Source organism: Dendropsophus ebraccatus, chromosome 15 (assembly GCF_027789765.1).
Source record: "Dendropsophus ebraccatus isolate aDenEbr1 chromosome 15, aDenEbr1.pat, whole genome shotgun sequence".
NCBI lineage: Eukaryota > Metazoa > Chordata > Amphibia > Anura > Hylidae > Dendropsophus > Dendropsophus ebraccatus.
The window spans coordinates 36,256,119-36,832,834 of NC_091468.1; the positions used below are offsets into that span (position 1 = coordinate 36,256,119).

A 576,716-nucleotide genomic window follows, 5' to 3' on the forward strand; every position below is an offset into this window, starting at 1 on the left:
CACAACCTGAAATACTTTTATCTATGAAATAATATAGGAGTCTAGCGGTCCCCTCCAAAACATATTTTATTACAATGCTCTTGGTACTTGTATTCTGCTACTTGACTAAGGTCCGGTTTGGAACCACAGGGTTCATTATGGAATTACATACTGTATATAACAATTGCCTGGTCTATCGATGTGCTATTTAACCCTTTAAAGACCGGCCAATTTGGATTTTTGCATTTCTGTTTTTCTCCTCCTTGCGCTTAAAAGGCCATAGCAGTTGCATTTTTTTTTAGCCCTTATTTTTTGTGCCACTAATTGTACAACAGGCTAAATTTTTTCATAAAATACACTGCATACCCAGGAAAAAAATAAATGCGTGGTAAAATTAAAAAAAAACATTTTTTTTTTTTTTTTTTGGGGGGGGGGGGGGGGGGGGGGGGGGGGGGGGTTACGCCATTCACCCTGGGGTTAAACTGACTTGTTATATATGTTCCACAAGTTGTTACGATTACAACTATATGTAACATGTATAACTTTTATTTTATGTGATGACTTGTAAAAAATTCAAACTAGGGATGGTCCGAACCCTCTGAGGTTCGGGTTCGTATGAACCCAAACGCTCAGCATCAGATTCGCGCTGTCTGCCCGCTCCGTGGAGGGGGTGGATACAGCGGGAGGACCGCCTGGAAAACTGGGATACATCCTATGGCTATGGCTGTATCCCAGTTTTCCAGGCGGTCCTTCCGCTGGATCCGCCCGCTGCACGGAGCGGGCAGACAGCGAGAATCATTACCTGACAGTTCGGGTTCGTACGAACCCCACCTGAACTTGGTTCGGACCATCCCTAATTCAAACCATTGTTAACAAAAATATGTTCCTTAAAATCACTCTATTCCCATACTTATAACACTTTTATCCTTTGGTCTATGGGGCTGTGTGAGGTGTCATTTTTTGCGCTATCATCCGTATTTTTTATCGGTACCTTGATTGCACATATGCGACTTTTTGATTGCTTTTTATTACAATTTTTCTGGATTTAATGCGACCAAAAATGCACAATTTTGCACTTTTGGATTTTTTTACGCTTGCGCCATTTACCGTGTGAGATCAGGAATGTGATAAATTAATAGTTTGGGCGATTACGCACGCGGCGATAGCAAACATGTTTATTTATAACCTGGGAAAAGGGGGGTGATTCAAACTTTTATTAGGGGAGGGGGCTTTTTATTAATAACACTTTATTTTTTTTTTACACTTTTACTAGAAGCCCCCCTGGGGGACTTCTAGTATAAGTACACTGATCTCTTATAGAGATCTATGCTGTATAACTATAGCTATACAGCATAGATCAATCAGATAGGCACTGGATTGCTTTCGGCTGCTGCAGCCGAAAGCAATCGAGTGCCGATCCGGGATCAGCGCCATTACGATGCTGACCCCGGCTGGTGAGAGATGTGTGGATCACTTCTCCGAGACAACGTCCCGGGGGGGCAATCCACCCCATTAGACACCAGGGTTCGGGCTGCATAAAGGATTCAGATGCAGCTGTCAACTTTGACAGCTGCATCTGATTTCTTAATTAGCGGGCAATTAATTGAACATATGAATGAGTTTCATGATGGGGATGCTAAACATCTTAAATTCCTAGGGTTGCAATGGGTCTTTCACATGGAAGGCATCGATATAAATAAAATTTTACTGTAAAAAGAAGCCAAAATTATTCTAAAAACTAACGCACAAAGTGAATGTGGGCTTAACGAACGAATTGATTTAAGTATGTTTTTGTAAAATATTAATTTTTTTTCTCTTTCTTTCTCACTGTTGAATTCTTGAAAACTTCATTGTAACTTGTTTTTAAATGTATTGTTTTATTTTTTCACTATTTTGTTACACCCCTTGCACCTGCGCCGGTAAGCTTCTTATGGACGCAGGTGAGGGAGTGGAGTAGTGTCTGATGATGCGCGCGTGAAACGGCAGTTACACTTTTCTTGTGATTGTTTGGCGTCCCCGCCGACTGCTACACACTCTGCCTGCTTTTATGCTTTGGATCTAATAAAGAAGATTTTTTTATGGTCAGTGCCTTCTACGTCTTCTTTTTTCCTTGGTTTCAGAATGCAATGCTTTACCTCAGCAGTTCATTACAGTCCCCCACCCTGCACATTCCACGTCGAAATCTTTTGCAGAAAATCTAGGCTGTGTTCACACATTGCAGTTTCATTGTGTTACTAAATTATGATTTCATTGTGGTCCCACCCACACAGCACACTGTTTCTACTGATAACGCTGATATTGGAATAAACTTTTTGAATTTATTTTTCTTTTTTTTCATCTCCATGCACGTATTATGATCAAGCATTATGCCTGTTTTTTTCTCCAGGTGGGATTGGCAGTGCCGGCTCTAATCCTCTCTGCCATTTACCATCATTTAATTGAGTTACTGCATCATTTCTGTGAATACACTGCAGTACTGCAATAAAACTCCAGCATGTGTGAACACAGCTTTAATTTCACTGCAGACTTCTGCACAATCAGCTAAATCAGTTGCAACACCTGCTTTTGGCTGGTCAGAGATGGTGAATCACTCAGGGGATTGGGGGATCCAGCCAAGCCTCCTGTAACATAACGTCCTGCAGGGAGTGAATGGGAGGGCGTGCGCGTGTCTGCTTCCTCCTCGCTTCGCTCAAAGAAGTGACATGTCAAATTTTTTGGCGTAGAGCCATTTGCTGTTTTTGCTCAGTGTGAACCGGGCCTTAGGTAGAAGAGCAGTGGGAGCAGGAGACAATGTGAATTGGCACAGAGGCCATTTTTCTTCACTTCCTGGATTTCTATCAGCTACCAGTGTGGCAGAACTTAACAAATATGGTAATACATTATATAGACACATCTATATAACTTTTAATAGAAAAACTGTTTTCCCTATGTTGAGTTCCCCTTTAATTTTTCTTTAAAATATGCTGTGATACTAGGAAAAAAAATTATGACCCAGGCTCCATGCTAGTAGTGTATATATATGCAATCAATGCAATTGAGGTGGGGACATCAAAATTGCGAACAAACACAAACACGTTTTCATGTGTCCAACTAGGGCTGGGCGATATGGCCAAAAACTAAAATTTTTATTTATTTATTTTAAGCAGGGTGTAGTAGTAGAGACATAGTGGATAAGGGGTGTAGAAGCATAGAAGATGAGGGGTATAGTAGTAGATAAGGGGGGTAGCAGTAGTGGGCGTAGTAGTAGCAGTTTTGGGAGTAGTATCAGGAGTGGGGGTAGTAGTAGCAGCAGTATGGGGGGTAGTAGTAGCAGCAATGGTAGTGCAAGCAGTTGAGCAGTATTGGGAGACGTATTGGGGTAGTAGTAGAGCAGGACTGGGGGGGGGAGTAGTAGAGTAGTATTGGGGAGTAGTATTGGGGGAAGTAGTGGAGTAGTCCTGCAGTACTGACTAGCACCACACAGTACAGTATGGAGGCTGTAATACATGAAAACATGACAGGTCTTCCAGAAAGATAGCCCCACCGGACGCACACAGTGACAGGCACACTACTCACTCTATGAAGCGGGCACCAGTTCCATGTCTCCGGTGCTCTAAGGAGCCGCTCCCTGTCTTGTGGGTCCTTGCAAGCATCTTGGCAGGTGGCGGCTGCAGTGCTCCGGGTGCGGGCGGCGGTTCCAGTGCTCTGGGCGCAGGCAGCGTTGCAGCCCTATGTCCAACTAACACCATTTATTAGCTGCTGTATGTCTTGCAGAAAGTGGTGTATTCTTTCCAGCTGAGAGCAGAAGAGGTTCTCTATGGGGATTTGCTACTGCTACAGACAGAGGTGGCAGCAGAGAGCACTGAGTCAGACTTGAAAAAATACACTACTTCTTCCAGGAAATACAGCAGATGAAAAGTACTGGATGATTGATTTGTTAATAGACGTAAATTACAAATCTATATAACTTTCTGACACTTAGTTGATTTGGAAAGAATTTATTTTTATTTTTTGCTGCTGCTGCTGCTGTAACCCTTTAACTGCAAAGCATGACCATCGCAGCGCGACCAAATATAGTCACATGACCTCTGTGCAGCCCTAGTCAGGGCCGCATTACCAGCTGCTGCTGCCCTAGGCACTAAACTTGAAGACGCCCCATCTTTGGGAGCGTGAGGGACAGTGGTTTCGCCACATGCCTTTCTTTACATGGAGAAACATTGTACGATTTGCGTTTTTCCCGACTTCCTGAATTACTGACTAGAGCCGTCTGCATATTGTCTGAAGGAAATCTCACCACAGGATTGGTAAGTAATAGTTCCAGATCTGAACAATTCCACCATACATCCCCCCTCCCCCCTTGAAAAGACACCAGATTTACTGGCAAGTCTGAATGGAAGGTGGGAGACTAAAAAAAAAGTTGTTTCCTTCCCCCTGCTCCCTGGTGCTGCCCCCATGCAAAGTGCTGCCCTAGGCACCGAACCACGGGTGCCTAATGGTAAATACGGCCCTGGCCCTAGTGTAAGGCGGGGTACATCGGAGGCTCAGTTGGAGTCTTGAAATTACCAAACAAAAAACGCAGCGTGCAGGGTTTGTTTGTCTGGCAAAAATGGCACAAACCATCCTGGGAATCCGGTGTACCCCAATGGAGTCAGTGAGCTCTGTCAGAAGACATTGGAGGCCACCACATCAGGACTCCATTCACTTTCTTAGCTGTGTGACCTGTGATAGAGCCAAATCTCAGCAGGTTAGGGATATGCAGCAACTTTCAATCTATTCCTGGTCTTGGTGGACTGATAGAAATACTATGTGTGAACACAGCCTAAGGGTACAAACACACACAACGTATACGCAGCAGATACGCAGCAGATTTGATGCTGTGTTCAGTTATATAGATCTAATCTGCTGCGTATCGCAGCAGTAAATACGCAGAGTATACGGTGTGTGTGTGTGTTTGTATAAGGGCAGGGGCGGAACTACCGCCGTAGCAGCCGTAGCGGCTGCTACGGGGCCCCGCCGCATCGGGGGCCCATTGCGGAGGCCCCCGGAGCTCACATAGCCTGCAGCACCGGGCGGCCGAGCAGGCCTCCTGGGTGCTGCAGCTGTTTGAGGTGTCCCGGGCAGCACAGGTGACGGGCTCCGCCAAGGCAAGTACTTCCGGGGCAGGGAGCATCTCTAACAAGCGCTCCTGTGCCGTGCCGGAAGTACAGGCTGGGGGCGGACGCTGAGCTCACTGATAACTGTGCGAGATTGCCGTCCCGGCAGCACAGTTATCAGTGAGCTCAGCGTCCGCCCCCAGCCTGTACTTCCGGCACGGCACAGGAGCGCTTGTTAGAGATGCTCCCTGCCCCGGAAGTACTTGCCTTGGCGGACACTGAGCCACGCTGATCAAGTCACCTGTGCCCGGGAGAAGACAGCCGATGGTGGAATTAGGTGAGTTGTGTTGTTTTTTTTTTTTTATCTGCTTTGCAAAGGGGGATATTCAGAGGTCATCTATGGGGGATATACAGGGGGTCATCTATGGGGGATATTCAGGGGGTCATCTATGGGGGATATACAGGGGGTCATCTATGGTGGATATTCAGGGGGGCATCTATGGGGGATATTCAGGGGGGCATCTATGGGGGATATACAGGGGGGGATCTATGGGGGATAATACAGAGGAACCATCTAGGGAGGATATACAAGGGGGACATCTTTTGGGGATAATACAGGGGGCATCTATGGGGATATACAGGGGCCATCTATGGGGGATAATACATGGGGGGGAGCATCTATGGGGGATAATACAGGGGGGGAGCATCTATGGGGATAATACAGGGGGGGGAGCATCTATGGGGATATACAGGGGGCCATCTATGGGGATATACAGGGGGCCATCTATGGGAGATATACGGGGGGCATCTATGGGGGATATACAAGGGGCCATCTATGGGGGATATACAGGGGGAGCATTTATGGGGGATATACAGGGGGGCCATGGTCCAAGGGGGATGGACAACACACAGGGGTAATTTATAAGGGGTAAACACAGGTGGTATCAGTAAGGGGGAATACACATAGGGGCATATACTATAAGGGAGTCACATAGTGCCAGGGCTATCCACTAAATGAGGGTGTAAAGGGGCCAATACAGATGTGCAGTGTGTATAGAGATGAGGATGGTGCCAGAGTGAGGAGCCTAATACGTTTCTCTGGCAGATTCTGTGGATTCGTAGCTCGGAGAAGTTCTCATAATGGCCCAGGACAGATGGAGAAGAAGATGAAAAGGAAACAACTCCGATCAGAGAAGACGTCCCCTGTGAGTCACTTAAAGGAGAAGTCCGGCCAAAATTAATTTTTGATATGTTGTTACTTATGAAAAGTTATACAAATTTCTAATGTACATTAATTATGGGAAATGCACATATAGAGCTATTTCCCTTAATTTAGTAGATCAGGAAGTGTTAGAAATATCTCTGAAGAAGTGACGTCACGACCCAGGGTGTAATTCCTATGGAGTGTCCAGCAGGGGGCGCTCTCTATATAGAAGTCTATGGGACTTTATTGTTTCTATGGGTTTCTATGTAATGTAATGTAGTGTACAGTGCTTTATTGAATGAATACATCTATGGAATACTTTGGGGAGCAAGTGTCCTTGCTCCCCAAAGTATTGCATAAATGTATTCATTCAATACATTCAATACACAGTAAGCCCGCCGATCCGCCGCATTTCCGCCGAATTTCCGCCGATCCGCCACACGCTGATCCGCCGCATTCCCGCCGATCCGGACCATATACATTGAACTACAGCTCCCATCATCTGCTTCTAGTATGAACAGGTGATGGGAGCTGTAGTTGGGTAAGGGATATGACATGCCGCCGGGCGCAGGGGGGAGCCGCTCAGTACACAGGAGCTCCCCCCTCCTCCTCCTCCTTCCGGGATAACTTCCGCCTATACGAATGCTGACTCCCTGCCTGGCCGCCGCTCCCCGCTCTCCCCCCCATACATACCGGCTCCCGATGCATCCTGGTGTCCGCGCTGATGCCGGGAGCCGGTATATGTGAGCGGAGAGCGGCGGCCAGGCAGGGAGTCAGCATTGGTATAGGCGGAAGTTATCACGGAAGGAGGAGGGGGGAGCGCTCCTGTGTACTGAGCGGCTCCCCCCTGCGCCCGGCGGCATGTCATATCCATTACCCAGCTACAGCTCCCATCACCTGTTCATACTAGAAGCAGATGATGGGAGCAGTAGTTCAATGTATATGGTCCGGATCGGCGGGAATGCGGCGGATCAGCGTGTGGCGGATCGGCGGGAATGCGGCGGAAATGCGGCGGATCGGTGGGCTTACTGTGTATTGAATGTATTGAATGAATACATTTATGCAATACTTTGGGGAGCAAGGACACTTGCTCCCCAAAGTATTCCATAGATGTATTCATTCAATAAAGCACTGTACACTACATTACATTACATTACATTACATAGAAACCCATAGAAACAATAAAGTCCCATAGACTTCTATATAGAGAGCGCCCCCTGCTGGACACTCCATAGGAATTACACCCTGGGTCGTGACGTCACTTCTTCAGAGATATTTCTAACACTTCCTGATCTACTAAATTAAGGGAAATAGCAGTATATGTGCATTTCCCATAATTAATGTACATTAGAAATTTGTATAACTTTTCATAAGTAACAACATATCAAAAATTAATTTTGGCCGGACTTCTCCTTTAATATAACTGTACTATAATTTATATGGTGTACAGAACCTGTGTAGAGCTGAGTGGGCTGATGGCATAGTGGTCGATTAAGTGGGGGGGGGGGGGGGGCCCCAATCAAAAGTTTGCTATGGGGCCCAGCTATTTCTAGTTACGCCCCTGTATAAGGGTACAAACACACACAGCAGATTTGATACTGTGTTCAGTTATTTAGATCTAATCTGCTGCGTGTGTTTGTACCCTTAGTGTGGTCACCTCATGACCAGTGACAGTCACCAAAGGGGGAGATTTATCAAACATGGTGTAAAGTGAAACTGGCTCAGTTGCCCCTAGCAACCAATCCAGTTTTACTTTACACCATGTTTGATAAATTTCCCCCCGAGTCCATATTTAGTTGCTTCTCAGTCACTGGTCCTCTGCCCTGAGGCTGTATATTGTTTCAACAAAATGGAAATATACTAAATGCCAAGCAAAGTATGTTGGTCACATGACTTAGATGCGACTTGTGGCCGCGCAGTCCTAGCGACATTTTGGTTTCCATGCGACTAAACATAACGTTAGTTACATATCCAACTAGTAGAGCGCCCCCTGCCGGGTACAGAGCGCGGGTGGTGCCTCGCACATACAGGCCAGGTATCTGGTTATAGTCTCAATCTTACATATGATATTATCCCCCATTACTGCCCCAGACTCCCCCACTGGTGTACACACGCGCCGTACACTATGTATCAGCACACTACACACTGCACGCAGCAGGACGATAGAGTAGGCGGAAGTGGTGGATAGAGCGGAGCGCAGTAGTTCCGGGTCAGGGGTCGCCCATGCTTCCATGTGGAGTGCAGCGCTGTGACACCCGGAGCACACACTGATCGTATAGAGGTAAATGGCTGTATACGGGGTGTACGGGGGATACGGGTTAACTCCTTGTGCTCCGGGCTGGCAGGAGTCTGCTGATGGAGACATTGTATGATGTGCTGGATAATTAACACTGTATCAGATGTAACTATCCTGAAGTAGCAGATCCTGCAGCTGTAGTGACCTCAGAGTCCTGGGGATCTATAACCTCTTCTAAATCGGGATCCAGTGACAGCACATCATAACTTCTTAATAGTCTGTAATAAGGTGGAGATCAAACTTAGATACCAGTGTGCCCCTGGATCACAAGTCACATATGTCCCTGAGGAGTCCGCCATGTGCCCCCCCCAGGAGTCCGCCACGTGCCCCCCCCCCAGGAGTCCGCCGCGTGCCCCCCCCAGGAGTCCGCCACGTGCCCCCCCCCCAGGAGTCCGCCGCGTGCCCCCCCCCCTCAGGAGTCCGCCGCGTGCCCCCCCCCTCAGGAGTCCGCCGCGTGCCCCCCCCCCTCAGGAGTCCGCCGCGTGCCCCCCCCCCTCAGGAGTCCGCAGCGTGCCCTCCCCTCAGGAGTCCGCAGCGTGCCCCCCCCCCCAGGGGTCCGCAGCGTGCCCCCCCCGTCAGGAGTCCACCGCGTGCCCCCCCTTAGGAGTCCGCCGCGTGCCCCCCCCCCCAGGGGTCCGCAGCGTTCCCCCTGCCCGTCAGGAGCCCGCCGCGTGCCCCCCCCTCAGGAGTCCGCTGCGTGACCCCCCCCCCCTCAGGAGTCCGCAGCGTGCCCCCCCCCCCAGGGGTCCGCAGCGTGCCCCCCCCCCGTCAGGAGTCAGCCGCGTGCCCCCCCTCAGGAGTCCGCTGCGTGACCCCCCCCCCCCCCCTCAGGAGTCCGCCGCTAATGAATCTTTCTGTTCAGCTTATAAACTACACTATTACATCTATGTCTTTGTTTTTCTATTCTTGCAGCAGACACAGCGAGCAGCAGACATGACGTCTTTAGCCCATCAGCTGAAGCGGCTGGCACTGCCACAAACTGACCCCAGCCTGCTCACCCGGCACCATGTTGCTTCGCTTCTCTTCGATCCTGCGGAAGCTGCAAATATTGACAGGGATACATTTTACGCTTTGGGTAAGTAACAGGATAACAGACGTTTGACTAAGTGAAGTTCTGGCTTAGGGTCCTATTAGGAGAAGAGATTTTTAATGATTAATAACTAAGAATAAACAATCGCAAATGAGATTGTTTATCGTTAACCTGAAATCGTTCACCATATTACACAGATCGATAGTCGTTAGTTACGATTGTTATTATGATCATTTACTCCTTCTGATCCCAGCAAAACAATGAACAATGTGCGATTACACTATACGGAACTTGAGGGAACGAATGTGGAATTACAGCGAACGATTATGCGGCACTATCAGCAGGTTCTTCCCATAGCCACTGCTTTCACCCCTCTCGGCCCCCGCATTGTTTCTAAAACCACTAAATGCTCTTATGCAAATTACCTGCATAGGAGCATTTAGGGTGTTGCTCAGGGCCAGAGAGCATCGCCGTGCTCCTCCCACCCCGCCCAATATGCATATTCATAACTGCATAGTGGGCTGTATACACGGCGGCTGTGCAGGGAAGCAGGCCCGGGCACCGGACTGGAAGCCGGACCTTCCGCCCCCCCGGGGCACCCCTCCACCCGCAGATGGAGCACTACAGGACCCCTTCACCTGCTCCAGGCACCGCCACGTCCTCCTCCACTGCTGCCATCAGCCGCTTCTTGTGGGATCTCGGGGCGTCAGTCCCCTCCTGGCTTGTCTGGGTTCTGGGGCCCACCCCCACTGCGGCTTCTGACAGTCGCTGCTTCCGGAGTTGTCGTTCCCTCCTTGTTTCCAGCCATGTATTCTGCCAGGGGGCGGGGCCGGGGGCTGATCTTCTGTTCGGGCTTACAACTCTGGGAGCAGCGACTGTCAGAAGCCCCAGTAGGGGCGGGCCCTAAGTGCACAGAACCCGGAGAAGTCAGAGGGCACGGCGAGCACATGACTGACGCCCCGAGGTCCCACAAGCAGTGGCTGATGGCAGCAGTGGAGGAGGAGGCGACGGCGCCCAGAGGGGGGTTCTGTGCATCTGCGGGGGAGGGGTGCCCCAGGGGCGGGAGGTCCGGCTTCCAATCCGGTGCGCGGTCCTGCTTCCCCGTGCAGCCATCCTGTATACAGCCCACTATGCAGTTATGAATATGCATAGTGGGCAGGGGCGGGCTGGGCTGGGCCGGGCGCAGCAATGCTCTCTGGCCCTGAGCAACGCCCTAAATGCTCTTATGCTAGTAATTTGGGGTGAAAGTAGTGGCTATGTATTACATACACAGCTACTACGGCATATCAGCAGGTTCTCTGGAAAGAACCTGCTGATAGTGCCGCTTTAACAATGATTTTCAGGTTCAGACCTAAATCAACGATCAACAACACACGAACAATTTTTCAATTGTTGCCAGCAATTACACAGAACGATTATCGTTTAAATTTGAACGATATAACGATTTTTTGCACAATTATCGTCCCGTGTAATAGGGCCCTTAGACTCTGTAACTGTTATTCCAGAGAGATAGTTCCTCTAAATTCTGTTCCTCATGGCTTCCTCATCTGTCAGAAATAGAACTGTTCAGTGAATCAGTGACTGGAGGAGCATCCCGCCTAGTCACTGACTGGCTTAGCGGCGAGTCCATCAGCCGGGTTATGACATGTACACCCCGGAGATCCCGGAGCCCAGCGGGGGTCCAAAGGCCGGTACTGCCACTCACCGCAGGCATGGGGAGAGGTAAGTTTTCAGATTCCCCCTGCCAGCTGCCAAAATCCCTAGACTTTTCCTTTTAATAATTGGGAACATTGTCATCATCGGGACTGTGGGAAATTCTAACTGTAGATAGATGTTGGTTTAACAGCTATCTCTCCTGATCTCCCTGTACACTTGCACACTTGGCTTGGATGAATGTGCCTGTGTTCTCAGTGGGGAGAGGGGAGAAAGGGGCTGCTAGACAGCTCTTGTTGTGGCTTATCTACCAGAGAACAAAAGGTTCTGGTATGCTAAAATCTAACATGCCTGACTGTTCTCTCCTACAACACCTGCTACACTTGCGTGGAAAACACCTTTAAGTAAAGCTGGTTGTATATATTATATTAAAGCCAGCTGAGCACTGTGTGTCTCCCAACTATGGGGACACAGCACTGAGACACCGACTGACAAAAACTTTTCACATGTCTGTGTCCAATTTTTTTTTAATTTAGGGGAACCCTACAAATTATTATTCTATTTAATTAAATTATTTAGGATGCACTGGACTTGAGGAGCTCATGGGGATTGATGCTTCCTTTGCCGTTTTTGAGGAGACGCTGTTCAGTGAGACATCTAAAAGCATGGAGCGCAGTGTGCAAAGCAAAGCCGTGAACCAACAGCTGGATGAGAATATATCCTTGTTTCTTACACATCTGTCCCCTTACTTCATGCTCAAGCCAGCTCAGAAGTGTATGGAGTGGCTTATTCACAGGTACCGTAACCAATATCAGGAGATTAAAGGGGAAGTAATAGCCAGTTAGACTTATCTGACCTGCTGTTATATTCCTATGAGCATGGAGTGCTGAGGATGAGGGTAGTTTTATTTTCTTGTTCCTCGGCACCATGCTCGATAAATTTGTAGTTTATTCCTCATGCAAATAGGATTGTTTGGCGCATTGGTGGCAGGGCTACCACCTTCAGTGCACCGAGATACCAAAATTTAGTGTAAATTTGCCAAAAACATTGCAGAGGATCAGAGTAAGGAAACTACCTTCATCCTCTCCGCCCCGTGTGCCATAGGGATATAATAGCAGGTTATAGAAGTGTCTAATGTGCTGTTAATTTCCCTTTAGGGCAGGTATATCCCCCCTAAACATCCACAGGATGTGCCATAATGTCTGTACACATACCATCTCTGGGAGATTAGGCTCTTATGTTGTATATTCCATTGAATCTCAAGATATTTAAACGCAGAAAATGCTCTTTACTTGAGTCTAGTAGCAAATAGATCTCCTTACCTGCCTGCAGTAACAGATTCTTTAGGTTTGTCAATCCGCCCCAGTATACAATAATATACTATGAATTTGCTGTTCCCTTATATTTTATGTTTAGTAATATGATGTTTGTATTATGTAGGTTTCATATTCATCTCTACAATCAAGACAGTCTGATAGGCTGCGTCCTGCCATATCATGAAACTAAAATATTCGTCCGGGTTATTCAGCTCCTAAAGATTGATGACCCTACTCACAAGTGGAACTGGCTGCATCCAATACAGGTATCTATTATATTGGTGGTACTTTCTGTTTGAGCAGATTTTTAAAGGCTCGTCCTAACCTACATGTTCCCATTCTTACCGTATGTTCACACTGAGTAAATCAGGCGGAATTCTGTGGCAGAACTCTCCACCACTCAATCACGCCTGCCTCAGTGTGCCATAGCCTGTCAAGGGGAGAGCTGGTGAGCGGTGGAGAGTTCTGCCACGGAATTCCGCCTGATTTACTCAGTGTGAACAATACCCTATGTCTGGACAGAAGCTTACAGTAGTACGTAGCTATTTTGTTCACCATGTCAGTCAGCTTGTATGCCTATTTGTTCGTTTTCTCGTCACACTTCTCTTTATGTCTGTCAGTCTTGTTTTAGTTAAATCTTCGGTCTTAATTTTTTTATTAAAAGTGATATAATTTTTTGTCCGCTGTTTGCTGTATTGACGGTGCATAGTGTGACTGAGCTGTTAAGGAACATTTTCAAGAACAAGAAGGGGATGTTCCCAACTAGATTATTGAGATTGGCAGTGCCCTCTGTGTATATAAAGGAGCGGACTGTCTGTTCTCCATGAGAGCGCCATTAATCTCAGCTGTAAAATCTGTATTCTGTGCTAAGAGTATATAAGAAAGAGAAGTCAGGGCTGGGGGTGACTGATGAAATAATGGCTGGCATGTGACCTGCAGAGAAACTCTTGGCAGACATTTCTCTTTAGTGTAAATTCAAATAGATTTGGTGACCTCTTGACTTAAAGGCATCACTGTCACATAAAGGGGTACCCTGGCGATTTTTTTTCTCTTTCAAATCAACTGGTGTCAGTAACTTACATTTTTCAAATGTCTTGGACAAATTATATGAAGTGTTTATCTATATAATATGTATAGTAAATGTATTGCTGCTATGTCGTAATGTATTTGTTATTTTATACAGACACCGGGGGTCCCTCTTGCCAGAAGCACCTTAATCGTACATTGTTACAAGGATATGGACTTTATGGAGTTTATTTGCGGTTTGGTCACAAAATCTGTGAAGGTTTGTTTTTTATGTACATTATATAGTTATATAAATATATTTATGTAGATAGATAAAGGTGTCATTTAATTCCTACTTGAATGGGTAATATTTCTGTGGTTTTCTTTTATTAGGCCTTTTCAGAGGACTCGGAAAGCAAGGCCAAGCTGAGGGTCTTAATATCGTTTTACGTCTCCACCATAGTGGCTGCTTTGGAGGCTGCTGACAGGATCACTGAGACATTTGTTGCTAAGCTCCTTCCCTATGTACAGAAGGTACGATCAGTCTGTGTCATAGTCTTCTATAGTACTGTACCTGGAGGCCTTAGGCTTCTAGAGGGGCAAAGCTCTAATTTAAATTACTTAATTCTATCCAGACTGAAGAGCTTTACCAGACTCTGTGCAGCTATGCATTGCCTGGCTGCATAATTATCTGAACTGTTGATATGTATTACCACATTTCTTCACACATCTTCTGTATCAGTTGTGTACAGGAGCAGGTGTCTTTCTCCAGTTATTACAGCTGCTTTAGGTTAGAAGCTTTGCTATGTTTTGGGACAATGGAAAGTTTAGTGACTACAGACTACAGATCTCATAATGTTATTTACTGAGGCTTTACTAGTCAATTCATGGATATGCCATGGCCTCACCAGACCACAAATAAGGCTGGGCTGGACCAAGTACAACCAGGAAGGTATTATCCCCAGCATTGTCAACTAGATATCACTTTACAGGATGCATAATATAACCTAGAACCATGATCGCAAACCTATGACACGCATGTCAGCACTGATACGAGTAGCCATAGTCTGTGACAGAAAAGTATGTGGCCACATGCAAGCTCTAGAATAGCCCTGCAGCCTTACAGTGCGGCCTGACCCCACCACGTATTCCCTGCCCCACATACTGCCCGGACGCAGCTACTGTGAGGTCACCCGGCACAGTAGCTGTGTGCGGCCAGCCGCAGTGGCGCTGCACTCCCAATATGCTTCCCCAGCAGTGTCAACTACCCACAACAGCAGTGCAGCACATAATACCTCCCATCCCTCCCCCTCTGGAAGTGGAATTCTTCCCCAAATCGCCCTTCTTTGCTGGCAGCAACACTTTCTCCATCTATCAAGATACCTCTACTCATTTTAAGTCTGCAACGTCCGCCGTAATAGATGTACCCACTGGGTGCACCTCCTGTGCCCTCCTGGTCATGTGACACTATGAAATGAATGGATAAGTGTGTAATGCAGTAGCTACAGCGACATTAGGAAATTCAGTGTACCCCTATGAGCTCTTTCTATCTCGCTGTAGGGAGACTGTGTATAATCCAATACTATTGCTGGAGATGGGACATTGCTCCTGGGATTTATTATTACTGCCAGATTTAGAGTTGGGAGATATTTTTTCCCCTAACATGAAGTATTTGGCTACTATTCAGTAGGGTTATTGCCTGATCATCATAGGAGAATTATAGGTTGGGCTCATTTTGCAGTGCACATAACAGGTGTAAAACATGTAAGAACATCCTCAGCATTCATGTTATTTTATGTTTACCTACACAGTATTGATGATTTTTGTTTATTGATGCATTACTTACTTTAGGGGTTGAAGTCTTCTCTGGTGGATTACAAAGCTGCCACATACATGATAGTCTGCCAGCTTGCTGTAAAAACAGTCATGGAAGCGAGATTGGTGAAAGCCCTGGCATTACAGCTCAGCCGCAACCTGCTGAAAACCCCATCTCTCATCCGGGAAGGAGTGGGAGCCGTAATAATCCTTCTACAGAGTCAGCAATCAAAAGATGTGGGAAGGAAGTGAGTACCTCAAAGTACACAGGCTATATGCAGCTTTATCTAGATCTACCAAACTACTTTACTATAGTGACTAATGATATAAGGATCATCCATATTGGGTCTATTATGAGTAAGCGAGGCATGTTTTTCATTGTTCTCTTTATATTGACTTCCATTTTACTCTCTTCTTTTTCTCCAGACCATTTTTACATCTCTGTAAAGTCCCTGAATTAGGCATCATACTTCAAAAAATCTCAAGCACCCACGACATAAGCGCGCTGTTAGAATACTTCCTCACCAATCTCGTCCGTGCCATTGTCCCCTCACCTTCAGGTATGTATATTGTAGGAGTTACTCAGTCCACACCAGACGAGGACCCGTGACTCACAAGGTTCCTGGATGCTTATTTATTTAGTTGGTTTTCAGTGAAGCATGAATGAATAGATACAGAGAGTGCATGTTTCGGCTAATAAACCTTCATCTGCTCCTCCTATGTATCTATTGCATTCAAGCTTCACTGAATGAATAAAAAGCATCCACAAACGGTGAGTGCCGGGTCTGTCTATACTCCTATTTGGACTTCTCTACCTCGTGCACCACAGCTCCACAGAGTACCAACGCTTTCCTATACACATCAGACAAATGGCTGTTCCCAATTTAAAATTATAATATTAATTTCAGTAAATGAATAATATTGAGTGCATTATCTTAACTCCTTCCCGCACGAGGACGTAACTCGGCTATTAGCGGGCACGGTCCGATCGCCGTGCCCGCTAATTAAGTCTTCAGATGCAGCTGTCAAAGTTGACAACTGCATCTGAATACTTACTGCAGCCTCATCCCTGGTGTCTAGTGGGGAGATCGCCCCCGTGACGTTGTCACGGAGGAGCGATCTCCGCGTCTACCGATAGAAAGAACAAATCATGGCGCAAAAACATGACACCTCACACAGCCCCATAGACCAAAGGATAAAAGCGCTATAAACATGGGAATAGAGCGATTTTAAGGAACATATATTTGTTAACACTCTTTTGAATTTTTTACAAGCCATCGCATAAAATAAGTTATACATGTTACATATCATTGTAATCGTAACAACTTGAGGAACATATATAACATATCAGTTTTTCAATAGGACACACGGCGTAAAAACGAAGCCCCTCCAAAGAAAAAAAATTGCATTGTTTTTTTTTACAATTTCACCGCGCATATAATTTGTTCCTGGTTTCGCAGCATATTTTATGCAAAAATCCAGCCCGTCATTGTAAATTACAATTAGTGACGCAAAAAATAAGGGCTCATGTGGGTCTGTAGGTGTAAAAATGCAACTGCTTTGGCCTTTTAAGCACAAGGAGGAAAAAACGAAAAAGCAAAAACGAAAATTAGCCTGGTCCTTAAGGGGTTAAGATGTAGCCATGCCTGGTTACTTATTTGATAGATGTGTATAATAGGTGGTTATCTTAAAGTAAACCTGTCACCTGGAAATTGAGTGCCAAAGTGCAGACAATGTTTGGGAACGTGCACACTATGGAACCAAGACAGATTACCTGCCGTGGATTCCGCAGCTTGCCCCTGCGGAATCTGTCTGACTGTAGAATGGAGTCTATGGCACAGGCGGAGATGCGCACGGGGGCGAGCTGCGGAATCCACGGCCGGTTATCCACCCTGATCCCGTAGTGTGCACATTCCCTTACATCGCTCTTGGGGAAAGGATACACATATTACCTTTAGTTTAGCTGTCTGTGACTGCAGTGTGGTAACAAAAATGCTGTTTTAGGCTGCAGGGAAGTGTCAAAGAGGAATGGCCCAGGCTTTCAAAACTCTCAACGGTCACAGACAGCTAAATGAAAGGTGACATGTGTATCCTTTCCCTAAGAACTATGTAGCCTTGTCAGTACTTTAATAGTGCATTTCCAGATAACAGGTTCACTTTAAGGCCAAAACAAAGCAGAAGTGATAAAAGGAGCATTTGGGAGTATATTAAACTTTGTATCATTGTTTCACAATCAATTATTTATACAAAACCCCACCAAGTCTGATTCTTTTTTTAGAAGATGCACCAGCACATATACTGGTAGGTTTTCATACTTGCTGATCAGTGCCACCAAGCTTATTTCTGAGGTGCCATTTGTCTGCAGATCCGCTGCCCTGTTCTGTAGTTATGGCCGTTTTTGTGAGATGCAGATGATCATGTTTAGAGCATAGTGCCCTCAGTGCACAGAATGCTCCTTCCATTGCTGACGCACCTCACGTGAATGGAATGAAGTGCAACATCAGTGGGAGGAGAAGTTAGTGCACTGGGGTGCTAGGCCCGCCTCCAGTGCAGCAAACATGTTATATCTACATATAACGAAAACTGGCCGTAACTACAGAGCGGGGCATTGGATGTCCATACAAACGGCACTGCTGAAATCATTGTGGTGGTGCTGATCGGTGAGTATGGAAAACTTCTATCAGTATATGGTACTTTCGTTTAAAAAGCAGTCTGTAGAAAGATAAAAAACTTCACTATTTATGCAGATCTGGATAGTTTTACTATTTAGAAATTGGGTAAACTTGGTCCAACAACTCATTGTCTGTATACCAATCCTTTCATTGCTAATCTGGAAGAAGTTCTTTATGGCAGTGCACAGAGGGGAGATTGTTTGTTTTACTTTTTTCCAGTCTTTGCCGATGTTTGCTTACATTTAGATGCTTGTATATTTTCATCATTTTATAGCCACTTTTTCTTATGTTTGCTTTTTTTTTCTGTAGAAAACAGTGAAGATGATTTAAGTCCTGGCACGTGTAAAAGTAATCTGGAAGCAATTCTTCTCAACATACCACTGCAGAAAGACTTGGATAAGTTATTAGCTCGGTAATGAGGCCTTTTTTCTTTGGTGTTATTTTAAAACATAAGCATGTTAACCGTTTCACTGCCAAATTTCACACCTGTGATACAAATAAAATCTAAGCTATAAAATAAAAAAGTGTCCATATTATAGCCCTAGGGCACACTGAAAATGCCAATGTTCACCTTACAATGAGCGCCTTCATGCAGCTTTGCAGTAAAACATACTAAATTAGTGTGTAAACTTGAGTGTAGCGTAGACAGTCTTTGTTGTGCATCAGAATGATTTTAAGTAGAGATGAGCGAACCTCGAGCATGCTCGAGTCCATCCAAACCCGATCGTTCGGCATTTGATTAGCGGGGGCTGCTAAAGTTGGATAAAGCTCTAAGGTTGTCTGTAAAACATGGATACAGCCAATGACTATATCCATGTTTTCCACATAGCCTTAGAGCTTTATCCAACTTCAGCAGCCACTGCTAATCAAATGCCGAACGATCGGGTTCGGATTGACTCGAGCATGCTCGAGGTTCGCTCATCTCTGATGCATTGTTTGGTGCACAGTGCCGCACCATGGGGAAAGAAGTTCCAATAGTGTCTAAAATGCATAATTGTGGAAAAATCCTGTGCACCAATTTTTGCACAGAATTCTGGGCCAATGTTTTATAAGAATGCATAAAAAAATAACATTTACGCGGCACAAAAACATGTTTGATATCCCTTCTCAAAGTTTAAGGTGTGCAAAGTTTGTGTGTAATCTGAATCGGTGTGACTGAAAACCCATGCATGCCAGATAAAAGGAGTAAGAACATGATATGCACAAGATAGTCTTCTAACCACAGCAGGAGTTTAAAACCATGATATATTTAAAGCCTAGGTGTCATTAAAAAAAACAACAACAACACATGTCAAAAGTTTTGATCGGTCAGGATCTGAGTGTGCAGGCCGTGACCGATCTGAAGTCCCTGTGCCGCATGTTCTTTCCTGACTTTGTGTTGTTTGACCTGAATGGCCCCATATTGTAAGTCTAAGGACAGATACTCTTTAATACATCTTACTGAAAATGTAAAAGAGGTTGTCCCCTTTGGGCAAGCTATCCTTCATAGAAGAAGATAGCATGGTTGCTGCTGTTTAAGGTACTCCGTATTTGTATTATGTTAGCCCCTGTTTTTTTAGTTATTTTTTTTCCCACCAAACACTCAGCCTACACTCAGCAAGGCCCCTGTTATATTGATCAATGGGCATCCCTATCAGAAGGATTGCACTACTGTTGAACTAAAAAAAGCTTCCCTCTTGTCCCTCTGATTTCTCTGCAGCGCTCTTCTGGAGGAATTCCTCGCTTACGGAGAAGAACATGAAGCCGATGCTGATAAGATGTCAGAACTGAGCCAGTGTTTTCTCCCATTCATTCGGCTGTTGGAAAACAAGTATGTAGGCCTAGTTGTGTGTTTCAGATTGCACTAGTGTTATTGGTATAACACAATATCATTGGTCACATCTATTCTATTACTACAGAGTCATCTTTTTTTGGATTTATTACATATTTAATACGTCTTGTCTGTGCCTGTAGGTATCCAGAAGCTTTGGATTTTGTGCTGGAAAGACAATTGAAGGATGTTAAAGATCAAAAGAAACAAGACTTGTTTCATCAGTTCATTGCTCTCTCTACCAGTGGAGGAAAACATGAGGTATGACCATAGGATTAGATGTGGCTGTCATTGCAATCCTATGTGGCAGTCCACCCATGATGTTTGTAGAATCCACCTGATTATTAGAGAGATTTTAGGAGCCCACAGTAATTTCCACACTTTTGCAGTTATTGGCAGACTGTGATACATCGCTGCTGCTTAGCCTGAATCACCCTCAGGCCGCGGTACGACTCCTCGCTTTACTGCATCTGAAGGACATCATTGAGGAGTCCAAGGTGAGTTGTGGCTTTTTCTCTTTTTGTGTCTGTGACATCGTAACTAATGACACAACTTCTACAAACAGAAATGGACTGCAGCAAAGAAAAGAGTTTTTGCATATGGGATATTGGTCACATATGCTATTGAAAGAGCATGAGTTGAAAAGTTAGTGATCATTAAAGTCCACTGGACCATATACAATTTTGAAGGAATTTTCCAGTTCCAGTGATTTTTATTTATTTTTGTTTTTGTTTTTATTTATTTTTATCTTGTTCATCGTATTAGAGTAGTCCTCTAATATACTCTGTACTCTTGGTTTTTAATATCTCTGCTTACTTATATTTAATTGGAATTTTCATTGTTTAAAAATCTATCCCAGAGTTGCCGAATTTTCTGCAATTTATGAATTTTTTTCATTTATTTGATTAGCGTTGTTTGTATAACTCCTTTTCTCGTGCGTCTTTATTGGGGGACACAGATACCATGGGGTATAGGCTGCTGCCACTAGGAGGCGCTGACACTAAGAGAAACAAAGGAAGTGACTCCTCCTGAGCAGGATATACCCGCCCACAGGCACTGAGGTAAACCAGTTTAGCTTAGTGTCAGTATGAGGCAGACACAGGTCTGGGTTCTCCAGACCAGTTTCTTCCTTTATGTTTAGTTAGTTAGATTTTCTTTTTCCTTCTAGGTCCTATGGATTCTTGGGCACGGTGGGTTATCTAAAACTCACCCTGATCCCCCCACTATGCAACCAGGGAACAGACCATAAATGTAAATGGGCTGTGACCCCTCGGTCGCCTCCGGCCGGTAACGTGACACCAGGGCCCCAGATCAGTCTGACTATCTGGTCGCCTTTCTGCGGACTCTGTATCCGCACAGCCCCTTCCCGCCTCGCCCCCCAAAGCTTGGCGCGTAAGGTGAGGCACCCACCGGCTGAAGACGACTGGGTGAGTATGGGCTCCTAGGTGAGTATATTCCCCCTGCCCTCCCTCCCAGGCCGCCATTTTATTCTCACCCGGGGTCTCCCCTCAGTAGCAGGCCAGCCCTCTCCACCATTTTATTTTTATTAGTGTCTCTCTGTGTGCCATGGGTTGCACTGTGAGGGATGTCCCTCCCCTGACTGGGTGCTGCGCAGGCCGCAGCTTCCCGCACTTTTCCCTTCATGTGGCTCTAGAGACCATACTAAAGGATGCTCTGCCCCTTTTCCCTAAGCCCCGCCCCTTACCGGGTGCCGCGACATCCTGCCCCTTTTTTCCTCTATGGTGGCTCTCCAGAGTACTCACTGGGCTGACTCCGCCCCCTCCCGGTATGCCCCGCCCCCTTTTGGGCGCTGAGCGGCCCGCTTCATTCCTTTTTTATTATGTTTGGCTCTCACTGGAGCCTGCGCTGGGGAGGCCCCGCCTCCTCCGGTAGGCCCCGCCCCTTGCGGGTGCCGCGCCGGAGAATTGCGCCCTTTTTACAAGCTGTGGAGCCTGCACTGAAATGCTCCGCCCCCTCCCGGTAGGCCCCGCCCCTTTTCGGGAACCAGGCGGACCGCAACATCACACCTTAGCCTTACTTGTGGCTCTATGTGGAGCCTTCACTGTATGATGCCCCGCCCCCTCCCGGTAGGCCCCGCCCCTTTTCGGGTGCCGCACGGACCGCGGCATCCCCCCTTATGGCTCTCTCTGGAGCCTGCACTGAGGGATGCTGCTCTCCCCCTGCCACGTGTGTGTGTGTGTGTGTGTGTGTGGTCTCCTGATGGAGCTACCACACACACTGCTCTCTTATTCCCAGAAGCTTGGGACAATTGATGCATCTCTCCTGCCACCTACTGGTGGAAGTGATAATTACACCATTACATACAGGAAAATGGCTTGCATCAGGTTTTATTATGTCCTAGGTTCCTTGCACTGTTCCAGCAACCCTTAGGCAGCAGATCCAGCATTTTTGGTGCTGGTTGACCCCTCCTGTGTCAGATTTTATATATATACAATTACATTAATACATATATACAACCACATGCACACAGACACATTCCCCTTGACGCCTTAGACCTCTATGCGCCATGAAACATTTTCCAGTCTCTCCTGTCATGGTTGTATTTGCCTTTTTTCTGTTCTACCTCAGAGTAAGTCCCTGCCGCCTGTGGTCGCCTACTTGGCTGGGCGTCTGCTTTTTTCCCCACATCTAGCCTACTAGTTCTGTTGGACTCAATGTTACATCAGGTCGCTGGCTTCCAGGAAGGTCACAACCCACTCTGCAGTGCAGCACGTTGCTCCAGGGACTAGACCCGCTTTCCTTTGCCGCGGACCTGTCAGGGTTTTCTCTCATGCATTCAGCATCATCCCTTGCTCTCTTCCTAGTTGATGGTTGTGTTGGTGCTATTCTGTACCTTCTCACCAAGCTCCTTGTCTAGCGTTTATCTTTCCCACCCCATGGACTGCTTTTGGACGTCCCATGGTATCTGTGTCCCCCAATAAAGACGCACGAGAAAAGAGGATTTTTTACTCACCGTAAAATCTCTTTCTCGTAGTCTTCATTGGGGGACACAGCACCCACCCATTTTCTTTTGGGTTTTTCCTCGGTATGGTAGTTTTCTCCGTTTTGGTGTTATTCCTACTTTACCTGTTCTTGACTTCTCCTACTGCTCTGGCACAAACTGGTTTACCTCAGTGCCTGTGGGCGGGTATATCCTGCTCAGGAGGAGTCACTTCCTTTGTTTCTCTTAGTGTCAGCGCCTCCTAGTGGCAGCAGCCTATACCCATGGTATCTGTGTCCCCCAATGAAGACTACGAGAAAGAGATTTTACGGTGAGTAAAAAATCCTCTTTTAATGTGTCATTGTACTTTTAAGCCTGTATTTATGTACTTGATCTAAGCATAGTCTCTTTCTTATCTTACACTACCAGGCTGGGTTTGATGAGTCTTTTATTAAAGAAGCGATCTTAGCTCGTCTCTTGGATGACAACATTGAGGTGGTTTTGTCTGCCCTGCAGTCATTTAAGGTCGGTTGTTTTTAATATGTCTTTCTCATATATCTACTCATATATCTAGATTTCCATAGCAATAACCAATATCTCTTTCCCTAAACCAATGGATCTTATTTTTTACAGATTCCTTTTTTTGTCTTTTCCTTTCAATATGTACATTTCTTATATTTCTAACATCATTGCTCCAGAGAGCATAATAATATATAATAATAATTTAAGTTCAGCCTTGAGTGTTTTAACCCCTTCGTGACCAGTGGTCATTGATGCATGGATGTCCAGGTCACATTGAAGCAGTGTGTTCCTCCTCGCCTTCTAAAATCCATAACACTTTTTTTTTTGGGGGGGGGGAGGCTGGTGGGGGCTTAGTTTTTTGCACTATGATCTCTAGTTTTTATTGGTATCATATTGGTGTAAAAGAAACTTTTTTTTTTATTTACGCTGTTCACCGTGCAGGAACAATATTATTATATTTTACCGGACCAGACAATTCTACGCGGTACAATATCAAATATGTTTATCGGGGTCCTGATCAAACATTAAAAGGAACCTCACCTCTTACTGACTCTAAATGCCACGATCGCTATAGATTCCAGCGTGTAAGGGGTTGATGACAGACAGCTGTGTGATTGCTGCTGCCTGTCATTATGCTCGGCTCCTGGCACAGTAATGCGGATGGGGCTGCTCACACTGATGCAGCCCCACACACATTAAAACCCATTGACAGCAGAAACGTGTATATATAATCCTACTGCACCGAGCATACATAGCCGCATGACACATTAAAAATTTTGGTCACGCAGAGTGTGGGTCTTCAGACCCCAACCAATCACTAGAACAAGCTGGCGGAAGCATGCAGTTGAGCATTTCTCTTTCCTTTCCTCTTTTCGTGTGTACAAGATTTCATAGTTTTTATAGTTTTCTTATTGACGTGTGCATTGTGGTCATTCTAACAATCTTGTTATTTTCAGCTCTACCTCAGCCACTTTACTACAGAGGAAATGGTGTCTGTTTTACTCTCCCTGTTTGATCGAGCAGATCTATCACAGGCTGAATGGTAAGCAGTTTTATTCACTGCACGCCTCCCATCCCTGGGCTACTTCTGTCTTTTAGTTTTAAAGGGGTTGTCCAGCGAAAATCTTTTTTTTTTTTTTTTTTTCAAATCAGAAAGTTATATAGATTTGTAATTTACTTCTATTAAGAAAATCTCAAGTCTTATTGTGAATAGCTGCTGTATGTCCTGCAGGAAATGTTTTATTTTCAGTCTGACACAGTGGTCTCTGCTGACATCTCTGGCCGAGACAGGATATCAGTTTCGGTTTTCTATGAATCCCCATAGAAAACCTCTCCTGCTCTGAACAGTTCCTGTCAGAGATGTCAGCAGAGAGCCATGTGTCAGACTGAAAATAAAACAACATTTCCTGCAGGACATACAGCAGCTAATAAGTATGAGAAGACCTGAGATTTTGTAATAGAAGTAAATTACAAATCTATATAACTTTTTGACACCAGTTAATTTGAAAGAAAAATATTTTTGCTGGACAACCCCTTTAAAAGGATTATCCAGTGCTACAAAAACATGGCCACTTTCTTCCAGAGAAAACACGACTCTTTTCTCCAGTTCAGGTGCGGTTTGCAATTGAGCTCCATTCACTTCAATGGAACTGAGCAGCAAAACCCTACCCAAGCTGGAGACAAGAATGGGGCTTTCTCTGGAAGTATGTGGCCATGTTTTTGTAACGCTGCATAACCCCTTTAATATGTCTATAATATGTGTTACACCTATATATAATATGTTTTTCTCTCCATGGAATAATGCAAATGGGCTGTAAATTGCAATAACCACATTTCAGGCTCTAGGAGGCCTGAAATATCCCTGTCATTTTTAAAATATTTGACATATCCTAGAGTGATAACCAATAAAGTAAGGCTCCAACAGCACCTGGGGATGATGTTTGTGCAGCCCTTGCTAAATGATTATTAAGCCAAGTAAGTCGGTAAGTAAGTCGGTAAGCGAGTGCTGATCTCGCAGATCGGCACTTGCTTACAGGAGGCATCGGGCCATCTTATACAACCCTTAATCCAAGTCTGCCTCTCAGTTTGGACAGATGGTTGCACGCTGGAGAGTCCACAATCCCTGTGTTGAGACAGGAATAACTTTAAGGCCTGGTTCACACTACGTATATTTCAGTCAGTATTGTGGTCCTCATATTGCAACCAAAACCAGGAGTGGATTAAAAACACAGAAAGGATCTGTTCACACAATGTTGAAATTGAGTGGATGGCCGCCATATAACAGTAAATAACAGCCATTATTTCAACATAACAGCCGTTGTTTTAAAATAACAGCAAATATTTGCCATTAAATGGCGGCCATCCACTCAATTTCAACATTGTGTGAACAGAGCCTTTCTGTGTATTTAATCCACTCCTGGTTTTGGTTGCAATATGAGGACCACAATACTGACTGAAATATACGTAGTGTGAACCCAGCCTTAAAATGGTAGACTTCTAAAGGATATATCGTATACTCAGAAATGGTGCTGGGCGGTATACCGCAAAAATACCGATACCGTCACTGGCGTCGGTTAACCGACCTCAACTCGGCCAGGCCAGGTATCTGCGGTATTTCCCCCACCCACCCGGCGGCCGCATGCTCTGGTGCAGGGAGAGAGGGGTGCCGGGTGGAAAGGTGGGGGTTGGACAGCTGATCCTCCGATTCACCTCCCGATCCTAGCCAGGAAGAACATATACTGGTGCAGGGCAAGGGATGGAAGATCTTGCTGCTGGGGCTGAAGAGGAAGGCTGGAGATAGGACAGGCTGCATACAGACGGCAGCGTTCCCTCCAGTGTGTGCTCAGCGCTGCTGCTGCCGGGCGGCTCACTTCTCCTAGCTTCTCTGGAAGCTGCACAGTGAGCCCTGACCTCCCCCTCCTCTGCTGCACATACAGTTGGGGTCAGACATGGGTCGGCACATCCTGGCTTCACTGGCCACCACACTCTGTCCCGCACAGGAGTCCCGTTATGTTTAGTCAGTGCTGGAAGCAGCCATGTGTGACGCTCTGCCCAAGACACAGATATGTGCTACAGCACTGAGTAACAGTGGCAGAGGATTCCTGTGCGGAAGAGAGTGCGATGCCCGATGGAGGAAGGATGTGCTGACCTATACCTGACCCCTGCAGCCACTGAGTGACTGGGGGTAGATATTAGAAAGAGATAGATGTCTGTCTATCTATCTATCTATCTATCTATCATCCAACTATCTATCTTTCTATTACCTATTATCTATCTTTCTTGTGCCTGTCATTGGGGGACACAGCACCAGTGGGTATAGGCTACTGCCACTAGGAGGCGACACTAGACAGAAGAAGAAGCGACGCCTATCTGCATGTTCCCATCGCAGCCAGTCATCAACGTTTCCTACGTTTCGCCGTCGGTTCTGGACATTACCAGTTCGTTGCCCTGCCCTTCGGGCTCGCCACAGCGCCTCAGGTCTTTACCAAGATCCTTGCACCTTTGATGGCTCTGCTTCGGTCAAAGTGGGTGGCTGTCCTGCCATACCTGGACGACCTCTTGGTAAAGGGCCGCTCCAAGCAGGACACTTTGTCCAGCCTCCAGATCACACTCGATCTCTTGTCCAATTTCGGTTGGGTGATCAATTACCAAAAATCTTCCCTACTTCCCTCCCGCTCTATGGAGTTTCTCGGGATGCTATTCAACACCGAGACGGCCTGCGTCCTCCTTTCTCCCAACAAAGTTGCCTCCCTGCGCTCGGGAGTCTCTCTGCTCCGCTCGGGCGCCCCCTGTTCGATTCGCCTTTGCATGCGAGTCCTGGGCAAGATGGTCTCCTCTTTCGAGGCGATCCCCTTCGCGCCCTCTGCAGCAAGCGATTCTGTCTCAGTGGGACAGGTCCCCTCTGTCTCTCCACAAGAAGATCCTCCTGTCCCCTGCTGTTCGCAGGGAGCTTCTTTGGTGGTTGACGTCTCCGGTGGTCCTCCTCGGCCGCTTGTTCCTCCCCCTCAATTGGCTGGTCGTCTCTACGGACGGATGCCAGCCTGTCCGGGTGGGGGGCTGTCTTCGGGAGCCACACAGCTCAGGGCTCTTGGTCGCCGATGGAGGCTCGGCTTCACATCAATATCCTGGAACTCCGGGCCATCTTTCTCGCCCTGTCTCAGTGGACCGATCTCCTGAGGGGTTACCCGGTCCGTGTTCAGATTGACAACGTCACCGCCGTTGCTTATCTGAACCGTCAAGGTGGCACCAGGAGCCGCTCTGTCATGACCGAGGCCGCTCGCATTCTCAATTGGGCAGAGCGGTTTGTTCCAGCCCTCTCGGCAGTCCACATTCCCGGGGTGGACAATTGGGCGGCGGACTACCTCAGCTGCGAAAGACTGGATCAGGGCGAATGGGCTCTACATCCCGAGGTGTTTCTTCAAATCTGCCGGCGGTGGGGATTCCCAGATGTGGATCTCTTCGCCCCCAGGCTGAACCACAAACTCCCCATCTATGTGACTCGAGCCCGGGATCCTTGCGCGTTTCGCTATCGACGCCTTGGTGACCCCATGGGTGCAGTTCTCCCTGGTTTACGCCTTTCCTCCTCTGCCCATTCTCCCACGAGTCCTGAAGCGCATCAAGGCACTCGGCGTTCCCGCCATTCTTGTCGCTCCAGACTGGCCGCGCCGGTCCTGGTACGCCAACGTAGTGCACCTCCTGGCCGACGCCCCCTGGTGCCTTCCCCTGCGGGCCGACCTCCTTCACAAGGGCCAATATTCCACCCCAATTTACCTCAGCTGAGTTTAACGGCGTGGCTGTTGAAGCCGCGGTATTGAGGTTTTGTGGGTTCTCAGAACCAGTCATCCAAACCATGCTTAAGGCCCGTAAGCCTCAGTCAGCTCGGATCTACCATCGCGTGTGGAAGGCCTTCTTTTCTTGGTGCGAACAGAATAATTTTCACCCCTTGGTTTGTTCCACGCCCAAGATTCTTTCCTTTTTACATTCCGGGCTGGATAAAGGCCTCAGTCATTCCACCTTGCGTTCGCAGATTTCCGCCCTGTCTGTTCTTTTTCAGCGGGCTCTCGCTTTCCGCCCCCAGGTGAAGACCTTTCTTCAGGGGGTGGTCCATTTGGCCCCTCCTTTTCGTCAGCCTTTAGAGCCCTGGGACCTTAATTTAGTCCTCGAGGTTCTACAAGGTCCTCCCTTTGAGCCTCTTCGGGAGGTGTCTCTTTGTTTACTTTCTTGGAAAGTCGCCTTCCTGGTGGCGATTACCTCCATCCGTAGGGTGTCTGAACTGGCAGCGCTTTCTTGTTCACAAGGACAAGGTGGTGCTTCGTCCTCTTCCTTCCTTCCTGCCGAAGGTCGTGTCTGTATTCCACCTTAATGAGGACATCATTCTCCCCTCTTTTTGCCTTGCGCCCTCCCATCCTAGGGAACGGTCCCTGCATTGTTTGGACCTTGTCCGGGCCTTACGGATCTACTTGTCCGTCACTGCTTCCTTCCGCCGCTCGGATTCTTTGTTCGTGGTTCCGTCGGGTCCGCGCAAGGGGCTGGCGGCTTCCAAGACCACCATTGGCCGTTGGATCAGGGCAGCCATCGCAGAGGCCTACCGCGTTCGTGGCAGGGCTCCTCCTTTTCGGGTCACCGCTCATTCTACTCGGGCTGTGGGGGCCTCATGGGCGGTTCGCCATCAGGCCTCAGTGTCCCAGGTCTGCAAGGCCGCCACTTGGTCTTCAGTTCACACTTTTTCAAAGTTTTATCAGGTCCATATCCTGGCTTCCTCTGACGCCAGTCTGGGCCGCAAGGTTCTGCAGGCCGCCGTGCGTTAGGCAGGCCGCATGAGGATTGTAATCTCCTTTCTCCACCCTCTGGGACTGCTTTTGTACGTCCCACTGGTGCTGTGTCCCCCAACGACAGGCACAAGAAAAGAGGATTTTTTTGTACTCACCGTAAAATCCCTTTCTTGTGGCTTCATTGGGGGACATAGCTCCCACCCTGTTTGAGGTTGTGCTCCCGGGGCTTGTTCTGTTCTTGGGGTTTTCGTTCCCGGGACCAGCCTGTTTTTTTGCCTGTTTTTGTTACTACTTTCTACTGCTTGTGACTAAACTGAGTTAGCCTGGTGCCTGTAGGAGGGGTATAGCCTGCCAGGCGGAGTCACTTCTTCTTCTGTCTAGTGTCGCCTCCTAGTGGCAGTAGCCTATACCCACTGGTGCTGTGTCCCCCAATGAAGCCACAAGAAAGGGATTTTACGGTGAGTACAAAAAATCCTCTTATTATCTCTTATCTATCTATCATCTATCTCCTATCTATCTATCTATCTATCTAGAACACTAATCGAACTGTGGGTGCCAGCAGTCGAATGCCAGACCTTAAACCAAATCGGCTTTAAAAATACTCTGCAGCACTCTGATGGTAATACAAACATGGATTTATTCTATATAACAATATGCAGCAAACTTCACAGGTAATATACAATGTTTCGGCGTCTCCTACGCCATTTTCAAGTGGCACTTTAAAATGGCGTAGGAGACGCCAAAATGCTGTGTATTACTTGTGAAGTTTGCTGCATATTGTTATATGGAATAAATTCACTTTTGTATTACCATTGGAAAATGGGGTTTTTCAAAAGGGGTGTGGCTATTAAAAGGGGCGTGTCATAATTATCGTTCAATTTATCGTTACCGCGGCTACATGTTTGATAAACCGTGTTATTGATTTAGGCCATTATCGCCCAGCCCTACTCAGAAATTCTGGCTTTATTTATATCATCTTTACCGGGCAATGTAATAAATGCCTAAATTTCTGATTATACTACGCATTATGTAGGAGTCTACCATTTTTTTATGTACTAGAGTCATGTCAAAAGTTTTGGTTGGTCGGGGTCTAAGGGCCCTATTCCACCGGACGATTATCGTTCAGATTATCGTTTAATCGTTCAAATCTAAACGATAATCGTTCGGTTGAAATGCAGTTAACGATTAACGACCGAACGAGAAATCGTTGATCGCTTTGTAAGACCTGAACCTATTTTTATCGTTGCTCGTTCGCAAAACGTTCACAAATCGTTCGCATTGAATAAGACGTTGTCCGGTCGTTCGCAATAGATACGAACACAATAGCGAAGAAATACCGAAGAAAAACGATCGCAATTATGATCATAAGTAACGATTATCGTTCCATGGAAATGAGTGAACGTTTTCAGGTCTTTCGCAATAGCGGTCGTTTGAGTTAATCGTTAACTATTATGCAAACGATAATCGTCTGGTGAAATAGGGCCCTAAGTGTTCAGACCCTTATTGATTGTAAGTAAGGGGCTGGGAGAAGTGTGCAACTGAGTGCTTCAACCTCCGGATTGGTGCAGTCTCAGCCTTTCTTTAGGAGATGGTCTAGATAGACTTACAGTGGACACATAGACATTTAAATTACTTATGTTGTGGCTTAAAGGAGAAGTTCGGCCAAGACATGTAATATGTGTATTATTGTCCAAGAAAAATTATACAAATTCTTAATATACACTAATTATGGGAAATGCACGGATAGTGCTTTATTCCTGCATTTAATACAGCTTGAAGTCTTCTATTCCTAGCAAAAAAATGGTGACGTGACGACCCACTGTCTAATATACAGAGGTGCGGGCAGAGGTGACAGTAATACCTTTTAACAATTTTCTCTTACAGGTTCAAAGCCATTGAAGAATCTACAGAACTGATAGTCCAAGAAAATTCCATCAAAGAGCACCCTGAGCTTTGTAACAGGATAACAATGGCTGTGATACCACACATGGTTTTTACAAACAACCAGGCTGACTCTGCTGAGAGCTCTGTAGCGGTGTTTCTGGGTAGAAGTGGGGTTTGTCACCTGCATCCATTGCTAAAAGGCTGGCCAAAAGGTATTCCATGCAGAATCTGACGGTGTCATGCAACTATACAATACTTATGCATCTCCCAACCTTTGACTCTCCAGCTGTTGGAAATGTACAACTCCTATTAGAGGGGTTATCCAGTGCTACAAAAACATGGCCACTTTCTTCAACCACCACTATAACCTCCAGTTCAGAGTTACAAAACCCCATCCAAACTAGAGACCAGTGGTGCTGCCTCTGGAAGAAAGTGACCATGTTTTTGTAGCGCTGGATAACCCCTTTAAGCCTTTGGCTGCCAGAGCATGATGAGAGTTGTGGATTTGCAATAGCTGAAAGGCATAGCTTTGGGAACACTTTGTTGTTACATAATAAATTGTAACGTTTGTAGACGATGGAGTTTAGTAAAGGTGATGCATCCTGTATGTTTAATGGCTACTTTCTTCCAGAGACAGCCCCACTATTGTTTCCAGCTTGGCGGATTTTGCTGCTCAGTTCCATTGAAGTGAATGTAGCTTAATTGCAAACAGCACCTGAACTGGAGACAAGAGTTGTGTTGTCTCTGAAAGAAAATGGCCATGTTTTTGTAGCACTGGATAACCCCTTTAAGTCTGACCTTTTATTAACACAGCTTTTTTTTTCTCTGTTATTTACAGCACTTAATATGAGCTTAGAGAAGGCTCAGCCTGGAAACTGTGCCATGGTGGTAAATTCCAACTTCTCTCAGCTGTTATCAACAAACATGGCTGCCATGGACTCCACTGAAGTGTCACACATGGTGTGTAACAAGTTCTTCTTTGCTGTTTCTTTGTTGGGGGCTTTTTGTTGCTTGGGATGGTTCCTTAAAAACTTCCCAGGACCTAGGCTGGGTTCACACTGCTTTTTTTTTTTTTCAATCCGTTTTATGCAAAAAAAAAAAAAAAAAGATACATTTAATTTGTGTGCATCTGTTTTGAGATGACTTTCCATTGATTTCAGTTATGATAAAAACGGATCAAAAGACTGATCAAAATGCATCTGTTTTTTATAAGGTACACAAAAACGTGGTCGACAATGTTTGTTTGTGTATGCTAAAAAAAAATTTTTCTTTGATACTTTTTTTTTTTTTATAATGAAAGTCAATGGAAAACGGATCAAAATGTTTTCTCAGCCGCTTTTTGCATAAACCGCATAAAAAAAAAATGGACTGCAAAAACGCAGTGAACCCAGCAATTCTTTGCAACTAATAAGGAAGCATTATTATACAAATATCTATGAGTTGCTCCTAAACAAGCTGTTATTGGAGGGCCCCCATATAAATTGTTTCTTTATGACAATTTTAGCAAAATGCAGCTGAGTGTGCAGACATCATGTTATAGAGCGGGGGCAACTGAGCATTTATTTGTGTACAACGCTTATTAAGTAGTCATGTGGGCAATTCTGCTCACTGGCAGCCTTCTGTGTTTAAGTGTGTATATAGAGAGTGTCAAATACTGTGTAGGACTGCCCACTTGACTTTTTGTCTCTGCTCCGCATGCTCCAAATACCTCTGTCTAGGGTCCCCCCTTCTTTTTTTTTTTTTAATACAGATTCAGTTTTCAAAACAATTAATGTGTTGTTTTTTTTCCAGGTTGAAGCATTGCTACAACTAGCAGACAAGGACACCAACTTGATGAGACAGAAGGTGTCTTTCCATGTTCTCAGCCATGCTCTGGTGGCAGGATGTGCTAGCTTCCAGGACCCAGAGCTGCAGGTCTCCATGAGGATCTTTCAGCTGCTTGATAAAAAACTAAGGAATCTGCTGACACTAGTACAGGTAAGTTACCTGCTAATGTTTGATGGACATCTTATAGAAAACATGTTCTTTCGTTTTGCCAAAACCATGAGTCATTGGACCCATCCCCAGTGGCTTCTTCCTGCCATACTGGCCTTGGCTGTAGCTATTCCCTTGTACCCAAACGGGTAGAGATCTATGAATTAAGGCCAAAGAGGTGGTAAACCACCAGGGACCACCCCAATGACTTTTTGGTACAGGCAGAATGATGTGCCGTAAGTTACTGGAAATGACCGTATCACTTTAGGGAGTAGTAATAAAATTAGTTGAATCTATTGAGGTATGGTTGGCAGCCCTGTGACACTGACATGTTATATGATATGTCGATGAATGTGTTGCCACAGGATACAGGAGATAAGTGGCTGCTGGATAAATCAAGTGGGGAGCAGCTTCATAGGATTGTGCTGGCTGAGTATATTACAAAGCTGAATTCTGGAGAAAGTGCCGACATGGAGGAGACTGTTTTGCTTTCGCTTAGATTAAAGAACTTCCTGAACAACCTAAAGTGTCCAGAATCTTTCCCTAAAGGTGAGTGAGACCTACATTTTTTCTAAAGATGAGCCCAGCGTGAGCATGTCCGCTTGGCATTTGAATACCGGTGGCTGAAGTAGCTGGGTGCAGCCCTAGGGAGTCAGGTAAAACATGGATGCAGCCATAGGCCAGAGGCGACATTCAAATACCGAATGATCGGATGCCAGCACGCTCCAGCTGCGCACATCTCTAAATATTTCTAGTCTTAAATGTGAAATTCTCTGAAGACTGTTCTTAGAAATTATTTTTTTTACTTTGGCATCACTATTATTTGTGTGAAAATTTTGTATGAGCATATCGCTTTCTAGGTAATTCACAAAACCATCATTACTAAATATATCTTACTGCTTAGGCTATATTTATATCTAAGCTTGCAGTGCAGGACTCTTCATAAAACAAATGCCAATGGTGACTATTGGACTCCAGTCATGTATCATAGGGTCTGTCAGGTTCTGTCATGGTGGGTGTCTTTTTCTACTGAAAAATGCTCTGTATGCTGTGCTATTTTTTACATCAAATGTGATGGAATCTGAAAGCGAGCCTCTGCAGCAGTTGTGAACCCAATCTGTGGTATTATGTCTGATTGTAGCTGCAGAATTTCAGCAGACAGACAAAATATTTAGATTTATGGTTGTGTGATGAAGAAGCAGAGGACTTGGGAGAAGGTGTGTAGAAGAAGAATCATTAAAACCTAATAAATTTTAAAATGAACCAGCACTTTATTCTAAGCCTCTTGTGTGTTCTATAGCAAGTTACCACCAGGCACTAACATTTGAAGGTAGATACGTATATTGTCTGTCCTGTCTGTCTCTGTCTATCTATCTATCTCCTATCTATCTATCTATCTATCTATCTATCTATCTATCTATCGTTCTATCTCCTATATATCTATCTGTCTATCTATCTCCTGTCTGTGTGTCTTTCTGTCTATCTATCTTTCTCCTATCTGTGTGTCTGTCTATCTATCTATCTATCTAGTATTGCACAGGCCAATTGAACTCTGTGATTTTTCTTTTCTCTAGATGCAACCTGGTGGAATCCTGAAACAATGGACGCCCTGAGTAAAAACTACCTTCAGCTTCTTATTGGGCTGTTCGATGTGATTGTCATGGGTGCCAGTGACGGATCGCACATTGCCAACTTCCGAGCTCTCATGGGTTTCCTATTTTCCGTATGTTCATTGTTACAATACTCCTCTTCTGTGTTTCACTTAATAGCTTGTCACATAGCTCAACTACATTTTATTTGTACATATCTGTAGGAAAATGCCATTTGGATCAGTAACGGGAGACTTGGCGTGCTAGGATTCACTAAGGATGATAGCTTGTTGTGTTCACCTCCAGCACTCTTTGCCTTGCTGGCTTCTTTCTGGAGGCAGTCAGCCCTAAATATCTTTTTGACTTTACAGTAAATCCTTTACACATTAATGGGCTTTATTGTGCTCCTAAGTCTTAGAGGGTATTGATTCACAATAGAAATCCAGTCTCCCTGAACAGAATACCATTTAGGTTTTATTCTGAGATTAATAAAACTATGAAGTTGTTGGTGGCTTTTTTGCTCATTCAGACTTAGGGAATGTGCACACTATGGAATCCCGACGGAACACTGTCACGGATTCCGCAGCTCACACCCACTCGTGGACTCTTGCAACTGCGTGCATCTTCGCTGCCCCCATAGGCTTCATTCAATGGTTTGCCAGATTCCGCCATCCACCCAAAGAATGAGCGAGTTAAGAATTGGCAAATTGGCAAAAAAAAAAAAAATGTAAAAAAAAAATAAAAAAGACTTTACCACAGCACTTCTAGCCAGGGAAATAGAGCAGAGACTGGCTGGTGAAAGCCAAGTCCTATATATCAATCAAGTGAGGGAGAGGTGGTGAGAGCAGAGACATATATACTGCAGCTCAAGTGTAGTCTCTTTACTTCTCTTTTCTTTCCTCGTTTTAGGGCTGTTTAAAGGGTCCGAGTAAATTGTTCAATTTCCTTTGTCTTCTTTGGACATATTCCTACAACGTCTCGAGTCCTTTGGGCTGCACAGTGAATGCAGTGTTGCAGACACAAGCTTTGTATATTGGCCAAGCCTTACTACTGTCAAAGGCAAAAAAGTTTGAATCAATTTCAACCCCAGGTAAGGTACATTTTAATCTTCATCTTCTATTCTTACCTTGGTCATGGGGTATCCTCTATCCTGGAAAAACGAAACTCTAATCCATCATTTGTAAATTTATGATTTTGTTATAGAGAATCCATAAGAACATGTCACGCTTAATAATCCATATAAGTTGTTTGAAATATCCAACGTGGTTTGGACCTTGTTGGCTTGCCTCTGAAACGTATTGGACTTTTCTTGTAGTATATCACATGTTCTTATGGATCTTCAATAAAGCCATGTTTAATGTGCTGGATTGTTATTCCGTTTCTTCAGGATTGTTGTTGCCACACACAGCTAAGCTTCCAACCTTTCCATAGTGCATGGTATAAAAGGGAATTTTCTCACAGTCAAAAGGTGGCATACCTCTACCTATATGTGTTACCATCCCACTTATGATCAGTGGTCAGGAGTGATCCCTAGAGGCAATAAGGTTTTCAATAAGGGGTAGGGAACCTTGGCTCTCCAGCTGTTGCAAAACTACAACTCCCATTATGCCTGGACAGCTAAAGCTTTGGCTGTCCAGGCATGATGGGAAATGTAGTTTTGCAACAGCTGGAGAGCCAAGGTTTCCCACCCCTGTTTTAGATGATGCACATTAAACTAATGGGCTGGTCTTGTTGGGTCCCCTTGGTAGCGTCTCTCCACTTAAGTTGTTGTGAAGAGCGCCTAGAACAACAAAAACCCCTTTATCGTTTCAGGATGGCTTAATGGCATGTATTAGATTTGCTGTATGCTGCTGCTGTTCACCTTATGACTTGTCTGTTTCATGCTTCTGTCCCACAGTGGCTGTGTCCTTGCTCATCAACCTTGGTAATCCTATAAGAGAGGTGCGTAGAGGAGCCATTGCCTGCCTAAGTGCCCTTAATGTGATGAAGGAATCCAAGCTTTACCCAGTCATACAGGGAGTGATGGAAAGAACTGAGGAAATAGTTGCTGATTCTAACTTTGTGGTTCAGGTATTTCCCAGGATTACTAGACACTACAGGGGGAGTACAGTGTAGCGTCTATGATAATTATAGTTGCTGTTCTGTCTGCAGGCATTAGCCGGTGTGTTCGAAGAGATGCAAACATCAGGCTCTGCCAAAGCCTCTAAGAAGCTCAGTGCATTGAAGGAACTTGTGAGCCTCCTACAGAACCCCAGCTGTCCGTCATATGTCGCTAAAGCTTTGCTGAGGGTCCTCCATGGTGTTAATGGCGAGGTATGTATGCATAATGTCAGTCATTGTTCACATGGGATTAGCTCAGAGAACCAGGGGTCTTATTGAAGTTCTTTATTTTACAACATTTTGCTTCACTCATAGGATGTAAATTTATTTTCCTGGATCTTTCTGGGTTGAGCATAATATACACTGCTCCAAAAAACACTTAAATAACACATCCTAGATCTAACTAAATTAAATATTCTCATTGAATACTTTGTTCTGGACAAAGTTGAATGTGCTGACAACAAAATCACACAAAAATCATCAATGGAAATCAAATTTATCAACCAATGGAGGCCTGGATTTGGAGTCACACACAAAATTAAAGTGGAAAAACACACTACTGGCTTTTTTCCTGGTAGCGCCTCTGGACACTACTCTGACAGACACAGCAAACCTCCTTGCCACAGGTTGCGTTGATGTGCCATCCTGGATGAGCCGCACTACCTCAGCCGCTTGTGTGGGTTGTAGAGTCCGTCTCATGCTACCACGAGTGTGAAAGCACCACCAAGATTCAAAAGTCACCAAAACATCAGCCAGAAAGCATAGGTACTGAGAAGTGGTCTGTGGTCCCCACCCAGTCCTTTTATTGAGTGTGTCTTGCTAATTGCCAATAATTTCCACCTGTGTCTATTCTATTTGCGAGAAAAACAAGGGAGGGGCGCCTCCTGATGCAATACTGATAAACAGGTCTCCTACCAGGGTGCAGACGTGACACACTCACCTGAGAGAGTTGTGCAATGGATAGGCACAACTCTATAGTAGGCATACAAAAGATAGCACCACAGGATACCATCAAACATGGGAGATAGGCAAGCAGAGGTGAGATCCACAATGGATCGCCGGGCCAAACAAAAACTGAGGGATTTTTGTTTTGTCCGGCAATCTATTGTGGATCTCACCTCTGCTGTTTCATTTGCAAAACAGCATGGGAAATAAATTGTCAATCAGTGTTGTTTCCTAATAATGTCAGAAAAAGTACAACCAGAACATTTGCACTGAAGCTTACTATGTCTGATCTTTTACTATTATTAATTGTATCAAAAACTGCGTATTGGAGAATCATCCTTTGACTTTCATTCTGCCGTGCAGGACATTCTGAATGAGTTATTTTCAGTCTTGGAAAGATTATTGAAGAAGGTGACTCAATCTACCGGTGATGTTCTACCAGATGAGGCCGTACTGCTTCACCTCATCCTGGGCAAGTTCAATGAGCATTCTGCCGGACTCTTATCTAAGGACCCTCAGTTTCTAGACATATTTATACAAGCTCTTAAGACTCCCCAAGTGGTCTTGAATGGGATGCCGTCCTTCCAGATTACTGCGATTGGACAAGTATGTTTTCTATTTACTCTGGTAGTTTCAGTTTTTTCTTTTTTTTTCCGTTGTTGTTTTTTTCTGTAAAATGTATAATGGAAGTTGTTTGTATATGATTGCTTAGGTTAAAACAGGAAACTTTCTATTAAATTATCTATTCCTTAAGGTGAGATAAGTGGTGTTGGAGTTTAGGCTAGAGATGAGCAAACTGCTTATCTAAATGAAGGGAAGCGCTTCTTTTGATCAGCGATCCACTCATCAAACCACCTCCCTGTCAGCGCTGCTTCGCTGTGTGCCGCTCCACCCCAGGTGCTGGGGAAAAGCTGGAGTTTCCCAGGATTGAATCCAACTTTTCCCACTATCCTGGGAGCAGTGGCATGGAGTGGAGCAGCGCTGAAAGGCCGGCAGCTTGATGCTTGGAGCGCTGATGAAACAAAGCCCTTTACTTTGTTTATATGAGCAATTCGCTCATCTCTAGTTTTTTCCATAAAAAATACAGTAAAAAAAAACCATCCATTCCATTTTGGATCCAATCCATCCAAATAAAATGTGGAATTCATAGTATGCGTTAGTTTTTTACTATCATGACCATTATGTTTGCAGTCAGTAGTATCTGTATATAACATGTTATGCTCAGATTGTTACTATATTTTTCTTTTTCTGTTAGATTACGAAGGCTTTCTTTTCTGCCCTTGATGGGACTGTCCAGCAGAAGCTGCTTGGTGCCCTCTTTGACTTGCTGGCAGAAAGTAAGAGTTCTGCATGTGTTCAGGCTGTCGGGAGTGCCTTTAAATCGGTAAGTCAGTGGTTGTAGTGATTGTGTGTGTATATAATGAGTACCCCTTCATATACTATGTTCCCTTCATATACCAGTTCTGTAACCTGTTATGTACAGTAGCTTTCCATGCAGGCTCATGTGTCCATCTTTCCTACAGATCTCTGTAAATGCTGTGCATATCAGTGCAGAACTTGAACCTCCTGGAAAAGACAAAGCGGTGACCTCTGTGCGACAAACCCGAAGGAATAAAATGCAGATTCAAAGGTACTATAAACATCTTATAGGAAAAATCCAGCAGAACTCAGTTTTTGATATGTGCTGACCCCTTGTTTGCCGTGAGTTCAACTTTAATAGTCCCCCAGTCATTAGCCCATTCAGATATATGGGTAGCCATGGAATACTTGGGGGGGGTGCCATGTCTGCCAGAGCAGAAGCTACTATTTCCTGTTTGAAAGGGAGACTTTAATCAATGTGTCTCTGTCATTGTAAAACTGGGGGTGCCCATGAACCCCTTTATTCTCCCAGCTGACTTACATGAGTAAAAGAATCCCTAGTCATTAGCCCATTCAGATAAATTGGTAGCCATGGTCAAGTTGTCATGGTAGTCATGGTCATGCGTCAAGTTGTCATCCCAGGCATACTTTGTGTGCAATTCCTATGGGTTAAATGACACGCATGCGTAGAAACTGTAGTTCAGATACAGCATGTAAGGAAGAAATTAATACTGTACATGCAAGGGAAGATTCAAAGTAAGAGGTTATGCTGACTGGATGGTTGATAGAGCAAAAAAGAAGCTGGACATGAGGAATAGAGAAGAACTTTTAAGTGACAAACTCAGAAAATAAAATAATAAAATAAAAAAAACGACGCTTGTTTTACAATATCGTCCCCAATTTAATAAAATAAAGTCTATTATAAATCAGAATTTATACATTTTGGGGCTGGGTTCACACAACGTATATTTCAGTCAGTATTGTGGTCCTCATATTGCAACCAAAACCAGGAGTGGATTAAAAACACAGAAATGCTCTGTTCACACAATGTTGAAATTGAGTGGATGGCCGCCATATAACAGTAAATAACGGCCATTATTTCAATACAACAGCCGTTGTTTTAAAATACCAGCAAATATTTGCCATTAAATGGCGGCCATCCACTCAATTTCAACATTGTGTGAACAGAGCCTTTCTGTGTTTTCAATCCACTCCTGGTTTTGGTTGCAATATGAGGACCACAATACTGACTGAAATATACGTAGTGTGAACCCAGCCTGAAGGAGGACTATATATTGGTCAAAATTTTAGCAAAGGTTATCAACATAGTGTCGTTTAATTTATAATATCTATCATTAATGTAGTATATAAGTGAGTATGGATAGGGTTATTGTCTATGTCCTCAGTGAGCTAGTGAACAGTTGCAGCTAATTTATATTTAGTCTTCACTTGCACTTCGGCCCATTATAACAATATCCACTTCTCTCGGTGATGCGGACAGACTTGATTCTGATAGAGGCGTGTCATGAGGGGAGGGGGTATCATTACACATCATGCACATGAAGAAATGGACTGCAACACTGGGATCGCCACACCAGCGCCAACCAGATAGTGAACAAAAATTTATTTCAGTAGGGCTGGGTTCACACTACGTTTTTGCAATCAGTTTTTTGCAAAAAAACAGATGAAAAACAAAAGCAGTTGTGTGCATCCATTTTGATCCTTTTTTCCATTGACTTCCACTATAAAAAAAAACTGGTTTTTTTTTAACGTACACAAAAAAACTTCATTTTTGTGATCGATTTATTTTTTTTTTTTTTAAAGAAAGTCAATGGAAAAACTGATGCACTTAATTGCATCCGTTTTTTTTTTCATCCGTTTAAAAAACAAAACAAAACGGATTGCAAAAGCGGGGTGTAAACCCTGCCTAAGCGAATTGTTTCATTCACTTTTAATTTTTGTACTAATATGGTGGTATAAGGTCAGTTTCTTATGATTCTTTGTATCACGTGCTGGTTCAGGAAACAGCAGACTGATGCGGTAGAAGAAGGAAGTGTGAACTGGTCCAGAACTACACTGATCCTAGAACTGCTTCAACACAAGAAAAAGCTGAAGGAACCACAACACTTGGTGCCTACTCTGTTCTATCTGTTGTCAAGGTATGGAGATGGCATTTGAAAGGAGTATTCATCTGTCTTAGTAGAAATTGCATATGGAAATACTGTAGATGAATTTACAGTCTGAGTTTAAGGATTTATTTCTGTAGTAGCTAGACAGATTTGCCAGTATGAGAGAAGTAGTGATAGTTAGAGACGGGTTCGGGTTTGAGTCCATCCGAACCAGAACGTTCGGTATTTGATTAGCGGTGGCTGCTGAACTTGGATAAAGCTCTAAGGTTGTCTGGAAAACATGGATACAGCCAATGACTATATCCATGATTTCCACATAACCTTAGGGCTTTATCCAAGTTCAGCAGCCACCGCTAATCAAATGCCAAAAGTTCGGGTTTGGATGGACTCGAGCATGCTCCAGGTTCGCTCATCTCTAGTGATATGAGATATTTGGGAACATTAAAAGGATCATCACCTTACTTTTGTAAAAGAAAACTAGGAAAAGACTAGGTAGACTTCCCTGCCGTCTTAGCAGCAGTAGTAGTAGTAGTTTACTTTGGAGGAGTAGACAGCTGATGGCTAGGGAGTATATTAGTGTAGGCTCACTGGAGATGGGCGTCTGGTTTTGATTGACACTTAAGATTATTCTTCCTGACATTTCTATTTCAATTCTAGATGTCTTGAGCCCTCAGACCTAGAGCATGGAAACATGGAGTACACTAAGCAGCTCATCCTTAGCTGTCTTCTCAACACCTGTCAGAAAGTTTTACTTGATAATAAGCAGAATGCTAAAGGTAAGAGAACAGATTGTTCGGATTATGTTTAAAAGGGTTCTCTGGACCTAGTTGTCCTGTCCTTGCTATAGGTCTGTGGTATTAGATCATTAGGGGTCTGACTTCTGGCCTCCCTGTCGATCAGTTATTTGATGGAGTTGCAAGGCTCATGCAAGTGCTGCACCCTCCTTAGGGTCCATTTACACAGAAAGATTATCTGACAGATTATCTGCCAAAGATTAGAAGCCAGGAATGGATTTGAAATGAGGAGAAATCTCAGGCTTTCCTTTATGACCTGTTCCCTGTTTATAGTCTGTTTCTGGCTTTGGCTTCAAATCTTTGGCAGATAATCTGTCAGATAATCTTTTTGTGTAAATGGACCCTTAGTGTATACAAGCGCCATGTTGTTAGTTGTGGTGGTGCAAGGTACTGCAACATTGCTTCTGAGCATGTACTATACATTTTGTGCCTGTGCTCGGCAGTCTCTTAAAATTACAGTAGGTGCTCAATAATGCACTAAAGGTTGTTACTGTGGACTGAATGGGCAGTGTTTAAAGTGTCACTGTCGTATTTTATTTTATTTTTTTGCAGAAATCAATAGTCCAGGTGATTTTAAGAAACTTTGTAATTGGGTTTATTAGGCAAATATGCCATTATCTGCATTCAAAAAGCCTTTTCCCAGGTCCCCCCCTCCTCTATCTCATTCACTGCTCATTATCAGGGAATTGTGTCCTGTTGCATTAGACGTGCCCCTGACTGTTCTATGGAGAGGGGAGGGGGGAGGAGGGAGATTAGTCGGCAGCAGAGATTCAAAGGTCAGAGAGGTCAGTGCTGAGTTAAGAGAAGATAGCCCAGTGATGTAGCTGTAAATTAACTCTTTGTTGTCCTGATTTGGTGCCTCATTTCCCTCCACCCCTCCCCTCTCCATAGAGAACAATGAAGACAGGTGGGGGGGAGGGCTTCATACTGCTTTCTCATGATAAAAATGCTTTTTTCGGCTAATAAACCCAATTACGAAGTTTCTTAAAATCGCCTGTACTATTAATTTCTGCAAAAAAAATAAAATAATTAAACGGTAGTGACACTTTAAGTATACGGCAGTGTATGCCAGCCAACATGTACCCTCCATGTAGTTGCCTATTACTCCTGACAGAGCCAGGAGAAGTGTGCGCTTAGCACTTTCTCTCCCAACCCATATCTTGCACAACCCAGAACACGCACAAGTGAGAAAAAGCAGCATCTGTTTGTGGGCATCTTCTACCTCATTCTAGTGATGGGTGAAGGTCTGAATACCTGGACAATCAATATTTTTCACGTTCCTCTATGAAGTGACAGGAATGCTTTATTGTATTGTTACAGAATTTAATTTTAAATTATTTTCTAGAAATTCTGGATGAAGAAAAATTCAATGTGGAGCTCATTGTGCAGTGTGTCCGGACTTCTGAGATGCCACAGACTCATCATCATGCTCTTCTTCTCCTGGGAACCGCTGCTGGAATCTTCCCTGTAAGGACTCATAGCTGTAATATTGCTGATCTGTAGATCTGGAAGACATTGGCCTTTGACTTTCTGTGGGTTTGAGATCATTCGGTTTGAGGTCATTCAGCAATGATTATCTGGGAACACGATATTTTTATTAAGGGGCTTTCTGTCTTGCAAGAACACTGTTTTTATTGTCTTCATTCCTTGTCTTCTCAAACTAACCTTTTTTCTGGTATTGATAAATTTGTTTCCAGGATAAAGTACTTCACAACATCATGCCGATCTTCACTTTCATGGGAGCCAGTGTTATGCGACTGGATGACAGCTATAGTTTCCAAGTCATCAGTAAGACCGTACAGACCGTGATTCCAGCACTAATAGAGGTATAGTATAATAATAATGGATAAGGATACAACTTGAAAATCTCTTGCAAATGCAGTGCACCAAGTTATGTAGATCCATTGGTTACTCGATTGATAATAAGAACAAAAGAACATAGACAGGCACTCTGTAAATATCAAAAAAATGCAACTGAGGGAGTGCCTAGCAATACCCCATGAAAATCCACATACATAATACTCAGCTAAATGAAAGTTAAAAATAAAAAGAGCAAGAACTGTTGAAGTCAAAAACTGTGTTTTAAAAATCTGTTTAGTGTGGTATGCAGCAAGGTGGATTCTCTTTTTATACTTTTCTCATCTTCTCATTTTCTGTTTTCTCTCGGATACAGACAGGAGAACAAACCTCCAAGGAGACTAAAGAAAGTGTGGAGCAGGTGGTCAGGAAGATCATTCATGTGTTTGTGGATGCCTTGCCCCATGTCCCAGAACACAGACGACTGCCCATCTTATCCCAGCTCCTGGACACTGTGGGAGCAGAGAGATTCCTCTGGGTGCTCTTAGTTCTTCTCTTCCAACAACACGTGACTAAGACTGTGACTGCGGCTAGCAATGGGGAAAAGGTGAGACCAGGCACTTTTGTAGGGGAGTGTACAGGAGATTTGCTTACATGTTAAAAATTTTGATTGGTTGGGGTCTGGGTGGTTGAAACTACCACTGATCGCCAGTGGGGTTTTCCAATTTTCATTCTCAGTGGAGCTGCTGGAAAGAGTCGAGTGCTGTACTTGTCTCTCCCCAGTGGCTTAATGGAGAATGAATAGAGCTGCAGGTCATGAGCCAACCCGTGTCTCCATTAAAAGCAAAAGAGGCAGGATTCTGAACTAAAGATTTTCTTTGGGGGAGGGGGGGCACAGATGTCAGAACTGGATCCCCCCCCCCCCCCCACACACACACACACACTCACACAACTCTCATGCTTGTCCCCTATCCTGTGGATTTCTTTTTCCAATGTTAAACACACAGTGAAAGACCAAGGAATGGTTAATCATTTCATCAGCTGATCGCCTAATATTTAATATTGGTTGGCTGCACATCACCCTGTTTAAACAGGATTTATGTGGCTGACAAGGGATAAAAGTGAAGGACTACACACGTGATGCATTCATCATTTATGCATCTAGGGTTGTTCGATCATTGAGCCATGAAAAAGCTTAAAGGGGTTGTCCACGGAGTAGAAGACAGCTGAAGCCTTCTGCTCCTAAGCCCTCAGTTCCTGTGATTCCATGTCTTGGGAGTAAACTTTCCAATACGTGGAGGAGCGGGTATATATTATGATTAGAGATGAGCGAACCTGGAGCATGCTCGAGTCGATCTGAACCCGAACTTTCAGCATTTGATTAGCGGTGGCTGCTGAACTTGGATAAAGCACTCAGGCTATGTGGAAAACATGGATATAGTCATTGGCTGTATCCATGTTTTCCAGACAACCTTAGAGCTTTATCCAAGTTCAGCAGCCCCAGCTAATCAAATGCCGAACATTCGCTCATCTCTAATTATGATCATTGTGTGGAGGGGGGGGGGCCGTGAAACCACACCAACATACAATGTCCAGTAGTAGCATCATGTGGTGTTACATGCCCATGGTGATCACAATATGCACCCATCCCCTTCTTGTCTCGGAAGGCTTACTTAAGACAACCCCTTAAATAAAAAAAAAAACGCTAATCTGCTAGATTGTATTGGGCATGGGTCTGCCAGTCTTAAAGGCACCTACTCTTCCAGAAATTAGTAGTAGTTGAAATGACCTATATAAACCAAGCGAATTGTATAAATGTATACTCTTTAAATTGTGTAATATACATCCATCTCTTTTCACCGTTACTAGATATATACTTATTCTCCCCAGGATGCGGTGTTGGAGCGGGACACAGAGTTTTGGGTGTCAGTGTGCTGTGAATTCAGTGTCCAGAATCAGCTGGAGAGTTTAATCAGTATTCTAAAATTCCTCGCCAATCTTCCAGAAAACAAAGAAGACGGTGAGTGTGAGCGCCATGTCCGCAGTCTGGTGAGTTAGATTTCACACAGATTTGAATCATAATGTGATCCTGTTTCTTCTCAGATGATCACGAACAGAAGAAAACCAAGGTGCGGAAGCAAAAAGTCCACAAGGAAGACACAGAACTTTTCAACGTGGAAACCCATTCTGCTAAGCAGCTGCGTCATTTAAAGTTTTTAGCCGTGTCTTTAATGGCAAACCTCTTGGCTTCTCACACTTTTGTCGGCAAGGTATTTATTCATACTAGTAGCTTGTTTTCTTTTACTTGGGCGCGTCTTCAGTATTGTAGAACATTGACTATATTTTGTATTTTTCAGGTGGTTGAATGCGAAGCTGCCGAGGAATTACAAGAACTGGAACAAAGGTATGCTATGTAACGAATAATGGTATAAGTAGTGTTGAGCGGAGAGGCTAAACTGTTCTACTTCGGCAACGTTATCCAAACCTGAAGGTTCTTGTAATTGGTGGGGGCCCCCACAGATCAGCTATCTTCTGGATAGGAAATAATGTTGGGTCTTGGAATAACACCTTTAAGCCTCTTAACAAACAGTATAATTGAAATGAAGGACCAAAAGAAACTAAAACCATTACAATGACAGCATCCCTTATAGCTAGTGTTCAGCGGAGAGGCTGAACTGTTTGGGTTTTTGAATTTTACCCTAACGCTCAGCATTTGACTCCCCGCAGCTGCAGAGGTTAGATGCTTATAAATCTTCATTAATCTGGTTGACTAGAAGAAAAAAAAGATCTGTTTGTGGTTTCATGAATAGCATAACATGATACATTTCTTTACTTGTGTTATTGCAGGATACTGGAGGAGGTTCTCTGCTATATAAAAATAGTGGCAGGTTCTGTTGAAGCAAATGCAGATAAACAAACAGCAAAGTTTTGGCGGGCTCTTCTCAACAAGTCCTATGAACTGCTGGACAAGGTACGTTCTAATAACAAGTTCTCATGCATAATTGGAGATGTTTAGATATTAGCTAACCATCTAGATAGGTGAGGAAAGGGGGTTTAAATTGGCAATATGACTTAGGGTAGCTTCACACTTACAGAATTCGTGGTGGATTTCACGGTGCGAAATCCGCTGCGAATCCTGGTACTGTGATTTTCAGTGGTGGTACATACCCGCAGCGGAATTTTCATACCAGCCAGCCCCTTTAACTCCCCACTGCCCGCAGCATACATTACCTGTTAGGCACAGCAGCTGCATCTGAAGCTCCCGGCTCCGGTCAGTCCTGCTCAGCCAATCAGTGTACAGCCCTGCCGCAGTCACTGATTGGCTGAGCGGGACCGATGGGAGACGGGAGCCTCAGATGCAGCAATAGAGACATTCCCTATTGTAAGCCTATGGAAATAGCTTCTTGCAGCAAGCAGGGGAGTAAAACACTCAGCTGAGAGCTTCTTCTGGCTTTATCTAATGATGGCTGTGGTTCTGAACACCCAGACCCTGATGGATCATAACTTCTGACTGTCTAAATTTTTATAAATTGACTGGGACTTTTTAAACTATACTTGTCAGAAAAAGAAAAAAAAAAGTTTGACATGTCAGAAAATATAGACTTAAGAATGGCTAGCACATCCAGTACCACTATTAACACTGTGCAGGTGAGCGCTGCCTTGGCTTCTATACAGACACAAAAACAGATAAGTGCAACAGTATGCTGCAAATACCAAGACATATGGCTAAATCTAGATATTTAGAATTGCAACACAGCTATAGAAGAAATAGTAAAAAAATGAGGTTCCTGGCATACCATTTGATCAAATAGTTTGTACCATCCCACCACATTAAGGTGACCTCAGACACAGGATGGAACCTACACTGTATGTGATGGGATGCCACACATTATTTGATCAAATGGTATGCCAGGAACCTCATTTTTATATTTTTTCTATAGCCGCTCTGTGTCAGTGTGAAGAGATGTGCCCCATATACTCACATAATGTGGCCATCTCATCATGTGACACAGAGCCGGGAGAGGACTGTGCTGAGTACAGACTTCTCCCAATCAGTCACAATCTTAAATTGCTGGGCCGGTTCTGGGGTCTTCCTGATCAGTGTGATTTACCTATTTTTGTGTTGAAGGTTAATGGTTTGTTGCCTACTGAGACCTTTATCCCTGTGATCCGCGGACTCATGTCCAATCATCTGCCATCTGTGAGACGTAAAGCAATGGATCTCCTTAACAACAAGTTACAGCATCGAACACAGTGGAAAGAAGAACAGGTAATACATGAAATAAAATCCAGCCATTTATTTCTCCTAACTTGAAACAACCTCCCTCCAACTGGGCTTCAGTAGGGCGCAGGTCCAAGGAGTGCATGAAGGAATGATTAAAAGTTAATATGATATTTATTTGAAACATTCATGGCGACAAAACGCGTTTCCAAACCGCTCCGGTTTCTTTCTCAAGTGTCAAGGGATGACACTTGAGAAAGAAACCGGAGCAGTTTGGAAATGCGTTGTCACCATAAATGTTTCAAATAAATATCATATTAACTTTTAATCATTCCTTCGTGCACTCCTTGGACCTGCGCCCTACTGAACCCCAGTTGGAGGGAGGTTGTTTCGAGTTACATTATCATCCATTTTATGGTGAAGCTAGGGAACGGCTGCCGTCCTACTATTTGCCTTTGCTGAGTGTTGTGCCTCCCTTTGCACAACCTCATCAGGTGAGAGCTTCTATATTTCTACTCTTACCTGTGTGTTTCATCTGCTTTGTGCTATGGAGCGCTGTTACAATTTCTTTTGCTATTTATTCCTCCTAGACTACCCAGACATGGATCCCTAGCACTTTCAATAATTGCCATTTTAGTTTAGTTACTATTATTCGGGAGTTTCATAAGCAATAATGTTATAATATTCTTAGTGCATTTAGTACTGGTACTAAATATTCTCAGTGCATGTACATGTGTAATGTTTTATGTTGGCAAAATTTTTTAAAGTAACATCTTTTACCCCTTTTTAATAGATCGTGTTACTTTTGGGACTTGTTGAGGACTTACTTTCTGTTGCACAAAAGAAAGGAAACTTAGAAGGAGACGAACAAGCCATCAACAGGCAGACGGCTCTCTACAGCTTAAAACTGCTCTGCAAGTGTTTTGGTGCGCATAGACAGCAAGTATTTGTTCCTGTTCTCAATGCAGTAGTGGATCTTATATCTGCGGAGCAGCCAGAAGAGAAGAATGTGGTAGGCAGTGCTTTACTGTGCATTGCTGAGATTACCGGCACCATCAGGGCCCTCACCATTCCACAGCTGCCCAGGTACGCTGCTAGTACAAGTATCTCATCTGTTCCAGTAGGACATGTGATGTGATTTATGTGATTTGTATTAGGACCTCTGTAATGCTTGGGCAATACAGGATCCTAATATTCTTTAGCTTTTTTTTTTTTTTTTATCTCAGACATTCAGCATTGGTACATAAGGCAGAAGATTGTGGGCAGAAAAAGACCACTTGGTCCATCTAGTCTGCCCTTATTTCCTTTCTTATAATATTATTTCCTTCTTTATGATCTTATATATGTTAATTGTGTATATAGGTTTAAATTATGTTATTGTAGATTTATCAACCACATCTGCTGTTTGTTTGTTCCAAGCATCTACTACTCTTCCAGTAAAGTAATATTTTCTCACGTTGCTTCTGATCTTTCCCCCAACTAACCTCTCACTGTCCTCTTGTTCTTCAGTTCAGTTTAAAAAAAAAAAAAAAAAAACACTTCCCTCCTAAACTTTATTTAGTCCTTTAACATATTTAAAGGTTTCGCTCATGTCCACCCTGTCACCATAAAAATGCTACCTAAGCTATCACCATTATGTTATAGAGCAGAAGGAGCTGAGCGGATTGATTATATATCGTTATAGGAAAAGATTCATTATAACTTGTAATTTATTGATTGAAGTCTCTAATGTTCCATTCTAAAGAGTCCAGTCCATTGAGTGACACCGCCCACCGGACTCCTTAACACAGAAGGATTTGGGATATCAATCAACGTTACAAGTTATACTGAATCTTTTCTCACAAAGTTCTATATGAATCTGCTCATCTCTACCTGCTCCATAACATGATGGTGATAGATTAGATAGCATTGTCTTGGTGACAGGTTCCCTTTAATGTACAGGTTATCAATGGAGACATTTTTATGTATGTATGTGCCCTAATAATGTTTATTACCTGCCCTTATTTCCAGACTGATGCCCGCTCTTATCAGTACCTTAAAACATCGGAAGGAGCTGCTTACTAGTGAGATTCACCTGCTGAGCACAGTCACTGCCTTCCAGAAAGTGGTGGAAACTCTCCCACATTTCCTGAGTCCCTACCTACAAGACTCATTGCTTCAGGTCAGTGCATTTTTGTTTTGCTTATAAATAAGACACCAAAACCGGCCTCTACATGTTCATATATCTTTTGAGTCCCCATGACCATTATGGTTCAGGGTTCCAGCGTGTCTTTCGGTTGCAGCATGTTGTACTTTTTGTTATTTTTGTGGATTTTTCCCTACGGACTTACACTGGGAAAGTCTCCACAATAACCATTACCACAGTACCGTGACATGGTTTCCTCCAGAAATAAATCTAGGAACATTTGCTAGAACTGCAAAGCTAGATGTGGTAGCAATGGGGGGGAGGGGGTTAATTTGATTACAGCTAATAAAGGCAGTCAATTTTTAAACACAGGCAAGTGCACGCCTAACCAGACTGGGATCAAGGTCCGGAATAATCCTAAAAGCAAGCAGATGGAGACAGCACTTGAATAGTGAAAAAAAATAATCTGTGCATAGGTGTGAATAAAGCCACTTATTTTTTCACTTTTCAAGGGCTGTCTCCATCTGCTTGCTTTTTAGTTAATTTTTAGTCTTATCATATACACTACTTAGACCCATATAGCTATATGGCAAATACATTAATTTAGCAAATGTGTCTCCTTCTCCTGATATGCTGCTCTTTCCCTTCCATTGTTGACAGCTCATTGTCTAGGTTACCGACCACCTCTCTGCTCTAAAAGCAATGGTCGTCTCAGTGTATATATGCATACTAATTACATATGTGTATATATTGTACAGTATATGTACTGATTGCCAGCTGCTGCAGGCTTTGGGACCATATGTAATCCCGGCTTGTGAAGGGCGCAGGTGTCCAAGGTACCACAGATAGCGGTAGTTATTGCATTGAAGGAATATTTATTAAAAAACGACGCGTTTCGGCCGCCAAATATAAGGTGGCCTTTCTCAAGTTTACACAGAGTGATGATAAACATGGGTTTAAGTAGTATACAGACCGGTTAAGTGAATAATCACTTCCGGGTTCATTACATGTATAGGGGGAGTGCCCTAAGTGTGGGCAAGTCCATTGGTCTATCGGAAAATAGATACAAATCACATTACCAATACTGTATATAGAAAGGGGATCTATAACTTACATTTCCCCGAGAGTCCGGAGGACAGCGTCTGCGTCCGGCTGGGTCACGTGAGCGGCCGAGCGTCATGACGTCAATGCGGACGTGCGCAGCGGCATCATGTGATTCCGGAGTTCCGGAGACGTGGCCTGCGGAACCTACGTAGAGAGGATTCAGAATAGTAAAATAACGTAAAAGGCGTATATGCCGAAATATAAGCGTTGCTGGTATACAGGTGTGAGAGATACAGAGAATATTAAAAATAACATAGATACAAACCAGATATCTAACAAATAGATAATCTATTACAAGACCAATATCAGAATATATATATGTAGACAATGTAATAATGGTTAAAATGACTATATTCTCATCGCCATCTAGTGGTAAAAAACCAATAGGCAGAATAGCTATTCTGCCTATTGTTTTTTTACCACTAGATGGCGATGAGAATATAGTCATTTTAACCATTATTACATTGTCTACATATATATATTCTGATATTGGTCTTGTAATAGATTATCTATTTGTTAGATATCTGGTTTGTATCTATGTTATTTTTAATATTCTCTGTATCTCTCACACCTGTATACCAGCAACGCTTATATTTCGGCATATACGCCTTTTACGTTATTTTACTATTCTGAATCCTCTCTACGTAGGTTCCGCAGGCCACGTCTCCGGAACTCCGGAATCACATGATGCCGCTGCGCACGTCCGCATTGACGTCATGACGCTCGGCCGCTCACGTGACCCAGCCGGACGCAGACGCTGTCCTCCGGACTCTCGGGGAAATGTAAGTTATAGATCCCCTTTCTATATACAGTATTGGTAATGTGATTTGTATCTATTTTCCGATAGACCAATGGACTTGCCCACACTTAGGGCACTCCCCCTATACATGTAATGAACCCGGAAGTGATTATTCACTTGACCGGTCTGTATACTACTTAAACCCATGTTTATCATCACTCTGTGTAAACTTGAGAAAGGCCACCTTATATTTGGCGGCCGAAACGCGTCGTTTTTTAATAAATATTCCTTCAATGCAATAACTACCGCTATCTGTGGTACCTTGGACACCTGCGCCCTTCACAAGCCGGGATTACATATGGTCCCAAAGCCTGCAGCAGCTGGCAATCTGTACTATCTATCGTACGACTCCCTTGAACGTACCCCGGCAGGAGCTGCGGTGTCCTACTCCTTATGCCTGCTATAGAGTTGTGCCTATAATCCAGCACAACTCCCCTAGGTGAGTGCAACACCCCCCCTTTTCCGTGCCTGACACTTTTCTACCATTATTTATTGCACCAGGAGGCGCCCCCGTTTCTTCTCCTTCTTTTCTCCCTACAGTATATGTACGCTATATCATTATACATCTACATTGTACCTATATATACACCTGCCAGAGGGGGCGGGTCTGTAACCTAGACAACGAGCTGTCAACAATGGGAGGAGCAGCATATTAGGGGACGAGGCAAGTTTGCTAAATAAATGTATTTGCAAAAATATTTAACATGACAAACCCTAAAAGCTTAGCTTTGTTAGTTGGGATGAAAATACCCCTTTAAGTATCATGCATTTGGCCAGATGTATAGCAGAGATTTGCAGTGTATCCTTTCCCACATTGTTGTTTGATTAAAGGTTTCCATCCCACATGTCCCTGCCAAGAAAAGAACTGTCAAAGTGTCTCCTTTGGAGGGAAAGATGGCGTGGGGGGATATAGGACCTTGTGCCTAAGTTATAACCCCTCTTACCCATCAGGGAGGATGTCTGCCCTCTGTCACAATTAGGAGCAAGCTGAGACATGTATTTACTAGAGATGAGCAAGCCTCGAGCTCGGTTTTGTTCGTCCAGATCAGAGTGTGCAGCATTTGATTACCGGTGGCTGAAGAACTTGGATACAGCCCTAGGGAGTCAGGAAAACATGGATACAGCCCATGGCCTATGGCTGTGTCCCTGTTTTCAAAGTAGCCTTAGGGCCACATCCAACTCCATCAGCCACCAGTATTCAAATGCCAAACGCTCATGTCTGGATGATTGTGACTGTGACCTTGAGGTTCGCTCATCTCTAGTTCTCACCCCCTGCACCTAATCTGTATGTTTACATGTGTTTACGGGCATCTGGATCAGAGTTTTTGGTCTCTACAGTTCTGGTGACATGATAGGGTCACGTCCATGAACCCTGCACTTATTGAATTTGTATGGAAGGAGTCTTGGAATATGTTACTTTTAGCCACAAACATGAATGTTTTGCAAAACATTTGTTAAAAAATTGCATGAAGGTGCCTATTATTGTCAAGCTCAGGGTAACCCTTCCACAGTGGGCCAGGTCTATAGTGGAGTATAATAGGATGTGTATGTGTGTGTGCATGTATGTATATATGTATGTGTATATAATATATAAAACTTTTCATATATATATGAACATTGTGCTGGCAGCAGTAGTGTTAAGTAAACATACAAGCACTATACAGATGCCTGTTGACTCATGGCCTTGTGGCGCTCCTGATGAGTGATTTTTGTGGTTACCTAGGTTACACGTCTGGATAAGATTGCTCTCAAAGTCGGACCCACGTCTCCGCTCTCAGTCAGGGTGACAGCTCTGAAAACAACTTTGGCAACAAAACTAGCAGCCAGAGTCCTTCTTCCGGCTGTCACCCAATGCTATTGTCATCTTCTGGAGAGCCAGCAGGTAAGTGTGACATTTTATTTCCCCTCGCCATATGATTAGCCATACTTAACCTGACTACCCGTCTATAAGAGGCAGGCGATAAGTTCTAGCAGGGTACGGACATAATTGGAATGTATTCTCTGCTCCCGCTGCCCTAAGGTAGAAAATGTTCTATATCCATCATTATGTATTCTTCGCTGTTTAGCACTTTTACTGATCTTTTATTGAAGGGCTTAGGCTGCCCTACATAAAGCCATTCACAATCAGGAAAGGAACTGTTTTACTGCCGACCGTGTATGAATATGCCGCCGGCTTTAGTGGGACTCCATCAATACTAACAGGAAACCACATGATTTATGGCTTTATTATTACCGCAAGTATTCTTTTGCAGAAAAAAAACTCTTACCTCCTGCAGACAAGTGTGGATAGTGATTACTCTTCAACTCTATGCAGTCAAATCTGTTCTTAACTTGTTGAAATAAATGACCTCTGTCTGTTCGGTACAAGCCATGTCCTATTTATTATACAGGATATAGCCACATAAATAGTGCATGTGAAGTTCAATGAATTTGGACACATTTTACGTTATGTATTTTGTGCCGATCATGAATTATAGGGATGAGCAAGGCTTCCAAATTTTTAAAGAGGATTTGCTCGCATTGGCCAACAGATTCAATTCAGGTTACATTGCAGCAGCAATTTTGTACAGAAGCAGGGACTGAACTTCCAATACAGATCTGTACACACTCCTGCCTTAAAGGGATATTTCTGCAATGAGCTAGATTGGTAGGGGTTCAACCACTGGGACCCTCACTGTTCCCTAGAAAGTCCTGTGTCTGTCATAGTGGTGTTGGAGCATGCAAGTGGCTGCCCCATTCAAGCACTAAGGGACTGACGGAATGGTCTTCTTGACTCTCTTCTTCCTGTTGACTTTTAATATAGAGGCAGTATTCATACTTGTGTGGAGGGGGGCAGGGGACCCCCACAATCTAGCAGTAGATAGGTGATACCTTTGTATTACTGGATAGAGCACTTTTAAAGCAGCTCAAAGTTGTTTGCTAAACTTCACAAATATCTCATGCACCAGTCTCTTATCCCAGTGTGCAACACTATCTCTATACAGTTCTTTTTTAAAATGTGTACAGATGTGAAAAATGTAGCTTAATGGTGTGCATTTTATATTTAGCAAAAGTGCCTTGGATCTCTAATGGACATACTAAGGGAACACATCGCTACAATGGAGAAACAGCAGCTGTCATCTCATCAGTCTGAACTGACCACATTCTTCCTGAAAGCCCTGGATTATAGAGCAGAACATACAGAGGTGAGCAGAATATGGGGAGAGCCTGGAGACATATATTGTGTGTGTGTATATATTGTGTATGTGTATGTGTATATGTATAGAGAGATAGATTAATATATAATATTTCTACTAAAAACTCATATTTTTAGTAGAAATAATATATTTGTGTTTGTGTAATTATCTTGAGTCATGGAAGTGACTTGGGTTATTTCATGTTAGCTGATCCGTGCTAGAGCAGATTGTTGTGGGCAATGTAGCCATAAACTTTATCTCTTTTACAGAGTGACCTAAAAGAAGTGGGTGACATGGAAGGACATATCATTAACTGTTTCATCATCATGATCATGAAGCTTTCAGAAGCCACTTTTAGACCACTTTTCTTTAAGGTATGACGAATTTAATATATAAAATGTATTTGCTTCCTACTGTATATGTATAGTGGCTGTATATGATTTAGGGAGACTGATGGGGTTCAGGTACTGCCATTGGCTATGGTGTTGTCTTTACAGCAGAATGTGTTGGTGTGGTACAGACTCTATAAAATATCTTTTATTTTTTGAATTACTCATGTTCCCTACTTTTTGACTGTTCACAGCTCTTTGACTGGTCCAAAACAGAAGGCGCCTCCAAGGAGCGACTCATCACCTTCTGCCGCTTGGCTGATTTCATCGCTGACAAACTCAAAGGGCTTTTTACCCTGTTTGCCGGCCACCTTGTTAAGCCTTTTGCCGAGATATTGAATCAGACCAATGCAATGAAGACTGGTATGTTACATTCTGCCTGCTTCTGTTCTTGTCACAAGTCAACTAGAATGTGTAAGTTTTAGGTTTGTATTTATCAGCGCTCATCCTCATAACCTATTGTGCTTTCCCGCAGATGAAGCATTTTTTGACTCTGAGGACAATAACGATAAAAGTTGCCTCCTCTTGGAGTATATACTCAACTGTCTGCACAAAATCTTCTTATACGACACCCAGCACTTTGTCAGCAAGGAGAGAGCGGAGGCATTGATGATGCCTTTGGTAGATCAGGTAATTTCTAACATAAAGTAGACGTCACCCTCTTCTTATAAAGCCTTCTCTTGCGAGCGATGGTTTTGCTCTTTACACTGGCAGAAGATAAATGAGTGCCAAAATATAGGATTTCTGCTTGATAAATTGAATAATTCTCTTTTATTAGATTGAAAATTTACTTGGAGGAGATGAAAAGTATCAGATGAGAGTGAGCCAGAGCCTGGTTCCTTGCATTGCTCAGTTCTCTGTTGCTATGGCGGATGACTCCCTGTGGAAACCACTCAACTACCAGATACTTCTGAAGATGCGGCACTCCTCTTCTAAGGTGAGGAAAAAAAGCTAAGATACCCGGAATTTCAAGGTTACGCTGACATTATACGTTTTCATTCAGGATTTGCATCAGGAAAACTCCTGACACATATACTGAACATATCCATAGGCCCTGCATTCACTGATGGAGGCCAGAGAGAGTCTTTGAGTGACGTAGGTCATTGTGTGGGTTTTACAAAGCTCCTGCTGTTTGGTACCAGTTCTCAGGGTGGATATACATGTGCCTCTTCTGCTGCGGAAAATCTGCTGTGGATTTGTCCAGCCATTATCCTTAATGGATTCACAGAAAATCTGCAAATGTGCATGGGGATTTGAAGTGTATGTGGACCCATTGAAGTCAGTGGATAGCAAAGTCCTCCTGCAGATTTCCTGCAGCATTATATCCTTCATGGATGTACCATAATATCATATAATTCCCACTGGCCCCTAGAAGAGCAGGTGATTAGGGCTTGTTCTCATCTATTTTGACAGTCGGGTTGTGGGTTATGTCAGAAAACTGGTTGACTAGAATGTGTACGACAGTGTACTTGTGGCAGATCCATTGAATCCCTTGAACTGAGTGTAATCTAAAAGAAATCTGGTGCATTCCTAGGGATATCCCTCCCCTCCCTCTGAAAAGCATTATACCTAGCCATACCTAGCAATCCTTATGTTACGTTTGCTCCATAGCAATCAATGTATCTGAAGCAGGTATGCTGCCGTATACATCAGAGTATTGTTTGATGTATATCACAGAAATAATATTGGAACAGATGTGGATACATCTTTCGGCTTTGTTCCCACTGTTTATGTAGAGTATGTTTATCATACACACCTGGAAAACTCTTTTAAAATATTCTGAATATATCCTAGAGCCATTTAGCTTGGTGGATAACAAAAGCTCTTTTCTTTTCTCTCCCCCATGCCCCTGCCCCCTTTATTTTTCTATACAGTTGATAAATCCGGTATCCATGTATCTTACATACCAATCTATGCATAATAAATTACCACTGTATGGTATACTGTGGCATTTCTCAAAACTGTATATGAAACATACGCGGGGAGACCTTCTTGTTGTATGCAGCTGAATACTGTCTGGATAGAGCCTTTAAGTGTCCCTGTCATTAAACAATATTTTTTTTATTTTTGAGATCTGAGTGTTCGGACCCCCATTGTTTATTAGAACGACACGGATGAAACGTGTGGCTGTGTGTGTGTGTTACTCCCTGGCTCACTAAGATCTCTGTGCAGTTGAAGGAGACAAGCTCCATTATAAGTTTACAGCGCCATTTCCTGCAACTGGATGGAGATCATAGGGAGCCGAGGAAAGAAGCAAACATCCAGAACCCAACTCATCAAAACTTTTAACATGTTTCTGTTACTTATGAAATTATATGAAATGACAGGGACACTTTAAGCATAAAGTCCGCTGTTACTGTACAGCCAGGTACACAGTAAGGGTGCCTTCACACCTACCGACTCGCAGCGTTAATAACGCTGCAAGTCGGCTAGGTCCTGGCAGATCACTGTCACTACATACACGCAGCGGTCTGAACGACCGCTGCGTGTATGTAAATCTGCCGGCTGCTTAACCCCTTCTGATGCCCGCCGGCCGCCTCCCGCTCAGCTCTGTATACATTACCTCCTTGCTCCACGGGGTCCCGGTGTCCTGCTCTCGCGCCCGGCCAATCAGTGTTTTGCCCTGCCGCAGCCACTGATTGGCCGGGCCGGAGAGCAGAACGCCGGGACCCCGTGGAGTGAGGAGGTAATGTATATAGAGCTGAGCGGGAGGCGCCCGGCCGGCATCAGAAGAGGTTAAGCAGCCGGCAGATTTACATACACGCAGCGGTCGTTCAGACCGCTGCGTGTATGTACTGACAGTGATCTGCCAGGACCTAGCCGACTTGCAGCGTTATTAACGCTGCGAGTCGGTAGGTGTGAAGGCACCCTAAAGCTGGGTTCACAGTGCAAAAAAAAAACTGATGCATTTGTGTGCATCTTATCTGTTACTAGGTTCGCTTTGCTGCGCTGCTTGTCCTGGTCGATCTGGTGGAAAAACTGAGGGAAAACTACATGGTCCTGCTGCCAGAGTCCATCCCATTTCTGGCAGAACTCATGGAAGGTATGTTCTCCACTATTGTGAAATCACACACACTCACTCCGTCCTCCCTTGTGTATTGAGCTCTTTTTAACAAGAGGTGTTGCAGTAATAGATATACTTCCACGTGTTTGGTTGCACAGATCTCATTCACATACTTGATAAACCATTAATGTGCTCTATCTTCTTGTATCTAGATGAATGTGAAGAGGTGGAGCAGCAGTGTCAGAAGACAATCAAGCAGCTGGAGAATATTCTGGGCGAATCACTACAGAGCTATTTCTAAGATGTCGGGAGTTGCAGGACCACAAAGAAGATCAACTAAACTGTTGTTAAAATAGCGACCCTGTTTTTACTGTGCGCTAACCATGTCGCAAGCACAATGAGATCTGCCCATCCAAAACTTGTGTGATCTCAGATATTGAAATAAGAGTTTTCTTCCAGCAGTTTTTACCACCGTGATCCACTGATCAAGGCATTTTAGATGATCAGTCATTGCACTGATTTTAAGGTTTGCTTATATATTATATAGCATCTAGCCCATCTATATATGTGCCAATGTAGTTACAGTATGTTTCTATCATGCATTTTGTATACAGACATTTTGTAAAGTAATGTGCCCAGATATCTGAGATTAAACATATATATTACATCCCTCTTAGAGCTGTGGTTTTGTCTCTTATAGTGAATTTTGCTTCTCCCACCTCTTCCTCTAGTGTATTCCCACTGTAAACATTAGCGTTAACCACATAGGAACGCAGCCAGTGTCATTATACTACTGGGAATATCTTGGTTATGGAGTTATGGAACAGCGGGACATCCCGCTCCTACCCTGAACGAGCATTGATGCTGCTTTCACCCGTGGCCTTCGAATGACCTTTATTAAAATCTACAGCTATATGCTTATTCTCATGCCACCATAATGCATTGAGTCCAGTTGGTGCACAGGTAGCCATATTACCTCCTTCTATAGGTGGAGGTATTGTGTTATGTATAATATCCTCCTCTGTTATACAGTGTAACTGACATCAGGTCCTGCAGTTGATGCTTGAGGTACCAGGGACATGACGGGTTCACTTTTATAAAAATAAATAAATAAATAATTGGATATTCAAATTGTCATCAGGAAGAGAACAGAAAGACATGACCAACATGCTTCAGCTCGCAACAGTGTCGTCATCACCTTCATCAGGGGGACCCATTAATTCAGGTTACTAAGAAAAAGACATTCACATTGTCATCAGGAAGAGGAAGAATACTTGGCTAACACGTTTCAGGTCACAACTCGGTGCTGGTCTTTTATATTGGCACCATCTTTAGATACATATGACTTTTTAATTGTTTTCCTTTTTTTGGAAGCAAATAAAAAAAATACAGCAAGTCTGGTCTAGATATATATATATATATATATATATATATATATATATATATATATATATATAATTTTTATTTTATTTTTTATTTTTATATAGCATTCACTACGAATAAATGAGATGATAAAATAGGTCAGGTCATTGCGGATGTGACAATACCAAACGTGTGTGTTTTTATTTTTTATGTTTTCATATATAAAATATTTTGTAAGGAGAAACTGTGTTGTTGTATTTTGTTTGGTGGGAGAGAGGGTGGGGGATTTTTTTTCAGATTCAATATATTGAAAATAACAGTTTCCAAAACTTACATTTTTACTATTTATTAGTCCCCTCATTAGGGCCCCTAATGCTATAGAAAATAATCTGCACCCCGGTAATTGCATCACCCTGCTGCTGATGGGGTATCAAGAGTCCAGAAACCTTTTAAAGGCTTCAACAAAGTCCCGTTCCTGGAGCACGTCCCGCCGCGGAGAAATCCCCGTCCGAAGCCATGCGCCCACTCACCAGACAGCTCCAGTCATTCTCTATGGACGTTGGACTCATCTCTGGGGAGCGCGCGCAGCTTCAGATGGGGATATCTCAGCCACGGGATGTGCTCTGGGAGCGGGACTTCGTGGAAGCCGTAAGTATATGGGTCTGCACCGGAGGTTCGGCCGGGCTCTGCCCCGGCACGGGGGGGGGGGGGGGGGGGGACAGGTTCTCTTTAAATGCCACAGTCACAATTTACAAAAAAGAAGAGCCTCATTTAAGAGTCTCAAAACACAGGACTAGCCAGATATCTTCTCCGGGAAAGACCCAGCCAAGGGGGTGGCTCCTGTAGGGAAACCACCATAGTAAGTGGCCCTATATTTCTTAAATGAGGCTCCACTGGCTATTCTTTTTTGCATATTCATGTTTTCCAGGGAGCAATGCATCTAGGATTTCACTGCATTGAGCACTTCAACTAGCATCTGGCAGTGTTATCTTTGGCTGGTCTCCCTAAGATCAGTGATCTGTTTCTCTTATGACAATCACAGTTTGACCACAGCATCCAAGGGGTTAAACTCGAACTGTCCGAGTAAGAGCAGGGGCCCTGCTGTAATGCAACCTCCAAGTTTCTATGATGATCTGCACAGGAGATCAGTACCAGGCTACTTCTGCCACAATAACATATTGTGGGGTTAGACCTCTGTAAAATTTTCTTAATTATGGATAATAACATTAAATTACTATGGAGTTACTTATAGTTATTGACAACTAGCTGGTCCACTGATGATTTGCATGTGTACAATGTAAATGTGATACTCAGTTGTATACTTTGCTTCTAAGCAGGGGGTTGCACATCAGGAAGGACAGGATCCATTCCCGTACGGTAGTATACAGCACATGAACACATTTGTAACTTTTTTCACCTCCTGTTCAAATGAAGTGTAACAAACTGCATGGTCTGAACCTGGCCCCCTCATTCAGCATGTGGTTAGTAATTCCCCAGATCACCAGAAGAGGACACTGTTGTTGTTCAAATACTCATTTCCCTTTAAGCCTATTAACAATTACCAGATCTAAAAGAAAATAAAGATTTGTAATTTTATGCATATTTTTCAGAAAGCAATGTTTTGTTAAGGTATCGTGGGACATATAAATGTATGCTGATTTTCCATCTTCCATTACATAATGTCATAACTCCACATATTTAAAGGATTGTCAAACTTAATTAGCTGGCACATTTTATTTGATCTTCTCATGCTGGGTCAGGGGTTCTCGTGACGGTTTTATTCCAATCTGCCCTCTGAAATTGAATCGTTCTTGCAGTCCTTGAAGTTTTACTTGAGGTTATGTGTTTTTTTGGTACATAAATGGTCTTTTTATTGTAATTCCTAAGGGCCCTATTCCACCGGACGATTATCGTTCAGATTATCGTTAAATCGTTCGAATCTAAACGATAATCGTTCGGTTGAAATGCAGTAACGATTAACGACCAAACGAGAAATCGTTGATCGCTTTATAAGACCTGGACCTATTTTTATCGTTGCTCGTTCGCAAAACGTTCGCAAATCGTTCGCATTGAATAAGACATCGTTCGGTCGTTCGCAATAGATACGAACGCAATAGCGAAGAAATACGGAAGAAGAAACGATCGCAATTACGATCATAAGTAACGATTATCGTTCCATGGAAATGAGTGAACGTTTTCAGGTCTTTCGCAATAGCGGTCGTTTGAGATCGTTAATCGTTAACGATTATGCTAACGATAATCGTCCGGTGGAATAGGGCCCTAAGGGTCCATTTACACAGAAAGATTCTCTGACAGATTATCTGCCAAACATTTGAAGCCAAAGCCAGGAATGGATTTAAAAAAAGAGGAGAAATCTCAGGCTTTCCTTTATGACCTGATCTCTGTTTATAGTCTTTCTGGCTTTGGCTTCAAATCTTTGGCAGATAATCTGCCAGATAATCTTTCTGTGTAAATGGACTCTAACTGTATGCGAACGGCTTATTTCCATTGCTACACAGTGGCTTGATCATTGATTCAGTCATGGTCAGGGCCACCTCTACACAGATCTTTTGGAGTTGTAGATTGAGTTTCCATCTCTTCCGTCTCCATGGTAACAGACTACAAACAAACCAGCGGTTTAAAGGGAAATTATCAGCAGGTTTGAAGAATCTAACCTGCTGATACCTCCCTATAGCACAGAGGAGAGGGTGCTGAGGATAAAGGTAAGTTTGGCACCGTTATCATGATATTAGCAGTTTATTCCCTATTCTAATGAGGTGTTTCAGTGCACTTGTGGCGGGACTACCGCCCTCAGTACACCAATGTGGCCTGTCCCACTCATGAATATCAGCAGAGTGGGACGACTGGATTGTGCGATTGCCAGGGTGGATCGGTAGTCCCACCCCCAGTGCACCAAACCGCCTGATTAGCCTAAGGAATAAAGTGCAAATATCACAATAATGGCGCCGAGGATGAAGTTAAGAAACTTACCTTCATCCATAGCGACCCATCCACTATAGGGCCATATGAGCAGGTTAGCGTCTTCTAATATTCTTCTTATAAGCTTCTTATATCGTGCTGATAAAGCTCTCCTACACAGCTACCCTACCATATCAGTGGTATCGTCAGAATCATTTGTATATCCAGGAAAAATGTGTTTTATCCAGGCGAGCAAGGCCGAGAGAGAGGCGGCAACTAGTCATCTGGGTGGAGACCCGTAAGCAACTAGTCAAGGCTCTCTCTCTGTCAGCGCACTTTGTGGGAGATGATTGACAAGCAGAGAGGCCACTAACAGGTCTCTGCCTGTCAATCATCCCCACGGAGCACAGCGACGACCGTGCTTATTGGTTCCCTTTAAGGCTTTTTCACCCATCTCCTATCTATCTGCAAGAAGTAGGTTACAGCTAGAAACAAGTATGACTGCTCTAACAGACTGCAAATGTTTCTTTTGTGTGGAAGCCAGAGAAAATGGTTATTTGCCAAGTTGCTTTATGTTCCTTTTTGGGTACATTGGAAACATTTGGAGGTAAAGGTCGACTTATTTTAAAGTCATAAAATAAGAGCAGTGCTTTGCTGCTGTTAGATCTTTTGCTGTGACTTTTTTTTTTTATAGCCGCTTCTCCCTTCCTCCAGTCTATCAGTCTGTCTCCCGCTACTGCCCACCCATGCAGCTCTGCACCCCTGCACAGTAGCTGACAGTAGACATGGTACAGTGACAATCCAGCTAAAAAGCAGAAGGCCTTGTCTGATGGTATGTCAGCTCGGGGACACCTGCTGCGGCTGTCAGGAAGCATGTCACAGGTATGAGAGCAGAGATTTGGAGGACCTGTGGCCTCCCCTAAATTGTTTGTCTTAGTAAATACAGGTATTCCCTATGAAGTAACATCTTTTGCTTATAGCTCTGTGTTGTGCCGTCCCTTTGTGATTCTTACAAGAAGTATATAGTGAATTGTAGCGGTGGCGTCCTGTTACTGGTTCTGGCTGTGCTGCTTTTTGACTTGTGCTCGTCCTGGGTTCGCTGGCATCCTCTCTTCTTCTAGCCTCTGCTGCTTGCTTCCGGCCCCCACTGCAATGCCACCTCTGTCTTCTAGGGTACAAGCGTGGCCAGTGTATCTCCACCTATTTCTGCCTCCACCAATCCTGTTGCACCTGTATTTATTTTAAGTCACCCTACCTGCTCCTCCTTACCTGAGCATTGTTGGATCATCATGTTCCTAACAAAGATGTGTTTCTGTGATTGCAATTTCTGTGCCTGATCCTGGAGTTATGCTTGTTGGTCTGACCTCTGCCTGTACTGTTTGCCTCTCCCATTGCCTGTTCAAACTGTCTGACCTGCATTTGAAGCTACCTGCCCTGATCCTCAGCCTGATTGACTCCGCTGATGTCTCATCCCTTCATCCCTGGTATCATGCTGAGTTTCTCGTTGACAACCCGACTTGCTGACTACACCTGCAGTAACTAGACATGCATGCAATCATTAGTCCATCATAAACCAGGATTGCGCCTATACATAACCATTTATACCAAATAACCATCTAAAGCATATTATGACAATAAAACCACTAGTTTATTAATTCATTTAAAATAAACATACAAGGTGCCTCAGATTCCAAATATACAAGGCGCCAGGTCAGGCAATAAAAAGTGTCAATAGCACTGTAAACATATAGTGCATGTAATCAAAAAAACATGATACCCACACCTGGACCATGCCCGTCGAGTGACTTTGTGTCCTATTGGACTTGCTTTAGCCAAGGAAAACAGTGGTTGTCTTGGGGTCTCAGAGTTGGAGTTTATGAGTCTCAGAAAGACTCATACGGGCAGTGATGGATTAAGATAAACTTGTTTTCCATCAAGCACAACGTGTTTTTAGGGTTATTACTTTCTTCATCAGGTTCATGTACTTGTGTAAGGTTTATATGAGTTATGTTTTTGTGGATCAGTAAAGTAGTTTTGCCCTACTATGTTTTATTAGCAAGCGTCAGCAGGACACTAACCTTTTATACTGTTCTGATATTAAATGGAATGAGCCCATTGCATACAACTTTTGTTGCATTTTGGCCCCAGTGTCCAGATAATGGGAACGGTGCTGTTTGCTTATACTGAAAATGTCTAGGGCAAGGTATGCATACACATCAGAATTCCTATAATAAAATAACATTGTAAATTATAATGTATTTATTTCTGAGTAATAACAAATGGAATTTTCCAAAGAAGCTGAGATGATGCATAAGTACTTTATGGTCTACATACACATTCCTTAACCATGGACAAGTTGAATATAAACAAATCGCTTGGCCTTGAGTTTCAAGATCTGTTTTTAGAGACTGATATTGCAATATATAGCGCAGACTTTAAGCACATTAATTTTATACAAGCTTTTTTATACAATTTTTGTACAAGCTTAAGGGTACAAACCCACTTGACGTATTTGCTGCGTGAATCAGTCTTAAAAATAAGCAGGCAAAACACAGGTTGGCTTTATACAATTGTTCTGCGTTAAAATACGCAATTGCGTATTTTTGAAGCGTGAAGCTACATGCGTTTTTCGCACAGGTTGTTAACAACTGATGCTTTGCTAACAACAAGCTTCACGCTTCAAAAATACGCAATTGCATATTTTAACACAGAACAATTGTATAAAGCCAACCTGTGTTTTGCCTGCTTATTTTTAAGACTGATTCACGCAGCAAATACGTCAAGTGGGTTTGTACCCTTAAGATACATTTTATACTGAATACTGGCTGCTGTGCCTTGCTCTTTAACTGCATTGCTGCAGTTTTTTTTTTGTAAACTACTCATAGATTGGGGGGGGGGGGGGGGTGCTACCTACAAGATGGGGGGGGCTGCAATAACAATAAGATGGGGGGGGCTGCCTACTGGGGGATTACCTACAGAGAAGGTGCCTATATGAGGGTTGGCTACCTACAGGGGGTATGTCTACATTAGAGGGCTACTGGGAGAAGCATCTTTCTAGGAAACTACAGGGGGGTTACCTACATTACGGATATTATTTACTTGGCTGGTGCAACTACTGGGAAGATACTTACATGGGGGCTACCTACAGGACTATTACCTACAAGGTTATATTCTTTACTGGTGGAAAGCTAACTATCAAAGGGATACTACTTATTAAGTTGAGGTTGCTACATGGGCAAAACTATTAACTAGGGGCCTACCTGCACCGAGATGCTTAACTACTATATGGAGTTACAGAGGCGACCTAACTACTATATGGGAGTACTGAGGGGTCCTATCTACTATATGGGGCACAGTCTGTACTATTTGGTGATCCATCAGAGTCTTAATTCTATAATGGGTCACAGAGGGGACCTAATAAATGCAGAAGGAAGGAACCTCAAATTCTGCAAAAAAGAGCTGTGACTCGGGTCGGATGGAAGAGAAAAAGAAAAGTGAATCAGAGAGGAGGCCACGTGTAGTCACCAGATCTAAGTCACTGTCATCATTTCTATGGTTTGCAGAGAATGTGTAGCACTGGTATCAACTAATGGTCAATGTATAGAGGGATCTTGTCTGTGTATAGGATTTCAAGAGGTTTCAAATACTAGCCTATTGCTACTGCCAATGACCGATTGATGCCTTATTACATGCCAACAATTTGCAAACGATCAACAATAAAAATAGGTTCCAAATTTTATCAAACGACCAACGATTTCTTGTTGGTCGTTTTATCGTCGTCTGCTATTAGACTAAATGATTATCATTCAAATCTGAACGATCTAACGATTTTTGGAACTATAGTCGTCCAGTGTACTACCACCCTTAGTGTTCCTGCTAAGTCAGTCTCCAGCCTGTGGTCAGATATGCTAGCTGAGCTTTACAGAGAGGAACCTGAAGACTAGAGCGCAACTCTACATGCCTGAGTCAGATCATTTGAATACTGGTGGCTGAAGAAGTTTCATGCAGCCCCCTAGGGAGTCCTGGAAAACTTACAGCCATATGCTGTTTCCATGTTTTCTTTGACTCTCTAGGGCTGCATCCAACTTCTTCAGCCACCAGTATTCAAACGCCGACCGATCGGACTTGAGCCTACTGAAGACCTATGATCTCAGGTGCTTTTTGATTAGATTTCAGCAGCATTCAGGGGAGACTGGGTATTGGTGCCATAACAAGATTGCTATAATCCATCTATATTATGGCCATCTGAAAGTGGCCTAAGGAAGAACATGGGCTTTAGGCAAGTGTGTTGGTATATTGAGACTTTTTAATAGAAAGCCACTGAAAGCTGAAGACCTTCTAAATAAGTGCCATGAGTACAGACAGGCTAAGGACATATTTGAGCACTTTTTGTTGTTTTTGACTTGCATTGATGATTTTAAGCCAGATCAGAATTGGATTGTGGAACATTTTACATAGATATAATTAATGCCAAGTTGGCTTCTTCATGCATTAGCATTGATCACGTTTTCCCCTAAACTGGAAATCGTATTACATTTAACACATACTTCATAGAGCTCTGGAGATGACATTTTATATTACTTGGCTAGTGTAGCTTTTATTCACTTTTCCCAAAACCGTTTAATATGTCCCTGAAAAGCTGAGACTGACCAAGATAACTGCATAGTAATGACTAAACAACCGCCTAAAATTCATTCTGGAGACGAACCGTTATTTCATTCAAAGTCATTCCACATTCCATAAGAAGCAATCAGACCTATGTAATCTATACATGCATTATTGCTATGTGTAAATACTGACATATAGCTTGTATAAACCCAATATGGAGGTAAATGGTTACAGACGTATAATTAACTCAACACATTTTTTTTTGTAGGCTTTGGCAGCAGATAACACAATTCTGCTGGGAAATAAAGGATTAAGAGCTATTTATGAATCTTGGAACACCCTATGTTGGCTAACATGGCAGGAGTCGGAGTCATTCACGGTGGTTTATTTAATGTCGTGCAAAGGACCCTTTTTGTAATTTTGACAAAGAAGCAATAATTTTATGTGATGAGACGGGAACTTATTCCTGGTCTCCATCTCGACACACAGGAAGAGCCAGCCATTTCTGGCAGGGCCTGGTAACAGTACTAACCGGTTAGATCTTAGTGCTTGTATCCCTAGCTGTATCATTATGTAGTGCAGTATGTTTTTCCCTGATGGTAGAGCCCAATAGGCTCAAATACACGGCAGATGTAGGAGAAAATGAGCTCCTCCCTACGTCTAACCCCTTAGGGCCCTATTCCACGGGACGATTATCATTCAGATTATCGTTAAGTTGTTCGAATCTAATCGTTGATCGTTTAATAAGACCTGGACCTATTTTTATCTTTGCTCGTTTGCAAATCGCCAAGCCCCCTCTCTCCACAGGACAATCCACTATCATGTTCCCTCTCAAAGCATCTGCTTTGTCTATGTAATGCATGGATGCGCTGGGGCCACCAGAGTAGTTCCTTTTTCTGGATAGGGATCCCACTCAGGTATCTACATTACTTTCCCTTTTAAGGCTGGGTTCACACTACGTATATTTCAGTCAGTATTGTGGTCCTCATATAGCAACCAAAACCAGGAGTGGATTAAAAACACAGAAAGGATCTGTTCACACAATGGTGACATTGAGTGGATGGCCGCCATATAACAGTAAATAACTTCCATTATTTCAATACAAGAGCCGTTGTTTTAAAATAACAGCAAATATTTGCCATTAAATGGCGGCCATCCACTCAATTTCAACATTGTGTGAACAGATCCTTTCTGTGTTTTTAATCCACTCCTGGTTTTGGTTGCAATATTAGCACCACAATACTGACTGAAATATACGTAGTGTGAACCTAGCCTAAAAGGGATATCCGGAGAGCAAGAAATGTCCTACTTTTTCTCCTTTCCGGCGCTCTACTTTCTCTGTCTTCCTGTCCATGCTGATACTTTTGCACAGATGAGAGCGGAACGGGAGCATGTTGCGGTCAGTAAGCAATAGCTGCCCAACATCTGCCCAACAACGGCTATTGCTTACTGATGTTGCGTCTAAAGAAGTATCCGCACAGACGGGAAGATTAAGGGCAGGAAAGCAGAGAATGTTGGACCTTCCATATTCCATTTAGGAAATATGGAAAGGGATTATGGTGGATATCGAGCCTTAAGAAAAAAAATCAATATTATATTGGCTGGGGTACTATTCCTTTTACTTTTGAAGATTAGATGCTTGAAGATGCCATGGCACTTGTGCATTGTATGATTGCTACTAATAGTAGTGGTTTACAATTACAAATCGGTTTGTAGCCAGCTGATTGGAAGGGGTGCTGGTAATAGTACCCCCACCAATCTAATATTGATGGCCTACCCTGAGGAAGAGATGTTCCCTGAGGAAGAGATAGCCATGAAAGAAATACCTTGATCACCAGACATAGTTCTGCAGCTAAAGGTCTCTTTAAATACGTCACCTGACACTGAACAAGAACATGGAGGAAAGGCAGATTGCCAGGTAGCCAGATAAGACTGACGACTAGAGCTGCGTACAAGAGCAAAGATCTGGCCTTGGAATTGGATGCAGGGAGTAACGGTTATTCACATTTTTACCTTGCACATGGCTTAAAGATTTCTCCACTTACTGGTTTCCTCTGTGGATTGGTCATTTTCGCCAGAAGCACTAGGGCTGGCATCATGGCTGCTGGCCTGTCCTCTGCTGTTCTGCACTGAGTTCTGCTGTTCTGTGCTTAGCTCATCCACGTCAACTCTGCCAGCTCCACAGAGTTGGGAGTTCTCAGTGCCATGGATTACTGCAACAGGAAAGCCTGTGTGCTTGCTCCAGCCAGGTAGTTATTCATCAGCCTACTGATAACATCGGTCGGGAACCTAGAAAACCAGCTGTCAACACATCAGACACATGAGGTGGCCTAGGAGGGAACTAGAGCTAAAGAGGTAATAAGAACCATTGCAGTTTCTTAACTTTTAATTACCTAATGTTTTAGATTTAATTATGGAGATGGGACTACTTTAAGATTCATTTTTGGTTGTCCAACTTGCTTGTAAAGCTTGGCGACCCTGTCAATACTACTTTGGCCGCTGCAGTACAAAATTAGTTTTAGGTTTTATGAATGTTTTAAGAATGTTTCTTACAGTGGGCATGGCGGAATGGCAGGGTTCCACCAAAAGTTCTATTTCTGTGACAAGTAGGAGTGCCGCCATGCAATACAATTTCTAGTTTCAGCTAGACTATACCCCACAGTGTAAAGAGATGAATCAGTGGGGAACTACTTGCTACCAAGCTAACATGAAGTGTGTATTATCTCAGAAAAAAAGTGAAGCTTGGTTAAAGTACCAAAATCTACGACGGACTGAAATTATTTTTGTTGCATAGACATCATTATGACCTATTACAGCATCGGTAAGAAGAGTACATGTGGTCCATATATAAGACGCCTAAACAATTTACCGTACATCTTCACATTTATACTCAGAATAAAGCAATTCCAGCCATTCTCCGGAATCCCTGTGGATGTTTCTATTATTCTCAATGTAATGATGTACAACAGGAACACAGTAAAGAAAAAGCTAAAAACCTGGATACACAATCATAACCATCATGAGAAGGTCTACAGATGGAAAAGTAAATTTCAATGGGAATCGACACACTCTAGTTATTTACATTCAGCAAACAGGCATTTAGAGCTTTATTGACTGAAATCAAACAGACCATTAGCTATACAGAGATGAAAAGACAGGTGGTTGGAACACAAAAAGAAGTAATCTAGTGGCTGCCAGGGCGGTAGGTTGATTTCAAGCACTGTAAAAAAAAATCTATTAAATTGACTGTTTCTACTTTATATTGTCCTCAAAGCTTGACATGTGTGATAATAGCTAGTACAGAAGCTTCATATAGTAGCACTGAGCACATACAGGACTGAATTAGGACTGGCATAGAAAATGATGATGGAAAGAAACATGATAAAAGTGATAGAAATGACTCGGTATGGCTTAGTTGAAAGTGAAGAATATAGAACCAGCATCTCAAGTGAACATCCATGCTTATGTAAACATAGCAATTCCAGTTTTACTAATGTTCTCAGTTGTTAGTGATAATTACTGCAATCTCCATTTATAGCTTAGTATCATCTGAAAAAATGAGGCAATACCAATGTGTGATATTTTACATAACATCAATGATTTCACATTGGAATTGTCTTATGGGAAATATCAGTTTTGCAGTGTGTTCCAGTAAAACAAAAGGGATTTTTATTGTGCCATGGCCAAATCACATTTCTACAAATCACCTCATTTATCATAAATGATTTCTTACCTCCAGAAAAATAATGCATTTTACCTCCAGACACGAGAGTGATTGACAGGGTGGGGAGCCAATGTAACAGTGCTGCATTTACCTATACGCGCTCTTGATTAGGAGAACATACAGTTAAATGGCCAGGTACATCCCTGGGTGCTGACGTCACCCAGAGTAAGGGGAAATTAATGGAAGGAGTATATAGCCAATATGTGCAGGTGCTGGTGCAATGATCACTGAGTCCCAGTAGAATAAATAGAATGGCTTTACTGAGCGTCTCTTGCAATACAGAATACGCTGGTACTAGATAACTTCTTAGGTACAGACTTGTGTTCACTGGATCTGTGCTGGGAGATACTTTAAGTGCTGAATTGGAGTAGCAGTGATCGAACAGCAGGAATTTTTAGGTTCATTCAAACTCGAACCATTGGATTTGAATAAAAAGCCGATGGTTCGAGTTCAAACAAACCTTAAAATTCCCGCAGTTCGATCATCTCTAGAGAAGAGGAGAGGTGTTTGTCATTAGAGCCCCAACCCAGAGTAGTAATGTGCTCTGCCGGAACTTAAGAAAGAGATACTTGAGAGAACAATACTTGAGAGAATACTTGTGCCCGTGTTTCAATAACCACCTTCTGCCCTGCAGTGTCGGGGTAACTGTCCTACCAGGGTGACACAAGCCCCAGTTTTGGTTACCTGAGAGTAGCTAAGTGTCCGAATTTATCCAGTGTCACCTGCGCTGCAAGATAGAGTATGTAGACCTTTGTTACGGTTGCTTTGCTCTATCCAGGTCAGTTCCTCTGTACCAGGACACTGCTCTGCACTTTTCAGAGAGGTTCACGGCGTGGGCTCGGGTGATCTCTGACTCTTCCTCCAGTAGGGGTCTAACACTGCATAGTGTGTGTAGTTATAATCTTGAAAGCAAAAGTCTCTGAACTCTCCATACACATGTGTCTCTGACTACTGACGCAGCTGGTCTGTCCCGGACAGGGATCCTGGCAGAGTGAGACCCTGGCTAAGTACAGCAGGGATGCCTCTTCTGTGTCTGTCCTACTCCTCAGAGAATCAGAGGGAAACTGACGCTACACTTCCTCTCCCCAGGTGACTACTTCCTACAGGGTATGTAAGAGTCCCTGTGAGTGGTGGAGAAGAGAGTGTGCAAAAGAAAGAAGTATAAGGATAGGTAGAGAAGAAAGAAGTATCTCCACTGGTCCACAGAATCACAAGATACAAAGAAACAGTAACCCTATAGTGACTACAGCTGTGCAATACATATATACAAGTTTACACATAAAACACTGACATCTGGTGGTGAAACTCATAAACATCTTTATGACCACCTTGCTTTTTAGTATAAGGTTTTTGCGACAGGTGTCAAACAAGGAACACCCATGGTGGGACACCACATATGAACTTTCATTTTACACTTTTAAAGCAAGGACTACATGGATATCACTGCTGATCTCTGTGCAGCCCTTGCTACATGATAATCAAGCTGTGTAATAGGCTCAGTAATAGGTTAGCAGATTGGCACTCGTTTACTATAGTGATCGGGCCATGTAATACTGCCCTAACTGTCTCTTGTGTAAATATTATTGTTCCTGCTACAGTGCCGCCTCATGAATGTAACCCCCCCCTTTATTGATCGTAACCAGCAGTTCACTTCTGATCCTGCGGCTGTTTCCTTTTGGTTCACATAGCAAATCCATTGCATAAATAACCCTGTTTTCTCCCACATGCCTTCTATATTAATGTACTGTACATGGTTCCTCAGCAAAGTTCCAGTCTGTTTAGTCCAATGTCACAGTGTAGCAGGGAGGAGGACGGCTTGTGAGTCAGTGCTGTCCTGTGCTAGGCCAGAGAAGTAAAGGAAAGGAAGTTCAGGTGTGAGTAGTGCTGGTAAACAGGTCAGCTCTGGTCCTGCTGCCCCAAAATGAAAATAATGAAAAATAGTTGTGCACCATGGAGGAGACTCTCTTAATTTCAGTAACAGCAGTATGGGTCCAAAATCACTGTGTCACCACTCTAAAACAGTGACATAGCAACCATAAAGGATGACTATGCCACTGCTATGGGGTCAGTCCACTAACTGTCAGTCTTTGCCAGTCTCTCTGGTAACTGGAGGAAGCAGTCTCTCTGGTAACTGGAGACCCCCCTCCATACTCACCTGACCCAGAGCACCGGGCCAGGTGAGTATTTTTTTTTTTTTTGGGGGGGGGGGGGGGGGGGTACACGATTAATGAGGCCCCATGTTTTTTTTTTACCATTGGGGACCCCAATAATCCTAGCTATACCCATGCTCTGAAGGGTTAATATGACAAAACCAGGCAGGTTTTTAAATCATTTTTTTAAAGTATTGGCGCACTTCAACCTACATAAGCACTCGATGTGGGTGATACTGTATGCAGTATGTTTCTAGGAAATAGATATATGGCGCAGTAAGTATTACCTGTGCATGATATGTAGTAATTGGCTTCTGTAAAGCACCGTTGGATTGATGCATTACTGTGGTTAATGTCCTCAATACATATTTATTATAGAGCACCATTAATTCCAGGGAACTGCACAGACTGTATGATAAAAGGTTAGAATGCATAACATATCACGAAAATACGTTCAATAAACCTGTATGAAATAGATGACAGGCTGGCATAGAACATTCTAAAAATCTGCCCACAAGGGTTTACAATCTAGTATACAGTATATTTATATTAAAGGGGTGTTGTTAAAAAAAAATAAAATAAATAAATATACATATATATATATATATATATATATATATATATATATATAAAACAATGTTATATAAGAGAAAGAGAGAGAGTAGCAGCAGTAGGGGTGACACAGACCCTATGCTGCCACCATAGCTGTGTCAGAAAATACAGGGCTGCCAAAGCCCTGTTCCTGGCACATGCAGCGGTACCAATACCTGACCTTCCCTGATGTCTATTCTAATGTACTGTATATTAAAATTATAATAAGCATTATGTTTGAAAAGCTGTCTGTTTCAGTAGCACTGCAAACATGACACCATGAAGCAGAGAGAGTAACTATAAATGACCGTCTGCAACGCTTCTGACACAGCTTCCCCAAGTGTAATGTGTATTCTAATACTAATATGCAGTAATATGTATACAGTTCCCTGTAGTTCCTAACACAACCATTGGTGGCAGCAGAGAGGCTGTGTCTCTCTTGACTGTGGCTTCTCTTTAAAGTGATATTGTCACCCCCTTTCCATATAAGGAAATCTCAGCACCATTTTTAAGCTTATATTCTGGACATTTCTTATGTTACCGTCTAAAGGATTTTTTGGTGGTCTCGCCCCTCACAAATCTGAGTCTGAGTAGGGCTTCATGGCATGGCGTGATCAATATTTCTGCCTGCATTGGCGTCATAGACCCTTCCCCTCAGTGACGTCATTGCCCCCTAGGCCCTTCCCCCACTGTAGTATCATAGGAATGGGCTGACCTACAGGCACAGGCCCTATCCCTCTGTGACTGCCAGCCAAGCAGGGGTGAGGCCTATGCCTCTAGGTTGGCCTATTCTGATGACATCATGGAGGGGGCGGGGTTGAGGCACAGATGACTGTGAAGCCCCGTCCACACAGCACTGTCCACCAACAATATAAATTTTTTAGAAACCACCAAGAAATCCTTTATACGGTAAGATATGAAATGTCCAGAATCTAAGCTTACGAATGGTGGAGAACTCATTAAATGGAAAGGTGGTGATTTAAATTAATTAAAATTAAACTACAAAGTTATATAACTTTGGCAAAGAAATGTAACAAAACAGAATACCTGTTTAAAGTGATATTGTCACCCCTTTCCATAAAAAAAAAAAATTCTCACCCTTTTCAAGCTTATATTCCAGACAGCTCATATCTTAGCATATGAAGGATTTCTTAGAGATCTCTCCTCTCAGAAATGCACTCCTTTATTGGTGCATGGGCTCCTCCTTCTGTGACGTCATCAGAATTGGCCCCCTCTGAGTCACCTGTAACAGAGGAGCAGGGCCTATGCCTCTAGGTTGGCCTATTCCTATGACGTTGCCGTGAGGGCGAGGCCTATGGCGCCAGCAAAAATATGGGGAATGACGGACGTGAAGCCTTAATCTTAAGGCTAAGTTTACACAACGTACAAATTAATTTTAAACAATGGCCATTGCAACCGTTATTTAATTAAGTGGACGATCGCATTAAAGTCTATGAAATCTATGTGGCCGCACAGACATGTCAGATTTGTGTGGCCGCTATTCATTGAATAGCGGCCACACAAAACAGTGCAAAACCGTGTGAAGACACTGTAAAGTGCGGCTCCAGCTGGACTTTACATTGTCTTTTATGGTTAATTGGAGTGCAGGCACACGCGAATGCGCCCGCATTCCAATTAAAAAGAAATGAAGTTCATCTGGCTGGTACTGCAGTACAGTCCGGAATGAACTTCACAGACAGACCTGTCACAGAACAGCCACTGTCATACACTGTGTGAACTTGACCTTAGAATGGTGCTGAGAACTTCTTATAGGGAAAGGGGCTGACAAGGTCACTTTAATATACAATTATGGACCCTACTTAAACAAAGCCAAATGTGAAAATTCTATATCTTATTCTTTTCTTAGAAACTTGGGAGCTCTGTCCCCATGAATCTATAAAACAAGGTGGCCGACGCTGATATAGGGGCATAGTCACTTTTATGAGGGCTAGTGCTCGTGTGTGTATCGTCTATATATCTTCTACTTATCTCTCTTTGACATTAGATCAGAATTAGAGAAATAAGTTTCATATTTTGCAAACTGGAAATCAATCAAAATGAAATGTTACTTTTCTGAATGTTTTACAGTGCAAGTTTTCTGCTACGGATATTGAAAATATTAGAAGGAAAAGAGCATTTCATGTGTCAGTTGACATGGTAACTAGTGCAGTCAGATTTCACAGCTTCTTATTTGCATGTCTGACATTAATTGATGATTTGCAGGCTTTTAATAATCAGTTATTTGACAGCCCCATCAACCGAATAAAAACAGAAAATGTGCTGCTCTGTTAACCCTTTATAGTAATAGACAGCAGCAAGGACATGAGACTGTTATTCATAGAAGGGGATCAACTATTATTATTATAATAAAAGATTAGACTATACATAACTTTAGCTGCCAATGTTTCATTACTAGAGATGAGCGAACCTGGAGCATGCTCGAGTCCATCCGAACTCAATCGTTCGGCATTTGATTAGCGGTGGGTGCTGAAGTTGGATAAAGCCCTAAGGCTATGTGGAAAAATGCATAGTCATTGGCTGTATCCATGTTTTCCAGACAACTTTAGAGCTTTATCCAAGTTCAGCAGCCACTGCTAATCAAATGCAGATCGTTCGGTTTCGCATCGACTCGAACCTGAACCCGGTTCGCTCATCTCTATTCATTACATAAATAACTAACCCTTTTCCTTTCTGGATTACGAATACTCTTAGTATATATACCCTGCCTTGATCTAAACACATTTCAGTCTGCAACCTCTGATACACCGACGTCCTCTGTTTGTATCCCCCCCTCCCGTTCGTATATAACTCAACCATCTCCAAGTTTTTGCCCGAGCCTCCTCCATACTCTGGAGCTCTCTACCCGACACATCCGGCTCTCATCTACCACCAAGACCGTCAAAAGTAACCTGCTGAAAACCCATCTCTTTAAACTAGGCTATACCCTATATTAATTCTGCATGACACTTTGACTAGCTTCCCCCCTTACCTACTGTCTCCCTCCCCTTACATTGCAGATTGTAAGCCCTTGCGGGCAGGGTCCTCTATCCCTATGTACCAGTTTGACATTTACCTTATTCATGTAACATGCTTTGATTTTGTAATGTTCTGTTTGTTATCCCCCTAACGCTTGTATAGCGCTCTGAATTCAAGTGCGCTTCAAAAATAAATAATAATAATAATACTTCATCTCAGGCCGCAAAATGCTGATCTGGTTTAGGGGCATGGTACAATATACAAAATTACATAGCAGTAAATAAATATTATTTATATGGTATTTAATATTAACAAACAATGCCATAAAATGACATACCAGTTTTTTACATTTAAAGAATGGATAATGGTTTTCTACATGTCCGTTCAAGTCCGATTGTTCAGCCTATGGCTATATCCATGTTTTCCAGAACTTCCTAGGTTTGCACCCAACTTCTTTATCCACCAGTATTCTAATACTGAACAATCAGACTCAAGCATGCTCGAGTTGCGCTCATATCTAACCATTAGGTATCATTAGAATTTACATAATACATTATATATATATATATATACATAGACTTTGTAGAAAAATGACTGGAATACTGGGCTATGAAATGATGCAATGATGGTATTTTTGTGGGTAATGTGCCATGTAGTGAATAGGTCCTGAATTAGAACTGTAACAATTTGGCCCTAGGGGCATAAACATTCTCTGGCATCCACAAAAATATCAAAAACCTTAAAAGGCTCACTTTTCAGTCATACTAGCCCATACGCATCTGCATTAATATTCCACCGCACCTGCCCACTTCAGTCCTTTTTTAACTAGTAAACCCAATTGCAACCGCTCATGAGTCAATGTGGGATTCTTTCTCCTCAAATTCCTCCACCCCACACAATATTTTAATTTTCCACATATTCAAACTATACGGCACATATGTGAAACTTTTTTGCACTCATATATAAAATCAAGGGACTAACATGGCTGTTAGGGATGCAAAAAAAATAAAAATAATAATAATAATAATAATAATAATAACAGGCATTCAGACTACAAGAAGGTAGTGAGGAATCATTGAACAATTATAGGCAGAAGAATAAATTGTGTAAAGAAAAAAAACAAACAAAAGAAGCAAAAATTGCAACACAATGAAGGATTGCCACAGAAAGCGAAAAGAATCCCAAAATGTTCTTCACTTATATAAATAATAAGAGACATAAATATGATCCGTGAAGGATGAGGCTATACGCCACACTTCCTTCCCGAATGGAACCAGCTTAGGGCAAATCCAAAACGTATGTAGGAGGGTGTCTTCTCCACCACAGTTCCTCCAGCACAATTGTGAAACTTCTGGAAAAATTTGATGGAGTCGGGTTGTACCCCGCTTCCTAGAGACGAGAGAAGATAGAGGAGGCATGTGTGCAGGAAAACACCTTCTCTACCTGTGCCACAGAGGCAATTATGTTAAGATCCTCCTCCCAAACGGCAAGGAAAGGAGGGGGTGATTGCTCCGGTGGAGAGCCCAACATGGTGTAAAGTAAAGAAAGGGAGTGGCGGAGAGGGCCAGAACCAAGACAGAGAAATTCTCCCATAAATCTCACCTGCCTAACACAACAAGAAGTGAGGCAATGTCTTAAAAATATTAAATGAAGAATTGAAGTACTGAGTTAGACAGATCCTTACTCCTAATTTTTGCAGATTCTATAATGACAGGGATTGTTTCACATGACTGGCGCATAGCTAATGTGGTACCAATATTCAAGAAGAATGATCCTGAGAACTATAGGCCTGTAAATCTAACATGTATAGTGGGTAAATTATTTGAGGGGTTTGTAAGAGATGCTATACTGGAGTATCTTAATGAATCAGTTTCTATGAGTAGGTCGGTTATAGACTGGACCAGAGGGAGGCTGTGGACGTTGTGTATCTGGACTTTTCAAAGGATTTTGATACTGTGCCGCATGAAAGGTTGGCCCATACAATGAGGAGGCTGTGACTAGGAGAAAACATATGCAAATGAGTAAGTAACTGGCTGAGTGATAGAAAACAGTGTGTGGTCATTGATGGAACATATTCTGATTGGGTAACAGTTACTAGTGGGATACCGCAAGGGTCAGTATTGGGTCCACTTTTTTTTTTATATATTTATTAATTACCTTGTAGAGGGGCTACAGAGCAGAATCCCAACATTTGCAGATAATACTAAACTGGGTAAAGTAATCACCACAGAGGATGACAACATCATATTACAGAGGGATTTGGAGAAGCAGGAGGATTGGGCAAATAAATGGCAAATGATGTTTAATGTGGATAAATGTAAGGTTATGCATTTGGCATGTAGAGATAACAAGTACAGTTATGTGCTAAATAAAAAAACACTGGGTAAAATTGCTTCTAAAAAGGACCTGGCGGTATTGGTGGACAGTAAACTCAACTTTAGTGATCAGTGCCAGGCAGCAGCTGCCAATGCTAATAAAATAATGGGATGCATCAAAAGAGGTATAGATGCTAAAGATGAGAACATAGTTTTGCCTCTTTATGAATCACTGGTCAGACCACACATGGAATACTGTGTACAGTTTTGGGCACCGGTATATAAGAAGGACACAGCTGTACTGGAGCGGGGGCATGGAGGACGACCAAGGCCATGAAGGGAATGGGTGGGTTACAGTACCAGGACAGGTTATCACGCTTGGGGTTATTTAGTTTAGAAAAAAGACGTCTTAGGGGCGATCTGATCACAATGTACAAATATATGAATGGACAGTACAGAGATCTTTCTTGTGATATTTTTCACCTAGGTCTGTAACCATGACAAGGGGGCATCCGCTACGTCTAGAAAAAAAAGAAAGTTTCACCACCAGCACAGACGCAGATTTTTAACTGTAAGAGTAGTGAGACTATGGAACGCTCTGATTTTGTCCTGGCTGATTCATTAAATAAGTTAAATAAATCTCTAAATGTATTAGGATTCAGGATTACAAGCTTTTAACTTGCTGGTACAAAACTCGGGATCAACTACGTCGCATGGGACTGTTGTATTGGCATGGACCAATAAATGATTTAAGATGTTATACTAGTTACTTTGTAACACTTATGTGTTTTATATATTTCTAAAGCAAAGCATGTCAATATTATGATTTTTTGTGACTATGTATTGAAAAATTAAACAAAGAAATGACAAATAAAGAAATTCACGCAGTGGGACACTTACATAATCAATTCCATAGGACTGATGATAGAGCACCTAGGTATCATATATTATCTGGGCTAAATGATGAAATCTAACATATTCAGACCTTGGATATTTCTCACATTATATTGTATAAAAATTCATTGACATTTTGGCAAGTTCTGAGGTTCTCTGTGAGATGTTCTTTAGGTTCTTTAATATATGAGTTCTGGGATTGTTTGGTATCTGGATTTAATCTCCAATCGACCACCAGGAAGAAAAGGGTCTGAGGATTTTGGATGCCTTTCATGGTTTTTTATTTCTTTCAAACGCCTTGATATGATCATAGGTTTTCCCAAGAAATGATCGTCGATAAGGACCAGTCCTTGATGTAAGAGGATTTCATGGACATTTATCATGACCTTTCTATTGTGAAGCATCTGGTTATCGTTCCCTCTCATCCATAACATTGTCAGCAAGATGAACCTGAGCCTAAGGATATTGGATCTCTTTTACATACTGTGATTTGATATGAACTCCGGGATCTGGTTGTAATATAGATATGGCTGAAATATAATATAAGCTTTATGAGCTCAAAGTCAGCTAAGAATGTTCTTGTTGGTGTGTGATGCGAAAAAAAAAATTGTATGTTTATACATAGGCTTTTAATAAATTTTAGCACTAGAACTTAAAGATTAATATGAAGGTAGGACTGAACGTGGCAAATGTTTTCCACTGGAAATGTTGCCACATATCCATGTTACATGACAATTCTGTTGTGGATTTTACCCTATTCATCACATTGTTTGTAGCTTGTAGCAATAACTAGAGATGATCGAACAGCGGAAAATGTTAGGTTCTATAGAACTCGAACCTCATTTGTTTCCTGATGCTTTCCCGGTCCGTGGGGAAGGAGGAGACAGCCCGAATACCGCCTGGAATTCCGGGATTCAGCCTAGGTAATAGGCCGTATCCTGGAATTTCAGGCGGTACCCATGCTGTCTCCTCCTTCCCCACGGACCGGGAAGGCATCGGAAATCAAATGCGGAAGGTTCGACAAGGTTCCAGTTCTATAGAACGCAATCTGTTGGCGCTATACAAATATTATTAATTATTAAAATATCATTATTATCATTATTATTATTATAGAACCTAAAATTTTCCGCTGTTCGATCATCTCTAGCAATAACTAGAGGGTTCTCTATGTCTGGAGGGAAGAAGGTTTCACCATCATCTCAGATAGGGATACTTTGCTGTAAAGAGCGGTAAAACAATGGAACTCTATTACATGATGCTGTGATGGTTGACTCATTAAACAAGTTTAAGAGGTTCCTGAATGTCTTTCTTTAAAAGTATTATAATAATTAATGTAATTTTTTTCATGGCTCCCATAGAGAATTAATTGAGCAGTGAAGAACATGTGTGGTCTATTCTCACAGTAGACTGGGGTACCCATTCTCAAGACATCTTAAAGGGGTTATCCAGTGCTACAAAAACATGGCCACTTTCCCCCTACTGTTGTCTCCAGTTTGGGTGGGGTTTTGAAACTCAATTCCATTGAAGTAAATGGAGCTTAATTGCAAACAACACCTGAACTGGAGACAACAGTAGGGGGAAAAGTGGCCATGTTTTTGTAGCGCTGGATAACCCCTTTAAGATCACCTCACGTCAGTCAAATGTGTATTTGTCTAGTCGATTTGAATGGGGCTAACTGCACCCAAATCGACCACGTGTAATCTACAGTGCATCAGAAATCCAAGATGCTTTTTCTCCAATGGAAAAATTGGTTGTGTGGTCAAGCTCAATATCTTCATTTTGAAAAGATCCCAAATGTGGGAGGTTATCTACATTTCTAGGTTCTCTACAGTTAAGGCTGGGTTCACACTACATTTTTGCAATCCGTTTTTTCCATATGTTTTTGCAAAAAAAACGGATAGAAAAACAAATGCATTTGCGTGCATCCATTTGCATCTGTTTTTCCATTGACTTATTTTTTTTAAATGTACACAAATGTGGTCGACTACATTTTTGTTAACGTCCTGATCCTTTTCTTTATAATGGAAATCAATGGAAAAGCAGATCAAAACGGATGCACACAAATGTATCCGTTTTTCTATTTGTTTTTTTGCCAACACGTAAAAAAAAAAAAAAAAAAAACGGGTTGCAAAACTTAGTGTTAACCCAGCCTAATACACAACTATAGAAAGACCTAGAGGGAGATTTATCAAACCGGTGTAAAGTAGAATTGTCTTAGTTGACCCTAGTATAGGTAAGAGATAAAAATAAAAACGCAGGGGTATAAATTACCAGCGCTGCCAAAATTATCCAAAGATAGCCGGATGTAGTAAGACAATAGGTTTATTCTTAAAAGCACAACTATGACGCGTTTCGGAGACTATTAGGTCTCCTTTCTCAAAAATAAAGTGCATTTTTATCTCTTACCTATACTTGTCCTCACGGGCCCCTCCACTTGGGAGTAACACGTTTTTGGGTATCATCAGCTTCAGCAGCCATTATCCTAGCCACCACATACCTCGGACCTTTCACAGGACCCCCAGTACCCCCACGGACAGTGAGGGGTGATACGCACAAAGCCCAAGGGGCAACAAGGTTAGCAACCTTCTATCTCTCAATCATCCTATATATTTGTCAGTATTACACGAGGCGCCGGGCCTTTTTTCCTTTTCTTTTATTCCATTAGTTGCCCCTAGCAACCAATCAGATTCCACCTTTCCTTTTTCAAAGAATCTGTAAGGAATGAAAAGTGGAATCTGATTGGTTGCTATAGGCAACTGAGACACTTCTACTTTACACCGGTTTGATAAATCTCACCCTAGGACTTTTTGCACTGTTTACCAATGTATTTTTTTATTTTGAGCTTTTCCTTTTAGAGCCCAATAGCTTTGAACTTTGAGATTATTCAGAATTTTTCTAAATTTTGATGCAGGTTGGTTAACAATAGCCCCAAATATGTGTATTATTTTGCTGTAGGTCAGAGACACCTGCATAGTATACGCCTGTGCCTCCTCTACACTGGAACATTGATGTGTAAGACTTTGAAATCGTCATTTTTATTTCTTCTCTCTACTGATAAAAAAAAAAAGAAAACTGCAACAGCGGCACCAAACTCAAGCTGTGAACGTATCTCTGACTCCTTGTTCTGTCCCCCTTGTATTCACACTGCTAGTTTATTGATTAGCCAAAGGCATCTTCCCTGTCCCGATGGTATCTGTCCAATGACCTTCAACCTTTTTTTCACGCAAGCACTAAGTCAAGGTTTCTTTCTTTGTCTTTTCCCTCTATAAATGTGCATTGTTGCATGGCGTAGTAAGTATAGACTGTAGAAATTTGAGTTTTTACTTTAGTTATAGGTCTTTGGAGGTTATGTGTTTTCTATAGCCGATATATGCAGGCATAGGCCATGCAATGAGTTCTGGTTAAAAAAGGTATGCTAAGTAGCTCTCCTCCGCCTAGTGCCTCCTATTGGAGATAGCTTCCTTTTACAGGGGTATTCCGCTCCAACTAACTTTTCATATGTTGCTGCCCTTGGGGAGAACATAACAGCCTACTCTTACCTTTCCGCGATCCCCTGGTGTCCTCCTACACCATCTTCGCTTCCTGGCAGAATAATCCCGTCTCCACTTCGGAGATGGTCTCAGCCAATCACTTGCCGCTGCACTGTCCATTCTCAGTCAGTGATTGGCTGAGTGGGCTGTCACTGCTAGATGAGTTTGTCTCCAAACTAGAGGTGGGATAGTTCAACTGAGGACCTGAAGAAGACTTGGAAGGACACAGGAGAATTGCAAAAAGGTAAGAATTGGCTGTTTATTATGTTCTCCCAAAGGGCAACAACATATTGAAAGTTCACTTTAGCGGAATAACCCTTTAAGTCAATATTCAACCCATTAATGGGGTGTTTTGAACTAAATACATTTATTCCCTATACTCAGGATAGGACATAAGTTTTAGATCACAGGTGGTCTGACTGCTGCCCTCCCCTACGATCTTTAGAATAGCACCATAACTCATTTGTTTTGAACTAGGGCCAGGAGTTGGTAGGTATGCTTTCACTCCATTCATTGCTGTACACCAGAGTTTTCAGCAACTCTATAAACAGTGGCCCAAGTGTATTCTTTGTAGATTTGTTTCTGTTAATATTCCGGTACATAGACATTTTGTTAAAAGTTATTTCATCAGCAGGTTAGACTAATTGAACCTGCTGTTAGCCCCCCTATTGAGCACGGGGAGCTGAGGTAAGTCTATTATCGTCCTCCTCAGCGCCATTCCCGTGCTGTTAGTAGTTGAATTTGTCTGACCTGCTGTTAGTTTCCCTTTTAAGCGTAACTGTCATTTCAGGGTCATTTTTTTGAAAACATTAAATATCAGCAGTTTAAGTGATTTTAAGAAACTTTGTAATAGGTTTTATGTACTAAAAGAGTTTTCTTCTGGACTGAAAAAGCAATCTCCCAGCCTCCCCCCTCACTGCAGAAGCAGCAGGATTTCTGTCTCCATTATGTGGCTATGGAGAGGGGAGGGGCTGTTAGGAGTGACTGAGCACGGAGCAGTCCTGCACAGCACAACACCCTGCAATCTTCTCTCAGTAAGTTCATAGATAAGAACTGACCTTTCTGACCCCAGAATCCTGTGGTTTAGGTGCCCAGAGAGTCTACAAACAGCTGACCTTCATGTCACCTCTTCCTGCTCCCTCATCTCCCCCAACCCCTCCCCCTTCCATAAGGATAGAATGGGAGAGCAGAGCCCGTCTTCATTGGCTTCTCTGTAATGAAGACGTGTTTGCCTGATAATGCACAGATAAGAAGTCAGGGGGGGAGGCTGGGAGATTGCTTCTTGAGTACAGAAGGAGGCTTTTTTGGCTGATAAAACCTATTACAGAGTTTCTTAAAATCGCTTAGACTACTGATTTCTGCAATAAAAAAAAATATGACAGTTACGCTTTAAGTGTACTAAATATAGACCACAGACAGAATATGGTCTCCCTATACACTAAAGAACAATAACATTTCTAGGACCTCATTTTTTTAAAACCCTTAGGGGGTCTCTTTGTTGCAGAAATAGGACAGCATACCTACCATTCTGAAATACTTTTGAAATGTCCTGTAACTTATAACTTATTATGGCATTTTATATTGCATCTTGCATACTGGGGTATCTGGGGCCCACCAGAGGAAATGATCCTGTGAACCAGTGAGAAAAGATATGTCAGGCAGTGTTAGTGCATGTTCTGAAGCTGGGGGCCCACTGGAGGATCCTCTGGTCCTCTGGTGGGCCAGTCCGAGACTGGTAGAAATTCTGTATTTGTGCACTGATTGGCTGATGGTGACCGACGGGAGCTGGGAGCCTCACATGCAGCCGTGGCGCCACACAGGTAATGTATGCTGTGGGCTCCGGGCTGTGGGTGGCGGGGGGTTAAAGGGGCCGGGTTACATACTGCGGGTATGTAATACCATTGAACTTCACACTACCACGATTCGCAGCTGATTTCACTGCAAACTTGCAGCGTGAAATCTGCTGCAGATCCAGTATGTGTGAAGGCACCTTTAAAGGGGTTTTCCAGACTGAAATGATTTGTGACCTATTCACAGGATAGACCATTTGTTGTTGATCACCAATACCCAGCACACAGTGCACCCCCCTCCCTGCACACAGTGATGTTGGCCAGAAGTCCTCCAATCTCTCAATGATATCCTGAGGGTAGGTCATCAATCATTCCAACCCAGAAAACCCTTTTAACCCATCATATGAGACACAGGTAGGAAAGATAATGTATAGGTATGTAAAGGGCCCTTTCCTAATGTCACAGCTGTGTGTTACCTTTATTAGAGCAGTCACTTGTACGGTTCCAGCTTTCAGAAATAAATATCCCCATAATATCCTGCGCTGAAGACAAAACTTGGCTACGTCAGCCTTCTAGAGTATTGACTGCTTAAGGTTGGACTTCTAACCTTGAATTCCTGTTTCTTAATCCTGTTTCTGAATTTCCCTCACACTTTACATTGCCTGAATGCCGAGTATTTAATGACTGTGTATAGTAGATGGTTCTTTCTAATGGACATTGCTCACTACACTATTTTATAGTGCAATGTTGGCAACAAAATGCTGGCGTTCTGCCTCTCTCGAATAGATTTCACGGTAGCGGCTTTCATAGTTTTAATTTGTCAGAATATATTAAATATTGCCTCCGGCAAACTCTGCAGTACATGGGAGCATGCTGAAGCCACTTTTCCTGAAATTTATTTGAACAAAATTAATTAACAAGGTCTGTGTGCAGAAAGTACAGGAGGATGAAGAGAAAGGACGATGTGAGGACAAGGAAATTCTAGAGATGTCTACTGCTGTAAATGTGAGGATTGTATTATAGGCTAATACAGTGTTATCTAACAGCGGCTGGGGAGCCACATGTACCGGACCCAAGGGTCGTATATTGGCAGACGTAAATACTACTGTACCCTAGTGCCAACAGTAATGTCGTAATAATACTGATTAGAGCTAGATACTGAAATGTGGTCTCTTTTTAATCAGTTTGTATTTTTGATTATAATTTTTTCCTCATAACAGTAGGGGGCAGCCATATTGCCTCAACTTCTGCTCTAACAGCATTTAGAGATATGCTACCTATGTATCTGAAACAACAGATCAGAAGGAACTCATTGACCTCTATGAGTTTTATGCATGCTCTGTGACCTGTGCAGAAATAATTGTGCAGGTATTGGGGATAAGAGTGTGTTCTGACCATGTTCTATTGTAAATGGCTTGATCCCTTTATGACACTATAACCGTGTCTCCTTTCAGTGTAACCCTGTCTGTGATGATAAAGAGGAGACTGCTGAGAAGTTTTTCTTGTACAACAAAAATGGGTATCAGCTTAGTATTATGTTTAGTGGCCAGAACGAAAACTGCAATATTTAAAAATATAGATAGTAACATGGGAAATAAAATTAAAAAACAAATCACCATTCTTTAAAAAGACAATAACAAGTGAACAATAGACCTTTTTCTGATAACACATTTCCTTTAAAGGGGTAAAAAAAACAACTTTTCAAATCAACTGGTGTCAGATGGTTATACAGATCAGGAAATAAGTCTTTCAGTTCTTATCAGCTGCTTTATGTCCTGCAGGAAATGGTGTATTCTTTCCAGTCTGACACAGTTGCCACCTCTGTCCGCGACAGGAACTATACAGAGCAGGAAAGGTTTTCTATGGGGATTTGCTACTGCTCTGGACAGTTCCTGTCACGGACAGAGGTGGCAGCAGAGAGCACTGTGTCAGACTGGAAAGAAAACAAATCTGTATAACTTATGGGCATCAGTTGATATGGAAAAAGTATCTTTTTACTAGAGTATCCCTTTAAGACTCTGTTCACTTGTTTAGGGCTTTATCTTCAGTGTATGCTTAATTATATTATCTGAATGTGTACACAATAGCTAACAAAAAGGTGTCAATTTTTGCATATGTTTTTTTTTCAGTATAACAGAATAGTAAATCTAGTGGCTAAAACTGTGGAACTTTGATTGAAACACAAAGAAAAAACAGCAAACTTCCATGGCTGCGTGTACATGAGGTGACTGGTATATCTTCATGGATTCCACCGGCTTGTAATGCTCCTAACCTGTTAGCTTATTGTGCCTTATAATCTTCTATTTGTGTGATGCCTTTGTACTCTTTTCTTACCATGTTTTTGTGCACAATAAATAAAAGATAGGAACTTCACCTTTACTGTTGAGTTTCAAAATTTGTAACCTTTTTTGCAAAAGCTATGCTTACTAATTTATCAGTCTATTCATAATACACCCTCCCCGTCTGCCCTTCCTGTTAAAACTTCCATTATTTATCCTTTATTTTTTATGCCAGCCCGTTATGGGTTAAATAACTTTGTAACATGTATTTTCTGTATGTTATAAATTATTACTAAAGAGATGTGTCCGGACCTTGCCTAAGATGGAGCTCTGCTTCACACCATCTAACCACAGTGACTAGTCAGCAATTCCAGACCACTCCTTTAGATTATCTTTCTAGCAAGGCCATGCAGCACTTTAACCCAATATTAACCAATAGGGAAAGACGGAAACCATACCTAATCATCTCTTTGAAGAACATATAATGCTAGGTTCACATTTGTGTAGGAGCTCCATTTAGTCGACCCCCCCCCCACACACACACGCACACCCACACTCCAACACAAATGTGGGCCAAGCTTCTGTGTGTTCCAACAAAATTGATCTTAAGGGCCCTATTACACTGGACGATTATCGTGTGAAAAATCATTATATCGTTCGAATTTAAATGATAATTGTTCTGTGTAATTGCAGGCAACGATCGAAAAATCGTTCGTATGTCGTTGATCGTTGATTTAGATCTGAACCTAAAATTATCGTTAATCGTTCGCTGTAATTCAACGTCCGTTCGCTCAAGTTCCGCATTTTTTCACTAATCGTTCAGTGTAATAGCACATTGCCCATTGTTTTCCTGGGATCAGAAGGAATACACGATCGCAATAAAGATTGTATCTAATGCTGCGTTTACACGTAACGATTATTGGCCCGATCGTACGATTAGCGATGTCGGATTTATGATTTTTTTTAGAACGATCAGCGTTTAGATGGTACGATATATCGTACGAAAATTCGCACTGCGATCGTTTTGCGATTGTTTAAGCCTATCTCACACATTGGTTAAATCGGCGAACGACTGTTCACACGGAACGATTTGCGAATTTTTTGCGTACGATGAACGACGATTTGATGACCTGATGAAAGATCAAAATGTACGATTTATCGTGCGTCGTTCGATCGTTCGCTGCGTTTACACGTACGATTATCGTTCGCATTCGACCGTTATCGCGCAAATTTGCACGATAATCGTTACGTGTAAACGCAGCATAACGGTTGTCGTTCTGTGTAATATGGTGAGCGATTTCAGGTTAACGATAAACAATCTCGTTTGCAATAGTTTATCGTTAGTCGTTAATCGTTAAAAATCGCTCTGTGTAGTAGGACCCTAACCAAATTAGGCATCATCAACCTCATATACTAATGCTGGGTTTACATGGAGCCATAATTCGCCCGATCGTACTATTAACGATTTCGAAGTAACAAATTTTTTTTATAACGATCAGCGTTTAGACGGAACGATATATTTTACGGAAAAATCATTTTGCGATTGTTTTGCGATCGCTTAAGCCTATCTCGCACATAGGTTAAATCGGTGAACGACTGTTTACACAGAACGATCTGCAAATTTTTGGCGAACGACCAACGACGATTTGAGAATATGTTCAAAGATCAAAATGAACGAATACTCGCTTGTCGCTCGATCGTTCGCCGCGTTTACACGTACGATTATCGTTCGAATTTGATCGTTATCGTGCAAATTTGCACGATAAACGTTCTGTGTAAACCCAGCATAAGAAACTAAGGTGAGACACTCAATTCATACAGATGTCTACCCGCTCCAGAGAAGCCTGAAGAGTTTAGCTGGTAAATCACAAATCACCTGTTATTCTAACATTAATCCAGATATTGTAGACTCTGTAACTACATGCTGTTTCCTTGGTTTCTTTTCTTTCTTTTGTTGTTGTACTGTATGTATTCCCCGAATTACAAGTCTTGGTGCCTTCCATATCCTGAGATCACTAAAAATCAAAGATTCTTTCTATTGTTTCGATGGATGGAACTCTTCACGGTGTCCAGGAACTTCATGCCGAAAGCTTCTCTTCTATATCTTCTAATATACATAATTTACGTATTTATTCACCTCTCATGCACAAAATGAAGTTGCTGGAATGCTCACTGCTATCAGGGATTCTGAAATGTTAGAACTGTTGGTAGATATACTGGGAATGTTTCTTACTCTTGTATTTAATCTAAAGAAACTCCTAGCTACACAACTTGGAATGCCCCCAATTCCTTACAGTCTAATTTGTTAAAGGGGAACTATCAGCAGGTTAGACGAATCTAACCAGCAGATAGCCCCCTATTGTGAAGGAGGCGGCGAGGATGAAGCTATGTCTCTTACCTTCATCCTCTGCGACATTCCCATACATTCAGTCATTTACTCAATGGTCCGGGAATATCGTTAGGAGGACTGTGGCACCATTAGGAGCATTGACCTGCCTCCATAGAACCGATCCGGCCCACTCCATTTATTATCATTAGTGGCAGATCGGCGCTATGGGGATGGGGCAGTGCTCCTCATGGCACCTCAGTGCTTCTGGCGGTCTTACCAGACCATGGAGCAAACGAGTAAGTGCACAGGAACGTCACAGAGGATGAAGGTAAGAAATGTACCTGCATCTCCGGCGCTCAGATACACCCCACTCATCTGATTGACAGGCTGAGGGAGCAGTGGCCTCAACCCATGCCTGATTGATCATGATTTACACCTTATAGGAGGCGTAAATCTTAGCAGAAATCTACATCTGCTCCGGAGCAGGTGGAGGTACAGAGGTCCTGCCGGATTAAGTTCGCCTCTTAGTAAATCCAGGGGGGTTCATGGCGGTGGGGCTTTATTTACATGTATGGGTACACCAGTAAAGCGGTCTTGACTTTAGTGTACAGTGTTTTTATACTACCCCATCTAGGCATTCAGTAGTAGTAGTACAGCAGCTATTAAAATGCCCACCATTTATTGGTAATGTGAGGACTCTTATTCTGTCCCAATCTATACAGCAAAGCTAACAAATGAACAGTAAAAAAATTAACCTGGAATTATGAAAAAAAGCATAGCTTGCAATGCTATACTGTTTGTGCAAGTCCCATCAACATCTATAGGATTTATGTACCAAACATTTATGGCACATCCTGTGGCTACACCATACATGTCAATTTTAGAATACCCCTTTAAATGTTCAATCCTCATACCACAGTACACAAAAACATATAGATAATGCCCAAGTGAAAACAACACTATATACAACAATGTCATTAAATACAGTAAAAAGTCTCTCTTTTCTTATTTTTTTTTTAGATTAATTCGTATATATATGTTATTTTTTTTCTCCCTCTCATATTATACTTTTTCTATCTCTTATTTTTCCCTATACCCAGTGGTGGAAGCTGAATTAATATAAAAGAGAGGAATGATCTATGAACGTAATATCTCAGAATGTAATAGAAAGCTGTGGGTTACCGGCAAAAAAGAGTGATTTTTCTAATCATGAAGCAATCATGGCTAATAGGAGGAAACCTGGTTATGATTTATTTTCTTGTGTTAAACATGAATCAGTGTTTTCGTTGCTGCGCTAATTGCTTTGCTCCTAGTTATTTTGGTTGGATATAAAACGGATATTTGCTGTTCAGACAATCCAAACATATCATATGCTGACAAATAACACATTGCAATAATAACCCTCATTTGAGAGCATGATACATTAAAATGTACTTCTAGTTATCTGCTCAAACGTTGTGTAGAGATCCGCCGCAGGCTGTACAATTGGAGGACTACACATTTTCTTTATAACAAAAATGCATATGTTACAGTATTTTACAGCTTTTTTTTTGCTTTCAGGCTGACTAACCCTTCCAAAGAAGTAAGTGGAAAATCTATAATGTAAGCTGCTACGAGCAGAGCGTAGCTACCATAGAGGCAGGGAAGGCAGTTGCTATGGGGCCCCTGGGGGGAGGGGGCCTGATGCACAGGGAAGAGCCTCCTGTGTCCTTTTGCTTAACCCCTTATGTATTGCTGTGTGTAAGTGACCCAGGGCTGCAACACAAAAAACTGTTAATAAGCTAAAGACAATTAGCTCTTTGACTCACTGCTCTGATAACCCCTGACCTCTGCAGGAGCTCAGAGAACATAGGTCAGAGGTTATCAGTGCAGGAGTAGTGAAGGAGAGAGCTAATTGTCTTTAGCTTATTAACCCTATATTTGTGTTGTAACTAGAGATGAGTGAACCTCGATCCGAACCCGAACTTTCGGCATTTAATTAGCGGTGGCTGCTGAACTTGGATAAAGCCCTAAGGCTATGTGAAAAACATGGATATAGTCATTGGCTGTATCCATGTTTTCCAGACAACCTTAGAGCTTTATCCAAGTTCAGCAGCCACTGCTAATCACATGCCAAACGTTCGGGTTCGGATCGATTTGAACCCGGTTCGCTCATCTATAGTTGTAGCATGTAAGAGAACACTGAGTCACTTACACACTGCAGTACATGAGGGGTTAAGCAAAAGGTAGTCTGCTCCTGCACCTAGTATGTAACCATGAGGCTCCTAATAGGCTGTTATAGTTAAATACAGTGGATAGACAGAACAAGCAGACATTGGCTTTCTCCTCTATACATTGTATAGTGTGTAGGGGAGGGGGGCCCCATGAATCCTAGCTACGCCCCTGGCTATGAGGATGTTTCTACTTTGATGTAGATGGCCGCACTCCTTGTGTGCAGAAAAGCACATCATTGGCAAATATAGAAAGACTAGAATTGGGAGTAAAAAAGATCACATACCTGTACTTGCATACTTAATTTTGATCTGTAAGCTCTCCTGATAGGGATACATCTAAGTTTTAGTAAACATCTATTCATGTGTCATTCCACAGTAGTTCCTTTTGGAAATGAGTTACATAATGCATGCCTCCTCCCATCCCTACACCTCCCTGCCTTGACAGATTGCCAGGTCTTGTATTCCAGGAATGAGCACTGTAGGTCAAACAGTCAAGGTAGGGAAGAGTGGGCAAGGGAGGAGACATGCATGCTGCTGCTTAGCACTGCTTCCTTGAAACAAGCTCTGAGTATGATATATAGCAGAATGTCAAACTCTGGCCAGCGGAGTAATTATATTTTGCTCTTGAAGAAAATACTAAATGTATACTAGAGCTGGCCCTCCGGTAAACACTATTTTAGAAACAGCTGAATGTGCCACTTTTTGGGCTTCAGTATAAGGGACCGTTCACGCTAAGGAATCGGCGCCAAAATTCTGTGTTAAATCCTGCCTTCTATCTTTTTAAACGGGAGGGCTCGCGTGCCTCTGCTCTACGCATGTCAACTATTTGAGCGCAGAGGCGCAGAGAGACACGGAGAGGGGAGGCGCACAAGCCCTCCCATTCAAACAGATAGAAGGCAGGATTCGGCGCCAAGGGGACTTTCCCAATGGAATTTTGGCGCCGATTCCGTAGTGTGAACGGTCCCCAAGGTGTATGGGCACCTTTATACTACAAATCCCACAATGCTCTGCTGGTGTGTTAGATGTGCACATCAGGTGTATACAGAGGTGCATTACAGTATTAAGTGACTCTTAAATCCTTTTTTGCTGCTGTCGAATGCAGGACCCATGACAGGGCATGAGCTATGGCATCCTGTTTTCCATGTTTGCCCAAATTCAAAAAAACACTTTTAAAGTTTTTCTGTTACTTAAAAGAAAACAAAAAACGGTTAACAAATTGTTTTGAATAGTTGAGATTTGGGTGCTGAGACGTCCACTGATGGCTAAAACAAGTGGGGAGAAGTGCTCATCTATGTGCTTCTCTCCCTGTCTCAGACCTTACTTCAGAAAACAGAATCTATAGGAAGTCCGTTGAGCACGTCTTATGGAGAAAGTAGAGAGACAGAGAGAGAAGCACTGAAGCTAAATGTTTCTAACAACCAATCATAACTTTTGACTTGTATAGATAAAAGATCCAAGACTTTCCAGGCACTTCACACTTCTTCCACTAGCATACTTGCTTCAAAGTATACACAAAGTCATTTTTTGGTCTGAAACATTGAGCTTACTATCTTTATTATCCTATATCTGTATGGTAGGAGCACCATTTTTCAGATATGATGTTCTAAATCTCCATCACAGACAACAATGGCCATACTGCATGCTGTTTTATTATGGAGTTCAATCTAAAAAATACATATGCTACAGAGCTCCCTCTAGTGATGGCTGCAGACCTTTTAGATAAAGTTCTTTTCTAATGTTTTTTGACTTCTTGATGAATGTTGCATATATATATATATATATATATATATATATATATATATATATATATACTAACCGGCCACTTTATTAGGTACACCTGTCCAACTGCACGTTACCACTTAATTTCTAATCAGCCAATCACATGGCGGCAATTCAGTGCATTTAGGCATGTAGACATGGTCAAGACAATCTCCTGCAGTTCAAACCGAGCATCAGTATGGGGAAGAAAGGTGATTTGAGTGCCTTTGAACGTGGCATGGTTGTTGGTGCCAGAAGGGCTGGTCTGAGTATTTCAGAAACTGCTGATCTACTGGGATTTTCACGCACAACCATCTCTAGGGTTTACAGAGAATGGTCAGAAAAAGAAAAAACATCCAGTGAGCGGCAGTTCTGTGGGTGGAAATGCCTTGTTGATGCCAGAGGTCAGAGGAGAATGGGCAGACTGGTCCGAGCTGATAGAAAGGCAACAGTGACTCAAATAGCCAACCGTTACAACCAAGGTAGGCAGAAGAGCATCTCTGAACGCACAGTACGACGAACTTTGAGGCAGATGGGCTACAGCAGCAGAAGACCACACCGGGTGCCACTCCTTTCAGCTAAGAACAGGAAACTGAGGCTACAATTTGCACAAGCTCATCGAAATTGGAGAGTAGAAGATTGGAAAAACGTTGCCTGGTCTGATGAGTCTCGATTTCTGTTTGAACATGACAATGAGTTCACTGTACTCCAATGGCCTCCACAGTCACCAGATCTCAATCCAATAGAGCATCTTTGGGATGTGGTGGAACGGGAGATTCGCATCATGGATGTGCAGCCAACAAATCTGCGGCAACTGTGTGATGCCATCATGTCAATATGGACCAAAATCTCTGAGGAACGCTTCCAGCACCTTGTTGAATCTATGCCATGAAGAATTGAGGCAGTTCTGAAGGCAAAAGAGGGTCCAACCCGTTACTAGCATGGTGTACCTAATAAAGTGGCCGGTAAGTGTATATATATATGAATTGTATATGCCTTAGAAATCTACATATTTTAAATATTCAGCTCCTAACATAAAACTAACAATGCAAGATGTTTGCTATAGGTGTCTAAAATGTTCTTTGAAACACCACTAGCAATATAATAACTTTCTAACTTTCCTGTGTTGTTCCGGGTAATTATACATGTGATTTGCCAGTGCACACAGAACAGTAATTTCAAGCTTTCCACATTTTGCCTAATAAGATGGTTGCTATTGACAGTAGACAATTTCAGGCTAAAGCATTCTTGTGTTTCCTTCGTTTCTAAGGCGGTCAATACTAATTATTGTGTTTATGTGGCTCAGGCGGCTTTAAGTAGTCTTAGCTCTCAGTTCTTGAAGCAGGATCGATACTCTGTATTCAAAGTCCACCACAGAAGGAGTGTTTCATCTCATGGTTATTGCGAGAGAACTTTAAACATGTCTAACAAAGGAGTCTTTTAGGAAAGTAAAAGCAGCAAGTAAACCACAATTGCTTGACATGTAACTCAAGAGTAAGGAGAAAACTAGAAGAAGGGGCATTGGGTTGTCATGATTTCCTATCCTCAATATTTACCTAAATGAAAAACACCCAAAAAAATGGTGGACACTTCACTATGTCACTCTGCCAGGGATAAAGGTCTACTTATTAGTTAAAGGAAATCTGTCACCAAGACAATGCTATCTAATCTGTTCCCATCATGTTACATAGCAGGAAGAGCTGAACAGATTGATATATATCTTTATGGGAAAAGATTGTGTAAAACTTAAGTCCAGTGGGCGGTGTCACTCAGTGGACTGGACTCCTTAGAATGGAAACATCATTGATTTGTCATACTGAATCTTTTCCCATAAATATATATCAATCTGCTCAGCTCCTCCTGCTCCATAACAAGATGCCTAAACAAGATGCTTAAAGTGAATGTGTACGCACAATCTACCTTTCCCAAACCGCTTTTACTGTTAGATAGCTGCTTTTAATCGAATATCTGTACTGGGGTCTGTTGGGAAGCTGATGGAGTTATTGTCCTGAAAAACAACTTATAAAGTAACAGCACTGTGTCAAACTGGCGTGACCTAGAGGACTCGTGCCCAGGCCTGTGTGGTGTCCCACCCTAGTATGTTACAACCCTTGCAAAAGTCTATACTTCAAGTAACTGTGGAAGTGAAGTAGTATCTAAGTTTTACCACAAAATGTCATTATTGTATGTAACTGTACTTTTCTTCTCTACCTATCTCTGAGTTCTATGCTTTCTTCTCCACCACTCACAGGGGATATTACACCAACTGTAGGAAGTTGTCACATGGGGAGAGGAAGTATGCACCCACATTAGTCAGTAGTCTTAGTCTGGTTGTTGAGCAGAGAAGACGCAAAACAAGTTGGTCCCTGCTGTGGTCCCCACTCCAAAACTAGTCTCAGTCAGGTTTCTGATAAGAACAGACGCACATGGGAGATGCAGATACCGGTTTCTTGAAAGCAACACTTCCACACACTATGCAGTGTTAAGCTACTCAAGGGAGAGGACAAGTCAGAGAAACCCCAACCCACACTGAGAACACGTCTAAAAGTGCAGGACAGTATCTTGATAACAAGAGGAACTGATCCGGATAGAGCAAAGTTGCTAGAAACCTACGTACTCTATTTCACAGCACAGGTGTCACAAGGGAACCTTGGCCACTCTGCTCAACTCAGGTAACAAGGTCTGGGGCTTGTGCCACCCTCATAGGAGGGGTCACCCGACACTGGTGGGCAAAAGGTGGTATAGTGACAAAGGTTGAAACACGGGCACAAGTAAATGTCTACTTTCAAGTCTTCAGTATTCTACTTCTTCTTCTAAAGTTCCGGCAGAGCACACTTCTACCCTGGGTTGGGACTCTCAAGACACACTCCTCTCTACTACTCTAAACCTGCAGTACAAACTCCTCTCCACTTTTCTTGAATCTCAGCACAAACTCCTCTCAACTTTTCTCAGCTCTACTACGCTACAGGTCCTCAGTACAGCTCCAGTTTTATCAAGTCTACAGTCTGCTATCAGCAATTGTACAAAGTGTTTCTCTAGTAAAGAAGATTTATTTATGCTAACGGGACTCAGTGATTATTACTCAAGCACCTACACAGTAGATACCACATCCTTGGGTAATCTCCCCTTTTTGTGGGTGGCGGTAGCGATAGTCCAGGTGGGTCACAACTCCACTCTGGACCACCATGAAGTACCCAAGGGCCCCCATCACAGCCCAGCAGGTAGCTCAACACTCTAAAATAAAAGCAGGTGTGCCTCCATACCTGTGTGCCCACCTGGCACTGGTGCCATGACAGTATAACATCTGGCTGAGCTATATCTCGACCAACCACCACAGTAGTGGCGTCACACAGTATCATCTGGCAAATGACTGGTCGAGCCTCACAGGAGTGCACCACACCTGCTCCACCTCTCTGTTCCTTCTCCTTGCCCTCCTCCGCATTAGCAATGCCCCCGGGATTCCTCTTCCTTGTCCTGTCAGTTCTGCAGCTCGCTACAGCACATGTGCAGGACTTGAAGAGGAGAAATCCCTCCCGGGGGCATTCTTTATGATGAGAAGGGCAGAGAGGAGGAGCTCAAAGGCTGCACAAGCCTAGGGCATGACTACTCTAGGCCACGCTATTATGAAATGCTGCTACTAGTTTAAAAGTTTTTTTTTAGGCCAATAACCATCGAACGGACCCCAGGATGGATCTTGGATTAAAAGCAGCTATTGGACGTTACAAGCTCTTTGGAGGGGGCAGATTAGCTTTAAGTACCATTTTCATGGTCAAGGGTTTCCTTTCACTGGTTCCCTATGAAACTGGGCCAAGGAAATTAGACAGTGAAGACTGTGCTATAGTGATTTATATGGTGACAATGTCCCTCTGTACAGTACATCAAATATGTTCAAGTGCAAATGATTTTTTTTAAGTTTTGCTCTCAAAGCAACCAGAAAGACTAAAAAAGCAAATGAAAAAGTTAATGAAACATAGTTACATTAATGCACACCAATGGGATGTTGGGGTTGTCTCTGTCATTTCATGTCCATAGTTCCTGGCTCAACACATGAGCACGTTCAGATTGCTGAGGTAGACTATTTTTGTTTCCACATCTCAAGAAGGAAGATGTTGGCCTTCATGGATGATGATATAGTACTTTTGTTGACTGTTAGGTAGAATAAGGCCATGTTCACACAACTTAAATTAAGTATAATAATAATTGTTTATTTGTATAGCGTACACAGATTCCGCAGGGCTTCACCTATCTGTATGTTTTTTTTGGGGGGGAGGGGTGGGAGGAAACCCACGGAAACACGGAGAGAACATACAAACTCTTTGCAGATGTTGCCCTTGGTGAGATTTAAACCCAGGAATCCAGTGCTGCAAGGCTACAGTGCTAACCACTGAGCCACCATCATGACTGTGATGACCCAGCCCCTCCATGACGCCATCGGCAAATAGGTCCGGCCCCCTCGATGACCTAGAGGGGCTAGGGCCTAGACTTTTAGGCCAGCCTGTTCAAATGGTCGTGAGGGGAGCAGAGTCTATGATGTCATGGAGGGGCAGGGCCAATGGTGGCGCTGTGGGCGGGGCTAAGTGGCACTGTTGCCGTAAAAGCCCCGCACACTTAGCACAATCTGCAGTTGATAAAAGATCACTTTTTACTTGAACAAGCACCATGACGTATGATATAAAATAAAGTATTAAAACAGCTAAATTTACCTTTTACACCTGTGTAGAGAAGTCAGAATGCAAAAAGGGGGTGACAGTGTCACTTTAAAGTGTAACAAAGTGTAAAAAAAAAAAAAAAAATGACAGTTACACTTTAAGTATTAATCACGGCCGTTGTTAATACTTAAGGTGTAACTGTCATATTTTTTTCCCAGAAATCAGTATTATAAGCGATTTTAAGAAACTCTGTATTAGGTTTTATTAGGAAAAAAGCCTCCTTCTGTACTCAAAAAGCAATTTCCCAGCCTCCTCCCCTCACTTCTTATCTGTGCATTATCATGCAAATCCGTTTTCATTACAGAGAAGCAAGTGCAGATGGGTTCTGCTGTGTCCATTATATCCTATGGAGAGGGGAGAGGCCGAGGGAGATTCAGGGGTCAGAAAGGTCAGTGCTTATCTAGGAACTTGCTGACAGAAGATTGCAGGGTGTTTTGCTGTGCAGTCACTTCTCAGCCCCTCCCTTCTCCATAGAGCATAATGGACACAGAAATTCTGCTTCTTCTGAAGTGAGGGGGGAGATCGGAAAACTGCTTTTTAGTACAGAAGGAAACTATTTTGCTAAATAAAACCTGTTGAAATGACTGTTAAACTTTAAGGCTATGTTCCCACACAGTAAGAGATCGGCCGTTCCGCGACCCCGGCCGGGTCACAGAACGGCCGGTCTCTTATAACCTTAAAAAAATATTAAAGGGCCTATTGTCCACCTTTTGCCTCTTCATTTACTTACAGATCACAACCAATTGCTAGAATGAACCGGCTTCTTAAGGCTTTGTGCACACACTGTAAGAGACCAGCCGTTCTGTGACCCAGCCGGGTCAAGGAACAGCCAGTCTCTGAAAAGATTATCCTGGCCGGTACTGCAGTACCGGCTGGATGATCTTTTGGGTCGCACGGTTCTGATGCCGCCAGAGCCGCTCGCTCCATAGTGTGCACTGACAGGGTTTCCTGTGGCCGACATGCATACACACTCAGCTGAAAGATGAAGTACCTTAAAGTCAATCTGGGCAGCACGGTGGTTCAGTGGTTAGCACTGTAGCCTTGCAGCGCTAGGTTCAAATCCCACCAAGGGCAACATCTGCAAAGAGTTTATATGTTCTCTCAGTGTTTGCGTGGGTTTCCTCCAGGTAGTCTGGTTTCCTCCCACACCCAAAAACATACAGATAGGTGAAGCACTGTGGAATCTGTGTGCGCTATACAAATAAATAAATAAAAAAATCTGTCAGCTGCAATTCACATTCCAAACTGCTGACACTGTTAGACAGAGCAAGAAAACACATGGTACCTTTCACATATCTATCTGTGCTTCCATAATATAAATGGTTTCATTGTGCAGTGTATCAAAGAGGCTTTTACAAGCTCCTAAAATGAATATATATACTTACATGATTAATAGTTAGCTGAGAGTCCCAGACAGGGTACCTGCTCTGCTCTCCGGCTTGCTTCGGGGGTTCCTGGCTGGAACTTGGCTGAGCAGGATGTCCAGACGCTGGGAGTCCCCGAAGCATGCCAAGCGCAGAGCAGGTAATGTATTCTCCAGTCAGTGTAGGGTTAAGGGGGCTGTCACTTACATATTCGGAGCAGGATGTTAATCCCGCTGCGAGTATGTAATCTCATTGAAAATGACAGGCAAGGGATCAGCAGCAGATTTCGATGAAAATTTGCAGATGGATCTGGTGTGTGTGAATCTGGCCTTAAAGAGAACCTGCAACCAACCCACAAAAATGGGATGTTACTTCCATAAAATAGCTGAGGGTGCCCTGATTACACACATTCTCACAGTTCCTTGATATTCCCTCCCATTACTATGTTCCTTATATATTTGGATTCATAGTTTGCCTGACAATTCAGTTAATAGTCAGATGGTTGTAAACTTCATTTTAATAATAGGATTGAATATCAGGTGCTGTGCGTGATTATATAGTCAGGAAATGTGAATGTTTTATATTGAGGGGCTTGTATGCCTTATACCCCCTGACTGTATATTGACGCCCATCACCTAACATACATTCCCATTATTAGAATTAACTTCACCACAGTCCCCCACCCCCAACCCTGACTATTATCTGAATTACTATTCAAACTATGAACCCACATATCTCAGTAATTGGGCACCCTTAACTTTTGATTTTTCTTTTTTTGGTATCAACATCTCATTTTTGGGGTTTGGCTACATGTCCTCTTTAACACTGAGCTTAATCCCATAGTCCATATTATCTTATAAGAGAAAGATACAGCTCCATAGTGGGATGTCAGCAGATCTCTGACAAAGCAAATCCTCATTGATTCACTCATTTCCAATTAACTGCAATCCAGCTAAAAAAATATAATTAAACTTTAATCAACACAACCATATGGCCGTGTTCACTTGTGGGACAACAAGCAATGTATATAGTACAGGGCATAGTCATGTTATCTGCTGAAGGAAATAGCGGCTGTGCAATATATGTAAGATTTACACATCCCCCCATGAAAAGGAAGAACATAGGTCAGACCATTAAGACAGACAAGTAAAAACACAACAAAATGTTTATGTACTGAGGCAACAAATAGCAGCAGGGGTTTGAAGGCTATAGGCTCATGTGCACGAATTTTTTTATTGCTCTTTTATTTACTAAGGGTACGTTCACACGTACCGGATCCGCAGCGGATTTCTCGTTGCGTATTCATAGCGAGATCCGCTGCAGATCCCTGCCCATTAAACTCTATGGGCAGACAAACTCGCAGCAGGATGCACAACGCGCTGTGAGTTTGTCAGCAGCCCGCCCTGTTGACCCCCGGCGGCTGGAGCCTATATTTCACCTGGTTTCACCTGAAGCTTGCTTCGGGGGTTCCCGACACGTCCCGCTCGGCCAATTAGTGCACTGCCCTGCCGCAGTGCACTGATTGGCTGAGTGGGACGTGAAGACACCGGGAGTCCCGAAGCAAGCCGGAGCCGGGGACCAGGTGATGTATAGGCTCCTGTGGCCGGGGTGTTAATGGGGCAGGCTGCTGACAAACTCGCAGCGGGTTTGCTGCGAGTTTGTATGCCCATAGAGCAGTGGGTCTCGCTGCGAATTGGAAATCCGTTGTAGATCCGGTACGTGTGAAAGTAACCTAAATACAAAATGAATAATATTTATATTTAATATACTTTTCATTAAAAAGGTCCTACCAGAGAGGTGATAATCAGAAAGCGATAATTCCATTGTTTCTCTTAGTGTTCAAGATAACAGCTTGGAGGATGAAGATGTTTACACATCAGCTTAGATTGTGCAGAGGGGGAAGAGATCCCTTGGAGGACAACTTATGCAGGCTGGAGAGAGAGGTAAGCACTCAAAGGGTAGTTTGCAGAGGAAAATCATACATTTGTGTTCAAGTATAGTCTGAAAATAGAGCTTAGACAACAAACTGAAGTGGGTAAAAAAGGCAAAAGTAAGCAAATTTTTTTTATGTGTCCACAAGTACTAAAGGGCCTTTTACACAGGCTGATTATCAGCAAGAAACGTTGCTAGAAATGCTCCTATGGCCAATAATCGGCCCCTGTAGAAGTGACAGAATCAGCTGAGGAGCGGGAAAATGCAGATCCTCAGTAGAGATGAGCGAACTTTTCAAAAGTTCGTTCCGACTGGACTTCCGGTTTTTTTTAAAAGTTCGGTTTGACTGAATTTCGTATTTCTTCGGATTTCATAGTTTAAAGCATCTACTATATGATACGGGGGTAGTGTATTTGGTTGAATTTAGGGCTCTACATGTCAGTAACATCAAAGTTTCAGCTCCCTGGGAAAGCAGGGTATCAGTAATACAGGGATCGACATTACCAGGGTTAGCAATCCTCTGCAATAATGCCGATCCCTGTATTGGTTAATATATTTAATTAATAAAACACATTTTCGTTCTAATAAAGTTACTTTCGTTGTTCAATAACTTAATTAAAACGAATCCATACTTGTGTAATTAAATATACTGTTAAAATAAATATATATATATATATATATATATATATATATATAAATAAATGTATATATATATATATATATATTTATTTACAGTATATTTAATTGCAGAAGTATAGATTTGTTTCATTTAAATTATTGAACAACGAAAGTGACTTTATTAGAACGAAAATGTGTTTTATTAATTAAATATTAACTATTACAGGAAGCTCTATTAAAGCCGGTAATTCATATTCCCGGTAATAGAGCTCACTGTAATAATTAATACTTTACTTTAATTAAAACATCAAATGTTTCTTCTAATTATGCTATCACAATAGCATTATTAGAAGAAACATTTTGAGTCATATGTGCGCTCAGCTGATTGGCTGAGCACACATATAAAGAGCCGGTCCGCAGCACAGTGACTTCATTGTGCCGCGGACCAGCGAAGAGAGAAGATAGAAGAGACAACATCAAGACATCAGAGGGTGAGTATAAAGCTCTCCCCACCCCCTCCCCTGCACTACACCCATCCCAGCAAGGAAGGGGGGTCACTTAACCCCTTCTTTGCTGGTATGGGTGCAGTCTGACATCAGTCTGGCCCCCAAGGGGTTAAGGGGGATGCAGTGCACCTTGGGGGCCAGACTGTAAGCAGCGATCTGTAAAGATGCTGCATACTGTAAGGTGCCCAACACCGCTCACAATGATGGGTGTTGTGCTCCTGTTTGTGTGTTTTTTGTGTGTTTCTCCCTTTTTGTTTTTCAGATATCGGTATCCTGTGGATTACGTTAGATTCGATGGACTACATCGATGACCAGTGGTTGTTTGGATTTTTTTAAAATAAAATTATCAATGAGGGGTGTGGGGGTGTTTTTATTTGAATACCCTGCTTATAATCAGAAGAAACATTTGATGTTTTAATTAAAGTATTAATTATTACAGTGAGCTCTATTACCGGGAATATGAATTACCGGCTTTAATAGAGCTTAATGTAATAGTTAATATTTAATTAACAAAACACATTTTTGTTCTAATAAAGTCACTTTCGTTGTTCAATAATTTAAATAAAACAAATCTATACTTTGTATAAATATATATATACATTTATTTATATATACTATATATTTATTTTAACAGTATATTTAATTGCACAAGTATGGAATTGTTTTAATTAAATTATGTGTTTTATTAATTAAATATATTAACCAATACAGGGATCGGCATTATTGCAGAGGATCGCTAACCCCGGTAATGCCGATCCCTGTATTACTGCTGTTTCCTGTCCATTTCTGTGGTGTTTCCATCATTTTCTGTGGTTGACAGGTTTTCTAGCACAGAAAGCAAAATAAAAATAAAAAAATTCGGAAGCGGACTTAAAAATCCGAATCCGATTGGACTCGGACTTCTGGAAAAATCCGAACCGGATCCCATACCGGCCGAACCGGTTCGCTCATCTCTAATCCTCAGCTACACACAACATCCTTTGTACAGGGACAAAATTTATTGCTATCAGCCAAACATCTTCCTATGTAAACTGGAGATGTGCAGCCGATAGCAAAGGGAAACTGACAGCATGGGTATGAATATATCTGTGCTATGATTTTCCACATCACAGAAGCAGTGCATACTTACCTTCTGCGCTGCTAAGTGATTTAGATCCTACTCTCTGGCTCTCTCGAACCGCCCTGCTTTCTGACCACCGCTGTATTTTCAGGCTGCTACATCTTTCTCCAGAATGATTGACAGCCAGAAGAAGCAGGACCTGAAGATAAAGCGTTGTCCGGAGAGCAGGACAGGAGAGACGGAGAGCTGGATGTTGGATCACACAGCATTGCTCATGGTAAGTATGCACTGCTTGTGTAATCTGGAAACAAAGATCATTCATGGCCCATCTACTCGATTAATTCTGCCATCTCTGCGCTGCAAACGAGTGCTGATCTTGCAGATCTGCCCGTGGCCGAGAAATCTTGTAGTGTAAAAGGCCCCTTGCAAGGTAAACACTGTTCATACTTCTAGATACTCTTACCTCTACACTCAGCACCGCTACCGTAGGATTGTATCCACCTTTAAGTTTTTTAGAGACTCCTATCTAGTGAGGAAATTCTTGGACTGGTGCCGGTACGCTGCTTTCTACTCTACGTGTATAAAGTATTGTCTTCTACACTCGGCACACAGAATGCACTACCGCCCTGACTTTGATGGATTTTGGAATGGGGCGGCACATTATTTAAAGTAATGTTAGGTAGACAGAGTGCACCGGCACCACCTCTCACGTTGTGCTGTATCTTGGGAGGCTCACGCTCCGGACCATCCTTATGACAATAAAGTCGCCGTATATCGTGCTTCAAGGATCTGAGCAAAGGTGGTATCTGCAAAAATAGTAAGTAGGAAAAAAATCCAGCACTCACCATTTGGAGTCATGGGCTTGAACTTTATTCGTCTAAACAATCTGCAGGGAGGGGATGGTGTAGGGTGCAGGACGCATCTTTTCTAGCTATGGCCGTTACAGGGCTCCACCCCTTCTTCCAGCTAGGAGACATTATTTAAAGGACTGAACTTATTTATGTGTATGCTTGAAAAGGGCTATATAGCATTTTAGAGGCAAAACGTGTTGCTACTTTTAATAAACATTTTATTATTTGATATCCCATTGTGTCCCAGTGTATTCCGGTTGGGGGGTCTCTGACAAACTACGGTGGAAACACTCTCCCAAGCTGGCTTGTGAGCACAACCAAACTAGGTGAATAAAAATATACATTCCCTGTTCGATTGTCTTGGAATAGTGTATATGCTTATAAAATTCTACATCAAAAGGCTCTTCTCTTAATAAAATTCTTTGAAAACCAAAAGGCTCTTCTTCTTTTCCTTCCTTGAGTACAGACCATAGTAGGAATACATTGTTGGCAGATCTCAAATATAATTGTACAGTATATACTGTATCTCAAGAAAGAGTTGATAGAACAAAACGAAGTAGCCGAGGAAGAGATTAGTGAAGGTACAATACATGTGTCAGGTGTCCCTACATTAGCAATAATGGCTTATTACTTCCATTCCTGTCCGTGCAAAATTATTATATATAAACCCTCTACGTCTATTGACATTTGCAAAATTCCTATTGCTATTGAAAATCTCCAAAAACTTATCACCGTCCTTCAGGTAAGAGGGTATGTCCTTTAAAAAAGGGCCCAGTAACCAGTCCACATACCTTGACTAAGGGTAAATTCACACGGGCGTCTCGCACAAGAAATCCGCAGCTAATCCGCAATACAGGTATTAATAATAATAAGAATAATATGTGTATTGCGGATTAGCTGCGGATTTCTTGTGCAAGACTCCCGGCGGATCCGCCCGTGTGAATTTACCCTAAGGATAAATTACCCCACACAATAGATTGACCAGGTTGTGACTAGCGATTTGTGTGCCTTTTATACACAGTACCAACCTTTTGTTCTGAATGGTTTGGGGCTAAATAGTTATTTTAACATATTTCACAGCACTTTGCAATTCTGGTAGTACAGTACATACAAAGACAAAATCAGATACATACTGATAAGAAAACTTTATTTTCCAATCAGTATCAGTGAGTGTCACAAATTTTTCAACCATCTGTGGCCAAGAAGGATTTTTTTTTAAAGTTGATCAGGGAACACTATACATCTAGTACAAATGTACTTCCAGATCGCAACTTATTACCTCAGTAGCAATTAAAATGGGTACCAGCATACTGCACATTGTGTTAGTCTGTGATTTGTACTACCTGTTGTGAAGCAAAAAAGAGGATAGGAAAAGTGCCCTAGATCAGTGCTTCTCAAAAATTTTCTACTGGAGCCTCACCCAACAGACCAAGGCAATGCCTGGGCCTCACCAGACTGACCAAGAGGGTGCCTGGGCCTCACCAGACTGACCAAGAGGGTGCCTGGGCCTCACCAGACTGACCAAGAGGGTGCCTGGGCCTCATTATCTGTGGAAAAATTCCATTTAAAAGCTGAAAATAATGCTAGGTTTATCATTCACTCATCTCCCAAGCTCTATATACTAATACATTATTTAAAAAATAAATTAATATTGTTGCTAAAATGTAGATTTTTGCAAAAAGCAAAAGGACTGTGCAGTTCAGTTACTTTGTGAAAACTGGCTCATGAGCTGGGCCTCACCAACAACTGGTGGGCGCCTCACCGGTGGGGCCCACCTCACAGTTTGAGAAGCACTGCTGTAGACTACTCTTATATGTGTAAATGGACTTTCTGGGGCATTTGCTGCCAGGCACTGTACAGTCCTCTGCCTCATCTCATTGGAGCTAGATTGGGCCTCTCTACATCTCCACCTACTGTAGTCTGAGCTGCGATGCTATCCATATACTGACACAATGCCCTCTCTCTTACCATGTGGTGTCTGTCTCATGATCTACTACCTTCCTGTCCTGCAGAAAACTCTCAACACAGGGCTACGCATTCTGAGTAGCAGGGAAATCATCATCTCACTCTTGGCTTCCATGACACTCTCTGGCCTCCCCAGTAGACAACTAATTCTTATATTGTGGCCACACAGCTTTTTTGTGTCACTCCTTGAAGATACTTCTATCTAAGCTTTCACCATCATGTTATACAGTTGAAGGAGCTGAGCAGATTGATATATATCTTTATGGGTAAACATTTAGTATAACGTGTAATTTATTGATTTAAATAACTGATGTTTCCATGCTAAAGAGTCCAGTCTATTAAGTGACCCCGCCCACTGGACTCAGCAATCTTAATCAACAAGTTATACTGAATCTTTTCCCATAGAGATTATATATAGTCAGCTCTTCCGGCTCTATATCATGATATTAATAGATTAGATTTCTTTTTCTTGGTGACAGGTTCCCTTTAAGTGTTGTTTGGACAACACTACTCCCTCCCCACACCAGGGCTGTCTTTACGGCATTATAGGCCCCCTGAGCAGAGCTGTAATCTGTCCCCCTACTACTGCTCTGGACAGTTCCTGACATGGACAGAGGTGGCAGCAGAGAGCACTGTGTCAGACTAGAAAGAATACACTACTTCCTGCAGGACATACAGCAGCTGATAAGTACTGGAAGACTTAAGATAGAAGTAAATTACAAATCTATATAACTTTCAGGCAGTAGATTTTAAAGAAAAACATTTCCGCATGAGTTTCCCTTCAAATACTCTGAAGAGTTGGACATCAGAAAATAAAAGGTATTTTTACCATTTTATCATGAACCTGAGAACCCAGTTACAGTGAGTATGTACTTTCCCTTTACTGTATATTGATCAGATGATGTTGTGCCTACATTTTGCCAAGTAATGTTCTTTATCGCAGACTTTTTAGCTAGAGATAATAAAAGCTAAGGAGTTCTAATAACGCTGCATTATCATGTGCTGCATGCTTGTAATCGAACAGATGTGCTACTGGCGAGCGCTTCGGCATGTGTAAGTTATTTTTAGAGGACTTTAGTAAAATAATCAGAGTTTAATACGTTTTCCTGTTGGTAATCAGAATATAAAGTACGGCAGCTAAATTCCATCTCTCAGGGAATAGTGCCAGTACACTAATGTCCCCAAGACACACAGAGTGCTGCTTCACTCATTATTGCTATGTAAAAATCCATTTGGCCGGTCAAGCCTAAACTTCTGTCCTTTTGCCAAGGAAAAGTGTTAAAATGAAAAACTGCCAAAAGTTGTGCTGGATCTCCTTCATTAAAACCGATTGCACTTTTCTAAAGACTTTTCAAGAGGACTCACCTCCGTAATAAAACCGTCCTCATCGGAGGAGTAAGGATTACTAAAAACAGCATGGATTTTTGTCCGTCCAGATGAAAACATTATGGCTGATTTCATTCTTGGATGTCGCTCCGGAACATATGTCTTACAGAAGAAATCAACAAATGAGCAGTATTCTGCAGCTTCTCTTGCCTTTAGCGTATATTGTGCGATGAGGTGTAATAAAACGGGACATAAAGCGATAATCAATATGATTAATCAAATGAACGGCCACTTAAGCACTAAAATATCATTAGACTTAATCTGTTCTGCATGATACCTGATAATACCATCTATACGTTTAATTGGAAATTATAAGAACATTACATATTATTTAAATCAGGGTTTTATTAAAGTACTTAAAGGGTTTTTTTTCTGTGCAAAACAGACTGATGAGCTATATCAGGGATAGATGATCAGTAACCGTGCGGACACCCCTTGCTGATCAGCTGGTCAGTGACTGCACTACACAACGGGAGCAGCTGGCCTTGTTCAATTTGTAGTAGTGACCAGTAATTATAGCTTAGCAGCCATTAACGTGAATGGCAGCTGACCTGCAGTAACCAGGTCTGGCCAGTACACAAGTGAACCGAGCCAAGTGCTTCCAGAGAATGGGGGTGCTGGGTGTTGGCATCCCCCAAATCCTGTGGATAGCTTAGCAGTCTATTTTTCCCTCTTTAAATTACTGTAGTTTTTACACTGGTCATAGAGCAGTCCCAATAGTCCCTTTTTTTTTATCCTGCAGCCAATGAGTGTGAAATGCGGGTTGGGGTGCGGGGGGAGGGGGTTACCACACTGGGCTCCTGTGTGAACCAGCACCTTAGGTAACACTATACCACGTTTGGATGTCAATGATGAACAATGCACAAGACTCCCTGTCTATGGTGTCTCCCTCTAATCTTATACTAAAGGGGTTTTCCGGTCATAACATATTGATGGCCAATCCAAGGCCCCAGCACATACAATGTAAATGGAGCCTTAAGTCGACGCACTGGATTACTGCACTTCAGTTCCCAAAGAAAAGAATGGGGGCTGAGGTGCAGTGACTCTTTATGGCCACTAAGCAGAGAATAAAGTTGTCTGCTTTTCTCTATATACTTGAGCTCTGACAACCCACAGACCTGATACTTATGTTTTTTCCTGAGAAAAGGCCTTTGTTGTGACTGGAAACCCCCTTTAAGAGTAAACAAGTATGAATAATACCATCAATGCCCCCATTATCAGTCAGATTGCCCACCTTATTTAACTATGCCCCTCCCCTTTATAACCCATCTTGTTACAATGTGCCTATAGCCCCATATCAAGTAACTTTTAAGGGCAAAACCCATTAATGTGGACAATATAAGCTCATTTAGATTTATTGATATAATTGAATGCACTGAGTAATTTTGATGTGACCTGTGTCCCTTTTACCCTGTGTTAGGTGTGAACATAGTATGTGAAATGCAGTCTCATGTGTAATCTCATGTGCAGGAAGAAATATTGCACAATCCTATTTCATTTCATTGCGTCAAACTGCAGGTTCTCAATGAATTTCAACGACTGTAACAGTTATTATGGCACGCTATTACTCCCATGGAAAACCGTTAAGTAATTAGTTAAACTGGATCAATAATTACCATAGACTGTCAAGAATAAAGGAATGGTGTCTACAAGACATGACTACTGAAAGAACATGTATCCTATAAAGCTAACATAAACTATTACCCATAAGGTCAGTGTTATTTCCCACTGCTAATAGAATTTGCTAATCTATGGTGCAGTGGTATAGAAATATGGGTGGCAATCCATAGGTGAAATTGTGTATGGAGGCTAGCAAGTCCTTGTGACCCATAGTGTTAGGCTGAGTTCACACTACATTTTTGCAATCCAGTTTTTTTTCCCCATCCATTTCATTTTTGCAAACAAAAAAAAGTGGCTGAAAAACCGATGGAAAAAGGGATGCATTTGATCCATTTTACCATTGACTTCCATTATAAAAAAAAAAGATCAGTTTTTTTATCGGACACAGAACGCAGTCGACCTCATTTTTGTGTCCATTAAAAAAAGGATCCATTTTGATCCTTTTTTTTAAATAATGTAAGTCAATGGAAAAACGGTTAAAAACGGATGCACACAAATGCATCACTTCATTTTAGGTAAAAAAAAAAGGATGCAAAAAACGGATAGAAAAAACATAGTGTGAACCCAGCCTTATGCTGACCTAAAGTGTAGGAGGCAGTTTAAGGGGGTGAAAATACAGGTAACCCACACATCCCATCCCCCCTTACTAATGGTATCTGCCTGTGATATATCTGTTTCCATTATCTTTCCCTACTAGTAGTTTTTCTGTATAAACCTATGTATAGAATTATGCCTGCAATATTTTCTGCTGACACTAGATGCCTCTGTAGTACCATAGATGCAAGAAGGATATATAAGGTGCTGAAATCAGGAAGTGAGGCTGAAGCCACATGTCAGGCACAGGTACCCTGAGCTAAAGAGAGAAAAGAGGCATGGAGTGGCTCACAAAGAAGAGACCTGACAAAGTGGGAGCCACATTAGAGTCTGCTTTACTTTAAAGCCTGTGAACTTTCCTAGTGCATTGAGTAAGAGCTGATAAACCACTGTTTTGGTCATGAAACATTCCCCTGTTTGAGTGAAGGACATGGGCATCCAGGTTGTCATCCCGCATGAGTAAGAGATTGCAACAACTGGAGTAGAGGATCCGCTGGATCACTACTAGTGATGTTGTTAACTGCACCAGGAGTGGAGTCTAAGGGGCCATTGGTCTTCACTAGAGCCCACCGCAAGGGAGGATGGGTTTGCTGTGGCAGGTGAGCCCCAGATCGCTATGCCTAGTTTTGTTTGCTTGCGGTGCCAGGCGAGGTGCAGCAGGAGGCAACGTAGGCAGGTCAGCACCAGGGCACAGAGTTACACGGGCAGGAAATGCAGACAGGATACACAGCAAGATACACTTTAGTAGGTCGGGGTAGAGACTAAAACTACAGTACTAAGAAATGCACACAGAGGCTCCAACAAGGGATCCATGACATATATACATATATACACACTGCAGATTGCAGCCAGTTCAGGGCACACTGCCCCTTTAAATCAGTTTGAGACGGCTCCTGCGCCCTAGGAGGTGGAGATGCGCTGGTGAGAAGAAGTCAAACAAGGAACAGGGCTAGTAAAGTGCCCCAAGAAGGGACCGAACCGTGAACTGCACTGAGCCGCGGCATCCACTGTACAGGGAACGCGGAGGAAGCAGGTGCGGTGGCGGCCCTGGGTTATGGGTTGCTGCCGCAGGTGTGACAGAGATGTAGATCTGTCCTGGATAAAAAAAAATAGGCCTGCTAGCTATGTAGGTGGTGGAAGTCGGGGGGCACAAGTTGCCCCTATAATGTTCCCCTGGTGATGCTTCTTAGTTATTTTAATGTAGTAGGGAAGGCATCACAAAAGTGAATTTTGGAGATTACTCAGTACTATGAACAATAAAGGTTCTACACATAGACTCCATAAATAACAATTCCCTGTTCTTTAGCTAGTTACGTAAGCGTAACAAATACGAAATATTGAATTTAATAGAAAGGAAACTATACCCTGTAGACCATGCATCATATAAACACTGCCGATGCTTAATAAAAAGGATTAATTAACTAGTGGATTTGTATTCAGAAGCAGAGATTAAAGCCATTGTTTATTATGCTTTTTTTGTCAACTGATATAAGACATATATAATGCAAAGTATAGACCGAGCTAATAGTTACAAACTAGGTCAATTAAGTTTGACAGTGCTGCCTTCCCAGACTTTCTCTTACACTAAATTAGGATACATTAATCAAAACCTAGGCACGGACTAAATTGCAGGGGACCCATTAATCAACCAATGTTTCTTGTACCAGAGCGGGGACATCGCTGGATTGAAAACATCACTCTTTGCCATGACGGTATGATAGGCCCAAATGATGAGGTGAGCAAAGATAAGAGAATTCATTCAATGGAGTTTCTAAGAGTAGAAAAGCAGATCATTAATCAGAAGATTTGGACTTGCCACAAAACAATGCTGTGTTTTCCAATTGATCTTGATGGTGGCTTTCCTGCTTGTCATTCAGAAGATCTTTATATAAGTGAGAGATATTAACAGTCTTGTCTACACAGTATTTTTAATAACTGAAATTTTATGAAATATTTGTGCATAAATGAAATGTATTGTCAGGGGGCAAAATGAGTTTTTCATATCATTGAATATATATTTAAAATCTTGCAGTTTTCGCCATGACTAATACTGACATGACAGTAGGTAGGGAAACCTGAGAAGGTGCAGGGAGGGACACACACAGTGGGCCTTAATCTGGTCAGACCAACTGACTCTGCCTACGACTCTGCCTCAACAGTCCTAAGCGTCTGTGGACAACCATAGAGACAGTCCCTACCTACCCTTCATGATTACACGAAACAAGGACAGGACAAACTTACACATAAGGGGTAGTCAACAGGCCGGGGTCAAACCAAATGGGCAGCAAGGTACAAAAACAGGATCCAAGAGAATAGTCAGTTAACAGAGACAAGGTCAGGGAAAGCCAGGTAATAATACGGGAAAAATATGGTGATGCTTGCATGCTAGAAAACTAGTCTAATAGCCAGTGTGAATTTCAGGGCATTGATAAACTTTATAGGAGATCAGGGATGTGATTGGACCACACGCACACACACACACACATAGAAAAATTAACAGCAAGGAAGAATGGAAGAACCAGATGTCAGTCACCTAAGCAAAACAGAGGTTAAGGCCCTGTTCACACTGAGCAAAAATGATGGAATCGCGCCATGCTTGGGGACCTGCAGTGAAGGAATGGGAAGGTGCGCACGCATCTCTTTAAGCGGAAAGCCGCGGGAGCAGACACACGCGCGCCCTCCCATTTACTCACTGCAGGACCCTGAGCACGGCACATTTTTGCTCAGTGTGAACTGGGCCTAACAGTTAAGTCACCAGAGAGAACTTAGCAAGGAAGGAATGGGTGTGGCAGATAAATCAATCAGCAGAGCAGAAGAAGTAGAACTGTGTTCAGACAGTGTTTAGAGAAGTGAAAATAAAATTACAACTAAGAGCACAGTCTTGGCTGTATATCATGAGCCGCGGACTGTGCTGTGGTCTGAACGGACATGGGCGAAAGAAATACGATGACACTTTCTGCCTCTATTAACAGTATTCAACATATCATCAGAGGGCAGGATCACAATAAAAGGTTGGAGGAAGATGACATAGAATCAGTTGTTGGACTTATACTTGACCTATTCTGTACCTGCTCTTTTGGGGGCCTATAGAGAATTATGACACAAACTTGCTGACATGGGGTTTGGGTGTGGGTGGTGGTGGGGGGGTCATTTCCTTGTTTCTATGTTTATACATATGTAAAATAAATAATATTTTTTTGACCGAAAGAAAGATCCAAATAGATCCAAAAATTTCAGTGGCATAATCCCGTAGGCTCATGTTTTGCCCCACCTCTAAGATATATTGATGACAGCTTACATTGCACCTGTCATGACATATAAAAAGTAAAACCCCCAGCAAAGATATATTTCATGCTTGACTTATGTATGCTTTTGGTCTTGAGTATAATTTTGCCACCATGACCATTTAGTGCCCCCATTGTGCTGCTTATACTTCTGCATTTCACTCTGAGACGGTGGGCAAGACTTTTTATAAACAACATTTGCTTTAGATCAGTTAGGTCACTCAACTGCAGCAGTATACAGGGGCGTGTTCAAGGGTGTGTATGTCTGCTGGCCAATCAGCATTCATCTTCACTGGGCCAATCTGTGCAATCCAGAAAGACAACTGACATCACTTCCTGCATTTGGTCTCTATTTTGCTGTTACTAAAAACCATATGGCCTTAGTGATGGAGCCTCGACTGCAGTTTTCCAGTGAGACACCTAGTGGCCGATTTTATAGCATTGTATTTCATATAGAAAACAGGTCAAAAATAAATAAAGGAAGTAAATTGCAATGTAGTATATTACCTCCCCTGCTGATTTAAAATGATTTATTGGTGTTGAAAGTCCCCCTTTAACTATAAAATAACACAATAGGAATAAATACAACACTGAATTTGTCCCAGTAATCCCAGTGGGAGACACAGCGATGTAGAGCTGATTCAGCTCAGCACCGCCGTATCCCATCCTCGCCCCCCCAGTGCCCCAACCCCCTTCCAGCAAACCAGGAAGTGAGAGGGGATGCAGGGGTGCCAAGCTTCAGCACCTGAGAATACCCCTTTAAGAGCGGTATAAGATACTGGTGTTATTAAATTCCCATCTTGGTCTATTTAGGCCTAATGTTATGCTGTGATATATCTGTGTATGCCTTTTGCAGGCTATCTGACATATACTCGCAGCACAGTAAACAAGGCCTTAATCGATAGATGTTCTGTCCTTGGCTGTTTACTGTCTATGGCCCGGCCCCATGTCATTTTGTAATTCGTTATTCTAGAGATTAAGCGCAAGTCTTCACAGGTGGCTGAGGAAACGTCTGACAGAATCTATATAATTTCACAGGAACACTATGTAACAAGTTCTTACAATAACCCTAGACTGGCAATTTACCAATCAGCAATCATGCACGAAAAGTAATTCAGTAAACATGAGCTATCTTGGAGCTGTAATGTTGTACTTCATAATCTGTCAGGGGCCTCATCCAGAAAGTAAATTGTCATTTTGGGATAACATATGTCATTCTAATTAGACGGTTAATGTCTCGAATTTAAAAGTTGTCCTCTTCAGAACTTCAGAAGTCATTATAACCAGCCTTAGAACAGATGTGACAAATAAGATAGTCAAGAAATAGTCGAAAAAAGGGGGGGTTACCTAGAAAAGAGCCATGGAGTTTGACTTATGTAGACCTTAAGAACTGGGTGTATGAAATTTTTACAATGGAGGGCGGGTGCTATCAAATGAAAAGAAGACTGGAACGAGGCAGGTAAGTATCCTTTCTTATTTATTTTAAAAGCACCCCATCTCCATTGCTGGTTTGGTGCACTGGGGGCATTTCCATGCTCCTAGTGTCTTCCTTTCTTCTCCCCTGTCTTCCTGTCTTAACAGCAATTGTTCTCAGGCTAACTATTTAGTTTAGATTATTCTTAGTTATTTCATATCTGTTAATTAGAACCTTTACATACAGATGGCTTCATTTTTCTCAGGAACTGAATCTGTGGTGTGATTGGAAAGGTTATGTCATCTAATTTGTTTACACAAATTCAATTAAATCAACAATATAGGCTTATTAACCCCTAAGTGACTGCCCATATGTGTTTCATGGCGGTCACTAAGGAGTCAGGCTAGGTTACTAGAGTAAAAGAAAACAAAGACAGCGCTCCATATGCAGGGCCAGATGCAATAGGATGGATAGAATTCCAGTAACGGAGTAAAACTGGGTCACCTCTCACCTGGCTAAGTTGTGCAAGATCGAGGCACAACTCTTCATGCGTATACTCGAGAAGGGAACCAGTGTGCAGCCTTCCTGCAAACCCATGCCATGGCCGTAACAAGATGCAGTCCTCCTCTCCAAATTCCAGCAGGAAGAGGAAGAGGAGAGGAGGACTGCATCAGGTTAGGCTACTGACTTTTATGGTGACAGCATGATAGCTAACCTCCCACACTCACTGTCGGGACAAGAGAAACCTCTGATCATGGCAGTTTAATGGTTTTGGAGTAGATATAAGCCAGCCGGGTTCAGGTTCGAGTCCATCCGAACCCGAACGATCAGCATTTGATTAGCGGGGGCTGCTGAAGTTGGATAAAGCTCTAAGGTTGTCTGGAAAACATGGATACAGCTATATCCATGTTTTCCACATAGCCTTAGGGCTTTATTCAAGGTCAGCAGCCACCGCTAATCAAATGACGATCGTTTGGGTTCGGATGGATATCCGAACCCGAACCCGGTTCGCTCATCTCTATTTTGAAGACGTTAACACTGGAGATCACTCTGATGCTGGTTATTTAACTGTTTAGATGCTGTGATCAATAGCAATCATGACATATAAGCAGATGTGTCTAGGTGGAGTAGTGGCCCACCTAGACACACCTACCTAGTGGCCCACCTTCCTGACCTACCCTTCAGGAAAAATCCTAAACGGCGTCTGTGCCCAATACAACCTTATGGCTATGTTCTCACAACGTCTTTTATTCGTGAAAAAATCATGATCATTAAAAATGTCCGTCTTTATCAAAAGATGGACGTTTTTCATTTAAAAAAAGACATTGTGGGAACATAGCCAAGATATCCTGACTGGGATTCCTTAAAAGAAATCTGGGCAGGTTTTTCTGAAGAGTGAAGGGGTCTAAGCAATTGAAAAAATTGCCCTAAGGCTATGTTCACAGAATGTCTTTTTAAAAGAAATAATGGCCGGTGATTTTATAATAATCAACATTATTTAATAATAATCATAATAATCATGAACATTATTGCTGTTTTTATTAAAGGGGTTGGTCACTTTATAGCAAAATAGTTCAGTGTACAGTATTAGTATTTAGTACTCTCTGCACTTACTGAAAGCAGCTTCCCGTGTACCTAATGGAGCTAAAATCAGACTCCCCTCCTTCAGCCTGTGCTGTCCTGCTCTGTGGTGAGTCTGTCCATAAGATGGCCGACATGGGGGAACAATTGACCATGCCCTGCCCCCAAGTGTCCAACACTAAGCCTGTATATGCCTATGGTGGACACTGGAGGCTGGGCATGGTCACTTGCTCCTTCATGTCAGTCATCTTGTGGACAGGATCCCCACAGAGCAGGAGAACACAGCCTGGAGGAGGAGAGTCTGAGCTATATGAGGTAAATAGGGAGCTGCTGTCAGTATATACAGTGAGTACACTTATTAATACTGTACAATGGACTATTTTACTATAAAGTGGCCAACCCATTTAAAAAGATGGCTGTCCTGTAAACATAGCCTAAAACAGCAGTCAACCTGCTTCCCAAGAGTAAACCCAACAAACCATTTAAACTAATTTCTAAAACTAGAAAAGAAGCTTACCCAATAGAAGTTTGCTTTTCCTAATAGACCCTGATGAAATAAAGTATAGAAATAGATTGACAAGAACGTTCTAGAATATTTTGCACTGTTGACAAGGCAATAGTTAAGCAGATTGCCATGTATGAAGCTCACGAGAGGCTGTGATGGCAAATAAGATTAAATGTAAGTGACTGTTTTGAAATATACAGAGACCAGAGAGTATATCTACATGCATATAAGAGTGCAAGTGTAAGAAGTTTGGATGAATAATATTACCCAGGGGAACTAGCAATGCAATGCAAAGTAGTTCCTAAACTCAGCACAAATAAAATCTTCCACTTTCTGCATTCTTAATACCTACTAACCAGTTTAGGAGGCTGAGAATATGTAAAGTGTGTTCAGCATTCTTTAATATGGTAAAAAAAAATAATGTCGTAGAAATTGTGGATGATGTCAGAGATCAAATCCTCTGGGGTGGCTCAGTTACAGAATTTAAAGAAATATGCATTCTATCTGTCTATCTACAGCCCCTTGCAAAAATTATGTTCTATCTTCATGAGTAACAGGTGGGGAAAAAACAACTGTAATTTGGCAGTGGTAGATAATGAGCATGTTCATAATTTGGATAATAATAAGTTGCGCCCATTATTCTATTCTGTTGCCCAATTTTCCATTGACTTCAACGAACTGTATAATTATATTATAAATAAAGTCATATTTAAATTTTTTCACAATCAAAAAAATCATTCAAGAACCCCCCCACCTTCAAAAAAATTGTCTCGAAAAGGATCCAAACATAGTACCAATGTAAATTACGACTCACCTTACAAAAACAAGCCCCAATATAGGGCCTTAGATTTAGATCCCCTGTACCACCGCTAGCGATGGTGTAAGCCGCACCAGGGAATGGAGTCTAAGGGGCCGCTGGTCTTCAACAGTGCCCGCCACAAGGCGGGATGGACTTGCTGCGACAAGCGACCCCCAGGTCACTACTCCTGGCTAGGCTAGCAAACGTCGGTGGGCAGGGTGCAGCTGGAGACACATGGGCAGGCAGGTACACAGCAGGACTCACGTCTGGAACCGGAGGCAGCAGGACTCATGGTTGGAACCGCAGATAGCAGGAATACAGCAGGACTAGCAGCTGTAGCTGTGGAGGCAGGAAACGCGGGCAGGAACAACAGTCGGGAACATGGAGAGCTGGGACCACAGGCTAAGGGAAGCATGCAGAGGCTCCAACAGGGAATGTTAGGACAGGTGCAGCTTTATAGGGAGGTGATTAGGTACACAACCAATCAGGGATGCACTGTCCCTTTAAATCATAGAGAACTGGTGCGCGCGCCCTAGAAGGCGGGGATGCACGCGCTGGGCAGAGCAGGAACAGACTGGAGAGTGGTGGGGTAAGGGACCTAGACCCCTGCACATGAGCTCTTGCCCACCGTGAGCAGGGTACAGGGGGAAGCGGAGCAGTGGCAGCGGCGGCGACACAAAAATCAATTGAACAAGGGAGTCAGTAGCTAGCTGAATTTTTTTCTGTTATATATTGATAAATCTTGATATATATTCTGTTATATATTGATAAATAATGCATCACCATACACCATTTATAAACATGTCAGCCAATCACAAAATTTAGTAGGCGGAGATATCAATCAAGTTTCTTAGTTATATCCATAACCATAGTTCTATGTAATATAATGTCCTTATAATGTCCTGAATATGGATATGGACTGATAGCACACGTTTCTAAAAAGACTGGAATCCGAGGAACTCCTACCTGCATTATCTATTGTGCGGCATTGGAAGTAATGAAATAGACTGCTCCATTTTTGCATTATGTGACCTCTGCATCTAATGGGCCCTTGGATGGTGGGGCTGCTACATGGTGAGTGGACGGGTTACGGATATGAACGATACATATAGCCATGGAGTCGGCAAGTGCAGCAGCGGATTATAACAGGTCCGTTTTGGGCGGTAGCCCGGGGCCCTGAGCTCCTGGGGCCCATGGCCATCCAAAAAGACTTATACTTTTAGTGGTGTAATGTCTCCTGGTTACAGTTCTGCCATGATTTGCAAAAACAGTCGCTGTTTTGTTTTGTTTTACAGCAAATTTGCACAATTCAGGGCATCATGACATTATCTATCCTGTATTATGGACTAGTGCCAGTGCTGCCATAGTTACAGTGGGTTGGGGGGGCCCAGGCTTGGTGAACAGTCCCGGGGCCTATAGTAAAGTTAATCCGCCCCTGGGCAAGTGCCTTGTGTGGGGCGCAACATTGATTGAATACATTATAACACCATGTGATACGGAACGTAACTATGACTACAGAAGACGCGGGTCCGCTAGAAGCTCTAGGAGCAGAGCTGATTTGCCCACGTCAACCACGGGTAATCAACCTATCAGATTGAAAGCTTGAGCAACCATGACAAAGACTGTACCAATGAGAATCTGGATGGTGCGCAGCCGCAATCTTTTGTTTACAAGCGGGGACAGGAGTGCAGTGCGACTCACTGGATGAGTGGGGTCCCTGGAAGCAGTCCAAAATTGTTTGTCACTGGAAGGTGGTATGAATACCCATTAATCTTGGGATAAGGACATTATATTACATAGAGCTATGGTTATGGATATAACTAAGAAATGTTGAATTTAATTGATATCTCCGCCTACTAATTTTTGTGATTGGCTGACATGTATGTACTTAAATATTATGTTTGCACAACATTGTTATATACTTGAGAAAGGCTTGGCATGATGTAGAAGGGACGAAACGTCGTATTTTTTCTGTGTATGCAAATGGCATAATAAAGTAATACATTTTTTGCTATTTTTCGATGGAGCACTGGGTGTGAGCCAGACCATTGTGTTTAGAGCAAAGTAGTGGTCGGTAACCTAGACAATGAACAGAAAACAATGGGAGGGAAAGAGCAGCAGGGGAAGATACGTTTGCTAAATGATTCTGCAAAAGTATTTATCTTGACGACTCCTACAAGTATAACTATGTTGGTTGAGATGGAAATACCCTTTTAAGGATTTGTGTATTTGCTACAAAGCTAGAAAAAGCTGGGTGAAGGTCCTCTTAGTTTGGTCAATGCATAATTTTTCCAGGGGTTGTCAGATTCTAATGTAAATGGAGGGAGATTTTTATTTTTTTTGTCATTTATTCATTTACTTACAGATGTAGCAAACAAAATGTGATAATGTAGCATCCTATCAGTCCACTCTACATGTGAGGAGGCCAAGCATGGAGGCATTTGATGAATTAGTTCAGTAGCAGTACAAAGCATATCTACTAGCTAATTAACTCTAAGTAATAAATTACATTACCCAAAGCAATCTATAGAAAGATATATAGACGGTACATTTCCAATAATCCAGCACATAAATCTCCCAAAGAAGAATGGTAGATTGACATTGTGTGAAATAGGAGCAGAAAATATACATGCATCTCAGGGAAGAAACACTTCTGAGAGTACGGATGTTTTACATATATACTTTGGCGGTTTGTTTTATATAAAGTTTATTTTCATGGGTACCCGAAGCATATTTCATGTGAGCTAGGGGTGCTTTGATTTTACTTTGATTTGAATGGAAGGATTGGAGCTTATTACACACAAAGGATGGACATTGTGCTTCTTTTTTAACATGTAGAATGCACCATATAGCGCATATTGAAATCAGTGAGATGTTGGCTGGAATTCTTTCTGCAGAATGTGTACGCTGTACTCCCTTAAAATTAGATTAATTTGAATACAGATAAAAATTCTATACTTTGCAGACAGAGACGCGTTTGGACTCTTCATGCACATTTTTATTTTTTTTAATTTTTTTTACCCTTTCCTTTCCAGAGTGCACAGCAGAGGGGACACTGTACAGTGAAGATTTTCAGCATACACCAAATCCACAGTGTGTGAAATTGGCCTTAAGAAGTGTTAACAAAGACCAGCAAATTCCGAGCAGTATAACCCACAAGCAAAGGGACCCCCCCCACACCCGTGGAGCCCTGAATACTTACCCTTTCCTGGAAGTCCGGACCCGGTCTCGGGGTGGAGATATCGCCAGAAAGGAGTCCGACGCCCATAGAAAATGACGGCTCCAGTCATTCTCTATGGGCATCGGACTCATCTCAGGTAATTAGCATACAGCGGGCGCTCACCTTCCGACAGCGATATCTCCATCCTGGGATTGGGTCCAGGAGCGGGACTTCCAGGGAAGAGAAAGTATCCAGAGCTCCACAGGGGGGTCGGGCGGGCCCTGCCCCGGCACACCGCATGACAGGTTTCCTTTAATAAGCTAGGAATAAGCTAAGGTGTATAATGGAGCTTTGCAAAATAATTTTTTATTTACCTTGGGACTAAAGGGGTTAACCAGGGGGTTAAGCACAGCTACTTTCATGCAAAAACAACACCACCCATGTCCCTAGATTGTTTGTGGTATTGTAATTTAGCTCTCATCACTTCAATGAAACTAATCTGCAAGATTACAACCAAATTGAAGACAAAATGATTATAATCTAGTATCTTTTTACATCCCATAAGTTTTCAGGTTATAACATGTTTTCTTATCTTTGTACTGTACCTTACTCTTTCTTGTTTGGTTTATTCTATCAAGGAGACTTTCATATGTAGCACTGATTTATGGCAGTTTTGTTTCTGAACATTATTTGCAGTGTCACAAATGCTTTAGTGCAGTGTCCCGCTACAAAGCTTTGACTGTCCAGGCATAGTGGGAATTGTAGTTTTGCAACAGCCATAAAGGGCTGCAGGTTGGACACCACTGGTTTGACACCTCAGAATAGCCTTGAAGTACTTACAACAGGGAGGAGTTGGTATAATTAGCTCTCTATATATTCCCATATTTTTCTCATGATCTCAAGTCTCAAGTTTAAAGTCTTTGAGCAGACTTGCTATTCTCATGCCTTGAGTTAAGTTGACAAGGCCTAACAGGATTGTGTATAACCTCAAATACATCCTATGTACCAGCTTTTTCCTGACCTAAGGGATACTCTTCATTTGGTCTCTTCTGAAGGGGTAACAATGTTGAGGGCTCCTTTGTGGACCTTAGACAGACCAACTTCCGCTGCCAGAGGAGAACCGGTGGTATTCGTGGTTACCTCAGTGATCCATTTATCCTGGATTTATCCATTGACGCCACACGAGTTAATTCCTTGTTACCAGCTTCCATCACAGGTACCACTTTTTGGAACTGGTAAAGCTGAGGGACTCCATTCTGTGGATGATATCTTTATTTTTGAGTAAAGTTATCCATTATGAAGCAGCTCTTTGAGTCCAGGGATTTGTTTTCCATTTGCACATATACTACCAAGGGAGCTCCAATTTCCACCAACTATTATATTGTTAACCAGGAACTGCGCCATAGGACTAAAGACAAGCATCTACAGTACAGCCCCAACCAGACGTCAGAGAGAAATTGCGTGAAGAAGGCATTACCATGTTCTCATCCCATCTCTACTCTCTCTAGTCTTTGTCAGTGGTCTGCAGTATTATAATACGATGAAGTGTACCAAGTATATGGTACATGCGCACACTGTAATGAACATACTGATTTTCAAATCGTAATGTATTGATGAATCTTAATACAAATCTTTACTCTGGATTGTGATATGGATTCACCAAATTTGCCACATTTATGACAGTATGAGCCATAAAGTTGTCCAATTTTTTGACCATCTAGTCTTTTATTTTTTTCACTAGTTCAATCCAATCCAAAACCAAGAATCCCTAATAATATACTGAGTGATTATTTCCAAAAACATAATAGGCAATATATAATAAAAATACAAGAATGTTGCTGCCATTTGACTGATAAAAGGAACAGCAGTTATAATAGACAATGTTGACTTTTTTGGGGTCCACTTAACTTCATCAGAGCCTGGGAAGCCCACCTTAGAATCCACTTGAGCATTATGCGAGATCTGTCTGAAGATTGAAGCAAAACTAAGCACACTAGAGAGGTACGCAAATCGAGCAAGTCCAATCGTTCGGCATTTTAATGTCGGTGGCTGAAAAAGTTGGACGTTGAAGAAGTTTTAAAACTATGGGTACAGTCATGGGCTATGTTCACACATAGTATTTCCATCAGTTTTTTGGTCAGTCTTTTTTCAACCAAAACCTGGACAAGGCAAAATTATATTGGAAAGATTTGTCCAGTTTCTGTGTTTTCGACCCACTTCTGGTTTTGGTTGAAAAAAGACTAACCAAAAGGCTGACGGAAATACTATGTGTGAACATAACCTCAAGCTGTATCCATGTTTTTCTTAACTTATTAGGGCTGCATCCAACTTCTTCAGTATCTCCGTTATTCAAATGTCGAATGAGCGGTTAGAGTATGCTCAGCTCTAGTTTTATGTTCCAAAAAAAAATAATTTTTATCTTGCTTGTTCTTATTTGTTCCCATATAGATATGTAAAGTTACTCAAAAGTCACTCTTGGGTTGACACTCCCAATTGTGCCTAGGTAATGTATTCTGCACACCATTGTGTTTAAGGACTGTATCCCATGACTCATAAATAAATGTGCCAAGGCATTTTAGCAAGGCCATGTATGCACCCTAGTGGAGGTAGAGGATATGTAGGGTCAGCCCCGCCTGGCCAAGGGGATACCTGTACCAGGGAGTCCCTTAGAGCTATAGGCAGGGATTCAATAGGGCATAGCTTCTACTATCCAGCTAGTCCTATTGTTTGCTACAGTCACGGCTGTAGGATTTTTTGGATGTCTATTCACTTTATGAGAATTTGTACGTTTTATATTTAACTACTTGTCAACCACGATTGTCATTTCATGACTCCCCAGTTCTTCTACAGGAACTAGGCTGAGAGATGGCCCTACATACAGAACTATGACAGTCCACAGTACGGGACTAAAATACATACAAAATGCATGAGGCTTTATAACGCAGAAACAATATGCAACAGCTATTGTTGGAGTGACCAAACCTACCCATTCTTCCATGAGGCATATAGGCAACCATACAACATAGTTTAAAGCAAAGTCATGAGCCGGTATTGTCATGTAAGTCAGCACCTATAGGGGGTGTTAACCTGCTATGTATTTTACGGCTTGGCTGCTTTTTAAGCTCATTTCTATCTGTCATATGTGACTGCACTTTAGTTACAGCACTTAAAGGGAGTTTCCAGTAGTCTGTGACACACCCCTCTGTCTCCTCATTGGTCCAGGCTGCTGCTCTCTCCCTCCAACCTGCAGCTCGGCCTCTTTGTTTCGGCTGCTGTGTATAAACACCAGGACCTGCAGAAACCCTATTTCCGCCATAGCAGGGGCAAAATAAAATTAAAGTGCAGACTACTAAATAAGAAAAAAAAGAATATCAAATACCTACCACATACATATACCGAGGTCTGTGTACGGGGGTGAATAGAGGGTTGCTTGTACTCCCTCTGTAAGATTATTACTTGACAATGGCTTTTATTAGTTTCTAGCTATTATGTCTTAAGCGCAGGTTACTAAATAAGGATTGATACTGCAAACAAAATAAATACAGAGTGCACCAATGGGTGAATACTGTTGGTGAAGTGTAGAGTCTGATCACTGATGCCGTTGTGCTTCTCCATGCACAACACACTTAGCCTTATGAATCCAAATGTTTAAACCAGTATATAGCTCCCTCAGTGGTAGCCAAGATGGCTAAATAGCTTGCATCAAGCTCTAAATGTTATGAAGGTCGTAACTCAGGGAGACGTTGTCACCAATCAGGTTCAGATCTTTATACCAGTCAATGGCCCTAATTTACTATTACCAATCTGATTATAAATTTAAATTATACATTTTGTGACTGCTCCACAATTTGCACCCAAAATTTTGACATCCTGCCCCAGATTTATGGCAGGTTGACAAGAAGCCAGAGATAGCCAACAGCTTGCATGGTAATCTCAAAAAAAGGGACTCCTCAACCTATTTATCACATATTTTCACCCAAAAAGAGAAGAGCTGGTGGAAATATTCACATTGATATAATATCCTAAAAGTGTTCTCCTTATCATTTTAGGAATTTTAAACAGTTCTCCTTTATTTGCACAAGTCTCCAGGAAACCTGTAGAATTTTACAGTAATGATATTAATATATAGTAGTCATCCCCTCCCCCTTTCTTATTCTTGCTCTTGAAATGTTTGCATAGTGTTTTTTTTGTTTGTTTTTTTGGGGATTCCAGATTATCACTAAATTCTTATTGTGCCCAAATTATCCGTGCACCAGAATTGCGCCCCAGATTGGTTAATCAGTTGGGAAAAATGGTTTAAAAAAATACACTAATATTAAATTAGAACCAGTGTATTTTCAATCTGGTTTGGCTTCCTTATCAGGCCAGTCGTAAAGGGGAACTATTAACAGGTTAGACAAATCTAACCTACTGATAGCTCCCTAGTGGGCACGGGACAATGAGGATGAAGGTATGTCTCTTACCTTCATCCTTGGCACTGTTCCCTTGCTGTTAGCTGTGATATTCTCTGTCTGGTAAGGCATTAGGAGCACTGGGGGTGTCCAAGAACAGATCCACATGCGGGGGTAAGGGCAACGGCCCCGCCAACCAGCCCCTTCTAATGATTATTAATGGAGAAGGGCAGCCAGGGGTGGACTGTATTTGTGCTCAGGTGCAGTAGCCCCGCCCCCAGTGCTCCTAACGCCATACCAGGCACAGGAATTCGGAATAATAATAAATTTATTTGTATAAAGATATTATTAAAGGTAAAAGACATACCTTCATCCTCAGCGCCCCATGCCCACTAGTGAGCTATTAGCAGGTTGGATTTGTTTAACCTTATAGTTCCCCTTCAACCCTTATCTTGCCCTGAGGAAGCAGCCAAATAGCTTTGAATTGCATTATTTCGAGTCTGGAATCACAGGGTCACTGAGTTTTAAAAAAAAATTGCCCTGGGGACATGTCAAAAGTTTTGATCAGTCAAGGTCTGAGTGTTAAGGTCCGACCTTAACCTACCGCTAGAATGAGCTTGGCTCTTTTCCTATTATGTTTTCCTATGGTTTTATCTATGGCTGTATCCATGTTTTCAAGGCAGCCTTAGGGCTGTATCCAACTTTGTCAGCCACTGGTAATAAAAAGCTGCACGCCCGGGCTCAAGCCAACCTAAGCAAGCTTGACGTTGACTCATCTCTAATTATCTGTATAGTAACACTAATAGCTATATAACGATACAACTGGAATCCATTTGCTTGTAGAAATGAAGAAGGTGGAACCAAGAAAAGTAGGTTATTAATATTACAGACTGACAAAAACCATAGAAGAGATACATACAAAGAGACAAAATGAATGAAGAATTTACAAACATTTATATTTCAGTGTTAGGAAAGGTGTCAAGTGACGGACAATGATTTTTACACAACGGACCATTCCAAGCAAAGGGAGGGTAACAGATTACAGTGATACAAGGTAAAAAGGTTTGCCACAATATACACGAATGATAGACAGCTCTTTTGATATAGACAAAAACAGCAGTAGGTACACATAGACCATGAGGACATATCAGTAATTGCTTTCCATATTAACATTATTGTCATTATAAATCGTAGATTGCAAATCACAACATACGTCAGGCAGCATGCAGGAAAAAAATGATTTATTTTTCACTTTTTTTTTTGCACCCATAACAGACTTGGCAACAGATTTCAATCACTTATGGGTAGCAGTCCAAGAAGGTATATAGTCCATATGTTAAGTGTTAAGTTTATTAAAGGGTCTTCTTCCAATAAAATAATAACAAAATGCACAGTGATTAATAAGTTCAATTCATCTGATGCACAAGTATTCTTTATCATATCGCACACAAGCACTGTGCTATTAGGAAGCCTAGCACCTGCTTGTGTATAGGGGGTTATGGTCCCATGGTTACTATAGGCATTCATAATCCATAACTTTCCAATTCCAGACCAAAGTAAAGGAAATCCATTGATAATACATTCTTTATAGGTAAAAAAATACCATATCATGCAAAGGCATTCACCCCCCTCTTGCTGGTTTCTGTAAAAGTTACAACCCATTATAATAGGCTGGAGTAACAATCTTTTATTTTTTTTAAGTAAAAAAAAAAAACTTTTAACATCAAATACTGTTCACTCCAATTGTCTAGTTCAAACATGTAGAATACATTGAGCAGAGTGATTTTGGCAGTACAGTCTGTATATAGAACAGCTAGAAGAAGCTTTATTCACACACGTTTGGAAAGAGAAATGACATACATACTATTTCAACAAGCAGATACCATTACATTTACATTTTTTTTTTCCAGACATCCTGTAAACATTACAAACCAAAATCTCTTTGAAAACAGTAAAGACCATCGTCAATTTATAAATTGGGACACTTGCTGTTAAATCCAATATTGAGAGGAAAAAATGGTTGGGTTCCTGGCTAAGAATTGACAAAGATGGAAGAGTCCAATAGCGAATTCATGAAGATGTCGCTAGAACAGGTGTTACATCTCATGGCTGCAGAGTAATGACAACAGAATTTGCAGAAAATCAAATTGATTGGAATTTAGATTGTGAATACATTTCAAATGGATTCTTATTCGTTTCTCATGTAAACTGGGAAGACTGCTTAAAGCAAATGTACTACCAGACACGTTGCTTTGGGTTTTTTAAATTAACAAACTGGCATTGATGCGGGATGCCAGTGGCACGGTCCTTTTTTTGAACCGCTGGTCAGTTCCCACGCCCGGCAGCGGTCTATTACCAAGCACTGCCCCACCTCGAAACACTGGGGGCAGGCCCACTAGCCCCCAGTGTGATGATCTCCCCTACCCTCTGTGACATGACTCCATTGATTCTAATGGAACCATGTCACAGAGAGGAGGGGGTCTCGTCACACTTGGGGCCGGTGGGCCTGTCCTCAGGCCTTTAGTACAGCACGTAGTTTGGGAATAAACCAGCGCCCTGTGTGGGAATCGGAAGGCGGTTCAAAATAAGGACCGAGCCACTGGCATCCCCGCGCCGGCGCAGGTCTGGTAATATAAAAAACCCAAAGCGATGTACTATACCTGGTGGTCCATTTGCTTTAAAGCTACAGCATTAAACTAAGGTTTTGCCTGCAAGAGAGCATCATATAACATTTACTGTACCCTAAAGCCCTACTGCCATTAAGAGCTGTCTATGGACTGTAGTAGTCTGCCTTGGCCTGGCACTCTTTCTTCAATTGGCTCTTAACAAATTTAAAAAGTGATTTCTGCTACTCAGTTGATGCCAAGCTTTGTGCTTGTGAAATGGCAGAGGGTACTAGCCATAGACAACTACTTTAAAGCTAGGAAGAGCTGCAGGACAGGTAAATAATACATAGTTTATGGGTATAAAATAAACCCTGCATACATAGGATAGTACTACTGGGAGCAGGTATTGCCTTCCACTTCTGTCTTAATGTCTTTTAAGAATTATAACTTTTGAGATGGAGGAAAGGTACTCTACCTTGATCATTGCATTGCATGTCCACATGCAGCGGCCAATGGTGGCACAACATTACAAATCTTGTGACAATATCATGCAGAAATTGACCACTGCGAGTAACTGTGGTTTTATCTGCATGTGATTATTGTGATAGAGTATCTGCCCCCAAAGGCACAAGTAGGGCACTGGGGAGTGAGGATAGGTAATACCTTGCCAGTGCCAGGATGGCCTCTTTAATTATCTGTGAAAGACCAGTAACAGATAAGGGGAGGGGGGGTTCATTTAGATGCCAGTCTTAACAGGATTCCTACTCCTGTATGTCTTTTTTTTCTGAACTACGCCACGTTCAGGAATGGCCATTGTTTTCCGCACATTTTCTCTAGCTCTAATTTCTCTAGGGCATTAAAAATCTGTGATATTTGGTTCCTTTCAAGCAACAGAACCAAAAATATACACCGAAGATGGAAACCCTCTTTACACTATTGGTCCTTGCCTACTGGACCATCCTACTCTGGCAACCCACCTACAACTTTGGCATTCCTAGACTTAAAGGGGTTATCCAGTGCTACAAAAACATGGCCATTTTCTTTCAGAGACAACACAACTCTTGTCAGTTCAGGTGCAGTTTGCAATCAAGCTCCATTCACTTCAATGGAACTGAGGAAGAAAGTGGCCATGTTTTTGTAGCGCTGGATAACCCCTTTAAATAGGACGTTGAAGTCAATGCTAAACTCCCCTACCAAACTTTTTTCTAAATTTAGGAATATCTATTTAGGATATCTATTGATATTGTAGTGCATATAGCCAGTGATATATCGGCCCTATGGAATTATAAAGGGAGTGCATCATATTCTTAATTTTAATTGTAAATCCCATACCAAATAATTCTTATGCATGTGTGCTAGCCTCCTTTTATAAAGCTCATATACATTGCAAACATACCCATATAAAATTATACAAATGTTTTTAGACTAATTTCTCTAATATATCAATGAGCTTGTATCATTTCTGTGTATTCTTCTCCGTTACAAAACACAGTTTACGTCCCAAGCTGATTTTAGCTGATGGCATTTATGTAGGCGGATGAGAGCGCTGTCAAAATACTACTTTTAATTTAATCAATAAATTCCCCTTTGCCTTCATCTTTGATCGCTGATAACTTTGAACATACTGTAGCTCATAGGGCACAATCAACTGATTGCTCAAATGGCAAGTGTTCCACTCAAATCACTGTAATGAAGGCATTCAACTGCTGCCAAAATAATGCCAGCTGAGATGACTGAAATCAACACTACAGCCTATTACCCATTATGACATAGATCTGTGTGGATGTTATTTAAAACATAGCCGTGACTGCTCACCGAGGCTTGGACCCCGCTCGTTCCTGCTGATATAATAAAGATAAGATTATGGCTTTTGTTTTATTGTACAGATACAGAAAGTAAGACATGAAGCAAAATTACAGCACATGTGATAAGTCTATGTCATAGCGTACTATATACATATATCAAAATAAAATATCTTAACCTGGGAATCATCATTGTACACATTGTAGCCATAGAAAGCAAGAGGTTGTATATTGTCATTTATCCCTGAAAATGAGTATAGAAGTCTTCTGGTCACATACTGGGTGGTTTCTCATGGATTGGGGATGAGAGAGCACATATACTGATGGTTTACTAAACATGGTGAGATGCACTTGGTATAACTGAGTTACACCCATACAAGCACAAAGAAATATTTTTTTAAGATAATCATGATAAGTCAACACATTATAGCAGCCATTCAAAAGGAAAAAAGAAAGGAAAAAAAAAAAAAACAAAGAAAAAGAAAATCAAAAATTCCAATGCCTAGTTATTTCAATGAGCTTTTGTGTTATCATGCATCAAATATAGACAGATGACCTGAAATGCCCCATTGGTTGTGTACTTGGCAGAAGATAACATTTTCAGCTAAAGTAGGAACTCACAAGGGGCTTGTGCATACGCTGCACATGTTATCAGAGAAACGTCATATAGGACCTGAGTTAGACTGGAGTAAAGCTGAATATACCAATTAGACAGCTGTCAGACAAACACTGGTTCGGGTGACAGCTATCTCTCCTGATCTTTCTGTATTTATGCAAGCATGTGTGTGCTCTCATGTCTGTCCTCTGCTGGCAGCTTATCTTCTCATGGACAAAAGGATCCAGCATGTTAAAATTCAACTGACCGATCCTTTTTTTCGTCCACATCTGCCATTGGTAAAAAGTCAGAAGACCTGAATAAATATTAGATGGTCGACTAGTCCTTCTGAAATCGATGGCTTTAGACTTTAAGGAGCCCAGGCTTGCAAACCCCATACAGTGCTAGGGCCAGTCACTTTTTATTTAGATCTATTATATTACAATAAATTTAAGCTAATTTTCCCCCATTGAGATGGCGACCCAAGGCACATACCTTTTCAGAAACAATGTGGATATGAGTGATGGGTTTAAAACTCCACCCTGAAAACCTTTACAATATGTGTTGGATTTACATACATCTCCTAAGACTTGGTAGTGGAAACTTATTAATAAACACAATAATGTCTGGAGTAGAGGAAAGGTGGTACATTGCCACTATACATTTATGACTAGTCTTGAGTGAACTTGAGGAAACTGTCCAGGTTCAGCAAGTTTTACGGACCCAAACGCTCAGCCTTTGATTCACGTCCTCTGGAGAAGTTGGACCCAGGGAGTCCTGGAAAATATGGATACAGATTATGGCTGTATCCCTGTTTTCCTGGATGCCATAGGGTGGCATCCAACTTCTTCAAATGCTGGGACTCATATGCCGAGTGTTCGGATTCAGAAAAGTTGCCAAATCTGGACAGTTTCCTCAAGTTCACTCAACACTATGACCACATTGTTACGGGCTATAAAGTGACATTGGAACTGACTAATGGTCTACCACTCCTACCGCCAATAGTCCTAGTGGTCTTAATGGGAACTACCAGTTCATTATGTCTCCTCCACACAAACCTCCCCTATTGTGCATGTTTTTGCTCAAGTTAAAGGGACTTGCAGTTGGCCAAGTAACACCTATAATATGTGTACAGTCAGTATTACACTATATTTTATTGCAGTAGACGTTTATAACCAGTTTTCTCATTATTTTGTATGTATAGGTATGAGTTCAAATTTTTGAAGCAGTAAATGTCACATGACATCCACTCCATGGTAAATGACTAAGCACAGGACCATGATGTGTTCCTTGTACAGCCATCCTCTGCAGTGCACATCACAAAGGCACACCATGGAGCTAACAGATGGAAGTAACGCTGAAGCCCATACTCATTTTAATCTCCTCCTAAGGGATTAACTAAGAACTCCTGTAACAACATTTAATTACATCTCTGTGTCTCTTTGATTGATAGCCTGGCATGGGTTACTGGAACACGACAAAAATTTTAAGAAAGGGCAAAGAATTATCAAAGCTAAAAGAGTTTGATGCTGCAGTAAAGATTCACAAGGTGAATGCACGGCAGCTTTCATCTAGTAGAAGAGACCAGCTTCATCACTTACACTGACAGGTAAGAGTGTAATGATCACATAGCTTCCTGGAGATCCTCTATAGTCTAACCGGGCCACCTGTAGAATGATTAAAGCAAGGCAAGAAAAATGTATGCATAGATTGTCTCAGTCTCATATCTATCTATCTATCTATCTATCTATCTATCTATCTATCTATCTATCTACCTATCTTTCTTTAGTAAAATAAATAATGTCCCATCTACAATTAAATATTCTATGTATTTTACATTGATAACTAATTGAGCAGGTTTTCCAAACTTAAACATGTACAGAAAATCCAGAAGAAATGCTGCACATGTAGGACAAGTTCCCATCTATCACATTTGCCAACAGTCCCGATTTTGGTGGGACAATTTCAGAAACCAACCCCAAAGGACAAGCTTATTCCTAGGGATCAATGTTCACATTGTTGATTATCTCAATTTTGGTAAATATGATGTCTGGGAAGCCCACCGATCAAGAGACTTTGCTACTTGGTGTAGTGTTACCTCAATATGTCCCATCAAGTAGAACGTTGGTCAGTGGAACATTTTCTAGTCATTCGAGGGGCGTCCACCTGTTATATCCCATAGGAAAAAGTCTTCCATAGTAAAACTTTTCAATCTCTTTCTTGGCAATAAATACATGGCTCCGGCACAGAGCAGTGTTCTAGCCATCTGGAAGCAGCTTAACATCTAATCTACCAGATTTCCATTGTATAGTCCAGTAAAGGTAGGTTTGCTAAAAACTATAATCTCTTTATAACATTGCCACCACCACCACTTACGGAAATCTGTGAGGTCAGAGCTTCTATGGAGTAAACATCCTTAATGAATGCAATAGTTCCTATTATGAAACTTTTTTAAAGGGAATCTCAGGGCTACGGACGTGGGCAGATAGGGAGATAAAACAAATGGTACCTGTCTCTTAACTGATGGTTATTTGCAAAGCTTTAAACCTATGATTTCCTTTAAAGCTCAAGAACTGGGCAGGCAATGCTGATCTGCAGCATGTGTGTATCCTCCCTCCCCACCCATGATTGATGTACATGGATTCACCTATACATGGGGTGGGAAGGAGAGGAGGCCTGAATTCTGCAGCTCAATCTGTGCTCCATGATTTTATAACTGTGCAAAGCCATCAGTTAGGAGGCAAGTATTAAGGTATCTACCCATGTCTGCCACTTTGAGCATGAAATGGAGCTGGCAGATTCCTTGTAAGTAGGAAAGTTATTAAAAAAAGGCGAGCAACACTGTTAGGCCATTCCAGGAAACCCATTTTTTTACCATTTCTATACATTCTATATTATACATTCATTTCTAGTTCTGTAAATTCTACATTCACTGACATATAAAGCTTAATGATTTCCAGAAAAATTTAATGTTATTTTTAAAGTATTCTAAAATTCATACTTGCTAAAATATATTTTAATCGACATGGTCTTTTGTGGCTCTCTCGAAAGATGTCACCACCGCCGGCCGTCCGCTCTAGTCAAAGCCTTACAGAACGGGGTGTAAGGACGTGACTGGAGAGGCAGGATGGAGGTGGTAGTGGCATTGAGGAGTCAAGGGTGTACAAGTAAATAGACTTGTAAATAGAAAAGTAAATCTGAAGGTTATGTGTTAATTAACATATAGCTTTATCTTAACACAATACCCTGATTTTCTGAAGGTTTTTTATGTGGGACTACAGAGGTTAACTTTTTGTTAGTTAAGTTCTCCTAACAAATCTAGGTTTCTATGGCCAGCTTTATTATAAGAATAAAATAGTAATTGTGTACAGGTAAACATTTAGGATAGCCAACATTTTCATTTCAAATCTCTCACTTTACACAGACCAAGTTTGTTTGGAATATATATATATATATATATATATATATATATATATATATATTTTTTTTTTTTTTTTACTGTTTATTTAATAAGTCAAGTTGAATTTTTCCAAAGAAATGGAGCTAACAGATTCCTTATAAGTAGAGAAGTTTTTAGAAAGGTGAACAACATTGTAAGGCCATTCCAGGAAACCCATTTAATACCATTTCTATACACTCTATACTGTACATTTATTTCTAGTTCTGTAAATTATAGATTCACTAACATATAAAGCTTAATGATTTCCAAAGAAATCGAATGATATTTGTAAAGTATTTGAAAACTGACGCTTGCTAAATTATATTTTAATTATGATGTCACCGCCTCTAGCCGAGCGCTTACACAGAGTACACAGGGTGTAAGGACATGACTGGAGTGGCAGGCCGGAGATGGTGATGATCTCTATTTTACATAATGCTACCATTGCCCCATCTGTCAAACTGGCCACCAAAGATCAACCTGTTTAACAGCTTCCACTATTTTAAATGAATCCAATGTAAGCTGTTTGCAGCTTCCATCTGACTCCACCTCTCGAACATTACAGGTGTGACTAAAGCTGCATGTAAAAACAGGCCAACACTTAAGAGACACTAAACTCCCAACTAACAAAGAGTTATCCTTAAGAACTCAGGAGAGGAAAAACTACAAGTGGAAGAAACCTCTAGGAGTCCATGGCTGAAGATGTGCCTTTCTCTTGGGCTTCAAGACTATTGACAAAAGGTAACTCATCATAATATTTTCAGAAAGTACATGTAACATATGTACTATAGAGAAAGTACAGATACTGTAAGTAAAGGATGTAATAATACATAAATCAGCTGAAACAGGGTAAGCAGTTAAATAAAATATCAAATAAACAACAGCATCGTAAAAATGTAATTGCAGCTGGGGAGAAATGTTTCTGCTATTATTTCTGGTAAGAGGAGACAGGAAATTGCTTCTCTTCATAAATTCCACCCTCCCGACAGTAAAACACCTTTTACACACACAGACTTCTGCTTCTAAAAGTGGAATACCCAGCCTAAACCTAGACCGTAACTGCTACAGGAGTTTTAGGGTCCCCTTTCCATTTATACGCCTTCACTTTGTACTCAGGGAGTTTATTCCATGGTAATACAACTTTTTTCCAGAGTTAACCAGAATATTTCTTCAATTTTGTACTAAAAATGGTAAAATAGTCCTTTGTTTGTCAAACATATCAAAATCATAAAAGCTTCCATCATGGATAAAAGACTGCCAAAAATTTACTGTTTCTCATTCCATGTATATTTGAGTAATTCATCTACTTTGCTTGACTTTCTTGGCTCATAAGGTACCCATCTACACTGAATATTAACAGTTTTTCCAAAGTACTGTACTGTTTATTGTTAAAAAGTCTTGACATTTCTTGAAAAGGATTACTGCAGGCAAAATTGATTAAATTATCTCCAGACTTCAGTTTTGGAAGTGATTGTAGGCTTTACTACCCACTTGTAATTGATTTTCTCTATTTAAATTCTTTAATTGCAAATTGTTTCCAGTTGTTACAAAAGTTTTTTCTTTTCATTTGGAAATAAGTATATAAGATTTACTGAAAATGAGAACATGAATACGAACAAAAAGAAGGCTGTCTTATCATGTAAATCCTTTAAATAAAAAATGAAATCTAAACTACTTAAAGGGAAACTGACAACATATATATTCATATATAAGTGGTGACAGTTAGGAGTTACATATTTAGTAAGAAGTCTTTTAGTAGCTAAGGATCAGACTTCTGTCAATCTTCGAGGGGGGGGGGGGCATAGTGATGGAACAGTGGTTCCAGTGGAAAGAGGGTTGGACGCCAGCAGTGTCACAGACATATGAAAGTACTAACAGAGTGCTTGCTAAACAAGTAACTCATAACTGTCAGCACTTATATATGAATATATGTTTTGTCCGTTTCCCTTCTAAGTTTGTGAAGAGTTGCCTGGAAATTTTGGTATTTTTGTGCTAAGCATAGCCTAAAATTGATGCAGTCATGTGATCTATTGAAGCAGTCGTAGATCAATATTTGGCAGGTTCTGCAAAACCAATGGGATTGCATGGGGGTTCAAGTGTGGCAGATATAGAATAGAATTTAACTTTTTACTAAGGATTCAAAACTAACTTGTATCAAATGTATTTGTGTTCCAGTTTTTCTTTAAAATTAATACATTTTAAATTTAGTATAGAGAAGTGTCGTATGCTGAGTCTTCTTAGGGCCACAGTCACACAACGTCTTTTTTTGGCTGTTTGACTGTGATTTTTTGGGCGGCTGCCATTTCATGCCCAAATAACGGCACTTATTTGTGGAATACGGGCAGTTGTTTTGAAATGACAGACTTTATTTGGGTGTAAAATGACGGACGTCCAAAAAACACGGCAATCAAACGGCCAAGATCTTATTGTTGACATCACCAACACTTAACTACGTAGCTAGTGTGTAATTCAATCTTATGTCCAACTTAGTTCTCGCTTTAACATAGTACTGGAGCGTCTCACAGAGAATATGTAGAAAAGATCTGTTTCTTATTTTTGGTTAGCGCTTAGGACAGCTACAGTATTATCTTCTGAAGCTCAAAAAAGATAAAGACTGCCTTCATCCGCTGTATCATGTGCACTTACTGACTATTAATGTCAGAAACGGCTTTAAAGCCTTAAACTTGATTACCTGGGCCACGAAGACTGGCGGGAGAATATAAAAGGATTTTATTCCTCTTTTAATTTTTAAGAGTATACAGTAGGCTAATGTTAGCAGGTAGTGACCAGGTTATGATGTTGGGTGTAGATGGTATAGGGAGTCAGGGCTGTATTAACCCTAATCAGCATTATGGATAATATGGACCTGGGGGGACGTGCCTAGTGCCATGGCAATGGATATAGCAATTGGCCTGGCCGGTCTGCTATATTATATAAACAAACCCATCTAATGGGTGAGATTGATACAACTGCTGGCATAGCATACCTCACAGCAGTGTCAGACTGGGGTGCTGAAGGCCAGTGGAAATTATTCTGGGGCCCACGCCACAGTTACCATGAAAATGTTATCTGATGACTTTTAGGTCTTACCCATGTAAATTGATGCTCTTATCATCATTGATCGAATGGGCACAGTGGCACTGACCATGCAATCATCATGATGTAACAGTAAGTCATGGTGCGCCTACTAAGACCTTTAAAGTACCGTTATGTCAAGATGTCCTATAGGATTAAACGCTTAGTGTTGCCGACAGTTTAATTTTTGTTCCACCTTCTTTAGCCATGCATTATTTTTTATTTTCTTGCTGACAGAGCCATATGGAGGCTTACTTTTTGCAGGACCAGTTGTACTTTTCTATGGCATTTTTCATTTCCCCATATAATGTATTGTGGTACCCATTATGAAAAAGCTGTAAGTAGAGCATGTCTGACATCACAGTGAGATCAGGAGGGAGGGATCAGGTAGGGGAAATATAAGGACTTACCACTTTCGTATGTAATAGTGTGCTACAACGTCTATGTAAAAAATGTTTATTAGTACAATGAGTGCACAGACAGATATTTTTCTATATACTTTTTTTTGTAGCACATTACTAGATAGGAAAAGCAGCCATACTTTTATCTTATAGCTGTATTTTCAGATTTTGCTTTTATTTTACTGTGTTTGAATCCTGAATTACTTCCTCCATGTTAGACCTTAGAAACATCAGAAAGCACTTGCACTATAATGTATTCACTTACAATGGCAAGTACAGCATCCCCCCCAAAAAAAAAAAATAATATTTTTTTATATATGTATAGAATTTTTTTTATTGCAAATTATTGTTATTATTATTATTAATATTATTATTATTTAAAGTGTACCTATCATTGAGTTTAAAACGTACACGTGCAGATACAGCTAACGCCATAATTTTGGGTTGCTGTAGAAACGTCCCACACTCTAGTGATTTCCTTGTGTGGAATTTTCCAAATTTGGGACATTTACAAATGTTTCAATGATAAGTTCCATGCATGAGCCCTATTAAAGGAGAAGTCAAGCGGGGGGTGGGGGATTAAAAAACCTGTCCCTGTGCCCACAGGCTCCCACACCCGCCGAGTGTCCTCTTCTCACATCCGCTACGACCCGGATGGAATGTCACAAGTGGGTGGGATTTACCCCGTTCAGCCAATCAGTGACTGCAGCAATGTCTGGCCTCAGTCACTGACTGGCTGAGCGGGGCATCCCTCAACCAGGTCGTGACGTAGCCGGAGGGAAGCTAAGAAGACAGCCATCTGGGGTCCAGGAGTGGTATGTGGCGCGTGATTATAACTTCTTTTTTACGTTCCCCCAGCCTGGATTTTTTGGCCCGCCACCCGACTTCCCCTTTAAGGAGAATGGGTTGTGTGCATGGAACTTACAAATGCTTAGGACAGTTCCACGGCAACTTGAACTTTCAGCAACAGTTGTGTCTTGACGAGGAACTTTCAAACTCTGCACAATGACATGTATGCTTTAGGATTACTATCCTTTTACCCTCCTAATGGGAAAACTAGTGTGGAAGTGTCATTTACATTATGAGGAAATGTTCACGTTTTTTTTTTTTCCAGTCATATTTTTGGACGGCTGTCATTCTGAGATTAAAATATGTGTACGTTTTGATAATTATGGCAACTAATAAAGAGCATGATCATTTATTAATAATTAATTATCGAAATACAGCAATATTCTCTCCTCAAAATGACAGCCATTCAAAAAAAAAAAAAAATACCATGAAGCTAATTTCATTTAAGTGGTAAAATGCCTAAAGCTACAAACCTTGCAAAACGCATGCAATGTGAAATGTGAAAAATGTTTCTCACAACAATTTCTTTTTTTTGTTTTGTTTTTATTTTTATAAGCATGAAAGCAAAAAAATAAAATAAAAGTGCCAATTGACAAAGAAAATAGATAATACAATATATGTACAGTATCATATGTCATCGATAAACCTCAGAGTTTCCATTTATATTGTGATGATGTCATTTGAACGTGAACCACAAACAATTATCACAGTATACGTGCTTAATCTTACATTGGTGCACAAAACACACTATAAAGTTTCAAAACAAAAATAAAAGCTTTAATCCCTTTCATTTAATCCGTATAACAAAAAAAAACATGAAACGCCATTTACTGAGATATATTTTATATTTTTTTTTCTTCTTTTTATTCCAGAACCTAAGCAAGGCAAAAAAAAAATTCCCGCAGTCCCCAAATGCAACTTTTTATTTTTTTATTTTTCTTTTTTGTTGGTAAAATGAGCATGCAGTGAGTAGTGTTGTGAAGATATGAATGCGATATTTGCCAGGACAAAAAGTTAATGAATCAAAACAAATAGAAGAAAAACAACAGACAAAGTGCAGAATTTGGTGTTTATGTTGTAATAACTAAAATGTAAAAAAGTTTTTTTATAATTTAGATTTTTTTTTTTTACATTTTTTTAAATTTAAATTAAAATTAGCACAACAAATTAGCCACATTGCTACCAATATGTTTGAAGATGAATTTTCTACTTTTATGGAAGGTTTTTGTTTTCATATTATTTTATTCCAGCTAAAGGAAGGACTAGATTCCAAGCTGAGATCTTAAAATCCTTGGCATTGTACAAGCAGCTTTTAACTGGTATGAATTTCGGCCATCTGGATTTTTTCTCTATTGCATATATGCTGGCATAAACATACTTATGTGTCAGAAGAAATGGTGCTGTTTAATGGCCAATGTATTCATTTAGGAAATGTTCACATTCTTTGGGTGTAATATAATGTCCTCAAATATAGGAATATCTAAAATATGAGAGGAAAAAAATCCCAAAAACTACTAACAGCATGGATACTGGTGCCCAAAACACATGAAGTCTCTTATGCCCATACACTTTCAATAGCTGTCGGTTCAACAATCCCAATCCCTGCATACACGTAAATGTCCAGCTGCTTTGGTAGACACCTGTATCTTTTTAAAAATTAAAATTCAACATCATTTGTCAGAAAATGAGGAGGCCTCCATATGTATTAGAAAATCCCGGTCCCACAAGTGTGTGTGACTTGACCAATGTGTATATTTACACATTATATTAAAGGAGCACTCCAGAGGAAAAAAAAATTAAACCAACTGGTGTCAGAAAGTTATAAAGATTTGTAAAATTACTTCTATTAAAAAAATTCTCAATCATTCCAGCACTTATCAGCTGCTATATATCTTGCATGAAGTTTTGTTTCCTTTCCAGTTTGACACAGCGCTCTCTGCTGCCACCTCCTTCTATGTCAGGAACTGTCCAGAACAGCAGCAAATCTCCATTGAAAACCTCTCCTGCTCTGGACAGTTCCTGTTATGGACAGAGGTGGAAGCAGAGAGCATTGTGTCATATTGGAAGAATACACGACTTCCTGCAGTGGTGTATTTTATAATTTATTCGATGTATTTCTAAAAATATTTTTTTTATTGCTTACAACTGGTGCAGCTATTGCTCTGTCACATAGTATCTTTCTATACTAACTGACATTCTGAATATACTACAACAAATTAAAAAAATGTTTGCCTATAAAGAATCTTGATTGTTTGAATCCATTCCATACCACAAACAATGCATTTTGTCTGTTGAATTCTTTTTGTTTCTCTAAGTATGATGAAATTTTTAATGATATGTCTAGTTTTGAGATATTTCTTTTTTCTTCTTCTTATTTCATTCAGTGTAAAAACTACAAATGATGTGGTATACCAAAGATATCATGTTGTCTTTTTAATGGGCCTCAACACAGACAAGAACTGTGTGTCTACAGGAACCAATCAGAATTTATTTTTTTTATTTTCGTCAAAGCCGTTATGACAATAGGAGCAGCAAGAAGATTGGTTGCTATGGTCAGCACCTTCTTGTTCTGTCGGCACGAATGATCATGAATGAGGCTCTATAGCAGGGGCGTCGAACTCATGGCCCTCCAGCTGTTGCAAAACTACAATTCTCATCATGCTTTAGCCTTGGCTGTCCAGGCATGATGGGAACTGTACTTTTCCAACAACTAAGGGCGGCGACTTTGACACCTGTTCTCTGTAGTATATCTGTTGAGTTTCCAGGCAGTTATTTGCAGCTGAATTAAAAAAAAAATCAAAAGTTTGATTAAAATTTTTTTGGGGTTATATTGACCTGATAGGCCTTATTATTACTATATGGGTGTAAAACTTGTGCGTAACAAAGCTGCCACAGGTAGAATTCCATTTTTTGCAAGGGAAATTAAAATTGACACAAGTACCATTTGATGTAGAAGTCTTGCTAGAGGGTATATAAGCTGTAGTCACATAAAGCTGTGTTTAGACATAGCATCCAAGCTTTTCACTTTTCATGTAATGTAACTTTGTGGTCTGCTGCAAGAAGGTGGCAGAAGCTACTTCTACAAAGCAACTAACTCATTTTCAATCATACAATGGCCTTAGTTCCAATTTTTACAACGTATGATAGCCCGTTCTTACTTAAAAACACATTCAACTTTAAAGCTTACTGCCAATCCACAGGGCAAGTGATTGACTGGGTGCTCCATCTGGTTGGCGTGGGTATCCTATTTGTTAAATGCCTGTAAACCAGTACATCACAGTGATGGATATGTAGAACCAATTTTTTCTTCTTCTTATTTTGGGTTCACCTTTTGTGTGTGTGTGTGTGTGTGTGTGGGGGGGGGGGGGGCTTTATAACCAATTTTTGGTTATGACTGTGAAGCTAAACTATGGAGGACAGGGCCATGTAAAGCATCTACTAATGATACCAAAGCCTTGTCTGTAACATTATGAAGAGCTCCAGACTGGTGCAAATATTCACCCATACATCATATAAGGTAAGCATGGCATGTGACGTACCTACATAGTCACCGGCGCAATCCAAGATCTAATAAACAGTGGGTACTAATCTGGGGTTGTTATAGTGCACAGTGTTCAATAGATTTCATAATATAAATATGGAAAAACCTTGGACTACCTCCAATACTGAGCTAGTTATTTGATAACCTAGTTTTTGGCAACAAAATCATTCTTCTGCCACACTAAAACTAACAAAAACTGGACTTAGTGTTGTATAACCTGCACAATATCAGACGTTACTGATCTGACACAGAGAACCACCTATTTCTATTAAGAAAATTGAGACCAAAGCCTATGTATGATGGCTACTTAGGGCTTCAAACCCTTTATTTCCCTTTATAAATTCTATTTTTAAAAAATCCAGTTTTAACTACAAGGCAATGGCACTGCTTTTTGGAAAACAGAACAAAAAATTGTGGAAAATGTGATACGCTAATAAAAAGGTGACATGTTTGTATATTACCCACTAGTTGCAATCCATAGCCTCTATTTACTGTAAAATATATATAAATTCTATTAAATACTTCCTTAAATAATTCTTTAATTACCTAGGCACATTTTTGGTATTTAAATATCTGCACGAGGCCCATATTAAACCCTTCAATGGGCAATGCAAATAGAGAGGCTTACACATCCTTCATCTCTGTTATGCTGCCATACTGTACAGAACCATGCTGAATTTACAGAGGTTGCCTAGATTACCCAATACACAAAACAACCCCCAAACTTTACAAAAGAAAAATAAGTAACAAAAAAAAAAAAAAAAAAAAAAAAAACGAAAACGCAAGGGAAAAAAAAAAACGAAAAACATCCATGTCTTTCACATTCAGTCAACATCGGTTAATGGGGCTAAGTTATAGCATACACAAATACTTTTCATTCATGCAGAATGGTACGCGGAGAACAAAGACATTCCAAGACATGACTATGGTTATGGATGGAGAGGTGTCCAGAAGACTCTTGCATGGATGGCTCTGGATGTGGTCTAGGCAATGGCAGACATATTGCCTAGACCACTATGGGGCTTCTAGTAGGGTCATTTTTATGTAGGAAAAAGACAAATCGGAAAGACTCATTGTAGTTTGGGAGGGAGGAACACATGCTAGTTACAATGCAACAGTTAGTTGGAGAGGAGAAGGCTACTAGTTTTGGTTGTTTTCATTTACCCATTTCTTGTTCACGTACATCTAATATCGTATGGCCAAGTCAAATGCCCTTGAGTTACACTGTAGAGTAATACGTTTCGAGCCCTGAATGTCTTGTCGGCAAACTACTTCTCCATTTGCCTCTTGGTTTAGTTCGCTTTTGACATTTGGATATTCATATATTAGGAAGGTTTTCTTTTCCAGACTCTCACCCCTCTCACTCCCCAATTACATCAACAAAAAAAATAGTTACTAGTAATTCCGGCATCTTTACATTATAACAAAAAGGCCCAAGTAGCATTCAGATTAGTCATTTCAAAAATAAAAGTAGTCAAACATTTATAGTACACTGTTTTAGGTACAGTTGCAAAGATGTCCCTGCATCAATGCCTAGTTCAACATGATGCCCCCGGGTAAGAACCCTTAAATTCTTGCTCCTACCCATTAAAAGGAATGCTTCTACAGTCGCATTCCATCAGCAGGTAAGTGGAAATGGCAATGTCTCTTTTTTTTCCTCTGTTCATTCTACATATATTTATATATATTTATATATTTACTATGTTGGAGTGTTTCTTTAGAAGCCCTGTATGTGGCAGTAGGCTTCCAGAGATGAGAAGAAAATGTACAAGAGCCACAGGAGAGAAAAGAGGGCCGTTGTACAAAGCTTGGCAGTCCGGGGCCCACCCAGCTCACCGCCAATTTCAGGCCGTCGTCTGTATAGCAGGACACCAACGTTTATGAATGCAAAGATGGTGAAAAGAGTGACAGAGAATGCCAGCGTGCCAGGTTGGACTCTAAACACTTCTCCGCGGGCTGTATGGTAAATGGCAGCAATGGACCATGCTACGCCAATTCCCAGGAACACATTCACAGCGTTGCTACCGGTGACATTACCTATGGAGGCATCAGCATATTGATCCTGAATAGCTGCCACTTTGCTTGCAAAAGTATCTGTGGAGACAGAAGGGAAGATACTTGTTACCCAACATAGGACAATTTCTTTTATAAAGAAACTAACAGCAGTTGTGATCGTAAGCAGGTTTGCACTATACTTTTTTTTTCTTTCGTTTTCTATGTTGAAATCAACATTAGAAATATGGCCACTAGGTGTCTCCCTACTCTGCACATGTGTAGAGCTACTGTACGTCCCCATTCAGTAGCAGAGTATACAGGGGGCGCTCGCATTGTATGGTCAGCTCTCCTGTCTCAGATGTCTTTCCTTACATGAGTGAACAAAAGACTGGGGCGTCCTGTGTTTATTCTTTTTTTTTTTTTTTTTACAAAGAAAAGACCAAATATCAGCAAGAAGGGAGCTTGGACCACAGTTTGGCCATATGCAAAAGTAGAAACAAGATTGCGCTACACCAGCCTGCTTCTCCTGTCCAAGTTCTCAATGAAAAAGTATGCAATGCAGCAGTAAAGGAGTCAGCAAAATGTCCCTTTTATTAAAAATCATTTGGACATGAGAACAGCATGACAACACAACGTTTACATGTTTTGGTTGGTGCTTTAATCACAAGACAGTGATGAAGCCAAATTTTTCCCCCAGCAACATTGGCAACATCGGGCAGCTATTGATTAACATCCCCCCCAATCTGCAAAAATTATCAGAAGAATGGTCAGAGGGAGGAAGTGGAGCACCGGAAAGCAGAAGAGGTAGGACCTTTACTGCTCTCCGAATGACCCCTTTAATAGTGTGAATATAATCTATAAATAACAGTAAATATTGATAAATGATCAATAAATAAAAGTGTTTTTTTTATTGTGAAATGGATTGCTATGGAATGAGTTCAGTTTGTCAAATAAACAACATGGTAAACACCTGACAGATCATGAAGCCAATGCATTAAATCCATCCACAGTCATAACTACTATTTGAAAAGAGCAAAAACAATCCAATGTATAATGCTGGGATTATAGCGCTGGGATTGTGTAAATGAGAGTTTTTATGCCGCTTATGACACAATATAATAGACTTTCCTACAGGTTCATCTTGGTGCTGGCTGAATCTGTACAATTTGTGGTGTTTACTGCATAGACAGAACATTGCTTTCCAGGGCATAACCAGACTGAGATTTGTATATTCTTTAGGATGGGCTCATCTGCTGTTTCGCTTGATTTAATCTACTTGCCGGCCACTGCATTTTCCAGTTATTTGCTCTAAATTGCATCCAATGTGGAATAAATGCCTATGATAAAAACAGTCATTTTTACAAATTTTGCTCTTTTGTTACCCATCCAGGCTAGAGGAGAATGAACCTTTTATGTTCCCTTTGCATTTTCCTTGACTCATCAATGCTTTCTGTCGTTTCTGTTGAAATGCAATTTACATGAAGGCTTTTCTTTATTCTTCACTGAATAATCAGTTTTTAATATTCAACATATAACAATCTATTCAGCTCAATGAAGCAGTTTAAAAGACATTTCTCACTTTATTTTTAACTAATTAAAAGTAGGTATGGAAAAAAATGTGTGTTTTGTTTTTTTTTTGTTTTTTTTTCTAGTTGTATCTTTTTTATTCTGTTCCTTACATGATGATGGGGCAGCCATTTTGCCGGAGCTGCAGCAATTAGGTGTAAGATTTTCTTCGCAGAAGACACTATAGACTTTATGTGGTGTCTCACTATTATCTTGAACACGAGAGGAATTAGCCTGGATAGGACAAAGTTACTGTAAAGAAGGTCTACGTATGCTATCTCGCAGTGCAGGTAATTGGGACACCCCCGAACACTTAGCTACGCCCACATAATACCCTTGTAATACCCTGACAGGACGGGTAGCTGGACACTGTAGGGCACAAGGTGGTCAGACACAGTCTAAACACAACTACAAGTAAACTTCTCACTATAAAGTATAAAGTACTTCAAGTTCCGGCAGAGTACACAGCTACATTGGGTTGGGCCTCTTTAGACAAACTCCACTTCTTTACTCTACTCTTTAAGCACCGTTACAACTATCTCTCTTCTACTCTACTTTTGAAGCACCACCTAAAGCACAATGAGTTTAAGCACTAAAGTCTGTGTCAAAGATTTATCTAATCTGCAAAAGTGTGTTGTATTACTGAAGCAATTGACAGAAAAACTGTTCTATTTTTACAACACCGGGACTCTGTCATACTTTGTACGCAACAACACCCATACACACAACACACGTTGGGTTAATTTGATTCTTTTTGTGGGTGGCGGTACTGATAGTCTGGTTAGGTCAGTTGCCACTCAAGATACCCTGACAAGAGCCCAAGGGACCCACTACAACCCGACAGGTCACCGACCATCTTGGGGACACAAACCGGCCATCTACAGAACAGGTACCAATATCGCACCTGGGAGCTGGACTAGCACTGGCGTCACGACAACTAACATCCCTAGCCGTACACCACAGAATTGGCGTCACAGTTAGCTTAACTACTGGCCGAGTACCCCATTTACAAGACCTAATCAATCATACAGACAACCCAAAAGAAAGTCCTGCCTAAACAACATACAGTGCAACAAATCCATATAGAAAAACGAAAAAAATTGCACAATTATTTAGAAGTATAACAAAGTCCTTTATTTACATGTACAAAAAATTAATAAAAACTAAGGAATTTCATGGGAAAAGACACAGATAACACAAGGCCAGAGGGGGAGAAAGATCTCAGTGTGGTAAATCAATATAAAATTTGAAATTATAAGTGCTGCAATATTATGTATACCAATTGCAACACTACCATCTAGTGGTCACTGAAATTATAGCAATGACAAGTGTTTAAAGGGACAGTGTCACATTTTTGAAACATTTTTATTAAAAGGTAATAAGAAAAACTAAGTGTGTTGTATGTTTTATTATTTTTTTTACATAAGGCTTGGGTGTTTTTTAATCAAATTAATGTATACACAGGGGACTGCCATGTTTATAGTGTCTGTGTGTGACGTCATTTCACGACACACACACAGGCACTATACGGCACCTCCAGAACATTGAAGTGAACCGACGGAGTCCGTCTGGTTCACTTACACTGGAGGCTCCGTCACTGTGTACTGCGCATGTGTATAGACATGCGCAGTACACAGCTGAAGTAAATGGGACGGGGTGACGGCGCCATTTTTATGAAGCCCCTGGTTAGTAAGAAGCAGAAGAGGGGAGGAGAGAGACCGCACAGTGAGTGGGCAGGAAAACTCTGTGCAGCTCTCTCCTCTCCCCAGACACACACACACAGTGCCGGACAGGGCGCCCCCCCACTCACCATTCAGCAGACCGTCGCCGCAGGCCAGCCTGGGGAGGGCTTGGTAAGATGGTTCCCCCCAGTACAATTACGGGGCCGGGGTGAGCTTCCGGGATAGAGAGGCTGCAATACACCGGCCCGGAAGCTCACAGCTGCAGCCGCCCGGTGCCGGGACTTCTCTTCTGCTCGGCTGCGGTCATGTGACATTGCGGCACCGCCGAACAGTAATGTCACATGACCGCAGCCGAGCAGAAGAGAAGTCCCGGCACCGGGCGGCTGCAGCTGTGAGCTTCCGGGCCGGTGTATTGCAGCCTCTCTATCCCGGAAGCTCACCCCGGCCCCGTAATTGTACTGGGGGGAACCATCTTACCAAGCCCACCCCAGGCTGGCCTGCGGGGACGGTCTGCTGAATGGTGAGTGGCGGGGGGGCAGCCTGTCACCTGTCACCCCAGCCTGTCACCCAGCCTCTCCTCCATCACCTCAGCCTCTCCCCCATCACCCCTGTCACCTCAGCCTCTCCCCCATCATCCCTGTCACCTCAGCCTCTCCCCTATCACCCCTGTCACCCCAGCCTCTCCCCCATCACCCCTGTCACCTCAGCCTCTCCCCCATCACCCCTGTCACCTCAGCCTCTCCCCCATCACCCCTGTCACCTCAGCCTCTCCCCCATCACCCCTGTCACCTCAGCCTCTCCCCCATCACCCCTGTCACCTCAGCCTCTCCCCCATCATCCCTGTCACCTCAGCCTCTCCCCCATCACCCCTGTCACCCCAGCCTCTCCCCCATCACCCCTGTCACCTCAGCCTCTCCCCCATCACCACTGTCACCTCAGCCTCTCCCCCATCACCCCTGTCACCTCAGCCTCTCCCCCATCACCCCTGTCACCTCAGCCTCTCCCCATCATCCCTGTCACCTCAGTCCCCTTTATTGTCACCCAGTGTCACCCCTCATCTATACCTGTACTACTACACCTCTTATCCACTATACCTACACTACTACACCCCCTATCCACTATACCTCCACTACTACACCCCTTATCCACTATACCTCCACTACTACACCCCTTATCCACTATACCTCCACTACTACACCCCTTATCCACTATACCTCCACTGCTACACCCCCTATCCACTATACCTCCACTACTACACCCCTTATCCACTATACCTCCACTACTACACCCCTTATCCACTATACCTCCACTACTACACCCCTTATCCATTATACCTCCACTACTACACCCCTTATCCACTATACCTCCACTACTACACCCCTTATCCACTATACCTCCACTACTACACCCCTTATCCACTATACCTCCACTACTACACCCCTTATCCACTATACCTCCACTACTACACCCCTTATCCACTATACCTCCACTACTACACCCCTTATCCACTATACCTCCACTAATACACCCCCTATCCACTATACCTCCACTAATACACCCCTTATCCACTATACCTCCACTACTACACCCCTTATCCACTATACCTCCACTACTACACCCCTTATCCACTATATCTCCACTACTACACCCCCTATCCACTATACCTCCACTACTACACCCCTTATCCACTATACCTCCACTACTACACCCCTTATCCGCTATACCTCCACTACTATACCCCTTATCCACTATACCTCCACTACTACACCCTACATAGATGGAGGCACAAACATGATTTCCTATACTATATGGGGCCTCTGTTACACTGGAAAGCAATACAGTTGTTGTCTAAAATATTAAAATAGTATCTGATGCTGCAGGGAGAAAATGTTCTGTTTATTTAGCAAAAAAGGGAAAAAAATCGAGATTTAAATCGAGAATCGTCCAAAATTGTTAAAAAATCGAGATTTTATTTTTTGCCCATATCGCCCAGCCCTATATATATATATATATATATATATATATATATACACACACACACATACACACACACACACACACACACACACGAGTACAGACTATTGTTCTCTGGTGTCCGCAGTATTACACAAGTAGAGGAGATAGATAGATATAGATAGATAGATAGACAGATATAGATAGATAGAGATCTATCTATCTCCTCTACTTGTGTAATACTGCGGACACCAGAAAATAATAGTCTGTGTGTGTATATATATATATATATATATATATATATATATAATATTTATAGGAGAGTACAGGCTATTGTTATCTGGTGTCAGCAATGTCCCATATTACACAGGCAGAGGAGGTATATTTATATCTCCTCTGCCTGTGTGATGTGTTTGACACTGCGGACACCAGAGAACAATAGCCAGTACTCTCCTGTGTGTGTATGTGTGTGTATATATCTATATTTACACCTCCTCTACCTATGTAATCTGTGACACTGCAGACACCAGAGAACAATAGCCCAGCCCCACTGCTACAGCCTACAACTACTACCCCCAGCCTCCTAGCCCCACTGCTACAGCCTACAACTACTACCCCCAGCCTCCTAGCCCCACTGCTACAGCCTACAACTACTACCCTCAGCCTCCCAGCCCCATTGCTACAGCCTACAACTACTACCCCCAGCCTCCTAGCCCCACTGCTACAGCCTACAACTACTACCCTCAGCCTCCCAGCCCCACTGCTACAGCCTACAACTACTACCCTCAGCCTCCCAGCCCCACTGCTACAGCCTACAACTACTACCCCCAGCCTCCCAGCCCCACTGCTACAGCCTACAACTACTACCCCCAGCCTCCTAGCCCTACTGCTGCAGCCTACAACTACTTCTCCCAGTCCCACTGCTACAGCCTACAACACTACTACACCCAGCCTCCCACCAGGCTATCACTACTACACACAGCCTACCACTACTACAACCAGACTGTGGACACCAGAGAGCAACAATAGCCTGTATTCTCATATATATATATATATATATATATAGTATATATACCTTCTACCTGTGTAATGTATATACACTGCTGACACCAGAGAGCAATAGCCTGTGCTCTCCTGTATATATATACTACCTGTGTAATGTGTGACACCAGAGAACAATAGCCTGTATTATATACCTACTCTAAATATAATTATGATAGTGCTGTGTCCTGGATTGGGGGGGGGCTAAAAGCGAATTCCGCACAGGGCGCCATCAACTCTAAGGCCGGTCTGAGGACCATGCGGCAGCGGCGGCTCTTGTACATATGACTTGGCTATTGCTGAAGCGCTTTCCATGGCCCATACACCAAGAGGACAGAGATGAGACCTGAGTGTAACAACAATACTATGTGCATGTTGGGGATGGGCGCTGAGAAGTGTGAGCAGGTGACCTGTATGTGGTTCTGCAGCAGGTTAAGGTGTATTAGGAGGTTCTGCAGCAGCTGAGGTTTATTTAGAAAGGCTAGGGACACACTTGTATCTGTACTGCTGTGCAGACAACAACAAAATGGCGCTGCCCAGCAGTACACATAATAGCACCTTTCCCCTCTTTGTTTCCCTGTGAAAAGAGGAGGGAGGTGATGATGTCACTGCAGTTGAGCAGAGACTGCCTCTTTTTTTCAGCAGCTGGCTTTCAGGCTGCTTTTACCAGCATTTTCCTGCTGGAGCTCCCCCTGGTGGCCATCACTGGGAAATATGAAAAATTAGATCGTAAATTTTTCATATTTCCTTACATGTAAAAAAAATGAAAAACACATATAAATTAACAAAAAAAATAACAAATTCAGTTTTAACACTTTCAAATTTTTTTTTTTACTTTGCGACACATTCCCTTTAACCTGCAATGCAGTGACAGCATGGATGTAGTGTAATATGATATAGTATAATGGAGGAGAGACTGTTTGTAACCCCTCAGCGGCCAGCCAGGTAATGAATAGAGCACCACAAGTAAGGCCCTACAGATTCCAATTCCTATGCGACCACACAAGTGAAAAACAAACCAACACTGAGATCTTACCCCCGTCCGGCCCACCAGCCCGACGCACGTTTCGCTCACTTCATCAGGAGCTAATGGACATGATAACAGCCATACATATATATATACACACAAAAACCTCCAATGGAGGTTTTTGTGTGTATATATACATGCAATAAGATTTCCTCAGGGCTTTTCACTTAGCTTCCCCAGACTCATGAAAAGCAGCTCATTACAATCTAAGCAGGGATGTATCATGGGATTTGCTATTCAGGAACAGAATGATAATCCCTGTGGGACTTGCCATGACAGTTGCCACCCAGTTTCCCAAATAATATCTGTATAACAATACATCAGCTGAACAGAAACTTTAAGGGGGTTGTCTGATTTACAGCCCTCTCGGGTAATCTGTAAACAAAATACAGTATATGGCTATGTTCACACTGTAAAAAAAAAAAGAGAGAAAAGGCATACGCTGCCCAATACACATACATTTATCAAGACAGGCGTACAAGTATGTTAGTCTTAAATAAAGCCCTACCCCCTTTTCTCGTCTGGATTTGCTAAGAGGCGCAAACCTCTTAGTACAGCTGGCCGACCTTGCGCCTGGCGAAGGCGTACACCTAAATAAATCAGGTGCAGTAGGAGGCCATGCCTTGTCGTACCTTGTTGTGCCTTATGGGACGGCAGAGGATATGGCAGGTGTACGTCATTAAAAAGGGGCGACCCGACCTTTTTTCATGGCATACATCAAGGGCGCATAATAATAACCCCCTCCTTAAATTTTTTTTTGCAGTGTTAAGCACTCTGGTTTACTCTGCACAATATGTTCAGAGTACTGTCCTGATTACATGTCCGGGCACCCTACACCCAATCACTAGCATAAGGCCAGTGACTGGCTACAGTGTGTTAGGACGCATTATGATTGCTGTCAACGAGTCAACAATGAGGACTGGAGCAGTGTTGCCGTACTCAGCAAGGATAAAAAAAGGTGAGCATACCATATTTTTCTATTTTTAAAAGAAGAGCCAGTGGAGCCTCATTTAAGAGTCTCGAAACACAGGACTAGCCAGATATCCCTCTGGGAAGGACAAGACTCTTAAATGAGGCTCCAGGGGCTCTTCTTTTACATATTCATGTTTCTCAGGGAGCAATGCACCTAGGATTTTACTGCATTGAGCGCTTTAACCGGTAGCCGTCAGTGTTATCGTTTGACTGGTCTCCCTGAGATCAGCATTCGGTTTCTCTTATATATTCTATTATTTGACCATAGTAGCAGGCTGTAATTTTTTTTTAAATAACTGAGTCAACCTCCAACAAGTGGACGGTAGCCTATAACTAGCATCCAACATATATTTGCTAGTGATTCCAGTGGAGATTTCTCTTATTGCACATTCCTGATATAATCACACTGGCCCTGTTATTTATTCTGTTCATTGTTTTACTGCATCTACATCTTTTAATACAGAAAAGAATCAAAGCTTCAGGATTTTTCTTTGATGGCACCGAGGCTTTGAGAAAGTAATGCACTTTTTTCAGAGTGACAAGGTGCAGACATTGTATGCTTTAAACATTTACATGGCATCAAGGGTTCCTTTATAAAAGAATGGAAGCTGAAATTTAGATGTGCCAATGTAAAACTGTAATGCATTCCTCTACAATACAGTCAGTAACTCTGATGCCAACATCATTGAACTTTCATGATAAAAAAAAAAGTTGCTTCTAGTAAGTTTTTAAATGGGCTAAATTTATAGTAGGTAGTAGGTAAGAAGAGTTTGATGCTCGCTTTGGGTGCACGCACACTACGGAATCCACGCTGATAACATCTTGCGGATTCCGCCACTCGCCCTTGCGTGCTCCAGCTTGACTCTCCGCCCATGCCATATACTCCATTTTATGCTCAGGCAGATTCTGCTGTCGGCCGAAAGAATTGACACATGCGTTCACACTATGGAATCCCTGAGGAGAACATCCAATGGATTCTGCTGTGTGCCCCCGTGGGCTCCTGCTTGTCCCGCTTGGATGTGAACATGTCCATTCTTCAGCGTAGAGAGAGAAGGCATGCAAGCTTCCCATAGACAGTCATTATGACACAGAGGCTGGTGGGAATGCCGCCAGTTTTGCTCTGTGTGCACTTAGCCTAAACTGTTGAGCCCTGATCTAAACAAAGACCTGCTTTCTACCCCCAAACACTCTTAACCAACACAATCCTAGGAAGAGGACGAAAGAAGAAAAAAAAAGCCCTATAAACACTTAAACGTAATCAGACTTAACTCTTCTTCCCCCAAACCTTAGTATACTTTCTAACTGACTTGCCTGATGCTTTTCCTACAAGTATTTCTTCATAGTTTTTGACCTTATTAGAAAGAGATCGCCACTCCTCTAATGGTGGGGCAACAGACCCCATCCAATACCTGGAAATTACCATCTTAACTAGTGCACAAAACCTGTTTAACCCTTTAAATTTCGATTTTTGCACTTCCGTTTTTTTCCTCCTTGTGCTTAAAAGGCCATAGCAGTTGCATTCTTTCACCTAGAACCCCACAGTAGCCCTTATTTTTTCCCCACTAATTGTACTTTGCAATGACAAGCTGAATTTTTTCATAAAGTACACTGCAAAACCAGAAAAAAAATGAAATTGAAAAAAAAAAAACACATTACGGCGCTGACCCCGGCCGGTGAGAGATGTGTGGATCGCTCCTCCAGGACTACGTCCCGGGGGGGGGGGGGATCCTTAATTGAGCGTATCTTAATATTTGATTATCCATTACCCCACAATTACGATCATTGCTGCATACACACGGAAAGATTATCACTTTAATTCGAACGATATAACAATTTTTTGCACAATAATCTTTCTGTGTAATAGGGCCCTTAGTGTGTTGGAGTCACACTCATCTATAAGCTTGACCACTGTGTAAGGACTGAATAATACTACCATTTCTATGATCCTACCCAACTTTTCCCCACCCAGTGTGCCCCAAGTAATAAACCCACTTTGGTTGGTAGATTAAGATGTGCCCCTAGTATGTAAGTAGGTCTCCCAGTAAGTGGATAGATGCCCTTTTTATGTAGATAATAACCCAGTATGTAGATAGGCTTCTAAACATGTGGTTAAGTGTCCTACGTGTAGGTAGATGGGCCTCCTGGTATGTAGATAGGTGTCCTCGTAGGTTGATAGGTTTCTCAGTAAGAGGATGGGTGTAAGCTGTATGTACATAGATCCCTCAGTGGGTTAACAGGTGTCCCCAGAACATAGATAATTCTCCCACTATGTAGTAACGTGCATTATGGTCTCATTGTATCTCTGTACCCATGGAGACCCAAACTTACAGATTAAGGCCATGTTCCCACCGCGTAAGTCTCGTAATAATCACGGCCGTTGTAACAACGGCCGTGATTACTACAGTACTTACGTAGTGCTGCCTTCTAACAAATCCCGGCCGGAGTGTAAGACCATGTTCCCACCGCGTAAGTCTCGTAATAATCACGGCCGTTGTAACAACGGCCGTGATTACTACGGTACTTACGTAGTGCTGCCTTCTAACAAATCCCAGCCGGAGTGTATACACATAGTATACACTCCAGCCAGGAACCTTAGCGGTGCCGCAAGAAACTGACCTGTCAGTGCACACAATGGAGCGTGCGGCTCCAGGCGCACGCTCCATTGCGAGCGGCGGGGAATTCGGGTGCGGCCGCTGGCCCGCATCCGAATTCAGTGGCAGTAAAGATCATCCGTCCAGTACTGCAGTACCTGCCAGGATGATCCCTTCTGACGCCGTTCTGTGACTTGGCTGGGTCACAGAACAGACAGTCTCTTACTACGTGTGAACACAGCCTAACGGTGGATCTTGCTGCTGATTCTGAAGTGGTCTGTCATAACATGTACACTTTAATTTTTGGCTAACTAAATCTTTAGACTACTTATGACTATTTATAGGAGGGTCTTTTAAACACAGTATTGTAATGACGTGTATAATGATGCATATTGAATACATATGTACTGTAGCTAACATCTTCTTGGTTTGGCTTTTATAGCTGCTTTCCGGCTCAAGTCATATAGCATATAATACAGGTTAATGACACTAACCAAACAACTAAAACCTTTCATCTTTAATGTGCAGTCAAGCACAAAGTAAGACAAAGTAAGGCAGATACTGGGCAGCACTAAGTACACTAGCACATCATGGTAAAGCCAGATCACAGCAAGTAGCTGAAAGCCACTGGCACACACTTCTCAAGTTTAGTAACAAAATAGAAATATACAGAGAAGTTACCTAATCTTACACTTCAACCAATCTCTGTAAGGGGCCAAAACTGCTCCAGGTAAAATAAAAACTTAGGCAATCAAAAAGTATAACAATGTGATAAAAAGGAAAGTCAGAATATTTAAATAGTATATATATATATATATATATATATATATATACACACACACACTTTATCAACCAGTATTTTATTATTGCTCCATTGCATTGAAAATGAAGCATAGCTACTGTTTTGATTCTACAGATCCTATATGGTCTAATGTCTCTATGGCAACAGACTACAAAGAAACACTGAGTAGTCTGACATTGTAGCCATAGTTTTTTTGATTGCCTTACTTTTCTGAACTACCAAATGAGTGTTAGCAAAAACAAGGGACAGATGGAAGGGGGTGTGACTTCAGGATGAGACTACACATTTGTTATCTGTTACCATAGTTACATATATTATAGATCTGCACAGTAGAAGGAAAAGAAACAGCAAGTCTGCTTACTAAATCCTGTTATCACTGCTCTAATAGGCCACAAAGAAAGGTGTTGACAACCCCTCTAAGGCTATGATCAGGCATTAACTGCATGGTTTTTGACACTCTCATTGACTTGAATGGGAGATGGGGACCAGGAGTGATATGTGACTTTATTCTTTGTGGACCTTCAGAAGAGGATCCCAGTGGTGACCATGAAAAGATATCTGCAGTGCAGTGTTGAACACAAGCAAAGTTTTTGCTTGGGGGCATATATTATAAAAATATTTTTCTAACCCTGTACGGAGACTCAAGGGCCTATTACACAGAGAGATTATCTGCCGGATCAGGCTAAATGAGGAAAATATTGCTCTGTGTAATAAAAACAATGATCAGCCGAGGAGTGAGAAATTGTTGTCATCGGCTGACTTTCCACAAGTTTCAAAATCATCACCTTCTGGCTGTGCATCACCTATAAACCTGAATAAAGGGGTATTCTGGTGTCAGTAGAAAATAATAAAGAAGTTATGCTTACCTCTCCACGCTCCCTTCTGTCCTCCTGTCATCTCTCCGGGTCCCCCTGAATGCAGCCACCACCAACACTTTAAAACTGTCTCTACAATGACAGCCCAATTAGCCAATCACTGAACGAGTCAAGACTGTCACTGCAGAGACAAGTTTGAAAGTGTCGTTGTCAGCGATCAGCAGGGGACCCAAAGACAAGGCAGGAGGACACCAGGGACCCACGGAGAGGTAAGCATAGCTTCTTTATTATTTTCTATATACTGATGCTGAGGACCTCTTAAACGAAGGACTGCACAGACATTGCTAACGATGTCCGCGCAGCTCTGGTCTCGCAATTATGGAGCTGGGTAATGCCCCTAAATATTGGGCTGTGTAATACAGCCTTTAGAAGCCAGATGGCAGTATTCCTAGTAAGAAGTAAACATTATAGATTCATGTTTTAATCCATTTTGTATCAGACCATACAATGTAATTTCTGATGTTTAAGCAGGCGATTCATTTAAGCCAAAATCTAACACATATGTATTGGATTATACTCATTTAATAAGTTGAATAAACATAACTGTTTACACACTAATCCCAAGCCTTACATACTGGAGTTTTAACTGTGAGCCAGACTGCACAGACTTGCAGACAGTAGACTCTAGACCTAACCTTGTAAATTTTAACTTCAGATGTCAAAGTCATTTGACCAAAGTTGGCCCAATTTCCCGGTGCATAACAAACATATGCATGGTGGTTCCTGAAGTACAGTAATATATACCATCTCCGAGATAATTAACTCTTTGGGGATCCAACTGGCTTTAGTGCTAGCAGACTCTGAGTTTTGGCTTTGAAATGTCATTAAAGTTGTTTCTCGTGCATTGCTACTTCTTAACAGACTTTCGAGCTTCAAGCATACAATATAAAGATGTCTCATAGATATTGGTATTTCCTGACTGCCTCGAAAGTTGGACTGCCAACGTATTAAGTCACACCGGCGGCTGCCACGTTTGAATACAAACCACCCAATTTGTTATTTCCAGTAAAAAAATTTTTTACTGTCATATGAAATGAGTTATAATCTGTGGAAAATGACTTTCCGAACCTTTATTTAGGGGGTTGTGCGGAGCCAATAAACAGTTGAAAACGTCTAAGTCTACATTAATTTTATCACGATGGAGAAATCATTGTTTATTATTGAGAGAAGGGTATAGACTTATAGAATTGGGAGTTTTCTTATAGTCTACCTAGTTGACAATCCTCTTTCTTTAGATGCTTCAGAATTTTTGGAGTGCACAAGATTGGGTATGATCTAGAAGTGTTATGGAGCCAAACAATGAAAACAATTCAGTAACATGCCAGAAAGTTACAGTAATAGACTTAAATCCCATAGGAAAGTTTATAATGGCTGCAGTCAGGAGTTGCTCTTGGCCCTGGAGATCCATTGATGGCTCATTAACTTTACTATCTGGCATGCAGTACTTCACTTTCCCTATAGTGGCGCTGCAAGGAAAATGAGCAATTACACAGCAGCTCCCGGCTATAGGATTCCACAATTTAGACCGGTTTTTCAAAGCCTCTTTTGGTTTGCTGCCCTTTATTACCAACCCGATAAACTAACATTCAGTATTTTCCCTTGTTTCCCTTTGGGTTTGTTTGTATCTTCTTTTATCCTGCAGCTTCATGTAAAGTTTTTCTTTTTTGTTTGTTTCCAACATTTGGCAAAGAAACAATTTAACAGGTTGAAAAAGTCTTGTACAGCAGACTTTTTCTGAAGCTATCCGTATATGCAGAAACATAACTTTTATAGTAGAGGAGCCTTTAGGCCCCCATGTGTGACTTCACCATCTGCACCCCCTATAGTAAGGGCCCAATTACACAGGGTGATTATCTGTCTGAGTAATAGGCACAACAATCAACCCATCTATGAGTTCTTGTTTCCCAACTGATTCCAGCACAGACTTGTCAAAAAATCCTTGTTCGTCTGCTGCAAATCATATAAAAGGGGATTTGTAGGCAAAAAAATGAAGCCAAAAGGCTTTGATTATTTATGCGTCTATACTTATGCACTTATGGTGGTGAAACAACATAATAAGCTCCCAAAGGCTATGTTCACACAGCTTAGCTAAGTTTGGACTTTAATAGTGATCATTATAAATCTTTGAAAAAAATAGCGTGTGAACATAGCCTTAAAGGGAAACTATCAGCAGATTGGAAAAATCTAACCTGCTGATATGTTCCTACTGTGCATGGGGCGCTGAGGATGAAGGTACGCTAAGCAGTTTATTCCCTGGGCTAATTAGGCATTTGGTTGCACTCGGGGTGGAACTACCACACCCAGTGCAGCGATCCGCCCCTGGTCCATTCTAATGAATAACAGCAGAGTGGGCCGGCTGGGGTGGACCCGTAGTCCCATACCAGGGCACCAAAATGCCTAATTAGCATAAGGGTCAAACTCCTAATAGCACAGAAACAGCACAGAAGATAAAAGTTAAGAAACTTACATTCAACCCTGTGCACAGTGGAGACATATCAGCAGGTAAGATACTTCTAACCTACTGATACTTTCCCTTTAATGTGCTCCGTTCTTGCTGAGTCTGGGTCAGCCAGTCTAAAAGGGCCCTTACTCCTGATTACATAAATTAGTAGTCACTCCTTGGGAAGACAGGTAGTTAACCTGAGCTACTACTGCAAAGTTTACACATAGGCTTTAAGAAATCTTCCATAACTGCACAAATAAATTGACATGCAAATAGTATTTGGAGAGGGAGAAATTGACGGTATTTTAGTTAGAATATCTAATATTAGAGAAGAGCTCTAGCAATGTTGTGATCATCGACTTCCTTATTTGCATGTAGATGACACTGAGCCCAGTGATGCAAGAAATGCAGAATGTAAGTCATCAAAAAGCAAAACTGTATTAGCAATTTCCCTGTTTCAGGTTTCTACCTAAAAAGAATATACTTACAATACAAGAGAAAAGCAATTTACATAAGGCATAGGCCTAATCTTGCATGGAAAAAGCAATGCTAATTCTGAAATATAAGACCTTACCCCTGTAAGACAGTATAATGGGGAGGGGGGAGATAAAGATGGCATTGCTAAGAAACATGAGTGTGAGCCTGAGGACAGAATGACAGAAAAGATGGGATGTTCTCTACCTGTCTTAATGATAAAGTATGTTATAATACAAGAAGACGTGAAAGCATCCATCCATATGACCTTCAGACGACTTTGTCTCTGCATGAGGTAGTTTAAAACAACCAATATAAAGTAAAAACAAAGTGCGGAGAAGGTGCAGAGTAAAATCTTTTGTAGCGGCTTAAAGCTAATGTAATTTTAATATTCAAATACCTTTCATCATAGGCCCAGTGTATCTGATAAGTAACTGGGATAAGTTCCACAAGCTGGCTATATATATGTCACACATATGGTATAGGCTTAACATAATCCAGTAACACTTTAAATTGGAGATTCCCTAAACATCTTACACTAAGCTGTATGTTCCTAAATCCTGTGAAAACTGTGATTAACTGAATATCCTATAATAAAAAACAGCAAGGCAATGTCCAAACAGTCATGAACATAACAAATTGATAATATACAACTGTATTTTCCTTATGGCAGCCAGCAGAATTGTGAATACAGCTCTGGAGTATAACACAGGATCAGTAACATAATACCGCTCAATAACCAATTGGGTGTTACAAGTTAAGAGCATGTCGATACACTGTCTGACACTATGCCCCCAACTGGTAACACCCAACTAGTTGTACGTTTCTAGTAAGAATAACAGAGGAACGACACATCATAAACCTTTAGGAAAAGATGTTCTTATTGTTGTTATTTCACTGGGAATACATGCATCTACTAACACTGAAAGGTCAGGAGAGACCACAGGCACTCTTTAAATAGAATATATATGGGCTGTGACTGATATGCCCACCCGCTCCTGTCACAATGCCTCCTTTTGAATATTCATTTGTCCCTCTGCAAAAAAAAAGTGTTATTAAAGGAGCGGGTGGACGTAATGGTGCCCCCAGGGGTAAGATATTGCCCCAAGTGTACGGCCTTGTTAGAACATTAAAAGGGTTATGCAGGCTTACAAAAAGCAAGGCCACTTTCTTGCAAAAACAGCGCTACCCCTGTCCCCTGGTTGTGTATGGTATTGCAAGTGAGCTCCATTTACATTAGTAGAATTCAGCTGCAAAACCAGAACAGGACAGGAAGAAAGCATCTATGTTTTTCTAAGTGTTGACAGCTCCTTTAAATACTGAAAAATGGTGCGAAAATCAGTGAGAAACATTAAAAGTAGCCTCATCCTCTGTAACAAGCGCCTACGTCTGATACTGTAACATACAGCCTATATTTTAGCAGGTTAGTATGGTCTAAGATTGACGTTATCATTTACTTTTTTGTCTGGTTCAGAGAAGTCAAAGCCAGGGGCAGATTAACATTACCATAAGCCCAGGGCTATTCACCAAGTTTGGCCCCTCCACCACACTGTAAGTATTGCAGCACTAGTGTGGTGTTCATAGTACAGGATAGATAATGTCTCATTTACCATGTACCTTTAGGGTATAAACCCACACACCGTATATGCAGCGTATTTACTACTGCGATACGCAGCAAATACGCAACAAATACGCAGCAAATACGCAGCAGATTAGATCTAAATAACTGAACACAGCATCAAATCTTCACCATCACATCTGCTGCGTATTTGCTGCGTATTTGCTGCGTTTTTGCTGCGTATACGGTGTGTGGGTTTATACCCTTAAAGTTTTATGAAAAATGAATATCAGGCAGCAAGGTGCTCACTTTTTATTTTCTAAATTACTTTAATTTTGAATTTGGTGCCGCTCCCAGCTGTCTGTACCTGTGACTCAGGAGGCCGAGCTTCCTGATCAATTTCCAGATTGAGCCCCAGTGTTATGTTTTTCTATGGCGCAAAGCTCGAAACGGGTGTCAGTAACGGGTTTAAGTATAAAATAATGTCCTAACCCGCACTCCAGACTGGTGGCCCTGTATCCTCCTGCCCCCACCCCAGACTGGTCACTCTGTACCCCTCTCTTCACTAATTGTCTTCCTTTTTCCTTTTCCACATACCTGCAACTTTAGTATTTATTCTCCATAGTGCAGACTGTGCAGGACCTGTGGTGACATCTTAGTCACATGTTACAGTCCTTCAGTATGTTCTCTAATGTTACTGAATTGTCTCCTGGCTGCAATTTTGGCCTGATTTGTGCAAAAATGCAATTATCATGGCAGAACTGTAGCCAGGATACAATATACCACTGAAAGTATAAGTCTGTTTGGGTGGCCATGGCCCCCCCCCAGGAGCTCAAGGCCCCGGGCTACCGCTTATAACTTACCTATTATAATCCGCTACTGGTCAAGGCAACCATTCACTAGACAATGGGTATCATGTACAACTCTTATTTTTTTTTAAAAAGTTGCCTAAAACACAACTCTTCCAATATAGTACATTGGCCTTCACAACTGATTTGCCCAGGATGCTCTTGGTGCCTTTCCATACCTGATCTTGGATCAGGTGGGAGAACAATGTGATAGGGACAGAATAAAGAACCAGTCAAAAAAGGACTGGAAATATAGAAAGATACTTCAGTTTGAATCACATAGACCATAGGTTTTTAAATAAGTCTATCAGTAAACATTAAGCATATGGCCATGGGTTACCTCTCTGCCAGGAATATATTCTGTCTAGAAAAAAAAAAAAAATTATACAAAGACTATGTCACACCATGTAAGAAAAGTTCACATGGACAGACCTTGCCGACTAGAAATATTCCAGCATATGTATCATATTGACATTACCAGCACAGGTGGCTCCCTTCACATACGCAGATAATAAAGTCCTAGGGGTCACATTATATATATTTTATAGACATACCAGGCCAGCATTTCTATTCATTATTGCAATCCTTTCATGACATGACCAAATGTGGGATGAGAACCTATGAACTGATGAAGCTATAGCCGTTGTTTGGCAACTGAAAAATTGCTTCAAGAGGAAGTCTATTAAGATGTTTATAACGTTAAATCAGTGCTGTGAATAATTTATTGGATGGGGAAAATTCAATCTCCTGCCGAACACGGAGCTGATGATAAAAACAGATACATGTTTTATGTGCTTGGACTCTTTATTATTTTTCCAACAAACCGATTTAAAAAGAAAAAAAAATATCAAAATTCTAGAAGGGGATTTGACATTTATTATGAATATTGAATATTGCTAACGCAGGTCTTTTTTCTTAGGCCGTTCATCGCCTCCTAATATTAATGTATATTTAAACACTACGATCCTTTCTCAGCATCGCTTTCTCAACCTGCGCCACCGGGGATTAGTGAAATCGCCTTCCTTACCGACTGATGGACAATACAGATCTTAGTAATATTAGTATATTATATTGTTTTAAAGAAATATTTTCTTAGCCAAGTACACAGTGTGCAAATATATAAGCTGGAAAATTTCCAATTTCTCAGTGATTAGTACTTGAATAAGGAAATACATAAACTGAACCAGTGATCTGTCAGTATATAAACATATAAGCTGCCACTGTAAAAGGAATACTCAGGCAAAAATCTTTTTCATTAAAATAACTGCTTTCAGAAAGTTACTTAAATTTGTAATTTACTTCTATTTAAAAATCTCCAGACTTCCCATACTTATCAGCTGCTCTATGTCCTGCAGGAAGTGGTGTTTTCTTTCCAGTCTGACAAAGGCTGAGGTGGCAGCAGAGAGCACTGTGTCAGACTGGAGAGAATACACCGCTTCCTTCAGTACATACAGCAGCTGATAAGTATGGGAAGGCCTGAGATTTTTTTAATTGAAGCAAATTACAAATCTATATAACTTTCTGAGACCAGTTCATTTGAAAGAAAAAGATTTTCACCAAAGTACCCCTTTAATTGTATGTGTCAAGGCATAATGAACCTACGTAGACAATAGACTTGATTGTAAAAGCTAAATCTACAGTTGTGTCGGTGGAGTAATCATTTGATAAAGTTATGGGACCATTTAAATGCCCTGGCAATGGCCTTCAATCTTGTCTGCAAAATGCCACTTACAGCAGCCTGAGGTGGAGACATTAAGTTAGATTGATTATTTAAAGCTGTTGCACATTTTTTTTTAAAGAAATCAACAAGGTTGTGATCGCAAGCAGTTTTGCAATATACTCTATTTTTTTTTTAGTTTTTTTATAACATTTAACCCCTTCTCAACCTAAGGTCAGTAATGCACAGATGTCCAGGTCACAATGAAGCAGCACATTCCTCCTCGCCTTCTAAGAGCCATATCGGTTTTATTTTTCCACCTACAGGGCTGGTTGAAGTGTAATTTTTTTGCGCCATGATCTCTAATTTGTATTGGTATTATATTGGTGTAAAAGAATTTTTTTTGTTTGTTTTTTTCCCTCTTTTCGTTTACGCTGTTCACCATGAGGGAACAATATTGTTATATTTTAATAAATCAGTCAATTCTGCATGCTACGATGTATAATATGTTTATTTATTTTACATATTTTTATAACAGCGGTAAGGAAATCTCCTCCGCTTGTCAGGGAAAGTGATCGGGACTCCTGCAGTCAGTAACAGGTACTGTCACTATCACTGACTTCATTAAATGCTGCGATTGCTATAGATCGCAGTGTTTAAGGGGACAATCACAGGCAGCTGTGCGACCGCAGCTGCCTGTCAATTTCTCCGGGTCCGCAGACACTGATGTGGGCAGGATCGCTCACATTGGAGCGGCCCCACACACATTATAAGCCCCTTCAATGCAGAAACGTACATATATGTTCCTACTGCAAGAAGCATGTGCAGTAGGGACGTATATATACTGATTGTGGATGTGAAGGGGTTAAAGGGGACCAACCATGATTATTTAGGGTTCCAAGTTACAATAATGATGTTATTAAATATGCTGCAGTATCTCATATAAACTGCTCATTTGTTGTTGCCTCCGTCTCCCTGCTGTATGCAAATTGATGTGAACTAGTCATGTGGGCGGCGTCTCTCTCTTAAGAAGTCACTGTTCCTGGATTGTAATCACTCCCCTCCTTGCTGTGATTCCACCTATGAATGATGTAGCCGGCTCCTGGTCTGTGAATCATGTCCAGAGAGGTGGGATTACAGCATGGAGAGAAGTGATTACAGCCATGGAGCCATGACTACAGCCCGCTTGTTGATTTCTTTAAAAACATTTCTAAGAATTTCTAAAAATTCTAATAGTGCAAATAGTGTAAAGTGGTGCATGTAAAAGATCTCTTGCACATAAAAAGATCACGGCATTGCACATGCAGACCCTATGGATCCATATGCAGAGCCTCACCCTGTACCACTATATGGGACCATTGTAAGATGTGATGAAACATGTGAAAGATGTGATTTAAAGGACAACTCTGGCCAAAATTATTTTTTAATATTATATTACTTACGGAAAGTTAGACAAATTTCTAATGTACATTAATTATGGGAAATGCACATATAGGGCTATTTCCCTTATTTAGTAGATCAGGGAGACTTCAGATTCTCTGAAATTCTGTGACGTCAACCCTATCCCATGGCTGACTCCCCGCACGCCCGATCACACATACCGGCTCATTTCTGGTGTCCCAGGCCGACACGTGTGGGAGAGGGGAAGCACGGGAGCTGGTATGTGTGATCGGACGGGTGGGAAGTCAGCCATGGGATAGGGTTGAAGTTTGGCCGGATCCAGGAAGAAGGAGGAGGAGGGGGGAGCGGAGGGGCATGATGGCTGCACTGTGATGAGCGGCTCCCCCCTGCGCGGCATCAGCAGCATCAGCCATGTAATAGCGATAACCAAGCTACTACCTCCCATCACCTGCTCATGCTATGAGCAGTTGATGAGAGTAGTAGTCCAGAGCGGCGGCGGGCAGTTGGGCGGGCGGTGGTGGGGAGCGGCGGTTCGGCGGGCTTACCATGGAGATCGGCGATGGTACTCCTCCCCCATTATCTGCTCATACTATGAGCTAATGATAGGGGAGTAGTACAGTAGTGTGTATGTATGGCAGTAGCACCGAGCAGGGAGAGAGGGGGGAGGTAGATGCACTTCTCTCCCTCCCTGCTCGGTGCCCTCCAAATATACTGACTGATTACATTTGTGGAATACTTTGGGGAGCAAGGACACTTGCTCCCCAAAGTATTCCATAAATGTATTCAATAAAAAACATACTGTATATTACATTCACATACACATCCATTGTAATTCCAATGGAGTGTCCAGCAGCGGCGCACTATTTATAGAAGTCAATGGTACTCATTGACTTCTATATATAGCACGCCCCCTGCTGGACACTCCATTGTAATTACACCCCCGATTCTTGACGTCACAGAATTTCAGAGAATCTGACGTCTCCCTGATCTACTAAATTAAGGGAAATAGCCTAATTAAGGGAAATTTGTCTAACTTTCCATAAGTAATAACATATTAAAAAATAGTTTTGGCCGGACTTCTCCTTTAAAGAGGCACTTTAATTTAAAAAAAACAAAAAAAAACTTTCGACATGTCAGAGAGACATATTAAAGGTTTTGATCAGTCCGGGTCTAAGTGTTCAGACCCTGACCAATCATGACAACAAGCCGGGAGAAGTCACGCTCAGCACAGTCCTCTCTCTGTGTCACGCTGCACCGTGGTCCTCTACTCATTCATTCTATTGATTGGTCAGGCATGTCATGTCTCTCTGACATGTCAAAAGTTTTCTTTTTTATAGTGACAGGTGCAGTTTAAAAAAATAGACATACTGTAAACAGAGCATGGTATATACAGCAGTCTATTGGCTCCTTACTGCAAATCCATACGATATCACTGGTCACGTGGTTGTATACCTTACTAAAGTCATTCCTTAGTTTAAATAAACCAAACTGGGGAAGATAGGCAACGCAGCTCTCCTCTAGAAGGAAAAGAGTTTACTGTTTGGAGGTTACATCCCTGCAAGTCAATGCTCAGTCCTTTAAAGAGTCTTCAAACATTTCTGGGAATTATTCTTCTTATTAGTCAACTCTTCCTTCTGGAGGTGACTTTGTTAATAATCTCCAGTCATGTCTCATGTCTTCTTAAAAGGCCAATAATTATCTTACAGGGATGTAACTTTCATTAGGTCGCTCCAAAGAGTAAGCTCTCTTTCTTCTGTAGGAGGGCTACTTTACATTTGTTTTTTCATATATCAAAGGTAACCTTCTACTGTACTTGACTGATTTACTGCCATGTATTTCGCAAATTGTTATTGATTGCTTATTACATTATGCAAACGTATAACTTTATTTATTCTTCATTTACCATTTCGAACATGGTATTTTTATATTTCTTTTTTTATTATACTGTTTAACTGTAATTGCTCACAACTGCCTTTGAGGGTGAATAAGAGACAATTACAGCCCTACCTATATCACTAACCTTATAATATTTAGTTTAAGGCCGTGCTTTATAAGAAAAATAGGAGCTATGACAAAACTCAAAATATTTACCCAACAGATTTTTTTAGGATTTTATTTTTTAAAATACCTAGAAACACTCACCTGGTACCGATGTTCCAAGGGCCACAAAAACGACTGCAGTAACAGAATCCTTTAAGCCGATAGTACAACCAAAATGTGAAGCTAAATCTCCAATAAATGCTGTGAGGAGACCAATCATTGTAATGGACACAATAAAACAGGCCCAACCATTCCAGTACTCCGTTGGCGGCACAAAAGCAAAAAGAACTTTCCAGAAGACGGTCAAAAAATGCATCACATAGTCGAAGCAAGATGGCAGTTTTTCCTCTCCACATTCATCATCGTCATCATCCTCTCCTATGAAGGAAATGCAAACAGGTTATTTATGTTACTAGATATTAAAAGGTAAGATATCATTGTGTTTTTGAACAATTCAATGCCATTTGAAGTAATGTTACTCTATTTACTCAGGTTCTAACAGTGATGGTGGAAGAGTGTTCAATTGAATGGGGTAACATTGCAGCTTCGCTACTAAAGTATTGTTTATGCAGGATTGGAGCACATTTAAAAATTAATGGGTATCTGTCATGATATTCACTTACTTGATCTGTCGCTGGAACAAACTTACTTTACTGTCATTGGAAGATCAGGTAATTATGGATATGATCACGCTAGGATGGTTCTGCGCATAAGCCCCATTCTAATTCAATAGGGCTCTTATACGGAACTGCCCTGGAGTGGTGGTATTCATAGTTAACCAGACTTTCGACAGCAGAAGCAACCGCACACTGATACAGTCAGGAAACATCAAGAGAAATAGTCTTTAAAGAGGATGTACCATCAGGTACATCCTCTTTAATCTGACCCAGGGATAAAACGGCGCTGTCACGGGGAAGCTGGTGCTGCGGTCAGTTTTTTGAACCGTGGCCCGGTTCCCGTGTACGGCGCCGTTCTATGCACGGGTACCAGGCTGGGGCCGAAGCACAGGAGGCCGCTGGCCCGGCCCCGGTGGGAGGGAATTCCCTCCTCTCTATGACGCGGCAGAGGTGAATTTGTTGATCTTTTTTACACAGAGAGATATCTGTCTGATTCAGCAGATAATCGCTCTGTGTAACTGGGCCTTAGAGGGGTTATTCAGCATTAGAAAAACATGGCAACTTTCTTCTAGAGACAGCATGACTCTTGTCTCCAGTTTGGGTGGGGTTCTGTAACTAGAGCTTAATTGCAAACCACACTTGACCTGGAGACAAGAGTTGTTCTCTCTCTAAGTGGCAATTTTTTTTTAACCCTTTAAGGAGCCTTTTACAGATCAAATTGGGGTATTCTTATTTAAAAAAGATCTGTCATGGACAATCTTTTATCATTATGAACATTTGACTTTTCAAGGCATCTATGTAAAGGATAAGAAAAAATTATTTTTGTAGTACTGACTTAGATAGACCAAGCGTGGGTTTTCATATTAGTTTCAAATACACAATGCGTTTAGTGGAAACCTTGCATTTATCAGGAAAATAAATATACCTATATATGTAATGGAAGGAAACATTATACTTGGGCTGTATCTCTACTGATAGATTTGTCAGTAAGCTGATGTAGGGTCCCTATTCTTCACTATATGGGTCATTTTGTATAAAGCCTATACATACCCTTTACTTTTGAGATTCAAGCACCATAATAGTGCACATTGTGGTATAGTGTAGAATAATAAGACATGAAACCTTTGACATGATTCCTGCTGTCAGACAACATCTCTTTCTGACCACTCGCTGAATGAAACATTTATACAACGCTATTATTCCTACTGTTGCTGTGACAGGCCTAAAAAATCATAACAATTTAAACAAAAATTCCTTTCGCTAGATCATACAATACACTATTGACTCATAAATCTCCCCAACAGCAATCCCTTTAGGGAGTGATTAATTTGGCTTGTGTTGGATTGAATGGGAGGATGTATAGGGGCTTTTGGGATAAGCTGTCATAATCAGGATTGAGAGGCAGCTGGCAACATCTGCACTGAGAGCAACAATTAAGTTAATCACAAAAAAAAAAGAAATATCGTAAAATGAAAAATTGCTGGGAGCTGAGCCCGAGTGACCTCGAAGAGTCCCTGCAGACCCAAGGATACTGACTGCAATGTGCCATCTCCGAATGCACCAGGACAGGACTCTGTGGCATTTGCCTTTGATGACTATAATGTAATTCGAATCTTTAATTGAAAGAATCCACGGGAGACAAAACAGAACATCTGACACTAATAGCGGCATCAGTTGTTGTCCTTCAGAGGAGCCTTCTCAAGTTCAGATTCATATTTAAGTCAAAGAGCAGTTATTCTTAAATGTCGAGCGTTTAAGAGAGTGTAGCTTGGTGGTTCCTAGAGAACGCGGATCATATCGCAGGAATCATCTGTTATAATAATAACAACAATCTTCATTTTGTACAGTCATTGACTTTGGAGTCAATAGTACTTATGACAAGGCAATACATCTCTAGCACATAAAACAATCACTTTCATATTCTACCTATACTCCACTATTGTCAGAGCAACTGGGCTTACAAGTTCCATGATAAAATGGAGGTATATGAAGAACTGAAACGCTAAAAGAAATTCACTCGAATTTGGCATTTCTAACACAAAAACACTAGTAGTCGCCATAGTTTTGAATAATACAAGAGCTGCGGAATCTCTTGGCGCTATACAAATAAATATATTATTATTATTATACACAGTTTACACAGTCGGTGTAAAAAAATCATAGGGGGAGATTTATCAATTTATTTATCAAGATTCCACCTTTCATTTTGCAAAGAGTCTGTGAGGAATGAAAAGTGGAATCTGATTGGTTGCTAGGGGCAACTGAGCCAGTTTCACTTTACACCATGTTCGACAAATCTCCCTCATAGTGTTTAGATGCTTAACTAGTACCAGCCATTAAAAAGAATGTTTGATGTGTCCTCAGACATCTCAAAAGTTATTGCTCACAGTGGATCTCACTGCTGGGACCCGGTTTGGTCATGAGATACAGCATATAGCCTCTGAGATCCACTTCCCGTCTGTATCTCCTGATTGACTAATTCCGACAATGGAGGTCTATGAGGCTACATTGTCGGAATTAGTAAGGCGGTGGGGATTGTATGGCGCTGCTGCCGCCCTCTTTCATCCAAGCTATATCTTCTGATTGCAGCGGGTCTCAGCAGTATAATCCTAGGGAGTGGCTATCAATTGTCCAAACCCCCCTCCCCCCCCCCCCCCCCCCCCCGCACAACCCCTTAAAGAACTCCATATGTATTTTTATGGCCAGGAAAGTAGTTCAGTGGGTAGTCAGGCCTCCATCTTCCTGGGCATAGATTTAATTTGATGCCTAAACCCTATATTTATATACCCTAGTATAGGCAGAACAGCTAGGTAGCACACTGGACACATGCCTTGTCAGCCCCTCTAGCTACTCCCTAAGGTAAATCTTTAAAACCATGCATATCTGGAAAAAGAGACTTTGTTACTGGCCATAGATGTTTTTTATACTGTATTTCCACTACGTTCCGAGGCAGTCGCATTAAAACAACCCTTGCTCTTGATACCTGATTACATGTTTGTCATTTAAACCTAATACATTTTTCAAACCTCTTATATTATAGCTATGGTGAGTCATTAGTATGTACTAAAATGCATAACACATCACACCACACAAATAAGGGACATGAAAGGCAATTCTAATACCCAGGCATAACCATCCTGTGGGCATGTTGGTGACAGAATACATGTACAGTACAGGCTTTATACAAATAACTATGATGGCATACACCACAACCTATAACCTATATAACCTAAAATACTAAACCTCATATCATTATGTGGCGGGCACTTTTATTTGCTGCACCATACTGTAGACATGCCTTGGTCACTGAAGCGGCAGTTTTAATATTACATGATAAACAACAAGTCCTTACGGATTCAAAGGTCTTGTTTGACATACTATTGTTCCTGGCACAAGCCAGCAGGCCACAGATGCAAAGAGAAGCATTTCCTTTGGTACATGGTCTCTGGTGCACTGAGTAAGCTGCTCAGAGCATGGAGTGTGATTTGTAAAAGTAGTGTGCCAAGGAGAAAACGGAAATAATAATAATATTACTAATGAGATGTCTATATACATTTGTATTCCCTTATACTGTGTGCAGGGATGGGATCACAAGGTGAGACAGACAGAAGTTCGTGCAAGCATTGCTTTTTTATCTGAACAAAGCTCTAGGACATGGATGCACTTATGTATACAGATTCATTATAGTGACATTTTCCTGGCCGGAGTTGGATAATATGAGGGTACAAGCCGTAAAACCCCAGACCAGTTAGGGTCCTAGGATCGCTCGTTTACCCCATAATGGACCCATATGAAAGATGCAGTGATTGAATATTTTGTGCGGCCCTATAAATTATCATTATCAGCCACACATAGCTCTCTCTCTGCCACCTATAAAAATGCAATTTAATGGCTGCAAGAACGATCCAGCTATTGTTCATATTTCCAGGACACAAGATTCATAGGGCCTTGTAAAGGCTCTGCCAACAAGCACCAATCTCACTGATCAGCGTTTGTTTGTTGAGTACCATCAGGACATGTTAAAGGGCACTCAGCATATAATTCTCATAGATCAGTTATGTTAAACCCGTGCCCCTTCAGCTGTTGCGAAACTATAATTCCCATGATGCCTGGGTGGCTACAGCTTTGGCCTCAGGTTTGATATCTGTGTAATAGATGTTGTACATGTCAATCTTCCTCAATAGCACTACAAACATATTGTACATGTATATTAAGCTAGAGATTCTGACAACATGTATTTGACGTACAAAATGTGACAGCGTTGCACCTCCTATGGATATGTTGAGAAAGTCCCGGCACTCACCAAGTAGATTTACTTATTTATTTAGTGCAATATGCATCAGTGTACAGCAAGTACTCATTTTGGACAGACATGGCCTTCATTAGCTTATCTGGATAAAACACATACTTGCTGTATACTCCCCCATAGAGAGAGTATCGAGCCTCTGTGGGGAGGGGGGGAGGGGGCTGTTAGCGGCCTGCTTCTATTGATGCCTAACAAGGGTGAAATATCACAGACAAAACAGTGATTCATACCATGTTGTTCTATGAGTTGCTTAAGTTCTTATGTATTATCCTTTCTTACAATGTCTACTATGCAACGTTATCGTGTCACCACTTTTTTGCAACTAGTGTACATGATATTGTCTGGCTTATATTTCTGTACAAAATGCTTTGTTGAGATTTTTACTACTACCGCAATTTTTTCCCTTTTGAACTCCCTATTTATTCAATTAAATCTTGAATTAAAAAAAAAGATGCAATCAGCCAATGGGCATTTGCTGCTTCGTCAGCTGATCACTGGTCCTATTACACAATGAAATATTAGCCTGTTCATCCAATAACCATCCCATGTATTGGGGCCCCTTAGGGTGAGCTCACTGACATAGGGGTCACTGATATAAATGCATTGAAATATATGCCATTTGAACCTCAATTTTCCAGAAAAATGTCCAGACATTCGAGTTGGAATAAACATTGTTTATAGCTTGAGCTCATTAGGATCAGCATCAGCACGAATAACTCTGTCTCTGAGCTCCAAAGCATAACAAGATCTGGATGGAATTACAATGGACATTATCTTAATAAAAAAAAAAAAGTCAATTGTTTGACCCCATTCTAAGTTTTTCTATGGGACCCTAAGATTTCTGTATACTGCTCTTGTCTTTGTAACCGATTATGAAAAAAACAAAACAAAACTGAAGAATACAGTAAAGTTTAGCCACAGTAATAAATAAATGAAGCCAAAATCCTAGTTAGTATGCCAAGAACTCAATCATATGTGTGGACTGATTTACAACTAGAAATGTGCACACTGAATAATAGCTATGTGTAATTTCATTAATCTTCCATATAATGATGGATGGGAGGGACAAATAGTCCCAACTGGCCATGGATTCAACGAGCTTGTGAAAAAGTTCATTTCATGTCCTTAAAACACATGAATTCCTAATATGTTTCATATTCTTGGTAAATAAAGAAATAAATCATGGCAACAGTAATTCTGTACATTTTAACATTCCATGACACACTCCCTGGAGAGGAATATCACAAATTCGACCGGCAAGGTCTCCGGAGACTCCTATGACTGGTTTCATAACTAAAACATTGGCTAATTGCCATAATTCTCCTTCTAACGACCATAGTAAAAAAGGAACATAATTCTTCTCCTAATGGCGGGTGGCATCATGTAAGCAGAAGTTAGAACACACCGCATGTACTTACCAGCACTAACAGTGATTGCCTCAATGAATTGCTCCCTCCAGCTGTTCGTTCCAACCACCAGGGCAAGATTTGTCTTCTTAATAAGTTTGTCCACGGTGCTCTGCAGAGACAGAAAGGGAGTCAGGGCCTCATTAAAATCACATTTCATTTACTACATACCATGCAAAATTGTTGGCCATTTGGCAGTGTACAGCACCTGTTGAGACTTTGGAATAATCACAAAAATATATTTTAGGTTATAAACACACAGGGCGGATTTGCAGCGGATTTCTTGCTGCGAATTTACAGCAAAATGCGGATCCATTGCCTGTAGTTTCTATGAGAAGACATACCGCAGCGGGATTGACATCTGGCTGCGAGTATGTAAGGAGACCACCCGGTAACCCCACGCTGGCCGGGGCATGCATTACCGGGTCTACGTTTCGGCTTGCTTCTGGGGCTCCCGGTGTCTGGACGTCCTGCTCAGCCAAACAGTGGGCTGCAGCGGGGCAGTGCACTGATTGGCTGGGCGGGACGTCCAGCCGGGAACCCCCGAAGCACCAAGCAGGTACAGTATGCTCCGGCCGGGGGGTGGGGGGGGGTGGGTGGTGTTAACGGGGCGGTCTCCTTACATACTCCCAGCGGGATGTAAATCCTGCTGAGAGTATGTCTTCTCATAGAACTACAGGCAATGTGTTTGTACCCTAAAAGAAGTATTTGCAAGTAGGCATAGTGTTATCATGTTCAATAAAATCATTTACTCTTCTTAATACACTGGGGTTGCAAAATCAGTGAAGGACAGAAATAGGAATCGCTGAACTCACAGTAAGGCTAAGTTCACACACCGTATGGACAAAGGCCATTGTTTGCCACTCAAAAACAACGGCGGTCATTGGATCAGTCCCTGGAGGCTTATCCCGACCCCACCAGCCTTGATTGATAGACTACTTCTAGTTTGGGTATAGAGAGAGCTCTATCAACCAAGGCTGGCAGGGTCAGCACTGGACACTGCCCCAATGATTCGGGGTTCAGGCAACGTGAAGTAAAAAGCAATTCTTCCATAACAAATACCAAATGATCTTACAGGGTTTTTCAAATGAACATACCATATGGGGTTTAGATGGGGACAAAAATAGTCACCAACGCACCCAGGTTACCTACATTTGTCATTTGATGCTGTTTGGATCCAGCAGATACAGCAGTTGTCCACACACAACATTTTTCATCTGTCTAGTGTTAGGGCTCGTTCCCACTGAGGAAAGGTAGCGGAATTCCGAAATGCCGTTAGCCTCCCGCTCATAATGGGAGTCTATGGGAGGCGCGCGCTCCTGCCCTGTCCGCGCTATGAGCGGGAGGCTAACGGCATTCCGCGGCGGACAATTCCGTCGCGGAATTCCGCTACCTTTCCTCAGTGGGAACGAGCCCTTACACAAACACTATATACCATACTTTCTCAGTATCAGTGGGGATCCTGGAGTCGGGCCCCCCGAAGAGAAGGAATATCCTAGTGACATGCAATTATTTCAAACTAGCAGTACCATTCATGTTTTACTATACTTTGATTTTACTTTTACAACTTGAACCGATCTCTTGAAGCCTTTTATCTTTCGAGCGGTGGTAGTCACGTGGCCAGGTAATTAAAATGAATATAGATTGTAAAAGGCTTCCAGAATACAAGCCACGCAAAACTGTGAATTATTTATACACGTTCATGAAAGATTTAAAAGCTAAACTAGTTTACGCAAAGACATGTCAATGACACAGGCTGGGCAATTGCTCACTTTTAATATATAATCAATACTTTTGGGCAATAAAGGATTTATTCGGTCATGTTTAGTAATAAAATGACATTAGACTGGAGAACTATGTATACCTAGTAAAGAGCATATAGAGATAAAAAAAAGAGGGACTATGACTATGGTGAAGGAATTGAATTTCAACTTGAGAGCCTAAGAAACACAATATACATGTAAGGTCCCAGCACAGTCAATAGGGTTAGCTAGTTCTAGTTCAGCTAAAAAGAAAGCAAATTACCCAGTGTTTAACCTTGATAACTCTATACTCCATACAAAAGTACAGAAAACCATGCGGAATTGATACATAAAGTATATTGGGAAATTGCAGACCTTTTCAATATAGAAAGAACCAAATTTGCTTAAGCCAGAAAACCCCCTATAATACTGAGCGTTCTCTAGTGGATATGACAGAAGTGGATAGATAATTTATTGCTTATAACATCCAGAAAGTATTTTTACTATTAACAATTAGAGTACGGCCCCCACATACTGTGTTGGCTGCATTTTTGCACTGTGGAGGACAGAAATGACATTGCAAATGGGATTTGAAGAAAAAAAATCTCTTTTACACAAAACAGCTGAAGACCACAGATTTTCTCATGGTTTTGATATGGTAATAAAAAGAAATGGCACCACAAATATGTTCTTTACTGCATTTCAATTTCTAAGAATTGAATGTGTTTGAAGTGACCAGGAACAATCTACAGGCTAAGAACACCTAAAAAACTCAATACCACATTTAGATGACAATACACCAGTGATTGGGAATAGTGTTGGGCAGATCTGACAAAATGTTTGGGTTCAGCAACGTTATGTGAATCTGAACTCTTGGCATTTGATTACCAGCGTCCTAATGCTGGCAGGAAAACATAGATACAACCTATGGCAGTGTCCATGTTTTTCGGGTCTCCTAAGGTTCTAAGGACCCTATAACTCGGAGTGATACTCCCCGTGTAATAGAGACAACAATCAGCTGGTGAAACGATCATCGGCTGATTGTGTCTTTAGGACTAAACTTAAAATCATTGGCTGCCGCGGCTGCAGCTTTAGAGTGGCCTGTGTGAGCTGACAGGCCACTTAGCCAATCACTGGCCATGGCGGTCCTGGGAATGTGGATAGGTAACGTATGGGCAAGGGCTGCACAGACATTGCTAGCGATGTCTGTGCAGTCCTTGCTAAATGATTAGCGGGCCATCTGTGCCCATCTAGCATCAGCCTGTGTAATAGTACCCTAATAGTAGTTAATACCAGTTGGGAACCTTTGGTCCTGCAGCTGTTGCAAAATGACAATTTCCATCATGCCCGGACAGTCAAAGCTAAAGCTGTCCAGGCATGATGGAGACTGTAGTTTTGCATGTCTACAGGACACACAAAACAGTCCACTATCATTTGGTGATTGTCATCAACCTAATATTTATGAGCAACACCATAATGTTAATTACAAAGTGACACCCTTCTCCACATGAGGCTGACTTCATCCGCTCCTGGAAACAGAATGTATCACTAGATTTGCTTTTACTGATATGGAAATGTGTTCTTTTTTTCTAATCTGTTCTAAATTGCAAAGTTTCAGGATTTTTTTTATCTGTTTCTCTTATGGCTCTACTAGGCATTGCTCCCACCTAGCCAATATCCTGCTCCCCGCTGATGAGGGGTAACACTGCGAAACAGCTGTATGTGGATGGATATCTAGCCTTGGTTTTTCCCTTGTCATTACATTGACTTATAGGGCCACTTAATATGGTGATTTTGGTGGTTTCCTTACAGGAGCCACCCCTGGCTGGGTCCTTCCCGAAGGGATATCTGGCTAGTCGTTTGGTGCTTCACAGGCTCTTCTTTTACATGTTCATGTTTCCCAGGCAGCAATGCACCTAGGATATCACTGCATTGAGCACTTTCACTAGCAGCCGGCAGTGTTATCATTTAGCTGGTCCCCCTGAGATCAGCAATCTGTTTCTCTTGAGGATTATTTTATAATACAGATAGTCAAATGGAAACTTAAAAATATTTTTGAGAATTTTTGATTATGCTTTTTCTAACATAAAAACTTGATTAAAACAATAGGTCATTTTCTGATGACACATTCCCTTTAAGGCCGTCTATTCTGCCATTACTGTTCAAGCTCTCCGCTCCCCTAATAATCTTGTAGGTTTCTCTTGGTACTAAACATTTTAGCACAGGGTATCTACAAATAGTTTGCAGTACAATGCCGCTGTGAAAATCAGAAAAGAGAAGGACAGACTCTCAGTTGTAAATGATTTATAAATAATAGATGGAATTAACCCAGAACGCTGCACACAAGTTGGAAACCATTATTTGGACAGAAAAAAAAAAATCAGCAATCATTCTACCAATTTGCCAAAGTGAATGCTTTTACTAAGGCACTGAGCAAATAACCCCCATGAGATAATACATTCTAGGCAATTGCTTAGCTGCATTAACATGAATATTGGATCAACCTATAACCTGGAATCCTCCCTTGTGTGTAGGCCTGAAACTCACTGTAATAGACATGACACTTCATCGGCTGCTGCCCACAGAGTGTAATGGAGAAAAGAAAGCTTGGTCTGTGAAACCATTAGATGACATTTTGATACAAATGAGTGTTCCCAAATCAGACGATCTTAGTAAATTCCCCCATTTTGTGCGTGTTTGCAATGGGGAAACTAGATTGTGAGCCCTAATTGAGAACAATACCTGATTATCTCATATATTTATATATATATATATATATATATATATATATATATATATATATATATATATATTAAAATTGGATGACCGTACAAACATTTTTATATTGCTCTTTACTGGGGTTAAAAAAAAAAAAGTCAGAGAATTATTTTTGAAATTAATAAAAAGGTAGTAACTAGATGGCCATGCCTTCCTTTATTGGGACCTTTGTAATGTAGGTGTAGGTGCAGGGTCGTCTTACCCATTGGGCATGGTAGGCGGCTGCCCGGGGGCCCTTCCGTCCTAGGGGGCCCCTGCCCGCTGTAACATACCCGTATTTTTGGCATTATAAGACGCACTTTTTTTCTTCCCAAAGTGGGAGGAAAAACTAAGTGCGTCCTATAAAGCGAAGACGGCTCCCAAGCAGTGCCGAGCACTGCAAGGAAACCGTCCCGCCCGCCCCCTCTATTGCCGCTCACTATGCATATGCATAGTGAGCGGCCCTGAGCGACCCCCTCCGCCCGCCCATCCCGCCCCTTCTATCGCTGCTCAGCTGGGCCGATCAGAAGCCCAGGAAAGCGCAATGAGCAGCACTTTCCTGGGCTTCTGATCGGCTCAGCTAAGCGGCGATAGAAGGGGCGGGCTGAGCGGGCAGTCTCGGAACTCACCCGTCCACCGGCCCCAGCAGCAGATGTCTCCCTGCAGCGCGCACTCCCGTCATCCTCCGGGCACAGGCAGTGGGGTACAGAGACGCTGCCTGTGTCCCGGATGTGTCGTGCAGCCTCTATCATTTATGATAGAGGCTGCAGGACACTTCCGGCACAGGCCGTCTTTCTGTACCCCACTGCCTGTGCCCGGAGGATGACGGGAGTGCGCGCTGCCGGGAGACATCTGCTGCTGGGGCCGGCGGATGGGTGAGTAACTGGTTTGTTGTTTTTCTGTTCGGCAGGGGGGATTGGCTACTATGGGGGGCACTGACTACTATGGGGGCACTGGCTACTATGGGGGGGCACTGGCTACTATGGGGGGCACTGGCTACTATGGGGGGCACTAGGTACTATGGGGGCAATGGCTACTATGAGGGGCACTGGCTACTATGGGGGGCACTGGCTACTATTGGGGGCAATGGCTATTATTGGGGACACTGGCTACTATGGGGGGCACTGGCTACTATTGGGGGCAATGGCTATTATTGGGGGCACTAGCTACTATGGGGGCACTGGCTACTATGTGGGGGCACTGGCTACTATGGAGGGCACTGGCTACTATGCGGGCACTGGCTACTATGGGGGCCACTGGCTACTATGGGGGCCACTGGCTACTATGGGGGGCACTGGCTACTATGTGGGGGCACTGGCTACTATGGGGGCACTGGCTACTATGGGGGCACTGGCTACTATGGGGCACTGGCTACTATGGGGGGCACTGGCTACTATGGGGGCACTGGCTACTATGTGGGGGCACTGGCTACTATGGGGGGCACTGGCTACTATGGGTGGTACTGGCTACTATGGAGGGCACTGGCTACTATAGGGGGCACTGGCTACTATGGGGGGCACTATATGGGGCATTGGCTACTATGTGGGGCACTATATGCAAAGATGGGGGGGTTGATTATGGCGGCGGCCGCGGGGGGGGGGGGGGGGGCAATTCGCACCTCTGCCCAGGGGCCCATAATGCTGTTAAGACGGCCCTGAGTAGGTGTAATGAATAGTAGCGGGCGTTACTGATCAAAGTATTGCCTGATATAGACTGATGTTTTTCCCTCTAGCGCCCCTGCAGGCAAAGCACAGTATAGCAGTTGATCCACAACATCTCAATACAGTCCTAAGCAGAACTTTACTAGGGACAGATACAGTGTAAGCTAATAGCTGGGACATCAGATGGATCAATGCCAATGCAAAATTATACCCCCCTAAGGGTTCTATTAAATGGAGTGATTATCTGCCCATCAGGTCAATTCAGGCCTTGTGTAATAAAGACCACGATCAACCAAGAAACCAAGGTGGTGCATGGTAATAGGAGGTGCATGGTCGACAGCTGATGAGAGTATGTGGAAAATAATAAAGCTATACTTACCTCTCCACGTTCCCTGGTGTCCTTCTGGCTTCGCCGCAGCTGCTGCCACTTCTGAAGCTGTCTCAGAAGAGACAGGTCACTCAGCCAATCACTGGCCGCTGCACTGTTCTTTCTTGGTCAGTGATTGGCTGAGTGGCCTGTCGCTTCAGAGAGATGTCAAAAGTGCCAGGGAGCATGGATAGGTAACTGTATCATTTTCTATATACGCAGCAAGAACTGCACAGACATTATCCCGCCCCCAGTAAACCAAATCGTCTTACTAGCCTATGGATTTAACTACAAACTGCATAGAAAAGGTGCAGAGGATGAAGGTAAGAAACTTACCTTCATCCTCGGTGCTCCATGCACAATAGGGACAAATCAGCAGGTAAGCTTTGTCTAGCCTACTGACAGTTTCCCTTTAAAGTGTGGTTTGGCTACTTTACTACTTAACTGAGACATTAGAAAGAAGGCGGCTTCCGCTCAGTCACATATTTTTATGTCTAGTGTTTTTACAGATAATCACAACTGTAAATCTATTTATGCCATTAAGAATATGCACTCAGACTAATCAATACTATTGTTTGGTGACGCTATATATAGATACAGATACAACTGCACAGAACAGAAAATTATAGCTTTGTCCATCTTCTCCTTATTGTCTTTGTTAGCAAAATGGCAGAGGAATATTATCTAGGTTAGAATGCAATTATTGCTTCATTGATTTTTCCTTCTCTTTGGTGACTTTAGTAAAGGTTACGGATTATCTATCACTGTGATATCTGTCTAGTGTCTCACTTAATATAACACACATATGAGTGACGTGTACATGACTGCCATACATATGTACCCTTCTAAAACTTCTTGGATTATAAAGACTATATATATATATATATATATATATATATATATATATATATATATATATAATGTCCACAATAGAGCGCACTCCCAGTTTCAGTGCTGGAGTGCCTAGCAACGGAGATTGGATTAAATCTTCAACTAAATAAATCCAAGAATTTTGCGGCACATCCGTATAGTGAAAAAAGTTGTGGTATTTATTGGTACATCAAAAAGCAAGTGCAACGTTTCAGTCTCATCTCGAGACCTTTCTCAAGCAAGAGAAAGGTCTCGAGATAAGACTGAAACGTTGCACTTGCTTTTTGATGTACCAATAAATACCACAACTTTTTTCACTATACGGATGTGCCGCAAAATTCTTGGATTTATATATATATATGAGAGAGAGAGAGAGAGAGAGAGAGAGAGAGAGAGAGAGAGGGGACGCAGAACAAGTTGGCACTCACCAGTACTGTATGTTTTTTTAATGGTCGGTTTATTCCATCATGGGAGGTAGAAAAGGAGCATGATATAAGGTGCAATGGACTTCTTTCAGCTAGGTTCCTGCTGTATGAAACGACCATCCCAAGGAATGCGACCGCACCCTCTGTTTCCTTCCATTGCTACCTCACATGAAGGAATAAATGGATTGTTAAAGCAACATACTAGTGAGTGCCGATGTGTTCTGTTTCCGATTTCCATCTTGGATGCCTTGCTCTGGTCTGTGCACTCTGGCTACCGCCTTCAGCAATGCTTTAGTCCTTGTTGTGGTCCTGTGAGTTGGATCCCTTACATGTCTAAATCTTACAAGGAGGAGTGCCGGCTATTTACCCTTCATAATATATGTGTGTGTATATATATATATATATATATATATATATATACACAGTATATATATATACACACTGGCTGATACTGGCTCATGTACAGATATATGTGTACTGAATTCCATCTCAATGACCTGTCTTCCTGCGGGTGGCAGTAACTGATGTAGATGCCCCATAGGCCGGAATACAGTGAATCAGCCATGTCCTATTTAATTTTCATTCACAAGTAATTAATCAGTTCTGACAATACATTAATACAGGAGAAGTGGCTGTACTGTGAGGCAGAGAGTCTCTGTTTCTGGAAAAATAGCTACTTTTGATTAATTTTAAATATTATGATATAAAACAGTTTCTTTCCTTTTCTGAGTATGTCTAACCAGAGCCCGAACATTCAGCAAGTATGACGAACCCGAACTTCCAGCAAGTTCTCTCAACACTAATGAAAATCTGTAAAGCTGGCTGTAGTTTTACGGATCAGCATTCAGGGCCGCAAAAAAAAAAAAAAAAAAAAAAAGCACATGTTCTAGTACAGACTGTTCTTATGGAACGGGAGCCAATGGAAGCCTCAGTAATTTTTACGGATGCGTATAAAGTTATCACCTTCCTATTTTATGAAGATCCACAGATCACCCTAATTAAAATTTCCCCTTCCCATTTTTTGCAGACCTGGAAAAAATACAGATTCCGAACAAATTTTTTGTGGACGACGATGGCAGATGTAATATATGTTCGGTAGTTTTTTCAGGACCTGAATGTCTGTAATCATCTACAAAAAAATTGTCAGTGATGGATCCGTATTGCATCCATATATAATCTGTATTTTTTGCGGATTGGCAAAGAATAGGACGGTGATAGTTAAATAAGTGGGAATGGCTTAAAATGATTTTTTCACGGATTTGCGGACATTATGGATGTACGGATCCGCAAAAATTACAGATGCTCTCATAGACTTCTATGGGACAATCTGTGCGGCAGTTATGGTCCATACTTGTGACAGCAATTTTTAAAGATTACAGATGTGTGTATAGCCCAATTGAAATGAATGGGTCCTAAATCATTTAAGGACAATGCCTTCAAATTGGTGGGTCCCAGCATCCAGACCCCATGTTTCTATAATGCTGTATATCAGAAGAAAGATGGACTTTCTAGGTAGCATTTATCCAGGTTACTACAAGAAAACATAAAGCAACAGTTTGATTTTGTTTTTAGAACTTAATCATCCAGACAAATCCTTACACAATGATTACAAATACATGTAGTTGTGTACGGGGATGATGACAAGTTCACGTCGAGCTTTGTCTCAGTCCCTTTAGATTACCATAAAATATTAGTGCATTTTACGCACATGCATTTTTATTTTTAGTAATCCTCTTTATACATTGGTCCCTAAGGAAAAACTGTTACTAAGCAATTCAGCCTTAGGCAAGAGTCCCTGTGTTGTAATACAAGTCTGGCTGGCTTAAATTAAATGTGGAAGCACCAAAAGGTAAAATATGAAGATAACAGAGAGTGCAAGAATTACATAAGACTGCAATTCACATCCCTGCAGAATTACTATATATGCTGAAAGAGGACTAATCTGTAAATTGGTGGTAGAAAACTCATTATTACTATGATCATATCGTTCCTGATAACTTTTAGGATTACATTTTATACCATAAAATGGAAAGAAGGAATACTCTATATTATATATGATATATATTATATTAGAAGCTCTGTGTTGGCAAAGACTTTAGAAGAGAAGGATTTAGGGGCAGTGATTTCTGACAGCCTTAAAATTAGTCACCAGGGCAACCAGGCACTAGGGAAAGCAAATAATATATGGGATGTATAGCTAGAGGTATAACCAGTAGGAAGAGGGAGAACCCACTCTGAGGTTAATTGGGGGAAAGATCAATAACAACATAAGAAAATATTACTTTACTGAAAAAGTAGTATGCTTGGCACAAACTTCCAGCGGATGTGGTACGTAAATCTACAATAACCGAATTTTAACCTGCTTGGGATAAACATGTATCTATCCTAACATAATAAGAAAGGAAATAATATAAGGGCAGACTAAATGGACCGAGTGGTCTTTTTCCGCTGACAATCTTCTATGTTTCCTCTGTGGGTCACTTAGAGGCTACCCTCTCCTGCAAAAAATACCACTTGAGTAGCTGTGGCTTCATCAGTTGGCTAGAATCTGCTCCTTTGAAGCCTCTTTGGTGGCTAGCTACTACACATGCTGATGACCCAAACAGTACAGTTTTTTTTTGTACACATGAACTTGCTAGTGAGGGTTAGACCAAAGACACAAAGTTGACAATCCTAGCCCAGCAGACCACAATGACCAGCAAAATACTTTATTGTATATATCCCCTTACTATAGGGCACAATAGTTCTCTCAGCAGGGAGATTTCCTATGGCACTCTCCCGGCATGGAGACAAGTACAAGAGTCACTATAAAGTTTTCAGGGCCACAGATGACTTGGCATTGATGCTCTTTGGGTTACCTCTTCCTCACACTCTCTTCCCTCCTCAGCACACTCCTATTTCACCCAGCTCTGGCTCTGCCCCTTAACGTCTAGGCTCATTCCACACAGTGTTTATGTATTACATAGAAAATAATAACTTCCATAAATAAATGCATGACACATTTCAAATTATTATAAATCTCCAAATATGACACAAACCAGACTCATACTTATACAATTATTTCAGCATGTCTATGGCAATCTTTAGTGTCCTAAGCTCTTGCTTTTTATAAGGTCTTGAGAAATAAATAAATGTACATTCTCTGCATTGTATCTACTATTGAAACATACGGTGTAATGTTTAAACCCTAGTAAATCTATTCACTATAGTGTGCTGAAAATTTATTATGCATGGATGAGAAACGTATCTACAGCAGGTCTCTAACGTTTGACAATCACAACCCCATTATATTGCTGTATGAAGTGCACAGACAACTGGAAGATGCTGATACCTTGAACTCGTAGGATTCTTCAATAATGACTTCAAGTTTTGTGTGTTCTCCTAGAACAGGTCGGCCCATTTCAGCTATGCGTCGTTCCTCCTCTTCTTTACTAGTGAGTGGCTGCTTATCCTCATTCTCTTCTGTAATAGGTGAAAAGACAAGGTTACTACTCTTATATGCCGGGAAGCCGACTGCTCAAGGTGTCTTAGAGCAACTTTCTTTTACCATAAGAAATCAAACAAATTACCAAACATATACAAAATCATAAAAACACGATCAAGATAGCAGAAGCACAAGGCAACATTTCTTTAAAACAAAAGCATATTATACTCTACATGTTTCTGTCTGCGGCCGGGTACAGGCTCTCATGTAAGAGGGAACAAAATAACTCAGTGTTACACTGTTTACCACAAGCAGCTATATTCATTGTACAGGTTACAACTATGGGATATGCCATGTTGCTTATATGTTATATACAATACAGTCATGTTTTGGTTTTAATATACTGGAAAGAATATTTACAATGTATAAGTAAAGATCAGTCATCAGTCAATCGATTTGGTACAAATTCCACAAATATAATTCAGGTTAGTTCCAAACCAAACTTTTTGTAATTCAATTTAGACCATTTTCTCATACGGGAGAAGGGTGCTGCTGTAGAAGGCAGGAATCCCCTCTCCTGTACAGCCCTGAGGTAAGCAACAATGATGTATACATCTCATCTTAAGGTTACAAACACACTTGGCGGGTCTGCAGCGAGTCTCCATGCTGCGTTTTTGCAGCGAGACTCGCTGCAGATCCCGGCCCTATACTTTTAATGGCAGACAAACACGCAGCAGGGATGTGCGCTGCCGGGCCGGGCGGGACATGCCTGGAACCGCCGAAGCAAGCAGGAGTGGGGACCCGGTTATGTATAGTGTCCAGCCGGCAGGGGGTTAATCCCTGTACATCCCTGCTGTAAGTTTGTCTGACATTGAAAGTATAGGGCCGGGATCAAGTGGGTTTGTACCCTAAGGCTCTATTACATGGAGTGATTACCTGCCGAATCTGGTTAATATAGCTCCATGTGATAAAGGGGGGCTGCATGGACATCGCTAACAATGTCTGTGCAGCCCTTACCGCACAATGGGTCATGTTTATGAATCATTGTTTAATAGCAGATCGTCACTTGCTTACCCCCCTCATCAGGTCTTACAAGTGCGGGTATGCAGCTAATAGCAGCACATATATACTGCTACTGGCACTTCCAAAGCCAAATCAAGTTTTGTGGGGGTTTTGTTTTTTGTTTTTCCTTCTTTCAAATCTAAATCAGGATAAGAATCTGAAATTATTTTGACAGTAATAAATTAAATTCACTCTAGGGAAGTTCACTCTTCTTAACTTTTAGCTTTATTATTCAATTGTAAAGTGGTGGCATATGCCCATTTAACTAAAATATATATTTATGTATACATTTCTATATACAGTATGTACAGTAAGTAAATTTTGTATATAGGTGAAGTTTGGTGACTGATGCTTCCATCCCCACTTCATAACATCTTAATCAATCATTGGACTGTTTAGGGTGCGTTCACACCTACCGCATCCGCAGCTTATTTTTCTGAGGAAATCCGCAGGTCTGGTAGTGCAGATTTCAACCTGCGAGAAATCCGCATATGTGTGCATTTTCCGTTTTTTCTGCAGCAAGTTTATCGCAACTGAAATGTCAGTTTAAAATGTCTCTCATTCTAAACGGACATTTCAGTTGCAATAAACTTGCTGCAGAAAAACCGCAAAACGCACACATATGCGGATTTCTCGCAGGTTGAAATCTGCACTACCAGACCTGCGTATTTCCGCGGAAAAATAAGCTGCGGATGCGGTAGGTGTGAACGCACCCTTAAAGTGTTGTTGAAGCTATAAAAATAACAGCCGCACACCTCCACTAGTTTCCAGGTAAAATTGCAAAAAAAAAAATAATTTGTTTTGTTCCTTGGTCAGCAACAATTTTGCTGACACAGCTATATAAATGGGGTGGGGCTTTCCAGCCCAAGTGCAACTTATTTTGGGTAGAACGGAGCTGGTGAGCACACCAAGTGTTCTCTACTATGTTCCGCACAAAATTGTCTCGGAGTAGTATAGTATATAGTACAGAATATTCTACAAAAATAAATAAATAATGACAATGATTTTCTATTATGTTTTGACTCCATTGGCTCATTACGGTAAATAAAGTATCTTGTTATGAGATGATTTTATTTCAGTCTAAACATCGGTGAGTTAAAGCTGAACTGTGTTTTACCTTCAGACTGCTGGTAATTGGGAGGCTTAGTAACGTTAGCACCGCGCGCGGCAGGAAGATGATTAAAGTGACCTCAGTGTTTGAACTGTGTTTCATTAGGGTAATGAAGCTGTGATGTGATGGGATTGTAACTGGAACATATTACCTACACAGAAGGAGGGTCTCAACAGTTCAAGCGTTATCTACTTCTCGGGCCATTGTAAGTGAGTGTACATAAGGGAGCAGAGATCCCTTTGGGTAATAACTTCCTGCAGTCTATACATGCTTATTGGAAGTAAAATGACCTCATTGCCGTGAATGTGTTACCTAAAATTTGTCTGGAATAGCTTTTCTTATTAGTTTGCTTATGGCATTATTATAAGGCTAAATTCCCACTGTGTTTGCAGTCTCCATGTCAAATGAGATAAGCAGCACCACATAGCAATAAAAAGTCCACGAATGGTCCCCAATGTCATAACAGGTAAGCCTTTAGCAAATCCAACTTACCCAAGCACAAGCAGCTTTTTAACCTACAAAATACTGAAATTGCATCTGCCTGGGTGAATAAACACCTCACAGTTGGGCTTCAATTGAAACGCTTGGTATGTGCCATCAAAACTTCTGTCAACCTTAACTATAGGGCTCTATTTACCCAACAGAGTCCTTCAAAGGGGTACTCTGGAGGGGAAAAAATTTAATTAACTGGTGTAAAAAATTTAAACAGATTTGTGAATTACCTCTATTTTTAAAAAATTCTAGCCTTCCAGTAGCCTTCCTTATCGGCTTTAGGAAGTGGTGTGTTATTTCCGGTTTGATACAGTTCTCTCTGCTGCCACCTCTGTCTGTGACTTTTCAGAGCAGTAGCAAATCCTCATAGAAAACCTCTCCATATTTGGACAGTTCCTGACATGGACAGAGGTGGCAGCAGAGAGTACTGTGTCAGAATGGAAATAATGTACTACTTCCCACAGGACATACAGCAGCTGATAAGTACTGGAAGTAATTAACAAATTTTAAATTTCTGACACTAGTTTATCTGAAAAAATAAATCAATACATAAATAAATAATAGAATTCTCTTAACCCTCCATCAGGTTAAAATTTTTGCAACTCTATAGAATAGCATAATCTGCTCAGCTATTCCATAGAGGGAGGGATCCTGCAGAAAAACATGCCGTACAGTATTTACGTGTATTTAACATGGCGGCCTATGTGAGAGGTATTACACTGTATGGCTAAGCCAGAGGCATTACTTATGTATACTTACGACAAACTTTGGATATACTACAAACAGCGTGAACTGACCCTAATTTGTCCCCACATACAGTAGTAGATGGATTCAGTAATCCTATACATAGACATAGGAGAGTATTATAGTAACAGGCTGGGTTCACACAGTGTATGACACACGGCTGTTTCACAGAACGGCTGCTGTTTGTGAAGTTCAAGCCGGCACGGAATGAACTTTACTTTTTTTTATTTGGAATGCGAGCGCATTCGGGTGTGCTCGCATTTCAAATCACCATAGCAGGCAATATAAAGTGCGGCCGGAGCTGCACTTTACATTGTCTGAACTGCCAGGTTTTTTTTACAGGTCAGTTTTCATTGCAGCCACATTGAATCCCGGCCAGGGTGTATACAGAGTGTATACACCCCGGACGGGATTTCATAGGACACAATGTAATTTTTAATTTTCAATAAACAGCGGGAATCCATATGGAGCTCTATTGTGCTTCATACAGTGCCGGAGTATAAGGTGATATTTCTCTATATGCAATATAGAATACTAATATGCAATATAGAATACTACACAAGACTCACTATTGTTATATGACATTAAATGTATATAAAAGGTACAGTAGGGCCCCACAGACATCCATGGGGGACTTATTACAGCTTCATGGGTTCACACTATGTATATTTGAGGCTGTATTTGTGAGGCTGTATAGCAACCAAAACCAGGAGTGGATTGAAAACACAGAAAGGCTCTGTTCACATAATGTTGTAATTGAGTGGATGGCCATCATTTAATGGCAAATATTTGCTGTTATTTTAAAACAACGGCTGTGGTATTGAAATAATGGCCGTTATTTACTGTTATATGGCGGCCATCCACTCAATTTCAACATTGTGTGAACAGATCCTTTCTGTGTTTTCAATCCACTCCTGGTTTTGGTTGCTATGAGGACCTGACATGAGGACCAAATACAGCCTCAAATATACATAGTGTGAACCCAGCCATAGTATAGTCTTAGTTGTTCCATGACCATTGTGGGCAAGCCACAGCCAGCCAGACTTTACCATAGTAGGTGGTAAACCATGTAGTATTACATGGCGGGTGCTGATAGCGCTTCTTTGCTCCCCGCCATCGCCCCATGTAATAAGGGCTTTACGCCACTATTTATGTGGATTGCATCTTTATAAAATGTTGTTCAACTGTGGACAAACCCTTTAAGCTTATTTACAAGAGACATGACGATTCATCCAATATCGTGGAATGGCTATAAATTCACAGCTATATAATAAACTGCAGAGCTTTATAGGGTCACTGGAAAGGACACAACCATATGTGCAACATATCACTAGTGGACTGTTTGTAAAAGTTAAGACTTACAAAACTAAAAAGATAAAGCATTAAATATTATATTCTATGCGGCATGCATTTTTAGCTTATGAAGGTAAACAAAAATCTTACATCTGGTTATCAAGTACCATCAGTGCTGGAGGCATTAACCTGTCAGGATGAGTTGTTTAGTTCTTTATCACTGGAGATGGAAAATTACCTGTAACTAATACCAAATGTGAAGTCTTTGCTCCGTTCCTTATTACTGACTAAACATATGTTGCTGTCTGGCTAGAAGCAGTTGGCTTAGTGCAGCACCATAAGCCAAGCAAGGTTTCAGCTCTTCTTCATTTAGCACAGAAGTTCTGTAGAAAGTTGCTTTCCTTAGATTTAAAGGGAAACTACGACAAGTTATACACATTTGTCAATTACTTCTATTTAAAAATCTCAAGTCTTCCAGTACCTATTAGCTGCTGTATGTACTGCAGGAAGTGGTGTATTCTTTACAGTCTGACACAGTGCTCTCTGCTGCCACCTCTGTCCATGTCAGGAACTGTCCAGAGTGGTAGCAATACCCATAGAAAACCTCCTGCCCTGGACAGATCCTGTCATGGACAAAGGGGGCAGCAGAGAGCACTGTTTGGAGACAATGTAATGTATTGCTTCTGGCACCAATAAATGCCACTTACAAACAGATCGCTGCAGCATTGCCACAGCTGGGGGGATAACTTCTAGTTACTAGTAACAATAATTTCCACAGACCTCATCTTTTTCTATATATGATCCTGAGACACAGACGCCTACACATATCTTAATGTGATTTATGGTTATTCTTCAATATACTGTACATCACTGCTCTTATGTCAAGAATTTGGGAGTGATACATTTCCAAATTACTTTATCCTGACAGACGAATTGGTTCAGCCTCTTCTGTTTGCTCGATTTGCTTATCCAGAGCAAGACATAAAATAAATCTCTGTAGGTAAAAAGAAATCCACCCACAGAGATCAGCTGTTACCATTGTAAGAAGCCCTGGCCAACCATACATGGAGCAGAACATGCCAGCAATACATCTTTGGCTAGCAATGGGGCCCATATGACGTCCATATTCTTAGAGAATTTATATTATTTTCTGATTTACTTAAATTTTTTTGTTTCTTAAAGGGGTAAACCAGAGAAAAAAATATATATTAAAATCAACTGGTGCTAGAAAATTACACAGATTTGTAAATTAATTAATAAATTAATTGGCATTTGGCCATTTTACACTAAAAAATACAACTTTTTAGTTTGATAACTTAACTCCCATAGTGTCAATTTTCAGCTGTTATGCTGTTGTTTGCGGCCGTTTTTTTCTACGCCTAATTCATTAATGTGGTGCACGCCCTATGTAAACCTGACCATCCTGCCACATTAGAAGTGGCTGTTTTTTTAAATAGTAAACTCATAAAAAAGACGGTTTGCATCAGGGGCGTTGCTAATGTCTCTTGGGCCCTGGTTCAAGAGGTCAACTTGCCCCCCCTTCCTCGACCAAGCGATGCTATTGGTATATCTATCTCTCTCTCTCTCTCTCTCTCTGTATATATATATATATATATATATATATATATATATATTTCAAGACTGATATTACCAATAATACCAGTATGTAGGAAATATTATCACCATGCATATTACCGCCATACTAACCAAATCCTTTATACTGAGACCAATATTATCAATAATACCAGTATGTAGGAAGAAAATATTATCGCCACACCACAACCACTGCTATCATCACGATATTGTTACTGACCGAATCCTGTATACTAAATCCAATAATTTATTACCAGATTACAAGTAACAAATAATACCACCACATACTGACTTAATACCATCGCTACTGAATAGCACCACCACATACTGACTAACACCACCGCTGCTACTGACTAATACCACCACATACTGACTAACACCATCGCTGCTACTGACTAATACCACTGCTACTGACTAATACCACCCCATACAGACTAACATCACCACGAAACACTGCTGCTGCTACTGAATAAAGTCCTCTGTACACAGATCACTATCACCTCATATAGTCATATAGATGTAGCCCCAGCCCTACACAGGTTTTATACTCCATATACATTACAGTGCTTTTACATCAGGTGACTCACAGGGGACATCTTCTCTGATCGGAGTTCTTCCCTTTTCATCTTCTCCATCTGCCCTGGGCCGTTATGAGAACTTCTCTGAGCCATGAATCCACAGAATCTGCCAGACAGGCATATTAGGCTCCTCACTCTGGCACCATCCTCATCTCTCTACAAACTGCACTTCTGTATTGGCCCCTTTACCCCCTCATTTAGTGGGTAGGCTGACTCTATGTGATTCCCTTATAGTAGATGTCCTTCTCTGTGTGGTCCACTATAGTACATGCCCTATTGCATACACTCCCCATGTAGTGCCCCTTATAGATGGCCCCCAATGTTTCCCCCTTATTGATGCCCCCTATGTGTTGTCCCCTTTATAGATGCCCCTCAATGTTTCCCCTTTATAGATGCCCCTCTATGTGTTGTCCCCTTTATAGATGGCCCCCCATGTTATCCCCATTATAGATGCCCCCATGTTATCCCCCTTATAGAAGCCTCCCATTGTAGTCCCCTTATAGATGGCCCCCATTGAAATCCCCCTTATAGATGGCCCCCATTGTAATCCCCCTTATAGATGGCCTCCATTGTAATTCCCCTTATAGATGGCCCCCATTGTAATCCCCCTTATAGATGGCCCCCATTGTAATCCCCCTTATAGATGGCCCCCATTAAAATCCCCCTTATAGATGGCCCCCATTGAAATCCCCCTTATAGATGACCCCCAGTCTGTGCAAAAAAAAAAACATACACACAACTCACCTGACAACTCGCTCCTCCGCCTTGTCTATCTTCTCTTCGGTCTGGCTGTCGGCTGACACACGGCTCCGGCTCTGTCCTGTCCCCAGCTGCACACGCACTATAGAGCTCTGTGCACGCCGGGGATGTTACTTCTGGCACAGAGAGCGCTTGTTATAGACGCTCCTTGCGCCGGAAATAACATCCCTGGCGCGCACAGAGCTCTATGGTGCGTGTGCGGCTGGGGACGGGACAGAGCCGGGAGCCGCGCGGCAGCCGGCGGCCCGTCCCAGCCTCCCTCTTGTGACCACAAGAAAAACCCTGCTTGCGGTCACAAGAGGGAATGGGAGGGTGGCAGTGGAGTGGCAGGGGAGGGCGTCATGGGGCCCTCCTTGGTAGCAGCCCGGTCGCAGCGGCAACCGCTGCAACCGCAGTAGCTACGCCACTGGTTTGCATAGTAAATTTGTTGGTTGTGGCAGCTTTTAAAAGACACACCCACGACACGCCCACTAGGAGTGTTTTCTTGACAAAAATGACAGTTTGGTATGAAAAGGATTCCAGCAGTACAGGACAATCCTAATGGAAGCACTTGGTAGGATGCACGCTGGGGCCCACTATCTCAGTAGGTGGGTGTGAATATAGGAATCCAAAAAGTCCAACAGCATCCAAAGATGAAGAATCGTCAAGTCTTTATTGAGCTCACAAGCAAAAATATGACGTTTCAACACTTGACAAAGACTCGAAACATCGTATTTTTGCTCGTGAGCTCAATAAAGACGTGACGATTCTTCATCTTTGGATGCTGTCAGACTTTTTAGATTCCTAAAAATGACAGTTAGTTGGACAAATGTGTTGCATGTGTGTCAGTACACTAAAAGTGGACAAAAACCTGACAATTTCCTGCTGGTAACAACTTAATAATTAATAAATCAGCTCCATAATGTGGTTGAAAATGTAAAAATAAAGGAAACGTATGTATTGCCAATAGTCACCCATTAAGTTCCCTATTCTTGAAACCTGCTCTAAACAAACAAGCAGTAGACATTTATTGGTTGCTGCTTCTACTTACTTTTTCTTATACGTTAGACTCACCAGACCCTAAATATACTGCAACACAATGTATACTTATCAGTGATTTACCAAACCGGCTCACATTGTTATTCATGAACACAGGGGATTAAAGTCTGAAAGCGCATATTCCATACAACCGCACAATACAATACAGCACTACATTAACATGTGCAGTCAGCTGATAAAGATTTCCAGTTCTCCAAGCGTAGCATGATGATGACTAGAGAATACCTTGCAAGTGTCTACAATGAGAAAACCAATCTTCTATAAGCTCATTGGATAACCTTATCGTATATTTAATCCATTACTGTTTAATCCATCGCAAAAGGAGGTGCAATGTTATTTCGCTATAACCCTAAACAATGCACAATAACTACATCAATCCGGTCATTCCACAAGGGCTGGTAGCAGACAGTTATTTACCTACTTACAGAAGGACGTTCAATATAGCACATCCTAAGAAAGGGAATCTTAAAGTGTCACCGGCATATATATATATATATATATATATATATATATATATTTTTTTTTTTTTTTTTTTTTTTGCAAAAGTCAATAGTACAGGTGATTGTAAGAAACTTTGTAATTGGGTTTATTAGGCAAATATGCCATTATCTGCATTCAAAAAGAATTTTCCCAGGTCACCCCCCTCCCTCCTCTCTCTCATTCACTGCTCATTGTCAGAAAATCTCGACTCTTTTACATCAGTCGAGCCCTGTGTAACTTATGGAGAGGGGAGGGGGGAGGAGGGAGATTAGTTGCCAGCAGAGAACAAAGGATTACACAGTGGGGGCTATGTAAAAAAAAGCTGTATGCAGAGGTCAGAGAGATCATTGCTGACTTCAGAGGAGATAGCCCTTTGATGTATGTGTAAATTAACTCTTTGTTGTCCTGTTTTAGAATTAATGGAGCCGCGTCATGGAGGGGCAGGAGTCTCCTCCTACTGGCAGCGGGCCGGCCCGCCTCCAGTGCTTCACCCCCTGCCCGGTAACCATGAATAGAACAGCGCCATTTGCGGGAACCAGGCCATGCTTCAAAAAAAGTACCGCGGCACCGGCTTCCCCGTACCCATTGGTACACTCTCTTTGAGATGCATAACTGGCCCAACATGATGTCAAGGATAACTGAGGGTATGTTAAGGTACTAAAATTATTCACTTATGTCATGGTCGTGGTCTGAACATTTCCCCAGTAAGAGACGGGAGAGAAGAAGGTAGCTGAGCACGTCCCACCCCAAGATGGTCCCATAGACCCATATTGAAAGTGGGTCTCTATTAGAATATGTGCACACTGAGTAACAGGCAAGGAATTTGAAGTGGAATTTGCTTTTAATTTCCGCCTGAAATTCCTCCTGTAAATTATCTACAGAACAATGTCCCGTTGTATTCAATGGGATTTCTGCTCTGTTGTTCACAGGGCAAAATTTTCCATGCTAAGGGTATGTGCACACTGAGGAATTCTTGTGGATAACTTGCCGCGTATTCTCCTGCTCGCTCCCGCTTTACTTTGTGCCTGTGCCATAGACTCCATTCTATGCTTGAGTAGAGTCTGCCGTCCAACCAAAGAATTGGCATGTCAATTCTTTGGGTGGACATCTGCTTGAGTATAGAATGGAGTCTATGGCATGGGTGGAAAGTCAAGCGGCTGAATTCCGTAGTGTGAACGCACCCCTATTACTCAGTGTGCATATACCCTAACATGGCACAGAGCTGGGAAATATTTGCTTAGGCTATGATCACACAATATGGGAAACAGGTGAACTAAACAGGAAACTTAAAGCTCAATGCAGTGAAATCCTAGGTGCATTGTTCCCTGGGATATATGAATATGCAAAAAAGAGCCAGTGGAACCTCATTTAAGAGTCTCAAAACACAGGACTAGCCAGATATCCCTTTGGGAAAGCTAAGGCGTGGCTCCTGTAGGGAAACCATCAAAACCACCATATAAAGTGGCCCTATAAGTCAATGTAATGACAAGGGAAAAACAAAGGCCAGGTATCCATCCACAGACAGCTTTTTCGGGGTGTTTCCCCTCATCAGTGTTGAGCAGGATTCTGGCTAGGTGAGAACAATGCCTAGTAAAGCCATATGGAAAACAGATCACTGATCTCAGGGAGACCAGCCAATGATAACACTGTCGGCAGATCACTGATCTCAGTAAGACCAGCCAATGATAACACTGTCGGCTATGTTCACACAATGTCGCTTTTTGGGCATATTTTTGGGGCCAAAAACGTACGTATTTTGATATTTGCCACCATGTTTTGGCCCAAAAATGATGACTGCCCAAAAATACGGCCAAAAACAAATGTGTCCACAGCTATGGTGTACACCAATATTGTCTTTTGTGCTGAATTGTTCTTAAAAACTTGAACAAAATGTAAAAGTTGTGTTAGGATGTTAGGATAAGGACACTTCAAACCTGTTAATATGATTAAATTCTCAGCAACCAAATACATGTACCTGTCATGTGGATTACTGAAGATGGCAAAGGGTGGTCTCTGAAATGAACCTTCCTGTAGACTGGTTTACCTATTGAAGTACCAATGGAAATAAAGAACAGATTTGAAAAGGTCTGTGCTGGCTCAGAGAGTGTTGTTAGTGAAACCCTTTGCAAACATCATGCACACTCTTGGATTATCTTTACCACATCCCACTTCTGGGATTTCTAGTAATCCTACAAATACAATGAATGTATATTGGACACGGTAGATATGAGATGCAGCTTACGAGGTCTAAGTTATTAGTTGGGTTGTGTTCTCAATAAGATCAATAAGGCCTACAGATATTTTATTTTTGTATGTCATATGCTATGCCGCCTCAGCTAAGAATAGGAAGCATCTCCAGTAAAGTGGATGAACCTGAGTGGCTAGGTTTAATCCAGTTAGGTAGGAATTTTCAATTCTCTATCTGCTGCCACTTAAAACAGTAAGTTATAAATAAATGTGATCTAAATTACATCCAGATATTTTTGCGCAATGCTCTAATTCACCCATATTTGGCCAAAATAAGATGAAATTTCATTTTTTTTTATTTATTCATTTATTTTTAACAAATCATTCCTCAAAGACCTTTTTAAAAAAAAAAAAAAAAAATTAAGTAAGAGCTTTTCAAGAAAAATAGGGACTGGTGATACAGCAATTTTCAGCAAATCCCCCAAGCAAATCGATGCACTGAATTTAGAAATTATTATATGGACTACATATAGTTCCTTATTTAAATGGTGAATGCCATTGCTACATGAGGGTATCCTCATGTAATATCGCTGCACTGTTCTTCATATAATGTAATAATGTGCCCCTTCCTGTCTCTTTTTCTCTTCCCCCTACTGTTGGGTTTATTTATATGCTTTCTATGGAGGTTAATTCTCTGAATCTATGTCTATGCAGAGGATTTGGGGATCCAGAAAATTGTGGACCATTTTACAGAAAATAAAAACATTGAAAAGGGTAACTGAAGTTAGATATTTCTAGCCATTGTTCCACTCATTACGAGTCTTGAAACCTTCCAACAAGTCTAATGTCAATATTTAAAGACTAAAAGATTAAGGCTATGTTCACACTACGTAAAACAACGTCCGTAGTCCTCGCCGCGAAACTACGGCCGTTGTTTAGAGGTTTATAAACTTGGCTGCAATATATACGAACTACGGTCGTACAATGCACACTTTGTATCAGACAACGGCCGTTTTTTATACGGCCCCGTGAAAAATGAAATGTAATGCTTCAACAACGGCCGTGGATTTCAATGCGGCCGCGAACGTAAAACTTTATATCTGCCGAATTAAACTTGATTTTAATGTAAAAAATGTTCTGAGTGGTTTTTCTGGCTAGGGGCAGTATTTAAAGTAAATGACTTGTGTCAGCCCGCTTAGAAACATGCTAGGAAGCAAATTTAAACAACGTCCGTAGTTTCACGACTAGCCCGTATGCTCGTATTTCTACGGCCGTAGTTTCAGGCGTACGTGTCCGGCCGGGTGAAACCAACGGCCGTTAATTTACGCTGTGTGAACATAGCCTAAAATTGTAGAGGGCTACCAGTGGTGGATATGGGCATCTCAATGTAATACTGGAAGCTTTCCGATTGTAAATCGTCATGTAGTGCTTCAATGTGTAACATTCCTTGTCCTATTGCTGGAATTTCCTTCACCCCTCTTTTATTTGTAACAAGGGACACAGTACAGGCATGGCTTGTTCTCCTGTGGTTTTCTCAGTACAATTCTAGTTTTTATTACGGAAAATCTTTAGAGAAAATAGTAAATTTCTGGAACGTCTGCTTCAAAACACCAGACTGTTGATGCACATAGATTAGCTAAATTAATTGTAACTGGTTTATACCTCCTGTCTTTCATTCAGAATCCAATAATATTACAAGGTTGGCTTTTCTGATCTAGACAAATGAGATACAGCAGATAATGTAATGATGGAATATCCTCTCGCTTGTCAAAATATGGGAGTTAAACTTTCAGAATTCTTTTACTATATTTACATCGAATTGTATTATTTCCTGCTTCTTTCTAAGTTTTAGGTTAGTCACTACCCTTTACCTGAATAGACTGGCATTGGTGCACGGATGCTGGTACCGTAGTCCTTTATTTGAACTTCTGCCCGATTCCTGCACATGGCACCAGTCTATTCCCGGGCACTGGCCCAGTGTGACGATCTCCCCTCTGGGACGTGGCTTCATTGATTCTAATGGAACCTCATCACACAGTGGAGGGAGTTTCGCCACATTGGGGGCTCGAGGGCCCACCCCCAGTGCTTAATGCAGGGCCAGTGCCCAGGGAATAGACCGGCGCCGTGTGCAGGAACCGAGTGGCAGTTAAAAAAAAAGGGCCAAAGCACTGGCATCCTTCTGCCAGCCCCGGTCTGTTCCTGTAAAAAACACAAAGCAATGTACCTGATGGTACATTCGCTTCAAGCTTTAGGGTCTGTTCATACAGAGTAATATCGGCGGAATTCCATAGCGGAGCTCTCCCGCCTGCAATCTGTTTCAATGGGACGGCTCACGCCATCAATTCTTTGAGCGGAGAGCGAAGGAGGTGCGTGAGCCCTTCCATAGACACACTCCACCGATTTTGCTCAGTGTGAACGGACAAAAAAAAAATCTTCTTTTCATTTGTTTCCCACAACAAGGATTCAGATAGATATAAATCTCCAACAACTAAACTACCAATGGGAAAAAGAAAACATGGATAATTGGAACACAAGGTGAGGCCATTTGGTATTAATAAAAGGGGAATCTTGGAGTTCTTTTTTTTAAAGGGGTTAGAACAACATGGCCGTTATCTTCCAGACACAGCACCACTCCTATCTCCAGTTTTTTTTTAGTTTGCAGTTAAGCTCCATTAACTTTAATGGAAGCGAGTTATAAACTCCAACCAAAACGGATTTGCTGTTTCTAAAAGAAAACGACCATGTTTTTCTAATAGGCAAAACATTTTACAGTTATGATGTAGATATAATCTACATACAAAGTTGAGTAACTTTGAAAATACGATGCAATATTTAAGGGGTTGTCCAGGCATTAAAAAACATGTCTGCTTCCTTCCAGAAAAAGCATGACTCTTGTCTCCAGTTTGGGTGCCATTTGCAATGGTGCTTGAATGCAAAACAACACTCGAACTGGAAACAAAAGTGGTGCTGTTTTTGTAAGGAAGTAGACATGTTTTTCAAAGTCTGTATAACCCCTTTAACCTTGTACTGATCCTACAGTCAACCATCTTGTTGTCACACTACATCCAGTACCTGGCATTAAGACAACACTCTTCAGAGTGGGCTCCATGCAAACTCTGAACAAGCAGAGAATTCTGGAAGATTTCAGCTCTGAAGCCTTTGAGATCATCAAAGCAGCTGTAAACCTTAATACAATTCGGAATCAGCACAAGAGAAGCAATAAAAGCAGTATATTTCGGTATATTATCTCTACTAGACTGTAACGCGTTCTTCAGAGTTGGTCATAGCTTTAGATTTGCCTTTTGTTCTATGTAAAATCAAACACATTATCAAGTCACAAACAGCGATAATCTAGGATCGGAACTCTTTCATGACAAACTTAGCCTCCACCCACATACTATACAAGCCTAGCATGTCCTTACATCATGTAGATTATCTTTTTGCATGTCTAACAATGTCTAATCCATGTCTACGGCACACAAGAGCCATGAATAATACTTGTATAGTAATGAAGCATTTGATGAGTATATACGAAGGCGAGTGGGTTCTAACAGACGCCTTGAGCAAATCTAGTTCTTGATGTCTAGGCTTTCAATTACATCTTTACTTTAAAGGGAAAAAAAGATTTAATTAAAAAGGAAGGTTCCGTCGTCTTCTCTCTCCATAAATACTGCTTAAAGCCTCTTAGTAATACACTCCAAGGAGTTATTCTCCAATGTTTAATAAAGGTAATTCTATCTTAAAAGCATGCCAGGCCCCCTCTCGGAAAGCTTCGGGAACACGGGCTCAGCCTATTTCTTTTAATTGTATTTACAATTACATATAAGTATTATGGCATTAGCAAATTTATTCCACCAAGGTGGTTACACGAGGCACTTTAGCTCCACATTAACCTTTCCATTGGGTTCAATAGGGAAATCCAATCTCTGGGTTTAATTCATTCCTATTTCCTCACTGGGCAAATCACTAGTTATAATGGCGATATGGGGATTTAGGTTGGAATGTAGTAAGTTGGCGCCCTTTCTGTATTGAGTGCGCACTATACAATGGTCTGATGCAAATGGAAGTCAATTTAAATGTGACTAAATGCTTTGGTATAGAGGTGTCTTATCATGATTTTCCTCAAAGAGGGTTTCTTGATTTACATAAAGGTCATTTTTATAAAATATATTTTCACTTTTCTTTACATTTTACTTATAATGTTCTCTGGCTGCTGTCACAGAATAATATACTTTTAGGCACTGTTGTGAATTTTTTTTTTTTAAAGAGATCAACAGGGATTATGATCACAAGCAGTTTTGCAATATATTTTCTTTATTTTTCTTTGTTTATCAATGTTATACATATGCCCACTAGGTGTCTCCCTTCACTGCGCATGCATGTCTACATTCAGTAGAAGAAGATCCTGGGGGTGCTCGTATAGTATGGTCAGCTCTCCTGTCACACAACACCAAACCCACACAGTGATAATATACTTACTGAATTGTTGTATTTTTTGGAAAGTATTGTATTGTCCCCCAAAAGTTATACAAATCACCAATATACACTTATTACGGGAAATGCTTATGAAGTGCTTTTTTCCCTGCACTTACTAGGCTTCACTTCCTGGATAAAATGGTGATGTCACGACCCACCTCTAAGAGCTGTGCGGGCTGTGGCTGCTGGAGAGGATGATGGCAGAGGGACACTGAGGGACACAGGGCACTGGAGGGACACTGAGCATCCCTCTGCCATCATCCTCAGCAGCCACAGTCCGTACAATACTTTACAGCACCACCTCATCCTCAGTTTTTGTGTGGTATTGCAGTTCACACACACATTGACAAAGTATGTGTAATCTGAATTTTTGAATGGGCCATTGATAAGTCAGTATGAACGGTATGTGTGTATAAAGTACCTAGAGAAGGTATGTATACATAGTAACTATGGATGATATGTAGTTATGGTCCATTTATAAACTTTTATTGCTCCTTCCTTCATTGCTTTGAAGCTTTTACAATTGTTTTTGCCCGTTACAAACCCCCCCTAAAAACCTGGACCTTCAGTTTACTTTAGTGAAAGTCAATGGATACGCTTCTAATGAAATATTTACAGAAGGATGTAACTGTGTCACTTAGCAGTGCTATTAAACGGGTGAGCTGTTGGGTATTTATAGCCTGATATGAATTACTTACTATAAAGTTAAGCTCTTGTGCAACTTTAAAATGGAAAGTTTTGTGGACACAATGTGGATTTATTACTACGCTGCACATAACAACTCATGTACACAACAGCGACTGTACAAGCGTGTTCTGCTTTATGTTACAAGCCATCCCTAAGGCAGCTAGATTGCTGCTAACCTGCAAAGAGTGCCTTCCATGGTTTACATTCTGTCAATGGAAATCTATTTAAGCAAAGATTTCCTGTAGAGGATGTGAGAACTAATACATGCTATAACACTACATATATATACTGTATATATATATATATATATATATATATATATATATATATATAGATATTCATCTATCAAAGAGTATGTTGCGACCTACCATTTTCATAGATTCATGTTTCATGTTTGTGTCCCCCATGCTCATTGATGACCACAACGTCTCAGGGCCCTATTACACGGGACGATTTGCATGCGAAAAATTGTTAATGATCGTAACTAATGACCACCGTTCTCTGTAATATGGTGATCGATTTCAGTTTAACAGTAAACAATCTCATTTGCGATAGTTTATCATAAGTCGTTAATCGTTAAAAATCGCTCCGTGTAATAGGACCCTTACAAAGGCACAGTACCTAGCTCTATGTACTTTGCATTGATCTGTGTATTGTAGAATCCTTGGGCTGGGTGCTTGACCCACTGAATCCCTTGTTGCATATATAGTAAGTTTGGGATAATACTGGTTCTCTTAAGACCTTCTTATTAAAGCCAACAGTTTTTGTTGCTACCATAGCCGTTCTGTAAAAAATATGCATCATTGAGCCTTCAAAGTCCTGTCTCTGGCTCATTGGCTATCTTTCCTTTTGGCCAGTAGTAACCACTGCATACTGAGAACACCCGACAAAATTTGCTTTTTATCAGAGTTGCTCAAATCTTTTTTCTTGTTTCCAACTCATAAACTGCAAGAAATGACTTCATTCCCCCCTTTGACAGGTGTCATTGTAACAAGAATCAATGTTATGTTATTCACTTTACAGCACAGAACACAGAGTATAATAAATCAGTTATACTGTGCTTGGTTTTATTAACAGCTATGATATATATATATATATATATATATATATATATATATATGCCAAATTGCTAAGCTATTCTCATAAAGACACAAACAGAATGTGAGTAGATTCACCAAGGACTGGTACGAGCATCTTCCTATTACAAATTCTAACAAATAAACTGGTTCATTGTATGTGACACGGCACGCAGCATTATTTTCATCTCAGCGACGGATAACTCAGCAGCACCTGATAAACATGTCAAGTGTACTTGTATCTGTTGTACAACGGATCTGGCATTGTGCAAATGTGAACAAAGCATAAGAAAAATATCTAACATGTTGTTTAGTTTGGGAAAAATCCATACAGATACTATGACAAGTGGATATCCTCTACATCTAGAAGGACGAGCTGTTCACTAGTGTTGAGTGAGCACTAAAGTGCTTGTTACTCAGGTCGAGTATTTTTAACGAGGATTTAGCCAGGTGCCCCCTGTTCGGCAGAGAGCTGGGGGTGTCTGGTTCACCTATTAATTTTTTGGGTTCGAATTTTGGTATATATCATCCCTCGAAGGGATGTTCAAACAAAATATACAAAAATTAGAACAAAAACATGTAAGAGGTTTCTGCGAGACACTTTAGAACTCCGACAGTATGCTGGCTCTGCTGATCAGATATTGATCCCATTGGCATAAGTATAACTTACGGACAAATGATTGTCCCTTATTAAAGGTGTATTGCCACCTTTACTTAGGCGCTGCAAGGTGCTTGATTGAGCACTATGCTCGCTCTTCACTAGTTTTCACCATCAGCATCAACACAGACAGGGATTCTCTACTGTAAGAGCAGTAAGACTATGAAAATCTCTGTCACATGATGTTTGGCTTAAGCCCCTATTTCACAGGTCGTTTAGAGGAGCAAACGAGCGCTCGTTTGCTCCTCGTTCCCCGCTCGCTGCCGCCGCCATTCAACGTGGCAGCAGCGAGCGGGTGAGTGAGTGCGGGAGGGGCGGCGGGGAGCTGCGGGGGGGTTGCCCGGGTGATAACTGATCATCCGGGCAGCCCATAGGATATAGCAGCGTCTGCTGCCGATGCTTCTACTCAACGGAGCAACGGCAGCAGATCGCTGCTATACAAGTCGCTTGTTTTTCAACATGTTGAAAAACAAGCGACTGCAACGATCAGTCGACATGAACGATGTCGGCTGATCGTTGCAATTTATTCCACGGCACGATTATCATCCGTAGCGGCCGATATCGGCCGAATACGGACGATAATCGTTCCGTGGAATAGGGCCTTTACTCATTAAACAAGTTCAAAAGGGGTCCTGGGTAATTTTCTTTAAAAATCTAATACTACACGCTATGCTTACTAGAATTCTGGAGATGGGATATTGATCCGGGGATTTATTCTGATTGCCATAGTGTACAAGGATCATACACAGTCTACAACCATTGGAATCATTTAAGTGACAGGGGCTGTTCATTTTTTTGTGCATGTTGGATTGTACTATGAATAAGGCTAGGTTCACACTACGTTTCTGCAATCTGTTTAAAAAAATAAATAAATAAATAAAAAAATGGATGTAAAAACTGATACATTTGTGTGCGCCCGTTTTTATCAGTTTTTTCCATTGACTTCCATTATAAAAAAAAAAGGATCAAAACACATCAGTTTTTTTTAACCTTTTTTGTATCATGGAGCTTGAGCCTATGTGGATAGAGTCACCACACTCTACCATTTTGTGATAGACACGTGATGTTATATCACGTGATAGACTGCTAGACACTGCTAGTGATGTCATTTCACATTTATAAACCTAGTAGAGCTGCTACTATGATTATGAATAAAGTTAATGCTCCACTCTTACATTATAAAACAGACTACATTTTTGCTTTGGGAAAGAACAGCTAAAAAAATGTCAGAATGTCACTATTTCCTACACTGACAGACATCGCTGATGAGTTGTGGCAGTAATCCCGTTGGTAACACACACATAAAACACACATAGTGTTAATAGTGCTGCACGTTAACCAGAACACGAGTGTCGCGGCTTATAACAAGAATGTGGGTGTTAGGAAGCGGCACACATTTTTATATCTTACCAAACAGAATTTTTCCTTTTAAGAGAGATAAAAATTTATGATCAATACAAAATAACACGAAGAGACAGCAAAACATCAAATCTAACAAAGTAGCACATTAGAGAAATATATGTGGAATACATACCTGTAATAGTGAAGTCACCTAGTGCACATTGAAGAAAAGAGAAAGAGAAGAAATATATTAGTGAAACAACATTTTGACATGTAACATACCACAAGGGCTCTTAAGATGCCAGGTTTGTCTGGTAAATCATCTACCAACATTTATTGTCTTTAAATTGGGATTACTGACCTATACAAAATACTTGCTTCAAATGGAAAAAAAAATTCTAATATGCTTTCAAATCATCGAAATTCTGTGCCACGTGGTGCTTGCGGAAATTGCTGCACAAAGCCATGACACGGCCATTAGAGATGAACACAACTTGAGCATGCTCGAGTCAAATTGTTCACAGGTGGCTGAAGAAGTTGGGTGCAGCCCTAGGGGGCCTGGGAAAACATGGATGCAGCCATGCTATAAGCTGAATCCATGTTTTCAAGGAAGCCTTATTGCTGTATGCAACTTCTTCACCAGTATTCAAATGTCAAGACTCAAGCATGCTTAAGTTGCGTTCATCTCTAATGACTGTCACTAATATGGCCAGAGTTAATAGTGGCAGTCACATGACCTCAGATCACATGACCTCAGATAACATGACCAACACCCCATTTTTACCATTTGATGCAACTTAATGTGTTTTGTAGGGGCCATAGGGTCCCATAAATTGTTCTTTTCATGTCCTTCCGAAATTTCAAGCGGGCAGGTACCATGAACAATTGTGTGTACCTCTTTGTTCAGATACAATAAAAAGTTCCTCCTGCTTTCTCGCAGCAGTCTAAGGCTATGTTCCCACAATGTTTTTTCCTCTCCGGTTTTTAAAAAACACAATATTGTTGTTTGCAATGACTGCTGTTGGTGCATTATTCTAGTTTAGGTGGACTGATCGGCCTTTAGGTGTGTCTTTAATTAAAAAGTCGATTAAATTCACAGGTAAAAGCGATGAAAGGACGGTGAAAAAACATAAACTGTGTGCGGACAACAAAAAAGTGACATCCGGTGTTTGCAAAAGACGGCCCAAAATAATTGTCATGATGATTATTTTGACGTCTGCTCAGACAGCTTTCTTTATTTAATACATTGTGTGCCTTGGGCGTCCGCTGTTCCATTAACATCAATGCCTTTCATCGAAGTCAATTAAATTGTGGCAAAAACGGACGTCTTTTTTAATAGAAAAAGCGGCAGCCTTTTTGTTTTTTGAACGTAGTGTGAATAGTGTATAGTGCATAAGCCATCCTCTCAGAATAAACCTGTGATTTATTTTTATTATAGGAAGCCTAGTCAACAGGCTGTAGGTCTTACAATAACAGTACTTAGGAAGGAGAAAGCACGGAAGCTTTGTAGAGAGTAAACAGGCTGCTGCAGGGAAGTATGAGGAACAGAAGGATCTACCTGAATCTAGAAGCTTGAAATTTTATCAGAAATATTAGGCTATAAAAAGAAATGTAGTCAAGCACAATTTGAGCACGCTCAAGTCTGATCGTTCGGCATTTGAATAGCGATGGCTGAAGAAGTTGGATGAAGCCCTAGGAAGTCTGGGAAAACATGGATATAGTCTAAGGCCTATGGTTGTATTTATGGATGGTCCGAACCTGCCGAGGTTCGGGTTCGTACGAACCCGAACTCTCGGCAATGATTCCCGCTGCCTGGCGGCTCTGTGGAGAGGGGGGATACAGCGGGAGGACCGCCTGGAAAACTGGGATACAGCCATAGCCATAGGCAGTCCTCCCGCTGTATCCACCCGCTGCACGGAGCCGGCAGACAGCAGGAATCTGATGCCAAGCGTTTGGGTTCATACGAACCTGAACCTCGGCAGTTTAGTTGTATCTATATTTTCCAGGACTCCCTAGGGCTTCATCCAACTTCTTCAACCATTGGTATTCCAATGCTGAACGACTGGACTTGGGCATGCTTGAGTTGCGCTCATCTCTAGTCAAAAAACTTCAATATGCCATATATACAGAGGTGGTTTATGGAATATTATAAGCCATGCACTGTTTTTTTTTTCAGAATTACAGTTTAGACATCATCTATGTCAACAAAAGGATCATTTAGCAGCGGAAGAACTCTACTGATCCCATTCATTTTGCTTGTGTTTCTTTTGACTGTTTACTAGTCGCGCTGTGTCACGTATTACGCCTTTCATGAGTGCTCACATGCTACATTTCATTTCCATAGAATTGTGTAATATGATTACAAAATACAAATTACTATGTAACTATCTGCGGAGCCCTCAGGTCCATAAAAATTAAACTTCTGATGCTCCTCATGTGGGCATTGTATACACTGCACAGTATTTACTGTGGTTTTATGTCCTCTTTGTGGTTTACTGATGACTTTATGGGCAGAGTTAACTTTTTAAAGGCCAGCTTCTCAGCAATTTACTCCAAATGACTTTGGAAAGAATTAAAGAGGAGGATCAGTTACTATCAATGTAACAAGAGATTAAGGCCCAAAGCCATTACGAAGAATGAAATAATGAAGCTGCCACATTGGAAACATTCCTAAAACAATTATGAGGGTATGTGTAATCATAAATTAATCTGTCACAATGGGGCTAATCGGAAGCCTATATCATTACAGACCGTATAATAGGCATTTATGTAAAAATGTAGAAAAATGCATCGCTGAGAAGGGGAAGGAAGATTTAACCTCTTTAGGTTGCTATCAATAACACAGTCATTTGATTTTTCTTTGTATTAACTGAATAAAGAAACATAGCCAATTCTGTAGTGTAGCATGGCTGTGAGACTTTAGAGAGATTATCCATTTCCTACAGAATTCTAAGTTAAAGGGGTACTCCGATGGAAAAAATGGTGTCTGAAAGTTATAAAGATTTGTAAATCATTTCTATTTAAAAATATCAAGCCTTCCAGTACTTATCAGCTACTGTATGTCCTGCAGGAAGTCATGTATGACATGGTGTTCTCTGCCGCCACCTCTTTCTTTGACAGGAACTGAATTCCTATAGAAAACCTCCCCTGCTTTTGATAGTTCATGTCACAGGCAGAGGTAACAGCAGAGAGCACTGTGTCAGACTGGAAAGAATACACCACTTCCTGTAGGATATACAGCAGCTGATAAGTACTGGAAGACTTTTTATTAGATGTAATTTACAAATCAGTACAACGTTCACCAGTTGATTTGATTTTTTTCCCCACCAGAGTACCCCTTTAATAGATAGGGACTTCTCATTAAAGGGCAGCTAAAAGAAAGAAGTAGTGTGTAATACTTATGTTCCTCTGAGGTTCAATAGCTACACACCGAGAACCGTTGTGATTCGGAACTGATCAAGTTGTTCAATTTTTGCGACTAACCGCCACTCTCAAATGCCCCCTCCTAGCGATGAAGAGGCAATACAATAAGTACCGCTAGTCCATCAACATGCTACCACTTCTTTGTCTACCATTTACTTGCTCATGAAAAAAAAATCTAGTGCTATGTCAGACACTACATTTTTTCCTCCCTTTAAACTAGATAAAACGACTAATCTTCAATCCTATTGTAAAGCATCCCTCCCTATACATCTTGCTCTTTAATTATAGCACTTATTGAATGTGACAGGGGCATAAGACCAGTTGTTCTAATTAATGGTAATTGAAAAAAAATAATGTTAATTAAAGACATAAACAGCGATCCATTTGACAGAATGCAGTAGTCATGTTCACGTTTCACGATAGTTGCCCTTTCATGAACTAATACGGGGAGATACTACGCTCTATATTTATATTGTTGGAAGAAAGCCTTTAAGCGATTAATGATCTAAGAGAAGGGAAATCCCTGTTTGTGGAAGGAATAATAATTACCAGTTCCTGGACTATTAATGGTCTACGAGGACCGTGTTGGCTCTGGAACGTTGGATATTGTGCGATGACAATTTACCTCCCCTAGAGCCAAGCCTATTGACTTAAATGGATTTGTGGAACACAACTGTCCCATTACCGTCTCTGCCAAGATCTTTCATCACAACACAACAGTAAATCGAGGTTTAATGAATACGCAGATCATTTTCATTGGACTTTTTACCACTTTCACCTTAGTTATCTGCATGTGTAGATTTGCATGAACTCAATACCTACACAACTTACACATCTGTAAAATCTTTTTGACTTTTGCAGGTTTAAGCTGGGTTCACACTATGTATATTTGAGGCTGTATTTGTGAGGCTGTATAGCAACCAAAACCAGGAGTGGATTGAAAACACAGAAAGGCTATGTTCACATAATGTTGTAATTGAGTGGATGGCCGTCATTTAATGGCAAATTTTTGCTGTTATTTTAAAACAACGGCTGTTATATTGAAATAATAGCCGTTATTTACCGTTATATGACGGCCATCCACTCAATTTCAACATTGTGTGAACAGAGCCTTTCTGTGTTTTCAATCCACTCCTGGTTTTGGTTGCTATGAGGACCTGACTTGAGGACCAAATACTGCCTGAAGTATACAGTGTGTGAACCCAGCTTTATACTGTATTAGATCATAAAATATAAATCACACCGGAAGACAGCAAGAAAATAAAAAAAATAGAGGGCAAAGCATAATTTAAAAAACAAAGCAAAACACAAAGACATTGAAAAAGGTGGGAGCAAAGTAAATGAAATGCTTACCAAGCTCATTCAACAACAGGGCTGTAGAGAGAACACATAGAAGACAGACAAGGATAAGAAACACAAATGAATAGTGATAATGGAGAAGATGTCCACAGAAAGAAGAACTCTATGACTTGGGGCAGTCACAGCACTTACTGGGCAGGCCCAGTATCTATAGATAGGTGTCCTATGCTGGTTAGTATTGGTGCCTCATAGTGCACAATGTCTTTGGTGATTTAATAGAAGACATTGGTGTACAATTGAAGTACTTTACTTACATGTTTAAACACCTGATTTAGTTATTCTAAACTTCTATAAACTCTCCTGTCCGTAGTGACCTGTAAGTTATCATCTTTTTGTAACTGATTTAGTGCCACACTCCATGTATCGCCATACGGTGATCCCTGTGGCACTATATTACAAGGTTATTCTCAATACCATGGAAACCTGGTGGCACATGCTATGATTCATATGGAATCAGACAATATTTGCCTGCCTTTGTATAAGATCGGAGACATGAAGTATAGGGCACGGATGTCAAACCTGCGGCCCTCCAGCTGTTACCAAACTACAAATCCCATCATTTCTGGACAGCCAAAGCTTTAGCATGATGGAAATTGTAGTTTTGCAACAGCTGGATGGCTGCAGGTGTTGGTATAGGGGTACTGTATGGCCCCATAAGAGTCATATTATGGCTTATTCCAACAATGTGAGATCATCCCACACTGACAGCTATACATTGGCAGTGCATAGTTATACCTTTACTTTATGGTTAGATAGGAGCCTATATTTTTTAGTTGCAAATCCTAGATCATTTTTAATGTTTATTGCGGCAAGGATCCTTGTAAGGATCAGTTCATTTAAGATACATAATTAAGGAATATTAATTGAAAGCTTGCCAAACAATGCACTGCTTAGTAGAATACATACAATAACACCACAAGGCTCTAATTAAGCAACATCTTTGGCCCGTTCCATAAGGCAACGTAGTGCTGTTAAATTATCTTAGGGTTATAATGCAAATGAGCAACCTGGTGCGTTTTATCACATAGCCAAGTTTCTTTTGGCATTATATGTACGCAATGATTGCTATAATTATTATGCATGTTCACTAATTAAGAATTGTTTGTATCCTACCCGAAGATCCAGAAAATTGCATGTTTCTCTGAGATATGCAAACGCTTTAATTTCTCATATTTAAGGGGGGGGGGGGGGGATAAGAGCTAAAGAGAAAGTCTACTTCAGTCTACTTCAATTATTATATTTTATTTCACTACTTTTGACATTTCTAAATTAGACTTAATTAATCCAACTAATGACTTGGCCCAAAGAACCTAATCTCTGGATACCTAATTATACACCTGATAGAAATGGAGCCAGATCAGATTTAGGAAGAAAGACTCACATAGCGTGAGACTAAAATAATGAACGTTTAGGTTTTTATTTATTTTATTAATGCTTTTAATCTTTTAAATATTCATGAACTTTCAAATTTCTATTTCATGCAACTTCACATATTCCTGTTAGCATGTCAAACCTACATGCAGGATATACTGGATTAAAAGCAATGGGATTAGTACATTTGATTTTAGGTAATGTATGTTATTAATAATGCACATGCATGCCCATATTAGTAAAAGAGAACTGGTTTACAAACTATTATGTCTTTGTGAGAGGACCACCTAACTGCTTGTATGACTCTGGTTAGCTGGTTCTACATGGTCTATATGACTAGTGGTTGAATCATCAGGACAGTGGCTGAAAAAGTGGATCAAAGCACAAGAAGATGCTTCACCCCAAACCCCTCCGCCCTTAAGCTCTAATAAGAGAAATGCAGACGGCCACCCAAATGAAGCCAATAACAGTTGAGGTGAGCTGAGTGAACATTGAATCCCTCAAGTGAGAACTCCTGACATATATCTGTATTACAGAAGTTTCTAAAACCCAAGGTGCACATTAAATCTTTATTTTGGCACATTTTGGGCCATATTCGGAACTGTAAAAGGTCTGTAAAAAGTTATTTTACAGTTTAAAAAAAAATGAAATTTTATTGTAACACATTAATTTTACAGCAATAATTTTTATGGCCATGAAATTAAAGGTGGTGGTGGTGGGGGGGGGATGCTGTTCCCAGCCTCAGATATGGTGTTTTTTGGGGGCTTTTATTTAGCATGTTTTCTGTGCCATATTATAACTCATAAATAGTTGAAAATTTGTTTACATTTTTCAAAAGAAGTACAAAAATTGCTAATACTATGATTGTAAAAATAGATACATAATGGGTCAAATATGCATGAAAATACATCTATGACAGCTGTTTTGGAAACAAAAAAATTGTGATTTCGAAAAATTGGCATAGGGGCGTACAGCAGGGAGAAGGCATAGATTCCTCCATTCTCCCTGGAAAATGCCTGCTGTATCCCCACTCGATGGGCGGGCAGGGTGGGGGAAGCGGCAAGGCTGGGAGGAGGCTTGCAGGCGTAAATCAGGATCCAAATCTGTACCTGCTGTAGATTTGGTACATTGGGTGAAGGTTTGGGTGCTCACTCAGCCCGTTTAACTAAGAGGCGTGCACTTTTTAGTGAATTCAGTTGAGGAAAAGGGGACGGGACCTAATTTAAGACCGGCGTATGAGTACACCGGTCTTGATAAATCCCCCCCCTTTATGTTGGGCAACAGATAAGAGATAAGCTACCTCCAGAGCTGTCAGGCTACGGCTTACCCCTCCCCATAGAGAACACAGGAATGTTTGACTGTGCCAAACACTCAGTGGTATGGGGGAAGATAGGAGAAATAACAGTTATTAAAGGTATATTGCCACCTTAACTCACCTGGAGTAGAAAGGGCATTGTCTGATTCAAGGGAATGATTCACCATAGAATGATAGTTCTACATAACAGTGAATCAGATCAATCACTGTACGTGTAATAGACAGAGAGCGCTTTCATTCCCCAGAACAGGATCCAGCATCTTTATAAACTGGATGATAGGGCATAAGAGCAGGGTTTAATTTCCTTTTATTTTGCTTTATTGTATCATATGGACATAATAGAGAAGGGGCTTGATTGTCCGCCTTCTTCTTCATGCAGAGCAGAGAGCCACTTCTGTGAGCAGTTCTTGCTTTACAAGACAAGGAACGTCCATGCATTATGCAAATGGCAAATTGATGAATAAGTATCGGTGACCATATGGAAATTGCAAACTTGGGCAGCAACCTTATTCATTTCAAATCCCCAACAGCTTCATTTAGGACTTTGCCGATGTTTACAGTTCGACTAACACTACTTGCAGCCAGCAATGATGGCGGCCCTGTCTCCGAACTGCAAAATACATGAATTAAAATACGTCACAGCAGAGGACTGCCAAGTAACTATTTAAAGAATATGTTGGGGAGGGGGGGGGGGGGGTTTATACCAAAGAGGCCAGGGGCTATATATGGCAGAAGATTTACTACTGGGACTTGATTACTTAATACTGGCCTTTTCTAGAATAAAATGGCATCTGTGCAATTATATACTTACACATGGCACTTGTAAAGGTGGGAGTGAATAGAAGGAAGGAAGAGATGACTAAGTAAATACCACTTTACATATAGGGACTACAATCCGTAAGACACACTGAAGTATATAATAAGTCAAGTATGCTTAGAGAGATACATAAGAGTATCAACAAAGAGCTGGCTAGGCTGTACAGAAAGCATTGCACAGAGTTCAGATGCCAAGCGAGAGGAGAGAGAGCAAGTTGTGAGAGTAGGGAATTACAAACAGGAGAGAAAGTTGTTGCTTTTTTAGCTGCTCGGTTTGTTTTATTATACTCTCACACCTTTCATTCCTCCTCGTATCCAGATTGGTTCTTCGAGCACAAGGTAGAAATAGGACTCTTTGTCATACTCCTCTCTGTCAAGTATTTTAAGGGTTATGTACTTCCTGTGGGGACACAAGACAAAGGGAAATGGATGTTTGCAGTCTCACACACATGCTTTAACATTCATCTAAGCCTGATGGTTATTATGAGGTTATGAGTAGAGGAACGTGCACACATCCACATAAGTATTTCAAGAGGCAAAAGTGATCAAAAAGGTCCTAAAACTTCCTAAAATAGTAGCCATGAAAAATTGGCAATATACAGTAACTTGCCAAGGCAAGGAGTTCCTCTAAAGCTAAAATCCGCTCGAAGATACATACATGGACATGTGCACATACAGTAAGACAATGGATTAGGCCATCCAAGTGTGGTAAGTCAGACATATTACTAGTTATGGCTCAGCCTCAGAGCACATCCCCCACCTTTCTTCTCACTCATCTCCACCAGACGAGGCTCCCCAATCTCTAGGAAGAAGGTCTTGTTTTTCTCATATTCCTCATCATCAATTATTTTCACTGATATGGTTTTGCTGCAAGAAGAGGAAAAGGAAAGATTGAAGAAAGGAAGCGTAGGATTGAAGAGAAGCAGAAAGTCAACTCGGCAATAGTGTTCAGAATGCGAGGCTAGACAAAGGCAGGAATATAGAATAGGGAGACACAGACATCTAGCAATTAGGAGCCTAGGAAACTAAACCAGTGAAATTTGAGAATAACAATATTTTTTGATGAGACTTTAAAGAGAACCTGTCAGGTGTTTCATGATGTCTGAACCATGGGCAGCATGAAACAGGGACCTGCTCCCTTATTGCACAGAACGATGACTAAGGCTGGGTTTACATTGTGTTTTTTGCAGTCTGTTTTTTCATCCAATTTTTTAGCATAAACAAAAATGTGGAGGAACACGTTTTTGTTTATGCTAAAAAAAAAAGTGTTTTGATCTGTTTTTTATCCATTTTTTATGATGGTCAATGGAAAAACAGTTCAAAACAGATGCAGAAAAATACATCCGTTTTGCAAAAAACGCAGTGTGAATGCAGCCTTACTCATACATCAAAAACTGTCAGGGAATGAGGCACCTTTGAGTCACCAACGTGATTCAAGAAGTCAGACCATCTAATACAGGAGAGAGATGTCTATCAAACCCAAGGGGGGCTGGAAAAGCTGTGACCACCCTAGTGACTCATTAGAAACTCATTCCCGGCATGTTTTAAAAATATGATTTATCTGCAATATAATGGTTTAAATATACATTTTCTTTACACAGCAGAAGAAAGACATCAGGGATTCTTAACCTTATTGGAACACAAAACATTGTAAGCCTTGATTTATGTCTGGAGTCAGGCCGATATCCTAACTTATAGAAATCACTTCAAATGTGGGCAGATGATGAACCTCTTCCATAGTTACATAACTATATCTATTGAGTTTAATACTTTTGTATATTCTTTAGTTTTTCGCATTGGGGAGATAATTGGGCACTGTCAGTTCTTTATTATCTTCTTTATTATCTACCCCACTGTGTATGGTGAGTAAAGCCCCTATTACACGGTGCTTGTTTGCTCCTCGTTCCCCGCTCGCCGCTGGTGCTATTACATGCGGCCGCTAATTGTTTTGTGTAATAGGGCCTTAAGGTTAGGTTCACACTGTGTTTTTCTGTTCATTTCACTGTTTCCATAAGTTTTTTTTATAATGTAAGTAAATGGGAATCTGCAGTATGGATTACAGTAGCATCCGCTTTTACCATCTTTTATTTCTTCATACCTATCCATTTTTTTTTTACATATACGTTAAACAGAAAGGAAAACGCAGTGTGAACCCAGCCTGACTTACGTAGTTACTGATCTCTAATTTAGCTATAATGATGGACCTTGTGGCTATGTTCACACAACGTAAGAGACCGGCCGTTCCGTGACCCCGCATCAGCGTGCGCCCGCATCAGAGCTTCCCATAGCACACAGCGAAGCAAGCCGCCGGAGCCGCTTGCTTCACTGTGTGAACTGACAGGCCTTTCTGCAGCCGGAATTCACTGAATTCCGGCCGCAGAAAACTGACATGTCAGTTATTTGCGGCGGTGTATGGGATCCCAGCTGTGTACGATGTGTGTACGCTCATGTGTGTAAGGCATTGTTCCACCGCGGTAAAAGTACTTTTACGTATTGTGAACATAGCCTGTAAGTGTAAGAGTATAAGAGGTATGCTATAACTCACTAAGGAAACTGGCATGGGTTAAAAAAACAAGGCACTGGCATTTTTGTGTCTCTCGGCAATAAGGTTAAGTGTCCCTACATTACACAGAGCCACAGAAAAACATTCACAATACAGACTGTCGATTATAATTTGAGAGAGGTCTTTATAGCGTGCATCATCGGTAGGGATGAAACTTGTGAAGAGCTCTATCAAGTCATAATGGATACAATGACAGTAAAATCCACCTACAGAACTCTAGAACGGTACCGAATTGACGCCCAAAGAGCAATTACAGTTGTGCTTGTACCAGGTTTACAAAGGCTGAAGCACAAAAGCCAAAGCCAAAAATACCTTCTGATACAGTGTACAGGAAGAAACAAGATTTAATGATAACCCACTGAGGCCGGCTTTGTAAAATGCTCCAAATTATATACAACTGAGACACCTGAGTGACACAAAATTACAGTGAAAGAATTTTTACACCTTTCTTCTTCGAGAAAACCTTGAAGAGTGAATGCACTTTTTTTGTATAGTCAACAGCATTTTAGGATTTAAGTTAAATGTACTCTATAATGGATTATAAAGCAAAGTTTTGCAAAGATTTGTCTTTATGGAACCACTTTATGTTCTGTAGATTGTACTAAGTTGTGTGAAGAGTCTCATTATATTCCTGGTCCACCTTTGACTTACCCTTATTTTTTACATGATATCACTAAATGTCACAGATAAAACCATAAGGACTAGAGATGAGCCTATGCCTATGGCTGTATCTATATGCTATAGCCATGTTTTCCAGGCAGTCCCCAGGCTGCATCCACCTTCTCCCAGCAGTGGGATTTAAATGCATATCGTTTGGATTCATATGAACACGAACATTTGGCAGGTTAGTCCTTTGCCCTAAAACAATGCTTCCTAAATTAAGATATAATATTAAGCTGGTCATACACATGGGGCTTAAACTGGTGCCAACATGGCCACTAAAGGTCCTATGGGATTGTTTGCATAAGTGATTGGACCAGCAACACACTAGAATAAGCTGGCAGATCAATGTCATGGAACACAGGAGCTTGTACCGAGTGGCAATGATCAGCTGAATTTGGGCCATGATGCAATACACTATGGGAATTTACTAAACTAAAAATGTCTAATACTCATACAGTGCAAACTTAAAGGGGTTGTCCAGGGAAAGGAAGACAGCTGAAACCTTATGGTCCCTGGTGTTCACTTCGTGTATAGTCCGATCATCGCATTTGGGTGAAACCACCATGTCTAAGGGCCCTATTACACCAAAAGATTATTTGACAGATTCCAAAGCCAGTAAATGGATTTGAAAAGAAGAGAAATCTCAGTCTTTCCTATATTACCAGTTCTCTGTTTATAGTCCATTCCTGGCCTTGGCTCAAAAAAATCTGTCAGATTATCTGTTGGTGTAATAGGGCCCTAACAGCAGCACAATGTCCCTGATGTTGCGGACGAGGACCAGAATATACACTTGCTGCCTCCATGTCTCCGAGGCTTACTTCCCATACAAGGGTTCACAGAAAGTGAGCCTCAGTTATCTTCTGCTCCCTGGACAAAAATATAAAAATTATATATTATAAAACTAATTAAAATATAACAATTATATATTTAAAATTAATAAAAAAATATAAACTATGAAATAATAAAAATCAAAAACTATATATTATAAAAATAATATATAAAAATATAAAAATTGACAATATTTTGAAGCGCATTGGATTGATGGAGTTCCATCCTTTTTGCTCCTTCTGGCTTTTTTCACTTGGCAGCAGAACAATAAGTGAAGCTACAGCTGGAAGGATTGAAAGAAACAAATTGAACTGGCAGCATTTCTCCAGATAATACACAAAACTGGCCAATTTAAAGCATTAAAGTGGCTAATTATTTTGTTATTGCCTATTATGCTTCAGACATCACGGACGTCAGGCACCCTTCCTTAATACAGTTGTGGCCAATAAACAACCCACTATATTATCATTTGAAGAGGGAAAGCAGGAGGGGCCAAAGGACTTTTTGCAGTGATTTTGATCGTGTACTACAGACGGCAGCTATCATGGCTCAGTCATTAACCAGATTAGGTTCCAATAAACTTACAAGTCTGAATGCATAATCACTCTGTTATGATCCTTCCACTATGTTTGCCATTATCATCACACTCCAATCAGAAGACACTTACTAAGCAAATCCACAAGTGCATTCACAGAGGAAATTGCAGAAAACAAGAATGGTAAAAAGAGGGAAGTCTTTACTGAGTTTAATTTATGTGACAATACCGGTGAGTTCTACGTCAGCAACAAGCTTCTCTATGTAGCATCTCTTGTACATGATAGCACATGCCCTACATTTTAGCACTGTGAACATGAAAGATATTCTCTCATTGTACAGATAATCTTTAGATTTCAACTTTTGAGCTAGTTAATTTTATTATATCTTTTTATACTAAACCAAACTTTCAAATCCCCTTCTAAGAGAGTTAAATGATACAATTATGCTACCTTTTAGCCACCACTAGAGGGAGCTAGAGGAGGTTACTGCCTACTGTTGATTTTACGGAATGATAAAAAAGTTTATTAAAAAATTCCTATGCTTCCCCTAGAGGTAGGTGTGGAGAGAATTGTAATATTTAAAATGTCTATGCAGGGCAAAATAACACATATTTCCCCTAAATAATGCCTTAAAAATATAATACGTGCAGTAAAAAAATGAGACCTTAGGGTGCGTTCACACCTACAGGATCTGCAGCAGATCTGCAGCAGATTTGATGCTGTGTTCAGTTATTTAAATGAAATCTGCTGCAGAAAATCAGCTGCAGATCCTGTAGGTGTGAACGCACCATTAAACAGCTTCCCAACCTTAAAAATAAAAATGATGTCTGTCAGAATTAAAAGGGGGCAAAAACTGGAGGGATTCTCCCCTTAAGGCCAGAAATGGTTCAGTCAGCACAATAAGTTGGTTCTAACAATGACATAGTATGAAAAGGTGTACAATCTAAGGGCTCTATAAGGCAGAATTGGGCAGATATCGCAACACTCAGCCGAGGAGCTGATCATTGGCTGGTCATTGTCTTACAGTAGGTTTAAAAATCATCGGCCGATGAAACAGTATATAGCAAATAATAATGTAAAACTTACATGTGCATGCTTTCCGGCGTCCTCTTGGCTTCTCCCCACGCACAAGCTTCTGGGACAATCTCTAAAGTGAGAGTCTGCTCAGCCAATCACTAGCTGCTGTGCTGTCCCGTCTCGGCCACTGAGCAGCCTATCACTTCACAGACAGCCTCAGAAGCTTCAGCGCCTGTTGCGGTAGAGGGAATCCAAGAGAACACTGGGGAGCATGGACTTGTAAGTATTACTTTATTATTTTCTATATACACAGCAGGGCTGCACAGACATTGCTAACGATGTCCGTGCAGCCCTTGTTGCACAATCACTAGGCTTGGTAAGGGAGCACCAATCTAGCACATTGGCACTTACTATCCGGGGGTCGGGCTGTGTAATATGGCCCTAAAGCTATATTCACATATCCATAGTCCCACCCGTAGCCACGGACCTACAGCTATGGACAGTACTACAGATGTGCACTTGCAGCCATCTACAACCTTTCTACAATGGCAGGGACCCCTTTAATTTTTCATTTCTATAGCACCATACACATATACAGATGTGTGTATGGGGCCATAGAATGAATGCATCTGCATCTGTCCCAAAGGGGCCTAAAGCTCCTATTACACGGGGCAATTCAGAGGAGCAAACGAGTGTTGACCTGTGTTGCTCGCTGCCCAGCAAACCTAGATCGTCCGGGCAGCCCATAGAAGATAGTGGTGGTCTGCTGCCGCCACTCCTATTCTATGGGGTGAGAGCAGCATATTGCTGCTATCTGGATCATTGAGCATCGTCATGCAGGTCGGATGATCATTATCTTCTATCACACGAGACAATTACCATCAGAAACGGCCGATATCGTCTGAATACGGACGATAATCGCTTTGTGTAACAGGGGCTTGAGCCGCTCTGTAACCTCCAAGCCTAACCTCCAAGCCTAACCTCTATTGGAGTTAATAAGGTTGACCACCATGATGAGGTGTCCAGATAACATTCCTTGCTCTCAAGTACAAATCTCCACTTCTGAATGGTTGATGGATTCTGAATAACACCGCTATTGAAACCTCTTGAGAAAATTCTGCCGTCAAGCTTTGGTTTGAATTTACTTTTAGACAAAAAAAAACAACTCAAAATTACTAATACTACATAATGAAAGACAATCCCGCTAAATACATGTGCAGCAATCTAATATAAAACCCCTTGACTATCCTTCTATGAAAAAAAGAAAAGTGGCTTGTCCTTCAGGCGTAACGTGACTTCGTCTACATTCTAAGCAACGACTTAAAGTTCAGCAAGCAAAGCGTGGACGGCTGGCATGAATATGAATATGAGGGCTATTGTTTACCTCCGCACCTAATTTAATGAATACAAATAGATGAATAGGTAAGAGAAGCAAAATGACATTTGTTAGAGATGCTGGCAAAGTGGCTTACGGTAAACTTATAAGCGATGATAACTAAAACTGGAGTGGATGAAAGAACAGATCTTGGCACAGGCCATCGTCATCTGACAGGGTTAGGAGAACTCTACATCATCTCCAAACCATTAGCAGCAGGATCAATGACATCTTCAGCAATATACATTACTTTGTTTACTGATTTTATTCCTTAGGCATGCGAACGGCTATTCCTGGCTACTATAATAAGTCAAAATATCTCAATCAATCTTCGACGGGAGCAGCAGGCGGTCTGCCGCACCCTATACGGCAAAGCAAATTTAGGTAAACAAATCAAGGTCGATATTTTTAGAACATAACATATTTTTCACGTATAATGAAGATAAATATTCTTTGTCCGTGACGTATCCGTGTGATGACGGCTACTTTTTGTCCTGCGTGACAATATTATAATTGATCTTTCAAGGCTAGAGACTGTTGACTGAATGGTGATACCTTGGTCTATGAATAGCAGTTTACATACTGGGCTATAGTATTAGAGAGCTACAGCAGCTTCTTTACATTCCCTGACTGATTCGATGTGACCAAAGATCAACGCTGCCAGTCAATATTGATTATAGGAAACAAGGAATTTCTCATGACATAAAACTGCTTAAGGACAAAGGTGAAAATGTCATCACAATTCCCAGCTTGATACTTCAAAGGCCATTTTTGACATAATCTATTTTTAGGTAGAGGTGTCCATCAGCGGCATACATAGCCGAGAAGTAAAAATGGATGATATCTGAAGGAAACGGGGTAACTCTTCCTACATAAATGTGGACTGGGGGAAAAAAACTTACTTCTTGAGTTCTGAACAAGTTGCACTATGTTTTATTCTTATTTTAAAAGTAGACAGGCTGGGTGAAGAAAAACACAACAAAAAAATGCCACCACTAGAGATGAGCGAAACAGCCAGAAATTCACTTTGCGAGTTTTGGTCAAACCCGTTAAGTTTTGCTAAACGAATCTCATTAAAACAGCTAAAACTATAGTAGGTACAGTACTGGGACTATTACAGAAAAGCAGGTTTGTTAAAGCACGTTGTTGTTAAAGCGTCAAAAATCTAAATAATCACTATTTAAAAAAAAAATGACAATCAGCCAGTAAATCATCCAATTTCCCCCATTCCCCTCCCCTCTGTCCCTATATCTCTGTGTTACCGAACCACCTTATATCTGTTACCGAACCACCTTATATACGGGGGGAGGGGGAGGTGCTGACATCACTAAGGGGCCGGCAGCCGATTGGATAGGTGCTAGGCATTATGGTTAATGTCTTTGTCCCACGCAGTGACGCTCCAGAGAGCATGTGTGGCCGCCATTTTGTGGCTTTTTTAGTGAATTTCCATAATGAATTGGAAGGAAGTCACTTCGCAGAACGAATCAAATTGACAGCACAATACACAGCCAATCTTGGTTCACTCATCTTTACCCACCATCTCCACCCCTACCCCTGCTGTTCTGACTTTGCCCAGTCCCTACTGCTCAAACTTTCCTGGTCTTCAGTAGGCTGTTTTTTTGTGTCAAAAAAGGAGCTGTGGGAACTGAGTAGTGGTTGGGGGTATAAATATTTTTCCCAACATATCAGATCCCCTTATAAAGGGTTGTCTATGATTAAAAAAAAAAAGTCCTTTCCAGGGCCACTCATGTCCATGCACTGTGCCAGGTATTGCAACTAACCAATAAACACTTGAATATGGATGAGATGCAAGGGTCCGGAGACATCCACCCAATAATCTTTTCATACCTACTATAGTAGACCGTAATTAATACGTCTAGAGAAAACAAAAATTTACTGGAATCCTTTTCACAGCTACTAAGACCTCAGAATTCGGCCACACAATGTTGTAATAGTTAATGGAGTACGTTCATTTTGCAATGTCATAGATGTGACACATATTAATCTCAGAAATGATTCCACAAATGTGTTTTCAATCACTTTATAAATTGTATTGACATTTATGGAGACTTATGAAAAGTGATGACTTGGGTAATGCACATTCTATGTCCAAATAAATATGCACGGGTAATATCTATATACCAGCTGAAAAATATGCTTGTGCTTTGTATTGATCAATCCACATAACTCAATGGAAGATATTGACAAGGCGCAAGTACCTTCAATGATTCCATGTCCCTGCTGATCACATATATAGTACAGTCATTTGTCATGCAGATACAAATTCAGATCTTAGAGCATTGCCTGCGCTTATTGATATGTCCAGCAGCTCTTGGTTACATTGAAATCGCTTCCATAAATCCTGCTTACAATTGCTGAGGAGTAGTGGGCATCACTCATGTCATCTCTTTTTCACTTATCTAAGTTAGACTATGATGCCATCACATTTTTGCTCTATGCCTGTCAAAAAGGTAGCCAAAGTATATTGCAGCATACAGTACTCTGAATGAACCCATAGACTTTAATGGACTGACCTGCAAAATTAATCCATACATTTGGACAATGGATTGACTGAAGCTGATTATGTTGGTCAGTAAAAAAAGTCTATGAGCCAATTGGGAGTACACAGCGGTATATGCTGGCAATCCTTTTTGACAGGTTGACAACGTATTCTGTGGGCGTAGGGGGAAAAAAAACATGATGGGAACATCATATTTGCTTAAATAAACCAGCTAGTTCTAAACCTCTGCTATTATAGAGCCACCTAGTGTTTCAACTCTCCTCCTATAGTACGTGCGCCTTACTAAGTGTTCAGAGAAGGACATGCCTTCACAATTTTTCATCATTTGTTTAGGTATCCCTATTTGTGAGCAGACTGTCCCATATTCTTCAGTGTCATCTCTAATTGCCATAGAACACCATCTTCTAATGAAAAATCTCAAGTCTTCCAGTACTTATACACCACTTGCAGGAAGTGGTGTATTCTGCCCAATTTGACACAGTGCTCTCTGCTGCCACCTCTGTCAGGAACTGTCCAGAGAAGTGGCAAATCCACATAGAAAACCTCTCCAGTCCCTGTCGTGGACAAAGGTGGCAACAGAGAGCACTGTGTCAGACTGGAAAAAATACACCACTTCCTGCAGGACATACAGCAGCTGATAAGTACTAGAAGACTTGAGATTTTTTTGATTGGAGTTAGATTTTTAATTATATTGTGCATATAACCTACTGCCTATTGCCTATAACCAGCACAAACAATGAAGCCCCTCAATACTACTTCTAGCTTTGAAACATCTTAATGTAAATGTGTTTTTCCATTTTCTTTTACCTTTCTCAATTTTGAACACAATTCTCTATTACATGAAGCAGACCATGCAGAGAGGCCAAAGGAACGCATACAAACCACTCTCATAATCGCAGCGGTTAGAATTGCCTTGCGACCACTAGGTCTTGCAGTCTTTCAGGTTCATCAGGTGAGAACACAACAATATAGCCGGTTAACCTTTAACTTCTCCCGCATGCACTGCATGGCCCTTACCCCCTCCAATTTGGCTGTAACAGGAGGACCCGCTGCCACAAAAAAAAAAAAAACGCCTTCTCATATTCAGCTGTCAGATTGCACTTTTCTGATGACAGTTCATGGAAAGTAGAGAGAAGTAGAGAGCCATTGATTATTTATACATAGATCTGTATTCTCTGTCACATTTCACCCACCATGCTAAAGTAATTATTAAGACTTCTCTGAAGTAAGATCAATGGGAAGTATAATGCCATGTCAGCTTCACTCATGAAAATAGCAAACTGCAGCTGACAGAAGCCAAAGGAGCACAGTGCTGTAAATAGGTGAGGGTCTCAGCTTACCTCCCCTACCCATAGCCTATAAATGATATGTTAGCAGATGGTTAGAGGCATATAGGCCATTTAAGAAGAAACACAATACCTGGCTCATTTCACAATATGGTGCTGATTACATTGTACTCTCTGATACAGTACCTGCGGAGCATATGGACAAGGGACTACACTTGGCCTACAGCAGGTGAACAGACAGTGTCTGTCCCATATTATTTCCTATTGTAAGGTATAGATCAAAGGGGGCAAGCGACAGAGGGAAGACGGAGATATGGGTTTGTTAGGCTCTTTTCACAGCGTGTTTGCGGTATCGATATTCGGTATGTATTGGGGGATCTCCCCCACCTACAAATTAAAGGGGTTATCCAGTGCTACAAAAACATGGCCACTTTTACCCCTCTCTTGTCTCCAGGTCAGGTGTGGTTTGCAATTAAGCTCCATTTACTTCAATGGAACTGAGTTCCAAACCCCACCCAATCTGCAAACAAGAGAGGGGAAAAGGTGGCCATGTTTTTGTAGCGCTGGATAACCCCTTTAAGGCCCTATTACACCAAGCAATTATTGGCCGTATCCGACCAATAATCGTGTGGTGTAATAGCTAGTGTTAAAAGGCAACGATCAGCCGACATGCACACGTTGAAGATTACAATGTTAATGGCGGTCTGCTGGTCGTCGCTCTGTGTAATAGGAGCCGCAGCTGCAGAGCGCCGCTATCTCCTATGGGGTCATAAAGATCGTCCAGGGGGGCCCCTCCTGCAGCTCCCCACAGCCCCCCTGCTTTTACCAACTTACTGTCGGCGATTGTAATACCGCTGGCATCGAGGAGGGAACGAAAAGCGATTGAGCACTGAACTGACCTGCTTGCTCCTCCAGATCGCTCCCGTGTAATAGGGCCTTAAGTTTTTTGTATTTAGTTGTCACCAATAAACTCTTTCCCATAACTTTAGCTTTTAGCTCCTGCAATAGTCCCATTATTCTGTCGATCCAGTATTAAGTTGCAGATGTAAGGAGTCATGAATGAAGACATGAGTCACTGTGATCACATCGAGCTGTGAAGTGTTTGCAGTACCAGCCCATATTCCGGTATAATGCCAACCTCCTTTTCCTTTGCAGCTGCAAACTGTTCAAGTCACATTGTATACAGAGCATAGGATGTAAATCCCATCAGAATGCCCTGGGTGCATCATCCAACAGGACACAAACACTAACATCTGCAGCTGGTGGAGACGAGGCTTCACAATTCCATCTGGCAAAGTGACTCTTCCTGTTCCCAGCTAAACTTTGCTATTCAGTCTGCTTCATTTCTCCACCAGGCTTAGTCTAAAGTTCATATGTTATATTGATAGGCTTTCATGTGCCAGTCAAAGCCATTTCCAGTCGCAGAAGTAATTGCTGGTTGAATAATAATAATAATAATATATTTTCTCGGGATGTGCCAGGAAACTCTGACCTAGCCAAGTGAAAGTCTTTAACAATAAGACAAACGCACATTGTTCTACTGAATAATATGTAAAAGAATTATGGTGCGTTTATACGTAACAATTATCGTGCAAATTTGCGCGATAACGATCGAATTTGAACGATAATTGTACGTGTAAACGCAGCGAACGATTAAAAGACGAGCGAGAAATCGTTCATTTTGATCTTTGAACATGTTCTCAAATTGTCGTTGATCGTTTGCAAAAAATTCACAGATCGTTCCGTGTGAACAGTCGTTCGCCGATTTAACCAATCTGTGAGATAGGCTTAAGCGAAACGATCGCAAAACAAATTTTCCGTACGATATATCGTACCGTCTAAACGCTGATCGTTATGAAAAAAAAAATCGTTACTCCGACATCTTTAATCGTACAATCTGGCCGATTATTGTTTTGTGTAAACGCAGCATAAAGGCAAATGTACCATCAGTTACATCCACTTTAAGTGTTGCACATGAACAGAACGGCGCGAAGGGAAGTGCCACGGGGAAGTCAGTGCCACGGTCCTTTTTTTGAACCACGGCCAAGTTCCCATGCACGGTGCTGGTCTATTACCGGCCACCGGCCCGATCTGAAGCACAAGAGGCAGGCCTGTCCTCCGCCCCTCTATGGAACGTCTCTATTGATTCTAATGGAACCGCGTCACAGAGGTAAGGTGGTTTCCTCCCTCTGGGGGCGGTGGGCGGGCCTCCAGTGCTTCAGATCGGGCCGGTGCTCGGTAATAGATTGGCGCTGTGCGCAGGAACTGAACCGAGGTTTAAAAAAAAGGACTGCCACACTGGCTTCCCGGCACCGGCGCCATTCTATTCATGTGCAACACTTAAAGTTCGCTTTACGTTTCCATATTAGACATTTGCCAACTAAGTAGACGGCGTTGTATTGAGGCACATTGGTTTTGGTGTACATTGGTGTTCATTGGTACATTCTTACTAATGTCATTTTGTTAAAAATGAGCGACAACTACTTGGGAGTGACAGATGGGCGAGATGATTACTTATGGACCATTAGTAACTTCAGTGACATCTAGTATTGAGCGAACACTAAAATGGATGAAAGCTTAACAAACTCGAGTAACAAACCCCAACAAACCCGCTGCTCGGCAGAGTGGAGGGGGCCTGTGTGTAAATAAAGCCCAGATCTATCAAAATATGTAAAATATCCACTGATGTAAACTGCCCACAGCAACCAATCACAGCTCAGCTTTCAGTTTACCAGAGCTGTGATTGGTTGCTATGGGCAGTTTCCCCATTGTATATTTTACACCCTTTGATAAATCTCATCCAAAATGTACAAAAATTTAAACAGTTTACTGCAAGACACATTAGAACTCCAGCGGTATGCTGTCAATTAATGTCATACTGCTGGAGTTCTAATAGGTCTTGCAGAACCCGAGCATGACGAACATAGTACTTGATTGAGTACCCTGATGCTCTATCAAGCACTATGCCCAATAGAGCACGCTCATTCAACACTCCCTGACCTACGTAATAGTATCAATGCCTCATCAGGACGTCCAAGTTACAACTGTTTTGCCTCTTAGGGCCCTATTCCACCAGATGATTATCGTTTGCATAATCGTTAACGATTAACGATCTCAAACGACCGCTATTGCGAAAGACCTGAAAAGTTCACTCATTTCCATGGAACGATAATCGTTACATTTGATCATATTTGCGATAGTTTTTTCTTCGTTATTTCTTTGCTATTGTGTTCGTATCTACTGCGAACGATCGAACGATGTCTTATTCAATGCGAACGTTTTGCGAACGAGCAACAATTAAAATAGGTCCAGGTTTATAAAGCGATCAACGATTACTCGTTCGGTCGTTAATTGTTAACTGCATTTCAACTGAACGATTATCATTTAGATTCGAACAATTTAACGATAATCTGACTGATAATCGTCCGGTGGAATAGGGCTCTTTGTGAGAGCTGACAAGCTCTGCATCCATATAAGTTAGTGAAACCCTCAAGTTTTCACTGCATCTATAAGTAAAGATCACCTGCAAGAGCTGTGTCTGTCAAGTCATTGCTGCGGCACCTCAGTGACCCGTAGGGGTTAACCATTGCTCTTCCACTCTGGCTTCTCTTCCAGACTGTTACATCCTCAGTCTAAATTATTCAATTTAATTTAATTTAATTCTATTCTGACCATAAGAATTGCGGACTATCAATCTTCAGGAGACCAAATGCAGTCAGGCTCAGTTCATGACACCGATTTTTTTTTTTTTTTTAGTGTTTTTACATCAGTATTCAGTAACCATTACATTTTATGTCCCATACTAGATTTCCTGAACCCTAATTGTTTATTCAACTTGAAATCCTTATATTGATTGAATTTAATGTGAAACTGACCCAATGATCCTGAAGCCATGTAAAGGTCATAGCCATATAAGTACTAGATGCCATCCCCTGCCATTAAAGCTTTATTAATAATTTTCATCGTCCTCCTAATACATGAATAAATGTTTGCACAGTCGATATGTTCTATACAGCTGAAATGACAGTACTTGTTATACCTCACTAGTGATTCAAAAGAGTTATCCAACCTAGACAAATTGATGGCCTATCCTGTTTGCAGGCCATCAATAGTAGCTCGGTGCAGGTATGACGGGCAGTACCCCCACCAATCAGCTGTAAGAAGTGGCCATGACACTCCTGCTCATTCATTGCTCACTGGCTGGCAATCACCGTACCATAAGTAGTGGCGGGTCAAGAATCTGGTACATTGCCCCATTCAAGTAAACTGAATAATGTTGCATTCCTTGAACCACTGGGTACTTGAAGTATTGCAGTTGCAAGGATGGGAAGTAGCATGCAATGAAGAGGCTGTGGTGCGCACAAGCCCCCTGCCCCTTCAAACAGCTGACTGGGTTAGATGCCAGGTACCAAACCCTCACCGATCTAATATTCATGGTCCATCCTGACGACAGGCCATCGGTTATACAGGGTAAATAACCCTATTAAAGGGGTTGTCCATGGAGCAGAAGACAGCTAAAGACTTCTGCTCCCCAATGACAATGTGCAGTTATTGGACATTGCATGTGCGCATGGCATGGAATAATGGGGAAATGCACTTGTCCTTTCCAAGTCTTGGAAGGCTTACTTCTGAGAAATGGAACGGCCAGAAAAGAGCAGCTAAAGACTTCTGCTTAAGACGTCTTCTGCTCTCTAAAGCGAGGAATGTTCGGGTTTATCAAGTGCATAGATCCTCTCAATCTATTATCCCAATAACAGCATTAATAGAAGAAATTATTACTTTATATTATTCTTCATTTCCTACCCTAGAGCTGGGAAAACATCTGACCTGATTGGTGACATTCAGAACAATTGGCTTCTCCCCTACATCATCATCCATTTCAGGACAAGGCGAGGTTGTACGTAGTGGGACAGGAAACCAAGCCAACCGTTTTGGTAACCACTCCAGATGTTCTCCTTGCATAGGTATGGCTATTATTGATTGACCACTTACACAGTCCATATTGACTGTTTAGGTTGGGAATCTTTACGAACAAGACTTACATTCACTATAAAGGAAACACAGTAATCTTAGCAGTCTACAGGCTGCTGGCTACAACAAGAAGTGCGCCATTTTCTTTTCTTGTAAAGGTAGACTAATATTTTACTCCACGCATCATTAATTACTCCATTTGATTTGCAATAAGGCGTACACGTATTTGACACAAGCCAGATGTCATTCTAAATGGAGAAATTACATTGTTTTCTTAACAAAGTTGTCTGACATCACTGGCCAGGCGGGCAATGTTTTATGTGCATTGTCTGAGGTGACCTCATTGAGAACTTTCCATTGTGCAAGCCAAAAAATCAATGGCAGAACAGTAAATCATTGTGAGACAGGTTCTCGGCATACATCTGAAGGATATACTGTATGACTGCGAACATTCCCTAAATTTCCACCACATAAAAGTGAGAAGCCTAAAGAACTTTATGGGGGTTGTCCCACAATTAAATAAGGATTTGTTCTGTTAGCTCAGCTTCCAGCTCTGGTCAAAGGAAAGAGGAGCTGTGATTGGTTGCTTTGACCAGTTTGCACCAGTCTAAATTTTACACCCTTTGATTAATCTCCCCCAAAGTGTTTTTAATTAGAATTAAAAAAACAAAAAACAAAAACAAAACACCTCTTTGTCTACACACTAGTCATGGCGGCTTCTTTTGTTATTTCATTTCCCTCTTAAAACGTTTTTATATTCACTGCTTATCACTGCAATGTTTGCTACCGACCTACCTGCATGTCCATTGAAAACATGTTTTGAGCGATTACTGCTCTCAAACAAATCTCAAGTCTTCCAGTACTTATCAGCTGTTGTATGTCCTGCAGGAAGTGGTATGTTCTTTTCAGTCTGACAGAAACTGTTTAAAGCAGGAGAGGTTTTCTATAGGGATTTGCTCCAGCTCTGGACAGTTCCTGTCACGGACAGAGGTGGCAGCAGAGAGCAGTGTGTCAGACTGGAAAGAATACACCACTTCCTGCAAGACATACAGCAGCTAAGTACTGGAAGAATAAAAACATTTTTTTAAAAAAAGAAGTGGATTACCAGTAGATTAATCTATATTACTTTCTGACACCAATTAATTTAAAAATAAAACATTTTTGCCGGAGAACCCTTTTAAATCCTTCACAAATCTCATTACATCAGGCAATGGAGATGAAATGGCAGTAACACTAAAGCTAATAAGGCAGTAGATTTAGATGACTATACAAGACAACGGGTAAAAGAAATTCCTAGTACCACTACACCCCATTCCTATTTTTACTGACAGATATACTAGCAAGGCATCAGATGTTCACTAGTCACGGCCGGATGCTGCTGCTACCTCCGGCGAGGATTTTGGATCTCGGCCTTTCCAGACAAGAGAAGTGGCCTTCTCTATCAATATCTATAAACGCGTTGAGTGTGACTTCCTATGAATAAGACAGTGTTCCAAATATCCTCGGAGGCTCCTTCCTTTATGAGTTTTTCAGCGACACAATATTGCGGAGTATTCGGCGATTGCACGGCATTAATATTGATGTGTAATAGGTGGCATTAGCTCAGAAGAATGGTAATCTAGCTGCACAGAGAGCCAGGCAGTTTGCATGCAGGATTTCATTCACACTTACCTCAGCCAGGTTTTGCTCACATTAGTTATTCATTAAGAAGGGCTGGAGGTTACAGATTTTAATAAGATTTTGACTGATAGATGTGAGCGTTACGGCCGGCACGGGTCACATGGCAGCGCCTTTCTTTTACACACTAATCTTTTTAGAAATTGTTTTGTTTCTGAAGAGCCGGCCAAGGCAAACTCCAATTTCCCCCCGCTGCCACCCAACTCCGATGTTCTTGAAGTGAAGCCACTTTAAATAAGATATCAGTGCACTGCACTGAAAATGCCATCATTGGAAACACTCCTGGGTTAGGATAATAACTGATAGAGCTAATGCTACGTTTACACTGAACGATAATTCGCCCAATCAATCGTTTAACGATTTTAAAGCAACAATTTGGTTTTTATAACGATCAGCGTTTAGACGAATAAATCGTTAGAAAATTCATAAGAAAAATCGTTAATGCGATCGTTTTTAAGATTGCTTAAGCCCATCTTTTACATAGGGTGAATCTTTGAAAGACTGTTTACATGAAGCGATCTGCGAATTTTTAGCGAACGACGAACGATGATTTAAGAACATGTTAAAAGATCAAAAGCTGCTGTATGTTCTGCAGATAGTGGTGTACTATTTTGAGTGTGACAGTGCTATTGGCTGCAAGAATGCACCACTTCCTGCAGGACATACAGCAGCTGTTAAAGTGGTTGTCCAAAAAAAAAAAAAAAAAAAAAAAAAAAAAATACTTTTTGCAGGGGACATGTCTGTTATGTATACTTACCTGTCCCGTTCCCCAGCTGCCCTGGATCTCGAGCAGCCTACTCTGCACCGCTGCCTTTTTTTTAAATTATAACACACAATGATGTCCTGCTCCCACCTGAACCCAGAAGAGACTCTATATTGTGCAGTTGTCTCCTATGGGCAATGCAGAGCGGGCAGCTCTGGCAGCAGCGGGGGAACGGGACAGGTAAGTATACATCACGGACATGTCCCTCACAGACCCGGCAGCTCGGCCAAGTATTAATTTTCCCAGGACAACCTTTTCAAGGGCTGGAAGGCTTGAGGTTTTTTTTTTATGGAAATATTTCTCAAATCTGTATAAATTTCTGACATCAGTTGATTTACATTTTTTTTTTTTACTCTGGAGTCATCCCCAGGATTAACACAAATAACGTTTTTCCCAAAGTTATACCGATTTGTAATTTTCTTTCTATTTAAAAAATTCCAATTTACAAAACTTATCAGCTGCTGTATGTCCTGCAGGAAGTTGTGTATTCCTTCTAGTGTATTCTGCTGACATCTCTGTCCATATCAGGAGAGCAGAAGAGATTTTCTGCTCTGCATAGTTCCTCTCATGAACAGAGGTGGCAGCAGAGAGCACTGTGTAAAACTGGAAAAAATATAACCACTTCCTGCAGAACATACAGAAGCTGATAAGTTCTGGGAGACTCTAGACTTTAAATAGAAGTCAATTACAAATTTATATAAGTTTCTGACATCAGTTAATTTGAAAGAAAAATTCTTTTGGCCGAATACCGAGGTCTTCATGTGGCTATTATTTTTTCTCATACATCTCTAGTACTGTGACCAATCGTGAGGACCAGGACTGGGGTTTCTTATAAGAATTCTGACACTTATTTCTGGAAGTATGTATTTGTGTCATCCTGAAGACTGTAATGAAGCATGAAGCACTGGCTGAGGTGCAATCCCAAGCTGCCGGCCTGAATAATGTGTTACGTTAGCACGTCTGCCATTGAGCTTACATGGATGGCCCAGGAGAGCCGCATGCATAGTGCAGTGTGTAATTCTAACATATGGACAAACAAATGAGAGGGCAGCTCAAATGTCTTTTCCCTCAATCTGCAAGTACTAAAGGTTTTCAGCTTCTTCTACATGAGTTGGCTGGCTATAAAAGGCAGACACTTCTCTAGGGATCTCGATTACGAGCTGCTGTATGCATACAAGAAATGCATTAGCACAGTGAATGCTTATAGATTGCTCTATAACAATTGTCCTCTATCTTATTATAATAGAGCAATGGTTTCCAGCCAGTCTATAGGGAAAGCCCAAAATATTTCAATAGACCTGATGGTAATGAGCAATGGCTCAAGTCAATGAAGATGACACAAATCTATAATTAACTCCCAGTATCTGCCCATAGTAGCTGCATGGAAAGATTGTCTGTAGTTTTTTGAGTGGAAGGGATTGTCTGAACAAATCCATTCCACTCTGCAATGATTCATATAGCTATGATCGCTGGAGGACCCATAACATGTAACCTGTTACAATTTACCCATTAAAGTCATTGAATGCCACTCAATTTTTTTTATGCTGTCAGCTTTCCAGATTACTCAATGAGGCACATGGCTACGACTAGTCAATGGTCTCGGTTGAAAGTATCTACAAGTTCTCCACATGGGCTACTGGTCTGAAGGAGCCCTAGCAGTCAGTAGACAAGCCAAACCCTGTACATCAATTAGGGAAGGGCAGGAATATGAAAGATAACAGCAGTTTATAGATAAGACAGGATAACACCTTTACAATAGGTAATGACCCAGCTCACCCTCTCCCTTTTCCTGTACACTTCCACCTGCGCAGGTCAAAGAGCATGTCTAGAAAACTTTCCTATACAGGTCAGCAACCAGTCTGTTGTTTTCTATGGGTAATGGGGGCTGCTGTAAAGCAGATCTCTAAATGACGTGCACAAAGCTCAGGCAAGATGGCTTACAATCAGAAAATAGAAACAGAAAGAACATGTTCCAGTATCTGACTCTTAAAGGATATATCACTTAGGTCTTTTTTTTTTTACTGGTAAAAAAAAATACACACATTTAGGGCCAGTTCACACAAAGTAAAAGCGGCAGAATTCAGCTGCAGCACTCTCCGCTGGGGAATACTGTCTGCCTCAGTGTCATAAAGTCTGTCTATGGGAGGGCTCGCGTGCCTCTCCGCCGCACAATTCCACCACTTTTACTCCTTGTGAACTGGCCCTTATTAATAGGGAACTATGACATCATCTATTTAGTTATTACATCACTACAAATAGTACAAATATCAACCTATACAATATAAATAGTCATTTACGGTAATTTACTTCCTGTTGCCTATAGAGCGCTAACACACGCTGTAGCTCTGTACACATCCCCACTCACGTCTACAGACCTATATAGTCCATATATATTTCCGCTTGCCAACCTCTACTAATGTCATTTATAAAACATGGCTGATGTCCTCTGCTTTGTATACAGAGCACAAGTGGGCTCATCCGTCTCCTTTAGTAAGTCTATGCAATGTGATTTAGAAGCTGTCCGAATCCGCCAGAGGTTCCCCTTTGGAAACATGGCTGATTGGATCCCTTTGATTTCTGCCTACAACTAAACATCTAGCTTGTTCCCAGGGGGAGTCCTTGGCCAGGAGATGCTGGAACAAAACATTCAGATTGATATAAAACCGCTGACGCTGACATAATACCCAATACTACTCAGTGATAAGTATTCCACAGCCGTCCCTCACTACGTGGCTGCTATACTGATAGGGAATGCTGGCGGGGAGAGCCAAGAACACTGCAAGGAGAAGGATAGAACACCAGAGTTGCTTCCTCCATCTCAATATGAGCAGATATTAAAGAAATATCTTTTTATTAATTTCATGGTATAATAACTCCTCTTATTACACAAATTGCTTCAACACTACTGCAAGCATCTGCAGCAATGCTGCTGTCCCCCATGAGAGTCCTGTGTCCGTCTCTCCCATGAATCCTCTGCAGTAATGCGTCCATCACTTCATCTAAGGTCAAATATAACACAGACGTACAGTAGATCTCCTATCCGGGGAGAATTCGTACAACAACCGGAGGCAAGAGTATGCCAGATGCAGGCATTCTGCTGTGCCACATAGGCATGTATATCACATTCAGATATATGAATTCATATAGGATACAGTGTGACATCTGTCTGTATCTGCTTCTCCATAGAGAGTATACAGGCTCTTCTATAAGGTAACGTTTATCTGCTACAGGGTCTAAAAGACAACAGAAGCACTAACTTTTCGTATGTGTGAACAGACGCTAAGGTGTCAAAGGTGGGTAAGAGGAAAAGTTAGAGGAAGGGTAAAGGGAGAGTTATGGGGGGGGGAGTATATTACAAAGCTCATAAATGCACAGTATATATTGTCTTCACATGTAGTTAGAACCTTTGAGCCCCTTTATCAGAACCAGTACTGCCCACTAGTAGTCACTACTTAATTTTTAAAAGTTCTTAAGACTTAATTTGACATTTTTAAGTTATTAACTATAAGCAATGTCTGAGCCAGAGGCGTCATTTGAAGATGCTGGGGCCCAGTTTGGGGCCACCGCTCACTGTCACCCTCCATTATCCTGGGTTCCTGTGTCGTCACAACACAACAGGAACTACCCTCCCGCTCAGCCAATCAGTGACTGCAGAGGTGTCCTGCCTCAGTCACTCATTGGCTGAACAGGCATTCATTATTATTTCCGCATCTACTCCATCCCTCTAAGTTTTTTGCCTTTAAATCCATTTCTATAGAAGATGCATGATACTTGTGTGAACGGCCTTAGTCCCATGTTCCATGCACACGCCTAACATCTGAACCATGTGCTTCGGAACAGATTATCGGAAAGAGTTTAAATCTTCGGGGTACTGTAGTGACACAAGTACAGTACCAAAAAGATTTAAACAGTTTTGGGCACCTGGGAACATAATGATACATGATGCCGGGAGTTCCGATAATCTGTTCTGATGCACACCCTCCGTATATAAGGCCTGTGCACGGAACGTCAGAATAAGGCCTAAGAGTAAACCCTGCTTATAGATCCTGCTTGATAACTCTGTAAAATCGACATTCACTTGGAATTTTAATTCTTTTACTACAGGGTTCACTGGGATCAAGCAAAGTAAATCCCACCAAACAGCAGAAGGATTTCCAGCCAATTGCCAAGCAGCAAAAACACCTGGTCTTATGTCAATGTGTCCCCCCCCCCCCCCTCCGAAGGCTGTAGACTATAGGGTAAAAGATGCTTTCAGTTGTTCAATGGCAAAGTAAGGGATTTGTTTTGTCGATTATACACACGTTCTTATACTTTAATACAAATTGCTTCTTCTGTTTAAAAGGAACTTTTTATAGGGTCTCCTCTTAATTTCTGCTATGTGCAGTAAAACATAATATACTAAAGTAAAAATCACTGGAGCTTAGAAGGAAACGCAAACACAAATATCTATCTATCTATCTATCTATCTATCTATCTATCTATCTATCTATCGGTATATACATTACACAGCTGCTATAAGAACCAAAGACCTACAGGGGGAGATCAAGCACCAATGTATAGCTGGCTGTATAGTCAACTGTGTGTACATAGTCCCTGTAGTCATCTAAATATCTAGCCATTGTATCTATCTGTCTATTCATCTAATTTATCTATATGGATACACATAGTATTTGGCTAATTACATTTAGGAAAAATAAGCTATATTATATATTTGATGATAAAAATAAGCTATATTATATATTTGGCTATTATTATGTAAATTGCTGACAGGCATCCTATTTGTCCCTCTAGTTGTAGGTATAGAAAGATGACAGATCTGGAGGCCTTTATTAGACCCCTGAATGAATGACAACAGAGCATGCTCGGGTTTGGACGGCATTAGATTACTAGTGGCCGCCGAAGTTGAATGCAGCCTGAAGGCGTACGGACCCGAGTGTGCAGCTCAGGATTCTCTCATCACATCACAAGGGGGCTGATGAAAAATTATATATCATTTTAATTCTTTTGCTTTGTTCAATAGGACAATTAATCGTAACGGATGCCCAATGAATATAGCAAAAGCAATAGCACAATAAAATGTGAATCTATGGCTAACACCTTAACTCCTGCTATTAATAAGTCATGTAAACCAATAATAGCATAAAATAATATTCTTAAATAATACTATTAACATGTTTCCTTTTTGGACTGTGACTGCAAAATATGTGCATACATGTAGCTGCCCATACAAGTCACTATATACAGTCACAGAGACCCCGGCCCTCCTGCAGTCACAGCCCCCATATAACACTATAGATCCTGACCGATATCGAATCATTGGCTGCAGCCTTTCTAATTGTTCTCATCCATAAACAGTATCAGCGGCAACACATACACAAGCTCCAGCTCTGCAGCCTGCGAGACCTTTATCGACGTGCGCTTCCAACCACACTGCAACCTGCTGCATTATCCGTAGTATTGTTAGAAAGTGGGTCAATATGCCTATTTAATATTCTCCCAAGTAAAATACTCTGGCCACATGATAAGGGCTTAAGCTGTGGTATTGATTGGGTTCTAGCACAAAGCCAAGCCATGTGTCTTTACAGAGAAAATAATCACTATTATCATTTATATAATACTCTCTTGTCCTTGTGGGTGACATTCAGTGGATAAAAAAAAATTTGCAGTGATTTATTGCATTGACAGAACATATGCTGCATGAATGGGGGGAAAGAAAGAAGTGAACACAGCAGCAGTTCTGTACAGTAGCAAGGAAAAAAGAGAAGAAAACATTGCTGGCACAAATAGGAACAGCTATTAACCATTACTAAGCACAGTTTATATAGAACAGAATATACTATATATAAGTGATGACCTACAATGCTTTGATGAAATATGGCAGCTACCTGCACTTACTTGTTATTAGTCTTCTCTTTAATCCCATGCCTCAACTTCCCCTAACTTCTACTGAACACATTGCATTCAAATATCTCTGATATCTATTAACTATTACTTAGCACACAGTTTACATAGAACAGAATATACTATATATAAGTGATGACCTACAATGCTTTGATGTAATATGGCAGCTACCAGCACTCACTTGTTATTAGTCTTCTCCTCAATCCCATGCCTCCACTCCCCCTAAATTCTACTGAACACATTGCATTCAAATATCTCTGATATCTATTAACTATTACTAAGCACACAGTTTACATAGAACAGAATATACTATATATAAGTGATGACCTACAAGGCTTTGATGCAATATAGCAGCTACCAGCACTCACTTGTTATTAGTCTTCTCCTCAATCCCATGCATCCACTCCCCCTAACTTCTACTGAACACATTGCATTCAAATATCTCTGAATTATTTTTTTGTATAGAAATTCTTTGCATATAAGCAAAAAGATCTTCCCATCTGTGGAAACCACCAGTGTGAATGTGCACACCCAGCCTTAGGGCAGGATACCTCCATCCTACACCACAATGTGCTATTGATCAGCATAAAAGATTTAGTTGCATCAGTATAACATCCAAATAGAAGAAGGTTTACAGCCCCAGGGTATATTTCTCATAAGCTGATGTGTAATGTAGCCTGATAGAAATCCTAACAGCGTAACAGAAAATACTCTGTGAATGGACTCATGATAAGTAAAGAGTTAACCCCTTCCCTCCAGCAGAGTGCAGCGGAGTCGCAGAATGTTCATACTCCTGGCGCCATCAGCACTGAATGAGTCAGTGATGTTCTGCCTGCCTGAGCATGGAAAGCCAAATGGGCAGTGTAACCTGCCACTTATTTAATCCTCCGCCATACTCGGAAAATCTGAAGAATAATGCAGAAATGTCTGCTGGGGAAGGAACACTGTTTTAAACCAGACAGTCTTTACTTCCACCCCTTTTTTTTGTTTTCCACTACATAATTGCCAAACTCTTCCGCCTGCCCTGGCAACTCACAACGTACAAATGCCCGAGAAAAAAAAAAAAGGTAGCGTACAGTCCAAGCCACTGTAAAAGCCAGGGGAGTGAAATAAAATAGAATAACTGCTGTGTGAATCATCTGAAGTGAACCAGGAACCTTGCTACTACCAGAATAACAAACAGGTTTTGTAGCAGGCAGTGGACCAGAATAATAAAAGGCATTATAAGGTGAAAGGCATAGCGGAAGGTGCAGCTATAGGCAATAGATGTCCATCAATGTGTGGGGCGGCCCTTGTCCTGTTATAATTAAAGGGGCACTCCATAAAGAATGTTTTAAATCAGCTGGTGTCAGAAAATGATACAGATTGTCACTTACTTCTATTTAAAAGTTATCCCAGTACTTATCAGCTGCTGTATGTCCTGCAGGAAGAGGCATATTCTTTCCAGTCTTACACAGTGCTCTCTGCTGCCACCTCTGTCTGTGACAGCAACTGTCCATAGCAGTATCAAATCTCCATAGGAAACCTCTCCTGCTCTGCGCAGTTCCTGACATGGACAGAGAGCACTATGTCACACTGGAAAGAATACACCACTTCCTGCAGGACACCCAGCAGCTAATAAGTACTGGAAGACTTGAGATTTTAAAACAGAACTAATTTATCGGTATAATCTTTACAAATGTCTGACATCAGTTGATGTCAATTTTTGGAGTACCCCTTTAAACCTATGCAAAGTGACCACCAATCTTCAATGTAGGTCGAGATACCATGCAAAATGGGGTGTTTTATGTTATGCCAGGAAAAAAAACCATCAAAAACTTACAATGACATATTCTTCATTCATAAAATAGACCTTTTCAGTATATTTCAGTGTATTCTGTCAAGTGCGTACATAAGAAAAAAATGCAAAGATGTCTCCAGTACACAGGAGATACAATACTGTACCCCTAACAAGCTTAGATGCATCAAAAAGCAGCAGCATATTGTTATACAGCCTAATGCTGCGTTTACACGGAACGATTATCGTGTGAATTTGCACGAATTCACGAATTTGCACAAATTCAAATAATAATCGTACGTGTAAACGCAGCAAACAATCAAGCGACGTGCGAGAAATCGTTCATTTTGATCTTTGGACATGTTCTCAAATCGTCGTTGGTTGTCCGCAAAAAAATCGCAGATCGTTCCGTGTAAACAGTCATTCACCGATTTAAGCTATGTGCGAGATAGGTTTAAGCGATTGCAAAACGATCACAAAACTATTTTTCTGTAAGATATATCGTTCCGTCTAAACGCTAATCGTTATAAAAAAAAATCATTACTTCAAAGTCGTTAATCGTACGATCAGGCGAATTATACCTTTGTGTGAAGCCAGCATAACTGAGCATTGCTGTTGTCACTTCAGCACTAAGGTGATCTAATATCCTAACCAGAGGCACCTAACAGTAGTCCCAATGTTTGTTAGTGCCCCTTTCTCTTTATGTGCAGGTGTTCCCTTCTCCTCTCATTTCCCTCTATATACACATTTATGGGCAGCTGTAACCTGATCCCTCAGTGAGATGATAATGTGTCTATTTTTTCTCCTTTCTAAAGAGAATTTTACTAGTGAGTGAGAACCTTTGATCATTACAGGGGGGGGGGGGGAGGGAAGAAGAGTCTGATAAGTAGAAAAAGAGGCTTGTGTAACTAATGATTAAAAAGTATGGTTATACCTTAAAATTAAAAAAAAAAAAAAATATTTTCAAATGCTGACCACAAGAAAAATAACAACCCAAAAGAAACCTATTGTATTAAGTGACTACACCCACTAAAAAACAGATTTTGTATATAATGTACTGTGCATACTATAAACCATGCCTTAATATACTGTTATAATAAACTGTGAATTTACAAGATCTTTTATTTGCTGCTTTGAAAGCTGTCAGATGAATAATTCCATTAGAGATGTAATAACTGAATTCTGTCTTTAGATGGCGATGATTGTTATCCATGATTGCAAACATAGAAGAATCCTCCTGTATTTCAGCATTTGGCAATTTCATTTACAGCAGGAGATAATTACTGTTTGTTGTAAAGAAAAAAAAAAAAAAAGCCAACAGCAAATTTCTAATCAACCAGGTGTTATCGCTTCTTGTTAGAGCCTCTTTGCACATTATACAGCATATACAGTAGGTACATTATAGTGAGGATCAGGTGGCATCTGTCATTTAGGCTTCTATTCATAGTAGTGAAAAGAGCAAAAAATAAATAACTACAAAAAAAAAAAAAAAAATATATATATATATATATATATATATATATATATATATATATATACAAAAAATACCTCATCCAGTTTCATCCTAGAGATACTCTGCAACTCAAACCATTTTTTTACACACTTTTGTATAATTGGGGTGTTTTTTCAACGGATGTTTACACCCCAAAATACATCCTAAATTTCTTGCCAAATTAAGGGCATATGTAATGGGCTAATTAAAAAAAAAAGTCCTTGGCAACTAAATCTATGGCTGTACCAAACATGGATGTCAAAACAAAAGAAAACTTGTCAAGATCGGCATATCTATACGGCAAGATAGACTTTTTTTTCCATTCAAATCAACGGGTGTCCGAAAGTTATACAAATTGGTAAAAATGTCAAGTCTTTCAGTACTTATCAGCTGCTGTATGTCCTGCAGGAAGTGACGTACTCTTTCCAGTATGACATAGAGTGTTCTTTGCTGCCACGGGGGGCAATGTACACGGTACTCAGAATATTATACAAATAATCAGAGCCCTGTAGTTGACTAATGTGACTAACACCTAATAAATCATCTGCTTTCTGCGATTCAATGTGTGAGTTTTGGTATTTAAATGCTCCTGTATGCAGTAAAAACAATATTAAAAGTAAATCGCTATTTATACAGCCTACTAATATTTTATTTAAAGTGACTCTCAAGCTGGAACTTCAGTGTAAAAAATTTACAGCCCTGAATATTTCCCAGACGTGAGTCACTCTCCAGCGGAGGTTACAGTCTAACTCCTGTATTCCTACAGTGCAGGACCTGTACAAGCCATCCGGCTAAGGCCCCACAGCTCGCCAGGACCTTCCTACCTATGCACATTTGCATTTTATCTGAACATTTATCATCTTCTAAGAAAGTGAATAAAACCCCTGAGGCCATGGCGACATTTCCTTCCCTGCGCCTCTCCCCATGTCCTTGTATTCCTATTATGTCCTCGGATTACACTGCGTGGCTCAAGCACTTATTGTTCTGTAATACTGTCCAACAAGTAAGAAACTATATCTGTCCGCTGTATTTATCACCGTTAATGTACAAAGTCTTTATTCTTCCCTTGCAGATCCAGCCTGCTATAAAAGTGGATGTAACATATGTTTCCTAGCTAAATAAATGGGGATGAAAATCCCATTAAAAGTTTTTATTGGTTTTCAATCCGCAACAAAAATGTCATTTCTAGCCACCAGCCTATATAAAGTAATACTAAAGGACTAAAACATGATAGAAAGTAGCTCTTTGCATCTCACTGGAACATTGTATTTATTCTTTCACTGGCAACAGCGAGGTGTACATGAAGGATTCGGGTATACATTTGCTCTTTGTCCTCACTAACCATGACCAGCTTGGTTCTTGACCCTTATGGGTGACCCTCATTACACTATGCTGCACTATGATAAAACTAATAGGCTATTTTGTTTAACAAAGAGTTTCACAACATACTTTCTGTATTGATTCTTTACTCTTTTAAGATCTGTACCTTTGATCTCTGAATCCCTAAGTTCACAGCTTAAATGCAATAATACAATGATTTTCATTGACTACAATGGGAACTTCTCTGTTAAACCTTAACACCACTAGGGGGACTTTTCAAGTTCTAAGTAAACAATACAAGAAATACAAGTACTGTAAAGGCTCTATTCCACAGAACGATTATCAGCCGTATTTAGCCGATATCGGCCGATAATCATCCCGTGGAATAGAGGGCAACGATCAGCAGACATCATTTAAGTCGGCTGATCGTTGCGTCACTTGTTTTTCAAACATGTTGAAAAACAAGCGACTGATATAGCAGCGATCTGCTGCCGTCGCCCCGTGGAATAGGAGCGGCGGCAGCAGACCGCCACTATGCTCTATGGGCTGCCCGCACAATCTAGCGATCACCCAGGCAGCCCCCCACACCTTGCCGCAGCCCCCCCTGGACACACCCAATTGCTGCCGACATGTGGAATGTGGCAGTGAGCGGGGAACAAGGAGCAAACGAGCGCTGACGGCGCTCGTTTGCTCCTCTGCATCGCCCCGTGGAATAGGGCCTTAAGTAGGCACTCTTACAGCCCTAAACAATACTATATACTATACTATACCCGACTCCCAGGGCTGTGCGGGCTGTGGCTGCTAGAGAGGATGATGGCAGATGGATGCTCAGTGTCCCTCCAGTGCCCTGTGTCCCTCAGTGTCCCTCTGCCATCATCCTCTCCAGCAGCCACAGCCCACACAGCTCTGGGAGTCGGGTCGTGACATCACCATTTAAACCAGGAAGTGAAGCCTTGATGCAGTAGTAAGTGCAGGGAAAGAGCACTTTATAAGAATTTCCTGTAATAAGTGTATATTGGTGATTTGTATAACTTTTTTTTGATAGAAGCAACTTATATATCTATAAAATTTTTTGACATTAGTTGATTTAAAAACATTTTTTTTCTCTCCGGAGTACCCCTTTAAGATGTTGTGGATAACCACAGTACATACAAAGGTTATAATTTCCATATTGGATGAGAAAAAAAAAAGCTGAGGGCTGAGCTCCCTCCCCCACTATACGGGAAACACGACCAGATTAGCTGTACCACACAACAATAACAACCATGAATAAGTTCACCTATCTGCAGAAATACAATCCCTACGATTTACTAAAAAAAAAAAAAATCATTATATTTTCCAATAAAGGCCATGTACGTAATATGAGAACAAAGTGCTGGGAAGTCAATAATCATACATAAAATATTGACACGTCTTAGATATCGGCTGATGTGGCTCCCTCCAGGGAGACGTATTGAAATAGTATACCCCAAGGAGTGGAAGCTGAACGCTGTCAATGAACAGTCATCCTTTAGGCATGAGTGGATGACTAGGCCAGCTCCTCGCAGCTTTCACTTTCTTTTCCATAGACAGCCACAAGTCATCTAATTAAATAGAGAATGCGTCACATAAGGCAGATGTTTCTTTTATGGCTGGATCTAAAGAGCCAGCTATTTCTAAACATTCCCAATAATGAGTGCTAGCTCCGAATGGATTACGTTGGCTGCCGTTAAGGCGTTTATTTTGCTACTGACCAGGAAGTTTCATCTTCGCAAATTACCTCTGCTTATAAATATCCAATTAATAGAGTAAACATTTCCCGCATTCACCGTTTGCAATAGAAGATTCTTCTACTTTCAAAAAAATCTGCTCTTCCTCCAAGGCTACGTTAAACAATTTGCCGTGACATTTAAACACATCCAGGACGTCTATGCTCCTTAATCCTTCTTTTAGGAAAAAGAAGCATTTTAAACTTTTCAAGTTCGAGACTTGTGTGAAAGATGTTCCTATCTCTAGGAGCCAGATGTGCAGGCGATATAATCTACCGCCAATGCTAAGCTCCACTTTTAAGGGGAATTTTTCCTCTGATAACATCTGCAGTATGTCACGCTGGCAGGTGGAAAAGTGGATTAGAAATCTCTTCATTGGGGATAGTGTGTGCAATGATCAAGGCTCAATACATCTTAAAGGGAAGTTTCACTGTTGGTTAACGGGGAAATAATTGAGGGAGAAGATAATCACTGAAGGTGACCATAACTAGATAACAACCTATATCTATATACTCTGTTGGGATATATTGATGTCATGCTTCCTGCTTGGCAACACCCTCCTGTAGGATTCAAATTGGAGAATTACTTAGTGCGACCAGCCAATACAATATTTATATGGAGTGACGCTAGTTTGAGACCTGTGCTTTAGATAAAGTAGAGGAACAAGAATGGAATCACCTTGTATTTCGCATTTCTAGAATAAACAGTGGCACCAATGTAAAAATGCAGGGTAGTTAGTTAATTAGTTAGTTCGAAGAAAAAGTGGTTACAAATCTCACCATGCTGTGAACTTGAACTGAAGGAAAAAAATTGACCCCAACAAAAGAAATGTCAATTGGAAAGCAATAAAAACTCCTTCAAGAGGTAAATCCAACATGGTGTGGAGAAAAAGATGTAAGTTGTTCCAAGGTGGCTATGTGAAAAATTGATGTATAAAGTATAAACAACAGGGGAATAATAATAATAATAATAATTATTATTATTATTGTTATTTGTATAGCGCCAACAGATTTCGCAGCGCCCAACAGATTCTGCAGCGGGGAATATTATATAAGCTAAAAAAGGAAGAAATCAAATTATAAATGGATAGAAAAGTCAAAGCTATATGCATTGAAATTAGAACAGCACAGCAAAACAAGTGTAGGCGCTAGAAGAAATCAACTAAAAAGTAGAAAAGCCAATTCAAAACCATCAGAAAAAAAGCAAGTTTATTGTGAGATAAAGAGAAGTGATCATGGAATGTGGAGAATTGGATGAAGGTGATAATCACAGATGAATCACTAATCTGCATTGGTGGTGGTTAGCACTGTAGCCTTGCTGCGCTAGAGTCCTGGGTTAAAATCCCACCAAGGGCAACATCTGCAAAGAGTACTCCAGGTACTCTGGTTTCCTCCCACATCCAAAACATACAGATAGGGGAATTTAGATTGTGAGCCCTAATGGGGACAGGGATTGTCAATAATTGTAAAAAATTATCTAAAGTGCTGCGGAATCAGTGTGTGCTATACAATAAAAGCATTATAAATAGAGATGAGTGAACCGGGTTTGGGTTCTAGTCCATCAGAACCCGAACGTTCGGCATTTGATTAGTGGGGGCTGCTGAACTTGGATAAAGCTCTAACGTTGTCTGGAAAACATGGATACAGCCAATGACTATATCCATGATTTCCACATAGCCTTATGGCTTTATCCAAGTTCAGCAGCCACCGCTAATCAAATGCTGAAAGTTCGGGTTCGGATGGATTCGAGCATGCTCCAGGTTTGCTCATCTCTAATTATAAACTGTTATCTAAGGCCACTTTCTCCACTCATTTCTGATATGGAGTTCCATGCCCGAAAACAAACTAACAAAGTGGGCAATCAACACCAATTTTAAGGACTCTTCTATACACTTTATACTGCACTGACAAGTCAAACAACAGGCAAGTGATAGGGAGTGAGTAGAAAGGAGAAAGGAAGGTGAATCCACCAAGGAGAGGGGATTGACTGTCCATTATGGAATCGTTACTAGAGATGAGTTAACCTCATGCATGCGGCATTTGATTACCAGTGGCTGAAGAGGGTTGATGCAGCCCAAGGAAGTCCTATGGCTGTATCTATGTTTTCCAGGTCACCATAGGGCTGCATCCAACTTCTTCAGCTACCGATAAGCAGATGGAGAGCATTCAGATTTGGAAAAACCGAGTGTGCCTTTGCTCATCTCTAATAGTTACCGAGCAGACAGTAAGCCAGCTTGTCATAAACCCCAATCAGATGTTTCCTAACAAGCCAAAAAGCGTCCATTAAATAATCCCTTGATAACCTCAAAAGTGTGGATCCCTGGAAAAAAAAACTCTATAAAGCAGGGAGAGAATCCTATTTCTTTTCATATCCAAGCTCAACGTTTATGGTTCCCATTACCAGGAACAGTGCATTGTGGGATCTCTGATAACAACTACACTGTTAAAAGAAATCTCTAGTTTTGCACAACATAAACCTAAATGTAAATGAGCATAAAATGGTGAGTTTCTCTCGAAATACTGAGCTTGCTTATCTTCTACTGCTTTTTAATGACATGATGTTTTATTCTCCATTCAGACAGAAAGCTAAATTTAAGATTCTCCAGGAATCCTGTTACCAGTATCCGGTGCATAGTGGGAGTTCAGCTGACAGTCACAGAGAGAGCTAAGACGTTAATTCTCATCAGGAATATCTTTGGAGTGCACATAAACCACATACAGATTTCTAGAAGGAACCAGCTGATTTTTTTTACCTTATCTATGTGACAGGTTCCTAACATTATATGTAGACTTTAAAGCGAATGTACCATGAGTACATTTGCTTTAAGTGTTGCACATGGATAGAACAGTGCCGGCACGGAGAAGCCGATAACCCAATCCTTATTTTGAGCCTGATTCCCACATACGGTGCCGTTCTATTACCGGGCACGGACCGGGGGTGAAGCACTTGAGGCAGGCCAGCCCGCCCCCAGTGGGAGGGAACCCCCACCCCTCTTTGATGCAGCTCCATTGATTATAATGAAGCCGTGCCCTAGAGGAGCAGGGGTTTCCTCCCACTGGGGGCGGGCTGGCACGCCTCCAGTGTTTCTGCCAGTGCCTGGGAATAGAACGGTGCCTGATGCAGGAACTAGGCTGGGTTAAAAAAAAATGACTGTGTCACCGACTTTCCTGCACCGGCACCGTTCTATTCATGTGTAACACTTAAAGCAAATGTACTGATGGTACATGTTTTTTATTTAAAATGTTTGAATGCAGATTTTTTTTTTTTTTTTTAACAGTATGATCTACCTATTTCTGCCAACTCTGGGCTTAGGCGTCAAGTGGGCAGTTCTACTCAGTACATAGGCACTGAGCGAACCTGCTCACTCAATTATTAAGCAGGGAATGAAATCAGTAAGTTATACTGGCTCCTTTATACAAAGCATACCATCCTGTGTCCTTCACTGTCAAATTAACTAGCGATTTATAAAAATCACTGTGGCTGATGACCAGCCGGTCAGATCATGACAGGCCATCAATATTCCTCTCCCTAAGAAACCAATGTTAACGTTCAATTTTGAATGCAAGTAGAAGTGAGCTCGACATGTTGCAATGAAGGCTTTATGGGACAAAATGTATTCTGTTTAGTACTAAATCTATGTTAGATTGTCAGCTCAACTGCGGCAGAATCTTGAATCCAGAAGCAAATGAAATCCAGAGAAACACCTTCTGTGTGTAAACAGCACTTATCTAGGAACAATAAGCCATCTGTAGTAGCTAGGTAACCGGGTACTATGTAGCTCATATAATGGCTTGGAGGAGGTTGGCATGAAGCAGAATGAATGTAGAAAATGACTAATCACTTAACTTCTGAACCCATGGTTGAGGAGGCCCGATATTTTGTCTGTTTATTCTATCTAACCAATAAGTATATCAGGAGTACAGTGCTAATGCAAATGTCAGGGATGAAAATGGCCAAAAATGGCATGATCTCAGGCCTTATTTACACGTCCCTTAAAATTTCCATGGTCGCTGATCCGTGACCACGGACAATTTTAGGGCCCATTAAATCCTATGTGAGCATTCACACCATCCATGCCATTATCCGTGCCTTGATCATTGCTGCAAAAAAATTGGACTGGTTATGTGAGTATTGCAGCATGAATGCCACTGCTGTCTCCTGTCTCTCCCTGCTCCTGTCACCCTCTTCCATATTCCCAGCTCCTTTCCCTGTTGCTGTCTCTCCCCACTCCTGTCACCTGCTCCCTTCTCCCCACTCCTGTCACCTGCTCCCTTCTCCCTGCTCCTGTCACCTGCTCCACTCTCTCCGCTCCTGTCTCTCCCCACTCCTGTCACCTGCTCCCTTCTCCCTGCTCCTTTTCACCTGCTCCACTCTCTCCTCTCCTGTCTCTCCCTACTCCTGTCACTTGCTCCCCTCTCCCCGCTCCTGTCACCTGCTCACTTCTCCCTGCTCCTTTTCACCTGCTCCACTCTCTCCTCTCCTGTCTCTCCCCACTCCTGTCACTTGCTCCCCTCTCCCCGCTCCTGTCACCTGCTCCCCTCTTCCCGCTTCTGTCACCTGCTCTCCTCTCCCTGCTCCTGTCTCTTCCCACTCCTGTCACCTTCTCCACGCTCCTGTCACCTGCTCCCCTCTTCCCGCTTCTGTCACCTGCTCTCCTCTCCCTGCTCCTGTCTTTCCCACTCCTGTCACCTTCTCCACGCTCCTGTCACCTGCTCCCCTCTTCCCGCTCCTGTCACCTGCTACCATTTCCCCCGCTCCTGTCACCTGTTTTCATCTCCCCACTCCTATCTCTCACTGCTCCTGTCTCTCTCCGCTCCTACCTCCCCTTCTCCTGTAACCGCTCCTGTCAGTGCTCCCATCTCTCCCCGCTCCTGACGATGCTCCCGTCTCTTCTATCTCCTGTCAGCCCCCCACTCCGTCCCCGGACAACACCAGCACCTCCAGACCCACAACCCAGCCTATTCAAACGAATGCCATCAACAGAGTGTTTTTCACGGAGCGGACAAAATCACGCTCCATGAAAAACACTGGACATGTGAACAATATATTAGGCTAGTAAAAAACCACAGTGCATGGAAATGTGACCTGGTCCTCGAGAGCAGATGTAGCGAGCTACTGCAGCTGGCCAAGGACCTTATTCTCTTATATGCAGCTTTCATCCAAGTATGGCTCTCTATAGGCATATCCCATGTACTACTGTAGTTCCGCCTCATCTTATATTATCTAAGGATGTGGGGCTAATCCTTTCCACAATTACCAGCATCTGTGACATAAGCTATGGGAATAGATCATCTAAATTTAATTCACATTTCATTTCCCTATACAAGTGTTCTCAAATTATAAGCATCATAAAGAAAATGCTAAATAATGCAAATGCAGTCACCAGAGATCATACTGCAGATTAGACTTCTATGGCGGACGGCAGAGAACCAGAACCTGCAATAAATGACCTTCATTTTTTTTTATTCATTAAGTTACTATGAAAAGTCACATTAGGACAAGAAAATAACAAAGGCTCGGAATGTATTATCAGTCCCATCATGTGCCAAGTGATGGGGCTTCTATTAATTCTCTTGCTGCTGCAGGGACTGGTGTGACAAGCTCATTAGACTGAGTTCCATCTTCCCATCGCAGCTCTGGGTATAAGGCACCAGACTATTTATCCCGATCCTGAGAAAGGTTATTGCTTTGGAATTTATAAAGAAAAACCTTTTATAAATTAGAATGAATTGAAACATTCTGCAAATTAGGGAATACCCATCTGAATACCTCGGGTTGACAGGACGTCACAGTAGTAAACCTCACTGGATTAAACTCTATGGGCATCTCCCAAGAGAGACGTCTTGTAGCTTAAAGCGTGTGGAGCATGGTTAAGTGGAAATCATGACTGCAAACTATGTAACTGGGCAGAGAAGCAGGAATATCCTGTTGGATATGATGTAATGCTTTGACTACAACAGTACGTGAGTTCACCTTTAAGTGTGACTGCATAGACAGCATTTTTGGCAAAGCATCACTGCAATTTCTAATGCCATTCTTTCACCTACTTTATATTTCCCAATCCCCCTCCCCCTAACCTTTTTTTTGCACGTGTACAAGCAATATGTTATACTCTATGGGGAAGATTTATCAAATATGGTGTAAAGTAGAACTGGCTCAGTTGCCCCTAGCAACCAATCAGAGTTCACCTTTAATTTTTCAAAGAATCTGTGAGGAATAAAAAGTGGAATCTGATTGGTTGCTAGGGGCAACTGAGCCAGTTCTACCTTACACCAGTTTGATAAATCTCCCCCTCTGTGTCAAACAATGTTTTTACAAATTTGGTGGTGGTTTTAATGGAGTTTCACTATACTGGAAAAAAAAAGCTGACAATTTCTATACAGTTAAATGTAATAGAAAGCTTGAACTGACATTTTCCCTGGAAAATGTTCCCGTTTTATATATTTTTTTTTACCACTTACAATATACGAACAATAGAATTCCCCTTAAAAGTAAGACAGGTATCAACTCATTATAGTAAAGCTGTCATGGTTGGCATGACAATGGTCTATATGGGGAGGAAGTTACTGTAGTATTAAAAATAGATGCTTAAAAGCAGGGTGATATACTATATACAGGGAGGGTGGATTTCTAGGATTTTCTATTTAGCACCTGGTATATAAAAAATCATTTCATGTTTTTTTTTTTTTAACTAATCATAGTAAATAATTTATTAATTCAATCTAGAACAATTCTGTTTATACTTTATTATCTTTAATATAGAAATTAGGCAACTTTACAATTATTCCTCATTGAGTACCTTGCATTCTTTGTCTATGGTTCCTATTCAAATGTATACATCTCCATGGTTACAGACTACAAGAAAGCCACTTGTAGTCTGATTTTGTAGTCACATTTTCTTCTATCTGTGCCCATGTTTTGTTACTTAACATCTGACAGTTTTGTTTGGAAGTAGGGGATAGATGGGAAGCAATATGACTGTAATATCACAATAGATGTGTGTGTGGGGGTCTATTTGTATGTCCATATTTTGAGCTTGCACTTTTTTTTCTTCTTCTTCTTCTTCTTATGCACCAAATTTTATTGTTTATAAGAGAGTGAGATTGTGAAACAAAAAAAATGCCTTTTATGCATCTAAAAACTTAGGACACTTAAACCATTCCTCCTCTGCCTAACCCACACCTACTTTTGCCAAAGCCATGCTCCTCTGCCAGACCAGGAACAAAAGTGTATAAAACATATAATACTTAAGGTTAATCATGAACGCCTATTTTTGGTGCAAATTGCATCTGTATTCTAGTAAATTTGCCTCATAGAGTTTGTAGTCTGTAACCATGAAGATATAAAACTAGAGACTAGAGATGAGCGAACCGGGTTCGGGTTCGAGTCCACCTGAACCCGAACGTTTGGTATTTGATTATCTGGGGCTGCTGAACTTGGATAAAGCTCTAAGGTTGTCTGGAAAACATGGATACAGCCAATGACTATATCCATGTTTTCTAGATAGCCTTAGGGCTTTATCCAACTTCAGCAGCCACCGCTAATCAAACGCGAAAGTTCGGGTTCGGATCGACTCGAGCATGCTCCAGGTTCGCTCATCTCTACTAGAGACCCATAGATATGTAGACAGAAAAACTTAAAACGGTAACATTTTCCGCTGTGTTATACCAGCGCTGATTTATTTTATTCAGCACCATTACTATAATATATATATGATAATATGTATATAATTTGTATCCCTATTTGCTGTGTTATTTATACAATAAAAGGCAATCAGCAGGATCACAACAAATCAACATCCAGGTCATCCAATCTTCACACGTACGCCTTCACCAACTCAAAAGTCTTGCACGTCGTCATCTCCGTTCCATATTGATCATATGTAATTACTGCTATCCTGTGCATTGTAATATTTATGGAGCCAATCGCCTTCTACTTTCCTATAAGCCATAAAGCATTTTTAATGCCATCCATTATGCAGATTAGATCTAAAACCACTATCCTTTGAAATCAGGATTTTCAATTACCGTCTAAGTCAATGCATAAACACAACACTGAAGCCTGAGGGTTATCACTATGGTACTTTGGTTTACTCAGATAAAGAGGAGGAAAATGTGTCTATGAAAACAATATAAAATACGCCTTTTATCACATATCTGTTGTTTACTATGCCTTGAATATATTATTGGGACAAATATGAGGTGTGGGCTGGCAGATCATGTTCAATCACTGTGAAGAATTACAGAAAAACTCAACAGAAAAACAAGCACTTCTGTATATGTCACCTGGCCTTTCCATTCTCTGCATTTTGTAAGGGATGATGTTCTTGGGTGCATCCTGAGTTACCATTAAAATGGAATGGGCACAGTGGCAATAACCATGCGATCAGCATAACATGATAGTAAGTCATGGTGCACTAACTATATATGACCCTTGTGGTACTGTTATGTCAAGGAGTGGTAAGAGATTAACATGTAATGTTTCCGCTAAATTAAATTTTTCTTCTAATATCAATTTTAGTGTTTCCCCTAAAAATCCACTACTTTTATTGTTCTGTTGACAGAGCCATGTGGAGGCTTGTTTTTTGCAGGGCCAGTTGTACAGTACTTCTAAATGACAGAGTTCATTCTACCATATAATGTATTGCACAACACTTGGGTGAAGAATATACCTGCAGTAAGAAGCTGCAGACTGATAGGGTAAGGAGAGCGTGTCTAGCATTGCTAAGTTCAGGAGGGGGGCCCAGAGAGGGAGAAGATGGGCCTATTACTATGCTGAAACAAGTCAGAGAATGAGTTGACATCAGCTTGCTATCTTGCCACCTTCTCAGCAAGTCAGCCATAGGGGTGGGGGGTCCACTGTTTTTGTGTTAAAAGTAGACACATTAGGTGGCCCACTCTAAGCTTCATTTCTCCAGTGTGGGCCATTCTAAGTCTGGTGGGTGTATTTTTTAGTTTGTAGTACTGCAGCTGGGGGTGGGGTGGATAAGACATATGCTATCACTGGTTTTCTTGCGTGGATTGGCTTTGATCTCTCACCATATGCTTGAATACAATATAGGCAAAGACTCCCCTCTCCAAAGAAACTCCATTGTTTAAGAAAAATAAACAATTGAGGCATCATATAAAAATCTTATTTTACTGCTTCATCTGAATGATTACATTCCACATTCCCTAAATTTGTTTTATTCTACGGATACAGAATAATCCTTACACTAAATCTTGAAATATCTAGAAGAAAAAGCACAGCCCGATCACCAATGTAAACGAGCGTCGATCTGCTAGATACTGATCCTATTACACGGCTTGACTCTCATACATCGAGAGCTGTATTTATATCCATAGCGACATCTGTGCAGGCCTTAGCTTTAGTGTAAAATAATATGTTATACATACCTGTCCACGTTCTCTGGTGATTCTGCCTGTTCCCTGGTATCTTCCTGGCTTCTGACTGCAGCTGCCATGAGAACTGCAGAGCCAGTCTCTGAAGTGACAAGATCTCATCTTGGCCAGTGATTGGCTGAGTGGCCTGTCAGTTGAGATACCTGCTCTGAAGTTCAACCAGCGACTGCGGGAGGAAGCCAGAAAGTCACCAGGGAGGGGGCAGAAGCACCGGGGAGCGTGGACAGAGATTTACATACTTTATTATTTTCTTTACACAGTCATCAGCCATCAGCCACGCATTGCTATTACACATAGCAATAAGCGGTCAGCAGCTGATGATTTTTAGGCAGGACTAAAAGACGTGATTAGCTGATGATCACTGTCTTCATTACATACAGCAATAATTGTCTGAATCAGCCTGTAATAGAGCCCTAACTGTACATCCCAGCCAAGTCATGTCAGTGACGAGACTGATGCCATCTGTATTGGATCTCTGCAACATAAAAACCCAGGTGGGTAAGATATTGGAGAGTGTGGAACCTCTGCAGAACAAAATGTATCACGTTTTTGCCCTCTTGTAGGTTGGCAGTGGCAAAAAGCAATTGTCTTTGTAGATTAATATTGATGTTTCTTGCAGGAAGCTGGTACAAAGGTGGCCATGCTGAAAAACTTTTGCTATAAAGGTGATTTTTCTTTGTTGGTTTCGGGAACCACTAATTCTCCGATTATACTGAGGATACAAAACACAATTGATCCGTTTGCGCTGTTAAGGAGTCATAGACTACAGAGAACACGGCCCCTAGAATAAAGCACGCTGCAAATGATTAGGTGTAGATGCCTACATTAGTAATGGTGGTAACAGGATAATATTACAAGCCCTAAAATAAAAATGGCTGCAGGCTGTGCAATTACCTGGTGAAGAGACCCCTCAGCGAAGCTCTCTGTAGCTTCCACCTTCATAGATCATTAGCTAAACCTTTCACAATTGAAATTATCCATCAAAAAGTAGTCAACAATTGGAGCCGGGTGCTATGTGAGGTGGTTACTCAACATGCCACAGGGCAAAGTCATTTTAGCAAAATGTAAACACCTGCCAGACTGGTGTCACAGGAATAATGTCTGGCAATACTGATAAGCTGCCATGCATTGTTAGCAAGGATTAAACGTTTACAACCCTGCAGCCAGTGGACATGCATCTCATATATATGCCAAGCTACAAGAATGGTAGTACTGCTGTGTTACATGGCGACATCCAATAATACAGGGAGCGGAGGCAAAACAATAAGATATAAGTGAGATCAATGGATGTGTGAAGCCCTGACACGTTTCCAGTCAGGCATATTACCAAGCAGATAGATTTTGTCCCTATTACAAGTGCTGGGGCATGCCAGGAACTACAGCCAGAAGAGATCAAGAAAGTAACACAATGTCTACATTGTGTTCCTAGGTCATGATACTGTAACCTTTAAAAGGACACTGATGCTAGGTAAAAGAAAAAAATCCCTAAATGTCATATATATGTGTGTTTGTGTCTCGGGAGGGGGAGAGGTGCTGGGTTGCTGCTGGGACAATACCACACTGAAAATAAAAGAACTACACAACTTCCTGTCAGGGGTCAGTTAAAGTGTACCTGTCCCCAAAAATTTGTTGACAGGGAGACATATCAAAAGTTTTTCTCAATCAGGGTTTCAGCGTTCAGACCACAGCCGATCAAAACGTTTGACATGTCTCTCTGACATGTCAAAAGTTTTGTTTCATGACAGTGCCTCTTTAAGCAAGTGCTATAGTGATGACAGTATAATAGAAAGTTAAATACAACTTTCTGATACTGCAATACCCCATTAAACAAGGTTTACAATTGTAGACAATACTACTCTCCAACCAAAAACCCAAATGATTAAAGCAAATTTATCAATTCTCCAAAATAAATTGTTTTCAATATCACAGGGACACCGACGCGTAGATCCTGGCAGTGCAGTCCATTATTCAAACTGTTGCCTGGTTCCTGCCATCTGGACCATTTTCTCCATCTGCAATTAAGCCTGTTCAGTGCACTGGAGGCGGATCCAGTACCCCCAGTCCAGTGATATCAGGCCCAGTGCACTGGAGGCGGACCCAGTGCCCCCAGTTCACTGATATCAGGCCCAGTACACTGGAGGCGGACCCAGTGCCCCCAGTTCACTGATATCAGGCCCAGTGCATTGAGTGGGCCTAACTGCAGATGGAGAAACCAGCACAAATGGCAGGAACCAGGCAGTGGTTTGAAAAATGCACCGCGTGTGATCTACATTTTTCCCCGGTATAAAGCTCTTGCTGGTACGTGCCGCAGCTGCTGCAGGAGCTTTATACATTGCTCCAGGGAACCATATCAGCCCAATTGGGCTGATTGGTTCCCTTTAAATAAGCATAGTAATTAGATCCTTGAAATACTATGAAACCTGCCTTGAAGTGTCACCAATCACTGCTATTGCTACGATAACGATAAGGTAGTAAACAAAAAATCTCTGTTACAGGGTGAAAGAAACCAAACGTTATTTTGCTTTAACAGGTAATTGAAATAAAATATCTAAGCAGCCTAGATATTGGGCCAAATGTTTATATGTAAACCCATCCTAACACTACTATACTTGATATTAATCTAAAAGTACAAGCTCAGAGTTAAGCGCGGTGCTTTCAATGCCGGTGCCTATCGTCTTTGTCAAGATTCATTAATTTACCTGTGGATGCAGTAAATAGTGCAACCTAATACGCAGCCGGAGGCAGAAGCAATCACGCTGAGTAAGTGGCACAATATAGTACAGGTCAGCCATTAGCCGGGTTTGCTACTTTCAAAGGCTGAATAGGAAGGAAAGTGATAGAGAAGTGCCGGAAAAAATTATTATGGAAAAACATTGTATTATTCAAATGTCTGATGCCTGGTCTCCAGTTGATGATGCCGGGATCAAAATAGGATCACTTATGCTACCCGTTGATTTGAGTAGTGGCTCAGCAGGAAACGCTTAAGGACTACTTCACTTCTCTCAGTAAAAGGTATTTGCTACTTCAATGATTTCCCAGGCATAATACAGAATTTAGGAAGATCATTTCACATGGAAGTCCCAATAGTGCTTAATATCAGCTAGAGAGTCTTACAGTTAACCTATTAACAAAGATGGATATTTTTTCTAAATACTGTGACCTACATTTATTAAACAAAGAAAGAAATGGAACTGGACGTGGCACTTTTTAAGGAGGCAATACAATAAATACCACTTCACCCTCGATAATGTTGTCTCAAGATCCAATCTACAGATTTACTGCTACTGATCACTAGAAGAATAGGTCTTATTACATGGGACAATTATTGGTCGATCGTGGGCTCAATGATTAGCCAACAAACAAATAGACATTCATTCACCAGCTGACTGCAATACTTTAGCAGGTTAGAAAAACACTGTTTAAGCCATACATCTGCCTGTGTAATAGAGGATATGCAGCCAATGAACGATAAACGTAAAGGCCTGCCAAAATGATCCAGTGATTGTTGGTGCGGCCTAACCCATATTATGCCCGATCTCTTTAAATGACCAATCTCAATCAAAGTATTGCTCAGAGCGATCAATGCAGTAAATATGTTCTGCATTGATCTATGTTATCTGGGCTTGATTGCGTCAGGCTGCTACAATCAGCCTGAAGTGATCTAAGACCTAGGACCAGCACCGGGAACCAGAAGAGGCCAAGGACGGTAAGTATAACTTAATTGTGGCAAGGCAATCTGGCCACCACACCACCAGGCATGGCATTTTCAAGCTATTTAAATGCCGCTGTCAGTTTTAACAGCAGCATTTAAATGGTAATTAGCATTACCAGGTTAATAAACGTACCAGGTCCATTAACATTCCTATCCTGTCAATACACATTACATTTTTAGCCATGCCGCCATGGGGCAAGTGTTTTCTATGGGGGTAGAAGGGTAAGATGCCAACAGATAGCTCTGTCATTGGATTATCTCTCCAAGAACAAAGGGGTGAGGCAGTGAAAAGTCATCAGGCCCAACCCTTTTCTCCACTGACATAATCTGTCTGTGGAGACTCGGGAGGCCCCCATACACCTTATAGTGTCTGCTGAACTTACTTTTTTGTCAAAGAGGTTGTCGAAGACCAGCTTGGCTTTGGAGAAACTGTACCAGAATCCTGACTGTGAAACTATAATTTTCTCTGCCTTTAGAAACACTTTAATACTTAAATAGCTGAACGGCGATATTTCTATACTCACTGGTGTCTAGTGTTAGATATATATGCTGTATACAACTTATTTATAGACATGTAGGATTATTGCTGTCTTAATTATTTTCCTTGTTACCAATTACAAAGCTCACGTCTGGTTTCCCACACATGGAAGAGTGATAGACGCTTTGGCCCCGAGTCTGTTCCAAAAACTGGTGAATGAGTGGTGCGGCACAACATGCACTTCTCTCCAGCTTATCACCATGACAACATCTCCTCCAGACATTTTTGAAAAATTATAGAAACACGTCAGAGTTTTCTTATACTTCTCTCTTAATGGTATATTTGCACTTGAAGCAATGCATATAAGTCTAATTGGATCTGTGCGTTATATTGCTCCTAAATGGAGCTCTTCGCTTAGATGGTGCTCTGCTAGAAATATAGATTAGGGTTTACAAAAAGTCCTCATTCATCAGGAATTGCATATAAAAGAGAATTACCGAATCAGTCATTGTGACTGAGTGCCGGGTCTTATACATAATGAAGATAACTCAAGAAGATGGGAGGACACACTATAATTGTGCAGTGCAATGGTGGATATATGCTCTATACTGTTTCTAATGGCATCCTGCCCTATTACACCCGACACTACTGTCATAACAAGAGCCGTTCACTCGTTTGCAGGGTTTAATCAGTTGTGCACCTGGCTTACTAGTTTTATCATAGTCGGCCACACATTCCTGTTGACATGTGTAGTTGTGCGCCCAACCAGCAGGTTATTTAAATGGCCGCACAAAAGATACGATCAGCTGACGTGAGATTTCTCATTTATCAGCCGATTAATGGCATTTCATAAAAGCAGCCCTGGTCTAATACAAGGGACAGCTGTTCAGAACTTTATTGGTGGGAGATGCGAGACAGCCAGCATTCCACCTTGCAGGCGCAGACTGGACCTTCTGGAGGAGGCAGACAGGATCAGCTTGCATTTACACAGTCCAGGCTTACTCCTTCACATAGCACTAGCTAAGCCCCACCTTCATTTTCCGTGTTCTGTCTTGGTGTCTATGTTACCAGACAGCTGACAAACTAAAGGCAGCAGACAACAGCTTGCAGAGAAGGGAGACCTCTAGTGGTAAACACCACAGATTTAACCAAGACTGCTCCCTGGTTATTCAGTGTTAGGCTATGTTTACACTATCGGCAACAACGGCCATACTTTGTGAGGTGTGGACATAGCCTTATCTGCTATGGGATCCCGGCCGGAGCATATACGCATTGTATACGCTCCGGCCGGGATCCCATAGGGCGCCGCAAAGAACTGACATGTCAGACCTGTCAGTTCACACAATAAGCGGCTCCGGCCGCTTGCTTCATTGTGTGCTGTGTGAGGTTCTGATGCGGGCGCGCTGATGCGCCCGCATCAGAACACTGTGGCCAGTAAGATCATCCAGCCGGAACTTAAGTACCAGCCGGAATGATTGTTGCAGAGACCGGCCGTTCCGTGACCCAGCCGGGTCACGGAACGGCCGGTCTTTTACGTAGTGGGAACATAGCCCAAGGCTATATTTTGATAGTTACGTCCGAAAATCAAAATATGGCTGCATTTTCGCCTCAAATAACATTGTGTGAACATAGCCCTGATAATTGCTGATAGGTGCCAGGAACAGGTGAGCTTGTAAATAAAAGGGTTAAAGTAACAATGCTTTATCTCAGATGTGGATTTAAGACTTTGAAAGAAATTGCTTGAAAATGTCAGCAAGGTTGTGTAATCTTTTTAATGGCATCAATAGTGCTAATGGTCACTATCGCTCTGGAACATGCATTAAATGGGGAAGTGGTGGTGAGTGACTGCGCAATGCATGTAATCTGCACAGATAGAACAGGTAGATTGGAGGGGCCGCGCCGCGCCGCACAGAATACACTAGTCAAATCACACAGACGGCACAATATGACATTTTTTGTAAGTATTCCGTTGCTATGGAGACTATACAAACACTCCTACACAAAGAGTCGCAGGCTGGTTGGCAATAATCTTAATGTGGAAAACCACCTGAAAGCTTTGTAGCATGTCTCTCTTGAACAGATGAACAGCTTCAGGTCGAATGAGGGGGTGAAAGATATGGAACAAGCCCCTGAAAAACTTAGCTGCAGCCAGAGTGAAAAATCCCAAGACTCTCACAGGTTCAATCAAGACAACAGCGGGGACATGTAAAAGGTGCGGCGTGGTAGCAACAAGTATGTGGTAGTTAAGTGCCATGTGTTAGCAGTGCCAGTCATACTTACTATACTAAAATAATGCCTCAGGGATATGCTGTACTGTAGTAGTAGTCACTTCTCACTGAGCAGAAGCTGCCAGACACAAGATAATGATGTACAACCTCTCCGCATTTACTGTATATTCTAAGAAGCATATACAGTACAGTGGGGATATTGATCTTGCTCTGTATCAATAGCACTGGATCAGCAAAGGGCAGCGGGAACAGCAGGGCTTAGACAGCCCTGCAGTTCCCAACATGAATGTTGCCCCGTGTCGCCCCTTACTGCTGCCACTCAATGTAAAATGACATATAAATAAAAAATTATAAATTTTTTATGAAGTTATACCACAAAGTAATATAACTTCATTAAAACAATGTATTAAAAGAGTGTTACTCTCGGAAGTATCCCTTTAAGTTATTCCAAGGTTGGTTTCGCACAGTATGTGTGCAAACATAAGGTTAGATGCATGTTTGCATCTCTATTACGACTACATATCCCAAACTGACCACTGGTCAAGGCCAGCGGCAAATTATAATGTGGGTGATCCAGACGGCCACTCTGAGCCCACTGCTCCCATAGGGCACTCTGGATGCTTGTATATAGGTGGGTTGGAGGTGCTATATCTTACCTTTACAATTATGCTCCAGCACCCACGTTCTCCTGGTCCACTGTCACTCCTCAGTTAACCCATTGGTGTAATGTTATAACCACTCTGTTAATTCTTTTTAACCCTCTACTTCTTGCATTCTTCCTCAGAGTTAGGAAGATTTAACACGTTTACCAATAGCAAACAGACTTTGTTTAGTGTGTCTCCGAACAGGAACTTCACTTTCCTTCTGTCCTTTGTATTTTATAAAACTAACTAGGCATTGTTCACGGTCTGTCAACCATTTGAAAGAAATACAATAGTTTCTAATTTTATGTTAGTTCAAGCAATGGTCATCAAGCCGTAAAGCTGTGAACACAGTCTACAAGGGATAAGAGTAAGGATGTGCATCTCGTAGAGGCAGACTACACAGCTGAAATAGGGCCCCTGCAGAGAGGGTCCTGAGATGTGCTTTCCACAGGTATTGCAATGTTGTGCTTTGTTCACACACCATTTTTTGAGGCAAAAAAAACTCTGTAAATTTCAGAGGTTTGAGGGCTTTTAAATTTGGTTAATTTCTAGACAATTTTTTTTGCACCTTTTTGGTTGTATTTGTACATGTGTTTGGGCACTAATGGCTATGGCCTAAAAATGGTTCCTTTTAATTGGCACGTAATTGGCTAAAAATAGCCCAAGACAGAAAAAAGTCAAAATATACTCCAATCAAGAAAGTTGGACCTCCCTTCCAGGAGAGTGAAGCAAGAACTAGGCCTATTAGGGTTCTTAAAATTAGATCTCCCTGTTGCTTAGAAGACTTATGGGTAGTGTAGAGTGGAGAGGCCGAACTGTTCAGGTTTAGCAATGTTTTCTGAACCCAAACATTCTGCATTTGACTCACCATGGCTGCAGAGGTTGGATGCCACTTTGGGGAGTCGTGGAAAACATGGATACAGCCATGGCTATATAGGTAGTTTGGCCTCTCCATTCAGCACTACTCATGGGTATACTTTCTTATGCAAAGTTCACAGAATGGATCTGTCCTTAATCAATAGGCATATCCCACCCATATGGGCGAAGTCTACATAAACTGAAAATAACCCCCCCACACACACACACACAAACACAGTCCGAAGCATTGCTCATATACAGCCTAATATCCAACCTTTTATAAATGTATAGAAGACTCCTGCATCATTTGTGACTAAGCACATACTGTATAAGTGACCTGTTGACCATGGTGTCATGTTACAAACCATGACTCTTGAGTCTCATGGGTTATTGATTCTTGGAAGATGGTGGAGGGCTTGCTAAAGAACATACGTATAAAAATGCCTCTAGGCTTTGTACAGTCATCATGTTTTATATGAGGTCCCTTTGGAAGAATAGTATAAAGAATGTATGGAAGTCTACTGCCAGGACACCTGTAGATGACTAGCGAAGGATCTTAGAGATCCCTCATGTTACACAGATGTTTGATACTCAGGAGGACATCAGTCAGCGGTATTATGATGAATATCTCTGTATTATGGCAGTCAGACAGAAAATCCCACCTGACCGGCTATAGGAAATTCCCTCCCTACTTTACTTGCTCACAGAGCTAGCCGAGAGAGACTGGAGTCTGGTAAAGTATGTGAGCTATCCAGTGGGGATTTCAGGAGCTGCTAACACTGCCAATAAAACTAGCTAAACAGAAACATGTTATCCAAGTGTAATGAGTCCCTGGAAACCTTGTGCCAGAACACTTGAGAAAAACAGCCCGGCAGCCATGACATAAGAGGGAAATACAATGCCTGGGACAGAATGGTGTCATCTATCTATAGGGTGGGAGCATACGGCGACTTACAAAATTACATATGCATGGACTTTGTTCCATTAGAGGTGACCCATGGATTTTACACTTCCTGGAGGGATCTGTTGGGTTGAGCATAAAAAGACATGGAGCAGCCATACTTGACAATAATATGTTCTGTAGTAAAAATTCATCAGGTACGGACAGAGTCTATAAAACAGCAGCTATAGCTAATTCCAGGAGCTGCCAGCTGTAAGCTGATCTCTTCTGTACTTCACAAGAACCTCTGCTCAGTTGAAGTCACTTGTGTTTTGTGGATTTACAGCCCCTTGGGTCTCGGTTCATGCAGTGTGATACCAAACACTCTCTTTTCTTTCTTTATCAAAGGTTAAAGACGGATACCTAAAGGAAAAACTTCATTCGTCTGTTTACTCAAATACTAGTGACTATGTTGGGTCTATGTCCCAAATCTATACCGTTTTATACAGGACTTAAAAGCCCAATGGACGACTCCTAGTCTTGCTCACAAACTGTAAAAAATAAATAAAAAAAATAAAGGTTTGAATATAATCACTAGTGGGTGTGAATGGGGCCTAAAATATTTTAAAGGGAACTTGTCATGTTGAAAATACAGTCCAACCTGACTGGCAGTTCTCCCTTTACTGCCCACTTGACACCTTAGATTGAGCAGGGTTTTACACATAGTATCCTGTAACTTTTCCCACAAAACTATACATCATACTGCTCAGCTCCTCCCGCTCTATAACATGCTGCCTGCAGATTTGATTAGTTTTAATATGACAATTTCCCATTAAATTCCTCATCGTTTTGAAGACGTCTGTTTGCTGTTAGTGAATGGTAACAACCTTACTTAAAGGGGTTATCTCAAGATCAACCATTATCACCCACGCATTGGATAAGTGATAACTAGCCGATTAGGCTGTACTTGGCTATCTTCACAACTCCCTACAGGAGGCCATACACCTTTAATCACTGACAGCTCTCGTCCTCCCCATATAAAGGAACGTTCATCAGAAATGTTCCTGTAAGCTTCAGCCAGAAAGCTCTGGCGGCGGCTTATTTCTTCCATCACGTCTGACCCCTATCTTCACTGATCTATAGGTCGGGAGAGCCCAATACACCTAACACTGACCGACAAACCTGCTGTGAGTGGTGGGCATAGCTGTCTAAAGCTTATGGGAACCTAAAAACAGTGAATGGAGCAGAGGCCAAGCACAAGCATGCTCACCGCTGCTTCATTCAAACAATAGATTAGTGACCTCTATTGTCATGATTCTTGGGGGTCCCTGTGGCTGGGTCCCCTCCCCCCCCCCACACACACACAGTCAGATATGACCTATCCTTTTAATAGGCAAGAAGTTTAAATTTTGGGATAACGCCACTAATACTACTACCAGACTATAGGGCAAGCCTAGTATATTCTGTAAAGCAGCCATCCATTTTTTAGTCATATCCACTGAAATATGCATTAAATGGTAAATATACCATACAAAACTACCTTTAAATGACGCTGAATACACAATCCCTTCAATACACAATATTAAAGCAGGAAATGGTGACATATGACAAAAATGTCATGAGAAAAGCAATAGTCCCATTGGAATCAAAACATCTTTCTGACAAGGGCTTTTTTAATGGCGGCTGATATGTATTTCACCTTGTAGGGAGCTCTGTGATATATCTTCCTCTTCTCTATGATGGGATGAAAGGTTCATTAAAACAATTTTGACACGTGCAGCGTGAGAGATGCTGGAAATGCAGAAATCCCTCCATTTTAATAAGGGAGCGGCACATGTATAATTCATCAGGGGCGCTCATCTCGCTCCGGTATATACATGCTCTCTAAACTAATTATAATAATTAAAAAGGAAACTATGATCATTATTTACATATTCTCCTGATACACAAAATACCAAATATTCAGCGCTGTTCACATCACAGTAACACACATTCTGTCACTTTAAGGGGCCTTTCCTGCTGTTCTATACAAAAATATCACGATGGATGGCGGCTGAATTGCTGATATCTCCATGTCGTCTGGTCGGTCAATCCCACATCGATGATTATGAGGCTAATTTTAGACTATGCAGATAGATAGATTATAGATAATTATGTATATTATGTTGAGTCAGATATTATCTCGAATAAGCCGCATACCGATGTAACCACATTAATGAAAAGCCTCCCTGTATTTGCTGACCAAACTCATTTTCTGGATTGAATATTCATTGAATACTCTACTTAACCCGTCCTTGCTAAGAGGACATTCAGCTCTTTTTTTTAATATGATTGTCTAATTTATTATTTATTGTGCTTATTAAAAAAAAAAACTAAGACTCAAAATGGCTGAGGTTTACCCCAATATCCAACTTGTTTCATATTACACTCTTAGGAAGTCTAGGAAGCTGAAAGGAAAGCTTGGCTGTGCCAAACTTTCCTGTGCATGGGGAGAACGAGGGCCGGACAGGGGAGATATATGACCAGTTATTTAAGGACCTTTAGACCTGACAGTTAACCAATGTGGCTGTACGAACCGATTTCATGAATCTGTCACATTATTAGACTGCATTATAGACTGTCTTAGTTTGCACTGTCAACAAATTATTGCATCTGAATGTACCAACACTGTGCAAAACTCCACCCTGACCCCAAGGATATTGGGGCATTCACAGGTTTCATGCACTATCAGTAATTATGGATGATGTGCAAAGGAATGAACTTTGAAGTTTCCAGCATTATTGTCCATTATGATGCCGGAAGCTCAGAAACTCTTCAAATCTTCATGTTAATGTACTGACACGCTGTGTCATAATGAACAATGATCAGGCATGAGCAAAGTGGACTTTCGGCTTTGGAACCCCACTGTCTGCCTGCTCCATGGAGAAGGTAGAGACAGCCCAAGAATCACCTGGAAAAATTGATGTTTCCAGGGCTGTATCCATGTTTTACAAGCGGGCCTCAGGCTGTCTCCACCTTCTCCAAAGAGCGGACAGACAGCAGGGTTCAAAAGCCGATCATTCTGCTTTGTACAAAACTAAAGCCTACTTCGCTCATATCTAATGATGATAGTAGGAGCTCCAAAGTCCGATCCGTTGCACATCATGCGGAATTACGGACTTTACATGGAACACATGCAAATGCCCCCTAATACTGAGCAGTAAATGCCTTAATACTAATATCATTGGACTATGAAACTAAAATGTAACATGGCTTGATTTGTCCGCCATATCTGTTCGTTTTCAGATCTGTTTACAACTATCAGAAAAATGGTTAAACTTGCATATTCCCAAAATAAGGGCATAACACCTGATTATGCAGAAAAGAAAACAGCTATTTCCTAGATTAATACTTTGGGTCTTTTATTTTACCTCTGCAAGCAGATGATTATTTCCGATGAGAAGGGGAAAAAAGCAGAGTCCCAGTTGGAGACAAAATGATTATATCTCCTCTAAGTATCAAATGGAATCAAACTAAGTTGTATTGTTCTGGTGATCATACAGTAGCTATGGCGGCCTTTATTAGGTTAATGAATGCAATTAGTGGGGATGTTCTGCCGGCTCATCATCAGGTCAAGAGAAGACGATATATGATCAATAGAAGCTAAACACAGCAGCTAGGAATGAATCAGGCCCCATAGTCCTGGCTCTAATCAGTCCTCTGTAACAGACCTATTTCTCAATGTTTTTGCACAATAATTAGTTTATGTTTGCAGTCTAGCGTAACATACTCTGGAATGACAGCCCAAGGGCATCCGACTAAAAAGGCAACGCAGCAAGCGTTCTACAATGCAAATAGTATAGAACAGTGCTGCTCATTTTGACAACCTGTATCAAGCATCAAATGAGGTTATATCGATAATACATAGATACACACACTGCATATGTAGGGTTTTGCATCACCACTGAGACAAGACCATCTTCCCTAATTCATAGACTGACTGCATTTGAAGACATAGCATCTGACCTGAAGCCCTTGAAGCACCCCAATCCTCAATTATTACATAAAACCGCACTTGCAAATCATGTAATTGATCATGTGATACAAGAACCGCACTTGCAAATCATGTAATTGATCATGTGATACAAGAATGTTAAAAAAAGCTACCAAAAACATGCTAAAAACAACAACACATCTTTACATATGCATTATTTTAAGCAGAAACAAATGTCTACGAAAAACAACACAAACTCCATACCTAGACTATGGCACTGACCCATAAAAACTTCAATTCTCTGGAAAATGCTATGTCTGACACTAGATCCATGATCTGCACATACAGGCAATGGCCCAGATTTATCAATCTGTGTAAAGAAAGAAAACTGGAGTAATTTGCCCATTACCAGAGCTCATTAAGATATGAAACCTGAGCTGTAATTGCTGGCTGGGGGCAAATTACACCAGTTTTTGCTTCACACAGATTGATAAATCTGGGCCATTTAGATTGTGCTAAATTTAGAATTGAGCAAACTTTGAGCAGGGTCAGGTTCGTCCAAACCCGAGCATGTGGCATTTAGTTAGCGTCAGTTGCTTAAGTTGGATGCAGCCCTAGGAAGTCCTGGAAAACATTAATACAGCTATAGGCCATAGACTGTATCCATGTTTTCCAGGAATCCCTAGGGCTGCATCCAACTTCAGCAGCCACCGCTAATTTTAAAGGGACTATGCCAAATGGACAGCCTTTTCCATGCTTCCCATTAGGCATCCAACTTACCTGCCAGTATGAAAAGGCATTACAAGTCTAGGTTCACAGAAAGTAAAATAACAGCAAAGCATGGCTGTAAAATAAGGAAAAACTATGTCCGTGTTTATTATCCAATGTTGTGCTAAATGAATGCCTATGGGCCCTATTACACCAAACAATTATCATCCACACTTGGCCGATTACTGGCCATTCTTGCCGATAGTAGTTTGGTGTAATTCGAAAGATTTAACGATAATCTGAACGATAATCGTCCGGTGGAATAGGGCCCTTAATCATGCTGCGTAATACAGCCCTATGGGGAAATGTCCATCTGTGCCCACACAAAAACAAAAAACAGAATCATGGACGGCTTATTTTACTGTGTGTAAACACAGGAACAACAATAGCTCAAATACATCACGGCTGGCACCTTCGCACTGTTTTTTTTTTTTTAAGTTAATTTGTTTCCTGTTTTCTAAATGGTCATCATTAGAAATTTTCTTTCATTTAGCTGCTACTCAGAGAAAGATAAATCCATGAGAGTCTGATAGACTTTCTGCTCTGTCAGGGTTAGCGATAACAGTAAAGGGTGCACAGCAGCTTACATAGTAGATGGGAATGGGGGACACTGGAGAACATCTCACATGGGCTGGAGAAAGAAAAGAGAGCAGATACAAGGCAGTCTGCATGGGAGAATCAGATAGGTTGTGAACATATATAGAGAGCAAACAGCTCACTGTAAAAAACTAATAACCTGTAACCCCATCTATAACATCTAACCTTATTAATGGCTGAATGGATCATATTATCTTTGGCATTAGTGGAATCAAATTATTATCATCCAAGATATATCTACACTGTATTACAGTCTCATTCTCTTCTCCACTCTCATATTGAGTATAGGGCTGAACTCTCACCTAGTAATTTCTTGACCTCCAAAATGGTGGATGACTGGAAGTCCTAATATGGTCGTGTCTAAATGGTCACGTGGGTAATGTATGGATCATAGTGAGATATAGCTACGTGTCCAGCTTGACCAATCCACTTGGAGCTTTGCCAGTATACCATTTTTGGGATATAAGTTGTACTGGGTGTAACCATATTTGGGCATAAGTGTATATATTTTCCCGGTCAAGAGAGTATATAGACTTAGAAGGTTAGTTGGTTGGGGGGTCTTTTTGTATACCATCTTTCAAGAGAAGCCTCCAAGCACATCTGGGGTTTGTTAGCCCCCACCTCAGGAATTCACCCAAGGAAGTTCTTTGTTCTCTAGCCAAATCTTGAGTCACCATTGGAAAGAGACTACATTCCCATCATTTTTGGGACTCTGAGACTTGAACCACAGAGACATTCTAAGACATTTGTAAGACTATTGCCTTATTTCTCTTATGATTGGTATCCTGCTTATATGATATTTGTACCTCCTTTTGGTGAAGAATTAAACCCACCATATTTTTACCTACAAGTTTTCTTCTGCCGTCTTGGATCATTCAAATTTCCCTCCAAAGCACACTTTTCCTTCTTTTCTTTAAACCTCATCCTTATTACAGAGTGGCGAGCCAACCAGATTCTTTATTTATTTTTGGATCCTCACCTAGTTCAGGGGGGACAGACTTGTGCGTTGTTTGTACAAGGTTACGGACAAATAAATAAACAAAGAAAAGGACCTGAAGCACGAGGTTTACAGTCCGGGATTTGAAGGCTATTAAAGGAGTCACGACGGAAGCGTCCTTCAGCATCCAGGCGGTGGCGGAGATAGCATCCCAGGAGGAGAACATCTAAAAGCTACCAGAGTGTGAGTATTTTCATTCCTTCTTTATATCATATATAGAGGATGGATTTCATTGATAGCTATGCCAGTAAAAGCAATGTACAGTTTAGCTTTGATAATTGTCAGACAAATGCACAGTTATGGGAGAGATTGTATCAGCAATGTTTGGAGAGTAATAAATTGATTGACAAGAAATTGTTGTGTATAGATAAAGAGAAAAGAAAACTTAGAAATGTTTTAAATCTGGTAAAGATTTTCAATGATATACTAATAGAGGACGGTCAAAGAAGAAATGTCTGTGTGGTTCAGCAGGCAGAGACAAAGTCAGAGAAGGATTATTCAGATTGTGAGAACTGTTTCATTTTGGCACAGCAGCTTGAATTGTATGAACTGGAAATTGATGTAAAAACGCAGTTGTTATCAGACATATCCAGGGGTAACAGGATTGATCATAGGAATAACAGAAATGTGTGTACATTAACTAAGAAGAGTAAAACTACTGCAGATGGGTCTTTTGTGCCAAATCCGAATGTTTCCGGAAATGTAATAGATAGCGAGGACGAAGAGATTATTAGTACAGATGTAATAAAACGAAGAAAATTGCATGAGAGAGCTGCTAAGTTGAATTTGAAAATTCATGATCAGTTGATGAAAATAGCAAAGGATATTCCGGCTTTTAATGATAGGATGGATGCATTCTTTAACATTGATCTTTTTGAGTCGAATTGTGATAAGTTTAATCTGACTGAGGAACAAAAGAATAAAGTATTCAAGGTTTGGTTACCCTCCCATATGTCAAAAAGATTAGAGACATCTCCGAGGAGCGATGGCTATCATAGTTCGGATTCGGATCGGTTGAGGCAATTACTTCTGTTTATGACAGGAGAGCCTCTCCCTTCTTTGTCTATATTGGAATCATTAAAAGTTAGCCCACAGGAGGACCCGTTCTCATTTCTGATGAAATTTGAGAAAGCGTACCGCATGGTAATGAAGGTGGAGGAGGGGGAGGAGCCTCCGGAAATGATTGCTGCATTTGTGAAAAAGTTTGGTTATTTGGATTCTTTGTCTTTGCATATTGCGTCAGAAAAGCCATCCCTGCATGAGGCGGCTACTTTTATTGATCGCATAAGGAGATCAATCAAAGTGAATCAGGTGAAGGCTAAGGTTGCAACGGTACAGAATAAAAGTGATCAACAGTTAGAGCAAACCCAGGGCAGCCTACCCAAGCCACAGATACATCAGGCTGCTGGACAGGGGGAATTTATGACCCAGAAAAGAGGTAGAATTCAGGCCACATGTTTTTTTTGTAAGAGGCCTGGTCACATCAAAAATCAGTGCCGTGCTTTTAGTCCCAACAGCCCCGACTATTACAAATTCTGTGTCTGGAGAAAGTAGTTCTACATCTCCGTATGCAGACCTAACAAGACAGATACAGGAAATGAAAAAGAATGGGTCTGCTATCCCAAACAGCAGGGGGGCAGGGAGACCTGAGGAGGGTGTGCCATCCTCCCATTGACTAAAGAATGTTTTAACCCATTGTTCACTGGAACTTGTAGCCCCTTTCTCAGTGGATAATTGTGGAAGGCCGTTTGTGAGGGGGATTCTCGATGGTAATGACGTCACATTCCTTTTGGATACAGGAGCTCAGCTCAGTGTAACTAATCAGCAGCACATGTTGTTAAGCCCTAATGCTCCAGTTTGTACAATTGTTGGTTTCAGTGGGAAGGGGACCACTGACGCAACTTTGGTGAAAGGTGTTTTGTTTGAGATTCCTGGTTATTTGAGCATAGAGATTGATGTTTGGTATTGTCCTAGTTCTCAGAATATTCTTGGTACTGATTTGATGAAAGCCAAAGGCTGGATCATTGATCTAGCAAATCAAGTGATCTGGAAAGGCAATAAAAATTGTAAAGCTGTGGTGGTTGATCCAAGTGATTATGCTTCAGTTGCAGGGATTAATTTGGTTGAGCAAATTTCTCCAAATCATGTTTGGCCAGAGGTAGACAATGATAATCTGGAACTTGTTGAGATTGTGCAGAAATATCCTTCTCTATGGGCTCAGTTTAGGAATGAGGTTGGAACATTGAAAGGATTTGAAGTCAGAGTGGATGGATTAGACCCTCCCCCACAGAAGCAGTACAAGTTGCCGCCAGAAACCATAGAGCCTTTGTCTAAGATAATTAAGGAATTTCTTCAACAAGGAGTTGTTTGCAAAGCCAATTCAATAACAAATAATCCAATTTGGGCAGTGATGAAAAGTGACAAATCAGTCAGGATGCTTTTGGATTTGAGGTTGTTTAATAAGTATAAATGTAGCGCCTATCGTGGCCAGCACACCTGATATAATGGCGCGGTTGAACGCAAGGGCGAAATATTTTACTGTGTTAGATGTAAGTAACGGCTTCTTCTCGTTAATTATACAAAAAGAATCAAGATATAAATTCAGTTTTTCGTTCGGCGATGAACAGTACGTTTTTTGCAGGCTTCCGCAAGGGGCTCACCTATCCCCAAGTGTATTTCATCAGGCGTTGGCAAAAGTGTTGTCAAAATTTTCTAGGCCAGATTGTATTTTGCAATATGTGGATGACATTTTGTTGGCAACGGAGGACAGGGAGACTCATCTGATTTTGTTGGATGAATTGTTCAGAGTGTTGCATGAATCTGGGCTGAAATTGAACCCAAAGAAAGTACAACTGTTGAAACATGAGGTTAGATACTTGGGAGTTTGGATTAGTCCTGGTCAGAGACGCCCTCTACAGGAAAGAGTGGAGACTATTGCATTGTTGCCTGTCCCTACAACATACAAAAGTTTGAGACAGTTTTTGGGTCTTGTGAATTTTTCCAGAGAGTTCATTGAAGGATTTGCAGAGAAGGCCAAGCCTCTGTATGATGTATTGAAAGATACTGATGACAAATCCTTTGTTTGGGGTAATGAACAGCAGATGGCTTTTGAGCAATTGAAACTTGATTTGCAGAGAGCTCCAGCTCTGGCTACAATGTATCCCTCAAAGGTCTTTGGAATACAGGTTCATACGTCTGAGACGGCTGTCTCAGCTGTCCTGTTACAACAGCAGGGTAATGAATGGAGGATCATTGGTTATTTTTCTAAACTTCTTTCTCCGGTGGAGAAGGGATTTGAAACTTGTGCCAGGCATCTAGTGGGCGTGCATTTTGCAGTTAAGGCTACAGAACACATTGTGGGATTTGACAAATTCATTTTGCAAACTCCTCACTCTACTTTGAAACTTCTTCTTGAAAAGAGTGTGCCAGGTGTTTCCCATCAGAGATTTGCACATTGGTTGTTATCTTTGTCCCCAAAACAGATTGAAGTAGATCACAATGCAAAGTACGTTCTTCCTCAACTAATGCAGTATGAGGGGGAGTGTCATGAGTGCATTGATAGGTTTCAGGGGGAGTATCCAATTCTCTTCAGAAGAGAAGCAGGAGAAGATGATAACCCAGTTTTTGTTGACGGATCACGTTTCTGTCTAAGAGGCACATATCATACTGGATGTGGCATCTGGTTTCCAAACCAAAGTCGAGAATTAATGTACAGATTACCAGGAGGTTTCTCAGCTCAGAGAGCAGAACTTGAAGCTGTAAAAACAGTTTTGGAGCTCAATGAGAGAGAGAACGGTGGTCCCTTGGTAATTTACAGTGACAGTGCTTATGTTGTTCGATCATTGACTGATTACCTATCTGTGTGGAAAAGAAGAGGATTTGTGGATTCTTCTAACAAGGTGTTAGTCCACAAAGACACATTACAAACTATCTTTGAGCTTGCTTCCAAAAATCCTAACAAATATGCCATTGTCAAAGTTCCAGGACACAGGAAAGGAACTAGTGATTTAGCTGTGGGCAATGAGAAGGCGGATTTTCTTGCAAAAGAGGCAGCTCTGACAGGAGAGATAGTGATGGAGACTGAATCTCTGGAAGCTGTACCAATTAAGATTGTTGAGAATAAGGTGATATCATTTAGTGAGGAGCAGATGAAAGATCAGTTCATCATTGAATGCAAGAACAATATAACACATCCATTTGTTTGTGAAAATGGAGTGGTGTGTTATGAAAAAGATGGAAACTTATTACCAGTTGTACCAAAACACTTGCAAATGGAGTTCACTCGTTTTAACCATGAAAGTCTGGGTCATTTGGGTCAACAGAAGTTGATGGAAGTCCTTAAAGGAAAATTTTTCTGGACTTCCATGGAATTGACTGTACAACGAGTTGTTCAGTCATGTCTTGTTTGTGCGCAAGTGAATCCAAGGCCGAAAGGACAGAAACCTCCACTTCTGAGGATTGCACCTGCAGAGGGGGCGTGGGCATCTTTACAAATAGACTACATCGGACCTCTACCTGCGGGTAAGAATGGTCTTAGATACGCCTTAGTTGTGGTGGATGTTTTCTCTAAATGGGTGGAACTGGTTCCGGTCCGGAAAGACGATGCTTTATCTACGGCTAGAGCATTGGTGAATCATGTCTTTTGTACATGGGGGATCCCGAAGTTAATATCTTCTGACCGAGGTAGCCATTTTACTGGCAAAGTTATGCAAGCTGTATGTTCAATCTTAGGTATACAACAACGATTCCATGTGCCTTATCATCCACAGTCAGCAGGGATTGTTGAAAGGATGAACAGAACGATTAAGTCCAGAATTGCCAAAATGTTATTGGACAGAGGTAATACGTGGGTTGATGCAATACCTTTTGTACTGATGAGTATCAGAGGGTCAAGCTCTTCAACTACACAGTTTACTCCGTTTGAATTGATGACAGGTAGGAAAATGCCTCTGGTGTTTCCTAATGAACCATTTTTGTCGACACCACAGAAAGATGCCATAGCAAGAACTAAATGGCTACAGTTACTCCAAGAGAATCTGAAAACGATTCTACCGCATGCAGCATCTAGAATGCAGCGCATGGTACCTCCTCATTCTTCTAAATTTGTAAAGGGAGCTTTTGTAATGATAAAAACCTTTAGGAAGAGTGGACCTTGGGAAAGTAACTGGGAAGGTCCTTTTGAAATCATTGACACAATGGGTCAGGTTATGATCCTAGTTCAAAGAACAGCTAAGACGATTAAAAATAAGCGTAGACAGCATAAGTTATGGATACATGTTGATCAGTGCAAACTGTATGTACCTGATTAATGATACTGCTTGTCTTTACAGGTCAAACCTCTCAGAAGTAAAATGACGAATAAAAGTCATCTCCGGACGGAGCGAAATCTTCAAGAGGGAAGTCGATGTCTACAGGATGTGAAGAAGAGGTGTTTCCTAACACCAATATTTCTCATATTATCCATATGTACGATATATGAAGTACATCATTATTCTTCTAAACGATCTGCAAGCGAATTCAAGGAACCAACTCAGAAGGAACTGATCTCGCGCAAATCTAGAGAAGTTACCATCGTTGATGATTTGTTGGATACAGGAGACATTGATACTGCCAATGACTTAGTTGGGGATTTTTGTGTGGGATATGAAGCTACATGTTGTGTAGAAATCCATTTTGAACATAATGCCACCATAGAAATGAATATAAAGGCAGGACCTAAGACTGGGTTTACACAGTTTCAGGGTAACTACATACACAATAATCAATCAGGAACATGGGAGTGTACTCCAACAGGCTATGAGGATATATTGGTAATAAAGGAGTAGCTGTACAAAAAGGGTTAAACCAGCTCGTTGAAAGTATGATTCTAGATACAGCCAAAGTATTGGGATCCTCAGTGTCTCATCTTCAGGAGGTTTCCCTTGGATTAATAGGAAGTCAAGAAGAGACGCAAGTCTCCAGGGCTTGTCTAGAGATCCAAGTGGAGTACTCAACTAACCTAAAGATGATCACTCAGGCTTTGCAAGGTGGCATCGTACCTTTAGGTCTATTGAAAAATTGACCCGAACGTTATGGCTTCAGCTTAAGACACATGGAGTTATGGGTAAATAAGTGGAACGGCTGTGATGAAGAGGTTTGTATTGGCACCTCATTAATACCAATAACTGGGAACGAACAGTCACTCGTACCTGTCACAGTATTAGGTATTCCTGTTAGTGATACACAGGTCATTCTCTATCACTTACAATACACACAGTTTGTAGATGAGGGGGATGATTTGGTACAATAAGACTTATCATCATGTCTGCACTTTGATTCTAAGATCATTTGTTTAATGGGTCAAGACAAGGTTATTCATCATTCTTGCTATCACAATCAGACATCATGCCAGGCAAGAATTGAGACGGTGACATCTATCAATGATCTTGTAACTCAAGTGGAATTGAGGAAAATCTGTTTCCAGGTGATGTTGGAGGAGGAAGTGGTAACAGCATTTTTTAGCACTTGTATCCATAGAGAGACTTTATCTAGAGGATTATATTGTATGGAAGGCGATGTAAAAGCCATAGAGATACAGGGGAAAAAGATCAGTGTAACGTCTATCCCTACAGAACATCTCAGGGCGTTACCGATACAACTAAATCTTACTCAGGTAAATCAGTTCCCTTGGCAGCAATGGACTGAGGAGATAAAGAAGGATAAAGGGCTATTGGAAGTGTTACAGAAACAATTACAGAATGCTGATATTACTTTCCAACACCAACAGGGCCAATTGGAACAAATCCGACATGAATGGGATCAGATGTCAGGGTATAGTTGGTGGAAAAACTTAAAGAAATCTGTAAATATGTGGTCGAAAACTTCTGTGAATTCTGCTGCAGGAAACATATTATCTAATCCTATTGTTATTATTTCTATTCTTCTATTATTATGTATTATTTATCAAATATTCCTGATGTATAGAATGAAAAAATTGTATAACAAGGTAAAATTAGAGGTAAACAAAGGAGACAATATAATAAGAGAAATGGTGAAGAGAATACAAAATACTAAGTCTGTAAACAATTTGGAACAAGTTATACCACAAGCCAAGCAAAATAATACGATCCATGACAAAGTGTGACATGCGGTGACGGATGAATGTGATACGAATGTGATACGAATGGAGGAATGAATGGGTTTGCATGAAAATTTTATGCTTGGAAATTATCTCCAAAGCATAAAGAGGGGGAAATGTAAAAAACTAATAACCTGTAACCCCATCTATAACATCTAACCTTATTAATGGCTGAATGGATCATATTATCTTTGGCATTAGTGGAATCAAATTATTATCATCCAAGATATATCTACACTGTATTACAGTCTCATTCTCTTCTCCACTCTCATATTGAGTATAGGGCTGAACTCTCACCTAGTAATTTCTTGACCTCCAAAATGGTGGATGACTGGAAGTCCTAATATGGTCGTGTCTAAATGGTCACGTGGGTAATGTATGGATCATAGTGAGATATAGCTACGTGTCCAGCTTGACCAATCCACTTGGAGCTTTGCCAGTATACCATTTTTGGGATATAAGTTGTACTGGGTGTAACCATATTTGGGCATAAGTGTATATATTTTCCCGGTCAAGAGAGTATATAGACTTAGAAGGTTAGTTGGTTGGGGGGTCTTTTTGTATACCATCTTTCAAGAGAAGCCTCCAAGCACATCTGGGGTTTGTTAGCCCCCACCTCAGGAATTCACCCAAGGAAGTTCTTTGTTCTCTAGCCAAATCTTGAGTCACCATTGGAAAGAGACTACATTCCCATCATTTTTGGGACTCTGAGACTTGAACCACAGAGACATTCTAAGACATTTGTAAGACTATTGCCTTATTTCTCTTATGATTGGTATCCTGCTTATATGATATTTGTACCTCCTTTTGGTGAAGAATTAAACCCACCATATTTTTACCTACAAGTTTTCTTCTGCCGTCTTGGATCATTCAAATTTCCCTCCAAAGCACACTTTTCCTTCTTTTCTTTAAACCTCATCCTTATTACACTCACATAGCAAGCTGTAAATGCTCTAAAAGCAAAGGTAAGCATACATTTAGGAAAATGTTTTATGCATCATAAGAATAAAGCAAATATTTAAAATAATAGCCTAACCTGGATATAACAATATTATTAAAATATTATCAATTATTATTATTATTATTATTATTAATAAATCTTTATTACTACCATGAGTTTTATAACTATAATAACACGGCAATATAGAACAAATAAGCAGAAGTTGTCCCTTTGCTGTTCCAAGTATTTTCTATTTTTTCTCCATGAGAACAACATCTGCAAGCTGGTTTTCCACAGATGCCAAAGGGCACCGTAGAGGTTAGATATGCTGAGCGCTACTACTTTCCGGTCCCTAGAGATAAACTGCAGTAGAGTATTTTCCTCCGGATCAGGGAAACCCTGTCATTTAGCATTCAAGTAACGTCTTCAGCACAGACTTGCATATGTGATCATTTCTCATCTCCCATCAAATGCTATTCATAGTGCCGTCTTTGTTTTTACCCTTCTGCTCTATCGACTTGTGATGAGCTAGCAAAAGCCTTCCCTCCACATATGTAGTGCTGCACATACCGATACCCTGCCGTCCTTGAAAGGCTGGGTAAATAATATAGCATTCTGCTGCATAAATCACACGCATTGTATTATGATAATGAAGTGCTGAATATGCATGTACATGTCTTATTGTAAATGTGTGTGATCTAGATACACTCTTTATTACAATACACCTGTGCTTCACTTGGATAGGATATAAGAAAGACATCTTGCCCATAGTTAAACGGCTGAATATTTTTTATAAATAAAGCTTACATATAGTGGGTGAAAACATCCTATACTAATTTAATGGTGTGCCTTTAAAAATTCTGAAGAAACAACAAAAGACCAGAGGACAGCATCTTGTGTAATACCAGTGTGTCGGACTCTCTGAAACCCAAAAAGAAATGCACCTATGACCCACACATTGGTGTTAGGGCTCCAGGCCACCGCCGGACCCACTTTTCCTGTCCCCCTTGTTCTGCGGATGCCGGTGCCCACCTGCCTGGCGCAGCTTCCTCCTTGCCCCCCACCCGAGCGCCTCAGCACTCCATGGTCCTGCTGGTCTTCCCAGCAGAGCATGTGTCCCCCACCTGCTAGGGCACATGTGCACCAGCTGTCACAGATTTAAAGGGACAGTAGTCCCAGCTCTCCCGTGATTCCTGCCTTGTGGTTCCTGCTGCCTGTGGTTCCAGCCATGAGAGCTGCTGTGTTCCAGCTTGCCTAGCGGCGCATTAGACTCCGCTCCCCAGTGCAGCTAAGCCATCGCTAGCAGTGGTACAACGGATCCACAACTCCAGTCATAACAATTGGGATATTAGACGAGAGGTAAATCAATCAATTACAGCCTGAATATCTACACAACAGCTCCAAGCACATAGTCATTCTTCTCCCTTCTGACACAAACTGAGCTATTCACCTCCAACGTACACAGAAAAAATACATTTACATAGAATTTGCCAAGATCTGTAAATCGACAACGTACATGTCAAAGCAAGAGATTAGAAGCCAAAGTCTATATGGCCATAGACGAATCCCCAAAGGAGCCATACCACAGAGCTGTAGGCAGTAAAATGGTGCCTATTAATGGCACCATAAAACAATGATATTCTTCCCTAGAAGCAATGTTGCTAGGTTAGAATACCTCTACATAATGGTGTCCAATGGAATCTCACAAAAAAAAGAAATGTGTGTATATTTAAGACATATAGGGATTTATCTTATGCCCTTTTAGACTCCTATGGAGCTCTGTACAACTCAGTACTTCTACAGTAATGCAATATAGTCCCATGCCTGGTACTCTACATTTGCAAATATTTGCACTCAAGGAATGCGTTGAAAAAAAAAAGATTTTTTCCGGTTCAGGTCTGAGTGTGACCAACCAGAAGAATAAGCAGGGAGAGGCACTTAGTGAGGCACACTCTCTTCCTGCCAAGTGTCTATGTCTTGTTCTCCTGATCGGTTCCTCGTCTGAACACTCAGACCCCCAACTAGTAAAAAAAAAAAAAAACTCCAGCCAAAGACCACAGCTAATCTCCAGGGAGAACATTGGGAGCTGAAATTCAACATATAGTGCCTGATAATTCTTTCCCCAACACCATTTGTTAGAAAGTTTGGAAGCCACCATACACATAAGATAGCCAGGTTCTTTCAACCTATTGCAAACATACATTAAAGACCTGTTGGCCTCCTTCAATGCAGAAAATAATGGTGGTGTGATCCTTTAGAAAGGCAACATAGAAGGGCCTAGTTACGTTTGCAATAGAAATAAGTTTGCCCAATGGCTTCTTTTCACAAAAGACGGATACATTAAGGTCTATATATCCCGATATATGGAAAATCATTTCCTAATGCGTCAGCGTTAAATGATATGAGGAAGCAAAGGTGGTAAATACCAAAGCGTCAGACTGCACAGAAACATAACATGGCTCAGAAAACACTAAAATAATGGCTTACTTCTATTACTCCATTGTGACATGTGAATAGCATTTAATATCCAGCAGTGAATTTAACCATGAAGCACAGGATGTGTTATGTAGCATTAATCATTCCTTCCTTTATCCGAGTGGGGGTCATACCGGCATGAGAAGCATTTCCGCCCTTCACTAACCCCATATCTCATGAAACGTTCTTGTCTGTGAGATATGGAAAGAAAAGCCGCCACATTGGCATTTCATCATTAGGAGGCTAATTATAAGCCTAATACATAGAAATTACAAACTCCAAACGTGTTGGTTAGCTCTAAAAATTTATGGCTCGTGCTCCTTATGTGGGTTTGCTAATTTACCCCTGCTAAGGTTTAGAAATCAGTGGATAAAAGCAATCTGACAGCTTGTTTGAATGACTTACAGAAGTGGAAATCAATGGGAACAGCAGGACAGATGCAGAAGAAATATATTTTGCATTATTGCTGTGAGGAGCTTTTTTTTTTTTTTTTTGGGAAATGGCATAAAATCAAAAATATCATGAATATCTTAATAAATCTCTTTGCAAGAAGGCAGTTTTTCTAATCCCCTATATTTAGTGGTTCCAGAATTAGCTCACTTGGGAGTCTTGATTTCCAACACACAGCTGATGGAGTCGCTGGAAAAGTGGTTTACAATGATAAAATCTACATACTGTAATGCAGTTAGATAAAAAATGCATAAAATTCTTTCAATTGATCACAGAACTGTCAGATAGTCTAAAATTACACAAGACTAGAATAAGAAAGACTACCAGTTATATGATTCATTTGGATATAACCAATGGTAGTGGCGATCAGGTTAGTATTTTATTACTGGTTGACTTCCGAGATAAGGTGACGCTACTTAAGAAATTATAGAAAGCCATTGTCAAGCACAGGTCTACTTGACCAAAAGCGTTCAATTAAAATGTTCGGCCTATTTGACAAGTGAAATCTGGAGCAGGAAGAGAAGCATAGCAATCTGGGAGGTAAATGTACAACAACACAATGTAAATGTCAAGAATATGAAACATTAATTATGCGCTTGACACAAATTTCCAACTCATTAAGTTTCCATTTGTTGAATATGCCTGTTCTGAGGTATTACTATTATTATGGGCATAAATGAATAATTATTTATATTTCACTCAATTACTAAAACATGTTCTATTCACAATCGTAGAAAGACACAAAAAAATCCTTTATAAGCAATCTATGCTTACTTGTAATGTACTGTACTACAGCAAAGCCCAAATAAAATGGGATTAGTGCATGTCCTCTTAAAGGGGTTATGCAGAGGTAGCAAATTTTTCCTATATAGTTGCGGTCATATAAAAAATAATAAAAATCCTATGCTTACCTGCCCGTGCTCCCCAGGTGTCCTGTTGGCGGTGTCTCCGCTGACTGTAGATGCTTCACTTCCAAGACAGTCTCATTTTGGGAGTGACATCCCGCTCAATGAGTCACTGACTGTGATTGGCTGAGTGGGCTGTCACTCCCAAAACAAAAGTGAAGTGTCTACAGTCAGCAGGGGGCACCAGAGACACCAGGAGAGCATGGAGAGGTAAGCATAGGATGTTTATTATTATTTTCTATATGACTGCAGCTATGTAAAATATAGTTGCCAGTGCTGGACAACTCCTTTAAGTTTATGGTAGATTACCGTGGACAAATCTGGACAAATCTAACCTGCTGATATGTCCCTATTGCACAGGAGGCACCAAGGATGAAGGTATGTCCCTTATGTTAATCCTTGGCACTGTTTCCGTGCACTTAGTTGTTCACTCCACAGTTCGGTAAAACCGTATGAAGCACTAGGGCCACTGCCCACTACTATATTGCTGACTCACCCCCGGCCGGCCCACCCCTTCTAATGATTATCAATGGAGAGGGCCAGTCGGGGGCGAGCCGGATCATCGCTTGGGGGCAGGCAGTGCTCCTAATGGTCTTACTGGACCGAGGAGTAAACAAGTAAATGCACGGGAATGACGCAGAGGATGAAGGTAAGAGACATACTTTCATCCTCTGTGTCTCCTGTGTAAAAGAGTGATATCATCAGGCTAGACAAATCTGCTCATATTGAGAAACACTATATATCATAGTTTTCTGTTCACATTTGTATCTCTCGGATAAGATGCTCAAAGCGAAAAGTTCTACATAATTGTTGAACTTTTAAATTGAGCACCGTTGCCTTGTAATGTACTTTTCTACATGGTGTTTTGGAGTAAAGCAGTCTGGTAATAGCTCTGCAGTTGGTCATCAAATCAGGAGAGATTTGCACTTCTCAGATGTGGTCTCTGAAGCAGACTGAAAGCTATGCATTAAAATGTCCATTTAATTTTACAGCTCATAGAATCCAATCCAGGAAGGAAGGTTCAGCCGAGAACAAACCTTCCATCTATCATAAGGTATGAAGATGACACGTCTTACTCTAACACCCTGAAAAGTATGGGGAGGCGAGATAGCTACTCAAAGAAATTGCCCAAGAAAATTATATTTTCTTCTCAGGTGAAATTCTTGTGTAATGTTTTACACAGTTTCTTTCTGAATGGAAAAAAGAGATTTGTTATCCCTGTGCCCAGGGCTTTGTAATGATTAAAGGTCTCTCAGGTTTAGGTTCAGGATGATGGTATTCTTCTGATATGTCCTGCAGCGCTGGGGTAAGTCTAAGGCTATGTTCACCTTTTTATTGGTTGACCATCTTTTACCGACAAATGAATAAGTATTGTGTATGCAGCTTTTCTGCAAGGAATTACAGCACAGAAAATGCAACAATAAGTGCATTAGAATAAGATGAGATGGGGATGCTGTGGAATACACCCCCACCCCCCGCTATCCCCCATAAACCACACAATTTCAACAATACTCCCTACCACAATCTGGCTTGGGAGATAATAGGGGGGTGATTTAACACAGCATTCAGATCTCAATCGGAAGGCATATGTGGAGAAACACTCTTAAATGGGAAGTCCATCAAGACCTTTTTTTAAGCAAGTGATGGGGAGGATAAAAGAAATAACCTCTATTGCCTTCCTGGCTCTGGCGCTGCTGGCCACATATTGCCACTCCGATCCCCGGGACACCACCTGCTTCCTGGTCTAAACAGAAACCTAGGTCATGACATGTGAGGTCCGCTCAGCCAGTCACCGGCCCTGCTGGGGTCCCGCTTTGCCCACCAACTGGCTGAACGGACCTCACATGTTATGACCCTAGTCCCCGCTCAGACAACTAAGCGGCCAGGGACACGGGGACTAGGGTAGTGGTATGCGGCCACCATTGCTGTATCAGGGGAGGTAAGAGCATGCTATTTCTTTTATCGTTCCTCTCCATAGCACATGCTAAAAGAATGGGTTTGGCTGGACTTCTCCTTTAGGGTATAAACCCACACACCGTATATGCAGCGTATTTACTGCTGCGATACGCAGTAAACTCGCAGCAAACTCGCAGCATTCTAGATCTAAATAATTGAACACAGCATCAAATCTGTACCAACAAATCTGCTGCGTATTTGTTGCATATCTGCTGCGTATACGGTGTGTGGGTTTATACCCTTGGGCTGGGTTCACACTATGTATATTTGAGGCTGTATTTGTGAGGCTGTATAGCAACCAAAACCAGGAGTGGATTGAAAACACAGAAAGGCTCTGTTCACATAATGTTGTAATTGAGTGGATGGCCATCATTTAATGGCAAATATTTGCTGTTATTTTAAAACAACGGCTGTGGTATTGAAATAATGGCCGTTATTTACTGTTATATGGCGGCCATCCACTCAATTTCAACATTGTGTGAACAGATCCTTTCTGTGTTTTCAATCCACTCCTGGTTTTGGTTGCTATGAGGACCTGACATGAGGACCAAATACAGCCTCAAATATACATAGTGTGAACCCAGCCTTAAGGTGCATTCACACATTCCATGCACAGTCCATAAAGATGGACAAAAAATTGATACAGACGCAAGCATCATAATGATACATAATGTTGGGAGCTCTATAGCACATTGTCCGTATTTAGGGACTGTGCAAAGAACATGTGAATGCCCCCTTACCCCTCTCTCCTCTGGTTTACATGGGTGCATTCAGACTTTCATATTTCACAATCTGACATATGGAAAAGATCTCTTCAAAGTGAGCGATGAATTAAGTAGCATAAAAGAAAACAGAAAGGCATGTCTCCAGAAACTCCCTCTACATCACTAAGTGGTGTCCTACTAGAGAAGCTGGATGTGCACATTCCTGTATTTCTGCATAGTACCATAGGGATGTGCTGTTTAGTACAACCCTGTAATGTGTTTTCTCAAAACGTCTCAATATATACCCCATACAACTACGGATAAAAAGCCAGCTGACTTTATTTTATTCATTCATATGCTGTAAATTCAACAGGGGACAGGCCTACGAGGACTGCTGACTTGGATGTCTGCTGTAGCTGATTGCTATAGAGAACCTTCACAAGTGAAGTGGTATTTATCAATAGACATGCCCTTCTTATAAAGTCTGGTCCCAGGAAGGTGATGAATAAGAGGAAATACATGCTGGAAGCAATGGGAGGCATCTTTCTATACTGAGAATTGTCCAATCCAGCTCCCAAAATAACCTCTGTCTATATTGGCCTGTGCTGTGGGAGATGGTACGGCTGCGTCTCCCTTGTCTGTGCAGGGAGGTAAACACTCACACTCTCGGGACTTGTTGCTTGAGGAATGGGGAAGGTACAGGGCAATGGCAATTAACATGAGCACTCAACAGGAATATCTACATCACATGAATAGGAGGATACAGAATGAAACAGACGGCGTTAAGTACCGACGCTTAAGAGACAATTCTGTGGGCGACGCGATATTCATTGACGGTTCGCTGCACACAAAGGCAACAATCTTTCTTTTCAATGCAAGACTGTCATTCAGTATATCACTGCACCAATGTGATAGTCTATATTGAATATAATGGGCACTTACAGTTTTACTAAAAGTATTTTACAGTGTGAGAATCTAAACTACACTTCCTGCACAAGACATACATAACAATACAAGCTTAAAGTGGATGAAAATGGATTATTTATCAACAAATGATCTTTTCAGACGACCGACAGACTGTCATCGTCTAGAAAGATGTTGACTCTGTTTAAAGGGGTTATCCAGCAAAAAACCTTTTTCTTCAAATCAACTATCAGAAAGTTATATTGATTTGTAATTTACTTCTATTAAAAAATCTCCAGTCTTCCCATACTTATTAGCTGCTGTATGTCATGCAGGAAATGTTTTCTTTTCAGTCTGACACAGAGCTCTCTGCTGCCTTCTCTGGCTGAGACAGGAACTCTGTCTCAGTTTTCTATGAATCCCCACTGTGTCAGACTGAAAATAAAACAACATTTCCACCAGGACATATAGTAGCTAATAAATATGGGAAGACTTGAGATTTTTGAATAGAAGAGAATTACAAATCCATATAACTTTTTTGACACCAGTTGATTTGAAAGAAAGAGATTTTCGAGACAGCCCCTTTAAAGTTTTTCCCTGGTAGTTGGGCAAAGGATATCTTTAATTTACAAACAACTGTTTAGGAAAGAATGTTCCAGGTGACAGCAGTCGCTGCATTACATGAGGGAAGCATAAACTAGTGACAGAAATACTGAACAGAACAATGTATTACTTCCATCATTCTGTTCAGCCTTTCTCCTGATATGAAGGAGAATGGACTTTGTGCTGAGCCCCTACCTCTGCCCTCCAGATGCTGATTGACAGCTGTCTGCCTATGCCCATCAAGGACTGGTGGGTGGAGTGTGCTTGTGCTCATGAATATCCAGGACTAGTAGGCTCATGCACATAATCGCGAGGACTAGTTATTGTTCCTGTTATTTAGGAGGAAATCTCCAAATCAGCTGCACAGAACAATGGAAATAATACGTCGTTCTGTTCAGTTTCTCTTTCACAAGAGATATAGCCTAAACCTGCTGACAGAGTGTTTTTTAGGACCCTTCCTGTGGTTAGGCCATCAATCTTTTTTAGCCTGGAAGACCTTTTTAGGGTCAAGCTTACACGTTTGCAGCCCTCCGCAATTGTACGCACTTATTCATAGCTGACCCCAGCATGGATCCGTGGGTCTGTAATCGCGGACAGAAATTTCGGAAGTGTTAATTTACCCTAAAAAGTCACCACTATCTGAACAGTCAAAAGGTAAATAATTTTAATAATTTTTTGGGATCTACATTCTATACAAATCAGCTGGGAGGGCAAACAGCAAATTTTGCCAGTAGTGAAGGACCCATTGTCATAGTAAATTCAGCCTCTATGGAACTACTTGTGTGTGCATAAAGGAATATATTGTAATGGAGAGATCTGCAGGTATGTATTAATCATTATGCCTCATTACCATCAAAGTGACCGGCACAGGAAGATAAAAGTTAGAGGTCATGTCAACTATTACTCTGAACAAGTTGTTAAAAAATGGCACAGACTGAGTGTTAAATCTATAACTACTATGCGGAAAAAGAAGAGGTTTTCCGATACAAAGTGCATTTTTAATGTGGCAGACCTCAAGATATTCTTGAAAAGTCCATGTGAAGAATTCCCTTAAAGTGGAATATTAAATCAAGACTGCATACAATATAATGAAATGATAATAAGGAGTTCGGCACCCCACACACTATAGCACGACAAGGGTTACACTAGTGAGCCGGGACAAGCTGTGCCGCCTGATATTTCTATAATAGGGAAATTGCATATCTTATAGTAAACTGTATAAAAAATGCCTTCCTAGTTACTATGGAAAATCAGAACATGGCAGAAAATAGATTTTACTGGCTGAGAATTTGCAGCTAGAAATAGACAGTTCTCTCTGGATGGTTCATGTGAGCGGGCTGTCCTATGGCCCTGGAGATCTGGGAACTGCAAACACGGGGACATTGAAGGAGTCCCATGAAATGGCAGTGCTTATTTTTACCTTCTCCCAGCTTTCCCAATTGAAAAGCTGATTAACCCTATGGTGTTCCGGGGATCTGGGAATCTGTTAGTCGTGAGTCACTCACCTAAATTCCTAAATATTTCATATAAAAGGAAAGGCAAGTAGTGTACCCATATTTAGGAACATACAGGGTAAAGTGCACTTACATCACATTACCTAAACAGGTGCTATGTCCAATATGGCATAAAGGCGGATGTGTGATCACCCTACTCCATTACCTCCTCCACAATACACTAGGATTTCCTGTATCTATAGGGGTTGGTGTCAAGAGAAAAACTAAATTCATTGAAATAAAGAGATGCCAGAGGTATTTGACAGCCAATAACCTCTCCTTCTTCCATACAGACAAAGGGTTCTCTAGATTAAAGATCCACATACCCATAAGTGAGACATTGTTTGAACATTTGGAGGGCCCGACCTATTGTGTAATATGTATGGATGCCCTCTGACATTTTCCCCTAGATAATACTAAGGGTGGTATTACACGAAACAATTATCGTTCGAAAACTCGTTAAATCGTTCAGATTTGAACGATAAACGTTAAGTGTAATAGCAGACAACGATTAAATGACCAACGAAAAATCGTTGGTCATTTAATAGAATTTGGAACTATTTTTATTGTTGATTGTTTGCAAATCGTCTGCATGTAATTTTTGTGTCTTGAGCAGAAAGCAGCAGCTTAGAACTGTGGGAAACAGAATGAAGAGATAATATAAGTATGGAAGGAATTGTTAGTCTCAGCACAGACAGCAACATACAGTATGTAAAGTTATGTTTGAGCGGAATACCCCTTTAAGGATATGACGATATAGATCATTGCTATTTGGTTACAAACACTGAGGAAATGTAAAGATGTGGTAGGTAAAAGTGTCAATGAAAACTTCAGTGGAAAGTGAACTCTATTTCTAGGAAAAGTGAAGCTTACTGAAGAATCCAGTGTAGTTACACCAATCACTTTAAGAAATGGCTGCTTGGATGTGACACAAATGACAAGATCCCTAATACAACTGAGCTTCACATTTCAAGATACAGTTTCTCAGTCACAGATCAGCTCTAATGTACTGTGAAGAGTCTTCAGGACAGCCCAGAATCTCTATACACTGCAAAGTGCATTTCCATAATTTACGATATTTTCACTGTGCTGCAAAAGGGAGGATGGTGGGTGCGGGGGGCCGTGAGCATCGAAACAAGAAGGAGAGAGATTGAAAGTATTGATCTGCCATTCATGAAGCTGTTAATCATTCACCTCTCCAATCCCATTAGTTGTATTAATTCTTTCACTGGAAGATACATGACAAACTATGGCTGCTCCATCAATGGGAGGGGAAGGGATATTAACTGTTTGAAGACTAGATAATAGATTCTCATAGTACATAGAAAGATGGAAGGGTTACTACTCCATACAACCACCAGCATTTAAAGAAGATCCTATAGAAAATTCCACTATACCAAATGCTCCCATAAGGGATAGGGGTCAACAAGCTGATCTCTGGGCGTCCAATAAGTGGATCTCCCACAGGTTCCGATAACAGGGATGCATTCATCCCTGCAATAATTGGAGTGCTCACCACACCTGTGTGGCCAACTTGGCCCGCGCTCCATTTGTTCTCTATGGGATCGCTAAAACACCAGCACTCCATTCAATGCATAAACAATTGCATTCCCTGATTTTAATATCAGTAGGGGTCTAGCTTGTTAACCCTTATCCTATGGATAGGGCATGACAATTTGAGATGGAAATAAAAGCCATATTAGACAGCATGATCAGCTCACCGCTTCCTTCCCCCCTCATTCCCTGTTCGCTGCCTGTGCGGGGAGCAGCAGGAGGGGCTGTCCGAATGATCCTTAGAGTGTTCGGGCAGCCATTGAAATTAGTGGTGGTCTGCAGCCACTGCTCCTATTACACAGAGCGACAGAGCAGCCCCTCTCTGACTTAATTGTGATTTTTCAGTATGTTGAAAGACCACAATCAGCCGCCATTGTGCATATTGGAGGATTGATGACTTTCAACATGCGCTATTACACTAAACGATTATTGGCCTGAAGCGTTGGTAATTGGCCACGTAAGGCCGGTAATCAATTAGTGTAATAGGGCCTTAACTCTTTAAAGATGTCTTAAAGGGATTGTCCAGGAAAAAACAGCCTATTTACAAGATAGTAGATTGGTGGGGTGCTGACACCCTTCCTATGAGGCTATATGCAATGGTACATGAATTTTAGAAAAAATTATCATTGCTCAGCTGAAGTTAATCTGTACATACACTTTAAGGCTATGTTCACACTGCGTATGAATCCGTCCATAGTGCGAACCGCGAATATACGCACGTAGTTTTGAGGTTGATGCGTTCGCTTGAAAGTACTGTATACGATATACGCCCGCACAGTGCACACTACGTATGAGCTTACGGCCGGATCGTATGCAGCGTCGTGAAAAATGAACGAGACCATTGTTTGAGGACGGAAATGTTGAAACTCACGGCCGTGGATTTCCATGCGGTCCCGTACGTAGTACTTATTTCAGCCAAATTGAACTTGATTTTTTGATCCAAAAGGTTCCGTGTGGTTTACGGGGCTGGGTGAAGATTTCCAAGTAAATGACCTGCCTCAGATCGCTTCAAAAAACAAGCTAGGGAAGCATAACTGTACTGCGGGCGTATGTTCGCGGTTCGTACGCATTCGGCCGCATGTCTATTTTTCCCACGCCCATAGTTTCAGCCGCACATGTACGGCGGCGTACGATCTACGGACGGATTTATACGCAGTGTGAACATAGCTTAAGGGTACATTCAAATGTACTTAATCTGCTATGGATTTACCTCCAAAAATAAATAGCCCAAATCTGCATCAACAGCAAGAAATACGCAGCAGGTTAAGTACGTGTGGACATACCCTAAAGGAGAGTTGCAGCCCTGTGGTTCTAGGTTCATATTCAACCAACAATCTGCATAAAAGTAATATGTTCCTTCCGTGCTTGTGAGGGTTTCCTCCCATACTTCAAAACAGGTAGATTTTGGAATTTACTGTAGCTTGTGAGGGACCCATCTGAGCAATGGCATTTTCTCTGCACAGCGCCACTCCCGACCTGTTGCTGTGCAGAGAATTGCAGCACAGGGGTTGACAACAATCCAATACAAGGGCAAACTGCTGCTGTATATAAGAATAATGTAAAGGACCCGGGTGCAAATATAAAATTGGTGGCAATATATTTGGCCTTTGCCGGATACGTACACTACATTAGCATTCATAATATGGGTGTGTGCATGAGTCTGAGATTTCAGTCACAATTACTATATTAAGACACAATTGGAGATGACCCACATGCATTACGATAATGAATAGAAGTCTATGTGGACATTCCCAGGCTATTACTTAACTCATCAGGATCAATAATGCCAATCTCTGCATGCGCTTCTGCTAACCCTATAAAATGGAAATCTCATTGGAAGCATCATACTGATAATGTACACTTATTTTCTAGGGTTGTCATGTTTTCAGATCCCCATGTTTATTCATAGGGAAGACTGAAGATACAAAGTAGACACCGAAACAGTAAGTAAGCACGGTATATGATTTACATGCATAGTGAACTGTTTATTCCTTATCCAGAGTCATCTAAGGACGTACAATTGCCTGTACATAAAATACTGTGACAGCTTTGTAGCAATGTAGACTGAGTGCTTTTTATTCTTTACTTTTTTTTTTCAGTGTACTAAATCACTTTTATATTGCCACAGGACTATAGTATACAAAATAATACAAAATGATTTCTGTAAAGAAAAAAAGCAATCTCTTGAATATAAAGGATCAAAATGGAACTTTCTTCACATTCATTTTTAATTTAGGTCAGGTATTTATTGCTCCCTTGGTCATGTTTAAGTACACAGTGTGCCATTTTTCCCTTTTGAATCAATGCTGCATTCCCTTTACAAAGCGCTTTTACATCGTGCTTGTATAATTTTAATAGAGGACTTTACATAATGTAGTTTCTATTTTGGTTGCACAGTTGGTAATGTCTAGAATAGGTATTTTGGCCATGTCATGCATCTATGGGTATGTTTGCACACAGTTACAATGACGTCTGTATTTTTTCTGGACGCAGCACTGCATCATGGACCTCCTGGACCCCGCTCATTTTCTCTAGATTTCTTGCTATGTCACGAAACGGCAGAAAAGGGGGGGAGATAGCCCACTCATCAGGCCAGTGACTGTGGTGTCCCCTCCTAGTAACTGACTAGCTGAGCGGGGCATCCATCAGCTGGGTTGTAACATAGCAGGAGGGGAGAGATGAAGAATCCCAGTGGGGAACCAGGAGTGGGACACAGCGCTGAAAAGTCAAGGGAATCGGTAAGTATCATGTTCCCCCAACCCCCTGCCCGTTCTGTTTTATTATTATTATTATTATTATTATTATTATTATTATTATTATTTGGCCAGACTTCTCCTTTAATGAAAACTAATGGCCATTATTTTATAACAACTGCAGTTATTCATACAATAAAGGCCATTGTAAAAATAATGGGTGTCATATGTCTTCAACTGGCGGTCATTTTTTAATTGGCCATCATTTTGATGGGGTGTGAACAACACTATCAGGTAAGAACCTCCAATAACTTTTCCATTTATTGGGTTACATCTCTGAGTTACACTATGGAGCACTGTTCTTCCTTTTTACATATACTTCTAATGGAACAGTAGTGTAATAACGAGCCTGAATTCTGGGGCTCATGATGATTGGGGTCCCAGCGATCAGACCCCTAAGAATAAAATAAATTGCTTAACCTTCAGAAAAGTGATACGTTGTCATTATGGGACATGAAAGTAATACCCCCCATAAAAAGGTCATGACATCAGTAGAATATACCACCACCATAATGTGAGTTCCTGACAAGAATGAAGCTTCCATTTAGGAGCTGTGCAGAAAAATGAAACAACCTAATTCAATAAATAATTCAGAGCTGTTTTCATGAACGGTCCATCAAATACTTCAATATTTTCTACCTCCAGGAAACCAATTTCTTGCCTCCTTTTATCAGCTATTTTTGCCTTTGATTTTCCACTGCTTGAACCATCCATGACAAAGACTCTATATGGAATATTGGTATTAAAAATGGCCCCAGACAGGTGTAAACCTTGATAAAACCTGTTGCCAATAATTTCTTCCACCAACTCTGCTGATCATGTGTGGTTAATGTTTTCCTATTATATCTACTATCTGTACGGCACTGTGTATTTCAGAAATAATGACAGTATATACAGTAGGAAGAGATCTTTCATGTAGGAATATTCCCCACCCACGCTGGACCATTCAAAGACATTCCTTCAAATTTCTGACTAATTAATAAAGCTAATAAATAATTAATCGTGTTGTCTTCAAAGTACGTCTCACCTAATATGATTATTATAGAGGATCAAATACCTGACAGTAGTCGACTTTCTGCTCCAGCAGCCAATAAATATTACATTAACTATTGACTTACAAATCAGGCAATACATCTTGTAGGTTTGTACAGAAAGAATCCGTATATCATCGGTATGTTTACGGGGTATGATTAAATGCCAGCTACAATGTCTATTGATTGTGCTATGCCCAGAGTGTATAATGGTATTCCAGTATCAATAGGTGATCACTGCAAATCTCAATGGCTAAAGCCTATAAACACAGAGAATAGGAATAGGAAGACCCCATCATTCCTTGATAATTATAGGTGAATCCATTTCAGTGATTTGTTAGGGGTATGTTCACACAACGTTTTTGAGGCCAAAATAGCTATATTTTCACCTTAAGGCTATGTTCACACAACATAAAAATGAGGGCAAAATACAGTCGTATTTAGATAAATACAGCCTGAAATAATAAACATGAGCATTATTTCAGGCCATATTTTGCCCTTATTTTTACGTTGTGTGAACCTGGTCTAAAAATCATTGTGTGAACATACCCTAAATCTTATGCCTGGTCTCTCAAACCCTAAATGGTTTCCTTTGGCCAGGATAACCACTGTGACCTAGTAAACACTTACTGGTCATTACACTGCACAGATGAATACCTTGATCCAAACCCGGTTATAAACAGAAGTGGGTGAGTATTCCCACACAACCTTGCAAAAAATGTAGGTACCCTTTTCATTTTGAAAGGAGTCCCTGCTACTCTGCAGAAAGTAGTGATATGGATAGATAGATAAATTGAACAGGATGCAGTGAACAGTGTATGCCTCCTGCTCAGTTCTTACATGCCATGGAAAATGCAGTACACAGAGAGACGGAGTTCCTGTCATTTTGCCCCTTAACAGAAAAAAATTATGTGCTTATGTTTTCTGAATGACACACAGACATAAGTGGCAATGCTATGCATCCCCCTTTAATTTCTTACACTCTATGGGGGAGATTTATCAAACATAGTGTAAAGTGAAACTGGCTCAGTTGCCCTAGCAACCAACCAGATTCCACCTTTCATTTCCCATAGAAACTGTGAGGAATGAAAGGTGGAATCTGATTGGTTGCTAGGGACAACTGAGCCAGTTTTACTTTACACCATGTTTGATAAATCTCCCCCCATGTGTTGACCAATGGATTTTAAAGCTGAACTAATCCAACTGATTTCAATAAATGCTTCATTTACCCTATTGTGGCACTTGCAAGGCAATCAACATTGACACTAGTTATTCCAGTTTGTTCTGCATGTTCCAGCAGTAAGACGCTTTAAATTTCTAAGGACGTGTCTAAGAAGAAGGGAGTGTATAAAAAATGGACAACCCCCTTAACTAAGCACATCTTGTCTGTTTAATACTAAAGAATGTTCAGAGCTAAATGGAAACATTTTCTATCTTTGTAAAACCAACAACCCACTTTTAAACATAAAAATAGACAGTTATGGCTTAAGGCTAAGATTATATAAAGTAAAATAAATCATCTAATTTTATTTTTCCAATCAGATGATAAAAGAGCAGCTCAAAAGAAACAGACATCTACGTAGTGTGTGCAAAATCAAAAAATCTGCTCAAGTCTTAAAAGTCTGCTTTATACAATATCGCAAAACTATTCTGTAAACTGTCCAAATAATAAAAATAGTCATTATTATTCTGTATATTATCTGTAGGATAATTATATTTATGCATTCTGTGTTAAATACATGATTTAGTGTTTATAAGAAATGTGAAAAATGAGTCAAATATTATTCCTGAAGAAGAATCTAAGTCACTCAATCATGGCGGTTTCACCCAGTCATTTTAATATCTGTATTATGCTATAACACTTGGAAACTGAGGGCTCTTGTAGAGCAGACGCAAATTTACCTTAGAGAGGTACTTACCTTCATCCTTGGCTTAACTTGAGAAAGGCCACCTTACATTTGGCGGCCGAAACGCGTTGTTGCATTTTAATAAAACTCCTTTCTATGAAGTAACCACTCCAATCTGTGGTCTATTGGACACCAGCGCCCTATACAAGCCTGGATTTCACATGGTCCTAAAGCCTGCTGTGGCCGGCACACTATACCACTTCATCCTTGGCGCCATTTACATGTATTTTGTAGCTATATCCTTAAGCTAATTGGGCAGTTTGGAGCACTGGGGGCAGGACTACTGCCCTGGAGAACCAATCTGCCACCAGCCAGCCAACCCCTTCTAATGTATATCAAAGAAGCAGGCTGGCTGGGGGCCCCCAGTGCTCCAATCCCTCAGTAGCGGAAGGATGAAGCTACTAAGTAGATGGAAACGGTGCCAAGAAGGAAGGTAAGAAGCTTATCTTCATCCTCAGCGCCCTGTGCACAAAAGGGACATATCAGCAGATAAGATTTGTCTAACCTGTTGATAGTTTCCCTTTAAAGAAAGTAACACCAGAAGGAACACCCAGAATTACCTTTTGCTACATCTGGCACATCTTTCAATTATCTAGTTCAAGTTAAGACCAACTATAAGTTGGCTTAAAGTGCACCTGTCAACACAGCCACTGCCGCTTCATTTCTCTCTCTCCATCTGGAAATTCAGATGGACATGTGCGGCACCTCCATTCTGATCCAATGGAGGTCACACGCATTTCCATCACTGTGTGGTTTGTAGCCATGAAAACCTAAACTTTGTATGAAAAGAGTAATTTGACGATGATCTGGAAGTAGACGCACTGACAGGTATACGTTAATCGAGTGCCAGAATTATGGCACAATTTTGGCACATGGTATCTTAAGCCAAGAAGTTTTGATTAAAACGCCACCCCCTTTGCCAAAACCACATAAATTTTTTCAACTGTTATCGAAAAAGTCAGCTCTTTGGAACCAGAATTCTGGTGCATTTTTTAATGGTAAATCTGGGCTATTGTCCTCAACTTGTACATTGACGTTCATCACATCCTACAAAATTACTTACCATCCCAATCCACATACAATGAGGAGTCATGTTCCTCAGCATATAAGCAACTTCAACATTCACGTCCATCGCTATATTTTACAGAAATGTGCAATGTTACAGTCTACAGGAAGAATCAACACTGTTTTTCCTATTAAAAGACGGTAAGGCAATGTTCCGTAGCACGTCCCAGCCGTATATAGGTGGCCTCAATGTTCCCTCTCTTCAAGAACATACAACATTCTATTAATAGGAAGACTCATTATTAGAGCCTAAGAGACTGAACATTATTTTCTATATGCGAGCCTGTCTATGAGAAGACGAACCCTGCCGTATTTATCTTCTTATGTTTATGTAGGGCACGGGAAGCCTATAAATATAAAGACTCAATGGAGATTAATATATAGCTCCTTGTACTAAGAAAAAGAATATTAGAAGCTTAGTGTGTGAAACCATGGACTCTCAAAGTGTTTTCCTTCTGGGCATAAGTAATATCTTATTTACATATGTGTGCCGGACACTGCTCATTGACTCGAGTCCTTGATTATTCATACGTTATTGATTGGGAACTTCTCTGACAGACACACTCCGATTAAATCAGCAGCCCTGTAGTTAAGAAATCATTAGAAAGGTGACAACCTGCAGTACCCGCTATCTTAATGTAAAATACATGGTAATCCAAGGCAATAATTGCTACCACCTATACGCATTGTGTGTTGGTGGATAGCGGGAGTAAATAAGGATAGAGAGATACAATACCGTGTAAACATGGTGGTGGCGAGGAACAATAAGTACACAGTGGAAGATAAGAGGATCAAAATATAGTGGCAGGCAGAACAATGCATGCTGGGCCCAATCTTGCACCTCGTGCGGCACTTATACCTAATAGCAGGACCTGCTGCGAAATGTTTGTTCGCTAAAACCTTATAATGTGGGAGTTTGTGCTCTCGAGGCTACTGACAGCATTTTCTTTCCCTCTGGTAAGACCTGAGGATTAGCACAGAAAACTTGGGTGGTTAATTACAGGTTAACGGGAGAAATTCTAAGCTTAGATTAGTGGACTTTAAGTACTATTGATCAGTACAACTGGGATCCTGCGACTAGTGCCCGACTAGAGCCACTAAAGAATATAGCGTATTGTATCCAGACAATGAAATCGGGAAAACAGAAAATGTATAAAGAGCTAATAATAGTTACATACAGTAGTTAGTATGGTTGAAAAAAGACACATGTCCATCAATAATAAATGGCTGTAATTCTCGACGGGTGACACCAAGACAGGCATTGGCTCATTTTCCTTTATAATGGGCCTAATGGTCCTCTATAGAGATGAGCGCAACTCCAATCATTCGGCATTTGAAGAAGTTGTATGCAGCCATAGGGAGACTGAGAAAACATGGATACAGCCTACGGCCCATGGCTGTATCTATACCTTTCATGAACTTCCTAGGTCTGTATCCAACTTTTTCAGCCACCGGTATTTAAATGCCGAACAACTTGACTCAAGCATGTTCAAGTTGCGCTCATCTCTTGTCCTGAGCATGCTAAGTAACATTGCTGAGGAGAACGCCAATCAATTAGATTGGCGCTTATTTAATGAGCCTATTATACAGCTCGGTTATTATGTGGGCAGGGCTGCACAAACTATCCAGTATTCAATGTCTTCCATCAGTCACTGGTCGCACGCCCGCTAGGACACACAGTCATGTATGGCTGAAGAATAAGGATTTTCTAACCTGATAAAATGATGCAATCAGCTTACTAGTGAGCGTTTCCTCATTCGTCGACTGATCGCCAGACAGGGGAATATTAGCTGAACAAGCCCCGTTAATTAGGGCCCAATCAGTTTAATACATACAAAAGTAATGTACATACATACATACATACAAACAATGGTGCAACTATATGGACTGCACATGAAGAACTATGAATAAGAGCACTACTGATCTCTAAATATAGCTGGGAGAAGTGCATGGCAATACTCTTCACTTCCCACCTTGACACAGGAGACTATTTTTAATGTGCGGTCCCTATAGTTAAAGTAAGCCTATAGCTGTATGACTGAATTATGCCTACAATCTCTTTGAACTGGAGGGATCGTGCGTCTCTGCTCTCCGCGCCTTGCCTTACCATTGCAGGTATTTTTTATTCTTTATACAAAAGCCTATGAAGTTTTTTTTTTTTTAAAGGAACAGTAATTCATGATAATGTACCAGAGCTGTTAAAAGTATTATAACAAGAGAAAAAATTAAATTAGCTTGTGTCTTGCTGTTCAGATGTGCGAGCACAATTGTGCTGGGCCATGTATCAGTTGATTGGTTCCTGATTTCATTAGAAAAGCAGCCGATGCTTAATACATGAACATTATCGGCCACAGCAGGAAATATTCCTTTTGCTACATTGCTCTGCATCATTGACTTTCATGTAACTACATGAAGACAAACTTCACATCTGCTATTAAAAAAAATAAGTACCAAAGACAACCAGTGACTGCATTCATTCTACTCTGAGAACATTATGCACAATAAAAAGCATAATAATCATTTTTTTGTTGTTGTCCAGAAGACTCACTGGGAGATTTTGCTGCTTGAAGGAGCCGAGATAAAGCCTGAGCTGAGGCCATGTCAACCTTATGCCAGACAAAACAGCACAGCGTGCAACAGTATATTGAAATGATGGACACCATAATAGGAACTCAATGGACCTCATTATAGTCAGTGGAGTCCGCTGGGCTCTATTGGTGATTGTCATGTGACTAGAACAATTTTTTCACGTCACAAAAGTTTCAATTGGTCGAAGTGTTGGTGCTAAGACCCTTAAAGTTTGTTACATATATGATACAGAACAGGGCTGTGTGCTTTATTCCTCAGCTTGCCACTCAACTCAACTTGTTGCAGGAGACAGGCCCTATTGTAAGTCTATGCAACGGAACGGAACATCAGAAAGGAAGGCAGGGTAGGAAGTGAATTGCACAGCCGTGTGCCTCCCCAGGATATATCTACAGATATATTGTATCGTTGTTGACTTGGGTTGATTTGTCTATTACCCTAAAGCGGAAGCGTGAAGCCCCCTTCCTTTCCCACCTTCTCAGTATTAATAGACGGCAGAGATTAGTCATTATTGAGAAGGGCAGGACTCTCCTCGAGAAGTCTACTATATCCTTTCTATGAGATTATTTAACAGCATTAAGGAGCCTTTAGGACCTGGCTTTAAAGTATGTTTCTCTAGGAATGTTATCTGATTTATGGATGTTACAGTAATAGTTTGGTCTGACAGGTAGAGATCTATACAATGCAGTATAACCTAGCTGCAATACGTCTATTATCAGAATTTACAGCAATGCGACACGTTGTTGAACGTGCCAAAGGATGACGCATAGAGCAGCTATGTGCAGGCCAATAGCCAACATTGTATTCACCTGCAGCATACACTGGTTTGTTCTAGAGAGAAGAGCTGGATGACCACTAAAATGCCCCCTGGCAAAATCCAATCTCATGATTGTCACAATGTGATTGGACACGACCATCACATAAAATGCAACCTGATTAATTATTGGTAGCATATAGCAAGTCACATATGACTTTGCCAGCATTGATGTCAATACAAGTCCCACTTGACTACGACCTGCTTGAATTTTTGGCAATTTTTTTTTTAAACTGAGAGCAGCACAAATTTTAGTCTTACAACTTAGATACAAATTTATGATTTTTGTGTGGCACTTGTAGCCCTAGCCTAAAATTGACCTGTACTGACAACTAGCAGCCCCTAAGGTCAGTGATATATTGTAACTTTTTGTAGTGCAATGATTTTAACCACTGAATGGTAGCTGCAGCCAGTAAAACTGTACCACAGCTCAATGTGGACTGCGGACTACAGCTGTAGCTCCATACTTAAAATAAATCAGGTGGCGTTACGAAAAGACAGATCAGTTTGGAGCGACTACAGAAACAATCGCACTTACAGGCATGACATTTTTTTGTGTGTTTAATGTGTTTTTAGTACTTTATTACATGCACTACATACACAATGTTTTTCTTTCCTGATTTTATTCCTGAATTAAGCCACATTATTTTTTTTAAACTTCTATTTAAAAGCCTATGGAAGGTTAAAAAAATAAAATAAATGCATTGATTATAAAAGAAAAACAAACAAGAAAGCTAGACAAAAAGAGTGAAAAGTGTGTGTGACCTTACTGTCATTTCTTTCCTTCTTCTGTAGCTGCTTTTATAGCACACATTAAAAATGACAGGTGTGCGCAAGCTCTTTCATCGGCAACATAACAGCACGTGGCCTTCCTTGCACACAGCCTGGTATAATGAGCTAGCACACTGAATCTGTTATGCAGATGAGCGAGCACACAATACTCACTGAAGTAACCAATTTTATGCTGCCAGTGTGGACAGTAAATAGCCCTGATGATCAAGAAAGAATGGAATCCCCACCTGCAGTGTGTGCGTTTCTATAGTCACTCCGCCAGGAGTGAGTACAGGAATAAGCGGGAAAGCTCCTAATTATTGCTTGGCTAAATTCCCAGTTATAAAAAAGAAAAAGGAAAGAAGAAGAATTGGGTTGGGCTTTCTCTCATCTGATTATATGGAAATTCTAATTAGTTAATGTATTACTGTTACCCTACAGTCAAATTGCTAGGAGGGAAACCTACTGTGCAAGTGTCAAAGGTCTACTAAGAGTTTAGGTTATATTTATAGAGTCGCTTGGGGAAAAAAAATTCTTACCCTGAACTCCTCCTGCTATTTAAAGCGCTGGTCTATTACCATCTCAGATCATACATTTATATTTGAAACAGATTAAGGCCAAGTTCAAAATGGCAGCCGATTTTATTGGACGGTCATCATTAAACATTTTTTTTTCTTTTTAATTAAAGGGCTTTTCAAATGATGAAAAATATTTTCAACCATCTACTGTAATATATGACAATGTATATTTATATTGCTAAATTCAGCTATTTTATTACCTTTTTTGTTTTTCTTTATAGTTTTCTTCCAATGTAAACTGCTTTGTTGTCTTCATTGCACTACTTTCCTACTTTCTGTGTACATCCTGTTCCTGCTGTACTAATAGCAGATTTATCCAATCCAAGTGGGATGACTCTCGTGGTTATAGTGGTCAGCATTATAGACAAGAAGACGAAACGTGGGGAGATAGAGATTGAATTGGCTGAATTCCTGGCTATATGGTCCAGCAGGAATAAAGAAATCTGTTACAGCTCCATTCCAAGACAAGAAATAGGGCTTAACATTTTGATGCATTCATTCCCAGGGTTTAGTGGCATGGAGCACTATTTTGAGAACAGACCAGCAATCTGATCAAGCTTCTAGTTTTTGCTCAAAGCACTTTGTGCTGACTTCTTTGCAAGTACGATGTAATTGCCAATGCTAGATGGCATTCTAAATCTCCTGACCATATCTGCCCTTTACCTGCCCTTTAGTCAATGTGAAGTATCTAAAAAGAAAATGTAATTGCTTTGTTATGAACCTTTATAATTCTTGGCCGTAAGTATGTGATGTTTTTTGCTGTATAATCCAATACTCTCTACGGATATGCATCAATGTCATATTAGGGCATGTTCACGCATGTCAAATTTAATCTGATACATACTTATTTGCGGATACACTTGCAAGTGCGTGTGAACAGGGTCGCAGAAATCTATTCGCATGCATGGAGCGCAGATTCTTAACATTTTACATTGAAATTCAACAGAAAATTTAGGATGAAATCTGTTAAATCCGACACATGTGAATGACTTCTAGTCTGCGATGGAAAATCTTATATAGTTTTACTGCAGTTCTCATCCTATATCCATTTGCTATGTGCATTATATTCCTAAATGGGAAAGGCACACGTTGATTTCCCACAATCCTCTTCTCAGCTATTTTGATGATTTAATATTTGAGGATGTAATAGGCGAAACATCTGTCATTTTATACAAAATATTAGAAAGAGCTCTATAAAAAGAAATGCCAGGTAAAATATCTATAATCCTACTCTAAGGCTAATGATTTTTCCTGAGCTGCCTTATTACAGTGAAAGATTCTAGCGGTGCATTTTACTGACAGAAACCCGTGATTGATGCAAAGTGCTTGATGGGCCATGGAAAGCCATTACTGGAAAGCCTCTGATTAATCCAGACTAACTGCTCGCTTCCCTAGCACAAGACTGGTGATTTAAGGCGATCTGGTGTATCACAGAAGCAGAATAAAGTGAAACCTCTCTGAAACGACCACCCACAGAATTGCACTAAAATGGTCTTTTATAAGAGGGGGGGGGGGCTTTAAGAGAAAAATGTTGCACAATGCTGGTTAAAGTGTTTAATTTAGTCAGTAAACGTGTGTACTACTGTATGTATACGCACATAGGGGGAGATTTATCAAATATGGTGTAAAGTGAAACTGGCTCAGTTGCCCTTAGCAACCAATCAGATTCCACCTTTCATTTTCCTCTGTGTCTGTGAGAAATGAAAGGTGGAATCTGATTGGTTGCTAGGGGCAACTGAGCCAGTTTCACTTTACACCATGTTTGATAAATCTCCCCCATAATGATTAAACACCCTGATATATGGTCACCAATGACATGATTTGCATATGGCAGATATAACTGTGTTACATGATTTGGAGGTGTCCTCCATTAAAAGAGTTGTCTGCAATTTAATTTTAACCCTTTGAGGACCAGGCCCAAAATGACCCAGTGGACCGTGCAAATTTTGATCTTAGTGTTTTCGTTTTTCCCTCCTCCCCTTCTACGAGCTCTAGCACTCTCAGTTTTCTATCTACAAGCCATGTAAGTGCTTGTTTTTTATAGGAATAGTTGTACTTTGTAATGGCGTCTTTCATTTTACCATAACATGTATGATGGAATTCCAAATATATTATTTATGAAGATATAAATAGGTGAAATCGTAAAAAAGGATGCAATATGGTAACGTTTGGGGGGTTCCTGTGTCTACATAACACACTATATGGTAACAGCGACATGATACTATTATTCTATAGGTCAGCCCGAACACAACCATATGCAGGTTACACAGATTCTCTAATGTTATATATGTATTTTTTATTAATACCATATTTGTGAAGATCGGATGTTTTGATCACTTTTTATTATTTTTTTTTAATATATAATGTAACATAAAATCGGTAATCCGCGCACTTTTTTCCCTCTTTTCTTCTACGCCATTCACCGTTCGCAATGACGCTTGTTATATTTTAATAGATCGGACAATTACGCATGCTACGGTATATTATATGTTTATCTATTTATTTATTTTTATATGTTTTATTTATATAATAGGATAGGGGGGTGATTTCAACTTTTATTGGGGGAGGGGTTTTGGGGTAGTGTAATAGTGTTTTGAACTTTTTTTTTTTACACATTTGAAGTCCCTTTGGGGGACTTTTACATACAGTACTTTGAATTATACACTGATCATTGCTATGCCATAGGCGATCTGCTCATTGAGCCTGCCTGTGCAGGTTCAGTGTAGCAGATCGCCGATCGGACCGCACGGAGAAAGGTGAGAGACCTCCGGCGGTCCGTTTTACCGATCGGGACCCCCGCAGTCACACTGCGGGGGTCCCGATCGGTAAGTGACAGGGGACTCCCCCTGTCACTTATACTTAAACACGATCGCAGCGTTTAAGGGGTTAATGACACGTGGCAGCGCGATCGCTGCAGCGTGTCATTACCGGTGAGGTCCCGGCTGCTCACTGCAGCCGGCCCCCACCTCCTATGAAGCGCGCTCCACTCCGGAGCGCGCTTCATAGCGGGAGAAACACCCAGGACGTAGAGTTACGTCATGGGTCGTCTGGGGACAGACTTCCATGACGTAACCCTACGTCCAGGGTCATCTAGGGGTTAAAGCAGCTAGACTGGACCCTAAAAATACTAACTTCCTGTTCTTGTTCCTGACACAAGGTAATGACTGCTCAGCCAATCACTGAACTAAAATCTGAAAAGCTACAGGTAAAGAATAGAGATGAGCGAATTTCAAGTACGTTCAAACCCAAACTCTCAGCATTACCAGTGGCTGAAGAAGTTGGATGCAACTCTAAGGAGTCCTGGAAAACATGGATATAGCTTATGACCAACTTCTTCAGCCACCAGTGATCAAATGCCAAGAGTTCGGGTTTGGACAAACTCAAAGTTCACTCATTTCTATTAAAGAACACTAAATAGTACTGAACATTGTCTACGGTGCAATCCCCTGCAAATCTTCACTCTCCTTCCATATACAACCCTTTTTTTATTCTTGAGTCACCAAGATGACATCTTCAATTTGCCATTCACCACCATGGTTGTATTCTTCTTCTTAGTCTACAACATGGTTTCTGACTCTAATTTATCTACCCAGTATGATTAAAAATGTTGGGGAGAATTTATCAAGGGTTGCACCTAGCGTCAGGCAGCCTTATACTTTATCAGTAGTTCTACAGCAGTGTGGAGGGTCATGAATGAGGGGGTCACTGGACAGAATGTAAGGTTTCACTGTATATCAAGATAATGGACAGTTTACAGGGTTTTTTCCAAACACACAGTGGAGGAGCCATCATGTTGGATGATCAATATTGCTTTATCAATTCTTCTGATATTGTGAGGGTCTGTCTAAAACCTTAAAGCAAATGTACCATCAGTAAATTTTTTACATGAATAGAATAGGGCCATTAGAAACAATGGAGCCGCATCATAGAGGGGCCGACCTTCAGTGCTTCACCCCCGGCTGGTGCCGAGAATAGAACGGCACCGTATGTGGGAACCGGGCCATGGTTCAAATAAAAGGACTGAGGCAACAGCATCCCCGCGCAGGTTCCTTTCTATCCATGTGAAAAACCTAAAGCGAATGTACTGATGGTACATTCACTTTAACTTCCTATAAAATCATAGCATCCATCAAAATGAGCATGCTTCAAAATGGCTACTGTTACTGTATGCTAATAATGGATTTGCATTATCAATTTTGTCCATATATTCTTTGGGGTGACTAAGCCACACTAAACGTAATAATAAATTACTTTGTTCTATCTCCGCATTGCAGGATCATTACATCCTAAAGTTGAACTCAACCCCCCCCCCCCCACTCAATGACGTCCAACAAAGTCATTGTCTACCTTGGGCCATGTTGCAAATCGGAATGGAACATCCTTCCATACACAAAAAACTTCTAGGAAATGCAGTTTCTTGCCCTGTGAATAAAAGCTACACTAAACCTACCTTGCAATTTTACATACACAAATGCTAGGGCCTCGTAAAACAAGTGGGTACGATGTGCCTCATACTGTGAACTTTACAAGGAGTTCATACAGTACATCAGGAAAATGCATTTTCTTACAACATAATGTTATGCCATACTTGATATTTATTGTGCTCATTTTGGCGGCTCTGTTCCCCACTTGACTGTGTTCTTTCCCGTGCTGCATTACAGCAGAGAGCTGACAGCATCCTTGCTCGGGTGAGCTATATAATGACACTATAAAGCACGCTGAAGACTGACACGCCAATCTCTCTCTCTCTGTATAAAAGCTTCTTGCAGAAAGCAGCCTACAGAATGTTTTATATTGAAAGGATGCTCTTAGGGTTGTTAATCATTGTTTTGCTATTACAATTTCTAGATTATGGCCATAACATGTAGCTGTAGCAGATTATTGCTGGAAAATGGCTTTAATGTACACACAGCATTCTAAGTACTAGTGCAATCCCCAGTGCACATAAAGAATATCTATAAAAATTACCAAGTAATATGGATGGGTATAGAAGGGGGCAACCCACATAGGATCCCCTGTATGAGCAGCTGGTGGACATGGTACAGTTGTATGGTTGGGTAATACATGGTCGGTAAGCATGGGCAGTGATAACAGATGACTGCAACGATCTTCCAGGAGATGGATCAGCAGTGATCAACTCATCACCAGGGCGATGGTTTTTAAAGATGCAGTTGGCTTTATGAGAAACCCCTTCAAAGCTTGGCCTTTACATTTTTGGCTGCTCATATATGAAGTTGCGTTAAAAAAAAGAGTCACACGGAATCTATATCTTTATAGACACATGAGATCACCATTCATGGCCGTCCCAAGCAGTCATGTTTAGTGTTTCATCTTTCTTGAAGGGTTTTTTCCAGGCAAAATAAATTAATGGGCTATAACATGTATGTAGACCATCAATAGCTGATTGGTGATGTGTCAGAAGGGGCTGTTTGGGTGACACCCAGATTTAAACACAATGGGGGAGATTTATCAAACATGGTGTAAAGTGGAATTGGCTCAGATTCCACCTTTCATTTTCCAAAGAGTCTGTGAGGAATGAAAAGAGGAATCTGATTGGTTGTTAGAGGCAACTGAGCCAGTTTCACTTTCCATCATGTTTGATAAATCTCCCCCAATGTACAAAACCAACAGTTCTAAGCTAAGCAGCAGTACCTGACACGGCCACTACACAACGTATGCAGTTGAAGGTTTGGGCCCTGTACACTGAGAGACATCAAACTATCAAACCATGCACAGGGGATCACCGGAGCAGCTGCCCATAGATTCCAGCTTTCACTTTTAATAAGTCCTCTGGAAAGTGAAAGCTGTAATCTGATTGGTTGTTATGGGCAACTGCTTCACGGTTCCTCTGTTTCATAAATCTCCCTGATTGTGTTTACATCTGAGCGCCATGCATCACCCCAAGAAGTGATCAGCTATGGATGGCCTGTCTTCAGGCCATCCATAAGAAATTTAGGAAATTAAATTTTTTTAGTCAGCACTAGAACATCTCAGAACATTGCATGAAAATCTTTACCCTTTGGAGTGAATTTAATAAAAGCTTCACATGTGTCGTCTGCTGTCATGAAATAGCAAAATGGTGAATATGTGAATAATATGGTGTTAAATGAAAAATTATCTAGAAATCATGGTCCTTTTATATGAAGTATTTTTTTATCATGCAAAACTGCTCCTTAGCTATATATCTTTCATGTCACTGGACGCTCCTGAGACATCCTGTCGTACCGAATGCTACACATGGTGACCTCTGTCGTCTGACACAGTAACCATTGATATGTTTACAGAAAAAATATGGGCTTTACACATGCCGCTCTCACTAAATTTATGACCGCTGTTACACAGATCTAGTCATAAGGTGCATTAGCATGGCTCCATTGGGACCATTATATTAGGCTGATTGTTGTGGTGGTAAATCATACAAGTTAACACTGCCCAACAAATATTTCAACAACAAAAAATTGATATTTTTTCACTATGAGAAGAATATTAAGCCAGCAGTTTTGTAAAGTGTGTTAAAAAATATAATCACATAAACTTATTGTTCAGATGGAAAAGTCAAGCTTCAGCTTGGTGCTACTCAAAATCTTATAAAAGGAAATTGTTTTATGAACTATTTCCTGATATAAAGTTATTACTGGAATCGCCCTCCTTTACAAAAAGAATGAATTTCTATAAAAGACCTGCACAGAAGCCAAGTACCCCACAACTTCAGCTGGGATATAATAAGCCTCATTTTTTACAAGCCTGTATTGGGCAAATGGGCTGCTTGCGAATTTGTATAAATATCTCTAGCAAGGCAGCTGTTCTAACAATAATATTATATAAGGGAATGCCTCATAATGGAATTCCTTAATAGAAAAATTATGATTAAAACTAGAGATATACAAAAGTGCCGAAAGTTCGAGAAGGTGAATGCAACTTGAGGACTTCCAGTAAAAAAACATGGATACAGCCATAGGCCAGATATTTATACTAAAGCTACATATGTTACACAAAGCATATGTAGCTTTATGATAAATACAATGTCTGGAACGGAAACTAAATTAAGCTAATTATACAGTGTCACAATCCCCTGTTGAAGCCGTTACCAACTACATGGCGAAACATGTCAGAGGGTGAAACTGGGCTAAATGGTGTTAAAACATAAAATGGGCCATTTTGCCTTTTTGGTAGATTATAATGGAGTCTGTAAGGTGGTATGGTGTTCCTACATCTTTTCCATGAAAAAGCAGTTTGGACATCTGCCTACAGTACTGAATTATATGCAGCTTATTCTTTAGTTATTCTTTAGGCTTTTTTTGGCTCTGTGCTTCATCACAACGCAAAATAAGAACCTGGCCGACCATAATTCACTGAAGAAGCACTAGAACGTGTTGATTCTCGCCCTGAAATCTCATGGGTAGTAATTTGCTAACCTGACACTACATCTCATCATACAGCACTGTAGGGACAGCAAAGGAGACAATAAATAAGGCAAGAATACAAACTTCTTAAAATGATTGCCTACAATGCCATGTTAAACTCCATACATTAAGAGTGCTAATTTTTTTTCATGTATTTTTAATTTCTTTTTAGTTTGTGCAAAAACCTAATCCATCTATAAACAGCACCCGTGAAAGCTTAATAATTTAAGTCTGTATCCACATGTTTTCGTCATTAAACGTGTCCCATGGCACAGTGAGACACAGTTTTGTCAGTAAGAATGCTGCTTCTGGAAATAGGTTAAGAATACATCAATGTGGCATATAGAACATTATTTCAGACAAAGACCTCCCAGAATCCCGTTGACAAGAAGACCGAAATACTGGATAAACATCAAAGATAATGGCTTCTGTTACTGTCGACAATAGGTGTATTGTTACAGGTCCTTTTACAGGAAAAGAATAATTAGGTATGGAATAAGTCAACAGGCCTCAAATAGGATGAACAGCAATGATGACAGACCATGTCTGCGTTGTCTCTTGTCTCTACATCGGAGAGTTATTTTTGGAAACAGACAGTGCACTGCATTCTATAGAAAGCTGGGCTTTGCTATAAGATGGAGAACTGGAAACTAGTAGCAATAGTAGAGGCAGAATGGAATACGAAGTGCCCACTTCATGTCAGCCATGTGTGGAATGGTAGATCCTACTGTATGTTGATCGAGATTGGATCATCAAAGCCAATTTAACAAAGTAAAGTAGCACTGGACTATGAATTTCCATAGAAAACAACCCACTTTAGGGAATTTTAAACAATTTCCAGATGCCCTGGCTACCTGATATTTGTCAAGCTCTGGGTATACAATGTAAAAAAAAAAAACATATTCATAACTATCAGTACCAGGAAAATTGTGGTAGTAGACATAGTAGCTATAATACTATTGGCGTTAAATAATTGTAAAATTAACCCATTTCTGAAGGAGATTAGCTTCTGACAAGCATGTCCTGGGATGGGTTTTGAAGGTGTGAAAGGTAACTGATAATATGTATAACTTAAAATAGCAATGCAACTTTATATACAAGAGAGTGCAATAATAAGCAGCAGATATAACCCAACATTTCTTGGCATTATTTTATTGTATATTTGAAGTTGCCGTGCAGTTGCTCCTGCTACCAGAAAATGACCGGATCATTCCGTGCACAAGCCCTCTTGGATCAGAATAGGGCTTGTGCATGGAACTGCACAGTATTGTCATAACCATAGTTATTCAAACTTCTGGGAGTATAAGCATCTGCACAACGATTGGACAGAAAACATCATGACAGGTACCCTTTAAAAACTAATAGACCCTTTGTATCAAAAGTGGAATACATACATATATCTTATTAAACAAATCAATTTCAATACAAATGCAAGTAAAAATCATGGACTCTACTTACTGTTGCAAACTATTCTAAATGCTGCAATAGCGGGAAGTTCTTGAGGTATTAAGGCTTCGAATAATAGGACATTTATGCAGCAAAAATCTTATTGATGATTTATATTTACATTTCCCCAGTTCTAAAACTGCTGATAATATGACTGCAAAACCTTTTATCCAATTTTTCTTTGCATTCCCATGCATTCTAGGCTACTCATTATCTCATGTCCTTGAAGATTGTCTTAGCAGTAACAGTTTTGCATCTAAATAAGAAACTAAATACTGTAAAGCATCAAGACTTACGACTCTGGCAAAAGACCTAAATTGAAGTATGTTACCCCCTGCACATTTTCCAATGTCCAAAAATTAGGCCACTGAGCACAGATTGAAAGACACCCTAGGCCTCAACGCTACAGTGAGTTTATCCAAGATATGCACCAAAGGAACACTACTGCAATCTCACAGTGACATTCTTCAAGAACATAATAGTTTATGCCGGTCGGAGAGCCATTTACAACATATTTAATCATTCGGTGACATTTGAAAGTAGATGCAGAACGCATATATAGCCACGTAAAATCCCACCTCTGTAACCTGAAAGTAAGCACTAAATGAACAACCATGTAAAATGGCATGGTAATGGGTCTTAGTTTCATATCCCATCAATTATGATTTAACAAAAAAGAAAAAAAATCCAACCTTTAACCAAATATCAAGCAAGGAAAGAACTTGATTTCTCAGAAGCACTGTATGCCAACGACTAGACTACCCTAGAAGTATGAAAGCCTTTGAGTCTGATTCCCCCGGCAATGCTTTTCCTCCCAGCTAAACTGCACATCTAGACTACTGTGTCTACTGTACCTAACTATCCCTTGTCTTGTAGTTGTGGCTTGTCCTTGTCATTGTATATTTTGCTAGTCAAGCACAATCAACATCCTTGACTTTGCTTTGGCTTTAGCTCCTATGTGAGCGTTCTTAAATCCCATACGCTATATATCCTCTTTAGAATTAGTATTTGAATTGTAATATTTAAAGGGGTTGTCCAGGACAGGATATGTAAATAAAGTATACTTACCAGTCCTGATTCCCTACTACTGCTAGATCTCAGGCTGCTCACTCTTTGCTCACTAAAAATATCACAATCATCACATACAAGTAATTTACAGACTTCTTCTCAAGTATGCCCTATGTTATAATAGATTATATATTGATGTTATCGTCCTACCTATCATGCTACAGTATAAACATATTAGCTTCTGAGGGAAAAACCACAGCCGTTTTTATGTTTCTTTTCTAAAGAACGTTAGCCAAGATCCAATAAGAGAATAACAGGAAAGCAGTAAGTTTATAAGGTTCTTTTTGAGAACATTGGTTTTATTTGCTTGTTACAGCCATGCTCCTGTCACTACAAGTACAGCAGTAATAGTGTATATGCCTCTCCTCATAGTCCAACAGAATGAAATTGGCTCTTGCCTCCTGCCCGGCCATCTGTGCTATTACATGAAAAGACAGAGAATATCAAAGCCGCCAAGAAAGAGGCTCATTTTATTAACAGTAAATCAGTCCTGGTACTTGAAAAGGTATCATAAAGAACACACATTCTAAGTGATTAACAGGTATGCCAATAAGTTGGCTTCCACGGCTTGGAAAAAGTAGAGAATAAGAACTCAGTCCAGGGTGTTTTATGTAGATGGCTGCAGCCTTAGCAATGTGGCTAATAAAAGTCATGCCTAATCCAGATCATTATGTAACTGTGATCACTTCACAGGGACATTCATCAACATGCGCCCTTGGTGTACACCAAGGAAAAGGGTCAGATTTGCACTTTTTCCGTCGCATATGCCAGCCAGGTGAGGCCACCTCCTGCGCCTAATTCATCATGAATGAATATGTCGTGGTTAAGAAAGTGCCATGCTGTTTGCCAGAAAACTGTTGTGGACTTCCCATAAGTTCAGAGGGTATGGATTAATGTGTCTCATATTGCCTCCCTGATTCCTATATGGACAAAGACATTATATCATATCACAGCAAAATGTATCTGATTTTTTTTTAAATAAATTTAATCATTCTGTTCTTTAAAGCTACAGGTGATAGCCGGGCAGATTATACCACAGAGAAGATCAGTGTTTCACTTTGCTACCATGGGAACAAAATTTTCAGTTCCTCTCATAGCAAAATCTCTATATGTATAAATGCACAGCTAAGAGGTCAGACAGACTAAAAAATTATCAGGAGACTGGTATAAGGGGAGGAGGCAGGTGTATTGTGTGTAGGCTCAGCCTAAAGTGGCTGCTTCCCTAAATTCTTCTAGGAACCTGTCAATGGGAAGTTCTGTAACTACAGTATATAATAGCAAAGCTCCTTAACTTAGGAAATCTAGGCTGCATTCTCTCACAAAATAAGGGGCATTGTTTTTATGGTTTCCTCTTCTTAAAGACCATATCCTTACATTGCGTAATATTATTGCAACAGTGAAGGAGAGAGTTTCTTTATTGTACTACGAGGAAGAATGTTACAGATGAACACAAGAGTGTGAACCTTTTTTAACACTTCTTGTTTCTTAGAATAACAAATTATATATCCCAACTATTTCAGAACTAAAACCCCCACAGTCCAATAAATTGTGACAACCCTGTAAATAAGGTAGTATATTCAGCAGAAATAAGAGTCAGTACTGTATTCTGACTTGAGTACCAATGTTTTTTTTTTATTTCTTTTTGCAGAATCCAACAGTATTAACATTACTATTACATGTTCTGGTTAAGAAAGTGCCATGCTGTAGGCCAGCAAACTGTTGCGGAGTGCCCATAAGTCCAGAGGATATGAAACAGGATGGAGTGGCTGCCAGACATTACTTTAAAAAAAGTGAGTCCTGTGGCTTGGGGTTTGTTTGTCTCAGCTCGACTAAAGTCTCATGTCATCTTCACTACACCTGTGGCTATGAAAAGGGCCTACCGTCATTTTTTATCTTCCCGGCCTAAAAACCAGGGGACGAATCTGCAACATAACGCTTATTGCCGTCAGCCAGTGCTCTACGTTCACACATTATTGACTACAACTTGACAGTGTGATTCATTTCTAACGGCATCTGTGGTTCTGCTAGGAAAGAAACAATAAAATTTATTAAAAAAGAAAAGAAACGTGTGCAATTTGTATAGGCAAGTAAGCAAAGCTTTCATTTGTTTGCAGACTAATGCCTTCTCCAAACCAATATAAGAGCTACTTACCTAACAAAGAGCGATGGCTGTTCATTATAAGCAGCTGCTCATTTACCAGGAAGGCTAAGAGGCATGTGTACACATTACATGCTGTTAATATGGACAGGGTACAAAATGATCTGCTATAAGAAATGTCAGAAACTGGTGACATATAATGTTAACGGAACGGGATGTTACTGACTACATAGAGTACACTTATATCTAAGGCTCTGTTCACACAAGTATAATACAGATATATCATTTTTTTAACAACCAAAGGTCTGATGACCTAAACTGAGAGCGATTAGTTTAGATCATGAGGCCCATGCATGTAAAAATACACCCATATTAGTGTGAACCTAGCCTGGGAGACATAGATACCCGATATTTTGACATTTACAGGCTTTGATATAAAGAATTTATTCTGAAATTAACTTTCACAATGTAACTGCCAGCATAGTAAAGTTTTTCTATTGGATATCATTTCCACATTAACTCCTCCTCCTTGGAACCAGATCTGAATTACACAATTAAAAGGGTATTCCAATGTTATAAAATTATTCATATATTGTTTGGCTGGAGAACAAAAATATATACTCACCTACCGCTAGTCCCCTGAAGCAACTTTTGTAGTTCCCACTGCAGCTCCTTTTGGACTGAGACCAAGGCAGGCTAAGATAGGACATCACCGTGGCCAGTGATTGACTAGATGGATAGGCCCTGCTTCCTTTCAAAAACAGCGTAGCAAAGATGAGAATCTGAGAGACCAGAAGTAGAGACACTGGGAGCTACAGCAGAAGCTGCGGGGGACCAGAGGTAAATATCATAGTTTTTTACCGGCACCAGCAATATATCAATAATTGTATGCCACCAGAATACTCCTTTAAGACCCTAACTTTTCTCATGTTCCTTCTCATCTTTCTCCCAACTAACCTCAGATTATTCCCCCTTGGATCAGCTTCTGTCATTGAGGTGGCTCATGGACTCCAATGCAAAATCTGCAACAGGGCCCCCAGCTACTATGTGACATTTATAGTGACATTTATAGAACTAGTTTCCCCATATGTAGCACAGAGCCCATGTGTTACCATTAGCTCTGTATTCCCTATAGTTACATCTTTGGTTCCTGTTAAAGAAAAAAAAAAAAAACCTTTACTACATTTACGCATGGATTCTGAAAGCGTTCACATATGAATATCTACTTGAGGTCATGTGATATCTTAATAAAGTGAAGTAAATATACAGCTATTATAGAAAAAATAAATAAATATATAGGGTTCTCTAAATAATAATTTTGAATTATAACTCAATCACTATGTCTCATCCCTATGTCCACCGCCTTGTATCTTATTACCACCTTACAAGTTACAAGTCTTTTTACCACCCACATTACAAGTCATCTTAAACAGTGTCTACACAGTATAGATGGCCATCACTTTCACTGTATAGACTGCTGTATTTCAAACAAACGCCCCAACTGAGAAAAATACCCTGGAACATTCAGATAGACATAGCAGCAGGTATTTCATAGACAAGAGTCACAGACAAAAGACCTGCTCCTTGTTCTTCCACCCACACACACTTTCCACACTATGAATTCTGTCTTCTATTGTGCATATAAACCAGCTAGAAATACATTAATCCTACGGAATAAAGAAAGTCACTCATCACTTACTCGTTCGAGCAACAGCTAAGCGAAAGAGATGGGGTTAATGTGTCTACGCATGTTAAATAGGCTCACAAGAACCTCTGCTTACCAAAGGTATGAGCATAGCTAGCCTGAAAGCCTCACATCAAAGTTGTAACTGTCATTTCTGATAACTTTTAAAAAATTTACCGTTTACCCAAGAAAAACAGCTATAAATTCTTGGTCACCAGGTACTCACTTCTGAAATCTGCTGTCCACTGTCTGTTGTCAGGGTAAATGTGTCCTTAGTAACAGACAGAGCAGGACTAATTACAAGAAGGGGGCGGAGCTTAGCATGTTCTGTGTGCCTGAGAGAATGGGAGAGGAGAAGCTGGGAAATCCTGGTCTGTGTACTTGCAAGCTGGGCAAGTCTGTCTGATAAATTTAAACCACTCTATTCCTGAAAGGTAAATCAAGGCTTCAGTTTCATCTCTAACCACATATAAAGCTTAGGACAGCTGTCCCCTGTGCAAATACCAGTGTACCTGCTGCAGTAGGTTTACAGTGCTGCAGTATAATCTACGTACTCCATTTAGCTTCTCAGGGGCAGCAACACTAGTGAAATTTTTTTCCCACTACCTGCTTGGTGCCAGAGTGGAGATCCCGGTGGTGCGGCCCATTTTTCGAAATGCCACACAGTTCTCACAATTGGTGCCTTTCACTTCGTGTGCATTGACCTGCTCTATGCATTAAAGGGGGGTCCTGCTCCACCGGTGAAATAATATCCCGTCTCCTTAGTGACGCGGCTAGGCTTGATTCGAATGGAGGAAGGTCACTGGGATTTTTTTCCACTACTGCAACAGGTACATTCACTTGAACACCCAGGCATAATAATTTCACTTATAGTGATGCCACCACGGAGGAGGCATATGATTCTGATTCCTATAGATTCTCCATTAATTTGCGCAATATGTAGAGAACATGATCTTTCATGCAAGTATCAATAGATTCTGGACAGAACAGTTACAACTTGCTGAGATTTTCTCCGCTGCAACTGTCAAGATAATGTCAAGATAGTTCTTTGTCAAAATGAATTCACTTTTACACTCTAGTATACCGCATACACTGTAAAAATATGTCTTGACACATTAGTAAAGCAAAGCCGTGATTTCTTCCCAGGTGGATTGCTAGCTTTCTAAGAAAAAGAAAACACCTCCCCACTACAAGAGCATAATGCAGCAATCAGTGCACCCCCATTCATCCATCTAGAATAACTCATTACTCCTATATTTACCATGCACATCAACAATATTCTATTTACAATAGAAATTAAGTACGACATAGGCGTGGGTTTCTGGGAGAACCCATACAAGCGCAACCAAGCGACCATCTTTCTCCAGGCATCGGAAGTAGCGAGCGCAATACATATGATTTCTGTCATTTCCCTAAAAACCCACAGGCGCTTCTGCTTTCATAAGTGCATCTGAGAACAATGAGCTCCGTGCTTTAAAATCCCATAAGTCAGTTGGCATAGCATTAAAATAGCTGGTAGGATGGAGATTGGACAGGACCAAACTGATTGTCTGGAAAAATTGCTAACTCAATGCATTAAATATGGATGTATAAATGAGATATTCCACAGTCACAGAGATATTAGGTAATAATGAGTGATACTAGGATGCAAAGCTTAGAGGAGAACTGTTAGCTGTCCTACTATATCTGTTTTTACGTAGTTACATATTTAATACGGTTGAAAAAAGACACATGTCCATCAAGTTCAACCAAGGAGGGGATGGATACAGGGAAGGGGGAGGGGTGATAGGTTCTATACATTTATATTATTTTGGTCTAAGAACTTGTCTAGGCCGGTTTTGAAAATCTAATGTTGTGCTGTTTTTCGGTTATTTTTCCTAGAAATTTATGAGTAAATTTTCCAACTGGGCTTTACCATTCCTGTAAAGAATGTGTTCCTAAGGGTTCGGAAGCTCTCAGCACTGAATGGCCAGTGTTACACTGAGTGGGGACATGCCCCCTTCTGGTAACACCCAGTTGCCTGTTTATTCATAAATTTCTAGGAAGAATAATTGAGGAACGGTACAACACAAAGCTATAAGGAGAGCAATGCACATACATGCAGTACACGTAGATAGATTCAGGCTGAGACTACATGGTAACATGAGCCAGTACTAACTTACAACACAGGGGATAACTGTGCTGCCTCTCTATTGGTGATAACTGTTGCTATATTACCATAATTTAAGCTTGACTTGTGTGTTCTTGTGTCTTATGTTTACATCTGCAGGTAAACATCCGGTCTCTTACATAGTGTGAACATAGCCTAATGCTACGTTTACATGAAACGATTATCGGGTGAATTTTCGCGATACCGATCGAATTCAAACGATAATCGTATGTGTAAACGCGGCGAGCGATCGAAAAATCATTCATTTTGATCTTTTAACATGTTCATAAATCGTTGTTCGCCGATCGCAAAAAATTCGCCGATCGTTCCGTGTAAACAGTCGTCGCGCGATAGTCCGGGCGCGCGCCGCCCACACCCCCACCTGCCCCCCGCCGCTCGCAGCCCCCTGCGCCGGCTCGATCTCATCTTTAGCCAATCAATGCAAGGCAGCACTGATTGGCTAAAGAGGGGAGCCGGTAATTTCAAACGGCTCCTCTTCAGCCAATCAGTGCTGCCTTGCATTGATTGGCTGAAGAAGGTAGCCGGGGATTTCAAACGGCTCCTCTTCAGCCAATCAGTGCACTGAAGAGCGGAGCCGGGGATGTTAAAGACCTGCGACGCGGAGCAGGTAACGGGGCGGGGGCGATCGGAGCTTCGGCGGAGGCAGGGGGGGCGATCGGAGCGGCGGCGGGGGGCGATCAGAGCGGCGGCAGCGGGGGTGGCGATCAGAGCGGCGGGGGTGGTGATCGGAGCGGCGTAGGGGGCTGCGGTTGACCGTGGGGCCGGGCTGCGGATGAGCAGGGGGCCGGGCTGCGAGCGGGGGGGGGAGGGGGGAGCGGGCTGCGGGCTGCGGACGCGCCATTGTGAAACGATCGCAAAACGACTAAACGCTGATCATTATAAAAAAAAAAATTGTTACTTCGAAATCGAAAACTTTAATCGTATGATCGGGCCAATAATCGCCTCGTGTAAACTTAGCATAAGGGTGCGTTCACACGTACAGGATCTGCAGCAGATTTGATTTGAAGCTGCAGCAGATCTGCAGCAGATTTGCAGCAGATTTCATGGCCCAGAGTAAGGGTGCGTTTACACAGAGAGATTTATCTGGCAGATTTTTAAAGCCAAAGCCAGAAATGGATTTAAAAAGAGGAGAAATCTCAATCTTTCCTTTATGACCAGTTCTCTGTTTATAGTCTGTTCCTGGCTTTTGCTTCAAAAATCTGCCAGATAAATCTCTCTGTGTAAACGCGCCCTTACTTTGCATTGAATCTGCAACTTCAAATCTGCGCCATCAAATCTGCTGCAGATCCTGTACGTGTGAACGCACCCTATAGGAGCTGTCAGAATACAGAATATGCCAACTCCCACAGTGATCATTTTCAATATAGTGGCCTATTGGGATGTGACCATGTGATGTATGGACAGCTCAAAGCTTAATCATTGTTCCACTCATAAAGGTCTCTAATATATGGTAACCCTTAATCACAGATAAACCAATTAATCTACATACAATGTCGAGAAGTGTGCATATACTATATTTTACTTATCCTGTAATCATCTACAGACAGATACTGCCCTCTCATCTCTCTTGGCATCAGAATTTGTAAATTGCTTAACTTGATGATTTTACATTGTAGATAATGAGGGCTATAATGCATTGGTACTGGAGGATTAGTACAAGGCATGTTAAGCATATATCAAGTCTTTGTAATGTTATTCTAACCTGAAACCTAAAGGGGAACACTGACAGATTTTTTTATTTATTTTTTTCAAATCAACTGGTGTCAGAAAGTTATATAAAGTTGTTATTTACTTCTATTTAAAAATTGCAAGTCTTCCCATACTTATCAGCTGCTGTATGTCCTGCAGGAAGAGGTGCATTCTTTTCAGTCTGACAAAGTGTTCTCTGCTGCCACCTCTGTCAATGTCAGGAGCTGTCCAGCGCAGAGCAAATCCCCATAAAACCCTTTTCCTGCTCAGGGATAGAGGTGGCAGCAGAGATCACTGTGTCATACTGGAAATAATACAACACTTCCTGCGGGACATACAGCAGCTGATAAGTGCTGGAAGACTTGAGATTTTTAAATAAAAGTAAATCACAAATCTTTCTGACACCAGTTGATTAAAAAAGAGCGTTCCCCTTTAATTTCTAGTAAGAAAATACGGATAATTGCTTACAAGGCCACTAAATGAAAGGCTATATTGCAGCCATTTGTTCTGTTATCTTCACAGCTATCAGATAGAAGTTTATTTACTGACGTAATATGCAGTTTGTGGATTTTCACTGTTTGTGATGACATATTGATTGACTGAATGTCGGTGTTGATAGACGTGAAAGATAAAAGCCAATGAGATCTGGTAATTAGATGGCGGTCTGTCACATTTTGGTAAACTTCGCTGACCAAGCATATCATAAGAATACATGAGCTTTATCAATACTGATTTGTTCCAGGTCTTCCCAATAGATTTCCTATAACATTTTTGTGGGGCAATATATTAAAGAGTTGACTTTGTCTAATTAAAGTGTAAACTGGTGACCTCTGAACGTCCGGTGCGACATGCCGATAGTCTGACCCCAGCAGATACATCAGCCTGATGGCACAGAAAGAGGTGAGCTAAGCAAGGCCGCTATTTCATGGCACATCAGCTGAATCACCACAAACTGAACTCAATGAGCTATGTGTCTTTACAATGTGCCCATAAAATGCAAGCTGTCACTGCGTTTCCATTACTGTGCCATGCCCCATGCTCTCATGTAACAAAAAAAAAACTTGGCAATATATAGAAACACACAATAAACAACATCATGTTCACAACGAGTCAGCAGAACAAGAACAATTTATCAATTTAAGATAAGAAGCTGCTTTTAATTATATCCTTGCAGGTGAATTATTTACATTGAATGTGTCTAGATTTTTTTTGCTGATTATAGCCGGATACCCGGCATGTTCCTATTTCCATTTTCTGAAAATACATTCTTTAATTCATTCTTATGTATAAGGTAGTCATCCTGCCAGAGCTGCTTCTAACAGCATTTAGAGATATGTTTTATTTAGGAAATAATAGTCTGGAGATGACCCACTAACTTCTATGGGAGAGATTTCTAGGCATGCTCTGTGACCTCTGCATAGATCATTATGCAGGGAGGGGCATCACCTATTGTGAATGATCTGGTCCCAATTTAACTATATACTGGCATCACCTTTCGTTGTAACCCTGCCTTTGATAATAAGGTAGAGGCTGTTTTTTTTTTTTCTAAACAACACAAAGCCCTAAGGAGTCCTGAAAAAACATGGATTCAGCCTATGGCTATGTTCACACTACGTATATGTCCGGGCGCGAAAAATATTTTATTGTATATTTTTCGCGGCCGGACATATACGTGTAAAACTCCGGCCGGGATTTACGTAAGTTGCGGCCGTCTACGTACGGTCCGCGAACTTGCCTGTAAGCTACGTACGCTTCCCGAGCGGCGTACGTAGCGATCTGACAGCGGTATTTTACTTGGATATCTTCGGCTAGCCCCGGACACCCCACAGAACCTTTTGGATCGGCAAATCAAAGTGTAAAAAAGAAGAAATCACCACTCCGTACGGGACCGCATGTTACGCTACGGGCGTAAGTTACAGCATTTCCGTCCCGAAACAATGGTCTGGTTCATTTTTTACGGCGCCGCATACGATCCGGGGCGTAAGTTCTTACGTAGTGTGAACTGTGCAGCCGTAGATCGTATACTTTCCATTGTACGCAAACTACGTAAATTTCCGGCTGCTTATTCACGGAGCGCGCTACGGCCGGAAACTTACGTAATGTGAACATAGCCTATGGATGTATTCTTCTTATCCAGGCTGCATCCAACTTCTTCTGCCACCGGTAATCAAATGCTGAGCGTTTGGGCTTGAACAAATCCGAGCATGCTCAAGGTTCGCTCTTCTCCAACCATTAGGCTTAGTGGGCAGAAAGAAAACTGCAAGATATCAGGATTAAAATAAAATATAGAAAGTAAAATGTAAAATTTTTTTTATATATATATATATATATATATATATATATATATATATATTCAGAACAGGTATGAAAAGTTGTCCAAACTCCCACATGTTACTATTAAAATGTCCCTGGGGCTATAAGGAATGTATTGGATGATAACATGATATCTATGATGTTCTGTTTATTCAGGCCTTTCAGCATTAGTGGAGGTTCCTCGGGTTCACCAGCTTCCTCCTATACTCTAAAATCCTTCTGGTAGGTTAAGTGGCTTCCTATAAGATTGGTCCTGGACTGTGTGTGTGCCAGAGATAAGGAAATGAGACTGTGAGGCCTTGTGTGGACTGGGACTAATGTAACACACTCTGTATAGTGCTGCAGTACATTCATTTATAACACCCTCATACACAGATGCTATTACATTTATAAAGCACTGTTCTAAGTAATGATCAGCTTAGTTCTACTAATGTATTAATAAAGAAGCCAAAGCTTTGCCGAATCCCCTTCAACACAGCATTGGTTATGGTACACCAGGGATCAGTAGTGTTTCTTTAGAGAAAAGTAATGATTTTCCAGTCCAGAAGGAGAAAGAAAGCGCAGGCAATAATTAGTCGAGTCTCTCGTCCGTAACAGAGCGCTATGTTTCACCGGGCAGGCTTTACCGCCTTTACCCTGATTCTCTGCACGCCGTCATCAAACACAATAACACAAAGTGTGTCTGAAATAAACACCATACTGAGCAGTGGAGAGGGATATGGAGGTATCCAGGATGAGGAAGTGTGGAATCCTCACAATACGGTTATCATCCTCTCCGCAGGGGGTGCAGCAAAGATCCGCAGCCCTGACGGGAACATGACTGGTGGGCCTGAGGACTCTTCCACTAAGAATCCAAGGACAAATACTAAGAAATATGTGCTACGAACAATAATTCTACACACATAATATGGATAACTAGATCAGTAAATCTTAATGTATTTGATATTAAACACATTTTATACACACAACCTCCTATAGAGTAAGTGTACTGCCAGCGGATCCTTACACATGGCATTGTTTTATACATAGACTGTAAGGTGCACACAGACACGCCATGGACCTATAGCAGTCACAGCCTTATGGATCCATGTAATGCAACATGGTTGCAAATGAATGATCAAGGGTATAGGCAAGGGATGAAGAGCAGGACAATATGTGTATACATATGTGAATCCATCAGAAACCAGACAATTCCACTCCATAGTCTCTAAAGAGATAACCATGCTGGTAGCTCCCTGACCCAAGATGCATGATTTGTAGAAGTCACTGGTCCAATGACCTTAAAAAAAACTCAGATGAATTTAAAGTTATAAAAGTAATGGTTACATGTCATGTAAGTACTAAGAAGAAGATGTTGTACAAAATATAATAAGACCCTGAAAATATTATCCGAGGTGTCAGACTTATTCATCATATAGCTGGTAACATGGCAGAGATGATGCTACATTGTACTTAAAACTTTAATTTCATGATACATTAAGACTAGAGATGAGCGAACCTCGAGCATGCTCGAGTCCATCTGAACCTGATTGTTCGGCTTTGATTAGCAGTGGCTGCTGAACTTGGATAAAGCTCTAAGGTTGTCTGGAAAACATGGATACAGCCAATGACTATATCCATGTTTTCCACATAGCCTTAGGGCTTTATCCAAGTTCAGCAGCCACCGCTAATCAAATGCCGAAAGTTCGGGTTCAAATGGACCCGAGCATGCTCCAGGTTCACTCATCTCTAATTAAGACCATGTGATAAGGCGGCCATCACTATTCTGCAGAATGTGAATAGAACATAAATTGTATATTCATATGAAAGTGGGGCTTCTTTTCTGTTCAATGCTCTTTTTTTCCACAATTATTATTTTCATGTTTAAGGCTGGGTTCCCACAGCGTTTTTTGCAGTCCGTTTTTCCATCTGTATTATGCAAAAAACAGATTGAGGCTGGGTTCACACACAGTATATTTCAGGCAGTATTTGGTCCTCATGTCAGGTCCTCATAGTAACCAAAACAAAGGGAGGATTAAAAACACAGAATGTTGAAATTGAGTGGATGGCTGTCATATAACGGTAAACGGTAGATGCACGCAAATGCTTCCGTTTTTTTTGTTTTGTTTTTTATGCATAAAACGGATGAAGATAAAACGAACTGAAGTGTGAACTCTACATACTAACATGATGGAGAATTAAGACAATTCATTGTTATTCCACTTACAGATGAATGGAAAAACAATGGGAGAAACTGGTAAATAACCAACTCTATGGCTATGTCTGTAAACTTATACTATCCATTTCTGCAACCATTCCTATCTAAAATTATCCATGTTTGTCCATTAAAGAAGTCTGCCTATAGATGTGCTTTAAAGAAAGACTAGTCTGAGCACATATCTCGGAAGAAGAAGGAAGGAAAATCAGGAGTCCTAAAGAAGCTGAACAAGAGGGCCCAGTTGTATAGAATTTCTGAAAATGTTGGACAACTAGAGATTGGTGCAACTGGAGCATGCTTAAGTCTGATTGTTCAGCATTTGAATACTGGTGGCTGAAGAAGTTGGATGCGGCCACCGACTTTGAAAATTATGTTGTATGCCGAAGATTAACAATCCACTACTCGTCCATTTCTCACATTTTAAAATGTGTCTTTAACTCTTTAACACTCTTACTCAACAGCCACATCAATGTATGCATATACTGTAGTATAGACACTATTTGAACCAAAAAATGTATGTAAATACATAAGCAGCTGTTGATTTTGCCTCATATAATGTCCAAATATCATTTTTTACAGCGGATTATCACACTGAACTGCACTTTAATCCTTGAATTATGTTGAGCTATTTGAAACACAAAGACTATAGTAGCAATCCCATCTTATTACAATGACACAAAACCCCTAATAAAAAGCTCGAGTATATAGCTACATCTAATCAGTGGAAGAACTTGTCTGTCAATGACACAGCTGTAATGCTTCTCACAGATCCAGGAAGAGTACCCTCGTCTCCTTCACAAACAAAGGGAAATGAGAGAAGTAATCACTTGTCAGAGTTCAGCACCCTGCGAGGATACCTCTCAAGTGTTGTAATAGGCGTTTACTTTCTCAGATCTACATGAGGCTTGGAAATGTTGACTTCATATGGAAGAAATCCGATTGCCTGAGACAAGCTGTGTTCCCATATGTATATGTGCATACCTTAGATCTTGTTCACATCTTCAAGGCGTAAACTGATTGTTCCACATATCTAATGTACTGACACCGTCTAATTCCTGAGGCCTGACCCGGCTGCTCTCCCAAGGAAGGCCTTAGGGAACCAAGTTATATTCTTCCCCTCATTCTTTCTATAGTGCATTATAAATCATCCAACCACAGGCAAATTATAAAGTGATCTGTATTGTACGTAATAAACTGTGTAAAGTGGTCGGTGACTAATTTGCTCCCATGGGCGCATTTGGAAGAAAAACAGGGTCAGGCCATGAGAAAATTGTATGTGCATCGGAAAGGATCCCCTTCTATGACGTCCATCTGTCCTATGCTTTGTGAGGCACTCCCTTTAATATAACATAAATGTCACTATTTTACATTACTTTTCAGGTTAATTGTATAGAAAAACTGTCCGACTTTTTATTGGATAATATGTGGTGTGACTAGGGCCACGTCCAGAGGTGAATTTGGTAATAAATGTTTTCATTCATTTTATCTTATTCTAAAGGTTAATATATTTGCATAATATTACTATTTCTCAAAGCTGGTTTATTGTCACCAATATATTTCAATGAGTTCTTCAGCCATCTGTCATTGCAGTAATTGGCATTGCATTAAGGGTATTGGGCATTCGGTGTAAGATTTCAGAGATACAGACTGCTTTGTTCTCAGCTATGATCAGATTTGATGATGGTTTTAATGTGTTTGCTTTCTCGTAAATGTCAAGTTATGATGTTCAGTTACATTACTTTTTTATTATAAGAACACTGATAGGCCATTGTTACCCTGCACCTCTTAAGCTAACTAAAATACATTTTATTTTATAGAAAATATTTTTATTTAAAAAAAATTATAATATTTTATAAATAATGTTTTATATAAAATATAGTAAGTAAATAAGAATTCTACAATAAAAAAAGCCTTCTGTCACAGAAGCAGTCTCTTTATGTTAATCTAAAAAGTTGGGAATATATCATCGTTTACTAAGCCTATTACTCAGCTCAATTATCACTCAGCAAGGCAATGTCAGTGCAGCCCTTGCTTTAAAAGTGTAATAATAAAGTATATACCATGGGTCACCAAACTGCGGCCCTCCAGCTGTTGCAAAACTACAACTTCCATGCCTGAACAGCTAAAGCTTTGGATTTGGCTGTCCAGGCATGATGGGAAATGTAGTTTTACAACAGCTGGAGGGCCGCAGTTTAGAGACCCATAATATATACATTACCTCTCCACATTCCCCGGTGTTTTCCTGCCTTCTTCACACTCTTTGCAGCCTCTGGTGGAACAACACAGCCGGCCTCTGAAGTAAAAGGACGCTCAGCCAATCACTGGTCCCGTCCCGGCCAATGATTGCCAGAGCAGCTTGCCACTTCAGAGATTGCTCATAAGTTATACTGGCAGCTGCGGGCAGAAGTCAGGAAGACACCGGGGAGCGTGAAAAGGTAATTATGAACTTTATTTTATTTACACAGTCATCAGCCCTTGCCCAAACACCTGATACCTTACTTTTCCACGTTGCGCGGTCAGTGCCCGACGATTTTCGGTCCAAACCCAAACCAACGATCAACCGATGATCTTTTCATTGGCTGATTGTTGATTCTATTACACTGAGCAATAATCGGCCGAATCAGCCTGATTTAGCTAATTATGGTTCTGTGTAATAGGTCCCTTACTCTATGTGTGTTTCTCTGCACCATCCACAAGCTTAGATGCTGCACATATTAAACTTATCTGTGTCTTCTTTGTTTTCTAACATTGCTTAATTTCATTGGTGGACAGTGTCACCTAGGCGGTAACTGGTGTGAAGCCCCACCTAGGTAACACGGTCTACAAATAAATGCATGGAAAGTAAGAGGGGTGACAATATCACTTTATTTAAATTAAAAACAGTTGCGAGTCTGGATGTTGTGTCAGTGCCACATTAACATTAACATCCGCAGGGGTAAAAACTTCAGTGAATCGGTCAATCAGTGAATAATAGACATCCACTCAGAAGGTTCTTTCATGGACCGGAAAACAAAAAAAATGTAGCCCTAAGTCTCTAATATCCAACCATCAGAGACTGCATGTACAATCCACTGCAGCCCACAATGGTAACAGCACAGAACGTTAACTAAAAAGATTTAAAAAAATAACACAGAAATGAACCCGCAGTAACAAGGTGTGAGCCGTAATCGGATTGCAAACTGCATTCTGCAGACAACACTGGTAGCCTATTACCAGAAACGATGATTTAATGCACCATTTAATATCAAAGTGGACACTAAATGACCGAAGTAATAGGATCATTAATGCCCATCCTTTGAACAGGATTAAGACTAGTAATCCATGCACGATTCCTAGAGGACCATGATGCAGCACAATGTGAGACACAGTACCATGCCCGGCCACAGTAACTACTAGTAGTGAAGGGTAACACATACCGTATATTATACCAAAAAATAATTGATGGTCTGGCCTAACATATATTAGGCCTTATATATGGGTATACATACATACCCATATAGAGCTCATAGTAAATAGTCAAAGTAAGATGCAGATAAAACAGTCGAATGTCCACTGTATTCTTGACTGAAGTCAGCAGCTGTCCTCATAGACATCTGGGCCTTCCGGGTCAGCCTGTCTCTTCACAGCCATATGTTTTGCAATCTGTGACCAACTGAATCTAAAATCCCCAAATGGTCTCCAAATCTGCAGAGTGACTGAAACCTACTTAAAGCAACATTAAGCATATTTTCACTTTTTTTTTACTCCAAAAGTGGTATTCCAGAGAAAAAATATATATTTTTAAATCAACTAGTCACAGAAAGTTATAAAGATTATTTAATTTCTTCTAGTTAAAAATGCATTGCTGTATAGGAAGTCATGTAGTTCTTTCCAATCTAACACAGTGCTCCGTGCTGCCACCTCTGTCCATGTTAGGAACTGTCTAGCGAATGCCCAGAGCATACTTTTGTGTTCTCCTGCTCTGGACAGTTTCTGACAGTGACAAAGGTGGCAGCAGTGAGCACTGTGATGAATAAGAAAGAACTATGTGACCTCTTACAGGCATTGTTCTAAACTATCCAGGGGGTTGAGGGCCTTTTTACATGGCCGGATTTTGGGCAGGAAATGGTAATCTGTGAGATCTTTGCTCATTTGCACAGCCTTCACAAGGCTTATTTAAAGCGGAAATCCGTGCAAAATAGACAATAGGCAAGCGCTGTCTACTGGGTCTGGTGCAAGAGAATGGAGGTAGCATTGTGAGCCCAGGGGGTATAAGTACTAGAGATTCGCGGACCGTCAGACTTTTGGTCCGACGGCATCTGCGCTCGATCGTGATGCCTGTGATCCCGGGTGCATAGTTGCGATCTCGGGAATATGCGGCCAGGATATTCCAGGGAAATCTAGATCGATTCCTTGGAATATCCTGGCCGCATATTCCCAGGATCGCAACTATGCATCCAGGATCACAGGCATGACGATCGAGCGAACTGCTTTTGGACCAAAAGTCCGAAAAGGTTCGCTCATCTCTAATAAGTACCCCCCCCCCCAACAGGCTGCAATGTAACCTTTTTAGGTAGAAAAACCCTTTGAAACAAATAAATATAATCAAAGTACTAAATAGATTACTATCCTTTATTAATGTGTTATAACCTTTTTAACTGGGGAAGGAAAAATAAAAAATAAAATAAAAAAGTTTAATAAATGGCTAAAAAAAGCTGACCAAATGGTGGAAAAAATGGCCGAAACCTTTACCTTTGCATGAAAAAAAGGAATTTTTTAGGCTGAAAATGTGCAAAAAAAAAACGTAAACGTAAAAGTATGTAGATACCCTGTGGGTGCGAGGTGCTGACATCATGGGAGTTTCAGGATATTTGGACTTCAGTGAATTCCGTGCTCCTCATGGCTACTTATGTGCACAGCAGGGGTCCTCAGCCATTGAGATTCACGAGTAGATAAGTTCCAATCTGCACGAGCCCTTAGTTATTAATGTATTCTGATTGGTTGAGGGCAATGTATGCAGTCAGCAAGGGATTTCTCTGCTACCTTTTTAAATGAGCACTGCCGTAACAACACTGAGCCAATACAGTGATGTATACTTATTAAACCATTCCACAAGCCGCTGCAGAAGCACAAGATACACTGGGATTCTTACTAAATGGCTCCCATAAGACTTTCTTCGGAATGCTTGCAGGAAGAATCTTCAATTATGAAAAAAGAGAGGAATCTAGCTAATTAGTAGTACCTTCTCAGCGATCATTACCATGAATTTTACCAGAACTTAGTAAAAAAAAGAAGGAGAATGGGAGGACTACAACATATTTCCGCTCTGATATCATTTGCCACTGAACAGCGAGACTGTCTTGCTTGGCTTATTAATGACATTGGGAGGTATTTTGTCATATCTGCACTGGGAATTGTGCCACCGTGCAAGGGTAACCAAACTGGACTTATTGCTAAATGCTAATTTCTTTTATGGCCATTAAAAGCTGCGATGTAGGAATCAATTGTATGTAAGGTGATTAATCCTATAGAGTTCGAATGTCTGGATCATTGCCTGTATGAATTGTGTGCACAAGGGATGTCATGAAATAAAACTCATCTCTACATTGGGAGCCTCTATAGTCACTGAACTGAAAAGGGTAGCGATGCTCAGCAATGTGGCCTTAAACTCTGCACGTAGACTTATGCGATCTCAAGGCACTACACAACCTCCAAAAAATATGAAGTAGTGTACTGTCAAGGAACTGTAAGAAATTCTTGGTTTAGGGGTGTAAAGGTTAAGTTTGGGGGGGGGGGGGCTGGTGAATGCTAGGTTCAGGGGGCAAATGCTAGGATCGGGAGGGGTGAATTCTAGGCTCAGGGGGTGTAAATGCTAGGTTTTGAGGGGTATGCTAGGCTCACAGCGTAAGCATGCTATGCTTGGGGGTTGAATGCTAGGCTTTAAAAGTATGAAAACTCAGTTCTGGGGGTATGACTGGTAGGCTTGGGCATGAATCTAGGGCTAAGATGCATGCTTAGGAATGCACACCATGCACACCAGCATTCACACTCTTCTGAAATAAAGATCATGTCCACCCTGTTTTGTTTTCATACCACACAGGACTCTGATAAAGGATAAACCCTTTAAATCTTTAGTTTAATTAATATATATATTAGGTGGTTTGGGGCAACACCCTCAGTGCAACAAGTGCAACAATCCTCTCACCCAATGCACCCTTATGAATGTTGAGGCGGCTCTCTACAGTGAATATTAGTGAGCAGAGGTGGGCTAACCAGATGGATCGGTGCACTGTACTTGGTCAGAGTGCTGTTAGTTTCCTTTTAAACTCACCACAGCTCTTTTTTTTTTTAAACTCCTTATATTTTATTCTATCACATGTCATAGAGTACTTGCATAAATTTTCATGGAAAAGCAAAAATTTTTCTATAAGGTATAACAATAAGCTCATTTGCTAGTATTTCTCTTGTATGGAAAGGGAAAAAAAGCTAGAGTTATGATTACCACAAAACCACAAAAGATTGTTCTCACAAATGAATTAAGCCGTGTTCACGTGCGGACAAATCCTTGATTTCTTTTCATAAGATGAGTTCAGTTCTGGCGCTCTCATTACATGATTAATTTCTCTGTTTAATGCAAGACCTTTGCTGCTGCGGAAGATCTGGCCACTGGCCTTAAGAACTCAATAACAGCGTCTGTGCAGAAGCCTCAGATACACATTCTATAGATTATTTCTTAAGACCTACTTAGATGTTCAACTTTTTGAGGATTAATTTATTGACTTGATGAGTTGTTGAAAGCCTGTAGTATTGGAGAATTTCACTGAATAACGTAAAATTATTCATCTTACTAGACGTTCATGCCTTTGATTATCCTTCCCTTGCCCCTTCTCCACTGAAAATGGGAAAAAACACAAGCCCTTCTCCCTAAGTAAAGGTGGCTTGAGGCCCTATTACCCGGAGCAATAATTGTCTGAATCAGACTAATTTGGTCGATTATTTCTCCATGCAACAGAGACAACAATCAGCCGATGAAACAATCATCTTTAGGCCCAGACCTAAAATCATTGTCCGCCAACCACACATCACTACCTGTAATAGTAATGCAGGGCCGACAGGGCTGACAATTCAACAAACAGTCCCGGACAGTGATTGGCTGAGCGTCCTGTCAGCTTAGACAAGCCGCTCTGAAGCTGCACCGCGCAGGACAGAGGAGGAAGCAGAGGGCAGGAGAACACTGGGAATGTGGACAGGTAACGTAAACTGTTAGGGCAAAGGATGCACGGACATCAACAACAATGTCTGTGCAGCCCTTGCTGAATGATTATCGGGCCGTGTAATAGGCCTAGTAAACGAGCGCCGATCCAGCAGATCGGCACTGGTTTACAGTATTGATCGACCCGTGTAATAGGACCCTTAGATGACCTCAAAGTGGTATAGATGCACTGAATAAGGGATGCTCCCTATTTACACATATGCTAAAGGAAAGCAAGCATGAATGTTATATGTATAAATGTATAGTAACATGGAATTACATGTATACACTCCCACACATCTACATGCACTCACATCAATGTAAATAATAAACATTCTAGCAATAGACTTCTATGGACATGAGGGTACAGCGCTCTCCCCAACGCATAGGAAAGATAAAAATAAATGGAGACATCGTGATCTACAAATGCAATAGTTAAAGGCCAGCATGGAGAGAATAATTAAATTTCTGTCAAATGACCATAATTTGCTTGGAGCCCTCTAAAATTTCCATTCCGTATTGGAAATAAATTCACTTTGAAGTATGGCCCACTCTATAATTGAATGCAAGGAGTCATGCTGCTGTTGGAGGGTTGAAAACCACAGACACAAGAATAGAACATTTAGGAGGTAATTCAATAACAAGGCAGGGGCTGAAGACGTCAAGGAATCTATGCTGGACACCGGACAGTAGGAACCTGAAATTCTACTTGTAAATGAAATAAATGCATCACAAAATGGAGTTCTACCTTGTATAATTCTATAATGAACATATAATTAGAAGCTGTGTTTGCTGCTGAACCTCATTCAAACCCTAGAAAAAGCCAATAAAACTATAAATAAAGTCATTATGTCTGTGAGATTGGTCCACGAGTCACTAATAAAATCTGTCGTCAACACTATATATTTGAAACCCTGGGAAGTTGAAGTTCTACATGACCCGACTTGAATTCCTGAAGTGCCAGACTATCAAGGTCCATGCTGGACTATTGGGGTCACCATACTAGCAGATGCCACACTTAAAGTGAATGTGTTAGCTAAATTTTCTTTTTTTAACTGATTAGAGCCATATACTGAAACATGTCCTTTTTTATGTGGTTCTACTTTCTGGTTGTAATTTATTTTTATTTCAGGGTGCCTTCACACGGATCTGCAGCGGATTTCTAACTGCAAGTTTGCAGCGAAATCTGCCGTGGATACTGGTAGTGTGAAGGTCTATGGATTTACATATCTACAGTGGATTTTTCATTCCACTGCAGATATGTAAGCTGGCCCCTTTAACCCCTTGCCGCCTGCAGCATACATTACCTGCTTGGTGCCGCGGCTGTGTGAGGCTCCCGGCTCCCCTCACTCCCCATCAGCCAATCAGTGCTGCCATGCACTGATTGGCTGATGGGGAGCAAGGGGAGCCGGGAGCCTCACACACAGCCGCGGGGCTGAGCAGGTAATGTATGCTCCAGGCCGGGGGCTGCCGGCTGTGGGCAGCGGGGGTTACAGGGGCCGGGTCACATACTGGCAGCAGAATTAATGTTCCGCTGCGGGTATGTGACCCATTCAGCTTCACACTACCAGGATCCCCAGTGGATTTCATTGCAAACTTGCAGCGTGAAATCCGCTGCAGATCCGGTACGTGTGAAGCTTGAATTTTTTTTCTTTTTTAACCAGCATTTAAGCATAATCTGTAATCTCTGTGTGGAAAGGCAAACAATCATGTTACAAGGTCACAAACAAAAGAGTTTATAATGTTTCTTAAAGGGGCTATCCCAAGAATCAAAGTAATCCCTATCCTTTGATAGCTGATCAATGGCGAAATCCCATAAGTACATGATTGGTCGGGGTCCAACTATTATCATCCCATCAATGATAACAATGGTAATAATGATAATTCTCACTCACTACTCCATTCAATTGCTATTCAAACATCGCCAAGTTCAACACCCAGGCAATGTTTGTAAATCCCATAGACAATGAATGAACATATGTTTGCTGCCGATTCATTCTCTCAAGAGGTCAGGTGACTTCTGTTGTTATGAAAACTGGAGTGTCCCAGTTTACTGCCCCCCACTAATCAACAAGCAACCCTCAATACTGTGTGTTGAGGATAACTTGTGACAACCACTTTAAGAAAATGAAATTCAAGTCAATGATGCTTTTGGCTGTAGGGGAGTAATGACTGCTTGTCCCTGCTACTATATGTATCTTCTGACCTTTTACAAACTTTCCTACTATCATAATCACATCCGTTCCTCAACAAGGTTCCTACACAATACATACAAAATAGATCTGCCCTATCACAAGACAAAAGTCATAAGTATGTGTTTCCACAAGACGACAAGATCATCAAAAACAGAATTTATTTTCATGGTGTAAAGAGCCACTGTCCTGTAAATGGATATTTTTGGATATTTTTGTGGCATTTACTGAGATGAATCATTTGCACTGCCATTTTCCTGTGGAAATTCTGCAAATGGTTTTCCTCTTTCTCAAGTATTTTCCATCACAGATGCCTTATATGTAGTTTAGGGTGAGTAGTGCCCGTGGTTTGGGTGAGGCATGGCATCTATATAACAACATATGCAGAGAATTCAATGTCAGCTCACCATGACTCAGCCATAATATCTTGAGATGACATATGGACCTCTTGAGTATGAAGCTCGTAGGAATAATATTGCGGGCCGCAACCTGATAAGTCCACCAAAGAACGAAAGTTTCATCAATGGCTTCTTAAAATCTTGGAATTTTATTTAGACATCACAAAATCAAAGAAACTAAAGCTAAAAACACGCCAACGCGTTGCAGGGTAACAACCCCTTAACTATGATTAAAGGGGTACTCCAGCACTTTTTTGCTGGGACCGGGGAGGAGGTGGCCGAGGTAAAAGACGTCCACTCACCTCACCGGTTCCAGCGGCGGGTCCTGCATCGCGGCGCTTCGGTGCCCGATTCCCTGCCACTTCCAGGTGTCTGACGCGGGCCCGAGACGTGACGTCTCAGGTCCGCTCAGCCACTCAGTGACAGAGGCCCCCCCGCTGGAGTACCCGTCAACGTGTTTTTAGCTTTATTTTCTTTGTTTTTGTGATGTCTAAATAAAATTCCAAGATTTTAAGAAGCCATGGATGGAACTTTCGTTCTTTGGTGGACTTATCGGGTTGTGGCATATTACCCTACACCCTTAGAGGTCAAAAACGGAGCCTGTGAAGATAGAAGATATCAGGTGATTTATACTCTTACAAATCGCTGATAGGACACTTTCCTATTCCCACAAGCGCTAACTTATGGTTTCTATTAGGAAGTAAGAGACTTTAACCCTTAGTCTTAAGGGAGCAAACAGTAATGAGGCTTAATGACTGTTTTTTGAAAGTTTTCCTGTGAGCAAATTGTAGCTCACTAGCGACCCAAGATGCAGGCAATTTATATATATATATATATATATATATATATATATATATATATATATAGTGTTAATTTAACTATAATTTATTCCGCAGTAGGAAAAAAATAAAACAGGAGAATTGTCAAAGGTGTCGGCCCATAATTTTAAGTGACATTTAAGCTTTTAACTGAGCAGCTGTGTTTCCATATTGCTTATGAGCTTAAGGTTTGTCTTCTTATTTTTACAACACTCTTTAATTACAGTGAAAGGAATGAAAGAAGGAGCCCTGAGAGAGGCAGCTATGTCTTTATACAAGGAGAAGCATCTTCCAACTACCACGTGGACCCCAATCACAGCTGACCTGACAGCCACATGTTCTGGCTGGCTGCCAATGTTCTAGATCCTGAGGTCACCAGAGATACTAACAGCTCAGAAAAAGATTCTATTATACCGAGCTTCACTACAAGTGCAGCAAACACCTATTTGCCCTGAACAAGTACAGTGGTGCCTTGGTTTAAGTGTTTTTATTTAAGATTGTGACTTAGTTTAAGAGCATTGCTTTGGTTTAAGAGCTCCCTGTACTGGGTGGGAGGGGGAGTGGGGGAGGGGTGTGGTCTGCATAGCGTAGTCTACAGCCCTGTACTCTGACCCAGGAAGTCTCCCTCACCTTTCAAACCATAGCAGATCCACTTAAGGCTGGGGCTTACATCAGGGGACAGGACAGTGGAGGTAATCTCTCCATAGCTGTAACCCCTCTCTCCCCGGACAGAGTGCTGCTATACTGTGCTCACATCTGTCCTGCTCATTCCTTCCTGCAGTCTCTGTCAGCCCTTGTGTTTCCCATCCTCTCCATTACTGTACAGTAACTTATAATATCACATATTCAGCGGTTTCTATTATTTGTTTTATCTGTTCTACATGTTATTCAGAATAATAAATCATTATTTTTGGGGTGTGGAACCAATTGTCTGCATTTCTATAATTTCTTATGGGAAAATTTGTTTTGGTTAAGAGTAGATATGGATTACAAGCACGGTCCCGGAACGAATTATGCTCGTAATCCAAGGCACCACAGTATTTAACTCTTTAGTATCTCATAAGGGTTCAGGCTTATTGGAAACTATAGGACCTCTACTTGTTGCTTATGAGACCACATCTTCTTTGGGTGATTTTTAGGAGTTTATTGATGGCAAAGATAAATTTTTTTGTGTGATTCCTTGTGAAATTGTCTTGGAACAAAATTCTGCCAACTACAATATACAAGGAAATATATTATTTGAAAAGGTTTACTGTAAGGGCCAGTTCACACTGAGGAAACACGGCGCATGCTTTGAGCGGATGGGAGAGCGCGCGCTCGTCTGCTTCCTCTCCTCTCCCCTCAAAGAATGAACATGTTCATTCTTTGAGCGGAGAGGAGAGGAAGAAGACGAGCACCGCCGCGGAATTGCGCCGTGTTTCCTCAGTGTGAACTGACCCTAAATGTTTAAAGCAGGGACAAGTTATACTAGGCCAGCAGAAAGTCTTAGGGGGATATTTACTAACAAATCTAAAAACACGATTTTGTCAAAGATGTTTTGGCATAATTTCCAATCTAATGTGTTTATTAAAATTTATGTAAATTGTCTAATAGCATAGTAAATGTGTCTTAAAAATAATGGTCTTTTAATTAGTCTAATAAATTCACCTGGTTCGAGCAGTTAATAAATTTAGCTGAAAAAGAATTCTGGCGCACTTTCGATCTAATTAACAACAAAAAATCTAATTCAAAAAGTCGCATCTAATAGTCTTGTCTAAAAAAGCTTCAGAAATTCATATTAGATTTATTTTGAGCACAAACTAGATATATTAGACTAAAAACAGGGGCAATTAGTTTGATAAATGTCCCCCTCAGTGTTTGATAACGAAAAATATGACCTTCTCAAGAGATTAATAGATAATGGATGGTTCCAAAACTCAGCACTTTAGGGGTTTGGGAACATCTCTTGGCACTAAAGAATTAAAGGGGAACTCCGGATAAGAAAAACTTGTTTTCTATTAAAAGTCAAATACATGTGTCTATACAATGTATTACCATATCTGTGCGGTTCTGCCACACTGGTTGCTGATAGAAATCCAGGAAGTGAAAAAAAATGGCATCTGTGCAAATCCACATTGTCTCCTGCTCCTTCTGCTATCCCCCCTTAGGAGACAAATCTTCCATGCCTCTGTCTCACATTGTGTGTGTTTGCTGAGATCAGGCTGATGATGCAGACAGGGGGCAGGGTGTGATGTCCGAGGAGGCGGGGCTGGATCCCCCAATCCCCTGAGTGATTCACCATTTCTGACCGGCCAGAAGCAGGTGTTGTTATGATTTCTCTAATTGTGCAGAAGTGTGCAGTGAAATTAGGGCTGTGTTCACACATGTTGGAGTGTCATTGCAGTACTGCAGCGTATTCACAAAAATGATGCAGTAACACAAGTAAATGATGCTAAACGGCAGAGAGGATCAGAGCCTTATTGTAGGTCTCAACTTCAAAGATAACAGATGCTTGATCATAATATGTGCGTGGAAATAAAAAGAAAAAAAATTCAAAAATTTCTTTATTCCAATATTAGCGTTACAGGTAGAGAATACAGCGTGCTGTGTGGTGTTACAGGTAGAGAATACAGTGTGCTGTGTGGTGTTACAGGTAGAAAATACAGCGTGCTGTGTGGTGTTACAGGTAGAGAATACAGCGTGCTGTGTAGTGTTACAGGTAGAGAATACAGTGTGCTGTGTGGTGCTACAGGTAGAGAATACAGCATGCTGTGTGGTGTTACAGGTAGAGAATACAGCGTGCTGTGTGGTGTTACAGGTAGAGAATACAGCGTGCTGTGTGGTGTTACAGGTAGAGAATACAGCGTGCTGTGTGGTGTTACAGGTAGAAAATACAGTGTGCTGTGTGGTGTTACAGGTAGAGAATACAGCGTGCTGTGTGGTGTTACAGGTAGAGAATACAGCGTGCTGTGTGGTGTTACAGGTAGAGAATACAGCGTGCTGTGTAGTGTTACAGATAGAGAATACAGTGTGCTGTGTGGTGTTACAGGTAGAGAATATAGTGCGCTGTGTGGTGTTACAGGTAGAGTACAGTGTGCTGTGTAGTGTTACAGATAGAGAATACAGTGTGCTGTGTGGTGTTACAGGTAGAGAGTACAGCGTGCTGTGTGGTGTTACAGGTAGAGAATACAGCGTGCTGTGTGGTGTTACAGGTAGATAATACAGCGTGCTGTGTGGTGTTACAGGTAAATAATACAGTGTGCTGTTACAGGTAGAGAATACAGCGTGCTGTGTGGTGTTACAGGTAGAGAATACAGCGTGCTGTGTGGTGTTACAGGTAGAGAATACAGCGTGCTGTGTGGTGTTACAGGTAGAGAATACAGTGTGCTGTGTGGTGTTACAGGTAGAGAATACAGCGTGCTGTGTGGTGTTACAGGTAGAGAATACAGCGTGCTGTGTGGTGTTACAGGTAGAGAATACAGCGTGCTGTGTGGTGTTACAGGTAGAGAATACAGCGTGCTGTGTGGTGTTACAGGTAAATAATACAGTGTGCTGTTACAGGTAGAGAATACAGCGTGCTGTGTGGTGTTACAGGTAGAGAATACAGCGCTGTGGGGGATGGGACCACAATGAAATCATAAATTACTGCAAATAATTCAGTAACACAATGAAACTGCAATGTGTGAACACAGCCTAGATGTTCTGCAACAGCTTTGGGCGGGGAATAGGCAGGGTGGAGGACTGTGATGAACAGCTGAGGGAAAGCATTGCATTCTGGAACCTGTAGTACTGTGTATAACTGATAAACCAGGAAGTGCAGAAACACAAAACAGAACAAAACCCCCCAAAACAAATGGATTTTTGGTAGTTTCAAAAATGGAATAGATAGGTAAGTCATGCTTTATGCTTCTGCAGAAGTTTCATTTTTTTTAACCTCTACCTAGAGTTCCCCTTTAAGTATTTTTCTATGTTATGGAAGCACAGACAGATATAAGAAAGGTACAATGTGTCTCCTTAAACTAACAGCTGTCCAACAGTGTCAACAGTTTGGAATGTGAATAACAGCTGATGGATTCCCTTTAACACTTATACATCCCACTGAAACAGTAGAGCAGAGCACAAATACATGACCCTAATAGTGCATAACACATAACCCTCCCAAATGCAGAAACAATTGGCTGTCACAGTAGGCTCTTCTCACACGGCGTTAAAAGACTTCAATTATCTATATCTTTAGCAAATGCTTCCAGTCTTCTCAAACTGTGTTTAAAGACTTCCATTACACATACCTAGAGCAAATGCTTCCAATGGATGTCATAAAGTAGCATTCATCACCCATAGGCTCCCATTGTAAAAACTGTATGTCATACGGAATGTTTTTATACTTAAAGGGGTACTTTTTTTTCCCAGATCAACTGAACAGATCAACATCAGAACGTTACACGAATTTGTAATTGACTTCTATTTGAAAATACCAAGTTCCCAATACTTATAAGTTGCTGTATGTCCTGCAGGAAGTGGTATTATTTCCAGTCTGAAACAGTGCTCTTTGCTGCCACCTCTGTCCATGACAGGAACTGTCTAGAAAAGAAGAGGATTTACTATAGGTATTTGATACTTTTCTGGACAGTTCCTGTCACTACCAGAGGTGGAAGCAGAGGGCACTGTGTCAGTCTGAAGAGAATACACCATTTCCTGCAGGATATACAGCAGCTGATAAGTACTGCAGGACTTAAGATTTTTGAATAGAAATAAACTACAAATCTGTATAAATTTCTGACATTAGTTGATTAGAAATAAAATTTCACCAGTGTTCCCCTTTAATAACATTGTATGGTATAAAGCAGTTTGCTATGCTAATCCATAGAGATAAAAATAAATCCTAATGTATACTGCCTGGACAGAGGACTCCATCGGGTCATAGTTTTGCTTTATACATTCATTGTGTTCTCTGGGAGCTTTCCTAGTACATACAGTATATGCACATAGTGCAAAGAAGCCGAAGGGTAGTATCAGCCAGGGACTTACTATAAGGGTATAGTCAAAACAACGGAGCATTCTGGATGAATTTATTTTTACAATAAGTGGAAAACTTGTCTGAGCCTTTCTATTTGTCTGGGGAAAATTGCCTTCAAAGGATCTTGAATTTGTTGGGAAGGAAAGAGGACAAATCCTCAGATAGGGCTGTAACAGATCAGCAATACCATATGCCACATTGCAGGATTAAATAGGTATGCTTCTGAAACCTCTGCTAAGGCATTAAAAAGCAGCAAAATAAGCTAAAATGGAAAAATGTTTTATGGGCTTCTTCATTCTAACTAAACAATAGAAGTTCCGACCTTTGCCTGTGAAACACGACAAAGAAAAAGGGATTTGTGTGTTAACTCCTCTTATCCAACAAAGCACTGGGCCAAATGTAAGACATAGACAAAAAAATCTAACAACAAAAACTCATCACAGCCAATGGAGCTTGCTTGAAATACAACCTGACAAAAGAAAATTTACTAATAAAACAACCAGTATAGCACACTAGCACAAATCTTCAAATATCTAAACTTTACAATTAAATTTGCTGCGGTAGCTGCAGACAAAAGTGATTCTATAGGATTTACATTGATGGACTCTCTGTAGGATAAAGCATGAATGTGTGACAGGTGGAGTTCTATCCCAGGACCCCCATCATCCCTCTGGAGCAATACTGGACACAGAAATGTTGATGCTCTTATGACTTGATTTATACTGCAGCTCTGCCCATTTAAAAGGAACCTGTCATGCTGAAAATGCTGTTTAATCTGCAGAGAGCATGTTATAGAGCAGGAGGAGCCAATCAATATATAGTTCTATTGGAAAAGATTCAGTAAAACTAATAACTTTTTTGTGTAAACGTTGGCTCATTTTGGCCAAGGAGTCCAGTGGGTGGTCCTTATCAGGGACTGGCAGCTATAAATGTGTATACAGAAACAAACTGTCAACCAGTAGATCCACCCACTGGACTCTTAGACTCACAATCAAAACAAGTAGTCATCTGGGTTGTGACTAGTCATGGCTCTCTGCCTGTCTTCAGGGATGATTGACAGGCAAAGAGGCCTGTTAGAAGCCTCTATGCTTGTCAATCATCTCTACAAAGCGTACTGACAGGCAGATAGCTGTGATTAGTTACAGGCTGGCTCCGCCCAAATGACTAGTTCCTGGCTTGCCCCTTGCAGCGTGCGCCAGCATAAAACAATATTTTCTCCTACATGCCGTCTAGGACAGCACACCAAGTATGGTAAGAGAATTCTATAAGGAGCTGCTAGCAGCGTTATATGCACTATTGATTGGTTCCCTGTAATAGGTATATACATCTATTATATTTACTACCATCTGAGAAATCAAATGCATTTCGGCTGAATTTCACACTTGAGCTGCCATTCAGATTCTATAACAATACTTGAGCTACTGTTTAAAAAAACACAACTTTTGTCCACCTAAAACCATATAAAAACTGGTAAAGCAATGAGTGCAGGCATAAGGCTTTAAAGGCACAAATCAATAGTTTAGTTAACAGGATGCAGCACATGAAGTGCCAGGACTTTCATTAGCAAAGGGAAGTCCATTAGCAAACTAGTACAAAGGCCTCAGTATTTTTATAGGTCATCTGTGAGCTTCACGCAATATGTACTAAAACGTACACACAACTAAGAGTTCCGGAGGTAAGATCTTCAAGACGTACCGGCAGATAATAAGCATTGACACATAGATGAAAAGATGAAGTGTTCCTTCGGTAAGCTTGATATATGGTTTAATATATCCATATACAGTGTAATATGAAATGCTAAGCCTCAGGACAGGGACTAGCCTCATATCTATATCCCTGAGGCTTATCTGTCACCTGTTACCTACTATAGACAACAGGAAAGAAGCCACAGTAATATTGAGGGTGCAATTCCCAACCCCATAAAAATAATTCATAACCTTTGTAAAGAACTTGTTTACTAACATAGTCCAGAACAATCCATGAGAAAATGTGGCCAGTTTTAGCTGTCCTTGGAATAAAGTAAATGTATGGGGAAAATATTCCTTCCTCGGCCAGTCACTCTTCTTTTGGAGAAAAAGGATAGGATATCGCTCCAGCTTCTTACCATGCGCTCCAAGACCCCCGGCGGCTCAGCTCATTATACCTAATTGGCGTATGGCAAAGTAATTACCTGGCCATCGTCATATTGAGCAGAGACCCTTAATCTCACAATTGACTTGTAACCATGGCAAGCCTCTTAACTAAGCAAGAGTATGTGTATCACGCCCATATCATGGGGCACATGTCCAGTGCTGGAGAACTCGTAGAAAATATTTTTCAAAAATAAAAGGACAATACAACAAAAAGCCTCAATAGGTCACCCAAAAAGAGCAATGGTGTTTTTTGTTCAGTTCATTTATTACCTACAGAACTCACAGGATAGCTGATAAATGTATGACCACTGGCATTGCTATAGCGGAAACTGTCTCAAATGGGGGTCCTCACCCCCCTAGTCCACCTCAATGCATATATAAAGTGAGGAGATATAATGATTTGTTGAAGCAATAGGGCAGCAGAGCGCTGCATAACCAATGCTCCATTCTAGTAATCCATATCAGATATATACATATATAATACCAGATATATACTGTAACTTCCACCAATTAAAGGAAATTTGCCACCATGTTTTATCCCTACAAACTGATGTTATGACTGATTCATCCTCCATGGTGTGCACTGGTATACAATGAACACACCCTTTACGGGCTGAGGGGGAACACCAGTGAGTACTGAAAAAAATGCACATCCAGTAATAGTGGATTGAGTGTACAATAGTTTTTGAGGGTACAATAGTGGCAAATCCCCTTTAAAGCATGCCCCAAATTCCCATGCTCTCTTAGTAGATGTCAGAATATGCATATCACTTAATTTATATGTAGATATTCTGAAATGGCTATGTAAATCATTGTCTAAAGACAGAATATGGGTAGTAGACTCCCAGAGGTCACTGGCCCAGCAAGTCCTCTGTGAGAAAGTAGACATAAGTATTTATTTGGAAAATAAGTATTCATCATGTTGACGGGTGAATAATGCTATTTTGGTGTTTGTAGACTTTAGAATAGGCATGCTTGCTGTTTATTCAACTACTTTACAAACAATATGAATTTACTATAGTCTCCATGCATCTTTACTGGGAATGAAGACGTTTAGAAGAGTCAAGTGCCACTTCTGTTTCCACAGTATTTACTGGAATGCATATTAAATTATTAAAAAAATATATATTTAAAAAATCTGCATGGTTTATATTGATGACAAGGTGAATTAGTGCTATCACTGACTGCCTTTCCCCCATAGGCTGACACTGTTGAGGAATAATTTACATAGTACACTACTATACATGGCAAGGGGAAGGGGTAAGGGGTTGCTGATGCACTGACTTTGCAAGGTACTATATGAACAGAAATTAAAGAAGCAGCAAAGAAGGGATTACACTAAAATGATGGTGACAATCTAAAAGGGATTACATTCAGGGGGCAGAACGGTTTACATTCAGTAGTAGGGTCACTGGGCTTCCAGAGGGCACAGCTGCCCAAAACTTTATGGGTGGTCAGAGATGAGTGGGAAGCTAAGATTTACCTATCAGGGGCAGTGTAGATCCTTGGGAATCTCACAGATTGTAAGCACACAGTCCAGACATTGTATCTCCCTCCAGCGCATAACACAAACTAAGCCCCACCCCACTTCCTGTATTCCATTCTAATTAGTTGCTACAGTGTTAACCACTAAGCTGCAGTTCTAGAAGAAGGTATCTTCTCAAATCCTCTGTAAGGCCCCGTTCCCACAGAGCAAAACTAGCGGAACATGTTCATTCTTCAGCACGGACAGGGCAGGAGCGCACGCCTCCCATAGACTCCAATTATGAGCAGGAGGCTAACGGCATTCCGCTAGTTTTGCTCAGTGGGAACGGGGCCTAATGTGGAAAGTGCAGAACTATACACCATTCACTGAATTGAAAGATCCTCCTTGTAATGTATTGACATAACTGGTCCTCCAAAGGAAAGCACCTAATGCAGTGCCTCTTCCATGTGGCTAATAGAAGGGGGCACCTTCATTACCTCCATATGCCCTAATAGGGTGTTTGAGGAGTGAATATACAAAGAACAATGCAAAATAGATTTGAAAATGCAATTCCAGTTTTAACAATAACTTCTGATGCCCCATAGCGTGTTTGACGTATAAAGCAACACAGCGGAATCATACCAATGAAGACATAGTCTACCCAATAATTTCTAACATTGTTATTTATAATGTATTTCATTCATGTCTCTGATTTCTTCTGTCACATCCACCCTAAAATGACAGTGACTCAGACATACAAAGTTCTTTTGTATAAGCCATGCTGTAGAAAATCCGACGACTGAAGCAAATAGCAGAAAAGCTACAAGTCTCCGGAGAAATTCTTCCCTGCTTGTTTAACCATGCCCACAGATTTACAGCGCTTATTTCACCATATCTCCTGTTCAGAAAGTACTTACTGTAATTTATTTATCGTTGCAATTAAACACACTGTGCTAATATTATTTCTCAGACTAAATGCAATGCTGTATAATAGCAAAAAGCCCTTATTTATGACATCCAACTGTAAATCATATGATATAATTGCAGAGATATTGTGCACTGAGAATGACCCTGATACCAAATAATAATCCTCTCAAAATTATTGTCAGCAGTACTGGCAAATACATTCTGAAGATGCCCTATATATATATACACACACACAAATACACACACAACAATGTACACAATACACACACAACACACACAAATACATACATATACAAACACACAACACACCCGCATACACACAATACACACACACACACACACACACACACACACCGGTTTTTCTAGTAAAATTGTAAACTTAATCCTTTAAATAGGTACATATATCGACCACACAGTACAAGAAAACATCAGCTTTCCTTGAATGTTGGCGGATCCCCCTGAAGACCCCTATACACTTTATATTAAAATCGGTGAAAGGTTTATGGGGACTTCCCGATGATGTTCGGGGAGATAGGGGTTGGGCATTATGAATCTTTACTGGCCTAACCGTTTTATGGTGCCAGAGCTGTCACACTACGTAAGTTCCGCAGAAATCACGGCCGTTGTGATTTCTGGGGTACTTACGTAGTGCTGCAGGCTGAGGGAATCCTGGCCGGAGTGTATACACATGGTATACTTTCTATCCGGGATCCACTGAATAGCGGCCGCAGAAAACCCTGTCAGTGCACACTATGGACCGTGCGGCTCTGGCCGCACGCTCTATTGTGTGCATTGGGGAGTTCTGATGGGGGCGCGCACGGATTCACCCGCATTAGAACTCAGCAGTGCTAAAGATCATCCGTCCAGACTGCAGTATCGGCTGGGATGATCTTTTCTATGGCCGGTCTCTTACCAAATGTGAACATAGCCTTAGGGTACGTTTACATTTACAGGATCTGCAGCATATCTGAAGTACATTTGAAGTTGCAGATTTGCTTTGAATCTAATCTGGGCCATCAAATCTGCTGCAGATCTGCTGCAAGATTCAAATTTGCGCCATCAAATCTGCTGCAGATCCTGTACGTGTAAACGCACCCTTAAAGTCAAACGATATAACAATTTTCTGTGTGTAATAGAGCCCTTACTGTAGATGTATAGGCACTAGAGATGAGTGAACCCCTTCCAAACCGGGTATTTTATTACTGATGGCTGAAGAAGTCCTGGGAAACATGCATCAGCCACGTTGACGTTTATGAGATAGAGAAGCCCCTGCCATAGGTGTCTGCCAGCAGTATATTCCCCTCTCCCCATTAGGAATACATGCATGCTCAACTAAACTGATCAGGTATACGTATGAAGTGATCAGAATGAATAGCTGTCGATGTAGCCGCACATTTATCTTAGCACATTAGGCTGCGTAATTCCTAGTAGAATTTCACTGGTATATGTACTTGCCTCATAACCTGTCACATTCGCGCCAATACTCAGAATTCAGAAGGAGCATAAGAAACATCTTAAATTTACAATAAATTATTCATTTGCTCCTCTAGTACTTCTGGCAGCCAGGCTCCATAACTAGATTAAATTGCCATGTAGTTTGGATAAGGCCTTAGGTGATGGGGAACTGGCAGGGGACTTAGTCTTCACCTGCCGGAGTTTTTCTTCAGATCTGAAAACAAGTTCATACATGATCACCAGGAACATATGCTTTCTGATTGGAAACATATCCATGTGAAAACTGTGTTTCTCATCTTTATTAGATCTCTTACAGAAATGCACGGACAATTTCCATCTCTAGGGAAAGATTAAGACTGTGAGCTGAAATAAAATTTCCCATGTCTTATACCTCAACACCATAAAGCCTTGTTCTTAAATTAGCTGAGGGATTTTCTTTCCCATAATTATCAATTGGTATGATTCCGGATCACTCTGTAGGGTTTCTCCACTGTGAATGAATGAATGAATGTCTTCACTATAAGAGATTGGCAATGAATTTAGCTGCTAATCCTAAGTCTAAAAGAGGCAATATAGTCAGTTCTACACTTTACTACGGGTGAATGAAATTACAAGAAAGATTTCATATAATAGGTTTTTAGTGAAGAGCTAAATCACACATATTATGTAGCTCTAACCCATATTGGACTAAACCTATAGAGCACATATTGCTTATTCAAGCATGTCCATTGTGTAACCACCTGATTGGTGAGACTCCTACCTGGTGATCTATGCCCTGATCTTCTCTCTCCAGAAAGTATAGTCAAAGGTATATGGCTTCGATAGAAGTCTATGAGACTTTCTGCAAATGCGTAAAGGAAGGGCAGAAAGAAGGGGGCTTAGAGCTCAGTCAAGTGTGTCTGCCCTTTTGTTCTTTCAATCAGCTGGGGTCTCAGCACCCAGACCCCCAGTGATTACATCTTCAGATATGTCAGAAGATTGTTCAAGTGACAGATACACTTTAAAGGGTTTTCAACCAATTGCATTTACAGCAAAGCCACACATTTAACTGTAGCCGCCCAATCATGAGAACCAGAAACCTGTACTGTTATTTTGGAGAACAGAACCAATTGTAAGGGTAGAATAGTTGAAGGTGTAAGCCCAAGCACTATAGTCTATGTGAATTATGGAAGCGAACAGGCGCACTTGGTTGCTTGGTTTTAAAGAAAGGAAGTTGTCAGACCGCCACAGATCCAACACGGGTTATCTATCAATATACCGTACATATTATGAAATAATATTAATCTATCCTATTCAGTCTTTTTCAGCCATAGTAAACATAGTGGGGATCTAAAGAGTTAGATACTCTAATCAAAGATCTAACAAGCTTGTCTAGCTGAAAGAGTCCACTTTCTAATGTGAACAATGAGAGCCCATTCTTAAATCGCTTAACTGCATATTTCCCATGAAAGAGAAGATCAAATGATAAAGCCCGGAGTATTGTAGAAAGTAGACAAGTTTACATTTCTCATCCAGTTGTAGACAAGAACTTGCTGTATTTTTATGCTATCGATTGGCAGGATCTGGGACTTTTATAAACACCATATGTAATTAAGTGAAGTGTCAAGCGGCACCTTCCTCTTACTGCATGAAAATGACCTTACTATATTAGTGGAGACTTCTAGTACAAAGAAAACTTACCCAAATCCATTTAAATTTTCCATCAGGAATATGACTGAGAAAACAAGTAAGGACTGATCTACCCTTTCCAGCCTGGCCTATTTATTCATTACATGGTTATTGGACAGCATTAGACATAAGTGCAACTCAAGCATGCTCGAGTCTAATAGTGTGGCAATTGATACCGGTGGCTAAAGAATTTAGATGGCTAAAGAAGTTAGATGAAGTCTTCAGGAGTTTGGGAAAACATGGATACAGCCTATGGAAGGGATGGGGAACCTTTAACCCTCCAGCTGTAGCAAAACTACAATTCCCATCATGCCTGGACAGCAAAAGTGAAGCATGATGAGAATTGTAGTTTTGCAACAGCTGGAGGGCCAGAGGTGCCCTTTCCCTGGCCTTTGGCTCGAGTTTTATTCAGCATGTAATGTTTCCTTTTACCTACAGTGAATCTGTGGGGTAAATGAATGGCCAACTATTGGACGCAGATTAATATATGTCTTTTTAGGTTAAAGTTTTAAACTTCAGTATAACATTTATCATATTAAATTCCTGATCGCTCTATACCTATAAGTCCAGTGGGAGGTCCAACATGATGACTGTCATACATGTAGAAACTAAATAGAACTGCCCATAAGACTCCTACAAAGGGATTTAAGTTAATAAAATGCAAATTATACTAAATCTTTTCTAAAAACTATATATCATTTTGCTCGGGTCCTCTTCTACAACATCATGTCTACAGATTGGACACCATGTTCTTTGTGTTAGATGTGTAAAATTCTATAATTACATGTGTTCTCATATTACTGAACTACTTACTGGCAAACTGTAGCTCCTTAAGAAAGACAACATGTATGATGTTCTATATTTCTATGGATGCATTCACCAATGTAACCTTCTCTCCACCCACCCATAAAATGAATGTCTTCATTAGATAAATGAGAAGAGGAAGGTACACTTATCTGACGGTAGAATAATCGGTGCGTACATAACAATGTCCTTTTTAAATCATCCAGTACATCAGTGTAATTAGATTTTCGATGTGTAATAATAGACCTTTTCTTTTCCATTACCAACAACTACGAAAGCCACATACCAGCCTTGAGAGTATGGAAAAACCAGTGTGCTCCGTGTGCACAAAGGCTGATATTTAATGTAGGGAACATGAGCACCTTTGAAATAAATGGCTACTATGGCTTCTAATATATGTAATTTTTAATCGGAGATGTAATGCTTCGTAATTACACGTTAACTCCACCTGAGAACAAAGGCTGATTAAGAAACATATGCTCTAACCACATTTTCTTTGCTTGGCTCGGAAGGAAACCAGCATATTTTTCCTGAGAGAGATCATGTGATTAGAAGAAAAAGACATTTAATTGTGCCAAAACCACCAGACTTCAGATCCAGCTACAAACTACACGTCAATTAGATCTTCATTCAGAATGAAATAACATGGGAATACTAAGTCTAGGCTATTTCTGTGAAATGTTGCAAATATGGGATGGAAAATCTTGAGAGTGTATCGAGCGCAGTTTTCAACTTGTGTTAAAGGGATTTTCTAAAATAAGAAATGGGGGCTGTACTTTTCCTGGAAACAGCAACACTCTTGTCCATGGGTTGTTTCCGATACTATAGCTTATCAATAGGCACCTGAATGGCCGGCACATAACTAAATGACCAGCCCTGTGCAAGCTGGCTGCTTGGGCTTATACAGAAGACTTGGGAGGCACTATTAAAAACATCTAAGAGGCACTTATTGATGGCCTCTGACTCTCACCATCCCAAAACATGTCATCACTTTCATCACATGCTGCTTGAACCACAAGTCATTGGGTGGTCCCTGGCGGCTTCTGCCTGCCCTACCAGCCTTGATTGACAGATCTCTCTCTATACACAAACATCTACCAATCAGGGCTGGTTGGATAAGGAGAAGAACGAGGGGCTACCCCGATAGCTCATGGTTCAAGCAGCATGAAAGTGATAAGGAGAGGTTCCCATTATATTGGGATAAGAGTAAGAGGCTATAAATAAGTGTAACCATCATTGAGATGATGAGAAGTTCCCTTTAAGGCCTATAATACTTAATACGTAATCTTACATATTTTCAGGTGATAACAGGACACCTAGGTCAGTTTTCCCTAAAAGGCAAATTAGGTACTTGGTTTTTCCTTAAAAGAACAAATAGTTCTCCTACAAGGTTTTGGCAACTGTATGAAGAGGCATTTTGCCATGAACAGTGCTCTCGGACTTCAGATGTTAGGTCTTTCTATAAATGTGCAAGTCCACATTGACTAAGGCTGAAGATAATGGTGGCTATTAAAGTGTTAATATTGTAGCCTTAGGCTACCAGGAAAACATGGATAAAGCTTATGACTGTTTCCATGTTTTCCAGAACTTCTTAGGGCTGCATCCAACCTCTTTAGATGACGGGAACAAAATGCTGAGTATTCAGGTTTGGAGAAGTTGCTGAACCTAGTTGCCTTAAGTCAACTGAACACTAATTATGATAACTCAGATATTGGTTTTATTAGGTTTTCTACTCCAAGTACTCCAGTTTATAGGCTGTACTAGCACTGACTCAGCCTCAGACTGAAACAGAGACATTAATTTGTTATCCTTTCTGTGGTCTGGTTCCATATATATATATATATATATATATATATATATATATATATGTATATCCGGGTAGTGTTATCCATAGTGAACCAGTCTATCAGGGGGTCAACACCCTAGATCTGTTGTTGAGTGCCTATATTTCACGTGTGTAGAACACAATTTTATGCTTCATTTTAATGTATTTTCTATGTGATTCTGGGAAACTATATATAATTTGCACATATTTAGATCCCAATTGTTTTGCACGCCCATATTGGGTGGTGCGCCTGTGTTGTACTGTAGCACTGTGCTAAACAGATGGGTAACAACTGGTAAGATGCACAATTGGGTTATGAAGAAAAGGCAGCAACAAGACCCACACAGAGCTCCTCACTGATGAAACATTATGTCATAACAAATTCCTGGCCCCCATATCCAGCGCTGCGGCTGCTCTCTTTGTTCTTCCTAGCTGAGGGTATTTTGCCTCACAGCAACGTCTCGGCTGAGATGACATCACATCTGCTCGACAGCATTCTGACTATTATTCGAACATGGCCATAAAACATTTGTTTACAATCATATCATGTCACTAACTAGAACCAGAAGACTGGAGTATGGAGTGTTAAACACAAGAAAGAAAGTTTCGCTCCAAACTCGCACATTGCATTCTTCTCTAGCTTATTGTCTTGTTTCCTTGTTGTCTTGGTTTCTATGCTTCTGGGGATAAAGGAGGGCCCTAGCTCAGAAAAACTACAATTAAACTAAAAACCAGGGGGTCAGTTCTCTGGAGGCCCGAGGCGGTTTTCGTTTCCAGATAGAAGAGGACTGGAATGATTACCAATCACTGTCTCTGACAGACATGAGATGAGACGGAATATTTTTAGGAGATTTTCTGCACTTTCACAATGTTACTTCCCCATTTGACAAGGAGACGTGTCCTCATTTCTGCTATACTGTCAACATCTAAACAAAGGATATACACATTCTAGGACTTTTATAACTGCAAAAATGCTGATGCTACCCAACACCATGGTCTATTACGCTCGCTAAATGATGACAAAATGGCGGCAAAATGTTCATCCATGCTAGTTCATAACTACATCATACCAATGCACATAATCCAGACCTTGAATCTCCACCCAAAAATTCTACCATCAACTCTTTGCTTTCTAAATTGTCTAAAATAGTAAAAAAAAAATAATACACAAGTACCAGGGTCTGATCTTTAGACACAGCCATGATGCAGCCAAAAACAGCAGCAAACTGCAATAAAAAAAAATATTTAGTCTTTTAAATGTTGAAATTGCTATTGATTGCTGAATTTATAGAGTTTAACAGACGGGCTCTGTCAGTAGCTTTAAAGGAAACCTGTCACCCCTTGTGCCGGGGTGACAGGCTCCCGATTCCCCGTTAGATCCCCCTATACATACCTCATTGCGCCGGGTCCCGCTTCCTGAGCTGGTCGGGTGACTGAAATTTCAGCGCCCGAAGCCCGCAGTCCGATGCTCCGTCATTCTCTATGAGCATTGGACTCTCCTGTGAGCGCGCGCGCGCCAGGCTTCGGTCGGCTCAGGAAGCGGGACCCGGCACGATGAGGTAAGTATAGGGGTCTCTAACAGGGGGTCAGGAGCCTGTCACCCCGGCACGGGGGAGGGGGGGGGGGGCGGGGGGGTGACAGGTCCTCTTTAAGCTGCTTAAAATGCAAAATGATATATGACTTACATTGTTCTGTGCAGCTGATTCAGAAATATCCTCCTGAATAACATAGACAAAAAGTAGTCCTCTCCATTATGTGTGTGAGCCAGGTACTCCTCAATATTCATGAGAAGCAGAAAACTTCGCCCACCAGCTGCTGATCCATGCTGTGTATAGGCAGTCAACTGTCAATCAGCAGCTGGAGGGCGGTGGAAGGGGCGTGGAAAAAATCCTATTCTCCTGCAAATTAGAAGAACGGCTGAACATAATAATACAAGTAATACACCAATCTGTTTAGCATTTCTGTCACTAGTTTTTGCTACCCTGATTTAAGGCAGAATAAACCTAGCGACTGATCCTCTTTAAGCTTCTGATAACTCCATTAAGTTTCTATTTATTAATAGCCACATACTGTAGTTTTGCAGGTGAACTACACAGCCAATGGCAATTATTGTGAACATGGTGCTAAACTGTACGTTGGCCTGGTTTTTGCCCATGTTGCATTTTTGGATGTAGCGTGATAGAAAACTTCACATTCACATCGGGAGGTAGTGTGCCATACGGATGATATCCAAGTGGCAAAACCAGACATATACATGTGATTCGCTCCTGATTCAATCTGCGTGGCTTGTTTAGCTGTGACACATTCAGACAATGCGTTAGTATAGCATGCCAAAAATACTGTCAAACATGTACAGATCTTGACTGTGCACCTATCCGTGTAAATACACCATGACATTCTTTTGCTCTGAATCGTCAAACACTGTAAAAGCAAGCACCAAGGTAAGCAAAGGCATAGGCCTCACTGTAGCAAATTGTCTATGACAATATCCTGACCTTCACGCTGAAAGGTAGGTGACAGCAAACATCTTCCCCTCTTGTAATGCTAATGTATTTTCTTAAGATTAATTGAATAATTGGTAAAATATTTTCTCAAACCAGAAATCTCCCATTATCATCCCGAAGTAGCGGCAAGGTAAAGTGCTGATTCATGTGCTTTGATTTTAATCAGATGTGCTCACCCTGGCATAACTTATCAGAAATTCCATTAGTCTCTATTGGCCCCCCCAGAGAATCGCCGAGCATCTCAGGCACTTCAAAACCTTTTAATTGAATAAGAGACATCAATCACGTCTACGCAGCCGGCTGTTGTTTTCTTCACCTTATCAAAACATAAATGAACGTCTCATTGATTTCAATGAAAGCTGCAGTGAGTATAGAGCCTATAAGGAAGATACATGGATCCTATAGTGCCAGAGCTTTAGGCGTGCAGGGCTTAATATCTAGATGTATCAGGGTGACAGCAAAGGCGTATATAACTGCCTTAAAGTTAACCTTGTAAAATGGTTAAGAAGAAGCACAGGGGAGGCAGATGGTGACCTGTCAAGTGGAAATCCTCATGATATACAAGAGGTCAAGAATAAAAAATATCCATTGCAGGGGAATGGAAGCTGCAGTCGCATCCTTCTGGTAATTGTACAGCAGTGTACATTGAGAAACACAGCACATCTGGCATCACAGAAGCAGCGGATATGTGCTCACTGAGGTTTTTGGTATGGTTACAGAGTTATCATTGGATATTTCTAGCAGAATTGTATAAACACAGAAAAAAAAGTAATATATAACATATTGCACATAGACAAAGATTTCCTTTAAGGTATAGGTATGTGGTGAGTATCTGTAGAGACAAATAGAGTCCTGCTGTTTGGCACTCCGAGATGACTTCAGACTTAAAGCGTAAAGGCCCTATTCCACGGAACGATTATCGTTCGTATTCGGCCGATATCGGCCGCTACGGACGATAATCGTCCCGTGGAATAGAGTGCAACGATCAGCCGACATCGTTCATGTCGGCTGATCGTTGCAGTCGCCCGTTGCAGTCGGCAGCAGACGCTGCTATATCCTATGGGCTGCCCGGACGATCAGCGATCACCCGGGCAGCCCCCCCGCAGCTCCCCGCCACCCCTCCCACACTCACCCGCTGACTTCTTATCTGTGCATTATCAGGCAAACACGTCTTCATTACAGAGAAGCCAGTGAAGACGGGTTCTGCTCTCTCCATTGTAAGCCTATGAAGGGGGGAGGGGCTGAGGGAGATGAGGGAGCAGGAAGAGGTGACATGAAGGTCAGCTGTTTGTAGACTCTTTGGGCACCTAAAACGCTAAATTCAGGTGTCAGAAAGGTCAGTGCTTGTCTATGAACTTACTGAGAGAAGATTGCCGGGTGTTGTGCTTTGCAGAAATCCTCCGTGCTCAGTCACTCCTAACAGCCCCTCCCCTCTCCATAGCCACATAATGGAGACAGAAATCCTGCTTCATTTGATGTGAGGGGGGAGGCTGGGAGATTGCTTTTTCAGTCCAGAAGGAAGCTCTTTTAGTACATAAAACCTATTACAGAGTTTCTTAAAATCGCTTGTACTGTTGATATTTAATGTTTTCAGAAAAATCACCCTGAAATGACAGTTACGCTTTAAGTGTGTTCTCCATGGTTGAGCTTATAGGGAACTTGTCAGGGTGAGCGGAAAGACTAATCTGCTGGTATCATGGTGCAGATCAGGAGCAGCTGAGCAGATTGATAAAGAGTTTTGTGGGGAAAGATGCAGAAGAACTTGTTGAATCCCTGAGGGTCCAGTATAAATCAGTGTTTGACAGCCATTTCTATGCAAACTCGTCCAGGGAATGCTGGGTTAAAGGGGGTTTCTGAGGAAATATAAATCTTTCCCTATTGCCTCACAGTGCATAAACCTATAAATGAGCACATACTCCCCCCTCCCCCACTCCCCTCATTGCTCCAGCTGTGCTATCTATTCTTTATTCTATGATGTTGCACTTCCCTATTTAGCTCTGTTATTGGCTGATTGGGGAGTGGGGCATCATTGGAAGAATGGGTTTAGAGCTGGGACCAGAAAACGACACAGCTGGAGCAGTGGGGGAGTGGGTACAGGCTTGTTTATTGTTTTATGGCATGGAAAGGCAGTAGGTCAAGTTTTATATTTACCTTGAAAACCCCTTTAATAGAGAACACACACTGGACACCTTTACCCAGAATGAGAAGAGATTTAAATGAAGAAAATAGAAGTTACAATTCACATTGTCTCCTGCTCCTGCTGCTATCCCCCCTCAAGGAGACAAATCTTCCATGCCTCTGTCTCACATTGTGTGTGTTTGCTGATGATGCAGACAGGGGGCAGGGTGTGATGTCACAGGAGGCTTGGCTGGATAACCCAATCCCCTGAGTGATTCACCATCTCTGACCAGCCAGAAGCAGCTGCTGCACTAATTTTACTGATTGTAATGGGTGGGGGCTGTGATGATCACATGAGGGAAAGCATTGCATTCTGGGAAATGCCAAATCAGGAAGAACAGAAACACAAAACAGAGCAAACCCCCCCAAACAAATGGATTTTGGTTGTTTCAAAACTGGGATAGACAGGTAAGTAATGCTTCTGCAGAAGTTTCATTTTTTTTAACCTCTACCTGGAGTTCCCCTTTAACACAACCCTAATTAATTCCAACTGTGTTCTCAGTGGAATTTATATGTATGTTCTGCAGCACTGTATGTAGCTATGTATCATGAAGGGGTTAACAGGCAAAAGCTTTGTTTCAAGAGTAGAGAAAAAGCAGTCACTATTACAAGAAGGAGGCAGAAAAAGCCTGCAGAAAGTAAGAGGCCGCAATGGCTGTGTTTACAGAGTACAACTAGAATAAAATATGCATGAGCCCAGCCAGTCAGCTACATATTTCACGTGTGAATTCTGCTTCATCAAAAAAAAAATAGCATGCAAAGCAAGATACACAGTCCTCAACCACTGGCTGGAACAAATTACACATTATCTGGGAGATTCGTCCACAGTCATCAACCAGCAGGAAGTTTGGGAGAAAAACTCAAATGGTTACTAACCTTTCAAGGTAAATCAATCAATTAATCTATATGCATAAATCAATGGTGCAAGTGACTATAAGAAACACTGTAATATATCTTATTAAAGAAAAATAGCTCTTTCTCTACTCATCAGGTGGAAATGTGCTGACAGGTTACTAGATTGCAGAACTTCACCTTTGGCCATTGCCTTTCCTGAGACGGAGCATACCCCAGCATAAACTAACCCTGATACCAGCATTTTTACCATAACAGGGAAGATGACATAGCAGGCCCAGTCCTATGAACATTATATTAAGCTTCTTTCCTCCTCTCTGCATCCGCTCAAATTTCTCCTTAATAACTGCAACAATCCATCTCAAGAACGATGGAGGAAGAGGAATAAATTGCCGAGTGAGAAAGAGGCAAAGAGAAAAAAAGCAGCTGTCCCAAGCTCTAGATAGTAATATATTGCATCCAGTGTTCAATTCCCAGCTTACACTGCCAAGTACTACTCTATAATGTCTACTATGCTGTATCTCGGGGTGTATTATAGACATATATGGAAGCATGAGCCCCTCCCTTCTGTGTGTAGTGTATGTAATGGTGTGTTTACACAGGCAGATTTAGCTGACAGATTTTTGAAGCCAAAGCCAGGCACAGACCATAAACAGGGAACGGGTCATAAAGGAAAGACTGAGATTTCTTCTCTTTTCAAATCCATTCCTGGTTTTCGCTTCCAAAATCTGTCAGATAAATCTGCCTGTGTAAACGCACCATAAGACATCATAGTCTCCACCCACTAGGGAAAAAAAAATAGATATAAAGCTTGTAGAGGGGAAAACTGGTGAAAAATGCCATACACAAGTAATAGGATGGTCAGAACTTACAATATTTCCATGTATAGTTTATCTTAGAAATCTACTTGAAAGCACAGGTAGATGTTAAAGTGAATGCACCAGTTCAATACACATACTAAGCTTTACATACAACTGTATAGTCTCCACTGCGCAGATTCCATTTGTGTTGTCCTTTATTCTACCAGATAACTGATTACCACAATCTGCAGCTACTGTACCTCAAATATAATGGAGGTGGACAGTGATACATCCCCCCCCATCCACGGTGACGTGCACCTTCTGAATTATGCTCTGCCTCAAAGTGTCACCCAGGGGAAAGGATATTGGTGCACGGGGGGGTGCTGGGCCTGCCTCCTGTGCACCATGAGACCTCATTAATAGGAAAACCGAGTGGCAGATTGAAAGAGAACCAAACCTGTGGATTCAGTGTTGTAGCCACCATAAGGTCATATGAAAAGCTTAACATGTGGTTCAAACTGGTACTTTCACTTTAAGGATGAAATTTATTATTTATATTAAATATAAAAGGGTTCTCATCTTTTGACAATCACCCTTTGTAAAGATACCGATACGCAAGCGATTGGCTGACACTCACTGAAGTGTACAACTGCTTTTTGACGGATCTATAAAAGATATTTTAACTATTCATATCTGTATATGTATTTGGTAGTGCCCACCTCCCGTTTTGTATAGAATAGATACATGCACAGAATCTGAAGCATTAGTTTGACCGTTCACATATTACACTGTCAAATCGTTTCCACACATTCACAATAATAGGTCTCTTTGTCATAATAGAATAAGCAATGGTGGACACTGTAGCAGTGGATGGTGATTTATGCTTTGTGTTTCTAGCAAATTCTCATTTCAGGACTATGCCCAACACAGTCACTTGGTTTCCTCCATGTTGCCTTGATAAAAATAACCAGTGTTGACATTATAGTTCTTGAGCAAAATTCTTTTTGGCTTCTGCTCTAATGCCTGAAAGTCTAATGTTTATGTGTGGAGCATCCCTGGATTGTAACAGCATTCCTAGGAGCCTGGCCTCAGTCACATTATAGAAAGCAGACCACCTTACTCTCACTTCCAAGGTAAACCACACAGCAAATATGCCACATGCCTCCTGGGAAAGCCATAGGTTTTACGGGAAATTTGTGCCATGAACTTCTACCGGAATAAAAACTTTCAAACGCCTAAGGGGTTCCATGTATAAACATATACACCCCCCCCCCCTTGATGAATACACTCCCGTCAGGGAAGATTACACCCGTTACAAAGGGTTTACTATTCACAATGGTAAACACAGGAGACATAGACGAGTAAGCAGTACCTACCATAAGAGCCAGACCAACTGTGAGCAAATTATTTGTTTACTTAAATCTTTAGTTGGAAATTTTCTTCAAGAACACCATGAAACCGATAAGATCTGGTCATCAATACCGGTATCCAGCAGCATATACATTTGTGGACTGTGAATGTTAGAAAATGCTTATTCATTCATAATAGTCTCTGACTAAGAAATATTTTTCTTGTAAATTCCTTTTTTGGAATGTGAGAGAAATCCCGAGTCGTACAGGTGCAGAGGAAACTCGCTTACACAAGGGAAGCACAGAGCATATTGGAGAACAGTCAAACTCATTGCAGATCATGCGGTGTGTAAATGACCTGTGGAAGGGAAATGTAGCATTACATTCAAGCCATTGAAATGAATGGCCCACCGTGTAGTACATGAATGGGTTGGGTCTGCCAAAGCAAGAGCTGCTCCTAGTTATCGAATCCCTGCTCTGTCTAATAGAAACAACGAAATAAGTTTATACGGAAATGGAGAACTTTAATTCCACTACTGATATATTGGCAGATAGAAAATGCTAATGGCTGATATATATTAGTAGATAAAAAACTGGATACTGTAAATATAATGGGTCTCCTTGCAAGGAATTTAAGTGTTGGCTGCTTGGCTGAATTTTGCCTTTATGATCTTCTATATGACCGTAAAAGAATCTTTAGTGGGCAGCACATCACCCCATGTAAAGAGGGGATATATGACAACAACGGAAACCAATGACCACACGAATGAGTGAGCAATCCTTTATGTAGCTGTATATTCCCGACAACTGGGATCATTTTAACAAGGATCATTTTGACGGGCTGATCAATTTTTATATAGTCAGTTGGCGCTTATAACAGGCATGCCCATAGAAAGGGACCCTTAGCTATGATGTCAAGTGGAAATCTAACTCCATTTTTACGAGACGCTCATGCTTCTGCTCTTTATTCCCCTGTGCTTTATCACCGTATGACACAGGACGATCTTCTGCTGAACAAGTGGATATTATCCTGTGTAAAAGGCTCAGTGACCAGCCAATGAATAAGAAAACTCTTGTCCATTGGCTGATCATGTCTTTTAATCTAGCTAAAACCTATTGTTCATCTTCCGCCCTGTGTAAGGGGACATGTGTCCAACAGTGAGAGTAGAAAGGGCCGCACAATCTGGTGATCAATTTGTAAGGTCCTGTCAGAGGACAGCCTAGAAAACAGGGACACAGCCATGGATACAGTTGTATCCACCTTTTCCACGGAGTGGGCAGACAGCAGGGTTTAAAAGCTGATCATTTGGCTTTGTATGAACCTTACAAATCCTACTTCACTCATCTCTATTCCTGCCTGTAGGATCATTAAAGGCCCTTTTACACAAAACGATTTTCGGCCATACTTGGTCAATTACCAGCCATTCAGGCCAATAATTGTTTAGTGTAATAGCGCATGTTGGGAGATCACGATTTTCTCTGCAGCGTGTCGCACAACGTAATAGGAGTGGCGGACTGCTGACTTCAATGGGCCACCCGAAAGATCTGTTTAAGAGCACAGGCAGCAAGCAGTGGAACGTGGGGAAGCGAGTGCTAAGCTTCCCCCGGATTATCAGGCAGCATAATAGAGTCTGTAGATATGTAATAGGCTTCCTAAGTCAGAGCCGATCTAGCAGACCTGCCTATGCAATACAGCCCTTACACTCAGGGCCGCTTTAACCAGAGGGCACTTGGTGCACGTGCATCGGGCCCACTGGTTAAAGGGGCCCCCCCGAGCAGGCCGGCCGTTGCTATGTGCAGTCGCACAGGGCTCCGGCCACCAGCCTGTCAGGGGGGAGCGCCATGGATGGGTAATCTACTTACCCTCTCCATGGAGCCCCCTGCAGGGCCCCCCCGTCCGCCGCTGCTCCCGCCCGCCCGCCTGCTGCCGCTGCGGCGCTTCAGCGGCAGCGATACTGACAGAGAGAGAGCCATTGGCTCCCTCCCTGTCAGTCCCTCTTGTGGCCGTACTTCCTGCAGTCACAAGAGGCCGCACTCTCCCTCTAGCGCCCGACGTCACTGGAGCGTCAGCATGAGGGTAAGGGGAGTGCAGCCTCTTGTGACCGCAGGAAGTGCGGCCACAAGAGGGAAGAGAAGAGGAACGCGAGGACCCAGGTGAGTAAAAGTGTTTGTTTTTTTCAATGTTATATGGGAGGGGGAGGTATATACTACTGGGGAGCACAGGGGAGCTATATACTATGGGGGGCACAGGGGGCTATATACTATGGGGGGCACAGGGGGCTATATACTATGGGGGAGGACAGGGGGCTATATACTATGGGGGAGCACAGGGGAGCACATATACTATTGGGGAGCACAGGGGGCTATATACTATGGGGGGCGGCTATAAATATGGTGGAGCACAGGGGAGCTATATACTATGGGGGAGCACAGGGGGCTATATACTATGGGGGAGCACAGGGGGCTATATACTATGGGGGAGCACAGGGGAGCTATATACTATGGGGGAGCACAGGGGGCTATATACTATGGGGGAGAACAAGGGGCTATATACTATGGGGGAGCACAGGGGAGCTATATACTATGGGGGAGCACAGGGGAGCTATATACTATGGGGGAGCACAGGGGGCTATATACTATGGGGGAGCACAGGGGGCTATATACTATGGGGGAGCACAGGGGGCTATATACTATGGGGGAGCACAGGGGAGCCATATACTATGGGGGAGCACAGGGGGCTATATACTATGGGGGAGCACAGGGGAGCTATATACTATGGGGGAGCACAGGGGGCTATATACTATGGGGGAGCACAGGGGAGCTATATACTATGGGGGAGCTATATACTATGGGGGAGCACAGGGGGCTATATACTATGGGGGAGCACAGGGGACTATATACTATTGGGGAGCACAGGGGAGCTATATACTATGGGGAAGCTATATACTATGGGGGAGCACAGGGGGCTATATACTGTTGGGGAGCACAGGGGAGCTATATACTATGGGGGAGCACAGGGGGCTATATACTATGGGGGAGCACAGGGAGCTATACACTATGGGGGAGCACAGGGGGGCTATATACTATTGGGGAGCACAGGGGAGCTTTATACTATTGGGGAGCACAGGGGAGCTATATACTATTGGGGAGCATAGGGGAGCTATATACTATTGGGGAGCACAGGGGAGCTATATACTATTGGGGAGCACAGGAGAGCTATATACTATGGGGGAGCACAGGGGAGCTATATACTATGGGGGAGCAAAGGGGAGCTATATACTATTGGGGAGCACAGGGGTCTATATACTATTGGAGAGCACATGGGAGCTATATGTTATTGGGGAGCACAGGGGTCTATATACTATTGGGGAGCACAGGGGGCTATATACTATGGGGGAGAGCACAGGGAGGCTATATACTATTGGAGAGCACAGGGGGCTATATACTATGGGGGAGAGCACAGGGAGGCTATATACTATTGGAGAGCACAGGAGGGCTATATACTAATGGGAGAGCGCACAGGGGGGGCTATATACTATTGGGGAGCACAGGGGTCTATATACTATGGGGGAGAGCACAGGGGGGCTATATATTGGGGAGAGCACAGGGGGGCTATATACTATTGGGGAGAGCACAGGGGGGCTATATACTATTGGGGAGAGCACAGGGGGGCTATATACTATTGGGGGGAAAGCACAGGGGGGCTATATACTATTGGGGGAGAGCATAGGGGGGCTATATACTATTGTGGGAGAGCACAGGGGGTCTATATACTACTGGGGAGAGTGCACAGGGGGGCTATATACTAACGGGGGAGCGCACAGGAGGTCTGTATATAACTGGAGGAGCACATGAGGGTCTATATACTACAGGGACACCTTAAAACTATGGAGGCACAGAGGGGTGTAACTATGTAGGGGTACAGAGGGGTGTAACTACTGTATAGGGGTACAAGGGACCTAACTACTGTATGTGTTGGAGCCTAAAATATTTGTCTGGCAGATTCTTGAGAGAAGATTCACAGCCAGGAGAAGACTTCAAGGTGGCCCAGGCTGGATGGAGAGAAAAAGAAAAGGTGACAGACTCTGATCGGAGAAGACGCCCCCGGTGAGTTACTGGATGTAACTGCACTCTGTTATAGGGTTGTAGTGTTAGGGCGGTATTATGTAATGGTATCATTGATGATAGCTTTCTGTTTTGTTTAGTGCAGTTTTTATGTAATATGTAATCACTGTATGGTGGAAATAGTGTTATAAGGTAACTACTGTATGTATTGGGGCTATATACAGTGTGGGGGCAAATTCAGTACATTATACAATGTGCCAAAAGGGAAGGGGGGGGGGGCCCACTCTTGATGGCTGTGCACTGGGCCCACCAATGTATTAAAACGGCCCTGCTTACACTGCAACTCTGCTTCTTCAAATTTGCCTTGTTAGTTAAAAGTTCTTTTGCATTAAAGGGGTTATCCAGTGCTACAAAAACATGGCCACTTTCTTCCAGAGACAGCCCCACTCTTGTCTCCAGCTTGGGTGGGGTTTTGCTGCTCAATTCCATTGAAGTGAATGGATCTTAATTGCAAACCGCACCTGAACTGGAGACAATAGTCGTGTTGTCTCTGAAAGAAAGTTGCCATGTTTTTGTAGCACTGGATAACCGCTTTAAATGATCTTTTGCATTAAATCATCTATTTACACAGGGAGATGTGCATTTAATAGCGATAGAGCCAATAAGTTTTCCCGTTATCAGCTTATCGCTCTCACTTTACCCTGACCAATTCTTGGCCAAAAGAGCATTTAGAGTATAACGATTATGGGCCAGTGTATAAGGGCCTTAAACCGCTCACACTACAAGATCACTGGAAAGTTAGTGCATCAACTATAATTAAACCCCAGTGGAATTAAGGATAAATAAGCAGCCAATGATCCACAGAAAGGTGAGGAATGGGGGCTCATTTTTAATTGTGGAAAATGAGCGCATGGATGACATTCATGACTAAAGAACCCATAGAAGTTAATGTAGAATGTAAGTAAACAAGTTCTTCTCTAATTGTCATATGTTTTAATCTAGAGGGTTATTAGCAACCTCTCAGTTGACCACTAGAAAGAGTAAATTGGTGAGAGCTCACAGGACCCAAATTCTCCCAACAGGTAAGGGCATACATTTATGCATAAAGGTTGAATATCATAAAACCCCTTTAACACCAGGGATATCAAACATATATAAAATTGTGAAACCATTTCCAATATGCGTTCACGTTACATATCAGAGAACTGCATTATCGGTTACCGTATTTTGAATTGCGCCCTTTACTATTGAACTAATAAAGAATAGGACAAGGATGTAGCTACTGTTATAGACCCGTGTAGCAGAAAACTTTCCAAGACCGTATATAAAGAAGTGTCAAAATAAATACATTTCCAGCAGAGCTCAGTTTTCCTTGTGATCTCAACAATCTTGTATACATAGCGGCTTCTCGGTGCAAACATAAACCCCCGTTTCCATGGACGACACATAACACACTTTTCATCAGGTATGCGCTGTAGCATTTATACATTGTTTCCTTCAATGTTGTATAGGAAAGACAAAAATAAAATGTAATATACAATGCAATAGTTCCATCTACACACTGGCTCGTGGTGCATACAGCTAAACACAAGAGCGTAGACCTCAAGACAGAAGCTGAAGACTTGACCATATATGGCCTGGGAGCTTCTTAGGAGAAAAGATGTTCGGCCCCGGCCAGTTCTCTGAGATGCTTTACCAAAGGGAGCTCTTCGCCTCTGTGTAATCCACTGTTGTGCGCACGCCATTAATCATCCTTAAACAAGTAGGGAATGCTTTCCATTTTAAGGAAGTGTCATTATATCCAGCCTTTGAACATTCAGAAAGTCCCCATCCTTAAGTAACAATCCAGCCATGCCAAATTTGCAGAGAAAAAAAAAGCACATAGAGTGGGATCTTTGACCATTGTTCCTCTGTCTACATGGAAATGCATTGGGGGAAATTTATCGAAACTACAGCAAGAAAAATGGAGCACTTGCCTAAAGAAACCTTTAATATTCCGCCCTGTCATTTGGCTACACCATCCACCTTTATAGATATATTAGAACAGACATCAATATATACAGTCATTATGCAACCACTCCATTCCTTTTATGCAAACACCCATACCTTGGTAAACTATAGTTGTCATACAGGCCAGTTCCACCAGTTGGGGATTCTCTACATAAGTGATTTCTCTGCTGAGGCTCACAGAAGGGGTTCCTGGTGAGAGACCAACCCCCTTACTTTATGATATCCATAGGTTCCAGCTTCAACAGAGAATATAGTCATGGCTCATCTTCAAGAGAACCACTTTTAGGCTGGGTTCACACTACGTATATTTGAGGCTGTATGTTTGAGGCTGTATAGCAACCAAAACCAGGAGTGGATTAAAAACACAGAAAGGCTATGTTCACATAATGTTGTAATTGAGTGGATGGCCGTCATTTAATGGCAAATATTTGCTGTTATTTTAAAACAACGGCTGTTATATTGAAATAATGGAAGTTATTTACCGTTATATGGCGGCCATCCACTCAATTTCAACATTGTGTGAACAGATCCTTTCTGGGTTTTCAATCCACTCCTGGTTTTGGTTGCTATGAGGACCTGACATGAGGACCAAATACAGCCTCAAATATACATAGTGTGAACCCAGCCTAAAGGGGTTATCCAAGGAATTTAAGTGGGTTGCTAGCTAATCACTCGGACCCCCACTGATCAAAAGAATGGAGGTCAATTGTCCCTATGAATAGAGCAGCAGTGCATATGCTCAGCTTCAGCTCCATTCATTCTCTATGGTACTTCCAAACATTACTGACAAATGAACTTGACTATGTTGTGAAGTCTCATAGACAATGAATAAAGCAGAGGCCAAGCAAGTGCACTGCTGCTCCTTTCACTCAGGGGACAATTGACCTCCATGCTTGTTAGCTAGTTATTCCTATACCATTTTAACCTTATTAGTGGATAACTAGTCCAATGGTGGAAGTCTGACTGCTGTGACCCCCATCGATTAGAAGAATGGAGGTCAATTGTCCACCATGTGAATGGAACGGCAGTCCATATGCTCAACTATGTTCAGCTATGTTTAGAGGTCCCATAGACAGCAAATTTTTTCTGTTCTCTAAACCCCTTTAAGAGAGCCGGCCCAACTGCTGTGAAGCCCCGCCTGGGTGACACTGTCCACCGATGAAATGAGGTGATTTTAGACCAGAAAGAAGACACAGACAAGTTTTATAAAGGTATATATCAAATGTGCAGCATCTAAGCTTGTGGATGGTGAGGAGAATCACACACAAAGTAAGGGCCAGTTCACTCTGAGGAATCAACGCTGACTTTTAGCGCTGATTCCTCACTGAAAATTCCACCTGAAAATATATAGTACAGAGCCAAATTCCAGTTCAATGTAATTTGCGCTCTGCAGTTCACACAGCGGAATTTCCGCTCTGAATTTTCCGCAGCGGATCCACTTTCCCCCAGAAGAATTGACATGTCAATTCTTCTGACAGATTCCGCAGGCGGAATCCCATTGAAATGATTTGAGCAATGAGTTTCTGCTGTAAAATTTTTCAGCGCGGAATACTTCCGGAAATTCAGCACGGAATCCGAGTGGAATTGGAAAAGATGAATGAATTTGATCAAAGGAAAAATGAACTTGCATGGAATTCCACCAGAGCTGAGAATTCCGTGAAAACACTTCCTGCCCGGAACACTTGCTTCGCTGATTCAGCGCTGATTCCTAAGTGTGAACTGGCCCTAAGGGGGGGGGGGGGTGACAGTATCTCTTTAATGTTAATCGACCACACATGTTTCATGCAAAATACTTTGTAACAATATCTGTAGAAGCAAAAATATTTGCATCATTTCATGTTTTTTAGAGAGAACTATTCCAGCTATACCTTAATCACAGACTAGAAAGCATGAACACAATCTGTCTGTCTCTCCATTATCAGATTATATGTTAAATACATACTGAATGCAAAGATCATAGCTGCATAGATGAAAAAAGTGGTCTCGCTCAACATGCAGCTGTCATTTTTGGCAGAGAACAACCATTTTTTTCTCATTCCCCATCTGCAAAAATGTAAAACAGCTTTTCTGGAAAGATGACAAAACTGGAGGATATTCAGCACAGACACTCTTGTTGCACCATTCACAAGTACCTCATACGAGAAAAATGCACGGTTTGCATACATCACATGCGAGGGGGATTTCATACTGACCATTACTGTAGAATCATTAATTCTAATCACAGTGACTACTGTCTGCTCTTCTATATACAGTACCTAATAATACACACCTCAGCTGCTACAGAACGTCTTCCAGAATTCAAATAATGCTACCAATCTTTCCTGCTACTGGAAAAGCTTATTACAAGTCACCACAGAGGATTGTGGCAAAGTCATGGGACTCCTCTAATATGGTATAGTAGATGGATACGCCATCTTCTATATAGAGTTCATTGCACGTTACTATCTTCTGAAGCCCACAGATTAAAACCTATTTGTCGGGGGTTCTGAAATAAAATTTCTAGACTATTTCGTACTCAATTTAAGGAATTTTACCAGAATATGTATTCCAATACATGCTGTATAAAATTCTTGACAAATGTACATAGACAGTATATATATATATATATATATATATTTTACATATCATGTCCCATACACTGATCTTACATCATACTAAAGATCAAAAACAAAAGAAAAGGCCACCATCTATCTATGTATACAGAATTTTTAAATGTGTTGAGATTCACTCATAGCTTTAAGAAAAAGCACAGAGTCATTGTGAAGTCTTTGACCAATAACTTGCTGGGAAAATGTAATTACCGAGACCCAAATGGTAGTTGTTTTATCTGATGGAGGAGAACAAAAGACCAGGGTTCTGCCTTGCCAAGATGGAAAAATGACAGCTACACACGTTACAGTTGGAGTGGTGTATAACAATTAGTGGCTGGCTCGCCTGCCCAGAATAAGGCTCGGTATACATGATGATACAGAGGAGAGATAGCCTGAAGGATTACTTTTTACTAGAGCAAATAAAAGCATCAATTATTAGAAACAGCACACGCTAACAAAAGAATATCATAAGAAATGCTGCACATCGGCTTCGCTACATCACATACAGGAAGATAAAAGCACATACATATGACTATAGCCACAAGTACAACAACATTCCTGTATTGAAGGGTATATAGCACCAGGCATAGAGGCATAGCATAGAGAAAGCTAGAGAGTACATCTGAACATAATGTGTAGGCAACGTTCGACCATTAAATTTAACACAGTTGTCCTAGAGCAGGGATGGGGAACCTTTGACCCTCCAGCTGCTGTAAAACTACAATATACATCATGCCTGGACAGCTAAAGGCTGTCCATACATGTAGGCACTCCCCAGTGTTCTTCTAGCCTCTGCCTGCTTCCTGCAGCCTTGGCACTGTCCCATCTCGGCCAGTGATTGGCTGAGCAGCCAGTCACTTTAGAAATTGGCTCAGAAGTTCCAGTAGCGGCTGCGGGGAATAGGCAGAAGCAAGAAGAACATCAGAAAGAGTGGACAGGTATGTATAAACTTTACTATTTTACACTTAAAGGGGTAGTTCGGCGCTAAACAATTATTTACAAAATAACACACATTACATAGTCATACAACTTTGTAATGTATGTTATGTATGTGAATGGCCCCCTTCCCTGTGTTCCCCCCCCACCCACGCTAGACCCGGAAGTGTGGTGCATTATACTCACAGCATCTCGTGTCGATCCCCGTCCGCCATCTTGAGACAATGACGTAGTCTTCGGGAGGCCGGTCGAATCCATCTGTCCCTCATGCCGGCCCCCCTCTGCCGAGTCATAACTGTGCTCAGCCAATCGCGGCTGAGCTGCTGATGATGCGGCAGAGGGGGGCCAGCATGAGGGACAGATGGATTCGACCGGCCTCCCGAAGACTACGTCATTGTCTCAAGATGGCTGACGGGGGTCGACACGAGATGCTGTGAGTATAATGCACCACACTTCCAGGTCTAGCGTGGGTGAGGGGGAACATGGGGAAGGGGGCGTTTCACATACATAACATACATTACAAAGTTGCATAACTTTGTAATGTGTGTTATTTTGTGAATAATTGCTTAGCGCCGCACTACCCCTTTAAGGCAAGGGATGTAATAGGCTCAGTAAGCTAGTGCCGATGATTTAGCAGATCGGCACTCGCTTATTTGGAATATCGGGCCATGTAATAGGGCCCTAAGGGATCTATCTAGCAACATTTTTGTGCAAAAATAAGTTATACAATTCTCCTGAACCTTTATTATTTACTTTTAGTGAATAGAAGTGTGATGGACACGCATGGCATGTTCACACAGGGTATCCAAGAAATACCCTTTCTGACATGGATTTCCACTTTGCATACATGGGTTTAGGATGCGGCTTAGCCCCAAACAATGAAGCTAATCCAGGTCCTAGCAACCCAACATGGTTTCTGCATGGAAAGATTCCCATTGAAAGTAAGTGAATCTTGGCTTGAGATACATTCAGATTACATGCCAAAATCTGTGGAATTGTAAAATTCTGAGCCTTCCCGTTACTGTATAGGGATCACAGAGTTATCTTGAAGCAAAACCAGAATATTCCTTTAAGGTGGCTGGCAACTTTATGTATCCTATCTCCATATGTCCTATCAGGGCCCATAAAAATAGTAGAAATTCGACTATTACCAATATCTCTCACACCACAAGACTGCTCCATGTATTACACTTAGATTTTAGGAGCCTCTCCTTAGTAATGTTCCATTTCCCAGCAATCCTGATGCACTCACTCTATTTGGCGATTTATTGTTCTGGATAAATAGGATAGATCCTATTAAAGTCCAAACATAGATGTCATGGCGCCTATAAAAGCACTAGTGTGAACGAAGAATTGCCTATAATTCTATATACTGTATATATTTTCTTATCACCAACATCCTCTAACAGAAGGTCCAATATGTCTCCTCTATCAAGGAATAAAAATGGGGATGTAGTCAGATGTAAGAGAACTAAGCCTTAAAATTGCAGCAGCCGTGGCAGAAAATAGCATAACGACAGTCGCCAACACAGATAAAACACTACTTGTTACTACTGTCACGTTATGTCTGCCTTGTTACTGCTATTCACGTTCTTTGCCTGCAGTTCAAAGTGTAATGAGCTCCTGTGACATCAGGCTAAGTGACAATGGATGCCAGTACTGAGATAGTGTAATGCCCCGATATTACTAATGAAGGGGCATAGGCACTGTGTGTTCATGCCAGGATGGTGCCTGGTACAGTATCATTTTTTTTTTTTTGCCCAAGGCAACTCAGTTTATCATAAATGTCACAATCTATGTCAGCGCTCTGCGTAATTTGGGAGCTGTAATTATTCATTGGTTGATGTGGTAATAATTATGCAATTACATTTAAATGCCGCTTCTTTGCCATAGACAACTGTGCGCATTCTAAGTGGCTGCCGCTCTGTAGGACTTGCCGGTTACTATTGCTTTCGATGATGAAAAAATGTGACCCGTAATAGTCTCCTACATTGGCGGGCATGTAACCAAAACAAACAGCGAGCTAAGAACATACACAAATACCTATTATAAAGACGTATAAGCCTGTAAATGAGATAGGACCATATAAACATTATACGCTAATAATATACCTAAGTCTATAAGGAGAGTACTTTTATTATAAGAAAGATTTGTGTAGCTCAGCGAAGCAATAAAATAACCATCACCATCATTAGTAAGGATTAATAAGAGGAAATGATAACTGCTTGTCTGTGCTGCATAGATGTACAATGATGCTTTGTGGTTGGATGAGGAAGATATAACAAGAGCAATTGCTTAATACAATGGTATCTTCAAAACAAGGCCTACCCAATAGGCTCATGCTAAGGCCCCATCTAGATGTAAATTTGTAGCAGCCATGCAAACACCAATAGAAATGTCAGGGTGAGAGGTTAGAGGCAGCCATACAGCTTCCTACTCCGGCCAACAGCTATGGCTCCTGATCCCACCTGATACAGGATCACCTGGCCAGGCCAGGATCACCAGTGCTTAAGGAACCTCTGGCCTATGTCACCAAGAACAGAAGGATCTGATAAATTTTTGGGGTCTACTTAGGCATCATTCACACGTTCAGTAATTTTTCTGGACCGAAAAACCTCCTGCTATTTAACTCTGTGGTCTGTATAAATTCATCCGTATTTGCATCTGTATTGCATCTGTTTTTGGATCTGTAAAACGTGAATAGTACTAGATTGCATATATTTGATCCGTGCTTTTTACGGATGTCATGGATGTGATATCGATAACAACGTGACATCCGTAAAAAATATGAATCCCATAGGCTTCTATTGGTAATCCAAACCACAATCACAATCCACACTAGAGCATTTCCTTTTTCTTTTACAGAACGGAATATGGATCAGAATTAAAACAGACTGTGTGGATAGCCCAATAGAAATCAATGTGGTCTAAGTTGAACCGTGATGAGGGATCTGCAATTACGGACAACTTTACGAGACGTGTAAATAAGGCCTTAGGGGTATGAATTTATTTAGAGGGTCTGGTCTTATATCTGAAATAAATTTAGGGGTTTGGTCTGGAGTCCATTAAGCTGGAAAGAAATAGATGAAAGGTAGACAGATTGGGGGGGGGGGGGAACCTTCCCAGGCTGACAACCCTGTACATAGTGAATACAGATGACAGAGCAAAACAAGAAATAGAAAGAAATATCATAGACAGATAGATAGATAGATAGATAGATAGATAGATAGATAGATACCAAGTAGATACTTTACAGCACTCCACTTTATTTCAACGAAAGATTTTTATTCCATCAAGATCAAAAAAAGTCACAACGCAACTTTTTACGGAGAATCAGTTGTCATTTTCAAGCAATATGAGATAGATAGATAGAAGATAGATAGATAGATAGATAGATAGATAGATAGATAGATAGATAGAAGATAGATAGATAGATAGGTAGGAGATAGATAGATAGATAGATATGATAAGACAGACAGACAGACAGACAGACAGACAGATAGATAGATAGATAGGCAGTGAGTTAAAAAGAAAGATGAAAGAAAGATACAATTGATTGGTTAAATTGATTGTTAGATATTTCTATTGGGATGAATTATTGCTTCACACGTCTCACAAGAAATCCTACAAGGATCCCTTCAGGTTTGTGAATTATTATTACCAGAAAGTAATTGCCTTTGAAGGTGAATTTTATCTTCATTCTTGTGACTTTGCTGTAAAGGGCATCATCTATTATACAGTGGAGTGAAGTCTGACAACAAAAGACACATGACTGGGGAAGTGAAGCCACCCAATCTCTGGCACTTCCTATATATTCTATGCATGGGGTATTCTGACATGTTGCTCAATCATTGCTCAAACCTTTCATCCCATTCTATACACAGTAGCAGACATACAAATATATATATATTTATTTTTTATAATTTGCTAACATTGTGAGTTGCCTGGCAACAAGGAGCTGGATGTTCTAACTGTACAAATAAAAAGATAAGATAAATGGTAAATATCCCAGCGACATTTGTAAGGAATTACTCAGAAAGAATTATAATATTCAATGGTTCTCAGTGAGAATATGGTTGTACTGTAGATATTAGTGTGGAAGAGCATAGGTACAAAATGCAGTGTAATGGGGGTGAATCCTTCCCATCCTATTACATGAATAAAGTATGCTAAGTCTCCTCGCTCTTATCAGCGGCTCCAGCCTGAGCGTGTTTAGGTTCCTGTCGTGAACGCGAATCTTTTCTGACTCACTCCGCACTGACATTAATTTCCTCAACTCTCACAACGTCTCCCTGTATAATTATAATTAGTATGAGCCATTGTTTGCCGTACGTATCCGCTACTGCTGCTGGTGCCACTCTGATTGTAATGATTTGGCACAGTGGTCTCCTGTAACACCCCATTTACAATCCTGCTAGGACATTTATGGGTTTTATTTAGAACAGAAAGTCTCTGCCTACCAGCACCTCGGCTCTTGGCAAAGCGCCAGTCTTTGTACATTTGGTCATTTTTATCGGAAATTATTTTTCTGGATAAATGTTCATTTAAGAAGTTTATTTTGCTAGTATTTCCTTAAAGGGCTATTACTTGTACTATTGATTATTGCCACTTACATGCTCTTTTAGGTTTCTGTGTTATTCCCGTCCCTTTTTGTTTTTGGGCCCTTTGAATTCTTAAAGGGGGTGATCACTTTATAATAATATATAAAAGTATTATGTGATCATGCCTTCCCCCAGGCATATGCAGGCTCATTGGAGGATGCAGAGGATGAAGCATAGTCACATAATCCTCCATGTTGGCCATCATATGGACAGAATCACCACAGAGCAGGACAGCACAGCCTGGAGGAGGGGAGTCTGATTTTAGTGAGTCCTGTGTACAGTGAGTACACTTACTGAGGCCATGTTCACACAACATATGTGTTGTATAAATCAAGGCCGTTGTTGCAATTTGCAACAGTGGCCGTAATTTATACAACACATACATTGTATGTGAATGAATGGAATCCCGTCCAGAGCGTATACACACAGTATACGCTCCAGCCGGGATTCCATCAGGCCGCATGGAAAACTGACATGTCAGTTTTCTGCGGCTGCTATTCATTGAATAGCGGCTCAGGAAGACATGTCAGTTCACACAATGGAGTGTGCAGCTCAGGCCACATGCTCCATTGAATGCATAGGCGAATTTAGATGCAGCGCACACGGGTTCCCCCACACCTGAATTCACAAGAAGTAAAGATCATCCGGCCGGTACTGCAGTACCAGCCGGGATGATCTTCAGTTACACTGTCCCTTCTATGGTCTGGCAGGGTCACTGAACGGCCGGTGTTATACTAAGTGTGAACATGGCCTAATACTGTACATTAAGCAATTTTACTCAATCTTTTAACCTGCTGATTAGTTTCCCTTTAAAGCTGCCGAGTGTATATGCCTCTACGACTACATGTGCCATTGAAGTGACTGGCAGACTGATATCTGCAGAACCCCAATGGCAGCAGAGCATGTAAACTGCACACGGAACGCTCTGAGTCATCTGATCCCAAAGCTTCAGAATCACTATTGTAAAGCTTGCACCATTTGTTTGCCTTGGTTCCATTCTACCAGCTTCTAACCAAGACTCGTTCCTCCTAACTGGATTTCTGATCCTCTACTACTAAAGACGTCTTGCTGTATTTTCTCCACTGGGACCGCAGTATATCTCCTCCTTAGAGAGGAAAAGGATCACTAACAAGCTTCTAATAATAACCCTGGAACTGTTCTTGTTTGTTTATCCACGCCAACTCTTTTTTGCCTGAGCTGTCAACATGTGAGTGTCATCCAAATCTGGAGCTCGGCTCTGCTACACCCAAGTTACCATTCAATCTAGTGTATTAGATAGTACTACGCACTTCATTGACAATGCACTAACACAGTATTGTCTAATAGATTACAAGTCTATCAACCTCACCCAGGTGGAAAGGGGGTGATTGTCAGGATATAAAAGCAGTCTTACCCAGGTATGAATGTGGCATCAGATTACATCAATTACACAGCAGTATGCATGTCAATTACTCTCTATATTATCGTGTTTTAAACCTCAGTCATCTAAAATCAGATCTTAAAAGTTATTATTGTACATTTTGGAGCTATTGCAGTAAAGCAAATGGTAGTTTACCCCCCGCCCCCCCCCAGGACCCATTCACACTACGGAATCGGCGCAGAAATTCAGCTCAGAACCCAGCGCCGATTCCGTAGTGTGTCTTTATTTGGGTAGGACCAGCCAATAATCTATTGTGCATGTGGTAGCCAAAACATTTCCCTATGTACAAAGTAAAGCGTAACTGTCATGTTTTTTTTATTGCAGAAATCAGTAGTATAAGCGTTTTTAAGAAACTCTGTAATTTGGTTTTATCAGCCAAAAAAGCCTCCTTCTGTACTCAAGAAGCAATCTCCCAGCCTCCCCCCTGACTTCTTATCTGTGCATTATCAGGCAAACACGTCTTCATTACAGAGAAGCCAGTGAAGACGGGCTCTGCTCTCTCCATTGTAAGCCTATGAAGGGGGGAGGGGCTGAGAGAGATGAGGGAGCAGGAAGAGGTGACATGAAGGTCAGCTGTTTGTAGACTCTCTGGGCTCCTAAAACGCTAAATTCAGGTGTCAGAAAGGTCAGTGCTTATCTATGAACTTACTGAGAGAAGATTGCAGGGTGTTGTGCTCTGCAGGACTGCTCCGTGCTCAGTCACTCCTAACAGCTCCTCCCCTCTCCATAGCCACATAATGGAGACAGAAATCCTGCTGCTTCTGAAGTGAGGGGGGAGGCTGGGAGATTGCTTTTTCAGTCGAGAAGGAAACTCTTTTAGTACATAAAACCTATTACAGAGTTTCTTAAAATCGCTTGTACTGTTGATATTTAATGTTTTCAGAAAAATGACTCTGAAATGACAGTTACGCTTTAAGGCTTCTGTTTATAAGGAGGACATAGCCTAAAGCGATCTGTCCTCTCCTCGGTCACACGGCTCCATTAATACCAATGGAGCCACGTCAGAGAGGGCAGGGCAGAACGTCACATTAGGGGCCGGTCGGCCGGCCTGCCTGCAATGCGTAATGCCCGGCCGTTGCTCGGTGTATTCATGTTAAAATCAAAAAAGCAAACATGACCTGTTGGTGGGCCATGAGGACTGGAGTTGAGCAACACTGATCTAGAGGAAATGAAGTTTTACCATCATCACGTAAGGATTCTTTACTGTAAGAGCAGTGAGACTATGGAACTTTTTGTCACATGGTGTTGTGATGGTTGATTTGTTAACCATTTGTTATCCTTAACTTAGAATATATATACAGTCTGCCACAGAGAATACATATGGTCAGAGTGTACACTTCCAATAAACTGTATACCTCCCCACACACACACACACACACACACACACACACACACACACACATATATATATATATATATATATATATATATATATATATATATATATATATATATACAGTAAGCAGGGACATATTTATTACAATGTTTGTATCACCAGAAGTCCCTGGAATAAAATAAACCTCTTAATGACACAAGCAGACATCACTTATTACATTTCAAGCCCGGGCTAATACAGTCATATTCTCTCTGGAATATCACGGACCTCCACAGGACTGGCTAATTTTAACCCTTCACTCAATCATTATATTCACCAGACATCTTCAAAGCGCTGAAGACAATGTCAAGAAATGTTCATGGAAATCAATGAATAATCTGTTATTCTGCGAGAAGGTTTTTATGGGGAAACAATATGCATCCTTGGGAATTAGAATTAACATTAAACCAGTTATAGCAGACTGAGAATAAAGTGCTATTTAAAAATTGCACCTTACTGTGCCCTACTTATCGTAACCGTACATCACAGGCTTCTTCACTAATCCTTTATACAGACAAGACTGGCCTAAATACCCTATAGCTGCCATACAGCATTCCACTGTATAAATGAGGCTTTCTCCAACCATAGATTCATTTTTACACCTGGCCACTGTACTTTCTGGCATCTTCGTTTTTTTTTTTTTAAGGAGGAAACTTTCGCCTTCATTTTGGGTGATACTTTTTTTTTTTTAAAGCCAAATGCAGCATGTTTTATTGTCTTGCTTAAGGCTACGTTCACACAATGTCTTTTTTTGAATTAATCACGGATGGCAATTTGCAAGATTAATTCAAAACATACTCTGCTTTGAAAATGAATGGAATCCCAGATGGAGTGTATACACATAGTATACTCTCCGGCCGGGATTGCAAGGGGTCACAAGGAAAAATGACATGTCAGTTTTTGTGCGGCCACTATTCATTGAATAGTGGCCGCATAAAACTGTCAGTTCACACAATGGAAAGTGCGGCTCCGGACGCACTTTCCATTGTGTGCTATCGTGAATTGGGATGCGGGTGCACCCGAATGCGCCCACATCCCAATTCATCAGAAATTAAGTTCATCCAGCTACGACACTAACGCCCGGGATGAACTTCACTGACACTGGCCTTTCTGTGACATTGCCGGGTCACAGAACGGCCGATATCATAAGTTGTGTGAACCCGGCATAAAAATGTATAAATGTGTGTTGTTTTCAACTTTACATTCCATTTGTCACATTTGCCATAGCTCCTTTTTTACCCTATTTAAAAACTTGAGTAGAGTGGAGTAGCACAAAAAGTTTGTGACCTTTTTAAGAAAAAAAAACTAATAAATTTGTTATCTGTCTAAATTTCATGATACTTATGGTCAAAAAGTCCCATAATTTAAGGGGAAAAAAATTCTATTTTAAAACTACAAATCCACAAAAGAAAGTGTGAGTGGAGGAGGCCCTAATGCAGCTACTTTCTGGAAGCTCTGCTCTCTGGCCTTCATAGTCCTGACAAATGAAGGTTATGTTTAAGGATGCCGTGCGTTCTCCATTAGATAGAGTCCTTAGGGACTGCACGGCTGGAGAGATAGATGCCTTGCATCTGGTCCTCTGTCCATTTCTGCCTTTATGGCTGGCTTGACAGAATGCTTTCACACGCAGCACAATACCCATCTCTTCCCAGGTATTGTCCTGCCTAAGTGGAATTGTTGCTGGCCTATTTTATCGAGCATTCTGCCCCAGTGCTTCTATTGTCATATGGTGGAGACAGACAAAGACGTGGATGGAAAGTAAATGGTTTAAGATACATATCAAAGGGTGTAGGAATGCCCTTGAAACATAAAGTGTACGTTGAGCGTATATACATATATTATGTCAATAGGAGCAATAGAGAATGCACATCAGTCTGTAGAGCTCATATATAAAGGCAGAAGATGTAAGCGTGTATTTCTTTGGGATGTGGCAGATGGACCTGGCATTATATGACAGGTAATGCTTTGGCTAAACTGCTTTAATCAGGAGGTCTGTGATTTCTATAATCCTCTCAGTTGGGAATATTTCAATGGACGGATGATAATATGCCAGCCTTGGCTTTAAATCTCAAGAGATCATAATGTAATCATAATGTATGGTTTCTATAGCCATCAGATCCCTCCACAAACAATCTACATTTACAGCGTTAAGCACTATAAGGTCTAGAATAAAGCACTGGACAGGGGCCATGTTATAAGCTTGGAGATGTATATCCCAATGATGCTTTCCATCATATGTCATTCTATGGTAAAACGATGGCTTCACGCATTGGTGTAGTCTTCTGCAATATACTAATGCACATGTTAATATTCACACAGCTGGCTAAAGGATTCTAGCTATGGTCCTTATTTCCTAGCATAGCTTGTTGGGCGTATGCGTTAATCCTATTAAATCTTTATACAGTGAAAGAACAAGCCAGGATATGTATTCCTTAATATGTGACATAAAGCAGCAGTTCATCCATAATGCATAGATCACGTAATGATAGTAGAAGCAGCGGTCCTGCAGCAGAAATATTTGATGGCGCACAACTATTTTACGATTCCATGAGCCGCTGTTCAATACGTTTGATTAATATATATTAAAGCGAGCCTCTGGAGAGCTCAGGAATACAACAGGGAGGGTGAACCCTCACAAACATATACAGGCACAGAAGAACATATGGCGGAGTTCCAGGGTAAATACATTAAAGTACAACGTCGCTGGACTCAAATCTGATTTTTTAATTCTGGACTGCTGTAAGCAATGTGTGTAAGTCATGAAAAGGCAAAAAAAGGGAGAAAAAACTATATTTGCTTATTTGCATAATGTTACCTTGGAGCTGGGAAAATAGTGGAAGAAATATATAATGCATGATTAGATGTTCCCTAGGCCTGCTAGAGACTTGTAATCTTCAAATCCTTCTTTATTATAGAGCGAGGACTGTAAAATAAATCAGAATATTTATGCCGACTACTGGAGAAATTTATGTGTGCTATTTGTCAATATGGATTCACATGGCGGAGCTGTGAGCGACATCACCACACTTAGTATGCACGGGAGGGAAAAAAACGACATTTCGGCACATAAAATTTGTGAGCTGGGATGCCATAACTTCGAGGAGATGTCATGAGTGAACTATAGGTTTTGTTCAAAAGTATTGCTATAGGTATTGCTCAAAAGTCCAAAACGGTCCCTTATTCTATATATTCTATATACATCGGACTACTGTCAAAAGGATTTTCTATTGTATACTGCGGCGTAGCCATAGGCTGTAACTTAGTCTACTTATGCCTATCGTCTGTTTTTTGCCAGAATATATTTTGGACTAAGGGTACTATTACACCAAGCAATTTTCCGACGACTAACGATTAACGATAAACGATCTTAAACGACCGCTAAGGCAAACGACCCGAAATCGTTCGCCCAAGTACACGAAACGATGATCGTTGTTTATGATTGTTCTTGTGGTCGTTTAGTCGTCGCTATTGAGTACGTTTCAGCTGTGAATTCTTATTCCACCGAACGATATGCGAACGATGTGCGAACAATGAGCGAACGATCAAATGATAAAAATAGGTCCGGATCCTATTAAACGATCAACGATTTCTCGTTGGTCGTTTAATCGTTGCCTGCTATTACACGAAATGATTATCGTTCAAATCCGAACGATTTAACGATTTTTCGAATGATAATCGTTCCGTGTAATACCACCCTAATTATACCGCCCTTAACCCCTTCTGCTCCCCCGCTGTGTATATACTTTACCTGTCCTCGCTGCACGGGTCCGGCGTCCTGCTCTCCTGTCCGGCCAATCAGTGTGTTGCCCAGCCGCAGCCACTGATTGGCTGGGCAGGAGAGCAGGACGCCGGATCCGTGCAGCGAGGACAGGTAAAGTATATACACAGCGGGGGAGCAGAAGGGGTTAAGGGCGGTATAATTACATACTCGCTGCGGTCGTTTAGACCGCAGCAAGTATGTAGTGTATGGGAACTGCCAGGACCTGCCGGGCTTGCAGCGAGAATCTCGCTGCGAGCCCGTCCGTGTGAATATACCCTAAGTGTGAGTCTATAAACTTCATACATATTCAATTATCTACAATGGGAATCTATTTCAAGCTGAATGTGATATCTATGGGGGGGATTTACGAAAATGACGTACAAGTACGCCGGTGTTATATCGGGCCCTGTCCCCTTTTTCCCGGCAGGATACACTCTTAGTGAATCTGGCCGGCCGGGCGCACAAATCTTCCAGCAGGTGTAGATTTGCATCAAGATTTGCGCTTGCGAGCAGCCACGCCTCCTCCCCACCTTATCACACACCCCCAAGCTCCGCCAGACTGCCCATGGGGCGAGCCGGGCATACAGGAGGCGTACGCCAGGGAGAAGGCGCGAATCTGCACCTTCTCCCTGGCGTACGCCTCTGGCGTAAGCTTCGTAAATTCCCCCCTATGTGTTCAGTTTGCTATGTAATCCCTACTTTCTCAATATATTGTACAAATCCCATGTGATTCCTTTCTATAAACTGCCCTGTGTTTGCTTTCCTTTCTATCTACAGCCTGTGTGATCTGCCCTCCATGTATGCTCTCCCAAATTTTCAATGAACAAATCAGTACAAAGGTGTCGATAGCCTTTAAGCGCTTATAATTTAAACCGGCTTCCCCTCTAATAAACATCTTCTTAAAGTAAATGGATTGGGCTTCTAGCTGTAAGGAATCAGGAGCTCTTTGTTTTATAAATGCAGCTTGAAAGACAAAAGGATTGGATGAAGAGAAGCCATGAGTCTGTGGGGACGTGTGAAAATATCTGTGAATTAAGACAGCAATTAGGATGGAAGTATTTCCTAGCAGAGGTACGTTCCTTCTTACTCCAGAGAACATGAGCTGCTCTGTAATAATCTCTGTTTTCTATTAACAGCTAATGGTTGTAGTAATGTGTCAATGTTCTGTCAGTAGTTAGTATGGAATGTAAATTATTATTGTGGAGTGATCCTTCAGCCAGGAATGACAGGACTGTCATATGGGTGAGACACCATCATTTTCCATCTACAGAAAATTACATTGGTTTGAGTGATAAAGACTTGAGTCTCCACCAAAGGGTTGGATTAGAATTTTTCTTTTTTTTTTTGCTTTATAATGTTACCACCCACTGTATAATATTCCATAGGAATCTGCTAATACTCTGTGTCTGTGGGCGATTTGTTCACATTATGCCAACTCATTCATCTCTAACGCTGAGCAGTTATCCACACGCAACCTGGAATAGATGAGTGCACGCCCATGGGGATGAGATAACTGACAGCGAAAGATCCTAGCCTAAGGGGAGGGAATAGAGAGATAGCTCTAAGATAAACAATAAGGAAGAAAATGGACTGAAGACACGAAGAACGTGAGAATACAAGGCAAGAAAGAAGACAGCGTCCGTGATCTGCAAGAACATTTAGGAAAAAGCAAAACGATGAAGCACAATGAAAGTTGTAACAGGAAAGTCCATGTGGTTGTATGGTCTGCAGATGGCGGCCATATAATGGAGAAGGTGTTACCTGATGACTATTTCACCGCTGTACTAATACCTTCTATACTGATGCCATTTAGTGAATGTCGGAGACTCTATGACATTTTTCATGATGGCTGCGTAATATGAGAATGTGTATGTAATGAATCATGTCCTCCTTGTTCTAGCAATTATCATCTCCCGCTCCGTCTCATCATCCTAATAGTTTTTGTTAAATATCAGTGTTGCCTTTCATATTGCAGGCAGCTCTTTAATGGAGTTTTCATCTAAGAAAAATGTTGGTTCTGCTGTACGATTGTATGTAACCGATTGCTTGCTGGTGCATATGTACAGAGCCAATTCAACTAAATAACTTACAAGTCAAGTTGGAGGCAGCACTAGGGAGAAAACATGAAGCATTAGGGCTTCATCAAACTTCTGCAGCCACTAGGAATCAACCGCAGCATGCTCGAGTTTGGATGAACTTTAAAGTTTGCTCAACTCATTGCCACGGTGTGAACAGTATGGACAGTGCCTATCCTGCAGAAAGCTTTCCCTTGCATCACCACATGTGAAAACTAGTTAAAAGGCTTTAAGTATTTTAAAATAATCCTCAAGTCTTGCAGTTTTCCGTCTGACCACTAGGCCTCAAACTGAGCTGAGACTTCCTGTTCTGTATTTGATAATAAGCACGAGGCTGCTGTAAAGGACCTATACAGCATCAGACCATGTTCATACAACGTATGTTTAGCATAAATCAAGGCCGTTGTTGCAATTTGCTCCGGTCACACCCTCCATTGTGTGCAGCGGTGAATTGGAATGCGGGCACACACGGGTACAGTACCAGCCGGGATAATCTTCAGTATCACCGGCCACAGAACGGCCGGCATTATACGCCATGTGAACATGGCCTTATAGTTAAAGGTGATATTAGAAACCTGCAAAAATGTGTGTAATAAGGACACATTGTGCTATCTGATTTTATTAGCATCTAATTTGGGGGGGGGGTTAACTGCAGGTCCTCTTTAAGGCTGCGTATGAGACCGGCCGTTCCGTGACCCCGTCCAGGTCACGGAACGGCCGGTCTCTGGCCGGATCATCTCGGCCGGTACTTAAGTACTTAAGATCTTTCGGCCGCAGATCTCTGATGCGGCCGCATCTGAGCTTCCCATAGCCCACAGTGAAGCGAGCGGCCGGAGCCACTCGCTTCACTGTGTGAACTGACAGGTCTTTCTGCGCCCGGAATTCACTGTTCCACCGCGGTAAAAGTACGGCCGTTGTTGCCATCAGCAACAACGGCCGTACTTTTACGTAGTGTGAACATAGCCTGAAGGTGTATTCTGGGAAAAGTAGGACATTGCTCTATTCATTCCTAATGAGCGACGTAAAGCGCCGAGTACAGCGCTCTTCCGGCGTACTCGGTTCTTTCCTATGCTCCATAGGAATGAATAGAGCCCGACTGGGGATCTATTCATAAGAGAACTGCTGGGCTCCAATACGGAGATTGCCGGGGGGTTCAGTGTTCAGACCCCCAAAGAGTTACAATACAAATGTCTCAGCCTTTAAGGACATGCACTTCTCTGGTGGGCCAAGAGTACCCAAATTCTGCCACTATTACTATTCAGATCATATACCATTGGTAAACAAGTATATCGGCAGGACACAGCATAATTTTTCTTATTTTCTTTCATTTTATCCAAATGTTGCTTAGTTTAAATGTCAAAACTCCCAGAATAAGGATAGAACTGGATCAGTCGAAAGGCAAAGGTATCTACGATGCTGTTTTCTTCCTAAACTCCAAGCTCAACATCAAATACACACAAACACATACAGTGCTGCACAAACCACAGAGACATAAGCTTCTACCATCTCCAGGCATAAAAGAGCAGATAATCCCAGTGCAACGAGTGTATTGGAAGTATGGATGTATGAAGAGCACGGCGTGGGCTCGGCTAGTCATGTATGACCGCAGCTGTGTAGCAGTCTGGAAGTCATTTGTTCTGTGACCATGCAGTGAACTTTAATCCAGCACTAGTAGACATTATACTGCTGGAACTGTAATATCATTGCTGGCTAAAATAAAATTATGTGTACTCACAAATGAGACAGTCGGAGTTTATAGTGTGGCGATGGGAACTCCTCGCAGTCAGTCTGCATTAACAAAGTCCCAGGGAGAGGCTTGCTGCGATAGAACGAGAGGTGAAACTCTCAATATCCTTTCTGTATTTATACAGTTATTTGCTTTTAAATCAGATTAGGGTAAGCCTGGACCGTAAACAGGTCTGCGCAAACACTGAATGATGGCGGAAGGAATTGTATTAGCGAGATACTTTCATGAAGAGGGCCATTACGACTTGGCACTGGCCATTATGTGAAGCTGGGCGAAACTCACAGACAGTCTGTGCCCTACTGGGAGTGTGTATTGATTTCTATCATCTTGAGCTGTAGGCTACAGTAGAAGCCAGCCAAGACCTCCTGTGCTTAGTGTTCTTATAGTACTTTATATAGCCTTACGTGTCCATTATAACTGATGTCACCGGGCTTTCAAAGGTTCTGTCATATATATAAAAGATTTTTATATATACATATATTTCCTTCAAAGACAAACCTAAAGAATGTTAATGTAAAAGTAACATATATTATAAGCTTTATGGAGAGATGTAAGTTTATCATTGTCTAAAAAGGGATGTAAAGTAGATCCACTGTTCCAAGAAAATTTTCAACAGGGAGTTGGGATTCATTTATCTTAACTAATGTACCTGATCCCAAGCAAGATATTCAGAGTCCCTGTTCTCTTAATAGTTTATATCGGATGTTTATGGCATTGGTGTATAAATGGAGAAATACCACCACTTCGGTCTTCCACTCCCCCATCTGTCTTGGGAATGGATGCCGTTGGTAGTGCTGGATGGAGATAGTGGTGCTGAATGGTGATGGTGAGCATTCAGATCCAGCACAGTCACCTTTGCTTGTACCAGCCAGCCACCCATAGTCATCTGGGAGACACTCTAGATGTGTATTCACACAAAGCATTCATCAGGGAGTCTGCAAGACTCCCTAATGAGTTATCACAAAGGGAAACTGTGGGTATTTCTGAATAAACAGTATTCCCAATACTAGCTACATAGTTAAAAGGGGTTATCCAGCGCTACAAAAACATGGCCACTTTTCCCCCTACTGTTGTCTCCAGTTTAGGTGCGGTTTGCAATTAAGCTCTATTTACTTCAATGGAACTGAGTTTCAAAACCCCGCCCAAACTGAAGACAACAGTAGGGGGAAAGTGGCCATGTTTTTGTAGCGCTGGATAACCCCTTTAATAAGATTGAACAAAAAAACATCAAGAGTCCTTCAAGTTCAACCCTAATGTGTTAATCCAGAGGAAGGCAAAAACCCTTATGAGGCCGATGCCAATTGCCCCATTACAGGAAGAAAATTTCCTTCCCAACTCCAATATGGCAATCAGGATAATTCCCTAGATTGTTCTATCACATGAAATCTAGTGCCCATAACTTGTTTATCATATTTATTGAGAAAAGCATCCAGGCCTTCCTGGAACAAATTTAATGAATCAGGCATGACAAAATCATGTGGAGTTCCATAAGGCCCTATTACACGAAATGATTATCTGCTGTACTAATCATTTGATGTATTGGTTCGTGCTCAAAGACAATGATCAGTCAACATGCACAATGTCGGCTGATCATTGTCTTCCAGCATGTTGAATCAAACGTCAACGATAGCGTCAGTCTGTTGGCCGTCGCTCGGTGCAATTGCAGTGGTGGCAGCAGACTCTACCACAGCTCCCTGGGGCCCCCTGATCGCTGTCTGTGCCATTAATAGCACAACGAGCAGGGAACGAGGGGCAAGGGAGCGCTGACCTGACTTGGAGTTTGCTTGCTTCTAATATCGAGCCCTGTAATAGGGCCTATAGTCTCAGTGTTCTTACAGTAAAGAATCCCCGTCTGTGTTGGTGGTAAAACCTTCTTTCCTCTAGACGTATACCCCCTTGTCATAGTTATAGGCCTAGGAGTAAAAAGATCCCTAGAAAGCTCTCTCTACTGTCCATTCATATACTTGTACATTGTGATCAGATCGACCCTAAGACGTCTTTTTTCTAAACTACATTTTCTAAACTCCAAGTCTGATAATCTGTCTTGGTCCTGTAACCCACCCATTCATAACGTCATTAATCTCACATGATGGAGAGGCCCTTTTCTCCATTCTCACCCCATGACTAGAAACGTGTTTGTTGTTAAGCTTATGACATAGGGAAAAAAATCTATTCTTGTTTTTCTCAATATTAACTCGATAAACCATGCGCACGGAACAGGAAAGGACAGATATTAAATTAAGGTGAAATAAAAAGCCCCTCGGATAAATGAGCCTATAATAGCTTCTTAAGCGGCTTGCTGGAGACCGGCACATGCAATTCCAAAGCTGAGTAGTGTAATAAAATGTTAATCTTAAAACATATAGGTTCACCCCGGGGTTCAGAGAAGATTTAACCTCTCTCCAAGTCCGTCGGTTAAGACTCCGTTGTAGCATCAAGTGAATGTTTTTCAAATTTAATTTCGAACCAATTTGATTTTTTATTTTAGGGAAAATATGGAGGAGATGATTGAAAGAGAGCAGCTTTCCCATAAGTAGAGGAATAAGCGGTTATTCTATGAACAGTTTCTAGCAGTGGTGGAGGTACAGCTTCTTCGCTAAATGCTAAACGATATGAAGGCCAAATGATACGGTGCTGACCTATATATCTCTACACTTCAATGCTTTGGGCCCGTTTCAGGGCAATGCAGCACATTTTACGAGATAATGAAGCACAGCATGCATTCAAAAGCATGCCATCAGGCTGCCTCGTGCACAATTCCCTACAGAAAATACCGCCACATTATTTATTTAAAAATCTTATCCTGCGGCAGGAAAGGTGCATATTGATTAAATGGAAATAATTAGAGCGCAATTTACATTATCAAAACCGGAATCGTCAAGGTCAAGACCGGCGTACGCCAGTTACATTGTGTGCACGTCTATTCATCTTCTCTCGTCTTATCCTATACAACATCTATATTTATTCCTAGAGATGACATCTGGACACCGCCTGTTCTATGCTACATTACACGAATCTATGCCATAGTATCACGTCCTAGAAAATACATCAGTAACACGAAAGCTCTGGAAAAAAACAGAATGGTAATATGCTGGATGCCTTTTTAAAAAAAAAAAAAATCATGATGAGGGATAGTGGCGGAAGAAATTTTTTATTTTTTTTTTGGTAGGGGGTGCACAAATGTCCTGTGTATCTAAATGCATATTCGCTTTCCTCCTTTTTCGATGGGCATCCTCCACTTCAGCTACATGATTTTTAAATTGTGCCTCGCACCAGAAGATTTTTTTTCTTTTTCCTCTTTCAGCTTAATGTCTTGGAGCATGCTCATTTACATTGCCTCACAGGCATGCTAAGTAGGCCACATTGATCAGAATTTACACAATGTCGCCTCATATTGTACACAGAGAACCAAAAACATAAAATCCGTTTTGAGAGAACAACATTAAAACCGGATGATCTGCGGATATCACTGTTTGCCGCACAATATTGTCGCTTTTGGACTCTACAATGCAAACAATCTAGCTCACCTCTGTGTCTTATTATAACTGACGGACCCCCAGGGGCTAATGAGGAGCATTTAGATGGTACTTCTTAAGTAGGGCAAAGAGTAAGGTAGCCACAGGCCTGGAAATTGCCACTGGCTCCTAACATTTGCATTGTTTAATACTGATGTCTGAAAGATCTTATTAGTGTCTACAGTGATCTAACTGGCTAAAGCCTGTAGTATACAGACCATCTCATCTTAAAGCGATACTGTCATAGAGAAAAATAGAGACATTTTGATCAGTGAAAGATCAGTGAAAGATCTCCATCCCACTCAAGATTAACTTTATTATAAGTCTATGGTGCTTGTGTGGTTCATAGACTGCAAGAATTCAGGGAGAGAAGCACTCAGCCAAACACTTCTCCTGGTTATATCTAGGGATAAATGGACACCTTTTCAATAGCAAATCTGGTTTCCCGCAGGTGCAGAAGTTGGATGCTGTCCAAGGGCTGCCATGGAAGGGCAAATAATGGCCATAATTTTGATTCATGTTATGTTGTTATGAAATAATAGATGTTATTTGTTGTTAAATTACTCCATTTTGATGGTGTGTGAACATAGCCTATGACTGTATCCATGTTTTCCAGGACTCCCTAGGGCAGCATCCAACTTTTGCAGCCACAGGGAATCAAACACCAAGCGTTCGGGTTTGGATAATGTTGCCAAACCCGAACATTTTGAAAGATCTGCTCAACACTATTACTTCTAAGAACATCTTGTATAGTATACTCGGAAGGAAATCATAATGGCACCATGAAGTATATGTTCAGAGGAATACTGATCAAGGCAACAGCCCTAGACTCCATTACTGGCCATAGTGGATATGAGAATACATTAATGGAACTTATACAGAGTACACAAGTTCTAAGTATATAGGTCACTACTTTTTACCTCTATTTTATAAAAGCACTATGGCGCATCTCTTCTTCTTCCAGTCTCCATTTATGTTGATGAAAAGGGTGCATTAAGCAAAACGGAGATAACAAATAGCAAACCTAACATGGTACAGGGAATCAGACAAGAAACATGATGAAAGACATGCAGTAGCAAATTACCGTGTTTGCATCTGATGATCAAGTCAGACAGGGAAGAAAATCCAATTGACAAAGCATTTTGTGCAGTAGGTTACACTAACCAACTTGCTGTCATTTTCAGATTTTCTGTGTCTTCGTGTTTACTGAGTCATGAAAGCATCTGTATCTCGTCTTGTTCCGCTTTACCAGAAAGTTCACAGATAGCTCTAGGAAACTGAAGGAGCATTTGGCTATCAATCCCTATGACAAAATTATTATATCCTATGACCAGGCCCATAAGATATAGAACAGGCACCTAATTCAATCCACATGTCCATATGTAGCAAACATGCTCTTGTAGCTCCTTCTATTCATTTTCTAGCCTTAAAGGGTTGTTCTAATAATATATATTGACTTGCACATACTGCTCTACAACATTTACTGAATACATTGCATTTTCCTACTGGATTCTCTTTTTTAGCCGCAAATGAATATCATATGGCCCAGCTGTTTACTTCCAATTTCCTGGGATACAAAGCAGGTCATGTGTGATCTCAGCAATGGATAAGGTTGTGCCTAGAAGGGTTCAGTGTGTTGTAGCTCAGGACAACAATAAACAGCTCAGTCTTATGATGTCATTTCATGGCTTTTTAACTCACACAAGAGATAAAGTCATGAAAAAAAGCAAAACCTGGAGAAAGTTATGAGGAAAGCAACCAACTAACGGAAAATATCAGCTGTTCCCAAACCCTTCCTATTCTCTGTTATACTGGCTGGAAGGACGTGGTCTGACCAGGCATCCAAACCCCCCAAATTCTTTGTCGCACTTCATCAGCCATCAGTGGCTCTTATGGTCTAAATGGCCAAATGGACTAATCAGTTTTATGCAAATGCATGTAGTTATTTATATATATATATATATATATATATATATATATATATATATATATATACACTTTGAGGGACATCTATAATTATTTCGCCCCTGGTGTATGCTAGGGAGAAGGCGCACATTCGCCCCTTCTTTCTGACGTACGCTGAAAACCCCTTATGAGTGAAGTTCTAGCACTCAGCACCCCTGCCGATCAGCATACACAGTGAAACAGAGAAAAAACAGAAACCAGAGCAGGAGGGAATGAAAAAATATGGATCTACTCTGGTTTTCTAGAACAGTATACTATTATCTGTAAATTAAAAAAAAAACCTCTACCACACATATACCAGTGTGTCATTACTGTTCTATAGTATCTGTATGTATGTATTTTATGGCCTACCAGTTATGGTGAGCCTTTGGCCCGCTGTTGCAAAACTACTATTCCCATCATGCCTGGACAACCAAAAATATGGCTTTCTGTCTCGGTATGATGGGAATTGTAGTTTTGCAACAGCTAGAGAGGCAAGTTTCGCCATCACTGGCCCCAGATATATTCAGTAAAGAATAATGGCATAATTATAAGTATAATGGGTACTCAATAGCTAGTCTACAGATAGTCTTCCTGGAGTTGTTAGAAGGAGCCTGTCTATGGTGGGGAGGATTAGGATATTTTAGAACGCTTTAAAGATTCGTGTAAATGTTTGAATTAGTTTGAACCATTCTGCCAAGTGTACATCTGCCAGTGACTCCCACTGGTTACTCCAGCCGCCATACACATAGGGAGAGATTTATCAAACATGGTGTAAAGTGAAACTGGCTCAGTTGCCCCTAGCAACCAATCAGATTCCACCTTTCATTTTCCAAAGAGTCTGTGAGAAATGAAGTGGAATCTGATTGGTTGCTAGGGGCAACTGAGTCAGTTTCACTTTATACCATGTTTGATAAATTTCCCCCATAGGCCGCAATCATAGTGGGATCCTAGCCTTAGTCTGACCAAATTCCACTAGACAAATCCCAGATTTCTGTAAACTTTATTCAACAATTTTAATTTATGTTCTCTGTAAAATACTAAAGATATTATCAAGAGTAAAAACTTCTACAGAAGTCCTAATTGTAATGTGATCGGCAAGTTATGTCTGTCACATGACCAGAACAGATTTGTATCCACTGAAAGTAAGAAATAAGGCTTTGACTGTCCGCAAGCGGAGAACTTGAAAACCGTGAAGAATGAATACATGAAGTATGTTATAAAACTACATAACTTTTCATAAAACAATAACCTTTATCTGCTGAAACCAGTATAACCCTTTAATGAGCATTCTATCTATAACTGTAAAGCTACAGTAAGTATTCCCCTAATATATCATCTTTACCTTAATAGTAGCATTATTCAACTTTCATCCCTTGTTCCCCCATCTGTTATACAGATATTAATTAAGCAGCGAATGCCTTTCGCCTAAGGGAATGTAAAGCTAGCGCTCACAGACGCTGTCCGCAGATTGTATGTATAATGCAGGGTATCATGGGAGGTGCTCTATAATATGATTGGCTGAGCTTTTCAGCGCGCACATAAGAACACACACTTGGCAGCCTGGGGAGCACTGTGGGTACCTATCACCAAAAGCAGTCAGAAATTGGCAAAATCAATAGCCATATATCAAAATATATGTCATCTATAGGGTTTACATGTTATTTAAAGTAGTACTCCGGAGACTGAAAATTAATTGCTAATACATTGTTTTAATAAAGTTATAATACTTTGTAATAAAAATAAATTTATACATTTTTATTTACATATTTACTTCTGGCGGCAGTAAGGAGTGACACGGCCCCCTCTGCTGCCAACAAAGTTTGTGTCGGAGACTGCAGGGCTGTCTAAGCCCTGCAGTTTCCAAACCTCTGTTCTGCTTTTCTCTGCCGCACAGTGCTATACAGAGTATATGGGGGAACTGGGCCCTGCTCTGTATATCACTGTGCGGCAGCGCTAGATCAGAGGAGGGATTCGTAAAGTGCAGGGCTTAGACAGCCCTGCAGTTCCCAGCACAAACAGTGGTGGTAGAAGAAGGGGCTGTTTCACTCCTTACTGCTGCCACCAGAAGTGTATGTGAGAAAAAAAAAATATGCATTTATTTTAATAAAATTATATTAAAAAGTAATATAAGTTTAAGAAAGCAATGTTTTAGCAAAAAGAAAAAAGTTCAGTCTTCAAAGTATTTCTTTAATACAAAAATTACTACTGAATATATAATATATATAAAGATAAAAATAATAATATAAATAATAATAATATAATATGAATTAATATAATATATAATAAATAAGCAGTTATAAAAAGCAATATGTCTAATACAACAATGTATTAGCAAAGGAAAAAAAAAGGTTATTCTTTAGAGTACCCTTTAAATGCAAAAATTACTACTGAATATATAAGGCAATCTATTCCCTGCATTATTATCTAAGACTAACTAGCTCTTGTGGAATCAAAGCTTGTGGATACTAGGTCTACCTTAAGGACTAATGTATTTGCAAGCTAAAGTACTTTTCATAAGAGATTCTCTTGAAGAATTCAAAGCACTTTAGAATGAATACCTCTAACAAGGATCCACCAAACACATCACACTAAGTGTTAACTGTGCTGTCTACACTCTGGAGATAATACGCTCTTTTCCATTGCGGAAAGAACGTCTTTTAATAAATAATTATATTTCAATTTCCAGCTCTAAGCAACACCATGGCAGCAAGTGCTGACTAACTAGGTAGAGCGAAGAATGACACTGCTGCAGCTCAGTGCATCACTATATGGCTGCCTGTGTCATTCTAAGTACAGATGTATCTTTCTATACTTGTCTTTAAACCTGACATATCCCGGACTGGATGGCGAAACAACAAACATGAAAAAAAATACTGTGCATCTGGTGAATGCCCAGACGGATGCTATGAGCCGGCCAGTCATTGCCCTGTGGCTGTCATGGATGCATCTGGCTGATGCCATCCATTCACCATCTTCAGACACCCATGTTTATATAGATGATGCAATTCAAGAAGGACGCATTATAACACATACGTGGAATGCGCATGTAATAACACATTCTAGCAAACTAAGATCTGCTATAATGTTAAGCTCAAACAGCATGTATACAGAATACGAGCAATAAGGATGTGTAATAATTACAGCTACTTAGCTTCATTTACTAGAAAGACCTCTTAATTTACATACAAAACAGCGCCTGACCGAATAATATGCAACAAAGGCAAAAAAAAGGACATATAAGATACGCAGGCAAGTTCTCATGACTGTCAGTCTCCATCTCATCTTCCGCGCCTGTCTGTTAAATATTTACAGAGCGTCTTGGTTGATTGGAACGTCGGCAAATAATGGTGGTGGTGCTGCTGTACTAATACATTTCAGATTGTGCGCTTTATACAGAATATTTATAAAATAGTTATAAAATATCAAAAGTAACCCTAGCACAAGAGTAGAAAAAATGGCCGCTTTCTTCCCGAAACAGCATGTCCATGTTATATCTGGTACTACTGCTTAACGATGTGAATACAGCTAAGCTGCAACACAAAACATAATCTATACAGTGAGTAGTGCTGAGCGGACTGGCCAAACTATTTGCGTTCAGCAAGGTTCTTCAAACCGGAACGCTCCGCATTTGACTCTGAACCTGAACAGTTCGGCCTCTCCACTCAACACTTATACTGACCATTATTTAAAATTTGGCAGCCATGTTTTGCTAATCTTGTACAATCCCTTTAAAACCTTTATATTTCATTACATTCATTTGGTCAAATCGGTAAACTAGCGGTTAAGATGCTAAACGACTTACAATCTCAACAACCTAAATTTCGTAGTTTTTTAAAATATAAGGCACTCGATGTTACCAAACCCATAAGACTTCTTGCAGCACAATACCCTGATGCTTGCTTCCATCACCCCTGTATATAGTACCTAGAAGAAAAACACTAAGGCTATGTACATATGTTTTATTATGCGAAAACAGACGTTTTATTTTATAATAACGGCCGTTATTTAGAAAGGACGCTCTTTTTTTACTACAGTAATTATCAATAAACAGATTTTTTTTCTCTTTAAAAACGGTATGTGAGCATAGCGTAATAGTGTTTTTCTCTGTTTTTAAAGTGATCTATGTATATCTATGTATCTATGTATAAAAATAAGTTTTCTATAAACATTTGTAAAATATTAGCAAAAAATCCTATGTGTATCAGGGTAAAAAAGCATTGGGTTTTAACATTTCTGATCCTTTGTTACCCTGGTGCCCATGAAATAAACATAAATATAATCTTAGCATATTTACCTCATGTGTATGACCAGCTTTACCCTATTGGTTCCATATGACAAATCAGCTTTTTTATGTTTTTAAAGGTGCATTCACTATATTTGATATTATATTTTACCATATTATAACTGTAATGTTGTACTACAAAGCCAGAAAAAATTTATATAATGGTACTTACACAATCTCATCATTTTGGAACTCTAGCTGTCCACAAGTATCTTCAAAGTCTTCGCCACCACCTCTTGCTGTACCCTCAATTGTTTTATAGGGTACAATAACAGTTCCTCTAGCGCCAGAGGTTCTCAGAACTTTCACTTCCATTGTACCAACGCTCTCACTTATGTGGGTAATTGGTTCCTCGAAGGTAAAGATACCAGCATGGTCGTCATCGAAGATGGTAACTGTGGCTGTTGAGGGTGATCCAAGACATGCAAGTGATGTTACGTGATTTGACTCAAAATTTGCTTCGGTGCTTTCAGAGTTAACTCGAACGTTGCTAAGATGGACCAGAAAATTTTCATCTTCCTCAAAGATGTCATCATCAATAATGCCAACCCTAATCTCCTTCTGTGTCTCACCAGGCTTGAACACAACTGTTCCTTCAGTAAATTCATAATCTGACCCGGCATTCGCTGTGCCATCTTCTGTTCTGAAGTCTACGAAGACTGTGTTGGTTAAATCACCGCCCCGGCGAATGATCGTTAGAGCCACCGTTCCACAGTTCTCTAGGCACTGATAAGTCGTTTGTTCAAAGTAAATCTTGCTGACTGGATCATTCTCTATAACTTCAGTATTAACCTCATGCATGCTGACCGCTTTCCTTGCTTGATCTGCTGCATGTCTTTTTAAAATATTGCCTGCGCCAGTCATCAAGCGTGTAGCTTGGATACGATAAAACGCTCTACTTTTTTGCTGCTGGCTCAAGACTTGATAGTTAGCTAACTCAATCAACTGTTCCATCTCCTTCTCAGGGTGCTTCTGTTTCAGTTCCTTCAAAATCCTAGCCATATCTCTTCTTGCCTCCTCATCATCTTGGTCTTTGTCATCAAGTTCAAGAACTAAAGAGCCATCAAGGAAGTTTTCTGTGTGGGAGTTGAGAGCCTTCCCATCCATCTCAATATCAGCTTTAGAGTTTGGTCTATCTCCTTCTGTTTCAATGATCATTCCCCTCTGTTTTCCGGCCCGGTACCTCTTATAGACATATTTGTAAAACAACAACCTCCTGTCTGCGACCCAAGCAAAAACAACGCAAATAGGAAAGAAGAAAAAAGTGAGTAAACCTTCCCAGACTTCAACAATACCGGGCGAGAAAACGGACAAGATCATATATAGCCAAGTATAGGCAAATATGCTCCAGGCTGCAGTGACAAAGAAAACTCTAAGATGTTTAATCCTTCTTGTTTCTCCATCAGGTACCACGTAGACGCAAAGAGCAATAATGATAAACATATTGAATGCTGCACTGCCTACAATGGTGCTAGGACCGAGGTCACCAGCCTGAAAGTTGTGGCCACATACTTCAATGACAGAAAGGAGAATTTCAGGAGCAGACGAACCAAGAGCCATAAGAGTCAAGTTGGACACAGTCTCGTTCCATATCCTCACCGTTGTCTTTGTAGTTTCACCATTTGGTTTCTTGATGGTTATCTCCTTTTCTTGCGACGTAATTACTTCAATTGAGGACATAAAACGATCAGCTATGATCGATACACCAAGGAACATGTAGACCATAGCCACAAAATATACCGTAGCTCTTGCAATTTTATCCCCATATGAAGGGTTCTGTGGCTCCCAGATAGGTAAAATGACCCCTTCTTTACAATAATAGGTACCAGTGCAAGGATCTTGCTCAGTTGCATTTTCAGGAGTTGGGGTGGTTTCACCATATATAGCTCCCACATGGCACAGCAGAGGCACAAAAATAAGTAGACAAAATCCAGGATGGAAGATAATAACTTTCCTTGCTCCCAACATATTGGCTAAATGTGGCAAAATTCCAATTGCTTAGCAATCTGAAAAGAGAAAAAGAAATAGTGTTAAGTTTCATTGACATTCAAGCATCAAAACCACAAAACAACTAGAACTAAACAACATAGCGTATAATAAACCTAGCCTTGCAGAATTTTCCAGCTTTGACACAAGGAAATCCCAAGTAAAATCCACAGTGTGTAATGAGAGAGTTTTAATATTCCCTTTATTCATTTTAAATTGTCCACAGCCTTGGGCTATGTTCACACAATGTCATTTTTTGCCCGCTTGAATCCAAATAACGGCCCTTAGTTCATAATAATGGATGTCATTTGTACAAAAACGGCCAAAACCAGACATTGTGGGAACAATGTCTAAGGGTCTATTTACATGTCAGTATATTTTTCACTCAGCAAATTTGAGTCCTCTGTTTTTTATTAGGAATCCGCAAATTTCCCTTCGTATTGCATCTGTATTTTTTGCTAATCCGCAAAAATGAAAAAGTGTGGTTAATAATCTAGTAACTATTTGCGGATTGCAGATACGTATTTTTTGCCAATTGCAGCCATGTTCACATGGCGTAAGACACCAATGTCAGAGAAGTTCATCCCAGGCTGGTACTGCAGTACCGGCTGGATAACTTTAATTTCTGCTGAATTCAAATTCCAAATTCCCTGCTGCACACAATGGAGCGTGCGGCCGGAGCCGTATGCTCCATTGTAAGAAGTGACAGGTTCTCTGTGGCCACTATTTAATGAATAGCGGTTGCAAAAAACTGACATGCCATTTTTTACGGCGCCGCTAGTGATCCCGTGTATACTTTTTGGGAGATTTATGAAAGGATGTAAATATACACCTGGTATAAACTGCCCACAGCAACCAATCACAGCTCAGTTTTCAGCTCTGGTATGAGCTGTGTATACACTCTGGCCGATATTCCCTCTAGCTGCACTGCGCATAGGTTGTGTATTATTAATGCCCGTTGTTGCACATCGGCAACAACGGCCGTGATTAATACACAACTTGCGTTGTGTGAACATAGCCTGCATCTGCAAAAAATATGGATCCCATAGGGTTCTATTGGTGTGTCTGTGGAGGAATTTCAGTCCGCACTAGGTATCTGCATCATGCTGACACATGCCCCCTCACTGGCGACAGGGGTGGGAGGAGGTATGGAGAGGTGAGCCATGCCCGCTGTACCAGCCCTAAATCAAAGTATAATCAGAATAATAAAAATGTCATAATGAAATATAAAAACACACAAAGTAATTCTCCTCTGCCCAATTATTAATTATGAAAACCTTTGCCACATCGCAGTCTAATTTCTAATTAATTTAGAGTTACAAAGTATTGTCTATTAATAGACAGCAAACTGTTCACACTGACAATAGAAGAAGAGTGCTCTGTGTGCTCGCCATCATGGAATAGCAGCAAGCTATCAACCACAATTCATTTTTGTGGTTACGGAAAACAGATAGAAAATTAGCACGTGCCATTTTGGTGGAAATGTATCACAAATTATTTTATTTATTTTGTGGTTTTTTTTATTTTTTTTACTAATGAGGAAAATGCTGAAATAAATTTTATTGCCCTAGTATGTTTTTAATCTTCTATATATGCTTATGGAGACAGCCATCTCACCTGACCTGCTGCTCTAAACTGTGAACAGAAGTTCAAACTATTACTTTAAAGAGTCACTGTCGTATTTTTTTTTTTTTGCAGAAATCAATAGTCCAGGCGATTTTAAGAAACTTTGTAATCGGGTTTATTAGCCAAATCTGCCATTATCTGCATGTAAAAAGCCTTTTCCCAGGTCCCCCCCTCCTTCCTCTTTTTCATCCACTCTGAAAAATCTGAAAATTGTGACTTGTTGCAGGAGACGTCCCCTGTCTGCTCTAGGGAGAGGGGAGGGGGGAGGAGGAAGGAGGGAGTTAGCAGGCAGCAGAAAGCAGATAACAGAGGATTACAGGCACCGAGCTGGGTGACAGCTGTAATCTGAGGTCAGACAGGTCACTGGTGATGGTCAGAACAGATAACGGGTGAGGGATTTGTAGATTAACTCTTTGTTGTCCTGTTTTGGTCTTTTCTTTAGCTCTCTCCATAGGAGAACAATGAAGACAGGGGGGAGAGCTTCAAACTGCTTTTTCATGATAAAAATGCATTTTTCGGATAATAAACCCAATTACAAAGTTTCTTAAAATCGCCTGGACTATTGATTTCTGCAAAAAAAAATTTCACGACAGTGACACTTTAAAGCAACCTCATGCATGTAGGAAACTGGAGTTTAGAGATGACCTATTGATTTCTATGGGAGAGTGTTGGGGGAGTGCTCAGTGACCTGTTCAGAGTTCACTGTGCAGGGAGTGGGAGGCAACTTCTTACCAATGTTGTGATCCTGTGTTATTAGCCCCCAGCTAACACATTGCAAAGTGTGAGCCAATAGTAAAAGACCATAGGGTGAAAATCGCAAGATTGCAGGATTAGTCAGCTACAGTTTAAATATAGTTTTTAAGTTTTTGTAATATGCATTGGGGATCATTTTTGGGACTGATTGCGGATCCATGGTTTTGTAGTCCTCATAATATACAGGAGGCTTATGTTATCTTTATGTCCTATTGTGTTTAGAATTTAGTTTGTCTCCTATACTTAATTGTTTGTGTTTCTCTAAGAATTACACATTATTGAAAACCCACGTTCCATTGGGTGCCCTATACTATGAGACCATGAGAACCCTTATTAACACAGTCAGCTCACATCATGTTGCTCATAGTGGCCAATATTTACACCTAAGGGTGTGCCTGCTCCATTGATTATCATTAGAAGTAATGGGCCGGCTTGGCGTCATGGGGGTTGGGCAGCGCTCCTAACGGTCGGGAGAGGATTACACTGCTAACAGCCTGGGAGCGGCACAGAGGAGGAAGGTAAGAGACATACTGTCCTTCTTGTCTCCTCATCCAACCGAGTTCCCCTTTAAGTAAATGCGGTGCATTACGCTAACTGGCTTCAAAAGATATTAGTGAACAGACATTTTAGCCTAGTTACACACCAGGGCATATTCCACTAGCAAAATCAGAACTACTAGAAAAGCAGACATTAGCACTATTTATTGTAACAAATGCAATGTGACAATTTTTATAAAAGGGGTATCCCGGGGGGGGGGATGGAGTTTTCAAATCAAATGGTGTTAGAAAGTTATACAGATTTAAAAATTTACTTTTATCTATACATCGTTCAGTACCTATCAGCTGCTGTATGTCCTGCAGGAAGTGGTGTATTTTTTCCAGGCTGACACAATGTTCTCCGCTGCCACCTATATCTGTGACAGAAACTGTCCAGAGCAGGAGGGGTTTCCTATGGGGATTTGCTAGTGCTCTGGACAGTTCCTGTCATATACAGAGGTGGCAGCAGAGAGCGCTGTGTCAGATTGGAAAGTATACACCACTTCCTGCAGGACATACAGCAGCTGGTAACCACTGGTAAAAAGAAGAAGTTTACAAATCTGTATAACTTTCTGACACCATTTTTTTTTCTCTGGAGTGCCCCTTTATCCAGCAGGTAAAACAAGTAGAAGATGTCACAATATATAAGAGAAACATAGACCTGAACCAAAATATCAGTGTAACATCATCAATCACTTTATTTGGGGGGGGGACGAAAGAAGGAAAGAAAAAAAAAACGTATAGAACAGCCTGTGTGCTACCCAAGATGATACTTACAGTCAGCATGAGAACAAGCATAACGCTGACAGGAAAAGACGTAAGACAAATGAGAGAGCCAGCAGAGAATTAATAGTTTCCACACTGGTAGTCTGCAAAACCGCTGTCACATCTCATCCAAAACGTACGGACGGGTCTGTGAAGGCATTATTAGAGGTGTGGTGAGAGGGCAGTGGAAAATGTGACCTAGAAAGGTTTAGTAATCTAGAAACCCAATCATGTAATGAATGAGGCTGAATGCCCGCCTCACCCACTGCCGTACCTATAAAATGACATACTCAGTAATTACTACTGAGCCACCTCCCTCTCCTCCCATCACTAAGTATAGACAGATGTCAGATTTGCTAACAATTTACAATTTTTCTAATTGACCTCTTGTTACCATTAGAATCTCCTAAGCGTCGCCTCGTAGGGCAAACACATCTCAGTCAGCTAAGGCGGAGGCGAAGCTTTTAGCCACGTTCTGCGACAATTTGGAAATATTTATATCATTCAAGATACCTTTAATTTACTTTTAAATGCATACCCATAGCCCAGGCAGCAGGCCAAGTCCCCGGAGGCGTGCAATGCATACATTTCACAAAGCTTGGCATGTGTGTTTCTTATAAAGGATATCATTTATTTTATTTTCCATAAAGCAGGTCCTGAGACATGAAAGCTCTTGAAAGAAGACATGTCAAGCTGTCCGAGATGGTTGGGATGCCATGCTGATGCCCTCGCGCATTGCTGACTGAGCTTCCATAGGGTGATTTGTAGCCACTAATTATACATGACTTAACACTTAGGCTATGTTCCCGAGAAGTTTATGGCCCTCTTTTTTTTAAAACTGAATAAACATTTCAAAATTTTTTTTAACGTCTCTAGATGGAGGTTTTAGGCTTTTTTGTGCTGCAGCCAGGGCTGAATTTACATGCACAGATACACAGCAAAAACCACATGAGTTACCTGTGGATTTTGTTACACAATGAGCGACTGCTGCAGGTAGATTTCACACCTATTCTCACACATGGGAATTTAAAGAGGTAATCAAGTGGGAGGGGGGGGGGGATTATATATATATATATTAGGGATGGTCCAAACCCGCCGAGGTTCGGGTTCGGATGAACCCGAACGCTCGGCATCGGATTCCCGCAGTCTGCCCACTCTGTGCAGCGGGCGGATACAGCCCGCTGCACAGAGCGGGCAGACAGCGGGAATCATTACCGAACTCGGTTCGTACCATCCCTAATATATATATATATATATATATATATTTTTTATTTTTTTTTTCCCAAATCAACTGTTGTTAGAAAGTTATACAGATTTGTTAATTACTACTATTAAAAAATCGAAATCCATGAAGTACTTATTGGCTGCTGCATGTCCTGCAGGAAGTGATGTGTTTGTTGCAGTCTGATACTGTGCTCTCTCCCTATAGTTTTCTAAGGGGATTTGTCATGGCCATAGGTGGCAGCAGAGAGCACCATATACGACTGGAAAGAATACACCACTTCCTGCAGGACATACAGCAGCTGATAACTACTTGAAGGATTGAGATTTTTTTTTAAATACATTACAGGCCACAGCATACATATAGGCTCCCAGGAATTATATAGAGGTGCAATGCTTCTACTTAAATCTTTTGAGAACCGGAGACTGTCTGTAAGCATGCAGTGAAATCTACGTCAGCTCAGAGCGAAAAAATATTAAATGCGGCACACACTAAGGCCACACCCCCTCTGCATGCATCTGCATCCACTGTCCCCCCCTCTTCCCGCCTCTCTAGTGCGAGCAGAGGGCCAAGATGCAAATAATTTAATCGCTAAACATTTACGTATAGATTTATTTGCATCTCGGCCCTCTGCACCACATGATAAATGTCTCCCAGAATTCCTACGGCTCTGTATTATGGTACTATACTCTCTTTGAGAAGCACTGGGGACAACATGTACAATATGGAATGGGACAATGTGTGCCCATAAATCCACAGAAAGGTAAACTCCCTGGAATCTCCTACAGGCACTGTTTTATAGACTTAAAGCGACTCTGACACCCCCCCACACACCCCAAACCGCTTGTACCTTTGGATAGCTGCTTTTAATCTAAGATCTGTCATGCAGTCCGTTCGGCAGGTGATACAGGTATTGTTCTAAAAACAACTTTAAAACTTGCAGCGCTGTGCCCAACGAGCGTTGCCTAGATTGTGTATGCATTAGACTGGCACAATATCTCTGTCCCTCCTCCCCGCCCTCTTCATTATTAGGAATGCCCCAGGCAGATTGTCTCCTATTCATCAGCTGTGTCAGCAAGGCACATGGGCTGGATCGTTAAGGCACCTGTGTAGTTTTCACTGCAGAGGAATAGTAAAAAATAATGAAGAGGGTGGGGAGGAGGGCGGAGAGGGTGTGCCAGCCTCTGTGCCAGTACATACAAAATCTAGGTCAAGTTTAAAAGTTGTTTTTTAGGACAATAACTGCATCACCTGCCGAACGGACCGCAGGACAGATCTTGGATTAAAAGCAGCTATCCGAAGGTACAAGTGGTTTGGGGGGTCAGATTGTGGGTACAGAGTCGCTTTAAGGCCCTATTGCACTCAGCGATTATCGGACGTATTTGGTCGATTATCACTTTGATTATCACGATGGTTGATTATCACGATAAGCCGACATGCACAATGTCGGCTCGTCGTTGTTATTTAACATGTTTAAAGGCAAGCGATTAGGATACCAACGATCTGCTGCAATAGGAGCAATGGCAGCAGACCGTCACTATCTCCTATGGGCTCCCCAGACGATCTAAAGACCCGCAGTATTTATTGTTCTAGACCTAAATATGTGCAAAGGGCAATAAACAAAGTAATAACTCTGTATCTTCTCCATCTGTTAGTTTTGTCCACCAAAGTTAAGTAATTCAAAGTACTAATACTGTTAATAGCTCTTCACACTATGAAACAGTCACAACAATTACTGGTAATAATGAAAGAAAATGACAACACGCTATACACACTTTTCTGCCAACAAGGCAACATAAGAAGTAGGTGAGAGATAAATACACATCACCTCTGCACTAATGATATAAAAGCTACTACACCGATACTATACAACAACAGTACAGCAGACTATATATTCATATGACACATAAGCCTTCAAGGAGGTGACACCTGTCAGAAAACTGTCGGATAACACTTATCTTCTTATACCTATAGCCCAATAAACAAGAACTGCCATTATTATTAATGGGCTATGTATAAATCTGTTAAGGGTAAAGGGTAACATTTCCAGCCATATCCCACACATATGTATGATCGGTGGTAGACTGGCTGCTGAATACCTCATTTTGCACATATGTCCCAGGCCACCATAAATACCAAGCTATACTGTAATATTAGCAAAGCAACAGCTATGTGTCCATTGAGTGATGCCCTTATGCTCATAGTATATGTCAGCAACCAAAAAATCATACTCCTGATGGGCCCATTGAGTTTAATGGACTGATGGGGTCAACTAGTAGTAGGCCATGCTTTTAAGCCCTGCAAAAGTAACATATTGGTTTGGAACATGGACCAAATGTAGTTGCTAGTTGACTAGGTTGGTCCATTGAACTTAATAGAGGAGATGCAACTAGGTGGGGAGGAGGCATGGCATGCCCCCCATAGTCTTAGTTTTAAAAATTAATAGATAGAAGACAATAGGGGAGATTTATAAAACTGGTGTAAAGTAGAATTCTCTTAGTTGCCCCTAGCAACCAATCAGATTCCACTTTTTATTCCTCACATATTCTTTGAAAATGTTTTTACTTATTGTAGTGCTACGGATACATCCCTATTCCTCACCTCTTGTTATCTAATGTTTTGGATATTACAGTCATTCTTGCTATGTCATGAGCTCCAAACCAGGTATCTGTGTGCCAGAATCCAGATCCATGTGTCATAAAGTCACATATTAAGATAACAGGTGAGTCAACAGGTATGGAACCTATAAAGTTTGAGGTAAAGTTTATTGGCAGATATGTTCTTCATACATATTCGAGTACATTCGGGTAAATTCGGGTTTGTCCGAACCCAAACTATCTGCATTTAATTACCGGTGGCTGAAGAAGTTGGATGCAGCCCTTGGGAATCCTGGGAAACATGGACACAGCCTATGGCCTATGGCTTCAACCATGTTTTCCAGGTGGCCTTAGGAATGCATCAAACTTCTACAGCCACCAGTAAAAATTCTAAGCATTCGGGTTCGGATGAACTCAGCATACTCGAGGTCTGCTCATTTCTAGTGGACAATAAATGGAAAGAGATGACATATATACAGCTCTTTAGATTTTAGTCTACAGGAGGTAAAGCATAAGGCTGCATTCAAGTGAATGCAGCCATTCAAACTATCCATGCAACTCCCACCGCAAAAAAATACCACATGTCATAGTGCGGATCGCGGGCGCGGATCCGCAACCCTCCGATCCCCTAATACCACCCCATCATGCCCCCCCCCCACACACACCACCCCAGTGTAGTTGTCTTCTGCCGCTCCTGTCATCTCTGCCTCCGGGCAGCAGGGGGGCTGCACTTTGGGGGGGATCCATCTCGCGATCCTCCTCTGTTAATCACGGCGCGGATCGCGAATCGTGTGAATGAGGCCTAAGACGGTCAATCCTCTTCACTGCTTGCGAACGTTCAAAGTATTCACTATTTTCCCATTACGAGGGCACCCATCTCTCTGGCTACAGACAGCCTTATAGAAAAAAGAAAAGAAAGTCTATGATACTTTTATAGAAATCCCTTCGGGGAGTCTTCACTCCTTTTCATGAATTCCACAGTACTTGCTCACATCACGATGCCAGACGAGCGAGTATTACAGCTATATAAATGCAACTACAAAGACTCTTGTTTGGACGTTTTATTGTCCTATGCAAATTAGCCACATGTTCTATACCTGAACTTTACACCAGTTTCTTCCCAGACTGCGGAGTCGGCAGAATATGGCTTTTAGTTACAATCTCACAATATACTGTGTTGTCAGAGATTCCTGTCCCTTGTGGGTTATTTGCTAAGACTACAAACCATAATTCAGGATCTGCCACATTGCGGGGCGTCTACCACCTCTGATTAACATACTAAAATTTACAGGTTAGAAAATGACTAGTTCTTCATAAACTGTGCACCTATATTACACTAGAGCAGGGATGGGGAAGCTTCGGCCCTCTAGCTGTTGCAAAACTACAATTCCCGAAGGTCGAAGGCTGTCCAGGCATGATGGGAATTGCAGTTTTGCAACGGCTGATAGGCTGAAGCTTCCCCATCCCTGCACTAGAGCCATACAGGGCAGCAGGCCACCATATAAAGCTCTCAAACAACATATTATAGAGATATAATTTCCTCTAGATGCAATACTCATATAACATTTTATGTGCAGAAAATTGGAAGTGAATAGAAATAGAGTTGGTCCTACAGACTAATATTGGTACCATGTTACTACCCCATATAACTAAGGTTGTAACATTTTCAGCGAACTTGGGGTTTTAAATTCATAGCACATCTTAACCTTTGAGCTGATTTATTTCTATAGAACGCCATTGGAATTCTAAAAATCCCATTTACATGCATTGTGCAATCTTCGGCAGCATGTAAACCTGGCCTCTGGGTTTTGATATTGGAAAATAATGCAATTGTAACAGTTAAATGTAATCCTAGAACTAAGGGGCATGTATGCGATATGTGAATGGTTTTAGCTTTACCTGTTCAAAAATATTTAGAAATAACCCAAACCTAGCAAACACCTGACGTATCCATACTCCGGAGAACAACTGATCATGGAGTACAACATACTCGGCATGCATGAACCACAGGGTGTCACACTGGCACATTTTTTGGCAGTCAGATTGCTGCAGGACTGGTCAGTATCCATAGCAATAATTTAATGCTACGTTTACACGGAGCGATAATTCGCCCGATCGTACGATTAACGATTTTGAAGTAACAATTTTTTTTATAACGATCAGAGTTTAGATGAAACGATATACCGTACAGAAAATTCGTTTTGCGATCGCTTAAGCCTATCTCGCACATAGGTAAGATCGGTAAGATAAGTGAACAACTGCGATTTTTTTGCGAACGACAATTTAAGGACATGTTCAAAGATCAAAATGAACGATTTCTCGCTTGTCGTTCGATCGTTTACACGTACAATTATCGTTCGAATTTGATCGTTATTGTGCAAATTCGCACGATAATCGTTCCGTGTAAACGCAGCATAAGGGTCCTATCACATGGACCGATGATGGCCCGATCAATACTGTAAGCAAGCTCTGATCTGCTAGACCGGCGTTCTTTTACTGGGCCAATTACACAGCCCGATAACTGTTAAGCAAGGGCTGCATGGACATTGTTAGCGATGTCCGTGCAGCCATTGCTCAAACAGTTTACATTACCTATCCACATTCCCGATGTTCTCCTGCACTCTGCTTCCTCCCCGCTCCCGGGCGCAGCAACTTCAGATCGGCCTGTCTGAGCTGACAAGCGGCTCACACAATCACTGGCCATGGCAATCCCAGCAAGGGATTGCCTGAGCGACCTGTCAGCTTAGACAGGCCGCTCTGAAGCTGCTGCGCTTGGTACTGGGGAGGAAGAAGAGCGCAGGAGAAGACTGGGAACATGGACAGGTAATGTAAACTGTTTGTTGAATCGTCAGCTGTCGGATACATGAATCGTCAGCTGTCGGATACACGTTGCTATTACAGGTAGTGATGCGCGGTCACCGGCTGATGATTTTAGGTCTGAGTCTAAAGAAATGATGATTGTTGTCATTGGTTGATCATTGTCTCTATTGCATGGAGCCATAATCAACTGAATCGATCACGTAATTTTTAAAATGACGTCCATTATTATTAATTTACCTCAGTGGAATGCACTGAAGTCAATGGATTGATGACTGCCCAATGCACACAGTGTATTAAATAATGGACATTGTTTTTGCAGACGTCTTTTGCAAACAACGGACGTTATTTCTTAGTTGTTCACACACAGTTTTTCTTTTTTCGCCGTCCTTTATTGTTTTTACTATTAAATTCAATGGATTTTTCAATGAAAGACACAGCCAAAGGGCAATTAGTCCAAACTAAAATAATGTTCCACATGCACTGGCAGATACTGAAACATGCTAACCCACGGCTGTTATTTGATACTCAAAAAAACGACCAGAAAAGAAGTCAAGTGAACATAACCTGATACTGCCCATGTATAGCTGCCAATGTATGGGGGCACACTGAGATACTGTAAGTGGCATACCATATGTGGTACTCTACACCAGTGCTTCGCAATTCCAGTCCTCACAGACCACCAGCAGGTCATGTTTTGAGGATATCCCATATAAAGAACACCTGTGATAATACCTGATGCACTGACTATAATTATATCACCTGTGAAATACAAAGCAAATCCTCAAAACTTGACCTGTTGTTGGCCATGAGGACTGGAATTGAGAAGTACTGCTCTATGCGGTGAGGAAAACACTATGACTGGCATGGTACATGGCTGGCATTGGATGAGATGAGGGCCACAGCATGGCTGGCACTGTATGAGATAAAGAGAAAACTATAGCTGACATTATATTTTATGATTTTGAGGTGCCCACAAGTGGAAAGACAAGAGGAGAAGTAAATACATAAGGAGTTTTGTCTTCTTTGGGGTATGAACTAATTGTAGGGTCTGGATGGGGATGTGAATTTGTGAACTTTTCTGTGGTAAACTTCCGTGGTGTAAATTTTTTGGATTGCTATAGAGGCAGTAAACTCGTTAATTTTCAGTAAACACCCTTTTAAATGCAGCTCAGGTCCATTAAAGTGAATGGAGCTGAATTGTAATACCACTCACAATCTGAGGACAGGGGTGGTGCTGTTTTTGCAACAAAGTAGCTGTGTTTTGTTTTTTTTTTCAAATTCTGGATAGCCCTTTAAGAAACATGCACATGAAATATACAGAACCAGGAATTATTTTTTTTTTTTCGGTCCAAATAATGTTCACCCTGAGGTCTGAAATCTAAAACGAGAAGCACCACTTGTGTTAGCTATGAAATACTGCTGTACTCTCATCTATACAATGTGGCATCTGCATATTAAATATTAAACATCTATCTTTAGTAAAAAGTTGCAATTAAGCAAAATAGTTGCCAACCTGCAGATGTTTTCCTATCACGACCTGGAATAAAAAGTCTCATGTTATATCTCTGCCTTGTGCATAATAGCAAAGATTTTTTTTTAAAAGGTTGCTGCTTTATTGTTCCATCTGAGAAATCAGATCTTAGGCCTGACTGGTTGCTATCAGCTGCTTCTATATGTTTCCCCCGCTTCCCCCCCTTGTCTTGCATGTTTTGATCCTGACGCTTAATGCTTCCTTTTGTCATGAACTGGCACTTTGCAGATCTAATACCGAGATGGTTATCAGCAAAATATTGCTACAGCAGATGGGACTTCCTGTGACCACGTCCATGTATGTGGGCCACATGGAAGGAAGTGCTGTTCACTCACACATATAGTCTTTAAAAGCAAGGCAGCCTGAACTACTCCATACTGTCGTGGAGATTACAACCTGAACTATGCCATACTGTACTGAAGAATACAATCCATGCTACTCCATACTGTAGTGGAGAATACAACCTAAACGACTCCATACTGTAGTGGAGAATACAATCCATACTATTCCATACTGTAGTGGAGAATACAATCCATACTACTCCATACTGTAGTGGAGAATACAACCTGAACTACTCGATACTGTACTGAAGAATACAATCCCTACTACTCCATACTGTAGTGGAGAATACAACCTGAACGACTCCATACTGTAGTGGAGAATACAATCCATACTACTCCATACTGTAGTGGAGAATACAACCTGAACTACTCGATACTGTACTGAAGAATACAATCCCTACTACTCCATACTGTAGTGGAGAATAGGAGAATATAACCTGAACTACTCTATACTGTAATGGAGAATACAATTCCTACTACTCCATACTGTACTGGAGAATACAACATGAACTACTTCATACTGTACTGTAGTAAAGTATACAACCTGATCTACTCCATACTATAGTGAAGAATACAATCTAAACTACTCCATACTGTAGAGGAGAATACAACTTGAACATGTGTTCGGACTAGGCCATGATTGTGTTATTGGTAGAGGTCCGACCCATGGCACTTTGGATTAAGGGGGTATCTGAGATTAGAAAAAGCACAGCTCATTTTTTGCAAAAAAAAAAAAGCACCACACATGTCTTCAGGTTGTATGTGGTATTGCAACTGAGCTCCATTTACTTTAATGGAACTGAGCTGCAAAATCAGAACAAAAGTGCAGACAAGAGTGGTGCTGTTTATGGAATAAAGCGGGCATGTTTTATTAAGTCTGGATAACCCCTTTATTTCCTTCCCCACAGCCAGACTGTGCAGACTGACTGCCACTACTACCCTTAATCAACAGAAACAAGCAGTTTCATGCATCACCTAACATAGCATCATTTTCATCCAGACATGTTTGTGATACTTATGGGGGAACCAAGGGTCTAACCTGCAAAAATATCTTGATGAGTCTCCTATAAATATACCACTAGTGTTTGCTTCTGGAGAATCCCTTTAAATTGTTCAACTGCTAATGGCTACTTCTATCACTAGGGGTCAAATCCCTATACTGCTAATGGTCTCGGATCTGAAGAGGTGCCATATACACATTGCATTCAGATGTTTGTTGTCATACTTGAAATAAATCCGGCCACTGGAGTCAAATGCCCAGCTGTTCACGTTTAGGCCTTATACATATTAAACAAGTATAATTGAACCAGTTTGGCCACTTTAAAATGCGAGGGGAGTTTGCATGGTGAAATAAATAAGAATTATAAGGAGACAAACACATGTTCTAAATTAACACCAACACCTCCTGCCTGCGTATGGCTAAAAGTGTTACATAAAGAGGGAGTCCCTGTGTTTGTTCTCTTGTAATTTACAGCTATGTCTAGTTATAACATACAAGGAGTTAGGAGTATGACACAAATACACTGAGCTTGTTGCGCAGCAACTAATCTTGCATCCTGAGGGGCGCAGAAGAAATACAGTATTCATCTTACGTTTGTCTCGCTTCACTTTATGCACCATGCCAAACTCAAATTCATCCCATGTTAAGTCACCCTCCCCATCTGCTGCGCACCCTTTCAATTGCAGCATTTCCAAGAACTGACTGTATAGCTCATAAATGGCTATAACAAGCTGAAACTACAGGGAATGGGCAAATGCAGAACTGCGAACATCAATGTAGCAGAGCTGACTCAGTGTAAACTGCATGCAAACTTTAAAGCTAAAGGGCATATTATGCTGTTATATGTGTAAGGATCCCATTGATCCAGTAAACTGACATACATGCCATCTGGCATGCAGGTGCCAGGTGATAAAAACAGAGCATGCAGTACTTTTCCATCAAGTGACCGTGACGGGGGCATGTCTCCAGGATGGTCCATTGGCACAGTGCTGTCCATTATTATCGGCTATGGGGCAATGATCCAGCTTGTTGCATCCAGTGCTATCTTAGATCTTTATATAATGGCCAAGGTTTGTTGGTGTCTCCCTACCTTTGAAGAACGGCCCTAAAAAAAAGTTTCCAGTATTGTAATTCTTACTTCGGGGTCTCTCTGAGGGTCCATTTACACAGAAAGATTATCTGACAGATTATCTGCCAAAGATTTGAAGCCAAAGCCAGAAACAGACTATAAACAGAGATCAGGTCATAAAGGAAAGATTTCTCTTTTCAAATCCATTCCTGGCTTTGGCTTCAAATCTTTGGCAGATAATCTGTCAGAAAATCTTTCTTATTCAAAAATGGAGGCAGTAGCTCCTCAGTGTTTACCATTGGCAGCAAAATATTCCTATAAAATCCATAGAAATCACTACTAACAGAAAAAATGAGCATTCATTTCATATCAAACATACAGATAATTACAGACACTGGCCAGCAGAGGTCAGCCATATTGGTAGAGTGTTGAGAAGGAATAAAAAATGTTTTTAAGGGTGCCTTCACATGTACATGATCTGCAGCGCATTTCGCGATGCGAGTTCTGCAGCGAAATCTGCTGTGATTTCGGGTACTGTCATTTTCTAAGGGTTAACTTACTTTTTCAATCCGCTGGGAGTATGTAAAGCCCCCCCCCCACACTTAACCCACCGCTGACGGGCTAATAAATTACCTGCCCATGCTCCTGCTTGCTTCTCAGGCTCCCTGGCATCCCGCTCAGCCAATCAGTGCACTGTCCCACCGTAGTCACTGATTGGCTGAGCGGGACACCAGGGAGTCGGGTGCAAGAGAAGCAAACGTGGGCAGGGAACGTATTAGCCGGTCAGCGGTGGGTTGAGTGGGAAGGGGTTTCACATACTCCCCCTATGGTAAATGACAGGACATAGAATTGCAGAGGATTTCGCTGCGGAACTTGAAGCATGAAATTCGCTGTGATCTGGTATGTGTGAAGGCACCCTTAATCAACTGGTGTCATAAAGTTAGCCAAATGCCTGGCTGCTACTCCGCCAGTACACTGCTCTGTACTGATAAGGGACAAGTACACCAAAACAGCTGTCCAAAGATCAGTAACTCTTCATTGTGAGAGATATAGAGATTTTGGCTTGGCTATTACTCCTAAAGGCCCTATTACACAGGGCGATTATCTGCTGAATCAGGCCAAATCTGGCAGATAGCGCTCTGTGTACCAAAGACAACAATCAGCCAAGGAGTGAGCAATCGTGCGTTCGTTGGAAGTTTAAATATCATCGGCTGCCGGCCACATATTGCTCCGTGTAATAGGTGATACACAGCCGACAGTGGAATAAAGGGCTACTCGGTGTAAGTATATAGAAAATAATAAATAAGTTATACTCAACTCTCCATGCTCATCTGGTGTCCTTCTGCCTAGTCTCCCCCTCCCCACCACAGCCGCCGAACCTGTCTCTGCAGTGATAGCCTGCTCACTGACCGAGACAGGAAAGCGACATGGCCAGTGACTGGCTGAGCAGGCTGTCACTGCGGAGACGGGTTCAGAAGTCTTAGCTGTGATCAGCGAGGGAATGCAGAGACTAGGCAAGAGGACACTGGAGGAGCGTAGAGAGGTAAGCATAGCTTCTTTATTATTTTCTATATACTGTTGACTAGTACCCCTTTAAAGCAAGTGCTGCATGGACATCTCTAGCGATATCCATGCAGCCCTGGCCAAATGATTATCAGGCCATGTACTAGGCTTTGTAAGTGAGTTTACCCCATGCATTGGGTCGTATAATACAGCCTAAAGCTATGTTCACACTATGTATGAGACCGCAGTACCAGCCGGATGATCTTTAGCACCGCATCCGTGTGCGCCCGCATCTAAATTCCCCACTGCACACAATGATGCGTGCAGCCGGAGCCACTCGCTCCCCTGTGTGCACTGACAGGGTTTTCTGCTGCCGCTATTCACTGAATAGCGTCCGCAGAAAACTGACATGTCAGTTTTCTACGGTGCTGCTAGGGATCACGGCTGGAGTGTATACCAGGTATATACACCCCGACCGGGATCCCTTCAGCCTGCAGCACTGCGTAAGTTCAGTGGAAATCACAACAGTTGAAACATCGGCCGTGATTTCCACGGAACTTACGTAGTGTGAACATAGCCTAAGGCTATGTTCCCACACAGTATTTTTGCTCAGTATTTTGGCCTGAGCTTTGACTTGCAGGGGCACTATATCCAATAGGTGGCACCAGTGAGCAAGCTTAGTTTCTTCTTGAGGAGTGTCAATTTGCGTATAGAGATTCAAATTACCCCATAGAGTCACACACTGCCCCGCACTGGGGTATTACTGTAGGGCCACTGACCATAATGGACAAAACAAATACATCCACAATGGTGGCAAGAAACCTCTGTCATATCTTAAAAAAAAACTGCATTGCAGGTACTATGGCTATTTTCACATTGTTTTAATGTTCGTCTACATGGCCATTCCCTTGTGACAGAAATTCGTAGGAAACACGTAGTCTACTTATAGCCAGATCACCTGATGCATATTACATATTACATATCTGTGAGGTTATCTATGTACAATAGTATGTATAATTTATGTATGAATTATTTATAAATAACAATGAAACTAAATTACAGACTATTCTGCTCCAGCCGTCCTCCTAGGAACAGGTTACGAATGTAAATTTACAAGAACAAGACACCATCTTTAAATTGCTAAATCCTACCCCGGGGCTTAATTCTTCTGATATTATGTAAATGTTTCCAAAGTAATCAGCATAATATCTGGAATTTCTATAAGTAACTTGGCCCTGGCATTTACAGAAACTGATCCCCATCTCACCACGTCACGGTGACACAGATCCTGTTCACACATTGGATTTCGGCATCTACGCCGATTTCACTTCTCCTTTTAAAGCAGAAACAATATTGTATGCTCAGACTTCCCAGCCTCTTCTATGCCAAACCCTGTTTCTTTTTCCCTTTACAAACCCAAAGAGACAAGGTCGTTTCCTATTTTACCGTCCTCCAGCAAACACAACAATCAGTTTTACATAGATACAATGTAACGTTCGTGTCTTTTTGGGTCAGTGGTGATGATTCAGAACACGGAATATTATTACTATGCATAGTATGTGTACATGGTATTACTGCTGTACAGAATCTCTTGGTTATATATCAATGGGCACTTCATAGTCCTCTTCTATATGCTTATATATATATTCATTGTACACACAGATTAGTAGCTAGCTAGATAGCCATAGAACTGCAATAGATTTACTATCACTATTCAGTCACATATACTTCCCTATCTGGTTTAGCAATGCTTTTCCATTAGTACACATGGCTGTTTATATATGAATAGCTAAGATATTCATATAGTGTTTGGTGTATTTGGGGATATATATCAGCTTAGCATAACAATGTATTCAGATATTTATATTAAATAAAGATAGATAGATAGATAGATAGATAGATAGATAGATAGATAGATAGATGGATGATACAGGCATCCATATTGTAGGAATCTGCAGTGTAACAGGGCTCGGTCCAGGCTCCTCCACGTGTGCTAAGCCATGTCACTTGTGGTTTTCTGCATTGAAAGGATTACCTTACAATGTGCCAAACAAGAACTGCATTGCTCAAGTACATTACTGTATAATACTACATCCAATAATAGTACAACTATTGACTTCCCCATAAACATTTCTCAGCATTGCATTACTTAAATACACAATACGTGCCCCAATCCCTGGCGTACAAGTAGGAAAAGATACATCCAGTCATTGTGAAATGGCTACAATATGTAGGTATTGAGAATTAGTGGCATGTAACAGTCAGGGAGCAGAAGATACTATGGTGTAAGCAACAGCTGGGCCAGGGTATGGAGAAATCTGTTGTTTGACACATGCAGAAATGAATGAATTCCACCTTGGCTCCTGTACTGGGATATGAGGAAATGAGGCAGAGCCCTGATGTAGCGGTGTAGGGAATAGTCTGCGGTGTATAAGACAAACTTACCCAGAGATACTACTGTACAGTCTAATGGTAAGCAGGGTAGCCCCATAATGACATTGCCCTGTATGCGATACACAACCAATAACTTCTTATATACCCAAGACTACATACATACATACTTTAGGGTAACCTATTTGATGCCCATTATGCTGAACTCTCATCCATCATATTAAAATGACAGATCAATTAAAGCATCCAGTCAATATATATCGGATCCTTTTGACAATTTCATCCGAAATTTAACCCATTTTAGCCAGAATGGCCCTTTTTTTGTCAGAATATCTTCCGGTGTGTATCTGGTACCCATACATTATAAGGAATATGAGCTAGTCCTAAAGATGGAGCCTCCACTATACCCCTCTGCAGCACATTACTGAGCACTGCAGTTCTGCCTGGCAAGCAACAGGTTAAGAGTTATAAGCAGGAGAGATAAAGGGTATTGCTGAAAACTGAAAGCACAAGACCTGGCAGAAGTAAGGGATCGGCAGCTGTATCCTCAGCCCGTCATCTGTTCCTCCTGAGAAAGTGACAAGACCTAGGAGGCTCCAGTGTCCTCACTTGTCCATAGACATGCAGGCTGCAGCATGGAGGCTAATCCTAGAGCATGCTGCCCGTCTCCTGCAGTACTGTCACAATACCTGCCAGACAGCATGACTAGGAATGACCAACTCAACCATGAGAGGAAGGGAGGGAGGAAGAGAGAGGAATCAGGGACACATGTCTCCAGTCAGAATAACCCACCTCCAGCCACAGCACACATGCACATTATCCCTCCAGGGAGCACACACACTCCTCACCTCCTCCTACTGAGGCACCAAAGCTACAAATCCATCTCTCCTATTCACACAACCTATTGCAGGAGGGGAGGGGGGACCTAACCCTTCCATTGCTGGGGGTGGGGACAACCAGCAACGCACTGCGGGCAACTGGCACCACAGGGGTTAAATATCCTGTGCCTGGGATAGTGTGAGGGACTACTACCAGATATCCCCTATCTGTGCTAAGCCTGCATGCACATAACATGATGCACTAACAATATAGTAATAATCTAACAAATGGGGGAAAATACAAAGATATCAATGTACAATAGTAACTGGCACAGGAAATGCCCATTGCCTTCTACTCTACAGAGGCAGTGCTGGAGAGATGCATGGGCTGGGGGTCTCCATCCCTCACACACTACAGGTAGGGGCATGGATGGAACTTACATACAAATGTATCTATATATATATCAACACACAGATAGGAAACATTGATAATAATACATATATGTAAGTATAGGGCACAGAGAGATACAGACAGGTCACTATAAGTACAATAGATATTATAGTATCTATAGTCAGCTATGGAGGAGATGCTCTGCAGCACAATACAGTACAATGGATATTATACACATAGATGTAATAATAATAATAATGATAGTAATAGTCAGCTATGAAGGAGATGCTCTGCAGCAGCACAGTACACTAGATATTATACCCATAGATGTAATAATAATAATAATAATAATAATAATAATAATAATAATAATAATAATGATATTAATAATCTAATAGTTAGCTATGGTGGAGATGCTCTGCAGCAGCACAGTACACTAGATATTATACCCATAGATGTAATATTAGTAATGATAGTAATAATCTAATAGTCAGCTATGGAGGAGATGCTCTGCAGCACAATACAGTACAATGGATATTATACACATAGATGTAATAATAGTAATAGTAATAATTAGCTATGAAGGAGATGCTCTGCAGCAGCACAGTACACTAGCTATTATACGCATAGATGTAATAATAATAGTAATGGTCAGCTATGGAGGAGATGCTCTGCAGCAGCACAGTACACTAGATAAGATGCTCTGCAGCAGCACAGTACACTAGATAAGATGCTCTGCAGCAGCACAGTACACTAGATAAGATGCTCTGCAGCAGCACAGTACAATGTGCAGTGACTGAAAGTTCGGGGGATCCCGGTGCTGCAGCAGCGTGCGGTAAGGATGGATCAATGAGCCGCACAGCTTACCGGCCGGGCACGGGCATGAGGGCAGCTCCGGGCACCCTGAGGGGCATGAGGGCAGCTCCGGGCACCCTGAGGGGCATGAGGGCAGCTCCCGCCATACTGAGGGGCATGAGGGCAGCTCCGGGCACACTGAGGGGCATGAGGGCAGCTCCGGGCACGGACATGAGGGCAGCTCCGGGCACACTGAGGGGCATGAGGGCAGCTCCGGGCACACTGAGGGGCATGAGGGCAGCTCCGGGCACACTGAGGGGCATGAGGGCAGCTCCGGGCACACTGAGGGGCATGAGGGCAGCCCCGGGCACACTGAGGGGCATGAGGGCTGCTCCGGGCACACTGAGGGGCATGAGGGCAGCTCCCGGCATACTGAGGGGCATGAGGGCAGCTCCGGGCACGGACATGAGGGCAGCTCCGGGCACACTGAGGGGCATGAGGGCAGCTCCGGGCACACTGAAGGGCACCACAAGCCCCTTTTCCCTTTCATTAATGCAGCAGTAATCGCATTAGGCGCCTAATCTGCACAGTCGTCAGGATGAGTGGCAGCAGAGGAGGAATATTCTCCACTACTACACACAGCACGTCCATGGCTACTCCATAGCGATGGCAATGAGCATGGCATACCTTGTAGTGTAGAGTCCAGGGTGTGTGACAGCAGGAGCTTCCCTCACATCCACCTTTATATAGGTCCAGATCAGGAAGAAGCCGCCTTGACCAGAGGGGATAGAGTCCTTGCAGAGACTGCCATGCAGAGCCCACAGCTAGCAGCAGAGAGAGGAGGCAGCACACTCACACACAGGCGCACACTCACACACTGCTGCTGCTGCTGCTGCTCTTCTCCTCATCCTCCTCCTCTCACACACTTTCCTGGATCCTCAGGAGTAGTTGCTCTGCCTCTGCCTCCCTCCCTGTGCTTTCCCCCCAGCTGTCTGGGCTGCTTGGGAATATTTTCCGATTTCCTCTGGATTGTGAGTGAGGGACTCAGGCTTTGCAGTGCATCATGGCTGGGAGCCAGCCCTCTTATCACCATCCAGACACTCCCACCCCATTGATCACACTTACACCATTGCTCCAAGTTACAGATCCCCTCACATTTCAGCAGTTTTAGTCAAAGAAGAAAAAGTAACAGTCTCTTCTCCCTCCTGTGAACAATAACTCATTTTACATCTGTATGAAGAGCATTCCTATCCCATTTAAAGGCCTTACAATAGCTATGGATAGAGCTGTGCCTAAAGAACATCTCTAGATTGGGGGAGCAGTGACATTAAAGGGGTTGCTTGGAGAATTGGCGGACATACCACTTGTGCAGTCGGTTCAGCTGCACAGGGGCCCAGGCCAGCAGAGGGGCCCTTCAGGCTCGGACTCTGAGCCTCAGCCACGGCGCATAGGTGATATGTATTGTCCATCCACCCATATACCAGGTGCCTGATAAGATGTCCTGCCACCAACAGCCGCGGTGTGCCCCGCATACTGCACTCGTCTATTGAATGTGAGCCACGCTCCTGCCCTACCTCGGGAAGCGTGCACCAATGACATCACCTGGTGGTCGTACATTGGCGATCGCGGCATTGGGCATCCTGATTACCTGGAGGATCACTGGGGGGTCAGGTGCGATATTGTGTGTGGGATTTTGGGATTTGGTAGTGTATAGGGATGGGGGTCAGCCAGGATGGGTAGTGTGTGGGGATGGGGGTCAGCCAGGATGGGTAGTGTGTGAGTATAGTGGGAAGCCAGGATGGGTAGTGTGTAGGGATGGGGGTAGCCAGGATGGGTAGTGTGTAGGGATGGGGGCAGCCAGGATGGGTAGGGTGTAGGGATGGGGGTCAGCCAGGATGGGTAGTGTGTAGGGATGGGGGCAGCCAGGATGGGTAGTGTGTAGGGATGGGGGTCAGCCAGGATGGGTATTGTGTGAGTGTATGGGCAGTCAGGATGGGTAGTGTGTGAGTAAGGGGGCAGCCAGGATGGGTAGTGTTTAGGGATGGGGGTCAATGGAATGACGGACGTCTGATGCACACTCAAAATAATGATCATGATTCATGACAATTATTTTGGATGTCTATAGCAAAGAGTGGACGTTATTTTTTAGTTACACACAGTTTTTTTTTTTCACCGTCCTTTCACCGTATTTTTTTTTTAATTAAATGGCTTTTCAATTAAAGACACACCCAAAGGGCAATCAGTCCACCTAAACTAGAATAATGTACCTATATAATGTATCTATATATATATATATATATATATATATATATATATACACACACAGATAGGAAACATTGATAATAATAATACATATATGTAAGTATAGGGCACAGAGAGATATACAGACAGGTCACTATAACAATCTACAGTACAATAGATATTATAGTATCTATAGTCAGCTATGGAGGAGATGCTCTGCAGCACAATACAGTACAATGGATATTATACACATAGATGTAATAATAATGATAGTAATAGTCAGCTATGGAGAAGGTGCTCTGCAGCAGCACAATACACTAGATATTATACACATAGATGTAATAATAATAGAAATAGATGGATAGTGTGTAGGGATGGGGGTCAGCCGGGATGGGTAGTGTGTGAGTATGGGGGCAGCCAGGATGGGTAGTGTGTAAGTAAGGGGGCAGCCAGGATGGGTAGTGTGTAGGGATGGGGGTCAATGGAATGACGGACATCTGATGCACACTCAAAATAATGATCATGACAATTATTTTTGGATGTCTATTGCAAAGAATGGACATTATTTTTTTAGTTACACACAGTTTTTCTTTTTTCACCATCCTTTCACCGTATTTTTTTTTTAATTCAATGGCTTTTCAATTAAAGACACACCCAAAGGGCAATCAGTCCACCTAAACTAGAATAATGTACCAACAGCCGTCATTGCACTGACAGACGGACAGAGAGCAAAAAAACACTAAAAAGACACTATTTTAAACTCAAAATAAAAGACATAATTTTAAACAGGGAGAACACAATATTGTGTAAACATTGACTGAAATGCTGCAGATGTGTTGTGGATTTGCTGAGGATCGCTCGCACTATTACACACACCGACAGCGAGCAAGGAAGAGTGGGCAAAAGCCGGGGCGGCAGCAGAAAGGCTGTCTGGGTAATTGTCAGATTGTCGGGGCAGCCCATAGGAGACAGCGGCAGTCTGCTGCCGCCACTCCTAATGCACAGAGCGACGGCCACAGATCGTTGCAAGGCTGGCCATTGGCGTTTCAGCCTGTTGAAAGACAACGATCAGCCGACATAGTGCATGTCGTCTGATCATTCTCTTCTATTACACAAAACATTTATCAGCCGTATCGGCCAAATACAGACGATAATGGCTTTGTGTGATAGGGCTTTAAATGGCAGATTGATTTCTGCATTGCTTTGTGGCCTGGGTTCAGTGTCTTTTGATGATGTAAAGACACTGAAAAAAGGAAAAAAGGAAAAATGGCAGCAACTTTTGTCATTTGTCACATTATTTCCTGATAGCAAAAAAAAATAGTGTAAATTGCCATTCATGGCCATCCAAAATTTCTCGTGTAAGGTCAGCTTAACCGTTTGTCAGGAACACTGAAATAAATTATCAATGTCTTACCAGAGAGTGATGCTAAATGTCAGTCTGATCCTCTAGGGTAAGACTGTACAGCCAGAATAGGAGCTCCTGAGTCACCCAAGCAACATGCATGCTCAGCCGAGCATGCCGAGCACTGAGGGGACAGGAATGATAGCTGTCCGTCAATAATGCTGACAACTATCTTATGTCTATAACTGTATATGGAATAAACACATAATATAACATACAGGGATTATTGGGGTGTTTAGGCCCCATTCTTAAATGGTCAGGACTGTATTCAGAGTTCATGCTGCCTTAGACACTCTCAGTCCATTATTGTTCACTTATGGGGCTCTGGTGTCCTGAGTTTCACTGAGACCAGTTTTACACAACCTTTTGACCTGTGGTCCTTTGATGCCCAGCCGATACATTTGTGTAAAACACACCGAGCCCTGAATCCTGTATATAGCTCTGGGAATTTTCTTACCCATCTCAGTCCCAAGAACACCTGTAGGCCACATTCAGGTGACTATAACATGGCTGAATCTTAGCATCAACAAGAAATAAGACAAAATTAACCTTAGATTATTATAGAAGTCTGTGGTTACCTAAGTCCTGGTTTTAAACACATAACACGGTAGCAAAAATAAGTCAATCTGAATATGGCCATAGACTGTGCCAAGGGGTATATTGAAGATTTTGCATAGATATAAGCATGCACATGTCACTGCTGATACACGTGGATGCACTGTTCCCCTTGTAATAGATAATTAGATAATGCAACTAACCAGCACGCTATAAATATAAATGATACTTTATACCACCATACAGTATAAGAATATACCACCATACTTACATGACCGGTTATATACAGTACATACTAATAATGTGTCATACAGTACTGATAAATACCTTCATAAGAGTAAAAAAAAAGCTGCGGTATTCGGAAAAATATATTTTCACTGAGCGCCATCAATAATAGTGAATGTCCAACAATTGGCCTCTCACTCATGAACAGCGCCAAGTAGAGATGAGCGAAGCGAATCTGATTAATTCCATTTCTTAGAGAATCGAGCATTGAATTTGCTTTGTAGCGATATGCAAATTCGCCAAATTCGTCAAATTCGCTAAACATGGTGGCTGCACAAGTTATCTTACAGTACTGTGTTTTGTCGGGGCAAGGGATTATCTATAATCCCTAGCGTCCGTCCAATCACCTGAAGGCCCCACTGTGATCTCACCAAACCCCCCCCTCCCCCTCTATATAAGGTGATTGGCTTCCTGGAGGCGGCCAGTCACTTGTGTATTGTGGAGAGTAGGTTTCAGCAGGTAGTTAGTGCAGGGAGAGAAATACAGAGAGATAGGGACAGAGAGGAGAGGATGGTGTATTGTAGGTGGTTTTCTGTGGGAGCAGTGAAGTCATTATGCAGTATACCAAGTGACTTGTTCATTATACAAAGTCACTGGGTGCTGGTTGTGCATTATAGAAAGTTACAGTGAACACAGTGTCCATCTTAATACCTCACTGGCTGCTCATTTACCAATGTCCACTGCTGTCCTGGGAGAACATTGATATTATGCTGCTGATCCACCAACGTCCACTACTGTCCGTGGTGGAAATTGAATGATTGACAGGCTGATTGACATTTTTTTTTAAATTGAAATTTTTCAATTTTGACACTGTCACAGCAACAGCTGTTAAAAAAAAATCCGTAGCTACTATAGTTTGCCTGTTTTAATGAGATTTGTTTGTATGGTATTTGCAAATATTCACAAAACGAATTTCCGAGTGATTTGCTCATCTCTTGTGCCAAGAATTATTGGTTTCTTTGCTGCATCCATTGGCTGATGAATGCTTTGTTACCATACTGTACATATTAAATCCAAATTTAGGGTAAACTCACACGGGCGTATCCGCAGCGGATTTAACGCTGCAAACTTGCAGCTAAATCCGCAGCGGATCCCTCCCCTGTGAATTTCAATGTGATTACATACTGGCTGCGGGATTGTCATCCTACTGCCAGTATGTAAGTGCCGGCCCCATTTACCCCCGCCGCTCCGGATAATACATTACCCGCACCACGATCCGGCCGCGTCTGAGGCTCCTGGAGGTCCCGCACAGCCAATCAGTGCACGACATTGTATATACACTATGCAATACACAGGATAGGATCTGTGTGAGTGGGGCGAGGTTGGCAATGACAGTTCACAGGCTTTACTGGTGTAAAAGTCCAAAGTTGCCTTTATTTAGTCCAAAGATAAGAAGTGGTCATAAAGTTGTACAAGCACTTCAACATATGACACGAGCAATAGAAAACAGAAAATATACACCTGCTTGTCTGGGCTCTTACTAAACATAACCTATGTATACACTCAATGGGAGAGCTTTATCAAACATGGTGTAAAGTAAAACTGGCTCAGTTGCCCCTAGCAACCAGATTCCACCTTTCTTTGCTCACAGACTCTTTGGAAAATGAAAGGTGGAATCTGATTGGTTGCTAGGGGCAACTGAGACAGTTTTACTTTACACCATGTTTGATAAAGCTCTCCCTATAAGATGTAAAGCATCCATATGGTCAGACTTCCCCTTACCAGCTCCATGTGGCTTCTTTGCTTGCAGTCTGAAGTCATTTCATCATATTTATAGACCAGTCATAGCCCAGCACAATTACCTGAGTATGCTTGTAGGCAAACTAGAAAATGTACATTAGAGGGAGAGGTGAAAGTAGCCCCCAGTGATTGCAATTGTGACCATTGTCCAAGAGCCAGAGGCTCATAAGCCCCCTTACCAACCTAAAATGTTGCTAGACAATGGGATTGATGTCCAGGGCCTATGCCTGAGATTACAAGCACATTGCTCTAAGCTGCTGTCTAGCAGCCACTATGTAGATTGGAATAGAAACTTTACCCTTTAAAGGGGTAGTCCACCCAAAAAATTTTTCTTTCAGATCAACTGCTGCCATGAAGTGACAGAGATTTGTAATTTACTTCTATTAAAAAATCTCAAGCCTTCCAGTACTTATCAGCTGCTGTATGCCCAACAGGAAGTTGTATTATTTCCAGTCTGGAGAGCAGGAGGGGTTTTCTATGGGGATTTGCTCCTGCTTTGGACAGTTCCTGACATGGACAGAGGAGGCAAGAGAGAGTGCTGGGTCAGACAGGAAAGAAAACACTACTTCCTGCTGGACATACAGCAGCTAATAAGTACTGGAAGACTTAAGATTTTTTAATAGAAGTGAATTACAAATCTCTGGCACTTTATGGCACCAGTTGATTTGAAAGAAAAAATTTTTGGGTGGACTACCCCTTTAATACTTTATTGCCTGACACCACATGGCATGCAGCTGTATGCCCCCTGACCCCTCCTTCTGTCTCTTCAGTAGTGCCTAGAATTGTTTGAAATAATACTAGGATTCATAGGTGATAAATGAAGGGGCTCTTGTTACATTTTCTGGGCTGATGTATTATCTATAGAGCTCTTGTCACATCTATTCGGTTCTTGTAACATGTTTTGGACTCTTGTAACATTTGTTGGATCTTGCCCCAAATGTTGGGCTCTTGTAACATCTATTGGGCCCTTGGAGCATTTGCTGTGTTTGCTACATGTACTGGACTCTTGTAACCAACTATTGTGTTATTGTTATATCTGTTGGCTTCCTGTAAGGGTAAGTTCACACTACGGAGTCCCACCTGCTATGTCTTCGTATAAACCCGAACATACGGCATCAGATTCCCGCTGTCTGCCCCCTCCGTGGAGCAGGTGGATACAGCGGGAGGACCGCCTGGAAAACTGGGATACAGCCTATGGCTATGGCTGTATCCCAGTTTTCCAGGCGGTCCTCCCGCTGGATCCGCCCGCTGCACAGAGCGGGCAGACAGTGGGAATCATTACCGAGAGTTCGGGTTCGTATGAACCCGAACCGAACTCGGTTCGGACCATCCCTAGTTATATACTATACACTGTTTAACACACACATACACACACACACACCCATACACTGTATACTACATATGCAATCACCTGCACTACACACAGCCCACACATGTACACTATATATTGTATGTAGAAACCTGTCACTCATTGACAGATGGGCAGTGACAGCAGTGTGAATATTATCAGCAGGACCAGTGCCCTCTTCAGTTCAGACATAGGGATTTATAAAAAGGAATTTAACAGCATAAAGTTCACTACTATACATTGCCTTCAGAGGGTGGCGTAACCTGCTGGCAAAGTTACGAGCTGAACTTTCTGCATGTTCAGGTTCGTCTAAACAAGAACGCTAGTTATTTTACTCCTGTTGGTTGGAGTTGGATGCAGCCCTAGGAAATCCTAAAAACCATAGATACAGCCTATGGCCTATGGCTGTATCCATGTTTTTTTAGGACTCCCTAGGGCTGCATCCAACTTCTCCAGCCACTGGTAGTCAAATGCTGCAGGGTGTTCAGGTTCAAATGAGCCCAAATGCACGGTAGGTTCGTTCATTACTATCCATAAGCCTTAAGGGGAATGCGTCATCAGCAAATGACTTATTGTTGAAATAATGTTTTTATGTTAAAAACTTTTTTTTTGGGGGGGGGATTTTTCTCATTTTCAATTTTTCTATCTATATTTTAAAATAACCCTAAAATCTTGCAGTTTTTATTCTCACCACTGGGGCTCAACCTAAGCTGAGACTTCATATTCTGCCTGGTCTGTGCCCCCAGTGTGACAATCTCCCCTCTGTGACGCGACTCCATTGATTCTAATTGGCGTCACAGGGGAAGGGGTTTCATCACACTGGGAGCTGTTGGGCCCACATCCAGTGCTTCATGTCTGGCTGGGGCTTGGTAATAGGCCATCGCGATGCGCGGGAACCCAATGGCAGGTCAAAAAAAGGACTGCGGCATTGGCATCAACATAGCCCAATAGGGTTCTCAAAGCTCATTCGCACAGTAATTTTTTTTAACATTATTATTATCTCTAGTAAGCCAATTTATATTTATGGCAGTAACGGCCACAATGTAGAACACAGGTGTCAAACTCAGGCTCTCCAGCTATAGCAAAACTAGTATTTTTGCTTTTGGCTATGCAGGCATGATGGGTATTGTAGTTTTGGAACAGCTGGAGGGTCTGAGCTTGACACCCCTGATGCAGAAGAAACTAAATAAAGTGAAAGCATTGTATCCCAAGTGATCAGCAGATTTGTTATTTCTTGGAAACACAAATCTTAGTTCTGCATTATCCTGTATCACTTTGGTGGCTAGTTTATGGAGGATAAACGAACAGAACAGTCATGAGAGACAAAACTAATGTGCCTGTTTTGTTTCTTATAGTTCAGATATTTCTCCTAGTGAATTGCTCATTTAACCCTAATTTACCTATTACATAATATCAAAAAATCGGTGTCATCCCCACTATAAGATAATCTATTGTGGTCGAGGACATAGCTAAAGGTGTGTGGGCCCAGTGCAAAAGCTCAGCTAAGTCTCCTTCATGTCTATTATCTTAAAGATTTGCTGGTTCCAAAGGTGTCTGGTAGTGGCTTCCCCCCTCTTTCCTTGCACATGCATGAGTGCTCAATTATATGAGGCGGTACAACATTACTATCTGGCTGAGGCTCAAACAGAACCAGTGGGGTGCAAAGTAACAGGACCCTGGAGGCTTATGTAGGAGTGCTGTCCCCTGCTGCAGCCATTGCTCATTTCTAAATAAAATACTAATGGTAATATTAGACAAAGTGATTTTTCATTTTCTCCAATAGACAATAAACTAGTACAAACGAGTGCTTTTGCGAAATCCTGCGCCAATCAAGTTGGTTATTCACCATAATATACAGAATAATAGTCGTTAGTTACAATCGCAATTAAGATCGTTTGTATAATCTAGTATACGAACTACGAATATGCAAAAAAGGGGTCCGTGGAGCCTCAGTTACGAGTCTCAAAATACGGGAATAGCCAGATATCCCTCTCTCCAGAGAAGGAAGCCCATTGCCAAGGGGTGCCTCCTAGTGGGGAGAGCACCAAACCACCCTGATACGTAGTCCCTCAGGTCTTCACTCTGTTGCGAGCTTTGGGACCTAAATAGGGAAACACCACTCTGTGGCGAGTATAACGACATAAGACAAGGGTTACCAAGGCTAGGCATCCATCCACAGACTGCAGTTTTGGGGTATTTGCCCCTCGTCAGTGTGGAGCAGGATTCTGGCTACTGGGGCAATGATAAATAGACCAACAAAACACAACAATTACTGAACTCAGGGAGAGCAGTGAAAAATTCCAATGGAGTACTCATTTACAAGTCTCCATTGATTGTCCCACACAAAATTTGAATATGCAAAAAAGGGGTCCGTGGAGCCTCAGTTACGAGTCTCAAAACACGGGAATAGCCAGATATCCCTCTCTCCAGAGAAGGAAGCCCATTGCCAAGGGGTGCCTCCTAGTGGGGAGAGCACCAAACCACCCTGATACGTAGTCCCTCAGGTCCTCACTCACTAGTATACAAACTAGCGTAAATTCCCATCATGCCTGGACAGTCAAAGGCCATCCAGGCATGATGGGAATTGTAGTTTTGCTACAGCTGGAGGGCCGAAGGTTCCCCATCCCTGCTGTAATGCTTATCCTGACCATAGCTTTGATTAGTAAAAAGTTATCTATATAATTAAGAGTTAAAAATTATCTATTTGTAACCCTTTTTTTTTCGACAGCATGGGCAGATACCATTGTTGTCAGCTACATATAGGGGGATATTTATTAAAGGGTGTAAATTTTAGACTGGTGCAAACTACCCACAGCAACCAATCACAGCTCAGCTTTAGGCAGTGCTGAAAGGAAAGAGGAACTGTGATTGGTTGCTGTGGGCAGTTTGCACCAGTCTAAATTTTACACCCTTTGATAAATTTCCCCCATAGTGTCCTAACAAATGGGGAGGAGAGGGTTTACACTCTTACATCTCTTCTCTGATCCTGCCTATGCAGCCTTTTGTTTTATTACTTTATTCCTCTAACCTCTTTAGCTGCTCCTGTCAGTGCTGCTACACTGAATTTTAGCAGGTCTGGAATAAGCAGTCAATCTTAACAAGGTGCAATGCCTCTGGGTCCCCCTGATTTATGGGATAGGTATTCCATATCAGGTCAGTGGGGTTTCCGACAACGGCACCTACGCCGATAGGCTGTTTGCCAGAGCAGTGGTGCTGCCATGCACGGTGAAACATTGTTCTAGTGACCATTGTGGGTTACCTCAGCTCCCATTCATTTTACTAAGGAGCTTAAATAGGCACTGGCCTTTCAACAAACTTTGCATAGATCAATAGTACAAGTGAATATAAGAAACTTTGTAGTATAGTCTTGTTTATACCCTATAGCTAGCTTAGGGATCAAATAACAAATAATACATGTCTATGGAGGGGGTAGGAAGATGGGGGTGGGAATGCCTGTGGGTACATGACATAAAGCATGGTCGGAAGCTACTGGTTTCCAACATGTTATGGATGTAGCAATGTGTTGTGGTTACTTTTTAATGGAAACCACAAGGCAGATGTGAACAGAGACTGAGTGACAGCAAGATGCTATATCCTTTTGTACTTCACATCTACTACAATATACTGTCAGCATCAATCACCATTCATGTATCCTGCAATGTCTTCAGAAGTCAATGTTATTTCTTGTAGCAGTCAGGTAACAGCTTTCACGGGATCACCTTGATTTAGCCATCTTTGAACTGTGTTCAGTTCTGATTTCTTAGTAATATACCATGTGTTTGCATGATTGTCAGAAAAAAACACGAAAAAAAATCTCCCTATTTGCTGATAGACAGACTTTTATCACGTAGCATGTACCCCCACTATTATCTGCCTTCTGACATAGGGCCCTATTACACAGAGCAATAATCGGCTGAATCAGGCCGATTCGGGTGATTACCGCTCCCTGTAATAGAGACAACAATCATCGGCTGATCGTTGCTTTAGGTTTGGACCTAAAATCGACGGCCGCCGACAATGTCCATGCAGCCATTACTGCCCGATTATAATCTAATAGGTCCAGTAATCGATTGCAAATCTATCAAATCGGCGTTTGTTTACTAAAGTAATCGGACCATAGTGCAGCCGATGTAATAGGACCCTTAGAGTATAGCAAGGGTGGAGGGTCATTGATCTGGGGGGTCAGTGATCTCTGAACCAGGTTATCTGGAAGAATTGAAGTACGTACATGTAGAACTTATAAGCTGTATAAACTATGAATCATGCAGTCCATTTATAAAGGATTATAATTTTTTTTTTTTTCTCCTCCTCGTAGATTGGGTGGGTTGGGAGGGAGGGAAGGGTGGGAGACGGGTGGGTCGGGAATAATGTGTATGTATACTTTGTTTGTTTGTTTTTGCATTGGCCAGTTATGTGTCTGGCTTTTGGTTCTTTTTTCCTTTGTGTAAAATATAAAGATATTTAAAAAAAAATAAAAAAATAAAGGATTATAATTTCCATGTGATTTTTTTTCTTTTTCCATAATGTTATAGTTCATGGGTCTCCAAACTACGGCTCTCCAGCTGTTGCAAAACCACCATTCCCATCATGCCCGGACAGCTAAAGCTTTGGATTTGGCTGTCCAGGCATGATGGGAAATGTAGTATTGCAACAGCTGGAGGGCCGCAGTTTGGAGACCCATGTTATAGCTGGTACCCTAGTGTCTGATAAACGCTAAGAGGTTTTGTAATATCCACAACCAATGCAATGGGGTGTAAGCGAAGAACATCACAGATGGGGATCCATACTAAGAACCCTCTTTATAAGCCACAACAGAGAGGACGTCTGGACCAGCAGCTCCAATCTTAGTAGCTGTCATGAATCACTGCACAGAAAGGCCTGTCTGGCCCTGAGTTCCCCCTGCAAAACCAGTTGTATGTCAGAAGCACCATTAGAAGATCCCAAGGTGATCAGCTGATTTTCCCAGGGCCACATTTAAAAATGGGGTTGTCTCTAATGAGATATTCCCAGGATTATTTTTTCTGCCCACTGGAACATAAGGAAAACATGAACATTATGTCGGAGATTGTTAATGCATGCAGAAATGGCCAACAGAACAGTTTTTAATGTCAGTCTGAATATGTCAGAGCCCAAATGAAGGCTTTAAAGTCATCCAGTGAAATGTCCCCTGCCGCTCAGGTCAGGAAGGGGCTGAATTCATTTTCCTGAAAGCATTGGAGGCTATAAAAACCTGTCAAAAATAGTAATTCGAGTGAAGGACGGTACTTGATGGTGGTAATATATATTTTGGAATATGGAATGCACTGGGTAACACTTCTTATAAGCCACCATTCCATGATTAACTATTTATCAGCCTAGTGCTCAGGAAGGATGGAATAGAATGACATTTCATTTATAAACAGGAATTGTATGTATATTTATATTGTATTTGTATGTTTATGTTAAATTTTTATATTTACTGTATATTGTATTTGTATACTTATATTGAATTTTTATATGTATATTATACCTGTATTTTTAGTTTCTATTTTAAATTTCTATTGTATTTGTATTTTTGTATTCAATTTTTATATTTATATTGTATCTGTATTTTTGTATTGAATTTTTATTTTTATGTTGTATTTGTATTTTTATATTGAATATTTATATTCAAATTGTATTTATATATTGAATTTTTATATTTATATTGTATTTGTATTTGTATATTTTTATCTATATTTTGATATGGTATTTTATATTTATATTGTATTTGTAATTTTTTTTAGCGCTGACACTGTCCACATGTTGCTCAAAACATTCAATTATATTATATGTAAGTAGGAATCTTTACCAATTTCCTTTTATAAGGCTGAATTTATAGTATGCCATAACAGAGGGTTCTTTACTAATTGTTACTTTAGTGCTGGTCATTCAAATTAATTCCCATTTTCCCATTCACTATCATATAACATCATTTACTGATCGGTGGGATCTTGCTGCATGGACCCCCCCAGAGTTGGTTGAAGAAGCTGATAATCGTTCAGTGTAAACACAGCATTACACTACGTTATTATTTCATGTTCGACACTCACACGTCTGTATTTTTGACTGTAATTACGGATCTGCAATAACGGACAAAGTATAGTCCTACAGAAACGGAGCTGTGATTTGGCCATGGTCCAATGTGCAAAAATACTGACATGCCCTGGTGCAGCATGGGCACACTAATAGAAGTCTTTGGGATTGTTTGTAACTTGTGGAGGTAACGTCTGCTAGTACGCATATGCAATACGGATCTAGCTAGTGCCATCATTTTGACAATTTCTCCTTTTTACTTTCCACTTTTACAGATCCACAAAAAATATGAATTAATGCGAACGCGTTATGGAGGCATTTTTGTGGTTCGCAGACAAATACACAGACACAATATCTAGTCCGCAAAAAAAAAGGAACAAGTGAATGAAGCCATTTGCCTACAGACCTATAGATGATCTAATGCAGGGCATAACTAAAAATGGCTGGGCCTCATAGCAAATTTCATCTCCCCCCCCCCCGACTGACCACAAACTCATTAAGTGTAGTCATAACCTTTAACATTTAACTGCAAATGGTTGTCAGGAGCGCTACAGTTAAAGGGACATTTGCAGCACCCAGGAGGCCACTTGGCCACCGGGTGCTGCAAATGATGACGTCTCGGGAGCCCAGTGTATTGCAGGAGTGGGCCACCAGGCCCCCTGATGTGGTGGGCCCCGTAGCAGCAGCTATGGCTGCTATAGTGGTAGTTACGCCCCTGATCTAATGTGTATAACAAAGTCCTTCCACACAGGTTTATTATGGATGCAGGCCTGACCGCTATCAGTTTGGGTCATTTGTGACTGTAACATAGATGTGAATATGTATCTATGATAAGCCTGTGTGAGGCGCCCCTAAGCTGGAGAATTTTAACCCATCAGATCCCTTGCTTCTCTGTGTCAATCAAAGTTACTCTAAGTATTTAGACGCCTCTTATCTTTTTCTCTCCCACTAAAATAGTGGTCGGCTGTATGTGTATATACAGTATATTTATGGGGAAGTCAAAGAAAATAAGTGTCAGCTAAACAATCATTGATTCAACTACACTGAAGGCTAAGGATGGTGTATGGTTGCACAAGAATGGTACCTGTTAAAGTATTGTATTGTGCAGATATTTATTCCTAGAATCAATGTGACATCCAGTGCAGCACACCATGAAAACCTTGGCACGTCGCGGCACAGTGATCATATAGTGTGCTACCGGTGCCATATTATATGCATAAACCCCTAGGCTTATGTGCAGAATATGAATTGAAAGAACCACTCCATATATTATATGATTTTATACTTATAATACATATATTGGTGGGGCTATAGGGAATGGCATTTAACAATGAGATTTTCCCATTTTTCATAAATGGTTTCAGACATTTCCCACAGTAGAAGGGGCTTCATTCACGCAGGGATGTGTGTGCTGCCAAGTGAAGCATGAGGGGAGCATATAAAAGGCTGGAGATCACAGCCATAATTTTCCTATGGCATACAACTGTTAGACCATGAAATGAACTAAGCTCTTAATGACAAGAGTAGGGCCAGATTCAATATACAGCTTGTGGGGGTTGGACCGGTGCACTGGTATATGACCCTCTCCAACTTATTCAGATGACCTAATTGATCGACGCAATTCACAGATTTGTTTGTTCTGCTGATCTCCTATGCCATAAAATACAATTGGAGAATCAATCCGCTGGTTTTGATTTACCAAAATGAACCTCAAACATGTCGAATCAATTCGCTCAATGTATTCGTATAGTAGATGGATCACAAATCTACTCATAAATTGGCCAAATGCAAAGCAGCAATGTGGTGTAACATAATCCCGGAATGGCGCAGCAATTTGTTTTTATGTTTATTATATATGCTTGATACCTAATGCAAGTAATGTAGGCTGAACATTAAAGCGAATCTGTACTCACTAACAACTCCTCCCCCTAACCCCAAACCAGTGGTACCGTTCTTCCGTTGACAGTAAATCCTTCTAGATTGTATGATTCAAAATCTGCCAGGTGCTGTGGATGGGATGCCTCTCCTCCTTCTTCCTCCTACCCCTTTGACTTTATTTCGACCCCCTGGGCTACATTTCTCCTATGTAGCCCTAGTTACAATACTGCGCATGCATCAGAGTGATTTAAACTGGCGCAGATACACTATAACGGCAAAGCTTCTTGTTCTAGGCTACCATGTCAGCGTGTCAGCACAGGGCTTACCTGGGCAAGTGTCGGGGCGCACAGCGTCTCTAGGGGCCCAGAGAGGGAGAGTGGCCCAGTGTTCAGCCCACTCTCTGTAGTGCAGGGTGAGCAATCTGGTAACATGACCTAAAGGTCCTCAACCTTAGAGCTGTAAGTGCTGTGTGTCAGTATCAGTCAGTGTCAGTCAGCCAGTTTGTGTCGGTCAGTCAGTCAGTGTCTGTGTCAATGTGTGTTTGTTTATGTTAGTGGTGTCTTAGGTAATTATGCATAGTGGATTGATGATGGGAGCATATTGGATAGATGAGAGGCCCACTAAGGGTCTGTTGCCCAAGGGCTCGCAAACCTGGAGCCAGCCCTGGTCTACGCTATCTTCACCAGCGTTGGTGACCTTTTATTTGTTTGGTGAAGGTGCTGTTAGAGTTATTGGCTCTACTTTGCAGTCACTCTCAGAGTGCCGCATTAGTGACAGATCACGAAAACTGGTGAAGACCAACACCAAGTGTAGAGGTGAAGCTCTAGAGCAATGGTACAAAATATGGTATATTATATGATATACACTACTTATACATATACACTACACAGTATTTATACACTTACATTTATACATTAACTAGAAAATGTACCCGGCGCTGCCCAGGTATAAAGTGTCAGTGTGTTAATTAGATTTGTTCTAAAGTGCCCAGGAGGCCAATCTAAAGGTATTGTTTCATCAGTGGAATTAGTGTATACCTGTAGTGCATAGTTGGAGGGGTTCTGTATACCTACAGTGTATAGTTTTTAGGGGTCCCACATATCTGTAGTGCATAGTTGGGGGGTGGGGGGGGGCTGTATACCTATAGTGTATAGTTGGGGGAGTCCTGTATACCTGTAGTGTTTAGTTGGGGGGAGAGGGGCTGTATACCTGTAGTGTATAGTTGAGGGAGGTCCTGTACACCAGTAGTGTATAGTTGGGGGGGCTGTATACCTGTACTGTATAGTTTGGGAAGTCCTGTATACTTGCAGTGTATAGTTGGTGAAGGTCCTGTATACCTGTACTGTATAGTTCGCGGGTCCTCTATACCTGTAGTAAATAGTTGGTGCTGTATACCTGTAATGTATAGTTGGTGGAGGTTTTGTATACCTGTAGTTTATAGTTTGAGGGTCCTGGATACCTGTAGTGTATAGTTGGTGGAGGTCTTGTATACCTGTAGTATATAGTTCGGGGGTCCTGTATATCTGTAGTGTATAGTTTGAGGGTCCTGTATACCTGTAGTATGTAGTTGGTGGAGGTCCTGTATACATGTAGTGTAAAGTTTGGGGGGCCTGTATACCTGTAGTGTATAGTTTGGGGTTCTGTATACCTGTAGTATAGAGCTGGTGGAGGTGCTGTGGCAGTGTTATCCAGTCACAGTATGGTGGTATTGGTCAGGTCTGGTATGGCAGTGTTATCCAGTCACAGTTTGGTGGTATTGGTCAGGTCTGGTATGGTGGTGTTATCCAGTCACAGTATGGCGGTATTGGTCAGGCTTGGTGTGGCGGTGTTAAATGTGATGTCTGGAGCTATTACCTACCAATCCTGATGCTAATTGGTGAGTAAGGATGGGGCGTCCTCAGGTTTAGTGCTTAGGGCAGCAGCAGCTGGTAATACTGCCCTGTATACATGTACTGTATAGTAGGAGTAGGGGGCCCTGTATACCTGTAATGTCCTGTATATACATGTACTGTATAGATGGAGTAGGGGGTCTACCACTTATATCTGTGGATCTATTGTGAGGCAGCTTCCCTAGCAACCACAACTCCCTGTGAAAATGAAAGCAGTAATCCTATTGGTTGCTAAGGCTCCCAACTGCCGTTTTCTCTGGGCAGCTGCAGCTAATTATGTGTGTGCAGTGTGGAGATTTTCCAATTCATCTCTATGGGGTGCCATTCCTCCCCCTCCCCTCCTGTACATCTGGCGGGGACGGGACCTTCGCTAAAACCTTCCCGGGCACCCATTGTATCTGTGTGCCAAATTTGGGGTCAACGATTCAGGCGTTTGGAAGTCTATATGGGACAGACGGACAGACAGACAGACAGACTTTCATTTCTATGATATTGATTAAAATAATAATAAGACTTTGTGCTCTGTATAGAGATTTAGAAGAATTGTCCTGGGTGAACAACCTCTTTCAATATGTAAGGTTTTTGCATTGCCAAACAATTGCAAAGAATATGACTCAATCTGGAGGACCCATTGTCTCCATTAATAGGTATAGTGTAATGCTTTATGTCCTCTGGAATATAGTTGTAACTGTAAACCTAAGCATTGGCAGCACTAATAAGGGTTGTAAAAACGTCTTAATGGGATAGCTCTGTCGCACAGAATTATTTGCGCAACTGACATGAAATGCCCAGGTGGAAAGGCTCCTCTTTCATCCCCTATAGCAATGTACTATATATATATATATATATATATATATATATATATATATATATACATATATATATATATATATATATATATATATATATAAAATATATATATATATATACAGTATATATATATATATATATATATATATATATATATATATATAAAATATAATAGATAGATTTGTCAGATATATGTTAAAAATGATGTTATATGTTTAAAGAATATTGTATTTTTTTTCTTTTTTATTGTATTCGGTTTAAAGAGGAGAAATAATCCAGGATAGAGGTTTTAGGAGAAAAACATTATAACTAGTGTTTGTCTTACAGTGGAAATCAATACACAGATGCTGCGCACCAGGATCAATAGTATTTTAGAAACCTTTGACCAATATTGCAGTTTGTCTTTCAGCTATTTTGTGAAGGTCATTTCTTCATGTATATTATATCCTACAAGAGAAGTTTGGTGGAATCTACTGGAAGAATTTTTGCTATTCTCAAATAGTGGAATTGTCTATGAGAACAATAGACATCTGCTGTAGGAGGTTCGAATGATAAGACCATCTGTATACAGAAAATGAGGCATTTAAGGGCTTCTCAGGGACGTTAACATTGATGGCCTATCCATCAGATTCCAATGAATAGATTATGCTGTAGTACTAGAGGCAGTTGCCGAGTCAGCAGTTTTAGACACCAACTTACTTTCCAATTTGTGACCATTTTTATGCTTTTTGTTCTAAGTACATAGGAAAAATCATATATATTACAGCGGAGTAGTTGATACAGTTGTATTATAACTCTTTAAAGGGATTATTCAGGATTAGAAAAAACACAGCGACCTACTTGCCAAAACAACACCACCTCTGTCCTTTGGGTTGGGTGTGGTATTACAGTTCTGCCCCATCTACTTCAATGGAACTGAGCTGCAAATCCAAAGCCTAATTTTGCATTATTGTTTTATAAATTAAGTCAAGTCAACCTATTAAGCTAACTATGGATTGTCTGTATTCCACATTCACTTCTTATATAAGAGCAGGATTAAGTCTATATGGATATACCCCTTGAGAGAGGCTGTATTCAAAACTGTATATATTATAGAGACAGACTACTGTATGCATCTGCTATGGGCCCTTGAAAAAAGGGGGTCCAAACCAAATTGATTCTTTTGGTACTGGTTAAAACCCCCTCCACACACAGAGCCGCAATGTCAGTAAATAGAGGAATGGGGTATTGATCAAGAGGTCATGAAGAGCAAGGGAAATGATTAACAATCCTTACTGATGGTGCTGGTGAGAGAACGAGGGAACAACAAAATCTTCTCAAGAAGTATACTTTTAGAATTTGCATATAAGTGTTCAAAGGAAAAATCAGGATTCTGCATGATATTGGGTCATGCAAATGTCAAATACTTTAACAACACTTGAAATATTTCGACATAATTAAAACTGACATGACTAGGAAAAAAGAGAGGGAGCAGGGAAAGGCAGACTGAAAGAAAAATAATCTATCCATCCGCGGACTGTAGCCATTGAGTCCAGTCAAAGAAATGATTCTGTGGGCCCGACATCCACCTTGGCTACTTCTCATTTTATCACAAACTTTGTGAGTGTCTTCTCTTCAGTTACTCATTTTTGTAGGTGCAGAAAATATAGAAGCAAGTCTATGGAAGTTATATCCATAAAATAAATAGACAGAGGTGCAAGCGTCTTGAAAGTGTTACTCTGGCGACGTTTTTCTCTTTCAAATCAACTGATATCAGAAAGTATTATCGATTTGTAATTTACTTCTATTTAAAAATCTCAAGTCTTCCAGTACTTATCAGCTGCTGTATGTCCTGCAGGAAGTTGTGTATTCTTTGTAGTCTGACACAGTGCTCTCTGCTGACATCTTTGTCCATTTCAGGAACTGTCTAGAGGCGCAACATCCCAATAAAAAGCCTCTCCTGCTCTGGACAGTTCCTGCCACACACCGAGGTGGCAGCAGAGAGTACTTAAAGATAGAGTAAATTACAAATCTATATAACTTTCTGACACCAGTTGATTTGAAAGTTTTTTTCCACTGGAGTACCCCTTTAGGTGTATACTTAAAGGGATATTCCAGAGTCCAGATGAAAAACTTGACACTAGGCTACAGGGAGATTACACACAAATCAATACTAATGAACTTTGCATTGTGTCTGACTTCCTGTCTCCCAACCTATACTGATTCATATACAAAAAGTTTACTCTCCTTTAATGCCTAGTGCTTCAAATAAGCATGTGCAATCATACTTTCAAATTGTCAGCTCTTTTTGTATACAAAATTACCCCTTTAAATACAGATTGATGGCTGGATGACCATAAAACTAAAGATGCACATACAAAGCTTGACTGGAGCAACTAATGTATGTTTGTGAGGAAGTCAGGAAGAATCCCTGCCAGCTGGATAAGCCTTTCACCTACAGTTATTTAATGGGTACGGGTCCCTTTTGTTAAGGGCTTTAAAGCAAATCTGTACCCACAATCTGACCCCCCCAAACCACTTGTATCTTCGGATAGCTGCTTTAAATCCAAGATCTGTCCTGGGGTCCGTTCAGCAGGTGATGCAGTTATTGTCCTAAAAATAACTTTTAATCCAGCAGTGCTGTGTCTAATGGCCGGGGCTTACATTAGTATATGCATTAGGCTGGCACAACCTCTCTGTCCTTCCTCCCCATCCTCCTCATCATTAGGAATGCTCCAGGCAGATTGCTCCCTATTCCCCACCTGTTTGTACTGTATAATGAACATGGGCTGGATCGTTAATACACCTGTGCAAAGCTCAAACAGCAGTAAATGTTGAGGAGGGTGGAAAGGAAGGACAGAGAGGTGGTGCCAGCCTAATGCATATACAAATGTAAGCCCCGGCCGTTAGGCACAGTCCTGCTGGATTAAAAGTTATTTTTATGACAATAACTGCATCACCTGCCGAACGGACCCCAGGGCAGATCTTGGATTAAAAGCAGCTATCTGAAGGTACTAGTGGTTTGGGGGGGTCAGATTTTGGGTACAGAGTCGCTTTAAAACATGACTAGATTTGTTCTGATTTGTATGGGGTCATAATATAGAACACATAGAAGCCTAGGGATATGACTGTATACAATGATGCTTATAATTTTATGCAAATGCATCAGACTAAAAAAAAACAAGCCCCATTCCATCATATGTCATACTACTAAGGTTTCACCTATAGGATTTTAGAGGAGAACTTTTTTTTGCCATTCAGAGGCACCATACTGGTTTACAGGAGACAGGAACTGTCCAGAGCAGGAGAGGTTTTCTGGTTCAATGTTTTTATTAGTTTTTTTTAATCCCTTATGGACCAAGCTTATTTGGACCTTAATGACCAGGCTCATTTTTCAAAATCTGACCTGTCTCACTTTATGCGCTTATAGCTCAGTGATGCTTTAACGTATGCTAGCGATTCTGAGATTGTTTTTTCATAACATATGGTACTTTATGTTAGTGGCAAAATTTGGTCACTGTCTTGTGTGTTTTTTGTAAAAAACATCAAAATATCATGAAAAATTAGAAAAATTTGCACTTTATCAACTTTGAAATTCTTTGCTTCTAAAAAAAGAAAGTCACATGACAAAAATTAGTTCGTAAGTCACATTATCAATATGTCCTCTTTATTTTGGCTTTATTTCGTAAACATATTTTTTAGGGTGTTACGGGGCTTAGAAATGTATCAGCAAATTATCAAATTTTCATGAAATTTCCCAAACTGATTTTTCTTAGGGACCAATTCTTTTTTTAAGTTGATTTAGGAGGCTTGTATACTGGAAACCCCCATAACTTACCCCATTTTGGAAACTAGACACCTTAAAGAATTAGGCCAGAAAAAAATGGAAAATATAAATTTTCCAATAATATATTTGTTAAGATTTAAGTATCTCATGTTCATAATAAGCATAAGAGAAAATGCACCCCAAGTTTTGTAACGCAGGTTCTCCTGAGTACAACGGTACCCCATATGTGGGCGTAAACCACTGTATGGGCACACAGCGGGGCTCAGAAGGGAAGGAGCGCCAATTAGCATTTCCAGTTCAGATTTTTCTGAAGAAGTTTCTGAGCGCCAGGTGCATTTGTAGTGCCCCTGTAGTGTCAGCAGAATAGAACCCCCCCCCCCCCCCAAAAGTCACCCTATTTTGGAAAGTTCACCCCTCAAAGAATACATCTTGGGGTGTGGTGACCATTTTGACCCCACAGGTATTAGAGGAAAGTATTCAAAAGAAGACAGTAAAAATGAAAAAATAGAATTTTTCGAATAATAGGTTTGTTTAGTTTGAAATTTCTCAATTTCACAAGAAACAGGGGAAAAAACTCACCCTAATATATGTAACTCAGGTTCTCCTGAGCACAACGGTACCCCATATGTGGGCGTAAACCACTGCATGGGCACACAGCCGGGCTCAGAAGGAAGGGAGCGCCAATTAGCATTTTCAGTGCATGATTTTTCTGAAGAAGTTTCTGAGCGCCAGGTGCGTTTGCAGAGCCCCTGTAATGGCTGCAGAATAGAACCCCCCCAAAAGTCACCCCATTTAGGAAAGTGTACCCCTCAAAGAATTCATCTTGGGGTGTGGTGAGCATTTTGACCCCACAGGTATTGGAAAAAAGTATTCAAAACTAGACAGTAAAAAAGAAAAAAATAGAATTTTTCCAATAACATGTTTGTTTAGTTTGAAATTTTTCAATTTCACTAGGAACAGGGGAGAAAAAGCACCCCAACATTTGTAACGGAGGTTCTCCTGAGTACAATGGTACCCCATATGTGGGCATAAACCACTGTATGGGCACACAGCGGGGCTCAGAAGAGAAGGAGTGTCATTTTAGTTACAGGCAATATGTGGGTGTTTACTGGTTATCTGGGGTGGTAATGGACAATCTCGGGGTGTTTCCTGGCTATCTGAGGTTGCGACAGGCAATCTGGTGTGGTTATGGGCAATCTGGGGTGGTTACGAGCAGTCTGTGCCAATCTGGGTTAGTTACGGGCAATTTGGGGTGGTTACGGGCAATCTGGGTGTGTTTACTGGCTATATGGGGTGGTTATGGGCAATCTGGGGGTGTTTACTGGCTATCTGGGGGTGTTCACTGGCTATCTGAGGTGGTGACGGGCATTCCGGGGGTGTTTACTGGCTATATGGGGTGGTTATGGGCAATCTGGGGGTGTTCACTGGCTATCTGGGGTGGTGACGGGCAATCTGGTGGTGTTAACTGGCTATCTGGGGTGGCGACGGGCAAAATGGGGTGGTGACGTGCAAACTGGGGTGGCGATGGGCAAACTGGGGAGGCAACGGGCAATCTGGGGAGGCGACGGATCAGATGGCCGCCCAGGGATGGTAGGGTCAGTGACCAGGTCACTAGGGTTAATTCTGGGGACAGGGGGGGGACACGTTTTCATCTCCTCTTACCGTGAATTCACGGTGAGAAGAGATGAAAGCATTCAGCTGCACTGGCAATGTCTGTTACCGGTGGCCGCCGTTATACTGGTAATAGCGGCGATCACCGGTGAGGGGACTGGCCGGGACTGAGCCCACACTCTGCCCCAACCCCTCAGCTAACTCCGGTAGCTGAGAGGAGGGGACCTGCAGGCATTACCGGCGCCGCTGCACTATTCTGCACCATCGCCATAAAGAGCTGATGGCAGCAGAATAGAGCCCATTAGTGATCGCCGTAAAAATCCGTAACGGCGGTCACTAATAACATAATACATATATTCTCTGGGTCTCTATGGTTATGGCGATACCACATTTGTGTAGTTTTTTTTAACTATTACCGCTTTGGCGCAATAGAAACTATCTTCCTAGCAAAAACCCACAAAAACTGTCGCCACATTGCAAGATCCATAGCGTTCTTATCTTTTGCGCGACAGAGCTGGTTTTGGGCTTATTTTTTGCGGGAAGATCTGTAGTTTCTATTGATTCCAAGTTTTATATGTATATTACATTTTTTTTTTTTATGTATTTTCTAAAGTGAATTGATAAAATACAGCTATTCTTGTACTGTTCTTTTTATATTTTTTTTACAGCGTGTGTCGTACAGCGTTTTATAGATTGGGTCGTTACGGACGTAACTATACCAAATATGTACAGTATTTGTGTTTTTGATCAGTTTTATGTAATGTTTTATAGTGTATGCATTTGTATTACTGGGGGGGCTGGGGGGGCTGTGTTGTGTTTGGTGCACATTTTTTTAACTTTTTTTAACTTTTACACTAGTGTTCATTACTGTACAGTAGTGTAAAATACTTTGATCACTGATACAATACACTGCAGTACCTAATGTACTGGAGTGTATTGTATCATGCATCATGCTGACAGGCAATAGCCACGGCCACCCCTGTCAGCATGTCAGCATGAGGCATCTCCATGGTGACCCCGGGGACCTTCATTAGGACCCCGGATCACCATGGAGACCACCAGGACACCGGACGGCGCTCTGGACGGTTCCTGTCTTGGCCAGAGATGGCAGCAGAGAGTACTGTTTAAGACTGAAAAGAAAACAACATTTCCTGCAGGACATACAGCAGCTGATAAGTATGGAAAGACTTGAGAATTTGAAATAGAAGTAAATTACAAATCTTCTTTCTGAAACTAGTTGATTTGAAAGAAAAAGATTTTTGCTGGATAACGCCTTTAAGCTCCATTCACTTCAATAAAACCAAGTTGCAAAACCTCACCTAAATGGGAGACAAGAGTGGCGCTGTCTCTTGAAGAAAGTGCTGGATATCCCCTTTAAGCAAGCATCTAAATACTTTAGTATAAAGCCACATGCTTGGTTTTACTGAGTATATTGATACCATGGGAGAGAAATTGTGCAAACAAAAAAAGTATTTGCCTATATCTTAAATAAGGTAAATGTACTGCGGGCAACATCGTTCACTGAAAAGTATCATTTTGTGAAGTTAATGTTTTTTATGGGTAAGATATTTCCAATAAGAAGGATGCTGTCTATTACAGGTCAGCTATGTAGCTTCTGGTACCGGCACTAAGGGAAGGAAGCTGTCATTCATTCATCATACTGTGTGTTCCATCACTTAGGAACCCGATGCTAGTTAATATCCACACCACGAAACGCTATATTATAGGAACACCTGGATGTAGGCCTGAGGGGGTGGTGTCTGACAGGAAGTAAAAGTATGCCAAAGAGACAATCCCATGTACCCCCCCAGGTCTGAATTCAGGCATATCACATTGCATTGTTCTATTATGACACCTGCTGGATTTGGTAAATGTGCCTTGTGCAGTGCAGCTTATATATCTAATCATTCAGCAGTATAGTACTATTTAGATACTTCTGCATCCAGTCTATTCTCTGACCTCCTGATGTAATCGCATCTAATACACTTAGACATCTGTTAATCTTTTAGGATGAGTCAAGATCTAATTAACACATCCTGGAGTTTGCCTTGAAGTCATCTCTGCTCTTTCACAGTTCCAAAAAACTAGAAATTGAAATGAAAAATCGATATAAAAATATGAGAAAAACAGCTTCTTCATTTTCTTCACACTCCGTTCTAGATCAATACGTTTAACGTTTATAGAAGATAAATAACTCTCTGTAACAGGGGTAGGGAACCTTGGCTCACCAGCTGTTGCAAAACTACAACTCCCATCATGCCTGGACAGCCAAAGCGATACGGGAGAGGTGTTTTTTTTTTCTTTTTAACAGGTGCAGAGCACAATAAACTGTCCTGTATCAATTCACCTGTAGGACAAAATAGACAGACAAAGGTATATGCAGGAGAATTCTTAGCTGTGTGCCTGCCTGCCTTTCTGTCTAACTCATGGGTCTCCAAACTGCGGCCCTTCAGCTGTTGCAAAACTACATTTCCCATCATGCCTTGACAGCCAAATCCAAAGCTTTAGCTGTCCAGGCATGATGGGAGTTGTGGTTTCGCAACAGCTGGAGGGCCACAGTTTGGAGACCCATGGTCTAACTAGCTGATATGCTGCTAGTCTATGTACTGTATATGGTATACTGTGCTGTGTAGTAGCCCTAAGACTGCAGTAGGGACAACAAGATGCTTACTGTCCCTACTGCAATCTCTCTATCGTTCACTACTTGCAACATAGACTGTAGGTCCAAATAGATTAACTGTAGCCAATTTTTTACGGTCAGCAGATGCCTGCCTGTCTGTGAGTATGAGCTGCAGATGTGGTGGTAGCCAGCCTATTCTGTAAAAATATACTGTGCTGTGTATTGTAGTAGCCATAAGAAGGGCCTTTCGGGTCTTTCATGCCTAGAATCAGCTAAATTCTCACTCTCCCTGCTCCAGCCTCTCTCCCTGGCTAGCTGCAAGATGGCATCTGACAACAAGCAGTAAATCCCAAGTTCTTATACTCTGGAGGTCACATGAGTAAGCCAGCCGATGAATGTAGACACTGTTTTCGCGATGTTAGTGTGTTCCTAGGGCCTGTCACCCCTCCTGCATAGTTATTGGTCCAAAAAAAAAGTTCCAGGGAAAGTGGGAGGGGAAAAGAATTTTTACTGCTTATTTGGTCGTATGCTCGATTGAAACGAATTTCAAATAGTGTAGTATTCAATTAAATAGCTACTCAATTGAGTACTACTCGCTCATCTCTACATGTATACTGTTTACAATTGTATTATGGAAAAGATTTACCATTTTTTCCGGCGTATAAGATGACTTTTTAACCCCGAAAAATCTTCTTATAAGTCAGGGGTTGTCTTATACGTCGGGTATGGTTGCCCCGTACGGCGGGGGAGCTCAAAAATGGCCGTATCCCCACTGGTGCTAACACTATAAAAAAAAAAAACTGTTAACTTACCTTGGGCCCGTTCATCTGCGCTGGGGATCTCTAAAGCCGAGCGCCTCATCGGAGAAGCTCGGAGGCGCTCCGCTGCTGGGAGACCTTCGGGAGAATGACAGAGGCTTCGGGTACTTCTGCACTGCCTGTGCCAGGAACAGGCCAGGAGATGCACAGATGCCGGGAACGGGCCCCAGGTGAGTTAACTGTTCACATGGGGTTCACATTTTCCGGCGTATAAGGCGAACCCCTGACAATCTTCTTAAAAGTTAGGGGTCGTTTTATACACCCAGTCGCCTTATACGCCGGAAAATACAGTAGTTTATATGTGAAATATTTTCCCTTTATACTGTAGCTGACATGTTTTCATTGAACAAATGTAATGGAAACAAATGTCAGGGGTACAGCAAGTCTTTGGGGCGATCCTAAAATGTGCCTGGACTCTTTTAGAGTCTGACAGATCTGGTTAGATAGCACTGTAAGTACATCAGCATGTCAGGCTTTTTGTGTTTTTCTGTATTCTCCATTGAGCTATGTGCTGATATGATTATCTACCCCCAATTTTTTTTTTTTCAATCTCCACCTGCTTTGTGCTTTTTTTATCAGAGATATCCTTATCCTTATGTTAATAAAAAGCTGAAGTATAAAACACATGCAATACATGTGTATTCTCTGATCCTGGAAAATGTATAAGGCTCCAAAGAGACAGGTGTATTCTGCCTGTGTATTAGCAGTTGGTATTTGTGATTGAAATCCCAGACCTGCCATAATGCTACAGAACAAAACTTACAGCAATATTGATTTACCATGGAATGTTGAATATTTTCTACTTGGTATCAATGACCACAAATCTTCTAGTTGTATTCAGAGACAGAACAGTCAGAGACAAAACAGAGACAAATTCTTACCTTATCTGGAAGATTTACTGTACTTTACTGAAATCTGAAGGGGAACTGTCAGCAGGTTAGACTAATCCAACCTGCTGATAGTCCCCTAATGCGCACGGTGTATGTGTCTTACCATTCCTGTGCAGTCAGTAGTTAAATCCACAGTCCGGGGCACAGTTAGGAGCACTGCCCCCATCATGCCCAGCCTTCCCGCTCCATAATGGGGGTGGGACAGTACTTCTAATGGTGCTCCGGACCAAGGATTCAACTACTAACAGCGGCAAGGAGGAAGATAAGAGACATACCTACCTCTTCTGTGCCCCGTGCACATTAGCGGGCTATAATCCGGTTAGATTAGTCTAACCTACTAATAGTTTCCCTTTAAAGTGTAACTGTCATTCCAAACAACAGAAATCAAGAAACTTAATTTATTAAACGACATCAACTAGTGATAGAATGGGCAGACATGGTATCATTTTCTGCCTTCAAAAAGAATGACTCAGAAGAAGTCCCTTGGGATTCATGTTACTTGTGATGTAAAATTGAAGTGACTGTGAATTAACAAATATTTTAACGTTGAATGAAAATGTGAAAAACAGCCGCATTATAGATGGGTAATGCTCACTTGTGTTATCATCGCTCGGTTCTTGACTTAGACTTGAAGAGCCTGAGCAGAACCCATGATCTGACACTTATCCCCTATATCCCCTTTAACAGCAGATTTGAGAGGCAACTCTGAATTTCTCCTGGATATGGTCTGCTGCAGGTATAAATCATGCCTGTTTGACTTTCTATTGAAAAGTAAGAGAATATAATATGTAAACTGTATATATTTCATGAAAACAAATGACAAAAGAAAAGCTTTGTACATCTGAAATATCTAGGTAAAGAGGATAATGTGAGTCACCTTAAGATGTGAAATTTTATAACAATAAGAGACTTTACTTCCAACTTTGGAATCGGATGAAACAATGTCCCAGAATCCGATCTCATCATTAAGTATGTCTCATCTGTATAAGATTTGTTTACAGTAAGGGATACAGAAAGTGAACAGATAGGGGTATGGGGTTATTTAGAACTTTCTAGAAGTACATGCCAAATCACAAAACTTTGGTTAGCTAGGAATCTGAGAAATATGATCTTGAGGAGTAAAAGCTGTAATGTGATTGGCTGCCCCTACAAAATGTTATTTCCAAGAATTTTTTTTTTTTTTTACTGAAACCCAAATAAAGTTTTACTCCAGGGTGAGTGTAAGAACGCTGCTGAGCCCATTTTGGAGTATTGCTCTGTCTATACACGAGATAAATATCTCTTATTAACATGTCTTCATCAAGATGAATATCCCTCATTTTGCTTTTTCTTAACTTTTCCGTCCTGTTACAATTATATCAGGCTGCATTTGTTCTGAGAAGCATATGGTGAACCTAAAGCAACAATGTTATTGCATACTTTGTGCTAACGTATACATTGCATGTTTTTATAGATGAGTTACATAATGGTGTGGTGCAAAAAAAAAAAAGAAGCAAATCAAGAAAGGCCCCCACGGCCCCTTTTCCACCATGCTACTTTAGAATGGAGTAGGTGGGCAGACACTGGTGAATGATGACAGCAGTTGGGCCAGCACCCTCCATTCATTTAGATTGTGTAAATTTTAACTACAGCCTTAAAGGGTTTTTTTCCCTTTTAAATACAGAATGTGAAATTAAACATATTTCCAATGCACAAGCATTTGAGGGATACAAACTTACAAATTACCAGTGTGCCTGTTTTGTTTTGATTACTTTTGTCCTTGGTTATGACTGCCTTATTACATCCGCTTAGATGGTCACACATGCTCAGTTCACCTGCCATCTTCTGGTCTGCCCTGAAACTATTGGCAGTTAATCTCCTGTGTGCATGTACGTAAGGTGGATTGTAGGTAAGTGTGTGCACTCTTGCGTGGCAGCAGCATGGCGACAGTTCTAAAAGAAAATCAGACCAGATCCATGGGTTGGGGGAAAGAACTGTAAAATGTAGTAAATTAGTTTGCCTAAGGCTGGGTTGACTGGGTTTTTGCAATGTTTTTTTTCATCTGTTTTTTTGCAAAAGGATGCATTTGTGTGCATCCATTCTGATCCGTTCTTCCATTGACTTCCATTGTAAAAAAACCAGTTCAAAACGGATCCGTTTTTTTGACGGACACAAAAAGGAGCTGACTTTTGTGTCCGTAAAAAAAAAAACAGATCCGTTTTGATCGCTTCTTTTTACAATGGAAGTCAATGGAAAAACGGACGCACACAAATGCATCCGTTTTTTTCCATGCATTTGCATTTCCATACAAAAAAACGGATGAAAAAAATGGATTGCAAAAACGCAGTGTGAACCTAGCCTAATTAAAGGGGAACAAATCTAATCTGCTGATATGTCCCTACTGCACAGGAGATACTGTGGAGGAAGGTATGTCTCTTACCTTCCTCCCCGATGCTGTTCTGGTGCAGTTAGTCATGTTCCCCATCATTAGGAGCACTGAGGGGGGGCTTGTTAGGAACACTGCCCACCCTCATAGCGCCAATCTGGCCTGCCCCCGGCTGGTCCGCTCCATTCATTATTATTAGAAAGGGGTGGACCGGTGATATGGGGGGGGGGAGAGAGGGCATTGCTGCTAATGGTCTCATCAGACTGTGGGGAACATGAATAACCGAATCAGAATGGCAACGAGCAGGAAAGTAAGAGACATACTGTACCTTCCTTCTCTGCATCTCCTGTGCTGTAGAGACATATCAGCAGGTTAGATTTTACCTGCTGATAGTTCCCCTTTAAGCTTGGGGATATAGGTTGGAGAGGCAGGGAGAAACGGGTGGGAGCTGCCTGGATGACTTGTGGTTCAGGTGGCGGTGTATTGTCTGAACTGACAATAAATTTCAGGATCACAATCTCAGATCCTGGCAGTTTAGCCGGGGGTGCAGCTGTTTATTACTGAGGTCTCAATGCCGGTGGATGCGCAGGCACAATGCCGATCACTTTGGCTTACACGGCTTAGCTGACTAAGGACCTCTATTCATAATTATATGAGGTTGCAGAAAAGTTTTTTTTTTTTTTTTTAATTTAGGCTGATATTATTATTATTATTATTGCACATAGATTATATGAAGGCCAATATTATTCAATGGCAAAGAAAGGATACAGTCATTAATACATGTAATATAAATAAATAGAGCTATGCCATAATCTGCAGGGTACATGTTTAGTAAAGTCTGAGCAATCAATGAATATTGTCCTGTTGCCATATGATGAAAAATGCTTCCTGTGCTGAGACGTAGATTAGCAATACCCTATATAAAAACATTGGACAGGAACATGCTGGCAGCAATAATTGAATTTCTGTGTGCGTCTTAATGTGCTGCATAACATGACAGAAGCTGATGGATGCATTGGCGTTCTATCCGTACTTGTAATGAAGCTTCTGTGGAGCAGTACTGCAGAAAAGTCTGCCCTTACATTGGGCTCTTTTATATTCAATGCAGGGGTTAACCAATGCAACCTGCAGATGCTGGAGGGAATAGGCACTGGAAGAGCTTTATTAAATCCTCGACTTTCCATTTTGATTCAGTCCGATACAAATGAAAATATAACTAAAAGCAGGAATGGATGAGATGAGAGAATGGCCGCTTAATTCCCTTCAGCCTAGTCGTTACGACCAGGAAACTTGTAATTACATGTTGGTTGGAGACAGCTTATGGCAGCCCCTTCACTTAAAGGGACATGCATCTAATAAAATCAAAACCCAAATCTGTATCTAACATTGCTGAAAATATTCAAATACATCAGCTGAGAACAGACGCTGATTGTTTCAGATTTTCATCATTGCACTGCAATGCTTCATGTTGCCTGCAGTGCTGGTTACCTGTGTTATTGTGCAAGCTCTTCCTATGCTTAACCACACAGATGACGAAGAAGAAGATATAATCAAATGACAATAACTACTGTACATGTAATAATAATTATAATAATAATAATAATAATAATAATAATAATAATAATAATAATAATAATAATAATAATAAATCCATTTAACTGACTGTTGGTCCCTACCACTCCATTCCGGGTGCCTGGAAAAGCTGTATCCATTCCTGGGAAACTATGAGAAGTTTCCCAGGACTGGATACAGCTTTGCCCAGCACCTGGGGAGGAGCGGCAGGAAGTGGATTGCAAATATAACCAAGTGATTCACTTTGTTAATACTGTAAATTCGCTCATTTCCAAAAAAATAAATAAATAACGATGTACTGTATAGTCTTTATTATAGCTAAAATTTATACCAAAGCATAGCTGGTGTAGAAAATTCCATCCTGTGATTTTTAGACAGAGAAGCAGCTCACTGAAAGATGTCTTAGAGGAATTATGGTCACAAATGGAGCTACTCCTCAGGTATACACATGACAACTTATCCTGAAATGGTTATTGATGTCACTTCTGAAACAATCTTAAAGGGGCACTTCAGAGGAAAAAAAACATCTTTTTAAAACAATTGGGGGAACATTTATCAAAGGAACACCAGAGGCGTACGCCGGGAGAAGGTGCAGATTCACCCCTTCTCCCTGGCGTACGCCTCCCATACGCCCAGCTCGCCCAATGGGCGGGCTGGTGGAGCTTGGGGGTGTGTGACAAAGTGGGGAGAAGGTGTTGCCTCTTCCCGTGCCTCATTTATCATGATTTACGCCTGTTCGCAGGGCAAATCATGACGCAAATCTACACCTGCTGGCAGGCCGGAATCACTAAGAGGCGCGCCTCTTAGTTAATTCTGCTGGGGAAAAGGGGGCGGGTTTTAATATAAGACCGGCGTACTTGTACACTGGTCTTCGTAAATCCCCCCCTGGTGTCAGAAAATTATATAGATTTGTAAATTACTTCTTAAAAAAATCCAGAGTCTTACAGTAGTTATCAACTGCTGTATATCCTGCAGAAGATTGGGTATTCTTTCCAGTGTGACAGTGCTTTCTGCTGCCACCTCTGTCCATGACAGGAATTGTCCAGAGCAGCGAAGGTTTTCTATGGGGATTTGCTGCTGCTCTGGACAGTTCCTGATACGGACAGAGGTGGCAGCAGAGAGCACTGTGTTATACCGGAAAGAATACACCACTTCCTGCATGACATTCAGCAGCTGATAAGTAGAAGAAGAATTGAGTTTTTTAAAGTAATTTACAAATCTGTATAACTTTCTGACACCAATTGATTTAAAATTATATTTTTCTCCAGAGTACCCCTTTAATACATCTGCCCCTATAAATGTAGGTATGATAAAGGTTTTGTTGAGTTGAGAAGTAAATATGAATTTAAGTGACTATGAGAGTTTCGGAACTAGCTTCAACTTTGTAACAGACTTTCTAAATTTTATTATACAGTGTACAAACATATGAAGCTTAATTAAGTAAATCGGAGCAAATCCAGGTAATTAGCAGGAGCTGCAGATTGCAGGTGCACATATAGCAGGAAGACAATAGATCTCTTCTCTGTGAAGATTTTAATTGACAATCATCTAAGAAAAACAACAAGATTAAAAGATGGCAATGAAGCACAAGCCATGCATAAATTAAAGTTTATCCATTTTAATACAGTCACTCTGTTTGAAATTAAATGTATAAGTGGCTTTAACTGCAGGAGTATACTTGTGGAGCATCCTCTACCTCATTTAGTTTGTGCTCTCCTGGTGACATAAAAGATTTTTTTTCTCAGTAGCAGACTCTTAGCTCTATTGATCCTTTTTAAAGGGGTAGTTCCGCAAAAAAAAAAAAAAGGAAAAAAATCTTTCAAATCAGCTGGTGCTAGAAAGTGCTAGAGATTTGTAATTTACTGCTATTTGAAGTTTTTCAGTAATTAACAGCTGCTGTATGTTTTGTAGGAGGTGGTGTATTCTTTCCAGTATTACACAGTGCTCTCTGCTGCCACCTCTGTCCGTGCCCATTTTATACAAGCAGAAGAAGTTAAAGGGGTAGTGCGGCGCTAAACTTTATCGCGGCTGAGCATGAGGGGGGCCGGCATGAGGGGCGGCTGGAGCAGACCGGACGGCTTCCCGAAGATGACGCCATTGTCACAAGATGGCGGCTGGGGGTCGACACGAATGTGATAAGTATAATGCACCACACTTCCGGGTCTAGTGTGGGGGGGGGGGAACACGGGGAAGGGGGCCATTCACATACATAACACACATTACAAAGTTGTATAACTTTGCAGTGTGTGTTATTTTGTGAATTAAAGTTAAGCGCCGCACTACCCCCTTAAAGGGAATGTCATCAAAAAAATGTCCTATTGTTTAAGTCATGTTTTTTTGTTGCAATGTTTTTCTAATGTTCCATTTTGCTAACCAAATAATAAAATAATCTTGCAGTTTACATTCTCACCACTAGGTCTACAACTAAGCTGAGACTTACTGCTTAGAGATGAGTGAACTTTCAGAGCATTCAGGGTCGTGTTCAGTGGCTGGTAAAGTTGGATGCAGCCCTAAGGATTTCTGGAAAACATGGATAGGCCATAGACCCAAGGCTGTAGACATATTTTCCAGGCAGCCTTGGGGCTGCTTTTAACTTCTTCAGCCACCGGTAATAAAATGCTTACAATACGGGTTTGTGATGACGTTCGCTCATCTCTATTCCTGATTTTGTTGTGTTAATAGAAGGAGTGCGGAGCGGTTATATATGCACCTGACTGCCGCAGGTTAAAGGTGGTGGCGTTTACATACTCGGACTGGGATGGAAATTCTGCTGCGAGTATGTAAACCTATTGAAACTGACAGTGTTGGGAATCGCAGCGGATTTTGCTGCAAACTCACAGACTGAAATCCGCTGCGATTTTGTTATGTGTGAAACTGGCCTAAGGCTTTTATTGAGATGACCTTTATAGCAACACTTAATAAAATGCCTACTGTGCTCAGCCAGGTTTAAAGTGATGTTGTCACCCCCCTTTACTCTATGCGGTTCTCCGCATCATCCACAAGCTTAGATGCTGCACATTTGATATATAGAAGAATAGGGGGAAGGGGGGTGGGGGAGTGGGGTATGTGACGGTACAGCTTTAAAGGACAACTCCGGCGGTCAGGGGCCAGATAGCTAATAAACATACATTACAAAGTTATATAACATTGTAAGGGTCCGTTTACACACACAGATTATCTGATAGATATCTGACAGATTTTTGCAGCCAAAGCCAGGAATGGACTATAAACAGGGAACAGGTCATAAAGGAAAGACTGAGATTTCTCTTTTTTTCAAATCCATTTCTAGTTTTGGCTGCAAAAATCTGGTAGATATCTGTCAGATAATCTGTGTGTGTAAACGGACCCTAATGTGTGTTAATTAAAAGAAAAAAGTAAAATGCCAGATGCCTTTAAACCAAAATAAAGTGTCACTGTCGTTATAACTTTTAAAATGTAAATCAGCAGTGTATGTAAAATAAAGAAAGTTTGCAATTTACATTTTTTTGAGTTCCAAGGCTTTTGAACGGAGCTCTACTTACTTGTATCCAGGTCCAGTCTCCTGATGGCAGCTTTTTAGTTTTGTGCTGGTTGAAAAAAGAGACTAAACACATGAAGTCCCGGCCAGGCAGAGAGTCATGGCTCAATGTGTCCATCAATCACATGACTGCCTTCTCTGTCAACACAGATGACCTGGGAAACATTGGACTTCCTGTGTTTAGACTCTTTGAAAAAAAAAAAATAGACTAAAAGCAGGAAGTGCCGTGTTTTTCATAACAAAAAAAAAAAAATGTAAATTGCAAACTTGCTTTATATCACATCTACTATTGGTTTAGATTTTGAAAACTGTAAAGACAGTGACACTTTAAACGTGAAACTAATGGAAATTGAAAGGCGTGGGTATTGTGAACGTATATTAAATCTTAAAAGGATTGTCTGGCATTTAAAATAAAATGATTAAGAGCTGTAACTGGTATAAAAAAAGAAACCTTATGTCTAACTATCTTGGGCTGTTTTCTGCTGGGACCTGCAGTACTGATACTTAAATTTTTTTCATGATTATGCAGCAAATCACTAGTTTTAGGCAGCCTGTGGATCTAGACTATTGCAGGTATGCAGGCGTAACTTCAAGCCAATGGGCTCCAGAACAAAATTTGTCACAGGGTCCCTGAACTATAATACTTCATTATAAGTACTGGGGAAGAAACACTTTATAGACCCCTCAGGCTCCTGGGTTCTGGGTGCAACCACACACTCATCACCCCCTATACCTACACCTCTGGACAGGTAACCATAGACGTACCATTAAAGTCCTTCAGCTACCAGCTGGGCAATGCATCTATAGGTATGGCAATAAAAGCCTTTATTGGCAAAAGGGAAAGCCTTGAAATAATCAAGGGTAATGTGTGAATGATTAGATGTTGCATGTAAAGGGGGCACTTATAAGAATGGAGATGTTACACGCTGTACTGGTGACAGGTAACACATTGGTTATTTCCCTATTGACAAGTTACTAGATAATGATAGGAAGAAAAAAATGATTTTCTTCCTCAAAAAACAAAGAGGGGGCAGCACAATATCTTAAAGTACAGTATCTAAGCACACTACTAGAGTAACATTTTGTCAGCAAATTATGACATTACTTTATCTTTCACATCAAGAACATATAGATCCCACCTGGCTAGGTTTTAAAATAATCTATCTGCACACAGATAAGTATGAAGTAGTTAGGGGGTTACCAGTATTGTAGAGCTGACGGGATGGGAAACCCTTACATACTGCACTTTTAGGCTATGTTCACACTACGTAAGAGACCGGCCGTTCCGTGACCCTGGCCGGGTCATGGAACGGCCGGTCTCTGGCCGGATCATCTCGGCCGGTACTTAAGCATCAGCGCGCGCCTGCATCAGAGCTTCCCATAGCGCGCAGTGAAGCGAGCGGCCGGAGCCACTCGATTTACTGTGTGAACTGACAGGGCTTTCTGCGGCCGGAATTCACTGAACTCCGGCCGCAGAAAACTGACATGTCAGTTATTTGCGGCCCCGTATGGGATCCCGGCCGGAGCGTGTACGATGTGTATATGCTCCGGCCGGGATCCCGTTGAAAGTAAGGCATTATTCCACCGCTGCAAAAGTACGGCCGTTGTTGCCATCGGCAACAACACCTGTACTTTTACGTAGTGTGAACAAAGCCTTAAACTCAATGAATTGAGTAATGAAACTGATATTGTGTGTCCTCGGAGGGTACTACAGAGGAGGAGGGAGGTATGCAGTATGGGGACTTTTTATTGTCAAGGAGGGATGTATATGGTATGGCAACAGAGGAGGGAGAGCTAAACGGTATAAGGCCCTTCTACAACATAATCCTTAAGGCTATATTCCCACAGCGTATGAGACCGGGCGTCCCGTGACCCGGCCTGGTCACGGAACCGTAGGTCTCTGAAAAGATCATCCCGGACGGTACTGCAGTACAGGCCAGATGATCTTTCGGGCCGCAGAGTTCTGATGCAGGTGCATCCATGCGCGCCCGCATCAGTACTCCCCACAGCACACTATGAAGCTTGCGGCCGGAGCCGCTCGCTCCATTGTGTGCACTGACATGGGTTTCTGCGGCCGCTATTCACTGAATATCGTCCGCAGAAAACTGACATGTCAGTTCTTTGCGGCGCCGCGAGGGATCCCAGATGGAGCATATACTATGTGTATACGCTCTGGCCGGGATCCCATAGACGGCTATCCCTATTGCCGTAATAATTACGGCCGTTGTACAACGGCCATGGTTTTAAGAAAATATATGCTGTGTGAACTTAGCCTAACAGTGTTCACATCACATGTAACAATTATGTTAATAAAACTGGATAGTTATGTGTCGATATATCTCCTGTCCTGCATGGGTACACACAGTAACTAAGGTATCTAGGAAAGGTGAATGACAACCCCTATAATGGATGTCACTCACATGTAAACAATTTTTATAATGGAACCAGTCTAGTGTTTTTGAATTGTCATTACAAAATTAGCAACTTATTGAGACTATGGACATGGATATAGAAAGGTGTATTGGGAAACTGTAGAAACTTTTATACAAGATTTAGAAAATTTAATCAGATGAACTTAACGTGTGTATATCTCTCACCTGGAGACAGATACTGGCAGTGGGAAGAGGTTAGCACCAGCACTCTGACTGGTCTGTGACTATGCAGAAGCTTACAAGCTTTTCTATAATAACCAGCCTCATCACAAAAAAAAAAAACTTTTGTTAGGTCAAAAATTTGTTTTTCATTGCTAAGACCCCCAACTTACTGTATCTCTGACACACCTTGGGGTCCTGACATTCATGTGATGTTCCCTGCCAAAGATCGTTGCGGAATGGCTTGAGGAATATGACAAAGAGTTGACTTTGCATTAATTAATTTGCGTATCCGTGGGATGTGCTGGGCATACAAGTATGATTCATGGATGTACTGACAACTTACTACTATTAATACTATTAATGTTATTTCATATACATACTGTATATGAAGATATTACTTTGAGCACATTCTTTTTTTCTTTTTTATAATTTCTAATTTCCTTATTCCTTTTAGATATCTGGAAGGATGACAGGATAGAAGAGGAGACAGAGCACCACGAACCATTGCATTTCGGTTCTTTTCGACATCTGGGATTGAGAGCTGAGGATCAAGCATGGTCTCTGCAGAGGTGAAGACCTAGACATCATACTTGGGGCAAACTAACGGGTAGGTACCGTGTAAATGGACACGTTTGCTGCAGACCCTTGATTGTCTATGGATGGAGTTCAGACTCTAAATAACCACCGCTAGTATGTGATTTTCATATATAGTGGAAGTGGGCATGTCTTGGTACATATGATTTGTGTTTACTCAAGATGACATAAATGGAATTGTGTGCTCACTATAGAGTTGCTTGAGAAAGTCTACGCAATGAGGCAGGAACGTTGCCTGCCTGTTACTAGGATTTTGTTAGAATAAACATCACCATTTCAATTCACCCATGCTGAGAGTGCAGCAGTAATTTGTTTAGAATAAATGTATATATATATATATATATATATATATATATATATATATATATATATATATATATATACACACCTATCCTGGGGGTGCATCAGTAAATTGTTAAAAAAAAATAATATATATATATATATATATATATATATATATATATATCTAATGGTGTCACGTTGCTTACAGCTATGCAGTGCACACACTATCAAGGTAATCCTATAAACTCCTTTCCTCTTAGCATGTGTCTATGGGAATTTATCATTAGGAAACCTAATTATAAGCTCCACTGGGGCAGGGACGCAGGTAAATGAGTGAAATGTATGTACAGAGCTAGGAATATGATCATATAGGAACAAAAATATATTCTGCATGCCTATATGTTGGTCAATTTGCCCTGTGTGGGCCGCCAGCAACAATATAAAAAACCATCATAGGTAATATATAGATAAAGCTGTCAGCAGACTCATATACTGGAGCTAAGTGAATCATACTTTGTGACCTACTCCTCCATGAGGATATGGTATAATGTTCAGGAATCACTGCCAGGTTAGAAGAATAATGGATGGCTTCCATCACAGTAATCTAGTAAATAAATATATATGGTAAATGGGTATATATTTTTGTACATTAAAGTGATAAACTAACATTGTCACTATTGAAATTACGGTAAAATCTAAGAAGACCACCCTTTAGCCAAAAGACAGAAGATACATTTCCTTTGACAGAGTTTTAGTTACCCCATATACTATGCATGGCCATCCCCCTTGAGGACGATTTTTCTGTGCAATTCTGTAAGTCTGTAGGTGATTTTCCAGTCTTTGTGTAATTCTGGTGTCTATTTCAAGTGCATAATGCGCAAACAAAAAAAAATAACAACACTTAACCCAATTTCTGACAATAGCCAAGAAGAGTGCTCATAGCTCCATAGTGAATTGAGTGGAGACCAAGCATGTACAAGACTTCTTTATTAGCCTGAGGGACAGGGGACCTCTGGTGTTCTAGTGGTTGGACTCCTGCTGATCAGATAGTTTTCATCTATCCTGTGGATAGATGATAACTTTTATTCTTGTGGTAACCCTTTAACAATATGTATCAAACATCATATCACAATATTAAATCAAGCAGTATTTATACTTAATGTTAAAGGAGAAATCCGGTGATTTCTAAAAACCAGTAGCCTACAGGGGGTTGGGGAAAATTGATCACAAGTAGGAACTTACCTCTCCCCATGCCCGCGGTGAGTGGCAGGAGAGGTAAAGGGACCCCCGCCAGACTGCGGGATCTACTGTATGTCCACGGGACACCGCTCCAGTTACTAATTGGCTGAGCGGCCAGTCCATCAGCCGGGACAGGTATTTTCCCCTGAGTCGTGACATGATCACAAATTGGGGGAAAATGACTTCAGGCTGGGGTCCCAACCTGAGTTGGGGCTTCTTTGTTTCTAGATGCCCCATAGCAATCACCTAGTTGGCCCCATGCTAAGAATATAGGCAGCTTTCTTCCTTCTGATCTACAGTAAATACCTATATATTATAAAATACAATTTGCCATTGTTGTATTATTTAGCCTTTGTCATCTTTATTTCCAAAAGGTTTAAAATAGTACAGGGAACACTGTGGCATTTCTTGTCCTAGAGCAGGGGTGGGGAACCTCCGGCCCGCGGGCCGCATCCGGCCCCTGAGACCTCCCGATGCGGCCCGCAGCTCCCCTGTGATGCTCGCCGCTCTGCTGGGGAAGAAGCCGGCATACACCGCATCCTCCGGTGTCTGTGACAGCTGGCGGACACCGGAGGATGCTGTCTGTGCCGGCTCCTTCCCCAGCAGAGCGGCGCGTGTCTTTAGTCTCCTGCGGGCCGTGCGCGATGACGTCATTTCATCGCGCGCCGCCTGCAGGAGAAGACCGGCACAGAGGACCTGGGAGAGAAGAGGACCTGGACTGCGTGGGAGCGGAGGTAAGGTGAGTGGGATGTTTATTTTTTTATTTGGGGGTTAACTAGGATCCCAGGGACATGACTGATGGGGGGGGGACAACTAGGCTACCAGGGACATGACTGATGGGGGGACAACTAGGCTACCAGGGACATGACTGATGGGGGGACAACTAGGCTACCAGGGACATGACTGATGGGGGGGGCAACTAGGCTACCAGGGACATGACTGATGGGGGGGGGACAACTAGGCTACCAGGGACATGACTGATGGGGGGACAACTAGGCTACCAGGGACATGACTGATGGGGGGACAACTAGGCTACCAGGGACATGACTGATGGGGGGGGCAACTAGGCTACCAGGGACATGACTGATGGGGGGGGACAACTAGGCTACCAGGGACATGACTGATGGGGGGGACAACTAGGCTACCAGGGACATGCCTGATGGGGGGGGGGGGAATAACTAGGCTACCAGGGACATGACTGATGGGGGGGGGACAACTAGGCTACCAGGGACATGACTAATGGGGGGGACAACCAGGCTACCAGAGACATGACTGATGGGGGGGAATAACTAGGCTACCAGGGACATGCCTGATGGGGGTTAACTAGGCTACCAGGGACATGACTTGGGGGTTAACTAGACTACAAGGGGCATCACTGGGGGTTAACTACAATAGCAGGGGCACTAGGGGAACAATACTATGCCTTGTCCTGGGTGCTGCAAACCCCCGCTACTAACTGCCGCGCACGGTATGCGGCCCTCGAATGATTTTATTAATGCCCGACCGGCCCTCGACATGGAAAAGGTTCCCCACCCCTGTCCTAGAGCATGGTGTAGTGATGGGGTCCACTAGAGTATCTCACTGCTCTACTGCATCACATCATTCTAGAATTGAGTTGTTACTGTAATTAAAAAAGGGAAAAGTTCGGTTTGGTAGGTTCGTCGAACTTTGAAGTAAATTTCGCGTTTTTCGGTTTTAGTGTGGTTTATAAAGTTTCCTCAATACTTTACCTGTCCATGCTGTCCAGGTTTCTTTGGTGTCTGGTGTCCTCGGCAGCTGCTATAAGCTCGTTCAGCCAATCACCGGCTGAGATAGGCAACGCCATGGGAAATGATTGACTGAGTGGACTGTCACTTCTGAGACATCACAGTCAGTCAGTGACAGGTTGTCACTTCATCTCGGGAGTGAAAGCCCACGGAGCAAGTCACTGACTGACTGAGATGGGACACTGCTGTGGCCAATAATTGGCTGAGTGGGCTGTCGATCTCATCTCGGGAGAGACAACCTGCTCAGCCAACCACTGACCATGGCGCTGTCCTATCTCAGTCAGTCAGTGATTGGCTGAGTGGGCTTGAGATACTGGAGACCTAGAGGAGGACACTGGGGGGAGCACAGTCAGGTGAGCATATCTTTTTTTGTGTGTTTTATGTGTATTAAATCGTGCAGTCATCAAGAGGTGATCCACTGGATGGTCAGTAAGCAAAGAGAAATTGCTCTTAGGTATGGATGCAAGTGCTCTTGTGCACGTTTTTATTAAGTAACAAGTGAAATCACAGACAAAAGTTCCAATGTTTTGGTGCTGACACCTTTATCTAGGAGTCTGTGTAGATGGATGCAGCAAAAATAAGCAGCCGGGCAGTGTAGATCTGCCTGATGGTGGTGGAGGTCCGGATAGGGGAGGAAGCCCACAGTGGATCAGAGGAATCAAAGCTCCGGTCAGGCCAGCCAGGTCATGGAATCCAACGAGGCTAGGTCGCACAGTGATGACGGCTTCACTGCACTTGCATCCATACCTAAGAGCAATTTCTCTTTGATTACTGACCATCCATTTGATCACCTCTTGATGATAGTACCTTACCTTTCCTATTGGCAAATTATACTCCTAACGCCCACATTAAATCGTGCAGCCGCCATCTTTACAAACTTATTCCAAACTTAGCAAAAAAGTTCTGAACAAATCTCGGTTTATAAACTTTGGTTTGCTCATCTGTAATAGAAATGTGTCTTTTGGTGATGGTGAAGGAAACTTTGGTACTTGAAAATCCTCTTTGAATTATTTTGAACATAATGCACATGTAAAAGCAGTAAGCTTTCTTCCATTACAACAATGGAAAAGTATTTCAGGAAAATAAACCATAAAATAGCAGCAAAGTATAAATGCAAATGTTTATGGTGGATGCATGATATTATCACACGGCCATAAACTGAAGACTGGTGGATTTTATCACTCCTGGAATCAAGAGGGTAAAATAAGTTAGCATTAAGGGATGCATCATCTTCCTTCATGTGACTATTAGCAGAGATGATGTTTGCATGGAAAAAGTAGTGATAAGCTCCGTCTCAAGATAATGGAAAGGGTTAATGACCTGGACGTTTTCACTTTTAGATTTGGCACAGCAGAGAGATGCAGTTAAATATGTAACCGCATTAATTACAATGGAAAATCTGACGGGATAAACTGCATAACCTTCCTTAGGTGTTTCCTTAAGAACTAAGGCAAAATTAGTGGGGCAGAGTATGGAAACTGTGTGAGCACTGCCCATGGGCTGTTGCGCAAATACCTATATTGCGGAACTTTCCATTGATTATACCTCAGCTTTATCTTCATTGCTTTCATAAAGGCAGCGAGTTTATAAAGATGTTTATCTGTATAAATGTAGGCAGTGGTTGATAGCAATCAGAGATAGTCTAGTGCCATGAGTGTTACGTTACATGCAAAAATGATACACACTATCCCTCTCAGATGTTGTAGTCACGCTCCAATACACTTATTGAATACATCTATGTATGTTGGCTGAGGATTGATGGACATTAATGAGATGAAATTCCAGAATAGAGAACACACTGCTCCGAAATAGCCTTGAAATTATAATGAATTCTCACAACAAAAGGAGAAATATTCGTCCTTCAAAGAAATATGGTGCTTGAAAGTATGCCTCTTGAGCTGGGCATATACAGTCTATAGAATACCCTATAGTGTAATGTAAAAGCGCAGATAGTGTATCATGGCTAAAACAAGATGTCTATTAAATGGGCTCCATATGATTAGAAAAATTTTTACTGCTTTATTATCCAAGAATGCACGACTTTCCAAAGACAGAAAGGACCTCGACATTTGTCTTGCATAGCAGAAAGCAATGAAAATGTGGAAAGAGAGGAGGCTTAGACTGCAACTTTCCAACTCTAAGGGCCCTATTATCACCCAGATATCCCCTGTGTAAAATATATAGAAATATAGAAAATATTGCAGGTATACTTTACCTTTCCAGGTTCCCCGTTGTCCTCCTGCCTGTTTCCCGCTCACTGCAACCACTGCTGGCTGGACAGGCTGCTCAGCCAAACACTGGCCAAGACAGGACATTGGTGCAGCCAGTGATTGGCTGGGCAGCCTGTTACTTCAGCGGGCTGTGGCGGCTGTGGTGAGAGGGGACAAGCCAGGAGGAGATCAGGGAGCCTGGAAAGGTAAGTAAAACTTTATTATTTTCTAAATACGCAGCAATGGCTGCAAAGACATAGCTAATGATGTCCATGCAGCCCTTGCTACACAATCATCAAACTATGTCATTAGCAGATAGGTGCTTGCTTACAGCAATTTAGACGGCTCTTAAGCTGTGCATTTTTTACATTATAAGGGGCTGTCTCAGGGAATAAAGGTACAGTCTGTTTCAACTCAGTATGAGGTATGGAGCACACAGACTCCCTTTAAGGCTCAGCCTGGGTAGAAAGAAGACATGGTCTAAATATTATATCATTTGGCGCAAATGAACTGTCACAAACTGCAGGTAGAGTTCGGTCAGAGAAGGGACGGGGTGGACACAGACAGTGAACCCTGAACATGTCCCCACCTACTGTCTCTGCCTACTTGCCTTTGACAGCCCTAGGTGATTGCAAGCAACTGGGCGACAGTCCCTAACCGGCGATAGCGTGATACACAAAACAAGGACATGACAAACAAACACTAGGATAGTCGCCAAGGTTGAAACCAAATGAGAAATGCAGTACAAAAGCAAGATCCACATCCAGGCCATGTTCACACACAGTAAGAGACTGGCCGTTCCATGACCCGGCCGAGTCACGGCCAGTCTCTGAAAAGATCATCCCGGGCCGGTACTGCAGTCATGTCAGTTTTCCACAGCGCCCGAGAGATCCCCGATGGAGTGTATACTATGTGTATACGCTCTGGCCGGGATCCCATAGAAAGCAAATCAACGTATGTTACCCCAACGGCCGTACTTTTTGGAAAATATACATTGTGTGAACATAGTCCTAAGGTATAAAAAGCCAAACATAGGTAACCAGATATAGCATACACTAGCACATTTTACAAGAAAAAAGTAATAGCAAGCAAAGGGTTAATAGACCAAGGAAGTATATATAATTGGTCAGGGTCTGGTCCAGCATGTGATTGGAGCAGAGACCCAGAATCCAGACTGACACAGTGAAAAAGGAAAAGTGTCAATCAAAGGCAAAACAAAAGTTAACTGATCTTTGCAGGGAAGAGATGGCTGTAATAGATAATCAATTACCAAGGTAGGACTTGAGCAGTGTTCAGACTGGTGCAGAGGAAACATACAAATATCAATTTATGACAAAGAGTAAAGTTTTAGCCATATACCACAAGTTGGGGACCACAACAAGGTCCTAGCAGGCACAATCATTATATATGCCTAATGTTTGGCAAATGATCTATACAAAATTGGTGTCACAGCGGGGCATTGTATATTACTCAAGTTAGGAAAAATATAAGTGTGCCAGCACTACAAACTCCCAATAAGGCTATGTTCACATCAGGTTTTCAGCCCCATGTTGGGCTACACGTCAGAAGTCTATGAAAATAGGATGTTGATGTGTAGCTCAGCCAACAGCCCCAGTGACTTGAATGGGCAGAATGAAGTAAGGTGGGGGTTGAAAATGGCATGTGAACATAGCCTAAGGCTTAGGTGTAGAGTCCCATGTTGCAGCATGTGATACCATGTGGTGCTCAACAAGTAGATGTGAATATAGTTCCACAGGTTTTCCCACAACCAATGTTAAAAGAAGTGCAGTAAAAAACAATTGTGATGTCATAGTGTAGCTTTTTGGACACTGTTGCACAGCTTGCAAAACTTTCAAGTAAAATATACTAATAAATCATTTAACGTTCCATGTCAATTAAAATTGTTGGGGGAAATTTATCAAACATGGTGTAAAGTGACACTGGCTCAGTTGCCCTTAACAACCAATCAGATTCCACCTTTCATTCCTCACAGACTCTTTGGAAAATGAAAGGTGGAATCTGATTGGTTGCTAGGGGCAACTGAACCAGTTTCACTTTACACCTAAATCGCCCCCGTTGTCTCTATTCTTCGTACCATGTTTGTGTCTATAACATATTATCAGTCTAGTTAGAATTACATTTGATATTCCTTGTGGATGCTGGGGGTAGTTTTAGAGTTTTAGAGTTTTTCCTTATGTTTCTCTGGTTGTGTCGAGAAAGATTCTGTCATGTTTATGATCGCTCATTTCCTGTTGTTAGTGGAGAAGGCTTCTTGAAGGATAACAGGGAATTGGGTTACTTTGGACCCATGTCACCTTCTTCTGTACGTTAATTGCAGCTCAGGGGCTGGGTGCTGTCTTAGCTCACCAAGCCCTTGAGAAGTTTTTAAGATGACCCCACCCTCCCCACCTTATTTTTCATGTTGATTGTTTTTTTACTGTATTGTCACGGCATCCCGGTTAAGAGTTTAGGTAAAGTCATTTAGTGATTTAGAAGACTAATCAGGGCTGATCAATAGTTAAGTTCAAATCCCTTTCCATTATTCAATGTATTTGAGTTTTATCATTTACTTTTTAGTAGTAAAGTATGTTTTATAACCCCATGTTAGTATATTAAATGGGGATTCCCACCTGAACCAATATAGTTATACGTGTAGGGCTCAAGTTAAATATGTTTGGAAATAAATTCATTTAGCAAACTTCTCTCCTTTTCTACTCTTTTCCTCCTATTGTTGCTGCTTATTGTCTAGGTTACATACCACCACTCTGCTCTAAAAGCAGTGGTCTGTCAGGTGTATATATAGCTATAGTATACATATTTATATATATTACTGTTTTTAGAACAGAGTGGTGGTCTGTAACCTAGACAGTAAGCCATAACAATGGAAGGAAAAGAGGAGCATAAGAGGAGGAGGCAAGTTCGCTGAATGAATTTACCTTGATGGGTCCTATGTTAGTTGAGATAAGAATACCCTTTTACGTAGCCAACATTGGAGACTGAGCAAAAGAAGACTTTATTATTTTATTCGATATTTCTTAAATTAAAATATCAAAAACTTTAAGAAACTATCAAGTGTAAGAAGTCCATTGCTGCTTTCTCCCAGAAACAGCCCCATGCTTATCCATTGGTTGCATCTGGTGTTTCAGCTATAGGACAAGACTTCAATACCACATTCAACCTATGGACAGGGTTGATTCTGTTTCTAGGATAAAAACAATTATACTTCCCCATTTCTGAACAGCCAGAATGAGGATTGCATTCTTATTTGAACGTATTATAAATAATAGCATATTCTTCTGTCATTAAGTAAAAAACAATTAGAATTGAATAGATTGGTGCTTGATAGCCCCAAGTGACCCTACACCAAGGGCAGCTGCCATTTTAGCAATCTGTGCCCTCATGCAGAAAGATGACATATGTTTCCACTGTTCTCTTATACAGATAGCAGCAAATGTGTATGTATGCAAAGGAAGGTTTGCATGTACAAGTAATCTTACACTTACAAATACTTACAATACTTGAAAAATAGGTCATTTATCAAAGCTGCAGAAATTCAGACAATTACTCCAATGTATTGTCATACGCTTGTTTGTAGAGAAAGGCTTATCCATAGAAATGACTTCACTATGTTGGAACCAACAACCCCCCAACAAACGATTTACCTAAAGAGCGGTGGTGGGCAAAATGGTCAGCTCTGGTGAAATGATTTGCTCATCTTGACTTGAGTTTTTTTCTACAATCTTTAGAGTGCTGCAGTCTTTTGTTGAAACGATATATATATATATATATATATATATATATATATATATATATATATTGCACATATATCATCTCAACAAAAGAAAGACATTTGGTTATAAAGTGGTACCTTGGTTTAAGAGTAGCTTGGATTAAGAACGTTTTGCAAGAAGAGCTCACAGTTTTTCAAAATTGTGACTTGGTTTAAGAGCATTGCTTTGATTTAAGAGATCCCTGTACTGGGTGGGAGGGGGAGCAGGGAAGGGGCATAGTCTTCATAGAGTGGTCTACAGCACTGTACTCTGGCCCAGGAAGTCTCCCTCACCTTTAAAATCTTAGCAGAATCACCTCAGGCTGGGGCTTGCATCAGGGGACAGGGCTGTGGAGGTAATCTCCTCATAGCTGTAACCCCTCTTCTCCCCGGACAGAGAGTGCTGCTATACTGTTGTCACCCTATACTCTGCTCATTCTGTCAGCCCTTGTGTTTCCCATACTCTCCATTCTTGCTATAATGTGCCTGAACTCACACTCAGCTATACACTCTGCTATATTGTGCCTGCACTCATATTCGGCTATACACACTGCTGCTATAATGAGCCTGAACTCACACTCAGCTATACACACTGCTGCTATAATGTGCCTGCACTTACGCTTAAAGAGGACCTGTCACCCCCCGTGCCGGGGTGACAGGCTCCCGCCCCGACCCCCCCCCCCCCCCCCCGTTAGAGCCCCCTATACTCACCTGATCCTGCCGGGTCCCGCTTCCTAAGCCGGTCGGGTCACTGAGATATCCGCCCGAAGCCCGGCGCTGACAGGAGAGTCCGATGCCCATAGAGAATGACGGAGCATCGGACTCCCCATTCATTCTCTATGGGCATCTGACTCTGCTGTCAGCGCGTGCGCTGGGCTTCGGGCGCTGATATCCCCGTGACCCAACCGGCTCAGGAAGCGGGACCTGGCGGGATCAGGTGAGTGTAGGGGGATCTAACAGGGGGTCGGGAGCCTGTCACCCCGGCACGGGGGTGACAGGTCTCCTTTAACTATACACACTGCTGCTAAAATCTGCCTGCACTTACGCTCAGTCACTCACACTGCTGTATAGAAAACTTCCTGGTTGGTCCATGCTGAACACACACCCCTTCCCTATTGCTGTCATGTGACCACACACACACACACTCTGACATCTACCCTGCTTCTCTATTCTAGCCTGTTGTACTTTGCTACTGCATTATGGGGATCTGCAGTTCCATCCTGTATCTACAAACTGCTGCTGTTTTTTCATTCTTATGCACTTACTACACATTATACTCCACATGCTGATGGCTATACTCTACAGTAACTTATAATATGACATATCCAGTTTTTTTTTATTGTTTGTTATTCAGAATAACATTTGTCTGCATTTCAATAATTTCTTATGGAAAAATTTGCTTTGTTTGTTTAAGGGTGCTTTCACAGGTACCGGATTCACAGCGGATTTCACGCTGCGAGTTTGCAGCGAAATCCGCTGCAAATCCATGTAGTGTGAAGGTCTATGGGGTCTATGGAGCATACATTACCTGCTCTGCGCCATGGCTGTGTGTGAGGCTTTCAGCTCCCCTCAGTCCCCATCAGCCAATCAGTGCTGCTAAGCACTGATTGGCTGATGGGGACTGACGGGAGCCGGTAGCCTCACTGCAGACGTGGCGCCGAGCAGGAAATGTATGCCCCGGGCCAGGGTCTGCGGGTGACATATGGGCAGTGAAATGAAATTTTGCTGCAAACTCGCAGCGTGAAATCCGCTGTGAATCCGGTACTTGTGAAGCTATCCTAAAGGGATTTGGATTACAAGCTCGATCCCGAAAAAAATTATACTCGTAATCCAAGGCACCACTGTATATTGTTTATAGGATCTATAGGGCCAAACATCAAAGTCTAGAAGGACACAAAATGATAAATTCTCTATCAATCAGTGCACTACTGGTGTTCATATTCAGCATCAAAGCATACAAGCTCCCAAGGGGCTCAAAAGTGACAAATACTTCTGTACAACACATAGGGAATATAATTATTGGTACTGACATGTAATCATATAAGCTTTTCTAGCTGAAGTTTACATTTCAAGGTCCATAGATTAATGATATAACAGATAGACCGGAAGTGAGTATTACTGTTCTGCATGACACATTACTATCTGTCTAGGTGTCCATAGTGCAGTAAATCAAAGGTTGAGTCTATGAAGGTGTACAGATAGCAAGAACCACATTCATCCTATGTAAATAGCTGTCATGTGGGAGAATGAGAGTACTTTGGACATTCAATGTTTGTTGAAGCGTATAAATGAGAACTCTCCAAGTTAGAGGGTACAGAAGAGAACAGATACCAAGTATCTAAAGCGTAGCAACTTTAAGGTCTTGTCATCCCACCCAGTATTTTAAAAACGGGAGTTGTGGATCCACTGTACCACCTCTAGCGATGGCACCAAGGTGCGGAGTCTAAGGGGCCGCTGGTCTTCACCAGAGCCCACCATATGGTCGGATTGACTTGCTGCGGTAGGCGACTCCCAAGTTGCTACCCCTGGCTTGGCTTGCTAGCGGCGGCGGGCGAGGTACAGCTAGGCAGGTAAGCAGGTAGGCTGTCAGGAACATAGCAGGACTCGCGGTTGGAACCAGGACAGCAGTCACGGGCTGGAACTACAGGCAGCAAAAATGGGGCAGGAATCACGGCCAGCTGGGACCACACGCTAAGGGAAGCATGCAGAGGCTCCAACACTAGGGTCAGGGCCAGACAGGAATTTATAGGGAGGTGTTAGTGCACATAACCAATTAGGGACGTACTGTCCCTTTAAACCTGTGACAACTGGCGTGCACCCACCCTAGGAGGCGGGATGTGTGCGGTGGCCAGGACAACGGACAGCAGGACCATAGACACCAGCGTCCACAGAGCTAGGGGGACAGGGAGAGCAGGTGCAGCAGTGGCCTGGAACTATTTGCTGCAATAAGGAGATAACCCATCAACAAGGTGTAGAGAAAATCTTACTTATTTCTAGTAAACAGTGGTTAGGGAATCTTGGTCCTTGTAGTAATGTCCTCTCCCTGCAGTAATGTTAAAAGGGTTCTCCAGGATTAGCGAAGGCACAATTACATTTTGGAAAAAACAGCACCACCCATGTCCCAGGTTGTGTGTGGTATTACAACTCAGCTCTATTTACTTCAATGGAACTGATCTGCAAACCCACACCCAAACTGAAGTCAAGAGCTGTGCTGCTTCTTAAAGCAAGTGGCCCTATTTTTCTAAGCCTGGGTTTGAGGAGTCATTTCAGGGAGTAATTATAGGGAGCGTATACAGAATTTATAACAGTTAGGTCTATTCTCAAGAAGTTCTAGTCATGTGCCCAGTATTATCCTGTTATTACAAGGGCTTTGCACCTAGTTTTAGCTGAATATTAGGATTTTTCGCCCATTTTTCTTATTATGAACCAGTATTCGATGGGCTAATATTTTTAAAATGCAACTTTTTTTTTTTTTTTTTTTTATCTGCCTGTTTTGAGTTTTCACCCCAAAATTTGCCTCATCTGGGATTTGTGGCCAAGTTATCACAAACTGGTGCAGGCCTATGTGTGGTCAGTACCAGGTAAATTTGTTTGCCACCTTTTGCAACTATTGTGCAACTATTTTTTCCCCCCACAAATGTATTAATATTTTGTTACATAGTTAATATGGTTGAAGAAGACACATGTCCATCAGGTTCAACCAAGGAGGGGATGGATACAGGGAAGGGGGGGTATACAAGGAGGGGATGGATACAGGGAAGGGGGGGTATACAAGGAGGGGATGGATACAGGGAAGGGGGGTATACAAGGAGGGGATGGATGCAGGGAAGGGGGTGGATGATAATAGGTTCTATACATATGCATTTATATTATTTTGGTCTAAGAACTTGTCTAGGCCGGTTTTGAAGCCCTCTACTGTTGTTGCTGTGACCAGATCCTGTGGTAGACTGTTCCACAGATTCACAGTTCTCATTGTAAAGAAGGCTTGTCGCCTCCAGAGATTGAACCTTTTTTTCTGCGCCTGCGTCCAAAGCGACAGGTTCCCTTTACATGTCTCTTCTCCAGACTAAACAAATGTAATTCTTTTAATCTCTCCTCATAACTAAAATGCTCCATTCCCCTTATTAGTTTAGTTGGCCGTCTTTGTACCCTCTCCAGCTCTAGAACATCCTTTTTATGAATCAGATTCCAAAACTGGACGGCATACTCCAGATGAGGACGCACCAAAGCTTTATAGAGCGGTAATATTATATCCCTATCCCGAGAGTCCATGCCTGTTTTAATGCATGACAATATCCTGCTGGCCTTAGAAGCAGCTGACTGACATTGTGTGCTGTTCTGTAGTCTATTATCTACAAGTACACCCAGATCCTTCTCCATCAGCGACTCTCTCAGAGTAACTCCCCCTAGGACATATGATGCATGTGGGTTATTAGTACCCAGGTGCATAACTTTACATTTATCCACATTGAACCTCATTTGCCAAGTGGACGCCCAAACACTCAGTGTGTCTAAGTCATCCTGTAACATCTGCACATCCTCCATAGACTGTACTGTACTACAAAGCTTGGTGTCATCTGCAAAGATAGAAACATTGCTATTAATTCCATTCTCAATATCATTAATAAACAAGTTAAACTAGTTCTATTCAATTGAGTAGAAACAGACCCATACTATGTATAAAAGTTGCGCATTTTAGACTCAATAATAAATACCCCCTATGTACAGTACTTTACAAAGATGAACCTAATGTCTTTAAACCTAAAAAGAACTGAAACAAACAGTCGGGTCTGACACTGATTTAACTTTTTATTGAACATCTAATCTAGTTGCGACCGCTGTAAAAACTCTGCACTAACTGCATTATATAATTTATACAGCACTCCAATAAAATCAGAGAGTGGGGTAAAGGAACATTGTTATCATTGTCATTATTCTTTATGGTACTTTGCGAGTCCTCAGCCAGCACCTGCCTACATACAGGGAACAGTATCAGACATGGTGCAGGTCACACGGTGTGCTCCATAAGCTGAGAGCTTGGAAAAAGCAGTAACAAATGACACGCTCTCTGATCACTGTAAGGGCTGGATAATATTGAGATCTAATCTTTAGTGTGTCCTCGGCTGCCCTAGAAGTCATTTCACAAGAATAATTGTTCTCTTGTAGTTGTCATTTAGTTTTTTATAGGTCTACCGGATACTGATGAATATCTGCATCCAGCATCTAAAGCTTTTTATAGGATGATAGAAAAGACCTGATTATGAAATACAATGTATATAAATGGGAAGCATAGCTAAATCACTAGAGTATATGAAGACTGAAAGATTCCTGGAGTTACTATTAAACCCTATGGCTAAAATGACTGATAATACAATGTTAATGAAATTCTGGATGTGTAAGAATGATTGGCATAGCCATACTAGCAAAAATGGAGCAAATGTTGTTTAATGTCTGGCATACTCATAGCAAAGACAAAGTATTATACATATATTTTTTTACATATACATCTGGTTCACTGTATGGTCATCAAAAGTTTAGTTCATTTGCACATACTGTAATATGGGAGTAAGACGGAACTCTGTGGAGCGGTGGTAGGAATAAGTCCAAGTAAGTAGTAAAAGAGTATCCCAGCACTCACCAAAGTTCATTATGCTTGTTTTTTAATGCGTCACATCAAGCAGGTACAGGTAAAGAGGACACGTTTTGGCCTATGGCCTTCATCAGCTCACTGCTGATGTTACTTTAATAAACAAGCATAACGAACTTTGGTGAGGGCCTTGGTACTCTTTTACCATTTGCACATACTCACCTACCTCAGTCCGCCTCTAAAGGCCCTATGACACCAAATGATTATCGGCCGCACTTGGCCAATTACCGGCCGTTCCACACGGTGTCTTGGTGCAATAGGTCATGTTAAAAGGCAACCATCAGCTGACATGCACAATGTTGGCTAGTCGTTGTCTTAAAACATGACCTATCAAAACTATAACAATAGTGACGTCTGCTGTCTGTCGCTCTATTTAATAGGAGCTGTGACAGCAGACTCACGCTATCTTCCGTGGGCCATCTGGACGATCTAGGGATTGTCTGGGCAGCCGCTGCTGCTCCTCGCTTCTACCAGTCTGATGTCTGAGCATGTAATAACACAGACAGCGAGCAGGGAATGAGGAGCAAGCGAGTGCTGACCTAACAGGTTGGTGCTCTCTTGTTTCCTAATACTAGGCCCTGTAATACGGCTCTAAGTCTATGCAGTGACGGCCTGTTGAGTCAACAACGGTCTAAAGCAATAAGAACCTGTGGCCAATGATTTGCTGAGTTTCAGAAGTAGGAAGGAGTGACAAGTGGTAAACCAGATGACATGACACCGGTAGCTGCAGAGAAGATAAGTATGCCTTTTTTATTATTTTAGCACCGGCAGCGAAATATAAAAAAATTAGATGCCCAGATTCAATTAAATTGATTTTTGTACTGCAGCCTTTCTTTTATCTTTTGTAGGCGATACTCTGGGTTGAGTAAGCCTCTTAAGTTAAAGTCCTTTTAGACCTAACAATCTTCATCTTTCTACGTGCTGATTAGCGAGATCAGCACTGGTATATAGTGCCTTTAGTAGGCGCCATGGATAGATCGGCCAAGCCACTTGAACGGTCACTGTATTGATAGCACTGTATTGCTTTCGGCCGCACATCCCCTGTTCACACAGGAAGATGCATTGCTGATAGCAAAATATTTTGCTTCAATACAAGAGATGTGATTAGCCGAGGATAAGGCGTTTTCCCACTCCTTGGCTGATTGCTGCCACTTCTACATGACACTGTTAACTAATAAAATGAAGTGAGAGTGAAGGGGGTGACAGTATGACATTACACGGCATTAAACAACATTAAACGGCATATATTCAAATATGCCTAGCTAGGCTGTTTGTTACGGGCTGCTCCCTGCACATGCGCAGTAACAACCAGCCTAGATATGCATATATAAATATGCGTAGTGGTCAGGCCGGGAGGGGGCAGGCTAGTGGGAACGAGCGGGTGCTGCGGGAGCATGGGGAACGCCCCAAATGCTCCGAGCACACTAATTACCATATCAGTAATTACCCAAAAACAACGGGCTACCGGATCGCAGAGGAATAAAGAAGACAGCCCGGGGATCCTGAGGTAAAGAGCGGCAGGCGCATATCAGCAGGTTCACTGGCCCCAACCTGCTGATAGTGCCTCTATAAGAGGTTTGGTCTGTGGCCTGAACTAAAGACCTTTTACAACGCTGTCAGTGCTCGCTTGCTCCTCGTTCCCTGCGTGCTGCTGGTGCTATTACACGCATCAGCAGCGAGTGGGTAAGTACAATGGGGGTCAAGGGTAGCTGCAGGGGAGCTGCCTGGGTGATCGTTTAATGGTCCGGGCAGCCCATAGCAGATAGCAGTGGTCTGCTGCCGCTACTCTTATTCCATGGAGCAACGACAGCAGATTGCTGCTATATTAGTCGTTATATTAGTCAACATGAAAGACAAAGGATAGAAACAATCAGCCAACATTGTTCATGTCGGCTGATCGTTGTCTTCTATTACACAAGACGATTATCGGCCATAACGGCCAATATCGGCCGAATACGGACGATGATTGTTTTGTGTAATAGGGCCTTAATTCAGGGGTCTGGTCTTGGGTCTAGATTTATTAAGGGATCTGGTCTGCAGTGTGAACTGTTAAATAATTTTTGCCACGTTTAACGGATCAGTTTTTAAAGGGTTACTTTTAACATACAGAAAAATGTGGTCAACCATGTTTCTGTGTACGCTAAAAAAAAAAAATCTTTTTTTAAAAAAATAGAAAAAACGGATCCAAAGAGATGTACAAAATTGCATCCATTTTTGCATCTTTTTCCCCCATAAAATAGATACATTAAATGGACTGTAAAAATGCAGTGTAAACCCAGCCTAACCCTGTCTATAAAGACAACTGCTGAGAAGTGTCAACCAGTCGTGAGGCTAAGTGGGCAGATAGAAAATCCATTTAAAAATATTAACAAACTAATAAAAAAAGTTGAACATAAAAAAAACAAACAATTAGTCATTTTGTGGATGACACTTTCCTTATTATCTCCTTAAGTCTGTAACAATTGCCTCCCTTGAGATGAAACTCCCGGCAGAAATCTTTACCTTATCATATCCCATTCATCAATGCTTCCAGCTCAGAACCTCTGAATGCACACATACTAATATGTAATCATTGAGAATGTACTGAGAGCAAGGAAACTGCATAAAATGGTGATTTATTGGCAACGTCCTAAGAAATTCCCACCAGGGAGAGGAAATTCCAATAAAAGCGTACAGATATGTGTGCTTTATGACAGCCATTGCCATTACTGGAAGGAAAGCTGATTGGGATAATTGTCAAGCTATAATTAATAGGATTAGTTGAGAATTAGGTTTGTTTCTAACTCACTGAGCATTATCTTTATGTCTGTTCATTATAGCCGGCAATGGATATTCTTCTGTTTCATTGTGAATACATGATGCGATTAAAGATTTTTTTTCATTCAATTTAAATACACACATGGTATCAGTATTTGGTTGTTTTTAGTTTTCTACTGTGTTTTCATGTATTAGGCTATGTTCACACTGTGTAAAAGTACAGCCGTACTTTCTGCGGAGTGGAACACTGCCTCTGCTTCAATGGGATCCCGGCCGGAGCGTATAAACATCGTATACGCTCCGGACGGGATCCCGTGCGGCGCCGCAAAGAACTGACATGTCAGTTTTCTGCGGCCACAATTCAATGAATTGTGGCCGTAGCAAAACCTGTCAGTTCACACAGTGAAGCGAGCGGTCGTGTGCTATGGAAGGTTCTGATGCGGGCGCACGCTGATGCGCCCGCATCAGAACCCTGCGGCCAAAAGATCATCCGGCCGATACTTAAGTATGTTCCAGCTATTAGAAGCCAAGAGTAGACAATGGTTTAAAGGAAGAATATGACTTAGAGCCTGCAAATTGTACAAAATCCAGACTGAGCTTCCAGGACATGGTGTATGCTAGACCTGAAACCCATGAATCTAAAAGACCAATGAAGCCTGCACAGCAATGCCTCTGAGGCATCACTATCATTAAGCCAAATGGCTTACAGAGAAGATCTGATAGAGAATGTAGGAGTGTGGGAGCTACTGCTGACATATGGCGGCCCAAGGCTAGAACTAGTAAATATTCTTGCCTAGAGGCATAGGAAGAGGACTGTATAGGAATGCATACTTGTATCAGAGAACATGTGTGTGAACTGTGAACCACTAAATGTTTGTGCCACTTATGTATATCGAAAATGACAAGTATGTTGGGCCTCATTGGGAGAATATAAAAGAATCTGACTTGTGCTCACAAAAAGTTCTGAGCCATTTCAGCTGGTGGGTAGGTAATAAATAGAGAGTAAATAGGTAAGCAGATATGAAATAGATAGAAACATGATTAGATGATAGATACCAGATTATGGATAGATGGTAGATAGATAAAGGAATAAATAAAGGATGATAAAAAAAATAGAATTAATAAGTACATAAATAGATACATACATAGAGGAAAATACAAGAAGTAGATTAACCCCTTAAGGACAGAGCCTGAAATGGCCTTAATGACAGAGACAAATTTTATGAATATGACCAGTGTCACTTTATTCATTAATAACTTCGGGATGCTTTTACCTATCCGGCTGATTCTGAGATTGTTTTCTCGTGACATATTGTACTTTACATTTCTGGTAAATTGGAGTCGATACTCATAACAAATCTTTATGAAAAAAAACCAAATAATGTGAAAAAATGCATTTTTCTAACTTTGAAACTTTTTTGCGTATACAGAAAGTGGTTATACCACATAAATTATATAAATAAATAGCATTAGCAACATGTCTACTTTATGTTGGCGGGATTTATTAAACTATCTTTCATTTTTTTTAGACAATAGGAAGCTTAAAACATTAGCAGCAAATTTCCAAATTTTCAGTAAAATTTCAAAATCAGATATTTTTAGGGACCTGTTCAGGTTTATAACTGGGTTCACACTATGTATATTTGAGGCTGTATTTGTGAGGCTGTATAGCAACCAAAACCAGGAGTGGATTGAAAACACAGAAAGGCTCTGTTCACATAATGTTGTAATTGAGTGGATGGCCATCATTTAATGGCAAATATTTGCTGTTATTTTAAAACAACGGCTGTGGTATTGAAATAATGGCCGTTATTTACTGTTATATGGCGGCCATCCACTCAATTTCAACATTGTGTGAACAGAGCCTTACTGTGTTTTCAATCCACTCCTGGTTTTGGTTGCTATGAGGACCTGACATGAGGACCAAATACAGCCTGAAATATACATAGTGTGAACCCAGTTAAAGTGTATTTGAGGGGCCTGTATGTTAGAAAGCCCCACAAAGCACCCCATTTCAGAAACTGCACCCCCCAAACTCTGCAAAAGCACATCCAGAAAGTGTTTTAACCCTTTAGGGGAGTCACAGAAATAAAAGCTAAGTGTGTAAGGAATTTGAAAATTTTAATTTTCTGTGCAGAGATTTTATTGTAATCCAATATTTTTCATAATTATAAACCTATTACCAGAGAAATGCACCCCAATAATTATTGTCCCGTTTCTGCAGTTTATAGAAATACCCCATATGTGACCCTATTGCGCTATTTGACGCAACCACAAGCCTCAGATATAAGGGAGCGCCTAGTGAATTTCAACGCCTCCGTTATATTTGGTCATTTCTGACTGTACCACTTCAGGTTGGCAGAGGCTCTGGGGTGCCAAAACCTAAAAAACACCCCTAAAGGGACACCATTTAGAAAACTACACCCCTCAAGGAATGTAACAAGGGGTGCGGTGAGCATCTGGACCCCACAGGTGCTTCACAGATTTTCAGAACAATATGGCTTGAAAAAAGAAAAAAAAATTTTTACACTAAAATGTTGTTCTAGCCTTCAATTTTTCATTTTCTTAAAGGGATAAGAGGGAAAAAAAGACAAAAAATGTGTAGCGCAGTTTCTCCTGAGTACGGAAATACCCCACATGTGGTGATAAAGTGCCAAGGGGGCGCAGGACGAGCCTCCAAAGGGAAGGAGCGCCAATTGGCTTTTGGAAGCTGAATTTCACTGAAAAGGATTTCAAGGGCCATGTCGCATTTACAGAGCCCTCGTGCTGCCAAGACACTGGAAACCCCCCACAAGTGACTCCATTCTGGAAACTACACCCTTCAAGGAATCTAACAAGGGGTTCAGTGAGCATATGGACCCCACTGGTTACGGGCACAAATGTGGAACAATGTGACGTGAAAGTGAAAAATTTCATTTTTTCACTTTCATGGCACAAATGTGCCCGTCATCAAGGGGTCCATATCCTCACTGCACCCCTTGTTAGATTCCCTGAGGGGTGCAGTTTCCAGAATGGGGTCACTTGTGGGGGGTTTCCAATGTTTTGGCAGCACGAGGGCTCTGTAAATGCGACATGGCGTTCATCATCCATTCTAGCCAAATCCAACCTCCAAAATCCAAATGGTGCTCCTTCCCTTCGGAGGCTTGCCCTGCGCCCACATGGCGCTTTATGTCCACATGTGGGGTATTTACGGACTCGGGGGAAATTGCTCTACACATTTTGTTTTTTTTTCCTCTTTTAACCCCTTGTGAAAATGATAAATTCAAGGCTAAACCAACATTATAGTGTAAAAAATTTTATATTTCATTTTCACGCCACATTGTTCCACATTTGTGTCCGTCACCAGTGGGGTCCATATGCTCACTACACCCCTTGTTACATTCCTTGAGGGGTGCCGTTTCCATAATGGGGTCACTTGTGGGGGGTTTCAACTGTCTTGGCAACACAGGGGCCTTTTGAATGCAACATGGCCCCTCAAAATCCATTCCATCCAAATCCAGCCTTCAAAAACCAAATGGCGCTCCGTCCCTTCGGAGGCTTACCCTGCACCCGCATGGCGCTTTATGTCCACATGTGGGGTATTTCCGTACTCAGGAGAAATTGCGCTACACATTAAATGTTTTTTTTTATCTTTTAACCCCTTGTGAAAATGAAAAAATCATGACAAGATTAATGATTTAGAGTAAAAATTTTACAAAAATTACACTAAATGTTGGTCTAGCCTTGATTTTTTTCCATTTCCACAAGGGGTTAAAAAAGAAAATGAACACAAAACGTGTAGGGTAGTTTCCCCTGAGTACGAAAATACCCCACATGTGGGTATAATGTGCTATATGGGCACAGGGCAAGTCACCAAAGGGACAGAGCGCCATTTAGAGGCTGGAATGGAGGATGGAGGCCATGTCGCAATTACAAAGCTTCTGTGCTGCCAGGTCAGTAGAAACCCCTCACAAGTGACCCCATTCTGGAAACTACACCCCATAAGGAATCTAACAAGGGGTGCAGTGAGCATATGGACCCCACTGGTGACGGGCACTTACGTAGAACATGTGCCGAGAAAATAAAAAATACTATTTTTTTCATTTTCACGTCCCAAATGTGGCCGTCACCAGGGGGCCATATCCCCGCTGCCCCACTTGTTAGATTCCTTATCGGGTGTAGTTTCCAGAATGGGGTCACTTGTGGGGGGTTTCTACTGTCCTGGCCGCACAGAGGCTTTATAATTGCATCATGGCGTCCTCTAATGGGAATGGCAGCCATACCTACTTAGCTGGGGAAAAGGGACAATTCTAATTTATTTGGGGGTATTGGGCCAATTATTAGTTTATAAGGTTGGAAATGACAGGTGTCCATCAAACTCAATCTGTGTTGATCCAGAGGAAGGCAAAAACCCCTCGTGAGGCAGACGACAGTAGCCTCATCACAGGGGAAAAATTCCTTCCCGACTCCATAATGGCGATCAGAATAATCCCTGGATCAACGTGACCCCTGAAATAGGAATAAGGGACAGAATATAGATAATGTAGAACTCCAGTGACGTGTGGTGCGCCTTGGAGCGATCCAGTATGCAGAGGCCGGGGGGATCAGGACAGGTGTCACACTGGAAAATGTTGTCCTTCCTGATCCCCCTGTTACGCCACACTCTGCACTTCTTCTGGGGTCTCCTGTTTTCCAGTGTGGGAGACGTCACCTGGAAAATGTTGCCCTGGTGCGATCCGGGGTCCTTCATATCCAGAAGCGCTGGGTCCGCTCCATGGCTGCTAAATATTAGGGCTTTATTACTACTTCTGATATGTTCGGATCGTGCCGCAAGCTACAGGGCAGCGAGGGACCGGAAGAGGGGGTGCTGGTATAAAAGTTATGCCCGTACAGGTGGTGACCTTTATCCAGCAGTGGGAAGATCAGTTCCCGGACGATCTTCCCACTTGTTCCGAGGATGGGGGGGGGGGGCATCTGGGGGCATCTGGGGCTGGATTCGGGTGTCCCTTCCTACATACACTCTAAGGGTACGTGCACACTGCGGAATCGCGACAGATAACCCTTCGTGCATTCCGCAGTTGGCACCCACCGGCTGACTGATGCAGGCGCACGTCTCCATCCGTGTCATAGACTCCATTCTATGCACGGGCGGATTCCGCTCTCTGTCCAACGTATTCATTCTTTGGACGGACGATGGAATCCGCCCAAGCATAACATGGAGTCTATGACACGGGTAGAGACATGCGCCCGCATCAGTCCGCCGGCGGGTGCCAGCTGCGGAATGCACGAAGGGTTATCCTTCGCCATTCCGCAGTGTGCACGTACCCTAAATCTGTAAGTGTACCCTGAGGTACTCTAACACAGTTTGTAGAATTTCACTCCATACCGTCATCTCTTATTGGGACGGTACTGGCGGAAAAGACGTGTCTGGGGGGCAGCGTACGCTACTCTACCCCCAGATACGTCATTGGATGATGAGGATGATGAGGATGAATGGAGGAAAGAAGGACCCCCCATTCATCCTCACTGGCTGTTTCGGTGTCGGAGGCAATAATAACGTATCCCTCTGACGCCGAAAACACCCTAGGGGCCATGTTTATATGGGGACTAGTATATGGGGTATGTAGTGGTGTAGTGTCAAACTTTATTCAATGTAGTGTGGTGTAATGTAGTGTTTTTTACGTGTTTTTTTACAGTAAGTATAAAAAAAAAACCTACGCCAACAAAGGAGTTGCTGATAAATGCCGCACTTATGTGCGGCACTTATCAGCAGACCGTGGCAGTAGAATATAGAAAAAAAACACCCTACGCCAAAAAGGAGGAGTTGCTGATTAGCAGCGCACTTTCGTGCGATGCTGTTCAACACTCAGCGGCGATAGGGTGCGGAAAATAGAGAAAAAAAAAATTTGAAAAAAAAAAAAAAAACTTTCTACATTCTGAACATCCCTGTAGCTGCTGATAAGTGTATTACACATATCAGCCGCTAGAGGGCAGCAGAGCGCAAAATACGGAAAAAGCCGACGCTGGAGCCGAAAATAGCCGAGAGAAGCCGAACGTGACGTCACGGAAGAAGCCGAAGACCCGAACGAAGACGAGGACGCCGCGAACCCGGAAGACGCCGATAAGGAGCCCGGGACAGGTGAGTAATGTACAAATCCCTGCTCTGGACCCCTCGGCTACCTAGCTGAGGGGTCCAGGGCAGGTATTTACTATTTTGTGGGACTCTGATCGCCGTGCCACCGGCCCAATCGCCGTGAACGGCCGGCCGTTCACGGCGATCGGGCCGGTGGCACGGCGATCACCATTACTTTTTACAGTAATGGCGGTCGGTGCCGTCCTCGGACAGCACCGACCGCCATTTTTTTTCCGGGTCATCGGGTCGCCGATGACCCGGAAAGGTTCCGATCGCCGCTATTGGCTGATCTGAATTGATCAGCCTATAGCGGCGATCGTAAGCACGGGGGGTGTTAACCACCCCCCGTGCCGTGAAGCTAAGATGGCCTGCTATGATTTATAGCAGGCCATCTTCCCCGATCGCTGTGTGCGAACACGCAGCGATCGGGGAAACATCGGGCGTAAATTTACGCCCTGATGCGCCAAGTACCAGGGCGCGAGGGCGTAAGTTTACGCCCGATGTCGTTAAGGGGTTAATAGATCGATAAATAAATTAAAGGGGTTGGCCACTTTTTAGTAAAATAGGTCAGTACAAAGTATTAGTAAGTGTGCTCAATGTATATACTGACAGCAGCTCCCTGTGTACCTCATAGGGCTAAAATCAGACTCCGCTTCACCAGGCTGGGCTGCCCTGCTCTGTTTTGTTTCAGTCCACAAAATGGCCGACATGGAGGAGCATGTGACCAGGCCCTGTCCACTGTGTTCTCCATAGACATATACAGGCTCAGTGGTGGACACTAGGGGGCGGGGCCTGGTCACATGCTCCTCCATGTAAGCCATCTTATGGACCAAAACACCACAGAGCAGGGCAGCCCAGCCTGGAGGAGGGGAGTCTGATATTGGCTCTATGAGGTACACAGAAAGCTGCTGTCAGTATATACAGTAAGTACAGTTACTTATACTGTACACTGAGCAATTTTACTATAAAGTGGCCAACCCCTTTAAGGTCACAACCACGTCTCTTTATGGCCGTTTGCCTTTTTTTTTTACGGTCATCGTTTTGGGCCCAAATAAATGACCGCCGAACAGTCAAATTACGTTATGTGGTAGCGGCCAAAAAATAATAGATAACAAACAGAGGGACTAGAATAGATAAGTAGATGATACATATACAGTACATAGGTGAACAGATAGATAAACTGATGAAAAAGAATAGATAAGTAGATGAGGGAAGTTGAGGGAAATGCATAAGATACTTAGATGAAAAACAGATAACGCAGTAGATAGCTGGCTAGTTTAGTATTAGACAAATAGATTTAAAAAGATTGAGTTTGGATTTTTTTATAGATTATAGATAACAAACAGGAAAATAGAGGAAAATATGCAGACAGATAAATAAATACATAAATAGACTGATAGCAAACAGAGGAAAAAGAAATAGCTAAGTATATAGATAACAGAGGAGAATGGAATAGATATGTAGACAGATAACACACAGAGGAACATAGGATAGGTAGGTATATAGATAGCTACATATGTATTAGATAAACAGATGTGAAAGTGATAGATTTTAGACATTTAGATAAATGATAGATAGCAAGGATAGCTACAGTAGATAGAATGATAGATATATAGATGAAAAAGGAATTGTTATTATAAATAGATAAATAGATAAACTAGATTTGCATTTCCAGGGAAATACATAGTGCTTGAAAGGAGCACCCCTTTACCAGTGACCTCCAGAGCGCCCCTTTACCAGTGACCTCCAGAGCGCCCCTTTACCAGTGACCTCCAGAGCGCCCATTTACCAGTGACTTCCAGAGCGCCCCTTTACCAGTGACTTCCAGAGCGCCCCTTTACCAGTGACCTCCAGAGCGCCCCTTTACCAGTGACCTCCAGAGCGCCCCTTTACCAGTGACCTCCAGAGCGCCCCTTTACCAGTGACCTCCAGAGCGCCCCTTTACCAGTGACCTCCAGAGCGCCCATTTACCAGTGACTTCCAGAGCGCCCCTTTACCAGTGACTTCCAGAGCGCCCCTTTACCAGTGACTTCCAGAGCGTCCCTTTACCAGTGACCTCCAGAGCGCCCCTTTACCAGTGACTTCCAGAGCGCCCCTTTACCAGTGACTTCCAGAGCGCCCCTTTACCAGTGACCTCCTTTTGGGAGAAACTTTAATCCTGGGTGCCATCCCTTTAAGAGCAACTTGGCTCCCGTCCCTTTAAGAGCGACATGGGTCCCTTTAAGAGCGACCTAGGTCCCTTCACTCTTAAAGGGACCCAGGTCGCTCTTAAAGGGACCAATTTCGCTCTTAAAGGGACCCAGGCCGCTCTTAAAGGGACCCAGGTCACTCTTAAAGGGACCAAGGCTGCTCTTAGAGGGACCCAGATTGCTCTTAAAGGGACCCAGGTCGCTCCTAATGGGACCAATTTCGCTCTTAAAGGGACCCAGGTCGCTCTTAAAGGTACCAAGGTCGCTCTTAAAGGGACCAATTTCACTCTTAGAGGGACCAATTTCACGCTTAAAGGGACCCAGGTCGCTCTTAAAGGGACCCAGGTCGCTTTTAAAGAGACCCAGTTTGCTCTTAAAGAGACCCATTTCGCTCTTAAAGGGACCGAATTCGCTCTTAAAGGGACCCAGGTCGCTCTTAAAAGGGACCCAGGTCGCTCTTAAAGGGACCAATTTCACGCTTTTAAGGGACCCATTTTGTTCTTAAAGGGACCCAGGTCGCTCTTAAAAGGACCCATTTTGCTCTTAAAGGGACATATTTCGCTCTTAAAGGGACCAATTTCACTCTTAAAGGGACCCATTTCGCTCTTAAAAGGACCCATATCGCTCTTAAAGGGACCCAGATCGCTCTTAAAGGGACCCAGGTCGCTCTTAAATGGACCCATTTCGCTCTTAAAGGGACCAATTTCGTTCTTAAAGGGACCCATTTCGCTCTTAAAGGGACCCAGGTCGTTCTTAAAGGGACCGAGGTCGCTCTTAAAGGGACCCAGGTCGCTTTTAAAGGGACCAATTTCGCTCTTAATGGGACCCATTTTGCTCTTAAAGGGACATATTTCGCTCTTAAAGGGACCCAGGTTGCTCTTAAAGGGACCCATTTCGCTCTTAAATGGACCCATTTCGCTCTTAATGGGACCCAGGTCGCTCTTAAAGGGACCCAGGTCGCTCTTAAAGGGACCAATTTAACTCTTAAAAGGACCAATTTTGCTCTTAAAGGGACCCATTTCGCTCTAAAAGGGACCCAGGTGGCTCTTAAAAGGACCCATTTTGCTCTTAAAGGGACATATTTCGCTCTTAAAGGGACCAATTTTACGCCTAACGGGACGCATTTTGCTCTTAAAGGGACCCAGATCGCTCTTAAAGGGACCCAGATCGCTCTTAAAGGGACTAATTTCACTCTTAAAGGGACCAATTTCACACTTAAAGGGACCAATTTCACTCTTAAAGGGACCCATTTCACTCTTAAAGGGACCCAGATCGTTCTTAAAGGGACCGAGGTCGCTCTTAAAGGGACCCAGGTCACTTTTAAAGGGACCAATTTCGCTCTTAATGGGACCCATTTTGCTCTTAAAGGGACATATTTCGCTCTTAAAGGGACCCAGGTTGCTCTTAAAGGGACCCATTTCGCTCTTAAAGGGACCCATTTCGCTCTTAATGGGACCCAGGTCGCTCTTAAAGGGACCCAGGTCGCTCTTAAAGGGACCAATTTAACTCTTAAAAGGACCAATTTCGCTCTTAAAAGGACCCATTTTGCTCTTAAAGGGACATATTTCCCTCTTAAAGGGACACATTTCGCTCTTAAAGGGACCCAGATCGCTCTTAAAGGGACCCAGATCGCACTTAAAGGGACTAATTTCACTCTTAAAGGGACCAATTTCATGCTTAAAGGGACCAATTTCACACTTAAAGGGACCCATTCCGGTATTAAAGGGACCCAGATCGCTCTTAAAGGGACCCAGGTCGCTCTTAAAGGGTCCAATTTCGCTCTTAAAGGGACCCATTTTGCTCTTAAAGGGACATATTTTGCTCTTAAAGGGACCTATTTTGCTCTTAAAGGGACCCAGGTCGCTCTTAAAGGGACCCAGGTCGCTCTTAAAGGGACCAATTCCATGCTTAAAGGGACCAATATCACGCTTAAAGGGACCCATTTTGCTCTTGAAGGGACCCAGGTCGCTCTTAAAAAGACCCATTTTGCTCTTAAAGGGACAAATTTCGCCCTTAAAGGGACACATTTCGCTCTTAAAGGGACCAATTTAACTCTTAAAGGGACCAATTTCACGCTTAAAAGGACCCTTTTCGCTCTTAAAGGGACCCAGGTCGCTCTTAACCCTTAGGGGACACAGCCAGTTTTGGCGTTTATGACACAGGCAAATTTTTCAAATTTGACATGTGTCACTTTATGCATCAACAACTTTGGAATGCTTTTACCGATCCTTGTGATTCCAAGATTGTTTTTTCGTGACATATTCTACTTTATGTTAGTCATAAATTTGAGTCGATACCTTTAGCATTTTTTTGTGAAAAACTCCAAAATTATGGGAAAAAATAAAAAAAATGGCATTTCTCTATATTTGAAAGCCTCTGCTAATAAGGAAGCAAGTTATACCCCATAAATTATAAATTAATTCATATATATAACATGTCTAATTTATGTTGGCAGCAATTGCAGAACATGCTTTTACATTTTTAGGATGTTAGAGGCCGTAAACGGTTAGTAGCATTTTTCAAAAATGTTGTGAAAATTTCTAATTCAGGATTTTTTGGTGACCAGTTTAGTTTTGGAGTATATTTTAGAGGCCTTTATACTAGAAACCCTCATAATTCACCCCATTTTGAAATCTTCACCCTTTCTAGTATTCATATTTACATTCATACAGTTTTTTTAACCCTATAGGCACATCAGAGAAATAACTGCAAAGTAAATGTAAAACGTGAAGTTTTCAATTTTCTTTGCTGAGATTTCAGTTCAATCCTATTTTTTTAATACCACACAGCTATAAACAATAAGATGCAATGAACACATTTATTCCCCTGATTCTGCAGTTTTTACAAATACCTCATTTGTGGACGTAAAGTGTTGTGCGGGCGCACAACAGAGCTCAGAAGAGAAGTAGCACCTCTTGGCTTTTGGAGAGTGGCTTTAGCAAAAATGAATAATTTAGGCCATGTTGTGTCTACAAAGCCCCCCTAGTGCCTAGATAGTAGAAACCCCCAAAAGTGACCCCATTTTGAAAACTACACCCCTTAAGGAATGTAACAAGGGGTACATTGAGCATATGGACCCCACAGGTTTCTCACAGTTTTTTGCAAAAGTGGGTCGTGAAAATAAAAAATCACATTTTTCACACTTATGAGTTGGTGAGCCCCCCCATTTTTCAAATTTAAAACCGCTTGAAGGAGACAAAGCCCCCCAATATTTGTAATGCAATTTCTCATGAATCCAGAAATAACCTATATGTGGACGTAAAGTGTTGTGCGGGCGCACAACAGAGCTCAGAAGAGAAGGAGCACTTTTTGCCTTTTGGAGAGTGGATTTAGCAAGAATGAATAATGGAGGCCATGTTGTGTCTACAAAGCCCCCCTAGTGCCTAGATAGTAGAAACCCCCAAAAGTGACCCCATTTTGAAAACTACACCCCTTAAGGAATGTAACAAGGGGTACATTGAGCATATGGACCCCACAGGTTTTTCACAGTTTTTTGCAAAAGGGGGTCGTGAAAATAAAAAATCAAATTTTTCACACTTATGAGTTGGTGAACCCCCCCATTTTTCAAATTTAAAACCGCTTGAAGGAGACAAAGCCCCCCAATATTTGTAATGCAATTTCTCATGAATCCAGAAATAACCTATATGTGGACGTAAAGTGTTGTGCGGGCGCACAACAGAGCTCAGAAGAGAAGGAGCACTTTTTGCCTTTTGGAGAGTGGATTTAGCAAGAATGAATAATGGAGGCCATGTTGTGTCTACAAAGCCCCCCTAGTGCCTAGATAGTAGAAACCCCCAAAAGTGACCCCATTTTGAAAACTACACCCCTTAAGGAATGTAACAAGGGGTACATTGAGCATATGGACCCCACAGGTTTTTCACAGTTTTTTGCAAAAGGGGGTCGTGAAAATAAAAAATCACATTTTTCACACTTATGAGTTGGTGAACCCCCCCATTTTTCAAATTTAAAACCGCTTGAAGGAGACAAAGCCCCCCAATATTTGTAATGCAATTTCTCATGAATCCAGAAATAACCTATATGTGGACGTAAAGTGTTGTGCGGGCGCACAACAGAGCTCAGAAGAGAAGGAGCATTTGGTAATGTATTTTGTATTCATCTAGGGATATAATGAGATTTTTAGTTTTGTTGGGTCCAGCGTAGGTCTAAACGATTGTGCAGACCATATACTTTTTCAAAAGTATGTTGTATTCATCTAGGGGTATAATGAGATTTTTAGTTTTGTTTCAGTTATTTGTTGTGTCCAATTTTAAATAGGGGTAAAAGCTCAGAATGATAAAGTGATGAGTGTGAGGCCACTGGGGGGTTTCAAAGCACTGTGGATTGGTGTGGGCTCGCTGGGGGGTTTCTAATCCAGTGATGTATGAAAGATGCGAAAGCACTCTTTCATGCAGAGTCCAGGTTTAGATGGGCACGTGTCGCATTGGTATATGGTATCCCTGCGAATACCCTTTTTGAAGCAGACGCGGCACCTTTTTTGTGCCTGGCGTTTTTTCCCTGTGCAAGGCACTAAACCAGGGAAGTGCTGCCCAGGAATTATTCGGCCCACATTGCTTGAAGAAGCTGAGGTTTCCCCCACCTCTTCTCCAAGTATAAGCCTCTTGATCACTTTTTCCTGGTACTCCAGGTACGTTCCATGGTTGCCTGCCTTCCTGTAGAGCACGAAGGAATTATATAGTGCCATCTGGACAAGGTTCACGGCCAATTTCTTGTACCAGATTCTGCTCCGACGCATGGCACTATATGGCTTCAAAATTTGATCGTTCAGATCAACCCCACCCATGAATTTATTGTATGCCTGTATGCATACAGGGGTGATCTTGGCTGATGTGAAGCCACGTCTGGGGACACTGGTGCTAGCATCATCATGAATAGATGTGAGCATGCACACATCTTTCTTGTCTCTGTACTTAAGACACAAGACCCCATCGTGAAGCAACGCTCTGCTCTCTCCAATTGTCAGGCGTTGGTTGATGAGGGTCTTTGGGAGATGCTTTTGATTTTTTCGCACCGTCCCACATGCCACTGTTTTTTTTCCAAGAGACATTTGAACAGGGGTACACTTGTGTACCAATTGTCTAAATACAAGTGGTACCCCTGATCAAACAGTGGGCGCAGGAGGTCCCAGGCAATCTTCCCACTGGTGGAAATAAAGGAAGGACAGCCAGGGGGGTCAATGTGACTGTCCTTCCCCTCATACACCCGGAAAGCGTACACATAGGCGGTATCGGACTCACATAGCTTGTACAGCTTGAGTCCGTACCGTGCACGCTTATTGGGCAAGTATTGGCGAAACTTTACCCTGCCCTTAAAGCTCACCAATGACTCGTCCACTGAAATCTCCTTTTTGGGGGTGTATAAACTGGAGAAATTCCGGGCCAAAATATTAATGACCGGCCTGATTTTATTTAGCCGATCAAATCTGGGGTCTTCCTGGGGAGGGCACTGGGAGTTGTCCGAAAAATGTAAAAATTTTTGAAGGGCCTCAAATCTGGGTCTGGTCATAGTGTTACGATATAAAGGACAGTGATATAAAACGTCTGTCGACCAGTATGATCTCACTTCTGGTTTTTTGTTGAGACCCATATTGAGGACCAACCCCCAGTATTTTAGAAGTTCGGCACAATTGGTAGGGTGCCATCGGTTGGGCTGGGCCAGGAAGGAATTAGGGTGGGCTGCAATAAATTGTTCGGCGTATACATTTGTTTGCTCTACCATCAACTGAAGCAAATCTGCCGAAAAAAATAATTGGAAGAAATCCAATTCAGACAGCCCCTCTGTCTGAGCGTGCACTCCTGCTGTAGCAGTAAATGCAGGGATTTGGGGGGTGTAGTTTGTGGGGGGTGACCAGTCTGTAATTGGTTCAAGGTGAGGATCCCGGGCCGCAAGTCTCCTTCGTTGTCGAGGAGGTTCCTCGTTGTCACTAAGAGAGGAAGAGGAGGAGGAAAGAAGATAATCCAAATCTTCTGCGCTTAGTGTTTCTGAATCAGACGCAAGCATGGCATACGCCTCCTCGGCACTATAAACCCTCACTGCCATAGCGGTATGTACAGGTGTCTCAAATCACAAAAAACAGAAGTACAATTTTTTTTTTTTTTTTTTACTTTTTTTTTTAACACAACGCGCTCTGACGCACAGACACTAAAAGACACTGAGTGACACTAAAGGACACTGAATGAAACTTACTAGCTGACACTGACACTCACTAGTAGGCACTGACACCACAGATTGGCAGAAAGCTATCTAATATATCTCTTATCACTGAGAGATCACAGGGGAGAGGGTATTTAGGATTAGATTTTGTGTAAAATGTGGGTTTTTTAAATGCTTTTTTTGTCACAAATTCACAAAAAAATTTTTACACTAAAACACACAATTGACTGTGACGGATTTACAACCGACACAAAGAGACGCTAGACTGACGCTAACACTGATACACTAAAACTGATGCTGACTGTCACTAACGGACGCTAACTGGCGCTTACTAACGGACGCTGATTGACGTTTATAATGGACGCTGACTGACACTTACTAACGGACGCTGACTCTTATAAATGGACACTGACTGACTCTTAGTAACAGAAGCTGACTGACACTAACTGATGCTGACTGACACTTAGGGACGCTGACTGACTCTTACTAACGGACTGACACTTAGTAACGGACGCTGACTAACTCTTACTAACGGATGCCGACTGACAGTAATGGATGCTGATTAACTAAAGGACACTGACACTTAGTAACGGACGCTGACTGGCGCTAACAGACGCTGACTGACACTTAGTAACGGAACCTGACTGACACTTAGTAACGACGCTAACGCTTACTAACTGGTACTGACTGACACTGACTGACACTTAGTAACGGACGCTGACTGACACTTAGTAACGACGCTGACTAACGCTTACTAACGGGTGCTGACTGACACTAACGGACGCTTACTAAAAGGACGGATTTACGGAAAGCTAACTTAGATCTCCCTTATTACTGGGAGATCACAGGGGAGGGGGTATTTGGGAAAATAATGTGTGTTATGTGTTTTTTACTTTTTTTACTACAGAATGCAGAATGCAGGCTCTGATCTCTTCACAAAGATTTTACCTACTGAAGGACCAGAGCCTGCATCCAGGCATTTGCCCTCCCCCTGTAAACATGAGCCACTGTGATTGGCAGCTCTGATCACAGAGCTGCCAATCACAGTGCAGATAAGCATGGACCAGCGTCATTGGACAGACGCTGGTCACATGCTGAGGATGGAGGGGGCCATCTCCAGATCCCGGAGCTCACGGTGAGTACCGGCACCGGGGGTATTGTGCAGCACTGAACACATGCTGGCAGCGGTGGATCTGTATAGATCCACAGTTGCCAGCTGTCTAACACTGCTGCACGAGGGGGAGAATCCTCTGTGTCACCGGCCCCGAGCTTCCCCCGGGTCCCGGAGCTCACAGTGAGTACCGGGACCGGGGGGAAGCTGATGATCATCCATACAGGCTGGCAGTGGTGGATCTGTGAAGATCCACTGCTACCAGCTGTACATCGGGCTACAGGAGGGCAGGGGAGGGGGAGGGACCTCTGACCCGACATCCCCCTGTATCCCGGAAGGCAGCGGACACCGGGACCGGGGGTTTACAATGGCATCAGTAGATCGTTACCGATCCACTGATGCCGGCGATCGCCGGTGCTGAACCCCTAAAGGGCGTCCAGCACCAGTTACACTAAACTGTCAGCTATCAGCTGACAGTTTAGTTGCGGCTCCCGGTCACTGTTTGTGTAAACAGTGAGCACCGGGAGCCGGGAAGTTATTGTACGTCCTGGTGCGGAAAGTAACCTCCTGCCAGGACGTACAATAACGTCCAGGTGCGGCTATGGGTTAAAGGGTCCAATTTCGCTCTTAAAGGGACCCATTTTGCTCTTAAAGGGACATATTTTGCTCTTAAAAAGACCCAGGTTGCTCTTAAAGGAACCCATTTCGCTCTTAAAGGGACCCATTTTGCTCTTAAAGGGACCCATTTCGCTCTTAAAGGGACCCAGGTCGCTCTTAAAGGGACCCAGGTCGCTCTTAAAGGGACCAATTTCACTCTTAAAGGGACCAATTTCATGCTTAAAGGGACCCATTTCGCTCTTAAAGGGACTCAGATCGCTCTTAAAGGAACCCAGATCGCTCTTAAAAGGACCCAGGTCGCTCTTAAAGGGACCAATTCCGCTCTTAAAGTTACCAATTTCACTCTTAAAGGGACCCATTTCTCTCTTAAAGGGACCCAGGTTGCTCATAAAGGGACCCAGGTCGCTCTTAAAGGCACCAATTTAATTCTTAAAGGGACCAATTTCATGCTTAAAGGGACCCATTTCGCTCTTAAAGGGACTCAGATCGCTCTTAAAGGGACTCAGATCGCTCTTAAAGGGACCCAGGTCGCTCTTAAAAGGGACCAATTTCGCTCTTAAAGGGACCAATTTAACTCTTAAAGGGACCGATTTCACACTTAAAAGGACCCATTTCGCTCTTAAAGGGACCCAGGTCGCTCTTAAAGGGTCCAATTTCGCTCTTAAAGGGACCCATTTTGCTCTTAAAGGGACATATTTTGCTCTTAAAAAGACCCAGGTTGCTCTTAAAGGAACCCATTTCGCTCTTAAAGGGACCAATTTCGCTCTTAAAGGGACCAATTCCGCTCTTAAAGTTACCAATTTCACTCTTAAAGGGACCCATTTCTCTCTTAAAGGGACCCAGGTCGCTCATAAAGGGACCCAGGTCGCTCTTAAAGGGACCAATTTAATTCTTAAAGGGACCAATTTCATGCTTAAAGGGACTCATTTCGCTCTTAAAGGGACCCAGGTCGCTCTTAAAGGGACCCAGGTCGCTCTTAAGGGGACCAATTTCACTCTTAAAGGGACCAATTTCATGCTTAAAGGGACCCATTTCGCTCTTAAAGGGACTCAGATCGCTCTTAAAGGGACTCAGATCGCTCTTAAAGGGACCCAGATCGCTTTTAAAGGGACCCAGGTCGCTCTTAAAGGGACCAATTTCGCTCTTAAAGGGACCAATTTAACTCTTAAAGGGACCAATTTCACGCTTAAAAGGACCCATTTCGCTCTTAAAGGGACCCAGGTCGCTCTTAAAGGGACCCAGGTCGCTCTTAAGGGGACCAATTTCACTCTTAAAGGGACCAATTTCATGCTTAAAGGGACCCATTTCGCTCTTAAAGGGACTCAGATCGCTCTTAAAGGGACCCAGATCGCTCTTAAAGGGACCCAGGTCGCTCTTAAAGGGACCTAGGTCGCTCTTAAAGGGACCAATTTCACTCTTAAAGGGACCAATTCCGCTCTTAAAGTTACCAATTTCACTCTTAAAGGGACCCATTTCTCTCTTAAAGGGACCCAGGTCGCTCTTAAAGGGACCCAGGTCGCTCTTAAAGGGACCAATTTAATTCTTAAAGGGACCAATTTCATGCTTAAAGGGACCCATTTCGCTCTTAAAGGGACCCATTTCGCTCTTAAAGGGACTCAGATCGCTCTTAAAGGGACTCAGATCGCTCTTAAAGGGACCCAGATCGCTCTTAAAGGGACCCAGGTCGCTCTTAAAGGGACCAATTTTGCTCTTATAGTTACCAATTTCACTCTTAAAGGGACCAATTCCGCTCTTAAAGTTACCAATTTCACTCTTAAAGGGACCCATTTCTCTCTTAAAGGGACCCAGGTCGCTCTTAAAGGGACCCAGGTCGCTCTTAAAGGGACCAATTTAATTCTTAAAGGGACCAATTTCATGCTTAAAGGGACCCATTTCGCTCTTAAAGGGACCCATTTCGCTCTTAAAGGGACTCAGATCGCTCTTAAAGGGACTCAGATCGCTCTTAAAGGGACCTAGATCGCTCTTAAAGGGACCCAGGTCGCTCTTAAAGGGACCAATTTTGCTCTTATAGTTACCAATTTCACTCTTAAAGGGACCCATTTCTCTCCTAAAGGGACCCAGGTCGCTCTTAAAAGGCCCCATTTTGCTCTTAAACGGACATATTTCGCTCTTAAAGGGACCCAGGTCGCTCTTAAAGGGACCTAGGTCGCTCTTAAAGGGATCCATTTCGCTCTTTAAGGGACCCAGGTCGCTCTTAAAGGGACATATTTTGCTCTTGAAGGGACATATTTCGCTTTTAAAAGGACCTGGGTCGCTCTTAAAGGGATCCGGGTCGCTCTAGCGACATTGGTCTCTTTAAGAGCGACCTGGGTCCCATACCTTTTGGAGTGACTTGGGTCCCTTTAAGAGCTACATGGGACCCTTTAAGAGCGACTTGGGTCCCGTCCCTTTAAGAGCGACTTGGGTCCCTTTAAGAACGACTTGGGTCCCTTTTAAAAACGACTTGGGTCCCTTTAAGAGCGACATGGCTCCCGTCCCTTTAAGAGCGACTTGCGTTCCTTTAAGGGCGACCTGGGTCCCTTTAAGAGCGATCTGGGTACTTATAACGGTAAAGATCATTGCTCGGTTACCATGAAAACCTTACTCATGTCAGTGAGACAAAATCGTTAAGGACCTTCCATGTATTACATCTTCTATTGGCCAATAGTGGACATGTGACTGTGGATGGTGTGATACATGCCTGACAAGACCTTAGAGTTCCTATTGGCTGCTATATTTCAGCTATTTGCATATGTGCTGTGATTGGCTGTTAGCGGTTAGAGTGTGGCCATTATATGCAATGGGCCATTATTTTCTATGGGAAATTTGGGGTCTTTAAACGTAAATTTCTTAAAAACGACAAATCTGATCGAAACGAAAAATAGATAGCACACCACACACCGCCGAGGGCTTCGAAACGCAGTTTGAACGGAGTCTGTGCGCAAAGTTCACTGTGCACTAGTGACGTAACCAGAAGGGGGCGGGTCGGGAGAAGCGTTGCATAACGCGAAACAGCTGTCACCTGTGAACATCATGGCCGAGTGGCGTCTTACCTGCTGACATGATTATATTGTGTTTTTACCGCAATAAATGAGCACGAAGTTCTGCACAAGTATGATGGTGAGTGCCGCCTTATTTTCTTATTGAGAATTATGATGGACATTGCTAAAACTATGGCTGAGCACCCCATCTAGCAGATTATTTACCTCCACTCCACTGAAATTGGTGGAGATCCATGTGGACGCATTAACCAAGCTCCTAGGGGGATCACCTGCTGTGCTGGTCTGTATCTTTTTCAAGTGACTATAAGGAGTAACCTACTCATAATTGTTGTCTTTATAATATAATATATGGTCATAGTATTTATCTGTTAGCTCACAGAAGAGACCAATAGTCGATTATCACTGTATAGCACAGTAATATACACTGTAGATCTGCTAGATCGCGATCGCTTACTGAGCTTATACATGGCTTCATAATCATGTGTAAGGGCTGTACATTGTTAGCGACGTCCATGCAGTCCTTGATTTTACATTTTGCACAATCTCTCCTGGTGTCCTGGTACCTTTTCCCTCTGTTCCCTGCTCACCACAGCTGCCGCTGACACCTCTGGCCCAGTCTCTTCAGTAATAGGTCTCTCAGCCAATCACTGGCCAAGGTGGGAAAGCCCTGTGGCCAGTGATTGGCTAAGTTGTCAGTCATTGAAGAGATAAGGCCAGAAGTGTCAGTGGCGGCTGTGGTGAGCAGAGAACGTGGGGAAAAGGGAGCAGTGCACCAGGGGAGCCTGGACAGGTCAGTAAAAACGTTATTATTTTAATTACACCCATCAGCCGTAGTAATGTCCTTTGGTGACCGATAATTTATAAACATGTTTAAAGACAACAGTCAGCCTATGATCGGTTCCTCGACTGATCGTTGACTTTATTACACTGAGCCATATCTGCCCGAATCAGCTTGATTCAGCAGATAATTGCTAAATTGATAAATTTTAACTATTTTCATGTCTGTGGTAGGTCTGTATCTTGCTGTTGCGGTGAGCTGTTGCATTTTTCTGTGTTTTTGTGTGTTTGCAATTTCAGCCATGGCAACGTGCTCCTGCCTAGTGTGAACGGTGTTCCAGGAGAGCTGACCATTTTTTTTTATTTTTTTATTTTATTTTTATTTATTTATTTTTTTCTGTGTTCCAATTGCCCCATGTAATAGTGCACGCAGTTCTATATGTTCCACCAACTGACTACATTTATATAGACATTATGACATCAGATGTCATAAAACATTAACCACCCTTGTGCCAGTTAGGTGTAGTTGTACATACAATTGTACATGCAATTTGGTAAAACATAAATTTTTGTTTCTGTTACCAGTGATTAAATCACCTTCCCCTTTTGTCCCATAGGCTCTATAACTGGTGTATGCTTTCATTATCTCTCGCTTGGATTACGGTAACATCCTCCTTTCTGGTCCACCATCTAACACCCTGACTCCTCTCCAGTCTATCCTTAACTCTGCTGTCCAACTAATCCACCTTTCCTCCCACTTTGCCTCTGCCTCTCCCCTCTGCCAATCCCTTCACTGGCTCCCCATTGTCCACATACTAATTTTAAATTATTGACCATGACGTACAAGGCCATCCCTAACCTTTCCTTTCCGTACATCTCTGACCTAATATCCCACTACCGTCCCTCATGCAACCTTCGATCCTCCAGTGACCTCCTTTTGTGCCCCCCCCCCTTGTTCGAACCTCACACAACCGCTTCAAAGACTTTGCCTGAATCTCCCCCATACTCTGGAACTCGCTACCCCGACACATCCGTCTCTCATCCACCATCAAGTCTGGCAAAAGTAACCTGAAAACCCATCTCTTCAAACAAGGCTACAACCTATAATAATTCTGCATCACACTTGATTGGCTGCACTTTACCTCCTGTTTCTCTCCCTATACCCCATAGATTGTGAGCCCTCTCTCCTCATGTACCAGTCGGCCATGTGCTTTCAATGGTTTTTAATGTATGTTATGTCTGTGAATGGCCCCCTTCCCGTGTCCCACCACCCCCCCACGTGTACCCGGAAGTGTGGTGCGCTATACATACCTGTCACATGCCGACTCGTCTCCGATCTTCAGTCTGCGATGTCGTCTTCGGGAGGCCGGGCCGAATCCCTCCAAGCGTCCTGAGTGCCGGCCACCCTCTTCAGCGTCATCAGATGCTCAGCTGCGATTGGCTGAGCACAGTTTGGCTCAGCCAATCGCGGCTGAGCAGCTGATGACGCGGCCGCATCATCGGCTGCTCAGCCGCGATTGGCTGAGCACAGTTATACTCAGCCAATCGCGGCTGAGCAGCCGATGACGCTGAAGAGGGTGGCCGGCACTCAGGACGCTTGGAGGGATTCGGCCCGGCCGCCCGAAGACGACATCGCAGACTGAAGATCGGAGACGAGTCGGCACGTGACAGGTATGTATAACGCACCACACTTCCGGGTACACGTGGGGGTGGTGGGACACAACATACATTACAAAGTGGTATAACTTTGTAATGTGTGTTATTCTGTCAATAGTTCTTTACCGCCACACTACCCCTATCACTTGTATAGCGCTCTGGAATTAAGGGTGCTTTATAAATAAATAATAATAATAATAATAATATAATAATAATAAGAATAATAATATGACAGAAAAATGAAATATAAAGGAGTAAAGTGGTGCCTTGCTTATCCATCACAAGGCTCACTTTTACTTTTGGTGTGTATACCACTAACCTTATTAGAGTATGTAAATTATCCATATATCTAAAGATGAATGCTTAAAGATGAGAAATAGAAAATGTGATATACTGTAGAAGGAGACATGTGGTATAGCTGGAGCAGCATAAGGAGGTGGGTTATTAGGAACTGTCTGGCATGCCTTGGTCTGCATGGGATCTCTTGGCATCCAGAAGCAGTTCCTAGTAACATGTGAACAATTATATGTGTTATTGGTAAAATGTTAATCCTGGAACTACAGAGAAATCTACATTATTTTCCCCAAAAAAATTCAGGATTTCAAAAACCAAAAAGAAAGTATTAAATATTCATAAATTTTCCAAAAAAATTAACACCCTATTACAGGTATTACATACCATCTCTCTCTACCTGCCTATCATGAAGACTTTTTTAAATCTGCTTTTTAGAGGGGGAGGGGACCCAAAACCCATTACAATCTTTTGAATATACTTAATGTTTGGAGCAGCCTTAAGTGTCCTACTGTTAACAGCATGTGGTGAATTGCATTGTGCTTAATGTGGAAAAAAAAAACATAATAAACAAAAAAAACCCCATAAGAGCGCCAATGTCACAAGCAGATGTTCTTAATCTTGTCTGATGCCTATTAATGTCACAAACAAGGCAGAATTGAAGAATATTCCAGAGAAAATGGAAACATCTGAATGTGAATGGTGCACATGTGCTGTATATTGGTTGTGATCACTTTTGTCATGTTTTCATTTTAAGTAACCCTTTCTTAGCTGCTTTATTTTCCCTTTTGAAAAAAAAAAATATCAGAAAGAAAAATCAAAACCAAGATCATATTATTTTACTTGAAGAGTAGTAGATGCTTGGAACAGACTTCCAGCAGATATGGTAGGTAAATCCACAGTAACTGAATGTAAACCTGTCTGGGATACATATATGACTATCCTAACATAATAAGCACATAATATAAGGGCAGATTACATAGACCAGGTGGTCTTTTTCTGCTGAAGATCTTCTGTGTATCTTTTAATTATAATTAAAAAATAAAAAATAAATTTGTAGATTAAAAAAGACCAAAACATTGAGGATGTATCCATGGGATAAGCAGTCGATATATGATTGATGTTACGCATTACAGGGGATCACCTTTTAATATAGATGGTTGAATTGGTTCTGAGTAGGGATGGTACGAACCAATGATTCCCGCTGTCTGCCCACTCCGTGGAGAGGGTGGATACAATGGGAGGACCGCCTGGAAAACTGGGATACAGCCATAGTCATAGGCTGTATCCCAGTTTTCCAGGCGGTCCTCCCGCTGTATCCACCCGCTCCACGGAGCGGACAGACAGCGGGAATCTGATGCCGAGCGTTCAGGTTCATACGAACCCGAACCTCAGCAGTTTCGGACCAGCCCTAGTTCTGAGTGAATCAGATTTAGTCTAAATGTTACTAAAAAATGGAATCCTTTTAATCCAAACTTTTTGTGTTTTATTTTGGATTTGTTTCATCTCTGTTTCTATACACTGAGTGGCTCAGAGGTAAACCGTGCTGTATCCATCTCATCTTCCACTCTCTGCATTTGATGGGCTGGTTGCTGTTTTGGTGGCTGGTTTGCTGGGTGTACTGTATAGGAGCAGGGACTCCTGTTTTTGACAAGAGTCCCTGTACCTGTACTTACTTTGCACAGGGCAGTTGGAGCACTTTTAAATTCTATTCCATTGAAGATGACTAAACAGAATTAGCAGGCTCAGCCATACAGTACATATAGACATATTAGTCTAGAAAGAAAACCCATAACCTACTGGTGCACCTTCCATAGTGCCAGGTGTTACCAATGTAGGATCTGGAGGTTCCCAATACTGAACCTCCTTTCATAAAAGTCTCATATATTGATTATATTACTAATTAATAATGTGCCTATAAAATATGAGAATTAATTTTATTACAACAAAACAATCCACTCTATTGTATCCACTGCCAGGTATGACCTCACTGAATGACTCTTACACCATCCACTGTACTGTACAATTTTCTTTTCTAATGATAAATCTGGCAACCTGTGTGACCTTTGGGAGTAAGCAGATAATATCTGCTGCCATAAACAGTAACATTGCTTGAGGAATACACCTACAAATAATAACGTGTAACTACACATCAAAGCACAGGTACTAGAGTTGGCCCTGCACGTTGATATTTCTAGTTTATCCACCTAATTTGCATAGATAATGACTAAACACCACTTTTGTGTACTTGCACTTATACTTAGTCAGCCAGTTGTAACAGTAAGATACTAGCACTGTAAAATTAAAGGAGAACTTTTGACAACACTGATATGCCTAGTATAGGGCCTAAGAGAGGGCAGGGAATGACACAAGGATTCAATGACCAGCAAAGGCTAATTCTATATATATATATATATATATATATATATATATATATATATATATATAAAACCTCTCTTGGGCTGTACAATGGCCTGAGGTGTCTCAGTTTTTGCAGTGTTCTTTTAAGACATTACTTAAATATATATTTCACATGGACCAATATTGAGCTATGAAATGCATAATTATTATTACTAAGTCATAGAGGGGAACATCCTGGATTAATATGAGGTCTACAACATTAATGTTGGTCTGTGGGCTGCACATATTGTTCTACTTTGGCCTCCCCCAATAAAAGAGTCATTGAGGCTGTGCTGCTGAGCTGTAGCATGCACACCTCCTGCCTTCTCCACCCCTCCCTTCTCTGCATGATTGACATACAAGGCTTTGGCTTCCAGCACTGAACCTTGTATAGTAATCATGTAGGACTGGAAGGGGTGGGAGAGAGAGGAGGCATACATGCTGCAGCTCAGCACAGACTGATGAAAAAAAAAAAAAAAACACCTGACAAATGCCATAGTCTTTTCGTATCGATATGCGAACAGGGTTAGGTAGATCTGCGTTATCTCTCATCCTATCTGTTGCAGTGGAAGGCAGCCACAGGTTTGTGTCTGCATTTATGGGATTAGACTGTATACTCCAATGTTACTTCCCTCCATTTTAAAAACTCCTATAAAGAGGTACTTTAGTTAGGAAAGAGTTAACCCTGTTCAATCCTTACCCATAATCTAAGCTTGTTTGTAGTAGGCTTTTATTGCATGAATTGGGCCATTTGTCTGTATTACATATTGAATCAATCCCTGAAGCTGCTCAAAATCCTCACTTCCTGGTCTCCACTCCTTTGTCCTTCCCTCCCTTCTGAGACAGAGATCACATGATCTCTGTCCCTGCTGTGGGCCAGGCAGGCTGTAGCACATGTTCTGTAACTGATTCATACCTATCAGTAACCACCAGCCAAAGCAGAAGCAGAACAGGCCAGTGGTGGGTGGCTTCCAGGCAGTTGGTTCTGAGGTACAACACATGTTGGGAGATGTAATCTCCGGGCTGGGTGCCATGACGGAAAACTGGGATAATTTGTAAAAGTTTGAATCCGGAGCTAGAAAAACAGAGAAAGCATTAAACAAACGTTGAGGGATCAGTGAGTGAATCTATATGCTTTTTGTGCATTTTTTTATGGGATCACCAGAGTTCCCCTTTAAGGGCAGATTCACATGCAGCAGGTTTTGTAATTTCTACAATTTTCTGAATCAAGCTTATAGAAGTCTATGTTTTTGTCGTCAACACAGGTGAATGGAATGATTTTCAGCCACATACATGTCTGCAATACATTTTGCGTGTGTGAATATGCACCACAAGTAATTCCCTTAGACATTGTTACTCTACTACAGCCAGTTTACTGAGTATCAATGTTCCCGGTCACTATGAATAACACAATTTTAAATATTCTATAAAAAGGTTTTTAAGCTAGACACACAGCAGCAGTAACAATAACCTCAGGATTTATCGTAACATACTATAAATCACAAGCTCCTTTAAGATTATCTGCAGTCTGAAACAATCCTGATAACATGTATGGAACATGCTGGGAAATGCTTTGGAGCTGGCAACTGCAATGGAAATTTACACAACAGAAGAATTCAAAAAATTTCAAATCCTGCCAAATGGGGAATCATAACATATACATTTATGAACGTTATGTAATACAATTACAGGTCTAAAAAACAAGATCCTCAGCTAGAAATAAATGAGGTCACCAAAATAGCCCTTCTGTTTGTGAAGGAGAAGAAATTTTACCAATATGGAGTTTGCGTTTCATGAAATCGGAGAAATTCGGAAGTTTCACTTTTATTTGGGTGTTTTACAAAACGAATACGACAGCTATACAGAACGAATGACATAGAAAATGTGTAGGTGTTTTGTTTTTTACATGAATATGGACTATGTGACTCATTCACTGGTAACGGTAATAGGTGCAAGCATTGTGTAGAGCTGACGCTTATGCATGTGTTAGAAATTATGTGATATTATGTGTAAGGAGTTTGCACACAGATTCCCTGTCATTATATGAAGCCTGTTTTCTCTATGTAGTGCCACAGCCTTTGTTGGCACTATAAAATTAGACGGTTACTCCTGTGATTTTTTTTTTTTTTCAAATCAACTGGTGTCAGTTATACGGATTTGTAATTTACTTCTATTTAAAATTCTCCAGTCTTCCAGTACTGCTGTATGTCCTGCAGGAAGTGGTGTATTCTTCCCAATCTGTCACAGTGCTCTCTGCTGCCACCTCTGTCTGTGATAGGAACTGCCCAAGGTAGAAGAAAATCCCCATAGAAAACCTCTATTCTTTTAGACAGTTTCTGTCACAGGCACTGGTACACTGTGACCTCCATCCCACAAAGACAAATGTAGGTGGTAGTTATTCAGTACCTACTATGCATCCCTAATTGGATGCCTCACATGTCCACATCGAGTAGCCAAATGTCATTGATTCCATTCCTCCCAACACATTGGGGGAGATTTATGAAACATGATGTAAAGTAAAACTGGCTCAGTTGCCCCTAGCAACCAATCAGATTCCACCTTTCATTTTCTAAGTCAGTGAGGATTGTGTCCTCTCAAAGGTTCTCCATTCAGTTATCCCTCTCCCTTGATGATGCTGCATGCAAAGAAAAACATGTCGGGGGGACCTAGGAGTTTTTAATACTGATGGCTGTGATGATTACTCGCTTCATAGTGTGCCCTGAAATGTTTTCCTACAGCCGCTATTCGCTGAATATCGGCCGCAGAAAACTGACATGTCAGTTCTTTGCGGCACTGCGAGGGGTCCAGGCCGGAGCATATACGATGTGCATACGCTCCGGCCGGGATCCTATAGAAAGCAAGGTAATGTGTGTTTTCATAGAAAGTACGGCCATTGTTGCCGATAGCAACAACGACCATACTTTTATGAAAACATACGCTGTGTGAACATAGAATTATATTACATTTCTGTATTTATTTATTTAAATATTAGATTTTATATTATATATTTATTTTTTTAGGTATTTTGTTCCGGTTTCATTCATTTCTCTTCCCAAATTATGTAATTGACTTTTTCACAAAATTTTGGATGTAAGATTTATACCATGAAGGAATGTAAGTGCCCTACAGCCTAGGTTCTCCACCTGTTGTATGTGTATCCCATGGGATACACACCCTGTACACAGCCACTTACTGGATAAGGCATACTTGGCCTAGTAGTATTTGGAGCCATCGAGACACCGTAGACGTCCAGTAAATAGACAGAATGCACATTTACCAAACCAAAACAGAATGAATGTTTACATAGCTTAGTAATGGCCAGGATAGACAATTGAACTGTAAATGGCGATCGACAAATGAAATCCATTTAGATTGAACAGGATGTGTATAAAAGATGCAGGCTGGTTATTAGAAATGTACATGATGACCTGCCATGTGTTTTCTCGCAGCTTATGGTACCAATCACATCTAATTATATTATACATTGCCTACAAGCGCTGTATTAGCTTCATATAGCAAGCGTTCTGTGTTCAGATAGTGGATTATTTATGTCAGTGCTTCCCAGATGGTGTTTTGTCCCAGATAAAATGATTGTATATTGTAGGACAGAATGCTAAACAGAGTAACTGGCAGATTGAGTGGTGGTTGTTAGAGAGGTGTAAATGCGCTTTACAAATTTTGCTTTTATGCATTTTTAATTTATATAGTGGCTCACAAAAAATAACAGCCATTTAGTATTTTTTGTATTGTATTATTATTATTAAATGTTTAATGGGTTTTTCCATATAAAAATTACCTGTCCGACGTCCTTTTTTTTTTTTTACAATTGACTTGCGGGCACTGTCGGGTCAATCAATCAACTGTTCACTTCAATGTAAAGTACGGCCGCCGGCCGACTTTACATTGTGTGAGCAGCTATTATTTCCAGATGTTGTTCACTGAACAGCGTCCGGAAATAATAGGCATGTACATTATTTTAACGCCTATTCTAAAGAATGGGCGCTAAAATAACGTGTGTATACAGCGGATGGCATTCAACGCACTGCTGCCCCTGCAGTAAAGAATGGACGCTGATTCCATTTCAATATAGAGACTATAGAAGTCTATAGTAATTATTTTTTTTTTTTTTTTTAACACAGTAAAAATAAAAGCAAAATACGGCTATAATATTCAGTGGAAATGTATGACGAATGTATGAACAGGTGAAAAAAATGGTGTGTTTTTTTTTTTTTTGCATAAGCAGGTGGAAAATATTGAGCGTGTTCATTTTTTGTTAGGTCATAACCAATTACAGACGTTATTTTATACAGCGTGTGCACTGGCGGACAATTTCTCATTGAAGTCAATGGAGCGCATTGTTACATTAAAAATACGGACGTATTTTTGCTTTAAAATTACAGTTGTATTTTGGTATTACGGAACATAAGACTGTATTTACAAGCATGGTGTGAATGCAAGAAGATACACAGAAATACATGAAAGTGCGAGGAAAGCTAAGAAAATTAAAGAAAATAAGGTCACAGAGGTTGTGCTTGGGTTGTATCAGGAGAGAACTGATGAGATATATATAAAGCGAAGCTGACAGCAAACAGAGTGACAGAGAGAGGAGGGTTAGAAGAGGAGAAATAGAAGAGGTGAGTGAGTCAAGTCATGGTTTAATAGTAGGTCACATAATAGGGTGTTGGAGTAACCCATGATAGGACATGCACAAACATAATTGTATGATAGGTAAGGGAAAGGCTGAGGATGGGCTTTTTAGTTGCATGAGGTCAAAGAGGTTAGTGCTGGACGTGAAGTTTAGAAGACAGAGCTTCTGTCTTTTTCTTTTAGCCGGTGACTTGGACGACTGATGTTCCTGTGAAGTCATCTCAGTAGAGAAGAATCAAAAGTGGATTCCTCATTTTTTCACCTTCTCGATCTTCCCAGAAAAATGAGGAATCCACTTTTGTAGTTTAAGGCTATGTTCACACTACGTAAGTTACGTAATAATTAGGGTAGTTGTTGCCAATTTGCAACAACAGCCGTGATTACTACGGAACTTATGCAGTGATGCCGCATATGGAATCCCGGCCGGAGTGTATAACACACAGTATAAGGCTACACACGGCGTATCAGACCTGTCTGTGCCCGGATCATCGCGGCCGGCCGGATCATCGCAGAGCTCTGATGCAGGCGCATCAGCGAGTGCCCGCATCAGAGCTTCCCATAGCCCACAGTGAAGCGAGCTCGCTTCACTGTGTGCACTGACAGGTCTTTCTGCGGCTGGAATTCACTGAACCAGTCAGTTTTTTCCTGCGCCGCATGGGATCCCGGCCGGAGCAAGTACGATGTGTGTACGCTCCGGCTGGGATCCCATTGCACATAAGGCTATGTTACACACCGCAAAACTACGGCCGTAGTTTTGCGTAGTGTGAACATAGCCTCATTCAGCATTTGAATAGGAAGAAGTTGAATGCAGCCCTATGGAGTCCAGAAAAACATGGATACGGCCCATGGAAAGCTCCAGTTGCACTCATCTCTAATAATACGTCTTCTTATAGGGCACTTTCCATAACAGGTTAAACAGTAAAGTTAGTTAATATTACGAGTAAAATATTTCTAAATGTAATGTTTATATTTTGGCTTTCCTGCAATTTTTGCTATAGAAAAAGCATTTACAGTACAAACTGAAATGATGGTAAAGCTGACAAGTGCTGTAGGAGACTTATATTAATCACGGCGAGTGTTGCTTGATTGAAATAGAAGAAAATGTTTGATGTGTAGGTTTCTAAAACTCTTTTGGCATTTAAATGTTTGTCCATGTTGTAAAAATTATTTAGGATACAGATAGATCCCATTAAAGGGGTTTTCTGATTTAACCTTACTCCCCTCACAGGATAGGCGGCAAGAGGGGAGGTCTGACCTCTGTGCCCTCCAGGGATCTTTAGATGGGCGTTATGCATTGTCCTGGGGGTCGGCACATGACCCCCGGCTCTATTCATTCTCTCTGGAGCTGCTGGAGAGAGCATTCGATTGTTTCTGGCGGCTCCATAGAGAATGAACAAAGATGCAGGTCACGCACTGATAAGTAAGGTTCAATTGGAAAATAACCCTTTACATGTACCATTATGAATAGTGATTTGTCAGGGATCCCATTGGCTCAGTCCTTTTTTCAAAAATCCCTATAATTCTCACATTCAGCGCAGTTCTCTTCTTGTGCAGTGGCCCGCCCTATGTACTGGAGGTGGGCCTGGTGCCCCCAAAGTAACATTATGCCTTCCCCTCTGTGACACGGCCCTGCTTGACTCTAATGGAGGTACATCACCTTAAAAAAGTGATAATGTTACATTGGGGCTGCCGGACCCACCTCTAGTGCATAGAGCAGGCCGGTGCCCCGGAAACAGGTGACGTTCTGAAAAAAGGAGCATGTCACCAGGATCCCTATGCTGGTGCCCACAAGGTCATAATGGATCTCTCATAAACTAACACATTGCAAAATGGAGAATCTCCAACCTATGCCACCAGTATGTTCACACAATACCTTCAGAAGTGAAAATACAACTGTATTTTGATAATTACTGTCAAAATCAAAGCAAAATTATGCTATTTTACTGGGATTGTTCAGAATAGCAGAAAAATCATGACGAAAACTAAAAAAAAAAAAAAAAAAAGCCATGTGTGAACATAGCCTAAGAGGGGATTGCTCCATTTATAAATTAATATATTATCTCTAAATTAGTCAGCAGAGTATTCCCGATATTATAGCTGTCAGCAGAAAACAGATCCATTATACCTGAGGAGACCTACTGAATTTGTGGCTAGCAAATCTCTATTTTTGAAGAATTGCAATGATTAAGGCTTCCTAACCTGAGCCTCAGCATCTCTTGTCAGAAATGATCAAGCTGAGCCAAATGAAAAAACAGGTATCTAATGTCATTCTGGAGAGGATTAAAGTAAAATAAGACATTCTAGGTATACAGTGCAGCTTATTTAGGGAGGTTATAAAAGAGTCCCAGAGCTTTATCAACAAGATCACTGTGTTATTGTCTGTTTCTGACAAGGGTCACCTTGAGTCATCTGACATTTACTGTGTTATATGAAAGCAACACAGGGCAGTGCAGGGTGGTCTCGGAGAAGCTCAAAACACCTCTTTTAACCTTGCTTTTCTCTGTTTCAGGTTACAGTCAGAAACATTCATGTTCACTAAGGAGGATACATGAAACGTATACCTGTTATAAAAGAATATAATCTTCTTAACATGCCAGGGCCAAAGATGAAAGCTCAACACTTAGCAGGTAGTCCAACACTACTCTACTCATAGCATTAAGCACCTCTGGTAGAGATGTGTATGCCACTGTTAACAAAAGGGATTGCCATATTGGAGTCAGGAAGGAATTTTCTCCCTGTGATGGGGCAATTGGCATCTGCCTCAAAGCATTTTTGCCTTCTTCTGGATCAACGCAGTAGGGTTGTAGGTTGAACTTGTGTTTGTAGGTTGAACTCATGTGTTTTTTCAAACCTTATTAACTATGTAACTATTTATATCCTGCCCCTTTTTGCATTATGACTTTGCTACACAGGCATATAGGGTAAGTTTTGCAGTTTTCATACCTTATTTTATATCATACATCATGGTGCTTGTTCCATAAAAACTAATCTTTTATCATCTGCAGATGGGCGGGGCTTCATGGCCGAAGTGCCACTTAGCCCTGCCCACAACGCCACTGTTTGCCCCACGCCCGTGATTTCAGTGGCGCATAGGCCCCGCCCCTTCAGCAGGCATTGGAACGGGCCAGCCTAAAGGTCTAGGCCTCACCCCCTCTAGGTTGGCCCGTACCAATGGGGCCTATGCAATGAACAAGCGGGCCAGTGTTGTGGGTGGGGCTAAGCATTGCTTACCCTGTGAAGCTCCGCCCAGATAGCACAATCTGCAGATTATAAAAGATCACTCTTTACTGGAACAAGCACCATGATGTATGATATAAAATAAGGTATGAAAACGGCAAAATTTACCCTTTACATCTGCGTCATAATGCAAAAAGGGGGTGACAGTGTCACTTTAAGCAGTTGTGTAATGTTTGTATGCAATATACAGTACTTGTGGGCGACATTTGCCACTTAATAGTTAAAGCATACCTGTCGGAAAAAAAATTTAAGTAATCAACAGGGGTTGTGATAACAAGCAGTTTTGCAATATACTTACTTTTTTTTTTAAATGTCTTCTATGTTTAAATAATTGTTAAACTGTGGTCCATGCTTCCTCTGTAGCAATATTGGGTCTGTTTTTTGCTCATGCAAGGAAAAACACTCGTTCATCATGCAGGTTCTATATAAACTGAGGGCTATTAACTTAGACTAATTATATTATTAATTTCTGTTAATACTATCATCAGCTCTGAAGCTTACCAGGACACCATGCTCTTTCTTATGTCACAATTCAGTCAGTATAATAATGCTGTGTGGTTACAGAGGTTTTGGTGCTGTGTGACAGGAGAGCTGACCATACAATGCAAGCACCCCTAGGATTCTCTACTACTGACTGTGGATGTGTATCAGTTGCACACATGCGCAGTGCAGGATAACACCTGGTGGCCACATATATAAATAAAAAATTGAAAATAAATATATATATATTGTATATTGCAAAACGGCTTACGATCACAACTCCTGTTGCTTTCTTTAAAAAAAATTATAACAATAAATTGTGACAATGCCTCTTTAAAATCAATATGTAGAACTACAAAAAGTCATAGGGTAGCCCAGACCTTACACTTCTGAGAATATACATAAATAGTTTTCATGTATTTCCATTCAGGTATGATTCTGTCTTGTCCCAAAAACAATATGATACAAGAAGGTACAAAGAGCCAGACATTGTAATATTGTCTCTGATATATTTGGTCTTTGGATTCTCAGAAAGGAGCAATAATAAATATGTTAATCCCGACATTATTGCAGAAATCAGATTTATCTACCGGGCATTAATACTTATTACTATCCCTCACATGATCCTCTTCTTCGTCTGTCACTTATTATGCTCCTGTGCTGCATTATTCATTTCAATATTGTTAATATTTTTCCCAGGAAGGGAGGAATTACATTTTTAAAAGAAGCACTTACTTTTTATAAGGGGCACTATTGCTTCATAAAGGATGTGACTATTATTTGCCTGCTGGGAAAACTGTTGTCCTGAACTCATTATGAGAATAATATGAGCACAATTAGTTGGCTTTAGGAAAGGACCAAGGAATAGCTACTAAACCTACAGAGATACAAAATAAATCATGAATGTGATATTAGGGATAGTTTTATAGAAACTGGAGCCCTGGGCAACAAGCAGCTTTTCTTATAATATCCTACATAAAACAGCTGTATAGCATTCAATTTGGACTTCCATATACACGCCACACAATGTATAGTATTATATAGTTCCCACATAATAATACAAGTAAATTCTAAATCTTATGCCACCATATACCAATGAATGAGGGTATGTTCACACTGAGGAATAGGCGAGGAATTTCAAGGTGAATTTGTGCAGATTCCAATTGAAATTCCACCTGTAAAATATGTACAGAGCAATGCCCCAATGTGTTTAATGTGATTTCCTGCAATGTTCCGCTGAAAATCTGCTTTCTGCCCAAAGAATTGACATATCAATTCATTGGGCGGATTCCAATAGAGAAATCCCATAGAAGTCATTAGGGCTTTGAATTTCTGCTGTCTGCTCAAACTCCGTGCCTATTCCAAACATATTCCACACAGATTTTGCACCAACTTATTTTTCCAAAATTTTTCCTTTGAAAAATTCCCTCTTCAATTCCGGGCCTATTCCTCAGTGTGAATAATTCCTAATATGTTTTTGTTTTGCATCCTCAGTGCTCCTTACTAAATGGGGGGCCTGGGCACTTGTCCATTTTTACACCTTCCTAAAAGTGGTGTGCTTATACTAATTTACAAATTGAAGGCCAGACTACGGACTAGGATTATAATGTCTCATTATAAGAATAAACTCCTGTCAATGAAATTTTTTTAACTCTGGTTAATATTTTTACTAGTTAGGGATCATGGTCGGTGTCAACACAGGTCTTACCCGGGCAAGTGCCAGGGCCCACAGCGCCTCTAGGAACCCAGAGCTCTGATGTTCAGCCCCCTCAATGTAGTGCAGGGTGAGCGCTGAACATCAGCAGACACAGTTGATGGAGCAGGACCTGCACAGAGAGAGAAAAGAGTAAAGGATCTGGTCACATGACCCGCAGGTCCTTAACATCTCAGTGTTGAGATCAGCGACAGAGAGGAAGAGGGAATAGACTGAGCTGTAGGTGCTGTGTGTCTGTGTGTGTCAGTCAGTAATGTGTGTCAGAAGAAAAAGGAAAAAAAAAAGAGCCTGTAGTAGATATGGTATAAAACCCGTAGCCATTATTGCACATACATAATGTATATTGCATTTCATTGATAAGACAGCCTCTGCTTATGGATCGGCAGGCTCCTGATATCACTGGTGATCAGATAATATAGCTGGGTAGAGCAGGAGCCGGCTTTTCTTATTGACTCTCTCAGCTGGCTCATAGTAAGGGATTTCCTAGTGGGGTAACATCATCCATGACATTCATATGAGGACACATGAACAGGGCTTGTCTTACGATTGATCCACTTTAATGTTTCCACGTCCTTTCATGAAATTTTTCCTTTCTAATATTACTAATAATAGTAACCAAATTTTTTTTTTTTTTGAAAGCCCATATACAATCAATGAACAAGCACCTTATTATTTATTCATAGCAAAGGATTATGTTGCATGTGTTATCTATGTGCAAAAATGCTATTATTTATTTACAACACTTACAGGATTGTGTTTACCGCCTTTATTATACTCTTGGATGGAACCTAGAGACTTACAAGTAACATTAAAACTTGTATTATCCTCACAGCATTACATTAATAGCAGATTAGCCATACAAAGGGAAGTACACTAATGCACTTCACACCAAGGGGTTAGTATATACTCGTACTTAAGGGGAAGGGGGGATGGGTCCTGCCTCTGTGTAGAGCTATGTACAGACATACAAATCATGTACAGACGAGAAATACACTAAGGTCCGGTTGTGACAAGTGCCCCTTCTTTGTACTGTACTGGGAAAATATTCCCTGCTAAGCCTGCCCCGTCACTTACAGAGTGACCCAGATAGCTAATGTTGGTACCTGTTCTGCCCCTGTGTATAATGCTTTGGCCCAAACAATAGTAGTATCTCATTGCCCAAATTAGTTACTGTGTCTTTAAAGAAAATGCTCTCTTTAAAGGGGTTATCCAGCAAAAATATTTTTCTTTTAAATCAACTGGTTTCAGAAAGCTATATAGATTTGTAATTTACTTCTATTTAAAAATCTCAAGTCTTCCCATACTTATCGACTTCGGTATGTCTTGCAGGAAGTAGTGTTTTCTTTTCAGTCTGACACAGTGCTCTCTGCTGCCACCTTTGTCCAAGACAGGAACTGACCAGAGCAGGTGAGGTTTTCTATGAGGATTTGCTACTGCTCTGGACAGTTTCGGACAGAGGTGGCAGCAGAGAGCACTGTGTCAGACTGGGAAGAAAACACCACTTCCTGCAGGGCAAACAGCAGCTGATAAGTATAGAAAGACTTGACATTTTTAAATAGAAGTAAATTACAAATCGATATAAGTTTCTTAAACCCCTTTAATGTTCTAGAATAAACTCAGTCCTATTCTGTTGTTTCAAAGGAACAGGCTCACTGTTCTTATCGATTGAAATGTCTGAACCCTGTACTTCCTTTAACATGTGGGCCCATGTAACTGCAGGAACCAGTGACTGTCTGTAGGGGTCAGGTTATTGGAAGGGGCTCATTTCAAATCATATCCATTTTGCTGCAACTCTATTTTTCTGAGGATTTTCTATCCACCAGCTCAAAACTGCTGACAGGTCCGCCTAAAGTAATACTAAAAATACATTGCTTTATGTGTTGTAAAAAATAAGAAAAAGGCCAGCCAACCATTTAATAGCATTTGCCCACTGTGATGCTCAGATCCCACTATGGCAGGAAGCTGAAGCTGTCAGTAATAATTTCTCTGATCCAGCATTATTTGTAATCCATTAAAACAGACACCACAGCCTTGGTTAAAACTCCATAACCTCTTTACATCAGCCATTAGCCCCTTAAATGCTGCGATCTATAGCAATCACTGCGTTTAAGGGTGTCAGTGACAGGAGCAGTACCTGTCATTGACTGATCAGAACTAAATCCGTGACTTATTGGGGGTTCCCAATAAATTTCCCTAACAGAAGGTGGTCTCCTTAGACAGACTATAGAAGCAGAGTGCCAATCTCACATATCATGCTATGGAATGGCATGGTATTGACCAGTATAGGCATTCCAATAAAAAAAAAACTCAAGTCTTCCAGTACTTATTAGCCGCTGTATGTCCTGACACGGTGCTCTCCGCTGCCACCTATGTTCAATACAAGAACTGTACTGAGTCGAAGCTAATCCCTATAGAAAACTTCTCCTGCTTTGGACAGGGGTGGCAGCAGAGAGCGCTGTGCCAGACTGAAAAGAACTCACTACTTCCTGAAGGGCACATAGCAGCTCATAAGTACTGGAAGACTTGAGATTTTAAAATACAAATCTATATAACTTTTTGACGACGGTTGATTTGAAAGAAAGCATTTTTCGCTGCAGTATCCCTAAAAAAAATATATATAAATATATATATATAAATATATATATATATATATATATATATATATATATATATACATATATATATTACAAAGTTCCTCTCCCAATATCAATATAACATAAAATCACTGTTTCTTTCCCATTTAAAAAAATATATCAATAAATGAAATTTTTTTTTTTTAGCAGGTGGAATTTTTTTAACTCATTTTTTTTTTTAAACTCCTCTTCTGCAAGACATACAGCAGCTGATAAGTACTGGACAACTTGAGATTTTTTAAATAGAAGTAACTGTCTGACACCAGTTGATTTAACCACAATTATTATCTGAAGTACCCCTTTAAATAACTTTTATGCTAACCACAAGGAAATATGACATTGCTTTTAGTTGTGTACGTGTGCAATAAAATAGGACGTCATAGATCGATTCCACTGACTCCTTTGAACAGTGTGCGGTGTCTACATACATTGCTGTATATCAGTTCTGTTTCATTAAAGTTTCCGGATGGCAGTGATACAAGGGAGGGAAGAATTACAGTCAGAAGTTACAACCATCCGCTGTATACTGGATGTGGATCAGATCATAGCAGAATGAAGGTTTCCGCCAGCATCAGATTTAAAGCAAAAATGAAAGCACTGAACCTAGAATAATGTGTTTGGCCATTGAGGCTACAAGAAAATCTCGAGAATATCTTCAGACTGGCATGATTTAGTGCTTCGCTTTTTACTGCTCACCACCAAGCAAGCATTTTTCTCCCCAAACCAGGATTACTGAAAGACATTTATTACAATTTGTTTACGCTGTGGGATGACAAATGTCTGGCGGAGTAACTGCATTGCAGAGGAGCACCAACCTCTTTGGCTTACACTCCTAGATACAATAATATTTCTATCCATTTGGCAATCTGATTGCGCTAATGATACGTTTGAGCTGTTAGTGGTATATACAGCCAAGCTTTTAACTTACGCAAATGACACGGGTGTATTGTTACTTAGGGCGGAAGTAAGACTGAAAGCAAGGAGAACAATCAAAAATGGTCGTCTATAGAAGCAAACGCACCTAAAGGTCATAGTGAAGGATGAAGGAGAGATTCCATTAGGGTGTTTGTTATGTTTTTATGGTTTAAATAGGTGCAAATTATAATGCGTGTTGTATTTGTGCAATCACATATGTTCTTTTTGTACTTCCTGACACTCTTGGAAGTGGTGAATAAATTACGGTAACAGGGAGGAGGGGGGGCTTGCAAGTTTCCAACTGGTTTATCATTGTTAGGCTATGTTCCCACTACGCAGAAGAAGATGCAGCACTTTCTGGTGTTGTGTGCAATCCACTAACTGTACACAACCGGAGTGTGCAGCATGCAAAGGATATCACCAACCAGGACCAGGCTTATGGGAAGGTTTCTCTATACTAAAAAAACACAACCGGCAGTATGCAAAAAGACGCACCTTTGACTGCTCAGTGTGAACAAGCAGATGGAATCAAATATAAAACAAACATTTATTTAAAAAAAAAAAAACAACACCTTTAGGCTCCTAAAATCTCTTGGAGCCTTCCTCAGATATATCTTCTTAATAAATAGGTCAGAGGAGGCTGGGAAGCTATGTATTATCAACATGGAAATACCCCTCTAATTCACGTTCTAAATTGCTGAAACTGTTAGATAGCTCTTAGGTCAAGGAGACACATGGTACCTTTTTTATTTTTGTCTGCACCTCCGTACTGTAGAAATTTTTTTAGAACTGCTACAAGCTGTAATGCCTCCTCGCTCCCCCTTTTCATCCCTGACCCTGCTTGGGGCTCCACTTCTAGCTGACTGTCAATCAAGCAGGAAGAGGGATGGGAGAGGGAGTGAGGAGGAATCCCAGCTTGCAGCAGTTTAAGGCTTTGGGGACATCTTTTTGACACTTTGCATTTTTCTACATCATTTTTCTACATTGTGGAAGCACAGAGGGATACATGAAAGGTACTATGTGTCTCCTTGTCCTAACAGTATCTAACAGTGTCAGCAGTTTGGAAAATGAATAATAGATGACATTGATCATCCAGTAAACGATCAGTTCTGTCTTGAAAGTTTCATGAAAAGAGTTAAAAAAACAACAACTGGACAGTATTGTGGCACATGTGGCACATTCTATCAGAGAATAGGACAGGTTTATAATGTGCCTTGCACCCCAGTAATGGATGTGTTTAAAAGTAGGGCAAGCAGAAATACTGGATGTTAAAAATTCTTACCTAGTGGGAACTTTGTAATGTAAAAATCTGCCCCTTGTCATAGGCCCCACCCATGTTTATGCTTAACCAGCAATATGCAGATGATGACTATAAGCTATGGAGGGGGGGAAGGGGGGGGCGGGGACACAAGTGAGTTACAACAAGCTTTGGACACAAAGATATTGCATAGGTTTAGTGAAATAAATGCAAAAACAGCATACAAGGGATACTTGCATTAAATAAGTATAAAGCCCACTGACGTAATATAGCCAGTCATAAAATTATCAGAGCAATGTGGTCATTATGTTTGCTTTACTGGAAGTCTGTATAAAACCAATTGACTAATGCTATACAGTTGTCTAGTCAAAGTCCTCGGTCCAGCCGATTAGTTACAAAATCCCAATGATTATTTGCAATAAAGCAGGGGACACATTATAGGGTATATTTTTGCTCTGCACATTTAGATTATATACTACCAGTGTTATATTTGCTTGACTCATTCATTATGAATATATGAATATATATATATATATATATATATATATATATATATATATATATGTATATATATATATATAGTGGAATCTGAGCACAGAGCTCTGACCACAACCCCATCAAATTCCTCTTGTCCATTGTCAGTGCTAATGTCATACATGCTCAATGGGCACAGATTCTCAGAAACACATACCTGCTGCCAATCCCCTGTCAGTTACATTCTGATACTGCCAGCCCCACTTTTCAGCGCTTCCTGTCCTCGCACTTCGGAAATTCCCACAAAGCCTATCACTTTCTAAATAGATCCATATCCAGAAGAGGAAACCACAGGACTGGAAGAAGTCCACTTGCGTGAAGCATACCCACTCCATGTATCCACCGCCGTATCTGCTTACCGGAGGGAATAATAAAGAGACCAATTTGTATTTGAGTGAGTGCTGCTATTCTTGTGTGCTTTCTTCTCGTGGACATGGATTGATGGATCTTATATACTGAGCTCCCCTGGAGGTCTGCAGAGTGTCAGTACGGAGAATAACTAACAGCGGATTAGAAGTATCTAAATTCACAATATCCAATTCCTAAAGAGGTCCATGACAATATTTTATAATTCAATTTACTAGTAGTTATGGCATACGGAAAAGAATGTTTTCAGACATTTATTGTACCATAATGTAGAACAAATTACTTTAGAATACAAAGTTAGATAACCTGTAAAACAACTAATTCTGTGATTAAGGGTATAAACACACACACCGTATACGCAGCATATTTACTGCTGCCATACGCAGCAAATACGCAACAAATACGCAGCAGATTAGATCTAAATAACTGAACACAGCATCAAATCTGCACCACCAAATCTGCTGCATATCTGCTGCGTATCTGCTGCGTATACGGTGTGTGTGTTTGTACCCCACGTGTGATGAAACGTTAGATAATGTGTAAAACAACTAATTCTGTGATAAAACTGGCTAACAGCACGGTATAGAATGATAGCCTGTATGAGGTCAAGAAGGGGTTGACCGGAGAATAAATACTTGCTTGGGCCATATACTTTACAGGTAACTGAAGTCTATTGTATTCTGTTCTTACCCTTTTTACATTAAGGAGAGGCTTCCTGTTGTTGTAATTTCTAACAGTAATTTTTCTCATGCGACATCATATACTATAGATGACCACGTATCCCCAGTCCAAGCAGTATGACAGCAGACTGTACCCCAATAATGATCAGGAAAACAGCAACGCACAATGAAAACCTCAATACAAGAGGCATGGCCCAGCATGAGCAAGCATACAATGACACAGCAGAGCCGCTAACACCTGATGGATAGCTTTCCGCTGATCTTTTCCTCTCCAGTATTACACCTTTCAGTACATTTTCAAGTTTCTACTAAAACTGACATTACAGCCAATTTTCCAGAATAGCCGGGGGCCGGAGCCCTTATCTATCCACTTTTCTTCTTTTTATCACTGTTATTGCTTTTGGCTGAAGGAGAGGAGAATGGGAAACACAGTAAAGATATTTTTGATGGAAATTATGACTCCTTATTTCCACATGAGGAAGAAGTGAAGGAATAACTCACCCTTGATGTTCAGAAATGTGATGTCTGATTTACACTGCATCCGATCCTTATCAACAGAAACCCCTGGCAGAAAGGAAAGAGCAGGATTACTCTACATGATATTACCAGAAGAATGACAATGGCACCATTGTTCTATCATAGTCTGGTATTCTGTATTTAAGAAAGCCTGTCATTAGAATTAGTCTTTGTGATGTGTCAAAAGGTTTAATCAGTCGGAGTCTGGGTATTCACACTGTGACCGGTCAGGAGAACCAAAACGGGAGAAGTCTGCACTGCCGCGTGTTCCTCTTCCCACTCTGTCCGTCCACCTAGTCGGCCCCATAGACTTACAATGTGCAGCCATCCAGGTCACATAACACAGACCTGGGAGCGAACGGCCTGCATGCAGACTTCTGGCTTGTTCTCTTGATCGCGACAGTCTGAACACTCAGACCCTGACAGATTAAAACACATGGGTGTATGGGAATACATCTGTAATACAGTATCAGGCCATGTTCACACAACGTATGTTTAGCATAAACCATGGCTAGAAATTGAATTACACTTTAAAAAACAGATGAGAAAAAGAATAAAATAACTGAAGACATATAGATGCTATTGGCAAGAAACATTGGTTCACATTAGAGATGAGTGAACCGGGTTGGAGATCTAGTCGATCCAAACCCGAACGTTCGGCATTTGATTAGCTGGGGCTGCAGAACTTGGATAAAGCTCTAAGCAGTGGCGTAGCTACCAGGGTCGCAGCGGTCGCCGCGGCGACCCGGCCCGCTACGAGGGGGGGCCCGCGAGGGCCCCCCCTTGCCACTGCACTGCTCCCCCCTTAAATTACTCTTGTGACCGCAAGCATTGATTTGCTTGCGGTCACAAGAGCGGGCTCGTCCAGGCCCCCGGCTAATGCGCGGCTACCGGGGGTGTCCCGTCCTATCCCCGGCAGCGTGGCGCATCAGTGAGCTGCCTGGGGCCCTGACTTCCGGCACAGGAAGTGCACGTCAGAGACGCTTCCTGTGTCAGAAGTCACAGTCCCGGCGTACAGGGAGCTCACTGATGCGCACGCTGCCGGGGATAGGACGGGACACCCCCGGCAGCCGCGCATCAGCCGGGGACAGCGCCTGAAGAAGAAGAGGATCGCCGGGGGAGCGGGTTTTCAGGTGAGTTTGTGTGTTTGTTTTTTTTAAAATAATGCTTAGCATAGAGGAAAGGGGGGGCATCTATAATGGGGGGAAGAGAAGGGGGGGCATCTATAATGGGGGGAAGAGAAGGGGGGGCATCTATAATGGGGGGAAGAGAAGGGGGGGCATCTATAATGGGGGGAAGAGAAGGGGGGGCATCTATAATGGGGGGAGAAGAGGGGCCATCTTCAAGGGGGGGGGAGAGGGGGCCATCTATAAGAGGAGGGGGTATCTATAAGGGGGGGAGAAGAGGGGGCCATCTTCAAGGGGGGGAGAGGGGGCCATCTATAAGGGGAGGGGGTATCTATAAGGGGGGGAGAAGAGGGGGCCATCTTCAAGGGGGGGGGGAGTGGGGGCCATCTATAAGGGGAGGGGGGCATCTATAATGGGGGGAGAGAGGGGGCATCTATAATGGGGGTAGAGGGGGTCATCTATTAGGGGAGGGGGCATCTATAATGGGGGGGGAGAGGGGGCATTTATAATGGGGGGAAGAGGGGGCATCTATAATGGGGGTAGAGGGGGTCATCTATAAGGGGAGGGGGCCATCTATAAGGGAAGGGGGGTGCAACATGCAGTGGGGGCCATCTATATATACTATAAGGGGGTCACATAGAGTCAGGGCTACCCACCAAATGAGGGTGTAAATGGGACAGTACAGATGTGCAGTGTGTATAGAGATGAGGATGGTGTCAGTGTGAGGAGACTAATATGTCTGTCTGGCAGATTCTGTGGATTCGTGGCTCGGAGAAGTTCTCATAACGGCCCAGGACAGATGGAGAAGAAGATGAAAAGGAAAGAACTCCGATCAGAGAAGACGTCCCCTGTGAGTCACCTGATATATCTGCGCTGTAATTTATATGGTGTATACAACCTGTGTGGAGCTGCTTCCACCTCTATATGACTGTATGAGGTGATAGTGATCTGTGTACAGTGGATCTTATTCAGTAGCAGAGGTGGTGTTAGTCAGTATGTGGCGGTGTTAGTCGGTATGTGGCGGTGTTAGTCGGTATGTGGCGGTGTTAGTCAGTATGTGGTGGTAATATTTGTTACTTGTTATCCGGTACTGTGTTTTATTGGTCTCAGTATACTGGTTTTGGTCAGTAACAATGTGGTGGTGATGGTAGTGGTTGTGGTGTGGCGTTAATATTTGCCCCTTGTATACTTGTATTATTGGCAATATTGGTCTCAGTATACAGTAACAGTATGGCGGTAATATATATGGTGATAATATTTTCACTTCCTATATGCTGGTGTTATTGGTAATATCTGTCTTGGAGTGTATATATATATATATATATATATATATATATATATACATACACATACACACACATACACCTACCAGTAGCATCACTTGGTCGTGAAAGGGGGGGGGGGGGGCAAGTTGACCTCTCGCACCAGGGCCCAGGAGACATTAGCTACGCCCCTGGCTCTAAGGTTGTCTGGAAAACATGGATACAGCCAATGACTATATCCATGTTTTCCACATAGCCTTAGGGCTTTATCCAAGTTCAGCAGCCCCCCGCTAATCAAATGCCAAAAGTTCGGGTTCGGATCGACTAGAGCATGCTCCAGGTTCGCTCATCTCTAGTTCACATATATAGTATATACATTTAACAGAAATCCAACAATTTTTTTTTATGTAGCGAAAGATAGATAGATAGATAGATAGATAGATAGATAGATAGATAGATAGATAGATAGATAGATAGATAGATAATTTTTGTTGAAGGGAATGTCCACTTTATCAGGTTGTGCAATTGTTACGTAGAATATTCTGGTCACATAACATTCCCCTTCTAAGAACCCCGCCATTCAGCTTATATCGGTGGTAACCTATCAAGATGTGTTTGCATCGGACCAGCCCTAATCTCTTATGACATTCAGTGTGCTTCTAGTGAAGATATAATTAAAAATATATGAGGCTGACCTATATTGTCTTTAAGTGGACACAACTATACTTTTCCAATTTATAATGGACCATTTAAACTAATTGTGAGTTCCAGGAATGGTCATAGGAACTAATAAGTAATAAGTATAAGTCTAATAACTATATTGTTCTCCATTATAGCTCCAGGTCTGACACTGACGGAATAAAGGGTCAAATATATTTATTCTTTATTAAATGGATAACTCATTATTATTAGATGGGTGCCCCCTTAGTGTGAACCTGGGTAGGAATGGTGCTTGTATGGTTTGTAGTTTAGAAATTGGGTTTCCATAGCAAATAGCCTTTAAGTGTTGAGAAAAGCTATCGATTTCTTTTCTGTAAGATTTTTGCAGCTCCGTTCTGTTGCAATCATGTGGAAATGCACTATTGAAAATGGATAAACAGAGGTCTACTAAATGTCACATAAGTCACAGAGCAGATGCTGTGATGTTTACCAGAACTTCTAAAGCTTGGACTGCATTAGAGAAATGTTTAATGTGTCCTTGATTTGTGATGTTGATGTGCGGAGCAAAAGCTTTTTATTAAATTGCAATCCCATTAATATCATTTGAATAGTAACCAGGGATTATTATAGACATGGGGGGAAATTGGATTTTCCGTCTATTTTGGGTCTTAAGTTCTATTTATGAACCAGTAGGACAGGTGAATATTTTTTAGAGGCAACTTTTTTTTAAGCTGTCTGTGTTGAGTATTCAACCCAAAATTTGCATGATCTGGGATTTGCGCCCAATTTATCATTTGCAACTTTATATAAAGGTTGCAAAAACTGGTGCAGGCCTACGTCTGATCAGTAACAGGTAAATTTGTTTGCGACTTTTTACTTAGACTCATTTACTATGCGACTTTTCCATAAATCACACACAATATTTTGGAACAAAATAAAAACCAACCCACATTAGAATAGTCACACACTTTAGGGTGGTATTACACGGGCCGATGGGGGCCCGGAAAAAACCTGGGCCTATTACACAGCCCGATAATCGTTTAACAAGGTCTGCCCTTGCTTAAACTTTATACTTTACCTATCCACGCTCCAGGGCTGCTCCTGTGGTCTGCTTCTCCCAGGTTCCTGCGTGTTCTCCCAGGTTCCCGCACCTGTCAGGGACCGCCTCGGCCTGTGATTGGCTGAGCGGCCTGTCAGCTGACAGGCCGCTCTGAAGCTAGAGCACGCGGGACCCAGGGAAAGCGGAACGCAGGAGCAGCCCTGGAGAGTGGATAGGTAATGTATATCGTCAGTCACCAGTCGTGCACCGCTATTACACATAGCGGGGTGTGGTCTGCACCCAACAAATATAGGTTCTAACCTACATCAACGATCAGCCGATGATCGTTGTCATCGGCTGATTGTTGTATTTATTACACGGAGCGATAATCGTTCCGTGTAATAGTACCCTTAGATTCCTTAGCAAATGTCCCCCATGGAGCTTATTGTAAAGTGTATACAGTTTTAGGCTATGTTCACACAACGTTCCTGGTCGGTATTTAAGTACCAGACGGATGATCTTTCCTTCCGCAGTGTTCTGATGCGGGCGCATCAGTGCGCGCCCACATCAGATCTTCACATAGCACACAATGAAGCAAGCGGCCTGTGAACTGACAGGTCTTTCTGCGGCCGCAATTCACTGAATTGCGGCCGCAGAAAACTGACATGTGAGTAATTTGTGGGTCTGCATGGGAACCCGGCCTGAGTGTATACGATGTGTATACGCTCCGGCCGGGATCCCATAGTAATTTCACCCAGATGAAAATCTATAAATCTTTCCTTATATTCATTAATTTTAAGTCCACAAAAAAACTGCTGTGGTTTTTCTCTAAAAAAAAAAGCTGTAAGCCCTTAGGGTACATTCATACTGTTTAGCATACTATATCTGCTGCAGATGAGATGTTGTGTTCAACTATTTATTTATATTGATTTTACATAATCAGACCCCCAGCAGGAAATCCACAGTGGATATAGTATGTGTGTATGGACCCTTAGAATGCTTTGTTGATGATTGAGCCATCATTATAACCAAAATCAGTAACGGCTTACACACTGTAATGTTGGCAATCCTTCCATACACCAGCTGGGTATATACTACAACTTGGCAGGAGTTTTCATTCATTGCGGATTGACAGCTGCAATGCAACAATGTCCGAGCTGGTTCTTCCTATATGTTAGTAATGCCACTCTTGGGAAGAGCTGTCAGTAAACTTTTAAACTGGCTTCAACAAGTTTAACTCCTAATTATGATGTTACGCATATAATGATGCAATTTGGAGTGATATCTATCTATCTGTCTATAAAGCAGGCAAGCCATTATGTGGCCTGCATTCTGAATGAATGGGTCCGTGCTAATACAGAAGGCTATGGGCGCACATCTGTAGTCTGTATCTACATCTGTAGACTATGGATCTGTAAATCTAGCTTTAGACTGGGTTCACACTGTCCGTGCAGTCCGTTAAACAGATCCGTTTGTAAATGGTTACTTTCAACATTGTGAACCATGTTTTTGTGTACGCAAAAAAAAAAAAGGATCTGTTTTGATCCGTTTTTCTTTATAATGGAAGAGCCAAACGGATATACAAAATTACATCTGTTTTTACAACAGTTTTTTTCCCCATAAACAGACTGCAAAAGCGCAGTCTAAAATCAGACTTAGGCTATGTTCACACTATGTATATGTCCGGCCGCGGCCGGACATATACGTGTAAAACTCCGCGGGATTTACGCAAGTTGCGGCCGGCTACGTACGGTCCGCGAACTTACGTCCGGAAGCTACGTACGCTTCCCGAGCGGCATACTTAGCGATCTGACAGCGGTATTTTACTGGGATATCTTCGGCTAGCGCCGGACACCCCACAGAATCTTTTGGACCGGCAAATCAAAGTGGAAAAAAGAAGAAATCACCACTCCGTACGGGACCGCATGTTACACTACGGGCGTAAGTTACAGCATTTCCGTCCCGAAACAATGGTCTGGTTACGGGCGTAAGTTCGTACGTAGTGTGAACTGTGCAGCCGTAGATCGTATACTTTCCATTGTACGCAAATCTCCGTAATGTAATGCATGTCATGTAATGCGTTCTGGCTGGCCTGTACAATAGGTGGATTTACTTTGTATACAAGGGGATCTGGTCAAGACAATGAGCTACTGGGCATGTGTGACCACCAGCAGCTGACACTTTAGGAGGGATTTTAATGGTGCGTTCGTTGTGCGATCGTTTTGCGAACGCTTAAGCCTATCTCACACATTGGTTAAATCGGCAAACGACTTTTCACACGGAACGATTTGCGAATTTTTTGCGAACGACGATTTGATAACATGTTGAAAGATCAAAATGCGCAATGTATCGTTCGTCGTATGATCGTTCGCTGCGCTTACACGTACGATTATCGTTTGAATTCGATCGTTATCGCGCATATTCGTACGATAATCGTTACGTGTAAACGCACCATTAGAGGGAATCATAAGAACAGCAGGGGCACATAAGTGCATACAATTTTAAATTACTCTATGAAACATAATTAGGAATATATATATATATATATATGTATATATATATATATATATTGTGACACATATGCAGGAATGGTTGTGGAAGGGAGGTATATTTCTCCTAGGTTCCTCTCCTATGTCAGCTAACAGCCAAGGCCTCTCACCTGCAGGGTAATTAATGAAGCTGCTCAGAGGGCGGGTATATAAGAGAAGCCAGGAGGGCAGATAGCTCTCTCTGGCTGGGGACACAGAAAGCCTGTCTGTGTGAGAGATTGGTGTGAGTAGTAAAGGTTGCTTAAGTGTTTTGTAAGCTGGCAGGGAGCAGCTCTCCAGCTGATAGTCAGGATACCTGAATGTATAGTAAGTGCCGGACAGGCAAGGATTTTCTTTCGTTGCTGTTTTGTTTTATTTTCTGCTTGCAATCTTTTAAATAAACCTGACTACTTGTCAGATTGCACCTATGTATGCTGTTGGCCTGATTTGGATGAACCAGATACGTGTCCTTTGACCCCAGCAAAGGCGATCCCAGTGACTTATATCACAATTGGTGGAGGATGCGGGCAGCACGTTAAAGTATCTGAGAAAATGGAGGACGTGGTGAATGCCTTGTTACGTTCTACTGCAGCCCAGCAGGAGGCAACCAGAGAACAACTGCGTACAAACGCTAATTAGCAAGAAGCAAACCGCTTGCTGTCTGAACAGCTGAGAACATTAATAGAGACCACAAGTAAAGACCGCCAGACACTGCAGGAGGTGGTACAGCGGGTGGCAAGCCTGCCTGTGGTATCGCCAGAGGCACAGCAAAGACCAATTCATGTGAGTCAATATTTGCAAAAGATGACACCTGAGGATGACGTGGAGGCTTTTACTACTACCTTTGAAAGGACTGCATTGCGAGAAGCATGGCCCCGAGCACGCTGGGCTGGTCTGCTTGCCCCGTTTCTGGCAGGAGAGGCGCAAAAGGCCTACTTTGATCTGGAACCAGAGGCAGCCCAGGACTTTGATAAGCTTAAAGCCGAGATCCTGGCTAGATTGGGTGTAACCCTAGCGGTCAGAGCCCAGAGAGTACACCAGTGGACTTACAGAGTGGACAAACCTCCACGTTCACAGATGTTTGACCTCATCCACCTGAGCAGAAAGTGGCTACAACCAGAGGTTTTATCAGCACCTGAGGTGGTTCAACGGATCGTCATGGACCGGTATCTACGGGCACTACCCCCAGCACTGAGGAAGTGGGTAAGCCATGGTGACCCTAAAACAGCCGATGAGCTGGTGGATCTGGTCCAATGTTATTCAGCGTCAGCAGAGCTGCTGAGCGAAACCCAGCATCAACCTTCATCTACTCGGATGGCGAATTTTCCAGGTGTTCCTGGTAAGACTGTTCCGGGGTTAAAGGAAGCTGGGAAGAATGTAAAGACTTTGAGTGATGAAGATGAGACTGTGGGCTCCGGAAAGCCTAAAATGCCTAATTATGGACTAAGCAAAGGTCCTATAAGGTGTTTCCGTTGCCATGAGTTGGGTCATATTGCGATGAACTATCCTGTAACTACTGAACCTATGCAATGTGATGTTGCCTTTTTGAAAAACCATATGTCAATGTTTGCTCAGTTGGTGTGTACTGTTGCATGCTCAGATGACTCTAAAAAAACATCTGTGTGAATTGACAGTGTATGGTAAAAATGTGATTGCATTGCTTGACTCGGGGAGTGTAGTAACTCTGGTAAAAGCCAAGCTTATCAGTCCTCCAGTCAGTCAGTCAGACACTTTCACAGTAACTTGTGTGCATGGGGATACTTGTGAATACCAAACTACAATTGCTTGTGTTACAACTCCCTATGGGTCAGTGTACCATAAGGTTGGGCTAGTCCCAATTTTAATGCATGATGTTATTCTGGGAAGAGATTTTCAATATTTCTGGAAATTATGGGAAAGCAAGTTGGTGACTACAGAGAGTACACCTTCCATAAGCCCAGAACCATTTGAGGTTCCCCTACAAGAGGCTGCAGTTGGGGTTTCGTCTGAAAGGCCCACTCCATTCCCGTTTTCTGTTATGGCAGGGGACTTAGAGGAGCCATCCTCAGAGACTGAAAATGAAGGGGACACGCAACAAACTGTGCAATGACTTAGAGTTCAGAAAAGACGACTTCCAGACTGAACAGTTGAGGGACCCTACACTTGCTCGAGCTAGGGAAAATGTAAAAGTAGTGAACGGGGTAGCTGTGGAGCCTGGGGCTAGGCTAGCTTTCCCATACATGGTCCTGGAAAATGAATTGCTGTATCAAGTTGACAAAAAGGGTGAGGAAACCATACAGCAATTAGTTGTTCCTAAGGCCTACAGGAGGACAGTTCTGGATCTGGCACATGGACACAATGTTGGTGGCCACTTGGGGATCCAGAAAACGACAGAGAGAATATTGCCGAGGTTTTTCTGGCCTGGCATGCATGGTGACATAAAAGCTTATTGTGAGTCATGTCCTGAGTGTCAGGTATCTGCGTCTATGCCTCATTTTCGTAGCCCCTTAGTACCCTTACCAATCATTGAAATACCTTTTGAAAGGATTGGGATGGATTTGATAGGTCCCCTAATAAGGTCTGCACGGGGTCACCAGCACATTCTAGTCATAATGGATTATGCTACACGTTATCCTGAGGCCATTCCTTTACGCAATACAGCATCTAAAACCATTGCAAAGGAATTAGTCCAGGTATTCAGTAGAGTGGGCATTCCAAAGGAAATACTGACAGACCAAGGGACACCATTTATGTCTAAAGTAATGAAGGAACTTTGCAGGCTGTTTAAGGTGTCACAGTTACGTACCTCAGTCTATCATCCCCAGACAGATAGTTTAGTTGAGAGATTTAATAAGACTCTGAAACAGATGTTGAAAAAGGTAGTGGACAAGGATGGCAAAAACTGGGATTTTTTGCTTCCATATCTGTTGTTTGCTGTAAGAGAAGTACCACAGTCATCCACAGGGTTCTCACCTTTTGAGCTGGTGTATGGTAGACATCCAAGAGGCTTATTAGATGTGGCTAGAGAAACCTGGGAAGGGCAGGTCACCCCCTACAGAAGTGTGATAGAACATATTTCACAGATGCAGTATAGGATTTCAGCAGTAATGCCAATTGTAAAAGAACACATGGAACGGGCTCAAGGAGCACAGAAGATGGTTTATGACAGGGGTGCTAAGGTCCGTACGTTTTCCCCAGGAGATAGAGTACTAATTCTTGTCCCTACAGTGGAGAGCAGATTCCTGGCCAAATGGCAGGGTCCATTTGAGATCATTGAAAAGGTAGGGGACGTTAATTATAAAGTGTACCAGCCAGGTAAAAGAAAAACAGAACAGATTTACCATGTGAATCTGATTAAACCTTGGAAAGAGCGTCAGGCCCTGGCTGCAGAGCTTAACTCACCGGTCCGTAATGAGTCAGTAATACCTGAGGTGAAGGTAGCAGCGTCCCTATCTGATGGGCAAAAGAAAGAGGCTGGACAGTTGGTCCTTCATAACACAGATTTTTTTTCTGACAAACCAGGGCAGACTCCACTTATAAAACATGACATCATAACTGAACCTGGAGTAAGGGTACAGGTAAAGCCCTATAGAATTCCTGAGGCCAGGCGGGAGGCAGTCTCAAAGGAAGTGAAAGAGATGCTGGAGTTGGGAGTGATTGAGGAATCTCATAGCGAATGGTCCAGCCCTATTGTGCTAATACCAAAACCAGATGGTACCATAAGATTTTGTAATGACTTTAGAAAGCTAAACTCTGTATCCAAGTTTGATGCTTATCCAATGCCACGAGTGGATGAGCTCATAGACCAACTTGGCAAAGCTGGGTACATAACAACTTTAGATCTGACAAAAGGGTATTGGCAGATTCCTTTGACGAAGTCTGCCAAGGAAAAGACAGCATTTTCCACACCAGATGGTCTATTTCAATACGTAACTATGCCTTTTGGTCTACATGGTGCTCCAGCGACCTTTCAGAGGTTAATGGATAGAGTGCTGAAGCCACACAGACAATAGGCTTCAGCCTATCTTGATGACATAGTGGTACATAGCCCCGACTGGCAAACACACCTTTCAAAAGTTCAGGCCGTCATTGATAGTTTGAAGGAGGCAGGGCTGACTGCGAACCCTAAGAAATGTCACATTGGGCTAGAGGAAGCCAGATATTTGGGGGACATAATTGGAAGAGGTATAGTCAAGCCTCAAGTTGACAAGATTGAAGCAATTGAGAATTGGCCCCAACCAATTAATAAAAAACAGGTGAGGGCATTTCTGGGAATTACTGAGTATTGTAGACGCTTCATACCCAATTTTGCAGCCATAGCAGGTCCCTTGACTGATCTCACCAGGGGAAAAGAGTAGGTGATGATAAAGTGGAACCCTGAAGCAGAAAGAGCCTTCCGAACACTAAAAGTGCCTCTTTGTTCACAGCCACCAGTGTTGGTTACTCCGGACTTCAAAAAGGAATTTGTGGTACAAACAGACGCTTCAGAGGCGGGAATAGGGGCGGTCTTCTCTCAAGTCAGGGATGGGGAGGAACATCCAGTGCTTTATTTAAGCAGAAAGTTAAATAAACATGAGAAAAACTATGCAATCGTTGAAAAAGAATGCTTGGCCATCAAATGGGCTCTGATGGCTACTTTCAGCAGGATAATGCGCCATGTCATAAAGCTAGAATCATCTCAGACTGGTTTCTTGAACATGACAATGAGTTCACTGTACTCAAATGGCCTCCACAGTCACCAGATCTCAATCCAATAGAGCATCTTTGGGATGTGGTGGAACGGGAGATTCGCATCATGGATGTGCAGCCGACAAATCTGCGGCAACTGTGTGATGCCATCATGTCAATATGGACCAAAATCTCTGAGGAATGCTTCCAGCACCTTGTTGAATCTATGCCATGAAGAATTGAGGCAGTTCTGAAGGCAAAAGGGGGTCCAACCCGTTACTAGCATGGTGTACCTAATAAAGTGGCCGGTGAGTATATATATATATATATATACATACATACATAATGTGGTGACAGTTCATAATGGAGGACTAGCTTCCGTCACAACACCTAATGAGAGAAAGGGAACAAAAACCAGGCACAGGTGCCTCATTTATTACCACAGGAAAATAGAGAAGGTGGGTGCTCACCTAATAGCCCCTTTGTGTGTAATCACCCCTAAGTACAGGGGTCCAAAATGTCCTGTTGCCAGGTCCAACTTGGTGGTTGAGGGAGCACACTAGTGGGCTGCCCAGCTGACTGCACCACTAAAATGAGGTACTCCCAACAGTGTCATAATACAATAAAAACAAAGGAAATAAAAAACAAGCGGGGTGCTTACGGTCATTGAATATAAAATAAGCAGAAGGATTTATTGAATAAAGCACAAACACATGACGCGATTCAAGGGTTTGTACCCCCTTCATAAGATATAAGCAACTGCAAAACAAACACAATCTACTAGCAGACAAAAATTAGGGCAGGATACTATTATTCAGGCAGTATTGAGCATGCCCCTATATGTAGCACTTATTTATGCTACCTGTGTGCCATCTTCTGGCACACCTCTAGTGATCTGTGCCCAGATTTTCCCAAAGTTTTGACCCTTTGTATAAAGTATAAGAGAATAAGAGAGATCCTTAGTAATAGATCAAACCAAACTGCACCGTACCGTCACCAATGAAATTACATGTGATTTCTACTTATTAGGGGTCACTTCACCATTGATTGTTTTTCTCCAGTAATCATTGATTCTTGTTGGCCAAGTTGGCAGATGACAAGGAATTTAAGTACTTTATATAGCAAAGGCTTCCCTTCTATGTGACAGGGAGACTTCAGTGACGGGTTCGGTTGATCCTTCCTCTGATCTTCCATTACTACTAATTAAACCTCATGAGCTAGCTGGAGCGTTAGATTTACTTTTATTCCGAGATTAAACTATTCTGTGTATTTTGTTGGAAATCACATGTAGCATTGAAAACGAAGAATGACGCTGTGTTACGTCAGGGGGAGGAAAAACACAGACATTTGCTTATACTACTGTGTAACGGAAAAGATAACATGATATAAAATGTACAATAACATTTATGCTGTCATCCAATAATATATAGCAATTGGAGACATGGGAAGGAATGTTCTTGGAAATAAGCAATGACGAGGTCAGGCTATGTTCCCACAACGTCTTTCTAGGCGAAATATCGGCCGTTATTTTGGAATGACAGCGGTTAATACTGATCATGATAATTTTTAACAGCAGTCTAACAACAGTCAAAAAACAGCCTTTTTTTGCCCAAAAAGAACGTAGACTCAACCAATATTTCTTATATTTGAAGTGTATTGACTTCAGTCATGTTTCCTATGTTAGGCTATGTTCACATACCATCAAAATGATGGTGGCTGTTTTTATAGGGCGGACATCATTTAACAGCGATTTGATAATATTGGACGCAAATTATGTTCATAAACATTATAAGAGGTAGTTATTTATTAAAAGATGGCCGTATGTTGTGTTAACAAAGCCTTAGTGTCAGGAGCTGGCCGACACGCTCTGCTCCCGACACGGCCTCCTGGAAGCGCCAACGGCGACCATAGTTTTCTTGCCACGGTCAGGGCCTTACAGCCCACGGCTGAACGGCTCAAATGTTCCGCACTATGGTTATGCTAACTGGTGGCCGGCACCTCTAGTTATCTCTGTGAGGGGGCTGGGGTCTCTGCCCCAATCACGCACTGGGGTTGGGACTCCAGTCTTTATAAGACTGCCCCCATCATGGCTCCTTGCCTGCGATAGAGCCTCCTTGTGTATGCCTAAGCTAGCAATTGTATCCTGACTTTGTTATGCTGGTTTCTGATTTTGGCTTGACTCTGACTCTCCTTCTGGTTCTGACTTTGTACTGCAACGAATGTTTGTTACCCACCCGGCTAGTGGACTCCCTATTTATTGTGTTTGTATTGTCTTGTGTCTGTCTTTGTGTTATACCTTATCCAGCGTAGTGACCTGTCTTCATGTTGGGGCCGGCCTGTTAAGGAGCCGACAACTCCAAAAGTCCCGTCCTAACCAATGTCTCATTGTAACTGTTTTTTGTGATTATTGACTTATTCCAATAGGAAAGACCTGCGATCCCACTATGTGTCTTTTTGCCCGTTTCAATTTTGGCCAAATAACAGCTGTTATTTGTACATTAAAGAAGCAGTTTACCATAAAAAAAATTTGCCCCCCCCCCGGTAGCCGCTGGCATGTATACTCACAGAAGATGATCCATGTCCCGCAGCGTAGCTCCGTTCCGGTCCTGCGGTGCCGTTCAAATCCGGCGCGCGCTCACTTCTGCCGGCGCTGTGAGTCCTCTTCTCTGAGCTGTCATTATAGGCTGGAAGTCACTCGTTCCATGCATTCTCTGTGGAAGTGCGTGACTTCCGGTGTTCAAATTACAAGGGAGAGAAGAGGAGTCACAGCACCGGCGGAAGTGAGCACGCGACAGATTTGAACGGCACAGCGGGACCAGAATGGAGCTATGCCGCGGGACATCAATCATCCTCCGTGAGTATACATGCCAGCGGCTACCGGGGGGGGGGGGGGGGGGGGCAAATTTTTTTGGGGGTGAACTGCTTATGTAACGAGCGTCATTTTGAATTAACGGCCATTATTTGGCCTAAAAAGCACAGCCGCTCTAAAAGACGTCCGTAAAGCGGACATAAAAAGACATAATGGGAACATAGCCATACAGGTTAGGTTAGAGTCTACAGGTAGGTTGAGGACATCTACCTCCCCCATATACTTTACACTGCAGCTCTGTTCACAACTTTTTTTTAGAAGCAATGAAGATCTCTCACATCCTTGTGCAACCATACAATTGTGTGTATTAAGCCTTATGGGTAGTGTTGAGCGGAATTACTCAACACTACTTATGGGGAACAAAGGACAAAACAGCCCTGTGAAAAAAATCGTATATACTTCTGTATTTATTTTTTTACATATAAAAATATGATGTGCCGTACACTACAATGGCAGACCTACAGTTTTATGGATCTGTATGAAAGGCATCTGTGATATGGTCACACAGGCAGGTTAGTTGGATAGATAGAACAGGGGATGTGATTTTGCATAACAATACAAATATATAATCCATTAAGGATTTAGTAAAATTTGATTTGTACAGCTTTCTACCTTACGAATATACTTTGTATTCTGACTTCTGTTCTATTAGTGAGCATACATATGTATGTAGTGACATTACTTCCTATAAATCCTGCTTTACAATGATTTATATATCCAGATGCGGCTGGTATCCCGGCTACACTTTTCCCTTGCAGAAATGTAATGTTCGCTGTACAATATGCTCTTAGATGAGGACATTGACTGATATGATGACCTTGATTTGTGTTGTCTGAATGAAGTCAGTAAAATTGTTATTGTTTTGCCGGATTTTTTAATGAAACTTCAATGGATTCAAGTGTTCATGGCTGTAATATGACATTTGTAATCTTAGCTGGGTCAGTGATTTTAATATGTGTGCAATGTACTGAAACTAATAGCGGAAAAAGTGCCTGCTGACCAAAACTTTGCAGTATAGGAAAAAATTGATGTATGGGTTATGTTAAAAATTCTAGAGTTATATAGATATATATATATATATATATATATATATATAAATATATAGGACATGGTGCACAATTTTCATATGTCATCTTTTAGTATTACACTTGCAAATGTACCCATGTTTTGTTTTAGAGTCTTATACTGTATATAATGTGGATGTAGAGTGCGGTCGGCACTGCCGGTGATATTGGCGCTATGGAGCTGACTACGATCCAACCTGAATCAACTGATGCAAAGGGGTGCTCCCAGAGGGACAGGATAGCGTATGTAATCACAAGTGGAGAAAGAGACTGGGGCACTCACCGGGCTTGCAACTTCAGTTTATTAAACGATAAGGCTTCAATCCATAGGTGAGGGAGGACAGATGGAATGGCGGGCGCTTACACCCCCGGGACGACGTTTCACGCCCACTCAGCGCTTCTTCCTGCCGGGGAATCACCTGACCTCGGGGAGGGGAGTGTTTAAATACCATTCACCAAAAAACAAAAACAATGACCGGTGACAAAAATAGTAGTAAAAACACGAATTCATAGTCAGTTGACAACTGCCTATGAATTCGTGTTTTTACTACTATTTTTGTCACCGGTCATTGTTTTTGTTTTTTGGTGAATGGTATTTAAACACTCCCCTCCCCGAGGTCAGGTGATTCCCCGGCAGGAAGAAGCGCCGAGTGGGCGTGAAACGTCGTCCCGGGGGTGTAAGCGCCCGCCATTCCATCTGTCCTCCCTCACCTATGGATTGAAGCCTTATCGTTTAATAAACTGAAGTTGCAAGCCCGGTGAGTGTCCCAGTCTCTTTCTCCACTTGTGATCTTATACTGTATATCATGCCTTCTAGCTTATGGGCAAGGGTCTCAAGGGAACCAACTGACTATCCTGCAAGGGTACAACAAGTTTCCATGAGGCGCCATAGCATAACTTGGAAAAGGCTACCATTTTATGATGGTCACATTGAGCCTAAAGTCAGTGAGAAAAATAAAGGTCTTAACTAGTGTTGAGTGGATCTGTTGGAACGTTTGGCATCGTTGTCCGAACCCAAACGCTTGATTGGTTGGTGCTGGATTTCCTTGCATGCATGCATGTTTTCCAGGCAGTAGAGATGAGGAAAGCAGATGGAAATTTGTTTTGAGAGCTTTGCAAATTTTCAGTCATTAAGATTCGATTTGCGAATTTCATTAAAACAGCCAAAACTATAGTAGCTACAATACTGGGACTATTACAGAATTTGTTGTTGTAAAAGTATAAAAGAAATCAGAAAAATCACAATTTAAAGGCTGGGTTCACACTACGTATATTTCAGGCAGTATTTGGTCCTCTTGTCAGGTCCTCATAGCAACCAAAACCAGGAGTGGATTGAAAACACAGAAAGGATCTGTTCACACAATGTTGAAACTGAGTGGATGGCCATCATATAATGGTAAATAACTGTCATTATTTCAATATAACAGCCGTTGTTTTAAAATAACAGCAAATATTTGCCATTAAATGGCGGCCATCCACTCAATTACAACATTATGTAAACAGATCCTTTCTGTGTTTTCGATCCACTCCTGGTTTTGGTTGCTATACAGCCTCAAATATACAGCCTCAAATATACGTAGTGTGAACCAAGCCAAAAAATGTAAATTAGCCAATCAATCATCCAATTTCCGCCATTCCTCTCCTCTCTGTTCCTATATCACTCTGTTAGTCTCTCCCTGCTCTGCTCTAACTGCCTGCTGCCATCCTGCTCTCTCCTCCATACACAGCCGATCGGCTACCTCCATTCACAAGCCGCCTCATAAAGAGGGGGTGGGGGAGGTGCTGACATCACCCACAATCAGCCCTCCTATCCTCTTCTCTCTGTCCCTATATCACTTTGTTAGTCTCTCCCTGCTCTGCTCTAACTGCCTGCTGCCATCCTGCTCTCTCCTCCACACACAGCTGACTGGCCACCTCCATTACCGAACCACCTTATATAGAGGGGAGGTGCTGACATCACAGAGGGGCCTGCAGCTGATTGGACGGGGTGCTAGGGATTATGTTTAATCCATTTCTCCCACCCAGTGACGGTCCAGACAGTATGTGTGGCTGCCTTTTTTTCCAAAAAAAATATTGTTAACGAATTGGCGGGAATTGACAGCACGATTTGCAGAAAATTTTCATTTGCCAGATTCACTTCGCTCATCTCTACTAGGCAGCTTTAGAGCGGCCAAAATCAAACTCTGAGCATTTGGGTTCAGATAACATTGCAGAACCAGAATATATCTTAACTTAATACTACTTAAAGATCCACTTAACAATACTATTTTGGTCTTCCCTCAACCCCGTTGATCCTTCTGTCACACTGCCATACCCATTGCCGTTCCCTACAAGAGAATATAATAAGATAGTAAGAAAGTAATTACTAAAAGGGCAGATTGGATGGGCCAAGTGGTATTTTTCTGCCGACAATCTTTCATGTTTCTGTGTTTGTTTTTTATCATGTTCTTTTTAATAGAGGCCTCGGCAATATATATCCTCCTAATGCAAACATTTGCTGGTTCCAAGCCACTGTCAATGACCCCTTACAGTGGGAGCCATCTTTTACTTATACCTAACAGGTCAGAGAAAGGGTGTTTAAAGGTTAACCTCAAGAGATAGCCACTTTAGGAGTCTTCACACAAATGTTCCTAGCTTTCCTCCCAGTGTGACATGTGCAGAATGTTTATGGGACTAACTAGAAATCACAAGTCATAAGGGAGATGGGTCCATCTGTGCACATTTATGCAGCTTTCTTTCTTTGTGACAATCCTTCCAAGCATAATGATGCAAGAACTGCACGATTTAGAAAATATTCATATATAAAGGCTGAAAAGGTTTAATTTCAGTTGTGTTCCTATCATGTCTGATTATAGGATTATTCTGTAGAGTAAAAGGGTTATGTTTATTTATACATTATATAGCTATATATGTTCTATATCCCATTAATGACATGATTACCATTAATATGTGCATAAATTATGATACGAACAAGTTAATTATGCTTATAAAAGGTATACTGGCTAAGCTGCCACACCTTAAAGGGGTACTCCGTCGAAAAAATATTGTTTGTAAATAAACATTTTTAAATCAACTGTTGTAAAAAAATTAGTATTAAAAATCTCAATCCTTCAAGTAGTTATCATCTGCTGCATGCCCTGATGGAAGTGGTGTATTCTTTCCAGTTTGACACAGTTCTCTGTGCTGCCACCTCTGTCCATGACAGGAACTGTCCGGAACAGTGGCAAATCCTCATAGAAAACCTCTCCTTCTCTGGACAGTTCCTGTCACGGACAAAGGTGATAGCAGACAGCAGTGTGTAAGACTGAAAAGAATACACCGCTTTCTGCAGGGCATTCAGCAGTTGAGAAGTACTGGAAAGATTGACATTTTATTTATAGTAATTTATGAATTTGTATAACTTTCTGACACTAGTTGATTTAAAAATGTTTATTTGAAAAAAAAAAAAAATTCTTATAACAGTTGATTGGAAAATATATATATTTTTTACCCACCAGAGTATCCCTTTAGGTGAACTTGACTGGTCAGAGCCTGCAGTAAAGAAGGCCATACACCTTCAATTCAACTGTGGGCTAAATGTTTGTTCTGCTTGTGTTCCCAATCCCTCCATATACTTAAGAGGAAAGCTAAGCCGCTGCCAGACTCCTCTGGTGGCAGCTTATCTCTCTGAGAACTATGTGTACAGCCAGCTAAAAATCCATGGTAAGTTACTGTAATGTACTGCGTAGTCTCTTGCATATATTACATATATTGCATGTATTGTGTATACACACAGTTTCACAAGTCAAATCCGCATGAATATTAAAAGAGACTGAGCTCTGCATCACCATTGACTATCATAGATTGTTAGCAGATGCCGGATCTGTTCTTACTATTTCACCATGTACTATTGCAGAGATTAGCTTTACTTTTTATATTCTGTTTGGAAAAGCATATAATTATTACAATAAAAACAATTACAAAGAGAAAGAAGACAGCAGTTATGGCCATTTATAGTGCGATGATGATCTTTAGCAGGGATAGTTACATGCTATTCATCTTTGTATTATTTTAAAGCAATTTTATTATGCATGTATGTTTTTCAGAATACAATTAGAGCCCCGGCGGCTAGTAATTATCTGTAATGTGCCTATTCTAGTATAGCTTTCTATTAATGCATGTTTAATATACATCATTACATTTTAATAATACTGAAGTGGATATCTTGAGGTTAATACCCATTTTATGTGTTTACTATTTAGATACATTTTGTTAAATAAGCAGCTTATGAGCGGTATTGTTTTCCTCAATTTCCTCTGCTGAGCTGTAGATTTACTGCAGACCATTTATTAAGAACTCAGACACAAACACCCCAAATTTATTCAAACCAATAACTACAGTTGATCGAACCTCGAGAAATCCTAAGTTCGATCGAACTCGAACTTTCTCGAACCTTCCGCATTTGCTGATGCCTTCCCAGTCCGTCGGGAAGGAGGAGAGTGCCCGGGTACCGCCTGGAATTCTGGGATTCAGCCTAGGTAATAGGCTGAATCCTGAAATTCCAGGCGGTACCCAGATAGCCTCCTCCTTTCCCATGGACCGGGAAGGCATCAGCAATCAAATGCGGAAGCTTCATGTATGTTCGAGTTAGATCGAACTTAGGATTTCCCAAGGTTCGATCAACTCTTTCAATACCAGATCACCAAATGTATCCAACCCTATACTCAGATTCCCAGATTGCGAAGGGGCCGACCTCTGTACCCCCGGCAATCTCCATATCGAGCCATGGCGGCTCTGTTAAGAATAGAGCCGTGGGTACGGAGCGTGACCCGCGGGTGTGTTCATTCCTATGGAGCGATGGAAAGAGCTGAGTATGCTATATTACCGTTTTAATTAATCTGCCAAACTCAGATCCACAATTATTCCACAGGCTCAGACCCTAAAGTTAAATCAGAGCCCCCACAATATGTTCCTTTAGACTCCTAATGTTATTTCCAATCCTAAACTTAGAACGAAAATATCAATTCAGACCTCCAGACTCCAAACTCAAGCCCCCAAAATTAGTTAAGGTTTAGACACCCCAAAATTAATTGGTACCCTCACCCCCCCCCAACTCAGACTCCCACAATGAATTTCGATCCATGCCAGACCCCTAAGTAATACAAACCCTTTACTCAGAGCCCCAATATAATATAGACCTTAGACACAGACCCCCAGTATAACACAAACCCCATAGACCCCAAGTTATTGTTTCTGGTTCCATTTTACAACTGTGTCTGCTGCAACCTACTTGTGCCTAGCATAAAGGGCACACCTATGCCCTGATACCCTTATCATAGAGTGGCTTCTGGTCCCATATTATTCCCCCACATGCAAACCCCAATGGTTGTTGGGTCCACTATAGTGTTGATCAAGCACTAAAATGCTCAAATGCACATTACTAGAGAAACGTATTTTTCAATGCTCCAGTGCTCAAATTGAGTAACAAAACCCTTTGAAATCAAGGGGAGACTTGAGCATTAAACCAAGTGCCCACTGCTCAGCAGAGTGGAGGGTGCCTTGTTCCCTTATTGCAGTTAATTTGTTCTAATTTGTGTATATTTTATTCCTTGTAGGGCTGTGTAAACAAAATATACAAAAATTAAAACTAGTATTTAAATTTTGGAGCTCCGGGCATCACAATGAATGATGCTGCTGCTGGGAGCTCCGAAACTGTTTAAAGTGACACTGTGTAATGGGTAAATTTAGCAGTTTTCATACATTATTTTATATCATACGTCATGGTGCTTGTTCAAGTAAAAAGTTATCTGGGGGTGGTTATCGGGGGTGGGGGGACACGGGAAGGGGGCGATTCACAGACATAACAGACATTACAAAGTTGTATAACTTTGTAATGTGTGTTATTCTGTGAATAATTTTTTAGCGCACTACCCCTTTAAGCTGATGAAGGCCATTCTTGGCTGAAACACGTCCTTACTGTACCTGATGTCTACTGCACTACAATAAATTAGCAGAATAACTTGGTGAGTGCCGGGTCCTTTCTGCTATTGTGATATTATAGACCATGTTAGGGGAACTTCTACTCTCAACAGGCCCTACACTACAACTCTCACCTTCTATGTGGGCATCAGTTGTATTCAATACAGCCCTGAGGATGTTCAAAAAATCTAGAAGATCATAGCTGTGCTCTGTTATAAACCTAGAAGCCCCTGTACCATGTTCTGCAAGAAACGTGTTAAAGATTTAAAAAAAAACACAATTATTTAAATCAAAGTTTATATTTATAATTTAAGTAATGCAGAAAATAAAAATGTTTTCATAAATGATATTTAAATTATTTTTGAAATTATACATGACAGGCGCATTTATAAGCAGATTTATGCATGTTTATTTGCAGTCTGGGTTCTCAGAATAATCTGACAAATAAATTAGATGTTTTGATGCATATTAAAGTGGGCATACATTACAAATACTCTCCATTTTTTCATAGCTGCTTTAATGAGATGCAGTATCATTCCCTTAACCTTTTTCCTGCGTCATTATGTGTACTACACCTCCCAGCATCCACTACCTCAGTTAAAGAGGACCTGTCACCAACTGTGTCGGGGTGACAGGCTCCCAACCCCGCTAGAGCACCTTATACGTACCTTAACGTGCCGGGTCCCGCTTCTTGAGATGGTCCGGTGACAGAGATTTCAGCACCCGAATGCCCGGCGCGCGCGCTCCTGAGATGAGTCCAACACTCATAGAGAATGACGGAGTGTCGGACTCACCAGTCATTCCCTATGAGAGTTGGACTCATCTCAGGAGCGCGCGTGCCGGGCATTCGGGTGCTGAAATCTCCGTCACCGGACCGTCTAAAGAAGCGGGGCCCGGCGCGATCAGGTACGTATAAGGTGCTCTAGCGGGGGTCGGGAGCCTGTCACCCTGGCACCGGGGGTGACAGGTTCCCTTTAAGAAGCAGCACTATGTACAGTTGTTTCCAGTAAATTTGAAGATTGTATATTATCAGGTGAATTCATAATTTTTGTACTTTATGGTGGAGAAAAAATTGCCAATATGGAAGAGGTGACAATCATTCATTTTGATGTTTTTATTTACTACCAGGTAGGTAAATGGGATTTACAAGACCTAGAAAAAGATTACCTACTAAAGAACTACAGTTCCCATGAATCTTCTTCCCACACAAAGACATAGGGCCTCATTTACTGGCAATGTGTCAATTTTAGGCCGTTATGCTGTCGGTTGTGTCTGTTTCTTTCCTGTCAAATTCATTAATGTGGCCCATTAATTTTCACAGGACAAAACAAAAACCTAACCATCCCAAATTGGCTGGTTTTTAAATGGAAAACCCATAAAGAAATGGCGGTTTGCATAGTAAATCTGTTGGATATGATGATTTTTAAGCACACTTATGATACACCCATGGGTTTGCGGGGTTTTTGGAAAAATTGTGTTGCTCACCTTTAGTAAATATGTCGGGACTTGAGATGAGCGAACCGAACCTGCTGAACCCAGATTTGTTTTGAACTTTGCAAAAAATTCAGTTCATTACCGAACTGAACTTTCTGCAAAGTTCGGAGGGGTTCGGCATGATAATAGTGCACATTTAAATAAAAAACATATTCTCAATTGCCTGTGGCCCCCCCCCCCCCCCCCCCCAGTGTCCTGGTGGCTCTCTGGTCCTGTCCCGGCATCTTCTGTGGGGAAGGCCCGCTCAGCCAATCACAGGTTGATTAGGATGGGGCAGCACTGCAGCCTGTGATTGGCTGAGCGGGCTGTCACTCCTCCACAAGAGTGACAGCCCGCTCAGCCAATCATAGGCTGTGGTGCTCTCCCATCCTAATCTGCCTGTGATTGGCTGAATTGGCCTTCACAGTAGAAGACACCAGGAAGGGACCAGAGGAGAAGGACCCAGAGGGAGCGCTGACATGTGAATATAAAGAGCGGCTTTTAGAAACCACATTAAAACAGCTAAAAACTTGCAGTCATTTAGCTGTTTAATGCGGTTTGTTAAAATTTGGTTCGGCACAAACCAGAATTTTACATTAAAGTTAGGCGAACCTGCCACACCAAACTTTTGAAAAGTTTTCTCATCTCTAGTCGGAACACTAAACCAACAGGCAAAATGGACAAAAACCCGCCAATTTTCTACCAGGAATGCGTTAGTTAGTAAATCAGTCCCATTGCCTCTGTTTACAGCTTCATAAAAGATGATCCCTTCTGAGACTGGAACAAAGGTGAAGAGAGCCAGGCAACAATGGAGATAAGGGCGATAAAGGCGGGGGAAAAGATAACCACATGTTCAGTTCATATACGCAGAAGACAAACGCCAGGATCATGATTATGTGACTATGTATGGAGGCATTTCATCTGCAGATGGTACATTAGTGATTAGTTCCGCATCATGAACACTATTTGCACATAATTGTTAGAGACTTCTTTAAAAAGTACCATAGTATTGATTAACTCATTAGGCTATGATCACATGTTTGTTTTTGGCCACATTTCAGGATGGCTGTCATTTTGAGGCAAAAATACAACCATATTTTTATACTTATGACCTTAATTATCCATATAAGGGACGTATGTTCGCCCTTCAAATGACAGACGTCCAAAAATATGGCCTAAAAAGACATTGATTTCCATATATTTTGGGACTTTTAAATACTTTTTTTAATTTTCTGTTTGATGGAGCTGTGTAATGCTGCGTTTACACGAAACGATAATTGGCCCGATCGTACAATTAACTATGTCGGAGTAACAATTTTTTTTTTCATCAGCGTTTAGACGGTACAATATATCGTATGCTTAAGCCTATCTCACACATTGGTTAAATCGGCAAACGACTGTTTACACGGAACGATCTGCGAATTTTTTGCGAACGACGATTTGAGAACATGTTACAAGATCAAAATGATCGATTTCTCATTCGTCGTTTGATCTTTCACTGCGTTTACACGTACGATTATCGTTCAAATTCGATCGTTATCGCGCAAATTTACACGATAATCGTTACGTGTAAACGCACCATAGGGTGCGTTTACACAGACAGATTTATCTGACAGATTTTTGACGCTAAAGCCAGGAACAGACTATAAGCAGGGAACAGGTCATAAAGAAAAGATTGAGATTTCTCCTCTTTTGAAATCCATTCCTGGCTTTGGCTTCAAAAATCTGTCTAACGCAGCATAAGGACTTATGGTGCGCAGCATAAGTTGATGTGGTGTTTTGGGGCACATATGATTTCCTAGTTGCTCTTTATTTTATTTTTATTGGCATTGATTTCACAGAGTTCACAGAATAAGATAAATGGCGTGATAGTTTTATAGTGTTCGGTTTATTACAGACACAGCAGTACCACTTACATAACAACATGATTTTAAATGGGTTATTTAAAAAACTTTAAATCTGTTTTAAACATCTTAACTTTTTACTTAAAAATTATTATAGGACCACTGAAACTTGAACGCTGGATCATGTATAATGAGTAGACTTGCTGAACTGTTCGGTAACATACTCCGAACCAACACACTTGGCTTATCCATGTTTTTCAGGACTCCAACTCCTGCAGTCGCAGAGTAAAATGCCGAGCATCTAGGTTCGGAGAACGTTGCTAAACCCAAACAGTTCTAGTTAAGTCCAAAGATGAAGGGTACCACAGCTCCTTGTAGTAATATCAAAACTTTATTGGTACATGCAAAAAATAATAAAAACTTTAAAACCGCTCTGACGCGTTGCGGAGGCAACCCTCCTTAATCATGGCAAAGAGTATACTAAACAGTAGACCATTTTATATCTTGTGAGATGTACCTTCTCCTACTTGCCCCTCCCACTGGGGTCCGGGGAACCCCCCCCCACCACGGGGCGTGACGAGGAACTACATGAGCCACATGACAAGTTAATACAACGTAAATATAGGATTAACTTTATATCAATGGCAACAAAGATGAAACGGACATGTGAGTAATAGGTCAAATGGGGTAAATAAATAGGTCAAATGGGGTAAATAAATAGATCTGTTTTAAGATTCATGCCCTGTAGAAAGCGTGTAGCTAGATTTAATATCCAATATGCTTCCCTCTTTCTGAGAGGTTTTACCCAGTCCCCTCCCCTTAGGGGTTTGTTTACTTTTTCTATGGCCCTTATTTTGAGGGTGCTCGTGTCACCCTCATGACATTGGTGAAAATGTCTGGATAAGCCGGACATGGGTTTATTTCCAGAGAACGGGGTTGCAGAACGAATATCACTTAAATGTTCAGCAAAGCAAACTTTCAGTTTCCTCATGGTAGACCCCACGTATTGCACCCCGCAGGATGAACACTCCGCCAGGTACACGACGTGTGCTAGCCCAATTGGTGATACTCTTAATTTTAAAAGAGCTCCCCGTAGTGTAGGAAAAGAAAAAGGTGCTTTTTTCGGTAAAGACGCACATAGGACATCTTGGAGTAGCACACCAATAGTTTTTAACCAATTTCCCATATTGTCAGAATGGTGATCGGATTTTAGTGCTGATGGGGACAACATATTTCCCAGAGTTGGACCTCTTTTAGCTACGCATCTCACCCCCCCCCCTGTAAGGAGTTGTTCACACAGTTTGTCCTGAAAAAGGATAGGCATGTATTTTGTTATTATAGTTTAGTTTTGATATCATCAAACTGTGGACTGTATGGTGTGGAGAAAGTGAGTGGATGTTTGAGGTCAGCTATATGATTTGTTTGGTTACGTCTATCGGTATATACTCTGTCATGGCTTTCAGTAATGTTACGGGCTCTACTAATGTTATGAACACTATAACCTCTATTTTGTAGTCTGTGTGTTAGTTGTGCTGCGGTTTCCATATAAGCTCGTTCAGACGTACAGTTACGTATTGCCCTTACGAATTCCCCGATGGGGAGGTTTCTAATCACATGTCTAGGATGACTACTATTCGCATGTAGTATCCCATTACCAGCGGAGGGTTTTCTATATAGTGTGCTAGTGACCCTTCCATTCTCCAAGGACAACAAAACATCTAGAAAGGAAATGGAACCAATTTCATGTTGGAACGTTCTAGTTAAGATATAGCCAGATGAAGAGAGCAGCAATGCAGTTCTCACCCCGGCTCATTCTGACAAATTGGAGAAGAGGCTTTCCATAGACTTATTATAAAGCCAATCTCCTGCAATGCTGGAAAGTAAAGAACATCCCCGCACTCTTCACTCAGCTATTAGAGATGAGCAAACTAGGGAGTCTTGGAAAACTTGTATAAAGCCTATGGCCTTTGACTCTATGCATAATTTCCAGGCAACCTTCTGCAGCCATCAAATGCTAAGAGTTTGGGCAAATCCGACCGTGCTGAAAGTTCACTCATCCCTATGGGCTGTGTCTAATGATCCTTACTGATACCCCGACTGATTGAAATTTTTGATGTTTGTGCAACACGTCAAAAGTTTATTTAAATGACAATAACTTCACTATAAAGCTAATTTTTGCAGCTCTTCAGGGTACTACTACCTAGCGGCAGTGCCGTTTATATTTAGCAGTATATGTGCCACATATTGTTAAGTAGTTAAAATAAAGGCTGAAGTTATTGGTTAGTCTTATGGTTCAGTGAACTCACAGAAATCTGCAACCAAACCTCCAATATTTTTGCATGCCAAATGAGGTGACTAAAGCTTGTCTCCTTCATGCCTATAAAATAAATGTATGATCAACAGCATATGTATACATGTATACAGGAGGGTTAGGGCAGATAGCTATGCTAGGTGTGCATTTTCCCTGACATCTCTAATAGAGGGCTTTGGATATGTTCAATGTCAGCAGATGCTAACCGGTCAGGATGACCTCTAAGTATCAAGCAAACTAATCACATCTGCCCAGACACCCTATTATTACCCTGAGCTCTTTAATCATCATCTTCCCCTCAGCAAATTGCATCACAAATGCAGAATTCAATTATTATTTTTGAGAGACTCCTTGCTCTTTTCCGTCAGACCTCCCAGATAAGCTGCAGAGGTGGCAATGAGACAAAGTGACCTCACAGCCACCGGGAGACCTCAGTCTGCAGTACTTAGTGTTATATCTACAATATTTCATTACCGTTTCACTTTGAATTTGAAGTGACTTTTGAAGGATTTTTATAATCCTAATTTTTATATAGTGTATACACCAACATTTAAGGCCATATAAATTTTTAAAAACTGATTCTTCTAATGTCTTCCTCTTTTATATATCACGATTAGAAAAAGCTTTAATAGTTAATGTTACTATTTTATGCTGTCACATCAGCTCACATGTATTACTTGCATGAACATAAAAGGCTGCTATTTCTAGTATGACCACTAGGTGGCTCTGATTGTTCCTAACTCATGTAAAAGCTACAGTCCACCCAAGAGTATAAGAATTGTACCTGCAGACCTGATTGGGGGAAACTTTTGTTAGTTACTCTATTAAATATACAGTTAAATGACTTACTTTACCCATTTTTTCTTATTAACAAGTAAGTTGTGTAAGAGTAATGTTAATGCATGGTAAAGTAATGCTGTAAAGTTATGTGTATAAATCACAGTACCCATGTTTTACTGACTGCAGATATTTTATATATTCTATAGTTAGATTAAAATTAATAACAACAACAACAACAACATACATACATACAGTACATACATAGCATTTTCAAGTAAGATGTAGCTAACAGTTAAAGGATGTCATGGCAAACAGTTCTTAAAGGGATAGTCTAAAGGTGGTCACACATGCACACTGTCACTCCATTTGTTCAGAAGTCAATCGTCCTGTATTTTTAGGATTGAGCAGTCTAGACCTCACTAATACACTAGACTACCCTTTTACGGCTTAGTATACTTGGGCATTTATTAAAAACGCCCCCCGGTGGTACACCACGGAAAACGCGCAGATTGTGGCCTTTTTTGTGGACGGGCTGATGGACGGGCTGGGGCAGAGCACCATGAGCCTTATTTATCAAGGTTTACTCCTGGAAACAGGCGTAAACTAGGCAAAAATTTAAATTTGTGTACAATTCCTGCACCAGGCACAGGTCCCACCGGATTCATTAAGAGACGTGCGTCTCTTAGTGAATCCTGCGGGTAAATGGGGTCAGAGCTTTATTGTAGACTGAGAATGCATGACGTTTTCAATTAAAACATTGTCCACGGACAATTTTACGGGATGTGTGAATACGGCCTTAGGCTCATTAACTCTGTTAGTGTCTACATAATCTCTCTGACTTATCACAGTACATCCCAGAATGAATTGTGGGTAAAGGTACTCCAAACCAGAGATCTATAGATAAAATGCAACACATGTGAAGTCGTATACCAGGCCGGAAAACTCATTTTTGAGGCCAAATAGCTTCCATAGAGCTAAATGTGACTGAATTCTAACATGTTGATGTTTCCATGACATAAAGTTTAATATATTCTTTATAGAGTTATATTTTTCCAGTGGAAAATGAAATTTGGGGGGACATGTGAAATCTAGGAATCTAGTTTACTCATACACAGTGGTGCCTTGGATTACGAGCATAATTCATTCCGGGACCGCGCTTGTAATCCAAATCCACTCTTAAACCAGACCAAACTTTCCCATAAGAAATAATTGAAATACAGACAATTGGTTCGACACCCCAAAAATAATGATTTTTTATTTTAATAACATGTAAAATAAATGAAACAAACATTTAGAAAAAGCAGAATATGTGATATTATAAGTTACTGTACAGTAATGGAGAGGATGGAAAACACAAGGACTGACAGAGACTGCAGGGAGCATGAAGGAATGAGCAGGGGATATGTGGGCACATACATGCAGCACTCTCTGTCTGGGGAGGGAGGGGTTACAGCTATGAAGAGATTACCTCCACAGTCCTGTCCCCTGATGTAAGCCCCAGCCTCAATTGGATCTGCTATATGGAAGGTGATGGAGACTTTCTGGGTCAGGGTACAGTGCTGTAGACCCCGCTATACAGGCCATGCGCCTCCCCCACTCCACGTCCCACCCAGTACAAGGAGATCTTAAACCAAAGCAATACTCTTAAACCAAGTTACAATTTAAAAAAACTCTGAGCTCTTCTTGCAAAACGCTCTTAATCCAAGTTACTCTTAAACCGAGGTACCACTGTATAAGAGACAGTTTTACATCTTAGTCTGATCCTCGACAAGCAATAATAACAATAATAGCAGCTTTATTCGGGCTGTATATAGCGATAGATGGTAACAAGCTGTAGTAATAAGCTACATGAAGGAAGGAACATTGCTGTTCTGCATTGCTGAGCCTTTTAGCAAACTTGGCTTCGGAGCAGTGTTTAATTATTTTGTTATCCATTGTATTTTATGCCTGCTCCATTTTAGCTTCAGTTGTGACAGCTTGTCAGAAAGCAAGTTTAGAGAATATCTCCTCCGTTTACTCTTCAGTTTTTTAGGCTTTAATGATTAATCTCATCTTTTTTTGTGGATTGTTCTCATCTATTTGGAAGCTGTTTGTGAACAAAGAGTTTCACAGATTTTTTTTTTTAAAGCAATTTATTGATTTTGAGGAGAATTTCTTTTCATTGCAAATGAAAAACATAAATAAGAAATCCCATACGGTAATTCCTTCCTTCTCATTTTATTACACTTTCAGGAGGTATAAAGCACTAAATCATGTTCACATAGGACTGAAGGAGGTACTGCCATGAAATTGTTTTTAAAGAAATCAAAAAGCGTTATATTGCAAACAGTTTTGCAATATTTTCCCTTTATTTTTTATTTATTTAGTTTTCTATGTTTAAATCAACATTATAAATATGGCCACTAGGTGTCTCCCTTCACTGCACCTGTGTACAGCCGCTGCTCATCCACATTCAGTAGCAGAGAATCCTGGTAGGTGCTTGCATTGCATGGCCAGCTCTCCTGTGACACAGCACAAAACCTCTGTAACCACACACTGAGATTATACTGACAGAATTCTTACATAACAAAGAGCATTGTCTTCTGATAAGCATGCAGAGCTAATCATAGAATTAACAAAAGTTAATAATATAATAATATAATAATGTCCCTTGGTTGATATGCAATCTGCAGGATGAACAGGTGTCTTTCCTTGTGTGAGCGCTTTGGTTTTTTGTTTTTTTTATCAGAGGAAAGACCAAATATCAGCACAGAGGGATCATGGACTACAGTTTGGCCATATGTATAACATTATTTTAAAATTCACAGTAGTTTTACTATAAAAGATTTTTGTTTTTTACTTTTTCCATGCCTGATGAAGAGTGGATTGCACCCTTGAATTAAATTAAAAGCCTAAACCTGATTTTACACCAGCGCCAGGAGTTCTCTTCATTCAGATAAAGCACAGGGGAACGTGGCCGGTGTTCCAGAAGGGATGTTTGCTCTAGACAAATTCGACCACCTTCTTCCCTGTACTACTACTGTGGTTGACTCTGAGGATCCACCCTGGAGAATGGGAAGGTGGTAGGCAGCAGGTACGCTGGAACTGCTGCAGATGCAAAAATCTCCAGATCTTCAGAAAACATATAACCATGCACTCCTGTGTGAACACACGTTAAATTGGGGGATTAAAGAGAGCACTTACTGCGTGATCATGAGATATTGCTCAGCCAAATAGCAGCTCTGTGACTCTGCATCTGATGATGCCTTCTACCGCCGCAGTTAACGGACATTAGGAAATGCAGCCACCTATATATCCAGTACCTATCTACGAGCACGGTGTGATATGTAGGCATCCAATACATGGCTTACAAACAGACCTTTTATACTTGCATTGCATTGTACATAATCAAATAACATAATCCATATACTGCATATATATATCTACGGGGAAAACTCATCATTTAGTAGTAAGCAATAGCTCGATGGACTGCTGTACAGTGTACTGTGCTGCTTGAACCAAGATAAGGAGCTTTTATACTAACAATAGGGATGAGTCTCATGCTATAAGCACCACACTTGGCTATAGGTTGTATGCAGCAGCTCAGTCAATTATGATACCCATATATTATTTACTCTTATGTAACCTGTCATCACTTTCATGCTGCCTGAACTACAGGTTATAGGTCTCTGGAAGCCTCTTCACATATCATCAGTCCTGAGTAGAGATGAGCCTAAATTGAGCATGCTCAAGCTCAAGTTGTATCATTCTGCATTTGAATACCAGTGGCTAAAGAAGTTGGATGCAGCCCTAGGGAGTAATGGAAAACATGGATACAACCTATGGCCTATGGTTGCATCCAACTTCTTCAGCCACTGGTAATCAAATGCTGAGTGATCCGACTTGCGCTCATCTGTAGTCCTAATTAATATGTCCCCCCTGTTTGGTTAAAGGGAAAGATCTATAAATCAAGGACAGTTGGGCAGGCAGAAGCCACTCAAGATCTTTGATGGAATGTCACCCCCCCCACACACACACACACACATAAAAGGGGGGCACACAGAATTGTGGCCACCTGTCCCTTTATTTTTAGTCTGTGGTGTGTTGTTTTGGTATCCTCGGCGGTTCTGTCTTCTTGCTCCCCCTCTTTTATCTTTACAGATGGTATGTACCTTCCAGATGTTTCTGTATCTGGGCAGATGTGACAGGTGTTTATCACTGGGCAGTTAAGATGGTATAGCAATGGCAACTCATTGGTGTAGACATCCTGAGCGGGAAGACGGGAGCAGTATTTATGTTTGGGTGTAGTCCTTCTTGGGAGCCTGCAATAAGAGCAAATGTCCGCCCTGTCTCCCTTTTTTATGTGGTTTCCAGTATTGTTGCGGACATTTAATTTTTGGGGTATTGTCGCCTGGCTTATCCTGGGTGAAATTATCCTTAAATAAATGGTACGGCTAAATATTTTCTCCAAAATGGTGTCTTATTTTTATAAAATTTTTATGGGTCTATGGGGAAATACTAATTCCGTGGCATGTGGTTAAGGTGGCAGCATGAATGTAATGACTGAACCACTTAAAGCGTACCTGTTGTTTCAGGTGACTTTTCAGGATAAGCTTCCGTAATATATTTTATATCCCTCTCCTGATATCCCAATCTTTTTCTCTAATTGTTGATAGTTGTAGGTCACTGACCACCACCGTGCTGTCAATGTACATAAACAGGTAGGGGGAGATTTATCAAACATGGTGTAAAGTGAAACTGGCTCAGTTGCCCCTAGCAACCAATCAGATTCCACATTTCATTTTCCAAAGAGTCTGTGAGGAATGAAAAGTGGAATCTGATTGGTTGCTAGGGGCAACTGAGCTAATGTCACTTTACACCACGTTTGATAAATCTCCTCCATAGTGAATATATATTATAAAATGTGTGTGTGCATACAGTGGTCTCTCAATAAACTACATTAATTGGTTCTAGGACGACCATTGTATGTTGAAACAATTGTATGTTGAGACCAAAATTTAATGGAAAACTGGTAACTGGTTCTGAATCCCCTAAAATGTCATCCCAAAATGAGAGAAAAATAAGATTTATGGTGCGTTCACACCTACAGGATCTGCAGCTGATTTTCTGCAGCAGATTTCATTTAAATAACTGAACACAGCATCAAATCTGCTGCAGATCTGCTGCAGATCCTGTAGGTGTGAACGCACCCTTAAAGAGGATGTACCACCAGGTACATCCTCTTTAAGCTGAACCCACGGATCGAACGGCGCCGCCACGGGGAAGCCGATGCCCGCGGTCTGTTTTTCGGACTGCAGCCCGCTTCCCGTGCATGGCACCGTTCTATGGACCGAAACCAGCTTGTGTTCCATTAGAATGAATAGAGCTGTGACATACAAGGGAGGGATTTCCCTCCCACTCGGGGCGGGCCGGCCTACCTCCAGTGCTTGAGCACCGTCCGGTTCCGGTGCATAGAACAGCACCGTGCACGGGAACCGGGCCGCGGCTTCACTTTGGCTGTCCATGCATGATGGGAATCACTACTAGAAAGCTGACCAATGCATGCATTTCAGTAATACTGGGGTTTTACCAGTAAAATGGCCAGTTTCATTGGTTGATCATTTAGTTATTTATGCGTGCCACAAATCCTGACTGTCCTTAGCATTGTATGTTGCGTCTGCTCTCAAGTTACGATGGTCCAGAAAGGAACATTGTATGTTGAAAATATTATATCTTGAGGCCATTGTAAATTGATGGATAACTATATATAAACCTAGGCAACAAGCTGCCCACATTGAGAGGGAAAGATCGGACATATCAGTAGTAGGGGGCCGGTTTGCAAAATGAATGTACATGCAAAAATATTAATCTTGACAAGCCCTACAAGTATAACTATGGTACCTGATGGGAATATCTCCTCAAATATTATAAGCACATGACTTCATAAACCCCTCTTGAATCTACCTGGTGATTTATAATAAAAATGCATTGCTGTAAGCTGAGTTTTTTTCCCTTCTTACTTAGCTCCTGGGCACCCTATGAAACCTATTGACATACGACAGCACTAAAGAGACTGCTATAGAGAGTGACAAATTGCCTGCTATGCATAAGCTACTAGTCCAAGCTTGTCTCTTAGCGGGATTTATAATATAATCATGAAATAAATTTCAGATTTCAGTGTGTTTACCTTTAAGCGCAATGTTAAGACTAACATGACTGTGTTACCTTAATATTTATAATATATGTCCATAGTGTGGTTCCCTCGGCTATAGGACTGCACTATTTCCATAACATTACCTTCTATATGTTTACTTAATAGACTAAAATCATTAAAACGATTTCACTTACCAGAAACCGCTGGACAAAAAGGGTTGAACCTTGAGTAAAATGACTTTCACCTTGAGAATATGCATTTAACCAGTGAATCGTCTCATCTGTAATGATATACTATGGGATTCACACTGACTGTGCGGCTTATGGTACAGTAACTCTGACAAACATCGCTCACACGGCTGTTTATCTACACTACACACACATCTTAGACTGGATCCTATCATTCAGACTACTCAGTCTGTGCATTAGTGCAGTAGCATACTTTACTGTTATCTGTGGACGTCATTCAATGTGTCACTCAGTGGTGGTGGTTGGTTACATACAAGACTGTCGTGTGACCTTTTGCGGTAGATAAGGTCATTGCAATGGAGATTATTGTGCACTGGCATGGAATGAAAATAATGCGTTCCCGATATACTTTATCAATGCAACATATTTGTACAGGATTGGAAAAAAGATAAATGCATTCTTACATTATGCTGCTCAGTCATTAGCCTAAGCCTGGATTGACACTACATTTTTGCCATCCGTTTTTTTTGGATGAAAAGAAGGATGCATTTGTGTGCATTTGTTTCGTTCCGTTTTTCCATTCCATTATAAAAAAAAAAAAAAACAGATGAAACGGATCAGTATTTTTTAACATACACAAAAATGTAGACCTCATTTTTGTGTCCTCTAAAAAACTGACCCCTTTTTTATTGAATGGAAGTCAATGGAAAAACGGGTCAAAACTTTTATATTACTGTGTGTGAGCATGGCCTAAAACATATTAAAGGGGTATTCTGAGTTAAAGTGGTATTCCTTCCAAAGTTTTTTTGCAATATTAAATAGCCCACCCCTAGCTCAATATATTGCTCAAAGCAAGAAATTAGCTGTTATGAGCCGTTTTGGAGCTATTCCTGCCGATTCACCCTCTCTGCATGTACAAAATGAGTTAAATGGAGTCCACTCTGACACGCTCCTTCCTCCTGGCCCCCACCATCGGAGTCGGGATCACGTGTCCTACCCTCACTTCAATGGGATGACAAACACAGATGACAGGCCAGCTTCCTCCCTTCTGTGCTGACTGACAGACAAACTCGCTCCCTAAGGTTGGCTCCCCCTTTTAAAATTTGCAAGATTTTAAATTTGAGATGAGAGGTCTGAACTGCTTTGTACTAACATGGTTTAAAGAGCTGTAAAACATTTTTCTTTTTACAATTTCCCCAAATCTAGATTTGTAAAAAAAAAAAGTTAGAAAAAATAATCTAAGGCTTGTCTCCTATGTAAAGGTAATTTGTCTAAATTACGGTTATTGTAAGGGATGGTATAGTTTCTAACAGCTATAATGACATACGTCTGTTGAGCCCAAACTGTATTTGCTGATGTGATCCCTGAGTAAATGGCAGCAAACGGAGTCGTTTCAAGTTCATCTCCAGCCAAAATAATTATTTGAGTTGGTCTCTAGTTGTTAAAAAAATCTTTTTATCGGTTTGTTAGTTATGTTGTCTAACTTCTTTTCCTGTGATCTTAAGAAGATGCTTCTACTAATGGAAGCTTTCCTTCTCTATTCTTCTTTCTTCCGGTCACCCTATAAAGGTCAAGGTAGCTTCCTGATCCATGGTAGTTCTCTTAGACAGTGTGGATGAGAGACAGACTAGGCCAGAGGCCATGACAAAAAATGAGGCTGTTTCCTTCACTAGAGACTAGAGACTGCAGAGCTACAGAATCATGGGGTAACCATGAGCTGGGACCACACTTGTCTACGATATGGATCTTCTTTAACGTCAGAAGAGAGGCAGAGGGTCTGATCCCCAATAAGACAAAGCTGCTAAAATATGATGTATCTTACTGACAAACGCTCGTCCACTTGGGGGAATCTTCAGTGGGAGCACAAGCTAGAGACAAAGACCTAGGGCATGTACTACTTCACATGGCAGTCTCCGAACTTGTGTAGGCAGAAGGCGGTCATATATGCCCAGTATGTAAATATATGTGAGTTCGACAAGTTCTTCTTGCCAATATCTAAACCACAATCCCTGCAGAGTACAGCACTACTTAGCCAAAGGCATGGCCCCTGCACTACTCTAACTATCAAGTCTTTCTCTATTTTTGACCTCTACCTGTAGTCTACCTCAAGTGCTATGCTATTTTTGCACTAAGCACCTGTAAGCAGTTAGCTACTGTGTGTCTTTTATAATGCACCAAATTTTCTTAGTAAAATATCAACTGTTGTTTAATAAGTGGATTTTGTCACCTTCATTGCACACCAAGCCAAAAACATTCCCAAACACCAGAAGCCTACCAGCTGCCACAACATCTGCATACAGCACCCGGGCCATGGCAGATAACCAAATAATCGTCCATCATTTATTTCTCCCATTCTCTCCCTGTCCTCCACATACACAAGAGCACTCGGCACAGCACATCATAGAGTTCATAGAGGCCTGTGTTAGTGTGGTGCTCGACCGGTGACGTGCTAAGATGTTACAGGTGACCCCACTTTTGTGGTGGTTGGTCGGTTTTGTTATACAGCTCAGTCAGAGATGATATTTTCGTGACGCCAGTCCTAGTCCAGCGCACAGATGTGATGTTGGTACCTGCTTTGTGTTGTGGCTGGAAGTAATCCCCAAATGGTCGGTGACCTGCCGAGTTGTGATGGGTCCCTTGGGCTCGTCACAGTAGTCCTGAGTGGCAATTGACCCGCACTATTGGTACCACCACCCACAGAAAGGGGAAAAATAACCCAAGGTTCTGGTGCGGAGGTAAAGATGACCCAAAGGTATAAAAATATAACAGCTTTACTGCACAGTCTCTTAGTAGTACAATACACTTTTCTATTTTTCTCAGTAGGATTGAAAAAAAAAATAAAATAAAAAAAAAATATATATATATATATATATATATATATTATATATATATATTATTTTTTTTAATTGATATTCAATACTAAAACACTTTTATGCTTCTGCATTTAAGGGTATTAGAACCAGATGAAGCTCACAAGTGGATGTGATAATAAACTATGTTTAGCATTCATTTAGCATGTGAAGGGAGGACATGTAGGCATGTAGGCTCGCTACTGCATAATGAAGGCGCGGTGGTGTGCTGATAAATGTGCTCTCCTATATAATCTACCACATGCACCTACTACACATCACAATACACAAGTATCCATTCATGATAATAAGTACAAATCCACTGAATGAGAATTGTATGGCTGGAGATATTATCATACTACATCTATCACCTTGATGAATTTGGAGTTATCTGCGCCATATTTATACCCTCCTTAATTTATGCATCCTATAAGAGACGGCAATGCCACCAGTGACTCATATAACATAGATTATTTCTTTCATGAGCATGCTATACTACAAGGTATGGAGACAAATCAGGTTTTATAAATTTTGTATCTAAAAGTAAGAATCTATGAAAGCCTTTCTATTATTTCAAAGATTCAGTGATTACAAGGTGATTTGTGTGTTATTGAGCCCCTGAAAGGCCCCTCCATGGTGGACAGCTGTGTCTCATTCACTCAATTTCAGGGGACAGCTGTATGGGTTGTGTGCCAGCAGTACCTCTTTTAGTTGCCTGGCCAATCACAGCACCCCTCTCTTCTATGGAAGATAATCCAGCACCAGTGTGATCCAATAAACTGTATTGAGCAATAAAAAGAACTTTTATTAGATCTCACCATTGCTGGAGTATCTTCTTACTCCTCTCTTCTATGCCACGACATAATGATGTTCAAAGTGGACTTGACAGAACAAATGTGCTGGAATATCATTTGCGGTACAATAATATAAGTATATGGAGGGAGAAGGGCTTACTGATGTACTGACTTTGCAATGAAAGAAATAGCAGCACTGCAGCAAGGTAGATATTGCACTAAGCACTGATCTGCTGCCATGACTGATTAAGTAAAGGAAAGCAATGTCTAGGAACTTTGATGGTGTACATGTTAAGTTAGGTATCAACTACGTTATGTATCAACTTGTCAACTTATCAACTTAAGTTAGGTATCAACTACGTTATGTATCAACTTGTCAACTAATCTTCTGTTTAATAAAACTTGTTTGGAAAAGAAAAGTTAGGTATCAACTTGGGAGTGGGTTGTTATACAGATTTACTAGAGACCAGAACAGCAAATCGCCTACCTATGAATAAGTATGTCCGCTATTCCTCTTGTATTCCTTTATGAAATCGGCTTGATTCTCACCCAGCTTACCTACATCACCCAGTTTGCCCACATCAACTGGCATTTACTTGCAGGAGTTGGATAACTATAGATCCTGTATCATTCTCAAGCTATGTTCCCACTATGTAAAAATGATGGCCACCTTTCCGGACTGCCACAATTTTAGTGCCAAATGATACTATGATAATGACCGCTGCAAAAAAAATCATAAACATTATTTGTGTTCGTCATTACCGATATGACTGCCCTCATTTAGTGCTAAAATGATGGCCATCTGGAAAGATGGACGTTATTTTTGCATAGTGAGAACACAGCATTTACTGGTGTGGCCCCTGTAGACACAATCCTGTCTTTATTTTCTCAAAGCTCACAGAAACTAATAGCCTTTTGTGGTGTCCCACCACAGGGTGCTGTCTATGGCACCTTAGTAAGTCACACCCTCAGGTTCACACAAGTGGGAGTTGGTGCAACTGTAGTATTATGTTTTGACCACTTACGTATCCTACTGATCAACACAGAATGACTGGGAAACCTCTGAAGTCTGCCACACTCAGATAACTGTCAAGTAAGGGCCGTATTACCCACTTAGGAGAGGTATAACACAACTAGGGCATAAGGTGGTTCAAGGCCAGTACAGGCATTCGTGAGTATGCATATTCTCTTCTACCTTATCTTCTTCTACACCTGTTCCGGCAGAGCACACTTATTACATTGGGCAGGGCCAGGACAAAGGGTAGGCCAGGGTAGGCGATGGCCTAGGGCGCCATCTAGTGGTGAGTTACAGGGGGCGCATTTTCAATCTCCAAAAAAAAAAAAAAAATTTACTACAGGCTCCTGTACTCCTGGTGGCCTCAGAGTGCTGTCCCTCCCTGCTCACCTTCAGCATCCTCATGTGCTACCACTCTCTCCCCCTCCTGGGCAGACAGTGTGAATATCCCCTCACCCCGAGCAGGATCATTGCTCTGCCCTGAAGATGGCCTGCTAGGACCTGCTAAAATGACCTGCTAGGACCTTTCACTCGGACTACAGAGGCTCCGCCCCCTCCTCACCATGTGATCTCCTCACTATCTGACTGCTGGAGGCCGTGCCAACTGCTGGGGCTGCTGTCTGGTGAGTTCACTGACTGACTCTCATCATCCTGTAGGTGTAGGGAGGCTGGGAGTGCTGGGAGAGGGAGGTCACCTAGGTCGCAGGGCTGCCCCATATAACACTGCCCCATATCCCTGCACTGCTCCTCTATACACAGCACTTCCCATATTGTTCCCCAACCTGTGGGTCACCAGCTGCTCCAAAACTACAACAGTCACAGCATGATAGGAGTTGTAGTCCTGCCACAGCTCGGGAGCCACAGGTTGGTGAACACACATGTTTATTATGTACAGGCTAATCCCCCTGACACTGGTGCTTTATATCCTTATTGTATTGGGTCCTTGTACTGGGTCAGGCAGGATCAGTATATGATGTGTATATGGCGCTGTGCTGTCATGGTATAGGGGGGGCGTATGTGGCAGGATCAGTATATGATGTGTATATGGCGCTGTGACTGTGCTGTCATGGTATAGGGGAGGTGTATGTGGCAGGATCAGTATATGATGTGTATATGGCGCTGTGACTGTGCTGTCATGGTATAGGGGAGGTGTATGTGGCAGGATCAGTATATGATGTGTATATGGCGCTGTGACTGTGCTGTCATGGTATAGGGGAGGTGTATGTGGCAGGATCAGTATATGATGTGTATATGGCGCTGTGACTGTTCTGTCATGGTATAGGGGAGGTGTATGTGGCAGGATCAGTATATGATGTGTATATGGCGCTGTGCTGTCATGGTATAGGGGAGGTGTATGTGGCAGGATCAGTATATGATGTGTATATGGCGCTGTGACTGTGCTGTCATGGTATAGGGGAGGTGTATGTGGCAGGATCAGTATATGATGTGTATATGGCGCTGTGACTGTGCTGTCATGGTATAGGGGAGGTGTATGTGGTAGGATCAGTATATGATGTGTATATGGCGCTGTGCTGTCATGGTATAGGGGAGGCTCCTGTGCTGCATCATTTTCTCTGTTCCTGAAGTCTGTAGCGCTGTATATTCCTGTTATACCTATAGCACAATGTGCACCATCATTATACCCTAGGGGCCTGGTGTGTGACACCTATATTCTCAGGATGCCATGTGTGACACTACTACATTCAGGTGGCACGGTGTGTTACAGTCAGGGGGTACAGTATACACGGTCCTTTTACATTCAGGGGTACAGTATACATGGTCCTGTTATATTCAGGGGGTACAGTATACATGGTCCTGTTACAGTCAGGTGTACAGTATACATGGTCCTGTTACATTCAGGGGGTACAGTATACACGGTCCTTTTACATTCAGGGGTACAGTATACATGGTCCTGTTATATTCAGGGGGTACAGTATACACGGTCCTGTTACAGTCAGGGGGTACAGTATACATGGTCCTGTTACATTCAGGGGGTACAGTATACACGGTCCTTTTACATTCAGGGGTACAGTATACATGGTCCTGTTATATTCAGGGGGTACAGTATACACGGTCCTGTTACAGTCAGGGGGTACAGTATACATGGTCCTGTTACATTCAGGGGGTACAGTATACAGGGTCCTGTTACACTCAGGGGGTACAGTATACATGGTCCTGTTACATTCAGGGGGTACAGTATACATGGTCCTGTTACATTCAGGGGGTACAGTATACATGGTCCTGTTACATTCAGGGGGTACAGTATACATGGTCCTGTTACATTCAGGGAGTACAGTATACAGGGTCCTGTTACAGTCAGGGGGTACAGTATACAGGGTCCTGTTACAGTCAGGGGGTACAGAATACATGTCCTGTTACACTCAGGGGGTACAGTATACATGGTCCTGTTACATTCAGGGGGTACAGTATACATGGTCCTGTTACAGTCAGGGGTACAGTATACACGGTCCTGTTACATTCAGGGGGTACAGTATACATGGTCCTGTTTCACTCAGGGGGTACAGTATACATGGTCCTGTTACATTCAGGGGGTACAGTATACATGGTCCTGTTACATTCAGGGGGTACAGTATACATGGTCCTGTTACAATTAGGGGGTACAGTATACATGGTCCTGTTACACTCAGGGGGTACAGTATACATGGTCCTGTTACATTCAGGGGGTACAGTATACATGGTCCTGTTACAGTCAGGGGGTACAGTATACATGGTCCTGTTACAGTCAGGGGGTACAGTATACACGGTCCTGTTACAGTCAGGGGTACAGTATACATGGTCCTGTTACAGTCAGGGGGTACAGTATACATGGTCCTGTTACAGTCAGGGGGTACAGTATACATGGTCCTGTTACAGTCAGGGGGTACAGTATACTTGGTCCTGTTACATTCAGGGGGTACAGTATACATGGTCCTGTTACATTCAGGGGGTACAGTATACATGGTCCTGTTACAGTAAGGGGTACAGTATACATGGCCCTGTTACATTCAGGGGGTACAGTATACATGGTCCTGTTACAGTCAGCGGGTACAGTATACATGGTCCTGTTACAGTCCGGGGGTACAGTATACATGGTCCTGTTACAGTCAGCGGGTACAGTATACATGACCCCCACATACAGTATAGCCTCCTGGCTGTCCCCGCATAGTGTACAGTCTATACTGGGGAGGGGGGTGGGGGCGCCATTTGTCTTCTCTGCCTAGGGCACCAAAACTCCTTGTCCCGGGCCTGGGCAGGGCTCCTCTGGCAACTCCTCTCCTCTCTCTCTGTACAAAGCACCAACTACTACAAGCAATGGTTCTTCCTCAACTGTCAGTAAAGATTTGTACTGCTTTCATTACATGTACTGTTTTATTTTTTCCTAAACGCATGGGACACGGGTCTACTCCTTAAGCACCTGCACCTACACATCTCTGTACACTTGGGCTATTCTCTCTTTCTGTGTGTGGCGATACAAACAGTCCGGGTGGGTTTAATACCACCCCAGGCTATCCTTACAAGTGCCCAAGTGACCCTAAACACCATCTAGTTATCACCGAGTACCCGAACCCGACCAACCACCACACTTTGAATAGGAACCAGTCCAGTCCTTTTTCTAACTGGTTGAGACAACACAGTCATCCGGACAATACTATATTTTCTCCAAGGTCTCACAAACGATCTCTTAGTAGTATCTTCTGAGGCCCCTATCACACACTAGCATTCCACAGCCCTCCTCATGTTTCCAGTAACTCTTCCGACCTTTCACTTTAGATCCAGATATTTGTACAATTTTTAATCAGGTCTTTCCATCAATCGTCAGCTTGTTGTGCTCACACAGAAGCGCCAATGACACTCAACCATCACATTACATTTCAACCATACGTAGACCAACACAACTTCTTTTTCACCTTAAACACCAGACTCATGAGAACCATGTAATGTAATAACCATGTAACAGACCACATATCTCAACCATGCATTAAAACATAACATCACAATGGGTGATGTAGGTTAAAAGTTGTTGATGTACAGCATAAAAAGTAAACTTAATCCAAATTTCCTACTATTACAACAAAAAATTCCCAGTGAATGTAGCCAAGTAGGGACAATATGTGTTGGTATTCAAAGGCATAAAACAGTTTCTGTTGTTCCACTCTATACCAGTATTGGAGAACTGTAGAATACGGATCTCGCTTGCTTACCCTGCATTTGACCACGTTTGACACACTGTGGAATATATTCTTGGGGAGAAGATTGAGTCTAGCCCCAAATCTTATACGAAAGCAGACTAAATTGATATTTTGGAGCCATCATTTAAAAAAATTAGGGTATCTGCCTCCAATCCCCCACAATTGCCAGTCTATGTAGCCAAGAGCTGAGTGCTCTCCTCCTGACACATAGGAAATTACCACTCAGCCAATCACTGGCTGAGGCGGGTCACCACTATGGCCAGTGATTGGTTGAGTGGGTACTTCCTGTCATAGTAGAAAGCACTTAATAGCAGGTATCACCACCATCAGAACAGCACCAATGGAGGATCAGAGATAGGTGTGTACAATTTTTTTTTTTAAACCACTCTGAACTTTTCTGAATGAAACAAATTCTCTGCATTACTCTTTTCATGACAGTAGAACCTAGAACTCAAAGATTGCCTGTGACAAGACCTATAACTTGTCTTGTCTTGATACAATGAATGATGTGAATGAAATTTCTTTCTCTACACTTTTAGACTACGATCACACCACACATTTTTTTGGCCGTTTTTTTTTTTCTTTTTTGAATTGTCATCAGTTTACGGCCAAATAACGGCTGTTATTTGTCTGCGAAATGATGTCTGTCAAATGGCAAAAAAAATGTTTTGTAATCGTAGCCTACAATCTCATCTATAGACTACAATCTCTTCTATAACATATCTAGTGATAGGCACAGATCGCTATTGTCCGCGCATTAATACATCCCATTATTGGAGCTTGCGGCATCTGAATTAACTATATTTCATGAATTGAAGTCTATTTATCCTTCAATCCCTGGGAAACATGATCTTAGCTGAGGGAGTTCTGATGATTAAAGCTGATGTTTTATTTTTTTTGTCAGCCCATCTATTCATAATGTATTTTTTTGTTCCTGGGTTAGGCTGTATGTTTGCAGCTGCAGGGAATATTGCTCTTCATAGTTCTGCCACAGCGTCATGTAGACAAAAGCTGAGCGAAAAAATGCTGAGACAAAATGGGAAGTTACAATGCCGAGCTTCCTCCACAAGGGCTCTCCAGAAGGAAGCTTGTGGGAACACACTGGCAGCACATTCAGGCTCTTTTGTATTAGTGTGTATTGCATCATGCTGGCTGGACCGAGAGCTCTACAAAAGATGTAACAGCTCCGTGTACAACGGGGAGGCATAAAAGAACCACTATAGGCTGCCAAGAAAAACGGACATCTTTTACAACTTTGTCAGAAGGCCATGAGGCTCAACCCACAGTGTGAGGCACAGTTTACATCTCTCAAGAGGACTGAAGGATCTACAAAACAATCCACAACTGGAAGTGGAACATACCTTAGCAAAAACTTTATGAACTATACTATATGTATACACCGTATTATAAACAGTATACACTGTGATTGATATCTGAAACCGGATAATGTTAATTCTATTTAGTAACTGCACAGCTACCTTAAATATATAAAACATATACAATATATATTATAGACATATCGTAAAAGATTTTGGAGTGTGATATTATCCATATGTCCACATACAACATAGTTTTTAATCCCATATCTATCATACTTTTCACATTTCAGTCCAGCCTTGAGCTACATTACCCACAATGACCTTGTCGGCCTAACAAGGTCATCACCCAACACTGTTTGTGCACGGGCACAAAATTAAAATTCAAGGTCAGAAAGAGGTCGATTAAATACAGTTAAGCACTAAATCATCCATTCCAATCCTTATATACTGTAACATGGAGGTATTCTGAATCCCAGTATAGAGGGGATTTCTATGTGAAAACTGGAATTTTTGTGTTTTTAAGTGTGCAATACATCACAATTAACCAGAGATGGTCCCTGTGGATTTTATTTTGCTACCCAAAGCTATCTGGATGTGCTGTATGGCATTCACAGGCAGTCCGCTGGTGCACAGGGAATATGAGAGTTACTACTCTATAATCCATACTCAGGTTATTGCAGGGGTCTGCCGAGCAGCGCATCACAATTCAAATGCATACACATTGGATTGCCAACAATGAGAATAGCAGCTCTTCTAGTAGCCAGGAAACAGATGACAATGACATTTTTCAATGTGATTCTTTCTGTTTGATTTCACTTACCTCGCTTAATGGCCCTGTAGCTCTTTCCTGGGCTAAAGGCAGAAAGGACCTCATGCAATAGGTAGCATTCATTTACCAGAAAGACAGGACTTGTGATGCTTGTCCTTTAAGTGTCTCTAAACATGGTTTGCATAGCTGGATATCAGCTTATCTATTCTTTTGTGCATTTGCTTCCATACATGGATCTGTTCCCAACAGTAACTCCAAGCTGTCAAAATGCAACTATCTGGAAGCTTTCAGCTTCATCCAACACGTAGGAGATAAAAAGGAAAGCCTCAGTTTTCATTTGGCACCTATGCAGCAGCGACCGTACCTATTTCACTTGAACCACCGCATATATCATAAAAATCTCCTACCAGTCTAAGGATGTGGGTATTTCAACGTCAAAGATTTACTATGCTGCTTGGTTCCTTTAAGGAAGTAATGAGGTTTTGGTGTTAGATCCTTTATGTTAGTAGCCCTTACAATAAAAAGAATGAGACTTGTAACACTACTAACTCGTGTTATATACAGATTTATTTGTTTTATTTCTCTGTGTAAAGATATATGTGGAATAATATAGAGATGTACAATGTTGTATCCTTCTGTAGTCATATGCTGGTGCCACTAAGTGTAAATGGGATCATGGACAAGTGCCCCCATAGCTTCATATTTTAGATACTTTTTATGTTGATAGTTTAGATTATGTGTTCACACACAGTAACATGATACCAAAATGCAGCCATAATTTGGAGGAAACAAATATGGACATATTTTCAATGTATTGATGCACACCATTGAAGTAAATAGGGATTTTTTTTTTTAATATAATTTACTGAATTTTTTAGTAATATATCAATCAAAGTATATGTACAATGTAAAGGATACATATCTGGGTTTCACATAAATAATACTGAAAAATAGCAAACATAAGTATTATCACTATGGAAAAGGGAAACAAAACAATAAAATAAAATAAAATAAAATAAATTTTTGCTCTGCTGCAATAAGGGGGAAAAAAGGGAACCTCTACATCATGACGAAGAAGTAATTCTGAGTGCTCCTAGGGTGCCACTCACCTCCTCAGTATAATACCATGGGAATGGGAATACAATGGGAAATTGGCCAGCTTTGCTCACACTGTATAGAATAACATCCATAATTGATTGTGACCGCCAAAATAATGTACATGCTCGTTATTTACCAAATGTTTTTGCAAAAAATGCTTTATTTTCACTAATTCACACATATTTATTTACACGTAAAATTACTAGAGATGAGCAAACCTCGAGCATGCTGGAGTCCATCCGAACCCGATCTTTTGGCATTTGATTAGCAGTGGCTGCTGAAGTTGGATAAAGCCCTAAGGCTATCTGGAAAACATGGATATAATCATTGGCTGTATCCGTGTTTTCCAGACAACCTTAGAGCTTTATCCAAGTTCAGCAGCCACCGCTAATTAAATGCCGAACGATTGGGTTTGGATGGACTCGAGCATGCATAAAAAATTGTGTAAGCTGTTCTGCAAAATAAAGCATTGAAGATTTCCTGTGGATGCTGTTGGATCTTCTCTAGGATACATTGCCTTGACCCACTTGAGGGATTGTGGGTTCACCAGCGGACATCCGTTAAGGCACTGTTGTGTCCATTGGTGCTGTTGACCACCATACTGCGACCTGAGATGGGGCCATCTACAGAAGCAAACAAGTGCAAATGGAAGCAAATCAGCAAGATCTGCACTAGTCTTCAGTGCCTTTACATGGCACAACTTATCAAGCGACCGGACCGCACAAACAATCCATGTATCATTCATGCGGCCATTTAAATTCCGTCCGTACATCCCCTGTTTACACCGTAATATGTGTGGCCGGTAAACAATGATTTGTTGGCCTGCTCAGCTGATAAGCGGACATTTTCCTAATCCTCGGTTGATCACTGACCCTCATATTCTAGCAGCTCTCATTGCCGATGACTGGCCCATGTAAAAGGGCCCTTAGTTTGCTTTTGAGGTTTCTGTCTTCATAGATTCTCTAAGAAATAGGGTTCCTCAGCATTTTGATACATAACTTTAGTCCAGCTGAAAATATTATATAGCTTCACATTATTCCATCTAAAATCGCTAGTACATAAGGTGGCCATATACCTTCAACGACTATCAGCCAAACATTCGTTCACCTGACAGCTCTCCTTATGATCTTCCCATACACATGAATGTGGAACATGGCTGAACATTTATGTGTTCTCAATAGAGCAAGAAAGAGTAAACCACTATCAGATGGCCCTTATGTCTCCAGTTGAACTCCAACATGCCTGATCCTTCTCTACCCAGACATCAACTGTTGGGGGAGCGTTAGGAGGCCCTACTCTACTCTTCAGACTGGAAGCTGGTCCTACTGAAGTCAGTGGGTTTGCACAACTTTTGATTAATGTATGGGATCCCAGAGGTTAGCAGATGCTTGGCCTAATACTTATATTTCCCATGAAATAATTATGCTGGAATTTATTTTCTTAGAAATTTGCAATTTTTCTCTTATTCTTTTCTAAAAATAGATAAATTAATTGATAACTGGGTGTAGGTAGACAGGCTGCCAGGGTGAATCCCCACATAATCTGTTAGGACCCTATTACATGGAGAGATAATCTGCTGAATCAGGCTGATTCTGCAGTTTATATATTTAGTCAAAGAGCCTATCAGCTGATCGTTGTCATTTTAAAATCATAGGCTGCCAGCTGTGCATCGCTACGTGTAATGGTGGGTGGCTGACAGCTGATGACAGTGTTAAAATAATAAAGTTTATACTTACCTATTCTCTACAGTGGTCATGCAGCCTTTTGCCTCCTGTTCACCGCTTCTGGCCCTGTCTCTTCAGTGACAGGCCACTCAGCCAATCACTGGCCTTGACTCTGTTCAGTCTTGGCCATTGGTTGAGCAGCTTGTCACTGAAGAGACTGGGCCAGAAGTGTCAGCGGTGATTAGGAAAGGGTACAGGACAATGGGGGAGAATAGGTACATATAAACCTTATTATTTTTCATGTAAAAAGCAAGGGCTGCACAGACATCGCTAATGATATATATATATATATATATATATATATATATATATATATTTATAAATATATATAGATAGATATACATCCCTGTATGTAGCTGTGTGTGGGCTCGCTAACACTGCAATTTAAGATGGTGTAATGCAGCTCTTACTGTCAGTATTGATGGGGACAGTCTCACAGCAACTACAGTAAGGGTGCGTTCACACCTACAGGATCTGCAGCAGATTTGATGCTGTGTTCAGTTATTTAAATGAAATCTGCTGCAGAAAATCATCTGCAGATCCTGTAGGTGTGAACGCAGCATAACTCTCAGTTGTAGATTTATTTGTACATTTCTATGAAAATGAACAGAGATGCTGTTAGGACTTCGGTACGTAACAACCGATCAGGCCGGTTGCTAAGGGTGTGCCGGCGGTGTCCATAGCAGCAAGACTGCTTCTTGTTTTCTCCTCTGCTATTCCTTGCAGGGTGTTACTTCCCTGGCCCATTAGCATTAGGTGTTGGTGATCTCAGTGATTTTGATTGACAGCTGACACTACCAGTCAGCTGTCGGTGACTGGGCCGGGCTGGGACTCCTAATTCCACAAGTACCTGCACTTGTATCAGGTCCAGTGCCTGTGAAAGAGCCTAGTAACCCTAGTGTATCTTGAGCTAGCATTCCTCTGACCTGTTTATCCTGTTTTCCTGACCTCTGGCTTTTGGACCTCGACTATTCCTTTTGGACTCTGATTTTGTACCTGAGTATACCGAACGTTGCTGACTTGGACTGCTGACTACCCTTTATTATGTGTATTCGTCTTGTTTTGTGTGCCTCACTTTACTGCAGGTGAGGGAACATAGCCAAGTTGTCTGCTGCCGCCTAGGGCAGTGTGTGGCAAGCAGGTAGGGACAACTGGAGCAGGTGTCAGCGGCAGGGACGGCACTCTCTATTTGTCTTCCCAGTCCCCGTCCTAACAGATGTTCCCAAATTACTTTGAGGTTTCAATTAAAGAAAGCGTGAGAACACCTAAGGGGTGTTTTGTCGGAAACTGTGCCTATTATCACCATATAAAGGCTTCTCGTCTAGAACGACGTCCATAGAGTACTACATGTCTCAATTGCAGATTCCAATGTAAACTGATTCTGCCTTCCCAAAAATTCCATTTTACACTGATTAAGTTTGACCACCCTACATACTATATGCAGAAATTACATTTTCTATAGAATGGACTAATAAAACCTATGAAACCAGCCTCCTTATTAAGGTCAGAAAAACTTTGAGATAATCAGTTTCTTCTCTGGACACCAGTGACTAATGATGACTAAAGAGCTCTGTGCAGGGCTGGACTTAGATTAATATTCCCTAATTTAGAGGTGCTATGCTCCACTATCCTGATCGACAACTACCTCCTGCCCCAAAGGGACAATGTCTGTCACTTTTTTAACCTCGTAGGGGTTTCTGTAACTAAGGGACAATTGTTGCCTTATTCGTCATATTGACTCTGGACTGCATGAGGTTTTTAGTTTATTCCAGATACTGGATCAGGAGATACTGGAGGGCAGTCTCTATAGTCCTTAAGTTGTGCATGATAAAAAGGTGAAATCACTGACAAGTTTTTTTGTTAAATATTCTCATTCTTATGCAATTTGCAAACAAACTTTTTTGAGATAAAAACATGAAACACAAGAAAAATATATAGAGCTCTAGTGAGACCACATCTGGAATACTGTATCCGGTTCTGCCGACCTCACCTACAAATAGATATTGCTATAATGGAACAGGTCCGAAATACACAAATGGTGGATGGTTGGAAGGAGAAATCATATCAGGAAAGACTTATGGATCTAAATCTGATTAGTCTGAAAGAAAGAAGGAAAACAGGGACACAGTTGAAAGTTTAAATATGTTAAGGGCCTAAGGCCATGTTCACATGGCGTAAGAGACCAGCCGTTCGTGACCCGGCCGGGTCACGGAGCAGCCGGTCTCTGAAAAGATCATCCCAACTGGTACTGCAGTAGTAGTAGATGCGTGTAACAGACTTTTAGCAGATATAGTAGGTAACTCTACAGTAACTGAATGTAAACCTGCCTGGGATAAACATATATCAATGCTAAGATAATAATAATAAAGTGATTAATATAAGGCAAACTAGATAGACCACATGGTCCCTTTCTGCCGGCAATGTTTCTACAGTAAATTCCATCAAGGTGCTGTGCCGGAAAGAAACCCCCCATACATTGCCCAACCAAAAACATTTACCATGTACCAGGGTATAACACCAGGTATAGGAAGCCAGGGTATACTTACTTTACAAACAGCAGGGGATATTGTATGAGCATTAAATATCAATTTGTTAAAATTGTAAATTTTTAAGTAAAAAAATCAAAAACTTGGGGCATCACTACTTTTCACATGACTGTTTATATGCCTTCATGTGTCTAATCTCATGACTTGTTCTACGCATCAATGAAAACGTTAAGCGAGCACAGCTTGCTGGACTGTCAACAATGATCCACAATACAATGACTTATAAATTTGATCTTATTAAATACATCACTTTTTTTTATCTTGTTACTCAATGCACAAACAGGGTAAAGAAATTTCTGTACATGACTTGTATAAATGACATTCATTGTGAAATGAATGGATTTCTCATGTATTGTACGGAATGGCTGAATATTAACAGGACTGTATGATAACCTCTTGAAGCTATATACTGCCTATTCTCCATGTTTTATGATAAAGCAGTTCACTTTTGTGTAGGAAATGAACAGCTAATCTGGAAGCCAATGGATTGTTTTGTGTAAATTAATTATAATCCTCTGATCTGCTGTAAAGATAACTGGAAACAATGGGAAGAGAAAGATTGCAGAGGAAAACAAAAGGTAGATGGGACACCGTCATAAGTCTTTGGCAGAATATTTATCATTTTGAGCAGATAAGTTGTCAGGGAATTTGCAAGTTACATAATAATACTTCAATAGATGTTGAATTATTGTCTTGATGGTGAACTATTGTCTTTTGGGTCTGAGTGTAGGTGATATTCAGTATTATTTTTACTGAATGGTTAAAGGGTTTTTGCCATCATTAACACATATCTCCTATACACAGGCTAGGGGATAAAGGGGGCCATACTCACTTATGTGTGTGTGTGTGTGTGTGTGTGTGTGTGTGTGGCGGGGGGGGGGGCGTTTGGGGGCTGGAGTCTCCTCCCCAATCACGATCTAGGGCTAGGACTCCAGCCTCCATAACACCACCAGCCTCATCATGCCTCTTTGCCATTGATAGAGCCTTTTTTTGAGTGTGATTAAGCTAGCGTTGTTTCCTGATTTGTATTCCCTGGTTTCTTGATTCTGGCTTGACTTTTTGACCATCCTCCCTGACTTCTGATTTTGTACCGCACTGACTGATAGTTACCGACCCGGCTTGTTCACCTTGAGTATATTGGGGGAGATTTATCAAAGGGTGTAAAATTTAGACAGGTGCAAACTGCCCACAGCAACCAATCACAGCTCAGCTTCCAGCTTTGGTCAAAGGAAAGAGTAGCTGTTATTGGTTGCTGTGGGCAGTTTGCACCAGTCTAAATTTTACACCTTTTGATAAATCTCCCCCATTGTGTTCGTTTGTCCTGTCTACGTATTTTTACAAATTCAGGTTGGGGACTGTCGTCCAGTTACCTGCTGCCGCCTAGGGCAGATTGTGGCAACTAGGCAGGGACAGCGGGAGGGTGCCAGTCCAGGGCCTCACCAGTCCTGAGTCCTAGTCTCCTTCCTGATAGCACAACTCTTTCAAGGTTAGGGGTAACTTTTCACTAACAAAAAGAGGAAAATGTATTATTTTCTGCAGCGGCATAGAGTGGCAATAATGGGCAAATTCTTTTTGTGCAATTCCCTTTTATGCACAAAAAAATGATGCCAGACTTACCAGTGCTCCATTCATTAACTCTTGGGATTCTGAACATTGCTAATAGCAATGGGTACGATTTTTTTTTATTTTGGAAATATCCCTTTAATACATAACATAACATAATTCTGAGCTCTGGGGAAAGTGTGGATTTCAGCCTAGACAGATGTCAGGGAAAAGTTCACAGCACTTATACATCCCATAATACTATAAAATGAGGATGCAAAAATACCAGGCCTTGTGTCCAAAGGTCAATCCATAATCTATAAAAATTTATGTAACAGCATTCAATAGGTAATATAGATGAAAAAAAAGACTTTACACCATTTCATGACACAGTGCAACATTCCAACCAGTAGTGGCTCTTTGACAGGTCATGTAGAAATGTCAAAAGTATTGATCAGTCAGAGTCTTTGTGCTGAGCCACACTGATCTCTAGATATAGCCAAAAGAAGCACATGCAGCAAGCCAGGGAGTTAAAGGGGCATTTTCCTCTAGAAAAGATTGCCCCCACCAGCCTGTCTGAGCATGCCAGAAGAGGTAAGGAAGTAGACCCACACCACAAGCTATGCTGTATAAGCAGCTTGAAGAGTTACATAAAAAAGCATAGCTTACAGGGCTATAGTGTTTGGAAACTCCCATTATAGTCAGTGGGAGTTACACAACTTGAATAACTCCCATGCTTCGGCTGTTTTTGGCTTGTCCTGGCTATGTCTAGAGATTAGTGATTATCTCTGAGATGCCGACTAATTAAAACTTTTGTTATGTTTGCATGAGAGGTCATGTAATGTTTAAAATGTCTCTACCTTTTTTTTTTTTTTTTTTTTTTTTTTTAGGTTTTTAAGGTGTTTCAGCCTCAACGTCAGTCTAGTCAACATATATAGAGGCATCAATAATTTTAAACTTACCAAGCAATGTAGAAACATTTTAGATTTTAAAACACTATACTACTTTTGGTCTCTGAAGTGCCACATTAAAGTCATTAAACGGACAGGCAATTCCTATTCTTACTTTTTTTTTCATAATACACCTGTTTTCCTCCATCCCATCCCCTCATATAGTGTATGTACAGTTCTCAATGCAAGCTTCCCTGGGCACTCTACAATTATGAATTTATGTGATTTTTAGGGAAGTCATAATTTGCAATTGGCTAAAAGAAAAAAAAACTTAATAGCAGAGAATCATGTAATTATATTTTTAGTCTATAAAACCCATATAAACTGAGGCCACACACTTTAGTGAAAAGTTGGCTTATTTTAGTAGAGCTGGCTAAGTCTCTAATGTGTATGGAAGCCTCGCAGATGATGTTTGAGAGAGACGGATAAGGAATGTTTGGACTTCACTGATGAGCTAACCCGCCGGATTTCTGGTTTGTATGAACCAGAACTCTCGGCGTCTGATTCCCGCTGTCTGCAGGCTCCGGGGAGAGGGTGGATACAGCCTAAGGACCGACTGGAAAACTGGGATACAGCCTATCCCATAGGCTGTATCCCAGTTTTCCAGGCGGTCTTCCGGCTGTATCCACCCGCTGCACGGAGCCTGCAGACAGCGGGAATCAGACGCCGAGAGTTCTGGTTCATACGAACCAGAAATCCAGCGGCTTCGCTCATCTCTAGACATGACATGGGACCATGCCAGGATGCAAACAAGGAGAGATCAGCAAGATCCACACTTGTTTTTAGTGCCCATACACGGCACAATTAATTGAGTCGTCGGGCCGCACAAACAATCCCTGTATTGTTAGTGCAGCCATGGAAACTGGCAGCACAAATATGCATATATCCATGCTGTCAATTTCCAGATCACAAGCATTGCATATTTAATTTCTGCACTGCTTGTGATCCAGCATCCGATTCTCTGCTTCTCCCATCCTGCTTTCTCACCCCTGCCTCTAGCTGTCAATCATTCTGGAGGAGGTGGTGGCCTGAACATACGTCGCTGCTTGTGATTTAGAAACTGAAAGCACAGATATATGCATATCCGTGCAGTTTCCCTTTGCTATCAGACATCTCGTGTTTATCGTGTGATAAAATTTGAAGCCTGCCTGAAAGATGCGATCAGCCGACGATTGACATTATCTTGCTCCTTAACTGATCGCTGTCACTTTTACATGGGCCTGAGGAGACTTTCTAGCAACGATCCTGCCCAATAATTGCCCCATGTAAAAGGCACTATTGCTGATAGCCTAATAAACATGTAGCCGATGCCTATTGAAGGTGTATAGGCACTGCCAAATCTGTATACTAATATCTTGTCCCTAGCCATACCTGTATAGTACGAAGAAAATCTGATGGTGGGTAAAGACCTTTTTTTGGCATCATGTTCACAGACATGTCATACAGAACTGTTATACAGGCAGAATTATTATACAAGTATATTTGTAAGTTCAGGAAAAAGGACATTTAACTGTGAGTTACCCTTTAATAAAGCCACATTTCCTGGTGTTCCTGGTGCATAACACTGTTTTTGGCATCTTTCCTGGTAAGGGATCCACTTTTTTTTCCACTACATATTGGTTTTATATATGAATAGGACAGAGGAGAAAGTAGACAAAATGTAATTCTTTTTAGGCTCCGTGATAACGACAGCAATATTTTTATCAATTGCAGTAATATTGAAAAATGTGCGACCTCAAAGTAACCTTAACTTCCAATAGTAATGTGTTCATCAATGAGGTGACTACTTGACATGCTAGACACATTACCAGACACTGCCTGACCTGACTGCGCCATCTGTTCAATACAGCTAACAAAAACTGATAAGCTAAAAAGAAATCACAAGATTCAATAATTAAATTAGCAACTGAAACCTATTGCAGGATGTGACTATAGTGACATATCTGGAAAAAAAAAAATTAGTTTTGCCCACACCAATAACTGCTCAGCTTTCATACCTTAAATCATACCTGCCTCAATTTTTTTTTAAAGAAATCAAAAGGGGTTGCGATCGCAAAGGGTTGTTTTCTATGTTTAAATCAATATTATACATATGGCCAAACTGGGGTCCATGCTCTCTCCATGCCATGCTATGTCATATTTGGAAATTTGTCAAAATAAAATCACTTTGTGGTTACAGAGGATTTGCGACAGGAGAGATGACCGTACAATGCAAGCACCCCCAGAATTCTATGCTACTGAATGTGGATGTGCAGCAGCTGTACACAAGCGCAGTGAAGTGAGACACCTAGTGTCCATATGTATAACATTGATTAAAATTTAAAAAAGAAAAGTATATTGGAAAATGTTGTGATCACAACTGCTGTTGATTTGATAAAAAATAACTTTTAATTAGCTCTGATAATATGAAAGTTTTACCCTGAGCTGGGCAAAACCAGGCAGACCAGTTTTTAGTTTTAGGCACATTGATACACCTGTGTGATTGTGGCATCGCCTGGTGGTTCACCGAACTAGTAGAAATAGTATCCTGAGTATACTCCAGACCAGGGGCGTAGCTAGGGGTTCAGCCTAGGGGGGGCGAGTGAGCCTCAGTGGGCCCCCAACCAATTACAGTATGTTACCCATAAGGAACCTCAGCAGATGACAATGATTTCCGAATAATATAGGGTATTTTCTAAAACATTATTCATAGTGAACAGAGACTGAGAACAGTGGAAAAGACTTTGTACATCTCACATATATAACCGTGTAAAAATTAAAGGGGTTATCCAGCATTGCTAAAACATAGCTGCCTTTTTTCCAGAAACAGCGCCACTCTCCTCCAAAGCTTGGATGTGGTAGTGCAGCTCAGTTCCACTAAAAGAGATTACAACAAGTTGTAATACCACAAACAACATAGAGGAAGCTGTGGTGCGGTTTCTGTTTTCTATCTAGCCATCCATCCATTCTTCTATCTCTTTTTTTCATATCTATCTGTCTAAAATCTATTGGGCAGCATGAGGACTACACCATAGCTGATGGTCAATGACCAAATTAGCAACACTCAAAGGAGTACAAATAGAGTAAATGTATAGTACAAATGCTGGGTAATAATAAATAGTCCCATGGAGTTCAAGGCAACTATTTTAAATAACCTGTATACAAAAAAGCCAGACTGCAACATAACTAAAAGGAATAATTACTATAAATCCATAGAAACAATACATGAAAAATGTAGGAGAAATTAGCCCTGATAACCATGGTGTACAGGGTATATAAGAGCAGCCAATTTATGCCTCCATGTAGTATTTAGACCCAATTTTAGCCCTCATATAGTTTGCAGGGTCCCTCTATGCTCTGATATTGTAAAAAGCCCACCATCTATATCCTAACATAGTAGATTATCCCCCCTTGTTCATCCTTATAGAAGATAGACCCTCCCTGTGCTTCCCCATATAGTATTGAGGTCCCTCTGTAGTTAGGCCTTCTGTGCCCCAATATAGTTATTATTTTCCTCTGTTTCCATGTAGTACTAGTTAGGGCCCTCTGTGCCCTCATATAGAAGTTAGCTACCCCTTTGCGCATCCATCTAGTATTTAGACCTTCATGTAGTATCCTCCATGTAGGCATCCCCTCCAGCACTATCTCATCTAGGTAATCCCCCTGGTATGTATTCCCCATGTGGCCACTCCCTTTCCCAGCAGTAATCTACCTGGTAATGCTCCTGGTGGTTAGACACCACCACCACCACTGTAAGTAGACTGTACTGTACCTCCAAATTAGGTATCCCCTTTTAAGTTAGCCAGGACATCCCATACCCCAACCCCCATATATGAAATCCTTCCTAGGAGTTAGCCCCACCCACCCACATAGGTCTACTCCTCTATAACTAAGGGGAAAAAAGCCATACTTACCTGCTGTGCGGTTGCAGTACTGTAGTCTTCTGATGTCAACTCTCTCCCTGCTCTGTGAGCACACAAGTGACATCATCTATGTCCCACAGCTGTAAGGGAGGGAACGACCTCTTTTGGCCACAACAGTGATTGGCAGGGTGGAGAGCCAATGCTCTCCTCTCCTTGTCAATCACCCTGCTGCATTCAACTGTATCTTCTCCTCGCATACAAGCGCATACAGCTAAATAGTCAGACAAAACATTCGGTAGCCGTGTGCGCCTCCCTGGAGCACTAAATGATGGCCAGGGGCCACCTACAGCCAATAAACATTTGTTAAGTCTGTCTGCAAAAGCAATAGCTTTTGCGGTCAGCATTAACTGGCGAAATCTTCAGTGGGCCCCCTGCCTGTGTGGGCCCGGGAGCATCCGCCCCCTCTGCCCCCACCAAATTACGCTACTGCTCCAGACGCATACTGATGGACTAACTGGCTTTCTATAAAATTGCCCCAAGAATATTTGAGAACTCGGTAGTATCTGTGTGCAGCATGACGAAACATTGGTGTTATGGTAGCAACAATAAAATAAAAATGCAGGCGTTTGGTAACTTATCAGAATAGTTTTTTTTTTTTAAAATAATAAAGCCATAGTAGCTGTTATGGTCAGTATGGCAAAGGCAGTCTGACAAGACACGGACAGTGAGCCCTGAGCTGACCCCACCCACTGACCCTGCCTAATTGCCACGGACGGCCCTAAACGGCCCGGACAACCACGGAGTCGGTCCCTACACTGAATAGGTGCGACACACAGAGCACGGACAGACAAACAAAACACAATAAGAGGTGTCAGACAAACCAGGTCAGCAACAGTCGAGCGGCGAAGTACAAAAACAGCAAACAGGAGAATAGTCGAGGTCAAATGCAGAAGGTCCAGAATACAGAGATCAGTGTAACTAACAGGGAGCTGAGCAGGCGAGTGAACTCTAATAGTCAGCAGGGAAGGGAGAAACTTGCTGCTTTTTATCTGAGATCAGAGACTAAGTCCAGCAGATGATTGGACCAGCCCTGATCCCAGCAGCAAGTTCAGCTGAGAAGATCAAGCAGAGCAGTAACCCCTGCACTGCCAGGAGTCTGCCAGGAAAAGCGGGTGTGGCTGGCAAATACAACACAATTCAGACAGAGTAAAAAGAAAAACACAGACAAACTCAGCGCTTCCTCGACCGCCCGGCACGGACCGAGGAGCGCAAAGTCATATTCCTAACAGTACCCCCCCTCTTATGAGGGGCCACTGGACCCTCACTTAAAGGACCAGGCTTAGAGGGGTTACGAGCATGAAACTGCCGGATAAGGCGTGAGGCATGTATGTCCTTACTGGCAACCCAAGTATTTTCCTCTGGACCAAATCCTTTCCACTGGACAAGATATTGGATGGAATTTTGAACTTGGCGAGAGTCCAAAATCTTGTCCACCTCAAACTCCAGCTCACCTTGGATGACCAGAGGAGCAGGGAGGACTGCTGGAAGCACAGGAACTACATATTTTTTTAACAATGATTTATGAAAGACATTGTGAATCCTCATATTATTGGGTAACTGTAGGCGGAAGGACACAGGATTAATGATTTCTGTAATTAGATAAGGACCAATGTATTTAGGTGCTAATTTCCCAGAAGGGACTCTGAGCTTAAGATTTCTCGTGGAGAGCCACACCTTGTCCCCTACCTGATATTCATGGCCAGATATACGTCTTTTATTAGCTTGTATGCTAGACAACTTCTGGGCCTTAGTCAGGCTCACAAGAGCCTGGGCCCAGACTGTGCACAGTCTTTGATAGATAACTTCAGCTGAAGGATTTACAGACTCTGGAGAGTGAGCCGACGAATATCTGGGATTATACCCATAATTGCAAAAGAAAGGCGACATTTTGGTAGACTGACTCTCTCTATTATTAAGCGCGAACTCTGCTAGTGGCAAATAGTTTTTCCATTTATCCTGAGAACATGATACAAAACATCTAAGAAATTGTTCTAAGGATTGGTTTACCCTCTCCGTTTGCCCATTAGACTGGGGGTGAAAGGCAGACGAAAAAGACAACGAAATCCCCAAACGACCACATAGTTCTCTCCAGAATTTGGAGACAAATTGCACTCCCCTATCAGAGACAATGTTTTCAGGAACCCCATGTAACCTTAGGATATGGTTTATGAACAGAGTGGCCAAAGTACAAGCATTGGGGAGTTTTTTCAACGGAATAAGGTGGCACATTTTGGAGAATCTGTCCACCACCACCCAGATCACTGTTTTCCCTTTGGACAATGGCAAATCTGTGATGAAGTCCATAGCGAGGTGGGTCCATGGTCTCCTAGGTATAGGAAGAGGGTGGAGGAGGCCCTCTGGTAACCTACGAGGGACCTTGGACCTAGCACAGACTTCACAAGCTTCAACAAAAAATTTTACATCTTGGGACCAAGAAGGCCACCAATATTGCCTTGAGAGGAGATACTTGGTACCAGCAATTCCCGGGTGACCAGCCAGAACAGAACAATGGGTTTCCTCCAAGACTCTAAGCCGGAGATTGGGGGGTACAAAGAGTTTTCCCTCCGGAGTATTTTCAGGGGCAAGGGACTGAGACTCTACCACCTGAGCGACAAGATCAGGTTGGAGGATGGCAAGGACCACCCCGGGCGCAAGTATATTTTCTGGTTCACCTTTGGGGACATTACTGGCATCAAAACTCCGCGATAGGGCATCAGCTTTGACATTTTTAGAACCTGGACGATAGGTTATCTCAAAATCGAAACGAGTAAAGAACAATGCCCACCTCGCCTGACGAGGGGTTAGGCGTTTGGCCTTGTCTAGGTACAATAAGTTTTTGTGGTCAGTTAGTACCCTGACCTTGTGTTTAGCTCCTTCAAGGAAATGCCTCCATTCATCGAATGCCCACTTGATGGCAAGCAGTTCCCTGTTACCAATATCGTAATTTCCTTCTGCTGGGGAAAATTTCCTGGAGAAGTAAGCTATAGGTCGGAGGTTGGTGAGACTCTCAGGGCCCTGAGAAAGAACCGCACCAACCCCCACCTCTGAAGCATCAACTTCAATAACAAAAGGTTGCTCCAGATCAGGCTGGATGAGCACGGGTGCCTTGGAGAAACATCTTTTTAACTGTACAAATGCCTCTATAGCCTTGGGAGTCCAGTTATCCAGGTCAGCCCCTTTTCTGGTCAGGTCAGTAAGGGGTTTAGCAATTATGGAAAATCCCTTAATAAATTTTCTGTAATAGTTGGCAAATCCCAAGAATCTTTGCAATGCCTTAAGGTTAGTGGGACGTTCCCATTTCTCAATGGCTGCCACTTTGACAGGATCCATACTAAAAGAGTTGGGAGAAATTATGTACCCCAGAAAAGAGACCTTCTGGATTCCGAATTGGCATTTGGACAGTTTGGCAAACAAGTTATTATTTCTAAGCAAATGCATAACAGTGCGAACATGGTTTACGTGGGAAGACCAATCCGGCGAAAAGATTAGGATATCATCCAAATACACCACCAAGAATTTCCCCAGATGTTCCCTGAATATGTCATTCACAAAATGCTGGAATACTGCAGGGGCATTACTCAGACCAAATGGCATCACCCGATACTCAAAATGTCCCTCAGGGGTATTGAAGGCGGTCTTCCACTCATCCCCCTCCCTTATTCTGATCAGATTGTAGGCCCCACGAAGATCTATCTTGGAGAACCACTGAGCACCCACAATCTGATTAAAGAGATCTGGAATAAGAGGAAGGGGGTGCTGGTTTTTGATAGTGATCTTATTTAGTTCTCGGTAATCAATACACGGTCTAAGACCACCATCCTTTTTACCAACAAAAAAGAACCCTGCACCCATGGGAGAGCTGGAGGGACAAATGTGACCCTTGCGAAGGCTTTCCTGAATGTACTCTCGCATAGCCTCCCTCTCAGGCCTAGACAAATTAAAAATTCTACCTTTAGGGTATTTAGTACCAGGGATCAAATCAATGGAGCAATCATATGGTCTATGAGGTGGCAACACATCAACAGCCTTCTCGTCAAACACATCTGAGAAATCGGAAATAAACTCCGGGATCTCCCCCTCCTTGGGGAAGACATCTGCGGCATTCAGCGAAATACAATGAGGAGAGCACTCAGATCCCCATTTTACCAATTCACGAGTGGACCAATCAAAAACAGGATTATGTTTACTCAACCAAGGTAAACCCAGAATAACATCAGTAGATAAATTGCCCATGATTAAAAAGTCAAGCATTTCTTGGTGAATTGACCCAACCTGCACCTTCATAGTCGGAGTGATATAGCAGATTCTACCCCTGGCCAAAGGGGTAGAATCCGCACCAGTGATGGTCAGCGGATTATTGAGCAAAAGCGGACATGCCTCTAAACGTGACCAAAAACCGGAGCTAATGAAATTGGCGGAGGCCCCAGAATCCACATGAGCAAAACCCGAGACCAATTTGTGCCCCAAACAAAGTGAGATAGGTACCAATAATTTATTTTTATGTTCAAGGGATACCTGTGCACCTGAATGACCCCCTCGATGGTCACTCAGGCGCTGGAGTCTTTCAGCCGGCTGGTCAGGTCTAGCAGGACAGGACCTCACACGATGACCGAGTTTACCACAGTATAGGCAGAGGTTGTGTTGCAGGCGGAAGGCTCGTTGGGTCTTGGTATCTGAGGCTCCAAGCTGCATGGGCTCTTCTTGTGACAGAGGAACAGAAGGAGGAGGCTGAGAAACACAGTCAATAACAGGAAGAGAACTAGAAGACTCAGAAGTTCCTTTCTCCCTATGTCTGTCTCTGAGTCGCCTGTCAACCCTAATCGCCAAAGTCATTGTTTCTTCTAAGGTGTCGGGGGTAGGGTATACCACTAATAGGTCTTTAAGCTGGTCCGACAACCCCATCCGGAACTGGCACCGCAGTGCGGGGTCATTCCAGCCAGATGACACACACCACTGTCTGAATTCCGCACAGTACTCCTCCACAGGTCTCTTTCCCTGTTTCATGGAAGTCAGTTGGCGTTCTGCTTCCGCTGCTAGGTCTGGATCGTCATACAGGAGTCCTAGGGCAGAAAAAAAATGATCCACGGAGGTCAACTCCATGGATCCAGGGGGTAATGAAAAAGCCCACTCCTGAGGAGGACCCTGCAAGAGGGACATAATAATGCCCACCCTTTGGTCCTCATCTCCAGAGGAGTGGGGGCACAAACGAAAAAACAACTTGCACCCCTCTCTAAATGTTCGGAAATGCTTCCTGTCTCCCTTAAACTTTTCAGGGAGCTGCACCGGAGGTTCCGGAGGTAGAGGGGTGGTCATGGTCACCTGTCGGGGTGCAGTCTCTTGTTCCTGGACGCGCTCAGCAAGGTTCTGAACCAGCGTGTTCAGACCTTGCATCTGGTTCACCAGAGTCTTCATGGCGTCCATAATGCTAGGTTACCCCAACAAATTATTGGGCTGACTATTCTGTTATGGTCAGTATGGCAAAGGCAGTCTGACAAGACACGGACAGTGAGCCCTGAGCTGACCCCACCCACTGACCCTGCCTAATTGCCACGGACGGCCCTAAACGGCCCGGACAACCACGGAGTCGGTCCCTACACTGAATAGGTGCGACACACAGAGCACGGACAGACAAACAAAACACAATAAGAGGTGTCAGACAAACCAGGTCAGCAACAGGCGAGCGGCGAAGTACAAAAACAGCAAACAGGAGAATAGTCGAGGTCAAATGCAGAAGGTCCAGAATACAGAGATCAGTGTAACTAACAGGGAGCTGAGCAGGCGAGTGAACTCTAATAGTCAGCAGGGAAGGGAGAAACTTGCTGCTTTTTATCTGAGATCAGAGACTAAGTCCAGCAGATGATTGGACCAGCCCTGATCCCAGCAGCAAGTTCAGCTGAGAAGATCAAGCAGAGCAGTAACCCCTGCACTGCCAGGAGTCTGCCAGGAAAAGCGGGTGTGGCTGGCAAATACAACACAATTCAGACAGAGTAAAAAGAAAAACACAGACAAACTCAGCGCTTCCTCGACCGCCCGGCACGGACCGAGGAGCGCAAAGTCATATTCCTAACAGTAGCCTAAAAAAAAAAACAGACTGGACAGGTTACAGGTAGTCTAATTTCCATAACTGACCTGTCTTGTCTATTCACTTATACAGGGCTCCAGATGGCGACCAAAATGGTCGCCAATGCGACTGACATTTTGCAAATGGCGCCCAGATTTATTAATCTGGGCGCCATTTGTGACTGGCCCCGGCGGCGGCACGCTGTCTCTTTAAGTCCGGGCCCCCGGCTGATGCGCGGCTGCCGGGGGTGTCCCGTCCTATCCCCGGCAGCGCGGCGCATCAGTGAGCTGCCTGGGGCCCTGACTTCCGGCACAGGAAGCGCACGTCAGAGACGCTTCCTGTGTCAGAAGTCACATCCCCGGCGTACAGGGAGCTCACTGACGCGCCGTGCTGCCGGGGATAGGACGGGACACCCCCAGCAGCCGCGCATCAGCCGGGGACAGCGTCCGAAGAAGAAGAGGATCGCCGGGGGAGCGGGTTGTCAGGTGAGTTTGTGTGTTTTTTTTTTTAAATACTGCTTAGCATAGAGGAAAGGGGGGGGGCATATATAATGGGGGGAAGAGAAGGGGGGGCGAGGGGGCCATCTATAAGGGGAGGGGGTATCTATAATGGGGGGGGGAGAGGGGGCATCTATAATGGGGGTAGAGGGGGTCATCTATAAGGGGAGGGAATATCTATAAGGGGGGGAGAAGAGGGGGCATCTATAATGGGGGGGAGAGGGGGCATCTATAATGGGGGGGAGGAGGGGGCATCTATAATGGGGGGGAGGAGGGGGCATCTATAATGGGGGGGAGGAGGGGACATCAATAATGGGGGGGAGGAGGGGGCATCTATAATGGGGGGGAGGAGGGGGCATCTATAATGTGGGTAGAGGGGGTCATCTATAAGGGGAGGGGGCCATCTATAAGTGTAGGGCAAACTGGCTGCAGACACTGGGAGATAGATATATGCACAATTATTATTATCAGGGCCCCTCAGGTGTCTGTATTGTAGGGGGTCACTTGCATTAGTCACTAGGTGAGAGATATATCTATCTATATACACATCTTGTGGGGGGTCACTATGGCTGCAGTCATAAGTCCAGCTCAGTATGTATAGACTGTTGCAAGCTTTTAAAGGGGACCTGTCACCCCCGGTGACGGGGTGACAGGCTCCCAACCCCCCGTTAGAACCCCCAATACTCACCTCATCGCGCCGGGTCCCGCTTCTGAAGATGGTCGGGTCACGGAGATCTCAGCCGCTGCAGCCCGGCACGCACACTGAGAGATGAGTCCAATGCTCATAGAGAATGATGGAGCGCTGGACTCTCCCGTCATTCTCTATGAGCGTTGGACTCATCTCTCAGCGCACGCCGGGCTGCAGCGGCTGAGATCTCCGTGACCCGACCATCTTCAGAAGCGGGACCCGGCGGGATGAGGTGAGTATAGGGGGGTTGGGAGCCTGTCACACCGGCACGGGGGTCGACAGGTTCCCTTTAAGTTCAAGTTCAGAAGAGTAAGCCTCATTAAAAGGCTAGCCAAGTGAGGCTGAAGTACTGAGTCAGACTGGATATGGTTGTCAAGTTGCAAGTTTCCATGTTGAAAGTTTTCAAACTAAGAAAAGAAAGAAGCTAAAGGAGGAGGATGCTGCTGTGGCCTCTGCACACAGTAAGTCCCATTTAACATAACATTAATTTTACATGGTTTAAAATGTTGGCGACCAAATATTCTATTTGGCGCCTAAATTTTTCAGGTTAGGAGCCAATGGCTCCCAGGTAAATTTTTTAGTCTGGAACCCTGTTATATCAACCAAAGCTGTCTCCAGAGGCTCACAATTTAAAATACTGTTTTGCAAGAGGATCTTTATTGCTCAGCAAGGCTAGTAACATATTCCCAGCTAAATCTAATAGAACTAAAGGTATGAATCATCCTCACTATAGACCGAAGATTATATAAGTATTTTACATTCAATATTATTGTATATGGAGAATCTTTATCCAATCTGAACATGTGGAGAATAAGAGGACGCACAATAACTCACTCATTTACTATGTGACTATTTAGTTTTTTCATATAGAACAAGCTCCCTGTGTCCTTGTGAACAATTGATACATACATAATGTGCTTTGTATGTTGCGTAACAGCGGCATTCAGGGCCGTTATATTGGTATCAGGTTGTGGCACAGGCCAGCAAGCTGTCTGTTATAATAACTGTAGGGTAACAAGTGATAATTACCTAAACAAACTATGTTATATGGCACTATTACACCAAACGATTATCAGCCGTGCTTGATCGATTACCGGACGCTCTGGTCAATAATCATTTGGTGTAATAGGATATGTGAAAAGGCAACGCTCAGCTGACATCGTGCATCATTGTATTTCAAAATGTTAAAAAATCACATCGCTTTGTGTAATTGGAGTGGCTGCAACAGACCGCCACTGACTTCAATGGGCAACCCCGATGATCTAAGGATCATCCAGACAGCATCCCCCGCGGCGCCTTCCACTGCTAAAGAAAATGACATTTAGATATCAAGATCAAAGTGAATGGTTCGAGTTCAAACAAACTTGAAAAATCCTGATTTTCGATCATCCCTGATCAAGATAACAAGAGAGGAATATAATGGTCAGCTTACATTGGTCCTATGATTGCTACTTGTCCAGATGAAGAGGAGACAACTGTAGCATTGCCAAAATATATATCAGCACTGATTCCCCCTTCTTGACCATAGTTGGTGGCAGCAGAGTTAGTGGCCCATGGCAGGCCTTTGTTGTTCCTGGCTTTAAGTCATGCTCCTGTCTATTTTAAAGAGTTTGCCTAACTTAGAAAGTTATCCCCTGTTCACAGTATAAGAGATAACTAGCTGATTGAAGGGGGTCTGGCCTCTGTAGCCATCTCAAGAAAGGTGACCCTAGATTCCAATTGGAATGGAGATGTGTGTGGCCAATCACACACACACACACACACACACAATGCTGCCCTAGGCATGGGCCCTTTGATACCTAGTGGCTCTGACTACTATGTTTAGAGTCAGAAAATAAGGAAAGCTAATAAAATGCTGGACTGTATAGCTAGAAGTCTAACTGTGTTAGTGAAGACTTCAGAAGAGAAGGATTTAGAGGCAGCCTCAAAATGAGTCACCATTGCAACCAGGCAGTAGAGAAAGCTAATCGCATGCTGGGGTGTATAGCTAGAGGTATAATCAGTAGGAAGAGGGAGATTGTGATCCCGCTGTATAGACCTCTGGTGAGACCACATCTGGAATATTGTATCCAGTTCTGGAGACCTTGTCTACAAAAAGGATATTGATAAAATAGAATGGGTTCAAAGACGTGCTACAAAATTTGTGAAAGGTGTCAGACGTAAAACATATCAGGAAAGACTTAAAGTGTACCTGTTGTTATAACTTTCAAAATCTAAATCAACAGTAGATGTGATATAAAGCTAATTTTCAATTTACATAAATTTTTTTTAGTTATCATGAAAAACACGGCACTTCCTGTTTTCTGACCCTTCTTTTTTTCAAAAAGCAAGAAACAGTCAGAAAACAGGAAGTCCTGTGTATCCCAGGCCATCTGAGCGCTCACAGAGAGAAGCCAGTCATGTGATTGATGGACACATTGAGCCATGACTCTCTATACTGGTGTTTATAAGACACCTACATAGCATAAAGAACCCAAAATGACTAAATACACACAAATATATTCAAATAATGTAACAAAACTTTATTAAATCTGCCACAAAAAACACTAAAAACAAGACCTGGGAGGTGGGAGACCCCACTTCTGGGACATATAATGGTATAAAGTGCATGTGCATATGATAATCATTCAGTAAACCCGTCAGCATAAATGCATATATAAATAATAATGTGCAAGTGCTACTCCACAGTATGCTCTAGTATGCTGAACAGAAAAAATACAAAATGTCTTACAAGTACCCCACATGCAATATTGCACAATCATAAGGGTCCCAGTCCATTGGCATCCCACCTCACTCCAACGCCGTTTCGCTTCCGCTTCGTAAGTGTTACTGGTGTTTAGTCTGTTTTTTTTTCTTAACCAGCAAAAGTCAGAAAATATGGCTTAAGGAGACTGGACCTGGATTTCTGGTAAATTCAAATAATGAATGTATATTGCAAATTTGCTTTATATTACATCTACTGTTGATTTAGATTTTTAAAGTTATAACGACAGTGACACTTTAAAGATTTGACTCAAGAAGAAGGGGAGACAATCTAAGGTTAGTTGGGGAGAAAGATCAGAAGCAACGTAAGAAAATATTACTTTACTGAAAGAGTAGTAGATGCTTGGCACAAACTTCCAGCAGATGTGGTTGGTAAATCTACAATTGCACAATTTAAAGGGGTTGTCCAGTGAAATTCTTTTTCTTTCAAATCAACTCATGTCAGAAAGTAATATAGATTTGTAATTTACTTCTATTAAAAAATCTCAAGTCTTCCCATACCAGCTGCTGTATGTCCTACAGGAAGTGTTGTTCTCTTTTCAGTCTGACACAGTGCTCTCTGCTGACACCTCTGGCCGAAACAGGAACTGTCCAGAGAAGTACACGTTTTCTATGGGGATTCATAGAAAAACAAGACAGAGTTCCTGTCTCGGCCAGAGAGTCAGACTGAAAATAAAACATTTCCTGCATGACATATAATAGCTGATAAGTATAGGAAGACTTTAGATTTTTTTTAATAAAAGTAAATTACAAATCTATATAACTTTCTGACACCAGTTGATTTGAAAAGAAAAAAAAAAAAGATTTTCGCTGGACAACCCCTTTAAAGCTATATACATAATAAACATATATCTATCCTAAGATAATAAGAAGGGAAATACTATAAAGGCAGACTAGATGGACCCAGTGGTCTTTTTCTGCTAATAATCCTCTATGTTTCTATGTAAAGGTAGCCTTATAAAGACGGCAGACTTGTAGGGAGTCTGTCCTATATTCACTTCCTGAATTGGTGTTGTAGTTGACAGTTTGTACCACAATGACCTGCAGCAGCGAATCAGCTGTACATATGGCTTTTCTATTTCTCTGATGTTTCTTGAGCATATGACATTTTTTCGCATGACATATGATACAATATGACATGATATCATGCATCTAGAAATAAAGAATGATTTGTGGTAACAGAAGAATCAGATATGGCCGGATTGGAAATATTTAAAGAGAATCTGTCAGTAGGATTATGTTCCCCTATGTAAGGCTGGTTATAAACTAGTGACAGAGAAGCTGAACAGAATGATGTATCACTTACATTGCTCTATGCAGCTGATTCAGAGATATCCCCCTGGATAACATGGACAATAACAAGTACTCTCCAATATGTGCATGAGTTCAGTAGTCCTGGATATTCATGAGCTCAAGAAAACTCCACCTACCAGCTACTGATTGGCAGTTATCTATCCATGCTGTATATAGGCAGTTAACTGTCATTTAGCAGCGGAAGGGCTGGGGGAGCGGTACGGCACAAATCCCATTCTCCTGCATATTAGAAGAACAGCTGAACAGAATGATATAAGTAATACACTGATCTGCTCAACATTTCTGTCACTAGTTTATATTGCCCTCATTTAAGGCACCACAAAGTGACAGATTCTCTAAGGAGTGAAATGATCATTTCAGCCTCCGTACACCATCACAACTTATCTGAAATGAAACCATCAATGTCAGATTCATATGTAGATTTGCAGCTTTATTTAATAAAGATATTGCAGCATGGACATTTTTTTTCATACTACTTCTTATCAGTGCGTGACATGTACTGTATTTACTGGACCAAGTTTATACCCCTCCCCCCATACCCCTATCCCCCCCCCGCCACAGACACACACAATAGATGAGACTACTAAGGGTATATGCACACACATCATTATTTAACCCCTTAAGGGCAGAGCATAAAATGGCCTTAAGGACCAAAAACAATTTACATTTTTGCATTTTTGTTTTTTCCTCCTCACCTTCTAAAAGCTATCACTTTTTTTTTTATCTACAGGGTCATGTGAGGTCTTGTTTTTTTCAGGAGCATGTATACTTTGTAATGCAGTCTTTTAATCTACCATAAAATTAATGACGGAAAATATCATTTATGTGGTGAATTTGGGACAAATAATACAATTACGTAATGCACTTTATGGTAAAACTGACATTTTATCTTTATTCTATAGGTCAGTCTGAATACAATGATATGCATGTTTACATAGCTTTTCTAATGTTTTACTATTGTTATTAACAGTAAAACTTTTTTTTTTTTTTGCAAATAGGTATATTCAAAATGGCCCTATTGTAACTCCTATAGCACATTTATTTTTTCACCTACAGGGTTGTATATGGTGTCATTTTTTGCACCATGATCTCTAGTTTTTGTTAGTACCATATTTGTTTAGATCGGATGTATTGATCACTTTTTATTCTTTTTTTTTATAAATATAATACAATAAAAAAATCAGCAATCCTGGCGTTTTTTACAGCTTTTTTTCACTCCACTCACCGTGCGGTAATAATATTGTTTAATAGAGCGGA

General features: G+C 41.6%; 2 protein-coding genes across 10 annotated transcripts; one reads left to right on the top strand and one right to left on the bottom strand.

Moving 5' to 3' along the window:
• Positions 1-8,439: 8,439 nt before the first annotated feature.
• On the top strand, positions 8,440-59,898 carry HEATR1 (HEAT repeat containing 1). Its single transcript, XM_069954365.1, has 45 exons — positions 8,440-8,536; positions 9,464-9,626; positions 11,814-12,030; positions 12,675-12,816; positions 13,734-13,835; positions 13,949-14,089; positions 15,407-15,618; positions 15,797-15,930; positions 18,352-18,454; positions 19,742-19,852; positions 19,996-20,113; positions 20,242-20,349; positions 23,223-23,318; positions 24,272-24,357; positions 30,971-31,182; positions 31,809-31,930; positions 32,762-32,947; positions 33,310-33,493; positions 34,519-34,667; positions 35,443-35,623; positions 36,431-36,603; positions 36,685-36,846; positions 37,942-38,184; positions 38,834-38,962; positions 39,102-39,208; positions 40,959-41,096; positions 41,724-41,842; positions 43,206-43,327; positions 43,558-43,686; positions 44,034-44,264; positions 45,548-45,677; positions 45,761-45,927; positions 46,015-46,061; positions 46,505-46,628; positions 47,787-47,927; positions 48,673-48,965; positions 49,890-50,040; positions 53,631-53,789; positions 54,955-55,092; positions 55,353-55,457; positions 55,667-55,835; positions 55,948-56,102; positions 56,251-56,409; positions 58,407-58,515; positions 58,689-59,898. The coding sequence occupies exons 2-45, from the start codon at positions 9,485-9,487 to the stop codon at positions 58,775-58,777; spliced, it is 6,435 nt and encodes a 2,144-aa protein (XP_069810466.1). The 5' UTR covers positions 8,440-8,536; positions 9,464-9,484; the 3' UTR covers positions 58,778-59,898.
• Positions 59,899-140,239: 80,341 nt separating this feature from the next.
• On the bottom strand, positions 140,240-415,807 carry LOC138774439 (sodium/calcium exchanger 1). 9 transcript variants are annotated; one of them, XM_069955305.1, is made up of 10 exons: positions 415,717-415,807; positions 388,058-389,891; positions 212,617-212,720; positions 204,230-204,247; positions 204,106-204,120; positions 195,587-195,655; positions 184,369-184,499; positions 173,228-173,327; positions 166,989-167,264; positions 140,240-144,055 (listed from the first exon to the last, which is right to left on the bottom strand). In XM_069955305.1, the coding sequence occupies exons 2-10, from the start codon at positions 389,851-389,853 to the stop codon at positions 143,679-143,681; spliced, it is 2,886 nt and encodes a 961-aa protein (XP_069811406.1). In that variant the 5' UTR covers positions 389,854-389,891; positions 415,717-415,807; the 3' UTR covers positions 140,240-143,678. The 9 variants fall into 9 exon arrangements, with proteins under 9 accessions (XP_069811406.1, XP_069811404.1, XP_069811407.1 ...); XM_069955303.1 differs by lacking the exon at positions 415,717-415,807 and adding an exon at positions 410,717-410,964; XM_069955306.1 differs by lacking the exon at positions 415,717-415,807 and adding an exon at positions 408,818-408,838.
• Between the last annotated feature and the right edge of the window lie 160,909 nt (positions 415,808-576,716).

Excerpts from the sequence above, each read along its gene's own strand:
- LOC138774439 (XM_069955305.1), bottom strand. The coding sequence starts at position 389,853 with ATGTTGGGAGCAAGGAAAGTTATTATCTTCCATCCTGGATTTTGTCTA. Across the intron at positions 173,328-184,368 it reads AAGAATCCTACGAGTTCAAG|AGCACCGTGGACAAACTTAT; the intron begins GTATCAGCATCT and ends CTGTCTCTGCAG. Across the intron at positions 167,265-173,227 it reads GGCAATCACTGTTAGTGCTG|GAGAGGATGATGACGATGAT; the intron begins GTAAGTACATGC and ends TTTCCTTCATAG.
- HEATR1 (XM_069954365.1), top strand. The coding sequence starts at position 9,485 with ATGACGTCTTTAGCCCATCAGCTGAAGCGGCTGGCACTGCCACAAACT. Across the intron at positions 15,619-15,796 it reads TCAAAAGATGTGGGAAGGAA|ACCATTTTTACATCTCTGTA; the intron begins GTGAGTACCTCA and ends CTTTTTCTCCAG. Across the intron at positions 23,319-24,271 it reads CTGCCCTGCAGTCATTTAAG|CTCTACCTCAGCCACTTTAC; the intron begins GTCGGTTGTTTT and ends TGTTATTTTCAG.